This window comes from Triturus cristatus, chromosome 6 (assembly GCF_964204655.1).
Source record: "Triturus cristatus chromosome 6, aTriCri1.1, whole genome shotgun sequence".
NCBI classification, from domain to species: domain Eukaryota; kingdom Metazoa; phylum Chordata; class Amphibia; order Caudata; family Salamandridae; genus Triturus; species Triturus cristatus.
Genome location: NC_140589.1, coordinates 822,138,674 through 822,553,840, shown reverse-complemented (window position 1 = coordinate 822,553,840; position 415,167 = coordinate 822,138,674). Strand labels below are relative to the sequence as shown.

At 44.0% G+C, this 415,167-nt stretch overlaps 1 protein-coding gene across 1 annotated transcript; it reads left to right on the top strand.

Annotated features, from left to right (window-relative positions):
- The first annotated feature begins 29,213 nt into the window (after nt 1-29,213).
- Nucleotides 29,214-295,459, top strand: ACTN2 (actinin alpha 2). The gene is made up of 21 exons (XM_085611425.1): nt 29,214-29,671; nt 122,957-123,071; nt 125,950-126,069; nt 153,030-153,116; nt 155,115-155,202; nt 156,908-156,986; nt 163,307-163,388; nt 172,515-172,600; nt 174,515-174,607; nt 177,981-178,211; nt 184,505-184,652; nt 196,916-197,066; nt 234,341-234,449; nt 237,173-237,313; nt 240,840-241,022; nt 252,928-253,062; nt 257,554-257,733; nt 258,833-258,979; nt 274,104-274,169; nt 275,200-275,358; nt 294,036-295,459. Exons 1-21 carry the CDS (start codon nt 29,546-29,548, stop codon nt 294,192-294,194), a joined length of 2,685 nt encoding a protein of 894 aa, XP_085467551.1. The 5' UTR covers nt 29,214-29,545; the 3' UTR covers nt 294,195-295,459.
- The last annotated feature ends 119,708 nt before the right edge of the window (nt 295,460-415,167 follow it).

Sequence of the window (415,167 nt, the reverse complement as noted above, 5' to 3'; positions counted from 1 at the left end):
TTCCGACCAGAACCATCTTTGGCATGTCTGTAGAGTTTTCTCTTCCCCTGGATGTCCTCCCAAGGAACTCTTGTGGCACTATTGTATAATTTGGCATTGTAATTCAGATGTAGGAACTAGCAGTTTTTTATTGTGATAATATAGACCTTTGTCTATACTATTCCCAGGGTCATTTAGCCATTCTATTGTGGGGATCTCCGAACAGGCCAAACCCAATTGTTCCATAAGTTCAGTGGAGTGTTCTACCCTTCTATTCCCCACCTCTATGATTTTCTGACTAGGTATAATAGGGAGAAGAGTTTCTGAGCTGACCTTATGCTCCTTGCCCAGTCTGAATAAGGCATCAGCTTTACCTTATTGAACACCCGGCCGATACGTGATGACAAAGTCATAGTCACTAAAAAATAGAATACATCTTATCTGTCTAGGAGTGAGGGCTCTGGCTGCTCTAAAGAATTGTAGATTTCTACGGTCTCAATAGAAGGTGATGGTGTGTGGAGAGCCTAATAGATAATGTCGCCATTCCTGGGATGCACGTTTTATCACTAACAGCTCGCGTTCTCCAATGGTGTAGTTCTGCTCTGCGGGTAGGAGTTTTTTAAAAAAAGTAAGCGTTAGGATGTAGACAGCCCGTTTTATTATTTCTTTGTGACAAGACACCTCCCACAGTATATTGCGAGGTGTCAGCTTCTACGTATTAGGGCTGTGTGTTATCAGTATGTCTTATCACTGGGGCTGATGTGACTCATTCTTTGAGTTGTACAAAGGCCTGTTCGGCTGCACTTGACAATACAAATGTACTACCCTTGCGTATCAACTTGGTGATGGGAGTAATTACCTCTGAGAAATGATCAATAAATATTCTTTAGAATATAGTAAAACCGATAAATGACTGCACTTCTCTCAGTGAACTGGGGCTAGACCATTTTACCAACGCATCAATTTCCTTGGGATCCATATGGACTCCCTCCCGGGAAGATTACAAAGCCAAGAAAATCTACATGAGACGCATGGAACATGCATTTATCCAATTTTGTGAATAACTGTCTCTCTCTGAGTCTTTGCAGAATCTTTTTTACGTGTACCACATGTTCTTCCTCAGACTGGGAATAGACCAGGATATCGTCAATGTAAACGATAATGAATACATCTAGATACTCTCGTAAGATCTCATTAACAAAAAACTAAAACGCAGCCGGGGCATTACAGAGACCAAAGGGCATCATGCAATATTCATAGAGGCCAAATTTGGTACAGAAAGCTGTCTTCCACTCCTCTTCCTCCCGTAATCTAATCAAGTGGTAGGCCCCTCTGAGGTCTAGTTTAGTAAACACCTTGGCTCTTCTTACTTGATCCAACAGCACCGAGATAAACGGGAGGGGATATTTATTCTTAACAGTTACTTTGTTAAGAACGCGATAGTCTAGACATGCGTGCAAACTTCCTTCCCATTTTGGAATGAAGAATAGAGGTGACAATACAGGAGAAGTGAAATGTCTAATAAAACCTTTCTCTAACAACTCCTGTTTGTATTTCTGTAGATATTCCGTTTCTGGCTCTGTTAGGGCATAGATGCGACTCTCTGGCAGTTCTGCCTCCTTCATTAAGTCTATTCTACAATCGAAACTCAGATGAGGCGGCAAGGCGGTAGCTTTGGTCTCATCGAATACATCTCTGTATTCCTGGTATACATGTGGAATATCAAGAGTCTCAGTGAGATTGCACATGGCACAACACAGGGGAGTTTTCCAGTCCACAGCTTCATTATAACAGTGTGTTTTAGACACACTGGTCCCTAAACAAGCACAATAGAAGTGAAGAAAGATGAATATAGACTCAGAATCAGTACTATATTTCAAGTTGTCCAGCCGGACAGGATTGGTTTAATTTTTGAAGTATTCCCAGAAAATAAAGTAGGACACAATCCTGCATCCAGCTAAGTGTATATAGAACACGAACATAAACAAAAAACAAAGGCTCAGGCAGAGAGAATGCTTGTATGTCATAGATTCAAATAATACAAGCATCAATGTCTGAAGACACCGTTACACATGAGTAATGTCATAAAAAATAGCATTTACGGTGTACATAGAGTCGACGACACTTCAATCCCTTTTGAACAATTGTGGGATCATCATCAGGACATAGTGTTACATGCCTGAGTAAAATTGCCGTAAAACCGAACTGAAGCCGACATGACCATGAAAAGGACCGCAGCAGCGTGTCCTTGTAAGGTACAAAGGAGGCAAAAAAATGAGCCACGGATCCTGTGGGACTGATCCAGTGGTGTAGGGGAGAAATAGTACAGGACCGCGTCCGCGTCTCCAATGCAGAGTACCTGGCCCAGAAGTCCTGATGGACCGTGAAGGAAAGCGATGTGCATAGATCAGTGCATCTTCACTGTGGCGAGTCGGAGCGGGAGACCGGCAGACTGGTGTTCCTGTTGTGATTTAATCTGTAAACTGGAATAAGTAGGTCATGTGAGCAGTCACATGACTAGCGTGAGAGTGTCAGGATATAACATTATAACAGTGCAACATACAATGAGGAGATCTCAAGATGACCTTGCGTGATGTCCAATTTATGTGAGGGTTATGTTATTGCAACCAAGAAAACCCATGGATTGCGCCAAAATTGGGTGTGTCTATCAAGTCAAAACTAATACTTTCAGAATGTCCATTATCGCATACCATGGTGATGTCTGAGGTATGATAGGTGATTAATCCAGAAGATAATTCCGACCCATCCACCGCTCTCACCGGTTCTGGTCAAGATTTGCGCAGAAAGGATATACCGAGGGACTTAGCTAACTTTACATCTAAAAAATTACCTGTAGCACCGGAAGCAAGTAAGATAGATAAGGTTTTTGTGAACTGCGAAGAGGTGATTAATGTGACTGGTATGGTAAAGTGTTTAGGCACATAGGCTACCCTATTAGCCAAATATTTTGAGACCTTATAAATAGCTTTGCTCGAATGACCAGTCTCTTGTTCCCTCAAGACGGCTAGTTTCCTGCCGGTTTCTCATTTCTCTCCCAGACTGCGGAGGTTTTTTGTATACTCAGTGGTTTTATTGGACACTCACGAGCAAAATATCCCCCTTTACCACAATAAAGGCATAGATTGAGTTTTCTGCTTTTGTCTCATTCTTCTATGAAAGGAGGCCCTCGGAGTCCACCTATCTGCATTGGCTCACTGCTATCTTTGGATTCTCTACTCTCCTTTTTTTCCCCTCGGACTACCATACATCGGGGAAATTCACCGCGGGTTTTCTTGTCTTTTCTCTTTCCCAGTCTATGATCTAATTTTACCACTAGATCAATAAAAGCAGAGCAATCTTCAGGAGGGTTCACTATTTGGGTCTTTAATGTCATCACGTAATCCCCTATAAAAGAGTGAGGTTCTCTTATCCTCAGGCCAATGTGTTTTTGCTATCAAACGGTTAAAGTTGGTGATGTAAGTAAGTAGATCTCTAGATCCCTGTTTGAGATTTAAGAGTTAATTGTCGCTTGCCTGCATGAAGTATGCCTTGCGAAGAGACTATGGATGTTTTCTTTAAACAAACGGAAGTCATACAACACGGGTCATTGTTTTCAACCAAGGGTACTGCCCAGCTTGCAGCATTACCCACCAGGTAGGATATTATAAATGCGACTTTGACTACATCATCTGGAACAGATGCAGATTTACAGAGGAACTGGAGATGGCATTTATTCATGAACACGCTCTACTTTAAGCTGTCTCCATTAGATCTCTCCAGCACCGCTAAAGGGACGGCTGGGGGTGTGGACAGTGAGACTGACTCCCTCCCTGCTGTAGGAGTGGTTGCGTCAGGTGTAGGTACTGTAAAATGAGCAGGTTGAATATAGCTCCTCTTGTTCTTTAGTATAGCGCCTGTTGCTCTTGAGTCAGGGAAAGGTTGTGCTCTAATATACACTAGCTCTGTATGTAAGCGTTGGTTTTCTGTCTTAAGGATCCCTACTTCTGATTGCAGATTTACCAACGCAGCGGTTAGCTCTTCCATCATGGGATTATGTAGCGCAGACTACAAGCCCCTTCTTTATTCACCTTCGTTCAGGTGGATGCTAATTTATGGGCTTGGCTTTCTGTCAAGGACGGAATAACCACTAACCTGTGTTGTCTGAACCCACAGGAACAAAGAGTAGTCCCCTCACTCTCTCCTTAGAATTAGTTTATCCACCAGTGTTTTAAAACTTTGTAGCTCCGTATCTTGATGTTTTCCCAGGAGGTTATTGTTATCCATATTTTTAGGCAAAGGGGTCCAGTAATATTTGATGTTTTTTTCGGTAATGTTTCATTTACAGGAGCCTTATCACGGGGTTTGCTTTCCTTTAAGTGGAGAAGAGATAGACTCAGTGATGTTGATGATCCCCTCTATTTCCAAGGGTACATGTGAGACACAGGGGTTGTCATCAGATCACTTCGAATTTACACTGGCATTTTCCACCGTTAAATTTTGGCTTTTGGGTGCATGCACCGTAATGTGACCCAAGACTGTGTTTGCCACTTGGTAATTTGCCGCTAGTTGCTCTTTGTTAGATCTGTCAGCCTTAGGGTGGTCTCCCACAAGCTTTTTGCCCTCTCACCTCAGGACTATCTCTTTTTGTTGGACTTAGGACTCTTGGCACTTTACCACTGCTAATCAGTGCTAAGGTGCGGGTGCTCTCCCCTAAAACATAGTGACGTGGACAAGCCTGCCTCAGGCCTCTGCCATTGCAGTGAGTCTTTCCCTTTCCATAGGCCAGAATCAGGAACTCCCTTATATCCCTTTAAGTGATAACTCCTGAAGGTCTCCAAATGCCCCACTAGTGTACCATTTTCTTGAATTAAACCATCATAAGGATGAAATGAAATGGCAGGTCATTAAAGACATGAAAAAACCTGGAGGAGGAGGCAACATGCAAATGCTGCTAAATCGAGCAGAGGGTTGCTGAATCTTAAAATGTGACAGTATTAATAGAGGCTTGAATTCACTGGAAGAATGCAACTCCATTGTTTCTAACTAATTTTGTACTGTATGTCACTATATTCTATCATTGTTCCCCTCTCGTGTTTTATTGTGACTTTTCTTGTAAATCATTATTGTATAATCAGCCTTACATACAACGTGAAAGATATGTATTGTCTTGGATTTTTGATAATTACCATCTATTGCTTGGGCTGACTGTTCTTGATTTACACAATTTCTTTATTTGTTTGTTCCTTTAACCCTCTGATTTTGAATACAATTTTTGGTTATATTCAAAATTAATTTATCATACATATATTCCTATACATTTTCTCTTAATTTTTTTAAATTTTTTTTACTTTCTTATTTTCTTTTTGATACTTATGCACTCCGAAGTTCTATTTGAGCACTTTTCTGAGGCTTAAGTCTTTCGTCTAACCACACTAGCATGTTTCTATGAAAAGGATGCCTCTATAATTTGTGAATGCCCAGTGTGAGTTTGTCCTCAGTTCTTCTTGAACCTTGAGTTTTGTGACAGTTTTTTTTTCATTCACCGTTACTGTTTGACGCCTTATGGTAGTACCGAAGCTTATTGGAAATTGTGGACACCATACTATTTTTGGAGATACTACGTAGTAATGTCTCTAACTGTGCGCATGCGCACTAGAGTGTTTTCCGCAATCCTCTACCCTCCGTAATTAGTTGCTTTCCCTTTTTTTGCTTTTGAAATTTTTATTCAAGTGGCTGTATTATTCTTGCCCCCTTGTTTTCACATATAAGAATTGGAAGTATAAGTTTATTATTTCTTCCTTTCTTTGAATTGTAGGTACTTACCATATTTTAAGTCTTTCCCTTATCTCTATTGGAGAGTAGTGCTGATTAAAAGCGCACTGTTCAACGTCAGCATTCACGTAATTCGGAATGCATTGACGAGAGAAGTGGACTGTGACACAGGTACTCTCAAATTCTTTTTACCGGTTGTAGTCACTATCTTTTAATGTAATACAGTTCGGCTATATTATTTTTTTGGGTTTAGCCATGATTTTGAATTTCTTTTCTTTTTTTACAGTAATTTTAATTATGCACACGGATTGGATTCGGGAGGTATCATGGAATTTAAGACTTTGATTGTCCTCTAGCCACGTTAAACCTTTTTTGGTTTTGTGTATATTGTAAGTGGCCAAGGATTTTCTGTATTTTAATGGATTCTAAATATGAAGTCGTAGACCGCATTATCTAATTCTGGTATCCTGTTGCAGATACATTGAAATTGATTGTAGTGCAGAATTTACATCTTTTGACGTTTGGCATGGAATTAGTTCCTGTAACTTTTTGATCTATGAATTATGCATGGAGATTCACTATCATGTGGTGTGCCTCTATTTCTATATATTTTTTTGTGTGTGCACTTTAGTGGATTTTCATTTTATTTCAAATATATTCCTTAATACATTTTTCATTTCTTGATTTTTCTCTGGTTTATTATTGGTGCAAGTTTCTTCTCTTTTATTATTGGTTTCTGCTTTTGTAGTAAAACTAATAGGAATCACATTTTATGTATTGATTAGAACTAAAATATTGGTTTCTTGGTACCCTCAGTTAACCCCTTCAGCGCTGCGGGAATTCCCCCGCGGTGCTGAAGGGTTCGAGCGCGGGCGGGCCCATGACGGAACGGTTCCGTCATGAGCACAGCGCAACCGATGCTCATGACGGAACCGTTCCGTCATGGGCATGGAAGGGGTTAAGAAACGTATTTTGTTTTCAGCCTGAACAATTGATGGTTGCTCTTTATATGTTCTGTCCTGATGATGACCTGTCAAATTAATAAGGTGAAAACATTGTCGACTCCTTCCTTGGCAAAAATAAGAGGAAGCATTAAGTGTTTTCTGTTTTTGTGATCCTACAAAACTTGTTGTTGTATATAATATTTCCTTTGTGCCATCACTATTATTTTTGTTTATACTATAGTTTGTCCTTTGTTAGTGATATTTGTTTGTGTAACCCTGTGAGCATCTTTTGTATTAGTATATATTTAAATTCTTTATAAATGGAAAAAATTATTTTTGATAACTGTTTGACGGTACTGTATTATTTGATGGGATTCTTTAAATGAATTATTTGAAGTCACAATTGTTTTTGCTTTAAACTAGGAACCTGAACCATTGTAGTGTTCATATTGTTTTTAAGGCCCAGGTTTGGGTTACAGGGCTGCCCCTGTTTGTTGCAATCACTTTTAGAAAGTGGACATTTCTCTGTCCTTCACTCAGTTATGTGTGCCTGCAGCCTTCCCCAATCCACGTCTGGCCTAGGGTAGCATCCCTCACTTGCATACTCCCTAGACTCACCCAAACAGAAGAAGGGCTGCCCACATCTACATACCGATGGCCTTCTTGGGCTGAGAAGAGGGAGTGGTGATTCGCAATTACATCAGAATAGGCTGAGCCCTGCCACCTCACAATAGGCTGAATGACCCTGCTTTGTCAGCGCTGACAACCAAGAGCCAAGTCAGGTAAGGCAGGGAACCCCTCAGAACTTCTAAGACCCTTCCAGAAGTTCTGCCCCCTTCTAGTAGCTTGACATCAGGGTATAAAAATAGGTCTCTGACTCCACATCAATGTGACACTACTGGACCTGCACAAAACTCTGCTGGAGTAAAGGCTGCTGCGCTGGAAGGATTGCCTCTCTGCAGTGATAGCACGCGCCGATCAGTCTAAAAATCTCTATTTTATAAGACTGAATTTTGGCCCAGGTCCTCCGACAGATTGGACAGTTGACAGGGATTTGGCAAAAGATTTAGATTAATATCCCCCTCATGAGGACCTAGAAAAAAGGGAATATTATCCAAACCACTCTATATACAACTATGTATATCTCCTTATTTATAAATAATCAATAACGACAGACTCAGTTTCTCTATTACTTTTCTTTATCTATTTCCTTGAAAACATATGAAATGGTCAAACACAGGTACAGTATCGAACTAGAACCATCACACAAGAGAACACAAATCAATAATTCACAATAACATCTCATTTAAGGAGCATGAGTTGAGTGGATAGAGTAAGAGACAAAAGTGCATTATAACAAGATTAATGCAAATACTGAATTCAAACGAACCTAAGGAAACTATAGCACTGCGGGCTAATAGCTGAAAAAGCTAACCCTCCGGCCAGAAGGGAAAGCTGAGGCAATCCTCACAAAAGTATGAGGAGCAAAGTTAAGGAGTCTGCTTACAGACAGCATCAGCCAAACAATCTCAAGGAAACAGCTCACACGAACGCCTCGTATAGAATTCTCATTCTGACCCGACCCAAAAAAATGGATTATAACACTAATAGTTATAATCTAAAGATAAAAGTCCAATGTGGAAATATGGATTTTTCTGATCAGTTATGGACCCCAACGGTTTCATGTATGAATCACAAGTACATGTATGCTCCCTCCAGTTCCAGTTATGAAGACGCAAACCCATGTGCGTCCACCGTCAACATGTCCTCTTTCAGATCCGCCATGAATAGGCCGGATATTCCATTCCTAAGTATGAAAGGCCACCGGCTTTATATGGTTCACTTATGCCATTTTTCAGTCCAGGCAAGTAGGCCCGGATTCTGTCATCAAGCTTTTCTTGCTTTCTGCCTCTGAAGCTCCAGTCTGAGCCTGCATCTGTGACCATGAACTTTGTGTCATCCTCTGCGCGGCTCACGATGCCCGACATCAGCTTGCTGCCTGCCAAGAACTGTATTTCACCTTCGGAAATTATCTGCTCCGCTCCCTGCCCAATGCATTCCTGTCTAGTAGTTTAAGTAAACATTCTTCCAGCTACCGAGCAAAAGGCCCGGTTTCTCTGTCTTCATGCAAGTAATTCATAGCCCTGTTACTATGGAAGATTCCTGCCCTCGCATCTAGTGTAGACACTTAGACGCTTGTACACGCACTAACAGTCAGTATAGTCAGTATAGAATAAGATTCTACTCTAAGAGACCTCTCTTTTGGATAACATGGTTCTTTAAACATAGGATGTTAGATATGATTTGTGGATTAGGTTGACTTGACCCTCCAGACTTCTGTCGCCACATGTAGAGCTAAATGTCAAGTCCCCTTCACCCCCTAGTCGCACGTCAATCACACGTCATACTGCTGCGCGCGCATCTCTGCCAAGTATTTCTGCTGACATTGCGAAATTATTTCATAGGTCCACCCATATGTGACATCACAACCAATGACGTTTCCTTGTTACACCCAATTACGCCTCCTTCAGCTACGCATGTGAAATGTTATCTTTGCTATCAATTGTTACGCCTCTCGCATTGGCCTCACTGTAATGCCTATTGTATAAAAGTGAATAATTATCAATAATGTATGTACTTCACTTCCTGAACCTTCGTGGTGATGGAACCTGGAGCAACCGATTATAATCGACCATTGGAATAAAGCCCATTCCGAACCTCTAATACCACGGATTCTGCCTCTTATTTACTGAGCTATTTTATTATGTTTCTGTATCAAATTAAGTCCCGGTAATTAAATTATTTACCACAAGAATGGCGCCCGAATAGGGACACTTTCTCATCTCACGCGCCGGTGGTGCGTTGCAGGCCCGGTCTCCTGCCACAGCTGGACGGACAACAACGCGTACCAGCAGGATTTCCTGTATCTCCCTCCGGTCAAGCGGGGGCGACTGAGGCTGCGATCAACACCCAGACGAGGCGGTGAGAAGTGCGAAGTATCCCGACCAGAGCCTAGCTGAGAGAGCAAGATCCGAGGTATACAGAGGCCCACCAGTTTCCGAAGTCCCGAGTCGAGTCCAGTTTCCGAAGTGTTCGAGTCGAGTCCAGTCCGGTTCAAGTTCAAGTTCAGTTCAGTTTCCGAGGCCTTCCGTTCCGAGCTACCCGGTGAGTACCATTACTGGGGAGGCGTTCTGGCGTGCACATAAGTTGTGCCGGTCCAGACGGGTTTGGGTACACAAATCCGGTCTGCACTGTTTCAGCAGTGTATCTGTACTGTTTAGCAGTATATCTAGTATATCAAGTATATAAATTCAGAATAATTCAGTTCAAGTTGAGTATTATGTTTAGTGATTAAGTTTTCCTTAGATCGTCATCATCATTGTTGCTCAGTTAAATGTTAAATGTTAAATGTTTTTAGTACGTTCTGCATATTGTGGTATGAATGACTGTTCATTATTGTGATTACTGTATTAAGTTTGTTCAAGATCAAGTATCAGATCAGTTCTCAATATGCCGCTCTTTTCGAAATTAAGACAGATCACAACTAGAAAAGGGGTACTCGAAGAAGCTGTTCCTATTCCTCCTAGGGACACTCCAGGGTACTTCATGTATCATAAACACGGCTTAGACGCTATATTATTTCTTGATTTATGGGTAGACTACACTAAGGAATTACCAGAAAGTCAGAGGTGGCCCGCGGCTGGGACCTGGGATGCAGAGTGCATCGTGAAAGTAGAGGAAGAATTATGGAAAAAGAAAGCTAGACAATCACAGAAAGATGCCATTGAATTATGGCGTAAAGAATCGTATAGACGTACAGAAAAAGCACGTAGACAGGAAGAGAAGAGTAAAGAGAATTCAAATGAAGTCCGAGAAAATCTATTAATTGAAGAAGGTGCACGAGTGAAATCAGAACAAGTAGACAGACAAAGACATGCCCTTATGAAGGGTATGTATCCCCTTCTGGCCGAAGGATTACCTAAGGCTACTCCGGGGATACCAAAAGACTTGCCACCCCCATTATTTCCAATAAAGATACATCCCAAGGGGCATCCTAGAACCGCAGAAGATGTTTTTCTTTCCTCATATTTAGATGACGCAGCTCCCGAGTATGCTAACCCCGCCCCACATAGACCGTTGGCCGGGGAGGTTCAACGCCAAGATCCTGTATCTGTATCTCTAGAGCACCAAATCCTGACACAAGTTCCGGCAAGCACATCTGTTTCCACATCTGTTCCTACAGCTACTTCCATAGCTGTGTCCACACCTATAGTTGCTGTATCGCGTTCAACGAATCCTTTCACGCCCGATACCCCAGATGGGGCTACAGGAGGTGCTACCAACATTTTTTCTACGCCACCCAGAATAAATAAACGTACTTTTCAAGAATCTGCACATTCACGTACCCCCAAACTCATAAATGCCCGTACGCTTAAGGAACTTCTTATAGATTGTAGATATGACCCTGTGCCCGGAAAAGAGGACGAAATGACCCTGGCATCATTACGTATCAGACGAGCCGCGGTGTATGTAGGGAAGTTACCAGGAATGACTATGCATCTAGATAATATATACCATTTTGTCCAAACAGGGCGAGATTCTGAATGTATTAACAGAGCTATGGAATACCAGAAAGTGGAAATACAGGGGGAACTGTTACGTTTCCTTATAAATTGTGTGATCAGAAATCAAGACCGACCGGGGGTAGACCCGGAAGCAATGCAAATTCTTACCAGATGGAGCCAGAATATATCAGAAGGGAGACATGATAAGCAAAACTGTATAATAGCCATGTGCAGAAAGATCCGTAAAGAAATAGAACGTCTACACGAAGAAAGATTAGCGGTAGACCAGTTTGAACAAAATGAGGAGGAGGAAGGATCAGGACTGCCCACAGGACAGTCAGAAACTATAGCCTATGTAGGTAGAGGAAGATCTTGTAATAGTACTAGATGTCTTACTGACCCGATACGTCCGATATGTCTAGAAAATAACAGGAATTTTCAAACACCTATAATAAATATAAGGTCCCCCGAGCATTCGTTCCAAGCCGCTGACAAATTACTGCGAGAACGAAGGGGTTATCATTTTCTCGATTCTATGGATGAACAAGAATTAGCCAGGTCAGCCGTTCGTTGGGTTGACAGTCCCGGAAAGTATGATGATGATACAGTAGCACACACATTTTTGAATCTCACCCCAGATGAACAGCGTTTAGCTGGGATTTATATGATTCAACAACTTCTTATACTATATAAAAGCCAACATTCAGATCCTGGTCCCTTACCTGACATATTGACTGAATTACTCACGAATAGATGGAGAGGTTCAGGTACTAAGCTAATTAAAGAAATACTAGAATCAAGAAAGCAGTACATTCTTTTTATATGCCCAGAACATGTCTCACTGCCCATTAAGGAAAGAACCACGTATTACATGGACAGACAGAATCCCTTACGAGAAGTACACCCAATAAAAGGCGAGGACAATGAGTTTAAACGTGTATTTGTATATACGCCCATATCGAAAATAGAATTGTTAGAAATGAAGAAAGTGGTACCCAGTCATGACAAAGACCCAGCGGGTTTCCACCGAGAAATTAAAGACATGTTACTCATGGGAGAGTATACCTATCCCGACATTATGACCATATTAAAGGTATTGATGCCTGCTGGCATTTATGAAAAACTCAAGGAAAAAGAGTGGGAGGTGGGAGACCAAAAGATAGACTGGACAGCATTAGAAAATGAAGAAAAGGCCCGAGGTCCAGGTTCGGGGCTTGGGGACAAAACTAAAGCACTACCAGGTTTACTAGTACAGGTACTGCCACGTTTATTAACCACGAAAAAGGAAGACTGGGGTGCAATTTCAGCCTGTAAACAAAAGCAAGATGAAGACACTAGTGATTTCTATGCACGATTTGAAAAATGTTTTGGTATAAATAGTGGCATAAAAGCAAGTAGCGAATCATACCCACATCTGTTTGTGACAAAATTAGTTGAAAATTCCTTGCCCCAAGTGAAGAATAGAGTATTAAAATTCGAGAGTACCTGGCAAGGTAACACCCCATCACAAATGTTACAAATGTTACAGTATCATCACAATAGAATTAGAGAGGAACAAGATCATGAACAAAGACGCATGAAAGACACGAAAATGAAAATGCTAGTCTCCCAGACAGTTCCAGCTGAAGGACATAAAAAGGGTACGACACATTCCGGTGATTCAGCAGGACCTGTAAAAGGGACATGCAACTATTGTAAACAACCAGGTCATTATGTACACGATTGTCCAGTCCTGAAGCGTAATATCGCCACAGGTATTACAAAAGAAAGACCACGGCCACTTAGACAGGATCAGAATGAACAAGGAGCCTTGCAGCATGCACAGTCCATGCCAGCCCCACAACAGTCTATACAGTTTGTGCCAGCTGCACCTGCGCTGCCTGTTGCTGCCACGCAAACCACGACACGACAGCTGTACCAGACCGCACAGTATGACTATCCTGATTACCAACGATATGCATGAAACAGCCTAGAGAAGGAAGTTGACTTACCCCTTATCGAGGTCCCTGTAGACCAAGAAGGACCTTATGTACATAGTGAATTATTAGGTCAAGATAGAAAATTTTTACTTGATACAGGGGCAAGTCGAACAACCATAAAACGTAGTGAAGTTCCAGGGGCACCCCTCTCAGGCTCACAGAATATTTCCCTTGGTTTTTCAGGACAACCTATTGTTAATGAAGTATCACAGCCTCTTCCACTTACGATAGGACCTTTGACCCGAACTACAGATTTATTGCTCACTAAATCCTGTCCAGAAAACTTGTTAGGTATAAAAACACTGAAAGCTCTAGGAGCTATAATATGTTGTTCTCCGGAAGGAGTAAGATTGTTTTTACGTGATTTCAAAGGTCACTATGTGTCTAGAGACATGGATCCCCGACTGCAGACTTTACCTACACATCTATGGGCACAAGGCCCTACTGATGTTGGTTGCATGAATATTACACCATATCGAGTTACACTAAAGGCAGGAGTGGTACTACCACGAATGCGACAATACAAGTTACCACCAGATGCTGTAGTGGCTTTACTACAAATCATTGACGAGCTCATTGCCCAAGGAGTGGTTGTAGAAACAGACTCCAATGTATGTAATTCACCGATAATTCCGATTCTTAAACGAACAGATCCGAAGGCCTCGCCAGTATATCGATTGGTTATTGATTTGCGCGAATTGAACAAATGCATTGTGCCACAATTCCCTGTGGTCCCAGATATCTCGTCATTACTGACAGCTATTGATTCCGAAGCAACATTCTTTACTGTAATTGATCTCAAAAATGCCTTTTTCAGCGTCCCAATAGATCCGGAAAGCCAATATTTGTTCGGATTTAGTTTAAATGGACGTAGCTTCAAATTCTCACGCGCACCTCAAGGATTTACAGAAAGCCCCAGCATCTATAGCCAAGCACTGAAACGAGAACTCGACAGTATCCACATGCCAGTTAACACTGCCTTGCTTCAATATGTCGATGATCTGCTGATCACCGCTAGAAGCGAATCCGAATGTGAGAAAGCATCACTGACAGTTTTACGATTTCTAGCCGAAAAGGGGCACAAGGTGTCCCCTTCTAAGCTGCAATTCTGTGTCCAGCGAGTTGTTTATCTTGGACACTCGCTGTCCAAGGAGGGAAGGCAGCTTACACCCGACCGCATTCAGTTAATAGCTAACATGCCAATACCCAAGACACAAAAGGAGGTGCGGGCTTTTATAGGCCTCACTTCATATTGTAGGCAGTGGATCCCTCAGTATGCATTTCTAGCAAAACCACTCATTCAGTTGACAACACAGGAGGCAGCCACATCGACTGTTCTCCCTTGGACTCAGGAACATACACAAGCTTTTGAAAGCTTAAAGAAAGCTCTATGCCAAGCACCTGTTTTAGCAACACCATGTTACAGAAAACATTTTACACTCTTTGTTACAGAACGAGAAGGTACTGCTTTGTCAGTACTCACACAGGAACAAGCAGGATCACACAAACCGTGTGCTTATTTTTCTAGTACATTAGATCCCGTAGCTCAGGCTCTGCCTGCGTGCCTGAAATCAGTGGCAGCGACAGCTTTAGCAATCAGACAAAGCGATGCCATAGTGTTAGGACATCCATTGACAGTACAAGTACCACATGCAGTGGAGGTTCTTGTGAATCGAACGCAAACACAACATTTGACTATAGCAAGACTTACAGGGTACGAACTAACACTGTTTCAGCCACATATAGAAATCAGACGTTGTAACACATTGAATCCTGCCACACTTTTACCTGTAAATGGAACAGACCCACTAGCTCATGACTGTATTGATGTTATTACAATCACGACGAAACCCAGACAAGACTTGACAGATGTCCCATTGTCAGACCCAGACCTGACGTTGTATGTAGATGGTTCATGTATGAGAAAAGGTACAGGAGAACTAGTGGCCGCTTACGCAGTCACAACAGACACTGAAATCATTGAAACAAATTGCATAAATACCTTGTCCGCTCAAGCAGCAGAGCTCGTCGCTCTGACACAAGCCTGTATTCAAGCCACAAATAAAAAAGTCAACATATACACTGATTCACGTTATGCATTCGGAGTTGTACATGACTTCGGCGTGCTGTGGCGAGAGAGAGGTTATTTAACTTCTCACGGTGCCCACATTCAGCACGGACCCCTCATTCATGCTTTATTAGATGCAATACATCTACCCACTGCAATATCAATTATGAAATGTAAAGCTCATACGAAAGTTACTGATATCATTTCTCAAGGCAATGATTTAGCTGACAGAACAGCTAAACAGACTGCTCAAACTCAAACATCCGACATGACAAAGACAATAGTCCCGACGCCAACACATTGTATGACGGTTAAAGATCCTACTCTTGACGTAATTGATATACAGACACATGCTACACCAGAAGAAATAAAGAAATGGACTGAATTAGGAGGGATCCAAACGGATCAAGGATGGTTGATGAAGGAAAAGTCTGTGTGGTTCCTTCCTGATTCAATGGTCCAGGTTATAATTAACACTGTACATAGTCCAGCACATCTAGGAGAAAAAGCTATGCTAGACAGCATTCAACACATTTGGTTCAATAAACATTTACGAGCTGCAGCCAAACAAAAAGTTCGTACCTGTATGATCTGTTGTCAGTTCAACCCAGGAAAAAGCGTTCCCGTAGAACAGGGTGGATTTCAGCCTCCTGATCACCCTTTTGAAGTCCTCCAGATGGATTATATCCAGATGGAACGATGTCGAGGATTCAAATATGTTCTCGTAGTTGTTTGTGCTCTTTCCCGTTGGACGGAGGCATACCCGGTTTCAGATTACACGGCCCCGACTACTGCCAAACAGTTAGTTCGAGAATTCTTCCCACGATACGGTTTACCACGTGTTGTTCACTCAGATAACGGCCAGCCGTTCTCATCCGAATTAATGAAACACGTTTCACTTTTGTTAGGCTATCAGTGGAAATTCCACTGTGTCCGACACCCCGAAGCAGCAGGTCTCGTAGAAAGACATAATCAGACCCTGAAAATTAGATTGTCCAAAATATGCAGAGAGAAAGGTGTCGACTGGGTAGTAGCGTTACCAGTTGCACTCTTTTACACAAGAATGGTAGCACACTCTCGAACAGGGCTATCCCCGTATGAAGTGATCTTCGGCAGACCACCAAATATGTGGGGGACACCTATACCACGCAAAATAACTGATATTGACTGTAATATGCTGACAGATTATTTGGCCTCCTTGATGTCTGCACTACAATCTTGTCGTTCACAGGTAGCTGCAGCTTTTCCTGACAACACTGAGGTGAAACCCCATGACGTAATTCCGGGGGATCTCGTTTTAGTGAGGAACTTTGATCGAAAGACTCAGCTGGATCCTAGGTGGAAGTCACCGAAGCTGGTCTTGCTCACCACAAGGACAGCCGTGAAGATCGAGGGCAGGAAAGGCTGGATTCATTCAAGTCATATCAAGAAATTCCATGGACTTCCAGCGGATGTGAATACCACACCTCGTGTGTCTTCACCCATTGACTCAAAACTTCCTTTTGTTGAAAAGAGTAATTCCGAACTTTACAAACTAAAACTCAGGTCCAATCAGTCAAGCAATTTGATTGTTTAAGTCCTCTCCGAGGTGAAGCGGTTGAATTGTCTCTGACATGTATCCCTTGGACCTGAATAGAGAATGCACCCGAAAAATGTTGAAACGACAGGCGTACTGTAAATCACTGCGTAGTCATTGTACAGTGACGTTATTAATTTTGTTTTCCTTAAGTCTTTTAATAATTACTGCAAGTATACTGTTGCATATATATTATCCTATTTTTAGACACGTTTATAATGTTACTGCTGAACATTCTTTTAGTGAATTACCTCCGCTTGAGTTGTCTTATAGATTTGCGCTGCGCAATAACACGTTTATTAATATGTTACATCATTCCCATCAGGTTAGCAATGCTACAAATTGTTGGATATGTGGCCGACTCCCTCCCTATCAGAATTATAAAGGAATTCTACCTTTCTTTCCATACCCGTTCACACACAACGGCTCCTGTGGAGCATGGTTTAGCTTAATCAATTCCCTAGATTCGAATTCTGCAGTTTATCAAGATAACTGGGTATGGGGAAATTTGAATTTAGTTTTACTTAAGGTCTGCTATCCTAACAAGGAGGGATTTCCCCAGAGAACAGGAACTGATCTAGAAAATGAAGTATATGGATTAGGTAATTTCACGCTTAATCTTATGATCCTAAATGTCGAATCCGAAGCTACTCCAATTTTGCCCGCTATGTCAATATTTCCAGTAAAAGGTGAATTATGTGTAAGAAAGAATGGTTCCATACATATGGGCCATAGTAGATGCACCACTGTAGTAGAATTTAGTGATCAAGGCAAGTCTACATTTAGAGCTTCCCGCCATTCCTATTTCATATGTGGTCAGACGGCATATGTACGTTTGCCTCTAGATTGGGATGGTACCTGCTACATTGGATTTCTTTTGCCGCCTGTTTTTCTAGCTCCTCCTGATTATCACAGAAATACTCATTTAGTATATACTAGAGTAAGGAGAGATCTCCCGATAGTCGATTACACTGAAACAGCATGGGAAAAATACACAGATTTCAATAAAGGTCTCTTTCCCTATATAGGTACAGTTACTAATAGTAAGCTGATACGTAGATTAACCAGAACCCTTGAAGCAGTAGTGAACGAAACTATTTCCGCCTTAGGCAATTTAACAGAAGAGCAGTCTGCTATGCGGATTGTTGTGCTTCAAAATCGTCTTGTCCTTGACGTCATCCTGGCCGATAGGGGCGGAGCTTGTAGGGTCATCGGATCAAGTTGTTGCATTTTCATACCAGAAAATTCGCCATCTGTATATAAAGCCATAACTCGCCTTCATAAGATTGTAAGCCAGATACACCAGAATCCAGGCACCTGGACTTGGTCCGGTTGGTTTTGGAATGTATTATCTACCTTTGGATGGAAGGTCCTATCCTTCCTAGGTATTGGCTTTCTCATACTATTCAGTTGCTGTCTATGCCTACAATGTGGACCAGCGATTTGTGGTCTGTGTGCCACATCGTGTGTCCCATCACCAAGATTTCATTCGTCCCAGAAGAAAAAAGAAGAACAAATGATGCTATATGAACAGATCAATGGATTGATGAAGATTGATATCTCTTGACGGGCAAGTAGGGGACAAGGAGGGAATGTGGAAATATGGATTTTTCTGATCAGTTATGTCCCCTATCTTGGACCCCAACGGTTTCATGTATGAATCACAAGTACATGTATGCTCCCTCCAGTTCCAGTTATGAAGACGCAAACCCATGTGCGTCCACCGTCAACATGTCCTCTTTCAGATCCGCCATGAATAGGCCGGATATTCCATTCCTAAGTATGAAAGGCCACCGGCTTTATATGGTTCACTTATGCCATTTTTCAGTCCAGGCAAGTAGGCCTGGATTCTGTCATCAAGCTTTTCTTGCTTTCTGCCTCTGAAGCTCCAGTCTGAGCCTGCATCTGTGACCATGAACTTTGTCTCATCCTCTGCGCGGCTCACGATGCCCGACATCAGCTTGCTGCCTGCCAAGAACTGTATTTCACCTTCGGAAATTATCTGCTCCGCTCCCTGCCCAATGCATTCCTGTCTAGTAGTTTAAGTAAACATTCTTCCAGCTACCGAGCAAAAGGCCCGGTTTCTCTGTCTTTATGCAAGTAATTCATAGCCCTGTTACTATGGAAGATTCCTGCCCTCGCATCTAGTGTAGACACTTAGACGCTTGTACACGCACTAACAGTCAGTATAGTCAGTATAGAATAAGATTCTACTCTAAGAGACCTCTCTTTTGGATAACATGGTTCTTTAAACATAGGATGTTAGATATGATTTGTGGATTAGGTTGACTTGACCCTCCAGACTTCTGTCGCCACATGTAGAGCTAAATGTCAAGTCCCCTTCACCCCCTAGTCGCACGTCAATCACACGTCATACTGCTGCGCGCGCATCTCTGCCAAGTATTTCTGCTGACATTGCGAAATTATTTCATAGGTCCACCCATATGTGACATCACAACCAATGACGTTTCCTTGTTACACCCAATTACGCCTCCTTCAGCTACGCATGTGAAATGTTATCTTTGCTAACAATTGTTACGCCTCTCGCATTGGCCTCACTGTAATGCCTATTGTATAAAAGTGAATAATTATCAATAATGTATGTACTTCACTTCCTGAACCTTCGTGGTGATGGAACCTGGAGCAACCGATTATAATCGACCATTGGAATAAAGCCCATTCCGAACCTCTAATACCACGGATTCTGCCTCTTATTTACTGAGCTATTTTATTATGTTTCTGTATCAAATTAAGTCCCGGTAATTAAATTATTTACCACACCATCCCTACTCTTGTAACAAAATCCAGGAAAGTCCCTCTCCTCATTGGTTAGAAACATGGGTTGCAGTCCATTTTTGAAAGTAACACTCCTATTTGAATTTGCACTCTTGGAGATGATTGAACCGCAGTGTTAAATCACGTGGACAGTCCAAACGCAGAGACAATTACCTGTAATCAAGCCACTGGAAGAGGGTAACGCGTTGAGTTTTCCTTTACCTGAGGACAGTGTTCCAAGTGAATTAAAGTGTTTGAAACACCTTACAGCAAGCGTTAGTGTGCCTCTCTTCAGAAAAGGGAGGTGGAATTTGGATTGAGATACGGAAGGCTCCTTTCCCGTAACATTGACCCACCCAGCAGGGCCTGGGGCTCATTTTTTGGAACAGTTGTTATATCAGTGCAAATACGCATATGTGCAAAAACATCGCTGTAAACAATCATATAATTTTAAGGATGCAAAAATAAATGGATAAATGCCAATGTATTGTCAAAGCCTATAGCGTAATCATTGTTGCAACTGAACAATAAAATCACATATGCAGGGATAAATCCCTGTATAGAATATGATATGCAAAACCAACTTGGAATAAAATTCCTCTTCAATTTATGCAACCTGCACTAATGTAAACAAGTGGCAATGAAGTTGTCATGTTGCCAATATATAAATAGTTATACAAATGTCAGCTTATACCATGGGTCTTGGCAGGCTAGATCTTATCCTGTAGTGAACTGACTATTTAGAATCAAGATCGCATAGAAAATAAACCTGTTGATGCCAACAGATTTAACATGGTTTCCGCCTGAATATTGGGTTAAAACCAACATTGTCACAAGCGGTCTCAGGGTAAAGATCTAGACAGCTGCATCTCTTGTCAATCATGGGTTAAATCCCAATACCTGTCAGTCACTGCCGCCATCCTATATGTCTATCTTGTCGGTCTGATGTGCAAAAAAAGTGCAAACTGAGAATACTAAATATCCCAATAAAACCTATCCACCGTGATTAAAAACAAATTATATTTATTTCTTTAGATAGGGGAAACATATTTCACATTAAGTATATGGTTGACTGAGCTCAGTCATACATATCATAATAACAGTTCATATACTCATTGTTTGTCTGAACCTAACTTGATAGTATAAAATCTTATCATAATTGCCCCCAGTTACATGGGACACATTTCTCAGCTCTATGGTCCTATCTTGGAGTTTAGTAAAAAAGAAAGCGAACTGGCAAAAGGAGAGAGTGCTTGGTGTAAGACCCTAATTGTCTCATGCTTCTAATTACTCTGCTCATGAAGCAACACTAATCCTTGGTATGGAATCTACACTGATGTCGTGATTTAAAAGAAACTCCGGTTGGCTACACTACAATACCAAAGCGAAAGAGGTACCTATTCGCTCACTCCATGTGATTTGGAAATTTAAAATAATAAATAGTTGTCAAAAAGGTAAAACCCAACGAGGGGTTAGCCTTCTACGATAAAAATTTCCAACCAGAGCTAAGGTAAACATGTATGTAAATCCTCCGTAATGTTCAATCGTCCCGGATGTTTGGTGTTCAGCTGCAATATATATCTGGTTTCGAGTTTGCGGAGCTTGGACTCCCTATCGCCTCCTCGCCTGCTTGTGACTACTGCATCAATGACGAAGAATTTAAGGCCCTTGTTATCGCTGTGGTGGAATTCTTTAAAATGCCTAGCCACAGGATAGGTGTTGTCCTGATTGGCTATTGCCTGAAGATGCTGTAATATGCGTTTATGCACCGCATGCTTCGTACTTCCAACATATCTTAACTCGCATGGGCACTGAAGACGTAAATCGCAAATTCGGTCTTGCAAGTAAGTACCTTATTAATATGATGGTCTTTGCTACTGAAACCATCTCTGTAGGTTTTCATATTGGTACCATGAGTGCATGACTTGCAAGTTTTGCATTTGAAGAAGACACTGTTAATATGTAGCCATGTGGTTTTTAGGTCTCGCCTGACCCAGCGCAGGCGCTGGTCTGGCGAGACTTTTTGAGAGGGCTCCAAAAAGTGCTACCAGGCCAGCCTAGAGCTACAGTGCATGTGCGCGGCCGCGCGCTCCGTGTTTTACCGTGACTACTTTCACTTTCCCGGCCACACGGCCGCTTTGATCGCGATCACTTTCACTTTCGCGTCCGCTTGTTCTACTCGCAATAGTGTTATGCAGATTAAGTACACCATAGTTTTCTGTGATGTATACCTAATACAGAACCTTTTTTCAAACTATGTCCCAGCACTTATCTAGCTTTTTCATTGCTTGACAGAATGTTATTTTCAACAAAACACTTTGAAGTGTGCGCAAGTTATGTTCTTAATAAATGCATAAAATCGAACCCACAAACCTTGTAAGTTCTCGCATTTCACGCAGTCTTTTGGGGCCATGTGTTTCGTTGTATTTAAGTTGCTTCCATGCAGAAGCTTGTCTGATTTCATCGTCATCTGTGGCGCCTCAGTCACCATGGGCAGAAAGCAATGTGCTGTGCCAAGTTCAGCATGCCAGCCAGACCGAAGGCCTAAGAAAAGAGACGAGGCGGCTGAGCCCGCCCAGGTCTGTCCTCAAGTCCTTCTTCCCCCTTCTCATTAGCAAGTAGCAGTCTCTTCCTTCTTGTTGCTGCTTACAACCATTCGATTAAATTCGTATTTTGATGTTTAGAGTAAGTATTACTTTAGCTTATGTTAATGTAATTTTTTTCTATTTCTTTTATTATAAATTAATTCAATTACAAACAGCTTCAGTTCTTGTAATGCAGCATTAACATTAAGGATGAATGAATATGTTAAATTAAAATTACTGTACACCTTCAATTTTCAAAAGGAGATTAGTTGCTGGTTTGAATATCTTGCAACCTCAATTAAAAAAAAAAAAAAAATGAAACAAACGTTTAATGGCTTGTCATGATGGTCTTAGTTTCTGATATCCCTCCCCTTAATAACCTTGCGGGACAGTTTGCGTGATGTCACTTCCTCTCACACCTGTGATGTTTGGAGTAACAGTGCTGCTGTGCTTGGATGGTCGATAAGAAGTGGAAAGCTTTTGCGAAGAGGCAATGACTAAACGTAGTGCATGATTTTCACCTCTTTACATTTCGAACATTTTAATGAGTGCATTCTGCATCTTGACTTTAATATATACTTGTTGTGACTTATATTCTTCACATTTATATCGGCGTGTCTTCAGCAATTCTGAATTGAACGCAAAATAACCTGCTGTAGCCCCCCTAAATTAGACGATCTCCCAAATTAACGAGGCAATTGATTTCAGAAGAGAAGTGTAAAATCACGTTCTCCTTAAATACATTTCTTAAAGTATTTTAAAATTAATTGTGCAAATGGCCTAAATGTCAGTGTTATGACAAGTTTGTAAGTCATACTGGGGATGTAGTTATTGAAACATTTGCAGTTTTAACACCGTGTTTTACAGAATATAAATTATTTTTTTGAGATTTGGTATTGCACTGGAGATGGAGTTACTGATGAAGGTCCTTCCTTATTTTTGAGGACCTTTACTTATTGTAGTATTGTTTGTAGTCCAGTCATAATGAATGGTTTTCAGATGGCTTATTTACTACAATGTTTTGATAAAAGATTCATAGAAAATGTGTAGATGGTAATGTTCATATTTTTTTTAAGTGCCACAGTATTTTGTGATTTACCTACTTACAGTAGCTCATTTTTGGCAGATAAGGGTAATGACTCAGTGACTACTTGGGCAGCATCATGGGCTTGGGTCGAGTGGGGAAACTGGTGTTTGAACCGTGATCTCCTGGTTTGACAAACTTTAAGTTAGTGACGAGGTCTGACCTCCTCTTCTGATTCCAAAGAAATCCGTTTTCTTCCACACTTGGGAATAGCATAGTCCCTGGAAGACTTGGGCTGTTGCCAGCTTTTTGGTGTTTGTTCGCACAACTGATAATTGCATCAGTTTAAGGGAAGAAGACCAGTAATGCTGAGCATTTGGCTGAGTGTTTTTAAATGCCCGTGCTTGTTAAACCAGCTAGTTTGAGGACATACTACAAACAGCATCACCAATACGAGTGCGTCTAGGTGTCCATCGCTGGTGTGAGTTCAGCACTCACCTTGGTGGTCGTTGCATTGGTGAGCACATGCTGTTGTCGCCATGGGAAGGTGGATTACAGTGGTATTTGAGAGACAGTGTATTATCTATTTAGACCTATTGAAAGTATGTCCCGCTCCCAGATTGGAATTCTCTAAGCAGGTAGACTGTGTTGTGTCACCTTAATTCACTGTCTGCGGAAAACCGTTTTTGAGTTGTTGACACAAAATAAACTTGTCTGCAGGGTTTTGTAAAGATTACTGTTCTTGACTTTCCTCCTCGGTGCATGTGATGTGGCAGTATTTCAGCTCGGACTGTACTGTTCCAGGTCTAGTTCACCTGTTGTGGTGGTGCCAAGTAGTAGGATCGTCTAGATTGTCGGTGTTGAACTCTTTTCAAAACTGCTCTGATTGTGGCTGTTTAGGGAGGGCGTGGAATTAAAGACCACTCCAAGAGCTTCTCATTTCCTTATAGATGTGGCTGGAACTACAAGGCAAGGAACAAGCAGAGGTGTCTTCCACAGGTAATTAATCCCATGCACTTGTTGCCACTGAATGGCACAATTTGTTTCCTGCTGCACGTGTGTGGTATGCACAAGTGGTGTAGATGCCTCACCATCCTTCCCTGAATTGACAAGGCATCAATGTGGGCATCAGAGCGCAGTATACAGAGGAACATTTTTTACAGGGCAAAGAAAATGAAATATTGTAAAAAATAAATGCATTCTTGTACCGCACTTATTTCTACAGAGTTGCGGCTTCACTGCGCTGTACATGCCAAGTGTTGGGATTCTCCCCACCAAACTAAGCATGCTTTAGTTTAGACAGTGAAAAGAGCGAAATATATGAATGGGCGGGCACACACAGATCTCTGCAGCAGCCCACCAACTGAGCAAATATGCTGTGATCCATCTACAAATTAACTCTCTGTAGTCTGAAATGGCAGCAGCGTGTCCTCAGTGCCACACAGCTTGTCACCGTGAAGCACAACAGTTTGGGGGGCTTATTGGAGGACTTATTTTTCACCATCAGACTTTGACCTACCTAAAGAGATAGGAATGAAAGAGGATGGAGAGGAAACAGGTGCGTCATACCACAAAAATGTAGGTACAATTACAACAGGCCCTCCTTGTTTATCAGTGCATCCTTGTTACTAGCCAGACACAGATGGAACAAGCATTGGCATATTCAATAGGTCTCGCCTTTGGGACCTTATAAGTGTTTAGCCATGCAGCAGTTGATGCTGTTGTACCAATGATATTGTGCTGCATAACTAAATACTTATAAGGTCCCAAACGCGAGACCTATTGGCTATGCCAATGCTTGTTTCGATAGTTTCCGGGCTGGTATTAACCAGTCGGTCCTTCATGGACAGGGCCCTACTGAAAGTAATAGAGGCTCTCTGCGGTAGGGTGGGACCAATAACTGGGTCACTCAGGATAGTAGGCCAATTACGGTTGATAATTCTGTACAGTTCCGTATGTTGTCTACTGTAACCAGTTATAATTCTGAACGGGCTGATTTGTTTAGATGACTGATCAGAAGTTACTGCACTGACAGGCACATCTAAGTGTATTGTAGATTTGTAAGTGTCTAGTAGTTCCTGCCTGCTGGATCTCATCGATTTGGCCATGGCACTATCAATGATTTGTTCAGTGTAACCCCTTTCAAGGAACCTGCTTCTACTGGCCTGTTGTGCTAACTTCAAATCCTGTGTACTGCTGCATTCTCTCCTTAAACGGAGCATCTCCCTGTAAGGAATGCTGGTTATTAAATGTGCAGGGTGAGCACTGCCCGCATGCAAAATTGTATTGCCTGCCGTGCTCTTCCTGAACAGCCTAGTCTCTATCCTGTTATTGCTAATGTACACTTCTGTATCCAAAAATGTAATAGAAGACTGGCTCATAGTCACAGTAAACTTAAGATTGAATTCATTGTCGTTAATTACAGCAATAAAATCCTCAGCCTGTTCCTTGGTTCCTCTCCATACCACAAATAAATTGTCAATATAACGAAACCAAACAATCACGTTTGCATCAAAGACAGCCCTGTGTTTGACTTTGAGGACCAGTTCCTCCCAAGCACCCATGTGGAGACAGCCGTAACTTGTGGAGAAACTGGACCCCATTGCCACACCTTGCAATTAACGATAGAGCAAATTATTGTACATAAAGATATTGTTACGTAAGCAGAATTTAAGCATTTGAAGCAGCATTGCATTGTGGTCTTTGAATTGTTCTGATCTCTGACCTAAATAATGGTTTACTGCAGATAGTCCATCAGTAGGCGCAATGCTCGTATAGAGCGCTGTCACATCAAGGGCCAGCATCCAGTATTCATCCATCCATGTAACCTGTTGTATTTTCAATAAGAAATCTCCTGTGTCTTGTACAAAAGACTCTAAAGTTCTTACGTGGCTTTGTAGGAAATAGTCAATGTATACTGACGTTCTCTATAAAAAGCCCACCCCTTGCTGCAATGATCGGTCTGCCGGGTGGGTTGTCCAACTTTTTGTGATCTTTAGGAATAAAATAGATCAGGGTGGTTACAGGATTGTCTATTTTGAGGTATTTAAATTCATCCTCTATCATTTTTTTGTTTTTCCACTTGATCAGCTTTTGATGGTACTCCTGCTGTGTTGTTTTCATGGTTGCCGCATTGATGCGCTCGTAACATTGTCTATCATTATGCAGCAGATAGGCCTCTTTGTCATAATTAGCTTGTGTCAAAAGTACAATGTTGCCTCCCTTGTCACTTCCTCGGACAATTGAATCTTTTTCCTTGCTCATTCTGGTTACCAACGCCTCATATTGTTGAGTTTGCTTTTCGTATTTGCCCTTTTGATTGTAAATCCGTCTCTGAAGACCTTTCAATTGTGAAGTGACGTTCTCATGAAAAATGTCTATTGCATCTCGGGGCATTAGGGGATTGAAAGTTGAAGGAGGCTTGAAAGGTATCCTAGGGGTTATTTTTTTAATAGGCAATATAGCTGTTTCTGATCTTGTATCTTGCCCAGAACGTTCACCATATCCCACCCCTCAGTTTCCCACAGTTCTACTATGTCACTTGACATGGATGTACCTGAAGCAGTGACTTCATCTATAGAATCTGAATTATGCAAAGTGGTATTTTTGTTTGTCTTGAGTAAATGAAATTTACGTAGCTTAAGCTTTCTTACCGCTTTTTGTAGGTCCAGCCTGGTAGTCGCATAAATTGGTATGCGGTGCGAAAGATAAACCCAATTTCAAAATGTTTTCTTCATCAACTGTGAGCTTCATGGAAGTCAGGTTAACAATGGTACGATTGGTATCTCCATTTGGTGTTATTTTTTGGAGGCCCATTGGCCCCTGCCCTTCTTTCTGTTTTGATACGACACGCCTCCTCCTCGCGTTATGCCTCTGGCTCCGCTTAAAATGTGAGTGTTTTCGTTGTAATTTCTTTGCACTCTGGGTCGGAGTGATTGCATTCTTTCGTGGCATAAAAAACGTATTTCCTTCCCAGGAGAGGGTTTAGCCAGCTGTCCCTGTATCGCCCCTCCTTGAAGCTCAGATTCCGATTCACTCCCTCCTATCGAACTAATATCTGACAGTGAAGAATTGGTTTGGTCCTCATTTCTTATTGGCACCCTTGGCTTGGTATGTGTTTTTATCTCGGGACTGCGCAGGGCATCATACTTTTTTGAAAAAGTAAATATTTGACCAAGCTCATAATCATTGCGGTCTCGCTGAAATTTGAAAGTTTTTCTTTCCATTATTTTCGCTTCTTCTTTTTTCAGTCTTACATTCATTTAATTTGTGAGTTTGGTTTTTTCTTCAGTGTCACTCACTGTCTCCAGGTCTTCGTATATTTCAGCTATTTCTTTGAGCAATTGTGTTCTGTCTATGTCCGCATATTTCATTAAAATCAATACCAAACGTCGGGAAGATTCTAAATTACTTTTGGCCCACTCCCGCAAGAGGCCAGGGTTGGGGTTTTCATAACTAGGGGCCGTTAGGATTCTCAGTCCTCTAGGGATACAATTAACGTCAATGTAGCTTTGTAGGGATTTAGATTCCCACCATTTGCTTTGCTCGCTTTTTAATTTCTTCTCCAATGTTCTAAATTTGTGTTTTAACGTGCTGTTACTGGGATTGTTGTCAGTATTTATTCTCCCCCGGATGTTGGAAGGTATTGGGAGGCTGTCAGAAAACATTGTCATGGCCGCAGCCTCCCGGTCTCTCACATTGTCGGCCGACATACTTAATTGCACTATCAATCCTTCTCAGGCGACTTATTCAATATTCTTTTTAAATTTGAACTTGAACGCGCCAATGCACATGTACTCTCCACCCCTGAATACCTGACTTTTTTAGATACATCGAAGTCAAGATTCTCCTCCCGGTGAGTCGTGTCTTCCGACTCGAAACCCGCAGAGCCTCTTCTTCCTCGTTTGGCGTTCTTCACGTGCAGGTTCAGGGGGGTCAAACGCCGTTCTCCTTCCGGAAATGGTTACACCCAGGCAAACCTGGATATATGGTACAGGCCAACAACTGTTCATTGCTTTAGAGTCAAATTCTGGTAGACATTAAGGTTCCTTTTTCTAGCTCAGGAAACCCTCCTGTCCTGATATGGAATTGCTGTTAATGTAAGAGTCTGCACATGAACTAGGTCATTGTTTTTCCCAGGCAGGATTATTTCAATAAGTCTACTTGGTATATAAGAACCCATTTTGCAGTGTGTTCTTTCTATTTGAGATGTGTGACCTTACCGGCTCACTGAATCCATGAACAGAATGGTGGTGGAATCACCCAATATTTAACTTGAAGCTGGTTTGGGTCCCGCTGTCCAAGATCATCATCCTAACTTTACAGGAACACATGCTACGCCACGACCCAAAAGCTCCAAGGGGGTCCTTAGACCTCTCTTGTTCATTCCTTGTACTACTCCTTACTAAGGTGAACATAGGAAGCACTGAATAGCCGGGGTGCAATGATCTCTTACGAGACACCTGAAATGCTACTGACCAGTGAAGGTTCAGGAAAGTGTCAAAAAGAATCTCTTCAAAACAACCCTGGTGACATCTTTGCAAGATTACTCCAATTTTTCAGAAAATCTCCAGCAAGATAGGTGGTGGATTCGCAGACAGTGTGCTGGAAAAGAGAAGAACTCAGGGACTCTTGCAATCCCTAACCTAAACTCCAGGCATCCAGGCTTCTCTCGAAGAGCACCATATGGTAGCTTCATAATCTGTATTTGAGTCTTTGAACTTTTATTTCCAGTCTGGCTAGAGGTTCCTGCAGTGGAAAACTAACAGCCAGTGAACGCATGTCTTCAGGCTTTGGAGCCATGCATTGTGCGGCCTGTACATTGTTTTAAAATGCTCCAGTGATACATGCGTTCAAAAATAACTTCTGGGAGGGGAAGGTGCTGGCGAGGGCCGGGTGTTCTCGCTTTGTCCAGGCTTTGAAAAGAGCCTGCCACTATTAATCCTGGAGAAGCGTGCCATGCCAGTCACATGACCCCGGGGGATAATAGGCAGCTGCCCGCCCGAGTCGGAGCTTCTCTGGCGGAATCGGCCACCGGCACGTCCAGGAGGGAGCGGGCAAGAGCAGAAGTCACAAAAAAGGCGCGCGCGCAATCCACGCAGCAGTAAAGGTGCGACTCTCTCACCTGCAGGCCACCGAGTGAGGAGAAGCGCGAACGCACGTCACGGCCGCCTGTCCCACAGAAAGTAACTGCGTCTCTCTTCAGTCACTTACCGCCAGGGCAGAAAAGAGCAGCTCACAGAGAGAGCGGTAGCCCAGGTGCACCTGGCTGCGGCAACATGAACCAAACAGAGATGAACGTGCAGTACAACTATGTGTACGATGAAGAGGAGTACATGATTCAAGAGGATGAGTGGGACAGGGACATGCTCCTGGACCCGGCCTGGGAGAAGCAACAGAGGAAGGTAAGCTCCGCGCATGCGCCATCCCCAGGAGAGGGTGCCTGCTAATGACGGAGCGCCTCTAGCGTTCAGGGCAGGTGGAATCTGAAATGTATACAGTTTTAAGAAAAACCCCTTTTTGATATCGTAATTGCTATAAATTCACAGATTGGCAATAAAACATGGTATGTATGCAGAGATGACAAAAATAAAGCTGTTGGGGGGTTTGGTCTAATTACTAATAAGCTAACTTTGTAATTGAAAGACTGGGTGCACATCCTGGTTGATATGCTGTGCGGTCTTGTACACAATACGTTCTCCCTCTGTGCAGTTGAGTTACACGTGAAGTGGAACTCCTGGAAACATGCAACAAACATTTACCGTTGAATAAAACCACTTAACCAAAACCTGAATAATCTTCTGGAATTATCTGGTTTGACAACGTGGGCATGGGCACACTGGTAACAGTTCCCTTATATTGAGAAGGAAAGTAGAAGGTGTATTGACTGGTCCATCTTGTACTGGGCTCAGACAATAAATGTCTGTCGCTGCACACCCTATGTGCATTTCAGTAATGTTATAGATGGATGCATTTGAATATATATAACTATAAATATGTATATAGATATATATACACACACACACACTATATATATATATATATATATACATACATACATACATGATGTAAATACACACACATACTTGTGTTGTCCCAATCATGAGCCCATATTGTCAGGAGGGTTTGCCATCCTTCAAATCAGGCTTCTCTCTGACCAGATTCTGATCCAGATGGATTGGGCCTAGCAGTATCAATCAAAGAAACCCATCACAGTGTTATAGCATTCATTCTGTTCAATAGGAATAATAGTTTAAGTACTATAGCCGTGGTCTTTTAAAGTGAAGTCTTTATCACTGATATGGAATTTATGGAAGACACTTGTTAGCCCTATATGTACACTAAAAAATAGGTTCTGCTCTGATCTTCTAAATACCATTCATCCTTAGGGTGTCAGTGTGTCATGAAGAGTGTAAACTTTACTTATCTACTCTATTTCACATTACCATGGAAGATATTTTACATTTCTTTTAAATGTGCTATTGCTCTGCAATTGTTTTTATTCTAGCCACGCATAATACTCCTTTCATGGAAACTAATGGCCTTCAAAAAACGCCTCCAGGATTTTATGCCTGGCTCGTATTGTGCACCCTGAACATTGTTTTAAAATGTTAAGGTGACACACTTGTTCAAAAATAGCTTCCCAGCGGGAGTGCTGCATTCCCATTTCTTGGCTGCCAAGTTGGGTAGGATTTAGTTGCCATGGAGGGGGCACGTAATCTGCCTGGGGTAGCCAGACAACTGCAGGGCTGAACATACACATGGTGCATTCTTCAATACCAAATGCGTAGGACCTCGTGCGGGGGCAGGGGTGAGGGCAGGTAAGGCTGGCAGGGCAGGGAGGACATAGCTGTTGTGCGTCTGCCTTGCTGACACCCAGCCAGTAACACAACACCGGGCGCAGGGATCTCAGGGCAGACTTGGCTGGCAGTGTGAGGTTAGCATAGATGCTCTCTGAGACAATCTGCTGGAACACAACGAGATAAAGTGCCGCTGTTTCTATTGTGGGCTGCCCACACTTGACTGCTGCCATTTCAGTGATACGCAGGGTATGAGACCTGTCAACAGTTGCTGGTACCCGATGACGACGACTGTAGGACTGCGATGTAATTATAGCTCCTGGTTTTTGTTTAACCGAGAGACATCTTGCCTAGTGTGGAATTCTTTGTAAAGTTCTGAAAAGGCGGGAACACTAAACACCACAGAACAACTAAAGGTCAAATTGAGCAACTCAAACTTGAATGGAATAGAGGATTGGTACTTGTGATAATGGCAGAGCACAATTTGTTTTAGGGGTGGGCCCTCATGTTTGGAGATCTGAACTTATTTTCTTGTCATCAGACTGCCCCTGAGCAGTAGAGAAAATAGTAAAAAAAAAGGTAGAAAGGAGTAGGGAGGAAAAAGGGTGAAATCAGGGGTGAAAAAAAAAACAGCAAGAGTCAGTGAAAGTGACGGGTAATTTAGGGTGGTATTGAAAAGGAAGGAGTATAATCAAGGCTTGTAGCCATGATATTGGAAAGGCAGGGCATGCAGAAGCGCCAGTGGCAGGCTCTTAAGAAAAACTACAGGCTCCTGCAATTATTATTATTATAAATAACGCACTCAATATAGTACATGTTTCTAGGATGGTCTAACTCAGGCATTGGGTCATTCCTGCCACAACTAGTATGGAAAAACCTAGTCCAACTTGTAGAAGTTAACTAACCCAGAGAAGGCACATTTTTTACCAATTATACATGCCGCTGTACCCCAAGTGCAAAGACTTTTAGAAGCAAAACATGGCCAAAACTAGAAACAGAAAAGGGGCTCAAGTTCCAATCTTTGCCAAGCAGCCTGGTAACCTGATTATTCTAAGGCATGCGCAGAGCACATTGGTGTGCAGTGTAGCTTTGTGTCCTTAGCTATGCCTCAAACTCTACCAACAAGAGCTGTCTATTTTGTACATGCGACAGCAGTGCAAAGATGGTCTCATTAAGATGAGGCGATACCCCCTGACATGACACCCTTCCACAAACCTTTCCTCACTTTTAGTGGCACAAATAATCGACTTTAACTATATAAGCTGCGCCACCCTCCCAGAAGCACTTGTGCTAATAATACGCGAGTTAGATGGCTCAAGATAGAGCCTTTGGTGGAGGGGCCATAAGAACTCAAGGGGGTATGCAGGCCCTTTGAATTGGAGCCAGTGTCATCGCTTGTATCTGCTTTTTCTGCACAGGTGCACAGTGTTTTTGCTCCAATTGCTCTAAAGAAACAACATTTGGATTTATGGGAAGACTGGCGTACTGTATATTCCATTTTGTAACGTGGAACATAAACATTTATTCGCTATGATCAACACCTAATTCATGCACTAGGTGGCCAGATTATGTAACAGAACACACACTTTCACTTGCAAATGCACTGTTAATCATTCTTTCAAAATAAAAACGTAAACAAGCATTGGCAAAGTCAAAATGTATACCTTTAGTTGCCAGCCTTTTGGCTGTGTCAATGCTTGTTTTGTCTTGCCCTCGATTTTGCATAACTTTATTTTGGGGGTAGTTGTCTTGGCAATTAAAGACATTGGCGAAAAGCAATAACATTTTTGGTCTCAAAGAGCACATATTGCCATAATAGTCTCTGGCACTGAAGGGAACTACTTTGTGTGTGGATGTGCTGATTGTGCCCCATTCTTTGTGCTGTGGTGGAAGAAAAATATGAGTCACAACAACAGACCAATGGATGGAAAGGGCTGGTGAAAATATACATTTGTATACGTAAAAAGGAGTGAGAGATAAATTGCCTACACAAAAGTAAAGAAGCACATCTAAATGTGGCCTGTGCATTGAGTTATGGAACTTTGCCTTTTAACTTTCTCACAGCAGTATAAAACACTACATAACAAATTAATTGATGTATTTAAAAGGAATTGAAATGGGGCAATAATTGCATTCTGGGTTAAGGAAATAATCGGCTGCATATTCACCTCCTGAGTCTAACCTCCATGGTGCATTTGAAGTCCATACAGTCCTGTCTGAGGTGTTTCGACAGAATCAATTACCACGATTCACAGATTCAACTGAAGTCTCTTAAAGTGTTCATGCAAAGTGATTATCTTTTTATTTTTTTAGCAGATTTTATTGAGTTTTCATAGTCAGTCAAAACATACATTACTATTGACTCGTGATGCAGCTCCAGGATACGGTTGGTCAGAATGAGCAACACAATCTGCCAGTGTTAATCAAGAAATAACCACACAACAATCAAATCATTCCCTCCCCCCATAGGCCAACACTTCACTTCCCCTTGTTGATTCCAGGGATGCAGATGAAAAAGGAGGGATGACAGGCCCTAGTAATGAGTCTTAGGTAGGAGGACAACCCGTCCTGTGGGCAGTTCGGGTTTGATCATGTAAGGAAGGGAACATCACACAGAGCCGGTCCCGGTTGTAACACTTTATACATTACCTGGGTGATTCCACCGGGGAGGCTGTCGGCGAAGCCTGTTCTGGGTTGGTCAAGCTGTCCACTAATATACCCCATGCTCCGGCTCCATGCAAAGTGATTATCTTTATTCAAGTTGAGATATATCATCAGTAGGGCAAATGATGTAATAAACAGCAGTTTCTTATATAATCTGCAACACTTAATGGCCCTTAAGTTGAATCTGTGAATCGTGGTCATTGATTTTTTTTTTGTGTGGGGGGGAGTTATGTAGTGCGAACTAGACCCAAAGGTATCAGAGCGCTTTACATGAGCACCAGTTGCATTACAGACGGACACATTCATTTTTGTTAGGCACGGGGAAATTAAAGTGATTTGCCCCGAATCACATTATATTAAGCGTCCCTGCGGAGGCACGAACCCGTTTCTCCAGCTCTGAGGTCAACCGCTCTATCCGTTAGGCCACATTGATGGAGTCAAAAAAACTCCAGCTGTAACAATTGGTTTCTTCCTCACACAACTGTTGTGCTATGCATGATGTATTTTTATTTATTGTTGCCAGCCTTAGACTTCACCATGGAGTTTTCATGCATTTTGAGGCTTCCTCATAAATATCTTCCACCACACTGTCTGACAAAAAAGAATAGTGCTGCTCACTTCCTAACATTGCGCGCTCTAGTGACAGTGACTGATGTTTCGGGACGGCTTGATGAGGGTGATCCAGGAATTCTGCTCCAAGAGGTTGATTTTGAGAACCAAGTGTGATATGTGTGCTTCATTCTCATTCATGGGGACTCCCAGTAGACGGGTGGCTTCTATTGGTGGCAGAGACGGCCTGATGTAGTTCTTTTGCACAGAAGACACCATTCCACTGGTGCATCGTGGAAGAGTCCATACGCTGCAAACGTGGTGCGGATTGGACCAGATCTATGGTACAGACTGGCTCTTAGCCTGCCTGTGTCCCACTTTTGCTCTCAGAAGACACCGGTAGCTCGTGTCATTCTGAGTAGCTAATAGACAGCTGTATTGGGCAGTGGCAGGTGTCACTCTGACAGGGTGAGAGGCATCCTCACTGAAGGTCAGCTCTTGCAATCTTTCTGATGTGGTCTTTCTTTTCTTCCCTTGATGGCAGAATCAGTAGAAACTCACTGTGTTGTTTCAATACTAAAGGCAGGTAGCAATTATCTGTCGGCTTTGGACCACTCCAGCCAATGAACACTGTTTGCACCACTGAGCCTCCAGAGAGATCTACTCAACATCCAACTGAAATCTTCAGATGCAGAACTTTTTTCCCATAGTCAATCGACTTGTCATGGGGTTGATTCAAATAGATTCCCATGTATTCTCATACAGTTTACCAAAGCACCATCCGAGAACCACAAACTATCCTTTGCAAGTGTCCAGTTCCAGTATGATGAAAAGGCCTGTTTGCACTTTTTAGTGGGTGCCACTGAGATAATTGGAACAGTTGAGCGTAGTGGATGTTACGAAGCAGACCACATACAGAGGGCCTGCCCAAAATCCTCCGCTTGAAAATAACCACCACCGCTTTAACATGCTTCATTCCCAAAATGTAGAAACTTCAGGACCTGTCATGCAAAGTCGTGCTTGGCTATGTATGCATCAATTATTTAGATAACCTCCTGGACGTCTGATCTAAATATTTATGGTCCATGTTATAGAAGGCAACCACCTCTCTTTTAATTAAGATTGTTTTGGTCCGTCCAGGCACAAGGAGAGGTGGAAGGATTTTATACATACTAGGCACAATGCTGTCAAGCCACACCCCCTTCCATTTCAGTGGTTCCATAGTTGATGGTTGAACTGGAAATTCGGCACTAGGCTACTGTGGCATCCTAGATGGCCCCTAGTATTTTCTTGCTTAGGACTGGTCCTGGGTGGCGTATGACTAAGGTGCAGTGGTTCCTGGTCTTTAACACGCAGAGAAGAGGCACGTGTAAGAGGAAAGTAGTACTTGATCCCTCCCTTTTCTACCTGATTCCTCAAAATCTAGCCAACGTTCCTTCTGGCTATGGTGCAGTTTAAGGCCAACAAGTGTGGTTCTAATAATACACACACTCTCAGATGGGCAAGTGGATCGCGCACAGCTTATATTCTGGGACAAAGAATATATCGGATGTCTACATGAGAAGAATGTTATAAGAACCTCCATAATGTAATCCAACCCTCCTAAATTGTTGCCAGGCACAAGTGCCCTGCACAAACTTCGGTTGCAGAAGATGGCATTCCCTGTTTCGTAGCAGCACAACTATGCAGGAGTCCACATGTGGGTCTCAAATGTCATTGTGCTGCCGAATTCTTAAGTGCATCTTTAAGTAAAGTCCCACTGGAAATGCAAATCAAAATGGGCTAGTCTTATTGAGAGAAATAAAGTAGTTAAGGCAGGCAAACTTGCTAGGAAACAGAGGAAATAATGTTGCATCGCAAATGCGGTTGGATTGTGGTGGGCTTGTTGTGTCACCATCTGCTCTGCAGTTCATTTTCTATGATGACGAACTGTAAAGCAGATACTAAATAAGGGACGTTGCATTTGACCTTAAGCCCACCTGCCCCAAGTGGCTCCAGTACAGAATCCATGACCTACAATTCTGACTCTATGCAGACTACTTTTGAAGAACTCTGTGCACTTGTGTATTGCAATGTTTTTGTGGTTTTTTTTTATCAGGGTTGGGTACGCATCTGAAAGTGCTGGCATGTTGAATTTAGTGCATAATGAAAGTGATAGTTCTACAATTCACTTATGCTCAGGGTAGGTTGTTGTCCAGGAGAGTAACCAATGGGCTTCTCGACTCACTAACTGCAAAGCTGCTTTAAAAATCCACATGCTCAAACAAGGAGTGATCGACTAATTCTTCATCGCCTGCCATCACCTCAGCCGTGTACCACATAAATAGACATATTGTAGGTTATGTTAATATATGGAATCTCTTGTAATGCAGCTTTAGACATCACCTCTCACCTACCGTCACCATCAAATTATGTTGTATATGTTAGCCTCCAAGGTGCTTTTTGCGTGCTATGTGCCACAAAGCTTGTTGCTATGCACACCATTTTTTTTTTTTACCAAAGTACTCTTGCTTTTGTTCTCCAAATGAATGAATACATAAATAGAAACACAAATGTAAAATACGTTTCGATCAGCACGTCTCCAACCCTGGCCTAAATGAACCTGATCTGCTATGACTTGACTATGCGGCCAGTGCTGCTAGCATATTTTTCCGGGCAAGCAATATGTCACCACCAAACTCGTCACTTCCCCCTGCATTGGATTTATCGCCCAGGGCTGCGAGATGAAAGCCACGTGTGCCAAGACACACTGTGGTACCTAGCCCGTGGGTGTCACCTTCAGTAAAGAGCCCTCTAAATAATTGAGTGCTTAGGGCACTGTTTTAGATAGCTTATGTCATGAAGGGACTTATGCTTTTTTGAAGTCTTGCCATGAAACATTCTTGTTTGTTATTATGGGAGATCGCTAAGCCTGTGGGAGAGGGGAGGCTTGAGTTTGCATGACAGGTGCAGCGCATTCTGCCTTTTAATGTTGGGGCCTGGGCCAGCAGGCCTGCGTGGTGCTGTTGCAGTTCTACAGCACCAGCGGCTGACGTCTGTGATTGGAACCCCTAGCACCCCCCCCTGACTTCCACCGCTTGGACTTTGTTTGATGGTATGATTAGAGCTGCACCAAAGTTTTAGCCAGCAGAATCTGCTGCAAAAATAGAACTAAATATCTGGTACTTCAGAATGCTAGAAAACATGACTATTCAAAAAGTGCTTAACACCTCCTCATTGGTAGTAAGCGCTATATAAATGCAATTACAATATAACACAATTCTTGCTAAAATTCATTTACATTTTCCCTCTGAGACCTCTTCTACACATCCCTTCCTCTTGCACAGTGTCAATTCATCCTTGTCCCAATTTTCAAAGATACTTGTGTAATCATCTCAAATACCAGAAAATCTGTAAATTCAGGGGTCGGTAATTAAAACGAGAGCCATGTTTTAACAAAAACATAAAATTTGATAGAAGATGAGGTGTGTATGGATCACCCAAAATTCTGATACCATTGCTCTACTGAGTCGGGGCATACTTTTATTAATTTATGAGTCCTTGTGAACCGTCGCAGCGTCTTCATGAGAATGGTTCGTCTTGAGACTCTTCAGAGCATACATAATGCAAATCTTGCTATACTCTCCACTCTTCAGTTTAATTTCATGATATTTTTGGACTTGAACTTTATCTTTATAGATTAAGGGCCTGATTTATATTTGGGCGATGGCCCGTTGTTCTGCCAGGGCAATGGAGTCAATTACTCTGTCTACCTGGTGAAGTAACCACCTGCCAGATTTATAAATGGCCACCAAGCTAGTGGTAATTTATAAAGCATTGTTGCCAGGAACCGCTGTCACGGCAGTTCCAGTCAATGCATTTTCCTGTTTGGTCTAGGGCGTTGTCAGCAGGATTGAGCACAGAATAAAACAGTTTTCTGTTTTTAGTTTCAAAATGAAATAAATCTGGAGGGCGGACCACAATGTTGGTGGGGTGGTAACTCAGTCGCCATTGCAATGGAGTTCCCCTCCTGCCAACACATAAATTGAGCCCTGAGTCTCCAACTGAGGACACCAATATATTCACAGAAAGACATATACAACCAAGCAATAAATCTCCATTCCTAACTACAATTGCTTATCTACAAAAAGTTATAGATTCCAAATCCTAATAAAGATTTAAAAAACATTTAAAGAATTTAAAACTACAATAACATAGCCTTTCATTTATCGGAGGTAACAATAGATCGGAGGTACCAATAGTGCGAAGATGTCTTTTCCAGGGTACACTAATCAATCTTTTTTATATGCAATGACTTGCCTCATTTTTGTATTTTTTTCCTCTTAAAAAGATCACACATTTCTCTTATATTCTTCATTTCTAATGCTTCCTGGTGGCTTCCTGAGGCATTAGGTGGGTCACTTACAGTCATGGAGCAGGCCTGTTCCTCTTCTTCTTTCCCTGGAAGACTCGATAAAAGTAGAGGAGAGTCCCAAGAGAAACTTTTCGTCGGCTTGTTGTAGGGCGGACCTCGTGTTGAGGTAGTCCTGTCGACATGACTATAGGTTTTGGAGCACATGATGGTCAGTCACCACAATAACATAATAGGTTCTAAGGGAGAGGATATGGTTATTTCACAGACTTTTATCAAAAATGGTGAAGTATTGTGAGAGTTAAAAAGGTCATTAAGTAAATTAGTAGGAGATGGTGCATATTAAGCTCCTTGGGCCAATAACATAGGTGGAAACTCCATAGGGGACCAGTGGTTTTCCCCCCAGAAGAATTTCACAGAAATTCAGGACAAAAATGATTAGAATTTATTTTAAGTACAGTTTTACAGGGGCGCAGAAAGGTATCTTCCAAGGATTCATTGGGAAAATAGGTAGCAAATGCCTCTTTTACATCAAATTGGGGCAGGGATTTTAGTGAAAGATTGACAGGATTTAGAGACAACTCAACAGTCTGTTTTAACAAATGTGTGAAACATGATGCACTTTTTAATAATTTTACATTTCTATCACCGCTGAAAAAAAACAAAAAACAATACTCATGGAACTCACCATTGTGGGTGGGAGCAGTAATAGGTTGCTTTGGGTGGGCCTGAAGGATTCTTGGTATGAGGCAGCAAACAGGCTGGCGAGGTGAAGTTTACCTCCGGAACCCATGTATGTCACCACCACATTAGTCCCAGCACTAATAGTTAGGTATTACACACTTCAACACTCAGCATGTAGTTTTCAAAGGAGGCCTTACTCATGTTTATTGGGCAACACATTCAATTCTCAGTGGGGCTTCTATACTCTAATGGTCTGTATTAACACTTTTGTAGAAGGCTGATATACTTTTATTGGACAGTGGAACACTACTCAACAAGGGCACTCTACCTTTAATGAGGAAGTACCAGGATACACCAACACTACCTCAGTATATCATTACCTAGACCACTGGTGCTGGGACAATTTTCTGAGTCGGTGCTGCCATCAGTGTAACATCACTGAAGTCATAGGGATTGTGAAAAATTCAGGCATCACACAAAGTACAAGTGTTGCAAATGAGCCATGCTCATTCAGCAGGAGAGTGGTAAGGGTGTGGTATGTAGCCGATGGTGCATTTTAAAGCACACTTTCGAAAATATTACTAAAGCATGGTTTGATAGTGCACTGTCATTTGCAACCAGCACATTTTCCAATGAAAACCCACTCAATTTGCACAGACATATAGTTTTGCTAATATAACTGTACACCACACAAATAATAATGTATGGAAATCAGGTTTCAGTGAATATTTATCATTTTGGCATCACAAAGTGTCTTGATTTATTCTGATCCTATTAAAATATTATTTTCCATTATACTTCATAATTGTAAACAAAAATGTTTCAGTTGTGCTTTCTTTACTGCTGATATATTTTGAACTATTTATACAGTTTAAGTGCGTTGTGTGTTTAAAAAAATGAACATTCTACAGCCTTTATTTTCACACTCACCAAGATTGTCACTTATTTCCTGTTACAAAATCATCTAACTTTGCAATCAGAAAAAGAAAAGTAAACACGAATCTTCATGTTAAAAGAATAGGCAGCAATATATCATAACACAGAGCCTAACATTTGATCTCTTTGAAAAAGATAAAAGCAAAATTTAAAAGGATCTTTATTGCTCATTCCCTTTCTGAAGTCTAGCATGCTTATTTTATGGGTGCTGCAGAACATCCTCACCCTGATTTCCAGTGCCTATGGCCCAGGCACCACTACATTGTTTTAAACATCTATTTATTGGCATTTTATATAAATACAGACATCATACACATGTACAGTTAATCAGGTCTTATCGTTATGTTCGCTAACCCATACACGCCTGGATGTTACAGACCATACATATGAGTAGATACTGCACATTAATGTACATTCTTATTGACAATTAGTTTTATATTTTTCACTGTGGAGTTATATATCATAACATATATGTGTTCAAGGTAGTTACTACCACATGTAGCCAAATGTCTGCTGATAAATTATTTTATTCTATTAACATTAAACCATACAAATCAAACCTTGTGTTCAGTCGCTATCATTCCTGCTGTCAGTGATATGAGTTCTCGCATGTTTCCTGGCAAAGCGGACGCAGACATCACTACATTGATAATTACCATGACATTGATTTCATTATACCATGACCTACACAACACTACATTGATTGCTAGGGTAATAATATTAGTGTAAGAGAGGTGGATGCACTTAGGTTTAGAGCATGTTTAGGCTTAAGATTTGTTTTAGGGTAAGATTTAAGGTTATTGTTAACATTAGGCTTAGGTTAAAGGTTAGGGTTTAGGGTTAGTGAAATGGAAAGTGTTAAGGGAAGGGGTACGCTAGGGCTAGTGTTAGGGTAAGAGTAACATTTGGGATTAGACCAAAGGATAGGATTAGGATAAAGGTTAATATTTGTGTAAGTGGCACTATCCCAACACTTTAAATAATTATTCAACACCATCTATGCTAACGTCATCCGGAAATGTTCGAACAAATATGAAACATTTTACAGTAAGACTTTCTCTTAGAGAACAGGTCCACTGAAGGAACAGAAGACATAGATATTTGTAGCAATATTACATCCGCACCATAGAAAGTTAATCTTGAGCAAAACAATACAACAATGAAAATAAACCTAATATGACCTCAGTTTGTGTGCTGTGGCGCCTGTGGGGAGGGGATGTGTGCGGAGGAGCAGGAGGCAGTGACAGAGATGTCATCTAGTTTGTCTAAAATGGCGTTTTACACAGAAATGTGGCATAACAAAAACACTTTAATAAACACACTTCTACACATCATAGAACGTTTGTTTCAATTGCAATGATGTTAATTCAGTCTATATATATATAAAATCATGTGTAGCATTTTATTATTGATAAACAAAATATAAACTGGAAAAACATTTCCACACTCTGTGGCCAAACATTCAAATGAAAATCATGAGGCTAGAGGAGGAAAATGCTTCAGTCTAGGAGTGGACAGGAATTAGGTTTGCAGCTGGAGTTTTGGGCATCCTCTGCCTATTATAAACTCCCAACAAAAGAAGAAATGGGAGCTGTGCTGCTCGAGCCATTGGCTTGTACAGACATCCCTAACTCAAACTATTCGTTCTTCAAAATCCCAACTACTCATTTTTCCAGCTGTCACAGCAATTCACTCATCGTCACCTGAGTTTATCATAAATCTAGCAGGAGGAAATTCTAGGCCTGGCCAGGACCACCCAAGTACCCTCAAGCGAAATCATACTTGTGACTGATTTCATTCTGTAGTTATTCCAAGCAACAAACACGTAGCAGAAACCATTGACCACCTAGAGTCACTCCGAATCTCAAATTATTTTGACTGCAGCTTACACACGCTGAACTTTTTTATTTTACAAAATTCTGGTCAGCGCCTTGAGACCCTCACGGGTGAGTAGCGCGCTTACAATTCCCTGATTGATTGAACATGCAGTACATCATACAAAACACGGACAAATTGGGCAATGCCTATTAATCATGTGGAGGTACACATGGTTAACAATACATCAGGCTATAATAATGGGTAAAATTTAGGAACAATGTGCAGTGTGAAATGGAAAACCAGAATATGTGCTATAATAAAATATAATGCAGAGCTACTTATCTTAACAGGAGCAGCATTTAAAATAGGCAGAGAGTTCCATGTTAAAGACTTTTGTTTCTTCTTCTGAATTACAGTTCTGGATTGTGGTTGATATTGTTATTCTTTATAGGGGCTGCTGACAGGTGTGGCATAATAAAGGGTTATGCATAGGGTTAGCCTCCGGTCTTGTAATGAAATCCAGAAACTGTATAGGAGCTGATGATCAAGAGAAAACAGTGAGATCATCTAAACGATCATTGGGTGGGATGGTGGAGGGAAGCCTTGACAGGAGAATTTGGCTGCTGAGAGAACCATGACCCTGGGAGGGAAGGTCAGCGCACAAGGAGCTGGAGTGCCAAGTCAAGAGGTTGCATACCATTGAATTGCTATATGGCAGCAGAAGTGTTGGGAGGTAAAGGCGAGAAGGGGAAATAGTTACATAGGAGGAGTGAGGAACTCAGGGTGATAAGTCACTTTAATTGAATGTGAATGAGTTGGTCTAGATAGCAGCTCTTTTGATTGTTTGGCTATAGGTGTCGGTGTTGGCCCTTGGCTTCTCCTGTGTGTAGAGCCACAGCCTCCGCCCCATACTCTCAGAGAGTGACACCAGGATGCTTTTGAACGGGACATTGGGTTTTTCCATTTGACTTTCTTTGGCCACTTGCAAAGTCCTAGGGCCCGACCTCTCAAGTGTCTGCTCTTGGTAAACCAGTATTCACCTCCAAGGTTTGTAGCACCTCTTCTCAATACTTGCGGAGTCTCGGATGTTTCCAGAGTATATGTTTAAGGTCTGCAGCTGGGGCATTGCACCTAGCGCAGAAGGCTGAAGCACTGGGAAACATTCTAATAATTTGTTTGCATACACACTGAACTTGATGTTTACCTGTGTCCTAATCCCCTAAGACTGTACCATCAAGCCTGTTTCAGACATCAATAAAAAAACATTCTCATCTCAATACAATCAACTACAAAGATTCCACATTACTTGGATCATATAGAAAGTCGACTACATCTTTGCAAGCATCTGTTCTGCGATCTTCTGGATTCTTTCCACCACCCCATCACCCTAACCATGGACAATGTAGCTCTGCTTAGGTCTAAAACAAATCTGCAAGTGAGACTGCTAACAGGTGGATGGTTATATACACGATGCAAAGCTGGTCATCCTAAAAAGGCAAGGTAGGAACCACACTGGAAAACCAGGTCCGCAGCAAGACTTATACCTACGCCTCTCTAGCCCTCTGTATTGTCATTAGGTTATCCATATTGTAGTCCCAACAACTTCTGTAGCAGAGTTCCTTCCATGTCCTACCACAATCAGAATCAACGTTGTGGACAGGTGCTATGGGAGAGTATAGGTCTATTATCTGGTCACCTACCCTCCATGACCGCTGACAAGGGTGGTATTCAAAAGCATTGGTCTGCCTGGAATCATTGGTCTGGAGTGTCTTGACTATCTGACCAGCTGACTCTTGTGTTCTAAAGGGACAGCACCCACGGACACAAAAGTATGGCACTGTCCAGGATCCTAGATCCACCCTAAGGACTGGCTGTCTATTGGCGAAGTCACCTGGTAACTGACTTACTATCGCCTTCTGACAGCCATCCATCCTACCACATAAATTCAGGCCATTCAGTCAATTAAATAGTGGCGGCTGCCACCGAGTAACAAGGGTGAGGTGGGGCAGGGCTTTCAGATTGAAAAATAAATTAAAATAAACTTACCTTGGTGCCGACTGCCAGACCGCCGCCACGCCTCGCATCGTCCTCTGAAGCAGGAAGTACAGGTTCCCTCCCCTAAGCCAATCACAATGCTGCAACGCAGCATTGTGATTGGTCTGAGCGCCGCGGATCGGTGCTCAGATAGGGAATGGGAGCCTGTACATATTCCTCATCAGGGTGCAGCCTGGTGAGGAGCATACAAAGTGCGCAGGACTGTTTGACCGGCCTAAGAGTGCCGACCAAACAGTCATGCTCACTTATGTGCCCACCATCTCTCCCCTTGCTGACTGTGACAACAGCCAAGCCCCGCCCCACCCCTTAAAACTGCATTACAAAGGGAAAATAAAATTATAATGACGTAGTGTTATTATCATTTTATTTTTCCTTTTTCCACCTCAAAAAATGCAGTGGGGCGGCACTCCTCCACCTTAGCGGAGGAGCCACCACTGCAATTACAGTGGTCGACGACCAAGTGATTCCATGGGAAAATAATCCAACAGCTTAGGGTAGCCCTTATACCCAACTTTCCAGCTCTCAATCTATCCCAAGTATTATCCCAGCCATGCAACCCTCCCAAGCAGGACCCTAGAGGAAAACACCCTTGAAGTTAATGGGAAAAACACTTGCCTCACAGAAGGAAACCTCCTTGAAAATGTCTTCCTACTGACTCATGCACCCTAATATTGTCTCACCAGGCAGGCTACAAGTTCATGACATACTGTTCGTGGTGTGGCACTATACAGGTTACTTTTCTACTTTGAGCAAGGCACCAACTTTATTATACAAGAATGGTTCTTTATTTGGGGACATTACTCTTCACTTTGATATGGGAAAGCAATTTCTGAATTAAGAGAATATCATTTGGATATGTGATTCTGGCTCTGGCGAAGTGATTTTCATAGTGAAACACGTGTTGGCTTATCTTACATTTTGATAATAAACTTTGAATTGACATTTTATTACCCCTCACTATTGTTGAACTTGTAGAGGCACACATCTTCCGAGCATCTAATCACATACCTGCTGTATACAAACTACCATCATGGTTCTGCCCAGGCAGTCCTCATGCCACCCTCTTGTTGCAAAGGTAAAATATAGGGGCCTGATTCACAGAACTAACTTAAGACAAAATCCTAAACTTACTACCATTTTGGTATTCACAGAAGGCACTTACTCATTTTGGTATTCACAGAAGGCACTTACTCATTTCGGTATTCACAGAAGTTAGGAGTCCTAACTTTAGGACTCCTAAATGCCTTCTGTGAATACCGAAAGCCTTAAAATTAGGATTTTTCTCAGTTTAGTAGTAGTATAGTTAGGACTCCTAACTTTAGGACTCCTAGGAGTCCTAACTATACTACTACTAAACTGAGAAAAATCCTAATTTTAAGGCTTTCGGTATTCACAGAAGGCATTTAGGAGTCCTAAAGTTAGGAGTCCTAAATTTAGGACTACTAAACTGAGAAAAATCCTAATTTTAAGACTTTCGGTATTCACAGAAGGCATTTAGGAGTCCTAAAGTTAGGACTCCTAACTTCTGTGAATACTGAAATGAGTAAGTGCCTTCTGTGAATACCAAAATGAGTAAGTGCCTTCTGTGAATACCAAAATGGTAGTAAGTTTAGGATTTTGTCTTAAGTTAGTTCTGTGAATCGGGCCCCATGTCTTTATTCAAGATTGAAGAAATTCAAACTATCCTTTTCTCCCTGAAATTATTACGAACATTGAGGGCCACTAGAATTACACAATTCTGCTGCCACAGCGTTTTCTGCAGTATGGATTTGACGCACTTGCCATATTATCTAACATCTTGTACATAATTTGCTGCGCAGTGGCAGGTCTCCTTTCAGATGCTGATTGCTTTTATTTAGGTGTTAAACTGATGCTGATGAGATTCATCCTTTGTCCAGACAGTGTTACGATGTGGAAAAATGACAAAATAGAGACATAATGCTGCCACAAAATGTGTTGCATTATGCTGCATAACTTGCCTTTTCTTGACACATAATTTGCTCCCCCCTTGCCACATGATTCTAATGGCCATCCAGATATCCCTTGGGTGAGGCAGGCATGGCAGAGTAAGTTACATGCTGTATAATCAATAGAGGGAGGAAGAAGCTTTGATCCATTCAGCTTCCCGTCAAAGGTCAGTAATCAAAATGTAGAATGGGTCACTTGTACCTGTAATACCAGGGTCAAGTGTGGTTACCAACATAAAAACCCTCAATCACATACAGGTGCGTAAAGTGGTATTTCTTGATTCTCCGCTTTTAGGAACTTGACAGCATCATCATTGTTTTTTTTTTTTAAATGCTTTCCTCCACCTGGAGGTTGGACCACTGGTTTTAGCAGTAGTGACCAGGAATAGGGTAGAGAAAGTGAAGTGACCTTCACTATGAACTTTACGGTGCTGTAGAACAGTAAACGTTCTATAGAAGCACCAACTCGTTTTTAACCTTTTAACCACTTATTCCGAATAAAGTTTGTTTAGGAAGAAGAGGGAAGCAATTTTAACTCACTTTACTTTTTTTCACTTCACTTTCTCTACCCTATTCCTGGTCACTACTGCTAAAAACAAGCGGAGAATCACGATATACCGCTTTACGCACCTGTACGTGATGGAGGGTTTTTATTCTGGTAACCACACCTGACCCTGGTATTACAGGTACAAGTGATCCATTCTACTTTTGATTACTGAGATTAAGTTACATAACATGGATATTAAAATATTAACACATCAACCTAGGTTAGGCAAAACTGACTGATTTTTTTGTCCATAGCTCGTGTCTGTTCCACGAATACAGTGACAAGTCAGTATGTTAGCCAATATTTTCAAGTTCAGCCAAGCCATAAACTTACCGACTAGTACTGTTCCAATTTAAATCAAGCGCACAGCAGCAAGGAGAGGCGACTCCATCATTGCATAATTCCCCCAGGAATTGTCATACACCTGGCTCGTCGTCTGTGAGGTGAAAAAACACGCGTTTGTGTGTTTATACCCTGCAGTGTTTCCAATGCCCCTACGGCCCAAACTGTGTCTTGTTCCGACCATGCAATGTCCCCAAGTAAACAACGTTTTTGTTTAATTCACAAAGTACTACGATTGTTGGGGTTTGAATACACAAAACGTGGCCGAGTGTAAGGCAGCTGTTGCTGCTCTTGGCCCCTGGGCCATGCCATCAATTTCCATCTTTTGTATCGCCGAGGAGCTGAAACAAAGGGGCACGTGTGCGTTCATTGAAATGTTTTTCCAAAAGCAAGAAAGCCACTTATGTGTAACCATTAGAACGGAGTGCCTTCTACTGGCTCACTCAGGAAGTGTAAAATGTCGGGTGATGCGGCATGGTATTTCACTCTCCTGCCATGTATTTGATTGCTCACTGTTTGATAACCGATTCTTTCAGCAGGAAAAATCTAAATGAACAAGATATCCTCATTGTTTTGTTCAGTTTTCAAATTGTTATTGTTTTTTTTCTTTTCCTATCTTGTTTATTTTACTGTGTCAGGATCATTTGACTCACTTGCTCGTTTTCTTTGTGCTTGTTCAATAACTCCACCCTAATGCCCTTGCTTTTTAGGTCTGGCAGGGACAGCTTTAGCTGCTTGTCAGCATGGGTGTTGATTCACCAAAATACCAGGGATAGCGGAAGTGACGTCACATACCCTTTGACCTTAATGACATCACAGGAAGTGATATCATAAGACCCTAGACCCTGATTTTTTCCAAGTCATGTCACATGACTCTAACTAATATCACAGTAATTGCCATTGCTTAAGTTCCATAATAATTGCATCACCAGTATAACAGCACATTACAGACACATATTTTTTAGATTCTACATATATTATTGTGCTGACTTGATCTTTGAAAATTTTGTGGCATAATATTTGCCCTGAATTGTAAGGAGTGAGCAAAGCGAGAAAGCCAGAACCCTTCTAGGTCTTTTCTCCCGACCAAGAAAAAATTTCAAAGAATGGGGTGAAATAGTGCATTTTACAGCACAATTTTCGCACAAGTTTGCTAAAATGCCATAGGCACTGAGTGGCGGAGAGTGCAGTGACATTGAGTGCAGTGGCTTTTAATTCAGCAGCATACAATGCAGCATAATAGAATGCAGTGGTGTAGATCAGAGTGGTGCATAGTAGAGAGGAGTGGCGCAGAGTGGAGTGACGCAGAGTAGACTAGAGTGACGTAGAGTTCAGTGGCATAGAACGCGGTGGCATAGAGTACAGTGGCGTAGAGAAGAGTGGCATCGGGTGGTGCAGAGTGTAGTGGCGTAGAGGTGAGTAATGCAGAGGGCAGTGATGCAGAGTAGAGTCGAGTGGCATAGAGTACAGTGGCATAGAGTGATGCAGAGTAGAGTATAGTGCTGTTGAGTGCAGTAGCATAGAGCGCAGTGGCGTAGAGTGGATTAGTGTAGAGTGGAGTGGTGTAGAGTAGAGTAGAGTGGCGAAAAGTACAGTGATGGAGAGTGCAGTGTTGCAGAGCAGAGTGCCAGAGTGCAGTGGTGTACAGTGGCGAGGAGAGCAGTGGTGTTGAGAACAGTGATGCAGAGTAGAGTGCAGTGACAGAGAGTGGTTGTGTAGAGTGCATTGGCGTAGAGTGCAGTGGTTAAGAGTAGAGTGGCATAGAGTGCAGTGACATAGAGTGGAGTGGGGTAGAGTGCAGTGGCATATAAAAGATTGTTTCAGAGTAAAGTGAAGTGGCATAGAGGGGAGTGGTGCATGGTTGAGAGCAATTACTAGAGTGCCATAGAGTGTAATGGCATAGAGTAAAGTGGTGTAGAGTGAAATTTTGCAGAGTATATTAGAGTCATGATAAATCCTCCTAATGTGGTTGTCCTCTTGCCTCTGTCTTTCCCATGACCAAGCTCAAAAAGACAAATAGGCGTACACCTAGGCAGCCCCCGGAGCATACACCGCTGCCAGCAGAAGGTATCAGAGCACCCTTACGTTGATCACTCACTGCAGCAAGGCAGGTGGTGGCGGGGGGGGGGGGTGTCAGCATCTTTAAGTTTCACAGTGAAGCGTCTTCCTAAAGCGCCCAAGTTACATAACCCTAACATTCAACTCATGAAGGGGACGGCTCCAACTGAACCCGGGGATGGGTGAGCATCTTAGAGGGAGTTGAGCATTCTTGGCCATGATGACACCTCCTGCTGCTGCCATGCAGCTCAGTAGCTTCCACATCAGCTTGTTCTACTTGTGACAACCCAGAGGTTTGATGGCGCACCAAAACCATCCAACGTTTGCTCACCAAGTCTTTCTTTTTTTTTATTAAAAAGTAACTTTGTTTAATGTCAGGATTCAAACAAAGAAAAAAAAACGATCTGGGAGACGTGCAAATTGAATGAGGAATCTATGACCCACTGACATAGGGAGCTCAATAAAAACTCCTACAGTGACCTAGAGTTTTGTTATGAGCTCAGGAAACTGGGGCCGGTCTGCGCAACTGCGAGACCAAGGGAGAGGTGTCAGACATAGGTAAGAACTTCATCCCAGAACTGGCCTAGGAGAACCAGGGAGAGGCAGCGGAGATACTGAGGAAGGGCAGCTCAACTCACCAGGGCTGGTCTAGGAGAGCTAAGTGACAGGAAAGCCAGCATTAACCGGTTGTGCCGAACCAAGTAAGGATATGAGAGGTATGTCAGCACTAGAAATCTTCACTGGCCTGGGAGAGAGAACTGAGAGGCAAAATAGCTACAAGCTAGGACTGGACCAGTGATGTAGATAGGAGGGGTGGGAAATGGCAGGGAGGGGGGAGTGGAGTGCAGCAGCTAGGCCTGACTTGTCTATATATGTTTGTCTGGCCCACATAAATCATAAGATACACTTTTTTAGATTTTTGTTTCCTTGTGTTATGCACTGGTGTTTGCTCCTGTAGCTGCAGTGTGCAGCTATTCTTTGTACTGGTATGGTCATCAGTGGGACAGGGAAATGTGGCAGGGCACAGAACTGGCCTTAATGAAGTCTTTCCTGTCTGTTCCTACAAGCCAAACTATAATCAAAGGCTATGAGCGCCCAAGGCGAGAGGTGGAGCCTGAACAGTGCACACTATGTCATAATGGGACGAATCATCATGAGTGGGGTTGCCCAGCTTAAAAAGAACCTTTGATTGTATGACTCTTCTGTGTGTTTTTTTTTTCACCCAGAGTTGGTTGTGTATCTGGTTCCTACAGCGTGAGAAGAAAAAGTATGTTAAGAGGCATTATTACTAAAAGTGCTCCTGGCGTGTGCATGAGCTTCCCGTGTCCCCAGGGCACTTAATATAATAAAAGGAAACCTCAGACGCTTATGTAGCCTCTTCTAAAATACAAGTTACACTGGTGCACGTTTTGCGCAGGCGCAAACATGAGGAGACATTCTCATATTTGTATTGAGCAATGAGGAAACACTCTGCTTTTACACCTGCTCCATATCACAGAATGCGTGCATAGGCAAAAAGACAACCAGGAGGCACACTGACAGCTCCACAAAGAGGTGGTGCACTGCCAATGCCCCATCCCGCTCTCCAGAGGGCAGGCTTTGGGAGGAGTTTACTAGGGCCTCAGGGACTTCCACAGGCATGCCCACTGCTGGCAGGTACAGCGACTTACTGCTCTCACCTACAGGGGATGTCGGACCCACTTTGAAATGCTAGCTGAGTTGCCACCTGTAGTGAAAGGCAGACTAGCAGCTTGAAACAGCTGCTCCACCTGGCACTAGTGCACCTTATTTTCTCATCCAGCGGGGGCCCAACACAAAGTCTCCCTTAATGGGCTGTGAACTCTGCCTTTGTTGGTGTCTCATCCTGGCTAGGAGCTCTCTGGAACCTAACACTTAAATGCCAATGCAGTGGATGGAAACACTGACACTTAGCTTGTTATCACTTCAGAAATGCTTAAGATAAACTACAATTCGGAAGCAGGTTTGTGTCCTTGATCAACCCCTGTGTATAAGAGGTGTGCATGCCCTGTGAGAACGTCACATGTATTTGTCTGTATGAGTAATTACTCTAATAACGATTTAAATACAACTTTTTTTATATTTACTTACTTCTATAACACTACTCATCCCCATGTAAAGTGTCAGAGCACTTTACAACACACACATGCAGAGACAATGAATCATACAAAGGAATGTACAAGAAATGTTACACAAGATAATGTGGGTTGGAGGGTGCAGGAATCACATAGCAGCTATACTGACAGGTATTACATGTTAAGAGTGCTTGATCTGTAGAAACCCAAAGTCAGGATTTAAAATGTAAAGCACTGCTTGAGCTGTCTGCACTAACAAGACTTTATTCCTACCAAAAGGAACCCGTATTAGCACCCTTAGAAAGACAACATATACCTTACAGTGTATGCAGCTTCTTGATGTCTTTTCATAGCTCCCTGTGTTATATATTGTAACTTACGAACTGAAGTAAAAAAAAGATCTCTGTGACGAAAGCAATACACATTTAAGCTATCTAAAAATGCAAATCTGTGATCTGTTTGTTACACATTGTGCTTTGCAGCAGGCACACTAACCCTTATTGCTACTTTATGGTAAATCAAAATTGTGACTAGACAAAACAGAGTTCTCTCCAGTAATCCTACTAACCACCAGAGTTATCTTGCCATCATTATGCCCAGCAAAATGCTGGGCACACAAAGATCTCTGCAGCAGGGGTCTTAACCCCATAAGATATTTTAAAATGCAGCCTGTTTGTGGCCGTTAAGTAATCCAGAACAGATTTGCTGCCTCATATTTGCTTGTTGCCGATTTCTTTATGGCAGAGTTTTTAAGAAGTAAAATTGACTGTCAGATTTTATTTTTCATGATTCTACCTCTTGTAGCTCCTCCCCCTTGCTTCTGCCACACATTGATGCCCATTTGATGGGTTCTCGGAGTCATATTTTTACTTTTCCAGCACTGTCGGTGTTTAAAAGGTGGGCGATTTGTAAATTATTGTAGGTGTCTTATCTTCTGAAGTCACTGTCTGCCTAGATTCCTTGGCGTTTTTCAAAGGAAGACTGTTTGGTGAGTGACCTCTGGTGGAATAACAGAAGAACTTTAGTTAACACGTACCAACCTGCAGCTAAAAGTAAACACACCCAAGTTAAAGTACTTTTTTTGTTTATTCACGCACTGTACAGTGGTTATGCGCCTTTACCAAACATTCATCTCCGCAAGGATATCAAAATAATAGACTTCTGTTAACTGGCAAGCTATGGGCAGCTAATGTAGTTCTGACCCGTTCACTCTGGTGTTTGTGGGTTTAAAGTTCTATAGGATTTCGAATTCTGTGTTTTTTTGTTTTTTGAGGAATTGGTAGCTCTTTTACCAGATGTGCCATACATAGCAGTAAGCTTTATATAAGAACTGCAGTGGGGGTGACTTCATGGCGATTCACGGATAATAGTTGATGATTTTATTAGTAAGAGATAGACATGGTTCATGATTCATGGACAAAGATTTATAGTTAGGTATATTTAGTCATATATTATACAATTTGTACATATTTACATTAGCTGGTTGAAGAGGGATGTTCAAGGTTCATGTGCAAGGTCTTTCGAACTGGATTTGAAATTGTGTTTAAATTCAGCAATGCAGGGCATGAATCTGAGTTGAGGACTGTAGGAAATGTGCACTTTCTGCAGGGTCACCTTGGAGTTTTTGAATCTTGCTGGACCCACATTTTGGATGGCTGTAGTAATCCTTTCCACTGCTAACCAGTGATAAAGGGGCTGTGCTCCCTCTTTTAACATGGTGAAATTGGCATACCCCTAACTGGCATATTAAAATACCTACAAGCCCCTAGTATAAGGTACAAAGTGTATCCAAAGCCTCTAAGTCAACTGTCACTAGTGGGCTGCAGCAGCCATATGCTATCCACTACAGTGACACTGCAAGCATTACTGCAGGTGTACTATTTGTAGCCTGGCTGTTGCAGTTTTATTCTGCAAATTCGACCTGTCAAGAAACGGTGTCACTTTATTACATTTAATAATGTTAATTTCAGTGAGGAAACAGCTAGAAAAATAATTAAACAACAATTTGTAATAGTTATTAACCCCTTCCATGCTCATGACGGAACGGTTCCGTCATGAGCATCGGTTGAGCTGTGCTCATGACGGAACCGTTCCGTCATGGCCCCGCCCGCGCTCGAACCCTTCAGCACCGCGGAGGAATCCGCGCAGCGCTGAAAGGGTTAAAACCCAATTTACTGTTTAAGTCAAATATTTGATAAATATTAGGGAAAAGGTACTTTTAGAAAGATACCCTTTACCTGGATAAATTTCTACATTGGCCGTCCCACTTTTTCCAGAAAGCTTTTGTAGAGGTGTGACAACTGCTCCTAGAGCAGTGAACAAAGTCCTGGATGTGGGGAAGCGTTGTTGTTTCATTGACAGGGAGACCAGTGGGGTTGGGCCCAGGAACTGGATTAACTTCCGAGAGGCCTCCCATGTCACAGGCAGATATTAGCTGACACCAGGGCAGGGCTCTTCCTTTGTCTGCCCAAACAAGAAGGCTCCATTCACAGTGGACCTCTCTTTGACATTACAGTGCCAAATCCTGCTAGTGAGTCAAATCCTGCTTGACAAGTGTGCTGGGTTTACATATAACACTGGTGGCACACTTGAAAGGAAGGAAAAGGCTTGTACGGTTGCTAAAAAACCCTGCTTTGTTCTACTAGTCCTCTGCCTCTGGATTTAGTGGGAGTACAGTGATTGCCCCAACCTGGATTTGAGAGTTAGATGTGGGAGGCCAATAGGATCACCATAATCTTCTCCACACACACCCCCAGCCCTCAAAGCCAAAGTTTAGTGTGGCTGAAGACTTCCGCCATCTTGAAAACAAAGTCATGCCATCATGGCTCCCAAGCAACACATGAAAAAAATTTCACTCACTCCCTAGTCATCAGCAGGTTGGACTATGGGTACACCCTCTATGTCAGAATCACCAAATAACTCACTAGAAGCCTACAGACCATCCAGAACTTGGCAGCCAGACTCATCTTTAACCTTCTACACAGAACTCCCATTACACCACACCTCAGGGTACTACACTGGCTTCCAATACACAAATGTTCTCAATTCATACTCCTCAAACACACATTCAAGGCACTCCACAACTCAGTCCCCAACTACCTGAACAGTCACATCTCCTATCTTCAACCGTTCAGTCACCTCCACTCAGCAGGACTCCTACTCGCCAACAACCCATGCATACACAGAACCAGATGAGGAGGATGAACGTTCTTACATCATTTTTAAAGCATGGAATAACCTCCCTCTTTACATCAGAGACTCCTGCTCACTTCTTGAACTCTGTGGGAAGCTGAAGATCTGGCTTTTCAATTAATCAACCTACCATAGGTAGGGCTAAACACACACACACCTACTGAGCGCCAGGATACACTTGCAGGTGATAGTGTAGTTTAAAATGACACATAACATAACAAAGTAGGTAGAGTTGGCCTAGGAGCTTTTACCCTGTTGGTTAGGGCGTGCCAGGGAATCATTCTCGCCCACTATCTCATGTTAGGCATAAATGTGGCATGTCCAGGCACCCACTCCCGAACACTCTTGGGGCTGTGGAAGATCAAAAGAGCACTGAACCTACTGTCTGAAACCTAAAAAGAGCCTATAAACCTGGACCTGATCTCTCTCTTGTACGCAAGGCAAATTAGTAGATCTCCTGGTAAAGCTTACAGAGATGCAACAAGCTACAAGAGGCTTTTTCCACCAACTGTTCAGCTGACTAGTGGCAACTGGATTGCTCCCTACTGTTTGACCACTGCCTGATACCCTGTGAGTCTCTAGATGCTCCTCTGAGAGCTTGGGAGGCTTTAACAATGTACTCCTCTAGTTTGTTTGGACTTAAAGGGCTAAAGTCAGAAGGTTAACTCTTTGACCATAACCTAGTTGGTGTATCCGACCCATGAACCTTTATGGTCAGTGTCCAATTGCACCTAAGTCCTGGTCTACAGCAACCATTGACTATCATTGGTATTTTATGCTTTTTGGCATTATCTGCGCTTCTAATTTAAAAATTCTGATCTTATCAAATTTAACCGCATTTTTCTGAATTGGTTTGGGATTTATAATGTGTTGCATTTTGACTTTTTTACTGTTTTGGTACTGGAAAAATACTTTACACATTGCCCTAAGTGAAGCCTGTCAGCGCTATGCCACAGCTACCAGGGGGTTGAGGTCAGCTTAATTTAATGACTTTAAGCGTTCACCCTGACAACTGATCTGATCATTCATTGAGGTGGGTAGTGACCCACCCCAAATAATAATTCAATTTATTACAGGGAACAATTAGTAGACATGGTAAGAATCTCGAGTTGACTCATTGGGGTCTGAGCACAATGGGGAGCAGAGGGTTGGCAGAACAAAGACCTTGCAGTGGCCTGTGATCAGATGGAAAAGATATGGACTGGCAGTACCATCTATGGCTTTGAATATCGTCGATGAGAGATGCAAAGACCCGGGCTGTAGAATCCCCTGCCGTCGGGGGCGATGCATCAGTTCCAAGGGTTGTCGAGGCGATGCGGGTCTTTGTGACTGGTTCAAACCATGCAGCAGCGGCAATGCGTCGGTTCTGCTTGAGGATGTTCCTCTCAGCCAAGAAGATGCGTCAGTTCTGCTCGTGGATGTGTCGCCCAGCAGAGAAGATGCGTCGGTTTCTCCTGCAAGCACTTTAGACCCACTACCAAGGGTCCAGGACTGGGGTAACAGCACTTGGCAAGGTAGACTCACAGATGACAGAGTCCAGGTGCAGGTACAAGGTTGTTGGAAAACTGTTATATCCCTGAGGCTTCGGATCAGGAGGCCAGCCAACAAGCCCTTAGAGTCACGCTGGGTTCTGGGTTAAGTAGAGGAAGGTCCAGTCCTTCTCACCCAGGCAAGATGGCAGCAGGCAACAGGTCAGCACAGCAAAGCAGTAGTCCTGCTGACTGTATTCCAGCAGAGAGGCAGTTCTTCAGCAGCACAGCAGTCCTTCTACCTGGTAGAGTATCCACAAGTCCAGAAGTGTACTGAAGCGGTGGTGTGTGAGGTCCTTCTTTTATACACAGGTGTGCCTTTGAAGTGGAGAGAAGTTTCTAGAGGCATGCCTTTGAAGTGCACAGATGCCCTGCCTTCCCTGGCTTCAGACTAACAACAGGGGGTATGCAGCTCTTTGTGCGGAGACGGGACACCGCCTATCGAGGTGTAGGTGAGGCTAGGCCCAGCTAATCCCTCCCATTCTGCCAGTGATGGCCCATTCAGTCACACCTAAGCGCCCATTGTGTATGACTGTCTGGGAGGAATACACAAAGCCCAACTGCCAACTACACCCAATCATGTGACCAGAGACAGGCTACATGCACCAAATGGCTAAGTCGAGAAAATTCCAACTTTCTAAAAGTGGCATTTTCAGAATTGCAATTCAAAATCTGAATCATACATTGGGATTTTAAATTGTGATTCCAGAGACAACAACATTTTTTTTGTGTTAAATCTGTTTTATTGGTTTTTGGTAAACATTTACATGAGTTGTTATTACATCATTGCTGTAGCTTGTAGCAACAGTAGATATTATACGTCACTAGACATCAGCTTATGTGAATACGACAAAGGTGTTATAGTATTGATTTTCATCGTAATGATTTAACACACGGTTGTTTACAGTATCGATTTGTCCATAACCAATATATCTGACATGTTTGCTCATTGTATGAAGTATATTATGTTTAAGAGTCAATTAGGTGCAGATAGGTTGGTGAAGCCGACAACGTGGCAATAACTGTGTATATAGGGTAGTGAACTTGGAGTAGGGTTGGATCGGTCACGCAAGTTTGAGTACATGCATAGCTGTAAGTGTGCCTCCGAGGGCGCCCCCTTAGCAGTACCATTGTCATAAGGCTATGAAGCGCAAGTGCATTGGGGAGGTATCGTTTAACTGCTGGCACATGATCGGTTGCGAAAGTGCAGTTTATGGGTGTGGATCGCGTGCACGTTGGTAGTTGTGGAGGCCAGATGCCTGCAGGGGCTGGATTGGGAGGTCTGTGGATTGCTGCAGTGTTGCCAGGATCGCATCCCAATTTGCAGCTATAGGTGTTTTCCTGAGGCCCACCAGTTCCTCTCGCCTTATTGCTGTGCCCTCTGCTCTGGCCAACGCCATGGTGGAACACCTCCAAGCCTGTACCTGTGGTAGACCCGTTGCCTTCCATCTCTTCGTAATGAGCCGTTTGGCAGTGGCTATGCCCAGGTCTAGGAACCGGGAGGTGACCTTAGTGTTGCGTGTCCTACGAAAGACATGCAGTAGATATGTTTGCCACTCAAAAGGTAACTCTCTCTCCGTACAGGCATGAAGTGCATCTGCCACTCCCCTCCAGCAGGTACTAAGATTGGGGCAGCCCCAGAGCATGTGTACTAGGTCTGCATCAAGGGCTGCGCATCGGGGGCAGGCAGAGTCAGCTCGATGGAAATATCTGTTAATATTAGCCTGTGTTAAGTACGCACGTTGTGTAATTAAGTATTGTATTTGTCTGCGTCTCATATTTCGTGGGCTACGGGTCAGGCTGGCCAGTATCTGTGTCCAGGTTTTATCTAAGAGTCGGCGTACTAAGTCATGTTCCCACTTGTGTCTGAGGGGGTCTAGGCTAATTGCTGCGTGGTGACGCAGTGAAGCGGTGAACCAACGTATCAGGTGCCTGCCTCGTCCCATAACATGCAGATATTGGATGGTGAGTTGCATTTGCAGTTCAGTGTCTAGATCTCCCCAGTGGGCAATATAAGAGGAATTTTCCGGCGGGAAGTTCCTTCTTTGCTGCTAGTGTCGCATAAGGGATAAGTGAGCCCTCGTGATAGAGATCCCCTAGAGTCCGTATCCCAGACTCGTGCCAATGGTGCAAATCAGCGGCTGTGCATGCCGTCAGACCCCTGGGAGTGCCCTCCAGTGGAAGAGCAGGGGCATAGGGTGTGACATGCCGTGTTAGGTAGAGGCTCCGCCGGTAGCACCTGTAAGCCACGTTCAAATATAAAGACTCCTGGGGATGTGTGCGTGCTCCAGGGTGGAAGAGCATAAGGATCTGCAGCATAGTGTATGGCGGTCGGGTGGATGCCGTGTCACTGCGCTGTCGATCTACAAACCATCTGTCGACCCATTGGAGCTGAGCCGCGAGGTAATAGTGCTCAAAGCAAAGGACCACCAGACATTCCTGATCTGTGGGTAAATATAACTTCCTGATCACTACCCTGTGTAGGTTGGGACCACAAATGAAATCTCTAGTTGTCCGTTCTAGCTGGGCAAAGAAGGAGGCTGGTACATAACTAGGCAAGTTGGCAAAGTAGCACAGGAGCCGTGGTAAGGCCACCATTTTCAACAGTGCTACTCTGCTCGTGACTGTCAGGGGGAGTGTGCTCCAGGACCGCATCTGAGAGCGAATGGCTGTTAAGGCCCTGCCTAGGTTGCCATCAAAGAGATCTTGCGGTTGCCGATAGACTTGTATGCCTAAGTAGTGAAATGTGTCTGGGCTCCATTGTACTCGCTGCCCGTTGAGCACATATCCTGGATCTGAAACTCCTGCTCCAAAGGCATATAACTTGGATTTAGCGGCATTAACTTTGAGGCCTGATATAGCTGCAAACTCTCCCAGAACACGGGCCAGGTCCCCGGGATCCGACTGACTTCCCTGCAATATATCAACAGATCATCAGCATATGGCGAGACTGTGTGTACATCGCCGCCCAGTGGAATGCCATCTTGTAATTGGGTTCTCAAGGATTCCGCAAGTGGCTTCATCGCCAGTGTGAAGAGGAGAGGGGACAACGGACAGCCCTGCCTCGTGCCTCGTCGCACTTTGATGGCCTCGGAAATATAGGGGCCCACCCTCACTCTCATCGTCGGGTTCGTATAGAGCAGCTGGGTCAGCTGCAAAAAGGTGGGACCTAACTGGTATCGTTCGAGGGCCGTAAACATGTAATCCCATTCGAGGGAGTCGAAAGCCTTTTTAAGGTCGAGTACAAGGCAGCTCGCCCGCGGCCATTCACATGTGGAGTAGGTTGCCACTCGGAAGAAGCGGCGCAGATTAAGGGAGGTACTACGGGATGGTACGAATCCATTTTAATCTGCGTGCACCAGTGAGGGGACTGCTTGTGCGAGTCTGTCCGCTAGAAATGAGCCCATGTCAGTGTGATCTCTGTGGGGTTTAGGCAGCGAAATGAGATGTGCCTCGCAAAGCGAGGAGGGGAGGCGCCCTGCATCTACCGAGGCTGCAAAGAGGGTATACAGGTGAGGCACCAATGTTACTTGATACGCCTTGTAATACCCGTCCGGGAAGCCATCGGGTCCCGGGGTCCTGCCCGTCGCCAGTGATGAGATTGCCTCCCTGATTCCCTCTAAGGATATCCTAGCGTCTAAGAGCTCTGTGTGTTCCGGCAACGTCTCAGGCAGCTGTATCCGGTCGAGGAAGGATGAGAGGTCGTCTGGGTCCTGTGATCTGTGGGATTGGTATAGTAGCTTATAGTGGTGTGTCAGAGCTGAGTGAATATCACGTTGCGTGTGCACTAGCAGGCTAGTATCAGCTCGTAGGGCGCATATGGGCACGTGGGCATGTTCCTGCCTGATGAGCCAGGGCTAAGAACTGCCCTGTGCGGTCAGCGGTGGCGTGTGTGCGGGCTGTGTGTGCTGCATAGTTGTGGCAGCGGAGGCGTTCCAACAGTTCGGCGTGCTCTATGCATAATCTCTCTAGGCGATGGTGGCCCCTGCCTCTCTCCTCGCCCTGGGTCTCGTATCATAATAGCTGTGATTCTATTCTAGTGAGGTCGTGCTGTAAAGTCTTACGTATGTTACAGGTCGTGCCCAGACAGTGTCCCCGCATTGTGACCTTGAAGGCCTCCCACTCCACTAACTTGTTCCCGGCTGTACCCTCGTTGAGCTCAAAATATTCAAGAATAGCTGTTCTCAGTGACGAGCGAAAGTGCTGGTCTTCGAGTGCTGAGGTTTGTAATCTCCAGGTGGGGGTGGGTGGGCACCCAGGTTCCCAATTAAACTTTAAGAGTAGGGGGTTATGGTCTGAGTGTGTGCGGCCTAAGTATTCTATATGGTGTAGCAGCGGGAGTAGCGCTGGGAACCCCACTATCCTATCTAGTGTCACGTGCAACTTGTGTACCGCCGAGTAATATGAGTATATCCGAGTATCGGGATTAGTGGCGCGCCATATGTCTATTAGTGCCCAGCACGTCAGCCAGTCTGTGAGGGCCCACGCGTTAGACGCTGCAGTGATCCTCGTGAGAGGCGGGCCTGATCTATCCAGTTCGACATCTAATACCGAATTAAAGTCTCCTCCAATGAGCCAGGGGTTCCCACTCAAGTTGGTAAGTTTCCCTGTGAGGCTATCTAGGAAGGCGGACTGATTGATATTGGGGGCATAGACGGAGCCCAGGAGAATCGGCTGACCGTTTAGTCTCCCGCTAACAAATGCGTACCTGCCCTCAGGGTCAACTAGTGTCTGTTCACTGACAAATGGGACTCCTGCTCTTATCCAGATAAGGGCACCCCGTGCATTGGCCGAGTAAACTGTACCATGTATGTGTCCCCTCCATCTACTGCGCCGTCTACCGAGCTCTGCCTACGACATGTGCGTCTCTTGGAGGAACGCAATGTCGACTGCTCTGTGCCGCATATAGGCGTAAATGGAGTACCTACGTGTTGGCGTATGTATACCGCGCACATTCCACGTAATCATGTTGACCTGTACCATGGTATAGCTGTTTGGCAACTAAGGTTGAGCAGGAGGGGCGGGGCATCATGATGTCTGTGGCATGTGCATTGATTCCAACCCAGCAACATTAAGTAAAAAACAGGGGGCGGGGGGGGAGATGAAAAACAAGCTAAATTACGGTTAACTGTGGGGGCGAGCACCAAAGAGGTGTTCGTCCAAATTGGGAGGCCCAACTAGGGGCTAAAAAAAGGGAAAAACTCAATGGTCGAGTGATGTCTAGTGGGGGTACTAGTGGCTCGTATGCAGTGTGTGTCGGACTACCCGTTAGTGTCAGGGTGTAACCCGATATCTCCCATGTCAATCCGGGATGGTAAGAGCAATGTGAGCAGTGCGCGCATTGTGTCGCCCTGACTGCGGTGGGAGCTGCTCGCTGTGATGCGTATGGTATGTGTGACAGCCATTGCCGTCTGTGGGGAATAGGTGACTAACTAGGGTGTCAAACATTAGCGCGGTGCAGTGTTGGTGCTGTAAATACTTGCGGTTGATGTGTTCAAGATACAGGTGTTAATTAAGAGTCATATAAGTCCATCCACCGTTTGCAGGGTGACTTCTGGCATTGGATATTCTTCGGATCCATCCAGTCTGGATGACGTTGAATCCCCAGTATCTCAGAGTCTCGAAGGGCTATGAAGGCGATCAGGATTAGGAGGTAATGGTCCCAACGACGCCGCCATGTGGATCGCCTCTTGTCGTTCAGCCTGTCTCTGTTCCAAGTTAGGAGAGGTGGAGGTCGCCGTGGCCACTATCCGAGGTCTGTTCCGCCCGCCGCGGCACGCCGTCTCCTGCCCGACATCCTTAGTTCATCTGACCCAGGAGGCCTCCTTCCAGACAGCAGGCCGATTCTTCCAACCAATCCCAGGTGTCAGAGGCGGAGTCAAAGAAGCGCGCTGTTCCACTTGCGACCACTCGCAGCTTGGCCAGAAAGAGGAGTGAGTAGTTGAGGCCCAGTTCACGCAGTTGTTTCTTCACCGCCGCGTACGCACTTCTGCGGCGCTGCACTTGTGCTGTGAAGTCTTTCTACTGCGGCCAGCACTGAGTCTAGTTTGGTGGCTAACGTAGCATGTGGTGTTTCAGCAATTGTTCCTCCTTGTGTCGTTGATTGGTCTGCACTGCTGCCCGCACATTAGGGTGCTGATTGGTGTTGCGTAGGCGACCCATCGCCAGTTGCTGAGTCGTTGGCATCCGGCATTCGATTGTGGGAGAGGTCCCCTTTCGCTCACCGCCTCAATGCTCAACCACCAGAATGTTGTGCAGCTTCCAGTAAGGATTTGCAGCTCCGTGGCTATCAAAGGCTGCCACCTGCGAACCTCGGCCCACACGTCTACTCCTTATCTTTGTTGGGGCAGGCGGTCCCAGTCGTCTATCCCCCCCAGTGTAGTGCCCTCTTGTCTGCACGGCCTCGGTCTAGGGGTGATAGGTGTCTTTGCTTGTTTGTTCCACCAGGCCAAGCTCCCAGAGGCCAGCCAGTGCCCCCGTATGGCATCCCCGCTTGTCAGCACCAGCACAGCCGCACTCCTGCCTTTTTGACCCTCGCTGGAATTTCGTGATGCTGTCGGCCCCTCCACTACGGCCTTGTCAGCCTGCCTGCACTCACCGAGGTGTCCCAGCTCAAGCCGGCTCCCACAAGTCTGCCCGACATCTCCAATGCGGCTCAAGTGCACCGCGCACCGAGGTCTAGGCCGTCCTGCAGCAGCCGCTCACGGTCCCCTGCAACACCACCATGACAGAAGTTCTACCCGCCCTGAGTTCCTCCCCCAGGGCACGCACACCACGGTGTCACTTCAATAGCCAATCCTTCAGGCACCGTTGTGCCACACTTGATCCGGGGGCTCCCCTATGAAGAGGCCTCCAACGCTCCGGCACAGGCTTTTTCCAGCCCCCCCAGGGCCATCGCCGAAACGCGGGCGGCCGCCTCCCGCCACCGATCTCCCGCGCGTGACCTCAGCACCGCATGTGTCTGATCCCGGGAGGGTAGATCGGTACAATCTTGGGGCCGTATGGGGGCTACCCAGCCGCTTGACTCTCGCGACCGCAGTATGGAGGGTTGACATCCGTCACCACAGGGACCAGTCAGACGCTGGCTGCTCGCTGCTGCTGTGAGGCGTCCGTGGCGTGCACAACCTCGCACTCAGCAGGCTCCCGCTTTCCCCTCTTCAGTGGCTGCGGTCTTGGGGACAAAGCGGTACGATGCAGGGTACTCCGGCCGCCACTCTGTCTCCGCTGCCTCGCCTGCTTCCAACCTGGAGGATCCTTCTCCGGAGGAGTCGTCAGTTAAGTGCGGGCGGCCATTTTCCCCGTCACAGATCGCCCGCGCGCGGCCTCACTGTTAGCAGAGCTGCATCGTCTACATCGCCGCAGTTGCCGTAACATGGGGTAAATCAGCTCCTTTCCAGGTTCTCCAGACATAGCAGGTATTTAGCCGCCGGGCCCCACCGATTGTCAATCTGGATGGCACACAATCAGGATATTTGGCGGATTAATGGGGGATATCAGTCTGGGCATTAAGAACTCCCGTCCGCCATGATGGCCGGCTAGCCACGCCCCCCTCCAGAGACACCAAACTTGAAGGGGTCATCTCTTCCCAGTTGGAAATGACACTTAAAAAATGCAATAAGGCAACTCCAATGTTATCCTATGGGAGAGATAAGCCTTGTAGTAGTGAAAAATTAATGTAAGAGTTTTTCACTACCAGGACATATAAAACTTAAAATACATGTCATACGTTTTAAATACATTGCATCCTGCCCTCTGGGCTGTCCAGAGTTTACCCTAGGGGTGACTTATATATATTAAAAAGGAAGGTTTGGGCCTGGCACAAGGTTTACATTTTGCCAGGTCGAAATTACAGTTTAATCTGCACACACTGACTTTGAAATGGCAGGCCTGAGACATGTTTAAAGGGTTACTTCCGTGAGTGGCACAGCCAGTGATGCAGTCCCACTAGTACCTTTTAATTTACAGGCCCTGGGCACTTATAGTACCACTCTACTAGGAGGTTATGTGTAAAATAAATATGCCAAATGGGTATGAGCCAATATTACCATGTTTAGAGGAGTGAGCACATGCACTTTTTCACTGGTTAGCTGTGGTTAAGTTCTCAGAGTCCTAAGGCCAGCAAAAACGAGGTTGAAAAACAGAGGAGGAAGGCAAAAGTTGGGAGAAAGACCACACTAAGGCTGACAGGTCTAACACCTGGTGATAGCGGTGGGGAATGTAATAAAGGTTTTAATCAACACAGTTGAATTAAAATATACACTTCTTCCCTTACTCGAAAGAGGGTGTAATGGTTCAAGGAGCGAAGGAGAGAGAGATGGGAGCTGAGGCGGTGGGTACATGTACAGTTTAGTTTGCAGTTTGATACAGTTTAATGTATGAGGAGAACCAGTGTAGGATTTGCATGTTATGTGGTGTGAGGGTCCGGTAGATGATGGGGTGGTCAGCTGTGCCCAAAGCAACAGCGAGATCAAGGAGAATGTGAGAGGAAGAGCAATGATTATAGTGGCCGATGTGAGAAAGTTCAGCCGCGCCCTCTTGGGCAAGCCAGACAGTTTGCTAAATGTGAAACCCCTCTGGCCTTTCACAACCATTTGTCAGCGACAGCTACATTTTGTAGCTGAGCCCTTTGAGACATTTGAAACTGCGACAACTGTTTGTTTTTATGAGCGAGTTTAGGGAGTGGCAGCCCCATCATTCCCATAGTCCACTGGGATTGGCATGCAGGATTGCCCTCAGGCCCCAGCTAAGCAAATAACCCAGTGTAACTCATTAAAAAGAACGTCAGATTGGATAACTTCTGGCATTTTAAAACGGCTCATACTTTACCCTATATTAATTTGACCTAATTGTGCAGCGAATGGACAGGTCACTCTAATTCATTAAATGGCCACATATAACTAAAGTCCTAGCAAATATACAGACGTGTAGGAGGCAGAGAAAAGATGAACGAAGCAAGACAGGATAGACAACAAAGTTGTACACTCCACTCACGCTCTGATGCATAGGCACACGCTTATGTATTTTCAAGCTATACAAATGTTTCACAAACTCACAGACCTTATGAGACAATTGACACCTGCTTATGCGAAAATATGCTGTTCACCTGCGTTTCTGGCGCAAATCTCTTTTTTCTAAATATACGTATGTAGAATCTCTGCATTGTAAAGACTCTGGGATAGAAAATTAACCAAATATAGAAAGTATTTGTTTCCTTTTTCTAAAGAAATCTTTTTCAAAATAACGATTTCACCAAGTTACATCTTAAATCTATTTCTAAGCATATCATTGCTAGCAGAGTTTTACTTCTTTCTGTATTGGGCAGCCTTTCCAGGTACCACTGATATTTCAAAGAAGATTTCCTTAAAATCATGCTCTTTGTTTTATCTTTACTAACTAGTAATAGATTATTGTGAGCATTGTTGGATAGTACTTGGACCATGCAATAGAGTCCAAACAGGGTTCTAATGCACTATAAGATGTCATCCATATTTTATAAGGTACTGATATTCAAAGGGTTGGTGGAAAATTCTTGCTTAGAGTAATAATGTGTTTAAGTAACTGAAATATCTATTAGAAAGTGTAGATGTCAACACAGCCGCCTGCCTGACTCCAGTGAAGGGTGGCATATTTAATGAATTAAAATCCAGCTGCACGGTAGGGGGGTGTTTCTATGATTTCAAAATGTAAAATTGGATAACATATTAAGAAAGAGGGCAAGCCATAATAATCTTAGATTAACCCATGAAATAGATCCATCAGTATAATCAAAAGCTTTTGTGAAAACTACATAAGCAGAAGATAGTAGGCTATCTTTCTACCCCAACAAACATTTAGCCAGTAGAAATCAGAAATCCCCATTATGTATTGTAGTGATCCTTTTGAAAACCAAGTTAAGTAATTGGCAAAATCTCCCTTGAAAAGAAGATTTTCCCCAAAAAATGATCTTACTTTTATCTTGTATTGGAGTCCAACCAGTGTCTGATTGCCTAATAAGGTATCATCCATATTTTGTAATGCACTGATATTCAAAGTACCTAGGGATAGTGGAAAATTCTGCTCTGGAGTAAATATTTATTAAAGTCGCTGAGGTATGTATTATAAAGTGTACGGCCCACCCCGTCTAATTCCATAGAAGGTTAGTATCTTTAGTAGAGTAGAATGCAACTGTGCAGAGGGGTTACATCAATGTATTAAAATGTAAATTTCGATAAGATATTATTTAAGAGGCGAGAAAGTCATAATCATCTTAGTTTAGACCATCATATATATTCATCAGTATGGTCAATAGCTTTTGAAAAATTAATAATAGCACAACATAATAGGCTATCCTTACAGCCCAACAAACATTAAGCCATTGAAAATAAGGCAACCCCATCATTTACTGTAGAGATAAGTTTTAAAAACAAGTTGGTCAATGGGCTTAATTTTTATTTTCTTCTGTCCATACCTTTCATTCAGCCAGAAGTATTTTCGAAAACAATTTCGCCAGTGGCCACAGCATAGAAAGCAACTTTTAATCACTAGGATTTTTTTTATTCGTTTTGTAAATACCACAAAAGAAACTGTGCCGTTCTAACTACCCATAGCAGGGAATCCCTTTAGAACGACTACCACATTGAGGCTTCCTTCAGAATGCTCTAAGATCGGCCAATATTTTGATGTTTGCACCTCGGAATGGGGGAAATATGTGATTCCCTCATTCTGAGGTTTAGAACTAAGAATGGTGTTATAATACAGCCCACCGTATCAGTATTTAGCGTGCATGTTATCACTGCATCAAAATAACAGCCCACTTGCAACGAAGTCAAGACTCTGAGGGCCACATCTAAACAAAATTAAGAAAACTACGCTCATAGGATTGCCCTAACATTTGAGTGTAGAAATGTGTAATTTAGGAATTTAAAGGTTTGCAAAATTAATCCTGGAGAGCTTTCACACTTTCAGCTCTGCAGAAGTATTGGTATTCCTTTGGGAATACCCATTGCCCACTCGTAGGTCCTCCACACAGTCCTAACAAAATTAGGGCGGCCCGCACCGAGACAGGATTCCTATACGCCATTCTCTTTTTACGTCTGAACCCCTGATAAAGGATCCTCCCGCTCTCTTTCATCCTGTATGTATCAACGCAAGAAGAGGTGCAAAATAAGAGGGTGGAGGGAGGAATGGGCGCAGACTGAGTTGAGGAGGACCTTACTCAGGGTAATAAAGTTTACAGTTAAGTAATGAGTTAATTTACATTCATGTGAAACCTTTTCCGCATGGTTAATTTTACATGGCAGGCATTATATTGTGCATGCTAGAGTTGTTTCACATTAGTGAAACTTTTTTTTTTTTTCCCCTCTAAGTCAAAAATCTCCAAGGCTCCCTCCAGTTTTTTTGAGATGTTTCCTGCCCTTTTCGATCCTGAAAAGAGATTTATTTCTTCCCTTGGCAACAGTATTTCTGTGACTGTTTTCATGGTGGGAAGGGGTGAGTAACAGTTTGTGAATTCTCAGAAACTCAGCTGGTTGCAACTATGCTTATACCTTCCAGGATAGACTCATCGCTGGACTACCCTCTCTGTGCCCATGAGAGCAGACCCAGTCCCATAGTGTATCACAATCTGGTGGTACCATAACAAAATGAAAATTTATATTTTTAAATTGTAATATTGAATTTGGTCCCATAAATCAAGTCATTTGCGTGTGTAAATTGAACTTACACACATAAAAGTGTTTGTGTAGCGGTCATTGAGTGCCTAATAGTCGCTGCTCTTTCCAGTTGCACCAATCGGTTTCTATTTAAGTGACTGTGCTCCATCAGGATATTTCAAACCTGTTATTAGGCAACCTGAGACTTGCGTAATATGCGGTCAGTGTGTAAAACATCAGGGTCCGAAAAAACAGCTATTTCTCTGTAACTTTACAAGCCTCTTCATTGAACTTCCTTCTCATAGAATTATTGATATATCAGTGAAATATATCAAAACACGTCGTTTTGAATTTTGGGACTTGGATTATAGCACTACACCACTCCAAGCCCAGTGATTAAATTGTTTCACGAGAGGTCATCCAATGAGTCTTAATATTGGGGTATGTACATTTGGAGTTCCTCTTTTCCCAAATTCCTGCTGACATCCCCATGCCCTTCACCCTCGATTTCAAGGTCTTATACCCAGCCGACGGACGAAATTGAGGGTAAGTACGGTTAAGGATTCTTAGCATGCTGTAACAAATGAGTGCCTCTTCTGTAGATATATCGTGATGCATTTATTTGTTTTTGGCAGCAAAATATATTCCTTCTGTTGGTTTCATCTCCAGAATCAGTGTTTTTATATTGTATATTGCATTTTTCACTCATGAGATTATCTTTACTTATTTGTGTATCATAGCGAGGTACACAGAGCAGGTGCTGGGAGTTAAAAGTGCCTAAGCAGTCAGTATTCTTTCTTTAATGAAAGTAACTTGGAAATAAATGATAGGACCATCTGTTTACCGTTAGTTATAACACCTCAAAAAGTATGAAATAAAACTGAAAATTCACCAAAAGGACAAAGTTAAATTGCAGTTATGGTTATAAACTAAAACAGGAATGGAGATCTCGGTATGGGGTGGGAAAAAACAGAAAGCAGTAGTGTGATTTGCCACAAGTCTGAAATGCCCATTGCCACATTGCAAATTTTCATGCAATGTTTGACACAGAATCCTGCTTTGCTTCCCACATCTAGACTGTGATCAAGGGCATCAATTTCCACTAAATTGGCTAGGACTGTGGAACCAAAAACAGCCTTGGCCGAAATGCTCAAAGCAGCCCAGCTCCCTTCATCGCCTCATGCTATCTCTCTTCCATCTTTCCATTCTCTCTCTCTCTCTCTCTCTCTCTCTCTCTTCACCCTCTCAGATCACTTTCTCTCTACCTTCTTTGCCTTCTCTTTCTCTCTGGAAGCTTCCCCGTGCCTGCTGCAATCATCCTTGGGGAGCTGGTGAAAGAGGCACAAGGAGCAATCCTTGCTTTCAAAACCGGCTTTCAAGGACTCCAGCCCACTGGGGAAATACCAGGAGGAAAAAATGCCTCTCCAGTCTTGCCAGTTAATCCATGCAGTCGCAGATTCTCCTTGGTCTTCAAAATGGCAGTCAGGCCCTTGCAACTTGATCTGCCACTTCTTTCCCCAAAATACCTATTGACACACTGATTACTGCAAAACACCTGTCCAGGCAAGATGATATGGCTATTCTGAGTAGGCGCTCCCATGCCTGGGCAGTAATTAATTCCTACAAACCACGAAAACAGCAGCAATATATCACCTGCACTTATCCGACGTGGCTAAAGTCTAGGTTTGTAGCGCTCAGACTTGGGGAGAGGAATCAGTGGGGTTACACCCCGGTACGGTGGAATCCCACAGAAAAAGAAGAAATGTCCTTACTCTAATTAGTGCAAGGAAACTATCATCCACATTTTGTGTACCTGCCCTTCCCTGTTACAGTTAAGGACAGACATACTTCGAAGAGACTTTACCCGTTTTGGGGTACAAACCTGCCGCCAGGCTGTAATTGCAGGCTTTAACCCAGAGAACACCATGCTAAATGTTGAAATCGTCAAGTTTTTTCAGGCTGTTGTTGGGAAACTACTGCGGCAACAAATGATGGACAGAATGCTGAATAAATCAAACATTCACCCCCAGTTAAGAGATCTGGGTTAAACCCATCGTTCTTTTGCACACTACGCCACCCCAGTTTGGACCCAGCCATATGCAAATCAGTCTTGACTCTGCTTGTCATGGCAAAAGTCCAGCCCCAACTGCCAAGTCAGGTCCTCCCTGGACCAGAAACAAGCATCCTGAAACCGGTTTTGGGATATTACCCCTCATCAGCTGGGCTAGCTTCAATCCAGTGGCACAGCAGGCACGGGACCCACATCTGGGCATACCCCTCCCACTTAGTACAAAAAGTGCTGGGGCAACAAATGATGTATGGAATGCTGAATAAATCAAACATTCAACCCCAGTCAAGAGATCTGGGTTAAATCCATCATTCTTTTGCACACTACGCCACCCCAGTTTTGACCCAGCCATATGCAAATCAGTCTTGACCCTGATCCTCATGGAAACAGTCCAGCCCGAACCGCCAAGCCAGGTCCTCCTTGGACCTGAAACAAAGTTCCTGGTTCTGGTTTCGGGGTATCACCCCTCATCAGCCAGGGGGAACCCATCCCACTTAGGGCGAAAAGTGCTGCGGCAACAAATGATGGACAAGATACTGAATAAATCAGCACTGGGGGTGAATGTTTGGTTTGTTCCTTATTCCGTCCATCATTTGTGTGTCTTCAGTTGTAGCTATAGTAGGCAGAGCCAATAATACTGATTTGGAATATAATCTATAAGCTATGGTCTAAAGTTGAAAGACCATGTTAAAACTTAAGGAACTGCATTCTCTCTTGATTAGGCACTGAACTAACTGCTGACTGTACTGGGTGGAGAAGACATGCCAATGTTGAAGCTGGTCATGAGGCAGTGCCAATCCCCTGAATGTGTCAGAAAGCACTAATATTCTTGTTCAGATCATGTTGCAGGGACGAATGCTTCTGTGCTTGTTCGTATACACACGCAACCTTCCACCAGAGCAATATGGTGGTTAGCCATAGAACTCAAGTGATTATGTGAATATCTGTTTCACTAGAACCTTTGGCATAAATATAACTTGGTCTTTGCTGACATAGTAAAATTACTTTCAGTTGTATGAAAGCATGCTCTGTGTTATGGATATACATTCAAGATTGCCTTCGCGTAAACTAACACAACACACATTCATTAAAATGATATAGTTAAAAATGAAACCAAGTAATCACTTCCTTTACTCCCGTTGCTACTTTAATTATAATATGTGCTTCATGAATACATCAAAAGTATTTAATAGCCAAGTTGAAAAGAATCCTTTACATTTCCTGATGTAGATAGGGTCCGAACTGTATGTAAGACAGTATATTATTAATTGGGGTGGAATGGAGACCACCACAAGGAGTAAGGACACAAACATGTTAGGCTAAACACAGTTTTAATAATTTAAACTTAGGCTCCACTCCTGGGAGTTATGGAACAGAACACACAGGCTTAACTTAGGAAATTTTGTAAAGTATTTTGCTATAGGAAAACAGTTAAAAAGTCAAAACACAACACAATGAAAATCTCACAACTATTTTAGAAACATAGAGAAAAAGTTATTGAGTAAAATGACACCTAAATAACAAAAATTGAATAAGTGGAACCAAAGGTATGATTTTTTAAATATTTAAGGAAAAAAACACAAAGAAACAGTAAAGCACCAAGCAGTAATCATTGTTCGCAGTGAAGCACGAGTTGGATACTGTAAGCGGGTTCGTTCCGGTCAAAGATTTTATTTTCTGACTCAGTATCTGAAATGGAAGTCGAAAGGGCCAAGGTTGCAGGCTCTATCTGGTGAAGTCCTCTCGATGGTAGATAGCCCTTGGATGAAGTCCCACTGAAGCCTTGATTCTGGCAGGAAAAGTTCTTAGCTTGAGAAATGAAAAATTTGCAGTATTTTTTCCGACGAAGTTGCTTCAAAATCAGACACCTTTGCTGGGGTCCAGCTGACATTGGTGGTTTTGGAAGTCCAAAAATTGTTTATGACCCAACTTTTAGGGTTCCTAGATCTGCTCCTCTTGGTCACTTTCAAGGCTCCCAGGACCTATGGACAGCAGTTATGGACTAAGACTCACTCCAGCAAAGGACACCACCAGGGTGCAGTTCAGGTCCAGTTGCTACTGGTCAACTGGGCACATCAGGATGAAGTCTCCTTGCAGTTTGTTGTGTCCCTGTAGTCACAATGGATGTCTGACCCTCGGAGTCCACTTCTTAGTCATGGGCACAAGAGGAAGCAGACACACAGGTCCAAAAAGTGTTCTGTTGATTTGTGAGTGAGGTTCTAAATTTGTAGGTTTCACTACTCAGTGGGTGGGTGTGACTCCTGGATACTCCCTAACCAATGAGAAAAAGTGGCTAAATCACACTTCTTTCACTTCAATTTAAAGTCTTTATTTGGGTGCGTGTTTACAAACAAAATCAAGCGATGCAAAACCTTTCTTTAAACACGTTGTTAAAGTAATTCACACACATACATAATTAAATGTAATGTTGCACCAGCAAATCAAAGTTAAATACTTTCAATATACTGCGTTTATTTTTTATTTTGATTTGCCGGTGCAACATTACTTTTAAATCTGAGTGCATCTGTTTTAATTGCAAATCATACGCTTGAACAAAGGCTTTTAATCGCATGATTTTCTTTGTAAATACATACCTAAAAAAACTCTTTCCATTGCAGTGATAAAAGCGCGATTTAAGTGTGTGTTTTGGTCACAATCAAAATTAAAAATGTTTCACCAGCAAATCAGGGTACAAATAAATGCAATGATTTGCCAGTGCAACATTACTTTTAATTCTGATTTACTTTCAAAATACTCCCTTAAAAAAAGGCTTTACATCGGTTTCATGTTTCAGACAAGCACTCACATAAAGCCTCTATGAAATACACAGAATTACAAGTTTATATTAAAATCTCCCATGACGTATTATTTTTTTCATGCCTGTGGGCTTGATTTTCAAGTGTCACACCCATCAAATTAAAGGCTGACCATCAGATGGAAACAGCAGGGATTAAGTTATATTTACCAACATACATTTCCTTTACATTCCTTTTATTAATCTCTTTCACGAGTTGGAACAAGAAATATATAGTGGAAACAAACATACTCAGTAGGAACATATACATTGTTCCATGCATGCAGGAAGACCACAATCTCAAAACAAATTGCTTACATTATGCCAACTAATGTAAATAACATTTCTAAAACATTGTTATTACATGATGCCATTTGTCAGCAGGGAACTGCTGTGGAGATGTCGCTTCTCTTAGTTGATGCATGTCTGCTGCGCTGCTTTCAGTGCTCCGGCCCGATGAAGCACATTAAACGCTCCGCTGGTGACGTTGCAAGGAGGGCAGGTCTCACCTGGCACCAAGTGCGCGTGGCTGCGCTGATGTGCCATTAGCATTGTCAACGCCTATACAACTGAACATTGACATCTCAGATTGCCGAGATCTATTGGCTTTGCCAATGCTTGTTTAACATTTCTACCCCACATAATTATTTTCTGCTACTAGATAGATTATTTCGAGAAAACAGATCTCACTGTACCTTATTCATATTCCTTCTTCCCTTTGTCACTCAAGTTCTGTACTAATTCACTGTACTCAGTTGCTACATATGGGGCATATTCCTGCCGAAAGGACGATTCAAATCTTTCCATAATGAAGACACTCATGTTAGTAGATATTAGCATAACAAAACACGGACTTTAACATTACCAAAGTTCTATATCTTAAGTAAAGCTGGATTACACTTTTTATACAATTTCTATTAACTGTTATATTTTGACATATTTTGAGAATGATATTGTGTTTTAAAACCGTTTTCATAACGTTTACAAACAGCAGCACTTCCAATACGTTTTTTAAAGTTCAGTGTAATTAATCAAACCTGTATTTCAAGAGACCTAGAACAAGTTATCACACAATTAGTATTCAATAATTTCATTTTTAAGAAGGGGTTAGTATTGCATCCCTTCATTAATGACAGATGCCTTCTCAGTGCGCTCAAAGAGTCCATTGGCCACCTTGTCTATAGAGTAACTTTATGTGAGATGCCTTTTCAATGCTCTCATACTTTGAGAGGCTCTTGCCTATTCCATGTCTCTATTGGGAATTCATTGACATTAGTACATGGATTAGCGTGCCAGACTGGGATGCTCTCAATTGCCGGATGTTATCCACTAAAATGAGAGAAATTACAACTCTTCTTCACTAAAAAAACATGTTAGAGAGTTTCCCTGTTGACTCTGTGCTCACCGTGTTCTGGTGTGAAGATCTCAGGATCTTTTTGGTCGTTTGATTTTCCAAAGAATGATTTTGAATTCATGATGACAACAGAGAGACTATTATTTAATGTTTTCATATCAGTTAATTGTTGCACCAGAGATTACGATCTTGTTCTGTGTTCACATTCTCTTCTAAAGGTGTTACCCCCACCACTAGCTGACAAGGTGTAGGGTGATGTGACCTGGCAGACATTGCAGGACGTTGCTGTAAGCCGTTGGACTCTATACCGACATTCATTACTCACACATTGCCGTCCCTCATTGGTCTGATGGATGAGGACTTCCTGTGCTACTCAGTGATGGCCATGACTGGTGCTTCCCCTTCATCACTGCTCTGTCTCTCTTCCCTTTCATCACTGCTATATCTCTCTTAGAAGTTCATTTAAATTTACTTATCTGTCCAAAAATACTGACTCAAAATGTATTTTTTGTTGTTGCCGGCAACCCAGGTAATGATAAAGCATGGATTAAGGCAAATAGGTGTATGAGATCGGCTAATAAGATTACCTGAGAGACCCCCCTCTGGACAGAAGCGAGATTTAAGGAACTGGGAAAGTTGAGGGGATTCAGGACCTGGGACCTAATAGGCACATCTACCATTGTTGATCTTATAGAAATGAAGAGGCCTAATATCTTTCTACCCTCCAACGTGATTATCAATTACGAAACACCCAAAAGTTGAAATAAATGCAGGTTAGTCATGCATGCAATGCAGAGGGTCTGGAAGTTTCTAATATACCCAGCCGCGGTCGGTAGTAGGAGTAACTGTAGGGTGGTGACGTGGGGAGGGGGAGGGGCAGGGTGGGGACTAGTAAACTATGGATTACGGAAGTTTACAGGTAAATTAACATATAAATTAATCAAACGAATTTCGTTGCGTGCACTGCATCCCCAAATGCGATGCAGTGCACGCAATGAAATTCGTTTTATTAATTTATATGTTAACTTACCTGTAAACCTCCGTAATCCATTGTTTACTACCCCCCACCCTGCCCCTCCCCCTCCCCACGTCACCACCCTGCAGTTACTCCTACTACCGACCGCGGCTGAATATACCTGAGTATGCCCCCCCCCCCCCTTGGACGTTGGGCTGCTCATGGGAGAATTAGAGGAGAAAGCAGTCGCCTATAGTTACAAAACTATCAATAACAACATCCCAGACTCCCTAAAGACATTGAGGTAAAGTTTTGAAAGCGACATTAGGGAACTAGATGATACGGATTGGGAGCTCACTCTAATGCACTCTAGAGAGGTGACCATTAAGTCTAGGCTATGACTAACCTAATTTTAAATCCTACACTGGACTTATGATAGGGTCAGACTGCATACATTTGGGAGGGCAGATTACCCTTATTGCTTGCGATGCAGGAGTGATAGAGAGTCCTTTCTATCTCAATTTGGACCTGCTCGATTGTACAAAGCTACTGGTGAACAATACTGACAGAACTAAGCAGGACTCTGTTAGTAAGCCTCTCATATGACCCTAAATATGTGCTCCTTGGCGTACCCATGGATGTGGATATCTCACGCACCAAGCTCCTATTCAGCAACGTAGGTCTGGTGCAAGAGACCGGGGGGCGCCTGAGCCCCCCTCACTACAAGAATGGAGGGCAGGAATGGACCTATATACGGTGGCTGAGAAGGTGATTTCCAGAAGTAGAGGGTGTCCGCGTACACTTTTATAGGATGTGGGGCAGCTGGATAAAGTACTATAACTTTGACTTAATGGATGAAGACCATGTGGACCCTACAAGCCAACCCTAATAATGTATACTGTATGTCCCTCTGTAGTCTGATAATCTATTATTTACTTGAATATGTATATGTAATATCTGTGAAAGTAGTGCAAGATGACGCCAAATTGATATTTTCCTGCTCATCAGTGGTCATGTTTACTGGCGTAAATTGGTGAACCTTTGTTAATTACATAAAGAAACAATTTTTTTTTTAATGTATTTGTTTTGATGTGACTGGCAATTATGAACTCAATAGGCAGGGGTGAGACACAGGCGAGGCTATAGCTGCGGTTAATGGAGCAGGCGACAGACACCATCAAAGGATTTCAGGAACCACTTGACACCAGAAGGGCAGGGGAATACGTTGCTGGACTATTGGTGTACCTGAGCTGCATCTTAAGGGCCCTGAGCAACAGAGACTCCCAACCCCTTCCTGTCCTCTGTACAGTTTGTGCAACAAATATCTCTCCTAACCTTGAGGATTAAGGAACCACAGAGCGATAGCGCTGTCTAATGCATCAATCTTGATTACCCGGATATAGTGTGCTTTGAAATGCGGCTCGATGCTTATTTATAGAACCATTAGATAGGGAAATACCAGTGACCAACTTGGACACATGCGATGACGGTGAGACCAGGGGAGTAACCCGGTTTAAGAAAGATCGTCAAAATAAAGCTCCGGCAACTGTAGTTCGAGTTGACAGTCAATGACGCCGCATCTTTTTAAAGAGAGGAAGACAGGTTTCAGATTTAGTCTCGAATTTCAAGAAAAACGAACTTAGTCAGGAAGAGCCGCTTGTGTGTGGACACTGCCAGGACATAGAGTCACATGCTATTTCATTGTCAGCTGGAATGCCGCTCGAGTGCACCGCACTTGGGCTAAATATAGGTAAGCACTTTCTATGCAGGCATTAAAGAATGCAGAGGACAAACGGAGACAAAGGATGTCTGGATGCACTTGACGGGTCAGCTCTGTCTTTGGCTTTTTAGGATCAAGAAACTAATTCAACAGTGCTTTCAGCAGCTCCTCCTGTCATGTCTGCATAATATAGATGACAAAAAGTGGTGCAACTAACGCGAGAGCGCAGTCGATTTTGATATTTCAGCTGATCAAATGAATTTTAACCTACTTTTGAAAATGTCTGAAATGTATTCTAGCAGATTTCTTATTAGGCTTGGAGGAGAATTCTGACTTCATGGATTTGCAAACACCCCAGTAAGAATCCTGGAACTCTTCAGTAGTTGGTTATTTTCTGGATTATTCGTCCTCCAAACTTCATCAGACCTCACAATTTTACAGATTTTTTTCCCACCGAGAATAATATATTTTGTTTGTGGAGAAACCCCTTCCTCCGCATCCTCTGAAAAGATGGCGGTGTTCGAGAACCATTTCACCCCATGTACCCTCTTTTATTGTTATTTTAGAATGCATGATTGGGATGGAAAACCCAGTTAATAATATTTCTGGGGACGCATTTAGTTACAACTTTGAGGGTGTTTCGTTTTTCAATAGCCACCCTTTTCTGGGGACACCCACATTTCCACTAATAGCCCTAAACATATGACCGTGATAAATTCACTGGGGCAGATTTATGTTAGACTTGCGCCACTTTTACGCCTCCGTTGTGTCACTTTTGTGACGCAGCGGCAGCGTAAACCCTGCGCCACGTTGCGCCCTATTTACATCGTGACGCATCTATGGAGATGCGTCACGGTGTAAAGCCCTGCTCCTCATTAAACCTGCGTCAGGTTTAATGTATGCAGGGTGGGCGTTCCAGCGGAAAAAGCCTCGGAAAAGTGACGCAGTGAAATCTACAAGATTTCACTCAGTCACTTTTCCGACGCTGCTGCGTCAAAACCTTGCGCCTGCTTGAAGCAGGCGTAAGGCATGACGCAGCATGTAAGGTATGGGCAGCCCCTAAACATTGCTGGAGTTGCGTCGTGCTTGCGACACGACTCCAGCAATGCGCCGCCCTTACGCCATCAGATGCGTCACGCATCTGTTTATCCTTGCGCCACGTTGCGCTGCATTATAAATGCAGCGCATCTGTGGTGGCACAAGGGTAAACTTGCGTGACGTATCTTTCCTGGCGCATCCCTGCTGATTTGCAGGGATGCGCCAGGAAACATAAATCTGCCCCACCATTTTTATGGATTTCCCGTGGGCGTATGTGAAATTTGCTGTGAGACAATTCCACAACCCCCGATCCTGTTTATTAGGATGCTGAGTTTAGGACCACAGTTGCCACTTTTTGTGCACGATACTACTTAGCTGCCTGTTTCTGCTATCTGCCCACATATAATGGTAGATAAGGGACCCTTTCAGGGACCCTGTGTGAATAGTTTCAGCACGCATGGTGTTGTGCTCATCAACCTGCAGAAAGGAAACAGCAACATGGCATCTAAAACACTACCAGAAGCTGATCAAGAGGACACTAAGTAGGCAATCCAAAGAAAACGTAATGTATGATTTGGGGATTCGTACACTCTCTGTATTGTTGAATTGCCTAACGAGCACATTGCAATAAAAGTTATAAAATCGGTTGCCCTGTGTGGCTACAAATGCGTTATATATATAAAAAAAAAGTCCCTACACATACAAAAAAAATCATTGGGATTAAACATTTTAAACTCCTTAATAAATTCGTTTTAAATATAAAAGTTGAGAAGTTTAGCATGAAAAGTAACCTCTTATCAAACGTGCTCACTACAACTCTATATTGCTCCCTGGTTATTCAGGAGAGCATCACTGTACCTAACAAGTATGGATGAAGTGGACTAGTGTATGAGTATTGTACCTTCTATAATGCCCATTGGAAATGGGGAAGGAGCCTGCAGCCTGCCAATCAGACACATGTAGGTGTGGTCTATATCATGGGTTGTCTCTCCAGGATGTTTTGCTGTGGAGTTCATCATAAGCAGTCGCCTAACCCAGGTTATGGTAGCATTACGCGAGAGATCACTGTGTGAGTGACAAGACCAGGGTCCCTTTTATGTGACCATTTTTGGTGCATATGAAAGTAGTCATAGGAGGGTGTGTCAAGATGAAGTTAGATCATGCAATGTGTTGTTATCTGTTGCGTAGTGGTGAAATGTGGTATGGAATGGGAATGATTTACTTTGTTGCAATATATTTAAATGTGGCTTCCTGTGGTATGGTATGAGGTGTTATATGATGTGGTGTATCATTTCAAGGCGTGGAGATCTGTTGCGTTGTATAGAGAGCTACAGTGTGGTGTGCTGCTGGGTAATCTAGTGTGAATTAATAACATAGGTCCTTTTAAGCAAACCATGCATACAAAAATCAAGCTAGATGCTCATTAAGTATTATAAACTCAAGTAATTTGCACTAAGTGGTATAAACTCAGGTGCGCTTAGTATCAGATTCCTATAACTTCCTCTTATTTGGGGCTACCGTCACACAGATTTACTTTAAATTTATATTGGGGCATTATAATGAGATTGATGAGGTGGTCCATGTTATATCTGTATGTTTTTTGTAAATTTAGGCCTGCTTTCCCAACAACATAATCAAAAGAGATAAATAGGGGTGATTCAGTATGCCACAAATGACCCTAAACAGACTTCTTATTGCAGAGGTAAAATAACCAACAGAACACTGTTTAGGATTGGTACCTGTGGACAAAAAGGAACAAAAAAACTAGAAACTTGCACTAAAAACACCAGCCATTAACCATGAACAAAAACACAATTTAGATGTTGATAAAAGTTGCAAATATTAATCTGTCTAAAATTCATGGGCAGCAACAGGGACCTTGCATACTTATGATGAAGGGAAAAAAATATGGGGCAAATGAGGACTAAGTGCATGGTGTCACAAACTGATACACTGTCGCATGTACAAGGAGACAAATCACATGGTTTGTACCAGACCCCCTTTGGGAATAACAGCTGGTGGAATATGTCTAATCTGAAATAAGTCAACAGACGAAGATGATGGTTGAGAATTTTCAAAAGGAGATATGGATCAATACCACTGACAGATTTGAAAATTATGTATTTGTGCATCGACTGCTTGGTTAAAGCAGAAGCCTCCTATTCAGCTGCCACCCTAAGGGAGAAGGCCTGCTTAACCCAGGCAAGATCCTTTTTCCTGAAGCCCTCTGGATCAGAAAATAAACCTGGTCTCCCTAGATCTTTGAAGGTAGATTTTATATAGTGGAACCATGGTATGCGAGTTGCATTGTCTAGGGACAAACAGTCCCAGAGAATTAACCTGTTTAGATTAAACTCCTCCATGAACCAAACTGAGCACCAGAGTAAAAACAGGTGAAGGTGAATACAATCTTTAATAACTACATAGCCTGTTCTTCATGTATGATGTTGACTGGCAGGCCCTGTCCCAAGGCCAGAAGACCTCTCAAAAACCTGTTTTCTGTCATCTGAATAGGTGCATAACCCCAGATCACACACCCAAAAGTTTCCATAGGAAAGCATTTGGCTTTATAAACAGCTATCAATAACTTTAAGGGCCTACGCCCAAGGTGACTAGCAAATTTATTCAAGCCAAAAATTGCCCACTTTCAGCTCCTGACGTTTTGCTTGCTCAACAGTTGCCAACTATGGCTAGAATTTAGTAAAATCCCCAGGTAGGAAAAGTTTTCCACCCTGCTTAAAATCTGTCCCTGTGCTGAGAAACTGGATGTTTTCGTATTCTTGGGGCCAACAACCATAAAATGTGATTTTTTTAAATTAGTGGGCAAACTCATACTGTTCTTAAAAGCAATAAACAATAAATAAATCTAAGAGGTGCTATAGGCTTCTGACTGTGCGAGCGATTAATACCACATAATCGTCATATAAATGTACAGGAATCAGTCTGCCACCTACTCTAGGAACATCAAACCTGCTGTTGACTAACACACTTTCCAAGCAATTGATGTATATAATAAATAAGAAAGGGGAGAGGATACAGCCCTGTCGAACACCTCTCTTTAAGTTAAAATGATGGGTGCATTCCCCGTTAATTCCATATGTGAACACTCCTGCCAGGCCATGGTGGAGGTCTCTCAAAAAGATGATAAAAGTTGATTCAATCCCATAGACCCCAGTTCATCCCAGATGTTGTCTCTGTTAACCTTATTAAAGGCTGAGCTAAGGTCCATAAAGGTAAAATATACTGAGATTCTGCTAGCTTTAGTGTATTTGGCTATCAAAGGGTATACATTTAGAATCTGCTCCACCATTCCCCTTCTGGGCCTAAACTCATATTGTAGGTTAGACAGAATGCGATTCTCATTGCCCGAGCTAGTCAATCTCTCCAGGAGGACTCTCCCTTTGATTTTGACTTCGATATCCACGAGAGATTGGCCTATAACAACAGACAGAGTCTGTCCTGTCTCCTTTTTTAGACAAGGCGACTATTACTTACTGGTGCCAAACATCTGTTAGGGGTCCGCAGATAGTTGCATTAACATGCAGGGTGATATCAGGAGCTCACAGTTCCACTACAGACTAAAGCAAGGCACCAGGGACCCCTTTAGCTCCCAGTGCCTTGACCATAGGTAAGGATAGGTCGGCATCTTTTACTTTCCCAGCAAATTATAAGCCTATCAACCTTTTAAGTGGATTGGGTCGAGGGCTGAGGACACTCACAGTCATAAAGGGCTGAGAAATGACCCACCCATGCCTGAGCAGGCACTGTGGCGGCTTGATCGGAAAGCTGATCTTCTTTACAAAACAGGATGATTCAAAACCCTCTAGAACATAGTACTGTCCTTTAAATTACTCGCTATCACCTGGTCCACCCACTGATCGCAGTCACCGGTGCAGGCAAGCACTGGAGCGGGGTGGGGCAGCGGCGGGGAGGGGCAGCGGGGGACGAAGTCGACCGACAGTGGTTTTATTTATTTTTGCTATTCAGTCATCTTTTGAATGCCCCCGCGCCCCGCCTCGCCGCCTCAGATCGCTTACCTGAACCGGCTGTGACTGACAGATTGTTATTTAACTTATGCTTCCTGTCCCTAAGCACAACTCTGTGGGCAGACCTACACCTTTTGACCTCGTCTCTATCTTGCAGTATTTTTTTTTATTGTTGCTAATAACTCCTTCTTGGTCTTTGAGCAGTTCATATCAACCATCTACAGGGCATGGGGGGGCCTACCAGCCCCGGCGTTCTAAGGGCTAATTTTATATATTCACAAATTGTATCAAAAGCCTTAAAGTTACTGTCATACAAGGACTCAACATTTAGACATGTCTGGAAATCCAACTTGCACGGCCATACCATATCGGTTTTAAAAGTCTATGGAATGACCTTGTCCCATTTGAATCTTCAATCCTTATCTTAAATAGAGGCCAGAACCGTATATAGGGCACAATTGTCCGACTGCTTTTTCTACCACGAAAAGCTAGCGATCAAAGGGTTATGGTAACTATGAACATTCCACTCTATTGCACAACTTGACAAAGTTGGAAGGAAACCATTTGAAACATAAATATAATCGATGACGGAGCCCATAATGGCGCAGGTTAAACAGATTGCTATGTGCAGCCAAATCATTCTGGAGGTCCCTTTGATTAGTGTGCTTCATAAGGACCTGGTCAGCAACTGCCACCTCAGGATTCAGGGAATCATACAAGTAGCAGCGTCTTGAGGGGGGCAAGAGGTAGCAAAGGCATTTAAGAACTTGGCAAGTTCACCATAACATCTGTAGTTTCTCTCCCATGTCCAGCAATATCAACATTAATACAGAGAATACTAATTTTGTGCTCAAACGATATTAAAACACTAAGGGGAGTTAGAGGGAATGTCTTTGGGCTTGCATTCCATGTCTAATTTAACAAGAGTAACTTGGCCTCCTCTGGCTCGCTCACTCACAGAAGGAATTCCCTTAATGCTAAAGGAAACATAACCATGTAGATGTAACTCCCCTTTGCTTTCCCATGTTTTCTGAAAGCTGACAATGTCTTGAGAATTGAGAAACTTGCACGCCGCTATATTCCAGCTCAATACTTTTAGCACCCATGTTGTGGTGTTGGCTGTATTTTCAGGCAGTATAGTTGGTTCGACTACCCAGTCAAACTTGGTCACTCAACCTGCTCCCGTGGGTATTTTGCTATTCAAATTGAGTATGTATCTAGATTCGAACCTCCTCAACCGCTGCTCCCTAGTGCCACCCCTGATGTTTTTGGGCACAGAGTCAATCACAAAATAGCTGAGATCTGTGTAATTACTGTTATGAACATCCTCAAAATGAGACGCCACAGGGTGTTTTTTATGGCCCCGACATGCTGTAGGATCCTCTGCTGAATTTTCAAGATTGTACTCCCTACATACATTTTAGGGCATGTACACTTCAGTATGTACGCAAAATACTCACTTTTGCGGTTTGCATTTGTGGCACCATTTAAAACCTGGATTACCATCTATCTATCTATCTATCTATCTATCTATCTATCTATCTATCTATCTATCTATCTATCTATCTATCTATCTATCTATCTATCTATCTATCTATCTATCTATCTATCTATCTATCTATCTATCTATCTATCTATCTATCTATCTATCTATCTATCTATCTATCTATCTTTTTTTTTTTGTTTTTACCTACTGGCCGTCGCCAGTAGGTAGTTATAGTTAAGACCTCGTTTCTATTCGAAAAGCGTTTTTTGTTTTCCCAATAACTTTGGCGTCGTTTGACGAATCTTCGCGAAATTTTCAAAACTAGTGGCCCGCTCCGGTCAGCTTCTGTCTTGAAACTTTCAGGGTGATTCGTCAAGCGGGGGCAAGAAAAAATGAAGGTCCCAAAACGCGTTTTCCCCATGTTAATTTCCATAGGAAACTTTAGACAAAGCTACAGCCCGAACTGCTGAACGGAATTACACCAAATTTGGCAAAAAGGTAGGTCTTGGTTCCGAATGAGCCCTTTTTGGTAAATGATGTAAATCCGTTTAGTAGTTCCTGAGAAATTAGAAAAAGAAAAAATATCGATATCTGAGCACCGAGGAGGGTTCCCGAACCCTCCCAGGCACAAGCCTCACTCTGATTGGCTGCCAACACTCCAAACCAGGAACTGTTGGCAGCCATCTTGTGACTCAGTAACCGAGTCACAAGAAAAAGGGTGAAACAAAGATAAAAAACATGAAAAGGGGGCAGGGTACAAACACCCTGACCCCCTAGGCCTGCCCAGAAATGGACTCCGACTGCGCATCTGCGAGAAGGGCGCTTTTTATTTCAGCACCCCACTCCATTGACAATACATTAGGTATGCTGCGCATGCCTAGTGTAGTGCAGGAGTCTCAAGATAGGATTCTGCTCGGGCGGTGACGTACAGTCACCCCATGCCCTGTCAAATGGCAGGAAGCAGCTGAGTAGCTGCCCCCAGTCGCATCCAGACTTATGATTTGCCAACGTCTGTGAGAGGACTTGGACGCGTGATGCGACGAGGGGCCGGCGGAGGAGATGCCTCATCCTGGTAAGTTTATTTGTTTTTATTTTATTTTATTAAATGACCGCCCCCCCACGCGTACCCCCGAGTCATGCCGGCTGCGACTGGTGTGGGTTGTCTCATCTCGGCAGCGCTGTAATGCAAGGACTGTGAGTCATGAAACCGAGATGCAAAGTGTTTACAAAGGTGAGCAGTTTAAGAACAAATACCGGAGTCAGGGTGCGGTATTTTTATATGTATTGGTTATAATTTGCACATCAATGAATACAGGCCTCTGGCGGTGCTATGGCTGCACCACAATACAGTAGCTGCCTCTCCTACCCTCTCAAACCAATGAATACACTGGTTCAGTGCTTCTGCTCACAATTGAGGTAAGTGCGTCCAGACACAGTGAGCACGCAGAGCCTGGTGACACTGATGCTGGGAGCACAACGTACCAGGTGGGACTGTGAGCACACAGTGCTTGCTGCTACTGAACCAGACGTTGTGGTACTATACGCATTCTGTATGAGCGATAGTACACAGTGGCTTGTTATACTGCGTGCACGATGCCTCGTGATACTGTAGAGTGCCTTGTGTTAGTGCGAGTACAAAGTGCCTCGTGATAATGTGAGTACTCAGTGCCTCGCGATACTGCGTGCACGGTGTCTGGTGATACTCTAGAGTGCTTTGGGTTTGTGCGAGTACACAGTACCTCCTGATACTGTTGGGTACGCAGTGCCTCCGTGATACTGCAGCAAGCAGGGTGCCTGGTGATGCTATTATCCGGAATGATGGCTCAGCGGGTTAATTGCCAGAGGCATTCTGCGATTTATCTGCTGATCCGAAGCCCACTGCCCCTGCCACATGAGTCAGACACCACTTGCTGTTATTGTTACTAATTAAAAACAGGAACCGGCATATTGTCAGCATTATAAATATAAAATATTATGTGTTCCTCTGGCGCCCTCAGGGGAAGTCAGCAACTGAAGTTCGTTTTAAAGTCACGGATCTATGGACGAGATAAGGGGAGGAGAGAGGGGAGAAACGAATGAGAGGTGGCCAGGATGAAGCCTGAGGAGAGGGAAGGAAGAAGAATGTAGGAAAAGGACAGAGTAAGATGTGAGAAGAAGCAAGAACGAAAGAGGGCAGGAGGAAAGATAGTGACTGCTGATTTTTTGTGACAGACAGCAATAAGAGCTAAGGAAGCGACATCGGTGAAAGGTAAGGGAAGCAACAGAGGAGAGATGGAAGCAACAGCGCTTAGAGGGAATGAAGGCGACAGCGATGAGAGGGAAGGAAGCATCAGCGTGAGAGGGAAGGAAGCATCAGCGTGAGAGGGAAGGAAGCATCAGCGTGAGAGGGAAGGAAGGGGCAGTGGTGAGAGGGGAAGCGACGGTGGTGAGAGGGAAGGAAGCGACAGCAGTATGAGGAAAGGGAAGCAACAGCAATTACAAGGAAGAGATAGAGGCGAGAGGCAATGGAAGTGCCAACAGTGGAAGGAACGCACAGATGCAGGTCCGACTGAATATCACCGGAAAAGAATGTTTTTACATTTATTTTACCCTTATAAGAAACCTTTAATAACTCACTCGGGTTCAGGCCTGCCTTTTATGAGCTATAACCAGTATAGCTAATCTTCACTCCAAGCATAGCCATAAACACTCCTAAGTCCAGGTTACTGGGCTTGCCCTCATGCTTTTTTAATTGCTATTGGGGTGACTGGTGAAGTATTCTGAGGACCGGTTGGTCCATAGGCAGGCTCATGGCACCATGTGTCTGACTTCACCACCTCAGGGGCCCCTGCTCACTCTTTCCCCTCAGATGTGCGCCAGCTACATCGTTTTCAAGCAGCGATAAATTCGATAATACATATTTTACAAATAATACAGAGTGTGCTTAAATGCATAATTATATCTGTCCCACTGACGGTATGTTTGTTGAAGTCCTTATTATAATATAACCGAGAGTTCGCTTAAACTGTGAACCGTCACAGATTATTTTAAAGGGCTGACATGTCTTTGCTTTATGGGACTTGTAGTTCTTGTAATGCAATCTTCAGAATGCAAAGAACACTGTACCCTAGCTACTCTGGGATGGATCTGGAAAGCTATTTAATTGGTATGAAAGGTTATCATTCTGCACAGGGACCCAGACTCTCACGAGTACACTTGTGATGCCACATAGGGTAGAAGTCTTTTTTTGCTCAGGTGAAAACACACTGCATTCACTTCGTGCCAGGGAGGTATATTTAATATTAGATTGAGCTTGACATTCATACTAGTAGGAGGTGATATCTGAGTGATCTGATTGAGGTTTGCTGCTGACAGAGAGGCCGGTGCACTACTTGCCTTGCCATGCCTCCCTGCATCTTTCCAAAGTGTGGCTGTGACCATGTGACATGATCTGTATGTATCAGTCTTTCTGGATGCATATAGTAATGATACATAGTTCAGCGAAGGACTGAATCTGGGGTGTCTGTTTATGATAAACCTGAGGATGAAATAAACAAATAAAAAGATGGGACTGTGATTGTTAGCAGTGCTACTTAGCAGAATATACTAAATCTCAAATCTGCCACCACACCTGTGATGTAAGGCAGCGTCAACCATGCCAACAGCATGACATTCAGCTATGTTTGTATGGACCTGACTCTGTGATTGCATCCTGCCTGGCCTTTGTGTGCCGGTGGCAATGCTGGAGACCAACACAGTCAGCACGTACCATGATGTGCACTCATAGTGAGTCACTGCAGGATGCCGTTTTATGCTCCCATATATGCCAATAGAGGCACCAGTTGTAATTTCCTGAATAAAGGGGCTCAGTTAACATTTCGCACTGGCCCACTCATTATCTAATTAATGTGTTCAAATACGTCTGACAGCAAGCGCAGCATAGGTCATGTTAACTTTCTGCACACTGTTCAGAAACACATGTATACCAGCAGCACGTCAAACAAACCGTTAAGGAGACGGTGCCAGCTTCATTACATGATTTGCATTGTAGGTGTTGCCCTTACACTACAGAATTGATATTGCAGAAGAGGCATGCAGCCGCCTTATAAATCAGTTCACTCAATATCTCAGGCCAGAACACATTGGAGCAGTTTTTTATTCCTGATCACCCATCCTTTGAACAGAGTCACACCAGCAGCACTACGTATTATGCTGCAATTGAGAGCTCCAGAGCTGAGGCTGAAGGCACTGTGAGTTTCTCAGTGTGTGCCAGTCAGTCAAAAATCTGTTCAGAATACATGCCCATCCAATCCTTGGCCTCTCTGCAGAGAGCACAGGGCAGTGGTCATGTACTCCTGTTGTAATTGTGATTCTGTGCAAATGGGTGTGATGGCACCCATTATGGGGGTGCACAGTCTTCAAAATAATAACAAGGCGAAAGTAAATGAAAATGCAGTGCTCCTCAAAAGTCATCCCTAACATTTACGCCACATCACTTTCAAATGTCACCAGCCACCACTGCCGTTAGGGATCCCCAAACCACAGGGACTACCACCTCCCTGTGGCTTGGAAAATGAAAGGAGGCCTCGATGGCCCTGGGGACCGCCACCCCCCTTGGCCGGCTCCTGCAATGTCCCGGGGTGCCCACCTACCTGAACATTGCTCCCGCCCTGTCATAGCAAACTCTGCTTTGCTTCAATGAAGCGAGAGCAGGGAAACCTGCTTTTGCTTCAATGAAGCAAAGCAGAATTGCTTTTGAGCAAGGGGAGCTGCATGTTAACAGCTCCCCTTGCTCAAAGCAATGCTGGCTCCCGCAGGAGGCGGGGAGCTGGCGGGACTGTGGGGGTATAGGGGCTCCTCCCATGGTCCCCAATGGTCAGGCCAGGTCCAGGAGGATGGGGTCCCCGGGGCCAGAAATGGCCCAGGGGAGGGGGGCCATACGGCCCCCTCCCCTCAAATATATATAAAAAAAAAAAAAACAGGCCAGGCCCCGGGGGATGTTGCCCCCAGGGCCAATAGTGGCCCACGGAAGGGGGCCACGCAGCTCCCCTCCCATAAAAGAAGAAGAAAAAAGATGAAAAAAGAAATCGGCAGCTCGCCGGAGGCCCCGCCTCCTCCATGCAGCACTCTGCAAACGTGCCCCATGGCGCGTTCTAAGTCGGGGTATTATGTTCCCTTGAATACTGAGGGTCCCTGGGGTCCAACTAGCCTACCCGGTACCTTCAGTAAGCACCACAGAGCTGCGTTGCTGAGAGGTGGTCTGAGGCCACGCCCCTTTTTACACCTCTCTGCAACGCTGCTCTGTGGCGCTTTCTGGAGGTACCTGGTGGGCTAGTTGGCCCCCAGGGACCCTCAGGATTCAAGGGGACTTAATGCTCCAACTTACAATGCGCCAGGGGGCGCGTTTGCACAGTGGTGCACAGAGGGGGCAGGGCCTGATATAACAAGTGTGCAAACACTTTAATGAATGCGCTTTTCACTAAAATGACACACCCAAACTCTGCACTCCCACTTTGGAGGCAAATATACCACTGCACCTTCAAATCACACACTTTGTACAGCACTCCCAAAGGCGATGTGAAAACCCAGCACTCCCAAAGGCGAGGCAAGAAGACAAATTCTGGTGCATTTAAACTGACACACACATTTATTAATGCAATATATTAAAAAGGCAGGCCGAATATATCAGTAATTGCAGACTCCCAAGTGTCAATTAACTACAATAAACAATTAGAATAAAATGCAGTATATACATATAGCAAAGAGTAGAAAATTTATATATAAAATGGTTAGGAACACCTCACTGACTGAATTTGCATCATCCTTGCCAACACAAGTTAGGGAAACCCTTCAATAACCCAGGAAGGAGTTCAGTGAGGACTCAAGTTCCGTCACCTCCACAGCAATACGTTTATTCTGTGGTCAACTTCCACCTGGCCCCCACAGGTTCCCAGCTTTAATACTATTACTCAACATGAGGAGCAGCTTCTAGAAAACCTCGCCCCTTCTCATTAGAAAAAAAACAAGCTGGCTGTACCCGTCTGCGACAAGGCCAAGACGGAGGTTGGCCAATCTCCCATATTTTTACTCCGAGGCAGAGTTGTACATTCTCACAGTTAATATCCAGTTCACTCTGGTCAGTGAGAAGTGAAAAACAAGTGAAGAGCAGAAACCTGCCCTCCCCACTTTGTAGCTACTTGTGAGCAGCAAGGCAACCCCAGAAAACAAGATGGCATGAGGCCATGTCAAAGCCAAAAGTAAGCACTTATAATTCTGTGCACGCAGAAGCAAGGCAAAGTCACAAAACAAGATGACATGAGGCCATGTCAAAGCCAATAGTAAGCACTTATAACTCTGTGCATGCAGAGGCAAGGCAAAGTCAGAAAACAAAATGACATGAGGCCATGTCAAAGCCAATAGTCAAAGTCAGACAACAAGATGACATGAAGCCATGTCAAAGCAAATAGTCAAAGTCAGAAAACAAGATGACATGAGGCCATGTCAAATCCAATAGTACTGTTCTACTCAGTGACAGCTCCCACTAAAAGACAGCAAGATTACAAGACAGAAGAGAAGCAGGCATATGGAGGACCGGTAAAATAACACACAACAGTCAGTTAAAATGGTGGTAGTTGAAGGCCATCATAAGTTGCCAAGCCACAACAGTGCCTCTTTCACTACAAACACGCCCTCTGGCGCGTTGTAAATTGGGAGATTAAGTCCCCTTCAATCCTGAGGGTCCCTGGGGGCCAACTAGCCCACCAGGTACCCCCAGTAAGCACCACAGAGCTGCGTTGCAGAGAGGTGGTCCGAGGCCATGCCCCTTTTTACACCACTCTGCAAACACGGCTTCTGGCACACTGCTGGTGGGGCTATGAGGTCCTCTTGTGTCCAGAGCAACACAAGTGGACTTCATCCCCCGAGCAGCAGTGCGCCAAGAGGCTCGTTTGCAGAGTGGTGTAAAAAGGGGGCGTGGCCTTGGACCACCTCTCTGCAATCCAGCTCTGTGGCACATATTGGAGGTACCTGGTGGGCTAGTTGGCCCCCAGGGACCCTCAGTATTCAAGGGGAATTAATTCCCCAACTAACTACGCACCAGAGGGCGTGTTTGCAGAGTGATGGAGAAGGGGGCGTGGCCTTTGTCTACCGCTCAGCAATCCCACTACGTGGGGAATACTGGAGGTAAGAGGTAGGCTAGTTGGTCCCTAAAGGCCCCCAGCAGCAAAGGGGACTTCAATCCCCACCCAAGAGAGCACCAGGGAGCGTGTTTATAGAGTGGTGGGCAAAGGGGGCGTGGCCTGGTATGAGTATTTACTAATGCTGCTGTGTGGGACTTATTGGAGGTAATAGGAGGGGAAGTTGGCCCCCAAGGATGTCCTTGGGGGCCAACTAGCCCTCTTGTTACCTCCAGTAAGTCCCACACAGTGAGATTGCTAAGACGTCTTTGGAGGCCATGCCCCCCTTTCTCCACCACTCTGCAAACGTGCCTCCTGGCAGACTACGGGATGGGAATTGAAGTCCAATTTAGTCCTGAGGGAGTTTGGGGGCCAAGAAGCCCTCCTGGTACCTCCTGTAAGTCCTACGCAGCGGAATTCCTGAGCATTGGTCAGAGGCCCAGCACCCTTTCTCCACCACTCTGCAAACGTGACTACTACTTAAAGAAGCATCTTTCTGCACCTCTGACTTAGAGGTAGTTTTAATCCCCCACCCTTATTATGTACTAGAGCCTTACAAAGGAGTTCATGCTAATCACAGGGGTACCCAAACGCATAGTGTTCCCTAGTGTATGTAGGTGTTTTCACTGTATTCTAAGTGTCTTTTAGCATAGCACTGGCTCTACGCTGGTTAGTCAGAGTTAGTTACCACCAGTACCCGTCAGCAAAAAGTTGGGGGCACAGGAGGACTTTCTGCTCCTCTGTTGGTTCTTTCTGCACATCTCTTGCTTCTTCCTGCACTTTTCTTTGTCTTTCTGGACTTCTGTTGCCTCTTTCTGCATTTGTCTTGCTTTTTTCTGTGCCTTTGTTCCTCTTCCTTCACATGTCCTACCTCTGTAGGCATAGTTAGAAGTTAGCATTTAAAAAACCTTTGAAATTCACTTAAAAAACCATAGGTTTCAGGCACGTTATAGTTTGAAATTAGCATTTAAAAAACCTTAGAAATATACTGAAAAAACAGAGTTTTTACGGACGTTATAGTTAGTTGGACTTTTCACTCGTACAAAACCACTGAAATTCGGCCTTTATAGTTAGTTCAGCTTATTGTAACTTGCGCCCCTGCAATGCACTGCTGATGACATCCCATATTACATCATTCATGACATGGTCAGTGACATCACTGATGACATCACTGATGACATCCCAAATTGCATCACTGATGACATCATCCACGTGATAATCTGATGCACCTCCTCACACCCTAATATAACCTTTGAAACACCCATTCTAAAATACAGAGTACCATTTTCAAAACCATAGACGCATCAACACCAGTTACTACATACTCATTCACTGATTTCTAGGTCTATGCACACATCCACTCATTCACCCATACAGTCACTCATCCATACAGCACTATCATATGCACTCATACACCTACACAGACATTCACACACCACCACTAACCATACAGGTACTTACACCCCTAGTCAGTCATGTAAAGAATCAATCACACTCCCATTTACTCACCTATACAGTTTTACACACACTACCTCACCTATTCATACAGATACACACACATACTCTCTTGTACAATCACTGACACAAGCACACACTCACTATCACTCACTCTCACATATAGTCATTTATATACTCCAACACTCACATATACTGCCTTTCACATATGTAGTTACTCACACATATACCACTGAGACATCCATTCACTCACCAACACAGCCATACACACACTCACTCACCCATACAGCCGTTCACAGACACACTCTTGAACCCATACACCCAGTGAATCACCCACTTGCACATCTATTCACAAAGTCACACACCCCCCACCCACACAAACACTCAGGCACCCATACAGATACTCAGGAAATCAATCAATCAATCAGGGTATTTGTAAAGCGCGCTACTTACCCGTGAGGGTCTCAAGGTGCTGGGGGGGGGGGGGGGATGCCGCTACTGCTCGAAGAGCCAGGTCTTGAGGAGTCTTCTGAAGGCGAGTAGGTCTTGGGTCTGTCGTAGGTGGGTTGGGAGGGTGTTCCAGGTCTTGGCAGCGAGGTAGGAGAAGGATCTGCCGTCGGCGGTCGTACGTTGGATGCGGGGGACAGCTGCGAGGGCGAGGCTGCCAGAGCGAAGCTGGCGGGTGGGGGCGTAGAAGCTGAGTCTGCTGTTCAGGTAGGCTGGTCCGGCGTTGTGGAGTGCTTTGTGTGCGTGGGTGAGGAGCTTGAAGGTGATCCTCTTGTCGATGGGGAGCCAGTGCAGGTCTCTCAGGAGGGGGGTGATGTGGCTGCGGCGGGGGGCGTTGACGATCAGTCGGGCGGAGGCGTTTTGGATGCGTTGTAGCCGCTGTTGGTGTTTGGCTGGGATTCCTGCGTAGAGTGAGTTGCCGTAGTCCAGTCTGCTGCTGATGAGGGCCTGTGTCACTGTTCTTCTTGTTTCGGTCGGGATCCACTTTTAGATCCGGCGGAGCTTGCGTAGGGTGTTGTAGCAGGAGGAGGAGACGGCGTTGACCTGCTTGGACATGGAGAGGGAGGAGTTGAGGATGAATCCAAGGTTGCGTGCTTGGTCGGTGGGTGTCGGTGCTGTCCCCAGAGCGGTCGGCCACCAGGAGTCGTCCCAGGCTGAGGGGTTGGGTCCGAGGATGAGGACCTTCGTCTTGTCCGAGTTCAGTTTCAGACGGCTGCTCCTCATCCAGTCGGCGATGGCCTTCATACCCACGTGGATGTTGGTTTTGGCGGTGTGAGGGTACTTGGTGAGGGAGAGGATGAGCTGGGTGTCGTCGGCGTAGGAGATGATGTTGAGGTTGTGGTGGCGGGCCACTGGTGCGAGGGGGGCCATGTAGATGTTGAACAGCGTCGGGCTGAGGGATGAGCCCTGGGGGACGCCGCAGATGATGTCGGTGGCTTCTGACCGGAAGGGTGGGAGGCGGACGCTCTGGGTTCTGCCGGAGAGGAAGGATGCGGTCCAGTCAAGGGCCTTCTCTTGGATTCCGGCTTCTTGGAGGCGTGTCTTTAGGGTGTGGTGGCAGACCGTGTCAAATGCTGCTGACAGGTCCAGGAGGATGAGGGCTGATGTTTCGCAGTTGTCCAGTTGGCGTCTGATGTCGTCTGTGGCCGCGATGAGGGCTGTCTCGGTGCTGTGGTTTTGTCTGAATCCGGATTGGGACGGGTCCAGGATGTTGTTGTCTTCGAGGTGGCGGGTCAGTTGAATGTTGACGATTTTCTCGATGACCTGGTGGAGTCGTGCATCGTTGGTGCGGTCGTGGTGTTGAAGCTGTCGTGGATGTCAGCGATCTTGCGGTGGAAGAAGATGGCCAGTGAGTCGCACAGTTCTTGTGAGGGCGGGATGTCGTTGGTGCTGGCGGTGGGATTGGAGAGTTCTTTTACGATGCGGAAGAGCTCTTTGCTGTCGTGTGCATTGTTATCCAGGCGGTCTTTGAAGGATGATCTCTTGGCTAGTCTGATGAGGTTGTGATGTCTGCGGGTGGCGTCCTTGTGGGCTGCGTGGTTTTCTGGCGTTCGTTTGTGGAGCCATTTCTTCTCCAGCTTACGGCAGGCGCGTTTGGAGGTCAGGAGCTCGTCGGTGAACCAGCTGGCTCTCTTGCTGACGTGGCTGTTAGATGGTCTCTTGAGTGGGGCGAGGGTGTTGGCGCAGTCGTCGATCCACTGTCTGAGGTTGCGGGCTGCGGTGTCAGGGCATGTGGGGTTGATGGGTGGGTTCTGGGCGAGGGTGGTGGTCAGCTGGTCTTCGGTGACTTTGTTCCAGCAGCTGTTGGGTTCGCTGGTGCGTGGTTGGTTTATTGAAGGTGAAGTGGATGCAGCGGTGGTCGGTCCAGTGGGGTTCGGGGGTGTGGTCGAAGCCGAAGTGGGTGCTTGTGGAGAAGACGGCGTCCAGCGTGTGACCTGCAGCGTGGGTGGGTGCGGTGACGAGTTGTCTGAGGCCTAGGTTGGCGAGGTTTTCGATCAGAGTGGCAGAGATGGCGTCATTGTTGTTCTCGAGGTGGAAATTCAGGTCCCCGAGGAATGTAGTCCGTGGAGGCGAGTGCGTGGGTGCTGGTGAGGTCGGCGATGGAGTTGCTGAACTGAGCCCGGAGTCCGGGGGGCCTGTAGATGAGTGTTCCTCTGAGGGTGGTGTTGGGGTCGGTGTGGATCCGGAAGTGCAGGTGTTCCGCGGTGTTGAGGGTGTTGTCTGCGTGGGTGGTGACCTTGAGGGTGGACTTGTAGACGATGTCTATTCCTCATCCGATTCCGTTGGCGCGGTCCCTGCGGGTAATCTTGTATCCGTCCGGGATGGCTATGGTGATGTCGGGTGCCGAGGAGTCGTTCCACCAGGTCTCGGTGAGGAAGGCCACGTCTGGGTCGGAGGTGTCGAGCAGGTCCCAGAGCTCGACGGCGTATTTGCGTGCGGAGCGGGTGTTGAGCAGGATGCAGTGGAGGCTGTTGGGTCTTGTCCTTGGAGGATTGGTGGCTCTGTCTCAGGTGAAGCTGCAGGTGCGGCAGGCGAAGGGACCGTGGGTCAGTTTCGGGGCGGCCTGGAAGCAGGTGTTGTTTCGGCCGGCGTTGAGTGCGTGGAGGGAGTCGGCATCATACCGGAGTCTGGCGTCGTGGCGAGCGTGGGGTCAAGGGGTTCTGGCGCTGGGCGTGGAGTGGGCGCGGACGGGTGCTGACGGGCTTGCCTTTGGCGCGCCTTCGGCGCGCTAGCGGCGCGCCCGCTACGCGGCCTCCATAAGAGGGGTAGAGGGAGGGAGGAGCAGCTGGGAGGCGGGAGTGGGGTGGCCAATGGGATGTATGGGGGGCGGGCTGCAGGGGAGCAGCGGCAGGAAACTGAGGTGGGCGAGCGGGAGGCGGGCGGGGGGAGCGGGAACCAGGCAGCAAGGAAGTAGTCAGGGACAGGGAGCAGGAATCAGGGCAAGAACAGGGCAGCAGGCGGGAGCAAAAAACGGAGCGAAAACGATAACGGACCTGGCGGCACACGGAGGGGTAGCGCAGTGGCTGGGGAGCGACCTAGCGAGGCAAGGTCCGCTCTCCTTGCCGCACCGCGGCCTCCATAAGAGGGTTAGAGGGAGGGAGGAGCAGCTGGGAGGTGGGAGTGGGGTGGCCAATGGGATGTACGGGGGCGGGCCGCAGGGGAGCAGCGGCGGGAAACTGAGGTGGGCGAGCGGGAGGTGGGCGGGGGGAGCAGGAACCAGGCAGCAAGGAAGTAGTCAGGGACAGGAAGCAGGAATAAGGGCAAGAACAGGGCAGCAGGCGGGAGCAAAAAATGGAGCGAAAACGAAAACGGACCTGGCGGCACATGGAGGGGCAGCGCAGTGGCTGGGGAGCGACCTAGCGAGGAAACCAATCTATAACCCATATAGACACAAATGTAGCTACTCACCAACCCATGCAGCTTACACAACAACAGATGCACTGATACAGACATTCATACAGTTTAGTTACTAACCCATGCATTCAGTAAGACACATTTAATCACTCACTTATACAGTCACGCACCTACTAAATCCTCCATCCAGACACTTATACACCCACTCATTCTTCAATACACCTTGGCATTTATATAAAACTTATTTGAACTTAATAGAAACACACAGTCATTGGATGATGTCATCAGTGATGTCATTTGAGATGTCATCAGTGATGTCATCAGTGATGTCACTGACCATGTCATGAATGATGTAATATGTGACATCATCAACAGTGCATTGCGGGGGCACGAGTTATAGTTAGCTGAACTAACAATAATGGCCGAATTTCAGTGGTTTTGTACGAGTGAAAAGTCCAACTATCTATAACGTCCCTGAAACCTCTGTTTTTTCAGTGAATTTCTAAGCTTTTTAAAATGCTAATTTCAAACTATAACGTGCCTGAAACCTATGGTTTTTTAAGTGAATTTCAAAGGTTTTTTAAATGCTAATTTCTAACTATAACGTCCTTGAAACCTATATACACACACACACACATATATATATCAACTGAGAGACTCTGCTCGGAATCAAAAACTAGCCAACGACAAAGTGTTGAAGGGAAAGGGACAGAGGAATCAGGGAAACAACCTCTGGAACTGCAAACATTCACACCAAACCAAGCAGAGAGTAGAGATACTACTCTCGCTGACAGAAACTAATTTGAGTACGCGGAGAGAGTGTTGTGCACTGGCTATGTTCTCTGAGACCAGTCGCTCGAGAAGTCACACATACAACCTTCCAGTACTAAGGAACACTGACAGACATTTTGGGAGTGTCCAGGAGACCACTTTCTCCTTAAATATATTAATGTGACTTTAGCGTGATTATTGGGACACATTTTTAGATTGGTTTTGCGACCAAATGCATTACCCTTCTAAGGCAGTGCAATTTGAAAGCTATCTCTAGTGCACTCATACTGTTTCCCAACCATGATAACCTTGCAGCTTGTTTTCATAACTTGTACTTAACAGTACAGTATTTAATTCTTGCTGTTGAGCTACTGACCGCTCTCACTCAAACATCCAGTAATTGTATGCTTTTACGTGACATCAGTGTTTTCTGGAATTCAAGACTCCAGATAAGTACTGGCAGCATACAGAATGGAAGCCCAGATGTTTTTACAATCAACTCCCCTTCAGGCATGTGAACACATTTAAATGGGATCTTTTTTTTATTGCTATTTATTGGAAGTTTTTACATACACAGAATACACATATCTGACCACAGCATACAGGAATGCATAGACGTGACAATCTTTGGCTTAACAATCATGGCGAAGTTAGAGTAAGATCGAGCACAGGTCAATAGCACACTACAAACTTTGACTTGTGTGCTGCAAGAAGGTGCGCAAAAATGTAATGGAGGGGGAAGCACTTCTGCTTAAAGGGGTGATAGCGCAGCCAAATCAGCATGGCGTTGAGCACCAGGGAGAACTGCCAATAAAGAAAACGATAGGAGGAATCTGTGAAACCGGTTGCAAGTTGACATGAGTGGGGTATGAGTGCAGAAGTCTGACAGGAGTAATGGGGAGAACCCAGACTACATTGGTCGTAAACCGAGTCTGGTTCCCACACCAGTAATGTTATGACCCACCCTGAAATTTTCGTGCCCTTCTCAGCCTTGTATCGTAGTTGTCTGAATGCATTGTCCTCCACCTGTACCCAACAACAGAGTTCAAGTTTCCAGGCAGGCAGAGGAAGGCGGTGGTCGCTCTCCAGTTCATCGTTATTGCTTGTTTCCCTGGCGAGAGAGACAGATTGATGAGTTTGGTCCCGGCTTTGCCCATCTTGGGGAGGGTCATTAGGCTCAACAAGCATGTCTTTAATGTATTAATGTGGAGTCTGCCGGTTATTTGTGTAAGGTCATCACAGATCCTGTTCCAGAAGGGTTGCAATGCAGGGGATTGCCACGTCCTGGGATACAAGTCTGCTTGTTAGAGTCACACCTACATTATTTATGGGAAGTAGTGACTAACACCCTAGGTATCCAGGTTGGTGTCAGGTACGTATGATGGACATAATTAAATTGTAGCAGCTCCAGACGCACATTTCTGGAGACCTTAGAGACATGTGCCAGTACGTTAGACCAGTCCAAATCAGACAGGTCAATCTGCAAGTCCCTTGTCCAGCAGGGCCGGAGGGTAAGTAATGCCCGATCCCGTCCCCTTCCCCAACGCCCTGCACACGTTTGTGATCCTATATCTCTTGGGACCCATGTCAACATTGTATGCAAAGCAGGGTTGGTGTCAGGTTCGTAACCCTGGTCACTCCAGAAAGGAGATCAGGTTTAGCCTGGCACGTCATACCATTCTAAATATGTGTAGGTGAAATAAGAGGAGCTATGACTTAGCGTTATTATTATTATACCGTGTTGATCGATATCATCTCATCAGAGGCCACCATTGCTTGCCAGAAAGCTATGTTCAACCTATCCAGGACACCTCAGCTTCAAGACCTACATAGCAGATTTAAACAAATCAGTTTTCTAAAAGAGACCATCATTGTACTGATAAAGCGAGCATGAGATAAACTGACTTTGACAGAAGAGGGAGACAGACTAAGGCCTGGTGATGGAGCTGGTCTTTGGACTAACTGCCCGAAAGGAGGATTTTGAAACATAGTCAAGAAGGCATGTTTAGCTCCATACTCAAGGTAGCCAAAGTAGTCCTTGGCAATTGCCAATTGAGGTGAAAGACCTATCATTAAAGAAGAAGTGTTTAGGTTTCATCCAAAGCCGTAAGAAATGCTCCCGTTTTTTAAAAGGAGATGTGTTTCACTGTTGTGAACAAAAACGCTTGTGGCATTTTAATGCACTTGCTAAATCGCTAACAAAAAAAGTTATTCCTACATAACTTTTTGATAACGGAAGTGTAGCTGGGCGTCACCGTCTGGAAGCAACTGCCTAAAGAAGCAATGGTAAAGGGATGGGGCATTGTATGACTTTTTCTCTGATGTAAGGTTAATGTGAGAAAAGAGGGATTCCCTTTTAGGACTCAGACATTGGTTCGGATGTTCCATGCCGATCCTCATTGTAGCCAGTGCGCCAAATGTCCATCATAAAATTGTTGAACATACATTTTTAAGCAGGGAGAGGCAGTGCTGTGCACACTATTGTGAGTTGGCACCAATCTAAGAGATTATTTAAAGTCTCTGATCTGCTAAAATCTTGAGCAGGGGTGCACCTTGGTCAGTAAGATTTTCGGGGGTTGGGGGGGGGTTGACCTTCAGATTTCCAAACAATCATGCTGCTCTGGCACAGAATGTTAAAATACATTTTAGGACCAGCAGGATGCACAAGAAGAGTTCAAGGGGCAGTGGAAAGGGGAAGGAATGTGGATTAGCAGGGGTACTAAGTGAGAGAAAACACATTATTTTGCGAAATAACCTACATTTTAAAAGTATTCCCAAACAGGGTGGGAGTGAGTGTGTGTAAAAATTCCTGGTGTAATCCGATAAACACCTCACCATAACCGACTGTAAGCTCCTGTCCCCAACTATTTATCACAAAATACGTTTATTAGGGGGTGTCCCACCCCAACCCCCGCCCCCAGCTATGACCCTGCTCTTGAAGAATGAAGGAACTCATGTCATTGTCATTGAGGTAGGGATTGCGGCGATTTCTGTTGCTGGCATGTTTTTCAGGTAAACATTTTACAAAGTAAAGGCTATCAAAAGATTAACAAATACAATACAATTATTTCCTGGACCAAAGGGTCAATGTTAATGATCTGACAATTCTGATTTAGGAAGTGGTGATTACAAAGATGGTCTGGCTCTCCGAGACTCTGTTTGGACAGCTTAGTTGGTGTCTGTGGCGGTGAATCAAGCATGTGGTATGCGATGCCATCTGGTTCTGCATTGCTACGAGTTGCCCCTGTATAATGCTGAGCCCCATCAGTGGAGGATCTTTGAAAAAGGGACGCGTTTATCACAGTAGGCAGTGACCTGAACGTTCGAGGTATGCTGACAGGTGGTGCAGCTTTGTGCCTGGACGTGCCCTTGCAGTGACTCCAATGTTTATGTGCATTCTAATCCACAGCACATCTAAAGTTAGGATTCATGATAGGAAATATGTTTTTATTGCTGATCAGTTCTTTTATGGGAAACCATGATCCCATAAAAAAGCCTTTTATGATCCAGAGCTCTATTAATTCACTGTTTAATGATGGGATGTGGCCTATCTAACCAGAAATAGCGTGACTGAGCAACCATTTTGTCTTTCAATAAAATTAGCCCAATTATCATCTTGGTCGTAAAGCCTCAGACCTTAGGTCAGAGACCTTATGACCGTGATCGTCAGTTTCAATTCTGACCGGCTGATTACAAAACATCCGGTCGGAATTGAAACTGGCTGGTCATTCAGTCTGGCTTCCGACGGGCTCCAGGAACCAGTCTGCCAGTCGGAGACAGCCCCGTAATTCAAATGGAAGGCGTTTCTGCTTTCTGGATTGCGATACATGGTTTCTGGCAGGGTTTCCTTGCCGGCCTTTCCGACATGGAAACCCAGTCGGAAAGCGTGTTTGGGGGCCCCTAGCTGGGCCACCTTCTGGTTTTGGCCTCCGGTTGGGGCTGAAGGGGCGCCATAGGTGCCCTCTTGTTGATCCCTGCACCTTGTGTTTCATTTTACGTAGTTCATTGGGTTTGGAGGAGAATAAGAGGCTGGGCGTAACTAACAGTCCCAAGTGAATAGTTCATTTGGACGTAGGTCATTATTACATGATCCCCCCCCCAACCAATAGCCTGGCTTGAAAATAATTATGAGACCATCACTTTGTACTGTTTTAATATTGCTGACTTGTGTGCATTATCTTAAAAAGTTTCTGTTATAATTACTACTCTGTACATTCTGGGAGTAGCTAAAATATGTAACTTATTCCACTCCGTGATCCACCGTTTAGATGATGTATCTTATTTGTTAGGTTTCGCCATCATGCTCCTACACTACATTTTTTCTGTGCATGGTATCACCTCCCTAGACACAAAAGCTTATTCAGAGTTTGTGGAGTGACACTTCAGTCATTGTAACGTTGTGTTTCGCTGTAATTTACTGACCTATATTCGGTGCATTTCCAGGCAGTGCTGCTTTGGCATTTAGCAAATGTAACTTTTTTGTGACTTTAAACACTTAAATGAAATGAAATACATTGATCGTATGTCTGGTGGGTTGTTTTTATGGATAAGTATAGATTGTTTTGATAGTTTTGTAATTTAGTATGTGGTGTGAATTTAAACCTTGAATAAACTTGATATAATTAAAAATATATATATTTTGTGTCCAGACTGCACAACCTTTGGGCAATTCATAAGCATTTTCAATTCAGGTAGAGCAATATCTGCTACATGAATTGCCCACAATTACATAACACAAAACAACAGTAATTGTGAGGGTGATATGATGGCAGCGAGCCACAAGTCGAGAATTTTTTTTAAATAACCCTAGTGCATTGGAGTTAAACGTGGAGCCGAAAAACTGAAGTTTATTTGCAATCAACCAATCAAATAAAAGTATTGAACGGTTTCATTTTTGTAGTTCATTACATTTTTATGTTAAATGTGTTTTCAGGTTTTTGTACCATATTGAATTTAAAATCGCAGCCATTTAAACCATGTAGGGAACCTCACTCGTTCAGATTTCTTGATGTACTTGCAAACACTGCAACTCTGGTGAATAATGATAGTGTGACATGCCCCTACCCGATACACAGAATTTAGCTGCCATATTGTATGATAAACAATATATCTAATAGTGTATGGATTTATTACACATTCTTTATTTATCTTTCATCTCATTAAGTGAGGGCACCACCACAAGTTTGAGTAAAGGAAGCCTCTTCCTACTAAGCTCCAGGAATACTGCACCTTACCACTAAAACAATTGCATTTCTGAGCCCCACCAGACGTTTTTCGCCTAAGCAATGGAGTCGGGGTCAACATACAATTGTCGGACTTGCTCTGCTAGGATAGAATGTTTCATTGCTCCTTCACTTGACTTCACAGCCCAAACATGATACCATAACTGCAACTAATCTGACAAAAAAGCAACCTTGCTGAGTAAGATACTCAACCAGTCCAGGAATAGTCCAACAGTGAGTTGCAGTGAGTCCAACCTGTCTCAGACGCATTCAGTATCCTGCGCTCTTGGATTCACCTCTAAAGATGAAAAGATATTGTGCAATTGTGCCGAGATATGGCTATGTTATTCCAATGTATTCTCTTAAAAGAAGCATTTCACATAATTGTGAAAGGCTGTCCTTCAGCTTCAGTGAATTTTGTTTTGTCAGTGATCAGTTCTTTTATTGACCCTTTTTACAGTCCGTGTTTAAGCCCCATGTCATCTCCAGAAACAGCTGAATATGTTCTCTATCTGTAGTGCATTTTAGACTCAAAGTTATCTCCAATGTTTGGTAATCAGTAACATAGCTCAAGACAATACTTGAAAGTCCATCAATAAGGTTAAAAACTTGAGGGTCTAAAACCCGTTCTATCTTAAATCTCTCAAATCTGAGCTAATGATGTAAAAACAAATGGTCCTTCCTAGTAACAGTGAGACAGTAATAACTGCCAAAAGCCATATAAGCCCTCCCTACCACAAAAGATGGGCGATCAGTTGGAATCCTGTATGTTGTTTGAACCCCGATCCAAGTTTCCCATGTTCATTTCACCTTCTAGACCTCACATAAAAAGAATGAGAACTCTAACTTGATGATCGCCTACCAGAGATGTGCACTGCAATATCTACGGAACCTATCAATGTTGGGGTACTGTATACCGGACTCCTAACAAAGCTCTGGTGTCGGTTCCAAACATTTCAAAGTGTAGCGGCACTACAAGTGTCAAAGCCTACCTTTAATGTCAAGGCCATAGAATCCATGTACCAGTGCTGCACATTATTTGTCCATGAGACCCTAAACTTATCGATCAACTTACCTGTTTGTAGGAGCGTGCACATATACACATCCAATAAAAATCAGGAACTGTTCCTCATAACACCGTTTTGTTCTTAGAACGCTGGAACTTGAATGTACGATAAATGTGATTATTGGTGTTCCTTCCATTCAGAATCCTAACTTATTCACATTTGGCTCATATTCAATCACCTGTTTTCTCAAAGCAATCAACACAACGCTATTCTCTGTTGTATTCTCGAAATAATCACATTGGCAAGTGATCAGCTTAAATTACCCTCCCTGCTTGGCAGTGGAAGATAAAAGCACTTAAATGTCATGATCACTTATCTCAATATCGCACTATCAATAATTTATCACTCAGTGGTTGAATGTGATCTTTTTTAAAAGCTCAGAATCATGACAAGCAATATTTGTCCAGAGGTATACTCTCTGGAAATGTAAAAATGCAGTACTATAGAATTAATGTGTTGATATATACCTGAAATGTTTGAACTAGGCATTTCTTGAACCATTAATTGGGTTCTTTTTTGCACTGGTAACCAAAGAAGGTCAGCTAAGACTGCTGGGAGTGTGCACACTGAATATCGAAAACACAATATTGATGGGACGAAATTATCACCGGCAGAATATTGAACATAAAATATCAACCGATGAGTAAGTGTAGATTTTCTATGCCTAACTCCACATGTATGTACCTTCGTGGTACATATACATTTAAGGTACATATATTTGGAGTTAAGAATAGTAAATCTATATATGCACTTACCTTTCAATATCTGTTCCTTGATATTCTGACCTCGATATTCTTCTATCTCGACATTGTTGGTGTCGATATACAGTAGTACGATCGCTGCTGAGTCATGGTCTCTTTCACTGTCCCTCCTGATTAAGCAGGTGGAGAGAGGTGGCATTGTACTCTTATTGGAGTCTCCTAAGTACATATTTGGGTACTTAGATATATCAATTGTTTGTAAAGTCGGTTCCTTAAAAGAGATCTTATGGCTTTTTACCATAGAGGAGATCTTAAGCTTATTGTTAATGGGGAAACAGAGAAAACGTTTTGATGATTTAAATAAACTTCTCTGAAGCACTCCTGAATTAAATTGGTATCACAGTCTCCTATATTGTTTCAATGAGGTATATAGAACTTGCAACAGTAGCAGAAAGGCAGCGGAGAAACTTCCCGCTACTGCAAATTTCATTTGTCATTTATCAATAGCTTTTGTTTGGTTAATGTGTCACTCAGATGCTTGATTTGTGTTTCACAATAGTAATGGATGGGACCAAGTTCTGAATGAGAAAGATTGCCAGCTAGCATCCGTGCGAGGCCTTATCTGAATACCACATGGAAAGAGCAGATGATAATCAGCTGCAATTGTACAAATCCTTCATGCCATACCTCCTCTCCACAGGCAGATGTGACCACTCATACCAATCTGTGACTCCTGTTGTCAGCACCTGGCCAAAATCTCATTGTAGTCTCGTGGATTTCTTTATTATTTGAATTGTCATCTAAAATGGACCCAAATAATAATTGTCTTCTTGACAGTATGTCAACTTGTCCACAAGACGTTCATCCAATGCTGCTGAGTAGCACTAGTCCCTCAAGGTCAACGACACTGCAAAATTAATTTGGACACACGTTCTATATCAGGTTGATAAAGCTTGAATATCACACACACTGAAAGGCTGAATTGGTTTTAACCAAACCTATTATATGTTGAAATTCAGTAGAAAATACCCTTCCGAAAGCTTACAATTCCAAAATGTGCTTGTGGGAGGATTCCCCCACATCCCATACATGGTGGCAATGGTCTATGTGGTCAGAGCCAGGGATGGCAGTCTAAACTCAAAGGAAGTAAAACAGACTTCCTCAAAGATTACAGACACTCAAAGGAAGTCACCTTCTATCACTTAATCACAAATCCATCTTGCCACTTACATGACAAACCGCCATGCTCGTTCACTCACTCACTCACTCACTCACTCACTCACTCACTCACTCACTCACTCACTCACTCACTCACTCACTCACTCGAGCAACCTTGCAAGTTGCTTCACAAATGCAATATAGGGCAAAATCACCCACGTCTGGGAGTGAATCCATCACCCTCATGGCTTACACAACTTCCACAAATTATTTAGATAAAACATTCTGCCATGTATTTTTAATTTGGTTTAATATTCAAATTCAAACTGATTATTGATACTAATAGGTCAAGGAAGACATTTTATTTTCTAACTGGTACTTCTTTCAATTAGATTGCAGTGGAATTTAAGCGTCAGAAAAGGCAATTATTTTCATATTAGCTCGACATTTTTCTGGCGTTTGAGATGTCTTACGTTATACACTTCTCCGTATCATTCCACCTTCGCATATCAAAGCACAACAGCACATAAAGAGTGGGACCCTTGTTGAGAGCTGTCATTGAGTGCAGCAAATTGTAGGTATGCCTGCGCTTGATGAGTTACCTAATAGAAAAATCCAGCCAGGTTTTCAAAATGATGAACAAATATGCAAATAATTCCACTGTAATACTCATATGGAAATTGATCTAATTAATATTTATTATGAATATCCAGAAAACCTGGCTAGATTTTACTATTTGGTGGTTCGGCGTGCATGACCCTAATGGCCGAAGGCTTCATGCTTGCTAGCAAGACATGTGCATGCCTACTTGGCCTTTCTCTTGTTCTTTTCACATTAATGTCATGTTACCCCCAATTTATTAGGGTGTTTATTAGGGTCAAACCCAGCCTAATCCCACAAAAGGTAAAAACAGCCTCTTGGAGAAAAGAAGAACTGGCAGGTGTCACTCACTGTGTCCCACTAAGATAAGCTTGTGTGGGAAGGAGTGTTTAGAGTCAGGCAAGCCTTAAAGAGAATTTCTCACTCACAGTGGCGTGTAGAGCGCACCACCCTAAGCCCTTGAATTCAGTACGAACACACAATTTTTGCTATTTTACTGAATGATTATGGACTATTCACTATTTTCCTGGAAATGATATGCATTAGAATGATTGTAAATATTACAAAAAGCTCATCAATTGTTATGCATATTAAGGAAATGGTCAAATATGTCCCAGTCATATTTCATGATACATCTCTACATTTAGCAATAGTTACGCATATTATGGCAAAGATCAAATAGGCCTCAATTATATATCATCATCCAAAACTATACATTCTTAGTTTTACTTAACTTGGTTGTAACCAGCCATTTCATGGCATGATGGCATGGCTGCGTAAGTTTTAGTTATTTGTTAATATGATACTCTACCAAGTAACGCAGTGGTTCCCTTGCATAGCTTATGGTGCCTTCAGGTTTAAAGTCGGAGGGGTCAGTTAATGTTCAGCTACTGTATCATTATGCAGGATATTCAAACAAGACATTTTGTTCAAATGGGTTTGTGGAAGCCATTGCTCTTTTCCTTCCTTCTTTGTAAACCATGGAAAACACAAGGTCACTTTCTTATAGGTATCTCTACAGATGCTGGGCTCACAAGCAATGCTTGCACCAGAGCATGGAACTTTTTCCTCTGAGTCTTGTTAGTATTAGTTCGAAAAAAATGGTAATCAAGAACACATTTATTACCTGAAAAAAATAAAAAACTCAAGGGAGCCTCTTATTTGCTTCTAGGCTGTTCACTTGCATCTTGCACATCCAGCATTTGAATGCTAAAAGGCAATGTGAAGTCAGTACACTTTGTATTCAACCAGGCCTTTACTATAGCATCACTAAAAACACAAAAATGTCTTGACATATATGCCACTAAGACCATTGAAATGTTCTCTGCACTGGCAAAAGGGATTCACACTTAGATGCGTCTGTTTTTCCCCTTATTCTCCCACCCATTCCAATATGCTCGCCTCTTTATCACGTCATCACCCTCTCTTTGCTTCTCAAGAACTTCAGAGCAAGCTGACTTCACTGCACACACATTGCCACCACACACGATAATTTCCTGTGCATCAGCAGTGCAAGTAGGCAAGTGACAATACGTCTTCTACAGCATTTAAAGACTTCTTTGTAGTTGCATGGAGGTGAAGGTAGCATGTTATAATGTTTTGTTATGATGTTATGTTAATTCATTTTATAAAGCACACGTTGGCGACAAGTGGATTTATAGTGCTGTAAGAAGAACAGGTAGCTCAAGATTAGGAGCCTAGTTCTTAGGAAACAGACAAGTCTTGAGTTGTTTTCTTTTTTTATTTCAAGATACATTTATTAGAGTTTTGCACGAGTAAAGTACAGGTACAGTAAAGATATAAAGAGGAAAGAAAAACAAGTTCCCAGGGGTATATCATAAAAGGCAGTTCAAATCAATACTTAGTTTTCAGGTATGAAAAACACAGCTACTGTAAACAGTGTGTGTTGTTGTAAACAGTATGTTGTAAAGCTGTGGGTTTTTAGTGATGTTTATACAGAGGATTAGGAGGAACTGACTAGTAGGTAGCCATCAGAAGTAGGTTGCCCCTGCTGATTGTATAGTTTATGGTAGGAAGGAGAGGAAAGGATAGAGAGAAGATAGGCCTGGCAGGAGGATAGTGGGAATGAGGAGTGAGGGGATGAATGCTTAGGGGTGGTGGAGAGGGATGTGGGTAGGGAGTGGGGAGAAGAGAATGGAAGATATTATGGTTGTGTATTCAAAATAAAGGTGTCTTGCTTGGACCAAGTTTTATCTTTTTTCCTTGAGTTAGTCTTTAAAAATGTGTTCAAGGAGTAGTCTGCCCTCTGGTAAATTGTATCAATTCCCAATAGGTGTGTGGGCATAGTTTGAAAAGTTCTTTTCATACGGAAAGAAAGACTTTGAGACCAGTTGATACAAGAATATCCCAGAGAAGGCAAGCTCCTAACTTCTCACCAGAAGGTCTTATAACTAACTCGCTCCACTAACCAGCTGTAACCACTATTAACCAACACCTAGCTGCCTCCGCCAGAAGGCCTTCCATCCTAATGCCCTCTGTTGATGCCATTAATCATCAACCCCTTTAACACACATCTCATGGGCACTCAGTTCTTTAACCCCTTTATAGGCCTCTCCTCCGCTAATGTCCACCCTTACCATTATCCCTAAAGCTCTACCCATTCTAGAGCTATACAACGCAGCACTGTGCCACAACATAAAGTTATCCAATTCTCAATGTTTGAATAGTGGTTAGAACAGTATGTTTAGACATCTTAATATTTTGACAACTTAACATGTTAATAACGTCTTAATAATGCATTAGTAGTCTGCTTATTAATGTTTGGGTTCTGGTTTGCTACTATGCACTTATGACAGTTTGTCTATGCACTAAGGTACTTTTTACAAGGACATAACTGACCTTCTTTTTTTTTGTAAACAAATTTTATTCGTCAAAGACACATCCAGCGAAGCTCTGTGACCCAGAGACTTCAACCATATCAAAAGACAACATACCAGTTATGACATTTTTCTCATGAAGTATCGTATACAGACTACAAAAGAGACATGCAGAACCAAAGCAGTCCCCTCCCTTAAAAAAACATAACACCACCCCCCACCCCACTCCCCCACCCATCGCACTGTCCATCCAGTCAAGGCAGCAGATCTATGCACGACTACTATTCTGTTCCGTCCATGACCCATACCCCCCAGACCCGGCTGTGCCTGGTACTCCAGTGTGCCATGCCTCTTTAAAGCTAGAGGGAGATGGTCCACCACCCACCCAACTATTCCTCCAATATGGGCTCTAAGTCCAGTCCCCTGTAGTCCGCCCAGCGCCTCCATATTTTATAATGTTTACGGGGGCAGCCCCGTGCCACATAGATGGGGGCCTCCAGTCCCATACAAAAATCGAGACCGGTCTTCCAGACAGATAGTGAAGGTGCGGCTGTCACCTTCCACGCCCTCGCTATATCGCGCTTGGCAAGAGTAAAACCCAGAAGCATCAGATGGCGCTTATAGACATTGCCCCCTATATCCTCCATCACATGCAAGAGCACCAGTTTGGGGGACCGTGGGAGATCCCAACCCAGCACCTCTGACAGACAGGTCAAGACCCCCCGCCACAACCTAGTTAATACAGGGCAGTCCCATATCGTGTGTAGCAGCGTCCCCTCTGCATTCAGGCAACGGAGGCAATGCGGAGAGGCCACCAGGCCCGCCTTATACAACCTAACTCTAGTGAAATAGACTCTGTGCAGATACTTAAACTGGATGAGCCGAAGGCTCACAGCGACAGCCGCCCCGCGCGGCGAGGCCAGAGCCTCCGTCCAGTCCTCCTCCTCCAGCTGACCCACATCATAACTGACCTTCTTGGGCATGTCCATGTACATTTCTAGGTGGATTAAGTTATAGTTCTATGTTTGTGTCTTGAGTTGTTATCTAACGCTGATTTTCAGTCTTACAAATCTTGCAAGCCTATTCCAAGGCATTGTTGAAATAACCGAAAAGGCCCTAGTACTTGTTCATACTTTGGGTGTCTTTCAAAGTGAGAATATAAGGTTTTGCACCAATGCGATCACCTTAGGAGCACTTAATGGATAAGATGAGTAGCCAACAATGAGAATTCGGATGAAAAGCCCTATGAGCAGTGCATAAGGCATTTACGATTTTTCAAAGGACAATCCGTGCAGAATCTGACATGTTAAATAGCTATCAAGGAACCAAAATGTTGAAGGTCTAAACAAACAATTGCATATTAAGTTGTTCCCCAATCTATACGATCTTCAGAAGGTTCCACCCTATCTCCCTATCTTAAGCAGCCTTGGCCATTTGAACGGAAAATAACTTTAATGAGATACCGTTTTGGTCTCATCCCCTTGAGCACGTTGTGGTACTTTAGGCTGGGGCAAGGATCTGATTGTTTGTGCCGTCTGTGTGGAGCAAAGTCGGAGTCACTGAGTCTTGTCATCAGTATCTGCCCTAGCCTTCTTAAACCTCGAAAATACTGGCTTAACCCGATGTTTAGATGCCTATCCATCAGAACTTGTCAGGTAGCAGTGGAGATCTGCCTCGAAAGGTGAATCCAGCCACTTAATCTCCTGCTTCCTTAAATTGACTAAATTTGTTTCCAAAGAACTGAACAATTGTGAGTAGCTTCTCCCTTGATTCATAATTAGAATCTTTATGTTACTTTGGACGTGATTACCTTTTTAATGTTCGTTGTGTATGTAATTGCATGGTTTCAATTTCCCTCTTTCATATTCAGTTGATATAATGAATTTTAGTATCGAGTTTCTACAATATTTCTTCCTTTTTTTAATTAATTAATGATTTGATTTCTAACCTACTTCTCTACTATACATTTTATGATCATTTTAATCCTGATGAACTCTACTTGTGACGTCTGCTGATCCATGCAATACATATGTATTTCAATGATTGTGAAAAGTTTGTGCAATAAAAATTTTACTTAGTATCTGAAGAAGAGTGGAGACATGATCTCTGAGGGTTTTTTAGGATGATTGTCCTCTGCATGAATTAGTAGAACTATGCTCTCCTGCCCTTGTATATTTTCTCTTTAGCCCTGTGTTCTTTCAGAAGCAACCTTCAAAACTGTCTAGCTCGAGGAGTTGCTTTATCACCTTTGCAAATTGAAAAGGGTGAGGTTGCATTGTCCTGATTCTCCCCTTATCAAAAGAGTGCCTCAGATCTTTCCAGTTTTGTGAGTATAAAGAAATCCTGACTATAATCCATGTCCTAGGGTCCTGCGACATGAAGTGGAGGAGGACCATCCTCCAAAGTTTAGAAGCATTGAAATCATTTTTCTAAGCCAAGTGGTTCAGGATATATTAACGTTTTCAACTCCCGGCCACCAAGTAGCCAAATAGCCACAGGATGATCGGGTGCCTGTGATGCCACCCAACTAAGGGTGGTGCCACCATGGTGGCACTTTCTTTTTTTGGTGGTGAGCTATTGAGCACATTATTCAAACTGTTGTAGCCGGTGCAAGGTGTGCCATTCTGAGCCCCTTCCTTAAAGATATTGGTGAATTTAGAAACTAACAGAACTAATAATGTTGCCTTTGATATTACTTCCATGAATTCTTTGCAATATCTAAGAGCTGAAACTCTTCCAAAGGAACTGCCCACCCCAGCAACCCCCCCATAAGATTATTATTAAAGTTTATCTTGTTGTTCTATTGTGACGGTTGCCTATTCTTGACATCGGTCCTGTGTTTAAGCATGTAGTAATGTGGTGTAACTGGTTTGTCTTGTGTTGAAGGAAAGGGTATATTGTAGTGTCTTGGTGTGGCTGTGAATCCTTGTGCTGAGGAGACATGCCATGGAATATTTTGTGTGAAAGCTGATTGAATGGGGTGATCCGTGGAATCTTAGGGTATGTGTGCTGGGAGAAGCTGATTGAAATGGGTGATACATGGAATGTTGGATATGTGTGCTGGGAAAAGTCTGGCAGTAATAGCAGCTGGAGGGATGATGGAGCTCTAACATGAGCAAATGATGCTGTGGTTGTAGCGTGAGAGCCTAACATGTGATAAAGAAGTGACTCCGACCTGGGCTGATATTCTTGTGCAAAGAACCTGCTTTCCAACTACAGCAATTTGATTGATTATAGGGCCCAGTGTTAAACTAATAACTAGCACCCAGAGCTAACAAGATAGCATAATTAAAGTTAGTTCTGCGATATAGTAGGTGGTAGGCACTTCTGGTTTTCTATGTTTATTTGGTTTTTTGGTGTTGAATCTTTGCTTACCTGTAAATAGAGTCTTTTTCTTTGGTAAAGTAGGGAACAACCAGGAACTTGAAGTTATTAACAGTTATTTCAAGTGCCACATTGTTTCGTGAGTTTCTAACCGAACACTGTCTCCTTGGGAAACCCTTCACTGCTTGATTCCACTGACCTGTGGCACTCAGGTGCTACGAGACAGTACTTTGCTATTCCGTTTCGGTCCAACAGTAAAGTTACCCCCAGGACACCTCTGGTATTTCCCTGTTTTCAGAGTCGGACTGGGACAGAAAATAGGCTGTGCACCAAAATAAAAGTAGCTACCATTAGTGGACCAGATAGCCAAAAAAGTAGCCCAAATTTGCAAATCAGGGCAATTTTTTACTTGAAAAGTAATTCTGTATAGGTGTTTAGCAAGGCGTGGGGGATTGTTTCCATTTATGCTGGCTGCCGGTTATATTTACTGTGATAGCTGTGAAATCTACAGTGAAAACCGGACCACCAAACAATAAAAAAAGACCACAAACAGCTCAAAAGGCCCACACACTCATCCAATTTGACCAGCCCTTCTGGCACCGTCAGATTTCCCCATGAGCCAGTCCGTCCTGCCTCTTATCTCTGAATGTCATGGATCCCATGAAAAGATCTTGCTGGGCTAGTCTCAGGGCCGATCGAGTAGTCATGTTTTGTATCATATGCCTGCTTGCCAGTTGCTACTTGGAAAGATCCATGCACAGATTGGTGTAGTAGTGTAACAAGGAAGAGATGAGTGAAGAGCAAACAAAGGATCCCCGAGTCTCACAAAATAGAGGTAGATCTCCTCTGATGGTTCCCAAGTGATAGTGGCACGACTTAATAACAGCGTTAACTGAGGGCTCGGGCTCAGATGGCAATTAACAACCACCTCTGGGACCATTACATCTGTTGCTAGTGTATGAAGCCAAATGGGCCACGGTTTATTGCACCCACGCTTGACCCCAAGAGTGTGGCCAACTATCGGCCAATTTCTTTATTGCCATATCCGGTTAAAAGTCTGGAACGCATCGTCAGTAAGTCTCTATCCCAGTATCTTGAGGAGTATTCGCTACTTGACGAGATGCAATTTGGCTTTTGGCCCAAGCACGGTACTGAAACAGCACTTGATGATATGAGGATGCGGGCAGACAGTGGCCAGTCAGTGATCTTGGTGCTGTTGGACATGTCAGCTGCTTTTGACACTGTAAACCACGGTATACTGTTGGAGAGACTTAAAGACCAGGGTGTGACCAGTTGCGCCCTTGACTGGCTTTGCTCTTATCTAACAGACAGGACACAGACAGTGTGCCTTCAGCCGTTCTCCGCTAACAAGTCTTCCTTACGACAGGGGGCCCCGCAGGGCTCAGGGAATAGTCCTGTGCTCTTTAACATCTATTTGCAGCCTCTCAGTCCGCTTATTAGATCTTTTGGAGTGGAGGTGGTGAATTACGCAGATGATACCCAGCTCATGTTTTCCTTGGAAGGGAATGATTCCATTTCCTTGGAAAGATTTCACGAGTGTATGACTAGCACCATGAAGTGGCTTAAGCAGAACTGGTTACAATTTAACAGCTCTAAAACGGAAGTGGTCCTGTGTCCTTGCAGAAGATCTGATCAGCCTGTTTTACCCATCGTTCAGCTGTCTCCTACTGGCGCACCTATTACCCCTTCTAGCACAGTACGTAATCTGGGGGTGATGGTGGATCAGGATCTCCAACTAAATTCTCAGGTTAACAAAACGGTTGGCTCTTGCTTCTCGCTAATCCGAGTGCTGAGAAAGATCCTCCCTTTCTTGCCTAACTCTGCTAGAACGCAGGTTGTGAGATGCGTAATTCTTAGCAGACTTGATTATTGCAACTCTCTATATCTGGGTGCGCCTAACACCCTTATCGGGAAGCTGTACAGAATACAGGCCATTGCAGCGACACTCGCTTTAAATAGGCAGCGAGGGACCTCAACCACATTAGCCTTGCGAGATTTGCATTGGCTGCCGATCCACCAGCGAATTCAATTTAAAGCTCTATGCACTGTCTTTAGGGCAGCTCATGGAATGGGCCCTAAGAACCTGCAAAGAAAATTCAGCTGGTATTCTCCAACTAGAAACCTTCGTTCTGCTTCTGCATTTCTGATGAATGTAGTCAGGTTCAGACGGTCCAGAACAGGTGGCAGATCCTTCTCTGCCGTTGATTCTCGGCTATGGAACACTCTCCCTTTGGATCTACGTCAGGTCCAAAGACTTATGGATTTCAGGAAAAAGTTGAAAACGTTTTTATTCCCTAGGCTGGAGTAATTTTTCCCTCTGATATTATCTCTCTTTTCCTCCCTTCCTGTGTCCCACCTCGGCTGCCCCTATTGACTTCTTATGGGGACTCTCCTTTCTAAGCGCCAGGATACCTGTCGGGTGATAGAGCGCTATATAAGCACCTAATTACATTACATTACATCATAAAGCTTTCTTTTTCCCTCGAACAATATCTTTGTCATATTTTAGTTCAGTTTCAGGAAATTTATGAATTTAGTCAAGGTTAAAGCTTGTCCTAAAATATCAAATTGATCGAAGTGGCTTAATAGGATGATTATGGGGTTGAATTGAGTCAACAACTCAAGAAAACCAGAGAGCTAATACAGTTAACATCTGTTGCTTGATGGAGATCATTCAGGACAGCAACCAGCAGTTTGTCAGTAAATCTGCCAGATCTTATTCCAGCCTTCCATGAATGGACTAAATCAAATCTTCCAACAACTGTAAAGTAACTTCCTTTTCAGTCAGTTTGCCCATAAATTGCAAATCAGACAATATCTGGCTTCGTCACATGTATTTAAGATGGCATTGTCTAATCAGTTCTTACTACAACCCATTTGGTTTTCTCAGAAAACAAGCTATGGGCAAGAGAGGCACTTATAAGTTTCTAAATAACAGAACAATGAGTTTTTGGAACATTCCCTAATTATCTCGTGTCATTACCAGATCTTGAACCTCTGATGGTTTGGATGAAGAAATTGCCTTTCTTGTGCTACAAAGGTGCAAAAGTGACCATAACCAGAGGATCGGAATGGGACTGTGTATCTTCTGGTAGGGTTTCTGGATTGTGGTGAGGATTTTCTGATGGTTCCAGATAGTATGGCGTCATACATAGCAAACTTCAGTGTGCCAAAGGTTAAACTAGTGTCTGATATTTTCGCCTTTGTCATGAACAGTGGCGTAGAAAGGGTGCTATGGGCCTCAATGCAATCAAGAGAAAGGAGGTGCCATGTTCCATTTGGTTAGTGAAATGTAGACACAAGGTGCAGGGGGCTGCAGAGGACGGCTCAGGCCCCCGAGCTACAGTGCCACTCCACCTAATGCACTATTGATACCTGTGTCCCTGGCCATGAATAGAAGTAGAGATGCTAGAGAATTTCAGAGCTCTTGAAGACATTCTTGGAAATATTAAAGGGATTAGTTAGGTGAGAGGAGTAGTTTTCTTTGCGCTTTGAATTTGCACCTTATATTGCTTCAATTGCTGTCTAATTGTTGTTTATACACAGCCTATAATCCAGAAGTTAAATGAATTTAAAATGACCATAGGAGTCTGGAGTTCAGTCTGATCTAGACACATATTTGAAAGCTTCACAGACCACCAATGTAGAAAAGACCATGGTCTGGTGGTTTTAAGTGGTATATTAGCAACTTTAGTGTTAAGTCGGTGCTTTGAAACAAACTAATTCATGATATAAGCGCGCAAGCAAGAACCAAAAAATAACAGATCTTGATGAGTGGGGGTTCAGAATTACGAAGTGATGGAAAATTATAAGTGGACATTTTTCCATGTGCGCTTCCCGGCTGCCAGACTATCACTGTCACATAGTAGGCGATCTAGAAAGATTGAAAATATATTGTGTGTCCGAGTGTTTATTTAATGTATTTATTCAGTCATAGTTATGCAGTGCTATTACCGACTAGAGGTATCACCACAATGTATGTTAAGATTCCTAAAGCAAACATAATCAATTGACAAAGAATTGAATGAAATATATGTTCTATGATTTTCCATAGGACATATATTTTTCTTTAGCTATTACGTAACACAGAGCAGTGGACTTGCTCCAGTGTTCAGTATGTATGTATGTGGCACTGCATGGAACTAGCAGAAAGACAGCTGATCGCTGGACAGGGTCAAATGTAAAGATTCAACCATTGTGGGGTTACATTGGTAGTTGGTTTCTAAGAGAAAGAGTGGACTGCATCATAATTCTCATTTCGTCCCCAAATTCAAGCTAATACGGCCACCTGCTTTTCCTTATAAAGATCATCAAAGAAAATCCGAAAGTTGGTCCACACACGGTGAATAATAGTGCATTGAATGATCACCTCCAGAGTGGATTACGCCAATGCACTCTATCTTGGTTTACTTACCGTTCTTATGCGCAGGCTGCTAAGGGTCCAGACCACGTCTGCAAGGCTGATCCTTAACATTACGCGTTGGCATTCCTCTCTTCCTAAGTGAAACAACTACACTGGCTCCCTGTGGAAAAACAAATCCAGTTTAAGGCCCTGATGATCACGTATAGAGCAATCCACAAAAAAGGTTATCTTAAATATAGGCATTCGGCTTATGAGCCAACCAGAAATCTTCACTCAGCAAACCAGGTCCTTCTGATAATCCCTCGGATCCAGAGAACCAGAAGGGACAGCCGCTCCATTTCATATCTGGCAGCAAAACTTTGGAATAAGTTACCCACTGAACTAAGTAAGTATGTCCACCTCTGAACTCAGTTTTGAGAAGAATATAAAACCTTCCTGTTTCGGTCGATGCTGGCATCTTAATGTCGCAGCAGCCCTGGTATGCTTCTGTTGGAGCAGCCGTGCACTTTATAAGTCACAATCCTTCCTTCATTCATAAGTCAAGCTTTGTGTAGAATTAGAACAATCATATACTAGTCAGCAGAACTGATATGCACTCCCCTAGCCTGGAGTGTATCCTGCTCAGCACAAGAAAGTGGCATGCTCACCCTCTGCTCTAAAACATTAATGTATGCCACTCCCTTGGCATATGAAGAAAGATCTAGTGGCTCCCAAATGGCCTACAAAAAGAATATTTTTATATATAGTCATCTTTTACATTTTTATTTAATAAATGTTTAGTCTCCAAAGATCAGCTTGGCATTGTTATCAAGTACAAGTTCCCCATATGGGCCCCTCTGCCTCACATGCCTAATTGTAACTATCGCTTGCCATGGATGTCAGTTGTATGTCGTGGATCACAACCATCTTTATACTATGGATTTCCTCAGTATGCCTATGATGGCCATTATTATTTCAGGGCCTCAATTTTTCGGGACTGAAACCCAAATGTTAATCGTGCCCAGAGTTTGCCAGAGGTGGCTCTCATTATAGTAAGTGGTAACAAATATCCCAAGGCTTACTTGACAGCGATTACCACGATTAAGCCATGGCCAGAGTCATGCCATGTATTGGCATCACAATTTCAAGGATACCTACAGTTTGTCAAACATGGGTACCATAATACAAAAGTGGCAACCTTTATGCCATGACTGAAACCACTATGCCAGTGATGGACACCGTTATTCCAGTGCCATCCTTATGCCAGTAATAAATGTCCACAACATGTGGCAAGCATGGCTATCAGTATGCCAGAGACTTTGTTATCCCCTTCATGTCAGAGGTGATCCCCGCATGTCAGGGAGGGTAACCATATGCTACACGTGTTGCATAAGGAGGGCTTTGGGGGATAGGGGGGGGAATCCTGCCAACGAGGACAATGTTTGCCAACAAGAAAATGGGAAATTGACACAGCTCCAGGTGAGCAAACACACTTTCATTCACATATATAGGCACATTCTGCCACAGATAAATGCACACAGACGCACACAACACACACACAACCACACAGATCAGTTTTTTCACTTACCTATTTCCCCTGCTCCTGTTTGGCTCCTGCTCGTTATGTCTTCTGTTTCACTTTCATGACCACTTCCTTCTCCTCTGCCCCGCACCCAACACATTGGCAATGCCAGTTGGCATTCTTTTGCCCTGTGTTCATTCACTCAGGGTACCTGACAGCACAAGGCCCTCTTTTTTGGAGCTTATGTAAAGTTACGTAATATGCTAAGGGCTAATGAATTTTATTGGTGTTTTTATGGGATGAATGGATGTCAGAATATTGTTAGCAAAAATATTGTCTGACATAATTATCGTGCCTTGAGAATTTTTCTAAATTGTTGTCCCATTGGATGTAGATTTATATTTCTCAATTTTTGTCAAGATCTGCTTCACATTTATCTGAGCACTTGAAAACATAAAATCATATCTGGTGAAGACCAGCGAGAAAATTGCAGGTCTTCTCCAGGCTAAGCATGGCAGGCAGTTAATTGTTACTCTGTTGATCAATGGACCAATACCTATTTCTCTTCTAAGAATGCCTCGTTTAAGAAGTGTTTCCTATGAAGAATTACTGGTGGAAGTGCTGCTCACTAGGAGAGCAAGATTAAACATACATTTTTCCTTGCCAGATATATGTGATTCATGAAGTAATTTAGTCCTGAAATTCCAAGGTCCTGAATGAGTTATCTCAAAGTGCTAAACCCTTTTGGAACATTTAGATCTTTATAACCTGTCTACTAGAAACATGTTAGATTGACAGGGATTTGGAAACTGATGGAATTTCGCATATGAATCAGTTTTAAAGGTTGACCTCACCAGATCATATTGCCATTCTCACTTTTGCTCATGTTGTGGTCCAGACAATGGAAACCTGCCAAATTTCTGTGCCTTAGACGTGCTCAGCAGGGGAAACTCAGGCACATAACTGGCTTAGCAAAAAGGACATCATTGAAAGGGTAGATTTCTTTGACTTATATTGCATACTCTAAATGAGCATAGACTACACATTGAGAAAAACATTTGCCACATGACCAGCTTCAGTACTTTCAGAGAGTGTCCTTATATGCGGGCTGGATCCCACAGTGTCAAAGATGATAGCAGAAAGGTGTGTTCTTAGGTCTGGTGTCAGCCAAGACCTTTTGATTCTACTAAAATAGAATTGATTTCAGCCGCCTCCTCTCTTCATCCATTGGTCTGTTGTTGTGTCATTCCCATTTTGCTTCCATCCATGACAGCACACAGCCTGGGTCAGTGAGTCAACCTACGTAAGCCACTGGTTAACTTCAGTATGAGGGACTGCATTTTGATCTCTCACAAGGAGCACATGTGCACACAAGCTAGTTCCTTCAGTGCCAGTGTTTTTGTTTTTACATTATAATTACTTTAGTGTTGCCTTTGTTTTTAGAGCCTGATGTGATGGGAGGAAGCTTCTGCTGTACATTCCATCTTTATCAGATCCCAAATGCTGCCAATGATGTTGTAAATTCCTTTTGAAGTGTTTTGCTTTTCTTACTGCTGCTATTTCACAGCATATCGGACAGTGTCCATTTGAAACTTTTCTGTATTAAGTTATCCTCTTTTTACTTACTTTCTTTCTGAGTTTGTCCTTCTTTCTTTCTTTCTTTCTTTCTTTCTTTCTTTCTTGCTTTCTTTCTTTCTCTTTCCTTCTTTCTATTTCCTTCTTTTATTCTTGCCTTCCTTCATTCTGGCCTTCTTTCTATTTTTCCTTCTCTCTTTATTTTTCTTTCTTGTCTTCTTTCATTTTTGCCTTCTTTTTTTCCTTTTTCCTTTCCTTTTATTCTTCCCTTCTCTCTTCCTTTTACTCTTTCTCTCTTGACTTTGTTTATTTCTTTCTCCTTCTTTCATTCTTGCCTTCTCTCTTTCTACTCTCCCTTTTTTCTCTCTTTACTTTTCTTTCTTTCTTTCCTTCCTTTCTTTCTCTTTCTACCAGGACGTTTTGATGGGCCTAGTTATTGGTTCCATTTCGTTCACTTTCTTAATTCCTTCCATGGATGACTTCTCCTTCAGATTGAGGTGGTGGAGCACAGCTTGTACTTCATCTCTCGCAACCTTCTTAAGAAGAGCTAAATCTTTCATGTGGACTCCAAAATCTGGTCCTCCGATATTTATGTTTACCTGGATGTACTCCACTCTCTAGTCCTTTTGATTTGTTTTTGTTTTTTTGGGAAACAAAGCGGTCCACAGCGCTCCTCTTCTGTCCTCTATGTATCTGACTTTCCTTTCCTTTCTGAATTGCACTTCTCTGTTCTGCTCTCTAACAGGCAATTTCGTTTTACCAATGCTTACCTTATCCCTACCAGCACTCCTCAGTATCGAACAGTGCTGTTTTGTCCCCTATTCTATTCATGACCTAAAGACAGATGCTCTGCATGACCAAGTCCAGGAAGGAGAGCACTGTCCTTACAAATGCCCACTAGAGCAATTGCACCTCCTCCAGATGACCTGGCCCTGTTGTTTCACAATTTACACCTGTTAGCCCCAAACTTATCACTGGCAATAGTTTTGCTTAGCAGCAACTTGCAGATTCCTGATACCTACACCAAAACTCCCAAAGAAGCATTTACAAGAATGCCAGTTCCTCACAGGAATCATGCAGATGTGACCTAGGAGTTAAGGAGGTAAGTGATGTTGCATATTCATCAAGTGCAACTCACGTTCTAGATCACATCATTATGGTAACTCACCATGGGAGGGAACTGTGGCCAAGGTGCACCCTCATGCACTAGCGGGCAGGAAGAGATAAAGCACAGACACAGCTCAGAACTGCATGCATCATTCTTCAGGGATAATCCCGCTATACAGATCTGTGATCCCCTGCAAGAACGGTATAAGGATTCAAGATGCATCTCTATGTTAATCAGATTGTGACAGCACAGTCAAGGAAGTCATTCAGTGCCCCCATTGGAGGCCACCATTTTATGTAGAATGCGTTCCACCATCAATGCTCTTCCAGTCACAGCCACACCCTTGAATATGACTTCAATATTCCCAGTTTAGAAACTGCTGTTGGCATGTACTGAGCGAATTACATGCATCAACGTTTTTTTCACCTATAGACAGTAAGAGGCAATTCGCAGAATCATCGAATTCCTCCTCCTTCAAGACTTCATCTTCTATTTTTGTGGCATGTTTGATAGCTATTTTCACCATCGTCGACCAAAGCGCCTTTCCCATACACTTGCTGTGGTTTGTTCTAATAAATTATATAGGGAAGCAGTGTAAGCGCATGAAGTGTTAGATGCCTTATCGAAGCCGCATCAACATATCGGCGTGGGGGTTGGACTTAAACCATGTCTGGAGTTGGACTCCCAAGTCAAGCCCACCTCCATTTCCATTGTGATTCATAAGGGCTACCCCGGGGACCTGATTCCCTGCCTCCTGTTATGCGGCCTTGTCTGTGTGTCCAGCTCAGGGTAACTCCCCCAACCTCAAATACATTTCCTTGATTTGTGCCACTGACAGTGTGCAGTACACTGGGCTCATTACACTGCCAAGGCCCCATCTTGGCTGCTTCCCGTGATCGAGGGGAGTGCAGTGCGTCCACAAGCAAGGCCAGTGCACTACCACAACTCAAGATAACATCCTGGGAGGAGCTTCCTTTCCTCTGTCAGGAGCTTCTGGTCTGTTGGTTCCCGAGGCAGTCAGGGCACACACAGTGGTTGATCTGCTCAATGGAGCCTAGAAGACAGCAGCCATTTTTTAAGCCAGGTAGGCTCTGTTCCCCCTTCTCTGCCTGTTACAGTGCGCATAACTCTTATTTAATGCTTTCGTTTATTTATCCTGTTTGTTGTTGACCTTTCTCGATAGTGCATTATTTAAATGCCTCGTCTAGTTATACAAATTCATCGGTACTCCCTGTTTTGACTTGTATGGAAAGTGGGGCATTGGAATGTAACTAGTTCCAACACACAGTCTGTCGAGTGAACAAGGTCCTATGTCCTCTTGTTCTTCTGAGGGCCACTTGTTTGACTTTTGACCACCAAACCACTAGATTGCATCTCATCTCCAACCCAGCAAGATGATTCTGTGTTAGAAAACGCCTAAAGCCTTACCTAATTAAAAGAGACTACTTATTCTGTGAAGTTGAATGAAATGTTATTTACACATTCAACAGACCCTGCAAATCATACTGCACTTCAGGCTCTTCACCCTTGGGCCTCTCTTCAGGAGTGGAAGATACTTGGATTCTAAAGCTGAAGTAAAGTGCCGGTACCATTGTAGCTCATGAAGCACCTTCCAAATCCTTGGACTGATTCGTACTCTTATTTCCAGTCTTAGGTGAGACTTGAGAATGGAAAAAGCAGAATTTCCGCGCCAACTGCCCAGTTCACAAAATTATGTTTTGGCAAAATGTCTGAAGGTGAATAGCTTCTGCTACCCCTGGGCAGCCCTGGCTGGGTAGCCAAGGGTATCAGCTGTCACTCCTCAATTATACCATGTCACACCCCACCCTTGCTGACTTCCACGCACACAATGACATACACATACATGCAACTCCCCTGCACAGTAATGTATTCCTCACTCGGACCTCCAGCAATAGTGCATTTTGTAAAAAACATGCAGGTGCCGTAGCTGTCTACAAGCAACATATCTTTGCAGTCACCCCCATGGCTTCGGGTACTTATGTGAGTCAGACAATGATGAAATAGAAATTAAGGGTTGAAGAGATTTCTTTAAGAAGCTTTGCACTTTTAATGTCTCTCCATTTACTTTTCAATCACAACCAATAGTTTTCACTCCATGTTCTTTCCCTAGTCCCTAGGACGCAAAGAGAGTTTGTTGATGAGCAGCGGTGGGCCAGGGGGGTCTAATCTGTGGCGTGTTAAGTGGGAGGGCTAAATGAAGCATGATGTATTTTCGGCTACCTAAGGCATTTTGGCAAATCGACATCCATGCGTAAGTCCATCTACAATATAATTAGAATAAAGAGACGAGAACGTGGATGTTCCTTGGAGAAAACTAGTGGGGATAGCTATTGCAAATGTTTGCAACACCAACAAAGATGGAACTCAATAAATGCAAAACACTTGTGGGAATTGATTTCTTTATCAATTTAAATGTGGAAAAATGAGCTGAATTATAAACACCACCTTCAACTCAGTAAATTAATTTCAGGTTGCGTGTGGGCAATGAATGTAGAAGAATCTATGGGCTTTATTACGAGTTTGGCAGTCCACGGCCCTCCAGACTCGTCGGGGCACAGTGGTGGCGGTCTTCCGACTGGCCCATTACAACAAGGGTGGTCGGGCTGCCCTTGGACCACCGCAATCGCAAGGGATCAGAGATCGCTGGCAGTGGCGCGGTGATATTGAGGTCGCAATATGATTGGCGGCCTGCTGAACATATGACGAGTTTCCTCACGCCACACTTTTCATGGCGGTGCGACCGCCATGTGGATGCCCACAGGGGGCCCAACATATGCACCCCTGTGTGCATGCACACCAGTACCTGCATGGCATGGACTGCAGCAGTCCATGCCGTGCAGGTACTGCCTTTGGTGTTCCCATTGCGATACCTATTTCATAGGCTCTGTCCCGGGAACACCAAAGAACCGCTCGCAAGACAGGAGAAAACTCCTAATCTAGCGGGCGGTTTGTACATGGGTTTGGTGGTGCGGGATCAGGGCGTCCCGCTCCTGCACCGCCAAACTCACAATGAGGCCCTATGTCTACTTACTAAAGTGGTGTTGGCCACTTTTACTGTATTTATAACATTCTAGCCACTTGTGCTTAATGCTTGTGCTTAATGTACACGCCAATCTGATCCACTGTCATGTTTCCTTTTATTATACTACTGCCACAGTTTTTTCAAAAGTGTTAATGTGTTCTAAGAAAAGTATAGTAGTGAAGTATATTAGGGAACCAACAAGCAAACAATGTAAAACAATTTATTGAAAAACTAGACAGTCATCTAACACAGTTGTTTGGGCGATGCCTTGACAGATTAAAGATCTTCACTGTATTTCATTGTTTCTTTACAGACATTCACAGCCTGGTGCAACTCTCATCTGAGGAAAGCCGGAACTCAGATTGAGAACATTGAAGATGATTTCCGAAATGGCCTCAAGCTCATGCTCCTTCTGGAAGTCATATCAGGTTAGTTTTGAAATGATTTAACTCATCTCATCTATCCTGAGCGTTACCTTGCCAGAGAGGTCAGGTGACAAAAATAATTATTCCTATTTGTTTTTGGGACCAAGACATATAGTCTATTCCACGTGTTATTTATCCTTACACTTCTTAGTAACTTTACTACTTTTGGCTATTCACAAATTCCGAGTGTAAAGTTCCTCAAAAGAGTAGACTTAAACATCTCCACCCCCTGAAAAATGATGGGCAGTAAAGTTTGAGAGTATTAGTTCCTAATGCCAAAAAGAAACAGTAATAAGTCCAGCACCACACATGGCTAAATGGTGATACGGCAGCGCCCTCCCATAAAAAAACATGGAGGCAGGGACTTGAAATAAAACCACATCGGAAATAATGTTAAAATATATTAAGTTAATTAAAATTGTTTTTATTACAAATAAATATAATTATAAAATATAAAACCTTTTCAATTTATAAATCAATGCAACATTAATGTTGTTATTGAAATATAATACAACTATTTTTAATAAATTCTGTGCATCACTTTTAACAATAATTAATGCATAAAAAGGCACCCTTTTAAGTTATGTGGGAATTTATTTTTTAATATAACGTTTGGAAGATAATTTTAATTTAATTTAATATGTTTAAATAATTAAAGATTTAATTCAAATTTAGGTTATTGGTGCAGTATCCTTTTTTCTTTTGTTCTACATTTTAAATAAATATGTACAATACATTTTTGATAATATTTAACCCCTTCGCCGCGGGGCAAATTCCGCCGCGGTGCGAGAGGGGGCGGGGTTGGGCGTGGCACTCCCGTACTCAGGACGGCCCCCGGCCATCATAAATCACGGTAGGCGTGTGCTCATGACGGCCGGGAGCCGTCCGAACTCCGCGCGGGCGGAGCGGCAACGTTTGGACGGCTCCCGGCCGCCATGAGCACATGCCCACCGTGACTCATGACGGCCGGGAGCTGTCATGAGCACTCAAAGAGTTAATATAAATATTTATTTACTAGTTTATTATAAAGTTTAAAAAACTCTTTACATCTTCGCTATGATTTACTATAGGAAGACCTCCACCTCAACTCTGTGGTAGAATATAGTGAAAATGTAAAGTTTTTTCAACTCCCCAAGAATTTTAATAAAAATATTTTTATGTGAAATAGTCATCTAAACTAATTTATAAATGTATTATAAAAACAAACCAAAACAAACATTGCTATAACACTATTAACAAAATTTTGAGTTACATTAAAAAGTAAATTTTCATCTAAAATAAAAAATACATTTTCTGCTATTTATTAACAATTATTAAAACTAATGTACAGAAATATTCGAAAGTAATTTAATTATATCTTAATAAAAAATAATGTTACATTAACGTAAATTCAAAAAAGGTTGTTAAAATATTTAATAATTCAATAATAAATCTGTTTTATTTTTGGATTGTTTCAACCATTATATTACATTTTATGGTAACATTTTCAATTATTTAATATATTTTAACTTACATTATTTCATATGCTGTTTATTTTAAGTCCTCCACCCCATCATTATTTGCTATGAGTGGGTGTTTTAATACCAGGGTTTGGGCACGTGTGGTGCTGAATTAATCCAGTCTGAGCTGATGTAATTTACTACTGTTTCGGGTCCCTTTTTTAATGTAGTAACTTTAAGGATTGAAGTTTGTGAATACCAGTGGGGTTGCTCTTTTGTGGGTGTGTGCATGTCCATCCCTAAACCCCTCTCTAACCCTCCCAAAACCCCTCCTTACCCTTCCCATGTACTATTAGGTGTGCCCCTTTTTTCCAACCATTGCCCCTGGTCATCTCACATTCACTACTAAGGGCCTGATTACGAGTTTGGCGGACAGGGTTACTCTGTCACAAACGTGACGGACATCCCGTATTACAAGTCCAATATATTCTATGGAACTTGTAATAAGGTGGAGGGGATATCCGTCACGTTTGTGACGGAGTGTCCCATCCGCCAAACTCGTAATCTGGCCCTACGTAGTAAACTTACATGTATGAGGATCGCCCTATAGAAAAGAAAGGAGAGGTGGAGGTGGAGATTTATACCTGTAGGTTTGTGAATAGCATTTTGGTAGTACTTTAGTAGTACTATTTAACATTACTAAACGTGCAGCAAAATGCAGGTTGTGAATAGGTCCCATTGGGCAGAAATTCTTAAGTGTAAGAGAGAGCTGAACAAAGGCCCCACGGCCACCCCTTTTAATTTCCATAGCCCCTCATATAGCAGTCACTATCTCTTCTCATTTCATCATGTACGCATTTCAAGACAATGTAGCTACAAGTGAATCGTGTTTATATATTTAATGATATAAGTTGGAGTGTCAGGAGGAAAGGGGTTACTTGATGTCTGTACCTTTAACAAACTTCCAAGTGAAGGCCCTTTTAGCACAGGGGTTGGAACTCTGAGATTTGTGGTAAACACTGAACCCCTTCAGTTCTGCTGCAATGCACAATGGCAGGTGAAACTTGCTTCAATTTCCTGGATGGAGAATATGAAATAAATATCAGCATTTATAGAATTTGGTGCAGAAAATACCGATTCTACATGTGCACATTCATTTTTAGAGAAACACTCAGAATCAGATCTATTTGCCTCTCCCAGTTAATACTGCAAACCAAGATATTGATATTTATTGAGCGTGGTCAACACCTAACCTCCTCTGCGCTCCTTCTAATCAGGGCCTGAAGGGTGTAGAAAGAGCGCAATTGCATAGAATGGTTGTATAAGAAGAACAACATAAGTCTGTGTTAACTTCTCAATTATGGCATGTTTGCACGTCCCTACCAAGCCATGTACTGATCCACATTTCTGGTATTTTAATAATCCTATACATCCTCATGCAGGTGAACGACTCCCTAAACCTGACCGAGGGAAGATGCGCTTCCACAAAATTGCGAACGTCAACAAAGCCCTGGATTACATTTCTAGTAAAGGAGTGAAGCTTGTGTCTATTGGTGCCGAAGGTATGTTGGTTTTCACGTTGCATGTGTAATGTCCTGGGCATTTACGGCAGCAGCACTGGGTTACTTCTTTTTACTTTTATCTGGAAAGAGCAGCTAATGACGACGGAAGAATTGTAGGGGGGGCGGGGGCGACACTATCACAGTTAATGAGAAGAGAATAGGTTCCTCAGAGTATAACAGGAAGTTGTGGTTTGTGTCTCAGGAAACTGAGTGGTGTGAGAAAGGACATTTTTGCAAGGCTTAGTTGCTCAACGCGAAAGGATTGAGTTTGTTTTATCTGAGAGGCTTTTTTAAAGAGATCACTGCAAATAGCAGACGGAACAAAATAAACCAAGGGACATCAGAGCGCAAACATAAATAGAAGCCAGCTACTAGTGCAGTGGGCGGCAGAAGTGTCAGTTGTTTAATTAATTTAGTACTACTGAGGTGAAATAAACCATTCTAGTACTGAGCAAGAAATTGGCTTTCTGTAACAGAGTTTAAGATTAGCCACGCATTCATGCCCCTAACAATAATTGTTAAGAGGTTCATTTTTATACTCTTACAACCTGGTGCCAAAAGTCCAAACATTATAGCCCACAAAGGTGCACTGGTTTCTTTGAGGAATCCTTGCTCAGTCTTAGGTTACTGAGTATCCCACCCCACAAGATCTAAATAAGGCCCTATTTTTAAAGAGAGAGTAAGGCTTACCTCAGAGAAAATATTTGTGGGAAACGCGCAATAACTAGATAAAACATCAGCACAGATAAACAATAAAGCACTTTGGATGTCAAAAACATGTTCATTAAAAAGACAAAAATATGATAAGAAAAATGAAGGATATCGAAAAAGAATAGGGATCAAAAGTAATAAAGAAAACAAAAACCGGCTTATAGGAACGCATTGGTAAAATCAGTTCAGTGTTATCCCACGACAAATGTAAAAAAAAAAAAACATAACATGAAAAATGTTCAGAGTGTTTTCATGTGGTTGGTTGATTCCTAGGCATCCTTTGTAGAAATGTTGCAAGTGATCATAGCTGAGGAAAACCAGGTTGTTGGAAAAGATACAGTCTGAGAAGTACAGTGGTAGTGAGAGGATAGGATGGTGCAAAAACTAGAAGAGGGGACCTTGTTTGAATAGCCAAATTATATGGAAGGGCGGCCACTTTCCCAAACTTAGCCACTGCTCTTTGCTTAATGTTTTTCTGTATAAATAGAAAAATAATATAGGTAGGCTGTCTGGTTTTAGATTTAAGCCTATAATAACTATTAAAACCCCACCGAAAGGGAAATAGCCCTCGCCAGTGTAAATATGTAAACACTGCAAAAAACACATGCACAACCAAAAACTAAATGCCATACAAAGAATGAAAAGGAGAGTGAAATAGTCATTTTCTTCTTCCTGAGGGGGCAATACAATGTAACTTTAAACTGTAACTGCAAAGCAGCAAGAAAGACTGGGCTAACATTATTCTGCTTGAGTTTTGTTGTTTAGAGATGTCACTAAAATATTGTGTCTTGTTCCTTTTGCTTTTTTCAGTTTTATGGTCTTTGGTCTAAAGATGCAGGCTTTAGAAGTATGTTTTAGGTCTTAATATGTGCCATCACATTTACCCACAGAGAGTGGGTAAAAACCCATGATACATCATCCCCCAGTTTCCAGTGAGTCAGTATTGATATTAGGTGAATTGCTAACACCTCAGGCTTTAAACATTCAAAGCAAGGTAGAGTTAAAAGTATATGTGAAAAGAGAGATATCACCAAGCATTTGGGGTCGTGGTGAAAACATGACACCAGACTTTAGGAACATGGAAAACATGGAACGCAGTGTCACTTGGAATGCTGCTGCAAAAAGGATTTTCCCCTAAGTTCAATAAAGATTGGAATGATATTGTTTGTATTTGCAGTGATTCAGCTAGGTATCTGAAAAAGATGTGTGATGACGTGTCAAAATCGATACCTGAGCTGAAGTGCTTTCCTGTAAGAGATCCTTGCCACTTGTTAGATGGTATGCTGAAAGCATCTTTATAATCTTCAGAGTTAATGAAGAATGCTATTGACTTTTTAGTCCATTCTGGTGCACTGTTTTGTTATGCGCGGGAACTAAAATGCTAATATTTATCATTTTGTGCTTTGTGTAGCATCAAAGAAAGAGTCATCCCAATTGTATCGCTTAACTGATGGTTCTCAGTCCAAGTGCTGTGCATGCTATATTATCCATGAGGCAACCGATAACAGAATTTTTGCTGAGTGATAATGCCAAAGGCAAGCAATGTGAGCATCTTTGCTCGCATATTGATAGTGATGTGAAAAAAAGTACACTATTGCATTCTTAGATTTTTAGAGGAAAATATAACTGCTGTAGTGGACATAATAAAAAACTAGAGACTGAAAACACCTTTGTCTGCCGCGTGTTCATCATAATTGGTGTAGATGTGAAATATCTCCTTCAAAGTAGGCTGGATGAAACCTTTAGTGACTTTGGAATGGCAACATGTTTCATGCTAGAGTGCTTGCCACTTGGTAAGCAAAGCAATGTTGAGGAGCAATTAAGGAACTTTTATTTTACAATGTATGAAAAATGGCTTGCAATGATACATAGAAATGTCCCTTCACTAACCATGGCATTGAAGTCAATGAAACCTCACTTTGGTGTTCTGTACGAGTTCTAGATCCCTTCCGTAAAGGGGAATTTACTCTGTAGTTTCAAATGTGCTATTTCATTTTTGACCGCTTCAATAACTCTGAGGGCATAAGCGCCCAGTTCAAAGCAAATGTTGCAGAACCTGCCCAGAGAATCACAATCTTCAAGTGCACCAGTATTGGCATGGAAAGCTAGGTCAGTGGCCATAGTTAGCAAATTGTGTACTGGATGTTTTGGCGTTGCCCATCTCAACTGTCAATGTACCCCCATCCCCGTCGTCCCGTCCCGCAGCTCCCTGTAGGTCATCATCTCCACCCACTGCCCACATCGATGTCTACCCTAGGCGTCAGTTGGTGTATGTGCACTTACATGGCATTGCAGATGTTTACTGATGGGTTACCTGTCGCTCCCTGTGGGGACGTCTCCCCCGCTCTCAGGTCGGTGTCGGGGCTGTCCCATCAATGTGCATTAAGGCCTGGAGTAGTCCCTCCCATTGCGTTGCTATAGGTGTCTTCCGTAGCCCCATTTCCTCCCGCAGGATGGCAATTCCCTCTGCTTTGGCCCATGCTAGGAGCGAGTACCTCCATGCCCGTATGAGTGGCGGGTCTTGTGCCTTCCATCTCTTAGTTAGAAGCCGCTTAGCTACCACCAATCCCAGGTCAAGGAAGCGAGAGGAGACTTTTGTGGCCGGGGTCCTGCGAAGTGGTGTAACAAGTAAACAGGCCATTCAAAGGGTATGTTGCGGCCCGTACATGTATGTAGAGCCTCACTAATAGCCTGCCAATCGGTATGTAGCTTGTAACAGCTCCACAGCATGTGTACTAGTCCAACCCCAACTCCGTGCGATGAAAATACCTATTGATCTTCTCTGGTGTAAGGTATGCTCTGTGGACTATAAACAGTTGTATTTGTCGGAACCTCATGTTTCTGGGAATACGTGTTGGGCTCTTTATTATATTTTCCCACTCCCTGTCCTTCAGTTGCCGCTCCAGGTCTGCCTCTGATTTGCGGCAGATTGAGTCTAGACTTATCGCTGCGTATGTACGAAGGGATGCCGCAAACCATCGAATGAAGTGCCTGCCACGCCCCATAACGTAAAGGTACTGTATGGTAAGGTGTTGGCTCGTCTTCTCTTTCATGTCCCCCCATCTAGAGGCTAGTGTCGTGGTCAGTTAGCGGTGTCTGAGGAATTGCCCCAGTGGCTGCCCCCCTTCTTCAACCAGGGATTCAAATGGTATGAGCGTGCCATCCCGGTACAAGTCTCCCAGGGTCTGTATGCCAGCTTCGTGCCCTTCCGTGATTTCAAGAGGTGTAAGCACCCCAGGCCCGCTGGGGGAACCCTCTAGTGGTATGGCCGGTGCGTAGGGGACTAGCGCTCTAGTGAGGTACAGACAGCGACGGTAGCACTTATAAGCCACTGCCAGGAGGAGCGGGGTTGGCGTTTGGGCCCTAGAGGCTTGGTGAAAAAGTTTTGCAATATAGTCCAGAGAGAGGGGAGGGGTTGTGGTCGCAGTGTCTTCATGGCCTCTATCTACGAGCCAGCAGGCTATCCACTGCAATTGTGCAGCCAAATAGTAGTGTTCAAAACAAGGTGCAGCAAGACCCCCCTTATCAGTGGGCAAGTATAACTTTGCTAACGCTATCCTGTGTCGTGCATTGCCCCAAAGGAAGTCCCTGAGCAATTTAGTGAGTGTGGTAAAGAAGGCCGCCGGGACATATAGTGGCAGGTTAGCAAAGTATTACAGGAGACGAGGAAGAATCACTATCTTGGATAGTGCCACCCTGCCAGTAACTGTTAGTGGAAGCGTTTTCAGGAGGTGCACTTGTGACTTGATGGCTGTCACGGCTCGTCCCAGATTACCGTCGAAGAGGTCTGTCAGCTGACGATATATCTGGATTCCTAGATAGCGGAAAGTATCAGCTTTCCACTGCACCCTTGTACCCTCCAGATTATAGCCTGGGTCCTGGGTGTCCCCCCCCGAATGCGTAAAGGCAGGATTTGTTGGCGTTTACCCAGAGTCCTGAGAGAGCGGTGAAGTCACGCAATGTGTGCGTCAGTTGAACTGGTATATTTTCCACATCTCTCACGAAAACTAGGAGGTCGTCCACGTACAATGACACCTGGTGTGTCGCATCTCCTAGGGGTATTACATCTCCCAGCGTCGCTCGCAGAGCTGCTGCCAGGAGTTCGATTGCGAGCGCGAACAGGAGGGGCGATAGTGGGCATCCCTGCCTGGTGCCCCTGCGTATTGGTATGGCGTCAGAGATGTATGGCCCCAGCCGCACCCGAACTGTGGGATTTTTGTATAATAGGTCAACCATCTGGTGAAATCCCCACCCCAGCTCATATCGCAATAGCACTGCCGCGAAGTAGCTCCACTCCAAACAGTCAAAAGCTTTCTAGAGGTCTAACACAAGACATCCCACCCTGTGCCACTCCCTCACACTATCCGATGCCACCCTAAAAAACCTCCGCAAATTCAGCGATGTGCTACGCTTGGGCACAAATCCATTTTGGTAGTTGTGGACCAGTTCGGGGACCACCGGCGCCAGACGCTCCGCCAACACTTTAGCGAATATTTTATAGTCCACATTAAGAAGTGCCAGGGGTCTATATGATCCCAAGTTTTCGGGGTCCCTATCTGGTTTGAGCAGGGACACCACGTAGGCCTCGCGCATCGACGGGGACAGTGTGTGTTCTTCTAGGGCTGGGGAGTAAAGGGCATGTAGTCGCTGCTCCAGAGACTCCCGGTAGGCCTTGTAGTATTCAGCAGGTAGTCCATCCGGCCCTGGAGTTTTCCCAGATGCCATGGACCCAATCGCCTCCCCGATTTCCTCTAGAGTGAGGGGACCACTAAGCGCCCCTTGGTGGGCTTCTGAGGCTATGGGCAGCTAGATAGGTTCTAAAAATCTCTCCAGGTCGGGGCCGGAGCAGCGCCCCTTGGATTGGTACAGTTGTGTGTAATGATCTGACATCACTTTGTGTATCTCTTGCTGCGTGTATACCAGTGCCCCCTCTGGTGTGCGTATGGCTCCGATTGGGGTATGATTACTGTCTTGTTCAGCAGCCAGGCTAGCAGGCGGCCCGCTCTGTCCGCTTTAGAGTGTGTACGAGCCGTGTGGGCAGTATGGTTGTGGCATCTCATTCGTTCCATGAGTTCCGCATCCTAAGGTTCTCCAGATGGCCTGATTGTCTACCTCCGCCCTCGCCCTCTCGTTCGTACTGGAGTAATTGTGATTCTAGGCGAGTGAGCGATAAAGTCAGTTGTGTGCGTATGTTCCATGTGGCACCGAGACAGTGACCCCTGACAGCAATTTTGTGGGCATCCCATTCCACCAGTGTGGCACTCGCCGTCTCCTCGTTGAGCTCGAAATACTCAAGAACAGCCATCTCCAGGGATGCACGGAATTCTGGGTCTTCCAGTGCGGATGGCTGGAGTCGCCAAGTGGGTATGGGAAGGATTATGGTCAGAGTGCGTCCACCCTAGGTATTCCGCCACCTCAACTAGGGGGATTAGTGACTGGGAGCCCACTACCCTATCCAGACGCACGTGTAAGTCATGTACTGCAGAGTAATAGGAGTAGATACGGTAATTAAGATGTAGGACACGCCACAAGTCTAGTAACGCCCAATGTGATAGCCAGTCTGTGAGCGTCTGCGCATTTGACACAGCTGTCGTCGTCCGGAGGGGCGGGAAGGATCTGTCTGCGTGTACATCAAGCACCGAGTTGAAATCCCCGCCCAAGCAACCAGGGGAGCCCAACGTAAGGAGTCAGCATTGCGGACAACTGTGCTAGGAACGAGGGTTGGTCCGTGTTTGGAGCATATATTGAACCTAGCAATATCTGTTGGCCATTAAGTGTCCCCCTCACTAAGGTGTATCTGCCTTCAGGGTCTGTCACCGCGTCCACCCAAATGAACAGGGTGCCCGCTCTCACCCAGATTAATGTGCCCCTCGCGTGCGCCGAGTATGTCGTGCCATACACTTGTCCCCTCCAGCGCCTGCGCAATCTGTCCAGTTCCGGCTGTGTCATGTGTGTTTCCTGTAGTAGGGCAATTGCAACCGAGTGTCTCTGGAGGTGCGCGAATATGGAGTAGCGATACGCAGGTGTGTACATGCCACATATGTTCCATGTGATTATGTCAGCTAGTGTCATTTCTGATGAAGTTAATCGACAGGGGTGCCAAGGACGGGATGCGCCACAGGGCACAGAGGTCAGGGACATGTATGAGTGTGTCGGGATGCTGCAACAAAAACAACAACAGTAAATTAACTAAGAACATCATAACATCTGGAGCGGAAATTTCGCAATGTCCGTCCAAACCTCTGTAACAGATGAGTAGTACAAACTAGGTCAGTGTGCTGCCTATTGGGGTGCGCACACTAGTGACGTTGTGCTATGGCCATCCCCCTAGTTCCAGTATGTGTAGTGTGCCATCTATATAATCACCTGAGTTGTCTCGCGGGACCAGCAGTGTGTAGGCCTGGATGCCGAATCAGGTGTATATGTGTCCTCTGATGATATGCATATTGTGGCCAGTGGTGGGCATATTGTTACCATATCATCGCAGTGTGAGGTGTGTGTGGTGTTTAACCTAGTGGACCCACCCCCCCACTCAGCAGCAAGCAAGATCGTAGACATCAACAAACCGTGTTCTACTTGCGTGAGCTGCCTATGTCAGAGTTCATCTCATTGGTACTTCTTCATATAATGCCATCAGCAGTTTGTGGGGCTATTACTGTTAAGCCAAGATCCTCTGAAATTTCTGTTGATGGCGACGAGAAGCCACTGGCCACCAACGGAAACTCGCGTGTAGAAGTCTGATCGTTCTTTGGGATGTGGAGATCGAGGGTTGTAACTGCTTCCAGGGCGTCTTGTCTTTCCCTCCTTATTTTCTCCGGACTCGGTGCTGCAGTCCCCGAGTTGCGTTCCTCATAGGCCCCCGCCACCGTCGTTGTCTGGCTCTCCTGCCCGCTGAGTTGTCGCCATCTGAGCCCGAGGGCCTCATGCCCGTCCACAACCCCGACTCCTCCAGCCAGTCCCATGCCTCTTCAGGAGAGTGAAAGAAGCGGGTCCCTTCTTTCGTGACCACTCGCAGTCAGGCTGGGAACAGCAATGAATATGGTAGCTCTAGAGTTCTGAGCTGGCGCTTCACCGCTGTATAGTTGCTCCTGTGTCTCTGTACTAGAGCGGTGTAGTCTGGGAAGTGCATAACTTGGCTGCCGCTCACCTTTAGGCTGTCCATCTTGCGTGTTTCACAGAGTACCGCATCTCTGTCCCTGTAGTTGAGCAATTTGAAAATGAACGGTTGTGGTCTGGCTCCTGGTTGGGGCTCGTGTGCCGGCATGCGGTGGGCTCTCTCAACCGCAAACTGCATTGACAATGTTCCCTGGGGTAGGAGATCGCGCAGCCAACGCTCCGTGAATTGCTCTGGGTTTCTTCCTTCCTCGCCTTCCGGAAGGCCCACCACGCGGATGTTGTTGCGGCGGGAACGTCCCTCCACATCTTCTGCTCTGTCTTCCAGGTTGTGAACGCGGTCTATCAAGTCTTGCAGTGCAGCTGTATGACTTTGCGTTACAGGCTGGAGCTCCTTCAGTGTTTGGCCTTGTGTAGCGACTTTTTCGGCCATCTTGCGGTGGTCTGCTTGGGGTAAGGTGAAGTCAGAGATAACCTTATCTATCCGAATCTCCAGGGAGGTCCTGGTGTGTTCCAGCGCAGCGCCAATCCTTTCCACTGCTGCGAGTACTGAGTCCATTTTGGCCACCAGGGCTGTGGTCGTTGGTTCCATCACCCCTCCAGCACTCACGTTTATGGGGTCTAATCTGCCTGCACGCAGTGGTCCCTGCTATAGCTTGGCTCTCATTCGGCCCATTACCAGCTGCTGCGCCGTGGGTATTTGCGATTAGTTGTCAAAAAGGGCGATGAGTCGGTGGTGGTATCACTTTTAGGGAGTTCTGCTTCCGCGTGGGCTGCTCAGGAGACGCGATCAGGCGGGGGCTGTTTGTGGAGGCCTCGCCACCTTTCGCTATCTGTGGGCAAGGTTGCATGCGCCAACCCGCGGGGTCTGTGTATCGCCTCTACCTTGATTAGTTGCTGGTAGGATAGTACGCCTCGTCTTCCAGCGATGGCAACACGCCTGGTCACAGCAATGTATGTATGGCAGAGCATGGGGCAGTCGGACGTCACAGTTGCGTGGTGGCGCAGTCGATGCTGAGCTCTCCAAAGGTGGGTCCCCGCAAGCAGCAGTGTCCTACGTGCATGGGAGTGGGGGACTGCAGCATGTGCGCACATTCAGTGTCTCTACCATGTACCCTTTCAGTGGTTCAATGTTGGCTTGTCTTTCAGGCTCCAGCTGTTTTTTTTGGGGTCCCTGTGATTATCGCGGCTGCCTGCCAACACCAGCTTAGTTCCGTTCAAGCCTCCCTCAGCGAGCGCCGTTAATGTGTCTACCACCGCCTCCTCACCAGTGCGCAATATGTCGTCCCCTCCGGTGCTGTTTAGTCTAACTTCTTGTGCACAGCAGACCACTCCAGCACGGGGCCGCTCCAACCACCACCACGGGTCGTCGATGCCTCCACAGTGGCCCAGGCCCGCCTCGCAGGGACCCCGCAGGTCTGCCACACCGCAGCCAAACATACTCTGTAACAGCGGCGCTGTTCCAGGGGCTCCGACTCACCGGGATTTGTATCACCGAGACTGGTTGGCGTGTCCGGCGCGTGCCGCTGCGTCTCTTTCGTCCCAGGGGTCCTGCATGATCCCTGACCTCCACTCCTGCCGCTCACCTAGTCACAGGCGGTCTCTCCCAAGCGGCTTCTGTCTCCTCATGGCCCCCAGCTCATGGGCCCCTAGATAGCATCTCCGCAATGATTGCTGTCCCGGGAGGCAGGTGGGTGCAGTTTGAGGTGTTTAGTAGATACAGCAATGCCTCCGTTGCCAGGCCTCACTCCACCACCACTGTCGCCGCCCAGCATGGGCAAATGTACCTCACAATGGTTGAGCTTTTGTCCTCTATACCGCAGCAGTTGTAACTCCGGGGGTGGAGCGGCACGATTCTAGGGCCCCCGCTTGCAGCGACACTCCCGCTTCTCGGCCCCGCCTGCGCCTGGTCTGGGTGAGAGTCCTCTGCAGTCGCGGGAGCAGACGCTTAATCGCGGGCGGCCATCTTCCAACTTAGAATGCCCACGCGTGGCCTCACAGCAAACAGGGCTGTACGCTCGTCACCCACGCCGTCCCGGTTTCGGTGGGCCAAATGACTCGGTACCAGGCTCATCTGGTGCAGCAGATCTTCAGGCGCCTGGTCTCAGTCAGCATTAACATGAATGGCTCTCTTACAGGATAATTTTATCGGATTTAAGGGGAATGGTAGTCGGAGCATTATGGATTTGCGTCCACCATGTTGGCTGGCTAGCCACGCCCCCTCAGAAAGCAAGCATTAATAAAAGCAAAACTTTCCATAAACACCGGAAAAACTGTTTCTGATGTTTTTAATGGCACGAAAATGTATAACCACTGATAACCACAGTTATTTTAAGGTATTGAAATCACTTCAAAACACTGAAAAAACCCCACCAGAATTTACCAAAAATAGAAACTGAAACAGGAAAGCCTAAATATAGGTAAGCGGGCTAGTTGTTTTAGTAATCCAAGGGTATGGCTGCCTTCATAGAATGCAGGAGACTCCGGATATCATATTGCCGCAGCAGTGGCAGCTTCCCCCAGAGCAGAGACAACCAATCACTGGGCTGATACACCTGAAAACATGGCAGCAGAGCTCGGACTGAAATTCACCCGTACCAACCATGCCAAGAACCTCTGGATGTCATCAACAACAAACTTGACATGGCTGCCCAAGTATACCCCATCAACGCCTGATGTTCCGTACCCTTAATGGCTCTGAATTAGCCCCTGGAAAACTGTCACACATTCTGTTGTCACAAGCAAGCTCGACTATAGGAACACCCTCTACCGGGATTAACAAAAAACTCATCAGAAGGCTGCAGACCATTCAGAACTTGGCGGCCAGAATCACTCTCAACCTCCCACCCTGGACTCACATCACACCACATCTGAAGGAGCTCCACTACCTCCGATACAGGGCCAGACTGGCCGTAGCGGGCACCGGATATTTCCCCGGTGGGCCGCCAGGTTGGGGGCCGGTTTTGGGCCCCTGGGGGGCCACTTTTGTTACTGGGGGTCGGCAATATCGGCTCCCAGTAACAACATAGGCCGAAACCGGCCCTCACAAACAGCTCCGCTGCACCCCCCCCTCATCCCAGGGGGGCCGGCCAAGCAGTTTGCCAGGGCCGGTTTCCATTCCCAGTCCGGCCCCGCTCCGATACACAAACAAGCACAGTTCAAACTCCTCACCTACACTTTCTAGGAATTACATAACACTGGCCCAGCATACCTCAGCAGTATCATCTGCTGTCACAAACCTTCCAGACATCTTCGCTCATCCGGACTCCTACTTGCACGCGTCACACGCATATGGAAAACCAGAGCCTTCTTCTATTTCTCTCCTAAAGTGTGAAACAAGTTGTCGCTACACACAGTTCTGCATGAAGCTGGAGACCTGACTTTTTGAGTAGTCTGACTAAATTGGCTAGGCTAGGCTCACCCCTGCGCAGCGCCAGAATACGCTCCCAGATGATAATGCGCTCTCCAAATCTGTATAACATAATGTACTATACACAAAGCAGTCCCAGCTCCACGGTCTGAAACCCAGCAGTGCTGCATGGCCTACCACAGATATATCAGAGCAACTTAATGGAGACCCTCAGGAATAGTGATTCTCCAAATTATTATGCCAAGAGAATCTGAATTTGTTTAAATACCCGGGGGCTTACCTTATGCATTATTCCTTTAATGCAAACTTCACACAGCCGCTTTGAAATATTACATCACAATAAAAATTGTTCTACAACAGAATACAGCTAGATCATAATAGTCATGCACACTGTATAATCTGCCTCTTTGAAATGCGGACAAAATTTCTCCATCATGTATTACGAACAGTTCAAAACAATATGGCGCAACAGGAAACGCAAGAAGTCCTCAGAAAACAAAGAAGCTGCATTGCACAACCCAAGAAGGAAGGCAGTTCGTTCCGTCTTCCAGGTGATGGAAATACACAGGTCTGAACAACTAGGAATTATCTGAAATTAAATAGGAATATTACAACATCTTCTACAGACACAAGTGCAAGACACTCTAATGAAAAAAGCACGTAAACAATGCATATAATATAAATTGTTAACCTAGTAAAACATTACATTTCATTAACCTTCTTTAGATTTGTATTTTTTTTTTTTCATCCTTATCCAAAGCATTTATCCATCGCAGGGATGGGAGGGTGGTATAATGTTAGCCTCCGTGTCTTTAATGAAATTCAGATTCTCTTGGCATAATAGTTATGAGAATCACTATTTCATTACAAGACTGGAGGCTAACATTAAGCATGTTCATTCGCGGCCGGCATGACTCGCGGGCGTGGGGGAGTGGGTTGCACGGGGGGTTTTGGTTTAATTTTAATTATATTTTTAAAAAATAACTTACCTTAGCCACCCGATCCGGTCCCACATCGTCTCTGCTCCTTGCAGCCGCAGGAAGCAGGCAGCCTCCCTCCCCTCCCCTATGCCATTGTAGCGTTGTGATTAGCTGGGACGCCGACCACACAGGTGTCTATGGGGAGGCCGTTTTCTCCATGCAGGCTGCATGCAGCCTCCATGGAGATAATGGCAGAGGGGGCATGACTGATTTGGTTGGCCCCAGAGGGCCGACCAAACAGTCAGGTCCTGTGACATTGGGCTAGCCACTCCTCTCCTGCCCTGTTGCAGGACCGCCCACCCACCTGCCCCCAACCAAACCCAAAAGTCAGTTTACAGTAATGTTTTGCAAATGTAATAGAGTTTGAACAATTGGCGGTCCTAAGGATGTCCTTAGGTTTGCCACCCTTCCAGAAGGATTGACTAGACATAGCTCCACTCAGGGAGTGGGCTTGAAATCTTTTAACGTCAACACCTGCTAGCTGCATAGTTCCTTTAACCCGTCTTGCTATCGTTGCACAAGTCATTGCTTTAAAAGGCTTTACAAAAGAAATGAGAAGTTGATTAACACCATCTGAGCGATGTTCATTCATTCTGGAATCATATTCTTTCATACAATTCACCACACACAATCTCTTGCACAAGTAAAATTTGAAATAGAAAATTGAGTCAGACATTGATTTAGTTCTACTAATGATCTCAAACTTCACTCTAAAGGCATCATAAACTTAGTGTCTTGCCTCTAAAGCTTTCACATCTGACACATGTTGACACGGAAATCAGGCACAGTAAAGAGGCTAGCTTCATAGAAAGCATTGATTTACACAGAAATCTGTTACTGGGCCAAGAAGTGAATAAGTTTAGAACCTGAATCACATCCCAGAGAGTCTCATATGCAGGCTTAGGAGGTCTTCTTAATCTGATGCTTTTAAGGATTCTACACTCCATGACTTTCTTTCCAACACTTCTTCCATTTACCAAAGCATGACCAGCCAAAACTGCAGATCCATAGCAGTTAGGCGTTCTGTATCTAAGTCCCTCATCAAACTGTTCCACTAAAAAGTTAGCTATTTCAACTATCGGTGCCTCCAAGGGATTGAAGTCCCTCTCTAGACACCAACATACCCATTTTTCCATATTCCATTGTATCTACTGCGGTTACCTGGAGCCCAGGACTCCTCGAAGAGCTCTTCAGCTCTTCTCGAAAATTCTGACATCTCCTTAGATCTCCTGAAACCTTCAAGGCAAGAAGGTTCAAAGTACCTGTCAAGATCAGAGGGTGTTCGCCGCCATCCACGTCCCTTAAGAGTCCTTCCCTGTAGGTAGAAGAAAGGGTATGTCGCAGACATGCTCCAAAATCATTGGAAACCATGCCTGAGATGGCCAAAAGGGAGTTATCAAAACCAGACAGCTTACCTCCAGTCTGAATTTTTGAAGAACTCTCCGGATCATCACGAAAGGAGGGAAGGCATACGTCTGAATTCCATTCCAGGGTTGCAGAAAGGCTTTCACCGCCAGAGCACCAGGTCTGGCATCCAGCTGAAATATCTCTTCAGCTGGAAGGTGAGTCTGCTTGCAAACAAATCCAATCTCAGTGGACCCCATAGGTGAATTTGCCAGAAAATAATTTGAAGAAAAACTGGCTCTCTTTGGCTATGGGAATGGTGAAATAGGCATCTTTGAGGTCCAGTTTCACCAACCAGTCTCTTTCCAATAATTTATCCCCTAAGAGATGGATACCTTCTCTCTTGAAGTGTCTGTATAATAGAAACCTGTTTGGATCTCTAAGATTTATTACCGGTCTCCAACCTTTGTCTTTCTTTTCCACCAGAAAGAGAGTACTTACAAAAACCTTCTGATCCAGTGGGACATCTACAATAGCGCCTTTTTTAACATGGAAGACCCCTCTTCCTCCACCACTTTCTGTTGGCCTAGAGATGTGGTAGTAGTAAGAAGTCTATTTTGAACCCCTGGACAGTTTCCAAGACCCAAGGGTCCCGAGTAATTGATTCCCAAGCCTGAGAAAAGAACCTGAGGCGACCCCCTACTTTTTACTGGGAAGACGAGAAAGGATGGCTGATTGTACTCACTGTGAAAATTGCTTGCACTTTGTCCACAGCACTGGAAGCTTCTTGTTCGAGTACCTCGTCCATGCTGAGGGTAGAAGGATGGTGACGCTCCTAGTTGGAAGCCCCTACCGGAGCCTCTTTGTCTGAAATAGGACCTACATGAAGCTGAAGAGCTGGCTTTTCGCATAGTCTTGCTAAATTGGCTTGGCTAGACACCACTGTGCAGCGCCTGGATGCACTCCCAGATGACAGGGTGCTCTAGAAATCTGCATAACGTACTGCACACAAAGCCTTCCTAGCTCCATGGTCTGAATCCCAGCTGTGCTGCACAGCCTACCACAGATATATCAAAGTGTGTAAATAGAGACCCTCAGAAATTGTCAGACACAGGAGTGAAAGGAGAACAAGTAATGCTGGCAATAGCAAAGAAGCACAGCAGTCCTTCAACATTTCAGGGGGCATTCCAGAGATGGCCTCCATCACATGCAGCCCCATGAACCCCTCTATGAGGCTCAGCAGAAATTACCAGCCGACCACAGAAAGCCTTCACTGTGAGGTTGTTGGGTGCTGGCAGTCAGGTGACAGGAAGGTGGGTGGTCAGGGACTGGGGGCACAGAAATTCCTGTAAGGTTTCCAACCCGCCATCTTCCACATTTTCAGTGAAACAAATTTACTATCAGATGCACAAAAGGTGTCCTTGTACCTTCTATATATAGAAAAGAGAGATAAGTGGCCGATCTTTGGGGCTTTCTTTTCCAATAATTTGAAGTCTCAAAGCCCAGTACACAAGCTTGGCAATAAGACCTTAATTCAAGCATGTTCAAAATGATGCCTGAGAAATCTTCAGTAGTGAGTCTTCAAACATGCTGTGCTATGCCTCGTAAGGATTTTTTGAGATAAATATGGGTGTCTCCTGAATATCTATTTCTTCTGTGGGCCGAAGGACAGTTCCACAAACGTAAATGAAAAATAAATACACTCATAGAACAACCATTTTGAGTTTACACCATACACTCAGTGGATTTTGTTTTCAACCTAGGAACCTTATTCATGTAGTTAGGGTTCCTGATTTATTTTTATATTTGAATTTTTTTAACATAAAAATTAAGTGGCTTATTTACGAGCTCCTTGCGCCACCGGTACGCTATTCTCCATCTTAAATGTGACGCACTGGTAGCACAAGGGGCTTGCGAACAACCCCTTAAAGTGTAAAATGCTTATTTAGCTACAGAAAGACTCCGGGACTGGGCCTCCCGTTGTTCGCAAGGGATCCAGATACGCTGAATACCCTTAAGCAGTGGACTTTTAAAAGCCACAGCTATCTGGATTGTGGTTATCCGAGAGCCACAGCTTATGCAGTGGTAAAGTCTCTGCTAGAGTTATACGTTAGAGGGGAAGTCTTCTGTTTTGTCTGTATTGCTTTCGTTGCCATAGACTTCTGGGATCCTAACTACCAGAAAGCCACAGCCACAGCTTATTCAATGGTTTCACTGCCTGGAGGAGATGTAATCAGGCAGCTTAAGCTTCTGTCAGGGCAATTTGAATCTTTTTGGCATGCTTATCTGGGGCCTAGAACCTTGTTCACCAGTTTGTAATGCAAATCACAGGTGTTCAGAAGGGAATAACCATATTGTACATCGTGCGAATGCTCTAGAGAAATAAAAACCCTAAAATGAAGCTGCAAAGAATATTTCGTTTTCAGGCAGCATTGACACATTGTTCAGTTCCTCTTCGGTTTTCTGTATATAATCTTGCAGCTCTACTACCTTGATAAAACTCCTTGCACAGCTTCATGTTCTGGGTCAGAGCAAAATGGCAAGTTCAAATTAGTCCACTGAAATGCTCTACAGCAGACAACAGCTTCCTCTGTGCTCTGCCCCCTCTGCATCCTGTAGCCATAGAGAACAACTTCACAAGGGCTTGGATACAAAATGTCCAATTGGAACAGGTCCACTGGTGTTCTTCCAGCCAGACATCAGTAGCTTCTGTTTCTAGACTTTCTGCAGTCTTCAGCCACAGGGGGAAAGTTCCACTCGGGCTCATAAAGGCAGAAGCAACCATATTGCACCCTATTGCTATAACCCATCCAAGTGCATCATAGAGGCTTTCATACAGTGCACCTCATTTTAAGGGTGCTAGCTTGCTTTAAGAAAATGTATCTTTTTGCCATTCATCTTCACTTTGTTGCTCTGTACGTCTTCTATATTTTAACTTTACAGTGAAAGCAGGCTACCAAACAAGCCACTGCCATAGGTGCCCTTTCCAGATATACAACCTTTTTTATTACCAAATCATCCTAACACTCACACTGATGAGCCAACTGCCTGTATGCATGCTCCTTCACAGTTCCACACAGTGCGGACATGAGGAAGTAAAGATAAATGCATTTCTCTCTGGGACAGGGTTCTCCAAAGCCAGTCCTGGAGGGCCGAATCCATAACAGATTTTTAGAATATCCCCATTTAGATACATGTAGTTATCTTAAAAATCTGCTATGGATCCAGCCCTCCGGGGCCGACTTAGGAGAACCCTGTTGTGGGATGACACATTTTGTACATCTTGTAGGAAGTTAGGGATGCCACCTGCTACTTCTAAGGAATGAAGACACAATAACAAAAAAAAAACAGAGGCAAATTCACGAGAGCTACCATGTGTGGCACTTGGGATGCAATGGACCTCAGGGGTTCTTTTACAATTCAAAAAAGGAGCTTCATTTGAAGTGAAATGGGCTGAAATGACAGGGCCAGTGGTGTAGTTTGGGAATAGGTGAGAGCTTCACCCAGCTGCGATGCTGCCAATCATCTTTACATTTTGTGTGCAAAATAATATTAGATAGTTTTTTTGCCACAAAGTATATTTCCAGAAAAGTCACATTGCTGAAAGTCTGAGAATGGGAAGCCGTGGAATTTTAATAGTATTGGCTACAATTGGTTAGACCTTATCACTAATTGAAAACCGGTTAACCTATTTAAACGCCATGCAGGCCAACTCCAACCGAAGAATCCGCCTGTAATTAAAGAAAAGAGAAGAAAGACATCCCTGCCTGTCCCTGCACTGAAGAATTCCTACGTTTCTGCATGGGGGGAGAGAAAATTGGACCCCAGCTCCATCTTGGACTCCTTCTCCATATTTCTCCAGGGCTTGTTGTGCCAGTCTCTTGCTAACCCACAGGACCTGCAACTGAGGTCTATGATGTAATTTATTTGATATGCTCTCTCATTGTAGAGTGCATTTGAAATTGTCCCTGTGGTGCAGTGAAGTGTGTTGGTTTTCAGCACCAAGGGAACAGTTCAATGTGTTGGATTAGTGACCATAGAATGTAGCAAAGTGTTGTGGGCAAGTCTCCTAAATGTTTTGTGGTGGTTTGTACTACTGGGGAGCAGAGCAACGTGGTTGGCTTGTGCCCCTAGGATTCTGTTTGGTGTGGGGGTGAGTGACCCTAGGATGCCTTTAAGTATGGTGTACTAGTGGTCCGATGGTGCAGTGTAGTTTAAGGGGCAAGGGTCCAAATAATGCAGTGTTCTTTGGCTGGATGTCTTTAGGATGCAGTGTGGTGAGTTAGTGTTACTGGGATTCATTAAAATGCGGTGTGGTCCCAGGTCCTCTGATAGTTTTATTGATCTTTCTTCCCTCGATGTCCCCCTCTCAGAAAAAGAAATACTCAATGCCATTACTCTTCTCCCCAAAGATAAAACACCTGGCCCAGATGGTTCGTTTTTATTTGTACTTTAAGGATATCCTTTTACCACATTTACTTTCTTTGATTACCGATTTTCTTGCCCAAGGGGAATCCAAAGGTTCCTTCACACAGGCAATGTTATGTTTGATCCCTAAAAAAGATAAAGATCCCCCCCTTTGTAAAAATTATCGACCTATTTCTTTAATTAACACTGACTGTAAAATGTATGCTAAAATTCTGGCCTCTCGAATTAATAAAATCATTCCCAACCTTACTAACATTTATCAATCTGGGTTTGTCAAAGGCAGGTCCATAACTGACAATTCGAGAACTTTCCTCAACATCATTAACCTTGCCTCAAAGATGAACTCCCCAGTTGCCGCTATTACATTGGACGCTGAGAAAGCATTCAATAGAGTCTGCTGGGATTTTATGTTTGGTGCATTGAGGTGGCATGGCTTTAGCCCTTCCATTATTCGATATATTCAATTATTATACTCTGCTCCCTCTACTTCTATATGGGTTAATGGTTCTCAATCTCATTATTTCTCCCTGCAGAGAGGCACCAGACAAGGTTGTCCTCTCTCCCCTCTTCTTTTTATTCTTGCGTTAGAACCCTTTTTAGAAAAAATTCGGCGTTCACCATCATATACTGGCTTCACATTTCAGCACATTGATATTAAGTTTACTGCTTACGCAGACGACATTTTACTTTATATCTCTAATCCGTCCACTTCTTTACCTTCACTCTTTTCATTGTCGCAAGAATACTCTCTGGTTTCTGGTTATAAACTTAATATAGACAAGTCTGAGGTTCTTCCCTTCAACAAATTTTGCCTTCCTCACATGTTTCAAGACTCTGGCTTTGAGTGGAACTCTGGTAATATTAAATGCCTAGGTATTCTCTACGCTAACACTATTAGAGAAACCATCAAACTTAACCAGAAAGATATTGATAAAAAGCTCTCTTCCCTTATAGACAATTGGTCTCCCCTTTTCTTATCCTGGTGGGGAAGGCTAGCCACTATCAAAATGATGCTTCTTCCCATTGTCAATTTTTATCTTTCTATGCTTCCAATTTCCCTTTCACTCTATTTTTTTAAAACAATAATTTGTATCTTTACCTCATTCTTATGGAATAAACGCAAAGCTAGGATCTCTATTTCCCGTCTTCAACAACCCAAAGATTCAGGTGGAGTCAATTTTCCCAACCTCACTCTCTTTCATTCTGCCTTTACTTTAAAACAAATTTGGCCTTTTCTATCTGATTCATCTGATCCTCCTCTAACAGCCTGGAGCTCAATAGAACTTGCGCAACTTTCACCTTTCTCCTTCAATACGGCTACTCGCTTATCTCAGCCTCCGCAGCGTTTTCTTACCCCTAACTTTAAGCATTCTAGAGCGCTTGCCCTCTCAGTGTTTCGCTCCTCCCTTTCGCAGTCAGAGTTTCTCTCCTCAACTCCAATTTGGTATAATAAATCCTTACAGATAAATAACAGAGCACTTTCTTGGAAGGAATGGATTGATAAAGGTATTATTACTTTTAATAATTTACTTGCTAATAACTCCTTACAAGATTACTCTGACATTCGTTACTCCTTTCATGTTTCCAACGCATATTCCTCTCAATATCCCTTGCTTAAAAATTCCTTAGCCTTTATTATCTCTCAAGTTGCCTCTCTGCCCACTACTGACACAACTCCTTCCCCACCACTGCCAGATTTCTCTATTCCTCTCAAACCTGCGGCTATCTATAAACTACTTTCCTGCCCCTTTGTTGAGAGAACCAAATCTAAACTTGAACTCTCCTGGGAAAAGGATCTAGCTCAAGAGTTTCCCCTTCAGGTTTGGAATTCCTTATGGTCTAAGGTACACACTGTTTCCCGCTCTGCTAGTACTACACAGACTTTGTACTTTTTTTACAATAGACTTTTTTTTACCCCGTCAGACTTGCATAATTTCAAATTGTCTGATTCCAAAAAATGTTGGTCTTGTTCTCATACCAATAGTGATTTTTTTCATATGTTCTTTCACTGCCCGTTAGTTAAATCTCTTTGGTCTCGTATTTGGTTAAAATTAAATGAAATATTAGCTACTGACCACTCCTTTGAGATTGTCCATATTTTTCTGGGTGGTGCCTCACCTATATGGAATGTTCATTGTAATGCATGCAAATTTATAGATTTATATATAACCATTTCTTTACAGATAAATACTACCAATTGGAAAGACACTTCAAAGATTTCATATAACGCCTGGTGGAATTTATTGTGTCACCATCATAGGCTTGATCGTGCTTTTGCCATCACTGTACCTCTTTTGATCAAAAAAGATTTGTTATGATTGCCTTTAACCAATTTTCTCTCTCAAATTGTCCCTTGATAATCTTGTTTTTGTACCCTTTATTACTTATAGTCGTTCTTTAGTTTGTCTTATATATATAGTTACTTGCTTATGTTATTTAGAGGATATTTTACTCTGTATATTGAATACTTTTTCCCCCTCCCTTCCTTACCCTCTCTTTCCTTGTCTTCCTTTTGCCTCCCCTTGCATATTAAACATAATACCTTTCAAAAAAAGTTTTTTCCCTAAGTATATCCCCTATTTCCGTTATGGCATTCTTTAAATCTTGTAAGAATTCAATTGTTTTTATTGTTTTATCTCATTGCCTAATGATTCTATTTTGTATTGATGTTTTACTTGGTTTATTATATTCAATAAAGCTTTCTAAACTAAAAAGAAAAAAATGCGGTGTGGTAGCCTCCACACTATATACTATATACTGTTGAGTGATAGTTCGTCCACGATGCAATACAGTGTGTTGATTAGCATCACCAATAGGCAGTGTAATGGATTCATGTTCCCAGGATGACGCACAGTGGTGTTCCTGGTGTGCACTGTAGAGTGGTGAGGTAGTGTCTGAATGATGGCATTTAGTAAAGAGTATTAGAGTCCCTAGGATTCAGTGCAAAGTAGTTGGTTAGTGTTACGATGGTGATGCATTAGGGTCACCGAGATACAGTGATTTGTGTTCCATCAGTGTCACAAAAATTCAGGTCAGTGTGATGGTTATTGTCATTACGCTTCAGCAGAGTGTATTGGTCTAGTATCCATAAAATGCAGTGAAGTGTATTTGGTTAAATTCTCCAGGATGCAATGATCTGTAGAGGGTTAGTGACCCTAGATTGTTAATGCACCTAGCATGTGGTGCCGCGTGGTGGAGTAGAGTACAATGTGGGGGTCTGGTGTTCTTAGGATGCAATGCACTATGATGTGATTGTGCCACAGGGGTGCAGTGCAACTTCATGAGTTAGTATCCGTAGGATGCAATGTTGTGCATGTTTCCCTAGGATGCAAATATGTGGATTAGTGTCCCTAGGATGCACCATGATAGTGTAGCGGCCGTAGGATGTAGAGCAGGGTGGTAGGTTAGTGTCCTTAACATGAAGTGTTGTGTGTTGAGTTAATGTTACAAGATTACATTTAGTCATGTTATTGACCAAAGTGTCCAGAGGATAGATTATTGCCTGTAGGAGGTAGTTCTATGTGTAATGGACCAGTGTCACTAATTTGCAGTGAACTGTAGTGGGTTACAGTCCATAGGATGCGACGTGGCAGGCTAGAGGCATAGGATAGATTTCTGCATGCCATGTTAGAGTCCCTAGTGTGCAGTTGGTGACAACAGCGCATAGTTCAGGGTAACAGGTTTATGTAACTTTGACAATGTAGAAAGTAGTGAATAATGTTCCTATTATACAGTACACCCTTGCAATTGCAGCACATTAAGGTGGGTTACTTCCCCAGGGAATCAACACAATGGCTTATTGCCCTTACACTGCAATTTGGGGTTTTGTTGTCCCTATCATAGAGTGTTGTGTGGCAGTCTTGGATGCAGTGCGGTAGGTTAGTGTTCCAAGAATGCAGAGCTAGGTAGTGGAACCGTGTCAAGGGGCGAGGTACCTTCCCTAGGATGCAATGCAGTGTGATGGGTTGGAGTAACTGGAACACACTGTGGTGATTTGTAGTCTCATTTACAGTATGAAGGGAACTGAAAATTCTCCAATTTAGTAGCACACCCTAAATATGGAGTATTTTCGATTGACTAAACAGAGTTAAGGGGAGGAAAAACCTGCTGCCCTTAGAGGGTGGAGAGGTTCTCTAGTGAGAGGATGGAGGGATATGTCCTCCCTTAGAAATATTGTAAGACAATAAGTATCCCTTCTAGAGCGCTGCGGCTCCTCGGAAGCTACAGTACGACCAGTGGTATGTCGGGTGATAACACACCCGCTATTTTAGGGGTGGAAAGGGAAAATAACCCTTTTCTTTAAATACCCTCACTCATTTCTTTAAATAACCATCACTCACTCTACTAGTGGCATATTAGAGTGGGTGAGGGTTATTAAAAGAAAAGGGTTATTTTCCCTTTCCACCCCTAAAATAGCGGGTGTGTTATCACGCGGCATACCACTGGTCCTACTGTATCTTCCTAGGAGCCGTCGCGCTCCAGAAGGGATACGTATTGTCTTACAGTATTTTCGACTGACTACAATTTACTCCACAGTTCTAGCCCTGTGGTAGAAGGAATTCAGCTAGTGAGTATTGCTTCATATTTTGAGTTCACCCCTAGACTATATTGTTGTGTGCTCTTTCCCCTGACATGCATTGTAATGGGGTGGGCTAAGGTACAGTGTGTTGGGCTACTGGTTGTAGAATGCAGTGCAGCTTGCCGGGATGGTTCCACAGGGATGCAGTCCAATGCCATGGGTTGGTATCCCTAGAATGCAGAATGGTGGAGCTGAATCCCTTAGATGCAGAGCAGTATGGTAGATGCGTGTCCCTAACAAGCAGTGTGGTGGGTTACTGCTGCAAATGTGCACTGTCAGCCTCCCTTGGGAGCGTGTTGTCCAAATTCTGCAGCACACTGGATTAGTGTCCCTGAGGTGCAGTGGATTGTATAAAGGATGAGAGTCACTACGTGCATTATGATGGGTTAGTGTCCCTATCATGAAGTTTGGTCTTTTTAGAGTTGGGAGAATGCTTTGAGATGTGACGTGTTACTGTCTGTAGGTTTCAAGGCAATATGATAGATAGTAGCCACTAGGACTGAATGCAATGTCTGTAATGGGTGCCTGATCTTACTACGCAGTACAGAATTGGTAGGGCATGGTGCTACTAGCATACAGTGCAGTGTGGTGGTTTGGGGTACACCTTACAATACAATGCTTTATGTGGTTTTGCACTTCTAGAATGTAGTGCAGCTTGAAGGGTTAGTAACCCTTGTGAGCAGTGTAATAGGTTAGAATTCTTAGTTTTCAATCATGAAGGTTACTGTTCCCAGAATGCTTTGCCGTGTGATGGGGTAGTGTTGACAGGGTTTAGTACAGTGTAATGTGCCCATGTCCCTCGGAAACATAATTGCGCTTTATTGTTTTTAGAATGGAATGGGATAGGTTAATATCCCTAGGACGAAATGTGGTGGGTGGAGTCTTTATAATTCAGGGCACTACGGTAATTTCAGCTCAGGCTGTCTGGTGAGCTGGCTTCCTAAATTCCTATTTCATGTCCACGATTCAAAATATCTATCGAGGTATAAAGGGCCTCAAATCCAAACTCTTGCTTTATAAAGAAACAAAGAAACCAGCATGGGACAGAAATTAAACAAACAGAAAAAAACATTTCAAATTGAGAAACTCGCCTCATTATTACTCACCACCTGTAATAACGTGTGACAATGATATCTGATAAATTGTAAGTAACAAAGAAGAGCATTTAGCACTTAAACCCTCGGATTAAGCCAATTCTAGGACAACAGTTTCAACTGAGTGATCAGATCCCTGTACCCTGGATTGCTGTGCTTGCAGTGTTGCAGGCAGCTGGACAGTGTGGCATGTTAGTGTCCCTATGGTGCAATGTAGTGATTTGTTGACCCTGCGATGCAGTGTGAGATTAGAGGAGCTGCATATAGACTACAGTACACCAACTGATCTGATAGGGTGGATTCTTATCCTAATGCACTGTGTGGCGACCTCGTATAATATAAGAGGTTAATGTCACAATGATACAGTTGAACATGTTGGGTTATTATTGTTAGGATTCGGTGCTAGATAATGGTGCAGTATCCTTAGGCTAGAGTGTGGTAGGATGGGATAGTCTACCTTAAATGCCTTGGTGTCCCTTGGATGCTGTGAATGATGACCAGTCAGCTTCCCATGGGCAAAGTGTGTAGTTTTATTGCCCTCAATCTCGGGGGGCTTTGGGAAGTGGCTAGAATGGATTGTAGTAGTTTTACAGTGTAGTCTGGCGAGTTAGTGCTCCTGGAGGCACTTCAGTGTGGTGGATTAGTGTCCCTAAGGTGTAATGGAGTATGGTAGGTTAGTATCCTGAGAGCGCCTTACGGTACAGTGTGGTTGGTTAGTACCTCTAGACAGCACTGCGGTGGGTTAGTTCCACTGTGGTTCCTTAATTCCTTTAGAATGCATTGAAGTGATCTGGATTAGTGTCCCTTTGGGCATTTTGGCAGACTAGGATCACTAGGATGCAGTGCTGTGTGGTAGGCTTTCTCTGAGGTGCAGTGTGGTGAGTTAGTGTTCATAGGATGCAGCATAGAATGGTGGGTACGTGTCGCTAGATACACTGCATTATGACAGGTTAGTGCCTCTAAGAAGGAGTACAGTGAGACAGTAGATTTATGAGCGTCACCTTGATGCAGGAAAATGTATTGCATTAGTGCCACTAAGATTTAACAGAGAATGTTGGGTCAATGAGTCTAGGACTCAGTTTAACGTGATGGGGCAGTGTAATGGATTCATTTAAGGGGTAATTTAAGGTCTGGGGTGTCTCATTTACATTTTTGTGCAGGGCTAGTGGGCTTTTCCCCCAGCTGGCACCCGCCATCATAGAAGGAGTTGCTTTGGGAAACCAATAGTGACAACAGCTCACTCATGGCATGTCTGACCTACCACCAATTTTATTTTTACCCGAAGAACGATACCTGCGGCGGAGGTGTTTCTTCAGAAAAAAAATCTCATGCCTCTGGTGTTGGAGGATTTTCTTCTCAAGTCAAGAAAGAACGGTTCCCAGGGGTTCACTTAAGCAGGATTTTAAAAAAACATGCTAACAAGCAATGCAACCATGCCTTTCAAAAACCTTGAATAGTTTGTGCACTTGATATATACGTGGGGGATGAGGAATACAGGGTCACTCAATTTGTTGTGGGAATTTTCTCCCAGCACCTAAATGCAGTTGAGCATTTTCCTAAAATCCCGGAATACTGAGTTGGGGCAACCACTCTAAACAGGTAGGACCATCTGACAAAGAGTACATTGGTAGGTGACCCAGTAACATTGTTTTCCACTGATGGAGTCAGCTGCGGTTTCATTGTCGGGAAACTCTCTATCCTCTGACCTGTAAAGTAGACAGGTTATGTGGCAGGTAAGTGTTAGGGTCACCATCAAATTCTTGGCTGGTGGTGTCTTACTTCCCACTTGTGAACGTTGCCCCTAGAGTCCCTAGGATGCATTGTGGTGCAGGTGTGCAATTATAATAATGTGGTGATTCAGTGTGCTGAGAATGAGGCATAGTGGACTAGTGTCCATGGGATCCAATGTGGTGGTGTTGAGACCCTAAGAAGCAAAGTACTTTGGTGGGAGAGTGTCCCCTTGATGCAGTAGTTTGTAATGTTTTCTGTAGTAGGTTAGTCTGCCTAGGATACAGTAAATCATGACGCATATGCATACCTATAACCCTATCAGGTGCGGTGGCTTAGTGTACGTAGGGTCCAGAAGCCTTATATCCCCATTTTAGAGTACAGTGTGTTAGTTTGGGTTCCCCCTGCATTCAGTGCAATTATGTTTGTGGGTTATGGAGAACACTAAACACATATGTCTCTTGCAGACATTTGAATATGTGTTTGCAGAGAGCTCCACCTGTTTTACATACATTGCACTGACAGAGTGCGTTAAGGCTGTATTTAGCCAGACGTAAAAGAAGAAATAGAAAAATATTTCCCATAGTGCCAAATATAACACATGTAGCTCATTTCATAATAAACAGATTTAGACATGACTAAGGCAGCTCTTCATCTAAGCATGCATTACTCCAACATGTGCACTCTGAAGAATCATCCATGCATTTTATGCATGGCTTAGATGTGGTTGTACTTTCAACGTGTGTGTATACTCCTGATACGGATTATTTTGTCCTATTTATCACATGAAAGCATGATCAATAATACCCAGTGTCTAATTTCACTGGAGAATGATTGAATTGGAAGTCCACAACACATGATAACACAATGGCTGTTAAATGGTGCATTTTCTGTCAAATGCATGTGGTAAGTTTCCAAAGTAATAACTTAAATTGGCTCAATTGACCTTAAAATACTCTTTTGTAGGACAACTTTACAGAAGGATATAAGTGTAATCCCTTGAATACCAATCATAACGCGACTTCCCCCATTAGTATGACGCTCACCGGGTGATACTCCATCAAATGAATTACCATTGTTGTGCTATAGCATGTCAGTAATAGTCCTTCAGTCAGAAAATTCGCTAGTCGGATTGACATTGTGGTGCAAACTATGTGCTGCTGCTTTTCACTGGATTATACTTGCCACATATACAAGAGGCAGGCCATTAACTACCTATGTATTGCTTGAATCAATTAAAGGTGATTTTAGTGTATGTTAGTTTTCGCAGAGCAGTACGGTTCTAATGTAGAAGTGTAAAAAGGAGAATTTAGAGCTTGATATCATCACCAGAAAGATTTTATTAGATGAAGGAAGGGATCGCCGAGGCGTTTAGCTGATAATCAAATTTTAAAGATAAGTGGAGGGAAACCAGTGAGAAATTTACAGATGAAGGCAAGGTTTTCAAATTTGTTCCAATGTGGATTGGAGGCTAGTGGAGTTGGAGGAGCAGTACACGATGGGATCAAACGTCCATAGCCCAAAAGCCGAGATCATTGCAGAAGTTTGAAATTGCATAATAAATCTGGCTAATTGATCGCATGTCATATATGCCATGTTCTTCCTTCCTGCAGAAATCGTGGATGGCAATGTGAAAATGACCCTTGGAATGATCTGGACAATTATCCTCCGATTTGCAATTCAGGATATATCAGTTGAAGGTAGGATCATTTAGTTCTGGCTTTCTGCTATGCCATGTCAACCTTGCTGTACTACTCAAATGAAAACGAATAGGCTGCAACAACGCACTAAGGACCAGATGTATGAAACCATTTTGAGGTTATGGGCCATGTGGTTTGCAAAATCACATGGTTTTTCACCACAAAATAGTGTTTGGCCGCATACTAAGGCCCTTTTCTTTTTAGGAACCATGACCGGTGGCAGAAGGGGCAGGAGTGACAGACAGTTGCCCAGAGGAGCACTGCCTTCTCCCCACAGTGTCCTCCCAAGCAGGAAACCTTTTTTTAAGCAGTACCTGTTTGTGTTTGGGAATGTTAGAGGTCGCCATTCCCTGCACAGGCTGCTATCCCTGCATTGACAGCCAATTACAAGGGCTCACAAATAGACACCTGCCTAATTAACGTTCATTAGGTATGTTGTTCTGTGCTGACCCCCTGCGAAAAGGTGCTTTGTTATGCAACCAGTATGCACTTACAATTTGCCACCTGCCTGTTGGTACATGTGTCCCATATTTTTATTTTAATTGTTTTTGTTCTTTTCTATGTGCAATTCATCATGCCGAAGGAGAGATTACACCCACTGACTTCTTAGATTTTCATTATGTAGAACAAAATAATTGTGGTGGTCAATAATTTAGTAATGATAGTTACTAATATTAGTAATTGTTATTAATAATACTTATACCATCATTTATCCAAGAAAATCATCCTAGGGAGCCATTCTCAGTTGAGAGTCTTCATGAGAGATGCACTCCACAAAAGTGTTGAAGACCTCCTTCCCTGGCCTGCTGGTGGAGTCACACAGGGAGCCCGCTTGGGCCAAAAAACAATTGCAATGAATTCACAGAGGATTTGCAGCATACTAAAGAATAAAGCGGTGTCTCCCGCGCTTGTTTTTTTTAGTCCTCTGGGTGGGCCAGGTCCCGGGGGGGGGGGATTGTTTATATTTTTACAGGGGAGGGGGCAAACATGACCACCCTCCCCTGGCCGATTTCGCCCCTGGGGCACCCAGCCTTATTAAAAGTGGGTAGGTGGCCCGCAGCACCCCTCTCCAGAACTATTGTGGCCCTGGAGACTCCTTCACACTGGGACCAGCCACAATAACAAAAGGGAGGGGGGCTGCAAGGGCAGGGATTCCTGTGTTTGCACTAGTTTGGTGGAAGCAATTTTAAAGCTCCCGCCAAGCGAGAGCAAACACGAAGTCCGCTCCCAGCTGGCGGGAGGTTTAAAAATGCTCCCGCCAGCTGGGAGCAGACTTCAGATCTGTTTTCCTGCCCGTAGTAATGCGGGCATGGAAACAGATTTGAATATTGCTCCTGACCACAGGGAGCAACATTTTTAGCTGCTCCCTGTGGGTGGGAACAGTGCCAGCTTCTACTGGATGTGGGGGAGCCAGCTGGGGCCGCAGGGGCCTTGGGTCCCCCCGTGGCCCCAACTATATATATATATATATATATATATATATATATATATATATATATATATATATACACACACACACACACACACAGAGACACACACACATATATATACATATAGATAAATATATATACATACATGTACATATATATATATACATCATCAACGTCAATGCCTTGAATGCGCGTCCAGGCGCAGACACAGATGTCGCATATATATATATTTTTTTTAAATATATATTTTTTTTCCTGAAGGCAGGTTGACAATGAAGCCAATAACTCTGTATTTATCCTTTTCCCGCTGTTTTGCAAAATGTTCTCTAAGTGTCGCCAACTTTTCTGTGCATTCTCCAGTTAGGAAGAGGAACTTCTAATTCGTATTGAAGATACTTGCTCTACCTTTCTCTTACCCAGATCCTAACAATGAAGTCCAAATACTACCATCAAAAGCAGTGGATCATGTTTTAGATGTTAATTTGCACTGTATTGTATTTAAATGATTGAAATGATAACTAGAAAGAAATGCCCACCGCTTTTTGTTTCTTTCTTTCACCTTTGACAGAGACATCCGCCAAAGAGGGCTTGCTGCTCTGGTGTCAAAGGAAAACAGCTCCCTACCGAAATGTGAACATTCAGAACTTCCATCTTAGGTGAGTAAAGTGTTTAGAATGAGACTATAACTGTGCATTTTAATGTTAGACGAATAATGTCTGAACTTTGACCACAGTCTTTTCTAAATCATCATGACTATATTCCTTCTGACATTTTGATGCCATGAGGGAAAGGATGTTAATTCCTTGATCTTCTCTGTGCAGTACAACGAACCTGTGACTTTACAGCAGTATTAATAAAAAAAACACAAAATATTGAGGCCCTTCTGTATGAAGAATTTCTGCTACAGCCATTAAAGTGAATTTTTTTAGTAAATTCTTCTTTAAAATCTGGTTAAATTTGTGTTGTAGATAAACGAGACATGGACCTTCTAAAAATGTTCCCTACGATTATTGGCTTGACTTCCGACTCTCTTCATTCCAAAACTCTATTTGTTTTAAACAATTTGTAAGACTTTTTTCTACTTAGGCTGTCCTCAATTTTGTTAACTTTGAAACAGGAAGTGACAATGGAAGAGGAAAGGAAGTGCAGTGTGTCACAGCAGAAACGTGCAAACTAAAATTAATCATTCCTTTTACTCTCCACCAACAATAAATCAAAAGCTGCTCCATTATGCTTTTACTGCTGTAATGGTTCTGCTGACTGCACGTCTTGTTCTCCCATGCTGCCTGTTCCCGCTCTATTTGTTGAAGGTAATCAGTTCACAGAAAGGACCACGGCCTAAATAAGAAAAATGCACAAATTATTTTAAAAAATGCTCTAAATAATTATTGCAATGTCCCTGTTTTGGTGGACTTTTTGAGTCGCAATTATATGTGTGGTGAATTGCATTGATTGGAGATGTGTCTATGAAGTGGCGGGTCTTCAGCTCCTTTCTGAAGTGTAGAAGTGTTGGCAACTACATAAGCCATCTTACTTATGTACACTATAGTAAAACAGTTTTTAAGTTCACTTTCCCTTGAAGCAAAAATCGAATAAGGGAAGCCTTCCCAAAGCAGTTATATCCAGAATGGTGCTGATTTTTTTTCTATTGAAGACCAGACGCTTTGTATTCTAAAACCTTTCCTTGAAATTGTGTAAGCCAATGAGGAGCTCATGGGAGGTAGGAGGCTGTGCATAAGGAAGGTGGCACACGTGGCAGCCAACATGGCAGAAAAGATAAGCGGGATGCCCGAATAAGGACATAATGATATGGACAGCACTACCCCTAATGTGACTTCATTGGACAGTCATGGTCATCACACACTGCCCAGTTTATCCCAGGTACTTGAGTGTCACATGTTCATGGACTTCAGCAGTCCCAACATGCCTCGAAATGCAGACTTTTCCCATAGTGGGTAAGTAGAAGTTATGGGTCCACTCGAGACAGAGAAAGCACCTACCTACTACATACCCCATAAAGGTAACTACTGTATTGCATTTTGATTTTGAGCATTTGATAATCTGATATTGTTGGGTATGTGGCCATATGACAACCATATCCCAATCTATAGCAAGTTTCTGGTCAGCACCATGCTATCATGAAGGGTCTAGTTAGCAGTGGAGTGGAAGAAGGTGTACATGTGGGGTGTTTCACTAAAACTGTGCTGGTCGGCTTCTTGTCTGATGTATTGTGGGAGGTCATGGCTCAGGAGGAGCCCTAGATAATCATAACAACATCATGTGACCAATCAAAAATGTACTGTGCTAATTGTCATGAAATTTTAACTTGCTTTGCCCTTTATATCTTTCATTTTTGAAAAGCTGGAAAGACGGCCTTGGACTATGCGCACTTATTCACAGACACCGGCCAGATCTCATAGACTACTCCAAACTCAACAAGGTCATTCTCACCGCCTGACAGCATGGATGTCTGCTGTGATCTGATGCTTTCTGCTGCATGTTATCCCAAAGGGGGGTACCTCACAAACACTCTATGACCATGTATGCCTAGTTTTCAAATAATAAAGTCCAGGCATGCTCATTTTCTGCCTCTTCTGGAAGCTTGCGGCTGAGGTCAAGCATCTGGATGATTTCTGCCTCAATCATGAAAGCTATTTCCATTCCTGGAGGCTTTATCCTACAGTCATAAAATCAGCATGAACATACATAACTGCATGCATTTCTGGTCTGATTGAATATCCTTATTTTGTGGTTTCACATTGCACCCAAGACCGAACTTATGGAAGACTGCAAAGGCATGCTTGATAGGAAACCGTCTTGTAGCACTGACCAAATATTGCCAAAAAGCACGTTATAGCAAATTATGAGACAATATTTGTAGATGTAGTAGAATGTAAGTTATTGGGTATGACTGAATTGATCAGTGCTTCTCCAGCCGGTCAACATTATTGAGTGCCTTAGCAAATGGGAATCTGCATGCATGCTCTGTAACTGTAGGGTAATTTATGAAAGGTTTGCGAGGATTGTTTCCACTATGCTTCTTTCAATGCTTACTTGCTTTTCACACCAGGCAGGGTGCAGTTGCGAAGCAGAAGTGGTCTGTGTTACGCCACTTGGTCCAGTCACGTGGAGTAGCAACTCAAAGATATTCTTTCTGTGTCAAGAGTTCTGTTGAATTCACTGACCATAACTTTAGTTTTGCTTACCATCTCTTTCAGGGAACGTGTCACCAGTTGCATAACTCAACATGATAGGGGCTCCGGCAAAATTTGATGAGGCACTCCTGAAATCTCGGTTAGGCTAGCCAACGCTTGGAAATAAAAAAGGCCTTTATTTGAGTGTGAGCTCCCTAAGGGATTGGATACTGTATACCCCCGCAACAGTGTAGGGCCACAGTGACTTGTATATGCCGCTGGTAGGTGGGCACAATGATGCCTGGTGCGTTTTTCTTCTGTCTGAGTCGTTTGGTCCCATACAAGCCATGTTTGGGCCCTAAAGCTGTCAACAGAGACAGTGAGGGTTGACACCAGACTAGCATATTTGATGCACGTCAATTGAATTATGCTGTCACTGTTCACTACTGTATTCCATCTAACTGCACTAAGAGAAAACTGCTGTAGATTTTTATAAATGAGATGATTAATGTGGAAGAGTGTTTTTGTACCACAACGTAGACGACCTATTAACCAAGTCAGAGGAGCCAACTTGCACAATGTCAAAGGGGCGCTGAGGTGAAATGCACAACCGCCCCATATGAAATCACTTAAAGTGACGTCACAGGAAGGGAAATTAACATACAGGTTATTCCCTATGATATTCATTTCATGCAGCTTTAACTGTTTACCACATTACTTGTACCAGAGCCTTACCTAAATGTGCAGGGTATGCATTTTTAAAGTAGAAGATTGGTGACAGTTCTTTCCAAGTTCAGATCTCTCCTCTCTGTAGGTCCCTGAAACATTGAAAGGCTAACAGCATCGCTTGAGATTCCTTAGGAGTTTTAAAATGTACCTTTAGATAGTACCAGGTTGTTTTCTCTTTAAGAAATACATTTCTACCCGGTTATCTATCATAACATCAGATGATCTTCGTTCCCAGTGTCTTGAGAGAAAGGCGGCCTTAAGCGATATCAGTACAGCTGAATTTCAATAGTCAAATCATAAAAAAACATACCACGGTTTTACCTTTTTGCAGAAGAATTCTACCTGAAATCTTCTCTACGAAGCAACACTTCCAATGCCAGCAGGATTACATATGCCCCCTACTAATTATTTGGAACAAGAGGTGGCATGCCCAAGTTGCCCCTCCAGATATGGATTGGTGGCAGCTGGGAGTTGCTTGCCCTGAAGCCCGACACAGCCTTCCCATGCCACTTTGCCATCAATTGCCATTGAGGACACAGCTGATGGTCCCACCCTGCCATATAGTTGTGTGTGGCTTGAGTGTGTTTTGGTTTTAGTTGATGAAGTTTGAATGTTAACCTCTGTTGGTTTTATTGTAAAATGCAGTCGTGGTTTTACAATGTTGTTTTACTGTTGGACACTGGGCTGTTTCGTGTTCTTACCTGCACTGATATACTGCATCGACCTTCCTCTTCGGGTAACAGTGGAAAAGTGGTACACAAGAGAAAATACACCCACAGTAAACCACAACCGATCACTCCCTATACTCCAAAGAGACCGAGAATTTACATCTGGCTTCTATCCCAATTATCAAAAAAATTAGAAGAAGTGGTCGCTCCTTCTTAATGTAGCAAAGCTTTGGAACACCTTACCACCAGCTACTCGTATGATAGAAAACGAGCTACGCTTCCAGAAAGCGATCAAAACCTGGCTCTTTAAATGCCCTTGTCCTTGAGGGGCTCGGTCCGCTCGGTTGGGATGCTACCTCTGACTCAGCGTTGGGATGCCTTCGGGTCGCCATGCGGTCTATAAATGATGTAAATAGAAATAGCAAGCAATGATGGAGTATTAACGTGACAGAATAGTCATTGCATTAATAAAAATTTCAAAGTAAATAATGGAATGCGCTTTGTTCAGGATTGTGAATTACAAAATGCTTTTTCTCCATTAACTTGATGATTTAGAAAATAATAGTGTTTTCAAAACCGTTCAGAAAGACTAGAAGGACAAAGATGTTACCCTATTTATGAGAATTTTATGACACCATTTTATTATTTGATGATTGCATCTCTCAGTTTAAAATGTCGTTTCAGTTGTGCTTAATAACTTTTAGCAAAACCAAGCACATGGCAAGGAAAGCAAGCAGGCTATCTTTAAGGAGCATCCAAAGTTGTAATGGGATGCTGGTCTAGATTATGACACTTGATATTAGTCTTGTGTATATTATTTCAGTCTATGTGTGTGTGTTCTGACTGTGTACCGCTTTGGGTTGTTCTGTGTGTATGGGGTCCTGTAGCTCTGTTGGTCTGCGTGTGTGGCTGCCAATATGTGTGTTGGTCTTTGTGTACATGGATGTTTGTAGGACGGTTGCTCTGTGTGCATATATGCATGCATTTGTGATTTCTATGATAAAGGTGGCATTACATTCTCACACCCTGCCTTGTTCGAGTCCATCCACAAACAGGATCTACCACCACCCCATACATCCTATTATGTAAGCTAAAAATAAACCATTACCTTCCCTCATCCATCTACTGACTCCGCAGGTCTTCCTTTGACAAGGGTGGGAGGCATAAAAGAAAGTCAGATCTGCACATCCTCTGTCCTTAGTGTATATGTCCACTGGCTGGGCTGCGGGGTTCCAAAGCAACGTGTGTTTTCTTTTGCTGCTGATACGCGCCTGGTTAATAGTGCACAGGATGGGCCTGTTGCAGAAATACCATCAATCCTGCTAATACTGGATTGTGCTGAACCCTCTCCCCTCATTTCTACTCAGGGCTCGCTTTTAGAGGGTTAGGGGTTCCCCTCTTCAGCATCATCTGTGTGGTGTGGCCCTTGTTGCACTGTTCATTGCTGACTGTCCTTCACAGTCTTCGATAAAGGATCTTAAGGCTATTTCTTATGCTATCCTGGTTGGGACATGTTGTGCCTTTGGATAAAATGGAGACAAAGGCCAATCTTCTGGCACATATTTCTTCTGACGCTCACAGGGCATTGGCCTTTGCTTGTGTGAATTCAATGGAAGCTCGCTGACATTATTCTGTGACTGGAAGGGAGATTTGGATGCAGAAGATGGGTCTACTTAAGGTGCCCTTTCTGGGTCACGAGTAAGACTTACCTTCTGCCTTCACAGTACCTGGAAGTCATTGGAGCACATTTTCGATTCCTTCTGGGGGCTGTGTTTATGCCAGAAGCTAGGGCTGCCAGATTTATATAATCTGTCCAGTCTATTGCCAAGTGCAGAAGTTAAGTCCACCTGGTCAGTTCGGGCTCAGCCTTTGGTCCCTGCCCAAACTAGGGCCTTCCTCCTCATCTCTAGATTTGTGAAAACCATTTCAGGTCCCTTGGACTTACCTGCTCCTCAGGCCCTTAATCTACTATCGTCTAGACTATTTTTATCCTTTGACACGCATCTTTGAGACTCTAGTTCTGTACTCTCCCTGAGACTTAGTTCACACCGTATTGGTGATTTTTACATGGGCTTTCTTCTCTCCATTGCCTCTACTTTTGTTCTCATTGACAACAGATGCCATCATTTCAGGCTTGGTAGTCAAGTGGATCCATGTTCCCCTGAGGCGTTGGCCGGACACAAAACAGCACCAGTCGTCCAATTCGAGAGAGTTTGCTACTGTGCAACAGGCACTCCACTGCTTTTACTTTTGTTTTCTGGGTTCTGGTGGGGCTTTTTTGTGCAGACGGCTTGGTCAAAAGGCTACCAACCAACAATCAAGGACAGGATCTGACTGACATGACTTTCCAGATAGGAAGTTGGGTACAGTGCCATCTTCTAGCCCTTTTTGTAGTTCACATTCAGTGGATGAGCATTGTTCGGTGCATCACTTGAGCAGAGTGTTTACTCTGATTTCCAATAAATATCTTCTTAGTCACAGGACTTTTGCAGAACTCTCTCTGATGTTTGGGATGCTGTAACGGAGCCATTTTGCAAATGCATCTGAAACTTTTCCTCCTTGCTTGTGTGGATGCCCTGAAGCCCTCCGGCCTTCTCTTCTAGCATATGAGTTCCTTCCATTTCCTAAGATTGCATTGAGGCATGGCTTGCAGATTTGGAGTATGCTCATTGTGACTGGGTTGAGATGAGGAAGGATGTAAGAAGCCAATGGCCTGATTACGTACTTGTGATATTTAATACTCCAGTACCTTTTTCATGCTTGAGTACTGATATACCTTGCCTCACTTCAAGGCCCCTCTCCCTGTTGGACTTGAATATGGCTGGTTGTTAAGTTGGTCTGTCTTACCCTTGTGGCTCCCACCCCTGTTAGAAGAATGGCCCAGTGGCCATCACTAGACATGCCGTAGGGAACAATGCTTTCTTCTTATACTGGGTCACGTAGTATCTAAGGGACATGGTCTCACCTAAGCATGTCAGTACAAAAATGAGAAAGGAACTTCAGAGTAAGGAGCTTACTGGTATATAATGGGGCTGTAGGCAGTGGGACGTGGAAACAGCTTTAAATAGAAACATAGAAGTTGTGGTACTCACTATCCACAGTACTTGTTTTCTCCTGAGAAGTGCAGGTACTCTCCCTTTTAAACTAAAGAAGTGCAGGAACACTTTACTGGACAGTACCTTGCCACTTAAAGCACTGGTAGCGTATAGGTTACAGGACGATATCTGTGTCGCCTGTGTGTCTACCATTTTATAATGATCTATGTGCATTGGTCACTGTACGTCTGTTGGTCTGTGTGTGTGGGTGTCTGTAGGAGCGTTAGTCTGAGTTAATATGGGTGTTTGAATGGGTGTTGCTTTGTCTATATACTTCCATGTATGTGTGATCTATATGATAATGGGTGCATTAATGTTGTGTGTCTCTATGTGCATGCATGTAACAAAGGCCAATTGTTTTGCCTTTGTCATTGCTTGTTTTTATTTGGCATTGTAACAAATCAACACATTTATTAGCGTCTCTGCAAAAAACACGAGCCTACTAGTTCAATTACTTCCAAAACATTATGAACTTTGTTTGATAGCATGTTTTTGCTTTTTCTAATCGCCATATTGAATTAGCATTCTTGCACTCACATTACACGATTGGCCCGTTGGTGGTTGTGCACACAAAGACATTTGGAGTGGAAGGTGTCCTGCGAGTACAAATACCATTGCGCAATGCCAAATCGTGTTTAGAGTCACGCAAACAAAGCATTATTAGCGTTTGTGTAGCCTGCGGCACAGCCTTGTCACACAACATGTTGTAAGATACAAGCTGCACATTTTATTTTCCATTTGCCTTATTTCTACTTTGTGATACGCCAGTCTTGGTAAATTTTCCTTATAGTACCTGTCTTTCAGTGTGAGCAAATAATTTCAAACTAAGCACGACTATTTAAACGTTCAAATGCATGTACCACAGCAAAACAGTTGGCGTGTCTATACCAGTGCTTGAATGCATGGTGCTCGCTTAGCCGTGCTATCACGACAAGATACTAACGCAAATTCTGCCCAAGGTCTCTTTGAATTCCTCACTTGTGCATATGCTGATTCTTTTCCCTGTGCCTGCCCATCTCTGGTGTTGCATGGTGATGCTACAGTGATGTCCTTGGTGGCAGTGATCCCTTCATCCTGGAGAAGTCCCTTATTGTCCACAGAGCGTTAACTCCTCCTCGTCTTTCTCTCATGCAGGAGGATGCCCTTGGAAACATAAACCTCGCCATGAACGTTGCAGAAAAATACCTCGATATTCCAAAGATGCTGGACGCAGAAGGTGGGACTCTGCTGTGTGAAGTGAAGTTCTGATCACGAAGGCGATGAATATTATGATTATTTGTGGTTTTACTACATTCCAGAGTTGGCCTTCTGTAGTGCTGTGATACTGCAGTACTTTCTCACTTCCCTGAGTTATTTATTTAATGAGTTGCTTATAGCACTGATTTGTCACTTTGCAGCGACTTCAGCACGCTTGGTGGTGGTTAGTATAACCTTAGATTCAGAGCAGTCAAACCTCAGGCGCTTGTGATGGTTCAGGAGGACATAGGTCCACCTTAGATGGACCACATGTCTTACTGTCATTTTCCTTTTAATCACAAACCACACATCAACAAGAGAAATAGACGGGACGAGGAAGCAACAATAAAACGGGTTGTGTTCCAAGGAGATAAAATGTTTGAAGGATCCGATTCAGTTGCCCTTCGAGCGTTTAGATTTCTCCGTTTGCTGCTACTTTTGGGGAGGGCGGGTGGGAGGTGGGGTCGGTGCACACAAACAGAAGTTTCGGTCTTGACATAAAATCCTACTTTTAATTGGAATATCTGCTAGAGATTTTCCTCTTGATGGGCTTCTAAGGCATGTTGTGATTTTTTAGGATGACTTTTGTGTTAGTGAAATGCAGCAAATTGAGATCGACTTATCTGAAGTCCATCTTTGTAGTTCAAGCTTCTTTTCGGCGGCTAGAAAGACCATACGAATCCATAACACAAAAGCGAAAAATTAAAAAATAGTACTCAGGGGTCAAAACAATGAGTAGTATAAGTCACCTCCCTAACAAAACATTCCATGTGTGATATCATGAGTCACCCAGGGAAGACAGACACATATATAAATGTAGATGTGATGACTAAGCAAGAGGTTTGTGGTTATTCTCATACACTTCCCTATGACTAATCCACAAAGTGCTCCTTTCCAAATGTTTTTGCAGTATATGTTTGGTCTTCAGGTACGATAGTGACTTAAACCTATTCTCCTGTCCCTTCATTGCTCAATTCTAGGGCTAGAAAAGAGTATTGTTGCATTGTTAAAGTCTTACTTTGTAAATATTAGTCTCACACTTGAGTATTACTTTCACGCATCTGGGAAATACTGGAAAGATTGTGCCCAGTTCATTTGGGAGCAAAGTCAGTGTATGTTTTACATGCACTCTCTCCTGGCAAAGAAATCACCGTGTTAAAGTCTCAAAAGATTTATTGACAAAAGAAAAGTAAATACTGTGAAGCACAAAGCAATTCAGAAAGAGTTTCCTCCATCGCTAGTTAATAGAGCAAGCTCCCACGAGAAGGGCAAGGTACATATTCATAAACTAGTGCTCATAAATTTAGAATGGGAACGCATGATTAATTCTTAAGCAAACACAAGCGTCTAGCCTGAGCTCACGACAATAGATGAGAGGGCCTTTGAATAGTAAGGAAATCTGTGAACATTTCAGCTGAGCAAGACAGTCTATACTAGCATACCTAGGGGCCAAGAGGGGGGGGCAGCTGAACATCAGAGGCAGGTACTTGCTGTGAGCAGTATGAGTATAATCAAGAAAGCGTTCACCCTGGGCATAGTGGGCATAGTGGGGCTACGCAGAGGTTTCAAACAAATTCGGTGGAACTCCGTGGAGCTCCGCTACGCCACCCACCTCCACCCCCCACTATTACAATGAGTAAACATTAAGCAAAACTACATTTAAAACCACTTACCTACGTACTGCGGCGTCTGTGGGCTTCAGTCCTCATCTTCCTTGCCGTATGGGTAATCCTGGTGAAAACTGCGCGTGTCCGTGCATACACATTTTTCACCAGGATTACCCATACTGCGAGGAAGATGAGGACTGCAGCCTGGGGACGCCGCAGTACGTAGGTAAGTGGTTTTAAATGTATTTTTACTTAATGTTTACTTACTTGTAATAGTGGGGGTGGAGGCGGGGGCTGGCCAACTTCGCTCCGCCTGCGGAGTGTGTGGAGATTTGCCTTCTTCACGTTCTCCAAATCTCCGCACACTCTGTGGGCAGAGCGGAGGTCTCCGCCCAGGGTTAGAAAGCATGGCTGAAGCAAGTAAGAGTTACACTAATGCAAGTAAATATAGTTTATACTTTTACAGTGCATTACAGATACCTTTGAATGATTTTATATATATATATATATATATATATTATCTACTGGCGGTCGCCAGTAGATAGTTATAGTTAGGATCGTGTTTCCATAGGAAATCCGCAACATTCTATTTTGAATAACGTTGGCGCCGATTGTCGAATCCTCGTGAAATTTTCAAAATAGGTGGGGCGCTCCGCTCCGCTCCTTCCCTGAAAGTCTTGGGGGGATTCGTCAAGCGGGGGCTGAGAAAAAGGGGGGATCCCAAAACACATTTTCCCCATGCATTTTTCCATAGGACCTTTAGTCCAAGCTACAGCCCGAACGGCTGAACAGAATTACTTGAAATTTGGCAGAGAGGTAGTCCTCAGGTCAGGGATGTGCCTTTTGCAGGTCTGGTGTAAATCTGTTCAGTATTTCCTGAGAAAATAGCATTTAAATCAATATATACATCTATAGGCGCGCTCCGTGCGCGTACGGTAAAATGTACCGTACGCGCACGCTGCCGTGCGCGAGCGCGATTCTGATTGGTTGTTAGATCTTAGTAAACATTCGAATCGGTCGAAACCAGGAAGTGTCGGCCGCCATTTTGTCTCTCGCAGTCTGAAGGGGTGAAAAACAAAGGTGGAGAACATGAAAAGGGGGCAGGGTGGACAGTTCCTGACCCCCTAGCCTTTGTCAGGGGGTCCCAGAAGGACCCACAAGGGCCAAAATTTCTTTTAATTTTTTATCGAAAATCGCGGAGTGCGCGTAGCGTGCGCGTACGGTAGAAACGGAAAAATTCCGCGAACTGCGTAATGTGGGCGCACGGTTTGCGAAGCGCACCGTGCGCGTACGGTACGCGCACGGTGAAAAACCTTAAATAAATAAATACATAACTTAGCATTTACAAAACCGTACAAATTCACTGAAAAAACCATAGGTTTCACACACGTCATAGTTAGGAATTAGCATTTAAAAAACCTTGCAAATTCACTTAAAAAACCATAGGTTTCACACATGTTATAGTTAGCTGGACATTTCACTCGTGAAAAACCATTGAAATTCCCCCGTTATAGTTAGTGCAGGCAACTATAACTCACGCGACCGCAATCCTCTGCTGATGACATCAGATATTACATCACTGATGACATATGTGTCTTTCTGAAAAAAAGTTTTGTAATATATGTATAGCTAAAGATTAATGGAAGAAGACATGGGTAAATAGGTGTCTAAATACAGTGATGTAATATCTGATGTCATCAGCAGAGGATTGCGGTCGCGTGAGTTATAGTTGCCTGCACTAACTATAACGGGGGAATTTCAATGGTTTTTCACGAGTGAAATGTCCAGCTAACTATAACATGTGTGAAACCTATGGTTTTTTAAGTGAATATATATATATATATATATATATGATCCCAGACGGAGTCCCAAACGCGCTCTCAGAGTAAATAATTATTACCTGGGAAACGGATGGTCACATTGACACAGGTAGGTTTATTCACATCATAAACCTGCTGCAGCGCGTTTCACCCGCGAACGGGCTTGTTCACCGTTCGCGGGTGAAACGCGTTGCAGCAGGTTTATGATGTGAATAAACCTACCTGTGTCAATGTGACCATCCGTTTCCCTGGTAATAATTATTTACTCCGAGAGCGCGTTTGGGACTCTGTTTGGGATCATATTATTGCCGGTTGTCTCCGCCGGTCCGCGCCACCCCTCCTACGGGGGCTTGAACTTCGGAAGGAGTAATCTCGGGGATTGATATATATATATATATATATATATATATATATATATATATATATATATATATATATATATATATATATATATATATATATATATATATATATATATTCACTGAAAAAACCATAGGCTTCAGTTAGAAATTAGCATTTAAAAAACCTTAGGAATTCACTGAAAAAAACATAGGTTTTAAGGAAAGTTATAGTTAGTTGGACATTGCACTCGTACGAAACCATAGAAAACATAGAAATTCCCCCGTTATAGTTAGTTCAGCTAACTAAAACTCGCGCCCCCGCAATGCACTGCTGATGACGTCACATATTACATCACTCATGACATGGTCAGTGACATCACTGAAGGAGCATGGCCTGGACCACCTCTCTGGGCACGCTGGGACACTGCAGGAGCTGGCCCTGGTGGTCCCCAGGGCCATCATTGGCTCCAGGAGAGGGGCACTCCCACTTAATGCAACGCCCTGGGGGTGGTGGTCCCCGGGGCTCGGGGGTCCATAACGGACCCCTATTTTGAATAATTAGTGCCCCAGGGAGGTGTGGGGGAGCTCGAGTGCTTCATTTTGTTTTTCGGCCAGATCCGCAGATCCTCCACGCATTCCGCGTTTAAAAAAAAAAAAAAATGCTTATTTTCTCAGGAACTACTGAACGGATTTACACCATTTTTAAAAAAAGGACTCTTTCTGAGCCAAGGGCTACCTTTTTGCAAAATTTTGTGTAATTCCGTTCAGCAGTTCGGGCTGTAGCCTGTTCCAAAATTTCCTATGGGAAATAACATGGAGAAAACGCATTTTGGGACCCCCCTTTTTTTCTCGGCCCCCGCTTGACGAATCACCCCGAAACTTTTAGGATTGGAGCTGACTGGAGCGCCCCACCAGTTTTGAAAATTTAGCGAAGATTCGTCATCCGGCGCCAAAGTTATTGGGAAAAGAATGTTACGATTTTCCTATGGTAACTAGGTCCTAACTATAACTACCAATCTCCTACAGGATACATGTATATTGCACATCTATGCACTTATATGATTAAAGCATACATTGGGCTTGAAGGTGTTAATTATTTTTTCAGACTTAATTGTACTTTATGCCTGGAAAATCGTTTGAGACTCTGCCCCTAGTTCACAAAAATACGAAATGAAATGGAGTGGGGAGTGTATTGAATCCATGAGATAAAGACTCTAAAACTCTTCATGAAGAAAGCAAAAGTATTGTGGGGTGGAATGCTTGACGTGTAATCTCGGCCACTGGTATTTACTCCGGGCTGCTTTCCAGTGTATCAGTTTTTATTTTTTTGGGCTGACTGTGCCACTACAGACAGAGAGCGAACATACGCATATCAGCTCTGGTCCTAGTCCAAAGGGCTCCACTAAAAGGTAGATTTACTACTATCGTGCAAAATGTGGGACAGTAAAGACAGTCTTTGGAATCCTGCACAAATAATGAAAAATAAGCAATTCACTTAATTAAAATACATGGCTTGCACACATTTTCCAAACGATGGCTTCTGAGCACTTCATTATTCGGGAGAATTATCAATCATTGCAGTAAAGTGGAGAAAATTGGAAAATGCAGTCATCTGCCTCGTGAGGCAGACAAAGTTGCGTGTTAGTGACAGCAAGATTTCACCTCTTCATTGCTTCTCCTTGAAGCCAAAACCTTGTGCCTGGACTTTAAAGAACCGAGTCAGATGATTTATTAACTATGCATGTATTTACATTGGTCCAAATTAAAAGGATACACTTTTATGTTGAGGCTACTCCTGTTGGTAAATGCAGTTCAGCAATAGAGGACCTAAGACAGAATAGACCCTTGAGTTGAAAAAACATTTTCACCAATTTTGAGTTGGTTCAAACAGTCTAGACCCACGTTAGACCCGCATCTGTTGACTCCATTTGGACTAGAAAGGTAAAGTATTTGCTGATGAATAGCTGGAAAACTGGGCATACATTTACTTTCACATTTGGTCTATTTAGAGTATATGGATCGTGCATAATGGACCAAAGCCTACAAAGTGCAGAATCTATCTTCAACAAAAAGGAAACTTGGGTGGAGGAATTTGAGTTATATAACATTGCTTAAGTTTGCCAAAATTAAGGAGATTGAGTTCCTTATGAAAATCTACTGGGGAATGGTTCCAAATTAAATCAATTTGAACCTGAAAATGTTTGCTATCCATTGCAGCCATTTTAAAATGGAGGCTGCTGTATTTTCTGTGGTTTTCAGATCTGGGAAATCTCAGTGTAATATAAAGTGAAATCTCTTTGCATAAATAACCAGGACCTTGCTAAGAGGGGTCACCTACTAACATTAAGGCCATTTTATAATCTGTTCTTCCTCACCTCCTCAACAGGAGACAGAGCAAGACAAAAGTGTGATTACATTTCCTCAATCTACCAGTAGGCCTTACTGAAACATTCTGATCCTGTTGAGCAGATCCAGCAAGTGTTTGAGCAAGAAAAATGCAGTGTGGAGCCTGGAGTTAGTGAATGATCTAACCTCAGTACTAATCAGGAATTAGTGGCATCATTAAATCACTAGTAAAGCTAAACAAATATACTTTAGACTGCAACACCGTTTTGAGATTCATTGAGAAGATCTTTGACCAGCCAAATGCCAGATGTTTTACTCCAATATTTCTAGAATAGGCTGTGCCAGATGGCTATGGGTGAGCATAAAAATAACGTGATATCCATTTTATCGGCATTTCGCTTTAACAAGCTGTTCTTCATCAACAAGAACAAGATGAAGACAAGAAGAGGCTGACATTGCAAGAGTAGTCAATCTACAATGGTGTAAAATTGAATGTTCTCAGTATATGCATTATAATCAGCCGTGTTTCAGAGGTCAATGAAACAAGGGGGATTCGTATCATGCATATGTTAAAAAAGAGCATTAGTGATAGGATGGAGCATTGAGGGAACCCAAATGTACGTTTAGAGGAAGATGCGCAATAGTCACTGAGTGAGAAATGCAGACCGTGTAAAAATTGGTACTGGGTTCCACTCCTGCTATCTCAAAAATCAAGTCAGTATGCTGACTAGTCCATCACATCAAAGGCAGCAGAGAGGTCATGCAAATAGGTTTCCTTGAATGTTCAATATTTAGTATGCAATTTCAAACCCCGAGTAGAACTGCTTGTAAAAATGGTTCAAGTGGATAGTTCTACCCTGACTACTCTTAACCTATTTTAGCCTGACCACCTTTGAAATAAGTAGAAGACTAGGCCCAGCCTCACGTCTAATCATAAGTAAAGCTACTTTCGTAACCAGCCAGGTTGCACCTGAACCTGCTGCTCCAGGTATCAGCACTAAAATAATGCACTGCGACTGTATCGGTGGGGACATTAGTATGGTCCTCCAGGATGCCTTTTGTATGCTCTACCCATTTTATCACTATCTTCCCCCACCTTCCAGATCCGGTAATTTCTGTTCCATTGCTACATGTAATATAGAGCATAGTGTAATAAAGGATGTGCTTACATTCCCCTTAATAAAGTTCCACCATCCCCTCATCCTGATAGATGATCTTGATGCATTAATTCCCAGCTAATTGGTTATAAGCCATTGAAGCAACTCAGTGAATAATGTTGGACTGGATTGTCATCCAGAGCCTACAATCTCCAACATTTTTATTCGCAGTGCAATCTTTTTATGATAAATGTCTATTTCTTACATAGGCAATATGCGGATATGCATTATAGAGCTAGATTATTCATTTCTCATTGTTTATAACCATCGAGTTGAGTAGTAATAAACATCTATTATGAGCTCTTAGGGGCTAGAATGAGTAACATAAGTGAAGTAATTATTATTATTGTAGTCTACTTTCAATTTGGCCATGTATGTGGATGGAATCCAGCACTCAAATCATTACATTCATTAAAAACATTGCTTCAGATTCCATCACATTTCATCAGATTGATGGCTTATTGTTGGGGTCAAAACTAAAACTAGAACCTGAGGCAATCTGCTCTGCCAGAAGAACATTTCTGATTTTTGGCTTTGGAATTCTAGCTTTTAGATTCAATCAAAGTAATACCATGCATCATCTTTCAAAGTCTTGACCAAAGCCGACTTACTGAAAAAGCACTTAATAGATTTACAATTTTGGGGCATGATATCCTGGTTCTCTTTATCGGAATCCCAATAATTTCAGGCTTGACCACCAGTCACGATCTTCAAGACCTTCACTTCAGAAAACTCTGAGCACTCTATCAGCTGACTCTGACCATTTCAACTTCCTTTATGCCACATGCTAGGAAGTAGTCTACACTGGTGTGTGTCTGCAAATGTATTCATGCATGTGTGGTTATGTGTGTATGAGTAGTTGTATCTGAGACAGGGCTTTTGAGACACTTCTCACACATCTAAAATAACTTCAATAGTGAGCAGCTAACCTTCTTCTTTCTACACAGATTTAGTAAACAATAGCAGACCTGACGACAGGATCATTATGACTTATGTGTCGTGTTTCTACCATGCATTTGCGGGTGCTCAGAAGGTGAGGATGTAAACAAATGGACCAGCTTCAGCTTCTTCTCTTCAGCTGATATCTCCTCTGCATTTCTTCACTGTCCATGCCTAGGGTCACAGAATCACTGTAAAGTCCGAGTAGCTGTAGGGTATTTCCATCCATAGTTTTAAATCTGTTGTTTTCGACATCAGTCAAGATGGCCTGGATCATTCACGCCAGTCTTTCAAACTATCCACTTGAGTTAAATCCACATACAATGAATCTATAAAGGGGATACGTATGAAAGTCAGTGGTTATCCTGAAAATCTGCTATGGATTTGATCCACCTGGACCTACATTAAGTACTACGATTACGAATGACCTGAAGGGACAATCCAAAATTTCCCAAGGAGCTCATGTCTCCTTTAGTGTAGTTTGGCATTTTGTGCACACTAAGTATGTCCAATGGGACTCAAATTCGTATTTCATTCTGTAGCCCTTTGGAGTGAGAGCTTGAAGGGAGAAAAGGCTGCCTTATTAGTATCCCTTCTCCATGTAGCATCATAGATTACATATGATGTGTGCTTGATCATTTATGCTACAGCAATATATGGCAAACAATTGTCATCAAGATAATAAAAAAACACATAAACCAATTCAGCTTATTAGCTGCATAAGATGACTTCATACATTGTGTTTCCCATTGGTGTCCCTGCAGGATATTTCACAGCATGGCCGGTGAAGAAAAATTTCAGGTGTATTCCTTTCTTCTTAACTTGATTAGCTTGTCTCCTTTGGACTTTGGTGGTTCCTCCTATCTGTGCTTTGATTTACTTTTTCTCCTCTATAGATATTGTGAACACTCCCAAACCTGACGAGAGAGCTATAATGACCTATGTCTCATGCTTCTATCACGCTTTTGCTGGAGCCGAGCAGGTATTACTCACCTGTTCCCTGGGATTGCTGTAGTGGCTTGTGTTTTTTCCGACTTGGCGCGTTCTGCTTTGTTTTGGATCTGATTTTCTAACTTCAACAGAATTGCAGGCAATAGTTTTCAGATGATGTCACATTTCTTGCCATGTTTTCTGAGAGATCATTTGTATTTCTACTTACTAAATTATGAGGGTGTTGGGTGTGTATTGCATGCACGTTTTGACTCTTTGTTGATATTTGCTTTCTTTGATTTCTACTAACATATGTCTTTCATGCATGCAATGTTGCCTGTTTTCTAGTTATTTAGTCCACCTTCAAACTACCACAGTTAGGAAACGTTGTGGAAAACGACCTTAACACTCATAGATCAGGGATACTGAAAGCAGATGCCTGGCCTAATAACTGAAGTTGGGGGCTGCAGCTCTAGCTCCCAACTGGTAGATCTTTATTTCCCTCCCTCATCTTACTTTATCCCTCAACCGAGCCTGACATGCAGACCATAGATACACGGTTGGGCCTCTCACTTATCGTGATGACCCGGTCAGAAAACGCGTTCAGAAAATTCTAAAATTCTTATTTTTAAACTTTTCCTCTCCCTAATTGTAGTCGACAAGATACAAAGTATTTTGACTTTTCCTGAATTCTAAAGGCTTAACAGACATTCATATTAGTATTAAAAAGAAAAACAATCACGGCCATGGAGGTCTGCCGGTTGTGTCGATATGGTGAAACACCAAGAATACAGATTACAGCGATTGTTTCAACCTCGTATTAAACACAAGTGATAAATCCATCTCAAAAATCGCATTTTGTCCATTTAGGTATTATTTATCGCTGTGTGAATGCTATACTGTAAGGTAACTCTATGATGACATATCCACGAGTTCATGAGTTCCTTTCCCAAGGACTTGTGTCAAATATGGACAGGAAAAAGAAGCCGCCATTTTGAGTGAGCCTCACGCACATACTGCCTCAGTTAGCCCCAAGACAATTAGAATGCTAATGGTCAGATTCAAAGACTTGCACGTGAAAAGAGCCATAACCTTCACATGGCGTACCTTAGGACAACTAAAACCAAGCATTGGCAATGGTGGGAGTAGGGCATAAAGTATAGTAAAATGAAAAAAACCAGTGTCTTTATGGAGTGAAGCCACTTGATAAAAAATATTAATATTTTCAACAATTTAAAAACCTCAATAAAGTAATATTTCAATACTTTCTCTCACCCTATGAATGTATATGTTGCTGTATAGCATATACTCCATTTGGAAATCAGGTTTAGGTCTGCAAAATTTTTGAAAGTATAAATTACGCAGGAGTATGAAATGCATTTCTAAATTTACATTTTTTTAGTAAAACTGGTCATATATTACACAGATGCATTCTGGCAGATATAACAATGGCAAAAATACCTTGGGCCCGATTCACCGAACTAACTTAAGACAAATTCCTAAGCTCTATACCATTTGCTCATTTTGGTATTCACAGAAGGCACTTACTCATTTTGGTATGAGTAAGTGCCTTCTGTGAATACCAAAATGAGTAAGTGCCTTCTGTGAATACCAAAATGGTAGTAAGTTTAGGATTTTGTCTTAAGTTAGTTCTGTGAATCGGGCCCCTTGTCCCTACTCTACCTGCAATCCTGGAATTCCTCATTCATTTTCCTTGCCTTTAGGACCCCGAAAACATTAACATCTGTTTTCGAAGTTCTTTGACTTTATGCGATTTGCACTATGTAAAAACATCAAGGCATTTAAAAATACAGTTAAGATCATAGTACTAGATACCTTTTGCAGCAGTATGTAGCAAATGCAGGTTTTCCCAAAGGAGTGCGGACTTTATGACATTTTGTTAATTCAGATATCTATCCTTGATGACAGGAGGAAATGTGTGGTCATTATTTTTATTGTTTTACAGGCTGAGACCGCAGCTAACCGAATCTCCAAGGTATTAGGGGTGAACCAGCAGAACGAAAAGTTGATGGAAGAATATGAACGGCTCGCCAGTGAGGTATGGACCAGTGGAGGTGACACGGGTGATAGAGTCACAGGGTTCTGCTAGCATGGGGTATTGTGGAAATGCAAGGGGCAAGGCCGGGCTGGCCGTACAGGGACATTTCCCCAGCCGCTCTTGTTACTGGGGGGCCAGTTTATCACTCAGCTGGGGGGCACTATCTTTTGCAAATTGTGAAAGGTGTAAAAGCACAAACTGCTGAGTACCTTTAGTATCCAGCAGCTTTCAGGCAAAAAAAAGATGTCAAGACAACCCTGGTGTTAATGATCCTTCTGGGAAGGGATCAGAGTTTTGTCTAGTGGCAGTTATGACTCATCTAAAGTAGTTCAGGGGGTTGTTAACATGCCTGCTTCAAAGAACGTGTACCATGCAGATCGCAGCATTGTATTTTATGTGGATAGTTCAGTGGGTTCCTGCTTTTGTCATAGAGATCCTTTTGTTACGGACACTTCAAAAATTACAATCGTGATATGGCACAGTAAGTTATGAACTGCCATCAAAGAGCTACACAGAAACTGCATGATACAGGTTAGAAAGTTATGTTTTTCCCAGTCTTCCATTATCCTAATTTTGCTAAAAAGGGTTTGTTAGGATAGAAATAAACTCTTATTAGTAAAGCCGACCCGAACGACTGTGTTGCAGTTTGAATCCCGAGTTATTTCGTCTACAGAGCAGGCACACCTAAAAAATGGCTACCAGTATGGATGACAATTGAATCCTACACCTTGTAATCGCCTTTGTCTTATGTAACGTTTTCCATCCACTAATTTACACATTTATGATTCATTGTCTGTGTGTGTGATGTAAAATGCTGCTACATCCTACATTGGTGAGAGGCATTAGAAAATAAATGAAATACATTTGCGAGAGGGTCTATGGAGCTATGAGGGTCATTGTTGGAGAGTGATAGTGAGGGAATCTGGGGAGGAGGAGGTCAGTAGAGCGGCCCCCAAAAATATTGTTGCCCCCGGCGACACCATTGCTGGATCCAGCCCTGCTGTGACGCTTATTGGCGTGAAGGATGCTAACATCTCTCGAAAAGCTCTTTCATTGTGAATGCATGCACTTATGTTACATTTAAATTTATGTTTCATGCTTGATATCTTATTTTTTGTGTTCTCCATAAGAATATCTGTGGGTATGACTGGGTATCCTTGGTACTGTAAGGTCGTCATTGACTATGCTTTACAAGCTAATACAATTGAATATATAGTGAATAATGTGTTGTAGAATGCACCATTTTTCCAAACTTCTTTTGGGGGGGACCCCCGCAATCTTCCTTGTAGTGGTCAGACTCGCTCGCTACTCAACATGGAGGGACTGGTCTTACAAAATTTGCCAGGGCTGCTTTGTGTTCCCAGTCCAACCCTGGCAGGTGGCAATACTTTATACTGAACACTGTTTTCCTAAAGTGATGTGGTGTTTTCGTATTAGAATGTGGTAATACCACATTTGTATGTAGTAGTATTTTTAAAAACACATTACAACACAGAAAAGTCATGCCCTTTAAAAGCTTGTGCTAACTTCACACCTCCAAACTTGGAAAAACTTACATAAACACTGTTATCAAAAGTGGTTGATCATTTCAGGGAAATATGTGGTAATACTATGATTACTGGGTGCAGTAGCTCAATGACTGATTTCTGGTATTACCACAAATATGCTTAAAAACTCTAAATGAAGGCTTCTGTTTCACGAAATCTGAAAACAAATAGAATAACAAAGACGCTAGACTCCTTTGACACCCATTGCATTCTGCTAACTTGCAACAGTGTTTCCTGAAAAGTGACATTTTGGTTGAATATGATAATAGCAGTGTTCTTGAACTTCCAGAAATAAGTCATTGTGCAAGAAAAATAGGTTTCTGAATCAAGCCCTAAATGTTTAGCACAAATATGTTTCATTGAAAGCAGTAGAGTCACTGACAAAAAATTGGAGCAAATAGATATTTAGGAGATGTTCAAAAACTAAAACAGGTCTGAAATGAAATGAATGAATTTCGTTCAGCTTTTGAAAATATGTTGTGCTGTTCTTCCCTATAAGTTTGAAAACAGGAAAGAGTGTTTGGGATTCAGTACTTTGAGTCACTGGGAGACCCAACAGCTCTTTCACGCTCAGGGCGATGTAGAAAGATTTCTTTAGGTTATGCCACCTAATTGTACTTTCTTGAAGGTTGATTTAGTATTTTGTCAGTATGGTTGCTCTTAGTCTAACTTGCCAACACAACGTTATGGCCGTTTCACAGCGTTTTTTGAAATTGTAACTTTATTTTATTGTTATTGATCAGTAAGCATGGATGATGTCAGAATATTGTAGTGAGAAATAGCGTCTGCCCTAAATATCTTTTACAAAAAATATCCCTTAGCGTGTAGATTTTCTGTTATTACATCCAACGTGAAGACATTTGTGTAAACAATATTTAGGACACGATATTTACATCAGATGATATTATTATTATGAAATTCTAGTATCGTTTTGGTGTACGTCAGAAAATCTTAGTGAGAAATGTTGTCTGACATGAATCTCTGTCCTAAATATCTTAAAAAAAATATCATCCCATTTGGTGTAGATTTTCTATTATTAATTCAAGTGGGGATATTATTTTTGTAAACGATTTACAATTTTTTTGTTTGGCAATGTTTTAACTACAATAATCTCGTACCACCAGTGGAGGCTACTGTGAAGGTAACCTGCAGGGGTAGCATGGGGGAGCAGCACGGGGACAGCGGGGGCGAGAAAAATAGGTTTAAGGAAATATTACTTACCTGCAGGCTGCCGCCTCGATGCTCTTCTGCTCGTCTGCTCCTGTCGACTCACAGCAGCCAATGCACAGGCTCCCAGACACCTCATGGCCAATCCAGACGCTGTTCCCATGCTGGTAATGCTATTACCAGCAAGAGGGCAGTGCCATGATTGGTCTGAGTGGTTTGGCTTGGTGCTCTGACAGGGACTGGGAGCCTGTGTTTCTTCTCCACCCAGCTGTACAACACATCTTGGGTTTGAGGAAGGCTAAGTGTGCATGTCCGAATGGCGGGGCTGAGACAGCCAGCCAAACTCACATGCACACTTAATGCACACCATTCTTCCTCCCTGTTGCTGACTCTCCGTCAGGATGGACCCACCCCAAGACTAGGCTCAGTGACAGCAATGACAGCAAAAAAAAAAAAGATAAACTTGTTTTATCTTTTTACTTTTCCTGTGTGCACTGCTGAAAGAGCAGTGAGGCGACACTCCTCCGCCTTAACGGAGGAGCCGCCGCTGCGTACCACACCATTTCAACATGTGAGCAGGTTATTTGTTTCTTCTTTGTTAACAATTTGATGTGCTTTTTCAACAGCCATATCATTCTTTCTTTGTTTTTTTCTGTTAGCTCCTAGAATGGATTCGTCGAACCATCCCCTGGTTGGAGAACAGGACCCCAGAGAAGACCATGCATACAATGCTGAAGAAATTAGATGACTTCCGAGATTACCGCCGTAAGCACAAGCCCCCCAAGGTCCAGGAGAAGTGCCAGCTAGAGATTGATTTCAACACTCTCCAGACAAAACTGAGGATCAGCAACAGGCCTGCCTTCATGCCCTCCGAGGGCAAGCTGGTTTCAGTAAGTACCAGCATTGACTGAATGCCCTTTCCAGCATTGTTAGGTGGTAAAGAATAGATTATTATGTTTCTTTATATACAATCCAAAAATGTAGCATTTTCAGTGATTTAGATTTGACATAATGCAGCTGAACTTGCAAGGCAAGGTAGGGGTCTGGCCCTTCCAAGTTCAAATGGATTCAGTGTACCTTCTAACTCTTGTGAACGGAGGAGTGATGCCCACTACCATAGCTGCTGCCTCTGTATGCCACAGGTTTGCTTTGCCATCACTGAGTGTGAGGCTACTTTGAATTTCTCAAAGACGAAAGTTAAATGGCACTAGTGCGAGTAATCTTAGACCAGCTACATAGCCCACCTAAACACAACACCTCCCCCGAAGCAGATTTGTCCCAGGTAGGGACAACTGCATAACTGTGCTGTCTTGTGGCATTCTTCTGTATATCAATGCGTTTCTGCCTATATACCTGTCAGTCGCCCTCTATACCCCTTGCGAAGTGGTCCAAAGTACGAGAGACCATGGCAGACGGGCCATGAAAGTGGGACACACTATCTAATAAAGTAAATGTATGGACAGATTTAAAACGTGACCAATTGGAAAAACCATGCAATTTGTATTTCTGTTCTTGTCCTCCTTGTAATGTCTCATGGGTGGTTGACACAGGAGTATCTCAAACAGATAGTGTATATGATAGACAATGGGCAAAGGAAATTCATTCAGCTTGTCTCATTTTGAGGAGTTTTGATTGCAGCAGAGAATGATCAAGATGCCAAATGGTACTTAGTAGAAGACTACTAACCATCCAGAACTCAGCAATCAAATGCATCCTCGACCTCCCAAGCAGAACCCAGATCTTCTTGACTTGGCCTACTTGTGCTCATGGATATGAATCCTATATGTGGCTTCAGACGTGCAGATTTGCTTTTATGTCTTCAAATGAGGTGGTCAGAGCATACGAAATTGTTGTGGGTTTATTGATCAGTGGTGCACAGGTGCAGTCGATGTAGGATACGGCCGCTTGTTTTTTCATGTGGATTATTAAATTATTTAGATCAATCAGCTTCTGGTCAATACTGGAGACTGAGTTTGCTATCCTGTTGAGCAGGTCCACTTGGAAGTCCATTACATTTGATTGGTAGGACAAAGTGTCTAATGTCTATTGTAATGTTCTAAACAGGATGTCCCACACAGACCCTGCCCCTGTTAATGATGCATTTGGCGAACCTTGTTTCTGTGAGGGATTAGATTTAGTTTTAGTGGGGTTATTGCTTTCTGGTTTGGATCCTGCTTGACACTCAGTATCAACTTTAGTTTGTACAGTTTGAGAGCTATTTACGTGGTTGGTAGATAAACCCAGGGCACTCCAGAGATGAAGATCCACTTTTTCAGGTGAACGTATTTCAATTGGCCACTGATCTGATCTTACAGGGGTTGGGGTGCGACAGTGTGAGACATTGATTATTGTACTAACTTGAGTTTTTGAAGTGAGTTGCAGTGATCTCCTAGTGTGATAAAAATGTGGCTGTTGCTGTTCCAGTTGTCCCTTAGCTGAATAATAGGCTTGATTTTGAGGAGATCGAGTCGATGGTCCTTAGAGAGTTTTTTGATCTTTGATAATTTATACATTAACCTCGATTGGTAGTGGGTCGATGGTCTTCAGTAATGACATTGGCAGATTTTGAGGTGAAAGTGAGCACGGGGAAATTTGTGGTGACAATGACTTCAATGGAAGTCGTTCCAGGTCAATTATCAGCCCCAATGTGGATTTTCTATCAACTAGGTACTTGCTACTGAAACTGCTACGTCCTCGGTCTCCAATATTATGATTTTGGTCGCGGGACATGTGGTTGGTATTTATTGTTGGTGAAATTGGTTCTGGGAGGGAACATGTTTCCTCGGATATAGAGAACACGGCCCCAGCTGGGTCCTTCAAGAAGTCAAACTTATGTGGAATTATAGTTGACTTTTCAAACATTCGAAACACTGGAGATATTAACGGCTGGCTTTCCCCGACAGATTTTGCTATAGAGTTTTTTACTGCTGGCAGGGCTTGGAGTTTTTTCCTTTTCTTTGTAGGGGGGAATGGCACCCTTTCACAACCTGATCGCATATTTTCCCCTCTCCCAGGCTCTTGTCAGGTAATATTATACTATTCCGGGTGTTTCAACTTTTCCAATTGCACCAATGTATTTGGCTGTGGTATTATATGTCACCTTGTTCTCACTGGGAGGTGATACTTTGCGCTTTGTCACCCCGGCCTCCGTGGGGTTTAAACGGTGATATTAAAATGGTATTCTGAGCTTCCCAAGACTTGGATTCAGTAGTTGTTAAAGGCGGCTGGTGTTCAGGTTAGGAATGATTAATAGCTGGTTCTGATGATTACTACAAGGTGTAGTGTTTGTGGGGAGCAAACGAGCACCAATGTGTACACAAACCACACCGCCCTAAGCCCAACCTCTTCTGTGGCCACATGGTGCTTGCAACCTACAGCTTCTTGCCACCTACCCCTCCGATCTCCACCAGGCACTTTGCCGCTATACCCAGTCCTGCTGCTTACTGGGGGTTACAAACTATTACTGAAGAAACCCCCTGTACGGGCACCAGTTGTAGCCAGTTTATTGCTGTCTTTGCACCTCCACACCTCTGCCCTCCTGCGCCCCCTCACCTTATGGCATTCTTAGGCTGTTCAAAGTTTATGTTCCCTCATTTCCAACTGGCCCCAGTCTTCGCCGCTGTGAGGCTCTACTGTAGGGTTTCCTTCTAGCCCAGTGGAAAGCAGGTCGAGGAGGGCAGGAAAGTGAACCTGTTCATTTAGTGCAATGAAATGGCTGGCTGAAGGACTGGTGGGCTGTCCTTTGGGCACCTGGGGGCAGCGGAGATAGTGTGCTGTTTGCATCGGTAGTTAGGCTGCAGCAGTCCCACCTTCTCCTGTAAGGGCTCAACAGGAGGGCACAAGAGCACCCGCTGCCTCAACCACTGCCTGCCCGCACCACCCCCTTACCAGAACACTACAGGGTCCCCGTCAAAAATCACAAGTCCACCAGCCACGTAAACAGCATAGCTCCGAGCACTGGATTCCCCAGCAGCAGCTCTGAGCAGCACATAGACAGCGTAATGGTGCACTCGTAGCGTTGTGATCACATGGTCAGTAGTCTGAGAAGGAGGGAGCTGCAGTTTAAGAGGTAGCCATGGGTGATACTAGCCTAGTACTGTCTCTTTTTGGCAGCAGTAACTCACTACATTTTTTTTGCAGATTTTATATAGCACAAACTTGACCCGAATCCAATCAGGTATCAGAGTGCTTTACATAGCACCAGTTACGTTACATGAGGACACACATTTTTTTGTTAAGCACGGGGAGATTAAGTGATTTGCCCAGAATCACAGGATGTTCAGCGTCATTACCGAGACTCGAACCCAGTTCCCCAGGTCCGAGGTCGAGCGCCCTAGCCGTTAGGCCAACTCCTCTACATATTTGGCTCCTCCCACTGTTACAGGTGGTGGAGACATGTAAGTCTACACCGTTGACTTATTTCACACTTGTAAATGATGAATAGCTAAAAGTAGTAAAGTTAGCCAAAACTGTTAGATTAAAATCACACATGGAACTTACTCACAAGTGTAAGTTACCTTTGTGAATAGCCCTGAGTATAATGATATTAAACACGTAGTCTGCAAAAGAGTAAAATACTTACCTCTCCATTCGGTTTAATAAACCCAATAGAGATTGTCTCCTTAGGAAGGAATATCAGCGAATCATCAATACCCCTAAAGGCAGCATGAAGGAATGAAAAAGAGAGGAGAATCCCACAAAGAAAAATCAAAGGGTAGGATGGTAGGAAAACAAGAAAGGTGAAAAACTAGAGAAAAGGCTGGGTGAAAACTAAATGTTAAGCAAGTAAGTCACACCAACACACGCTGTTGCCAGGCACTGAGTGAATGAGTATATCAGCTACAAATACTACCTTAACCTCCTGTTACCTGGAAGAGGAAGTCAGGCATTTTCTCTGTCCTTGATAGCGCTCGTGGGTGCCATATTTGAGTGGGATGAGAACAATTAATGACATATTCTCCTAAATGCAAAATTGCCCTATTTAAGATGGCCTCCCACCTTGGATTCAGCACCTGTGCATTGACTACTATGTTTCTCATGTGCTAGGGGCTATGCTCTCTCTGGCCTCCGGAGCTGTCATTCCTTTGAAAAGTACTTTGGGTGAGATGAGGGGCACCTAGAGAGGTGAGTTTAGGGTAACTGCTACAGTGAATCGTCTAGTGTGAGATAATAGGAGTTCTTGATGCCTTAGCAGTACCATGGTTTCTGAAAAACCATGGCTCTAAGATTTAAGGATTATGTGATACAAAAACACATAACAGGGAATAAGGGCAATGGTTTGCAGCCAATGGCACAAACTTGAGACCTAGGCGGTAAGAAAAATCGTAGGTTCTTTCTCTCATGCTGAATGGCGACCAATATAAGTTCCCTGGGGTATCAGACAGGTCAGGATGGTAGGAGCCCACTAACTATTGCAGTCCTGGAAAGATGTTCTCCACAGCTGTTCCACCTACTGATCATACTTGCTACTTCTAGAGTAATCCTGAGTACCTGGGCTGCACAGCCCTCATTATTCAGTAGTGTTAGGTCCTGGTGAGAACCTCCTCGTAGGCTTTAATCATCGACGGAGCAACACGGAGGTACATGGAAGCGAGGGACGATCCTGCCTACTTGATGTAAACCAGGCGCCCTCCCCTCCAGTGTGTGCTCGTGAAGCCTGAACATTACGCCAAAAGAAAATACCTAATTGGTTTGAGTTTCATTGGGGTCATTGCACCCTTGTTCGCAGATCTTAATATTTGTTATAGGTCTGGTACATCAGAATAATAGGCATCCAAACCACTTTATTAAAATTTATTTTAGTGTTAAAGGGATTATCTATTGGTCCTGATGAGTAAAGCAGTGGGGACTGCTTACGAAACATGTTGACCTAGTAGGTAGCCGCAAATTTGTGACATTTCCTACTTTCTTCCCCATTTTTAACGCTCCCAGCTAGAGAACAGAATAAAATTGTTTTTTCTACTAGCCAGGGTCCTTTTAATCATTCCTTCACATCTTACACATAATCCCAACACTCACATTCCTTCACCACACATAGCCTATTCATCATAACAACAGTGCTCCCACGTATTCGTAGGTAGTAGCACGCCCCGCCCCGTAGAGGGACGGGAAGACCCCCATGATGAAGCATGACACTATGGGATTCATAGTGTGTGAGGGGTATTTTAAACACACATAGTGCTTTCCATGACAGCTCATGGATCACTTTAATTCACCTAACTGATCATCACCTTTAATTATAAAAATTAAAAAAACTAGTATTTTCTAGTAGGGCAGAACCACTTTGTTTATTACGTAGCATACAGGAGGTAGGTTCTATCCCATTACCTCTTCACTCCCTCCTTTGATTATTTTCTTTAATCAGTTGAACCCTGATGGAGGCGTGCCTCACATGTACCCCCTTGCCAGTCAATCCTAAGCTGTATCATCCAACAGCACAAAATCATAGAGCATTGAGCACCTCCAGTGGACTGGCAAATTGTAGGAAGTGTCTTTGGCTAGCGAAAATAGTGTGACTCCTAAATGTAGCTGTTTAAACTGCACAGGTTTGGGTCAGATGTCAACATTTTTCAAGCATCCGAGTGAAATAATACAGTATCAAATGTCATTGGTTTATTCAGTCTCAATGTTCAGTGCTTTAAAAAAATGCATTGGCCTTGTATCTATGTCTCCCCTTCCTCACTCCAGCCCACTGAACTTTGGAAAGACTAAGGGCTTGGTTTAGAGGTGGGTGATATTGAGAAACCCTCTGTTTTCAGGAGGCAAATCAACTAGTAAAGTGGAGGAAGTTCCACCAATATATTCTCCCCCAGATCTTACACTTACCAGAAAGTAGAATATTTTTGATTACCACCCAATTCTAAACCGGGTGCAGGCGGTCTTCCTTTATCATGGATATGAACTGCTTTGAAGAATAATTTGACTCTAACAAATCATACCATTGTCCCCAAATAGGTGAGTATGTGCCGTGGCCTCAGTCTGTGCTTTCTTGCTTCATCATATTTTATTCCATTTGTTTTTAGAATAGATATGGTGCCTCACTATCTAATTAAGGGTATCAGGTTTTCAGATATGGCTGTCTTTAAAAAGATCCAATGACAGTACATTGTTGACCATCAACTTTTTCCAGTCCACCTCTTCATTTTTCTGTTGTCTCATGTTTGCCTCGATTCTCTTCTTGCAGGACATTGCAGGTGCCTGGCAGAGGCTTGAACAGGCTGAGAAAGGTTATGAAGAGTGGCTACTGAATGAGATAAGACGGCTTGAACGATTGGATCACTTAGCTGAGAAATTTAGGCAGAAGGCTTCAACGCATGAGTCATGGACATCTGGTAAGTTATCCATGTTGCATTTAAATCAAGGGGGATCCATTTCAACAAGTCTTTTTCTTAAGGGCATGCATCACCTGAAGTGCATGCACAAGTAATGAAATGCTATTTCTTTCTTTATGAAAGTGCGACAATAGTCACACCATTCAAGTAAGCATCAAGGTACTGCACAACTATATGACCTGATGTTTTACAAGCAAGAGTGGTCTTTTAAGGGAAGTAAAGCACAAGACCCTGCAAACAAAGGGTTCTGCAGATCCCCTTGAGCTAGAAACCCCTGTAATCTTTCTCTGGAAACCCCTGTAATTTTCCTCTGAAAGTGTATAGTCTAATATCAGAGCAACATCTGAGACCTCAAATCTGGTGTCAACCCTGAATGATGCAGGGAATATATTACAGACAGTTTGAAGTTTTAATAGACCTGCAAACTGACGAGCCCAAGATTGTGCCCAGCATTGTATAGTGCTGATATCATAAGTGGCACATCAGTGGAAGCCACTGCAGATCACAACAGACAAGGATAGTCCAAGTTAACAATGCAACATTAAACTCACTTTTCTGTACAAGTTGAAGGTCTCTTCACCAGCAGACGGCATACATGGAGGGGATATGAATAATCCATATTCAGAGATGGACAAATCCTCAAATCCTACTGACAACTGCAAAATATCTGGGCATGGTCACAACACTAATGGCTATGTGTGTCAAGGCAATGAGTACTACTATTTACGAAGCCTTACTTACACTGAGGGACCTTGTGGGGACTAGATTACATACCCTAGGGGGAGTGCATGACCACCTTCTTGAGGTAGTATTGACTACATACATTCTGTAGCCACAATATTGGCTAGCAAAATATTGTGAAGGTAAGTATACACAGGTAAGTATTGATTTACTGTTCCTCTTATCTGTACATCTAGATACCTTGAAGGTATTTATCCATAAAAATAATTGTTCTGGTTCAATTAATTGCTTTAAGTTAGGAAATGCAAAAATAGGTTAAAGGCTGCATTTAATATTGCAACCTCATTCTCCAGTACAGTGGGCATCTGCATTGGACATACGTCCCTTCTACCGAATTGGACTGTAAGAAGAGCATACCTGGATTTTGCTCAAGACTGGGTATATTCGTAGGTGACAATGAGCACACTAGAAGCCTGTTTTAAGCACGGTGAGGGACTTGTAAAACATTTTAGATCGACCTCTTGGCATTTACCAATTTTAAAATCACTATTGAACCTAACTTATTTTATTGACTGCACAGTTTAAGGTTGCAAAAGTTGGGGCTACAAATACCTGTTTAGGCTTACAACGGCTGACCTGCACTTGCACTTTCTTTTCCTGGGCTGCGTTCTCGGTCCGCCGTGGAAGTTTCCTACCGATTGAGCGGAGGGACGCAGCTCTTCCGACACAGGTTACACCCACTTCTGGCAGGGTGACACGCTAGTGGATTGTAAGCTCCACTACTTAAACAGCATGCTGTGCCGGACTTGCAGCGGACATGCGCAGTGGGTGCGCCAAAGGCAAGCCCATCTGTGCCTGTCCGCGCCTGTCCACGCCTGGTTCACGCTCAGCGCCAGAGACGCAGGCCGACATCTTGGCCATCTGACTGACCGCCTATTGTATACAAGCAGAGATTTGCAGATTTTAAACCATTCTCCGGTCACTATCTCTGGGAAATGCACATGTCTTAGCTTGGACAAACTGTCCATAAAAAAGCCGTTGAAATGTGCCATCTGCGGCTTTTTGTTGAATCATAGCCTAACTCCGCAAATATCACTTTAACTACGGGCCTCGCATGAAATTCACCACTAAGCCCAAGCTAATTCCTAGAGGAGCACTCATTAATACATGATCTCTGCCCAAACTTAAAGTGGACATTGCTGAGTTAATAGATGCCCAGGGCCTAGACATGTTCTTCATTACTGAAACCTGAGCCGATCAGGCATCAGGACCTGATTTCTGTATTGCTGGGCCTCCGTGCTACACAGTATTTAGACAATAATTGAAGCACAAAAAAGGGGGTGGTCTTGCTATAATTAACCATTTCCTTTCTTGACTGCGAAGCCTTATCTTTTAGTTTTAAAATAGCCAACCGTCTCTCATTCAAGGGACTGCTACTATACCGACCCCCCTGGGACTAAAAATATGTTCCTCGCTTTCCTTAATACCTGAAACCTGTGCCCTGGAGAACAACTTTGTCATATTAGGTTAAGCTAAATTTTCATCTTCATGCTGTCAGGGACTCAAACACTATCTACTTACTTGACACCATGACTTTGGCAGGTCTAAGCCAGATGGTCAAGGGCCCTACACATCAGGCCGGCCACATTTTGGACTGAACTTTTACCAACTATGACTCATTCAAGATTAAGGAGATTCTACCACTGATCTGGACTAATCATAGTGCCATTATCTTTGAGTTTGATAACTTATTTAAGGGCCAACCAAGCCTATCTAATCCGTCTGCGAAATCATACCGCAATTGGAAACAGGTAGACAATAACCAGCTCAATCCCCAGCTCTCACGCTTACAAACAAAACTAGCTAAAAATGCAGAAAATACCTCTATTCATTTCCATCAATGTCTCACATCGACTGCCAATAAGATAGCTCCCCTCAAAAAATCCTCGAGCAATAGGACAACTCCATCAGCCCCCTGGTTTTCGGACACCCTTAGATTAAAAAAACAGGAGTGTCGAAGACAGGAGAGATGTTGGAGAAGAAATTATGAGGAAAATGAACTTGTAAAGTACAAAATCCTATTAGCAAATTATAAAAAACTGATCCTGTCTGAAAAGGGCTCCTACTTCTCTAATCAAATTAAGGAGGCAGAAAACTCCTCCAATGAGCTCTTTCGGATGGTGACTAAATTGTCCACACCAGCCGAATGAAAGGGGAATGATCATTCTCAGGAATTCTGTAATTCACTAGCACAGCACTTCCAAAGCAAGGTGGAGTTAATCTTCACCACTTTTGATAACAGGGTAAAATTAGATACTTATAATACCATAAGTCCACAACACCAGAGTACCCCCACCTTCTTAGATTTCAGAGCAGTAACCGTGGATGAGATAACTACCCATATTTTAAAAGCAAAATCGGGCTCTCCCATGATCCTTCACCTCCTATGATATTTAAACAAGCTCCTGAGACCCTAGGCTCAAGTTTAACCTCCATTTTTAATTCAATGTTCTCAGAAGGTGTTTTCCCCTCTATCTGGAAGAGGGTCACGATTTTGACCCTTCTGAAAAAATCCAGCCTTGATGCACTTGACCATAGGCCTATTTTGCGTCTTCCATTTTCAGCTAAGTTGGTAGAAAGAGTTATGATTAACAAGCTCACATCATATTTACATGAAAATTACTTGCTAGATGAGTCCCAATTTGGATTCAGGGCAGAACATAGCACCGAAACAGCCCTAATAAAAGCCACAGATGAAATCAGAGCAGTACTGGACACAGGGGGTGCGGCAGCTCTGGTCCTGCTTGATCTGTCGGCGGCAATTGACACGGTAGACCATAAGATGCTCCTCAACCGTCTGAACTCACTAGGTATTTCTGAAAAGGCATTGGCACTGGTCTCCTCTTTTTTAGCTGATAGGATACAATCAGTTGCCCTGGGCGACTACACCTCTCCATCCTTCATGCTCCCATGCAGAGTTCCACAGGGTTCCTCTTTGAGTCCCATGCTTTTTAATATATATGTATCTGAACTGGCGGTACTAATAAGATCCTTTGAGATGGCACTGACATCCTACGCGGATGACACCCAAATTGTCGTATCCATCTGTAAAAACACCCAACCGCCTATGAAAAGATTTAGGGACTGCATGATAGCTGTCAATTCTGGATGAGCTCACACTGCCTGAAGTTGACCTCAGGGTAGACCGAGGTTATACTGTTCTGTAATTACTCCCCCTCCTGGTCCCAGATATGGTGGCCAGATGACCTGGAAACAGCTCTGATACCAGCTCTCAAAGCCAAAAATCTGGGTATAATGATAGATGAGAAACTGGAATTCGAAGCACATGTCAAGGCAGTTTCATCATCCAGTTTCTTTACACTCAAAACGATCAAGAAATTCTTACCTCTGATTTCAACAGAAAGCAGGAAAACTGTAGTTACATCCTTAGTCCTTTCCAAACTGGTTTATTGCAATGGGCTATGTCTCGGTATACCCATGAATCAACCTCATAGGCTTCAGATGATCCAAAATGCGGAGGCTAGGCTCCTTCTAGGGATTCCCAAATTTCAGTCATTGGGAAAACCCCTACAGAGTCTGCATTGGCTACCAGTCAAAAGTTGTATCAAGTTCAAGACCCTGTGCATTGCATATAAGGCACTTCACGGTACCGGTCCTCAGTTCTTGAAGAGGTCACTGCACTGGTACTCTCCAAATAGATGCCTTCGATTACAAGGAGCTAAATTGATACTCTCTCAGAGATTTTTCAAATGGGAAAGACATTAAGACCTGGTTGTTTGTAGAATAGTGCTTCTGCTCGCTTCTTGACTGCTTAGCGCCAAGCTTCAACTTCATAGACTTCAGATGATCCAAAACGCAGTGGCTAGGATCCTCCTAGGAATTCCCAAATTTCAGTCAGTGGGAAAACACCTACAGACTCTGCATTGGCTACAAGTCAAAAGTTGTATCAAGTTCAAGACCCTGTGCATTGCAAATAAAGCACTTCACGGTACCGGTCCTCACTTCCTGAAAAGGTCACTGCATTGGTACTCTCCAAATAGATGCCTTCGATTACAAGGGACAAAATTGATACTCTCTCGGGGATTTTTCAAATCAAAATGGGGCGGTAGAAGTTTTGGGGTGGGGGCTGCAAAGCTCTGGAATACCCTTCCTATAACCATCAGAAACCTTCCCTCCTTGACATCCTTCAGGAAAGCCATTAAGACTTGGTTGTTTGTTGAATAGTGCTTCTGCTCCCTTCTTGACTGCTTAGTGCCAAGACACCGTTGGTATTTGTGCGCTGTATAAATTTATAACAAAACATAACAAAGCACCTGCGTTCTTGGGTGTGATGTCAGCGCTTAAATGCAAGTGATGACCACTGCGCTTATTTTTGGGAACAGGACATGTTGTGTATTGTTAGACTTTGTAGAGAAAGGCAGCAAAGGGAGAAAGATATGAAAACAGCGAAAGATGTAAAAACAGGGATGAGATAAAAAGATAGGAAGTGTTTGGTGGTGGAACAAAGAGGCATGATCTTTAATCAAATCTAAGCAGCCTTGGTATAAGGCACCCCTGACATTTAGCAGCACCAACCACAGGGTCCTATACAACTTTGGCCTTTATTGTTTTTGCCCTTTGGGCATTTATTGTGTTTTTCTTTGTTTAAGAAAAATTAAGTACTGGAGATGACTGTGATGTCAGGTGAGCACAGTGGTGCGTTTCATTACACCTATCTACCTTCCCTCTCTGGTCTCTAACTTAGCCTTACCGATGTGTGGTAAAATTACTTATTGCCTTCCTTTTCTTTTTGTAGATGTAGAAATAAAATATTATTTTTACAGTGATACATTTACTGACTCTCTGGTGCTAGTTACGCACTCACGACATTTTAGTGAATTTGTCTATGATGTATGGACTCTTCTTCAGATCCTCCAGGACAGATCTAAAGTGACACTTATGTGAGAGAAGGAGCTATCTCTCCAGACTCGTACAAGGAAAACAGATACACTGTAATCACATATGCTCCAGTAACACACTGATTTAGGTAAGAGAGTCTCCAACATAGGTTCCTGAGCTTGGATCCATGCCATCTTTTAGGCTACTTCTGTCTAGACAACAAATTCAAATCAAATAAATTCATTTAGTAATTATTAAAATGAAGTCATCATTGTTATAGATTCTCAAATAATTCATAGGTTGGTATTTCAAGATGAACTTAAATACCACATTAGTAGGAATTACAAATAAAACAGGGAAAATGCAGCAAGTCTGTTTTTCATCTAATTTAATAAAGATGGATGTAAAGGACATTTAATTTCAGCAAGCAAGGTAAGGTGTCAGTTCAGAAAACCTAAATGAAGGGTTCTGATGGGAGAACAAGGATGCTCAAGCATGAAGCTTTAGCTTCTGTCGCAAGCTCTCAGCACATGGTATAGGGTCTCTGAAGAAAAGGGCTCTCTGAAAAGAAGGGTCTCTCTCTAGGAAGGTGCTCTGACTCTGTGGTTAATTTGTAAAAAGAAATAGGGGCTGGGGGTTTCATCAGGAGGCAGCTTGCACCAGCCCACATACATATATATATATATGCATACACAGACACACACACACACACACATATATATGTTCAAAGGGTCCGTCATTATTTAAGTTACAGAAATGTTAAGAAAGATGTTTCGTAACCCACTGGGGGGCAAAACGTTATCTTCACAACCTTCTCATTTACACTGACACCCTCCGGACTCCTATGCAGAAAATACACACGCAAAAATTCTACAACTTCATCCACAGCATCTGCAGTGTATGCATCACTCCCTGCCAGCAAAACTAAAAGCAACTGCCATAAACAGCACATTTACCTTGTTATTGGTGTAGAAAAGGGTAAATTTGCGAACATAAAGGAGATTTTAGCTCCGCTCACCCGTCTACCTAAAGTATTCATATCAGTGGTGACTGGTGACATTTGAAACTGGTGAGGCATAAAATTATTGTCATACTACACTATGGTGTGCGAGCGTAGCGAGCGAGCCTGACCAACTCAAGGGGGCTTCTGGGGGTTTTCCCCCCGAGAATGTTTTTAAAAAAGAGTGGACAAATGGTGCATTTTCCAGAAAACTTGAGGAAGCAGGAAGTTTAATAAAGCAGGAGGTACAGCCTGATGTAGAGGCCTCCAGCACCCGCTGCCTGGGAAGGAGCTCTGCGCGAAATCTACATATTTGCGATAATAGGCCCCCGGTTATTACATTACGTTACAGAAGGTCAGATTATTTTTTTTAGGTGCTGCGAGATTAACTGCTTCACCAGAATCACAGGGTGTTGGGTCGACTGCGAGGCTCGAACCTAGCTCCTCTATTCCAAAGTCTTAATAACCGCTGTCACAGACCCAGGCTTCTCCTGTGCAGACCCTGCCCCGGTCTCATTATTGCACACTTTTGGGCTATCCTTCATCGGTGTCCAGGTCACATGCAAAGCTATTAGTCGCATCCGGGGGAAGGAAACCACAGCTTCCTCAGGGGTCACTGTAGTACAAAAAGAGCATTTCAGATTTTTAATTCATACAATTTCAACAACTTTAGTTTCCAAAAAATCTTATTGTCAAGTGAAACGAAAAAGACAAACAATAAAAAGAAGCGATGATGAATAAAATAAAATAAAATAAACACCCACACTTAAACCCTGTTTAGCGATCTCTTCCCCCTCGATTCCTTTCACAAAAATACCAGCATGCTTGAGGAAAACAGTAAACTAAAATGTGAAAAACTAAAGTGTGAAAAATGTGAAAAACATGTTTACTAACTATACCTGCAAGAATTAAACCTTTGTGTACAGAACGTGCTATACAGACAAGACACTCTATCAATCTGTTGTGAATCTAACCTGCATTCCTCCCGTGAGTATAATCATCGTGTTCCAAATGCTTTGGGCCGTGCGGACGGCTCCAAACTGAATGTCGCGATTCCAACGTGGAAGGCCTTCAACGCCCAGGAAACCCAGTATCCGCGGGAGCGAAGAGAGTGCCTCAACACTCCTGAAAGATATAGACTCCCTGATATGATACACACTCAAAAGGTTGACTAATACCCCTCAGGAGAGGAGAGACCAGAAGAGAACCACCAGGAAGGCAGGCAGGGCAGTAGTTCAAAGGACGGGATGTGTCTGCAAAGAGGGAACAAAAAAGACACATAAGGGCATAAAGAGCAGAAAAAACACTTGAGGTAGGATCTACTCGTGTTATGTATATCTTACCGAACTCACAGCCAATGACGATTATTAAGGACCATCACAGCAGAGTCATTTCAGGAATAATACTTCAATCATGGTTCCCACCGTGAACCGTGGAGTCAGCGAGGAGTTCTGTGCAACTTACTGGGTTCACCCAATATTATGATGATAGTCCCTACAGAAGAGGTTTGTATGCAACTCGTAGACTTATTTAAGGACAGTGTTTAGCGAGTTTTCATGCCTCTTGATCTCTCCTTGGTAAAAGAACATTGAACAAAAACAAGGAAGAACCAAAGGAACAGGGCAATGCCTTGTATGAGCTGCAGCTTTACGAGTGCATGTTCAGAGCAGCTCAAGTCGAGTCAGGTTACAGTCCACCCTTAATATCCACAACCAGCCTGTAAGTCCCGCACTTGTTTTTGCAGCGCCGATAGCAAGCAGCAAATTATATAGTTTCATCCGAGTACGTGATACTTCGCTCTCACAGTTTTAAACACGGCTTACATAGTTCATATTCAAGGAAACGTGTAAGCGCGTTAAATCCAACCACGCGTTTACACGAAAAAGAAAAAAAAAAAAACAGTGGTTGCTGTTTAAATATCAAAAAGTACTTGTGAGGATTTCTGCGTCTTACTTCATAATGAACTGCGGAGGCAACGCATTTCCAGCACAACAGAGTTCAGGAAATCACCAGTGAGGGACCAGCAGGATAAGCGGCAACAGCTGCGGACGAATTCGTGGAAGGAAATGAATTCAGTCGAGGTAACGGATTCCAAGGTTAGCGAACTAGGGGCGTGGTTCTGCAGAGAAAGAAAGCAAGCACTCGAGACCAGGTCAGGGCTGGCTTTATACCATGGAGCAGTCAGCTGACCAGTAGTCACCGCAAGATGGGAAAGCATACAGGGTGGTACCCATTACACTGCATTGTGGGAGTGGTAGTGTCTAGCGTTTTAGGGGATAGAGAAAGGGTGCAGGAAGCCTGAAGGTTAACACTGAACCTCCTCATACAGGTTTAACTAATCCCCTTACTTTGAAACATGCAATATAATTGCCCACCATTACGTGCTCACAGCCAACATGCAAAGGTGAAGATAAAAGAAAGGCCTCAATAGTATACAATATCAACAACAGATAATCAACAAATGCATAATTGCCACAACATGGAAACAATCCACCAATACCATAATGTGCATCATAAATAAATCTAGATTTAACCAGCTTTTAAACCATTTCTAATAAGTCCTTCTATAGTTAATCTCTTTCTTTTATCAGATTAATTCAACTAATCATGTGCAAACTGGTCAAATGCTCACTACATGTAATCGAGATTTTGATGAATGCTCCCAGGCAAGGTTTCAGGGTGCTACCCTGGTGCGTGCCCCATCCCAGGCATGTAAATGTAAATGTAAAGCAGCTGATGCCCATCTGTGCAACAGTCCCAACAGTTACAGTCACTTTTCAAGTAATATTACCAATATCAATCGCATTACAGTTAGCAATAGCAACTACAGTAGCGGTATGAAGACCGCACAGCGACTTAGATGTGTTAAATACCCTTTACTGCTGCTTGATGTTTATAAACAAGGGAAGGAACGTGCAGGCAACAACCACCAGCAGCGAGCCTGACGAGGTGTGGCGGGGAGCAGAAGCCTGACAGGGGGCCCCAGGCTAAAGAGCGGATCACCTCCTACAGGCGTAGTCAGCGCGACATGCTCACCTCTTCGCAACGCTTGTTCTCTACGACACAACTTCGTGGAGCCGAGGTCTCGCGCTGATTAGTAAACTACCAGGTAACTCACCCTCTTGTCAGCCTGCCTGGCAGCTCAGCCACAGCCGTCCACTGGCCCTCGGTTTAGGGGTTTTGTTAAATTTGTTTTGGTTCTTGTCAGAAGCGTATTGTTCAGCTAGCGCGAGCTTCCCTCGTTGGGAGACTGCGAAAGGCCACGCTGGCGCAGTGTGGCAACCCCTCTCAGCCAATAGAGACACTGCTCCAGCAGCGCCGGGATTGGCTTAGCAGGGATACTCTACGCCCATTAGGAGACCGAGGGCTGCGGCGTTGATCAACACTCCCTCTCCTAATGCGCAGCCACCAGCCAGAGCAAACACTAGTGCGCATGACTTGGCTGGTCGGAAAAATTCTCCGACCCAAACCCAACATGCGCATTTGTGCTTCTGCCTGCTGTGCGCTCCGCCCCACCCCCTGGCCTGCTACATGTCAGTCAGCATGACGCTGGAGTCGAACCTGCTGGCTGCCCCGCCCACCCCTTCAGACAGAGCCACTGAGGGAGCTGAGCCTGTCTGCTAATTGCTAAATGACTGCCTCAGGAGTTTGCCCGGGCGGGCCAGACATTTCTTGTGAGTCAACGCCCCAGCGCCCTAATTGACGCACCGCCACTGATTCATACATTGACCCAGACTAGTGTGTTTGAATTTTAATTCTGATTTGCGGCTGAATATACAAAAAGACTGGTTTCAGGGGAACATGCCCGAAGAGTTTTCTAATGAAACAGAGCATAACTGTGCTCTCTTTTCAAAATGTCTAAATGAAACATTTGAGCACTGTAGCGCTATGTGAAGAAGGTGTCCACGTCAAAGAAATGAAAGTAGATGAATCTAAAACATTGAACAACCAAAGGAAACGCAACGGCTTGCAATAGAAGACATTCAAAGCATCTAAAAAATTGTACACAACTAGAAATATTGTGACACTCTGAAACATTGTGAAACAAGGGAAGTTGCCAGTGCTTAATTCCTGCAGCAGGAAAGGCTGTCCAACAAAATGTAAATTGTTTGGTAAAAACCACACATGCTGACAGGTCTTGCTAATTTCAAGCAATATAGACCACCCATTACAATGACTGCCATTGATTGGAGGATGCTACTTCTTGAAACCATGAAAGTGGGGAGAGGATGTGGCGTACTGGCCAGACCTGCCGACTTTGGAGCTGGGGAACCAGGTTTGAGTCTGGCGTTGGCTCAAAATCCTGTGATTCTGTGCAAATCACTTAATCTCTACATGCCTACCATAAATCAATGTGCCCCTAACTGGTGCTCATGAAAAGCGCCGGTGTTGATGATTAAGTGCCAGTCCTGAGCACCGGAAACCACAGACTCAAATTAAGTATTGCTCTGATTGATCTAAGGAACACACACTAATATAATTCAATTAAAACATTAATGGCAACCTTATTCCCATTCCTGGTCCTATGAACCAGCCATTCTTCCCCAAATTCTGGGAGCAGGTAAACTCCCCAGTTTATCACGTCTTCACAATAAGCTATTCACTATCTACTTGGGTTGTTACTTTTGAACAGATCTTGTAGTTCAGAAAGTTCTTCCCACCATCTCCTATCCTCTTGCAAGAACCTCACTATCAGTTGTCTAATACATAACTAATGTCTATTCACTAGCTAACAGAAGGCTTCTGGAAAATGTCAGCAATTGAAGTGGAAAGAGAAAAACATCGTGAAAACAGGCCTTTAAGTCCAAACATGTAAAATCAACTTTTAAAATGGCATCAGCAGTTAAGCTAACTTATGTCAGTACAATATGTTACTTCATGTGTGTGCTTAAAATGCCAAATTATGATTACCTACAACAAATAAATTTATTATGCATGTGTTATTGAGCATTGAAATTAGCACTTTTCAGTTGAATGTGAAATGACGAAATTCACTCTGTAAAGTGTGAGTCTTGTGATAGGAAAACTGAGACTCTCTCATTGCCTTTCAGCTGGTTTCTAGGTGACTGTGCCCTTCCTTCAATCACCCAAAGGGGACTATAAACACCCATTTACCCCTCGAATTACAAAATCAGATGATCTGACTTCATAAGTGTATACATTCCTTGACTGCTGGCCGTAGTGATAGACATACTACACCACGGCCCAGGATTACAAAGAGTTTGCGTCTGGTTTGTATTACTTTTTTAACACAACCTGACACAATATCTTTTGATGGGATTTACAAACCCAAAGTAACGCAATACAGCACAATGCAGCTTGTGTTATTTTGCATCATGGTGCGTTCCAAGCATGGTGTATGTGTGTTCCCATGCAACCACCCATGGGTTTGATGCAAATCCTTAGCCAGAAAGATTTATAGACAGGGATGTGTGCCAATAAATCCTGTGCTTCTCTGAGGCAGGACCCCTTTCTGCACAAAACCTATGCAGAGTACAACACAGACACCCTTGCACTATGATGCAATGGTGCCCGCTTTAAAGCATGGCAGTGCAAGTACTTTATGAATATGTCCCTGCATTTTCAAAACTTTGCAAGATTTTGGGCTAAACATACAGATATGCATTGATCTCTCATGTGTTGTGCGCCATAAGGTGAATTACTGCTGTTTCATTTTCTGCAGGCAAGGAGCAGATGTTACTGCAGAAAGACTATGAATCATCATCTCTGTATCAAGTGCGGGCCTTGATGAGGAAGCACGAAGCATTTGAGAGCGACTTGGCGGCCCGACAGGACAGAGTGGAACAAATTGCTGCCATTGCCCAGGAGCTGAAGTAGGTTCCATTTACAGTTGCACAGCTGCTGACATTTAGCCGATACACGCTTCCCAGTGATTCCGATAGTGCCACAGGTACTGCGTGAAGATTCCAGAGAGAGCACGTTGCCCCAGCCTTCAGGACGAAATGCTTTCATTTGGGATCTAAATTTAGGCCTGCTTCAAACCCACATCTGTTGAGTTTCAGCAGTTTGGTTTTAACACATTACCATCTCTCTTAATTTTACTGTTTTCAGAAATTGGGCCGAATTTATAATTTGGCCGACGGTTTAAGTACTGTCGCCATGTCGAAGTACTTTACTCTTGCCATGGCGAAGGTACTCTGCCTGCCACATTAGAGATGTTCGCTGATTCAGTGGACAACGCTTGCTCTGGCAGGAACCGCTGTAATAGAGGTTCCTGTAAATTAATTGAAAGTTTGACGGATGTCTCCGTCAACATGACAGAGCCGTACGTCAAACTTTCTTTTTTTTTTCTTTTCAAAAACAAAATTTCAAAGTAGTATTTTGTTTTAGAAAATAAAATAAAGCAATGACCCCCTTCACCAGGGGAGTTTTCTACCATGGTTTGTGAGTCATTTTGCAGTTTTCCCTACCCCTTACCGCCAAGTTTTACCTGGCAGTGACAGACAGTTAAAACTTGCAATTTGTCCGCCCACTCCAAATAGGGCGGGCGGGCAAAACCTCACATGGCCATTACTCTGTTGGGCTGTTTGAGGTGTATGCCAGCAGCTGAGACAAATCTTTCTCCTTTATCAACATATTGCAGGTCCAACCAGAGTACTTCTTCCAAAACCTCTAAATGGGCCCGTAGTCTGGAGGGAGTAAATGGATAGGGATCACGTCTTTGGTGAGTCAAATATAGAGCTATTTACATCCTCGAAGACGGGACTCCGAGGATGTAAATAATATCACCAATTTTTAGGCAAATGGGACAGGAATGGTCAGGGCAGTATATATTTTTACGGCAAACATGTCTACTTCGTGAAGAGGACAACTCTCAATAAACCCAAGATCGAACAGAGAACACAATATTCTTTCACATGCACATCTTATTTCAAGTTCTTCTTTGAAAGCAGCACTGATGCAATAACTTTTCCAAGCTAAAAAAGAAATCTATTCCTCTGATTATTGAAAGACCGTTTTTTGACAGGAGGTGGTTGACAAGCAGCTTGTGCTCTGAATTTTGTAACCCAACTCTGAAATAAGGAATCCACAGTGCTCAAATGAGGGGCAACTAGACTAACCCAGCAAAAGGTGAGTCTCTTCAATGTGGACCATGGTTGAACAACTACTTGACTTCTCTGAAACTAATACAACATCTTTAACTTCATGCCTGAGGGACATCTGCCTTGGCCCTTGAATCTAGTGATCACTGCACTTCTGTAATGACCCCAGACATTTTCTTTGTTTATTTTGTTTCCAAACTATTTTATAGGTTATAGTCTCTTTTTCTAAATAAAGCTAAAAATGGTTTTGAGAAATGGGGAATTAAACCTCCATTGCTATGAATGCCAGAAGGCAGAATAACAGTGTGTTGCAGTTAGTATAAAACACCAGCAGCAGGAACATCACCACACCCTCTAAGACACAGATTTCGAAGATCTAACAAAGCTCTAAGCTTTGAGAAGAGATTTCTTTATTTCCCAGATTCCTTTGCAGTCTTATTTCTTTCAGTCCTTAGTGGAACGTTAGATACCTTTAAACATTCTGCCGGTGTAATAGGCATTGCAAAAAGAACACAAAACTAGGATAGCAAGAATGTAGTTTGTTTTGAGGCAGGTTCAGGTCTCTAAGCCCTGACACTGACTATCAGTCATACATACAATTGTTACCATTAAACCATAACAGCTCATCAGTCATTGCCAAAAGATGGCTAAAACCTGACTCCAAATGGTACTCCAAGGCAGCACTCCTTGTTTCCATACATCATTACCCCCCCCATTGGTCCCTCTCGCCCCAGTCAACATCATGTGAGGCGGTGCCGTCCACCGCAGGTCTGTACCCTGCTAAGAAATCTTATCTCTATGTTCATCGCCTTCATAGACTTAAGAACCCTCGCCAGTTCTGTATTTTTTCTTGTCTTCAACAGGTAATCCTATGTACTTTTTTAGGTTTTGAAACTGACTTTTTTTATTACTTGTTCCTTGTTGGTGCTCACAGCAGGTGTTCTGCACTGCTATGGGCCCTCTACACATCTTGTGCTTGGCCGATCAGTGTGCCGCAGTGGGACGCTTCAGGACTGCCTAGGGTTTTTGTTTTTTTATTCGTGAGTGTCTGCAACATGTAGGGAAGGCTGCAGGCTGGTTATTTCAGCAACCTAGTCTCATGTGTCATGTGATTTGATTTCGGTGCAAACAGTATGACTAGGAAGCTGAGCTCAGTTTCTTGAGCCTCTTAGAGCAATGGGGTCGGTTTGCTCCGGGAAGAGAGATGAGAAGCGCCACGATATAGAGACAATTGAGGAGGAGGATGCACTCCAGATTTCAAAAGCAGACTACAGAAAATGGTTAGCAAGCAGTGGATGAAGCTGTGAATGATCCCCAGTTAAAGTGACAAAGGTCCTGATTTAAATCTTGGCAGTTCTCCCACCGTCACTCCAGAGCAGCGATTTCCAACACTCCATTGAGTTGACAGTGTCCCACCCGCCGTATGTAAATGTGTGCTGGCTCTGCTGCCATCAGGCTGGTGGTTTTCTGCCAAGCCTATTTAGATGTCCCCGTTGTGCTGGCGGAGTCCTAGCGGCGGTTTGCTGATGGAGTGAGTCTCTAGTGGAGTGGAGAGTGGTTAGTACAACTTATTTTCATGTCAATACACATATATGTTGTGTTTGCCTCAAAAAAATATGCGGTAACATATTATGCCCCTTTTTGTTACATATTGCATGCCACACAAACAACATACACAAACTATTGAATGCACACATACAAGCACCACAAAAACAATATTGTTTTTAAGTGTCAATACAGGTCTGTTAATTTTACCTTGATAAATTGAAAAATGAACACTAATGCATTACACATAACAAAACGTTGTATCTAAGAGCAATGCAAAAATACATAAGGCTACAGCAATTGTCAACAACACGATTCATAGTAAGACAATTGCAAAGGTTGCCTACCTTAGATCCCGGCGACAACTGAGTCGTTCGGCATCGTGGTAGAGTCAGAGCAGCAAAGAAGGGACCTGTACAATGGGGTTCAAGATGGAAACAGAAGTGGAAAATAGTAAAAAAGGTAAGTTCTTACCTCATTTCCTTCAATTCCCCCAACTAAAAGTAGGAGGTATTCCCGCCACAGTTGCCTCGACAGAAAGCCAAATCATGAATAGATCGGCGGTTATCTTGGCTGGACTCACGCCGACAGCCGATTCTGCCTATATCGCCATAGACGTCGCTGAGAACTCCTGGCGGAGTTGGCGGTACTCTGGCAGTCTTTCGTCTATGGACCCACCAACATCTACATCGAGCAGGCAGACCGACAAGTAGGCGGGTGGTGAATCTGTTGAAAAAGTGACAGTGGGACCATTACCGGAAAAATCTAAATTAGGCTTAAAGATTGGATAATGATGATAATCTTGACACCACGCCAAAGAGAAAATATATACAGGGAAGGCCCTGACTAACATGCTATATCATATCAGGGACGTGCTGGGGTTTGAGAAAAAACTCAAGAAGAGGAAAGCTTTTATGCCCAGAAAAGTGGATCCGTAGTGGAGGACCTACCTTTTTGTGATATTTTTCAAGCTATTGTCCTAAAAGAGTGGAAAGATGTGGACAAACAGAATAGCCCTCAATTCTTGAATAAAATATATTTATTGGAGGGTTTTGAGGAGAAATTCCCTTAGATTCTTAAGATCAATTTGATTCTTTCCTCCATGGCTTCTTCCTCATTAATGTCTTCTGAAAAGCTTGAGTCTTTCTGGAAATGTTTTTATGCTGCTTCTAATTTTGGGGTCCAGGCTTGTTTTTATGCAGCCTATGTATCTCAGGCCTTACTCAAGAATTTTCAAAGACTGTTTAATTGTCTCCAAGAAAATGCGAATCCTACTGCAATTCTATCTCAGATGGTAGTGCTGTCACAGTTCTTCTAGGGTGTTACTTTTGATCATTTATGGACCTCGGCATCACCGACAAAGGCTGCCATTTCAGGGAAATGTACACTTTGGATGAAACCCTGGGAATTGAAATCCTCCCAGAGATTATTGGTACCAAAACATCAGTTTCCTGGATCTAAATTTTTGGGAGAAGAGCTCAACGACATGGTGGTAAAATCCACAGAGGAAAAGAAGATTTTAAAACGTTTTAAGCTCTATCAAGAGAAAAAGTTTTTTCTACAAAAAGCACTTCCAGCCTCATCAAGAGACAGAGGGATTTTACTCAACCCTTTTTCTAGTCCTGACGCAACCCTTTTTCTAGTTCTGAAACCAGATGAGTTGTATCGGCTGAGTCTCACTCTTAAACCATTGAACAAATGGGTTCTTTTCAAACACTTCCGATTTGTCTCCTTGCTGACTTTAATTCCGTTGGTGCAGCCGGTCGATTATCTGGCAACGCTGGATTTGGAAGATGAATACTTCTATGTGCCCATTCACCCTACCAACCAAACATTCCTCTGGGTTTGTGTGCATGGAAGACATTTCCAATTTAAGGCACTGCCTTTCGGACAGTCGACTGCTTTGAGGACCTTCACAAAGGTATTAGCTCACGTGTTCGTCTTCTCTTTCTAAGACTCTAGAGGCAGTCCTGGCTTCAACTGAGCTACTCTGTACCATATGTTTAAAGTTGAATTTCCAAACATGACACTTAACACCAGTCTAGATAATCCAATTTATAGGGCTATGTTCGATACCCAGAAAGCATCAGTGTTTTTCTCTCCAGAAAGTCTTGTGTAACTATAGAGCAGTCTTCCAACACTAGTATCCAAAATCTCTGCATCATCCAGATCTTGGTTGTGAGTTTAGGGCCTGATGGCCTCAACAACCACAGTGGTTCCATGGTCTCGGTTCCACCTGTAACCTTTAGTGAATCACCTCCTGAGCCATTGGGATCCTGCATCGACAGATTACGAGGCAGAGGCTTCGGTGGTGCAGGTGAATCTCAGTTGGTGGTTTCACACTCTGAATTTGGAGAGCAGAATCCCCTTTCAGATACCTCTTCCATCTGTTGACGACAGATGCCAGTTTGTGGTGATGGGGGGCAACCCTTTTGGACTGGGAGTGCTAAGGAAAATGGTCCAAGGAAGACAGATGTCGCTCCTCCAACTGGAGAGAACTGTCTGCAGTCTTGAAAGTAGTTGAGTTTTTTTTTATCACTGCTGGAGGGGAAATGCCTCTTAGTCCAGACAGAGAATCCGGTAGCTCGATCCTACTTGAATCAACAAGGGAGAAGGAAGTGTCCTCATCTGAACTCAGTTAGCGAGTGACAATTTTCAGGCGAACAGTGTAAGTCATCCTGTTTCATCTGGCAATTCCCCAGTTCAACCACATATACAATCTCTTTGGGTGTCCTTCGAATGACCTGCTTGTATCAATCCTCCCAGTGTATTGCACAGACATCAATTGTCCACAGGCCAGAGCAGTGGATGCCATGCTGATTCATTGGCCCCAGGGTCTTCTATAGACCTTACCCAGATTCCGTTACTCCTGAGGCTTCCTCAGAAGATTCAGTGGGAGGGAGATTGGTGATCCTGGTGGTACCTTTGTGGCCCAGATGCCCTTGGTTTTCTCTCCTAATGACTCTATCCAAGGGTTGGTTTTTCAAGTTTTCAACAGTACTGTCTCCCTTGAAGTTTACTGAGGTGCCTCCAAATCAGATCCACCACCTCAGCCTAACTGCCTGGAACTTGAAAAGTAACTTGGGCTATTCTTCCCAGGTGGCGGAGGAGAATCATTATTTACAAACAATTCTACCAGAGCTTCCTATAGGAAGCATTGAAGTTCTTTTGTTCATTGGTGTTCTACTATATCCCTTGATCCTGTCTCTCTCGATCCTTTCCAAATTTCGGATTTCTTGAGAGAAGGCTTTCTGAAGGAACTGTCTCCTTCGACTCTCTACTCAGTAGGCTGCCTTTAAATAGTGTAGAGGTGTTGGGGTATGCTGGAGCGACAATCAATTGAAATATTTTGGTTTATCATCTCATGCATTGAGTTGATCCTCACTCCGTTTTTTAGGTCTCGCCTGGCGTTAGCAGCGCATCGCTGCTTTCGCCATGCGAGGGCCTTTTGTAATCGATTCAGCCAAAGCTGAATATGCACGCGTACCGATGGACAGAGAGGTGCACGCGCGCACGCCGATGTGGACAGGCCGACTCCATTTTGTTTAAATTCCGGCCCAGAGTTTACACTTAACTTATGATGTGTGGCCCTCTAGTGGACTCATGACAATCTTCAGGGCATGCAGCAGCACCTGACTTAATCAACAACATTTTCAATGCTTGTCTTCGCCCTGTTTCTTCCTTCTCGTCTGTCTCCCTGTTCTCGTTATATGCCTCTTTCTCATATCCTTTGCCTCCCAATCTTCCTATCTACTCTCCCTTTCAACAGCTGTCAATGTCTTCCTTCTTTCCTTGCCCTTTCGTGTCCGGGTCTCCTCCCTTTCTCTACTCTTGCTTGTCCAGCGTCGGCGCAGCTTTCCCTCTCGCTTGGACTCTTTCTTCCGTGGTCTCCTGTCCCCCCCCTTCGAGATCTCAGCGTTCCCAAGTCTCTGTCTCCCTCTCTCAATAACAACTCCATGCTTGTTATAAAAGTTAACATAGAGGAACACATGAATAATTCAGGATGTTCAGCGGCCAATCTCCATATCTGGCTTCAGCTTAGAACTTTACAGCTGGTGCACGGCGGGTTTTAGTACAACTTAAAACAATTCATCGTCTAGTTCAGCTGTTTTGCATTTGTTGATAATTTACAGATTGTTGTCATATATTTTTTATAAACCTGGTATTACAAATTCTGTCGATACCCTTTGCAGATGCCAAAATATTTGGCCAGATGGCTAGCACACTTTGTTGTACAATCAAGAGAACCCGTGTACCGAGAACCCGAACATTTCGCCTTGAAGTAACCTTCTTTAAAGATTAAGCTAGCGAAGCTGGAAGTAATGGCTAAAGCTGTTTCACCTGACAGCAGCGTGTAAAGTGAAAACAAACGATCTCCTGGAACTCGGCGACCCTCCAGTTTTGTAAGACAGTAGTAGACAGACACAGACACACACACACACACCTCCTTACACACACCCTTCCGCAAACCCACACCCCTCCTCACACACACACCTCCAAACACCTCCTCACACACAACTCCACACACTTCACACAGACAACTCTCTCTCACACACACACACCCCACTCCACATATCGCACACACACAGCTCTCTCTCTTTCTCTCTCTCTATATCACACACATCCTCCCCCTCCTTCCACATATCTCACACCCATACCTTACGCTCCCTTTTTTATCTGGAAAATAAAAATATATTATCACACAACTGATTTTGGCAGCATTTATCAAGAAGTGGGCTTGGGACACAAGATAGTGACAAAACAAAATATTGCATCTGTGGATTTTAGTATTTCTGTATAAGAGGCTGCCACAATTTTGCTCAATATCTTATTAGACACAATTGAGTATTTTTCTGTGGCTTCTGTACCACTGTCTTGGAGGTTTATACTGAGATTCATGTGCTTGAAACCACTTCCTCCGCCATTGTTTGAGTATCACACTCTCCAGAAACAAAGGAGGCCATCTTTGGATGAAACAATTTTGTTGTGTATTAGAGGAACCTACCTTTTCTGTTTATTATACTCGTTGCTCTAGGACAGGGGTCTCCAACCTTTTCTGTAGTGAGAGCTACTTGTGTTCAATGAAAATCCTCCTGAGCTACTTATATTAAATGTAGTAGTAACCACATCAGACAAGATTACTGGCCACCATATGCAAGATTACTAGCAGTGATGATATTCGTGCTTTAGGCATGGTTGTCTGCAGCAATGTAAACAAGCATTAAAAATGCAACAGGTCTCGCCTTTGGTTAAGTTAAAGCCATTTGCTTTGCTAATGGTATTGTATAGCAAAGCAAATGGCTTTAACTTAATAAAAGGCGAGACCTATTGCATTTTTAAAGCTTGTCCTTTTATTCTCTCTTGAATGGAGGTACTTCTTTCATCTTCCTCCACCCCAAGAACATGTGTGATGGATCTTGGCTAACGTTTATAAGAATCAGGAGCTAGTCTTCATTAAATCATAATCACAATGATTAATACCAAGTTTAGTCAATAAGGAGAGTTTTAATTAATTTGAAGGGTTTTACTTTCATCAACGTTTAGTAAAATCTCTTTGGTTTTATGCGATAAGTTCAAAGTCTCAATCAATTAACTGAATTGATTATAAAAATTTGATTAGATCAAGTCATTTTCATAAAATAAAGCATCAAGCGAGTTCCATAAAGAAATTAATCCCTATTTCTACGATTGGGGCTAAAATGGTGTTAGTCAAAACCCATAAAGAGTTCAAGTTCAAGAGGAAGAGTGAGATAGAGCATTAAGCCCAAATTCAATCAATCAATAACAGCAGAACTTCCCATTAAAAGACGTTTATAATACTCAAGAGTCTCGACCAAATAAACAAAATAATCATACGGTAGCAGTAGCACACCGCAATTAGCAATAAGTTTCAAAAAGTTTATAAATCAGTTTTCTGCATTCAGCATGAAGCCTTCAGTATTAAGCCTCGGTAGCAGGTATGGAAGAGGGGAAAAGGTGCCTGGAAAGGTATCTGGAAAAAGGCATTATCCTACTCTAAGAACACGCACTAATATGAACAGTTGAAAATAAATTTTGCCGGCCATTTACGTCGTCTTTTCCTCTCATCTAATCAGCTTTCAGGATTCTTCTGAGAACAGGCACGTATTGAACAATGAACTACAGGCTGTTATAATGAAGTGTGAAACAAAATGTGCAATTGGGACTATGTACAAAGCCTTTCAATTAAGACCTTCTTGGGTGCCACATGTATTGCCCTCATGAGATCCTTTTTAAGCTTTAAGGCATCAGCAGAATTAGAAATCTACATGCTCCACCTCCTGCAGAAAAAGTCTGCATTTCTCTGTATAGAAATGCATTGCCTCACACTTCAGTACAACACAGAACTAATTTGTGCTTCCCTTTGGTAGCTCCATAAATAAATAATGTCGTCCTAGATAAACAAAATTTATGCTGGCCTTAAAAAATCCTGTTCATCAATCGTTGAAAAACATAAACCTTTGAGGCCAAACCAAATTAAGCTTTATGAACCGCAAAATCCTGTTTGTGGTGATAAACAAAGATAATTATTTTCACTTTGTTTGAAGTCTGGGGCTATGCTTGCTTTAAATCCAAGTTCTATAAGAATTGTGTGCATTCACTTAAGGAGATCATTGGGTTATCTTAGGGAGAGGAGAACTATTCAAAACCACTATCTGATCACGATTTCCACACAAAATTGTAAGTAACCATCTACTTCTTCATGATAAATATTGAAGAACGCTATTAGTAAGGTTCCTCAGACTCAATAACTTCTTCTGCCACCATGTCCTCCAATTTTTTTTTTGATAAACATCTTCTTATAGATTTCATTACCTGTAAAACAAGTCGCATAGTAACCAATACAGAGACCCCAATGGGAGTAAACAGCATTACATGTATGAACATGACAGTACGAAGAGCCCCATACAAAAATATAATCACATTCCTTATGGGAGCATTGCTAAATCAAGTCCATAGTCTCCCCCTCGCCAACATTTTATTTACCGCGTCTCACAACATAACTGGCAATATCCTTAATTTGTTACGTGTGGGAACGCCATTCCCCTTCAACTATATGTCATGTGCATAAGCTTCCAGAGTGGTTAGCCTCACTTTGAAGATTTCAGCACAATCGTATGCAGTCATCTCATATCTCCTTTGTATTACTACTAAAACGTAATCCAGTTTTTTAGACAAATTATATTGAAAAGCCCAACTGGATATCAGTTGTAAAAATTAATTTCCATAAATCTGTTCACCAGGATATTTATGTGCTCTTATCAGGAGCTGCCTGGTAATATATCCCTCTGCAACAACAGTATTTTAGGCATTTTCCACTGCAAGTACCAATGAGTCAGGATCCATCAAGATCCATCTTCAAAATGCCCCTCTGCTCTGCTTCAACAATAAACCTCCACTCAAGCATCAATTTACTAGTTTCCAACTTTTCCCTTCCTCTCCATTCACATCCACTGAGCACAGTACATTGCCCTTTCATGCATCTACATCTTCATCTTCTCTACGCATATGCTACTTTCACAAGCGCTCCGTAAGGCAGTCAGATGTATGAAACATCTCCCATGGCCCCTGCCCCACACTCAGTACAAAATAAATGGGTATCAACTACCACTTCTTCAGAACATTCTGTACCAGGGGTTGTACATAGACATTCGAATGCAACCTCCCAAGGCTTTTGGCACTAGTCCCTGTCTAGCAACATTGTAAAGCAATACCAAAGGAAATGATGGACGGAGTGTTGAACATTGCAAGCGCTCACCCCCAGTCAACTGATCTGGGTTTAATCCACCACCGTTCTTTAGCCCACTCTGCCACCCCAGTTCAGACATGGCCATATGCAAATCAGTCTGACCCTGTGCCTCATGGGAACAGTCCAGCCCGAACTGCCAAGCCATGTCTTCCCTGGACCGGAAACAAGCTTCCTAGGACCGGTTTCTGGCATTTCAGCCGTCTTCAGCCAGGCTTGCTTGAATCCAGTGGCAAAGTGAGCAAGGGACTCACGTCTGAGCATACCCTGCCAACTTATGGCGAACAAAGCAATACCAAAGGAAATGATGGACGGAGTGTTGAACATTGCAAGCACTCACCCCCAGTCAACTGATCTGGGTTTAATCCACCACCGTTCTTTAGCCCACTCTGCCACCCCAGTTCAGACATGGCCATATGCAAATCAGTCTGACCCTGTGCCTCATGGGAACAGTCCAGCCCAAACTGCCAAGCCATGTCTTCCCTGGACCGGAAACAAGCTTCCTAGGACCGGTTTCAAAATTGTAGACATGGGTTTGTACGACAAAATGACCCCTCCTCAAGGCAGGTGTAACAGTGGAGCAACGTTTAAAACTCTCCACATTTTTCCAACTTTGCATGTTATCTGCACTGTGCAGCACACATACAAAGTGGGAAAAGTGTGAAAGCTAGTTTTTGTACTAGCTCTTCAGATAGGCTGTTTCTCTTTCCGTGGGATTTTGTGGCCTCCTTTGAGAATTTGACCTATTGGCGCTGGGACACTCCTGTGGGACTCTCCTGTTGGAGTAGCTATGCGCTTTATAACTTTCTTTCATTCATGCATTTCAAGGGTACCCTTCCAATACAAAAGCTATGCTTGACAGAACTGACACCCTTGCAGCATGGCTCGTGGCAACCTAAAGTGCTCCAGCGCTGGGTGGGTGGGGACCAGTGCCATATCTTAGTAAATACTGCACCATATTTCTCTTACCCTTTGACGCAACACAGCACAGCAACGTTATTTGCTTCACTGCGTTGCCCCAAAACGTACTCAATCTGTTGCAAGGTGTCTTCAAATGCCTGGCATTTGCAAACATGTGTCGCTATACTCCTTAGCCTGACACCAACTCAGTTCTTCCACCGGACACTGCTGTTGCTGTTTTGCAGCCAAAATCTCATGTTAAGTTCAATTTCAACAGAGCACAGAGACTTCATAGCCTGACCAACTTACTCCTCGGATGTCCTGCCTCTTCAATAATATACACTGGGTAGCACTGTGCTTCGAGAGCCCCCAACCTCAAACACAGCTGTATGTGAAATGAGATGATGGGAGCGGGCAGAGTAGGAGGAAACTATAGAGACATGAAACTAGAGATGGCCGAAGTCAGGACAGGAGGGAGCCTAATGGGAGAATTTGAAGAGGGAAAGAGGTAGGCAGCAGACTATATACAGGTAGATTTAAAACAGAGAAAGTAGTGAAGGTGCAAGGGAGAATAACAGTATGGAGCGCAGGGCATGAGTGATGCAACAGCAATATGGTAAAAGCAAGGATGAGTGAAAAGAGTGATGGCATGAAAAGGAAGGTGCAGAGGAAGGCGAGTCTAGGGACAGAGTGACAAGGAAGGAAAAGAAGGGGCATACTGTGAGGAAGAGTGTAGAGTGGTATGTTGTGAGAAAGAGAACTGAGTTAGAATGAGATGGAAAAGTGATAGGGAGAGAGATAAGAAGGGAAAAAATAGAGTTAGAGAGACTAAAGGAACTGAGCGAATTGAAGAAGGGGAATACACAGTAATGAGTTGAGACAAACCTGAAAGACAGGGTAAAAGATAGAATGCATGCAGAGTGATGGGGTTAAAAAATAGAGGGCAGAAGGATGGGATCAGTGACAAGAAGTGAACTGATCGAGTGAGGGAAAAAGAACGAAATTAAAATATTAAAAACGGAGAGCACAGTCAATGGTTAGAGAAAAGGAGTGAAATGAGAGATAGAGCAAGAGAAGAATTCTAAAGATTAACAGTGAGGGAAAATTAGAGGGCAAAGAGATGGGTGACATTGAACGTTTATAGACTAATATGACAGACAAGGGGCAAAATTATAGGATGAGTTAAAGAAAAATAACTGAATGAAAGGGTAAGAACCAAGGGAGTACAGAGTGAATGAGAAGAATGAAAGATAGGTACGGGGCGAAAGCGGAGAAGTCTACAAACTGATATTGTAAGAGAAAAGCAGAGGGCAATGTGGTGTGGGAAGATACAAAATGTACACACTGATGGGGTGAGAAAGAAGGAGTGAACTGAGAGGGTGAGCAAGAGGAAAGGATTTGAGGGAAGGTGTAAGACACAAGGAGAGGACAGAGTGACAGGTGATGTAGAAGGAGGGAACAGAGATAGGAGTGAGGGAGGAAGTCCTCTGAGTAATAGCGTGAGATGGGCAACAGCTAAGGGTATAGAAAAATGTCAAAGAAAAGGTGAAAGTGATGTAGTGAGGTTGAAGGAGGGAGTCCAGTTATTGAGTAAAAGAGAAGATATCAAGATTGTATTAAAAAAAGAATGCAGTAAGCAACAATGGAAATGTGCACAGAAGCATGCAATGGCAATCATAGACGTGAAAAAACAGGGTTCATAGTTTGCACACAGTAGAAAGGTGTAATGAGTAGAGGTGGGTAAGCAACTAATGTTGAGGTACTGTAGTGTCACAAGCACCTTCAGCGCCTCCCCACACATCCGGTTGTGGACTACAGCCGCAGCCCATGAAGATAAGAGCGGTGGGGCCGGGCTGGGGGAGGAGGGGGGGTCGGATTTCGACAGATGATGATGAGGGAAAATTAAATAAATCACCGATTTTCCCTCATCGTCGTCTGTCGACATCTCCCCCCACCCGGCCCCACCTCTCTTACCTGTACGGCCGCGGCTGGTGGACTATAATCCCATTCTCTAAACCTCGCTGGTTGCAGCAGAGGATGGGCTGGCTTGTACAACTGGCTACTTGTATTTCTAAAAAATCAAAATTCACAAAGCTTGTGGGATGGCCCAGCGCTTCCCCTGCTGCACCCAGAATGGATGGGAGAATGATGTGATAGTGCACAAGAGGGGTACAGCAGAGGTGGAAAGGAAGTGTTCTGGCCCCTATGAAGGTAGACAGTGCTGGTTGGAGGCATACGTATGAAACTTGGGACACAAGTCCGGCTCGAGAAACAGGGACAGAAAAAAAGGCAGAAGATAAGAGAGAGGTAGTAAAACAGACAGAAGAAAGAGCAAAAGAAATTGAGAAAGCACAGAAGAGAAAGAGATAAAAAGAGAGGGAAATAACTAAGGAGGCAAAGAGAGAGACAGAAATAAGTAGAGCCAGAAAGAGCTTGAAAGGCAGAGAGGAAAAAAAGCAAGGGCTACAGTGGGAGAAACAGAGACTTGGAGAGAGAGTAAGAGGCAGAAAAAGGGGAAAAAGAAAGATGAGGCAGACAGCAAGATGGAGGGAGAATGAGATAAAGTGAAGTAGTATTCAAATAACAATTTGTTTGACCCTCTCAGCTCATGTTATGCCTCTTAAAGTCGAGCTGGAGCCCTGGCTCAGGCTCCGCCCACACTATGAATTCTCCTGCTTGCCCTCCTGTAGTAAAGAGTCAAATCAGGGGTGAGAAACAGACTTGGCTGAAGTAAAAGCTATGGGAGAGTGTGGGGTTAGGATTGAAAAGTGAGAGATAAAGAATGATGTAATGGGAGGTTAAATCGGAAATAGGTTAAATGCCTGCAGCCCAGAGAGGTGAAAGAGGTGAGTTAGCGACAGAGGTAGAATATGTAGAAAAAGAGGAGCATGGCAGGGGATCAGCATTGAGTCTCAAGAAAGAAGAACCAGATGTTTATGCAACTTAACCCTCCCACACCCACCCCTCCTGAGTTTTTGCTGAAAATAGTTTTTGTGGAAGCCCCCCCAAGATGATGCTGTGGTGGTTAGCTTTATGTGGGTACCTCACAAGTTGAACAATCAAGTTACTCCCTAGAGGCAAATGGTGACAGTACTTTTGCTTCTGTTCTGTTCGGGAATAACATTTTTGAGTCCCACACAAGGGTATAAAGACATAGGATCGCCATATTTATGGAAAGGATTCCTAAAAGTGGGGCTATAATTCTTTTATACAGGGTCACTCTGTGTGCAATGCCCTGCAGATCTCATGAGTCTATAAAATGCTCCTCCTTGCCTGGGTTAACACATAGTGATGGGAAGCTTAGAGTGCAGGAAATGTAAGGGGGGCATTGTGCTTATTTTGTATTGTTCTTTAGCAACATTATCAATAACGTGGCATTCTACCGCAGATACTTTCAAAGAAAAGGGAGTTACCCCAATACAAAGCAAAGGGACGGGGTAAACACAACACTACCAAAGAAAATAATGTCCCTATCGTTTTGATATCAAAAGGGGAATTATCTCACCATGGACCAAATGTCTGATTTTCTATTTAATCTAAAAAGTGTCACGACCTGATTTTGGGTAAGAGCAAAGTAAGCAATAACAAATAATATGTAAAAGTATCACAATACAATTTATTAATAATAAATATATATTAAAAATATACGATCTAAGCTACTTCTAGCTTTGACGAACACTATTGCATTCCTCCTATTTCAGGTTACAATCTAAATAACATTTCACAAAAATAAATTAAAAACATTTGTTAAAAAACAGTCAATACATTAGATGTATTGACTGTTTTTTAACAAATGTTTTTAGTTTGTTTTTGTGAAATGTTATTTAGATTGTAACCTGAAATAGGAGGAATGCAATAGTGTAATCAGGTCGTGACACTTTTTAGATTAAATAGAAAATCAGACATTTGGTCCATGGTGAGATAATTCCCCTTTTGATATCAAAACGATAGGGACATTATTTTCTTTGGTAGTATTCTACAGCAGATGGCAGCTAAACTCGGTGACTTCCGGAAGGAAAATGCACTGTTACGCAGGCTATCTCGCCTAGAATAACGTTGTGCCTGATAGGCAGGTTAATCCAGATAGGGAGGTTATACCTAATCTTACATCCAGATTAGTCAAGCACTGAGAGTCCCAGTGCTGAGAGGTAAACTAGTGCTTAGAAGACAGCCTTTGCTTTGCTATAATAAGGCAAACAATATGGAGCCAATTCCCCCAAAACAGTTAATCTGCTCCCACAAGTGTATGCCAACACGGAGGGGCCGATTTACTACTTTTTGCAGTTTATCTTTTTTCCCAGTAGAGCGCCTGGAAAGCTTCACCAGGCACAGATATCTAGGTGTATTACTAGGAATGTCATGTGACATATCCCAAGGGCTCCTGTTCCCCCTTTGGTAATTCTACATGGGGTAGATTTAAACACATGAGGAATGGTGCCCTCTGTGGAAATGCTCTCTTTTTTTCTCCATGGGGAAAACATTTTGCCCTGTGAAGAAAGCCTTTTCCAGGTACAGCCGGAGGTAACCCAGTCCCTTTCCAATCCTGGAAGGGGAGCTACTCCAGACTTTGACTGAAGTAAGTGTCTCACCTTTTCCAATGTGGGAAGGGGAGTATCAGAGTTTGTGAATGCCTAAAAACGTATATGTTTATGACCATTCCAAAAGTTACAAGGCTAACAAAGCCTCGTAACTCCCACGACCCACCCCTTGCTAAAAACTTACAGCTGCATAGTTTTCCGCACTTGCAGTGGAGAAATCCGTAATAGTAAACCCATTTACGCCTGCCAGGATTCCTTTTGTGATTTCCTGGCTGGCATAAATGGATGTACATTCAAAGGCGTAAATGCACATTTTCGGCTGAAAATGCCTTCCTGAATTGACCCATGGGTATCTATGTATCAGTTGCCTTCGTCCATCGAAAGTTATCCCACCTACAAAAATCTGTTTTCTCTTACACACACCAGCTGCAGTACCTTTTGTAACAGAATCTTAAAGTATGTGAATCTTTCAATGTATTTATTGTTAACATTCATAGCCCTACATGGATCTGACCTATGGTGCCCTGGTATTCCAACCTCCCAGCACCCTTCGATATCTCTGTGAAGCCTCTATAACTGGCGACCTTCCATGAAATGCCACCTCTTACATCCCTGGCCCTTTAGTAATCCAAGCTGCATGGAGCTGTGGGATCACTGATCTTTTTATAATCTGATGACTTTTGATATCATCTCATTATGTGTAACGAGACCCAATAAAGTTACAGCGTCAGTTATTGAAGACAAGTCAACACAGGGAGCTGAATAAAGTGGACAAACAATGTCTAAGTGAAATTTCTGATGTGAAGTATGAAAAAGGTTATGCAGAGAGATTCAAGCACTCATTCACAAAACTAGTTCTATTTTGCTCCTATTTTAGGTGGCACTCAGGAATATCCAGGCGTGAGTCACACAATTTTCTATGAGTTGTTGCATCTTACTCCAAACTTAGATGTAACTTGCTCATGTATTTACATGAATAAGACATGCTTTCTCAAGGAGGGGAATGGCTAGGACGGCCATTATGGCAGAAGCTTGAACTGGGTGTTCTCAGTTTGTGGCTCAATTATCCCGCGCAATCCTCTGACACCAGGCAACCATCCCCGGGGGATCCCTGGCAGTTCACTGGCACTAAATGGGCTGGGGCTCTTGCAGCATCGTGTTCCCGGACATATGGTCTGGGCAAGGCCGCGGGGTCGTGAGGCTGAGCGTAACATATGGCCTTTGCGGCTGTCCAGCCCTGATGGCCTGCAACACAGGACAGTGCTGAGGCGGTGAGCGGGTGATTCAGGCCTGATGGGGCCGGGAGTTGCTGGACGTTCACTGCTGCCTGGCGGGGTGAGGGGAACTGCAGTGTGGCAGCTAACCTCGCATCTCTCAACTGGACTAAGATTTCTTTTGTGTGACCAGGAGGGCCTGCATCCTTATCTGGGAGACTGCTGTGTTCAGCCTCGAGGGGCCCTGGTGGAGTCCTGGTGTGGGGGACATCAGCTCTCTTAGACCAGGGCAACAGCGTGAATCGCGCTATGGATTGGAGCTCTCTAGGAGGCCACGCAAGATAGACTCCCCCATCACGTCTTGGGGCAGGTGACAGCCACTGCTGCCCCCCCTCTTTCACTAGAGGGCGCCTAGCCCCCTCACCCAAGAGTGGCAACACTTGGCAGCTGGACTCCCCTTTGCTGCTGTAACAGTAACCTGCCACCCGACACCTTTTCAAAACCACCATCTTCTGACCAGAGGCCCCTAGGGCATGAACTGGATTGAGCTGAGCCCCTCACGATCCCCACAGAGGCAGTTTAGATGAGGGCCCCCCCCTCTTTTTGAGTACCTGGACTGCTGCATTGGACATTCCCCCACTTGGAAATAGGCCTACTGGAAGCATATATATACTCACTCAGGAGACTGGTGAGGTCAGTCTGCTCGGACTGCCTTGCTCAACAGGAGCCCACCAGTGGTGGTGGCAAGCAAACCCAGCCTCTCGCTTGTTGGCACCACTCTCCTCTTCACAGTGGACATCACGATGGGGCATACAAAAACTCTCAAGACAGACTGTCATCTTGATCACTCCCATCATTAGCCCCTCCGTCTGTCACCTCCTTGAGGAACCCAAACAAACTAGATATCATTCTCCAGTCGAGTAAGACCGCGGAGTATGCTTGGAGGCAAAAGTTGACATGGTAACCAAGGTCATAAATCTTCTGTGGGACGATCATAGGAATCTCTCAGAGTGGGTCACCCAATCTGAAAAAACTCATGCTGACCTACAGCCCCACACAACGGACCTTGAGAAACAATTATAGAATCTGATGAAATGGGTCAGTTTCTTGGAGGACAGGCCGGACAATCCTCAGGGACGAGCACAGCATAGCAACATATGTATCATGGGGCTCTCAGAGGGCAGTGAGGGCAGTGAGGGCAGTGAGGGCCCCAATATGGTGGATTACCTAGAGACATGGTTTAAGGAACTCCTGATCCAACAAGGCCTTACACCATTGTTTTCCATGGAGAGAGCCCATCAGGTCCCTGCCAAGTGCCCTCCTGTGGGGGCCTCTCTGCGGCCAATAGAGGCCAATATCCTCCATTTCAAGGACCAGGGATCAATCCTCAAGAAGACGAGCCAGTTAGACCTGTTACTCAGAGACAACCAGCTTATCCTCCTCTTTCCCAACGATACCTTGGCAATCCAGTGGTACAGATCCTCGTTTCTAGGTGTCAAGCACAAGTCACGGGAGATGGTCATTAAGTATGCCCTCTTTTACCCCACAAAACTGAAAGTTATCCTGAACAATAAAGCACAACATACCTCTGATCCTTCGGAAGCCTGGAACTGGGCAGAGAATCATGGATTTTAGTGCAACCAGCTGCATCCCTGGAGCAGACTGCCCTGGGGCTGGGCAATCGCAGCTTGCAGAGGGGATCTGGCAAATCTTCTGTCAAGTCAGTTACTCCATTTCTGCAACAGGTCCAGAGTGGACATCAATCAGCCCTAGATGTCGCGGCAGCCTTAAGGGACCCACAGGGGGACCTCTTAGACACCTCATCTGAAGATTTAGGGGATAGAGACTCCTCCTCAGCCTTGCACCCTGATCTCCCCTGAGTAAAGCCTCAAACAGCAGACGAAATCCTCTAAATCATGGCCCACCCTAGCAGCTCTCTGCCAGACTGGAGCGTGGGGGCCCCAGGGTGGACCCCCCTTACCTCACTGGGTGTCCACTGCTCCCACCGGGCTGTCAACTGAGACATTGGCCACTGATTCACTCAGCCAGAGCTCGCCCTTTATTGTGACTGAATTCGAGTTGGGGAGGATTCATGGCCCTACTTAATACCTGACCCTCCTCCACCCAGGGGTAAATTGTGGTTGGTCCTTTCCACTTCCACTGCCTCTGCTTGCCCCCCACAACCTCCTGCTAGACCAATAAGGGTCTCCTCATGAACATCCTTAACTCTTTGAGCCATGCCACAACAGCCACAGCCAACAGCGCTACTCTACAAGCCCTTGTCCCCTGGTGGACAGTTGTTTATCTTGTTTGGACAACTGGCAGTTGGCCTTTTGTCTACAGTTTTTTAATTTCCACTGCTGCTTGGTTTGATGTTTTGTATTTTATGAGCTGGCATTCTATACTTTCCCTACCCAGACTCTGCTGGACTCCTCCAGCTGCCCCGGAGCTTCAGAGCACCCACACAGATAAGATAGAGTGGCCAAATCTAAACCACCAACTGCTCAGCCTATGACCGGAGCACATTGACATGGTTAAAAGAAGGGACTGCCCTCAGCGTCCTGTTACCGATTTCGACCCAGAGGGAAGGTTTGTTCACCTAGTGACCTAATTAGATGGCTCCCCCATTCTTATAGGCACCCTCCACACCCCCAATTCTGACCTATCGAAATTCCTCGATCGAATTTCATCTCATCTTGCTAAATGGGCACATATCCTTCGGCTGATGGGTGGGGATTTTAATTGGGTAATGGATCCGTCACTTGACCGCTCACACTCCTCACTCTCCAACATGCTGGCAGTGTCAAACGCTTGAAGCCTAGTGGTGTGGCTCCAACCATGGTCTCTGACAAACACTTGGTGCCACCAGAACCCTGGGATCAAACTCTATACCAACTACTCTCCGGTACAAGATATGTAAACATGCCTGGATAGGATAGCCTGTTCCTTCTTGCTTAGCCCCTCCGTCTTGTCTCCCGACCATCTTGTTAGGGAATTGTCCAACCATAGCCCCTTGATACTGAGCCTAGGCGGGGGCAGAAGTCCCTCGTCCACTCCCACTTGGTGTCTACAGACCTCCGCCCTTGATGGCCCACCCTTCAGAGACACCATCTTCGGACAAATTTCGGAATATTCTCAGCACAACAACAGCACAGCTCCCTTGCTGTCTGTTGAATGAGAGGTGTTCATGGTGATCATCTGAGGCATTTGTATCATGTGATTGCAGGGGTATGCAAAATGTTACTTCGAGAACTAGACATGGCCAAACAGGACAATGTAGCTATGGAGAGAAAAGCGATCAGAGATCCCTCACTCCGGCCCATGGTGACTTGGCTCTGCGAGGCAGAGGTCCGGTTGATCGAGCAACTCCGTTGCTTAACCATGCCTCCTTTATGGCTTGCACACATTCTGAGGGCGATAAGTCCATCCTCCTCTTAGCATGGTTAACCAATAGAGAATTCAAACAGTACCAAGTGGTGTCTGTCCGCAGCTCAGACTGCACTCTTCTCCATTTGCAACAGGCCATACACAAAGCTTTCAGCACTTACTACATGGCTCTTTAACACCCCACTGCCGAGAGCTCCACCAGACATGCTAGGGGCTTTCCTAGTGGTGGCCTCCCTTCCCAAACTCACCCCAGAAGCCCGAGAGGATCTCAATGCCCCTATCACGTCTCAAGATATGAAGGCAGCCAAAACAGAGCTCGCGACCAGCAAGCTGCCTGGGACTGATGGCCTCCTGACCGAATTCTCTAACATGTATGCAGTTTCACTGGTTTCTAAATTGACTGAGTTGTACAAAGTTGTAGTGGAGGCCAGGTACCTCTCGGCTATATTACGCAAGGCCTCACTAGTCTCAGTATTGAAACCCAGGAAGGACCTCACAGACCTTGCCTCATATCGCCCCATTGCTATACATGGTTTACAAAATCCTGAGTAAGATTCTGGCCAGTCGGTTTCAACTAGTACTCCCTTGCCTTATACATGGGGACCAAAAAAGGTTCATCCCGGTCAGAAACACCTCTCTGAATTTCCGGCACTTTTACTGCATCATGGAGTCTTTCCAGGGGAGATGGCTATGTGCCGCTGCCCTGGTGTTGGATTTGCGAAAATCATTCAACATTCTCAGTTGAGATTGCCTATGTTATGTGCTGTCAGAATTTGGCTTTGACATATGAATTGTTAGATTATTCTGCATACTTTATACAGACCTGACAGTTTGTGTCCGATACAGGTTGACTCCTCTGTGAGGCCACACCAGCAGGCAAGGCTGTCACTCTCGCCCCTCTTATTCACCTTAGCAATGGAACCTGTGGAAATGCAGGCCTGCCATTGTGGCAGAAGATGGAATTCACACAATATCAATGCACACTGATGAGGTCCTATTTTATCTCAAAGGCCTGTCATCTAATCACTGTCCCATAACAGGCCTATTGGTGAAGTTTGGCACAGCTTCGGGATTTTAGGTGGGTTGGGTTAAATTCTGTATTTTTCCTCTCATACCTGACGCTTGGTCAGTAGCCCTGGATCTGGGTAAGGGCCTGGTCCGCTGGGAGCCTGTATCCTTTTGATACCTAGGTATCCGCATGTACCATACTGTTCAAGACCTGCTAAATGGGAATCTGGCAGTCGCAGTGTCATTGCTTCGGCCACAGCTGAAGTTTTGATGGCCCCTTCCCTTATCGACGATGGGCCATATTGGCATTTCCAAAATGGTGATGCTTCCCCGTCTGCTGTATCATTTCACAAACCTTCCCATTGTTCTCCCTTTGAAGTTCTCCTGGAAGTTACACAAGCTCTTGGGAGGCCTTGTATGGTCAAATCTTGCACACAGGTGGCTCTCTCAAAACTACCGCTCCCGCTAGATCATGGAAGCCTTGGGGCCCCCAACTTTGAATATTATAATATGGTAACCCGATTACAATGGTCCTTGCTCTGGTTAGCCGATCGCTTCCCTGAGGAAACATGAATAACGGGCCTACTGCTAATTCGAGTGTAACTGCTAACATTCATGGCCTCAGGGACTCGGCCAAAAAGGGCTATCCACGTTTCCTCCAGATGGCCCTTGCTTGCTTCATCAGGGCACTGAGAATCAGGAAACACCTATCTCCCTACACGTCCACAATATCCCTAGTACTGGAAAGGAGCTGCAGACCTGGGATCAGGCTTTGAACCACAGCTTGCGGGACCTCTTCCAGAATGGTCAATTTCTCTCTTTCCCAACCCTAATGGAACAATACAACTTGCACGAGGGTCAATTTCTCCTATATGCTTCCTTCACAGAGACACCGGGCTATACAAGCGACACAGCTGGCTACCCATCAACTCCTACAAGCCCTGTAAACACTGGGCATGGTTGCAGACTGATCAGTTGGGTCACTAACGCCCTAGTTGACCAAACACGATATTCACTGCAGCCTCTGAGGGACACGTGGGAGGCAGATTCTGGCGGATTTCTCCACAATAAGGAGTGGAAGGAAGCGTTGGCATACCCAAGGAAGGTCTTGCAGAATGCCCGTCTAAAACTCATCTAGTTCTATATACTACACAGGGCCTATTTCTCACCTCAGTGGATCTCCAGGATCTTCTCCTGACCCCCCGACTCATACGCGAGATGCACCATCTCAACATTAGATTTGAAACATATGTTGTGGGATTGTCCTCAGCTACGCCCCTTCTTGGAGATGGTACTGTGGAGACTCGAAGAGGTGACAGGTATACAGGGATCGAGCTCCTGGGAGACAGGGACCCTGGGAGCCTATAGAAGGTCCCAAACACAAGAAAAGCAGCGCATTCTATCTCCTCTAATGGTAATATTGTCTCTCCCTGCTGTGTCGCCCGTAGTCCCCAATAAATACCCCGAATCATCTCAAGTTAATACAGGTTGCCCCTAATATCGGCTGGGCCCATCCTCAATGGTCACCGGTACTCGATGCCTCAAGGTCTCTTCTCCCTCGTTCCCTCCCCCACAGTGGTTATTTCACATACCAGATCTAATGTTGATTATGGAGGCTTAGAGCACCCACAAGCCTCTTATAGATAGGCCACCATGGCTGCCCCCTCCTACTGCATCACCGGCCACCACCCTGGAAGGGTCCGTATGGGCTGGGCATATAATGATTACCCAAATATTCGCCTGTTATTTCGTTGTCACAAATTGGGGACCTATCACCACGTCAGATGTTAAGATGTTTGTGTATTACACAGGATACCAAAAGGAATTTGTTTAAATAAAAGACATGCTTTCTCCAAGAAAAAGGCTTTGTGATTCACCAAACATTTTTTTATGTGAGTAAGAATGTCTAATTCCTGGAAGTTCATGACCAAAGCCACATCTAATGCAGGGTAAGCTACAGTTACTCCCAGTAAAGCTTTGTGCATCGGGCCCTGTGTGATTACAGGGACAGCGCGGGCGCTGTGGCTCCCCTGGACCCCATGCCGTTGCTATTTTAGAGAGGAGCAATTGCTTTCATGACCTCGCATAGCTCCGCCCTTCCACCGCAGGCTCGGCGGGGAGATGTGCTGCTGGAACAGCTGCAGCCTTAAGAGCCGAAAGGTCAACCTCGTTAAACGCCTGTGGACTTTGGCGTCTGCAGGAAACAACATACGAGCAGGGAGCGGGCTGCTCGGCTCCCGCTGGGCCAGTGACGTGCGCGAGCCTCTGGATTAGAGTCTGTCCGTCTGGAGACCCTGATGTCAGGCTCTTGATCGGGCACTCTGGAAACAGAAGGTCTGCAGGGCCCGGCTGGGCTTTCATCTCGCCAGGAATTCACTTTAAGACATGATAACAGGAATAAAACCACAGGGGACACATACAGGTTATTAACCTTCATACAGCTTATGGACCTTCTTGTTGGCAAACAGAATAAAATTCCTTGGAGATAATGACATTTCCCTCTTTAGCCCTATCCTACGAACATGCGCCTTTTCATTTGTTCCATCACTCAGAGGAGGTATCAAACTGGACATGCCTCACGTTACCCCCGAAAGGTCTTCGATCTGATACCAAATATGTGATAATGTTGGGATATGGGTAAAACATGTAAATTTGGGGAACATTCTGAATGGGTTCTATTTATTTCACCCAGACTATTTCAAATCAGATTTTACCAGGTGAGATCTAGGGCACCTGGTGATCTTTGAAAGCAGTGATGCATAATACTGGCCAAGAGTTCGCTACATTTAAAAAAAGAATAGCTTCACTAATATTCACTCCCTCTCAAATTTACTCTTTTTCCCCTCACTCACTCTAACTTGCATTCTCACACTTACACACACTCACTAAGTCTGGGCTCCAGTGCAACTGCACCTGCTGCACAATTGATAGCTGCACACTTGACTCACTTCCACTCCCTCTCACAATCTCCAATCAATCACTCATTCTAACACACTAACACTCCTTCACTCACTCCCTTGTACTCACTTTCACTTATTCATACTGATTCTCAAACTCAGATTCTCACTCACTTTCACTCTCATTGACTCTCAACTCAAATACATTCACACATACTTTCATTCAATCCTACTTACCCTCCATCACTCAAAAACACACTCGCAAGCGCATACACACATGCATAGAGAAATACCATTGTATTTTCCCTAACTCGCTTACTTAGCTGGCACCTCAGAGGCTCTATGGCAGCGGCAGAGCAGGAATTCTGGGCATGGGAACCAATAAGCCATGGTTCTCAACAGGGAGCCAGATGAAGCAGGAAGAGCAGGTTTGAAATGAGGAAGTCTCACCTCAATACTACTCCCAGCTTCTTGATAGTGCTGGGGTTCATGGCCCTGCCACTCTGTGCCGTTTTTCATTGACTTCAGGGATGCACTGATGTGCACAATGACAGCCACATTCTATCAGATATACTGTGCTGCCTGAGGCATGCAGAGTATGCCTGCTAAATCAAATGGGTTGTGCCTGTGCGAGGAGACTGTAGATGAACTACTCCCCTCAGACTTGTGCAATCCAGACATCCAGCTACAGATTGCTTTATTTTAAAACATCACGCTGTAGAGCCTTACCACCCCCCCCTCCCCCCATCCCCCCCCCCCACCTCCTCCTCCTGTCTTCAGGAGCCAGGAAATGGACACTAAATGCCTGTTTTCATGAACACTGTCGAATTGAAAAATGTGCAGGCGCCTCACAGGAGGCAGAGGGGCTGTGACCTGAAGCCCCCTATAAGGAGCCTCTGATGGTGAGATCAACACACTTTGGGACACGCATAATGATGGCCCAGGTGTTTATTGCTAATGCCTGCTCTGCTGCTATGATGCAAGCATGCTTCATCTGAGGCAAGCCCGGAAGTTAGCCACTGGGGATGAAAAAATGCAGCTACTAAAAACGTTCACTTTTGAAATCAAATAGTAAATTACATTTTGTGGCATAGCAGGAACTTCATTTTAAGTGATACTGTTCATGTAAATTACACCAGCTGGTAGGCTAGATTGCAATGCTTTAAAAGCGTGCTTTCACAGCAGCAGCACCATTTTCAAAGAGCTTAATTGGTTGTTAGGCATTCTATAATAGAGAACATTTTGACTAAACACAATATTGACAATCGGAACACTGTAGACACAAATTAATCTCTAATGCAAGGACAAAATAAACAAGCATTGGCAATGCCAATAAGCCTGGCTTCATCGGAATGTCGTATGTTAATGGGAAGAATTAGAAGTAAATAGCATGGGGCTTGCTATGTATTTGTGTAGAGACAAAGAATTGTAGAATAATACTGTTTAGGTTAAAAGGTCAGGTAACATTTGCAAAGTCAAGCCAGACCCAAAAATGAAACACGTTGGCTGAGCTTTTCGTATTATTGAACTGATTGGTGAATTGAAAATAAAGAACGCTTTTTTGATACTACTCATTGACTACTGGACTTCATTACTTGGCGCACCCCCATTTTGTTGAAAGTAAACTTGGATCTGGAACACAGAGGCGTCACGCAATGGCTGGCGCTGGGGTTGATTGCGCTGGGTTAATACACACTGCAACAAGCGTGAGGTGCAAATTTAGAAGTCCGCCGTTGTTTTTCTTTACATAAATTATCTGATTATTTAAGGCACTTTAGTGGCACTTTAATGCTGTGTGTGGCCCTGAAAAGTCAAGCTCAGGAAGCTGGATAAATAAACAAGATGATCAAAGCTTTCTGGAGGGCACGGACTTGTTTGTGGAAGCACACAAATTCTGCCAAATCAAAACATGTACTGCTGACTCCCAACATGTGAGTGGGGCCAAATCCCCTTTCTGCGCTGTCAAGCCAGACCATAAAAATTGGGAAAATGTATTTAAACACTGCAGCTAAAACAGTAACAATGACGCTGAACATCCTGTGATTCTGGGCAAATCACTTAATCTACCCTTGCCTAACAAAAATGAATGTGTCCTCATGTAACGTAACTGGAGCCATGTAAAGCGCTCTGATACCCGATACCGGGTCAAGTTTGCGCTATATAAAACTCTGTTAAAAATAAATAAATAAATAACAGTTAACTTGAGGACGGACAAAGATATTTGTCTTCCACCTTCTTTCATCTTGTCTCTTTTATCTCTCATTTTCTACATCAACTGTCATATATTCGTGCCATTCCTTTTCATTTTATCTTTTCAATTCTCTCCAAACCTCTCCCATAACTGTACTTTCATTTTCTGAAATCATGATTTGTACTTCATTTTGCAGAGACTAATTTGTTAATATGAACTAAGAAAAAGAATCATGGGGACTATGTGGAAGATCTGTATGAGCAGAGCATACCCAAATATGAATTTGCACATACAACATGTTTTTCCAATCTCTACAGGTGTAAGAAAGTGAATTATTATTTGGGGGGAGGATGTTGGAGGCCACCACAAGTAATAAAGTTGCTAACCTGTTAGATATAGTTAAAGGTTTCAAAAATATAAACCTGAGCTCAAACACTGGTAGCAATGTCACAGAGTAGACAGGCTTAACATAAAGAAAATGTGTAAAGAATTTAAAAATACCAAAACAGTTAACAAGTCAAAAACACAATACAATATAAATCCCATTCCAATTGATAAAAATAGGGAAACTTTTAATAAGCAAAATGACACCAAAAATTCAATGAGGGAAACCAGTGATAGAAAATTGAAGGTAAAATGCACCAAGAAAAAGAAAAGCGGCCAATGATAGTCTATGGTTGTGGTTGAGTGGAACCTAGGGGTGATTTCAGACCAACCGCGATGGGTTGGCTACAGCAAGCAGGTACACCTCAGTCAGGGATTTTACCATGGGACTTAGCCTCTGAAGTTGAAATCCTCCAGTGGGGCAAGTATATAGGCTGTATCCAATGATCGGTTCTCTGAGGCTGGATACTTTCTTTTCAAGGGCCCGCTAAAACAGATTTGGTTCTGCTGACAACCTCCAAGCGGGTGAAACCTTTTTCTTCACGCTAGCAAAACCGCACCTTGGGCAGATTGGCTCGGGAGGGTGGTCCTGGTCGTCCGGCAGTTTAAAGTCAGGATTTTTGTAAGTCCCACAGCTTTTTAGGGGTTGTAAAAGAAGTCCAATTAACGCAGCCAAGGGTCCCAGGACCTCAGTGACAGCTCTTCACTCGCCCCAGCAGAAGTCACCTGCAGGGTCAAGTCCAGGTAATGTTGCAATTGTACAGGTAGGCACTTCAAGGAAAAGGTTTCTTGCAACTGGTTGTGGCCTTGTATCAACACAGGAGGTCAGTGAATTGACCCTTGGAGTCTACTTCTTTGTCCAGGGTACAAGTGGAAGCTGGACCAACCCTTCAGGTCTCCCCCCAGGTCTCCAACAGCCATTGCAGTGCTTCCCCTGTTCTTCCACAGCTATAGAAAGCGTTCTGAGGATGGTGCCTTGAGGTGCTGTATTTATAGTTGGTACTAGCTAGTGAATGGTGGTGAATCCTAGCTCCTCCTTAAGAAATTGAGTAAATGTTTAAATGTTTCATGGGGTAACCCAACCCACTTTTGCAGCAGTTTCTGCTTGCTCTGCTGTAAACAGTTCCACAGTACACCGAACGAATAAAAAACAAAATGTAGTAGCCCTTGCTACCTTGTGCAGAGTCTGTATACCCACCTGCCGGTTAGGCCAGGGAAATGAGCAGCCCCCTATTCTGTGGTCACTGAAAACCGCCTCTGGTAGTTTGGGGTCAGCCCGGGTGGGGGGAAAAGTTTGCTTTCTCCAGGTCTTACCTTACATTTTCTTGTGAAAGGACAGCCCCAACATGCTAATAATGTTTCTGGGTCCACCCCAACTTATGTTCTTGCAAGGTGAAGAAAAACCCCTACCCACACCCAGGTTATTGTCTCTGCTGAGGGAGAAGTTTTCATACGTTATTATGGTCAAGCACTGGTTGAGCAGCTGCTGGAGGGCAAATGTAAATTAGCCTCCAGGATCTTCAGGCAGGGGAAAGGTAACTTCCTAAAAGTATTTTTTCTGAAATATTTATAAAATCTATTTAACCATTTACTTGGGTTTTTAACAAATATTAAAAATAATGGTCGAACTAGTACAGTGAAAGTAACCTTTTGGTGCTGAACACTGTAGGGACATGTTAACCTTATATTTTTAAATACCCCAGTTTTAAATCCCATGCACCCTAGCTTGAGGTATACGGGGCCTACATAGGGATAACTTATTACATTTTTAAAGATACATTTTCCCCTGCCAAAAATGTTATGTTACTGATTGGGCTTCAGGTTTAAACTGTAGCAACCCCCTACAATGGTAGGGCTAAAGTCATGTTTGCCATGTGACATTATTGATAGGCACAATAAATACTGCAGTCTGCAGGTGGCATTTCAATCCCCAGACCATGGTTGTATTTCTACACCATATTAGGCCTTGTTGGAGAGTTAAATAACCAATGTAATCATGTTTTTGGGGTCAGAGCACATGCACTTGGGCCTTGACAGCAGTGTCTCAGTGCATAGAGCAAATGAAATTAACAGCAGCAGTGCCAAAAGGGTAGGTGACAGTGAAATGTTTTGAGGTCTCGCCTTGCTATCGCGTATGCTATCGCGTAAGCGATCGCAAAGCGAGACTATTGTAAGGGGCTCCCAAAAGTGCTCCGAAAAGCGGATTGCATGGCGAGCACGCGCACAATCATGCGCATCGTGCCGCCATGCAATCCGTTTGGGATCGCACTTCAAAGGGTCCGCTCCCCCGCCTGGAATGCGCTCCCCCGCCCCCGTCAAGCGCGCGCGCCACGCTCCGCCGGGCTTGTCTTGTTGTACTTTCACTTTAGATCGTATTTTAGCGACAAGTTAGAATCCCCTTCTTATTCGCTTAAAGTGGCTCACACATTTTTTTCGGTTAATATTTAGGGCTTTTTCCCACACAGGACACGGCAACATTGGCTGTTGATTTTTTACAACATTTCTTCCCTCTCTCTCTCCCCCCACTTTTCATCTCTCTCTATGTCTATACCTCCGTCTCTATTTCTGTCTCTTCATTCTGTCTTCTCTCTCTCTCTTTCTACCCCCTTTATTCTCTCTCTCTTTCTCTCCTCTTCATTCACTCTCTCTCCTTTTATTTCTCTCTCTCTCCCCTTAATTCTCTCTCCTCTTGCTCTCTCTATTTCTCACTTATTCTCCCACTTGAGCGTCATCTGCCATCCCTTATTCCATTGTTTATCTTTTCTATTTGCTTCTCCACCTTGTTCCTTTTGGACCGCCTGGTTCTACAAATCTACACAGCAGGCAAGGAGGCTTTCCAGCGGTATAATTACAGTGCAGTGTAATCCTAACATGTAACTTAACATTTGTGTCTTTGGCTGAAGCCAGGAATCAATTTATCAAACTTTTTAAAAAGCTGTTTATTCTCACACATTATATGTTACATGCATGTATTTTAAAACAACAGCATTTGTTATTCCCTCATGCACTGCTGTCTCCTGAAACAAGCAGCTGATACAAGACAGGGCAACATAAGCAGAGGCATTTAACAATGTAATAAAGTATTAATTTTTCATTCCATCGATCCATACACAGTCAATCTTCCATTCACACTTCTGCGCATTCATCTTAGTTAGAGTCCCTCCCCTCCTTATTCGCTCTGAGTGGCTCACAAATTATTTACTGTTAATATTTATGCCTTTTTTCCACACAGGACAAGGCAACATTGGCTGTTGCTTTTTTCGCATCACTTCTTCCCTCTCTCTCTCCCCCCACTTTTTCTCTCTCTCTCTCTCTCCCCCCTCTCTATTTTTCTCTCTCTTTTATTCCGTCTCCTCTCTCTCTCTCTACCCCCTTCATTCTCTCTCTCTCTTCCCCCCTTTTCTTTCTCTCTCTTTCTCTCCCCTTCATTCACTCTCTCTCCCTTTATTTCTCTTTCTCTCTCTCCCTTCATTCTCTCTCCTCTTGCTCTCTCTTCTCTCTCAATTATTCTCCCACTTGAGCGTAATCTGCCACCTCTTCTTCTATTCTTTATCTTTTGTATTTGCTCCTCAAATTTTCTCCTTTTGGGCCTGCGGGTTGTACAAATCTAGACAGCAGGCAAGGAGGCTTTTGCAGAGGTATAATTACAGTGTAGTGTAGTCCTAACATGTAACTAAAATGTGTGTCTTTGACTCAAATCACAAAACGATTTATAAAGGTTTTCCATACCTATCTATTAACACACAATATTTGCTAATGGGTGCTTTTAAACACACTCACAGCGTTCCTGCAGCAAGGTCGCGTAACCATTATTTAATGTTTGTTGTTCAAGCATACAGACAGCGCGGCTTGTTTGCAATTACAATTAGAAATGCTAAATTAACAAGTGTCAGCAGGAAACAGACCAGAGGCGCCACTGGGGCACAAGCCAGACAGAACCATCCTCCTTGATTGCTGTTTCCCCTCAGCGGAGACTTTGTTTACGATTACTTCCAAACATTTTTATCCCCCATAAGCCTGTCCTTTCTAATGGTCAATCTTTAACACAATGTTGTTAGCGGGACGTAATTTTATCCACAGTATGGGTAAACGCGTGTAAAATGAACCATAAAATATATTGATGGATTAAAAAACACAAAAAACATGTAGAAAGGATTCGTTTTTCACATGGGCACGGCTATTATTTAATTAGGACTTTTGGATTTACTGTGCCACTTTTTACATTACGTTATACCTTGTGCTTTCTCTGGTTTTTTGGGGTGGTTGGAAATATTGCTTTGGTGGTTTGCTTTCACCTTATATCGCTATTTCGCTTATATTTTTAGTCACAAGTTAATTAACTGTATTTTTGTCTCACCCTGATTAATCAAGCAAAGGACAAAGCAAAATTGGATGTTACTTTTGCCGCGTTACTTCTTCACTCTATTTCAACCCCCCCACTCTCTTTTTGTCTCTCTCCTTCTCTCTCTCTCAACTCTCTAATTCTCTCTGTTCTTCATTAACTCTCCTGTCTCTCTCTTTTTTAGCCCATCATTCTCTCTCTCACCCCTTTCTCTTTCTCTTTCAAACCCCTTCATTCACTCTCTCTCCCCTTCTTTCTCTCTCTCTATCCCCTTTATTATCTCTCCTGTCCTCTCGCTCTCTCTTCTCTCTTACTCACTCTCGCACTCTCGCTCCACTTGCCATTCCCTCTTCTATTCTCTCTCTCTCTCGTATTTGCTCCTCCGCTTTCATCCTCTTTAGACTGCAGGTTGTAAACATTTACACACCAGACAAGGAGTCTCTCAAGCGGTCTTATTACAGCGCTGTATAGTTATAATCATTAAATAACAGTTTGTTTTTTGCTCAAAGCAGTAATCTATTTAGCAAACTTTTTTTAAAAGCTATCTATTCTCACACATTCTATGTTACATGGGTGTATTTTAAAACGACAGCATTTGTTATTCCCTCGTGCACTGCTGTCTCCTGAAACAAGCAGCTAATACAGGACAAGGTGACATAAGCACCCTTCATTCTATGTACACCCTTTCTCTCTCTCTTTCTCTCCCCTTTAGTCACTTTCTCTCCCTTTCTTTATCTCTCTCTCCCCTTTATTCTCTATCCTCTCACTCTCTCTTCTCTTTCAATCACTTTCCCACTTGACATTCATCTGCCATTCCTTATTACATTGTTTCTCTTTCGTTTTTGATCCTCCATTGTGCTCCTATTTGGCCTGCAGAATGTAAAAAACTACACAGGAAACAAGGAGACTCTCCAGCGGTCTCATTACAGTACTGTGCAGTTATAATATATCACTCTGAGTTTAACCACAGCATCACTCAACACCACAATTACATCACTCAAGACCACCACATCATCACTCAGGACCACCACAAGCATCACTCGGCGCCACAACAATAGCACTCAGCACCACAACAATATCACTCACCACCACAACAGCATCACACTGCGCCACCACAGCGTCACTCTGCAAAACCACAGCGTCACTCTGCACAACCACAGCATCACTCAGCGCACCCAAAGCATAACTCAGGGCCACCACTGCATCACTCAGCACCACCACAGCATCACTCAGGACCACCACAGCAACACTCAGCGCCACCACAGCATCACTCAGCAACACCATAGCATCACTCCGCGACAACACAGCATCACTCAACAACACCACAGCATCACTCAACACCACCACAGCATCACTCAGGGTCACAACAATATCACTCAGTGCCACCACAGCATCACTCAGCACCACCACAGCATCACTCAGCACCACAACATCACTCAACACCACATCAGTATCACTCAACATCGGATTTGTAATAGTACACAACCACATCATCATCACTCAGCAAAACCTAAGTATCAATCAGCATTACCTCAGCATCATCTCAGCACCAGTCACCACCACCACCACCACTACCACTACCACTACCACCTCAGCATCACTCAACACCACCAAAGCCTGCTCTCGGAATCTGGCATCTGTTGATTCTCCCCTATCGTCTAACCGCTGCTAGTGTTATAATACAGGTACTAGTTCACAAACTTCAACCGCCAATTGTTTATGCCGCCAATTCATGTATACCCCCTAACCCTGGACCAACGTCCAACCCATTTACGTTGAATTTACTCACGCATGGCATTTGAGTGTGGAGTTCTCCCCACTTTTCTGTCTGGCCCTCAGTCACCAATAACCCACCTGGCATTTAACACAAAACTGAACACAGGCTGGTAAGGACTCATACTTACCTGATCTGTGGATGATCATATAAACCTTTATATAGCTTTATCTTAACAAAGAACGTGAAAGCACCTGGTCTGTAAGCACTATTTTCTTTAATGAGTTTCTACGACTGCAGACACGACATGCTTTCCTGCAACATTCAGCGCGCCATGCACGCTTTCACTTTCTAAGCAATAGGTCTCGTATTTACAAGGGTTTGAGCTATTGGCATTTTAAATGACAATGCCTTTTATTTATGTGTTAATTATCAAAACAGGTAAATAAAAGGCTTTGTCATTTACAATGCCAATAGCTTAAACTCTCGCAAATGCGAGACCTATTGCATTGCAAATGCTTGTTTCACTATGGAGCTATTCCTTCCCCTAAATCTCCATTAATTACTGGGGTTTTTCTTTCGCTTTGCCAACATGGGAAAGCATGTCTTCTCACAAGAATTATTTTTACCTGTTGTACTGTCTAAGGCCATAAAATCTCTGTGCAGCCCTAAACTGAAAATTACATGCCTTTGCTTTGCAATACGTGGGTCCACATTGTAAAGATTTGCGGAGCCCAGTTGTAGGATTGTAATGTTAGCTGTTGTACATGAGCAATATTTACTAGTTTTATGTACCATAATGGATGTATTTGTAAATTATATTGGTGCAGAATAATTGATGTTTACCAGCTCAGTGGCACGCATTTTATTGACTTCAAAAGGATGAATGATTGGACCCACCAGGATTCAAACCTATGACCTTGAGGCCAAACAGAGGTTTTTCAGGTGGATGCATCAATCAGTCCATCAGCATCCAGACTTAGATAGCCAGCCTAAACCAGTATGTTTTTTAGGATCGGGTCTGCGACCGTTAGTGCATGCGGTCACATAGGTACACAATTGTTTTCAGTAAAGAGCATGAAGACCGCCCATTGCTTACCATTGGCTGGTTTCATTTTCACTCTTCTTTGCTGTCTCCTAACTGGCCAGCGCTGGCCAGATGTCACTTTCATTCATCTCCATGGAGCAGGGACCAAGCAGAGATTGATTCAACTTAATCAGTGCCTGTCCGCTGCTTTTAACGCAATTGAGGTACTATTTATTCCTCCCCCCTCGAAAACCCCCTGCTCTGCCTGGTACTCCTTCTCTCCTCCCTCACAACTCCCTCGTGTTATTTTCCCTCTAACCCCCTCTTGTGATCACTGTGGTTAACACAAGGCGTATCCTTTCACAGTAACTTCCAGTTTGTTGCACACAGTGAAACTGCAGTTCATGTGTTATTAGCCCAGTTTGCCCAGTCACGTAAACAACCTATTTTGTAAACTGGAAAAGATATTTAACCAGTCGCATCTTCTCTCCTTTATGAGTCAGTGTTCCCAACTTGACATTATCGCGTTGGTATTTTTTTATTGCATCAACCCTACTTTTCCAGTTCTGGGCACACATATCATTCTGCTAAATCACCTCAGTTATATCCTGCTGCACTAACTGCTGAGACCCAAACGCAGTTTTTGCAATGCACCCAATTCCTGCAGCACTTCTACAGTTCCAGTACTGGAGTGCAGCCAGCGCCACCAGTAACCCCCATTTACAAACTGCAACTTCCCTGCTAATCCAGGTCTAGCAGTACAATGTATAGTGGTGGGCCTTTTTAGGGCCCTGAATAAAGTCACTCATACCAAGCATGTGAGTCAAAGAACTGCCACGTCTAGCAGACAGCCCTCCTATTAATTCACACCTGCACATGAGGACGCTAGACTATACCATTGTCTGGACGCCCCCAGGCTATTTAATGACCACAATAGATAACAAATCCCCCCTTCGTGGGATACCCAATGCGCAAGCTAGTTGAATGTTACTGCCTGGTAGAGAGACTGTCTGGATACTAATACATTTCACCCAGGGGTGTGGTGAAGTGCCCATCAAACCCAGATTATTGCTATATTTTGCTACCTAGCAGCTATCAAAGGGGTCATTAGGTCAAAGATTACCAGACAGCACAGCTGTCTGGTTTGCTAAAGACATCTATGGGACATTCAGAAAGCTTCCCTGGGAATGCATTCCACCCACTGCTCATCATTGTTTTTGTACGTCACATTTGTTTGCTTTCTATTTGCTGCCTTTACTTATTTTAGGCTGTCCTGCTTGAGTTAGTCCATCCCGTAAAGCATAGCCTGGTTACCAGAACTCCTTATATTCTTCTTCAAAACCGTCCACAAGTGCTCACTTTCTTTAAACTGGTCTTTAAATTGTGTCCTAATCTTGTCACATTTGCTGTGCATTCAAAGACAGAGCTCAAATGTCAGGCACTGTCTTCCGAAGGAGCTTGGTGTTTACTTATCTTTCTCTGACTTCAAAGTGAGAGAATTTATCAGGGGCGGCTCCTCCACAATGGCAGAGCGTCGCCCCATTGGCTCACAGCCAGCAAGTGAAAAATAAAACGATATTCTATCATCGTTTTATATTTCACCTGCTGGCAGAGTCAGCGTGCGTAGGGGTGGCGGGTCGGGCGTCATGAGAGAGGGAGGAGGACTGGTTGTTACACTTCTTTAAGTTTGCATGTGTGTTTGACCCGCCGTGTCAGCAATTATTTCACGTGTCAGAATACACGCTCCCTGTGCTATGTCACACCAAGGCATCTGGCATACTTAGTAAGAAATACTGGGTCCCCTCACGTGAGGATGGTACTCAACAGGAAAATAAGAACAGCTGGGTCCATCTCATTTACAGAGGTGACATGCTTCATCAGGGGCCCCTCCTCGCTGTGGGGGGTTTTCCCTGGTGCTCTTTATAGAGCAGTGAATAGTGTGCCTTCCTAGCATCCAAATCTCTAGGGGACACTTAGTTACCTGCTAAAATGTGTAGGGTGACTTATAAGTACTTTATCATTCACTCCCTATCACATGATTAAAAACAATGTACTTCGGGGTCATCGTGATGCAGGCCCCCATTGTGCATCTACGTGTTACCCCCCCACTCTCACTGGCCCTGGCAGGTGTGTGGCTTTCGTCAGGACAGGTTGGTAACCTAACTTCCTAACATGAACCCTAGCTGGTGTATATGAATAATGAAGTCTGTCCGTCGTGAAAGGATGGAACTCCACCGTGTCGTCCAGTGCAGCCCGCATTGGACCTTTTGACCTGTTAAAAAGACAATTCAAAAGGTACACTCATGGTCATTGCGGTGTTCGTTTTATCTCAGAATAATGATAATTGACTTGTAGTTATCAATGCAAAGTACATTAAGTTTGCCACTGCGCACAGCAAAACATGTTCCACCACACACATTTGATTTTACCCACCACGATAAAATACAATTAATCCGGAGTCGGACATTCAGTTTTTCTTTGTTGTCTTGTTTTATTCTCGTCGATCCGGGCTCAAATTAAGGTCACATGACTTTAGTCGTGACATGCCTGCGCCCCCTACCCCGTATCTACACTTACTCCTTTCCCACCTCTAACTCGAAATTTACAACAGTAGAAAACCCACCATATTGTCGGTGTGCCCTCTCGTTTACACCCTTGTAACAGCAATATATGATTGTAGAATTCACTCATCCCGACACACGATGTGAATTTCAGTTTATCAAAGCATATTACTGTGGTTTGAAGTATCACTTTGATGCCCACAAATATCTGTGAATCAGAAACATAATTTGGTATTGTATCACATGCTGCGGGTGACATTGTATGTTTGTTTGAATAATACATAGGGCCACTGTTTACAGTACCTTATAGCCTCCATTGTAATGATATTCAATCAATGGTACATTGGTGTGGTGTTTTTTTTTATTACAAGGCAAAAGGGGAATAAGAGACATATAAATCATCATGCTTGAGTATTAGGCTGACCAACATCTAATCAGAAAACAATTGTTACGTTTGCAGAAGTGGGTGTTTCTCGTTTTAATTGTTTACAGTCCAGTGGGCCTACTGACCGTAGCATTATTGCTGGTGTGTTCTTCATGACACTTGATGATTACTCGTTTCTTCCCCCAGTGAACTGGACTACCATGATGCTGCCACAATCAATGAAAGGTGCCAGACAATCTGTGACCAGTGGGACAGACTTGGGACGCTGACTCAGAAGAGGAGAGAGTCACTGGAGGTAGAACCGTTGGGCAAGAGAAGCTTAAAAATAAATACCTGTCTTCCTCCTTGATAGTTACTTTTGGTTCCTAAATGATTTTCACCAACAACTTTCAATCTTTGACCGCCAGCCTGAAATTCAGTTTCCTATGTTTCAGCATATATACCCACTTTAGGGCATGTTGCCCACCCACCAATATTTTTCTCCCACATTAATTAGGCCTTCTCCACACCCCTCTGCATTTGTCCTTGCACTCCTAAAAATGGCCTTGGGAGCCCCCCACTTACCTTGCAACTGTACCTAGCAGTGAGTGCTATTCGTTTAACACTTCCACCACTCGCCAATATTCCTTAGGGGACACACCACTTTTTACCATATTCATCCTTCTCCCAGTTGACAGGCATCCCTGAGCTAAGGTTTCCTCCTTATAGGTTTATTGTTCCCATACTCTTATCCGTTTTAGCAGCCGTTGCCTTTAGTTCAGGCCGGTAACATTATTCTCACAAACACTCTGCTGGTTGCATGTCTGAATATTCAGTACCACAATACTGTCCTACAGCAATATCAACAGTAGAATATCAAATACCACTACATCATCAAGGTACGTTTATGTAGGTATGTGTAGGTGTAATATTACTAGCGTCACATCAACTTCCCTTGAAAATCCAGATATACACAGACTTACCTTGAAGATGGGTAGAACTTAACAGTAAGCAGTTGTGCGGCCAGCTAAGAACAGTAAATCAGCACTTGACTATACATACTGACATTGAATATGTCCAACAGTTAGTATCTCCGCAGGGCAATATAAACTCCTCAATGTTGTGGTATTACACCTCTGTGCCACACGCGGGGGTACACAAACCACAATGTTAAGACGCATGGGTGGCTAGGACTCGCACAAGATTATTGAAAATGATCACCAGCACTTGCTGGAAGTCTGCTATATTGACTTGCTGAATCAAAGTATGTTCTCGTCTGTGTTAGTCGTAGTGGGCACATACAGTGAAACGGTTGGGGTGCTGTCATTTTGGTATATCTAGAAATATACTTTTACAAAGCAAGACATATCCACGTCAGCTTGTCCCATAGACACTGGCTGATCATTTGAGAAGCACAAGTGGAATTTCATGCTTATAGTTCCATCTTGGCTTCTTGAGGGTCTGGACAGCCATCTCAATCCGTCTGTTTTGTATAAACTCTAGCTGCTACAACCCTGTCACCACAGTGGAGGAAGGGCCTACTTTCATTAAAACCCTCCATCTCCACAGCTGACCATGTGATGAGGGGAAAAAGGAGGGAAGGGAATGGGTGTGGGGGATTTACCTTCCACACCTACTGTGGGTGTCTTTGAGAAGGTAGGGTGTGTTGAATAATGTAAGCATGCTCAGTCCTTCTAGCACATCTGCCCTCTTCCTCCTGATCCCTTCTCATCCCTCTTACGCCTGTTGACTCTGGAGCTCTGTTTCTATAACCTACGCTCAATGGCCATCAAACATACCCACATTAAAAAAATTGTCTCCAATAAATGTTGGTGGACTGCTTTTTGTATGATTGTTCATGAGGTGGAGGGGTGTTAGGAGACTGCAGTATATTTCAGTCCATCATGTGCCCATGCTTTCTGAATCAACTTGTGATTTAAGACTTCAGGTCTTTGGCACCCTCAGCTCATCAGTAATGATAGTGTTAAGAAGTTATATCCACACGAAAGACTGTAACTCTCGTTTATTACCACATCTCCTCCATTACATATCTCTGCCTGGTGCTTGACAGAGTTGAATCATATCACCGTCAACATTCTCTGGCAAGCTCACAGCCTAACTGTAAGGATACACCAACTGGGAGGAAAAGGAAGGTTCCCAGGGTATACAGGGAAATACCATAATGATAAGAGAGAAAATACACACACACACACACACACATATATATACACTAAACATAACATAATGTATAACATATTACTTAAGCAAGGAGGTAAGAAATTATAACAGAAAGCATGACTAGATGACTGTGAAAAGTAGTCATTTCTCACCAGGCCTGTAAGTGAGAAAGACTGTTCACAGTTTTCCCTCAGCTCTGGCTATCACGCCTTTGGGTACCGGTTATGCTAACAGCATCTGCATGGCGCTGTAAATGCCACCAACCTGTGCTTTTAGACCTCATTGTACTTTTTGTGAGTCACAGATATGATTCTCGCTCTTAACCAGGCTTGAACTTTGAGAAGAATGAAAAACGACAAAAACCCATAAAAATTAATCTGCAAAGGCAATTAATTTTTATTTTCTTGCTCATGCGGTTTTTACAGCTCTCTTCAGCCAGACTTAAAAAAGAACAATTTCTTCATATTTAAAGCAAAGCAAAAGAGTATAATATGAACAATGTTAGTCTGCCTAATACAGGATTATATAAATGGAAAACTAAGATGACAAGGAAAGAAACGTGCTGAGGTGCAAGTTTTAATCATAGTAAAATCACATGAGTATCGTGTAAAAACAACTAAAGTGCATATAATTGAAAATAAAAAGAATAGTAGTACAATACAAGTGGTTTAATAATAGAGTAAAAACTTCATCTCACATAAAGACGTATTCACAGATGTGTCATGAGAGCACACTAATTGTCATTTTATCTTAACCAATGTAAAATTGCTATACATTGTGATGCACATTTCATATTTTTACATTCTTGCTAATGAAGGAGTTGAACTGTACTGAACTGTGGCCTGTTTCCATTCTCTGCAGAGGACAGAGAAGCTACTTGAAACTATCGACCAGCTCCACCTCGAGTTTGCCAAGAGGGCGGCCCCCTTCAACAACTGGATGGAAGGCGCCATGGAGGACTTACAAGACATGTTTATTGTTCACAGCATAGAGGAAGTTCAGGTAATTAACGCAGCCGTTTTTATTATAATTCTAGTCATGAAAAGCTACTGCAAACCTTAAAATAAAGGAATCTCTTGTGTTTTTTGGTCATCGGTCTCTGACTGGTCCTGGCTTCCTTACAGTAAGAGAGTTTTGAGGTTGTTTCTGAAATTATTGTAGTTTTTCTTCCTTCTCAAGACATGAGGAAAACTTGATCATTTTGGTGTATTACAAAAAGTAACCAGCGGTGCCCCCAATTTTCTGTGGATTCCTTATGTTTTACAGGTCGAATTGTTTTTCAAGGGATTTGTACTGTTTCTTAAATTTGTTTATGTGTGTTGTAAATAGTCTTATGTATTTTTGGAATTTCCAGGTCATGTAATGCATACAGAAAGCAGCAATGTAATGCCGCCCCCTGCAGCCCATGAGGTGCAGGGTGGCCGTCAAACCTTCAGGCCCCCGACAATCCTGTCAGGGGCTCCATCATTTTATGTAACACCTCTGACAGAAAGGCCCCAAACATATCTACACACTCTGCCCTCATGCCTTACTTTTAAGGTCTATACATCAATCGCAGTAGACAGTCTTCGCACCAAATACTCAGCTCTCACCCAGAGTCTTAATGTAATAGTGCCGCTTATATAAGTTAGCCCTCATCTAGCTACTTAGCACCTAAATAGCTAAAGAAACGGATCCAGTTCAGTAAAGGAAAACTTTATTTTCCAGAGTGGCAGGAACAGGACCAGCATATCCTCTTTACATAGCAACAAGGCACTGCTCAGAGGAAGGTATGGACCCAAAATATCATCTCACGGAAATATTGTGCTCTAAATATCGTGTAAAAGATGATCACCCCATTGTAGTTAACTTTCTATAACGACATTTATTGCTCAATATTTCTGTCAGAAGATATTTTTGCTAACAGGTTTCGTTGTAAAGGCATGTTTGGTAAAGGGATATGCGTGGTAAAGATCACTTCCCTCTCCCCGACCTGAGCCCTAAAACCTGATACTCCAGTCCTGCAATCCAGCACAGCGCAGCCCTAAAACCTGCCTTGAGTCCCCACCCTGAGCCCTAAAATCCGGTCCCCTGCCCAAAAACCTATCCCAACCGCAGCCCTCCGAGCCCTAAAATTGATCCTCCACCCTGAAAACTGCCCTTTCTCCCTCAGCCCTGAGCCCTAAAACCTGGCCCCCAGCCCTAAAAACTACACCGACTCCTCCCGCCCTGAGCCCTAACACCGTCTCCCAGCTCTAATAACTACCCTCCCCCCAAACCCGGCCCCAGCCCCAGCCCCACTTACCAAGCCACGTCCCGGTCCTTTCTCTCCCGTTCCTCTCCCCTCCATCCGCTCTGCATTTAGACCACTGACTGCCTTATCCAAGCATCTGCGTGGTTCAGGCAAGCGTTATTCCACTTGCGGTGAAACTACACACGTGGCTAAGGCCACATTGTAAATACCGCTTCCCCACAGCGCAGGCTAAACCACCAATGAGTTGAGGACATATATTTGCTATTGTGGGCGTAAGTCCGGCCAGGGTTGGTCCCTCTATAAGAGGAGGAAAGGCATCAGCCTTGCACCATCACTGGTGATGCAAAGTTCTACCAAAGGCCCGAAATGTGATGCTTTCTCAGTTATATAAATTTGCTAGGAGTTATATGTGTATGTATCAGCGGCCGGATGAAAGCGGTAGCAGTAGTAGCGAGGAAGTGGCAGACACCTGGCTAGGAGTGTGTAATGCAAGTGACAATCTAACAACAAGGAGGAAGTCCAAAGAAATACTTGTGTTTCACAAAACAGCAGTATAAGATTTCCTCTTGTCTCTACAGATAGTAAAGGGCACATGTTTCAACCTGGGTAAATTTTTGAAAACAATTGCCAAATTTTTTGTATGTTTTCCCCCCAAAAAATGATCTCTTCCACGATTAAAAAAACAAAAAGATACACTTATAAATTAACTTTTTTCATCTTTTTGGGGGGAGTCTCGACCTGTAGGTAACAGAGCTCTTTACACGAGCACACATTCATTTTTGTTAGGCGCGAGGAGATTAAATGATTTGCCCAGAATCACAGGATGTTGAGCGTCCCTGCCGAGACTCGAACCCGGTTCCCCAGCTTCGAGGTCGACCGCTCTAGCCGTTAGTCCATATCCTCTCCCCTATCTTTGAATTTGTCTACGTATAAATTCCATTTGCAGCATCTGCAAATAGATTCTGTCCAAAATGCCTACTGTTCCTGTGAATCGCATACACGTTAATGAATATTGTATCCTGGGGACCGATTGGAGAAGAGCTTTGGGGCACGCTGGACGTTTGCACCTGTTTTTGTGCACCACAAGGCACTTTCAAATTACGGAAGGGGCCGCAGATGTTTGGTGGCTCCTCCTATAACACAGATCGTACAGGTCACGTGTGCATGGTATGCCTGCACATTCTCAAGTGGCATTCAGTCATTATCAAGGGTGTGTGGTCCATGAAACTGGGATCCGCTGTGGTCTCTGCCCCCACACCGTGTTACCAATAGGGGCACAGCTGCTAACGGGCTGCCAGAGTCACACTGTGTGTGCATCACATATTAAGTGGTGGCATCCATTAGTACACCCCTTTGGATGCCTCCAGGCATACCCCAACAGGCAGGTGCCGTCAACCCTTGCTCCCGCCTGTAGGGAGATTCCTGATCCTGCTGAAAATCCGGCCCACTCCCCTGAAGTGGAAGTCGGACTGACTGTTTGAAACTACGGGCCCTTGTTTTGCTGCTGGCCTGTACCCACTGCAGTTCTCAGGTTGTGTCTTCCTTTGCCCTTGCGCTGGGCACGGCACATTTTTAGGTTGAGCATTACCCACTACTTTTCGATTTTTCTAAAATTAAATGTATAATATACTCACATATAGAGGTTTCCAGCCAACACTCTTGATCCGTTTGGCTTGTTATCTTGTTATTCGCATTTATCTTTTGCCCGCTATAGCATACGGCATGGGGAAGGGTGTCAGACTACTGCAGCCATTTGCTGACGTCACTGTGAGTGGCAGTATTCTGCTGTTTCACAAGGAGCACAGACACACAAAGTAGTTCCCTTTAGTGCTAGGAACTACTAATGACAATGCATGCTTTTTGATACCAAAAAATATATTTTTGCTTTTACCCAATTCTTTTTCAAGATTATTGAGGGCCAGGCAGCTTCCCAACAATACATTTTTTCCAAAACTGCGACACAAAGAAAATAAGCATTAACAAAGCTAAAAGACTGGCGGCCAATGTGCATACTTGTTTTTTGTAATTCAGAACACGGCCGTGCTCTATGGCGGGCACAGTCAATAATGGTGGTCCCAGCACAGAACGCGACCATGTGCTGAAGTAATGTAACACCTCAGGTGCAATCTATACGTTTTTACCATAGAAATGTTTGTGAAATGTATTAAAATCCACAAGGGTAAAACCTTAATTTCACAAGCAATAACTTGCTCTAATGTCCATGAACCTATGTGAATCATCTCCATGTTTTGAGTTGTTCATTGTCTGTTTTTTTCTTTCAACTTCTCCATGTAGAATTTGATCACAGCCCATGAGCAGTTTAAAGCCACTTTGCCCGAGGCGGACGGCGAGAGACAGGCCATTCTATCAATCCAATCCGAGGTGGAGAAGGTTATCCAGAGTTACAGCATCAGGATCACTTCTAGCAATCCTTACACCAACCTCACGGTGGACGAAATCCGCACAAAATGGGACAAGGTACATCTGTGTTAACAGCCTAAAGGAAGAGCGCACTTTCCACTTTTCTGAATTCATCCATTGAATTTGCACGTGTGCAAACTTTGCTGTGTTTACATAAAATAAATTCTGCGCACGAAGACTGCATTGCCTACCTACCTGCACCAGGTACATTACTTCCCAAGCCCCAGATACTGCAGCACCTGCATCTTGGACATTACTGCCCAAGTCCCATGTACTGCGGTGCCTGCATCTTGGACATTACTGCCCAAGTCCCAGGTACTGCGGTGCCTGCATCTTGGACATTACTGCCCAAGTCCCAGGTACTGCGGTGCCTGCATCTTGGACATTGCTTCCCAAGCCACAGGTACTATGAAACTTGCATCTAGGACATTACCTTCATCTGGGACATTACTTCCACAGCATAAAAGGCTTACTTGAATTCATTTTAATGAATATGTACTCACGATGTAGTTCAGATTTTTTTTTTTTTGCATATTTATATAGCACGACCTCGACCCAAAGGTATTGGAGCGCTTTACATAGCACCGTAGTTACATTACACATTCAGGCACGGGGAGATTAAGTGATTTGCCCAGAATCACAGGATATGGACGCGACCTCGAGGCTCAAACCCTGGTTTCCTGCACCAGAGGCGGCAGCGCAGCCGACGGACCACATCCTCTCCCCGGATTCAACCGGCGGGAAATATACTACATCATTTCCCCCTTGAAAAATCGTTCAACTGATACAATCAGACTTCAATGCATTCATTGGCTCATATTGTTACACCTAAACATTATTATTCCACCCAGATTATACTCGGCAATTAAATTGTCTCACATAATATTATTATATTCTGATCATTCACAATGCCCTTAGAAGTTGGGACAGAAAGGCTCCCATGCAGTGGAGAAAAAAATACTTTTAATTTAATTCCTTCTACAACGTCTCAAGAATATTCTATACCCTTTCTGGGTCCTCTTACTTGTGGATCTGGTCCTTGTGTCTTTCTTATGCATCGGAAGTATAAACATATCTATTAGCAATCAAAGACTCCATTTTCAGGTCTTCTCTGCCTACAGAGCATGGGATGTTGCTGCACAGAGGTATTGTTTACCGGCTTGGAACCCACCCATTGTTTACCATTCTCTGGCTTCATTGTCACTCTAAGCCTCCTAATTGGCTAGCGCTTCTCGATGCCACTTCCTGGTCAACAGTTTGAGGCAGCAACCAAGTACTTATTGATTTACTTTTATTAGTGTTCTTCCGCTGTCCATTTGTTGTTCGCAGGGCTTCAGGTACTATTCTATTAATTTTCTTCCCCCGCTGCTTCTTTCCGTACCACTTCCCTGTGCTTCTTTCCCTCCAACCCCCTACATTGTGTTCCTTCCTCCCGTTCAAACCCCCACCAGTGTCCGTGTTGCTTTATCCCTTTCACCGGCAACCTCCTGTTGTCGGTGTTGCCTTACATACCACCAGTCATAACAAAAAAAGTGATATGACACAGCCTACAATGGCCACGTCATAGCACTTTTTCTTAATAACTATTCCATTTCCTCCCATGTTGTCCACTGCCTACCTCTCAGGCTCCCTCCTGTTGTTCACCTTGTCCAACCCCTGTCTCCCAGAAGGTAAAAAAGTGAAATGGCGCGGCCAGCGCTAGCTGTCTCATAGAGCTTTCTTTAGGTTTCGCCTGGCGTTAGCAGCGCTGCCCTCGCCATGCGAAGGCCTCTTGGAATCAGTACGGTTTCCGAAGGGGAATTGAAGCCTCGCCCCTTCTTTCCATTGGCTTGCGTCATAGCTTATGCTAAACGCAGCCTTTCTATTGTGAGGGATGCTTTTTAATCCCTCCTTGTTGCCGCTCTGTCCGCTTTTAGGCCCGCTCACAACGACTGGCTCTTTTACTGGCGGCGTGACACTCTGTCCTTCATTACTCCGTGTAGGCACTTTGATTTTTCACTACGGAGAAAGCGCGATGTTAAACATACAAAAGAGAACACATGCTTACTCTAAAAACTGCCCAGCTCGATGTTTTCAAGCGATAATTTGAACCAATGTGCACATTATTGTGACCCGCATTCCACTGATTTCGTCCACGAGTCATTTGCTCATGCCGAGTTTTGCAGTAAATATCAAACTGCATTTAAGCAAAAACAAACTGTTTACAATCTCTCATATCATTTAGTGGCACAGTTGTTAGCCATACTTTATGCCATGCGTGTGACCGTATAACGGCCGCACTGCGCCCATTCCAGGAACCGTACCATATTTGTGCATCTGCATTACTAGAAAAACAGCTAACAATCGTCGTATGTGGTGGTAATTGTTGGCCGCAGTTTTTATTACATAATCACACTTGTACAACTCCCCCTGACACCCCTTGGAGGCCGTGGTCATAAATCGTTGTCACACATTATTACAAATGTGATGTCACGCATTGTCAGCTGGACATCATAAATCATGGGCCATAAATCATTATGCATCATAAATCATTCTGCCACAATTGGCCCTTACTTTGTTGCCATGAATCACTCTGCCTGATCCCCATAAATCAGCAGCCCTACATCATGGGTCGTAAATCATTGGTCATAAATCATTCTGTCAGCAATTACTTCTGCAGAATGGCATCCTGTTCGTATTGTATCTGCTTAGAAGCCCAGCCGTTTTTGGTCCAGGACTTCTATGTATCATTGAACAATCCGTGTGACCCAGTTTAAGCTCTTTAGCCCACCTTTTAAGTCGGAGTGGAGCAGCCCGGCCTGGTACACACTTGATGCATCTCCTTTGTTATTTCCCCCAAACACCTCTTCCCTCCTAGTGAGTGACTATCTACCCCAGCCTGCCCGGCGCCCCTTCCCTGGGAGGGGCTCTTGCTGCGTCTGAGAGAGGTGCCTGGCGACCTCTCCCACTGTGAAGAAGTGCACTTGTGCTCCGGAAGTGCGCCCATGATCTGCCGAGAAGTTCCACCTGATTGATTGACTAGAAAGCCACGCAGGGGGCTGCCCTCAAATGCTTCGTTCTTGGAAGGGAGAGGGCGGGGGCCTCAGGGCATTCCGACCTGCGGCGCTTCCCGCTGGTGAGAACCAGTTCCTGTTCCTTGTCGGGCTCTGGCGGCCATTATGGCGTCGGCCCTCGAGCCCCCTGCGGGGGCGGCCTCTGCAATAACGAGCAATTACTTCTGCAGAATGGCATCCTGTTCGTGTTGTATCTGCTTAGAAGCCCAGCCGTTTTTGGTCCTAGACTTCTATGTTGCATTGAACAATCCGTGTGACCCAGTTTAAGCTCTTTAGCCCACCTTTTAAGTCGGAGTGGAGCAGCTCGGCCTGGTACACACTTGATGCATCTCCTTTGTTATTTCCCCCAAACACCTCTTCCCTCCTAGTGAGTGACTATCTACCCCAGCCTGCCCGGCACCCCTTCCCTGGGAGGGGCTCTTGCTGCGTCTGAGAGAGGTGCCTGGCGACCTCTCCCACTGTGAAGAAGTGCACTTGTGCTCCGGAAGTGCGCCCATGATCTGCCGAGAAGTTCCACCTGATTGATTGACTAGAAAGCCACGCAGGGGGCTGCCCTCAAATGCTTCCTGATTGCCTTTTGTTTGCTGCCCAGTGTGGGAATCCAAGCTTCGACGAGACGCTTGTAAAGCGACCCCGAGCCCCGCCCCCCCACGTGCCTTTACACTAAACCAAAGTGCAAAAAGTTCCTCTTTGGCTCCTATAGCCCTTCAACAAATCCCACCTTCTGTTCCCAACCTGGGCCTAACCGCTTGCGAAATTGGGTGTATTTGCTTTACTGTACAATATTGAGAGGTGATATGACTACCACAGAGTCGCTCATTTTCGGCTTCTTATTCGTGCACTTTGAAAGCCATCAAAGCTCCTCCGTCAAAAATATCTAGCGAAATAAGCAATAAATATGCCTGCAGCAAACGTTATAAATTGATGTACACAGCATCGTCAGTGCAGTACCACGAATAATATATATTTTACCTGTGCGAACAAAAGTTTGAGTAATACTGAACGAGACCTCAGACAAAATATCCATTTAAAATACTTGAAGACTGGATTGATCATTGATGCAACTTTTTTTGGCTGCATAACATTTAAGACTATTTTTTTATATATAGACTTCTTTGCAAGGTGTAGTTCCATGCATGCATTTGTAGTGATTGCTTTGTGCCTAGGGTCTGATTATTAGCCTTGTTGCCCTTTTTTCGGGTTTTCATTGTTGTGACCAGTTGCTGGTGCTTATTAGTATTGCATACAATTAGGGTGGGGTGGGGGCGGTTTCCACACTGTTAACAGTGGTGAATACTGCTGGTATGTTTGAGAGGGAGCGGTGCTGGGTTTATTGGAAGTTGACCTCAACTTAGAACAAGCATTAAAAATGCAATAGGTCTCGCCTTTCATTAAGTTAAAGCCATTTGCTTTGCTATACAACATGGCTAAAAGATATTGACAAAGCCAATAGCTCACACATTGGCTTTGCGAATGCTTGTTAGATGTAGAAAAGCTGGAGCTGCATGCTCAGAGCATTGAGTGCAAACATTTAAGAACTATTAATGTGTTAAAAAGGACAGAAAGGAGAACCAGGCTATGCCTTATATTCAAGAACATGGATTGTTCGGCATCCCTGATCTGCATCCAATGGTGAACCGTCATCACTTTGTGCTTTTGATCTGAATTACTATTACTGCAGCCACTGTCTTGTAGGCAGAGTCTGTTGGGAAGCTTTGTAAGTCCTCCGGACACAAAACAGGCATGGTATTCATTCTGTAGAGTCCCTGTGACAAAGTAACTAATAAAATAAATACATACGCTCCCCGGTTTCATGAACTGAACTAAAAACAACCCATTGTATTGTGGGTAATTTTATGGTAATTCTGTGGATTTACAAAAACGTATGTGATTCCACACTTGAGTTGCATGCACGTAACCCCGTCCAGGCGGCGAGCACTCCCTCCCCACTCCCCCATGTTTGTTGCCATCGCTGCGCGCTTTCCCTTAATTAGCACTTGACCACTTTTTGGTGCCTGAAAAGGTCGCAGTTTTATTTTCACAACAAACATTTTGTTAACAGGAAATCTTCATGTTTCAAATTTCAACACTCATGGTCTTATTATAGTCCTTCAATGACCATGTTTCATTTTTATCCATTGTTCATCATTTTCTATTCGCATTCTGGACCCAGCCGCCTCAATTGCCTGGGAGAGGAGAGAGGGGCCCCAATCCCTGTGTTTCGATTCACGGGTCTAGGCTTCAACTTGCTACCGATTGGAGGGTGTCCCTTTCTGGGCATGCCCGGGCTGCAAGTGCCGTCCCGCTCGTCCTGTATCCTTTCAGGGGCCCTCCCTTCTCCCAGCGGTCTCTGCCGTTTGGCATCCCAAGGACCTTACTTGAGCATCTACTCTATTTTCCTGCGGCGGGGTCCTCGTCATCTTCTCCGTCTGTACCCCTGCCGTAAGGCATCCCCGGGGTACTGCGGGAGTGTCATCTTTGTTCTTTGTCTGGCGGCACGCCGCCCAATGGCTCCCCCAGTGCCCCTGCCGTGAGTCATGACAAGGACACCCTGCGAGCCTTTCATCTATCTCCTAGTAATTTTGTTCTCTACTAGGTTCCTCGTGTCAGCTCCGCTACCCTTCCCCCCTACGGCTGCGACGCCCGTATCCTTCGGTGTGGGTGGGTGGGCTTCTCTTCTTCTTTTGCGGGGGGGGAAATTCGAAATGTGGTTTCCCGGGCCGTTGGCCCTTCTTAACCCCCCCCTTGCCTATCCTTCTCGCCCCCTGATTGGGGGGGGGGAGCTTCCGTTGTTTTCGGGCCTATCCCTGCCCTCCCCGGCCTAGCCGGGTCTTTTAATTGCGGGGGGCGTGGCGTGGGGGGGTCCCGCCGCCGGCCGGCGTTTTACCCGGGCCTCGATCGGGTCCGGCTCTGCCTTCCCCGGCCCGGGTCCTAACCCCGTCCAGGCGGCGAGCACTCCCTCCCCACTCCCCCATGTTTGTTGCCATCGCTGCGCGCTTTCCCTTAATTAGCACTTGACCACTTTTTGGTGCCTGAAAAGGTCGCAGTTTTATTTTCACAACAAACATTTTGTTAACAGGAAATCTTCATGTTTCAAATTTCAACACTCATGGTCTTATTATAGTCCTTCAATGACCATGTTTCATTTTTATCCATTGTTCATCATTTTCTATTCGCATTCTGGACCCAGCCGCCTCAATTGCCTGGGAGAGGAGAGAGGGGCCCCAATCCCTGTGTTTCGATTCACGGGTCTAGGCTTCAACTTGCTACCGATTGGAGGGTGTCCCTTTCTGGGCATGCCCGGGCTGCAAGTGCCGTCCCGCTCGTCCTGTATCCTTTCAGGGGCCCTCCCTTCTCCCAGCGGTCTCTGCCGTTTGGCATCCCAAGGACCTTACTTGAGCATCTACTCTATTTTCCTGCGGCGGGGTCCTCGTCATCTTCTCCGTCTGTACCCCTGCCGTAAGGCATCCCCGGGGTACTGCGGGAGTGTCATCTTTGTTCTTTGTCTGGCGGCACGCCGCCCAATGGCTCCCCCAGTGCCCCTGCCGTGAGTCATGACAAGGACACCCTGCGAGCCTTTCATCTATCTCCTAGTAATTTTGTTCTCTACTAGGTTCCTCGTGTCAGCTCCGCCACGCTCCCTACGGTTTTTCGATCGGAGGGAGCTCCCCCCTTAGCTCGACCTAGCCTCGCGACCTACTTGCCCCCTCCTAGCTCGAATATGCCCACGATGATCCGCGTGAACTTGTCTCTTCCTATCCCCGAGTGGTGTACCCCCTCCTCCAGGTGTTACCCCAACTACCAGTTTATCGGCCCATGCTGCCTGACGTCCACCCCGGGGCCTTGCAGGCTTCGGCCCTGGTGGTGTGTAGCTCTCTTCTGGATTTTTCTATGCCTTCTAGCTTCACCCTCTCCACTATGCTCAGTGTGTGGAGCAGGTATAATGGACTAGCTTTTCGTAATTGACACTAGGGGAATTGGTTTGCCCATCTTTGCCACCAGGCTGGTTGATCGGTGGCGTGTGCCTCAGCGCAAGTTGCAGGAATATGTCGTTGTGCCTTTGACCGTAAGCGAATGGTTATGCCTCTCGCGGGCAGGGCTTGCCTGCCTCAATTCGCAGCAATCCCTCACTATGCAGACTAATTGTTTCCTTGCTCTCTGGAGCCGCACCTGTTTTCTGTCTCCAAGCACGTCTCTACTACCCTTCAGCCGCTGGGGAGGCCGTATACCCCACTTCCCGTTCGTTTACGCGGTATTTGGAGCTGTATGGTCAACATTTGCTCCCTTTACCACCTCCGCCCTGCTTTTTTCCTTAGTTCAGTCGGGCGTTCCTGCGGTTGGCCATTTTGCTCCTGTGGGCCCTGAGTGGTGCGTGCCCCGATGAGGCCTTGCAGGATGCCGCCCTCCCATCGCCAGGCCTTTTTGCTGGCATCTGGCCTTGGCTGTGTATTTGTTCCTCCGGTAATCTGGATTGTTATAGCCCCCAGGCTGTCTTGGTACCTTTCTGCTGTTTTTCTAGGCCAGCCTGGTGTACTTTTCTTACGGGGGCCCTCCTCTACCCGAACGGTAGCTCTTGTCCCGCCCTGTCCGGGTCCTGCTCAACTCGAAATGTCTAGCATTTAATATGACACCCAGAGCTGGGTTGTCCTACCCACCTCGGGAAAGCCTCGCCCGCACTGCCTGTCTGCCCCCACTATACCTGGTACCACCACTATGCTTATTTTCCGCTCTGATGTTTCTTGCCAACTTGCCTTCTATCTGCAGTGACCTGCCACTCCCAGATCTTTGTTTAGTACGAAAGAAAATCCTACTGTTTTACTTGTGTAACTGAATACCAAGGCCCTGGAACATCGTCTGAGAAAAACATCTCTCAAATATTGTTTACTGCACTATTGCCTCATTGGATGTAGGATTTCTATTAACTGCAATGGGGCCATATATATTTGTTAACCGTATCTTGCACACCAAACTTCTGTGAGATGATCCTCTTACAACGATAAGCCGGTTGCGCATCCGCTGGCCACTGTACCTCCGGTTTGTTCTAGCTAAGGAGGGTCTCTCAAGAGCCAAACCCCCCCTAGGTACCCCATGTAAGTGTGTTTATCGCTGATGGTTCGGTAACTTAAACCGGTGGTACAGGTTGCTTCTTTCTGAATGGAATTCTGTCAGGTGCTGGGACTTGTGAGGTAGTTGTGTCCTTTGTCATGCTGTGTCAAACCAGCCTCGAATTTGATTCGCTTCACAACCAGGTGCTTCAGCGCTGACCTTGTTAAGCGAGCCAACCGTTGAACCCCTCTCTTTATCTGCTGGAGGTGGATGGATTGGTTTGGCCTTGCCCCTCCGGTGGGGCAAAGCGGGGTGGGCGCCTTGCAGCATAATGCCGCTCCTGACTGCGTCGCCCTCTGTTTGAGACACATGCTTGCCTCCCCGTGCGTACGTGCGTGGTGCCCAACCCCACTCACTTTAGCTTACTGGGCTAACCGCGCAGCGGGTTAATATGCCTGCTGCAAGGCACGTTTACCAAGTACATTACAGACTGTGTATGATGTAACCGGGTCCGCCGATTACTGCTTTCGACAGATACCTCCTTTCGTTACTTGCGATTCATCCTTAAAGTCCCCATGAGGCATAGCGAGCTATTAACTTTCCTCCCAGAACTGCATAACCCCCGCCATATTCACCTTATTATCGCATCCGTTAATGTCACCACAGGGTTTTCTTATGGCTATAGATCGATTCTTATCTTTAAAGACAAGCTCCCGCCTATGCTGTTTCTTTTCGACTCTGCGTGCGTGCTTCTCCACCCTGCGCACTCTTAAACTATACTGCCTACCGGTCTGAATGACCTGTGACTCCTACCCTTTCCGTCCCTTGGCTTATGTGTCCTTTCCTAAACGCGGATTTGCTCCTATGATTGATTGCCTCTGACACAGCATTCATAACCGCTGTTCGTGACCGCTATACCATCTCCATTCCTTGTAAGTCGTGTGCGGTGTGCTCGGGCCCCTATCGTGGTACGGTAGGGCGGTGCGACCGGTGCCACCGCACCGGGTGCTGGCTTCCTAAAGGCGCCGTGTTTGAAGGTTTCCGCTTTTTAAGCACCTGCTTTACGCTTTTTAAGCACCTGCTGAAGGTTTACTCTTTTTAAGCACCATCACCTGCTGCAGCGTTTCTCAGCGTGTCTTCCCGCCGGCAATTACCCAGCCTCACATAATTGTCAAGAAAACTCGTGTGATTAATTCTCTTCTTGCCGAGAAAACGGTGCTTTGTAACATTGAGGATTTGCCTTAGGGGACGGTAGTGCAGAGGGATAACACGCCTGCTGCAAAGCGCGTGTACCAATTAGATTGCAGACTGCATATGATGGAAACCGATCAGCAGACTGCTGTGTTCCAACGAGCCATCTTTTGTTACTTGGAATTTATACCTTTAACTCCCAATATAGAATAGTGAGCTAGTAACTTTCATCCCGGAACTGCATATATCCCGCAACATATAGCTTATCAGAACCTTCATTACTGATGCAAAAGGGTTACTTTGGCTAGAAATCCCTTCTTATTATTCAATACAAACTCCCCACTATTCCGTTTGTCCGGCCCCGTGTGTATGCTTCCCCACACCAAGCGCTCTTAAACTATACTGCCTAACTTAAAGTTCTTGGTCTTGTACCTTTTAAGTATCCCCTAACTTGATGTATACCTGTAATTTAGATGGTATTTGTTCGCTGCGCCATCCCCTTCAGGATTTCAAAGAATGTTTGTGGGGATTCCTAGCGGGGGAGATCAAGGCAGGAGGCGGCAGTCACAAATCATTAAATCTTCAGTAGTGAACAGTTAGGTGGCCAGAGATGATTTGAAGTTACTGATAAGGTATAATTGGGAATCTTTACACAGCCCGTATTTGGAGAGCACGAACTTGTCTGTCCTGTCGAACAGGTCAACTTTCAGAGCAGAATACGTTCTACGTGTGGCATATTTATACAGTCTTTCAACATGAATTTTAGGGACTCACTGAGTTTGATAATGCGTAGATTCCAGTATAGAAATGTGACACCTTAAAGGATCTTCGTGCAGTAATCAATGATGGGTTACATTTGCCAGCAATCGATCCCTATCATTACGCACTCTGTGATTCTGGGCACATCGCTTAACCTTCCTATCCATATAAACAAATAATGGTGGCCTTGTGTATCGGTATATTTAGCACGATGTATTATTGTTATTCATGTCAATCTTCGCAAATCTAGTTCCCCCGGAACGCTTGCGGTGAGCTCATTTTTACAAACGGTTCGCGTGACCCCCCTTGATACGTAGTGCGTCTTCTTTAAAACTTTTCAGATGTATCCTAAACATAGTTTATACGCGAGGTTCCAGTCGAAAAGTTATGCCGGGAGGAATGTGTTTATGTTACATGCTGTTGTTGCTAGGTGCGTGGATACCTCGACCCGGAATGGGAGCAGCGCCCTCGGCAGTAAACTGGCGGCACTGCCGCCCCAACACGGAACAGCAGCTGCAGCCACCAGAAGCGTCACTTCGTTCTAATTTTTCTGCACATGCCAGCGAGGAGTTCTTTGACGTCAACGTCTCCACTGCCTAGAGGGTCACTTTTAAGAGGCGAAGCGGGGGGGGGGGCGGCGGGGGAGAGGGCAGGGGACTAGTGTGGTTAGTTTCTAGTTCTAGTGTAGTTTCTTCCCACATTGAGTCGGCCATACCCCTGCTTCGCGCAGCCCCGCTCCTTACCTTCTTCCTTTAATCTTGCTTCCGGGCTCGCTAAGGGGGCACTGCCGCCCGCACCCGTCTTCCTCCGTTCGGGGGCACCGCCGCCCGCACCGACCCCCGCGTGGTTCGTGTACGCCAGTTGCCTGCTCACAATCTGCTCCTGTTGCTCCGGGCACCGCCGTAGTGGCTCCAAGTGCCCTGGAGCCTCAGTCTGTGGTGGACCCTGCCCGTACCCTCGCCGACAGATGGGGCAGGGGTGAATGGCCGCATATTTTCCTTCCGACCAACGGCGCGAAATGCCGTGTAGCGTCCTTGCGTCCCCTTCTCCGGTCCGGTCTGTCAGCTTCCCCCGGCTTTCCTTTCTGCCTCTTCAGCTTGGATCATCCCGTCGCCTGGAGCCTGTCACCTGCAGGGGCCTTTGTCCGGCCGGTCTTTGGCGCGAAAGGTCGATGATCTCCGCTCGATCTTCTCTTCTTCTTTTGCGGGGGGGGAAATTCGAAATGTGGTTTCCCGGGCCGTTGGCCCTTCTTAACCCCCCCCTTGCCTATCCTTCTCGCCCCCTGATTGGGGGGGGGGAGCTTCCGTTGTTTTCGGGCCTATCCCTGCCCTCCCCGGCCTAGCCGGGTCTTTTAATTGCGGGGGGCGTGGCGTGGGGGGGTCCCGCCGCCGGCCGGCGTTTTACCCGGGCCTCGATCGGGTCCGGCTCTGCCTTCCCCGGCCCGGGTCCTTTCTCACGCTGACTACTGCTTCAGGAAGAAGACAGACACATTGTAGTTGGCACAGAGTAACAGCAAAAGAGGGATCAATTGAATCATCAACGTGTCTTGTTATAGGTCAGAGATTACTAGATGTTGGGCTTCTTTATGTTGTTGTGTTAAATGCTACTTGTCATCAAAAAAGTAAAATTAACACACACAAGCATGCATAAACACTCTCTCGCGCTCTCTCTCTCTCGTCTCTCTCTCTCTCTCTCTCTCTCTCTCTCTCTCTCTCTCTCTCTCTCGTCTCTCTCCAGTCTAATGTCTAAAGAGTCCTGGTGCAGGCATTGCTGGGGATTTTAGGATGTGCTTATATGCCTCTGTAACAGTAGGATGGTAAACGACCCTGTAGCGTGGCAACCAACCATCAGGAAAAAAGTGGGGATTCAGACGATGACTGGTTTTGTGAATACTTTCATTTATCCAATGACAGGTAAAGAAGCTAGTGCCACTAAGAGATCAGTCGATGCAGGAGGAACTCAACCGCCAGCATGGCAACGAACGCCTTCGTCGCCAGTTTGCTGCTCAGGCTAACGCAATCGGACCCTGGATCCAGAACAAAATGGAGGTAATCACGTATTCACGTCTTTTGTTGTTCACTACCATAGGCCCTAGTCAATAAGTGGGTGCCATTTTGTCTGTCGTTAAATGTTCGTTTGTTGAGGTTTTGCATTTATGTAACAACATAAACAATGAGTCATTGATGGGACTCGATTTGCACCTCTATTTTACTATGTCACATCTAATTGAGAGTGATAGATCGTTTCTGACTGCATTGGCATTCTCAGTATATTATCCAAAGGTTAAGTAACTCGTTAGAGAAAGCAGTAACACAGAAACACATCTACCAGCCAACTAGTATCAGTGTTTGAAATTCACACAGAGGTCGATGACTGACTGTGCGGGAGTATGAGGTATACTCCCAGAATCTGCAAATATTCTGCAGCGCATAGAGGTAACAAAGTGGCAAATCGTGCGTTCTTCCTTTGTTATACTTTGGTTTTGCGTGACTTTAACTTAACACATGCATAAGCACAGTCTCCACATAAACTCTTCTACATGCCGTAGGGACTACAGCTTACTCTGACAGCTCATGTGCTTCCTACACTCCATCTTTCGCCCAAAATCTTAATAGTTGGATAAGAATCTCATAATAACTACTCATTAAATTATCCTTTTTGGTAAAGAAAGGGCTCATTATTTCCTAGTAATTATGTGTTTTCGGTATTGACATATTGCCAAAATAATACTTGTTATATGTCATATTATATATGTATCTTGCAAATATAACTTTGATTATATGTTATTTGTTCTGGTAGTCAATGTAACATTTATTATATCTTGTAGGTATTGGTATTGAATTAATATAACTAAACTCCTTGTTGTTACACCTATGACGTTCTACCAATATTAAGATTACGCTACTTGTAAAATATGCGTAGTCGATGGAAATGGTGAAACACTAATAACTTCTCAAATGCCTCCTGGTTCCAAGTGAAATTGTGATGGTCAAAACATTGCAATTTTTATGAGTGTTTTATCATCGATATAGCTTTCTTGATGTGTTTTTATGGGGAGTGGGAGAGTATGATGTCTCAAACTGTTTCCTTCCCAGTCTTTCTTTAAATGGAGGACGATAACCTGTCTCTTCCTGTCCCCCAAAATCAATTTTCCGTGCTTGCTTTTCACGTATGTCTTTTAATATTTTTCCGCTTTTTTTTTTGCACATACGAAGCAATTTGCACTCATGCCGCTCGCGAACTTGGCTAAAAAATCGTAAATCAGTGCTGTTCTTTCAATGCTGTTTTTTTTAATGCAGTGGGGGTCGGAATAACCCTCTTAGGGTTATAGCCAGAGCTATTCTGAGTCTGTACATCTGTTTCTTTGACTGACAGTATCCAGACCCAGTGATGTGTTCCACTATAACCAAGATATACATATTAAGGCTGTTGGAGGAGCCAAGGGCAGAGCAAGAAGGAATGTAGATTGGGCCTGAATGGGTACCAGCATGTCTCCAACAAGATCTGCAGGCAGACTAAGCATTCAAACTTATTTTGTGTTCATGCACATCCCTGAGCTAAAATTAAACATTGCGGATACTGCTAGTGGGTCTAATAGTCACAGTCCCTGGGAGCGCCCTGAGGACACAAAGGGTGAAAGGTCCTCTCAGAGGACACCTTTCCTACCACACAAGGTCTCCATGCATACCACATGTAAGCCCAAATACACACTATACATTCAAGTGGAAGAGAAGGACCCCATTTATGGAAGTCTGAATGGATTTTTCCTAGAGAAGGTCAGTAGGTTACTCTTACAGGGGTGCAGATAGGTGAGCTTGTACCCCTTAAATGAATCTCACTTGCCACCAACTGCAGTCTCTGCATCACCTAGTGAGGGGGCTGCAGCTATAATGTACTAAGGATGTGGGCACACTTTGTTTACACTTCAAGTCCAGCAGGGGTTTGTTCATTGTTGATGAGTAACACAGAACCACGTGTAAACCCTGTAATAGGTCAACAATTTAAGCTCATAGGCAGGAAAGTGCAGCGTCATTCAGAAAGAGCAGAAAAGCACTGCTGACCCAACAATCTGAGGGCTTTACTACACTATACTAAGGGTGTGAATGTTTTATAAAAGTGTTTGTGGAATGTATGGGTTATGTTTTTGACATTGGTCAGTTAAGAAAGCTCATTCCAGGATGAGCTGAGATGGAGTCATCATGTTCTAGTTACAGGGTAACCTGGAACAAGGCTTGAGCCTACTAGTTGGTTACCTGTTACTTGTAACCTGATGTGCAATGAATGTAAAAAGATATATATATATATATATATATATATATATATATATATATATTATCTGCTCGGTCGCCAGTAGATAGTTATAGTTAGGACCAAGTTTCCATAGAAAATCTGAAAATTCTATTTTGAATAACTTTGGCGCCGGTTGACAAATCCTCGCGAAATTTTCAAAACTAATGGGGCGCTCCGTTCAGCTCCTACCCTGAAAGTCTCGGGGTGATTCGTCAAACGGGAGCCGAGAAAAAAGGGGGGTCCCAAAACGCGTTTTCCCCATGCATTTTTCCATAGGACCTTTAGTTGAAGGTACAGCCCGAACGGCTGAACAGAATTACTTGAAATTTGGCAGAGAGGTAGTCCTCAGGTCAGGGAAGTGCCTTTTGCAGGTCTGGTGTCAATCTGTTCAGTAGTCCCTGAGAAATTAGCATTTAAAAGCATATAAATATCTATAAGCGCGCACCGTGCGAGCACCCTAACGTGCTCAAGCGTAATTCTGATTGGTGGTTACATGTTAGTCAACGTTCAAATCGGTCGAAATCAGGAAGTGTCGGCTGCCATTTTGTTTGTTTTCAGTGCGAGAGTGAAAAAGGAAGGTGGCGAACGTGAAAAGGGGGCAGGGTAGAGAATTCCTGACCCCCTAGCCTTTGTCAGGGGGTCCCTGAAGGACCCCGAAGGCAGAATTTTTTTTTTACATTTTTTTTTTTAAAAACTCGCGGGGGTGCGCGCACGGTGAAACCCCCCCCCCCCAAAAAAAAATTTAATACGTAGTTTATTGTAAAATGAATATATATAAAAAATAATAATACATAAATAAATTAGCATTTAAAAAACTGTACAAATTCACTGAAAAAAACATAGGTTTCACACACGTTATAGTTAGGAATTAGCATTTAAAAAACCTTGCAAATTCACTTAAAAAACCATAGGTTTCACACATGTTATAGTTAGCTGGACATTTCACTCGTAAAAAACCATTGAAATTCCCCCATTATAGTTAGTTCAAATAACTATAACTCGATCGACCGCCACTCTATCACAAGGAAGATGTCATCAGTGATGTCACTGACCATGTCATAAGTAATGTAATATGTGACATCATCAGCAGTGGATTGCGGTCGCGCGAGTTATAGTTATCTGAACTAACTATAACGGGGGAATTTCAATGGTTTTTTACGAGTGAAATGTCCAGCTAACTATAACATGTGTGAAACCTATGGTTTTTTAAGTGAATATATATATATATATATATATATATATATATATATATATATATATATATATATATATATATATATATATATATATATATATTATATTTACCAACTGCTGCTTGGACCACCTCATCTTAACATGGATGCCATATTCCTATTTGGACATCTAATTAGCAACAAAGAAGTTGGTAAGGTCTGTGATTGAAATTGACATTAAGGTGATCCATTTGGGGATGTCGTCAGGTGAGATTGTCATCATGGGGGTAAGTTGCTTGGTAGTGTTTATGTAGGGCTCAGCCGCGGTCCTTGCAGGTAACGGCGGTGGGGCTGGGTAAGGAGGGATTTCGAGGGATGAGGCTGAGGGAAAATTAAATAAATAATTAATTTTCCCTTGGCATCGTCCCTCGAAATCCCCCCTTACCTGGCCCCACCGCTGTCACCTGCACGGACCGCGGCTGGTAGTGCTTGCTAATGGCTGTATTGTGAGTTAGGAATCTGTAGAAAGCATTGCACTTGTTGAATGACTTAGTTATCAGCTTCTGTGGTAGTTGGTATGGAGTAGGCAGCTCTAGCTGTGTTAATTACGTTTTTGCTTAATGAGTGGAGTGTTTTCAGTTAGTTCGATGTGGAGTTCAGCTTTGCACCATTTACTTATTGCTTACTGATTTAGTACTTACCGCTGTTGGATTCTAGGTTGTGTGAGATTGGGGAGGGCTTGTGTGTTAAATTACAGCTCTAGGGGGCTGTGTGTTGATGCTGTTTGGAAAATTGAGAAAGCCTAGCAGGATGTTGCCAGTGGATTCAGTTGTGGTCTCCATAGTGCAGAGGTGCAGTTTGAGCACAATAATGGGACGACCTTGGTGGAGCAGGACTGCTGCCCAGAAGGGGTGCAGATGAATATCTAGATAGCAAATTGATCTGTCGAATGACACTAGGAAGAGGCTTTCAAGGGCTGGAATGGAGCTAATAATCTGGTCCAGAAAGTTTCCTTTTCAAAATGTGTATCACCGGGGTGATTTTTCTCACAATGTTTTTGTGTTTAATTTTTATCAGGAGGTCGCCCGTAGCACTGTTACAATTGGTGGACCCCTGGAGGATCAGATGAACCAGCTGAAGCAGCATGAACACAATATCGTCAGTTACAAGTTAAATATTGACAAGTTGGAAGGAGATCACCAGCTTATACAAGAGTCCCTTGTTTTCGATAACAAGCACACCAATTATTCAATGGAGGTAAGCAGTGACCATAGGGCTTTGCATATGATTAGACAGCTGGGTTAGAGAATGTGCAGGCCTCCGACACTCTTGAAAGTACAGACTGAGGCCGCTCCAACCAATCCTGGTGCTACTCACATGCTGGTGAGATGCAGTGCCAGGATTGGTTATGGGATCTGGCTGGGTCCCGTGGAAAAGAGATGACCGGTGGAGGAGGACGTCTCATTATGCCCATTCAACATTTCCAGTGATTTTCACATACTGTCTGTGCACTTCAACCTATTTTTAAAAAACTAGAGTAAATATGCTGATTTTATGTGAAAATTTCCAAACGTTCTCAAGAAGCTGTGGTGCATTTACAATTTAAACCTAATTGCTTGGCCATAAACCGGCACATTATTCACTGGCAGAAAATGTACTGCTTTAGATGCACTATCAGAAAACATTTTTCTTCGTAGATGTAGGTGCGTATGTCATAAAATATCTCTTAATCCCATAAAAGAAGTACCTTAACAAAAACAGGAGTCAGAAGCTTGCCAATTGGAGAGCCTCAATTTTTGGGTGAATCTGCAGCTACTTCTAGGCACTGATCACACACTCACTGGGCTACAAAACTTAAACTGTTGATGGGAAATTATCTACTGGGCCATTGCCAGGACCAGCATTAATGCAAGTGCATTGCCTACAGCAGCAAAGATTTATCAATGACAATGGTGCATCAGGAAAACAAAACAATTATGCTATAAAACATTTCTTAATACAATAAAAGAAGTACCTTAATAAAAATAGTAGGCATAAGCTTGCCAATTGTAGAGCTGATTTGTTTTGTGAATCTGCACCTACTTCTAGGCACTGATCACACACTCACTGGGCTAAAAATATTAAATGTTTGAAGGGAAATGATCTATTGGGCCTTTTCAGGAACCAACATTAATGCAAGTGCATTGAAATGACAATGGTGGATCAGGAAAACAACAAAAATAGTTAACATGTTTTCATCCTTCCATACGAGTGTCTTCTGTGACTTGCTGTGGTTCTCCAACTATTTGTTATATCCACTAATATCATGCCTTTATTAGCTGATCACTGAATTAATGGCTGTTTCTTCTTCCCACAGCACATCCGGGTTGGGTGGGAACTGCTCCTCACTACCATCGCCAGGACCATCAATGAGATTGAGACACAGATCCTAACGAGAGACGCCAAGGGCATCACCCAGCAGCAAATGAATGAATTCCGGTCCTCCTTCAACCACTTTGACAGGGTACAGTACTCACACATTTTCCTACACCAGGTGGAAGCCCCCAGAGGGACGCCTTCTTTCAGTTTGCTCAGCTCTTTCATTATGCAATGTTAAAGCTTAGTCAGAACCTTAGAGTTATAGGTGAGCTATCAATGTCTTGCCCTAACTGCCTGAAATCCAAATTCACATTTTATATATGGGTGACCCCAAAGAGCAAATGCCTTTCAAGCATTAAACCTTTACATATAATTCTGAAAAGTTTTTCTTATAGGTAGTCATCAATGATTCCAATAATGATGTTCTTTCTCCTGATATGTCTTTATTACTCAGTCATCAAAAACATTCCAATCACTAATTGTTGTGAAAATGGCTAAAGTCAACACCTTTCAGAGCATATTGCTGCTTCTTCAGGGCTAGATTAAGGTTTAGGCTATACTGTATAGTCCACTAATTCTATATTACATTCCTACATCATTCCATGATTAACCGTTGCTAATTATATGTTATTATCCTTTCAGGGAATTATTGTTTAATGATATGCTAAATTGTACATTATGTGGGTACTGTCATCGAAAAGTGCTGGTCTCATTTCCTGAGCATTACTCCAGAGAGGCAACATTGAATTGTGAAATGTGTGTTGGCACTTTCTCTGTTCCCCTGAATCTGTATTTGCAATGTGTACTTGTTATGCACCTTGATCACCTCTCACTGAAGAAAGTCAGACAGGTCTAGTATTCACAACAATATGAAAGAAAATTCTAAGTTTGCTTCTTTAAGAACTGCTGTGCCAGTTATTTTAATCCTAGGCCGAACAAACGATTAAGTATCAAACTTCAATGATATTGACACCAGATATAGAATGCGGAGACTGGCTCAGGCAATTTAATATGCTTATAACGCTGGCAATTAAGAAAGATGTTTGGCAATATTTTCTGTTCATTATAAATCTGCTGATTCAGGAATATGAAAGAGAGGGGGACAGCTGATTTGCTAAAAAGCTTGTAGGAGACTGTGCTGAGGGCAGGGGTGGTAAAAGCTTTACTGGCCACATTCTGTCGATTTTTAAAGCTGTTACTTGCCCATTCACCTTACTAAGCCACTTTACTATTAATTTTGCTTCCTCTCTTGATGCTCCTCCACTTGCCCAGGCCTTTAATGTTGGTGTTGGCATGTAGTAGTGGTTAATATCCTCAATGCCCTAAGCAGAGATCAATAATGTTTAAGTGTTTGTTGGGTAGTGAATTGAAATGCTGAGCTAATTACAGGTGGATATGTACAACTCTAATATGTCTCATGTTTTGGGTGGTTTGAAATGCATGGAGACCTCACAGTACAGAGAACATCTAACCTGGCCAAAACTAGCTGTACTCCTCAAAACGCTGGCTCTCTTTTGCCTCTGCTAATTAGTACTGTAATCTTCCCTGATTGTCAGAATTATTTGCAACTAACACTTTTTTAATTACTTTCCTTTCTAAATTCTTTGTGTGTCACCCATAACATACTAATAGACTGAGTCTGGGGAGCTGCGGCCTGAAGAATTTAAAGCCTGCCTCATCAGTCTGGGACAGGTTGGAAATGACCAGCAGGTAGTGCACATGGGATACTTTTGCAAATGGATTCCATGCTCTTTGTATTGTTACTTTAAACCAGGCACCTCTATCCTGGCCTTTCCTCCTCCTTCCTATCAACATCCTTCAAAACTTTTTTCATGTGATTCTGCACTGAACAGATCAGTAGTAGGAAAACTTACTCAAAGATTTGCTGTTTACCTACTGGTCATCTTTATGACTTTGCTTACCTTCCTTATGCCATAACTTACATAATTTCAGGCATGTCTACCTCCCCAAAGCAACACATGACTTAGCTAACCACAGAAAAGAAAAATGTACCCCTCCTTCCCTCACACCACTCACCTTTCCCTAGGAACTGTCCTCTAAAACAGACCATAAATGGAAAGAATCTTCTCACCTCATCCAGCACTGTGGACCAAGGCTGGAGAATAAGAGAGGGAGGAAGGGAAGGAAATACTGGGACAAGGAAGGTTAATCAGATTAATGAAGACATGAAGATTACCAGTAAATAATCAGCACCTTACCTCTTGAAACCTCCTCATTCTAGTCATTACACAATTTGAGGATATACTAAAGCAGTAGGAACCCAACCTGTTCCCTCGAAAGACACAGACTTTATGTATTACAGAAAATGCATTAAAAGAGAATTTAGAAAGGAATCACCTCTGATAGGACCTTGGCCCTAAACTCCAGGGATTCGTTGTTGCTGTGGGAAATGATTGCAGAAAGGATTGCTCAATTGACAGTGTGACAAATATCACTTTTGAATGTACACCCTGCCTCTGCCCAAGGGTGGAATGACCTTACACTGTACCAGCTAGAGAGGCTCTCTAAGATTCATAAGAAAAATAAATTGCAGACGTCATTCAGAAACTGAGGGAAGAAGCTGAAGCATGCACCCATGCTGAAGAAACACCAGTGTTCAAGAGAGAATCACAGAGATGATAACTAGCAGAAGTAGAAATGTAAATCTGAATTGCTCTGGTGACTGAAGTAGATGTAAAGATTCCACCCCCTTGTGAAGAAAAATTCAGAAAGAAATAAGCGAGAGTAGTTTCATGCTCTTGGTGCATTGTAGATAGTACATTAGGAATCAGGAACACAGAAACAAAATTAGTTGGTCTGGAAAGACTGGCACGTAGAGGAAGACTCCTACAAAGCCTCAAGAGTTAAAGATAGATCCCCAAAAAGAAGCAACAGGTCTGAAAGCAGGATGTTGCAGTGCAGATACTTGTAACAAATGACCACTTTGCCTCTCTGTGGTGGAAAGCCCACGTCACCAAACGCAGAAGGACTTAACACAGACCTAGATCAAAACCATCTTCCAGAAACTGAAGAATCCACAAGGTTCAAAGCTACAGGGATCCAAAGAATAGTTCTGAGAAAGAAGACCAATGCTTTTAATATGATTTTATAGTTTTAGCTCTTGACAGAAGCATCCAAACTTGAAGAGAAACCTAATTGCTATAACTCTCATGTCTCAAGCATCGAGCTGACAGGCAGAGGCTGTGATAGAAAATTAGAGAGAGAAGGATTCTCAGAAGTGGGATAGGTTTCAGAAGAAAGATCCATTCTGGAGGCAACTGTTAGGATGTGAAGCAGAGGAAACCAGTTCATTCAGTGGCGAGCGAGGAAAGACATACATTAGCAGAAGAGTCATTTCATAAGGCTGTAGTCAAATATAGGATAGAGCATCAGCCAAGCAAAACCACAACATGAAGTGCAAACAAAGAAGAAGTGCATTTTGGGCGTTTTCAAAGAGGTTTGCTGGAGTATTCCAATATTGCTGTGATATGCTTGAGAGAGACAGAAGTTGTTCTTTGTTTACATGGTCTGCTTCCACATTGTCTATCCTTGGATATGGGAATCTGACGGAACAAAAATATATTGTTCTGTTTAACAACCTATCTGGAAGCCAAAGAGTTCAGAGACTGAGACCCCATACCTAACTTTCTTTTATAGAAGACTATATGACTGTATTGTCTGTATCTTTCATAATCACCTTACTCTTCTCAATTAGAGCAAACCAGAGGAGATCAAAATGCCGTGCTGCTCATTCACTCCAATTGAAAGATTGAAACCCTTCAATGGAAATCAAACTTTTTGTGCTGTGAAAAATACCAAAGTATCCCCCACCCCATTTCTCCGACATCTGTCACAATAGGCCTAGGGAGGAAGAAAGGAACCCTTTTTTGTGATTTGATAGACTGTTTCAAAATGTTCCTTATGATCTCTGGACTTGAGTTCCTGGGATGATCTGCTCCAAAAATTTGCACCGGCGTGCTTAGGTGTAGACTATTCTAAGACTCCTTAATCACACAGGAGAATTGTGAAACGAGAAACCACCAATCCAAAATGGCTATATCCAGACCACAAAGCATTACTATTTGCCTGCTGCAGGCAAAAACTCACTGGTTCACACTTGAATGTGATCCCTGGTTGGTGCTGTCTCTTGAGCCAATAATATAGACAGTCAATGAAAGAGCTTGGATGCTTTCAGAATGGGAAGAGACACAAATTCTAAGTGAGCCAGGAATCTTGTCTAGTGAAGTCAGGCAGTACTTATTTTGACTGATCAGAAAGCTGTGGTGGGTTAAGAGATGACACTGCTACTTTGTCTGTTGTGGAGAGTAAATTATCCAATCATCCAGATAGGTATGAATTAGAACACATAGATTAACAAGAATATCCACCATCAGTGATATTACCATGGAGAATTTCTTGGAGAGTGTGAGTCCCAAAGGTAATATTTGGGACAGCCAGTGGTACCCTTGAATGTCATCTCTAATGTGCTGGATGGATATCTAAATGTAAGTAAGCATCCTGAAGGTCAATGGCTGCTGTGAACTCTTCTGGAGAGACCAAATGAATGATTCTTTGAAGGGTCTCTATCTTAAAATGTATTACCTTTAAATAAAAGTTTAGAATGATTAGATTGAGGATCAGCTGATACTTCTGACATGATTTTAATATCTTATGCGTTCAGGAGTAATCCTCTGACCCACCGCTAATGGTGGGACTGGGATCACTACATTCTTCTCCACTAAATCTGCTACTCCCTGAATAGAGCCAAATGTTTTCATGAATCCAGAGGCCAAGGAGCTGGGATCTGGTTGCCTCACATTGAATTCAGACAATAGCCTTTGCTGAATGATCTCTTGAACCCAAGAGTTGGAAATTGATTTCTCCCAGTGGTGATTGAAAAGAGAAAGCGTACCTCATCCCAGTACATCCTACAGGCAGTGGTTGCATTGTCAGGACTCCTGCCTGGATTTAGTGCCGGGAAATGCAGAGCAGGGGGCTCCTTTGGGACAAAAGAAATTCTGGAATCGCCTCCTGTTGGAAGATTAGTAGAAATAGAAATGCATACATCTTTGACTTGGGATGACTGACGGAAAGACTCAACTGACTTATGCTGTCTTATGAAAATCTGGTTATGCTTTTGTTTTTTAAAAAGTGACAAATGAGCTTCTCTAATCTCCAAAAAAGATATCTTCAAGAGAGCTACTTTCTGAGTGCCATGTGCCTATCAGTCTTTCAGATTAATTTGTCTTCAGCGTGGCACATTAGACCTAGAGGCAAATGGAAATGCTTTTGAATATCACAAGTCACATTGGACAGAAATTGGCCTTAACCTCAATGTTTATTAGGAGTCCTTCAAGGACCTCAGAGACAATGTTAATGCTTGAAAAGTCTTGGCTAGATATTGTGATGGGTAAACTTCATCAACACTTGTGTTAGTGTTAGATTCAAACCAGCATAGCTTTTCGTTAGAGTAGCCTCCACTCTCTGATGAACAGGTCCCAACACTAACACATTCTGTGTTACCTCTGAGGATTGGCTCATCGAGGTTGCCAACATGGGGTCAAAAGTCAAAATTGAAGAATGACCCATTTCCCTTTTAGCCAAAGGGAACAGTTTTCTGAGAAACCTAGGCAAAGCTACTTTGATAGGATCTCTCCACCCTATCATAATTAGGTACTAGATTTCTCTGTCAATCCGCGGTCTGTGACAACGCAAAACCTGGAACTGTTGAAACATCCCCAAAATGGAATTGAAAGGTCATCTTCTACTGTTAATTGGAGATTCTCGTTTAAATAAAGAAAAATGGCAGGCAGTTCTGACCATTGTACACAATTAACTTTGTCTGGGTAAGGCACTAATCCTCATCATGTTGTTCAGAAGGCCGAGATGACCTAGAGTAAGGAGAAGAGTCATCTGATGAAGAGTCTGACACAGGAGAAGGAAAGGGATTTTTGTAAACTACACATAGTGCTTAACCGGACCCCCTCGCTCTCTGCAGGGCCACAGAAAGGAATTTGTTAAGAGCCTGTATTTGAGACTCTGATCTGGCAGGAGCTTCAGTTGCCATCATGCGCCATTTCCTTTCTTTATCTTCGGCAGAAGAATAGTGAAACCTAGCAGTGTGTTTCCCTTGCTGCATGAACACAACAACACAAAGAAACCAAAGCTGTATTCTACATGTACATAAGATTACAAACAAGATCGAAGGTGGCGGAAGCAAACGCCTGTGATCAAAAGCTGTCTGTGAATCCTCAGGGCAAGTAAAATTGAGCAATAAAAAGGACTTTGTTGCAAAAGGCATAACTCATACAAGAAATGCTGTCAGTTTTCAATTGCCACTGATAAGAATAGAGCTAATTACCCATAAATGCTTGTAGACAGGTGGGGTAAAACCTAAAACTAATAGTGAGGTCCTTAAAGCAAAGTAAGATCGAATTGCTAGCTGATCAAGCAGGTGTAAGAGCAAGAAAATTGCTGACCTCACACCTTTGTATCTGTTAGTCTGTGAGTCTAGATCTGAACAACTACAGCACAATCATATTTCTCCCATGTCCTTCCCCCAACTGGTCCTTAAAAAGGTCAGTAAGGAAGGTAACAAATGGTAAAGAAACTCCATTCCCCATGGGGGTCTCTTGACCTCTCTCCTATGAACTCCAAATCCTTTATGGAGCACTGAACCCACTGTGCAGATTCACAAATGATATCGTGTTAAAAAAATAAAGGCCCATAACTCCCAATCCAAGGTGACAGATATTCAGTAATAAGAGGTCAGACTCAAAGCTCCTTTGACCAAGATATGAAAAATGCAGCCTTACTTATTGACCACAAAGAAGATTTTGATTGTGAAGGCCTTGCAGTTAATATGGACACCATACTACTTTGACTAGGCCCTTGTACACCCTGAAGAACCCTTCTCTGCTTCTCCTTCCAGCCTATTCTTTACATACTCTAGAGTGGCTGTTGGTGAAACGATTCCCCACGAAGGTAGCCCAGCACAACTTGAGCTTCCATGGACTTTCTTAAGAACGTCTTACATAGGAAGCCCATGCTACGCTATAGAGAGGATCCCCTTTGTCATGCATCAACAAGATCCTGGGAAACAGAAAAATACAAAGGATTAACTACAAAGAACCGATGCCCTACCACAACCAAGTTAACATCAGCAGGGACTCATACAAAACAACAGGAGCAGGTGAGGTGAACCTTCACATTTGAGGCCTTTGCTAATAGACTGGGCCTAGGGGCAAGGGTGCAGATGTAAGGGAAGAATGATACTTTTTCTGTATCTGGATCATGGGTTGCCTATGAAAGATAGACAAACCTCAAATTATGTAAGGACTGGGACACGGAAGGGATGAGGAGATAATGCACTTTTTAAACCTTAAATTAAAAGAGACTCAACTCAATAGAGCTCAAATAAAAAAGTACATAATGCCCATCAAAAGGGACAAGCATTATTTGGTGTGATTTTGGGTAGATTTTTGGCTATTTTGAGCTGGTGTGATGTTTTTGTTTTTTTATTCTATATTGCAATCATATGCCACAAAAAAAGAAAACAAGCCCCGGCCCGAATGTGCCCCTGCAATAAAACATTTAAAATGAAAAAATTAACCATTGATTAATTGCAACTAGGAGTGCTTGGTATCAGGTAGGTGGACCCAGACCTGGTATTGAAATCATTTTAATTGAAAGGATATGCCACAAAAAAATAGAAGAAAATGTCCCTTCTTTAAGGTGGGTGAGCATCTGCATGGAAACGAATAAAAAATACAAATGATAAAAGTAAGTGCGTATAAATTTATTAGAACAATATGTGTGCACAGATATAGTAGTTCTTGTTAGTTTTAATGCACAATCAAGGACATTTGATATGTATTTACAAAAAGAAACGGTGCTATTGGCTTTGAATTACTTAAACCTGAATAAATAGTTTAAACACCCATGGACGGCTAAAAAGTATCAAAATAAATGGTAAAGAATGGATAAAAAAAACACTGGCTACGCTAGGTATTGGACCACCAACCCTGAAAAGTAATTCCTTTCAAGCAGATGTGCATGTGTGATCAGAAAGATGCTGCCACTCGCAGTGCAAGAGAGTTAATGGCTGAAGTGGGCTGGCCTATTTCCCCATACTGTATGCTGGGGTGGAGGAAAACAAATTGTGAATGACAGATGAATAGGCTAACGGATGATGAGGGTTGACCTAAGCCCCTTTTTATTATGTCTGCATATATTAATGAATTTTAATACATGTGCCTGGTTAAACAGCTAAAGCAATGGCTACAACTAGATGTATAGGCCAAACCTAAAGTAAACAGAAGCAAGAGAATTTAGCTGGTGAAAGACACAAATAATACACCATAAAATTAACAGAGGCCTCCAAGCACAAAGATGGCCAAAGGCTGTCCACACCACACGAAATGTCACTCAAATACTTCTTGACCACAGCTTTATTATAGAGAAAGAAAATAAAGGACCAAATATGTAAGCATGAGAAGTGCAGCCAGGGGATGCGTTGCAGAGAACGTGTGTGCACCAGACTGGCTCTGTGGGTTCAATGCTTGCTGTGGAGTTTTGTGAGCAGGTCACAGAATCGAAGTCCATCTGCCCTAAGGCTCCTTTTGTCCTTCTAATAATTAATAGATAGAGCACCAGGTGCATTAAAAAATGTGTACAACTTAAACAGCACAGAAAGCAGGTTGTGTACTTTATAAAGCGTCAATATTTCACTGCAGTAACAAGAAAACATTAATTGATATGCCAGGTTCATTAGCTAGTTTTTTAAATAACAACACTTTCAGCTGATACAGCATTATAGCTAGTTAACAATAATGTTATTTTCAGCGCCTTTGCATTTAATTTGGACATATATGCATTTTTATTGCAAGGACTTAAGGGTGCATAAGATACCCAGTTAGGCGCAAAGACAGTATCTAACAATAAATAAATGAATTTAATTAACATTTAAATCTGATAGAAACTTCTAGCCACATATTCCTTACCGTCGAATATTGCCCAAGCATCAGACTGGATCCAGAAACATTTCAAACATACCTCTGCGTATGTGCCTTCGGTCGGCTCTGTGTCATCCTAGCCAGAAGCAGCATGCTCGGGCCTATATAAACGCAACCCCAGTATGCTAAGTTCAGTTCTTTTCTTTACGTGCCAGTCAGTGCTGATCCGGAGAGAGCTACCTCCATTCACTTTTTGACTTACCTTTTTTGATGTTTTATTCAAGCTTTTTATGGGATATTGTCTCCTAGTGTGTCAGGGACATCCCCCCAAAAATACTGTGTTTTAAGTCCTGTGGTGCCTGTCACCTTTTTTTTTTCTTTGGTGTTTGGAGCCGGACCATGACTCCAAGACCGTTGAGAACTGCTGTGCCATGCAACCGAAGGTGTTGCAGGAGCCGTCACTGAGGCTCCTGGTTTCCTGACGGTGTAAGACTCCACGACATTTGAGATCCTAATTGTGTTGAAAGTCCCTGGACCATTCGTGGATCCGCTCTTGACGTTCGTTTTCGCAGTCGAGTCGGGTAAGTCCCACAAAAAACTCCACCTCTAAAGTCAACCTTGGCACGTTCCATATCACACCACTGGATAGGGAATTCAATAGGCTGGACAATTTTGATAAGAGGATGTTCTCTTCGCCAGCCTGCCACTGCTGTTGGTGAATACTACATGCTTTTTGGGCTGATACACCCACACTGTTTGGAACTCAGTTGTGCTAGTGCTGCCCATGGTCTCGGAGAAGGGCTGAGCAATCCTGACCCAGACTATTGCTGATGGCATGGATGCAGCGAAGTTGACCATATGCTGAAGATTGGATGTGATCCACTTGCTAGGCAGAGCGATTGAGCCATCAGTGGCACTCAGACGCCACACCTGGGTAAGATCTACTAGCTTTTTAGGGGATGTACAGGCTTTCCTCATGGACATGCCCTTTGATGGCACTAGTCTGTTTGGCGACAAGGCAGATTCTGCAGTTGAGCACTTTTAGGACAGCAGGTCAACCTCCTGCTTCCTTGGACTCTCCATGACTCCTTGCCAGCCCCAGTCTGCCTTTTGCCTGTTCCATGGCTTCAGAAGAGGCTACCAGCCACGTCCATTCCCACCCAGCCACTTAGGCTAACAGGCTCCCCAGTCTTTTCATGGCTGAGGACTAGGCTCCCTTAGACGCTGTGGGAGAACCAGCCAGAGGTCAACCCAGTCTGCCATCACCCTGGTATCACCAACCTCCAAACTCATTATGTTGCCCTCCTATCATTTAAGATGCTCACATTGGCTCAGGTTCTGTCTGCTCTGGATCCCAGAGACTGGATGATAGAGTCGAACTTGGTGGATGCCTATTTCCATATTCCCATCTTGCCTGCCCACAGATGGTACCTACGGTTCATAGTGTGTCACTAGCACTTTCCGTTTGCATTGCTTCCTTTGGCCTCTCCAGCATCCCTCGGGTGTTTACCAAGGTGGTGGTGGTGGCTGCAGCATATCTGCAGAGGTCAGGGGTTCCACTCTTCCCCTACCGCGATGATTGTCTGTTGAAGGCAGGCTCGACCCAGGCAGTCGTCTTCTTCCCCCAGACTACAGCAGTCCTCCTGCACTCACTGGGGTTGACTATAAACATGCCAAAGTCACACTTGATTCCTTTATAGACACACCCTTTCATTTAAGCTATTCTGGATACAACGCAGTTCCCAGTTATGCTCTGGAATGGCTAGTCCAGGATATTCAGCCTCTATCCTGGATTTCAGTGAGGCTGCTCACCCTCATGCACGCTGAAGTTTCAATGGCAACTCTCTCTCTGAGATGCTTTTCATCTTGAGTTGAGCTCAGGTCTCCAGTATGCCTTTACTTCAATGCCACTCTTTGGAAGAGTTCTCAAAATGATCTGGAATGAGTGGGCCCATGTCATTCTTGTGACGCCTGATTGGGCACTGAGAATTTGGTATTCAAACTCCTGAGCCTAAGCATTGGTCCTTAGATTAGGCTGCCCTTTCTGGAGGATGTATTGCCACAGCAGCAGGGCGGGGTCCTGTACCCAAACCTGCGCATGCTCTACCTTCATGCGTGGAGATTGAGCGATGACAACTGACAGTCTTTGATGTTCCTCTAGAAATCTGTGGTGTTACTCTGTCAGCCAGGTGTTCCTCAACAAAGACAGTATGCACTTCATGGTGGGACAAATTTGTGGCATGGTGCACCTAAAAACAGGCCGATACCCTTTCCGCACCTTTATTCCAGGTGCTGTTGTTCATTTTCTCTTTAGCCTCTCTTAGCCCAGCAAGGCTTTTCTTTGGGCACCGTTAAAGTGTTTCTTTTAGCTATCTCTTCTTTCCTGAGGTTGCCGGATCATCACTCCCTGTTCAACTCACCTGTTGTGACTTGTTTCTTGAAAGGACTCCGACATCTGTTCCTACCAAAACCCTTCATTATGCACCAATGGGACCTACATTTTGTCCTGAAATTCTGGATGTGCTTGTTATTCGAGCCCATGGATTACTGTCCACTACATCTATTAAACATCAAAACAGCTTTCCTGGTGGCCATAACATTGTCCAGGAAGGTCAGTGAACTGCAAGCACGATCCATCCACCTTCCCTTACACGTTTATTTCCCAAACAAACTGGTCCTTCCTGAGATCACGTGCCTCCTTTTTAGGTCTCGCCTAGCGTTGGCACGTGTATGCGCTGCTCGCTTTGCGAGACATGCAGTATACACTATAGCGTTGAAGCTTTGCCCACTCTCCGCCCATGTTTTGGATTGGCTTAGATCCTAAATGCTGCCTTCTGATTGGTTTTAGGCTTGTTAGTCCCTCCTCCTGGAGGCCATGATGTGATTTGTATCCTTCCCTGACTATTGGCCCCTTTACTCCAACACTATTTTCTTCCCTGTGTTACCCCCACCCACTCCCGCAGTCCGTGACTTCTTGCACCCCCCTCTCACCCTCCCACGCCTGTTTGTGTCTTCTTGGACGCCCGCCTTCCCCTTTCCAATGCAATCGGTCTTGTGTAAATACGAGTCCTATTGCATTGCAAATGCTTGTTTGTCGTGGGATTGGCTGGGTGATCGCACTCTTTTTTTATCTTGCGCGATATTTGCTATGCTGTCCTCGAGGTCAGGAAATGCGCTCAATCTCAGTGCGCATGAAAATGAAAGCTGCAGCACAGTGCTCCTGAAGTAACAGAAGCTGCGGACGTAAACATAATTTCGTTGGTTCAGTGAATGAAAGCCAGCGCTTTCTATTTTTTAAAGCATTTGTTAATAGTCAAGTATTGTGTACTGTTATTATTGTATTACAGCTAACACAGCCCTTGTATTCCGACAGTTGTTTATGACATCAAAACAGCTTGCAGAATCTCTGAGCAGCTCACAGCAGGCTATGCACTGAACATCCTTGTAATGAGCCGCATTGTCTCGGGGTCATGCTGACTCTGCCTTAAAATCCCAACCCTACCACCACCGCCATGATTGCCTTCCATTTCTCACACAGCGTGGATCAAAATCCTCCATGCCGCACCGGAGCGTCTTGTAACGCAGCCGTATGCCAGAACGGCGGGACGTCCACACATAAATGTAAACAGACCCGCGGGAGTGGCGGGAGGATGTTCCGCCAGAGTCTCAAGCAACGAGATCCGCACATAAGGGGTGCGGGACAAGCAGAGAAATTTGGTATGCACAGATAGGTCGAGCGTGTGCATCACCTGTTGCTTTTGTTCTGTTTATTATAGGTAGGAAAAGTGCAGCAGGATTTTGAACAAAATATGAATAGTTCAGCAGCTGTCGTGGCTATTGTAGATGAATAGCCAAAATGCTAATTTGCATTTCAGAAGTATCCCATTAGCATAAAATGAACTTTGAATCAATTTAGGGCTGGCTCTCTGTCTACCTGTAATGGATGTAATAGTGCCGAAGACTTCCACTTCTTGAGCTTAACCGCATGAATGAACACTCTCTGGGCTTGCAGAACAGCTTCAAATTGACGTGCACTTGTATCTGCCCTGGCACAACCTTTTAAATCGGACATGAGAGGCCTCTCAAGCTGCTCAGAAAAGAAGACAGGGACACGTCAATTAACTAGAGCGTTGGGCGTACAGCCGCAGCATGGCATTTGGCACATGTTAAGTAGGAAAGATTAATCTTCCTTTTCTGAATGACAGTTATAACATGGCGGTACGTGTTCTGTGTCGGTTGCTGGGCACGCAAGTTACCGCAGTTTAACCCCATTTTCAAAATCACCTTAACAGTTTTTGCTTTATTTATGCATGAAGATTTGTCACACAGTATTTACAGACATGGCGAATTATGCTTCTCACGTCACAGTGAGTTTGTTGATAAACATTTGTCGTAGATTGAGCTATTGTTCCTGCTATAAGCAGATACATTCGTATAAGGGGGAACATGTATATCACACCACAAGATACATGAGTAAGACAATATCATAATTGCTCCTTCTATGCACATATAGGCGCATATATAAAGGACTTCAAGCCTGCTACCAAACGTTTAAGAAATGTCATGAAAAATGTGCAACCTTCATTAAGATAAATGTGCACATCCTACCCTGTAAATATTGCTGCTTCTAGGCGCATATCGGAAATTATATAGAGGGGTTTTCTCCAGCATGTGTTCCCATACCTGGCGTGTCACGCAGTTTGGTTCTTACTTTCCCTCCATGTTAAAGAACAGTAGATGTTTCAGCATCCAGGCTAATGTGCTGCATAGCTAAATACATATAAGGTCCCAAAGGCGAGACCGGTTGCATTGCAAATGCTTGTTACCAAAGGTGATCACACCCTACCACATAGGCTAGAACATCACACTACCTACTTTCTTTGCTCTGCCTCATACTTCTAAGGAAAAGGAGAGACTCCACCATCTGGACCCAAAAAGAGCCTTGTCATTCTAAATTGATCATACAAAAGCGTACTAGGTGGCCGATCAACTCTTCATTTGGTACGTTGGGGGCAAACGAAGCTCATGCAGAAACTGACCATCTCATGATGGATGGTACGCTGCAATAAAATATGCTACGCACTGGCCAAGAAGCAACCCCTTGTGGTCTTGGGTGCTCATTTCACAAGAGCCAAGGCTGTGACCACTGCATCAGCTCGCGGAGTCCTGATCCTGGACATCAGGCAGCAGCGTGCATGTCTCTGCACATTTTCACCAACCACTACTGCCTGGACAGTCAGGTCTTTCATCACAGGCACTTTGCCCGTTCAGTCGTCCAGGACTTCCTGATCTAAATCATTTCGCGGACCCTTCTCCGGTGAGGTATTGCTTGGGTATCTGTTCTAAGGCAAGGAATCTGCTCTAGAAAGTCTCTATAAGATGAACTAGTTACTTAACTTCAGTAATGCCTTATGTGAAGAGACTCTATCTAGCTGCATATTCCTTACCGACACTCCCATCCACCCTTCTCTGCGTATGGATTCCTCTCTGTAGGGTGACCCCTTTGAAGTCCCTGGTGCGGGAACACTGGTACATCAGCATACTTTGTGGCTCTGTGCTTCTGGTGTGGAAATGTTGCGAAAAGTAACTAATGCCAACGCACTGGGATGGGGCTACATAGGCCCGTGAATGTACCTTCCAGCGCGGATGATGAGGTACTGCTCGAAAAGTTTCCAGATCCAGTCCGATGCCTGGGGAATATTCTAAGGTAAGGAATCTGCGGCTAGGTGAAAGTCTCCACCAGATAAGTTGTTACCGAAGGTAAGTATCTTGTTTTTCATGTTGCCAAGCAGGCTTGATAAAAGTTAAAAACTTAATAAAAGCAACTTTAGCAATGTGAAATTTGGGTAAAGAAGTTAGTCTCATAATAGTGCTACCTGATAAGTCAGGAAACAATTTTTTGCAATCAAAGCCCTTTTTTACGGCTACCTGAAATTTTAAGCTGGCTATAAAGTTTCAAATTAGTGCACATCACAGTGATGCATCACTGCAAATCATCTTATATTGTTTTTTTGCTGGAAGACTTTGTCACTAAACGTTTGTTTTCTTGCCTTTCTATTCCTTTATTTGTGCCTGTCTCTGTCTGTTGGTATTTTTTACCGTTATACGTTTGTTTGCCCATCTGTCTGGCCTCTCCATGTGTTAGCTGCTTGTTTTTCATTCCTCCGACATCAACATCGCCTTTTTTGACCGTTGTTCATCGTTGCATGGACTCAATCTTCTCCTGACCCTTCGTGGGTGTGGTGGTGGTCTCTTCTTGCACCTGTTGCCGATACCTCTACTTTCTCTATGCCCATCAATGTGTCTGACAAACAGAAGAAGAATGGGCTGATGGACCACGATGATTTCAGAGCATGCCTCATTTCAATGGGCTATGACCTGGTATGACAATATGTTAAAATGTGTTCTTGACTTGTACTTTTTGCATGTCCATGGTGTTTACTTTGGATTTCTATCCTTGACTTCTGATATAGCCGTACATTTTGTATTGGGTTCTTCCCTTGGTTGTGAACGGTACATATCGATTTCACCACTGTGGCTGTTGGTCAACTATAAACATAGAGAATTGACCCCAACATATATAATCAGAAAAAATATAATGGGAAACAGAGTAAATGTCATAATTTTTACATTGTTAAACATTATCAACATATTAAACTATTTTCCCCTTCGTGGACAACCTAAAATGTTACTTACTATTTGGAAATTGTTAAAACGTGCAACTTAGTTGCAGTATATTTTATAACTCTTCTGATGTTTGAATCTGGTACAAATGAGCCCAGTAGAGAAAAATTTTGTTGTAACTGAGAACATAAAACATAAATGCTATCATTTGGGGTTCAAAAAGAGTACACAAATAGCATTTGCACATTTGCAAAAAGGTAAAACTGAATTCATAAATTAATGTTTAAAATGCAGGTATATAATTTTATTTATTTTAGGGCATTTTAGTATATGACTTTTAGCTTTAGGTAATCTTTAATATTTATTTAGAGCCACAAAAAATGGCTGATTTTGCGTAAAAATTTTTGAAACACTTTTGCATGGTTATACACTGTGGGACCTTACTTACCAAAGTTCTGAGAAAGCCCATGAGCATTATCAATCTAAGCTGGGTAAAGTAATGTCCGAGTTAATTGACAAGCACACTACTTTTGGCAGGTGCTTAATAACTACTTCTACCTAGTTGCAGTTCTGTGGTGCAATGTCGGCGTGGCACTATTTCTCTTCAAGCCAAGGAGCTACATTAGTGGTGAATGTACACAGTCTACCAAAACACCATAACATGGCACTTTTTTTTACAAATAACACCTCGCCCTGCACTTACAATTATTCTCCTCTGTTGTTTAGCCACAGTAGAGCATTAAAGGGCCTTTCACAAGCATTCTTTTGCCTTTATTCCATTCCCCAGGGCGAGGCGGAATTTGCACGGATTATGGTCCTGGTTGACCCCAATGGCACCGGAACGGTTTCCTTCCAGTCCTTCATTGATTTCATGACACGGGAGACTGCTGATACTGACACAGCCGAGCAGGTCATCGCTTCCTTCAGAATCCTAGCAGCAGATAAGGTCAGTTGTTTAATTCTGTATGCTTTGGTGTAACATTGTGTGTGTGTGTGTGTGTGTGTGTGGGCGTGTGTGCTCTGCATAGACACACAGCTTTGTGTGCAGGGGTACCAGTGAAAAAGGGACAATGTAATTCCTACATTTATATTACAGAATGGTAGTGCTAGTACTTTGCCTTCAGTCGATATGCCTAGTACACAAGTTTTTTTGTTCATTGTAATAAATAATACTATCAACAGCTCTTGCGTCCATGCAGTGGCGTCGCAAAGGTGCCATATGTCCCAATTCAAAATAGAACAAGCATTTACAATGCAACGGTCTCGGCATTGTTAAAGTTAGAGCTATTGGCATTGCTCATGACAATGCCGTTTCTTTAAATGTTTTAAAAGCAAAAAACATAAACAAAAATGTCATGAGCAATGCCAATAGCTCTAACTTTACCAATGCCGAGACCATTGCATTGTAAATGCTGCAACCCCAATTTGTCAATTAGCAATCTGTGGGTGATGAGACAAAATATTATCAATTGAGTTTAGTATGAATTGCCTAAAACAAAACAAAGAAAGACTTTGCACATTGGGTGATCATTAAGTGAGGGAGAAGCCCAATGCTAGTATCACAGACCCCCTCAATGCCTTATAATTCAAAAAATGTCTTGCATTCTCCAACTAACCAAATGAATATACTTGAATAGTCTAAGCTTAAGCACATGCTTCTCAGTTAATGCACTCCACCTGCCTCCCTATGTGGGTATCTGTGCCCTCGTATCAATAGTGAGTGTTGCAAAGGGAACGGTGTCAGCTTTTTTGAAACACTGCTTAAACAAATACGAGTAACCAAATAAACAAGACGCGTGGCCGTGAGACGTGCTCTGTGGTGGGGGAGGGGCGGAGAGGTGCTGCGATGAAAGCCAGATGGGAGAGTAAAGCCAAAAGGACCGAGGAACACAGGAGGGTGGCAAGACATGCACGAAGAAAGCCAGGGCGCTGAAAGCTGGTGGCTAGTGTGCACCTTACATTTCTGCCATTTCCTTATGAGAACAAGTGCTTGTTTCTGAGAAGTGCCGGTACTCTCCAATTAAAAGTATTATGTCTCTCTTGAGAAGTGCCAGCACTCTCCAATTAAAAGTATTCCATCTCGGAAGCTCCTAATCAGAGAAAAGGCATTAGAACAAACACACTATGGAACATAGTGCTGTCCTTTGGCTACACTCTGCTGCAATGAATACGTCTTGGAGGTACTGCAAACAGTACAAAATCACATTTCAGCATTTCTTTCCACCAAAGAGGAGAAAGTCAGCCAAAAGGCTAACTGCCTGGAAAACAGCTCTGGCTCGCGCCTGCCAAAGAATGAAGGAACAGAAGCGGAAGTGGGGCCTGGCAGGGCCTCACTGTGCTGTGCATCTGAATCTCAAACAGGACAGACAGGCGCGCTGTGGGGGCTGGCCACTGTCTGGAGACTTGCCGTAGAACTAAATCATGAGCATTTACCAAACATCGAATTTACTTGAAAACATATTTTCAGAAAGAAGTTTCAGGGTATTTTAAAGAACAAACTTGGTTAGCAATTTATACAATAAATGACATTTGAATATGGCATGAGTCAATTGAGACTGCTGGTTATGTCAGGTTCACAGGCAGCAATGGTAAAGCGCTCTCTATCTTTACCCCTTCATCTAGCTTGCTCTTCCCCGATGCTACTAATTCGAGCATTAACAGTTTTCTCACTCTGGGCACAGGTTACCTGCCCGTAAACACGTTTCAGCACACATGCGGCATACCAAAACACCCATTTTGCGAGTGTCTTCTTTTTGAGTTTAGATTGCATTTATATAGCGCCCAGCCGCCCACTACCCCAGACGAGGCGTCGTTGTGTGCACGAGCACTCTAGCCTTTCTGCAGAGCCCGGTGTAAATCAACATGTGTGTGTTTCTCTAACCCGCACACACTGGGATGTGACCCCTGTGACACAGAATGCCCCGCTGTACCTTGGTGGTAGATTTGCACCATAGATATCCCCAGTAATACTAAGTGTGTCTGTAAACGCCGACAGCCTAAACACGGGCGGTAGTCATGTTTGCACGTCCACGGTGTGAAGCAGACGGAGTGAATCAAGGTTGCATCAAACTTGGTACAGGGGAATCATTTTCATTACTTAGTAACAAAAAAAATAAAATGAGGCCGTGGAGAGTGGGTGGACTAAGAAATACAGGAGATGAAAGCAATGCTGGTGTTGTAACAGAATAAAAACGGCTCTGAAACACGGTCCACTTAAATGATCAGTCTGTTAAAGTGTTAACATCAACACCCTGATCACAATTAAGTTCCAGAGCAATGTGTGCGGTTAGTTTGAATGAACAGACATAAAATGAAACATCGGAACAAAAAAAACACTCCAGCAAAGTGTAACTCAACACCAGGCATCAGATGACTGCCTTGAGCAAACTAAATGGTTTTACAAGAAGGGGAAAACAAAAGTCCTGCCCTCTCCCCCTCCTCAGCTCTAATACATACCATATGTTCCGCACAGTCACCGGCTCCGCCTGGAGTCCCTTCACCCCTGCCTGCTGCAGCCAAGGAGACACTTCGGGTGAAAGTCTGTCGAGAGACAGGGAAGTGGACCTGCTGGAGGCCACTGCAGAGCTCTGAGTATTGCATGTACCAGAGCACCACACCCACCGCATGCACACGGGCCATCTGCAGCCGAGAGAGCACACTGCCTTTACAACTCCCGCAGAGCCATTCCAGCGCAAAACCAGGACAGGGTGAGGAGAGGTGAGTAGACCAGAGCAGCAACCGGACGAAGGGGGAGCGGACGAGCACACGACTGCCTTTCTCCGAGGCAGAGCAGAAATGCCTCGGAGAAAGGCAGCGGGATTTTCGGATTGGGGGCGTGTTTTGCTGTTGTCTCCTCCTTGAGACTTCTTGCAAAAAACACGCCCCCCGATCCGAAAAGGACAGGGCCTGTTTGGAATGACTGACCTCTTCTCCAATGGCTGGCCAGCATTCAAGAGGCCAGCCAATGGAGAATAGGGGAGAAGAGGGGCTGGTTCAAGCCCCTCTTCTCCAAGTCATTAAATCTCCGACTTCCGGTTCTGCCTTTCGGCAGACCGGTAGTCCTCGACCTAAAAATGGCTCTACTTCTTCACTTTTAGGTAGTAAAAGACAGCCGTAATTGGGGTGCAGTGGTTCCCTCACATTCTGAGCTCTGGTGCCAACGCACCAGTTGCTCAAATGATGGGTCACCATGAGGCATCAGTAAAAGTTTTTGGATCACAAAGTACTTCACTCACTAAACAAAGATTTTTTCAGCGGAAAACCAGACGATTACCATATTTTTCGATGCACACAATACACAATTAAAAAGTAATAGGGAATCGTCCCATTAAAATACCAGTCATGGAACTTGAAGCTTCCATAATGAATGAGCCCAAATTTGATTTGTACCATTTGATATTCCATTATCAGCTCATCAAAATTACTAGTGGTGTGATCTTTATTGCACTCGGTAAGTATAAAATGCGATAAATAGCAAACTCTTTTTTAAATTTTAGCAGGCCAAACCTGCCAAAATTTAACAAGTATGACATTTAAATCTTCATGCTATTTCCCCAAAACTCAGAATATGAGAATAGACTTCTACAAAAACTATGAAATCCACCATAGTCTAATCAATCTTAGGGATTACAATGGACAACTGCTAAACAAAATACTTCAGCCTGCCAAAAAAATCTAACAGCAAAACACACTAACAAATCATTGCAGCCAGAGGAGTCGTAGGATGTCGTAAATTAACTATCACCCAACATTCTAAACGACTTCTTCTTGTAGAAATTGGACGCAAAATTAAAATACAAGTAGCATGAGTTATCCATACAGCAATACACAGTAATTTACCAATGTGCTTGAAAAAAAATATATACACGTTTTCTATCATTTGCAGCTCAAGCAGCAATACTAAGCCTGTGCTACAACCGTGGGACTTATGGAATTCACAAAGTAATGGAGAATTAATATTTAAACCCTTTGAATCACCTTTTAGCCTGGTCCCAACTTTTTGCACTCCTTAAAAGCCCAACTCGTTACTGATAAATGAAAACAAAAATATACATTAAAGCTTGTAGGTGTAACTGCTATAAAAGATACTAATAACAGTATAAGCCAAACGATGTTACTATGTTGTGGCATTGCTTGAAGAGTTGAGGTAATCTTTATCAGTGAAGGCATTTGCCTTTTACTTATATGTGTTTTCATGTGTTTTAAGAGACCTTTCCATATATGAATACATACAAAAACCAAATGTTCCATTGACCTTGTAGGTGATTATATAATTAATTAACTCCACACACTGATCAAAATTAAACCTATCCTGACCTTGTATTTATTGTATCATAGATGCATATATAGTCCTTCATACCCCTGTCAAGGGGATGAAGTACATTAGCCAACACACAGCATTCTGCACCCTGCAGAAGAGCTTTGACGAAAGAGTGTTAAATTGCAGTATGGCTATGTGGAGAGTATTTTGTGTCATGCAGTAGAGACCAGAATGGCGATCTTGTTATGTCTTAGGTCGCGGTGCCTAGGCATATGATGGACATGCAGAAGCAGCAAAAAGAAAGTGGCCCATGGCATGCTCAGGTAGTTGCAATAAGTACTGTAGGATCAGTCCTGGAGCTTCCTTAATTGGGAACAAGTCAAGTCTTTACTTCCTTTCTGATTTTCGGATATTTTAGTATGTTTTTTTGATTTTGCCTGCGAGGAGTTCCATAGTTTTGTGGTTTGTACAATGAATGAGGTTCCAGTGATGCTTTTCTTCATGTAGAATGGGATGGATACACAAAGTTTTAGTCCATAGCAGTATCTGTGGAGTTTAGTTTGGATGAACAAAGGCATTTTCCCTTGTTGGTACTGTGGAAGATGCAGAGTACCTTGTAGGCAAAGGGCCTGAATGAATGGAACCAGCGGAGCACCTAGAGTAATTTAACAGAAGGGAGGAGATAATTTAGCCTTGTGGAACGCTAAACTGTGCGGTGAAAGGAGGTGAAATGCGCAGTGATCGTGAGAGGACCCTATGCGTCCCTTGGAGGCAGGAAGCGATCTAGTTTAGGATATATCCTTGAATTTACAGCTTCTCTAATTTCAGTAGAAGGGTCTGGTGGTGGACATTGTCAAGGGCAGCCGAAACAGCCAGTAATTCCAGTGTCACTAGTCCATTTCTGTCCAACATCCTTTTGCTTTTATCAGGGCAGATTCAGTGCCAGTGCCTTGGTAGAACATTTTGTATGGTCTGAGAGTAGATTTTTTGCTTTTAATGAGCTCTCTGAAGAAGGAGGTCTTGAGTTCTGAGTGGAAGGTTCTTGAGGTTAGGGTGTTTTTAATGATGTTTAGTGTGTCAGTGACAGCAGATGTGTTGAGCAAGATGTCTTTTATGGAGATCCAGATGGTCTGATTACCAGAACCAGTTCGTTGAATTTGGCTTATGTGAGCTGTTTAAAAGAAGATAATTTGTCTTCACCTTTTGATGTGTTTGTAATGCGTATCACAGTTTATAAATGGGTCATTTATCTTGGCTGTCAATAGTCTTTAAGGTTCTTTCTTCTTGTGACTGGTTCATTAGCAATGCTGTTGCAGAAAGCTTGTAAGTGTTGTATTTTGGTGGAAATGCACTTTGAATTGTATAACTATGAAAGGTTCTGTTGTACTTCTTTTGATGGACATTTTGTATTAGAGATCCTGATGGACCTATAAAATCTTTTTACATACCTGATGTATGATTAGTATATTTTTTGTGGTGATAAAGGTGAATTTTGTCAATTTGGTGGTTTTTTAATGTCTCCAATGGCATTGTAGAACACCTACAGGCACATGCATCAAAGCTTTTTGAGATTCACAAAAATCGTCCGCTTACGATTGCAAAAATAGCTTTTGCTATGCATGAAACAACTTGCCACTTGCAATGTAAGAAATCACAAATTGTTGCGATTTCTTAAATTGCGATTGCATTTAAGGAATCGCAAATTGCGATTCCTTAAATGCAATGCAAGATGCCGTTAAAAATACCGATTTTGCTATTTGGGTCCGCTATTTACCGTGGAATCATACCACATGGTAAATAGCGAAAACTTTGAAAAATGCACTAAAGTGCATTTTTCAAAGTTGTAGGTTACACACACACATGTCCTTAGGACATGTGTGTGTGCAACATATGTGCACGGATCAATTTCAGGGGTGCAACAGGGTGTCCTTTTGACACCCTTGCACCCTTGAAATTACATGCACAATTTGCGAGTACCTATTGGTTGCGCTTGCAAATTCCCATTAATTCCTATTGGCCTGTAGGCCCATAGAAAAGAATGGGAACCTATTCCTTATTTGCGACCCGCAATTTGCGAGTCGCCAATAAGGAATGTGTAGGAATCACTATTATTATAGCGATTCCTACATGCCTAGGACTTTGCGAGTCCTTAAATGTGAATCCTTAATATTCGCAATTTATGACTCACAAAATCCTAGCTTGATGCATGTGCCTGCTAGTTCCGTTTTTAGCTTTTGAAATAAATATTTTTATACTCTTGTCCTTTTACCTTTTATTGGGAAAGTACTAATTCTGTGTTTGGTGCAAACACACATTTTGTTGGTATTTGTTTGTTAAACCGTTTTGTGAACAAGTTATAGAATTGATCCACTTCTGTTATTTGTTCGGAAAGGCCATGATGACAGATCACGGTTCTTATATTGTCTGTAAGTAGTTTTATTTTTTTCTGTTAATGTGGCAGTTGTTTGGCAAGGAGGTTGACATTTACAGTTATTGGTGAATTTCCAATTAATTTCCTTGCCCAGTGAAAATTATGCTCAGGAAAGATTTAAATTAGCAGGGTTGGATCTTGATCTTAGTTGAATGAGGTGTGCTTGCTCAAATCGGATGTTTAGGTATCTCAGGATGCATAGGTGGCTGAGGGTGTGCATCAGATATCAGAATGTATGATGTTACTACGCCATCCATTACCCCACAGTAGGTTACAACGCGGACGTTACATCGTCCACGTTGTTACCACGCACAGCTTTACATCGCAAGTCGTTTCTACGACTTGCGCTAGATGGCGTGTTGGACTTAGGAATAGTATAAATTACTATTCCTACTCCAGTTAGCGCAACAGCAGGGAATGTGTTGGATTTAAAATCCAACACATTCCCTGGTGTTGCGCGCCATCTAGCGCAAGTCGTAGAAACGACTTGCAATGTAATGCCATGCGTGGTAACAACGCGGACGATGTAACATCCGCGTTGTAATCTAACCGCGTGGTATTACTAGCGTTGTAAACGCTGTTTCCCCAGAAATCAGTGTGGGAGCTGATGGAATGCTGACATATAAAATCCTACTCCTGACACTTGACACATGGCCAGTTGAAATAGAATGGAAAGCTGCCTCATCCACCCAAATACAAACCATCAACACCACATAAAGCTGTTTGCTCATGTTCTTGATGAGCAGGTTTAAGATATCGAGGTTTGGGTGCATAAAATGGATAAATGTTCCCCCATTCCCGAGCCATACAACCCATTTCCCCTGCCAGAGATTTTAGTGGCAGAGAGCAGGCAGGAAAACATTTATCCAAGTGGGATACAACTTGTTCTAAGGTATTCCCAACATTAGACAGTTTTCCCACAAGACTTGTGGATGGAGACATTATGGGAAAGATTTGCTCAGGCCATTCCCCTGAAGGCTGCTTAAGCCCAGCAGGTCAACTATTGGCAAAGCCAGGACATTGGCATTTACCTACAAGCTTGATTCAAAACAAGGGTTGCCCTTTTGTTGAAGTAAATATCATGGTGTGCTTTTGGTGTATGTGATGATTGTGAACCCCGGGATCATTAAACAAAAAAGCCTAGACAGAGATATGGACTCATCAAGACCCCTCCAAATTGAGGAAGATAAATCCTTTTGTGACCATGTGCACTGTTTCGATGCCTCTTCAAGAGTCCCCCTATAAACCACAAGGTTTACCACAGCAGTAATGACCTTGGAATGTTATGAAGAAAAACTAGGAACTCTTTACAAAGTCCGATGTTCAGTATCCTGATTCAAGGAACAAACTGCCCAATTTGTTATTCTGAATGATGCTCCAATGAAATCCAGCAGCTGGGAATCAATCAGGGAGGTCTTTTTGTACTTTTGAGTGCAGTTCTCTCTGAGGATCCTGGAGATAGTTAGGTTGATAATACAATGAATAAGCCAGTCTTTTATAAAGAAATTCTCCATAATGCCCTTGTCATGCATCCAACCCGCAAATAAAGCTTATACTTTTAAGATCACTTGGACTAAGTACTAAAGTTTGAGTGGAAGCATTAGAATTGCAGTGAGCCCCTTTCGCTACAAGGCAAGATCATTTTAGCTGTACACTGCTGAATGGAAAATAAGGGCAAGTATTGTCCGGCTCGAAAAATGTTTTTAAAAACTCCCCCTGCTGCAGAGGAATAATGATTGCCTGGTGAATGACTATGTAGATCTAAATGTTGATAAAGGACTAGTAAGATTTTAAATAGAAAAAGAAAAGGTAACAGAAATGTTGATAACGGCATGGTGAGCAAAAAAACGATAGATTTAGGCCCAGATCTCTGTACTGGGGTGAATGTATGACATTGTTCTGCATTCTGTCCATTAACTGTTGCTTTTGCATTTGTCACCTTTAGTGGGACGGGTATGCCCAGACGTGGGTCCCGTGCTCTCCATGCCACTGGAATCAAGCTTGCCTGGCTGAATAGGAGTGAAACCCCGAAACCGGTCTTGGATGCTTGCTTCCAGTTCAGGGAGGACCTGGCTTGGCAGTTCGGGCTGGACTGTTTCCAAGAGGCAGAGGGTCAAGACTGATTTGCATATGGCTGGGTTCAAACTGGAACGGCGTGGTGAGCAACAAAAAGATGGATTTAGGCCCAGATCTCTATACTGGGGTGAATGTATGACATTGTTCTGCATTCTGTCCATCAACTGTTGTTTTTGCGATAATTAATAGTTTAGCAGTAAATGAGAAGGGGATGGCGACCTGCAGCTAGATGGCTTGACTGATGAAAGCTACCCCCGGGTCATGGAGATGTTCAAGCTGCGAGATCTTATAGTTCCTAGGTATAGCCTAAGCTAAATCAGGGCCACAAGTTTCTTTGAGCCATATTTCAAATCTAAAAATTAAATCAGATGGGTCATAGATGTGAGTAGAGTGTTTAACCAATTTTTTTTTTTGACAATTTTATTAATAAACTGCATGATTACTTAAAATCTTTACAGTATAAGATTAAAAAAAAAAAGAAAAAAGATTTATGAACGTCCAGACTCACCCCCTCACAAGTCCCATCCACACATAAAAGTGAAAGTCACTTTGGGTTAAATATTAGCATATTAGTCCTGATTAGCTGTCCAGAGCAGAGTTCTTTTAAAAGGAGTGATGTATAGGTTGTACCAGTATTTCCCAACTGATAAGGGGAGGCACATGAAAGTTCGGTAAAGTCAATTCATGTACCAAGGGCTGTTGACGAAAGATGGATTCTTCGTGGGTCTTTAAACCAGCCCAGATTAGATAACTGGGGCGAAAGGCTTCCAGTTACTTTGCAGACAATGCCGTTGAGTGGGAGTCGAGTGCCATTTTTACCTGGTGTATAAATTTCGCAACTCTGGCTATCAGACAGGTCGTGGAGACTGAGAGGCACCAGTCCGAAGCCTCTCTGCAAGTTCTGTAGTCCGTATTCCATAAAATCGGAAGCAGCAAGCGATGGCGGTCATTGGCCAGCTTTGTGCAGCAGCACAGCAAGTGTAGCCAGGATTCCCTGCGGTAATTGCATAGACGACAGGCCAGGGTGCCATCCGTACGGGCCCATTTGGGGTTGAAGTCCATGATCCTGAGGGCCAAAAGTCGAAAATACAAAATTTTCTTTCTCGCGCAAGTGGATACTGGATCTTGCAAGTAAGGTTGGGGTTTACCTGGAATATATGATTTGTCCAGGGCCTGAGTTAGTGGATTTTGCCGAAGAGATGCAAGGTCAAGTCCAAAGGAGATGATCCGGACTTGGCGCTTAACTGCTTGGGCCCAGGCTGAGAAAGGAAGTGTTTAACCAAAGAACTGAAATATTTTAAGCATGCACGAAAAATGTGGATGTATTAAAAGCTTGCTCTAGGCAGGATCTGGCATATAGAGGCCCAGCAGTCTTAATGTACATGGTGGCCAATTTCTAGGTGTTCACATTTGTTAACCGATTATCTAATATTGGTAGAGTAGTAAGGTGGACCGGGGTTTGCACCCTTGCCCGACAACACACCCAGCGGAATAATATGAAGCATGATATGGAACATGAGAATATGAAATATGCAGTTAAGAGGCACACAGACCTATGTCAGAAGGCGGGCCTGTTGCTTCGAGTTATCCTTGACAACACAAAGTCAAAAATGTAGCACTGTACACTGTGCTCTATCTAACTGAGGCTGAGAATTAGACAGGGGAATTAACATTAAGTGGCAGGTTCTAAAAGCCATATTTCAGAGACTGTCATTGGAGGCAGGGCACTATGGAACAGTAGATTTCCCGTAACAAGGAGCAACATTTTGCTCATGGCGTCCTGCTCAACATATTTCTCTCCATCTTCAGGCATATAGACCATGCCATTATTGGTTGTATGACAAAATATTGCGACCAAAAATATTATATTGATGCACATGAATATTGTGTCAAAAATATTGGTTTTCGAAATATAGTATTTCTTTATATATAATGTAAATTATAAAAAATATTGTGTCACAAATATTATGGAAGAGAATATGGCACAAAAAAGTTATGAATGTTGGTTTTTTCACAAATATCATCTTTAACGTAATTTATTTAAAAAACAAAATGTTGTTATTCCCACTCCAATGCATGTAGGAGTAGGGAAAGTTTTGGACTTTGGAAGGTTTAGATTTACTATTCCTACTCCAGTCTTAACAACAGTAGCAAAAGTATTGGATCTTCAGCAGGGTTAGATTTAATATTCCCACTCCAGTCTAAGCAACAGTAGGGAAAGTGTTGGACTATGAAGGGATTATATTTACTATTCATACTCTAGACTAAGTAACATCAGAGAAAGTGTTGGATTTCAGAAGGATTACATATACCATTTCAACTCATGATTATTTTACAGAAAATATTTAAATACATAACAACATAAAATGATTAAATCATATCTTATATAAAACACATACTATATGAAGTAAAGATAAAAAACAAAAACAAGAACTTTTGATAAAAATAAACCTTTTTTTTTTTTTTTTTAATAACTTTATTTACGGTTGAGACAAAAAATATTACAAAGATCTCGGTGGTGTGTACAATCAATTTCCATGTATGAGATACAATACGACAATTCCGTTCCATAGTCCACAAAGAATACATAAGCAAAGCTCTGGGCATCAAGGCCATGTTATCCATCACAGTATATCCACCCCTCGAACCCAGCCAGGAATACCCCGGACCAGTGACCCTCCAGCCACCCAACAACGCCCTCCAGAACCTCAATTGTTAGGTTTGCAATAATCAAGCCATGTACAGCCCACGATCCTGGGCCCAAAGCAGAGAGGCCCATAGCACTGCAATCATCCCATGGCCCACCCGAATATGCATCTCCGCTGTTATCCAGTCTACCCAACCCCTGTGGGCACTATCCCCGAGTTGGCGTGTGATTGAGAGGCGCTTGGCAGGTTCGCGATGTATGTTTTATACGGACCCCAGATATCTTTGGGACGGGCCACGGTGGGGAGGAGACTGGAGTAAATTTCGCTGTTCGTGTTGCAGAAAGCCATGGCCGTAAGCCACGCCTTTGCCGTGGGAGCTGCCCTACCACCCCAACGTCGAGCAATTTCCCGCTTGGCTAGTAGAAAGCCCAGCGACGCAAGCCTCCAAACTGTCTTGGGGAAATTTGCAGTGTAGCCCAGCAATGCAACCTCAGGAGTGGGAACCAATGTAAGCCCTAACATCTCATCCAGGATTTTGTGTACTTGCGTCCAAAATGTGTGCAATATCGGACATGTCCAGGTCATGTGTGCAAAATCAGCATGAGGCGCAGCGCATTTCCAGCATGCATGTGGCCGCGTGGGGTCAATGGAGTGGAGTCTGTCCGGGGTCATATAGCTGCGGCGAAAAAACCTATAATGCAGAAGTTTATGACGACTATTGAGCGATACTGTGCTAGCGACCTTGCAACAAGCGGACCATTGTCCGTAATAGGCCTACCCAAGTCCGCCTCCCAGGCCGTCCGCAACCGGTCATCTGCACAAGGAACCAGCGCTGCGCATGCCCTGTATAGTTTAGAAATGATGTGTGCCCCTGTATCCGTGTCAATGAGGAGGGTGAGGGGTTCAAAGGAGGCTGGCTCGAGGGGGAATCCCTTGATTTCCGACCGGACCGTAAAGTAAAGCCGGTTCAGGATGAATTTGTCCATGAAAGTGGCCTCGCTGAAGCGTGCCTCCTCCGATATCGAAAATATGTGCCCCCCCGTGTATAGATCCCCAATCTTGGTGAGGTTAAACTTCGTTAAAGTGCGCTGCACAAGTTTCTCGCCAGTGCTCGGCAACCAGCCTGCATTGGGAAGCAGGAGAGATGAGGAATATAGAATGGACCGGTCCAAGTAGCGAGACAGTCTATTCCAGGCCCAGCTGGTGGTGGACACCGTTTGGATATCTACCGGACTCCTAGGGACACCCCTGGGCAACACCGCCGATAAGCGACCCGGGAGAACAAAATCCGCCTCCGGACAAAGAAATGGAATCCGAGTGTCAGGGTGGTACCAGGCATAGGCATGTGCACACTGAGCGACCAGATAGTACAAATACAAATCCGGTACTCCGAAGCCGCCCCTTTCCGGCGGGAGCGTGAGAATCCTCCAACGGATCCGGGGGTGTTTTCCACCCCAGACCAGTCTAATCAAATGGGACCGTAGGGTGGCGAAAAAGGATTGGGTGAGGGGAATGGGGATGTTATTAAAAAGACACAAAAATTTAGGAAGCACTATCATTTTTATAATGGCGATTCTGGCCGCCATGGAGAGCGGAAGTCGCAGCCACCCGTCAACCTGCGCCTCAAGCTTCGCGACCGCGCAGCCATAGTTGAGGCGAATGATTTCGTCCACACTCATATGTATATGTATGCCCAGATAGCGTACCGAGTCGGAACACCACTCCAGCGGAAACTCACACTGCCAAGGGGAGGTGCCGCTAGTCAGGGGGAATATTATAGATTTATGCCAGTTGATGCCCAACCCCGAATGGCGGCCGAAGCGCAGGATTTCCTGTATCAGGGGGGCGAGGTTCACCTGTGGCTCCCTGACATATAATATAGTATCGTCCGCATAGAGGGAGACCAACAGCGGCCCCGTCCGAAACTGGAGGCCCCTGTGGAGATGTCGTTCCTGAAAGTGCCTGATTAAGGGGTCCATGGCGAGTATGAACAATAAGGGCGAAAGCGGACAGCCCTGGCGCGTGCCGCGGGTGAGAGAGAATGGGCGGGAGAGGGTGCCATTAAGACGCAAGCGCGCCGTGGGCCGACTATAGAGGAGCCGTGTGGTGGCAATGAAGCCTGCTGGCATGCCCATGCGTTGCATCACGGAAAGAAAGAAGGGCCATTCTAAAAGTCGAAGGCTCTTTCGGTATCGAGAAGAATCGCCGGCGCGGGTGTGTCGGGGTTTATTCTATGTAAGACTGTGAATAGCGTCCGCAAATTTAATGATGTTGAACGATGGGGTATAAAGCCTGATCGAGCGGGCGCTATGATGAATTCCATTAATTGGGAGAGTCTATTGGCCACTATTTTAGCCAGAATCTTATAATCGATGTTTAAGAGGGAGAGGGGCCTATACGATCCACACAACGCCGGGTCCTTGTTTGGCTTCGGGGGCAGCACATAAAAATAAACCTTTAAATTAAATATAATCAAATTAACTTCCTTACAATCCCCCCAAAAAAATGCAAACACTGAAAGAAAGAAAGAAAGTAAATAATAAAGAAAACAACATATACATTGATAATGGTAATTAAATAAAACAAATACAATGAGTTTTACAATTATTAATATTAAAAACACAGAGCAATCACTTACTAAATATTTTAAATCAAACAAATAATTTACATGGTTATATTAAAAATATGCATAAATAATTATCATTTCAACAATTACTTAAGAGTAACAAAACCCAACAACCTGCTACTGAAAAATAAATGACTACCAACATTTTTAAATTTAAAATACATATTAAAATTAACAAATTAAACCTCAATACATAAACTTACGATTACACATTTAACCAATTTACATATTTAATAATCTTTTATTGTATAATGAAAAATCAAAAATATTTAACATTAAAATTAAATTAATTCTAGTTAACTTCCCACCCTATTTACCTACAAACCCAACAATCTGCTACTAGATCATAAGTTACTAATTATATTAAAGAATCAAACTACACATTTAAAGTTCAAACTTTATTAAAAAAAAAATAAACATTATGCTAACATTACTGACACCTAAAATAATATACTAACATATATTAAATTAATATCAAAGTAAACAATATTAAATACAACAATATTCTTACAAACAATATTATATACCAAAACAAATATTCTTCATGTAGATAATCTATTCCATGATATTTTGTTACTGGTGATATTTTTGACACAATATTCATGTCACACAATATTGTTTACTCCGTACTTGTGTCATTTACGACCGTTATCTGTACCATGAGTACAAGTAAGGGAAGGAATCTAGATGGGCAATGTTCCCTGCATCACTGCCTGAGGGAAATATTGAAGTGCATTCATGTTCTGCTACAAACCCTGCAGCATCTGCTTAGGCAATGAAGAATATTTTATTGAGAATTGAGAGATAACACGGCTCTATAATATCAATGATAACAGATAATTAATAAAGATGTAATATGTCCACACTTGACATACCAATTCAACACTGTTTGACCTTGTAACAAAATCACACATAATTTATAAAATAACTCTGATTCAGCTAAACACAAAAGTAAAGAAACAAAAGACATAAAGTATGTCAACAGCTGCCATTTTAACCAAAGTGATTGCATGGAATTTCTTATACTAGTATCAACGTTTTTTTGTTAATAGCAGGAAATATTTTCTCACCACCAGAGAACAGAGAAAGGAGATGGATCCTTATCTAATCTTCCAAGCTCTAGAACTAGCCTGCCAATGGCCATGGAGTTGATAAGCACTGCCTTGTACAGAACAGGAATTATCTTGCTCAAGACCAAATATTATGAATGCGGTAGAGTGCACAAAGCTTGTACAAACAAGATTAATGTTCCCAAAAAATGTATCCAAGTAGTTTGAAATAGCTGGACGATCAGCAAACTTACGGGATACGTTTGCATCTGCTGACACACATCCAGAGCAGGTTGATAAGGCTTGCATGCCTCACTGATGCAACTTTTGTTGAGGATAATAGATCCTGCCTAAGGTGTGGAAGACTTGCATATGCAAATTGGATTATTTTATATATCACACCATATTCATGGACACTTGTAATAGAACTTCTTTAAATCGCTGTTACTTCTGATGGTTCTATTGGGTCACTCGGGGGAATCACATTTCTCAGTCCATGAATTTCAACTCAGCAAAAGCTCAGCATAGCTTTCTCTAATTTTTATTTTTACCTTCAGTGACCAAAGAAGAAATTATCTTTTTAAAGTTAATAAACCTAAAATGTACAGGTCACATTAAAGATCAGTCTTGCTCTCACTACCGTTTGGGCACACATCATGAAGGTGGTTGGCATTCTTCTTTGAAACACCTAGTTATGAAATAGACTCTTTTCTTCTAACATTACTGATAAATTAGAAAACATGGATTCAGACGGACATTGATCCTGTTATTCTATTGATGCATGCTAACAAATGTCTTACTTTTTAAAAACAACGACTTAAACGTAATCTGGCAGATGATAAGATCTTTAAATGTTTGCACATGAAAGGAAGTTTTTGATCTCATTTTCCAAAGCAGTTTCTAGCTGTACCTCTTCCTGTTGCTGCAGTCATTTGAGGTTTGCATCCAATTGCTCTATATTAGTCACCATTATGTGATAATCTATCACTCAGTTTTGAAAAGGTCACTTGTAATTGATCGAAAGAACTGCACACAATTTGGATTTTAAGCAACCATTAGGCTGTAAAGAGGACTTCTTGTCACAGAATGAAGAATAGAAGTCAGGAGATATTAAACACTATTCCCCACCATTATGAATAAAAAAAACAGCATAAATTGACCTTAAGACATGGTCAAGGCACTTAAACGTTATAAGACAATAGCATATGAAACAAACTGCATATGATTGAATGAAGGGTGAAAGCTGTGGAATTACTGTAAGAATGCCTGACTTTAAAATGGCATGACATGTGCACAATGGATCTTTGGGTGTCAAAGTAAGAAGGAAAGGTAAACCCACATTTTTAAGCTGTTGAAAGAAAGTCAAAATAAGAAGTAAAGGTAATGGAGGGTCTTTCCTCAGTCCTGGAGTATACATTTTTGTGAATGAATATGTATGTAGGAGATGATGTCACTGGCGGACTGTTCATGTCAAGGGAGCTGAAGCTTCTCATTTAAAACAAAGACTAGGATGAGGAATGCAGACGTGAAATTAATAATCACTGGTATTGATAATTAAGAACATCTCTGATGGACATTAAATAGTATCTGCAAGTGAAAATCCTAAACAAAATCTCCAGAGTGCTACAAACCAATTTGTTTGAAGAAATTAACCTGAAACATACTTTCCAGACTTCTTGGTTTTCAGAAAGAAATTACCTGACCATATCTTGTAATACGAATAAAGCCCATGTAAAAAAAAAAAGGTGCGCATGCTGTGTGTTTTTTCTCCTCAGACAGAAGTAACATAAAGCATGGAACAGAAGAATGAAATGGCTGGCAATTACAGGGAACCTCTTATTGCATACCTCTCTTAATCATCTTTGGAGTTTTTTGTTTATATGTTTAAGGGGGAAGATGTGTGGCATCCATCCCAGCTGCCATCATCCAGCCCAGCTGCAGATTAGAAGGAATCATATATTGTGATGTCATGAAATAGTTGTGGGGATTTTTTGAATGTAGACTGTTGGTACGAATGGGAGATGGAGGTGCGGCTGGAGCTGCTCTGTCTGTTACACAGATCAGTGTATGATCATTACAGCAATGTAAACTTAATACCAATTTGCACCCACAAAAATCCATAGATCCTGATTCTGTGAATTTGGGTCTGTGATTAGTGGATGTAGATACCACTTTTAGAGCACTTAACTTTCATATAGATGCTCAAATACTTTTTAGAACCATCTCCTTACTTTCTCTTTAGCTGTTTCTCATATCCATTTATCATCCTTCAATAAGTCTCATTCTTCTTTTTGATACTTCTTCCTTGAAGTGATTACCCTCCACCTGGATGTAAAATGAGCCACTAATTCCCTGCTATTTGTAAAATTACGCTGAGAGGCAGATTTACTAACACTATGCATAGGGTTTGAGTCACAAAAGTGACAACCCGAGGCAAAACGATTTACTTTCCAACACAATTCACGATTTGCATTAGAGAGTAGCCCTAACGTAATGCAAAGGAGCACGAAACGGTACTTTGCATGGCTTTGCATCAAGGGGGTATTTTATGGGTAGTACGTGCATTTTAATGCAAAGCTCAAGCTACTACAAAGGTAGGCAGTACTGTATACTAAAAATTCCCACCTTATCGAGGCAGGTGCAAAGTTTGAGAATTTTTTCTTTTCTCTAAACGTTTGCAACTTTGCATGTGTGCTGCACTGTACAGCACACAAACAAAGTGGGAAAAGTATTAAACTTTGTCAAAGGAGAGCCTTCCTGTAGAAACCCTAAGTTTGACATCATGCACACATGCTTGCACCACAGTGCAAGGGTGTATGCATCGGTGGTAGGCAGCCTAAAGTGCGACAGCAGAGGAGGAAAGAGAAATAGTGCCATATCCTAGTACTTATGGGGCTCTTTTGTTCTCTCCTTTCATCCAACACAGCATATCAGATTTTGTTGCTGTGCTGCATTGTCTGAAAACGTAGTAAAGCTGTCCCTAAATCTTTTTCTGGTCATGTCCAAACTCTGAGACTATATCAAAAGTTCTTTTGGCCATTGTCTTGGCTAAGAGCCAATGTTTCAAATCTATTAGTCCTTTGTAAGCGGTAACTGACTTTAATGCTAACTTAGAAATCGAATTTTCGTATTTTTCCAGTTTTTCCTTCTGCTTAAACGATAGCAGATATGTCATGTCATCTTTAAAAAAAAAGTTAATATCTATGATCAATTACGCAGAATATCAACATGTGTTTTTCTACCTTCGGAGGACCTGTCATTGTGCTCTATCTGCATACTGCCAGGCAGTGATTAATCCCATCCATAGATCTAATGGACATTTCTACTTACTGTGCATTTTCCTGGGTTAAACCACCTTTCTAGAAATGGGATGGAAATGTAACTCTTGTATGATGTTATCTTCTTAAATAAAATGAAACATGCTTCCACTGATTGAGACCTTTTGTAGTGCAAAGCTAAGAATTTTCCTAAAAAAAACCCTTTCGACTTTAACCCTTCTTTATAATTTCTTGAAATATTTTCTTTTTTTGCAGCCTTACATTCTTGCGGAGGAGCTGCGCAGAGAGCTGCCCCCAGAGCAGGCTCAGTACTGCGTCAAGCGGATGCCGCCCTACACTGGCCGTGGAACTGTGCCCGGTGCTCTGGATTATACTGCTTTCTCCACAGCCTTATACGGCGAAAGTGACCTGTAGATGATGACCCAGGATACACAAGACACCAATTTGAATTCAGAATTTGCTTTTTGAAAGCTTTGATGAGGTTATTAATACACCTAATACAATGTTAAGCGTTGAATTTAGCCAAAAACATATTCAGCATTTAGAAGCTGCTCTGCTGCATGGTTTATAGTGCTGTGTGTCCTATGTGGAGGCAGGGGTTTGTGGTGAGAAGTTATGTCAGATGTTCAATATTGTGAAAAGTGAACTTCAGGCATTTGCATTTCTGACTGCCCCTCTATGACATAAATTCAAAACTTTTCAGGAGTTTGAGGGAATAATCATGGGAAAAATTGTTTCTGCCGGGTATTAGGGCAAACCATATCCAGCAACAATAACCTGATGAGACCCTGTATTCTATTCCAGAAAATAATGGTTGGTCCGCAGTTTAGTCGGCATACACTCCTTTAATTAGCAGGGAAGTTTCTAATGGTTGAGAGGAAGAAAATACCTTGCAATCTGATTACCGAATATTTTTTACATTTCCACGCCATTAGTAAAAAGCTAGACTTGAGGGGAATAGTCTTGCCACTGTGAATTTGTTCCTTCGACCAAAAGATTACCAAAGGAAAAAAATCATTACCACAGGCCTCTGCTTAATCATCAGCCAATAAGCCAGCTGCAAAACAAGAACTGGACACAGTTAAGGTGGCAGACGTTCTGTACTTTGAACTTGGAAAGTTGCTATGACCAATGAGGCAGGGAGAGGTGGCAGCAAAATGTCCATTGTGCCAGTGGCCTAGGGCAAAAACAAGTGCCATTGTTGCCCATGCAAGGCGAGTGAAGACATTTGTATGGTGATGAGTTGTCACCACACACATTGGCTGGGTGCCTAACAAAAGCATTTTCTTTCTTACATACGTGTGCTTAGGCCTTGTAGTTTCTTACAGCTCAGTGTATAGAAATCTTCTGTGGATTCATAGTCAACATAGCATCGATCATAACAGGGAAGCAGGGCATAAAGTATTATTCAAAACACTCTCTTACAGCTGCACATCTCACGACTGATAAACACTGCCTGAGTCACAACTAAACGTGTTTACCAAGAGAGACATCCTATTCATCTAAGCATTTAAATTTACAGCAAACCAATATTGGCTTTTTGACAGACACAACTTTCACCTGTCCTGTTGGGTAATTTTACATTTACATTATCTGTGTCTTCGTAAACTCTTGAGTACTGACTCTTGTGTAATAGAATGTATTGTTCCAAATTTAAATAAAGTAATGTGGCACATGGAGCTGATCGTTGTGTTTGTGCATGGTAAATATGATGATACATAGGAGGAGGGATGGTAACTTAGAAAAGGAATTAACAATAAATGAAAATTCAAACGACTCATTTAGAGCTGAGCAAAATTTGGAAAATGGGCATAATGCAGTAAAATCGTACCACAACACAGAAAAATAATTCTTTCAGTACTGCCAGATAGTCTCATATAATTGAGGTGCAAATAAATACTCAAAACTCTTAGACAGACACAAGTCTAAGGTTAAACTTACTTTCTCATCATGGTCCTCTGCTAAATCTTATGAAAAATCCCTATCTTTAACTTTGATTCTTTCATTTATGATTTCATAAGCTTGGGCCACACTCACCAGTATCACTTAGATGACACTATTTGTTTTCGAAAACAGATACTAGATCAGGTAGCTATTTCATGCGTCCAATAACGTTTGCAGAGGTTTGCGAACGTCAAAGCTAGTTTCATTTCGCAGTAGCTGTAATGAACACCAAATCCATTTTGAATTTTAAAATGCAATTTAAAAAACATCTTTGCTAGTACTTTGATTTAGTTTTAATAGCAGGAAAATACCCAGGTAGAAGAGGATAGATGTTTATCTACTGTGAATAACCTCCTGTTTTACAGGCTCAAACGTGTACCATCATGAATTCATGCCACCGGGACTAGTTGGAGTTCATAGTCAATGACCGTCTAGCATGAGTCTCCATAAAGGAGGTGCATTCCCTAACTACAGCTTTGCTTTCCATTTCAAGAAGATCTGGTATTTTGTTTTAAAAACATTATGCAGGTTTCGTCCCAACTCCCTGGAAGTCCGGATAGAGAGTGTGATGCACCTCTATATCATTTTGTCATAGACCCCATTGCTGTCGTCAATTTTTGCAGTCATACTTTGGCATTTAGCCGGGCTCACGATGACAGGGAACCTCATGTTGCGTGCATCTCTTGATGTTCTTTGGAGATGTTTGTTTATATTGTTTAAGGAGGAAGATATGTGGCATCCAGCCCAGCTACAGATTAGAAGGAATTTAATACTGTGATGTCATGGAATTGCGGTGGTTGTTTTTTTTAATGTAGACTGTTGGGAACGAGTTGGAGATGATGGGGGTGTGACTGGAGCTGCACTGCCTGCTGCTCATTTCTTTTGTCTTGAAACTTGTTTTTAATAAACCTTCTTTCTTGGGGCCTGGTGTGGCATCTGTCCTTCTGACAATGGCAAAGAGGAGGCCTGAAGCAGCTGGGAGTAGCAGATTGGTTGACATCCTTGACCTACCACATACAACTACAGAGATTGGCAGTCAGATGATCAATCTTGGTGCATTTTGGAGGTGCACATAAATCGGCTGCTCTGATGTGGGAAGAAACCTGCACAGTAAGCCCCGAGACACTTTGTGATCCAGAACATTTTGCATTCCTCTGTGACTCAGCTTTCAAGTTAGAGGGTCAGAGAGCATATCACACCATTGATGCGCAAATGTTGGCTTCATAACCTGCTGCCACCTCAGCAACCTAAGGCTGCGTACACATGCACATGCATTCTGAAGGACCTCTGCAGTGCATTCCACTGTGGGGGGGGGGGGGGAGCATTTTGGAGTTCCGAATAGGAGTGAACTTAATTCCGGCTACCACATAAGGGATAAGGTTTTCAGTTTATCATGAAGGAGGCACTGCTTGACAAACCTGCCTTCCCTTTAGTTACAGCGCATATCTTGTCACTGCTCTGCGAAGAACTTATTCACCTTGGTTGGTGGATCTCTGCACAGTTCTCTAATATTGCCTTTAGAATAAAGATATTCATTATTTTCAGAGTTGGTTTCATACTGAAAAGGATGTCACCCACAACATCAGTGACTACTTTTCTTATTTAGTTTTGTTAAAAACAATGTAATTATATTTAGACCTCCTACTCATTGTATCTCGTACACTGCACCTTCTGCCCCTTTTCTTTCTATGTAGGGGATGGAGAGTTTCAACTGAACTTGAGGATATTTTGCTGAGAGTGTCTAGCATATTCATTCGGCCTTTCGTTCTATCCACCCAGATGTAACCAACAATGTAATGGAATCTGCAATGTGAAATCTTTTCAGTTTATGTTCAGGAATATTGAACCCTCTTTTAGTGACGGTTCCTTCACACGAGAGGAGGAGCATAACGCCCCACCCCCTGCTGCGCAGAAAGTTGGAAAAATTAAATGGTAATAAAATTATTTTATTCTCATTTTATTTTTCCAGTTTTCTGCCCAGTGGAGAGTGGGGGCGGGGCAGGGTCAGTGCATTATTGCTGCTGATTGGCAGCAATGAGAGGTGGCCTCTTCAGTTTGAAGTGCGCATGTCAGTTTGGCCAGCCATCTTGTTACGGCCAGCCCGACATGCGCAATTCAAACTCTCCAACCCAGCTGGGTTGGAGTGCAGGCACATACCTCCAGTGCATTTTGGGGCGCTGAGTCAACCTGCTACACCAAATCCAGACGCTTCACTCATGCTGCTTAACATCATGAGAGCAGCGTCTGGATTAAATAAGGTAGTTTGATTTAGGTCATCACCTCGTGTTGGGAGGAGTCAGAATCACTGTGTGCCTCACCATTTTTGTATGTCACATTTTTGTATGTCACCAACCGCAACTGGCCATTATAGAAAGTAATTTCCATTGAAGAACTATATAGATGGATAGCTGCCAACTTGAATTCGAATACCTTTACGTACGCAAAGAAACAACTAGAAGCCAGGCATGGTTGCAAAATAAATACAGTGATAGTGCGCTACAAGTTCTATTCCAGTAAGCAAAGTGTAGGACATAGAATTGAGAACTACATTGCTACTCACAGGACATTAGCAGCTAAATGGGAATTTGAGACAATTCATTATGATCAGGTCATAGGAGACCAGATATTAATAAGAACAAATAGCACAAACATTCAGGAATGTATATGAGCTATTTCTGTCTTCGTAGTACAGGAATTTAAATAAATGTCATTAACAGAAGAGAAAAATAGGACAGAAATTGGGGGAAAGGTGAAATGAATTTTGAGAAGCAGGGTCATGTTGTTGCATGTCACAAGCGTGGCTGTCATAGTCACTTGGGGAATTCAAAACATTGTCCCGCACCCGATATTTACTGTGACAAATGTAAAAAGAAGGGACATTTTGGACGAGTGTCCAAGGGGTAATGGTTAGTTTAGTGTCCGGTGAACCAGATAATGAGATCAATTTAGACCCCAGCATATGGTAAGTGTGGGAGCGTAAAGGCATTAGAGTACAAGTAATGGTGTATTCATGGGCCTGGTATACCTTCCTGGGAAGAGTCTGGTTCAAGAACTTTAGCAAGGGAGGAAATCATTGCCTACGGGCAGACACTGGATGCTACACTGGTCATTGTATACCAGATCTTGGTTATTTTTTATGTGACGTAGATTTTAAAGGTTGCTAGGGAGAAGGTGTAACTGTCAACACAGGTGATGCCATTTGAGCTGGCTGCACCAAGAAGATATTGAGTTCTTCCCCAGTTCATGTTATCAATGCTGATCAGGAGGAGCGAGATACAATGCGGAAGCAATGCAACAACATGTTGTAGAAGGAACGGATGAGTATGTCTCCAGACTTAAAATATATTTTGTGGATTTCTTTGCTGACAAGTCAGGACAGAATAAGGGATTTGAACACTGTATCAAACTAAGGATGGAGCGCTTGCTATCAGGCAGAAGGTCCTAAGAGTTGAGTTATCTTACAGAACTAGAATGAAGGAAATCTTGAGAGGACTTTGTGAGAAGCAGGATGTGGAACTTATTGTACTTTCACTTATGATTTTGGGCGAGCTGAGTTTCTGGGTTGATATGCGCAGCACTAATGATGCTATATGGATAGAAAGGCACTATTGGCCAATATCTATGATGTGAGTTCAACTGTGGTTGGGGCAACAGTGTTTACAACTCTAGAGCTCATCAGCGCTTACCACCAAATGGTGTTGGAAGAGGTTTTGAGACACTGGTGAGCATTTGTGACACCAGAGGGCATGTTCCTACTCAGGTACTTACCTTTGGTCTTGCAAGCTCAACTTTTGTATTCCAATGCATAATGAAGGATAGCTTGGAGGGTGTATGTAGGGTGAGTAATTGTATTCCAGGACGACATTCTTGTTTTTGAGAAGGACGTGGAACAACATGACCTCTGGTTGAAGAAGGTGTTCCAAGTTTTATCTGAGAAAGGGTTGACCATAAAGTTTATGAAATGTCATTTTGAAGCTTCCTAAATGGAGCCGTTAGGCTACACTATCCCCAGTAATGGTATCAGACCAAAGAAAAGCCATTTCCAAACTAATGAGCCTGTGAATTCTATGACCAAGTTTATTGAAGATTTTGCGATGAAGCTTGAACTCGTCTGATACTATAAAATGCAAAGTTTTGTGGTAAGGTGAGAGTATGGTTTTTGAAATGCTCGAGGTTGAATGCCCCTTGCTTGAAACATTTTGCTGTTGGTAATAGGTGCATTGTGTCTGTTGATGCAAGTGACTGCTGCAGGGGGGGGACGGATTTGCAGCAATGTGACAAACAGAAGGTATGTGTAGTGTGGTGTCATATTGCTCCAGGACACTTTACGAATATGAAAGGAATTATTACATCAAAGAAAGAGAGCTAACGGATTGCACTTGGGCAGCTGAGCATTTCCGCATTTGTGGGGGACTAGGTTTTCTTTAAGATCTGGCCATAAGCTACTTGTTAACATGCTTTCTCCAGGAGGTAGAAGAATCATGACTGCTAGGTTGGCCCGGGTGACAAAAATGTCAGTTTAGCATCTAGTAAGTAGCTGGGAAAAAGAACCAGTATGTACACTGAAAGTCTCATGCACACTTACTGTGTGAGATTGTGGTGGATGAGGAGCAGGAGAGGAGAGTGAAGTTGTGTTCAATATATTTGAGTTGATTTTAGGCAACAAGTCTATGACAAACAAGTTCTGTACGAAAGAGGAACAGGTTAGAGCATATGAGGGTGATCAGGTTTTGTGTGAGGTCAAGAAGTAGCTGCTGATTGGATGGTTGGATGAGAGAAAGTTTCATGGTGAAATTAAGTTGTTTGCCAAGATATAGGGTGAGTTTGCCTGGCAGGAGAGTGTGCTCTTCGAGAGGAGATAATAATGCTATTCTATCTCAAATGTTGAGATGCATCATTGGTTTCCAGTGTCATGAGCGACAAATGGGTATGTCGCGACTAAGTGTCATATTCACCAAAAGGTTTGGTGGTCAGGGCTAGATGAGGCGGTGAGAGAATGTGAGATTTGCAGTAGGTGTGATAAGTCAGCTAAACCAAGTGTTCCACCTTCTTACCCAGTGGCACTTCTGGGAGGAGCTTGGTAGAAGTTTAGTTTAGACATGCTTGCACCACTAGGATAGAAATGTATGCCTTGGCAATCCTATGCTACTTCTCTGACTGTCCAAAGATAAGGTTGGACATAAATGTGACTTCTGGCACAGTCATCGATTTTCTTGAAGGTATGTTTTGCGAGGAATGTGTTTCCGACTTAGTGGTATCAGACAACTGGCAACAATTTGCCAGTGTTAAGTTCAAGTTGTATCTGGAAAGACATGAGGTGGAGCATGAGGGACTAGGTGTGTGCCACCTTTTAAAAATCAAGCACAGGGCGTGGCCAAGATGGCGGCGAGGTGAGACATACCTTTCTGTCTCTCCCCTGACCGCCGACATCAAGCACTAACCTGCAGTCTCCCGGAGCGGTACCTTTGGGGACGACGGCTGCCACCAGCGATGCTGCACCTGAGACGTCCGGGGGGGGTTTCTAGCCAGCACCGGAGTCACAGTTTGAGCGGATCACACTGAGCCCCAGGGTCTCCACAGCAGCGGTGCGGCCTACTCCCTGTGCTGTGGCCGTACCTTGCTGTCTCTCCGCTGACCTCCGACATTAAGAACCAGCCTGCAGCCTCCTGGAGCGGTACCTTTGGGGACGACGGCAGCCACCAGCAACGCTGCACCCGTGACGCCCGGCGGGGGAGTCTCTAGCCAGCGCCGGGGTCACAGTTTGAGCGGATCGCGCTGAGCCCCAGGGCCTCCACAGCAGCGGTGCGGCCTCCCCCCTGCACTGTGGCCGTACCGCGGAAGAGACCCGCGCCCATCTGCCGCCTCCTCCCGTGGTGAGCGGATACCGGGAGATTGAGTGTCCGTTCGGGCGGGGGCTGCTGCTGGGATGCTGCACGGCCTCCCCCTGGAGCTTCGACATCGGAGCTGATGAGGGCGGAAGCAGGAAGAGACACCCCGGTGGCTGCGGTGCGGCCTGCACTCCGGCGGCGCCCGAGCCACGTGACTGGACTGCCTTCCTGGAATCCAGACGACCATTCGGGGCCTTTAGATGGGCAGCTCCCTATTGCCGCGGGCTGCTTGGCGTCCGGACCAGGTGTGGCGGAACCCTCCTAGCACCTGGGGCGCTCCACCGCCCTACGGAGAAGAGCACACCTCCACAGTTGGCACCCCCTGGAGGGGAACTGCACCCGGCGTGCTGCTGCCTGACCCCCGCCGACTGGACTGGAGCAAGTGGCGGCCCCCCAGTCTGTGGTTGTCTTGATGGGGGGCCTTAGAGACCGCGTGCCCCATAGTGCCTCCTGCCTGGCCCCTGGAGGGAGAGAACACCTGGGGTAGGACGCGCACGGTTGGGCCAACGCAGTGGGCTGTTGAGATGGATGACCGCAGGGCCTAAGTAAGCATCAGAGGTCCCTGGGGAATAGAGGCCCTCGCCTGGGGATCTGAAGGATAACGCTAGACACCATCTGTCGTCGCAGCTGGGCCTGAGTGGGGTTTGATCTGGGGGTGTGTGGGGCGAGCGCCTGGAGTGAGCTGTCTGGGAGCGGTGGAGTGCGCTTGACGTTGCGGCGTTCTGGCCACCACCCACCGGCCTCACCCGTAGCAGGAGTTGGACTGGGCACTGAGGAACAGTTGGAGTTGGCCCTGGTGCCCCTGCTGGATCCATGCGGCCCTGCTTTGGCATAGCACGGGAGCAGGTTTGCTCTACTCACCAACCGGCGCAGGCCTGGGATATGTCCTCCACCCGCTCTAGGAGAGACAAGACCCAGAGGGACGCCAAGCCTGAACTCACAGTGAAGGACCTCTTCTCGCGCACCAGCGGTACCCTCTCAAAATGGCCCATTCCTCCCAGGGGACCTGGGTCGCCTCAATGTCAGGAGATGCCCGAGATGAACCGGTGACCCGGTCCTTTCTGGAGTCCCTCTTTACGACGCTTCGGAAAGATCTACAAACCGTGAAACGCAACCTCACCTCTGAGATAAAAGACATTCGCAAGGACATTGATAGCATTGGGGAATGCGTAGCGTCACTAGAGGACAAAAGCGATGATAGGGACACGGAACTTTCTTCGCTTCAACAAGAGGTCATTCGTATCCAGGAGCAGCAGGTCGACCTCCAAGCGCACCTGGAGGATCTCGAAAACTGCTCTCGGAGGCACAGCATAAGGATATGAGGGGTGGCCATGAACTCGGAAGCGGGGGACATCTTCGCCTATGTGCAGGGGCTCTTCAACCATGCTTTGGGGAATCCGTCTACCGACGAAATGAAAATCGACAGGGCCCATCAGGTGGGGCCCCCTAGAGCAGACAGGACAGACCCAGCAGACATATTGGCCTGCATTCATGACTTTCGCACCAAGGAGAAGATTCTGCGTAAGGCCAGGGACATGCACCTGATTGTTTATCAAGATCAACGTCCCACTCTTTACCAAGACCTAGCGGCGATAACTTTGCAGAAACGATCAGACCTGTCTGAAATACAACTTGACTTCTTTACCGTCTCCCCTCACCCCGCTTTTCGACAACCCAGATTTTCAACCAGGGATGGGTGGGACCTCCTTCGTAAGCTGGCGCCCAATGGATTGCCAGTCTCTGGGCATTTATTCGACCTTGACGGGATTCTCCCTTTCCCTCAGATCCGATCACACTACGGGATCCCGGAATCGGAGCGATTCCATTATCTCCAGCTCCGTCATTGGGCTCTCCATCCCCTCGTAAAGCCACACGCTCAGCGTCTCCTTATGCCATATGAAAAATGGCTGCTAACGCACTCATCCGACAAAAAGCTAATTTCAGATCTGTATAAGATACTGCTAGCTGGACATACATATGCTTATAATGCAGGGCGCTTGCACTGGGAACGAGATTTGGGCCGGGCCCTTAGCCACAAAGAATGGGACGGGATATATTATAGGGCTCAACACTCAGCACGCAGTATGGGACTGACAGAGACCCTGACCAAGGTGACCACATACTGGTACTACACTCCAGACCGCCTTCACTCGATGGACCCCCGACAATGCGCTGACTGCTGGTGGGGTTGTGGGCAAAGGGGTACACTGGTGCATCTACTGTGGGACTGTGAGCAGCTGCACACCTATTGGGTGCAGGTCATTGTCAAAATATAAAAACACTTTGATACTCAGCTCCCACGTTTCCCAAGTTATATTCTCCTGGGTCCTCCCAATCCTCTCACATATCCTCTTTGTTCACAGCGAGGTCGCCAGATAGCGGTTGCGCTGGGCTCGACCACGCAAAACATTCTGATTCATTGGCGGACTACATGTGTTCCCGCATTTACTAGCTGGCTGCAGCATCTTTGGCAGGTCCTGGGGATGGAAAAGACCACTCTTACACTAGCTGGGAGGGAATCCACCTTTGTGGATCTCTGGCAGCCATTTCTCGCCCTACTTGGCTCTGAGTGTAGGGAGCTCACCTGCCCGAGATATCTCCGTCTTTTGCGTCTATCAGCACCGCCTGAGGGGGAATCTCAGGGAGCCTCACGGCCTAAAGAGAACTAAATCTATTCTGATAGGGCATCTTAGTAGGTGGACGAGGGTCGGGGTGGGGTTGGTGGGGACGGGTAGGGTAAGTTTTTCCTCTTGGCCATTCGCAGTAGTTAAACAGCTAGTTTCTTCCATAACCTGCAATTTACTGTTGCTTAACTTGACTTTTGCTAGTAAACATATGCAAAGCTTATTGTTGGCCTTTGTTACGAAATGCAAATAAAAAGATTTAAACCATAAAAATCAAGCACTGCCTGCATGTGAAGTGTTTTATTGTTTTTTCCAGACTCCTGTCTGCCTTATATACGCTCCCAGACAGGAAGGTAGTTAGAAATGTATGCCTTGAAACACATAGCTCTACATTTGTGGATTTGGTTTTATAGATGCTTCTGTAACTCCCGGGTTGAAGCAAGAATCGAGCATGGGGATGACCAAAATGTCTGACCTCTTTCTATAACTGAAAGTTTAGGGACCACGTCTCATGTATGTGATGGCATCACTGCTTCTCTTAACACATATTAGCAATATTGTCAATCACTCTATGCTCTTACACACTCATACACACAACACAAGAATGTTATGTGATTACATTAATGGTTTTAGGAGTTATAGTAGTGATGGTCGTAGCAGTCGTGTTAGTGATAGTGGTGATGTAGGTGGCAGTGGTCATTATGGTGGTGCTGGTATTTTCTGGTGTGATAAGGGTAGTAGTAGCGGTGGTGCTGGCGACAGTGGTAGCACTGGTGATACTTGTAGTTGTGGTGATGGTGAAGAAAGTAGCACTAATGCTGATGCTGTGGATGTTGGGTATAGGCAGCAGTGGTGATGGTGCAGATAGTTGAGTCTTACACCGCCCTAACATCTAAACAAGAATATGCTGCATCTGCACAAAGCAGGCAGTTGATATATAGATTCAGGAATCATATGTTAGGCTCATTACCGGCCACTATACTTGCATAAGAAGTGCCTCTGCTAAGCGGCCACACACTGCTGCTGTCCCACATCACACATCGATCAGGAAGTGAGACCAAAGTGGAAGGCAGCCGCTGAATACCAAAACATTACTGCAATACGATAAAGAGCCTCTGCGACAGTACATGCAAACCTTCTATCCAAAATGACATGTGCAGCTCTGAATGAGCCATTAGCCAAGGATAGGTGCTCAATACATTAACAGTGCTGCATGGCAGAGGGAAGTGCGTTGAGAAGACAACCATAAGGTGCAGACACCCCACTGCTGGCAGTTAAACAATAATGCATTTACCAAAGTGCCAGTGCAAGTTACCATATACTGCTCCTGCCCAATTGCATACCAGGCTGGAAAGCAACTGCTTAAAAAATAATAAAACAAAGATGCAATAAATAAAATTACTAACAGTACTACAGTTTGTTGCAATCATCTAGGTGTTCATTAAGCAATAAATGTAATAAAGAATAAAACTAAACATTGTATTATTCATTCTAATGTCAAAAGCATGTATTACAGCAAAGCCTACTGCTAAACATAATATAAAAAAATAAAATGCAGCGAACGCTCAAGGCAAGACCAAAAAAATCTGCCAGGTTAAAAATAGCGTCAGTTTACCTGAGGAAAGCTTACTTGCAACATAATTACAACCTAAGTTCAATTTTTTTATTTTTTACATGAAATCGTGATAATATTCTTAACCGCGGTAATATGTTATACTCGGCTAAAAGGGCGTCTAGCAGTGTATATATGCAAGTACATAAGACAAAATTACATTATTATCACCCCTGGTCCCCCATGTCTTGATGAACTGCATGATGAGGCCTCGGCGCCTCTCACACATACTCCCTATGATAATATTAAACACCCTTCCCACTCTCCCCACAACAGGAGGTGATATTATCTGTTTGCTTTCCCAATCTTCAGTCTTATTGCATTGGCTTGTATTCTCTAGACGTGAGAAGAGCAGTAGTAAACCATCTTGAGAAGGTGGCTGAGTTTAGATCATCTACCTAGTTGTTCATCAACTTTGGTCCTGCCTAGAACAGCATGAAGCTGTCCACTCAGAAGTGGAGCAGGCGGAACAGGATTTCAATCTCCTTGCCATATAAGGAATATGGGGTCTCCTTTGGGGGTACTGGAGAGACCAACTAGAGGTATGTCCTCGTTTGTAGCAGAATTTCAGGAGGCCTTGTTAAATGAGATTTGTAGAGCAGCGGCCTGGGCAGCAACTTCTACATCCATTAAGCACTATAGGATGGTGCAAGCTCTGGATATGGAAGATGTCTTTGGCTCTACAGTTCTGTCTGCTGTGAAGTAAACAGAAGAAGTATAATTTCTTAATAAAATGTAATTTTCTCATTTAGCAGAAATGTGCAGATGTCCTGGTGTCGTGTTCACTTGGGGACATCTCATGATGTAATTCACCAAGGCGAGAGGGGCGAAGGGGTAATGCCTCGATTACTTACCGATAATTGCATTAATTTCCCACCCCTCCCGCCTTGCCTTTCCGGTCCAACTGTGGTATCCGGGCTTGTTGAAAGAAACAGGATGTGTGAAAGGTGGGAGGGTTTGTAATCTGATCATAGGGGGTGTGTCTGAGAGGCACAGAGGCCTCATGATGTAATTAATCAAGACGAGAGATGGACTCGGAGTGATGCAATTACTAGGAAGTAATCGAAGCATTAATCATGTCATTAATATACAATAAAGAAATATTTTTCAATTCCCACAATAACCAATGCTGTTAAAAGCATGCACCCAACCATTAATAGAATTTTCTATACAAAAAAAAAACTATTATCCAGGCACTTACTATGGCCTAAATTAAAGAAGCACCTGCAACAAACAGAAAAAAAGTTTCAGGAAAAAAGAAATACAGCAAAGTACACAGATCAATGTAAAAAAACATTAGCAATATTACATGCTTTATATTAAGACACACATATGCAGCTAGTGCTAAAGAAGACACGTTGAGCAGATAATAATACTAAACTTTAAGAAAGATTTATTTTAGAAGGCAAACCGATATTACACCATAGAATATAATTTCTCTGCAGCTAGCGGGGAACGGAGGAAGGAGCCAAACATCAAGCAAAAATGTTTTTCAGAAGACTCATTAGTACCATTTCTATGTAAAATTGCATTTACAAGTTACAAGCCACTGCTGTAGTATAGTCCATATGTTTTGGCTTGTAAATCAGTCAGTTTTAGTTAGCAAAGCATGTAAGCTGCCTTTATTGATCTAATTTTGAAAAGAAGTTGAAACGTAACCTACTAAATTATATATTTGCTGTATTTTCAAACCTGACCAAATTCATTAATTCTGATGGTAACGTTTTTTTAATTTGCCAAGTAATATTAGGTCACATCCACATTCTTTGCAAGTGCTACTTTTAAAGTTAAGAAACATAATACAGTTTTTGATAATTTATTGTTGTGAAATGAGATATTACAATTTCCCTTTAAAAATGTAAAGTTGACTCTGTGAAAACATTCCAACAAATAAACTGCATAAACAATGTGTACAAACTTTTTACAAATTGGGCTGTAATTTAATATATGAATTTTCAGTTTTTGTTCAAATTTAAAAGCAACCCAACATAATTGTATGTGTTTTATAGTAGTTAGCTTTAAACATACCTTGCACAGTGATGTACGTCCTTGGGACCCTGATATATCCGTTCATTTGTTCAAAACATTCACAGTAGTAATATGCTTTGCCGAAGACCCCTCACTGAAATATTTGCTGTCTCCCTCTTCCATCTTAAAATATTAAATCAGAACAAATACAGCTGTTTTCCTTGCACTTTCTTTTTTTTTACAATATTGCTTCACAATGGGCTATGCAGCAGCTCTGGCAAACGTTGGAAAATAACAACAAAACTCTGAATGCAGGCCCTTATGTATTATTTAAGGCAGCTTCCTCTCTTTAATTAACAGAAGTACTAAGATGACAGCATTGCTATAAGTGTAAATTGGTGGAATGCTCTACCTTTGAAAATACCCCCCAAAATGTGTCTTTTGAAATAGTCGCAGATTACACTTCCTGAAACACAGTCCGTTTGGGCTTCCAATGGGTGAAGAGGAGTGGAGCAGCGGCTTGAAGTCCACCGTTTTGTGGCTCAGCGCCTTTTTGCTACCTTAAGCATCTTAGTTAACTCTTAAGAGTCCACACCTCCTTGCCCATGCTTTAGGGGGGCTAGAAGATGAAGCCAGCCATGCTGTTTGGGAATGAATAATTGAAGGCAGCCTGCTTTTCCATATTAATTAGTAATTAAACTGAGCTGCAAAGATAGCCATTGCTGTAGAAAACTCCATGGGCCTGATTACAAGTTTGGCGGTCCTTCTGTGGGCCTGCCACCACTGCACCCACAGAAGGACCGCCAAGCCTGTGGTGCACCCGCTTGTCGGATTATGACTTTAATCCATGTCGGGCAGTGCTGCGGTAGTCACACAGAGGTGGATGTTTAAGGCTCATAGGAGAGCCTTAACAACAGGCCACCACTGTGACAGCGCCTGCAGGACATTCTTGCACGGTGTGGCATGCCCATGGCGTGCATTGAATACTGTGTAGGAACGGGGTGCAATTCCACGAGGACACAACTCGTGCCCCCCTGCATGCACCCCCAGGCCTATAAGCGTCAGGGTCCCCTTACTTCAATGTCCGCCACCATTTTCATAGCAGGCTTCCCGCAATTAAAATGGCAGTGGAAATTAAAGTTGGAATATTTTCGGCGGTGCCGCATCGGAACCACCAGCATATTACTGCATCTGTCTGCACCGCCACCGCTGCAGGATCCTGGATCCCGGTGAAGGCCGCAGTACTGTGGCGGTCCGACTGCCACACTCAAAATACCGTGGGCAGACCCACATTGGTGGTGGTGGTCTGCCCGCCACCACGAGCACCGTGGTCCTGAGAACCTTCATGCTTGTAATGAGGCCCATGTGTTTTCGCTTTTAAATCAGTCCATTTTAGTTTGCAAAGCCTTTAAGGTTCCTTTATTTATCTGATTTTAAAAACCAGTGTAAACATAACCTGTTACATCAAACATTTGCTAGTTTTTAAACCCTGAACGAAATTTGTATAATCATATGTTAACATTTCTTTTAGGTTGCTAAGTAAGATTAGGTCACATGAGCGCACTGTGCAAGTGATACTTTTAAAGTAAAGAAGCATTATAATACTGTATTGTTATTGAAATGCTATATGACAATTTCCCTTTAACCCCTTCCCCGCTCATGACGGAACCACTCCGTCATGAGCCACGGTTGCGCTGTGCTCATGACGGAGTGGTTCCGTCATGCTACGGCCGTTGGCGGCCGCTCCGCCCACGCGGCGCTAATTCCCCGCCTGTGCGGGCGATTAGCGCAGTGGGCGGAGTCGTGACGGAACCACTCCGTCATGAGCACAGCTCAACCGTGGCTCGTGACGTAGCGGTTCCGTCACGAGCACAGCGCCACCGCGCTGCCCCCAAACCCCCCCCAGCGCCGCGGCGGAATTCCTGCCGCGGCGAAGGGGTTAAAAAGTCACATTTAACTGTGTGAAAACATTCCAACATATAAACTGCTTAAGACAGATTTATCACAATTATTTAAAGACGTTGTAAAATCTAATTTGTTCTCCGAATCCTGGCAAGGCAGCATAATACAGCCAATCTATAAAAGTGGCCCACCGGACAATCCAGCTAATTATCGGTTAATTGCACTAACTGATGTAGAGGCAAACATTTTTGCAGCATGTCTACTCAGGGACTTGGAAGAATGGGTGACGAAAGGTAAAGTAATTCCAATCTTCCAAACTGGATTTCGCAGGGGACAGTCAACGATTACGACTTGCCATTACTCATATAAACTGCTTAAGTAATATATATCGCTGCCTGTATAAACGTATATAACTCAGTTATAATGCAAGATGTCTTAAAGATTTAAAAAGGCGTCACTCTGCCTTGCAGACAGAAAGCAAAGAACAATCTTTCAAAGCTATTAAAAGGTGACACATGCTGCCTATATAAACAAAAGTAACTCAATTATAATGCAAAATGTTTAAAGCTTTACAAAGCACACATGCTGCCTTGCAGACCGAAAGCCAAGAAAAAAATAATGCACTATAGTTTAAAGCTTTCAAAAGGCGCCAACACACGCTGCCTGCATAAACAAAAACAAAAACAGCAAGATGTTTTAAAGCTTTAATAAGGTGATACACGCTGCCTGTATAATGAACAAAGCTAACTACAATGCTTCCACAAGCACTAGCAGAAAACAAAGAAAAAAAATGGTGCCCATAAACAAACCTATAAATCAAAAGGTGTAAGACCTCAAGTAGTTGGGCCATGCTCCGTGGGAGGGGACAACAAACGAAAAAGGAGGGCCATCTGCCCGAGATGACCACACACAAGAAGCATTTACAGCTGACACCCAAAATAACAAATAATAAGCAATAGGCGGTCTGTAAGCCCACAAAGTGTAAACAACAAAAAAAGAAAAAAGCTTGCCAGAAAAAAGAAATGCAACAAAGTACACAGATAAATGTAAGAAAACATTAGCAATATTACATGCTATATAGTAAGTGCATGTGCAAACACATATATGCAGCTAGTATTAAAGAAGACATGTAGAGAGGATAATAATACTAAACTTTAAGTAAGATTTATTTTAGAAGGCAAACAAATATTACACCATAGAATATAATTCATCTGCAGCTAACATGGAACGGAGGAAGGAGCAAAACATCAAGCAAAAATGTTTTTCAGTAGACACATTAGTACCATTACTATGTAAAATTGCAGATACAAGCTGCAAAGATAGCCATCGCTGTAGTGAAGCGCATGTGTTTTGGCTTGTAAATCAGTCAATTTTAGTTAGCAAAGCATGTAAGCTGCCTTTAATGCTCTAATTTTGAAAAGAAGTATAAATGTAACCTACTACATTATACATTTGCTGTATTTTCAAACCTGAAACAAAATTTATTAAGTCTGATGGTAAAGTTTATTTTAATTTGCCAAGTAATATTAGGTCACATGCACATTCTGTGCAAGTGCTGCTTTTAAAATTAAGAACCATAATACAGTTTATTTTAATTTATTGTTATGAAATGCAATATAAAAATTACCCTTTAAAAATTAAAAGTTAACTGTGTGAAAACATTCTAACAAATAAACTGCATAAGCAATGTGCACAAACATTTGACAAATTGGGTTGTAATTTAATGTACGCATTTGCTGTGTTTGTTTACGTTTGAAAGCAGCCTCACATAATTGTATGTGTTTTATAGTAGTTAACTTTAAACATTCGTTACACAGTGATGTAAGTCCTTGGGACCCTGATATATAAGGCGTCACTGTATTTCTTTAAAATATTTGCAGTGGTATTATGTTTTGCCACAGTCCCCACACTGAAATATGTGTTGTCTTCCTCTTCCATCTACAAATAATAAACCAGAACAAATGCAGCTCTCTTCCATGCACTTCCTTTATTTTACAATATTGCTTCACATTGGGCTAAGCAGCAGCTCTGCCAAATGTTGGAAAATAACAATAAGAGACTAAATGCAGGTATTTTCCAGGCCTTCTATGTATTATTTAAGGTAGCTTCCTCTATAATTAACAGAAGTACTAAGATGAAAACATTGCTATTAGTGCAAATAGGTAGAATGCTCTACCTTTGCAAATACCCCCCCAAAAAGTGTCTTTTCAAATAGTCGCAGATTACACTTCCTGAAACACAGTCCGTTTGGACTTGCAAGGGGCGAAGAGGGGAGGAGCAGCGGCTTGAAGTCAACCGTTTTGTGGCTCAAAGCCTTTTGGCTACCTTAAGCATCTTAGTTAACTCTAAACAGCTCACACCTCTTTGCTCATGCACTGGGGGGACTAGAAGATTAAGTCAGCCATGCTGTGAGGGGGAGGAATGATGAAAGGCAGCCTGTTTTGCCATACCAATTAGTAATTAAACTGAGCTTCAAAGATAGGCATCGCTGTAGTAAACTCAATGGGCCTGATTATGAGTTTGGCGGTCCTCCTGTGGGCCTGCTACCTCAGCACCCACAGAAGGACCGCCAAGCCTGTAGTGCACCCACCATCCGGATTACGACTTTAATCCATGGTGGGCGAGCAGGCAGCACTGCAGTAGTCACTAGGCAGTGGCTGTTTAAGTCTCATAGGAGAGCCTTAACAGCAGACCACCATTGTGACAGCGCCTGCAGCACGTTGCATACACAATGTCGTGCATGCAATACCGTGTAGGAACAGGGGTGCAATTCCAGGAGGGCACAACATGTGCCCCCCTGCATGCAACCCCAGGCCCAGAGGCGGCAGGGGGCCCTGTCAGGGCCCTCTTACTTCCATGTCCGTCAGTCTTTTCATGGCAGGCTCACGGCAATAAAAAGGGCAGTGGAAATGAAAGTTGGAATATTCTTGGCAGTGCCACATCAGCACCACCAGCATATTGCTGCCTCTATCCGCACCGTCACTGCTGCAGGATCCTGAATCCCACTGAAGGCGGCGGTCCGACCCCCACACTCTAAATACTGCAGTCAGACCTGCAGTGGTGGCGGTGGCCGGACCGCCACAGCGAGTATGGCTGTCCTGAGGACCGTTGTACTCGTAATGAGGCCCCATGTGTTTTTGCTTGTAAATCAGTCCATTTTAGTTTGCAAAGCATGTAAGGTCCCTTTATTTATCTCATTTTAAAACCAGTGTAAACATAACCTTTTACATCAAACATTTGCTATTTTTTAAACCCTGAATAAAATCCGATGTTAAAGTTTCTTTCATGTTGCTAAGCTACATTAGGTCACATGAACGTACTGTGCAAGTGATACTTTTAAAGTACAGAAACATTATAATAATTTATTGTTGTGAAATGCTATATGACAATTTCCCTTTAAAAAGTCACATTTAACTGTGTGAAAGCATTCCAGCATATAAGCTGCTAAAGTAATATATGTAGGCTGCCTTTATAAACGTAAATAAGTCAGTTATAATGCAAAATGTCTTAAAGCTTTAAAAAGGCGACACATGCTTTGCAGACAGAAAGCAAAGAACAATGTTTCAAAGCTTTCAAAAGGTGACAGACTGCCTATGTAAAAAAACCAACTAAATTATAATGCAAAATGTTTAAAGCTTTACAAAGCACACACATGCTGCCTTGCAGACGGAAAGCTAATAAAAAAATAATGCACTATAGTTTAAAGCTTTCAAAAGGCGACAACAAACGCTGCCTGTATAAATTAAAACAAAAACAGCAAGTTGTTTTAAAGCTTTAATAATACGATACACACCGCCAGTATAAACGAACAAAGCTGACTACAATGCTTCCACAAGCCCTAGCAGAAAGCATAGAAACAAATGGTGCCCACAAACAAACCTATAAATCAAAAGGTGTAAGACCACAAGTAATTGGGCCATGCCCTGTGGGAGGGGACAACAAACAAAAAAAGAGATAACCACACACAAGGAAGCATTCACAACTGACACCCAACATAACAAATAAGAGACAATAGGGCTCTAAGCCCAAAAAGGGTAAACAACATGCGCTGTCTAGGTGAGACCTAAAAGGTAAATAAAAGGAACCTAAGTGAACAATCGTTTTAGGTGTATGTGTACACTCGCACATGCAAAATACAATCATTCACAGTAAGAGGAGCCAATGACAGTGGTAGGCTTACCCATTGCCCCATGCTAAATGCTGTGATGGCCGGAAGCAAAATGTGAATTACATTTTAACAGACCAGTGAATGAAGATTGCTGACCATAACCCCTCCATGCATGTGCATATAGGTTGATATGTTTTGGAAAACATGTCTCTTGAGAGAGACAATGCTGTCTCTATGCCAGACCTAAAATGTAGGAGTAAGATATAGAAGATAGATGCCAGATCATAAACTGATGCTAATATTCAGAATCCAGACATCTGACGATATACAACCGATTGCACACCTAGTCGAAAAGGCTAACTAAAACTTCTATTGCTGCTATTGGCACTAGATGCTGAAAAGTTATTTCAAAGAATGAGCTTCACATCCTCAAGGAAGGTGATGAAAAAGTATTATTGGGGAACAAGTGGAGCAAAATGTGATGGTGTGATACACAAACGAAATTCCAGACTCTCAATGTGTGGTTTTCGGAAGGCTTCCACAATCAAAGGGGTGCCAGACATGGCTGTTCAGCATCCTGTCTCATTTTCATGGCTGCAGTATATCCCCTGGGCTGGCTTTTTGACACTCAATTGAAATTACAAGACTGGAATTTGGAGGTTCAAGAACATGAAATAGAGGTTTTTGTGCACAATGTCATTATACATCTGACCAACTCAAGAAGGATGGTTTTGCCTCTTTTAGCTGTTATGCCTTTGGGGAAGCATTGGGATACAAGGCCAATGCTGCAAAATAGATACTGCTTCCTTTAAGAGTAGAGAAGAGCAATAAGAAATTATTAAGTGCTATCTTACCCTTCAAAATCCAATTACTTTTAAAAATATTTGGAAGTTTATGTAACACTGAGGGTAAGGGAGTTGTTTGCAGCTAATATATCATGATAGAAAATATCACAAAGAGATCTATGCACTGGGCAACACCTGTATATGTTGTGGCTGGACAGATTGGAAACCATAACAATGGCAATAAGGCCTAAGGTACTTTATGCATTTCAAGCTCTTCCATTAAAGGTATGCAGGTTATCTTTGTAGGGGATATCTGTTGTGGTGTTCTCATGATGTTGAAGGTGTTTTTGCATAATTCTGACCTGTTTGCCAAGTGAATTTGGATTCCATGATCATACATAAGCTCTTTACTTCAGTCAGTGTTGAAGGAGGAGCACCAATATTCATCAGTTATGCAAGGCCATAATCTTTCCATGATCTGGATGTCATGATCTCTATTTTAAGAAGGATTTGTTTTGCTAATTTTGTAGCATCCAGTTAACTGTATGATGTAATAAAGCATTCTGAGATCTAATTAGTTTTCCATTTTTAGGATTATCAGGTTTTGTCTACGTAATTCTAGCAGGTAACTACCAAGAAGAGTACAATCTTTGGAAGTGGGACAAGGCACATGTTGAATAGGAGAAGTGTAATCATTGAGCCTTGCAGAATGCCTACTTTTTGCAATAAAATACGGAAAGATACACAATTTGTGTTTTGTCTGCGAGGTAGGACAGAATCCATTTTTAGGCGGTGCTTTGTGTGCCTGTTTTCTTTAATCCTTGCAGTAGAAGATCATGGTCTGTAGTATTAAAAACTTCTGAGAGGTCCATTAGAAGGAGGGCATCCTCTCTATTATGGTCTACTGTAGTCTTGAGGTCACCCACGATTATATTTAATGCTGATTTAACACCAGAATCCAGTTTGGAGGCCAGCTTGTTGGTCACACATGAGCTTATTTTTCTTTAATATCTGTATCTTACGCTTTTATTATTCGTTTTCCCTTGAATGGCCCTTTTGATATTAGTCTATCGGTTGTTGTTGGTATTTGCTTTTTTAGGATTGGCTGGATATAGACTGTTTTTAATTCTCTAGGGAATTATCCAGATTACAGTGATTATTGCTCTGGCTGGTATTGCTACAGGGGTGGATTACAGAAGGTTCTTGAAAATGTTTGGGTTGTGAGGTTATCCAGTGATGCTGAAAGCCTTTATCAGCTCATTTGTTTCATTTATAGACAGAAGATTGAATGAGCATAGCTATGGTTGTATTACTTTAGAGGACATAATTGGGTCGAAGTAGTAGAGAAGTATTGCAGTCTTAGCTATGAATGGGGTCCGTAGATCATTTGCTGTTTTAAGTAGATGTAACATAGTTCTTGAGTGTGATTATTGATGTTTGGCATTCAGTCTCTTGTTTTAAATTAAGTGATTATTTTTATAGATCTTCGGTTGAGTTGGTAACATATAAAATGCATTGGCAGTAGTGAATTATTTTCTTTTTTGATAGAAGCTTTGTAAATTCTGTATAATCTTTGTGTGTCTTTTTGTTATCTTCCTGGTCATTTGCTTTCCTCCACTGTCATTCTTGGCTTCTGATTTTCAGTTTTTTTAGATTTATGTTTGACTTGAAATATGACACATTTTGTTGTAGTTACCTATTTCTGGTAGTTATCAGGGGTGTCACTTTGTTGGAGCTGTCAGTGAGCCATTAACGAGAATGGCTTATGGGCATGAATGAATTCCGAGGAAGCTTTGCTATGACTACTGTTTCAACGATATTTCATTAAAACATTTTCATGGTCTTTTACTGTATATGCTGTTTGATGTCATTAATTGTGGACGTGACTTTGGTAGGTTGATGTTGAAATAAATGATGTGGTGATTGCTCCAGATAATGGGTTGTAGTTCTTCAACCAATATGAGGAATGAGATGGTAAATCTTGGTAATGGTGAGCAGCAAATGAGTAAAGATCCACACTTAAGTATTGAGTGATCTTTAATAGTGGTTGCATTTAGGTGGCGTCTATGGACTTCTCAAGACCTCCACCGCCCCTTTTGTTTAATCAGTTTCTTGTAAAGCATTTATTTTAGGAATTCATCTTGTAAAACAGCTAGGATGTTGTCTCCAGCAGCTTAAGTGTGGTGTGCCTCAGAACTCCTCCCTGAGCCCCACGCTTTTTAACATATATGTCTGGCCTGTTGCTGACATTATCTGCTCTTTTGACTTTACCATGGTGTCTTACGCTGATGACACCCAAATCGTTGTCTCTCTGACAGCTAACATCAATCAAATTGCGACAAACCTGTCTACCTGCTTGGAACAAGTCAAAAACAGGAGGTGGGGAATAACCCTTCTCCTTGGGACCAGCTTACTTGGCCTCCATGCCTGGGGGATCACCAGTGTTCCTCACCGGAGGTCAAGAGATTGGGAGTTCTTCTGGACACTGGTCTAGCTATGGCCTCCCAAGCAAAAACAGTGGCAGGGACATGCTTCGGCCTTCTAGGAGCATTGAGGAAGACTCTGAAATGTCTTTCGGCTGAAACAAGAACTGTTGTACAGGGCCATATACTCTTGCGACTTGACTACTGAAACTCAGTCTAGTTGGACAGTCCAGCCTATGTTGTAAAAACACTACTGATCATACAAAATGCTGCGGATCGCATCTTACTGAACATTCCTAAATATCACTCAGTGCACACTGCACTGGCCAGTCTCCACTGGCTCTCAGTTAAGAGAAGGATAGAGTTTAAAGTCCTATGCATTGCACAGAAGATCAAGTATGTTCAGGGCCCACACATTCTAAACCAGCTAATTGTCTCACACAACAGCTCGCGAGACTTGAGATCAAACAACCGCTCCCTCCTGGCTATCCCAAAGATTAGCAAGCCAGAGGTGAAGGACAGTCCTTCGCTTACTTGGCATACAAGCTCTGAAACTCCCTCCCCATACATCTGAGAGCAAATTGCAATTTCATGAGTTTCAAAAAGCAATTGAAGACACATCTGTTAAGTTAGTCACTACATCACCTCGGTGTTACTATGTCTGCTAGCTCTGGGAAGCCTGTGTCTGGGTAGCCACACGCTCTACAAATTGAGGTAACATAACATAACAGGTTGTGTACTTTCTTTATGCTTTCAATGCACCTATAACTGCTTTTAGTGTGAGGACTTCATGGTCTTAGGCTGCTTCTTTAAGTTGTTGAGTTTCCGTCGATCCGCTGATTGCTCTGACAATTGAATTTTTTGTCAAAAGTGTGGTATTTGTGGGCACGAAATGACATCCTGCCATTTTGGGGAATTTTAAAGTGTTGTTCATTGGGTCTTACAGGGTTTTGCTCTAGGAGTTCCTGAAGGCAGTGTGCCTTTGGTCTTAGTGCCACTGGAGGAAATTCTGCCAATATAGGTTATGTGTTTTCATCTAAAGATTTTCTGCAGAATGAAAGTCTTGACTAGGTTATCTTTCTTTCAAAAAGTGTTAGATGATCCTCAATATATATTTTGCTCTTATGTTTTTTCTGGGAAGTGAGATAAATTATTTAAGTAGGAAGTGGAACAGAAAGTGATCTGATAGGGTGAAGGACATTATCTGTTTTTCTCTGAATCCTAGCTCACTTGTGTCTTCTCCTGCAAAGTCTTGGAAGAGTTATTTCCCATTTCCTACATCATATGCAGTGCCAGAAGAAAGAAGTTGTACATTTTATAGAGATTTTCTCTGTACTGTATCTATGCTTCTGAACGTCCTTGAACAGGGACCCTATCTCGATGATTGAATGGTCCATCCATATTTGAATGGTTTGAGCTGTATAGTGACTGTTTCCCCGGGGTAGGACCACTAGTGGAAGCGGAGGAGTGTACAACTGTGTTCCACGGGACAGGCGGTGGACTCTTTGCATGCAGGATCTAGCTACTACTACCTGCAGTGGATGTGTTGGATATGGTCAGTTAATGAGCATGAGTAGATGCCGCAGAGCCGGGGTCGTCATGCATCCTGTCTCCGAACTGGTCTCACTTAGGCCACGCCTAGCTGTCCAGCGTGATACCCACTGTAGCTGTGCTGCCAGGAAATGCGCCTCGAATATTGGGGCTCATAGCCCTCCCTGAGTTATCAGTAACTGCATCTTGCTCGGGGCCACTATACGGCAGCCTGTTCTCCATATAAGGGAGATAAGATGGGAATCTAGCTCTCAAAAGAAGGAGCGCGGGGGATGATCAGTAGGTTGGTGAAGTGGTAGAGGTGACGTGGTACTATGACCATCTTCGCAGGGCTATCCTCTGGACTGAGGCCAGAGGCTGAGTTTTCCAGAAACTAACTTGGGCCCGTATCTTTGCTAATGCCTTACAAAGGTTGCCCTCATAGAGATCACTGGGAGATTGGTAGAGTCTAAATCCTAGGTACTGGGGGGCTTGTTCACTCCAGGCCAGTCTGGTCTTGTCGACGTTGATCTCCTGTGGGGGAAGGTCGGGCCTTAGGGGGTATATGGTGGATTTCGCCCAGTTGACTTTCAGTTGCCCGCTGTCACAAAGTCTGCGAGCATCTCCCAGATGGGTGCAAGGTTCATCGTGATGTTGCTTACATATAACAACAGTTCGTCAGCGTACAAAGACACGCTATGGGTGGTGCCTGCTATTGGGATGCCCAATTCTTTATCGCCAGTGGTTCCATTGCTAGTGCTAGTGCAAAGAGGAGTGGGGAGAGTGGGCATCCCTGAAATGTGCCTTGTGCCACCGGGAAGGGCTCTGAGATGAGGCGGCAGAGGCGTATTCGGGTCAACAATTTCATGTACAATAGTCTTGTGTACACCAGCAGCGTGGGGCCCACTCCCAAGCCCTGCAGCACTTCGAATAGATGGGGCCAGGTCAGGGTGTCAAATGCTTTCTACAAGTCCAGGACAGGCTGGGATACCATCACTGAGTCCAGTCCTTGACATGGAACAACCGCCAGATTTTGTGGGATGTGTTTCTGCCCAGCACAAACCTACATTGGTCCGGATGCACCAATGTTTGGAGAATTTGGATATAACTGTCCGCAAGGATCTTTCCGAGAATCTTGCAATCTGTTGACAGTAGTGTAATTGGCCGGTAGGAGGTCAGTAGTGTAGGGTCGCGTTCTGGCTTCAGGAACGACACCCTAATGTACTGCATCTGTGCTTCATACCTGAAGGAAGTGGGGTGCTGCTGCATGTGTTGAACCTGTGCTGTGCTTTGTTTGAGGAAACTTTGCACTGGTAGCATCAGTGCTGAGCCTGCGCTAACCTGTATTGCATGGGATAAGCTTGTACTGTTACTGCCCTGCTTTGTGTGGGTGCACGTGTGTGTTTAAAATAACTGGCATAATGTTCTATTGCCAATTTAAAGGTAAAGTAATCAGAACACTCTACCTTCTCCATGTGCTATACAAAGCTGTCTAAGAAATGACTTTCTGCAATGAGCAATAGGGCAAACTAATTAGACTAATCCTTACAAGACCTTATGCAGGGTAAGGTAATGAACATTATCACATATTATTCCATGCAGGCCATAGAATGTTAAGACAAAAGTAATCTTTAGTAATTTTTTCAAGGGTTCAGTAATCAGAATAACCTATTTGTGTATCATAATATGTGATTATATCACCAAAGTGCTCTGCTGTGACTTGCTGTAGTGTAAAATACTAGGAATTATTACCTCCTGTAAACTAGTGCAGAATCAAAAGGGTAAAGTACCGTCTAATTTCCAAAGAGGCCAAAGCAATCAGAGTGAAATATCCTTTAGTAATCTAAAGCAGGCTATTCCATTTGATGAGATGAACCCCTCTTCTTTAACCTAATGCAGGGTATCATAGTTACAATAAGTACCCTGTGTAATCTAATGCAATATAAAGTAGTATTCTATCATTTAAGGCATGATAATGTAATCAGACTAATCTCCTCATGTAAGCCAACATAGACGAATTAGTTCAGAGATTCTCCAGTAATCCCATGTAGGTAAATGTAAATTGAGTAATATTTTTTCCAAATGATTTTCAGAATAAAGCAAAGTAATTGTATCCTGCAAATCAGTTAAAGGGAAAAAGGGAAAGTGATTACAATATTACCATCAATTATAAAATGCAGATAATGTAGTCTGGTAAGTATCATTTTGTTATCCAGTGTGCGATAATGCAATTAGATTAACCATCTCCTGGGTTCTAGTGTAACATATTCTGTTAATTTCCATCTGTAGTTTGATGCAAGACAACAGAATCAGTGTAAACTCCTTATTATCTAGTATAATGTAAAGTCATTTTGAGCAATATTAACCACACAATTGATCCAATGCTGGATAAATAATTTGAGTTCCCTTATTTGTTTTTTACTTATTGGGGTATAGTTGACTATGTATCCAGGCACTCCTGATGGCTTTACCACATTGTTCGTGCAGAAATTGCATACAGACCATTACATGTAGAATGATGTGTGATAAAGAAATCAAAGTAATTCTCTCTCATAATCAAATTCAAAATAAATCAAATAGAATACTCTTATTCTTTTTTCTAATATTGAGTAAAGCAACCTGAGTGATCTGCCTGTGTAATCCAATGAAGGGTAAAAGAATCACTGTAGATCGAAGTAATCCGAGTAGTTTTCATCCTTCTTTAATGGAATTAAGGTTGATGTAATCGATCGATCAATTTCGGTAATGTAACATAACATAGTGATATAAAACAAAGAAAAGAACTTCTGACACATAGTAAGGTATTTTCAGTAACATTGTAAGTAATCTTCGGTAGCAAAATTCAGATCAGGGTTATCAGAGAAAAGCTATCTAATTAAGGATCAGAGCAAACCCTTTTTTACTTTTGTAATTTAATGCTCAATGGTGTAAGCTAAAGTGGAATGTCTCTAGTGTAGTGAAGGGTGTATTAAACAGAATAATCTCTTCTGTAATGTAAATACAGCAAAGCAGTTGAAGCGGTCATCAGTAATCCTGTAGAGGTTAAAAACGTGGAATATTCTCCTAATTAAATCAGTCACAAAGTGATGCAATTAGAGAAATCTCCTTTAATGTAATGCAGGGTATGTACAGCAATAAGAGAAAGCTCATTATGTGACCCAGAGCTGAGCAAATTCTTAGATTTATTTTCTGCAATGCAGCCTGGGACAGTAGAATCCAAAATATATTCTACTGCAATCCACTAAGGGTTAAGCACTTGGAATAATCTTCTGTATTTGACTTTGAATATTTTATTTCCGTCATCGACCATAAAAGTAACAGATCAAAGAGACAAAGCATATATATTACATCTTATTCAAGCATTAAAACAATCATATAAAATTTTTAAAATACAAAATAAAACCATGAATATAGTAAAATCGATAAAACCATAGAAGACAGTACTAAAAGAGTATTATAGAACTAAGCCAAGGCTAACATTGCATGAATGGAAGAAATATTATTCCGAATTGGCCAGATGCGCTCTAGATATTTAGCAATGGAAAAGACAATAGTTGGAGATGTGTCTGCTCGACAAATTCTTAGGGCTACTCTGTATTGACCAACACCTAGAAAACAACATAAATGGACTATCCAGCGCTTGTGCTGCTTGTGCCCACTCGGCCATAAACAAATAAAGTAAATTATCATTGATTTCCTTGTCACCCATGCATGTTGGACACGTTTTGCTACCTCCATGACATCCATTCCATTTAGCAGTAAAGGTAGCAAGAGGAATTATGCCCAATCTGAACCTGAGGTAGAGGGCTTTTGTAAATGGGGACTCAATGTCATCCATGTAATTCTCAAAATATGAGATTGCCTTGGATTCTAGAAAACGTTCTGTCATCTGTATCATGATCTAACTGTTTGGAAAGTTTTATCTCCTCGAGCTCCCAGTAAGAAAAGTTTAACTGTCTTATTGCCAAAGTTGTGATAACGTCTGGGACTAGCCAATACTCATGTAAATTCAGGAAATATAAGGTCTGTTTAACATAACCGAACCATGTTAACAACTCTCCTCCCTGGGACCTATCTAAAACATCTCTTAGGCCCACCCTTGAATCTGCCAACTCAGTGGTAGACCAAAATCGCAATCAGCATAAGATTGGTTTCAAGTGAGCTAAAGGGACTATAGACCAAATACTTAGGTCTTGTTGAAAAACTAATGGAGAGCTTTGGTGATGTTTAAGCACTGCTCTCAAGAATTATTCTCAGCAACCTCCAGAGCTTTTAGGTTAACGTGGCCACATAATTCCACACCATATACTGCGGCCCCTACAGTTTTAGCCCTACAAAACCTTAAGAAGGGGAGGGATTGGATCAAGTGAAGTCTTGTTCGCAAATTTTGGAAAGAGGCCGCCCTGTACTTTAATATGAGGGTACTCTTTGTTACTTGGCTAATCCATGAATTGGTGCTAGATAAGCGAATGCCAAGATAATCAAAGTCTAGCGCTTTCTCTAGCACCTCCCTATTTAACGTAGTACCACTCTAAAACCTCAATGTGGGTGAACAGCCATAAACTTTGTTTTCTTTGCATTGATTGCCAGGCCACGGTCCGAACAAAATTGATTGAACTTGGCCAAAAGGGTCTCCAGGGCCTAGGCCTTTGGGGATTTTGGATACTAATAGCATATCATCTGTGAACAACAAAGCAGTTATTTTGACTCCCCCGAGAACCCAAAAATCACTGACCTAGTCCAAAAGGTGACCAATACAACCATTGATAAACAACAAAAACAAAGTGGTGGCAAGTACACATCCTTGCATAACTCCATTGTCCACCCTAACGGGATCAGTAGTTTCCCCATTTGTTCCCCACCAAACTTGTTCAAAGCTATCACAATGGAGCCAAATAATTATGTCAAGAAGAGAACCAGGGATTCCTAGATCTCCTAGTATGCACCACAGCTTATCTTTAGGGACCATTTTGAATGCCGCCTTAAGGCCAACAAAAGTGACATATAGACCATTTCTTTTAGGTCAATTTCTTTCCACCTTATTAGTTGAAACCTGAATACCTGATCGACTCTACTGTTTTGGGGCAAAATCTGGCCTGAAATTGGGTCAAAATCAAATTTTCATTGATCCAAGTAAGTAGTCAATCTAGTAGGAGCATGCAAAATGTTTTGGGCTTGAATCAATAAGACTGATTATCCGGTAATTCGCTGCATCAGACTTTGAACTTTTCCTGAAGCCCGGTATAACATTCGCACCTTTCCATGAAATAGGTATGTCTGCACCTGCCACAATAGCGTTGACAATGCAAGTAAGGTACGGGGCCCAAGTGGCTGGTTCGGAAGTGTGAAGGTCCACCGGGATTTGATCTAACCCAGGGGCTTTCCAGGACTTCTGTGAACTAATGGCCAAACTGACTTCTGCCATGGTAAAGAACCCTTCAGCTTAGGAATAATGCAATCAAGCAGAAACTGGACAAGATGTAGTGACCAACATATGGCCAGGCTTGTCTGGGTTCACAGGGATGGGGAACTACTATATAAAGATTTGACATGGGTCACTCAGTCTTGCGGGGGAATAAGGGATTCAGGCTTCACCGCGTTAGTTTTTGCACCATGTGATATTACATGCCAGAAGGTTGATTGGTTCCCTGAGTGAATCACAGTCAAGATGTCACTCCAAATTTCTGTATACCATGCAGAATTTGCACATTTTAAGCCTTATTTATAATCATATCTAACTGACTAGATATCATGGGGGCGCCCTCCTTTAAGAGCACTAAGGAGATGACCCTCGGCTTCCCTTCAGTCCCTATTATACCACGTAGGGTTTGCCATCTAGGGCGAGTTCCTATATGATGAAGGTTTATTGAAAAAAACATAACTTCATTTCTTTAAACCATCTGGTGTGGGCTTCCAAAATCATGACTGGGGCTAGCTCTGCTTTGAATATAATGGACAAATTAGGAATCAAACCCTGATAGAAATGTGCATGCGCTTCCTTATTGGTCACTACACTCTCCCACTTGACCCTCCTCCAGTTATTGCTGGCAATAGTTTGTCACAAGATGATTGTTGGGTCCTGGTTACCAAATCAGCGTTGCCACTGAAGGTAAGGAGCAGGGCGAAGTGATCACTCTCATACCAAGGCAGAATATCCATATCAACAGTATCTTCCTAGGATCGGAGATCTACAAGGAAGTAATCAATACAGCTCTGATAGATGTTCCTTTTAAACGTGGGGCACCTATCTTCGTCTGATTTGGTTCTACCATTACAGGCCCTCAGGTGGCAACACATACAAAGATCCAACATTTGCAATGCTGCCTTTGGAAGAGTCGTTAACCATGGACCCAGTAATTGGGGGATACACCAATATTGGTCTTCTGCTCCTATTATTTCGTTTTGGAGTTCAGATGATTCGAAACCCACATTAAAATCCCCAGTCACAATCACAACAGCATCCTCCTGCACTTTAGAAGTAATGAAATCATTCAAGAGGTGTAGGAAAGGGAAATCTACTGTTTTAGGAACATTGCTACTATACACATCAAAAATAAATATTTTTGTGTTATTCGGGAAGGAGACCTCAAGACCAAGCAGGTCAGAAGAATCAACAGGTAGCTAGCTAACTTGACATTCCCGCGTAATCCTTACCCAGGTGAATAAATCACCAAAGGCTCTACCAGATTTTGACTTACAAGCTGGCACATAAAATGTCTTATGGGAAGGATCAAGCTTCCAGGACTCTTGAAACATAATAACATCAGCTCTTCCTATAAATTCCTCCCAATCTTCTTGAGCAAGCTTACTACCCATTCCCGCAATATTCCAGGAGGCCATAATAAAATCATTTTTGGGAGTATTCTTCGATGGAACATGCATAACCATGGGGAAATTAGAGGTTTCCCGAGGCCTGGAACACACAGAATATCTGGATGGGCATGCACTCCTGCATCAAGGGGACAGAGTAGGCCCTCTGGATCTTCCTGAGAGGAGTCTAGGCCGGAACAGGGATTGCCAAATGGGCCTGGATAGAAAATAACTTTTGGCTAGGACTATTAAACCTAAGGGCAGTCTCTGGACTATCCAGTCAATCCTCTTGGGCAAGAGGAGACAGAATTAAGGATGACTCCATTCTCTCTTCCACAGGAATTCTAATTTTACACTAAATTCATGACTTTGTGGAGATGAAAGATCTCGCAGGTAGGGACAATAAACAATTCACGATTGAAGGATGGGAAAGCTCCAACCTAATACAATCTGAAGTATCAGAAAGGGGCAATCAAATGGCCCTAACTATGTCTCAATGTATCATGCTATAACCCTTCCTTACACCCTATATTAATCAAGGAAGCCTCATCTTCCTTGACAGACAAATGTAAATTAGGAACACCAGTCATAGAGATCATCCTAATGTGGGAATAAACACTATGATTATAATTTTTTGATGGATCAATAAGTGGACATGTCTCAGTAGGAAAAACAGGTTTCTGTGCCATACTGGGGATCAAAGTTGGATGTGATATGGACGTAACTATGCTGGATTTAGTAGAAAACCACTCGTTCTTCCCTCAGAAACATACTTTCCATGATTAATATGTTTATCTGGACCAAAACAACTTGGTCCTTGCCACTTACCCGCACACAGCAATGATGGGAATTTCTCAGCAGGTACCCCAGGTTTAAGCAAAGGACCATCTTTAGTCACACTACAACCTCCGAGGAGCAGCGAGTTAGATGGATGGTCTGAGTATGACATAGCCCCCCCCCCCAAATTTCAGTGTGCTTGCAAACCTCGTCCCGACTTAACAGCCAAAGTCCAGAATACTGAACTTTAGATAAGGGTTGAATCTCACCACTCAGGGCCATGACTTCTGCCCTTAGAGCATTAATAACTGCCCAGTGTTGTCTAATTTGAGCACTAGAACCCTCTGTTTCTGGAGGCTAATGGGCGTGGTCGACAGGCACACCTTGGACTTTGGTAGGCGAATCACAAGGGGCCAAAGGGGAAAAAGGGATTGGAACGTACAATTACTGGTACCAACGGCATTGGGGGTTTGGGTAAAATGCAAATTTGAGAACTAACTTCAGTATGAACCTCTCTCTCCATTACTTTAGTATTAATAGCCGGGGATATCGAACATTTTGTATTACCAGCCCTTTTTGTAAATAATGGAGCAACTTGTTGCTTTTTTGGTTGGGCTGCAGAGTTACAGTGCACAACAGGTTGTAAAATATGCTCTACCTCCTCAATGAGATTTTCAGCATCTTGCAGGGCACTGAAATGTGAAGGACAATCTAGAACTTTTTTCCCCATAGGTTCGCCAGCCAGTTTTCCAGAACACTTCCTTTATACCGTAGACAGCTAGTATATATATCAAATACAATAGCCAGGATTTAGTAGCCCAGCAGAAGACGCCACGGCATATGATAACTCTCACAGGAGAGTGAATCAAACCAGCACATGCCACTATAACTAGAGACAAATGATATACAGCTCACGTCCAAGGGGGTAACCATTCAGGTGGCCATTAAATTAAAACTTTGTAGTAAATCAATACAGGTGGGGCTTGTCCCAAAGTTTCAGAGTTCAGGCACAGAGCCAAGGGGGGTAGCCACGTCCTAGCTCTGAAGGGCACAGGACTGGCCAATTATTGGCCAGGGCTTTGCGCTTGTACGATCCAGGACGTCCCGCACGGCGAGACATGATGAGCTTTATAGGTCTGGGCAGGTGATGATAGTTGAGAGGGCCCACCTCCAGGAGCCCTAGGAATGCTGGTAGCAGTAGTCCCTATCCCCCTAAAGTGTTGCTGATTCTTACCGCAAAGTAGGACGTGATGATGCGCTTTATAGCACTGGGCCGATGATGGTAGTTGAGAGTGGACTCCTCCAGGGGCTCTAGAGTTGCTGGTAGCAGTAGTCCCTGTACAGAAGTTTCTGATTCTTACTCTGCATTTAGGAACTGCGTTATGAAATATAATTAGTCTAATTTTATAATCCATTGTAAGGTAGAGCAACAGTGGAGGGCAGTGACCCTCAACAACTTGGGGGAACAAGAGCGAACCTAGTGGGGGTCAACAAGTTAAAAAACAAAAAAATGTACTTACCTGCATTTCACTCTCCTCTGCCTTTTTCTTCTTTCTTCTCGGATGCAGTCAGAACGATGGCACCCTGTGGAGCCTCTGGAATTCCCCTTCTGCAAATCCCAACGCTGCTCTTGTGCTGCAGATGAGCAGCATGAGAGCAGCGCCAGGATTGGCTGGAGTGGGCTGCCTCGATGCTCCAGCAAGCACAGGAGGCCTGTGCTTGCTCTCCACCCAGCTGTCTGAGACAGCTATGGGGAAAGTTTTACACTGCGCAAGTCACGCTGGCCGTCACAAGACAGCTGTCCAAATTGTCTTGCGTAGTTTCAACTGGTGGAGTGCGCATTTCCCTGCTGCCAGTCAACAGCAATGCCCCGCCCCCAAACACTGCTCAGGCTGGGAGCAGCGAAAAATAAACCAGTAATTCATTTTATTACCATTTTATTTTTCACTTTTGCTGTACCGGCAGCAGGGGGACGACGCTCCTCTGCTCCAATTGGGGGGAGGGGGCGCTTTAGAGCAATGAGAATATGCGCCATATCTTTATTGAAAGACAAAGTATTGACAGTAATTCTCTATAAGTTGCTACAGGGTAAAGGGATCTGTGTTAGCACCTTCTGTAATTTTAGAATCTAAGGCATCATGAAGTAATCTGTGTACTCTAATTTTGCAGGCTTATGCACTTTGTAGGACTGCTGCCAACACATTCTGTTTGTGTGCCTTGCATGGAAGCTCCATGTGCAATACTTGCTGTGTCTCAGCATGGGAAGCTTCTCCAGCTGCAGCCATACAGTATATGTTCTGTGTATCAGTGATATGCTGCATTTGCTGTCATTGATCGGTCTGTGAGGGAATCATGCACTGCTGCTACCGATGATATGCCTGTTGTGGATGATTTATTGAAGCCTTAGAAACCATTCTCCTTGCAGAAAAGGCAAATCTATTGTAAACACTTAGTTGACTTCTATATTAACATTCAAGGTATGCTGTGCTTGCTGTTCTGAAGATATCACATCAAATCCTATAGGGTATACATCTTATTCCATGCACTTAGTAATCTCCATTGCCCTTTTTATTGATTTATACGTCTCATTTCTTAATGAAAGTCCCATGCTCTTCTGAGAAATTCTCCCTACCATAAGCACCTTTAGCTAAAAGGACTTATGTTGATTGGTCGTTCTGCATTTATCTCTAAACATGTGAAAAGTTGGTGGATCCAGCTGGGCATGACGCTGCTCCTGCTACAAGGGGTCATGAGGTCCACTCTACAGAGGACAAATTAGGATGCTTAGTGACGTGTGTTCAGGTGGTAGTTGGCAACAGATTAGTTAGAGTTTCCCATCCTAATTAAAAGATGATGGTGCTTATAGTGGTAGGTGGTATTCAGTTGTCTCTGTTTTTTAGTGAGTTGGGTGCTTGGTGAACTGGCATCACCAGACTAACAGAGGGTACAGAAATCATTCTCAGAGGTCTTAAGGGCACCCATATCAGCAGAGGCAGTGATCTGCCACTCAGGTGGTGGACCTGAGAGGCGGAGGTAGAGAAAGGTAACACTCTGATCCCCAAAGGAAGTGAGTACATATGTCTGATTGGTGAGAATTGAAGGCCCCACAGAGTAGATGCACTGTGTACTTCAAGGGGTATAAAGAAGATTAAAGACCTGTTAGTATGCCTGCAATAGGGTACAATAAAGAAGTGCATAACACACATGGATAGCGACTGAATACGGGTGATAACTCACTCCATAGGCACATATTTCGAAGTGGCCAGCTAGACCGTGAGCTAGAGCACCAATAATGACTCAGGACACGCCGGCGTTTTAAGAAACTCCTTTGGCTAGGGAAAATATCAGGATGTGGCAGAAAGAGGCCATGTGAATTGAACAAGAATATGCAAGAGAAAACTAGCTCAGTTTGTTCATAACCTTCCACACAGGTATGTGCACCAAAACAGATAACATAAACCTTGTTATTAACGCCAGAGAGGCAAACTGGAGGATTTATCTGGCAGAGTATTCAAGGCGAAATCCAGGTTTGTGCCTCATTGGTGATTCTTGAACACCATAGCTCCCTTTCTGAATCCTCCACAAAGAAGTACCAGCGTTTCAGCCATGCACAGTTGACAACATTCTGTGATTGCAAGTGAAAGTAGAGTCTGAGAGAATACGAGGAAAGGGTTGGAAATATGGGTTCTAGAAGTGGTGCCTGCACTGAATGAAGACAGGCTGTGGAGTCCCTGCGGCAGATCATGAAGGACTGCTCCACCTTAGCACATGCATGCTGAATGATATCAATGGGGCTCTAAGTCAAGTGACATGAATGAGGAGTAGAGGTCACCCGCAGTAAGGATTCCCCAGTTCAGACAGACATCCTAAAAAGAGACTTCAAATGTGAGGGCCAATATCTGCTGTTCACTGATCAAAACACTGCCTGTTTGGAAGGAAAGAGGCCATTCTGTGGGAAGGAACTGAAACATATGGAAATGGTGGCTCCAGCATCCTATTGAAGTAGAGGCCTATCAGTGCCACTGACGTTCATTTTTACCCAGACTGAGTAAGTCTTTCATGGAAGATGTGTTACAGTATGCTCAACTGCTAAATGATGTAACTTGAGAATGCTTCTTGTTTAGATGGGGATGGGCAAATGCACCATAGCCTGAAACGTCTAGGGTGATCTTTTGGGGAAGACAAGAGAAACTGGATGTCAGTGACTCTAGGTGAAGCACCCCTCAGAGTCACAGAGTATCTGCCTATCAAGTAGTGTACTGATGCAGAAGAGCAGGCAAAGGCCTAGACCAGGAAAGAACAAACATGTTAAAGCATGGGAACATGATTAGCAAAGGAAAGCAACCCCTATTTGTGACCAAATAGGCAATGGAACCAGTAATGGACAAACACAATGGATTACCATACCACAAGGGTTGTACACAGATAAGTCTCAGCAATTTCACAGCAACAGGGCATGCCAAGGTCTCTGTGCCAATTACTCTTACAGATAGCCACCCTGCAAACTCCATAAGAAAGAGCGAGCAGAAGTGATTCTGTACTTGGATCCTAGGGCACAAACAAGGATTGTAGTTACTTACATGAGACAAACCCTTATGGGTCCAGCAGGTGACACAGTGGCGATTTCTCAGAAAGTAGAAATGTCACACGGTCGCAGTTAAGGCATTTAAGAATACATGTAACACAAGGCAAAGCATGGGGTAGTAATTGCCTCCAGGAAACTAGGAGGCAATTCCTGCACTAGGAAATATACTTATACACTGGTGATCCATCGTTTACCGTGCCCATGTTTTATATTATCCTACCTTTACTTACTCTTGCCAATTACTTACTCTTGATCCTCCGATGGACCTCTTATATCTCACACTGAGGGGTGAAGGAAGTTAGGGTGATCATACTTAATTCAAACACTTAACAGTGCAACCATTTGGCTACGCAATGAGGACCAGGAATCAGTTGCCAAATCAGACAGTCTTTATTACAAATTTGTAAGCAGGATCAAACAGTTTACTCGCATAACCATATTATACAAGTAAAGTATATCAACACAAACACCTAGTCTTCTAAAGCAATTTAGGTGGACAAGAATTAAACAGACTAATATTTCAGCAGTAAGAATGCAGAACAACAATAATAAAACGTGATGCTCAGACAATAGCCTGTGACTATCACTTCTATTCATTAGAAATCTAAGTAATCCAATTACAGGTCCTAAGTCAAAAAGTTCATTAACAACAGGTCATAGAAATCAAAGAGTATCCATTCAGGAAATAAGGAACAATGAGTTACGTCAATCAACAATCAGCGTTTGGAAGCTCGGTCAGGAGTCTTCATTAAGGTGGTTACAGGCATAGTATAAGCCATACCTAGGACAGAGTTCAGAAGGCAAAGGGCTCAAAGTTCTCAAAGTTCATGGAAAGAGACAGGGAATTTAAGAAAGGGGTCTGGAAAGGGATGAAAGGGGAACTCTGGAGGACTTCTGCAGAGTCTGATTTGGTCATGGAGTCCAGGAAACGTTCTGCCAGTAAGGGGAAAAGGAGTTCAAATGTTCTGCTGTCAGCATGAGGCAAAAGGGGGTCTGCCAGCAAAGGAAATCCAAGAGAGTGAGTTCCCTCCTCCGGGGGAAACCAGTAAGTTATACTCAGTCAGTTCAGAGGTGACACCCACTTGTCACACTACCATCATTCGAAATCCATCCATAGGTAGAATTCCATTTCACTTACTATAAATCGGTAACAATAGTTCCAAGTCTCACACCAAGCATGGGAATGTCAGGGCTTTCTCACGCACAAGGTAATTCACAATTGCCCATTCATTTTACTCAAGATTGTTGTGTACTGCTTTCCAAGGCTGGGCTCTTCAAATCATGAATTAAGTTTTGTGCACAAATTGTATCTTTCCAAACTAACAGTCCATGAGATCACTTACAAGAATGCGGTATCAGTGTGAGCTGCAATTAAATGATTTTTCACAGTGGGAAGGAAATTACAGGCTGACATAAAGAAGCTAAATTAAAGTTTAGATCAATAGAGCATATTTAATATGCATGTGCACATCTAAGCATAAACGTATAGAATTCTTCTAATACATTTAGTTCATGCAGTAAAGAGCACACAGTGGATTTCCTAAATGATCACTAGAAAGTATGTCAGGGTGCTACATTTGAAAAGACATACGTGTAACATATATGCATACATTGCATTCGTCTTGTCATTCTCATCTCATTTGGACTCTACACGTGTAGAGTGTCATGTCCTAGTATAATATTACTCAGACATTTTTTACACCGAGTTTACCACTCACAGATAAACTGCAATAGTAAAATGCAATGATATGGAAGGAATGGTTTTGCAATGAACCACACACAATTAACTTTGTTAACATGATACACATATATTTTGTTCTAGACAGTCTAATAACAAAATATGGTTATAACGTTCACGTGAAATTTATTAGTCATCCTCAAATGAAAGATTCAGTTTTAATGATGGGAGACACATAACTACTTCTGAAAATATTTGAGCAGTTTTAGAACTATATGAGAATAATTCATTAGCTGTGTTAAACACACATTTTTTGTTTTTCCTTCTATTTCTACAGCATAGGCACTCTTCATTAATGTTGTGAAACTACATGTTTTCTCTTGTTCATTGTTTCATGTACAAATCACGTGCCAAGTGAACATTCATTTTGTTTGTCAAGTATCACTCTCATTATAGGTCTATGTGATAAGTAAAGAGTGGGCAGTTTTGTGCTGCACCACACACGTACCAGACAGAAGAGCCTAAGAAGGGTCTGCAGAGGAAGCACTTGAAAGGAACCTAAGGACTGTAGCAAATAGTCAGGAGCGGGGCATTTATGGAAAAACTGGAGATCAAAAATGTAAGTCATGCACAAGGATTCTAGGAACTTTATCAAGCAAGAGATTGGAACTTCAAGGAGACATGAGACTGCAAGAGAACACAGAGAAAGGGAACATAAACAAGGGGTAAAATCGAGGAGACTGGGGTCAAAATATAAGAACTGTGACAAAGAAATAAGCAAGGAAATAAATAATTGGAACAGAAGGAACACACAAGAAATAATTAGAAAAGAAGGCAGGCAAGGGAGTAAAGCAAAAGCAGTGCAGTACTGAGAGAAATCTGCAGAATGCTGCACAGGAACGGAACACAGGCGCTGGCTGAAGCAAGACAGGAATTGGACTGGAAAACAGGTAGCAAGAAGTCCAGTACACAGAGGTTCAAACTTCAATGCACAAACATGGAGCTTCAGCACATGTCATCTCATGAGCAGTTCCAGACAGCAGCAAGCCCAAGGCGAAGTCACATGACTGTGTGTGCAAATCCCATCTCTCACAAGGCGTGGAGGAGAGAATCTGGTCCTGAGGAACAGCGGGACTACTCCCATTGAAAGCAATGCACATTGGCTGCCAGGTCTTAGTGTATACTTGGCAGTGCATCATGGAACCTGTGGTCCATTGAAACAAATGTAGGTTTTCAAATGGGAAGCAGACGGGAGACATACAGGGGCTTTTATGGAAGTTTTAGTGGTGAATTCCAAGATGAATTCCAAGATGCAGTAGGTCTATGTACAGTGCCCCAGAGGCCAGAGGTGGAATGATAGAACCGTAACATTGAATGACAAATGTGTACACAGTCCACTGTCCTTTCATTTACAGTGATCTTCCCTCCTTTTATAATCTTGAACTGCTGCAACTGTTTATCCTCTATTATTAAATACAGGAAGGCTTCAGATTCAAATAAACTATGGTATTGATTTTATTATAAATATCAGAAATTGTCAGGTGCCAGCACAGGTAAGTGTGGAAGGGCAGTGGGGCAGGGGTGGTACAGGAGGGAGTCGACAGACGATAGAATAGGGAAATGAAATTGAAAAAAAAAAAAATCACTTACCTTGCAGTCGCCACATCGCCGAATAGGAGAGCCTATGTAGTATGTTGCTACACTAAGGATAATGAGCTCCCTGCGGCCAGTGTTTTCCTACTTTCACGAATTGGGTTTCTTCATCTAATTTGGAGAACTCTCTGGATTTTTAATCTTTTAGTTTGCATAATGGGCTAAAAGTATCGGATAGAATATTGCTGAGTATCATCCTTGCCATGATATGTCTGTCCTTTGCCCTGGTTGTGCCATCGGCCTGCATACAAAAAGGTCAATTTTAAAGATCTGATGAGAATTTGCGAATGTGACCAAAATACCAGCCAGTAAAAACCCCGCCACAAAAAATGACAAACGTCCTAAGCATTCTCAGTAATTAATGATCTAGTATTTCCCTTGGTGTATCAAATTTCATTAGACCACATTTGAAAATGGCTGGTCGTGTAATGAGATAACCAATGGAATCTGGATATTTGGGATTTCAGATATCCAACGGTGATTTCAAGACGTGATACCTCTTGAACTGTAAGTGCAATTGGGATAGTCTAAATGCATACAGAACTTTTGCATTAACTGCTTTCAATGAGACACAAATCTTACCTGTTCAGAAATATGTAATGCAATTCAAATCATGAAAACTGGGCCACATGTTTCAATGGCCCCTTGATGTATCACATTGTTGCAACAGTATCCATGCAGGGTGCAGTGGAAATTACATTGCCCTCCTTCATTTAGGTCAGGTGCTTGTTCCTCTGCACACCAGACACCACAATTTCTGTTTCTCCCTTGGCAGATTGCAGTAGCAGGGTTCTCCAGATCCTAAGCCTGGGCCTAAAAATGAGGGAAAACAACAACTAGCAAAATTGTATTTCTAGAAAACATCTATCTATTCCAGTGTTTCCCAAACTGTGGGGTTGCGACACTTTGGTTGGTGGGTAACCAGCCAATTTCTGGTAGGCTGCGAAAGAGCAAGAAATAAAGATATCTCTATATTTTGCATTTATCTTGTCACATTTGTGGTGCTTCAGAGACAGAGGTCAAATATCAGGCTATGATAAATTGCTGCTTATTCTTTTAGAATGGGGTGTGGTGTTTAATTTTCTTTTTGTGACTGCAAAGTAATAAGAGTTTTTAAAGTGAACTATGTGGCAATCTTGCTGGAGTACAGGGAGTGTGAATGACATATTATTGGATAGTCTAACATGCAACAACATTTAAATACCTGGAAATGAACTGTACACATATTTCAGAATATACCACAGTTAGGAAATCAAAAGTGTAGCACATAATTTATAAGTGTGATGGAAACAAAGATTTTATTGGATTAAAGGAACCAGTCACATTACCATGTGTGAACAAGAAAAGTTATTTTCACTTAAATGTTTATGTCTGCTTGATTTTTGTTTGTCGTTTTTATTCCTACAGGAGGCGAGCTAACAGAGGAACACCTCCTCTCTCAATATACACACCTTAGCGGTGCAACATATGCTGGTCTAACGAGCTACACTTGACCCTCACTAAATCACCCATAGGTCCTGATGAAAGCCAGCACACTTAGAAGTCTGACTGAAACATGTAGACCTCATAGGATAATAGGATATTGTTGACATAACCGTACCTCCTCATATATCCGCACTGTTGTTTTTAACACTGCCAAGGGCCCATTATTATTAAAATTCTCTAGCCAAACGGGACCCATTGGACAGTTTTTAATTTACACTCATTCACTTCACTGCACTCTCACTACACAAATACCCGCTCCGCTGTAGTCAGGCCTTGAAGTACACCTGAGGTGCATTCGGCGCCTTAGGTGGGACCTGATGATGAAGCATGCCACCAACTAGGTTGGTGGGTGAGGATCTTCATAAAAAAACAATATGTTTTTCTCCCAGACATGGACACCTAGCTTCCATTAATTAGCTAGTTCTCTTTGATATTTATTACATTTACCAGGGGAAGTGAACTAGTCATAATTATTCCTCCATCTCTCGCTTGATAATATTATCAAAGGAAATCAATACACTTTTATTTGGTGATGTGCAATGATGTTTACTGAAAATAGATTTTAACACATTATCTTTTGTGTGTTATATAGTTTTATCAACAAAACTGTATGTTTGTGAAAATTCATTGGGAAATAGTGCTCTCTGAGCTACTGCACAATGCCTTAGTAATATATTTGCGACAGTAAGCTCCAAAATGGGCCACCAGCTACATATTACACCCTTACCAGTCTCCTGACTAGACTCCTGGTGAATACATTTGCTGCACCTTAAGTGAAGCTAGGGGTTTTTACAATCCCTATGATTTCAGTGATATAAATTTGATGTCAGCACACCACTCTGAAAATTGCTCTTGGACAACGGGTGCAAAGGTGCTGTACTATGCCCCTAGGTCTAGTATTAAAACATTCCGAAGCATCCGAAGCTAGATTCCAGGTGAACTGAACTTCCAGTATTTTCTGTTGCTGTTTTTTAAAAATTTCACAAAGCTTTTTCAACAGAGAATGTGCTCACTGTACGTGATCATGCTACTTCTGTATGACTGTACCCGTTGCAAGCTGGTCCGTCTCGTAGCCGTGGATTGGGTTCTGGCGCGAATCGTACCTGATATGCATCTTTTCCGGATGCTGGATACTGCTTCCGGGTGACTTGGTTTGGCGTTCGGAGGTACGGCTCGGACAGAAAATGAAGCTTGAATCACAGCCTACGTGTCGGTCGAATTTTTGTCAGTTATGCGCATCGTACTTCATCGCCCGAACGTACCGGCTCCGGGTACGAGTCGGTTGCAAGGTAAGGCTACGAACAGCTCTCAGAGAGCTGTCCGACCCAGATCGGAATCGACCCCTATGTATTAATTTACAAATATGTACATCAGGAAGATTACCAAATACAATGGTGACACCCTGAAATCCTATGTGACCTCCTAAAGGGTCATGACTCCCAAAATAACAAAACATGCCACCCACACTAGATAGAACATCACAATGTATGGGGGTATCTCTTCAAATAAAAGAGGCCTATTGGCTTTGTGAAGGGATCATGACAACACAACCCTGGGCGTAGTTCGCGTAGTAGCGCTACGCATAGCTACGCGAAGTGCTCTTCGCACTATGCGAGATACACGTAGCACTATGCGAACTGCGTAGTACGCTGTTCGCGAGGATTGCACAGTGCCGGATGCTTGTCCGCACCGTGCAATCATTGCAAACGGCATCTTGCACAGTGCAAGCGGTCGTTTTTCGAGTAGATTTTTACTCGAGCGGCAGCTTTCTCAACGCGGACTGGTAGTTTCTCATCGCGAGCGGTCGCGATCATACGCGACCACTCGCAATCAGTAACCTGACCTCCCTGCGTTGAGAATCTCGCTGGGAGGTTTATTTTCCACGCTCGCGATCAGCAACTTGATGTTGCTGATCGCGAATGAGGAAAAAGTCTCGCTGGGATGTCATTTGCTCGCTCGCGGTCGCCAACTTGACGTTGAGGACTGCGAGTGAGCAAAAAATGCCAACTAGGCTATGCTACGCGATTTTGCACTGTGCTACGTGCAATTTGCATAGCGCGAATTAGCACAAACTACGCAAACTTTTCGAGCGTAGCGTAGTTGTCCGCCCAGGGTTACACAACAGCATATAAGGTAAGCCTATTGGCTTATCAAGGAGTCACCACATTAAAAAGCTCAATAACCACATGTTAAGAATCTAGTCATTATATTACAATAATAGATGCCCATGTTTTAATGCAGAGATTAATAATAAAGCATTTCAAAGTTAATGAAAAATCACTGTCAACAATCTGTTGTTGATATAGCTTTCATGCATCAGTATAACACGTGTCTGAGTGTTTTTTAAACATCTTTAGGTAACATAAAAGTTAACCATACAACCAGTCCCTAGAGGACCCCACACTCTCAGCTGAAGAGCTAAAGCTCCAGCCTTGGGAGTGAATGAAAATAATGATGAAAATTCTGTGGTCCATACTTTCCATGTACCCATAAACTTAGGGTCACTTTTTAAATATACTTGTGGTAGAGTGGCTGGGCCTTCTGCAGGCCCCACAACATTTGTTGGTGATGCCCTGGATCTCCAGAAAAGACAAAACTGAGCACTTCTCCAATTCTCACGGGGCATTATTGGGCGCTCCCTCCGGGGAGTTAGGCATTTTTGATGAGTGGCTTTGGCTATTTTCTCTACTGGTGCACATCCTTGTGCCCAGTGCCTGTTTCTCTTTTTCTCTTTCCCAGCAGGGTGCCCGGTCCCACTCGGACACCCTGTACTTTATGCTATTGGGACCGTGTGAGGAGTCCACTCTCACACGACCCAACCATGTCCCCCAACTGCGAGTACTGTCCTCACCGGCACGAGAGCCGGTGGTCCTCTTCTCCCTACCCACTCTGTGTGGGCAGGGCAATGGTCGTACGGAGCGTATTCTCCGTATGACTCGTACCCGGGAAATCCTCCTTACAAACCAGCAAGTACGATTCGTACAGAAATACCATTTCCGTACGAATCGTAAAAAACTACGTGCGGCGAAAAAATACCCACAATTCCGATCCGGGACATCGCGTACGTGACGTCCGGACGGAGTCGGGCAGGGTTCTAATGACCAGCAAGTACGATTCGTGCCTACGTCACTCCGCACGGATCATTTTTTACGGCAGCCAAAAACTCCTGGGAAATTGAGGACGACGCGAAGAAGGAGCAGCGGTACGCGACGGACAGCCATGGACCCCATCCTACGTGTCATCCCGGCCCTCCTAGCCTACGACCTGGTGCACCGAAACCACCGCGCACGCCGCAGAAGGTCAGCACAACACCCAGGGGCAGAGGGGGGGCGAGGGGCAGGAAACATAACCTCTACCTAATTTTAAAAATACCATATATTGTCCATACATTACATCCAGGGTCTGGTCACTTCGGGGGGCGTGTCCACCAATCCCCGCGTACGCGTACCCGTCACCACTACAATGGTGGTACGGGGCGTAACCACGCACTCAAAGCGTGGGTACGGCCCGTACCACCATTGTAGTGCTGATGTAGGGGTACGCATGGTACGGGCCGTACACACGCTCTGAGGGCGTGGGTACGGCACGTACACATACATCACCACTACAATGCTGGTACGGGCCGTACCCACGCTTTGAGGGCGTGGGTACGGCCCGTACCACCATTGTAGTGGTGATGTAGGGGTACGCGTGATACGGGCTGTACACACGCTCTGAGGGCGTGGGTACGGCCGGTACCACCATTGTAGTGGTGATGTAGGGGTACGCGTGGTATGGGCTGTACACACGCTCTGAGGGCGTGGGTACGGCCCATACCACCATTGTAGTGGTGATGTAGGGGTACGCATGGTACGGGCCGTACACATGCTCTGAGGGCGTGGGTACGGCCCGTATCACCATTGTAGTGGTGATGTAGGGGTACGCGTGGTACGGGCCGTACACGCTCTGAGGGCGTGGGTACGGCCCGTACCACCATTGCAGTGGTGATGTAGAGGTACACGTGGTACGGGCCGTACGCATGCTCTGAGGGCGTGGGTATGGCCCGTATGACCATTGTAGTGGTGATGTAGGGGTACGCGTGGTATGGGCCGTACACACGCTCTGAGGGCGTGGGTACGGCGCATACACCTACATCACCACTACAATGGTGGTACGGGCCGTACCCATGCTTTGAGGGCGTGGGTACGGCCTGTACCACCATTGTAGTGGTGATGTAGGGGTACACGTGGTACGGGCCGTACACACGCTCTGAGGGCGTGGGTACGGCCCGTACCACCATTGTAGTGGTGATGTAGGGGTACGCGTGGTACGGGCCGTACGCACGCTCTGAGGGCGTGGGTACGGCGCGTACACCTACATCACCACTACAATGGTGGTACGGGCCGTACCCATGCTTTGAGGGCATGGGTACGGCCCGTACCACCATTGTAGTGGTGATGTAGGGGTACGCGTGGTACGGGCCATACACACGCTCTGAGGGCATGGGTACGGCCCGTACCACCATTGCAGTGGTGATGTAGGGGTACGCGTGGTACGGGCCGTACACAGGCTCTGAGCGCGTGGGTACGGCCTGTACGACCATTGTAGTAGTAATGTAGGGGTATGCATGGTACGGGCCGTACACACGCTCTGAGGGCGTGGGTACGGCGCGTACACCTTCATCACCACTACAATGGTGGTACGGGCCGTACCCACGCTTTGAGGGCGTGGGTACGGCCCGTACCACCATTGTAGTGGTAATGTAGGGGTACTCGTGGTACGGGCCGTACACACGCTCTGAGGGCGTGGGTACAGCGCGTACACCTACATCACCACTACAATGGTGGTACAGGCCGTACCCACGCCCTCAGAGCGTGTGTTGTAGTGGTGATGTAGGGGTAAGCGTGGTACGGGCCGTACACATGCTCTGAGGGCGTGGGTACGGCCCGTACCACCATTGTAGTGGTGATGTAGGGGTACGCGTGGTACGGACTGTACCCAACCTATGAATGCGGGGGTACGGACCGCATCACCCGTACCCCTAGGGCACCAGTACATTTGTGATACAAGGCGTACACACGCCACGAATGTTGGCTTAGGGCCTGGTGCAGCATATAACCAGTATATTGGGGTGTGTTCATGGCCAGGACAGCAGTGTATAGCACCAAGGGTGTGGGTGGGTGGGTGTCTAGGAGTCCCAGCTGTGGACAAAGACATGTGAGGTGTGGGTGCCTATCACTCCCAGCAGTGAACAGAGACATGTGAGGGGTGGGTGCAGAGGAATACCAGCAGTGGACAGAGACATGTGAGGGGTGGGTGTCTATCACTCCCAGCAGTGGACAGAGACATGGGGGTTGGTGCCTATCACTCCCAGCAGTGGACAGAGACATGGGGGTGGGTGCCTATCACTCCCAGCAGTGGACAGAGACATATGAGGGGTGGGTGCCTATCACTCCCAGCAGTGGGCAGAGACATGTGAGGGGTGGGTGCAGAGGAATACCAGCAGTGGACAGAGACATGTGAGGGGTGGGTGCCTATCACTCCCAGCAGTGGACAGAGACATGGGGGTGAGTGCCTATCACTCCCAGCAGTGGACAGAGACATGGGGGTGGGTGCCTATCACTCCCAGCAGTGGACAGAGACATGGGGGTGGGTGCCTATCACTCCCAGCAGTGGGCAGAGACATGTGAGGCGTGGGTGCAGAGGAATACCAGCAGTTGACAGAGACATGTGAGGGGTGGGTGCCTATCACTCCCAGCAGTGGACAGAGACATGGGGGTGGGTGCCTATCACTCCCAGCAGTGGACAGAGACATGGGTGTGGGTGCCTATCACTCCCAGCAGTGGACAGAGACATGTGAGGGGTGGGTGCCTATCACTCCCAGCAGTGGGCAGAGACATGTGAGGGGTGGGTGCCTATCACTCCCAGCAGTGGACAGAGACATGTGAGGGGTGGGTGCAGAGGAATACCAGCAGTGGACAGAGATATGGGGGTGTGTACATCATGATCAGATGACCACACCTCCATGGGTGTATGTACGCATCCCTAATGTTCGACTATGTTGATAGTGCCATAACAACACATCACTGACAGCAGTGTCCCACTCCCATGAGGATGGATGTCTTTCCCCCACTGCATGACACACCACATGTGGGTGTGAGGACAAATGACACATGCATACCCACCCCTGGCGGATGCAGCACAATGCACACACAGACATCATGCCACAAGACTGTATAGTCATGTCAATGCCTACTAAACTAAGAGAGCCAAAGGGAACACACACTGTCACGCACATCCCAGGACTGATAGGAGTGTACAGGTGCTGAGACAGCCACCAAGATGTTGCCTCTCATGGAAGGAATAGGGTGGAGTTCCCCCAGATACAATGCCCACAATTGTCAGTCAGGTGCCCAAATATCCTGCAGAACAAGTACCAATTGTGTGCTAGGCTGGGATAACACACATGCATAGTGCGGAAAATGGTGAACTTCGCCATTAAGGCATTACAACATACTCAATACACAAGTACAGTGACTAGCAAGGATGGCACAGACGATGCAGCCGGAGACATTGCTGAGCAGGCATGGCCATAGTTGAAGGGATCCGTCACCAACAAAGGAAATGTAGATAGAGGTCAGCACAACAATTGTGCAACTCCCTGCAGGGAAGATGTCAGGTGCCACAGAGGAAGGAACACTCCTTGGGACAATGTCTCCAAACACAAATAGCACATACGACCAAAGATTCTTTGCAGAGACCTTGTGATGGCACGCAGATACCATGGTCCACCCCATGAGCATCATCCTACAACATTTCCCTGAAACATAACACATTACCACAACCCCAACTCCTGGAGCATCAGCACCCACATCAATACCTGAAATGCAATAGTGTTCAAAGTGAAAAGAAAATGCTTTATTCAGCATTAAAATCAAAATTATAAAAGGACACTATTTACAAAGGCACATGGTCAGTCCAGATCAGAAGTCCTTGGGGGGGACACATGGCCACGCGTCTCCCCAGCTTGCCTGCACATTAGAACCCTCAGGTTCATCGAGTGGGGGGGGGCATCATGTGGGGAAGGACCAGGCACCGCAGGGACAGGAGGTGTAAGGGTAGGTGTGGTGGGTGCAGGGACGGACGCCTCTACCACAGGGGGTGGGGCAGCGCCAAAGGTGGAAGTGAGCTCGGCGCTGCACACTGCTGCCAGGTCATCCAGCGTATCCCCTGCACCCGAAGAAACCACAGGCTCAAAGGAGGGGGGGGGGGTCGGAGGGATGGGGTGCAGCAATACTGGGGGAGGGGGTGGACAGGGGGATGGGACTCAACTCCCCTACCCGTGGAGTGCCGTTCCCGTTTGCGGGCTGGTGAGCCAGAGGGGCTGAGGCCCAGCACAGCCAAGTAGGCCTCCTTGTCAAATTGTGTGGTAGGGGAGCCGAGGGGAGTGCCATTGGAGGGACTGGGTAGTGCAGCATGCGGACTCGGACTGTGGCTGCGTGTATGCCTGTGTGCCCCAGACCCAGTGGGTGTGCCTTCATCCCCTGAGTGTGCGTGCCAGGAGGTGTGCGCTTGCCCTTACATGCTGGTGTGCTGCCTGTGTCTGGTGGGGTGCGTGCTTGGGAATGTCTGGGTGTGCTTGGGACAGGCATGGGAGTGGGAAGTGTGGATGGTGCAGGGGTAGGGGGGGACAAAGCGCTGCAGGAGACTCACTGCTGCCGTCAGTGAAGAGTCCATGGACCTCAGCAACATCCGTTGGTCAGACATCGTGTCATCAGTCTGGTGTGGCCATGGAGGACAGTCAGCATCGATGTCTGGCCAACCTGCAACTGCTACAGAATGTCCACAGACTCTGCAGTGAGGGCAGCAGGGGGAACAGGGGCAGGGGGTGCGGTGCCTGGCACGAAGAAGACACGGTGGTGCCTTGCATGAACAGAAGGGACCGGAGCAACTGGGAGGGCGGTGATGGGAATGGAGGGGGCGGTGACAGATGTAGTGCTGCTGCCAGGTGTTGTAGCAGCCTCGGCCCCCTCGAGGAGATCAGCCTCGGACCCGTCAGCGTCCTAGTCAGTGTTACCACTAGACAGGTCCTCCGCCTGACTCCCCTCGCCCTCCGTGCCACTTGCTCCCGCAGACTCACCAGCAGTGGTGGCAGCGGTGCTGGATCCCTCCTCCAGGTCCGTGCAGGTGTCTCCCTCGGTGTCCTCCGATGATGCTGTGGGCAAGGTGAAGATACAGAAAATAATCAGTAACCTGTATACATCTGACACATGAGTCCAAACAAAAAATGTCACAGTGCATATTAGGAAATGCATCATGAGTAACATCTAGAATACTCCGCACATATGTAACCCTGCACACCCCAGTTGGTTGACCCACCATGCCACTTAGAAACAATGGAGATTATGACACAACAGCAAATAACTTGATATCGAATTATACTGAGAAGCTAGTGTCTGGGAACAGTTGAGCGCAGCAAGACTATGAAGGCATACCACCTCTTGTTCACTGTGAACGAAACAGTATTGGTGCACCCAAGGCCAAATAACAGACCTCAGTGCTGAAGGTGTCCCCACACTCAGAGACCTGTGAGTACTTTTGAAACCCAAACGAAAAACTTTGCGATCCCTTGGGACTCACAACACTTTACACAATTTACATGTTTAGAATGTGTGAATGTGCCACTTTGTGAACAGAACACACATGTGCCTGTATAACAGAAGTCACACAAGGAGGTGCACACAAAACTACATTTACACAGTCATTGTATGAGCTGCCAGCCGAATTAAAATAAGTCACTGTAAAGAAGAAATGGGGTATCAGTAAGTACATATACATGGCACCACGGTGGTCTGGATGACTTGACACTCGTAAGTTGGTATCAGCAACAACCAAGGACTTACCCAAATGCAAACACACTGTGGGAACATGGATATGTATAATCAGAAAACAAGTGGTAATCGAACTGTGCCTTTCTTTAAAATGTCAGTCTATAATGCAAGCAGAACAATGCCGTTTGCCGGCGTGAGCACTTTAATGGGGGCTGTTCAATCAGCCATTAGCAAATTATTATCAAAATCGTTGAAAAAGTCTACTCGAAGAAACATCAATTTTAACCAATCGATTTATTGGTTTGAAGAACAATACTTGTATTCAGTATTTTCCAAGTGAATGATATTCAAGACAGCTGGGAAAAACCATCCAGTATGTTTAAACGATATACCCAATGCATTTCGGGTCAAAAAAGAACCCTTCTTCAGGGGTAGTCTTTAACGGTCAGAATAACTAAAAAGAAAGAGAAGCAATCAATCGAGAGTCCTCACAATCATCTTAGACAACAAGAGATCAGAAAAATCTATGTTTGAGTCGAAAAGCAAAGAGTACATGCAATGGATAACAAGGCTCGTTGAAGCTGATCGCAAAGCGAAATATAATCGTGAGTATAAGCCCCAAACTATCAGAAAGTGCCTGCGCTACACAATTTTAAACAGTGTGAGTGAAATGTAAGGATAGTCCCTTCGTGAATAAAATAGAAAAAGCTATGAGAGATGCCGTGGTTCAATGTATGTTCGTAACAAAATGGTGCTCGTTGAAGTCAAGAAATCACCCGTGAACTTAACGTCAAAAGTTTGAAAGTGTAAGCTCAAGAAAAAAAGACCGTAAACGTACCCATTCAAAAGTTGAATTCATATCAAACGGAAACACGTCACTGTCAGAGACGCGTCAGGAGCAGGAAGGCATGTTAGCATAGAGTTGAAGAGATATAAATAGTAAAAAGAGAAGACAGATCGTAACGCTGTGAAAAAGTGTCAAATACATAGAAATGGGCTCGTGCAACAACAGAATCCCTCAATAAAGTTGTGTGTTACCATGGAAGTGAAGAGTTATAAAAAGGAAAAAGAGAAAACTAATAGTAGATATAAATAGTAAAAAGAGAAGACAGGCTGTGGAAAAGTGTCAAAGACATAGAAATGGGCTCGTGTGTCAACAGAATCCCTCAATAAAGTTGCGTGTTAACTTGGAAGTGAAAAGTTATGAATAGAAAAAAGAGAAAACTAATAGTAAATCCATAAAGTGGGTTATGGAACAACAAGAATTACTCAAACAAGTTGCATAATCATAAAAGAGAACATAAAACATATTATAAGAAACAATTAAATTCAATTCGATCATTGAGGCCCAGGGGTTGGAGTGACTGCAATTTTTTGGTCCAATAAAACTCGTGCAAGAGATTTTTGTGGATCAATGTTGAATCTTGGTTTTTGCGCTTCCAGGATGGTAAAGCGAAGTTGGGAAATGTTGTGTTTGGCTTCTTTCCAATGCATAGCGACAAATGAAAAATCTTGATGTAAAAGACATAAACCATTGGTTACTATGTACCATAGATGTAACTTCTTTGTATACCTCGATCCCTCACGCAGACGGAATTGAAGCCATTGAATGGGCTTTATTGAATCACAATCACATGGATGCAGAGAAAGTATTCCTCATCGAATTGCTTCAGTTTGCATTGTACAATAGTTACTTCGAATGGAAAAGCACATTTTACGCCCAAAACAACGGTACATCAATGGGCTTTGCCGGAGCACCTTCGTACGCCAACATTTTTATGGCTAAATTGGAATATGAACACATCTTGAATAACCAAGCATGGTCCGAACATTTGGTAGTATATAAACGCTACATTGATGATATTTTCATAATTTGGAAGGGCGATCGCAGTAATCTTGAAACCAACATTTTTCATCTCAACCATATCCATAATCGCATCAAGTTCACTCACCAAATTGAGCGCCACCAGATTAATTTCCTGGATGTATGTATTCAAATTGATCAAGGTTCTATCAAAACAAATGTTTACATTAAACCAACAGACAGAAACAATTCTTTGCACTATGAAAGCTTTCATCAATCTAATCTCAAGAGACATTTACCTTTCTCACAATTCATTCGTTTGAAAAGAATCACGTCTGATCCACAAGAGACTATCTCCATCATAAATCATTTCTCGGATCGGTTCCTTGAACGAGGTTACCCACCATGGATCCTAGAAGAAGCTCAACAAAAACTCGACAAAGATCGTTTGAGTTTACTAAGACCTACAGGTAAACAACAAATTAACCCTCTTGTATGTGTTCTAAAACATTCAACTCAAGCTGGCAACATTAAATCAATCATCATGAAACATTGGAATATCATCCGCACTGAACCTGATTTATTGACCTTATTCCCAGAGAAACCTATTTTTGCGATGCAAAGGTCCAAAAACTTGAAAGAAATGTTAAACCAAACATCCGAGATATCTGGGACAACATTCAAAGGTATGCAAAAATGCCAAAATTGCGTTCACTGCAACAATGTAATAATTGGTAACTGTTTTATTCATCCAACAAAAGGTCATAAAATCGATTTACGCCATTCAAGTACTTGTGACACTTCCAATGTCATTTACGCACTCAAATGACCGTGCGGTAAAATTTATGTTGGCAGAACTGAACGAAAAATTAAAACACGAGTTGGTGAACATAAAAGCAATATTCGACTGGTGAATGAGAAATCAACTGTCGCTATGCATTGGAAAGAAGCCAAACACAACATTTCCCAACTTCGCTTTACCATCCTGGAAGCGCAAAAACCAAGATCCGACATTGATCCACAAAAATCTCTTGCACGTGCTGAGTTTTATTGGACCAAAAAATTGCAGTCACTCCAACCCCTGGGCCTCAATGATCGAATTGAATTTAATTGTTTCTTATAATATGTTTTATGTTCTCTTTTATGTTTATGATTATGCAACTTGTTTGAGTAATTCTTGTTGTTCCATAACCCACTTTATGGATTTACTATTAGTTTTCTCTTTTTTCTATTCATAACTTTTCACTTCCAAGTTAACACGCAACTTTATTGAGGGATTCTGTTGACACACGAGCCCATTTCTATGTCTTTGACACTTTTCCACAGCCTGTCTTCTCTTTTTACTATTTATATCTACTATTAGTTTTCTCTTTTTCCTTTTTATAACTCTTCACTTCCATGGTAACACACAACTTTATTGAGGGATTCTGTTGTTGCACGAGCCCATTTCTATGTCTTTGACACTTTTTCACAGCGTTACGATCTGTCTTCTCTTTTTACTATTTATATCTCTTCAACTCTATGCTAACATGCCTTCCTGCTCCTGACGCGTCTCTGACAGTGACGTGTTTCCGTTTGATATGAATTCAACTTTTGAATGGGTACGTTTACGGTCTTTTTTTCTTGAGCTTACACTTTCAAACTTTTGACGTTAAGTTCACGGGTGATTTCTTGACTTCAACGAGCACCATTTTGTTACGAACATACATTGAACCACGGCATCTCTCATAGCTTTTTCTATTTTATTCACGAAGGGACTATCCTTACATTTCACTCACACTGTTTAAAATTGTGTAGCGCAGGCACTTTCTGATAGTTTGGGGCTTCTACTCACGATTATATTTCGCTTTGCGATCAGCTTCAACAAGCCTTGTTATCCATTGCATGTACTCTTTGCTTTTCGACTCAAACATAGATTTTTGTGATCTCTTGTTGTCTAAGATAATTATGAGGACTCTCGATTGATTGCTTCTCTTTCTTTTTAGTTATTCTGACCGTTAAAGACTACCCCTGAAGAAGGGTTCTTTTTTGACCCGAAATGCATTGGGTATATCGTTTAAACATACTGGATGGTTTTTCCCAGCTGTCATTCACTTGGAAAATACTGAATACAAGTATTGTTCTTCAAACCAATAAATCGATTGGTTAAAATTGATGTTTCTTCGAGTAGACTTTTTCAACGATTTTGATAATAATTTGCTAATGGCTGATTGAACAGCCCCCATTAAAGTGCTCACGCCGGCAAACGGCATTGTTCTGCTTGCATTATAGACTGGCAAATTACCTACGTCGCCATTGGATAGGCGAATTGGCGTTCTGAGCACATTTTGCTAAAACAGTGTTCTTTTTGGTTAAACATTTGGAAAAGTGTGCACGTTGGCCATTGTTTTGTGTTTCTTTAAAATGTGCCAGCGTGTCCCCGGAAAGTGTAAAGGTACTTTCTTTTGCACTTCCTTGGGAGAAATCTGTCATGCAGGCACATTATTGTCCTTCACAACAAAACATCAAAGTCAAGCATATGAAAAATTGAGACATGTTGACAAGTGTAGTGAGTGCCAAGGTACAATACTTCTTGACTAACAACTTGAATCATGCTACCTGTCACATGGCCATCCGTACCATGATGACACAGTTGGCAACACATCTCACCCACTGCCTGTCATGTGGAGTGGCGCACATGTCCAAACACAGAACAATGCATTAGCTAATGGGCCTGCAATTGTGTCGGGATAAGGAGCACCTGCACTGAGGAGACACCCTCATGGGAACCAAGAATGTCCACACAGATGTCAGCACACACAGACCAAACTACGTAGCATCTCGACCACACACTGGTGGCAAAAATGGATGAGCATGAACCATGTATTTTAAATTTTGACACATGCTGCAAAGCACAAACATTAAACCCTGCACAACATGACTGGGTCACTGCATGTTGAGTGTCTGTCCAGACAATTATCACACACAGGTCAGACCTGGCAAGGAGAAATAAGGTTTGGACATGTAGGCCTTGCCCGCACAAACCCCCCATACCTGAGACAATGTGATTGAGACAGATCAAGAAGTTACACCTCTTAATCTGGGTTTACTAAAATGTGCATCAAGAATTCCTAAATGTACTCCACATCACCTCGTGAGGCTGCCAACACATATTTGTGACAAACAACCATCAACAGATAGTTGTACATAGACACACAGGCACTGCCCAGTGTGGGGATGCACAAGCCAAATGGGGTCAGCCTGTACAATGGGCACATGTAGCACACTTTAGATAAATACAAATGAGGCCAGGGAACAATGCCACAGAGGCCAACCTATGCTGAACACACAGAGAATGAGCACAGTGTTGGATGACACACATGATTCCGGGGCAAGGGTGTCTTAGGGGACTGTAGTGGGCACACTGCTCCATGGTCCTGGAATGATCTGACTGTAACATGAGCTACCGTCCCGGCACTATGCATATCTCCCACTCATGCACATCATGTCTGAGGCCACAACATCGGTCATGCATGCTGCAAGTCTGTTAATTTGAAAACTCACACTCCTATGTTGAGACTCCGCATCAGCGCCAACTAATATGGACCCCCAAATGACTGAACAGGACAGGGCACAGGCAAGGTAACAACACATGTCTCAGACCCCCCCCCCACATGATGCAGAAAGCAATGTGCACTTGGATTAACTGGCAGCCTAGATGACCATGTGCAATAGTGATTACACACAGACCAGGGAACACATGTCAAGGAGGGGAAGGGTGGAAGAACAGCACCGGTTGACTTTGGGGAACAGGATATGCACTGCACATATTAATCCTCGCAGTGTATCCAGGCGACTGAGCACTTCCAAAAGCTGGTGACATACAACAAACACACATGTACCTACCTCCTTCCTGCTGCTGCAAATCCTGTAACCGCCTATCCAAGTCAGGGAAGACCACCGCCAGGACACGCTTCATCTGGTGGGTCAGGCGTCGGCGCCCGCCGTGCTTGCATGGAGGTGAGTCCTTCAGCTGGCACAGGGCGATCCTCTGGGTCCAGCACTGGATGTCCTGCCAGCGTTTCCTCACTTGGGCTAGGCGCCGACTGTGACCCTCCACCGATCTCACGGCCCTGACAGCCCGCTTCCAGATCTTCCCCTTCTCGTAGGCAGTTACCTGTGAGGATGACAAAGTGAGACAACATCACTACACCCGCTCGATGTCACAGAGACACACATTTGAACATCTTTGATATGTTGAACAGGGCATAGTATGCTGGCAACAAATAGCACCTTTGTCATAGGGGCATTAGCCTCTGTGGAAGCCCCAATGCACTACATGGCATTGAAGGTACACAGGTGGCATGAGGGGTGCAAAACACTCCCTGATCATGGCACACACAGTGCATCACATGCAACACATGGCTGATGGACAGCACCTCCAAGCAGTTACAAGCCCCAGCCCACTGACGCGACCTCAGCAGAGTACACAGACACACACAGGCACAGATCAATCACCTGCCATTGGCAACAGCGGATACAAACCTCACTCTGCACATGTGCCACTTGCCTGTGGGGTGTCACAGGTGTGGTGCTAGCTCAGCAAGTCAGACACTCCGCACGGCTTACTTCTCACATCAGATGGGTGGAGCTGTTGCCTCCTCCATGCAGCTGTGGTGCAACACTCCACATAGACACTCACCCACATGACAAGGAACATTCACACATCAATGTCCAGGGGCGTACACATCATTTGGACACTCTCACCACTCTCACCACAGCTCCACTCAACTCATACACATCTGTGGGTACAGTCACCTGTCACACTGGGGGGGGCACTGAATCACCTCAGGACTATAGAACAAAAATGGCCCAAAGGATTGGGCAGGCTTAATGTGCCATGCACTATGCAGTGAATGTCACAGTAACCACAATGCAAGTGAGGAGTGCACACATGAACTACATCATGCTCTGCATGAGAGACATAAGCCATTCCCACCCCTGGGACCCTCTAAACAACATTGCATGTCTGTCACACCTGGACAAAATGCCAGAAGTGACAGTCACAAAAAAGGTGCACAGTCAAAGGTAGTGGAGTCAGCACTCACCTGCTCCCCTGGTCTCCCATACAGGCTGGGGTACTGTGGGAGGATGACATCTAGCAATGCCTCATTCTCCTCTTGTGTGAAAGGCTGGGCCCTCTCCACAGACCTTGACATGGTGCCAGAGGAAGCACAGGCAACAGCAGTGGTGTCGACTGAAAGGTTGTGCAGGCAAGTGCCCTCTCATGGGTTCTGGCTGACTTATATCTGCCTTGCTGGGCTGTTTCATTTACAGGAGTACAGAGTGATTGGTCAGACTCATTTGCATCCTACGTTTCCTTCAATCCCTTTAAACATACACCAGTGAGTGCCTTTGCATGGTTCAAAATTTGAGCATCATGTGAAGTCAACAACCACTTTGCAACATTGTATTTAGTTGCCAACTGACTTTTACAGGCCACCTGATGGAAACATTTGAACTGGAAACTCGGTATCCATGACAACCAGCATGCATTTAGGCCCTAATACTTGTCCCTCATGTGTCCCTATGTAATTTAGCAATCCACACACAGGTACGGTGCGTTTCACACGTACCCCTATGGCATCAGTTGCACAGTGTGTTTGACACGTACGTGTACGACCAGTGTGTACACGTACGTGTACTACGGTCGTACACGTACGTGTATGACCAGTGTGTACACGTACGTGTGCGACCAGTGTGTACACGTACGTGTACTACGGTCGTACACGTACGACCAGTGTGTACACGTAGGTGTACACACTACGATCGTACATGTACGACCAGTGTGTACACGTAGGTGTACACACTGGTCGTACACGTACGTGTATGACCAGTTTGTACACGTACGTGTACTACGGTCATACACGTACGTGTACAACCAGTGCGTACACGTAGGTGTACACACTGGTCATACACATACATGTACGACCAGTGTGTACACCTACGTGTACGACCAGTGTGTACACATACGTGTACTACAGTCGTACACGTACGTGTACTGCGGTCATACATGTACACATAGGTGTACACACTGGTAGTACACGTACGTGTGTATGGTCGGTACACACACCCGTACTCCGGCAGCAACCCCAATATAATGATACGGACCGGTCACACGCCCTCAGAGCGTGTGTACGGGGCGTTTCACAGCTTACACTGGTGATAGGAGGCGCACACGAAAGGAATGGAGGTGTCAGACTCGTGCACGGCTGTACATCAAGTCATTGTCATTGCAGTCCTTCATGCGCAGGGCCTAGGTGTGTCAGGCAGTGATATGGCACATGTCTCCTCATGTTTTAGCACAATAGATGTGTGATGACCTGTGTACACATGTCATGTGTGATGGGGCAGTATGTGGCACACTTCCCCTTCCCACTTTGCACGTGTGCATGTAGTACAAATGTGTCAAGCACTGCATCACTGGTATGGCACAGTCACCAACACCAGCAACTGTCCCCTGATGCCAGGGACAAGGACACTAACACCTGACATCTAAGTACCAGCGTGCCCCGATGTAACTATGTCCTGTGTGTGTCATGTGCTCCCATGAGCTTGCTGTTGGTGTTCCGTCAACTGCATCTGCTGTTGCTGCATCCAACATGTGTCTGTGTGTAGATGGGCATGGCACACATATACGCACACCATGCCACATGTGGATTTACATGTTACGTGTGTCTGGATGCTTCGAAGATGATTTTTTGACATGAGGACATTTCTGCGCCGTATCCATGTCTGTGTTTTCGTTTTTCATGTGTACCCCTTCATAGCAATGTGTGTGATCTGTACATTTTCAATGACATGTGACCTGTGCGTCTAGCTTGCCGCCAGCTGTCTGTATGAGATGACATCCTTCAAATGCAGATATGTGGACGTATGTCACTCCTGTGATGTCTCTGGCTGTTCACTTACACTGGCCCACAGCTAGTTTCGGGGCATGTCATGTAGAACTTGACAATCAACAGGTGTAGCTTGCTTATCGTAGGAGTATTACCTGGCTGGCATACGTGTCCTGGATGTATTGCACAGACCAGACTCTGTATTTAGCAGATGTGTAGTAGCAGTTGAGCATGTGCTCAGTTCATTGACATTTATGTTGCTATGTACTCACTCTTCGTTATTCCTTCCAATTTTCTGCAGGGCACCGCCTCTCCCCGACCAATGCCAGACTTGGGTGCCATGAGGGAACGTGACTGCATAAGACGTTACCGCTTCTCGCAACAGTTGATTGAGAACTTGACCGCAAAGCTGGAACCACACCTCCAACCGCGACACAGGTATCCTACTGCGCTGACCCCCAAAATGAAGGTGATGGCAGCCCTACATTTTTTTGCCACCGGTACGTTTCAATTCACCATAGCTGATGTGGGTGGCATGTCACAGACCATGTTCAGCCGTGTCCTGCATGATATTTTAGAAGCCATGTTGCAGCACCTGGATAAATTCATCCATTTTCCGACTCGTGAGCAGTTGACAGGTGTCATGGGTGAGTTCTATGCCCTGGGAGGGATGCCCCATGTAATTGGGTCTATTGATGGGACACATGTGGCTTTGGTACCACCACAGGCACAGGAGGTCGCCTATCGCAACCGTAAACATTACCACTCTATAAATGCCCTTGTGTGTCTTGCTAACATACTGATTTCCCATGTCTGTGCACGTTTTCCAGGGTCAGCACACAATGCCTACATCATGAGGCGTATCAGGGTGCCAGAAATGATGCTGCGGCTGCACAACGAACGAGCATGTCTTGTTGGTGGGTGTACTCTGTTTGTCCTTTGTTTAGCGCTATCTTTGTATCTTACGGCATCTCCTGACCCACTTCTTTACATGATGTTTCCATGTAGGGGACTCTGGCTATCCCAACATGCCATGGCTGATGACGGCTCTCCGCAACCCCAGAACAGCTGCAGATCACCGTTACAACAACGCACATGGGCAGACCAGGCGAGTGATCGAGAGGACGTTTGGCCTCCTGAAGAGCCGATTCCGGTGCCTTCACAAGACAGGCGGGTCCCTCCCATATGCACCGGTGAAGGTCTGCAAAATCTTCCTCGTGTGCTGCATGCTGCACAACATGGCAGTGGAGAAGGCTGTGCCACTCATCCTGGATCCGGATGTGCAGGAACATCCACCTGTGGAGGATGAAGGGCTTGGTCATGAGGCAAGTGAGGATGAGGAGGAGGAGGAGGACGACATCCGGAGTCAGCTCATGCGCAACTTCTTCTCATAATGGTGAGTCCATGGGTCTGAGTGTGCACGCTTGGAGCCTTGTGTGGCATGGGTTGCAATGTGTGTGTCCAGCTGACTGTATGCTAAGTGACTTAGAGGTGTGTTCAGATGTGTCACTCAAGTGATGATGTCCTTCCACACATTTTAGCTTAGACACTCAATTTTAATATAGCATGATGACACACTTATTCCTGTAGAGTAAATGACCATGCATGCGGATGACAATCTTTTCCCTGACTTCTTGTGTGTCTGTCATCCCCAGGTAGTTTCGCATGCTGTCTGCTCGTGTCATCCTTGGCCTCCTGCTATTCCTCATGAGTATTGCAACGTGTGCTGAATCAGCGTCCCATGCACGGACATGGTGAAAAGTCTTTTTGGTTAAGGATTGCTGCAAGGCATTTTGGTGCTGGTAGGTGTTTGGAATGTGTGGGCACTGCTCCTGTGCATGTTGTGTTACTATACATACATGTCGACTCACCATGGGGCACATGACATGTTGCATGACTCCCATGAATTGATAGTCACCCTTCGTAACAGTCATCTGTAATGGGACTGTGGATTCTGATGAAGGCATCAATGTGTGTACAACTTCCCTCTGAAACATACGGGATGCTACGGGTGGACATAGTGTGGGGCATCCCCATGAGAGGATCAATGGGGAATTGCAGCCCCTCCGTGTGCAGCAGGGGGTGTTTGGCTCACCCCCTTCACTTGTGTGCCAGTTCAATGGATTTACAGCATCTGTGTTGTGAAGGGGGTGTCCATTGTAGGTCCCACATGTTCAGCCAAATGACCTGTGATTCTGTTCATATTGATGCATTTCCCTAGGTGTGAACCTGAGTAATAAAGGTGTTCCTCACCCTCCAAGGTGCCTCATCTCTGTCAATGCAGGTCTCTTGCCACTTTGCATGCGGCATCTCTGGCATAGTCGTCAAAGATTGTGCATATGAGTCTATGTGTAGTTTAGCAACATGCATGCAGTTCTTCAGGGATTAGAATCTCTATTGTGCATGATGTCCATGTTTGTGCATGTATTTGGGCATGCTGGTGACCACAACGGGCCGTCAACACCTGCTGAGGGTGTGTATCCTGTGCGCAGCTCGGCCTTCAGTTTCCTGATCCTGTGTCAGTCATCTTTGGTGATTGTGCATCCATTGTCTCTGGGTGTGCCATGAGAAACCGGACACTTCTTCCTTTACATACGCCTGTTGCAGTTGTCCTTTCTGACATCCTTGCCTTTGTGTGCAACTTGTGGCATAGTTTCCAGGACATGCCGCCTGCTGCTGCGGCCCCTGCAGCAAGGGCCCACAAAGTTTCCGGATTCGGCAACACACACACCTCAAAGATGCTCCTCCCTTCCTCCCTCCACCCACTCATTTGGCTGTCATCAGCTTGTCTGTGCCACTGTTGCGGCCACGCGGTGCCAAATGCTGGACCCTCAGCGCATGCAACGTGCACATTGCACGACCCTCATGTCCTTACATGACCCACATCACACTACAGTCTGATGTTGCAGGCACCCTCCAATCATTGTCCATCCGAAAAGCTACCGCCTGCTCTCAGGCATACCCTAGGCGCACACACGACACCTTTGCATGATGAGTGTGCAACTCCAACTGCCTACACAGCGCTGCCCCGCCTTCCAGGCCCTGTCACACCAACCAGGTCATGTCCCTCCTACTCCCCACCGGCTCTGTACACCAGCAATGCCATGGGAGTGGACCTCAAGCCTTCAGCATGTAGTATAGTGGCATCATCTGGCACATGGCCCAGGTATCATCTCTCAGCGTGTCACTCTTCAATGTGTCCACCAAAGACGCAGCCATTGCCAGTTCCAACATTCAAGAAGGCATGAGATCCATTGATGAATGGCTGAACATCAGCCACCTGAGGCTGGACTTGTACAGGACTGAGGTAATCATCTGAGGATTGTCCCCTTACAGCTGGGTCAACTGCTTGTGTCCCACCCGCAAGAGCCCTGCACATGCACCCAGTGCCCACGCACACAAGATGGTGTGCATCATGGATTCGTCACTCACATTTGCCATACTAATCACCAGCATCTGTACCTCAGGGTGCAACACCCTCTGCATGATGCACATGATCCACAGATAGATCCACTCCAAGGAAAGACAGACCATCCCCCAGGCCCATGACACCAGCCGTGTCAACTACTGCCCCGCCCTCTACGGAGCAAGTACATCCAAACTCCCGGGAAACTTGTCCACATCCAGGCTGCATGTGCACACCTCAGCTTCAACATCCTGCGCCCCAGCCACATCACCGTCCACCAGAGATAGCTGCAATGGATCACTGTGTGCTGCAGGATTACTTTCAGACTCCTCACCCACATTCAGGAGGCAGGCCACAACCCCAGACCCCAAACCAACCTTGGCCGTCTGTCATCCGAGACCCTGTTGTGCCAACTCCGTGCATCCAACCTTGCCCTGGGCACCATTCTTCACATCCACCGTACTCCAGCATGCAGGACATAGTTCTCCCACCTGGCAAGACATACCTGCTACTCCCTCCCCGGCAACATCCACATGAGCCATGACCTCTACGCCTTCATGATACTCTACCCAATTGGTCTGTCCGCACAGTATTGCATGCCCCCCCTCAGCAGCTTCAGGCCATCACGGGTGAGTATTGTGCTCCATGTCTGTATTGTTTGATACATTGTGACCCATGTGTGTCCTGTGCCAGACTCAGATTCCAAGGTATGGATGGCTGGAGTTAGTTCAACACTCAGGCATAGTTTGACATTTCCCCACACGTAGGTTGTGTACTCATGCAAAATGAATGCAACATGTAATTGAAGAAATTAAGATTTATTCTCGGTGGGGGGCCTGTTTAGTGTGGACAAATAGGTGCTATACAGTGTGCATGGAATCCAAAGTTCACAGGGGGAGATGGGATCCTTGTCATTTGGAGTCATCAGAGTCCATACCACAGTGTTGGTCATCATTGGTCAGACTGTGACCAGCAAGTCCATGTGGCAGAGAATGTCATTGGATGAGGTGCTGCTGTTGCGCATGAGGGCCAGGTGCCAGGCCAGGTGACCTGGGAGATGTGGATGGTCCGCTGCCTCTCACGGTTTTTTCCGTGGACGACCCACCTTCCTCGGGGGACCCTCAGATGCAGGCCTTGACAATGTTTGTGACGCTCCGTCGGACGATTCCTCCTCCTCCTCCCTCCCTGTGGCTGGTGGTGGTCTTCGCCTGGGGGCACAGGGAGGGTTGGCCATGTTGTCGGCGATCCGACGGAGTGAACGGCTTATGTCCGTTTGCACCGCCAGGAGCTCAGCCAGTCTTGCCTCCATCCGTCCTTGGTGTTGTTGTTGAGTGGCGTGTTGCTCGGCCTGCTGGTTCTTAATCTCGTTGAGGGTCGCCACTACCTGGCTGATGCCCCTGGTGTCACGCCGGTATGTGTCCAAGATGTGGCGTATGTGTGACATACCGGTTCCCTCAGCTGGCTGGTCAGGTTCGCGCCTCCGCCTGCCTCCACTCCCACCACCCCTGCCCACATGAGCCTGGCCTTCCGTTGTGGGCACATCCGGTCTACGGGACCCCTGAGGGATGGCATTTGCAGGGTTGTCTGCCTCCTCCTGGGTGGCCGGAGAACCTTGTCCCTCCAGGTCAGACTGGCTCAGTTGTTCTGTGCGGGCAGGGCTCCTGGGTGTCTCCTGGGATGTGGCAAGAATGGGGGTGGTGGTTGGCACAGATGTACCTGACGCAGGTGCTGCAGGGGCTTGGGCACCAGAGGGTCCATGTTTGTTGGGGTCATCCACAGAGTGCTGAGAGTCGTCGCTGCCGGTGGGATCATCTTCCTGCCGAGCCTGGGTCTGTGATTGTTCCCCCCCAGTGTTGGGGGGAGATCCATGACGTTGCCCTGTATGTGAGAGAAAGACAATGTTAATGCTGTTTCATGCGACATCCATGTTTCATACATGTTCTAGTTGCCACAGTTCCTCCAGGTAGTTGTATGTGCCTAGCATTCACATCAATGTTCACTTGTGGATGGGTATGTTGCAGGGGACTGATTGAAATGTTATCCAGGGTCTTTGACATGTCGCATTTGGCCTTGGATGCTTTTTTGCCTGTGGCTTGATCTTGTTGTGTCACATGTCCATTGTGAGAGTGTGTGACTCCATTGGCTGCCCCGGGGGTGTGTGCTTGTGTAAGGGGTGAGGGATCATCCCTCAGCCCGACGCTGTTCAACATCCACATGGCCCCCCTCACACAAGTGACCCACCACCACAACCTCAAAAACATCTCCTACGCCGATGACACCCAGCTCATCCTCTCCCTCACCAAGGACACTCACACTGCCAAGACAAACATCCACGAGGGTCTGAGGGCCATCGCCGACTGGATGCGGAGTGGCCATCTGAAACAGAACTCGGACAAGACGGAGGTCCTCATTCTCGGACCCACACCCTCAGCCTGGGATGACTCCTGGTGGCCGATCGCTCTGGGGACATCACCGACACCCACCAAACACGCACGCAACCTAGGATTGATCCTCGCATCCTCCCTCTCCATGTCCAAGCAGGTCAACGGCGTCTCCTTCTCCTGCTACGACACCCTACGCACGCTCTGCTGGATCTACTGGTGGATCCCGACCTAAACAAGTAGAACAGTGACACAGGCCCTCGTCAGCAGCTGACTGGACTACGCCACTGCACTCTGCACAGGACTCCCATCCACACACCAACGGCGGCTACAACGCTTCGGAAACGCCCGGCACAACTGATCGTCAACGCCCCCCACCACAGCCACATCACCCCCCTCCTGAGAGACCTGCACTGGCTCCACATCAACAAGAGGATCACCTGTAAGCTCCTCACTCACGCACACAAGGCACTCCACACCGCCGGACAAGCCTACCTGCACATCAGACTCAGCTTCTACACCCCCACCCGCCAGCTCCGCTCCGGCATCCTCGCCCTCGCAGCTGTCCCCCGCATCCAACGTAGGCCCACCTGCAGCAGATCCTTCTCCTACCTCGCCCCCAAGACCTGGAAGACCCTCCCAACCCACCTACGACTGACACAAGACCTACTTGCCTTCAGGAGACTCCTCAAGACCTGGCTCTTCGAGCAGTGGTGGAACCCCTCCCCCCCCCCCCTCAGCGCCTTGAGACCCTCACAGGTAAGTAGCGCGCCTTACAAGTACCCTGATCGATTGTTGATTGATTGACGGTGCCTGCTGGTGGGTGTGGTGTGATTAGGCAGTGGGTCTCCCAGGTGATGTATCTGTCCCACCATGGCGCATGCTGCCATGTCAGTGAGTGTGAGTTCCTGTCCTAGATTTCTTAGCTTGTTATGTTTGTGTTAGAGTTTGCAGTTGTCACAGGAGGGCCTTGTGCTGCCTACAGCAGGGCCAAGTGTCAGCTATCTTGTCAGTACTTTGCCAGTCCCTGTGCATTGCACATGGTGCATGTGTATGTACCTGGGCCATATGGGCGGAGGGCAATGGTGTCTGTTTCTGAGTTGTACAATATGTTTAGTGATCCCCACCCTCCCAGCATCCCGGACATCCTGTCTTGGGTTTGTGGTTTGTGTAGGCTGGGACATGGCATGGCCTTGCTTTTTGAAAGGGGCATACTCATGTTAGTGGCATGAGCGCTGTTTAGAGTGTGGTTGTGTCAGGTGAGGGCTTGGGGGTAGGTGAGTGCATTTGTTGTAGTTGGGGTGTGGATGCCATTCCCCCCATGTTACGTAAGTTGTTTGTGTACTCATCAGGCTCTCTAACTCCTTCGACTCCGTGTACTCCCACCGGCGGAAGCAGGGCCATCACCTTCTCCTCCTCCTCCCAGGGATGGTAATGTACTGGTCTGCGGGGCCGCCCACCTCCTGTGATGTTACTCTGGGCGAAGTCCTCGTTCATTTTGCGCTTGACTGCCCTCCGCAGATCGTGCCACCTGGCTTGACATTAATTCCTGGTCCTTCTGATGGGCACAACAGCATTCACCCGATCGACGATCCTCTGCCATAGGCTAGTTGTTTGGGATATGCTGGTCTGTCTGACCAATGTTCCAAAGAGCTGTGGCTCGACTCTGATGACTTTGTTGACAAGGATGTCCAGCTCCTCCCTTGTGAACTTTGGATTCTTGTCTGTGGGCATGGTGTGGGGTGTGGGTGTGGATGGTTGTGGGTGTGTGGGTGTGAATGTGTAGGTGTGTGTGTATGTGTAGAGGGGGTCTGTGTGAAGGAGGTTGTGTGAAGGTGTGTAAGTTAAGGTGTATGGGTGCAGTTGTTTGTGTGTGATGTCTGTCAGCAGTGGGTCTGTTGCAAAGGCTCATGGTTTGTGATTGTGGGCCCTTTTTATTGGTCCATTTGTGGATGTGGCTGGTTTTGAACTTTTGGTGGGTGTGTTATAAGAGGTGGTTGTGAGTTTGGGCCTCTGTTTGCCTGTTTGGATGTGCCAGGTCAGTCTTTTAGTTGTTTTTTGTCCTGTAGACGTGTTTTGTGGTGTTGTGCGAGTCGAATTGACCCTCCTTGTGCTGTTTTACAGTGTCCTGGGTCAGTACGAGTAATTTTCGCGTATGTAAGGTGCGTCCATAGCTATGGGATTGTACAGTGATCACATATGCAATGGTGTTGTACGATTCATACATGCGCGATGCTGGGATACGGTGTAGGGTACGGTGCGTCCAAGTACGCGGCTGGGGTGGGGGTACGGGGCGTACATACGCGGGTGCTGGGGTGGGGGGTACGGCGCTTACATACGTGTGTGCTGGGGTATGGCACGTACATGCGCGGGTGCTGGTGTGGGGGGGTACGGCGCGTACATACGTGGGTGCTGGGGTCGGGGGTACGGGGCGTTCATATGCGGGTGCTGGGGTGGGGGGTACGGCGCTTACATACGCATGTGCTGGGATACGGTGCGTACATGCGCGGGTGCTGGGGTGGGGGGGTACGGCTCGTACATACGCGGGTGCTGGGGTACGGCGCGTAGATGCGCGGGTGCTGGGGTGGGGGGGTACGGCGCCTACATATGCAGGTGCTGGGGTGGGGGTACGGCGCTTACATACGCGTGTGCTGGGGTACGGCGCGTACATGCGCGGGTGCTGGGGTGGGGTGGACGGCGCGTACATACGCGGGTGCTGGGGAACGGCACGTACATGCGCGGGTGCTGGGGTGGGGGGGTACGGCGCCTACATACGCGGGTGCTGGGGTGGGGGTACGGCGCTTACATACGCGTGTGCTGGGGTACGGCACGTACATGCGCTGGTGCTGGGGTGGGGTGGACGGCGCGTACATACGCAGGTGCTGGGGTGGGGGGTATGGCGCGGACATGCACGGGTGGGGTGGGGGGGCCGTACGACTCGTACCCCGGGCCGAAGTGTACCCGGGGTAGGGGTCGTACAAAGTTCGCTCCGTACGGGACGTTTTCAATACGCTTGTGTATTCGGGACGCCGGTACGGATCGGACTTATGCGCTCGGACTTCAGTTTCCCGATGCAATTCGTATGTATTTTTACGGTACGAATCGTACTTCGCCGTTTGTACGGGACTTGTACGACTCGTACGTAAAAAAATACGGATACGAGTCGTACGGGAAATAATTTTACCCGATCTGAATCGGCACCTTCGTGTTTTTCAGTTCTGTAGCAGGTTGTGGGATCATATTTATTAAATAAATATTATTTAATTGCTGTTTAGGTAGGTTAATTGTGATTTTCATCTTTTTTGGGTAAATTTTATGTGTGGGTTGTGGGGTTCATAGGGGTAAATGGTGGGAAATAATGTATTTGTAATTAAATAATAATTAGTTGTTAATTATTATTATTAATTAATAATTAACTATGTTAATTGTGTCATTTATTCTAGGTGCGGAATGTGGGGTTATAAGGGTAAAGGGTGGTAAGTAATTTATTATTATTTTTTTATATTTCTTTTTATTGAAACTTAACACAATAAACAGTCAGCACTAATATACAGGGCATGATTGCATTTTCAGACATAGAGGAGTTCGTACAGTTACAATTCACGAAGCAAGGCTGCAAATTACATTATCTATAAAGGTTGATATGTACTGATCAATTTAATTCCTGATCGTCAAGGTCAATGCTATGGGGCGGACTACAGATATCACCACGGTACGCGTTCCAAGCCCCCCAAATTAACGACCACTTCTTCGGGCACCCCCTCGCAACGTAGACAGTTGTTTCCCTAAACATGCACCAGTCCAAATTTTTCACCTATTCTGCCAGCACAGGAGGCTGGGCAGCACCCAAGTGTTGAGCCATGTTTCTTTTGGCAATCGTCAGTCCCAATGTTACCCAGATCCTGCCCATCCTTTCCCACGTCCATAGGCTCCCATACGTTCAGCAGACATCATTTCGCCTCTAGGCGCATTTCTAGTTGTAAAACTTCACTCATCATCGCATGAACTTGACGCCAGTAACGCTGAATGGGATCACATTCCCATATTATGTGCATGAATGTTCCCTCTGATCCACACTGACGCCTGCACACACTCTCCTCAGTTCTCCCCATTCGAACTAGGCAGGGCCCCGTGATATACACTCTGTGAAGTATTTTGAACTGGACAAGTTGCAGTCTGGCCGATATGGCCACTTCCCCTGGGGAGGAGCGGGCCTCCTGCCACTCCTCGTCGTCCAGCTCAAGTCCGTCTCTTTCCCACTTTGCCCTAAGATCTTGTAAAGGCTCAGCTACGTTATTAATCAATTTGCTATAGATGAGGGATATCGTCTTTTCTGGTAGGTAGCCATCTAGCAATCTGTTTTCAAGAGGAGTATATTCCAGCACAGAGGAGCCCGATGGTATGTGTGACTGCAATGCGTGGCGGACCTGCAGATATCGGAAGTACTCTGTGTTTGAGAGTTCGTATTTCTGCTGCAGTTCAGGAAATGATATACCATAAATCGCCAATGTTTGAGATCCCGATAAGGTCCCACCTATCGAAACCTTTTGTCTTCCAAAGATCTCCTAGGATCTCAGAATCCCAAAGAGGTGTAGCTGCAGTCAATTTCCGCTCCCAACCTAGACTCTTAGTGGCCGTGTGCCAGTACTGCACTGAGTGTTTCGTCGGTCCTGTCAGGGGAACACGTTTCGGTTTGGAATTTAGGGCTCTGTAATAGTTCCCTCCCGGGAGTACCCAGCGGTCCATAGCATAGCCCGGGTCGTCTATTCTACGGTAGGTGCAGTGGTTTATCACCACTAGGTGGGCCGCCCAGTAGTATTTTTTAAGATCGGGGAGGCTGATACCCCCGTCGTACCAGTTGAGTGTGAGTTTATGTAATGCTATCCTAGGCTTACCATCCCACAATAGTTCTCTCTGCAACCCCTCAATCTCTCTGAAATAGCTGGCCGGCACTGGGTCTGGGAAGTTCTGTATGATGTACAAAAAATGGGGCAAAGACATCATTTTAAAGAGTGCTTCCCTCCCCAGGGGAGAGAGAGGGAGCGCCCTCCAAGGCGCTGAGTCTCGTTTCAACCGTTGCAAGGGCGGGGCCAAGTTCCGGCTGTTTCGGAGTTGGGGGTCAGACGTCACGTATATTCCCAAATATAGAAAGCCCTCTGTGGTGACTTGTATTGGGCAGTCCCTTGGAATCGCGGGGTGGTCCCCGTGCAGTACATATAGTAGGAATTTACTCCAATTAATTGAGTAACCAGAGAATCTCCCGAAAATTGTGAATATGTCTAGAATTTTGGGTTCTGCGTTGAGAAGGGAGATGGGTCTGCCAGTCTGGACTTGCCCTCTTTGTAGATTGTTACTATTGTGGCTACACGCTGGTCTAGTGGCAGCTCTCCTCGCTCCCTACTCTACATGAACATAGCCCTCAGCCGAGGGGCCAGTTTATCAAGTATTTCCAGCACTAATCTGGAAGTCATTTCTCTTTTGTCTAACCACGCCAGGAGTTTCCCGGCCTTGTCTCCAAGGTTATATACTCTGCCCTCCGATTCCCATGCAGCAGACTTCGTCCTATCCATTGCTATGGCCTTGTATTCGTCTTTTTTAAGCAGTAGGGCGTGTGTCTTTTCGGGCGTAACCCCCTTCTCCAAACTTCTCTCCAGGTCAAGGACAGCACTCTCCACACTCACCAGGTCCTTCATTTTGTCTTTCCGTTTACCTGCTATTAGGGAGAGCGCCTGCCCTGGTAGCACCATTTTAAATGCTTCCCACAGTATCTGGGAGGAGTCAACTGTACCCTAGTTCTCTTGGAAATAGTCATCCATGCTATCTACTAGTGCCTTGCGTTCAGCGGGGTCTCGGAGGTGCCACGGGTTGATAGGGGCCACCCTGCCCTCCCCCCTCCTGCCCAGCGCTACCTGCGTCCAGACTGGAGAGTGAACGGAGATACCCCTAGCTAGATGTCTTAGTTCACAGATATTCGTTGGTTATGTGGAGGGGACCATAATGTAGTCTATTCGTGAAAAGCTGTTGTGTTCCCCAGAATAGAATGTGTGCTGGATACTGTCTGGATGGAACACCCTCCATGCGTCTGCTAAACCAAGTGTTTCCAGGAAATCTGGCAACCATCTCGCCCCCGTTCCCACATCTCGTGGAGGACTTCTGTCTAGTTCTCCCGAGACCACCTTGTTCAAATCTGCTCCCATTACCAACAGGCTGTCTGGCAGTGAGAGCAGTACCGTTCCAAGGTCCTTGAATGTCCGAGCCTGCGTTCCCGGAGGGACATAGACTGACAGGCAGGTGATCGTGTGCCCTTCCCACTGTCCCGTAATGCCTATATATCTTCCTAGGTCATCTGTCCAAATGGATTGGATCATGAGGGGAAGGGAGTGTCACACCATTATTCCTATCCCACGGGAGCTGGTGGTAAAGCCCGCATGCACCGCTAACTTATACCCCCATCTATTTCGTGCGGCCCACCAGATGGGTCTCTTGAAGAAGGACCACGTCCGGTGCCTGTCTCCTGATTTATTGCAACACCACACTGTGCTTGATCTTGTCTTGCAACCCATTTACGTTACAGCTCAGTACCTTAAGATTGCAGACCTTCCCCATGAGTATACAAAGTATCTATGCTGATTTTCTCTCCCCCTATTACTGTCTTATTCCGTGCTGACTTCAAACATACAAAACACACCCCTGTGAACCAAACCCAACAACCCCCCTCTCTGGCCCCCTGCACTTTGGGCACAAACCCGCCCATATTCAAAACTTGCAGAGTGCCTGTCGCCCAACTTAAACTAAAAGTAGTAATGTGAGTGTGTAAGAGTTGCTCCATCCCTCCCCCCCCAAAATAAATATAGTGAAAATGTCTCATCTGCTCCTCCGGATAGCTAGTCCCACGATCCGTGCCTCTCCTAGCACTGCCGGAACCCTTGATGACGTCTTCCCTCTTGTTTTGAGTCCGTAGGCCTTCGTCCCCACCGGAGACCATACAATTACACCGAGGGTATTCAGCGTCCTGGTCCCTTGGCTGGGTTGTGGTCGGGATAGCACTTTAGTCCGCTGTTCTGGTGTTACGCTCCCTGTCTCTACGCCAGATCTCCAACTAGTCCGATGCCGATTCCGGGGTGTCAAAGAACTGTGTTTTACCATCACTTTCAACTCGTAGTTTAACTGGAAACAGCATGGCGTATTTCAGACCGCCGTCCCTAAGCATTTTCTTTACCCCCAGGAAGGATCTGCGTTGCCGCTGCACTGCCTGTGTGAAATCCGGGAAAAAGGAGATCGTTGCGTACCTAAGAGGCGGGCTGCTATAGCGTTCTGGAGGATCACATCCCTGTCATGATAATTCAACACTCGTGCTAACATCGGCCTTGGAGGGTATCCTCGTTTCGGCCGTCCGCCAGGGTCTTTATGCGCCCTTTCTATGACAAAGAATTTTGAGAGGCCTTTAGGTTGGAGGTGCTTGAGCATGAGTTCTTCAATGAATAGGTCCGGGGTCTGCCCAACCGTGCGCTCCGGCACTCCCAAAATGCGCACATTGTTGCGACGAGTGCGCCCTTCGTAGTCGTCGAGTTTACTTTCTGCGAACTTGCGAAAGGTTTGTAGCTCCCGTATTTCAGTTTGCAACTGGAAGGTGTCGTCGACCAGGTTGGTTGTAGTGATCTCCAGCTGTTTGACCATCTGGCCCATTTTCGCCAGATCCGCTCTTATCAGCGTGACATCTGTTGAGATCACGTCCATCCTATGCTCCAGAGATGCCCTTACTCCAGAGATGGCCGCCATGACGTCTTTGAGCGTAGGCTCCGCCGGGTTATCGTCCACTCCGCTCCCCGCCTTCTCCTTGGTCCGCTGGTCCTGGGGCGAGGCTTTCGGGCACGTGTAATGGTCCAATTTATTCTGCTGGACCATTCTGGACCCCTTTGAGTTCGACATGTCATGGGGGTGCTGCTGCGTCTTTAGGGTTACTATGGGCAGTGCCTCCTGTGGTCTCTGGCGCCTCTTCGTTACTGCACTAACCCTGGTTTACTGTGTTCTTCAGCCCAGTAAAGCTAGTATGATGTGTCCTTTTCTGTCTGGCACTGTGAGTAAGTGGGAACTGCTGAACTGTTTGACCCTATAGGCCCCTCCACACACACACCTCCAGGCCTCAGATGATAACAGCCGGTTTCCCTTTCGCCTTCTCTTATGGCCAGTCGCTTGCGCCTATCCTCCTTCGCCCATTGGGCTTGTCTTCCTTATTTGGATCTCTCCTGCCCCGCCAACGATTGAGGTTCTTGCCTACAGATTGGGCGTAGGTAGATACTCGGACAGGCCAAGGAGAGCTGGGGCCGAGCCGGGTGCCTCTGCGCTGCTGCGGGCTCCCTGATTGCTGCTCTTGATTATGGTACCCCCCCTTACTTGTGGGTAGTTGATTGGGGTGTGAGCCTCAGCTTGGAGCTCTTCTGGCGGACCCAACCCCCGGGGTCCGCTCCCAGTCGGCTCTGGCATGCGTAATCACATACGCGGCCGCTCCCGCTACTCCAGCTCCCGGCTGCTGGGCCCGTGGAGGCCTCCACCAATTCTCGGTGAATCTCTGCGTTTCTGCCACAAACGGCCGCGATTAAGGCAGCAGATGTTCCGGTTCTTAATTGCGGTTTGAGGATCGGATATACGTAGCGGATCGATGCGGGGAAGGGGTTTGTAGACGGAGTTTGTCTAACCAGCGGCCGCCATCGATTGCCGCTTGTCCACGCCCCCAAGTAATTTATTTTTAATGAACAATTTGTTGATAATTAATATGAATTAATTGATAGTTAATTAGGTTCATTGTGTAAAAAAAATTTAGGTGCTGGTTGTGGGGTTATAGGGGTGAAGGGTGGAAAGTAATTTGTTTTTAATTAATAATTATTTGTTAATTAATATTAATTAATTGATATTTAATTATGTTAATTGTGTACAAAAATTAGGTGTGGTTTGTGGGGTTATAGGGGTATAGGATGGGAAGTAATTTGTTTTTAAGTAATTAATAGGGAGTTGATAATTAATACTAATTAATTGATAATTAATTATGTTAATTGTTCAATTACATTTTTTAGGTGTGGGTTTATAGGGTTAAAGGGTGGGGAGTAAATTAATTTTAATTAATTTATGATTTGTTGTTAAATACTATTAGTTATTTAATTAAAAATTAATTTTAATTGTGTAATGGATTTCTTAAAAGTAATATTTTAGCTGCGGGTTGTGGGGATTATAGGGAAAAGGGTGGGAAGTTAATTAAGTTTAATGATTTATAATTTGGTTTCTAATTAATATTAATTGTTTAATTGATAACTGATTATGTTAATTGTTCAAATACATTATAATTAATTAATAATTACATGTAATTAATGAAAATTCGTTTGTGGATGAATATTTATTTTAACAGCGTAAAGACTTTTTTAGATGCAGGTTGTGAGTTTTGTGGTTTTATAGGGTGGAACGTATCTAAACTTAATGTATGTAATAACTAATGATTTAGTTAATAAATCATTTCTAAATCAAGGTATTTATTTGTATTAAATTTATTTGGCTATTTATAATAATATGTGTAGGTATTTGTGATATGTTTTTGAAACAATTTTCTTGAAGATATTTTGTTTGTTTTTAATGTTGAACAGACTGGAGTGTGAATAGCAAATTTTACCCCTCTGCTATCCAACACTTTTCCTACTGTTGCACTTATTGGAGTAGGAATAGTAAATTTTACCCCTCCGCAATCCAACACTTTCCCTACTGTTGTACTGACTGGAGCGTGAATAGTAACTTTTACCCCTCCGCTAACAAACATTTTCCCTGCTGTTGTACTGACAGGAGTGAGAATAGTAAACTTTACCCCTCCGTCATCCAACACTTTCTCTACTATTGCACTGACTGAAGTGGGAATATCCCTCAGCTATCCAATACTTTCCCTACTGTTACACTCATTGGGGTGGGAATAGTAAATTTTACGCCTCCGCATCCAACACTTTCCCTACTGTTGTAGTGATTGGAGTGGGAATAGTAAATGTATGTCTTCGCACTCCAACAGTTTTGCATCTGTTGTACTGGATGGAATGTGTACCGTAATATTACTTATCCGCAATCCAAAGCTTTTACTACTGTTGCATTTATTGGAGGGAGATTTTTAAATTTTAACCAGTTTTATTATTTTTGCGTTGTGTGACGTGGGAGTAGTACATTTTTTATATATTAATTTCAATAGTTTGCATAGTTTGGTATAAATTGTAGTGGGAACAGTATATGTATTACATTTTATATTTTATAATTTATTTTATGCTGTTATAATGTATATTATTATACTTTTGTTTATTTAAAATTATATTGTTAATTTTTTTAATATTTCCAATGTGTAAAATAATTTTTGCTACATTTAAAGAATTTTAAGATGCTTAATTTTTTTATTCAATTATAATAGTTTGTTTTTTAAAGATTGTATGTTAATGGTATATGTGTATATATATATATATATATATATATATATATTTATTTTTTTTTAAACAAAAATATTATAATAAAATTATAATATAAATTAAAATTATTAGTTTAATAACTTTTTTTGTAAGTAGATATATGTAAATATATATTACTTATTATATATGTATATTTAACTTTTTTAAATTAAGTTTGTTATATTTGTTGAGATATTTATTAAATATGTTTTAATTTTTTTAATTAATGTTACTATTTAATATATTTATTATGTATTATTTTATTGTAGCTATATTTAAAAATCGATATTTTATACAACTATATTAATGACATCGATAAAAAATGTCGACATTTGTGTACTTACCATTACAAGTATAGGATGTCGATATTTTTGCCATCAATATTTTGGCCACGATTTTTTGGTATGGGGATATTTTGAGTGTCAATATTTTGTCAGTGTAGCAAGAGTTGGCACTGAAAGTGGAATAAGCATCTTGAACACGTTATCTTGGATTGAATATTAATATGGAATTACAATATTCCTCAAGATAATGCACAGCGATCTTATGGAGAGGCATGGTTGATTACAGCAACGAGGACTTGGAGGTACAAATCATGAGTAGGATTTGCATCAGTTTTATTTTAAATAAAAGTTTAATCATGGTATATTCTCAATTAAGCATGACAGGTTAAAATGAAATGTGATTGAAATGGAGAGTTGCATATGTTCTAACTTGAAGTATCGTTTCCTTGAACAATTAAGGTATGGAGCACATCCATTGGAGATAGAAAGTAGAAAATAAATGGGACATGTTTGAAATATTTGATGTAAGACTAAAATTGTATTGATCTAATTCCCAATACATTTGGTGGCATAAGATGTTAGTTTTCAAACTGGTAACTGAAAGTAAAAGAGACCCATTTTAGGTCTCAACTCCTAGACAGCACATGTGCTATCAGTTGCTAAATGTGTTGTTAACTCACTGTAGACTTAGAGCCCACCCATTGCTTACCATTTGCTGGCTTCCTTGTCATTCTCATTTGCTTGCTTATTTGATAGCTTGTGTGGGCTTTAATTCCTATTTAGGCGTTTGTCCTTTCCCGCAGCATGGATGCATTATTTGTGTGCTTCCACTGCTCACTTTTCAGGCTCTACTTTTCTCTTTTTGTTTAAGCACTCCACAAGACTGCATGTGTTTCCAGCTGCCTCCCTCCTGTACTGCCCCTTTCACTGCACTTGTGTTTCTTTTTCTCTGTCCATGAGCTTCTACCCAGCCCTCTTCCATGATGCACTCGCCCTTATGTGCTTCTACCCCGCAAGTTGCATTCATGCCAATGTGTTTCTCCCACTCCCAGATCTACATTGCACTGTCTCTCATTTGTTTGCTTCCCCCTCCACAGTATAGTTTTAAGGATTGCCTTCTGACACATGCCCGCTACTTGATGACATTCTTTGATACTATTATATGTCTCAAAATTCGGCCTGTTTAGATTTAGTTTAAAATGGTGCTCCGAATGTACAATCATTTCCATAAAATAAATGTTTGAGCTTTCACCCGGACAGCGTTTGCGCTGTGCTTGTAAAATCTTTTCTATTGAAAAATAAGTCTTCAATGGGGCTTAGAACGCGCCCCTTACTTACCTATACTTACCATTGGTTGGCTGCCACGTGGCTCCCACATCCCTTTACTTACCATTGGCTAACTCCCACAGGGAAACAGCTTTTACAACGTGGGCTGAGCCCTGCATATAATTTCCCCTTAAGTGTACCAAGGCTTGCCTAAACCACGCATCAGCCTTAACCATGCATATGTGTGGTTTAGTCAGATAGCGTTTTTGGTAGGGAAAGGGCTTTAGGCCTTAGGGGGAGATGAAGGGGTAGTTTTAGGGGCAGGGTGGGGTAGGTGTTAGGGTGAGTGAGGTAGGGGGATAAGATTTGAGGGTTTAGGACATGAAGTGAGGGTCGGGGTAGTGGTGAACTTTACCAATCATGTCTTTACAACTAAATTGACTGGTTAGGGCATGTGTGGTAAAGGCATGCATGGTAACGGTCAATATATGTCCCGGACGAACAGAAAGACCAGACGAGGCAAGAGATCTAAGAGATCATTCGGAGACAGCGCAAGCATGCAAACAAGATCATGGAACAAGAATGTAGGACAGTAGGATCTGCTTCTTATGGTTACCCCCACTTTTTGCTTGATGTAATACTGTTTTTGACTAGTCTGACTGAGATCCTCCTAATCAGGACCCCAGTCTATCTGCCTTCTCCCTAAATTGTTATGCTATGTACTTAGTTACACCCCAGATTGGATACTGGGGTACCCTTGCCAGTCCCTAGTATATGGTACCAATGTACACAGGGCATAGGTACCCCAGAGGTCTCCCATGGGCTGCAGCATGTATTATGCCACCCATGAGAGACCATTCAAAATGGACCTACAGGTCTGCCATTGCAGCCTGTGTAAGTCGGTGCATGCACCCCTTACTTAAGATGTAGATTTACTATATCTACGGGTCATTGCACTTAAAACCTATAAGTCACCCCTATAGCAGGGTTCTTGGTTCTAAGTGAGAGGGTGCCCCTGCATGAGTCGGACACCCCTACAGCCTACAGAGTCCATTCTGGCGGGTTGTCTGTGAAGCAGCCTTATACTATATATAGAGGGGCATTAGGCGACCGTGTGATGACCATCTCGAACACGGCTGCAACCAACCCTATAGGGTTTGGTGTTAAACATGTTGGAATCATACCCCCACACTGGTAACTGGTGTGGGGGGTATGATTACACCCACCAGGAAGGCCCTTCGTGGGGCCCTCGTTGTACCTGGTACCAGCCTTCCTGACCCAGACAGCACAAAATGGTTGCTGCCAACCAGAGACACATTTGTGCCCTCCTGCTGCTGAGCCAAGCTCGAGCAGGGGGAGGCAGAACAATAGGCATCCTGTCACAGGGAGGTGTGACCACCTCAAAGACAGGATTTAGTGTATTAGGGCTGGGTGGATGCGCTTGCAAAGCACCTGAAAGTCTGAATGAGGGGCACATTTGGTGTCCAGTGCAGAGTCCAGTTCAAACCAGTCCTGGGAGCCGTTGGCTCCTGCTCTGGCGCAAAACTGGTCAAAGGACATGGGAGTAACTTCCCCCTGTCCAGACCCTCACCTGGGAGGGTCCCCTGAATCTTTCCAACCCTCTCCCATGGGCACTTAAGGGCTTACCTGGCTGTAGGACCTTAGATTCCTTGTGAATTATCTTGAAAATGATACGAATGATTTTGGACAATAATATGTAAATGTAAATGTAAATGTAAGGGAATTTATATAGCGCAAATCACCAAGCGGTCTCTAAGCGCTTGCTTAGGGAACCCGTCCTGGTATTCCCCTGTGAGATAACCCGGCAGGGCATCCGCAAGGTGAAAGCCAGGCATCCCGCCGCGAGGGGCCCATGTGGAGATTAAGCAAGCTATTGCCCAGAGTCGCAGAGTGTGAACCCATGAATCGAGAATGCACTGGAGCGAGAATTATCGAGTCCATGGACATTTATGGACTCAAGACCCAGCCGAGCCGGGAATTGAACCCTGGTCCCGGGCTGACCTCTGCCTCCAGGTCTGCCTCCTCTAACCAGTGAGCCACACTTCTCTACTTCTTATTCGAAGGCAAATGGTACCAACAGATTAGTGGGACTGCGATGGGCTCCAGATTCGCTCCATCCTATGCCAACTTCTTTATGGGGGTGGTTTGAGATGGAGTGGGGCCATAAAGGGGTACACTGGAGACAACATATACATTATTGGGGCAGACATATTAATGATATCCTGCTGATATGGGCAGGTGCAATAGATGAATTACGTCCTTTCAAACACCATCTGGAGCATAACTTGTGTAACATGTCATTCAGTATGCACTTTAGCAAGAAAAGGATTCAGTTTCTAGATTTGGAATTCTACACATATAACCATCACCTTATGAGTAGGGTGTTAAGAAAAGAAACTGCATGTAATGCAGTACTACACGTAGAAAGTGCCCATCCTAGCCATCAAGTCAAGGCAATACCATATGACGAGATGGTTAGGGCCAGAAGGAACTGTAGTTATGATGATGAATACTTAAAGAACCTGGATGATATCAATTGCCGATTTCACAATAGAGGTTATGATTCCAATGCAATCAATAAAGTTTATAGAACAACAACTAGTTTGGACAGATTAATTATCCCTTATAGACAACAAACAGAAGAAAGATAGGCAAGCTAATACGATCAGACCTATTATGTCCTTCGGGAGTAATACTGGGCAGAGTACTGAAGAGAAATTGGCACCTAATTTTAAGAGATAAGAACATCAAACCATATATTTAAAAAAAAACAGCATTACGTTCCATAGAGGCATGACACTAGGTGAACTTATCAGTCCTAGTTATCCCTCTCAGAAAACAAAGAACAACCGGCTTGTGACACACACAAGAGGCTCGTACAAATGCAGACATTGTTCGATGTGCAGATTAGCTAGAGAGTTAATAAAGTTTGAATACAACCAGAGTCCAGTTTACACGATCAAGCATAATATCAACTGTTGGACACGGTTTGTAGTCTATGTATTGGTATGCAAATGTAATAAGATCTATGTAGGGAGTACCAACTGAATGCTAAGAGTAAGAATACTGGAATACGTTAGAGCAGTCAAACAAGAGTATCCTGGATATCCCTTTGCTGTACACACACTAACTTGAGACAAAGAGGACCAACATAAGACTATTCACTTTCATGGACTAGAAATAGTACTCCCTACTGATAGAGGTGGCAATAGGGAACTTAAACTGCGACGTGTAGAGGTGATTTGGATCATGCGCCTTAAGGCTGTAGAACAGGGGTTGAATATAGACTGAGAATTGCACTATTTCTTGGGAGATTAAGCTGTCTACCCTGTAGGATTCAACAAGAACAGGACTGTGAATGGGGGACATACATTAGGCAACATGATCATTGAGATATAAGTGTTACTGACACTTCTGTAGCTGGTTGTTATGCCCAACATTGGGCACATTTATCCATTGACAACTCAGTGTATTATGGCATATTACAGCATATGAAATCTGCTTTGTAATTGATATGTAACACGATAAGAAAGAGCAATTTTGTGAATATCTCAAAATATTATGAGCACTTATTATGAAATATTTAGTTTGGAGACATTGCTTTACCCTTGAACCTGACACAGAATTCGATATTAATATTCATAATGGTGGTATGTAATATATTTCCAACTGGTATCTACCTGGCTTTATCTTATGATTAACTTACCTTCAACTCTCCCTTTTGTACTATGAAATTCTAACACACCCAATATACGTTCTGTATATATTACGTCTACCACTTACATATGTATACTCCACATAGGATATGCTACCACAAATATGATTGCATAAGGCCAGTGGTTATAATTGTATGATGTATACAGAGTTTGTTTACTGAAATGTAAGGTGAAGAACACTCACTTTTAGAACAATGGGCGCTCCCTTTTTCTCTCCCCTTTTGATAATATCTTTTCCTTTTTTATTGTTTGGTTCATACACACGTTACAATTATAGATGGGACGTTACTACACTACGTCTTTAATAGTGGCGGTCGATACATAACAAATAATTTGATGATTATGGCAGTCACCGAAAGAAACAAACAATCTATTTACTGATGAAAATATTCTAAATCTTGGAGATCCTCTCTTCACATTTTCTAGCCACGCAGCTTGAGATTATGACTACTACCGTGGGTGCTGTACATCACAAGATGGCTGCGACATTTCCATTAGAGATTGCAAGCGCTGCATCTATTATTGCCCGGTAGCTCATATAGGTATAAATAGGAGCTTCAATATGCCGCTTGTGCTGAACACCAAGGGCCTGAGAAACGCCGGGACTGTTATTCCTTTCGAGGCAAGGCAGAATACTGTGGGCACCTTTCCAGCTTAATAAGGAGAATCGGGATACAGTGAACTCTTCATAGCTAGAGGTACTGAGTCCACTCTGGGTTCATGTCTCATGCCATTTGTCAAGATAAGTACCCAGCCGTGAATAACTATCGGGGGAATTCCATTTGCTAAACTCGACAGACTGGAAGATTGACATTGAAATGAGGGTACATGGAGCAATTGGATTTACTTTATCTGTCAAGAAAACTGATTTGGTGATACGAATGACTCATGGCAATACCAATGCCATTCCATGTCTTTAGTACCATATACTCTGTTCCATTAAAGCTCACTGGGAGCATCAATACCAACATATCAAGTTTATTTTAGACTATTGGCGCTAATAAATTTTGAGTAGGTACTCCCATTTCACCGACATGGATAGCGAACCGGTCAATTGCAAATTAGAGCACCCCTCTTCTCATTACAAATTTACTGAGGCAATGATGACGTACACAAAGTCTTTGCAAATACCTTTGGGATTAAAAGGTAAGCCATCTGCTTGTGATGTTACTTCTCTAGTTATTAGGTATTTATCCCTGTACCTGGTATACTAAAAGGATTACAATTGTTTTCACAGAATTTTGAATATATTTTCTGGATACCTTGCCAGGCATCCTCTATATTGCCACAATTAGGCTGTAGTATAGTTTTAGACACCTCTAATGGTGAATTTGATTTTGTTCCACTACGTGGCGGCCGTAATCAATAGAGCACTTACCAACTGAATGAAATTCATCATTTGGCACAAATATACATTCACCACTTGTTTTGGGTACAAGGACACCAGTGATTTACTTGCACTGATGTGGCACCCCTTATGTTTACTGAGGTTATGGACGTGAATAAGACTCATAGACAAGGAGACTTTGGTATCGATATATCTCTTCTATTCTCTTCCATTTCACTTGTCCCCCAATTCCTATTTTCGCTTTCTAAATCCAAGTCTATAAAAATTTGACTGAGAACATGCATCAGGCACCATTTGGGAGATTGATCCTGGTGGACAGTAGCTTTATAGACTTTATACGAGAATTACCTTGTACCTATTGTGTTGTGTGCGGCAAACTTACCCAGCCACCACCTGGTGTTATATGTGTGGTAAAGGAATTCGTGGTTAAGGCGCATTCGTGGTTGGGACCATATTGTAGAGGCATGCATGATTCAGTCATGCGTGCCTCTGTCATATACAACCGCTCCCACATGGCTCCCTCCTGTTACGCCACGAGCCAAATCGTGACCCGCGGTGCTACCTGTTTCCTCTTCTCCGGCCGTGGTGCAACCCACGATGCCCCTCCCTCCTCTTTGGGGGTACCGCGGTACAGCATTGCGGCCCGCTGTGGCCATTTCAATGGCGTCAGGGAAAGCACCCGCGACACCTGTTGGTTTTCGGGCACGCTGCAAACTTGCACGGCTACCCATCCGTTTCCCGAGGCACCTTGGCACATTACACTCACCTGGTGTGGGCGTCTGGTGATCCCCCTTCCTTTGGGGGCATATTGTTGCTCTCCTCTTCACCTTGCTCCCAGAAGGCAATAGGGGAGGGTTACTTACCTTCCTAACATGATCTTTCTGTAATGCACTTCACTCTTTTCCCTATCCAAGATGGCAACACCTCTTCTTCCTGTTTTGTCACTTCCTGTTCCTGTACATCACTTCCTTTTCCTGTATGTCACTACCTGTTCCTGTATGTCACTTACTGTTTTTCTGTATATAAGGGATCAGAACCTTTCCTTCCTTGCGTTGCAACTCTCCTAGTTCCTGCTGGTGTGTCCTCGCTCCTGTTGGTTCCGTGGCTCCTCTTTTGGTGATTCCTTCCTTCCATGGGTGCTTCTTTTCCCCTTGCGCCTTCTGCTCCAGCTTGTCTTCCGGTCTTCTCCTAGATCCTTGTGTGCCCCTGGTTTCCAGTGTTTTCTGCCTCCTTGTCTTCTCCTTCATTCCTGGAGTCTCATCATCAACATCACATTTTTTCCTCTTGGGACTCCTTCTAGAGGGCATTGGCTGCTCAAGATTTCATTGTCAGCAGCACATTGGCTACCGGAAGGGGTCGCCTCTCTCTAGGCCAAACCAGGACTTACAAGAACCGAAGCCGGTAACCGTCCCAGCGCCTCAAGACTGGTAAAAAAAGACCCTAAAACCGACACCCTCCTCACTTTACTTACCATTGGCTGGCTCCCACGAAGGTTCCCACGTTCCCACGTCACTCTTGTTTACTTTGCTGGTCAGCACCTCCTTCCCGACCCCGTCATCCTGCTTTGGAGCCTGGACCGAGTTCTGCTTCCGGTGGCCACTGTCTGTGCACCTGCAAATTATTATTTTGAAGTGCAGCACTCCATCAGAGTGCATCTTTTTCAGATTGTCTCTACGCCTGCATTTGTTTTCCTTTTTTTGCAGTTTAATTTAGCCACAGCACAGACAGAGCTGTTCTCTGAGGAGAACCCTCTTCGACAGAACACAGATAATGAAAAGTCAAGTGAGAACATTCTATTATGATAAGAAAAATGATGGAGCACTGGCAGTGGGAGAAACCGCAGTGAAGGATATCACCTTTTTCTGTCGAGAGAGGAGTGATGGAACAAGTAGTATGCTATTTACCCATAGGTATCTGTATCTTAACAATGGCAGAAATGACCAACCTCTTTATCAGATTCTAGTTTTAGGTCTGGGTTTTGACATTGCAGCTGACAAATAGACCTATTGCTACTATATAAATAAAGTGGGCCTTGAAGTTACCCCTTTCAACCATTGGCCCTCTTCAACCAGTCTGGGTCAGCCATTAGCTTGGCACTTTGTTAATCACATCTTGGCTCAGCCCATTACAGTATTTATCTCTCACCTAATGCTACTGGGTCTTAGGGTGTGTTTCCTACCACTTTCAACTTAGTGACAAGTTCTTATTAGCTTGTAACATAGATGGAATACAAGACAAATTATGGCTCAAGGATGCCCCCCCTCTCTTGACGAAGTGTTAATAGTTTCAAAGCAAATAGAACACATGCTGTCCTGTGTGAAAGAACTGAAAGTTGAGAGCAAAAGCAGTTCACATGAAATTAAGGGAGAAGTAAATGTTGTGAAAGAGAAGAAGAAAATGTTTAAACCTAATGATTGAGTCAAAGACAATGCTTCAAGTGTGGTATGACAGAATGTACAGCACGGAAGGTCGTGTGTAATGGTTGTGGCAAGAAGGGGTACTTTCTTGAATGTTGTAGGTACAAGAACAATGAGAAAAGATATAAAAGCTGAAAAGTATCTGAAATATGTGACGAAATTGCATTCCAAATGAATGATTCAGGTGAAGGTAATCCCAAGGATATTATAAAACTAGATGGAGTAAATGTAGACAATATTTTTGGTATGTACTGCTGACTAACCATTATTTCTGACTATGTATTCAGTGACAAATTTGTCAACAGAGTCCAGTTAAATAACATGGACATACAACCAGGTGGATATGGGGACCAGCCCATCAATATGAGAGGCTACTCCTTGGGGAATATCCAATACTTTGGTTATAATACCATAATTAAATTGTATGTGTCTGAGAAAGGTGACAACATTTTAGGATGGCAAGTCCAGAAAACCTTAGGAGCAGTTATTGACCTTAATGCCGCACCGCAAATCCAAGTACAAGCGATCCAAGAGAATTATTTTGTACAAACATTTCCTGAAGTCTTTAGTGGAAAATGAGGGTGCCTCAAATCCTACCTCTACAAAATACTATTTAAATCTAACACACCCCTGTTGTACCCAAGGTCCATAGACTACCAGTGAACATTCAAGATACAGCAAAAATGGAATTGGAGAAATTATGTGAACAGAATGTTATTGAGCCAGTTGAAGCCACATAGTGGTTAGCTCTCATTGCGGTAGCACACAAAGCTGACAAAAAGGTGAGTTTATGCGCTAATTTATAAGCGCTCAACACGGAAGTAGTGTTTGACAGATTTCCCCTACCCATGATTACTGAAATATTCACAGTCTTAAAGGGAGCCAATTTTTTTCAACCCTTGACCTGGCTTCAGCAAATTACCAGATAAGATTGCAACCTGAGTCACAAGACACCGCCGCCTTCATCACACCCCTAGGTGCGTACAGGTTCAAACGTATGCCCTTTGGGTTAGGATCTGCAGCCTCAGTGTTCCAGAGAGCCATGTCATTAATGCTCAAAAGCATTCCAGAGGTGTTTGATTACCAGTATGATGCATTGGTTTGTGGGGCAACCAATGCAGAACATGATGAGATGGTTGAGAAAGGGCTAGAGAAGTTTGAAAGTTTTGGTCTCACTGTGAAAGGAGACAGAGGCAAATGTGCATGTGATGAAATTACCTACCAGGGACACAAGCTCTCCAGCAAAAGGCATTGAGCTGAAAGATGCCCTGTTGAGCTCCATCATAAACCCGGCCTCTCCAACCAACAAAGATGAACTCCAATCGTTCCTTGGCATGGTGGAGTTTTAGAATAAATTCATAAGAAATTTTCAAAATGAACATTCCACATGAGGTCGCTAATCAAATCAAAAGCTAAACTCATCTGCGACAACACATTTGAAAAAGAGTTTCAAGATATCAAACAATGCTGAAAATGCACCAAAGCTCAGCGCCTTTGTCCCAGGCAGAACTGTGATTGTGACCTCAGATGCCAGCACAAAAGGATTGGGAGTGGTCCTTTCCCAAGTAGAGGTAAGCAACAAAGTAACTGTTGCCTTTGCATCAAGGTCTTTGCGTAGAGAAGAGAGAAACTACTCCGTAATAGAAAAGGAAGCCCTAGCAGTATTCTGGGCCATACAAAAGTTCACAAATTTGGTTTAGAGTAGTGAATTCACAGTCAGGACTGACCACATACCACTGAGAGAAAAGGCTTGGACTCAGTCTCCAGCCGCATCAAGAAATGTATTATCAACCTACAGGAATATACGTTCACAGTTGAATACATCCCTGGAGTAAAGAATAAAGCAGTGGATTGTTTTTCTAGGCTACCTCCCAACGCAAACAGTGATACAGATGATGGAAAACAGAATGATGAAGAAGAGGTCGCCTTATCGAACATGTGTATGATATCCGAGTCCCTGATAATTGAGTGCAAATGGAAAACATGCATCAGAGAGGATGAAACACTGAATGCAGTCTGACAGAATGTAAACAATTGTTGGCTGCACAATAACTCAATCAAAGAGAAATTAAAAGCATACTGGTGCATCAGAAATGAACTAGCAGAGCTTGATGAATGTCTGTTTAGGGACACCAAACTAATTACCCGGGGAGTGTGCACGAAAAACTCATAATTAAGGCACATGAAGGCACTTTGGCGTGCCCAAAACCAAAGAGAGACTTCGAATCTACATCTGGTGGTCTGGCATGGATATCCAGATTGAAATATCTATAAGAGAGTGAGTACCATGCAATGAGAATGACAAGATCTTAATCCCCCATGTATGTACACAGACTTCAGAATAATCCATGGGATGAACTGTCCTTGGACATAAGTGGTCCCTTAGCTGGGGAAAATGCAACACCCTGCCTTATTGTCTTTTTAGTTCTGTACTCCAGATAGACAGAAATCAGAATTACATCCAACATTAGCTCTAAGCATGTCATAAACTTTTTGGCAAATATCCCTGCTCATGAAGGGCTACCTTCAACTACCCTAACTGATAACAAGGTACAATTTTGCTCTTAAGAAATGCAAACATTCTGAAAAGAGAATGGCATCACCCACATACATTCAGCACTATACTACCCTGAAACCAATGGTGTAATTAAGCGTTTCAACAAAACCTTGAATGAAGGAATACAATTAGCAAAGGTTAAGAACCTTAATTGGAAGGCCAACAATTTCAAGAGAATTAGAGTGTTTTGTCTTACACAACACCAAAGCACTCTTAAAACCCCCTTTGATCTGTTGAGAGGGAGAAAACCTAATTCTCAGCTATTTCCTCTATGGATGAAATATGAAAAGAGATGGATATACTTTAGCACTATACAACCCTGGAGATAGTGAGAAATGAAACACCAGGTGGTCAAAAAAAAGATATAACCAAGACAAACATACCAAAATTTCAAACTTTGACGTAGGAGACTGGGTAAAGATTAAGGGCCTGATTATGATATTGGCGGATGAGATACTCCGTCACAAATGTGATGGATATCCAGCTCGCCTTATTACAAGTTCCATAGGAGATGATGGGATTGTAATACAGTGGATGGGATATCCGTAAAGTTTGTGTCGGAGTATCCCATCCACTAAGGCCCCAAGTCTCGAAGTGGGTGTGCCAAACGCTCCAAATTTACAAGAGCCATGAAAGTGATAAAACTGTTTCGCTGTAAAGACAGACAATGGCAGAATATGGAATTTGGGGAGGGTGGCAAAACTAAATCTGCCTGATATCAGTGATGGTTGCAGCCACCACCTGGCAGAAGGAGACGCATGCAATGTCAAACACCCAAGCAAAGGGAATGGATTGTTGGATGCAATTCAAGACCAACTTCCCATTAGGAATTCCCCATAAAGAGTTCGGACACGTCCCATCTGACCACCAAAATACTTGAAGACTGTGTCTGGGATTAACAAGGGGTTTTAATTTTTGCTTGTTATTCCATAAGCTGTATCCTATGCAAACGTTTTCTCAATAGTTTGTATTATATTCTTCCACGATCACCCCAAGACTCTCACTTCTTCCTTTCCTTTATGTAGTCAATGTAGTTCATCCCGTCACCTGTCTTCATGCCCTTCTTTCCCCTTAAACCTTTGCTTTTGGTCTGTGATGAAAGGGGTATGTGTGGTATCCTTCATGGTGGTTTCTCCCAGTGTGAGTGCCCCCCTTGTTCTTAGCATAATAGAATGCACTCTCATGACATTCCATCAGCTGTGCTGTGTCAAAGAGGGTTCTCTTCAGAGAAGAGCTGTATCTGGGCTGTGGCTGGGGTGTTACCAATAAACCTCACTTTGAGAGCACGTCCTCCTGTCTTATTTACTTCTACTTTGGTACAGTAGGCTTTTTATAACAATTGGTAGAATGGATTTTAATGAAAAAAGCCAATATATATCACAATTTGCAGTTTGATGACTGAAAGACAGGCCTGTCTTACCCAAAAAATAAATAAAGACAGATGAGAATTATCAACCTATAATGAGAAGTACTGCAACTCCTAGTACATTCCTTATTTCCCCCATAAAATAAAAATAAAAGGACCCCTGTTGAAATCTTGCTTACATTTGTTCTTCTCTCTCACTTAATATACCTAAACCTGAATTAAAACAAAGCACAGCCACCAAACAGAGAACCATTGGTGTTTACACATAGTCTTCCACTTTCCATCAATGCAAAGATAGGAGCCACTGAGTACCTGGTCAAAAAACAAACAACTGGAATTGTCTTCTGTTGGGAAGAAAGAGGGAGATGTGTGGGTTATCTCAGCACAGCATTATTATTAGGACATCCTCATCCCTCACTACTCAGCCCTCAATAGATCAGACCATTTGAGAAGTGTCAGCTCTCACTACTCATCTCCTTTATTAGGACTGCCTTGACAGTGCAGCATTCTGCTAGACTGATTTTTACCATTTCTTTAAAATATACACTGAATGGGATTTGGCTCCACCTAGGGGAGTAACATTCACTCACCACAAAATATTGACTGTTTAGTTTATTATTCCGGCCCCTATGGAGTGCTTCCATTACCATGCAAGTGTAACAGACTACTTTACATCTCAAAAGTACATTGAATCATCGCACAATATAGTCTTTATTCCATAGATTCACTGTAATCTGCCTGGATACAAAAATCTAAATGCGGGTGGTGGGTCGGACAAGATGGCGACGGTCTTTTGAGCTCCATGGCAACGCGGAGCCTTTTCCACCTAAACAGCTGTTTCCAGCTGGCGCACCTCTGCAAGGAGCATGTCTAGCAACCCTTCTTACCTCCTACATCCAAAAGGCTGGTTTCATGCCTGAAGCCGTTGTCATGCCTGGTGCCACGTTTTCAAGTTTCTGGTCTTCATAATGGCAATTTTAAATGCGCACTGCTCGATGCCATCCACACTCTACGCGCTGACACACAGCGTTCTCCTTCACTTTTTGTTTTATCAATGGTAATACATGGAGATTTGACAGGTCTCTGACCCTTTTTTCAATTGTTCTCCAAGTCGCCTGAATTGTGCCAATCCGAACCCGGAGCTGTGGTAGTGAATTGATTCTATTTTTGACCGCCATTTTGTACAGCTCTCTGACGCACCTCTGACACCCTAGTGCTAGTTGCAGTTAAAAGGCCAGGACATTACCTCACAAATAACTTTCAAATCGCTAAAATAGGTCTATTTGCAGGTTGCAGGCTATTACTGAAGAAATTCTGTATTGAATTTCCTCAACGTTCCTCTTACCTGCTGTTCTATGTGAAACATTCTCTTAGGAGTATACTTTCTCTAGCAACTTTCCCCAGCGTTAATATTTATTGTATAGTCATTTGCTGATGTGCTTAAATTTCCCATTTGCATACTAGCTCACAAGATATAGTTCTTTATTACTTTCAACTTTAAAGTGCTACTCAACCAGCTGTTCTCCTTACTGCTCTCTCCTCACACTTCATCTTCCTTTATATGGGTAGGAATATGTCATATCAGAAAACTCTACATCATATTATTTGGTTCATCAAGATGGTGTGTGATCCTCATACCTCTGTTAAGGCTACTTCTATCACAAAATCTAAGAGAGTGAAAAATGATCCTTCTTCGCCTATCCTTTCCCCTCAAAACCCTATTTTAAATTAAGTGAGAGGTCTAAAACCCTTTATGTGGGATACTAATGAAAAGTTTCAGCAGATTGAGGATTGCTAGATTGTTATGGAGAGTAAGAAGGTAGAAATGGAGCAGTGTGTTAGTATTTTGCAGAATGTGGCCACTAAAATAACTATTTTGAGCAGGAAATCCACAAACTTAAACGTCATACTGAGGATCTTGAAAAGAGGAATAGATGGATTAATCTTTGCATATATGGATTACCGGAAGTCATCAATGGTCTTGACCTTCTTGGATTTCTGAAGAAATTTATTCCAGATCTACTTGATATTCTGCGCACTCCTCCTTTGAACATTCAACGTGCACATTGTCTTGATCTTCCTCATTTTCATGCTACCAAACCACAAGGAATCCTCCTGCTGTTCAGGAATTCACAGACCTCTTGCGTGTTTTGAAAGCTGCAAAGTAAAAACGTCACCTCATCTAGTCCGGTTACAGCACCTTTATTTCTCAAGATCTCTCTAATGCTACTAATGCCAGAAGAAAAGAGTTCCTGGCCCACCGACCTGAAATGCAACTTTTAAAATTCAGCTATGGTATTCTTCATCCTTGCCTATGCAAAATCACTTATGAAGGCACCACCAGATCTTTCGACGATCCTGTGAAGCTGAAAACGTTTCTTCAGACTCTTTCTCCTCATACTATAGGCTTAACTTTCAACAGTCCTGGAAATTCAGTTTTTGCACCTATTCTTTCTTCTTTTGTTAGTTTCTTGAATACATGGCTTCTGTATCTTAAATTACTTTTCATCTCTCTGTCATAATGCTTGTTCTGGTGTTGGCCTGTCCCACGATGCATCTTCATGTTCTTCTCCTCAGATCTGGATCTCTTTCCTTGATTTACTGCTCCTTCGAGATCTTTTTACTTGATTTTTTTTTTGCTCTTCAGTTTTCTTTTCTTCTGCCCATATGTGAGTGCTTACTAGTTATTTGATATCAGTGTGCATATATTTTACATGCATGTTGTTACTCAATGGTGTTATTTTGTCTCCCTTTTCGTTTTTGCAGCTTGTCAATCATGGTTATGTTCCCTTATTTGTGTTCCCCAATATGCTGAGTGTGGAACATTCGTGGTCTGGGACATCCAGCTATAAGACAATAGGTACTCTCTCATTTGTCTAAGCTTAAACCACATATTGCTTTTTTATAGGAAACCTATTGCAATGATGTTGAATCGCTTAAATTGAAATGCCAGTGGGTTGGTCAGGTATTTTTTCCTCCAGTTGTCAATCATAACAGTGGTGTTTACAATCCTCTGTAATAAATCGTTAAAATTACAGATTTTATCTACTGAATGTGACATGGGTTCTGGTCACTGCCACCATATATAATAAATGAATTTCTTCAATATTTATGTAACACTTAAATCTGATCATGATTTCTGCCACAGTTTCAAAGTAAAACTTCTTTTATAGCTCTTTTTTTATTGTTTTGTGCTTAGAAAACAACTTGGCAGATACATTATCAATTTCAAACATTTGAGTCATGCATTGGTTACTAGGTAATTTGAGGGAGAAGAAGTCGTACAATGTACCGAAGGAGAACTTACTTGATATCCCCCCTTCCACACTGATGTTTACAAACCTCAATATGCCTGCCAGGGACCCCATTCTTTCTCCCATTTCCCAGGACACCCTCTGGACTGATTAGTCTGCTGTGCTTGCTGACACCAGTCTAGGTTGGTCTTCCAGTCTGATACTTTAGGGGGTAGGGCTGCTCACCAGTGCTTCGCTATATTTAGCGACTATTGCGGCCAGAGTCAACCATCATCTTGTGTATCTAGGCCATTCTTCATCTCCAGAAATCAGTAATAGGAACCATTTGGGCTCCAGTGGGACCCTGCTCCCTCCACCCTGGCCATAACTTCCCCTATTTTCCCAGTATCTTTGTACTCTTGGGCACTCCCACATTAGGTGGAGAAAGGTCCCCTTTTGCCCGCAACCTCTCTGGCATAGTCCCGTCTCCGCACGTAAAACTTACTTCTATTGACAATCCTAATATCATTGTTGCAGGCAATTTTAATCAGTGGTTGAACCCTTTATGGACAGAAAATCTAAGTGCAAATTCATTACGGATAAATCCCATAAGGCATCCCAATCAGCCACTACCACTTGTCCATTATTTGATGTTTGGAAAACTTGTAACCCTGATCTATGTGAATGTACATTTTTTTCCAATGTTCATCATACCCTGTCAAGAACTGATTATATTTTAGACATCAAATCTCTGTTGCCGTCTATCCAATCATCAGAAATTGGTTACATTTTTATTTCGGATCATGCCCTTGTATTATCTTGTTTTGATTTTTGCCTTTGCAATTCCAAAACTGGTCAATGGAGATTTAATAACCTTCTGTTGTCAGACCAAATTTTAATAACCAAAGCTACTGCTTTTATTTCAGCATCTTTTCAAAATAACAAATAGATTGATACCTCTATTCTAAATAATTGGGATGTCTTTAAAGCTTCTTTTAGGACCTTTATCATTGCTTTTTCTGCTACAAAGAAAAATAAGTTAAACTCCCAATATCTTGGCCTGCTACAGCAAATTAAAGCATTGAAACAAACTTATTTTACCTTCAGATCTTCCACTGTCTTACATGAATTAATTACAGCTAAATCTAATCGTAACATAATTGATACTACTAATGCATGAAACATTCTACTCAAAGTTAAATCTAAGTTATTACGGAGTCCAAAATAAGGCTGGTAAGATGCTTGCTAATTACTTAAATATTAAATAAGAGCGTCAAACTATTGGACCCATTTGTAATGAATTTACTAACACCATTGCAACTTCTGACTCTGATATTTCTGCTTGTTTCCAATCCTTCTTCCAGTCCCTATATACAGAGCATACTACTCCATCAGACAATAATCTACAATTTAAATGTAATGTTCTTCCTAAACCCCCTTCCCTTTCTAACACCTTCAAAAAATTAGAGGCTGATATTACCCTCCAAGAAATTATAGATGCCATCAAATCCCTTAAGTGAGCTAAGGCCCAGATAGTTTTTCCATTGAAATAATTTCCTATTTTTCAACATTTTTTCCCCCTAAATTACTAGAGCTCTTTAAATCTTTCCTTGTAGTGTCATGGGCTAGTGATTCCTTAATGGAAGCCCTAATTGTTCTTATAACTAAGCTTGATAAAGATCACACCCTTTGCAAGATTATCAACATATTTAGTTAATCAATTACAATTACAACGTTTTTGCTAAGATTCTTGCAACTTGTCTAAAAACTGGTCTACCGCTTCTTGTTAAACATGATTTATCTTGTTTTATTAAGGGCAGACTTGCTATAGATAATGCCAGAATGTTCTCTAATATTCTTGTGTTAGCTAAAAAGCATAAAGACCCTCATGCAGCCCTATCCCTGGATGCTGAAAAAGCATTTGATCACATCAATTGGCATGTCATGCGTACCAATATCCAATGGTTTGTTTTGGTCCTAAATTTATTTCATTTATAAAATAATAACGTTCGGACCCCCGTGCTAATGTCTTTGTTAATGGTCATTTCACCCCTTAAACAAGGTTGTCCACTTTCTCCTTTACTTTTTATCCTTTGTCTTGAACCCTTCCTTGGACGGATTCGTTGTAATACACTTATTTCTAGATTTAAACACAATTCCCTTGTGACTAAACTTTCAGCATTCACTGATGAAGTTCTCATTTACATAGCCAATCCTGTATCCTCTTTAGATCACGTTTTACAAGAGATGGATTTATATTCCAGCATTTTGGGATATAAACTTAATTCTCCCAAAACTGAAATGTTACAATTAAATTCCTCCTGTCATCAGTATATGTGTGCAAACACTAACTTCACTTGGTGCCTTTCCAGAATTAAATGTCTTGGTGTTTAGTTTTCACCCACTATTTTCAATATTATCAAATATAATTTTGCTGTTTGAAAACTTACATTGCATATGCTACTCTCCTTCTGGTCTCCTCTGCACTTATCATGGTGGGGTAGACTGGTTACTCTTAAAATGATGATTGGACCACATGTTCTATTCACTCGTTCTTTGTTACCATTCAAGATCCCCAATTATAATTTCTCACAAATTAATTGCACTATCTACATTAAAGCATCCATAGAATAAAGTGTCTGATTTCCAGATCTTAAGTTGTATCACTCTGCTTTTGTAAATAGACGATTTCATGCCTTCATCAAATATTTTTGTGATTCTCCCATACCACGATGAATTTCATATGAACGATTTTTGTTTCAGGGGTGTGAGTCATATGTGTAATTGTACTTTGTATGTAAGAATCCTAATTTATAATATTCCTAGCATTTCTTACATACAGTGACTACAGCTCATTATGATTTTTCAACAATGCCTTCTATCCTCCTCAATTTGGTATAATAGGTTTCTACTTGAAACACTGGAAACACTGGAAAAAGGGGTATTATGTGTTTACCAATTGATAAAGGGTGATTCTGTTATACCCTTTCCACAATTACAAGCACAATACAACTTGCAAACACTTTTTTTGTTAGACTATGATTTAATATCTTTAATATCTTCTTCTATTCATTCCTTTTTAACCACTCACAGCTTCCAACCTCTGCCAGGTTAACCCTTGCCCTTGACACCGATTGATACTATCCCACATTACTCCATTCCTAATGCTGCATACATATACAAACTTTCCCTAATATCAACCTCTGAATGCACAAAAAATCTGATTGAAATATTATGGGAAACTGATCTCTTCATATCATTTTCTGTTAACTTCTGGAATAAATTTTGGCTTAAAGTTTTCAACACTTCCAAAGCTGCTCTTATTACACAATCTCTATTTGGTTATTTATAATAAAGTTATTATCACCCAAGAATGTATTTCCAAATATGATGCATCTGCTTTCCCACTATGTTGGTCGTGTTCCACTTCCAGTGGTACTTTGACTCAATCAATCAATAAAAACTTTATTCAAATTCTTAGGTAAGACATTCATAAAAGCACATGATGTACAGTAAAAAATCCCTTCTTAAAAAATATAAAATGTACAATATCAGATAATTAATATTGATTAAAAACCATTCCCTTTTTTGTTTAGCAAAATCGTGGGTGATCACATGATAATTGATGTTCTGCATTTAATAACATTTTTCAAGAAAACAGTAACAGAAGCGATAATGAATTCATCCTCTAGTGATTGGAGGGTCAGGAGAGCAGGGCGGCAATGCCTAACACCCAATGATCTTAAAATTGGAGTAATCCATCTCCTTCTATGAGTGGAATAAAATTTACAGAGGAAAAACAAGTGCAATGTTGATTGGGATGATTCATCTTCACATGGGCATTTGCACATTGGTCTCGACCAGTCATTTAATTCAGGGAAGCTTGTTATTCTGTGTATTATGCCTAGTCTAAAACAAGTTAACAAAAACCTATCATAATCGCCTGTAACAATCCTTACATATGGTTGCATGTGAAAAGTAGTTAAAATAATATGATGGGCCTGTACAGTTGTTTTTGTCATTTCCGTACTAATTCTCTTTTTGTCCATCCAGCGCAGGCAGCTATTTTTAAGATCTTTCCTGGAGATCGCCCTCATAGCTTTTGGATCGTTATAATACTCTGGATGGCCGATATTATGGGTAAAAGTTTTTATATACTTTAACCAGCTAATTTGCATTGCCCCATCTAGTCCCCTACTGTTGTTCAGAATTTTATGGTTAAGAAGTGCCTAATCAGTGGTCCAGATCCTGTGCCAGGGTAAAATTGGCTGGATCTTAATGATATCTACTAAGTATGGCAATCCCAGCTCTGTATGGCAGATATATGTGGAGGTACTGTCAGGGACAGCCAACAGAGATCTGATGAAGATGTTCTCTGCGATCTGTAGGGAATTGACCTCAGCATGGCCCCACACACCGGCACCATAAGTAGCAATTGCTACACACTTAGCTTTATAGATTTGGATCAGTTCTACCAGGGGACGCCTATCCAGTTTTCTACTAAAGTTAGATAGGGCAGCCAGGGCCTTTATAAATAACAATCTTCTGATTTTAATTGCCTCTGTCCAGGTATTTGTGCGATCAAAGAGAATCCCCAAATAAGAAAAGGTATTTGAATTTTCTAATCTTCTGGCATCTATATAGATATGCCTACTCTTATTGCTGCCTACCCCACAATTCATAATAAATGTTTTGGAAGCACTGGTGGTAAGACCCAAATCAGGCATAAACGTAACAAATCTGTTACCTACCCATTGAAGGTCGCGTAGTGTGGACCATAAGGACCGCGTCATCCGCGTACAGGAGTGCTGGTAGGAGACGTTTGTCAACTAGCGGCAGGTCCTGGCACTCCCTCGCTAACACAGCTCCTAGTTGATTTGTGTAGAGAGTAAAGAGAAAGGGTGCCAGGACACATCCCTGCCTCACGCCTCGCATTACCCTAAATGGTTTTGTACATTCCCCTCAACTCCATACCGGACTCTTGCCTTAGCTTCTGAATAAAGATGTCTAATGAATAAAATCAAAGAATTTTCCACCCCCATTCCCTCTAAAATTCCCCAAAGCTTCTTGTGAATTACACAGTCAAAGGCCGCAGTTAAATCAACGAATGCGAGGTGCAGCCTGCCCCTTATTGCCTTTGTATACTTGCCTAAAATAATATTTAGATTGAGTCCCTGCTCCACAGTACCCAAACGTTTGCGAAAACCGTATGGCACATCACTAATAATTGAATGGTCCTCCGCCCATTCCTGCAATCTAGTTAAAATTAGCCGTCCTATAATTTTGACCGTAGAGTCCAGCAGCGAGATTGGTCTGTAACATGCTGGATTTTCCCTGTCACCTTTTTTTAAAATAGGCACCAGGATTGATTCGGACCATGTTGGCAAAAAGCGTGTCGAGCAGCATGCGTTAATTACTTGGGTTAAAAGTGGTCCCCATAACAAGATGTTTGATTTAAAGAGGTCCACCGGGATTCTGTTGGGTCCGGGTGCTTTGCCTCCCGCACTCGACATGATAGCCTGGTTTACCTCTGCAAGATCAAACCATTTATCAATTTGTTTATCACCTGGCAATGTTTCTGGGTCGTTGGCTATGCCTGTGTCTCCACTTAATTTGCCTACTGGATCGTTATATAGTTTTGTGTAGTGTGCCACCCACTCAGTCTCACCGATAGCTATCTCAATAGATGCTGTGTCGTTATTTACCAAAAGTGGAGCATTGACAGCCTTCCAAAAAGCTGTCATGTCCCTGGTCTCAGAGGCTCTGAGCAGGTCGTACCAGGCTTCATCTTTTAATGCGGCCTTTCGATCTCTTAGCACCTGCCTATATTCCCTTCTGGCCTCTGTGATGTTTGCTCGGTTACTTAAAGGGTTAATGAAAAAAGTGTTTAAGTTTCGAGTAAGCCTTGGTGCATTTAGAGTCAAACCATCCACATACTTTTTTTGCTTTTTCATTGGACTTCACAAATATCATTTTTTTTATGTGAAGCCTTTTATGATGTCACTGTGAGGGGAGGTTTCATTGAGACAAACAAGAAATGCCTTGTTACAACTTGACACAACCTTTTTTATAAGCTCCTCAGAGTCCACATTTACCCAGCGAAGCGCATACCCATTTAACCTGCTCAAAGTCAGGTTCTCGACAACAGGGGTTGGGGCATTGGTCCGTTTTTTAATATCACTGTGGATTAATAAGCTGACACTCAATGGGAAGTGGTCACCCAAAGGAATTGCATGCGTACAAAAATTTCAAGCCTGCGATGCATATCTATTTGACACCAATATAAAATCTATTATTGAGAATATGCCAGGACCATTGAATGTTGGGTTTAAAGTGATCGATGGTGAACATAGATTATTAGCAAAACCTAGATCAGCATTAAATATAATTGCATTTAACATGTCCCCATAGGTATCATGTGGGAAGTGTTGCACATATGTATCTTCATCTATCGACATACCACAGACACCTCCCTCACCCCGTTGGCATAGAACAGTATTAAAATCCCCTCCCCATTTTGTAAGTAATTCCTTTGTTGACGAATCCTGTAAGCTATGTAGATGGTAACTAATTCTTCTTAATACCCTCTCAATCAAATGGTGGGGGATGTTATTATAAAACTTCAATAAGGCAATACGAAATGAATTATCAATATCAATGGTAATGAGTTGAAAATATATATCATTTACATACAGTGCAATTTTCCTAGTGTTCATACGGTTAGAAATATACTTGCAAAGGCCCCCCTTCGACCTTCTACGGGCCGATGGAATTGCTGCAGAATGGTATGTTTTAAAACCATTAATATAAATGGGCTCTTCCACCCAGGTTTCTTGAAGACTAAATATGTCAAAATTTTCAACAAATTCAGACCAAGCCCGGTTATTCACCTTAGTTTTTAGACCTGCCACGTTCCAAAACATTACGTGGCATTGCTCATCCCCATTATGATCAGTATTCATCTCTGTCAACTTACCATTTCGGGAAAGTGTACAAACGTCGATAGGGGGTAAGGGAATATCACTCACTGTCCCGTCATTAATAGTTGGGATATTAAAGGCCTTACTAGTTGGTAACGACGAATCAGATAGAGTAGACAGAATGCTAATGGGAGCAGTTATTGGATGTAAAGGTTGAGTGTCAGGGCATAATATTTGATCAACGTGCTGGGCATTTAACATTATCGCGTCATGCCTAATACGTACTGTTGTTAGTCAATCTACCTCTTCTAAGTTTGGGAGGATATCGAAACGGTTGGATACTGGGATGTTATAAAGAGGGTCTCGATGAAGATCTTGGGGGCCGTTGACAACATTGAAATAATTTTTAGTGGGAGCTGGTAGAAATAACCCAGAGGGACTAGGTTAATACCTTGAGGTGAAATCGGTTGATTGCCAGCTCTACTTAATATCATTTGTACCAAGCAGCACGGAGTTTATAAAATTCAGTACCACGCAGTCGCCATAAAGGCTCTTGCGTCCTCTCCCGATCCAACTTATTCTTCTGGCCATTTTGAATTCTGCAAAGAGTTTTTCGGTTAAACCTATTTTCGTTCCTAACCAAAATAAATCCTTGTTTCTCAATGTGACCCATGACTCCAATTCACTAGTAGGAAATCTGGGCACATTTGCCACCACTACTGTGTAGGGAGTCACGTCAGACGGTAGATCCAAATACGTCATTTTGGGCTCATATCTGTTCCCTGATATCGGTAATCTCTCATTTCTAGTACTAGTCAGAGACAGCCCTTCTGAGTTCTTACTATAAGGGCCACGCAGTTACTACAGTTACTGAGGGATACAAAGTGGCAGGGTTCATATTCTGTCCGGCGAGGTCCCTATTACAAAGAACTTCAGGGGTTTTTATATTAGTTGAATTTGCCATTTGTGCTGTGCTTATACCTGTTCTAATACCACCTTCCTGAGTGGGCAGTCCTATAGCACCTTTGCCAGACTTAGGCAAGGAATTTGAGTGGTGAATACTTAAACTTTTTTCTAATAAGACTTCCATCACACCGACTCTGCTTGTTAGTTTAGTTAGAGTATCTTGGAGGTAAGTGTCCAGTGCATCCAATTTACCATTTAATTTGACAATGTCATTCTGGATAGTTGCATTAGAAACGTTAGCACTGGGTTTTTGTTTCTTGGCTGGCTTACGTGTTGAAAGATTTGTATCCTTTTTTGAAGACTTCTTACGGGGTGCAATAAGATGTGATGTTAGGTCTGGCCTTAGATCCTCTTTTGTATTATGCTACATGTCCGGATTTCTGGGGCGTTTTGTAGGTGGTTGGGTAGCACTTTCCTCGTCACTTAAGGAGATATTATCCGCCACATACATTATACAACCATTTTCCATCACCTTGCTACTAGATGCTACTGAGTTTGGGATACATAAACCCGTTGATGTCTCAACTACGTTCAAAACGGGTGCAGTGGTTGATTTTATTGGATTCATTGCCTCCTCCACGGAGTTAATCTCTTTTTCTATGGCCCTCATTGCCCCCGTAAGGTAATTCAATAGCGTTAAGGGGACCTGCCCCCTAACTATGTCTGTGGTTTTGCTTGGTGACTTGTAGCTTTCCTTTTACCCATTTCGGCTGGATAGCTCAATGAGTACAGACAGGACTCCTAATTATCTTCCTGTTTGAGCCTTCAAACAATGCGCCAGGAGAAGTACTTTGTAAGGAAGGGAACACCCAAGTGGAGTCGTGCAAACAACTCTCCACTCATAGGTCTTTCTGCATATTTCCAGTCATGAAGGGCCCCAGAGATAAGACCAAGAGCCCTGGCCCAGCCCAGCCTCCTCCGGGCGATGACAGGCAAGGACGGGCCTGCCCTTGGCCCGGGCTTTGCCCAGGCACTGCCCGCGCGCGTCCCGCGCCACGGTGGTGTTGTGGCGCTAAAGAGCACTAGTCGCCCCTCCCTCCTGGGAGGAACACAGAATGGCCGCTAAGGGTTCTGGAGGCAGTAGTCCTTACTGTGACCCCCCTGGTGCAGCAGCAGTTGCGGTAGATGTAGCGCGTGCGGTACTTTAACTCATTTACTTTATTATTGCTTCCAGGTATCTCATTTTTGGAAAATTATTTGGTCTAAATGTTTAAAGATATTCCATTTTAATATACCATTAACAATTCAAAATGTTTTTCTAGGATCTTTGTCACCTGACTTGGAACATAATTCCCCTAAACCTTTGTTATTGGATCTTTTCATTGCACTTGCTTTTAGAGTTATACTCAGCTGTTGGAATGATGCCTATAAGTTATCTGAGGTAACATGCTGCAATTGTATTTGTGAAGAGCATAGAATATCTACTGTCTCTTCCTTATCATTACGCTCTAAAATTAAATTGGATTTATTTTTGGTTGCCTTCTACTATCTTTGTATCTTTGCACTCACTGTCACCTTAATTACTAATCTCTCTATCTTTTTCTACATTCCGCTCTATTCTTTATTCTGTCTGTTTCCTTTTTATCTGTTCTTTCCTCTCACTTCTTTTCATTTTTTCTCTCTACCCTCATTATTATATAAAAATTATCTTCTTTCTTATCTCATGGTTTTTAAGGCTCGGCTCTAGACTGTGCGCATGCGCTGTCTCGAACTGAGACATGGTGTATCTACTTTGTGGGCTTCAGCCCACCCACAGTCTTCCCATTTGCTGCCACTATCGTCTCTCTCGCAGTCTCTCTCCTCGTCTGTCTGTGCGGTGCATTTGTCATGTCTCTTCCTTCTGTTTTGCCTCTCCAAGGGCTACAACCAAGTACACTATCCCTCCACTATCCCTCGTTTAGGGTCAATTTGGGAACTCCTTTTAGCTTCGTTTACCAGCCCTTCACAGGAGCGCTGCTGTGCCATTTTTTTGGCTCATCTCCCATGCCCACGCATCTAGTTGAAGGGCTTAGAAGTAGTTACCCCTCCTCTCACATCTCCAAGCACACATTCTGTGCTCACAGCATGCGGCCTCAATACGTGCGCAATAGTTACTAGTGCCTCGGGTCATTTCTTTTGTCGCACAGGTCATTGTTGGGAAGATTTGCCACTCATGTGCATCATGCCGCTGCTATAAAGGTTTCGCTCTTTGTCATTGTTTGCTCCAGATTTATGGCCCCTCAGTCTCCAAGCACTCACATCAACTGTCGCTCAGGAGGTGCATCGAGTTGAAAGTGCATACCAGGTGAATGTGCATCTTCTTCAAGGGCAGCCCTGAGGGCCCAAACTGTGAGGGTGATCCAGACGGTCCCACCATTTCTTTCCATAGGCCCATAGTCCTTTAAGGCTTCGGTTTGGACTGCACGCATATCAAAAGCAACACCAGATGCCATTCAGCCATCTGTTTTCCTTGTGTGGATCGCCTTCGTTGCCTTTTCGCCTGTTGTCACCTAATGACAGGCATTATGTTAATTGTCCGAAAAAGGCTTGACCCACAGCAACTGAAGCCACCGGACGTCCAGTTCCAAGGCTTGGGATGTGCATGTCCAGACATGTGCAGACACACACCACGGGTCTCAAGGGTGTACTTTATTCTTGTAATGCATCACAGTCTGGCCGGAGCCACAGAGTAAGAGAACAACCTCCTTCTAAGCACTGGCATTTCAACTCATAGCATTCTGAATCGATGTATATTCCGCCCGCCAAGTACCACCCGTGCCTTAACATTCACATTCATACCTGACATCTCTTTGGTGTACTCTCCTTTATACTCCTGTATTCATTTATCTTGTAAATATTTGAAAGAATATTGCATTAATACTAAAATACTTATATTGCTGTTTACAAAAATGCATGCCACCGTAAAAATAGGGACAAAGCACTGATTGATTCAACTCAATCAGTTCCCGTCTGCTGCGCCCCATGGGATGGAGGTACCATTTTGTTATTTTTAACTTTTAGTGCTTGCAAACAGAAGGCATGTGACTGGCAAAAACGGGCCCAGCAGGACAAGCAAAATTGCACCCAAAAATATTTCTATAGTTAACTTTAATTTATTTTCCCAAGTCTTCGTTCCTCATTTTGCACTTATGTTTTCTTTGGTTTTTGGTCGTGGGTGCAGTCACACTAACATTAACACACTAACACTGTGACAGTAATATGAGTTAGGGGGCCAAATATGCCTAAAAGACATTCACATTGACAATGCCAATAGCTCGGATCTGTTGGTTTTGCCAATGCTTGTTTACTGTGCTATTTTCATTTATTACAAATTGAAATATCGCTGCTTTGCCATTATTATATTCCAATGTTATACCTGTTATTATACTTGCTCTTGCTCTATAAATCCTTAAGAAAAACTACTTACCAAAAAAATCAAAATGCGAGCCAGAACTATTGGCTTTGGAAATGTTTGTTTAGCTGCCTCGCCTATTTAGCGGAAGGGTGGAGGATCATGTGCCTATGCTATTAATGCTGATAATACCAAGGGAAGCCTAATACGTGTACTGTCACCCCTACGTCAGAGTCTATGGACTCAACTAACTAATCAACCAGACAATGGCGCCTAAAACACACTTTCTGAATGAATTTACAACTTTTCACAAACAGGGGAAACAGGAGGCTATTATGTCCAGTCACAAAATCAATCAATCAATCATGACATTTGTATAGCGCGCTACTCACCTGGAGGGTCTCAAGGCGCTTGGGGTAGGGGGGGTCTGCTACTGCTCGAACAGCCAGGTTTTGAGTTGCTTCCTGAAGGAGAGGTGGTCTGAGGTCAGGCGGAGGTGGATGGGGAGGGAGTTCCAAGTCTTGGCTGCCAGGAAGGAGAAGGATCTTCCTCTCGTGGTGGCTCTTTGGATGCGTGGAACGGAGGCGAGTGCGAGGCTGGTCGATCGTAGCTGGCGAGTGGGAGCGTAGAAGGTCAGGCGGTTGTTGAGGTACCTGGGTCCCAGGTTGTGGAGGGCTTTGTGTGCGTGGGTGAGGAGTCGGAACGTGATTCTTTTGCTGACGGGGAGCCAGTGCAGGTTTCTCAGGTGTCCGGAGATGTGGCTGTGTCGGGGGATGTCCAGGATGAATCGTGCTGAGGCGTTCTGGATGCGTTGGAGTCTTTTCTGCAGTTTGGCTGTGGTTCCGGCGTAGAGGGTGTTTCCGTAGTCCTGTCGGCTGGTGACGAGTGCCTGGGTGACCGTCTTCTTGGTTTCGGTGGGGATCCATCGGAAGATCTTTCGGAGCATGCGTAGGATGTTGAAGCATGACGAAGAGACGGCGTTGACTTGTCTGGTCATCGAGAGGGAGGAGTCCAGTATGAAGCATAGGTTGCGTGCGTGGTCCTTTGGTTTGGGTGCGCTGCCCAGGGCCGGGGGCCACCAGGAGTCGTCCCAGGCGGAGGGTGAAGATCCCAGGATGAGGACTTCCGTCTTGTCTGAATTCAGTTTCAGGCGGCTGTTCTTCATCCACTCGGCTACGTCTTTCATCCCTTCGTGTAGGTTGGTTCTGGCGGTGGCGGGGTCGTTGGTGAGGGAGAGGATCAGCTGGGTGTCGTCGGCGTAGGAGATGATGTTGAGGTTGTGTTGGCGTGCGATGGCCGCGAGGGGGCTCATGTAGATGTTGAAGAGGGTGGGGCTGAGGGATGATCCTTGTGGTATGCCGCAGATGACTTCGGAGGCCTCGGATCTGAACGGGGGGAGGCGGACACTCTGGGTTCTTCCGGTGAGGAACGAGATGATCCATTCCAGTGCCTTCTCTTGGATTCCGATGTTGTTGAGGCGCTGCACTAGGGTGTGGTGGCAGACAGTGTCGAACGCTGCGGAGAGGTCCAGGAGGATGAGGGCCGCTGTTTCCCCGTTGTCGAGTAGGGTACGGATGTCGTCAGTGGCTGCGATGAGGGCGGTCTCGGTGCTGTGGTTGGCTCGGAAGCCGGATTGCGAGTGGTCAAGGGATCCGTTCGTCTCGAGGAAGGCGGTCAGCTGTCTGTTGACTGTCTTCTCGATGACTTTGGCAGGAAAAGGGAGGAGCGAGATGGGTCGGTAGTTTTTAAGGTCGGTGGGGTCCGCTGATGGTTTCTTCAGTAGGGCGCTGAGTTCGGCATGCTTCCAGCTCTCCGGGAAGGTGGCGGTGTTGAAGGAGCAGTTGATGATGCCCCGGAGATGGGGTGCAATGACGGAGTCGGCCTTGTTGAAGATGTGGTGGGGGCAAGGGTCGGTTGGTGAATCGGAGTGGATGGTGTTCATCGTGCGGATGGTGTCTTCGGTGCTGATCGGGGTCTAGGCGCGGAGGGTGTTGGTGGGGGGCGTCGGTTCGGTGGTAGGGTGCGTGGGCTGTGTGCTGAAGCTGTTGTGTATGTCTGCGATCTTGTTGTGGAAGAACGAGGCGAGTGAGTTGCAGAGGTCTAACAAAAGACCTCGCTAGTATGCAGTGCCCGCAAAGGTAGGTAAAGTCTTGCATATAAAACTTTGGCATTCTGAATATTTTATGGCATGATAACATAACGGTAACATTTACAACATGATAACCTGATTAATCAGAAAGCCAACGTTTTATGTGCAAAACTTTACCTACCTTTGAACGTTGTAAAAAAAAAAGAATCACCAACAATTATAAAGATTTATGATGGAAACGGCCAATGAGGGTTCCTGGAGGTGGCATCCGTAGGATGTACACCCCCGGGCAGCTTCGGGCGGATGGTATAGGCCAGGCCCTTTTGTCCTCGCCGATTGGTCCTTTTAGCGCAGGGGTCAGGTTTTATTTTATATTAGTTAGGATTTTTTTGTTGCGCCATTTGACCCTGTGATTCTGCCAGGCATAGGGAGCTTTTAGTAATTTGGCAGGTTTTAGGCCCTTAGCGTAGGGTGGTTCGATTATGGTGGAGAAATCAGCGGCATCCATGTTGTTAGACTTGCTATCTTTTGGCGTGTTTCCCCTGAGTTTTTGCTCTTTCACCTCCCGGTTTTGACCCTGTTTTTGCTGGCGTAGTGTTTCTGCGCACTTTTCTCACTGCTGATCAGTGGTAAAGTGCAAGTGCTCCTGGAATAAAATGTGTTATGCATTGGTGTTTCCTTAATTGACCTATTTGATTTATGCGTCAATCCCTAGTAAAGTGCACTCCGCGTGCCAGGGCCCATAAATCAAATGCTGTTGGTGAGCTGCAGCACTGGATTGTGCCACCCACGCCACCAGCCCGTAAAGTGTAACTCTGGCCTGCCACTGCAGAGCCTGTGTGCAGTCTGGGACTGCCATGTCGACTCGGCAAGTGCACCCACTTGCCAGTCCCTAAACCTTCTCTTTTCTACATGCTAGCCAACCCTAAGGTAGGCCCAAGGTACTCCTGTGGGCAGGGTGCATTGTATGTGAAAGGTAGGACACGCCCTGGTGTGTGTGGCTTGTCCTGATAGAGAATTACAGCCAATTTCGTTTTTCACTATTGGAAGGCTACCTGTTCCTATAGGCCAGAATGAGCAGCTTGATTATAACATCTTATAATCCTAAGAGGCCGAGGGAACATGGTAGAAAAACGAATTTAGTATGCCTGAACTCAGAATGATAAAATACATCTTTTAGTGAAGTTGGTTTTGATATTCTGTGTTTGAAAATACCACTTTTAGAAATTAAGTATTTCCTTGCCTAACCATCCAGCCTGCCGCTGCTAGGTTGTGTATTGCATGTCTGGTTTGTGAGTGACAGGGGCTGGGGTGGCTCCAGAAGGCAGGGTGAGTCAGCACTAGGCTGAATAGACATATCTGCATTGGGAGTGGTGGGAGGAGTAGCACCTGGACCTGAATAGGGCTATGCCTGCCTTCCACAATGCTGGCTCTACCTACTGTGGTGTGTCTACAGGCCCTGGCCCACACTGACAAAGGAAGAAGTTGTGCACTGGCAGAATGTACCCAGAACTGGTTTGGACTAGGTACAGACACTCTCTGCCTTCAGAGAACAAATGATTTGGTGGTATAAATATTGGGGCCCAAACCCCAGAACTTTAGAACTCTTTTGGATCAAGAAGACTGCCAAGAAGAAGAGCTAGAGAAGCTGTGAAGAGGAACTACCACTTTGCTGTGTGCTTTACTGGGTTGGCCTGCAGTGGCTGCTTCTGACTTGGGCAGTGAAAGGACTGGACTGAACTTTCTGCAATCTACTTTTGTGAGTTTCTCCAAGGGCTTGAGGTAGAGCTTGCCCCCTGTTCAAGAAGTCTCAGGAACAGCAAAGACTTCAAGCTCTTCTGCCCTCAGCACTGGGGACTGTGTGTTTTGTACTGCAACAGAAGAAAAGCACGGGGGCGGAGCTAGCTACGCAGCGAGATGGCCGCGTTTTAGGCGAGCTCCTTGCTGATGCCCACATTAATCCTCACATAATCCTGCACATCAAGGCTTGATCAATTATAATAGGTGCGCCTAGTTACAGTGAGCCGCCAAATGCCCTTTTGAGCCACAACTCGGCTATTCTGGACACTTTTAACATCAGCGACAAGGTCCGGGACTCCCAGGCCCAGCCGCGCAGCAGCGGCCTGGGGTGACGGGAGAAGCCATGCCGTAAAGCACGTAACGCGGCCTTGGATGCGACCCTTGCCCGGCGGTGCCGGAATAACCTACAGGATGTCCCTGGCAGCTGCCACAACGGAGAAAAGGTGAGCCCTGTGGCACGAGGGGAGTGGGGCCAGCGCCCGCTCGTCTCCGCTGCTGAGGGAAATATATAACTGCCCGCTACACACGGCGGGAAAAGAAACAGGACCATTACCCGCTGTGGGCCCCCGGGTTATGAGGCAGTCTGATCTCTGTTTGATGAGTACGGCCCTTTAGAAGAGGCGACAGTGCGGGGCACCCGGGGGCTGAGACATACTGGATGTGCGCTGCCCCCCTGGGAGAAAGGCACTTGTAATTAATGGTCATCTGATGCCATAAAGAGCTGCGAGCACTGCGCACTACTGCATAGTGCAGAGGAAAACTCCATTTGCCTACCTACTGACCTCAGGCTTCACAGACAGGAGGTTTAGCCCGAGCCTGCCTGGAGCTGTGATACCAGGGACCCTTGCTGGCAGTAACAGAACATGAGGGGGTCACCAAATCACCCCCGATCGTCTGAAGCGCTTGGCATAAGCACCCCACGGCGCACAGCACGTAGTGAATCCCATGCGAGGCCATCTGGGTTCCGCTTCCGTGCAGGGACGCCCGTGACTGAGATCCCCGGCCCCCCAAGCTGTCCACTGCAACACTGAATGATGCCAGTGGGTGCCTGACTGCCCGTACATCCTTGACCTTCCGGAGCCCTGTGAATAGCAGTCTTAGCGGGGAACAGTGTGAGCCCCAACAGGCCCCGGGCCGCATACCACTGCCTGCAAGACAAGATTGAGGGCCGAGCTCATGACGTAGCGCTCCATATTCCCCCCCATAAAAGGAATAACTGACATAGAGCCCCGACTGGTAACGCATGACATATCCACACCAGGTACCGCACTTTCACGAGGAAGCGGGCGCGGAAGCCGGCCGAAAGCTGCAAACATGGGTAAGATGAACAGGACCCAGCCAAAAATAACGTTCGAACATTCCAAAAAACAGATGGATCGGAAGAGCAGCCACATCAGCAGGAGGAAGCAGGCGCCACTGGCGGAGTAACAAATGTCGAAGTGCAAGCCATGTTCATTTCTATACAGGCCGCTCTATCTAATATAGATGGGAAAATTGACTCTCTCACGTATCGGGTCCACAGGATGTCAGAGCGCCTGGACAAACATACAGAACGGCTAAACATGGCCGAGCGTAGAATCTCTGAAGCCGAGGATGCTCAGGTCCAGATGGATGCGAAGCAGGCGACGATGGACCAACACATGGCAGCTCTATCGGCCAAAGCAGAAGATTTGGAAACGAGGTCCCGCAGAAATAACATCCGCTTGACGGGCATATCAGAGACAACAAACACGGGTCCTATGGAGCGGTTTGGGGAACAATTGCTCATCTCAATGTTGGGGAGGGACACGTTCTCGGGGGTATTTATTGTTGAACGGGCGCACAGATCCATGGCGCCAAAACCACCAACTAGCTCATCACCAAGGCCGATTATCGCGCGGATATTAAACCACAGAGACCGTGATGCAGTGCTTCGGAAGGCCAGAGAGTTGGGCAAGCTGACTCACGAAGGTATGGATGTATCAATTTACCCCGACTTCACAGTATCTGTACAGGAGGCAACAAAGAAGTTTAGCCAGGCGAAACAAAAATTGAGAGACCTAAACATACCGTACGAAATGCTGTACCCGGCAAGGCTCAGGATAACAGAAGAGGGGAAGGTGAAAATATATAATGAGCCAAAGGACGTGCTAAAATGTATACAACAGAAAGAACACTCAAGACCAAGGCGGAGATCCCCACGAGGCGACCAGGAAGAACAGTCTACAACTTCAGACGTGGAGTAACAAGGTACTGCAAAGGTTAGCGGCCACCCCCGCCCGCTTGAGAAATATGGAACGGTCAGGGTGGCAAGGAACAGATGACCAATGGACACCGCCGCTGGAGATTGGTGCTACTATCACAGCTCAGAAGATGGTGGGCTACAAGACACTGACTACAAATTACGGCACAACAAGATAACCTAGGTGATCATGGGGATATGGAGCTAGCTGATGGCCGCTGGACGACATCCAGAGGGCCATGCGCCCAACGCAGATAAGTTGAATACCACTGCACCTTAAACAACCCAATGTAATGCTGTATTGTGTATTGAACGGTAAACAACGTTTACCACGAAACCTTTTCCCCGCAGGGAATCACAACGCGGTCGTTACAACGACCGCGTTGTGAATCCTCATACCATTACTCCGCAAGTCGGAACAACGACTTGCGGAGGGGGGGGGAGGGGTTGGATTTAAAATCCAACACCTTCCCTAGTGTCCGCACAGACTGGAGTTGGAATAGTAAATTATACTATTCCAACATCCAGCGCCCCCCCTCCGCAAGTCGTTGTTCCAACTTGTGGAGTAAAGGTATGCGGAATCACAGCGCGGTCGTTGTAATGACCGTGTTGTGATTCCCTGCGGGGAAAAAGACGGCGGGATGACATCATAGATTCGTATTGAACTGGCATAGGCTTGAACTTTACTCACTTTCAGAGACATTGTATTATTACTAAGAACTCAACTGGTGCACCTTTAGTAATACAATATGCTATGTTCAGTTTTGATGTATATGCTTTGTTGAGCATTTGCCCATGTGAGAATAGCCCACAGGAAATGGGCTGGCAGCCCTCGCCCTTAGGTGTACACCACACTAGTTCATTGTAAGGGTTTTTTTCTTTTCCTTTAGTATTTACATGGTTAGTCGAACTGGGAATGGCTCCGCCACAGGGGATAGGGCGGAGTGGGTGGGGGTGGGGGTAGGGGAAGGTAGAAAATGTCTGGTCAGCAAAATGGAGCTCTTCACGCAACTATCACTTCACACACATAACATACAAGGAACACGACAGCCCCGAGTAATGGCAGGTGAACATGGCTGACACTGGTACGAATACTCGAAAACTAAAGTTTCTAACATGGAATGTCCGTGGGTTTCAAAACCCACAGAAAATACGTAAAGTACTTGCATATTTTGACAGACACAGCATTGACGTGGCGTGTATACAAGAAACACACCTCACCTCTATCACTGAAACGCGGGTGGGTACTAGATGGGCTTCCTACGGCTTGGCATCCTCGTACTTAACGTATGCTAGAGGCGTTTTAATGTTAATCAGACGAAATACCCCATTTCAGCTCATCCGCACAATGAACGATGACCAAGGCCATTATGTTATGGTGCAGGGCAACTTTGGAGGCACTGTACTAACGATAATCACGTCATATGGCCCAAATACAGACGATCCCGGGTTCTATGCTGAGATATGGGATAAACTTCGGAAATTCCCGAGCGCACCAATACTATGGGGGGTGACTTCAACACATGCCTGGACCCAGCCCTTGACAGACCGACAAGTAATGAGAGATATGGCAAACAAGCGGCCAACGCCTTAATAGATGGTATGGCAACATGGGAAATGACCAATATATGGAGGATGAGACACGAGGGTTGTAGGGAGTGAACATGTACATCTACGACGCACAACACATGGTCTCAAATAGACTACTGGCTACTTACGGCAGAAGCATGCACGTGGACACGGACGGTCAAACACCTACCTAGGACACTGTCGGACCACTCTCCGGTTTGCCTCAGCATGGAAATCCCCACACAAATACCCCGTCATTTCACATGGAGATTACAGGGAAAAGCCCTATTAGATCAGGTATTCCAAAGTGAGCTCCGACAGGCAATAGTCGACTATATTGAGATAAACTCTGGATCAGTAGACAATGCGGGGACATTATGGGAGGCTTTCAAGGTAACAATGCGTGGTCACTGTATTAGCAAGCATGCCGGGATCCTGAAGGATATCCAACAGCAACTAAATATAATAGAAAGAGACATCAGCACGCTAGAAGCGGAATACACACAGACACACAATCCAACTTTACTGGTAAGAATCAGGGAAAGGATGGACGACTACCAGAAATATGCCGCGGATGAGATAAAGTATAAATCAAGACGATACACAGCACGAAACTGCGGGGAGGGAGGTAGGCCAAGACGAGCTTTATCGAGTAAGATCAGACCTTCGTTCACAACATCATACATAACGCAGATAAGGGATGATGCAGATCAAGTGTTATATGACACAACGTCCATATCAAACTGTTTTAAGAACTATTACTCCCAGCTCTATGCCAAACAAACAAACACTAAAACAGACGAAATCAATCACTACCTTCAGGACGTAGCTCTTGCATGGCTCTCAGACACTCACCGGGAATTTTTAAGCCACCACATCACTAAGGACAAATTCACGGACGCAATAAACTCATTACCAAACAACAAGGCTTCTGGGCTGGACGGGCTGCCTGGGGAGTTCTACAAAACATATAAAGATCTGTTGATACCACACTTAGCTGAAATGTATGAAGAGGCGTATGAAGAGGGTAGGCGCCCCATCACACTGAGGGAAGCACTTTTAGTGGCACTCCCTAAACCAGACAAAGACTTGTCAAGATGCGACTCGTATCGCCCCTTGTCATTGATAAACATTGTCACAAAGATTCTGGCAAAAAGTCATTGCGACTAGGATACAGCTCCTGCAGGAGAAGCTGGTGCTACCTGACCAAGCAGGATTTGTACCCACCAGTTCTACCACTCAAAACATGCGCACCATCTTTGCCCTGTATCACCATCTGGATCCAGAACTGCCGGCAGCTGTGGCTCTGTTAGACACCGCGAAGGCTTTTGACTCGGTGGAGTGGGAGTTCATGTTCGTAGTATTGCGTAGGATGGGATTTCCAGAACAATTTCTAAGATGGATAGAGATCTTATATCAGGCCCCAACAGCTAGAATCAGGCTGAACGGACAAACATCTGACCCTATAGAGGTGAGCAGGGGGACAAGACAGGGCTGCCCGCTGTCACCGATCTTGTTCACCCTGATTCTGGAGCCCTTTGCCTGCAGGATCCGACAGTGTCACCAGGAGGCCGCTCTACAGTTTAGCCTACGCCCCCTCAGTATATCATTATAGGCTGACGACATGGTACTATTCACACGACACCCTAATATACACCTAAACAGCCTTATTAGAGAATACATCTGTGTTGAACAACATGCAGGGTTACGAATAAACTGGGACAAATCAGTGATCATACCTCTCACGCCAGCAACGACCCAACCGGCACTGAACTACCCCCTGAGATGGCAAACTGACCCGGTGAAATATCTGGGCATATGGGTACATAGGGACCCAGACATTTTAATAAGGGAAAACTATGGAAGTGCAATGACTAAGCTGGAAGAGTAAATAACTAGATGGATACAGATGCCTCTATCGCTGGCCGATAGGATTGCATTGCAAAAGATGATTTTTTGCACAGGTTTTTGTATCTATTTATTAATATCCCAATCTGGTTGACGCAAGCATTCTTTGTAAAACTGCGGTCAGCAATGCAGAGACTAACATGGGCAGGAAAGCAGGCTAGGGTCAGCTGGACTGTACTGACAAAGCCATATCATATAAGCGGTTTCGGAACACCAGATCTGCAGCTATATTTCTACTGCGCACAAGCGCAACATGCTCACTACTGGACTAAACTGCATGCGTACATTACACATGTAGCAGTGGAAACGGACAGCACACAACCCACTCCACTGTCAACCTTTATATCTGACCCGAGGCCTTACATACATAGGGACACGATCCAACCTGTGTACTGCACCTCACACGCATGGCACGCACTAGCACACAGGGCAAATAAGCTGCCCATCTACGCCCCGGCGCTTCCCATTGCTAATCATCCGAAATTATCAGTAACACAAGAGAAGAAAATGACACTATTGTTGGACTATATGAACATTTCCACTATGAAGGATGTTTTTCCACATGGCAGATTCATACAACGAAATGACCCGTCACTAAGTACATACAACAAACCAATGAAGGTGTTTGCCCACTTGCGGCTGCAAGCAGCGGTTAGGGAACTGTATATTACGTACCCGGAGGAGCCACCAACGCTGCACGCATTACTGGCCCTACTCACAACGCCAACATGCCAGAAGTTAATCTACCGCCTATACAATACGTCACAGTCGGAAAAAAGTGGGGTTGTCAATAGATCACTCGCTCGATGGGAAACACTGATAGGAGACAAGATTGAGGAGCAGGATTGGGAATATAGCTGCACAAAACTACAATTGCTGACATCGAACTGTAACCTACGAATAATACATTTTAAATTTCTCCACCAATTTTATTACACCCCGACCCAGCTCCACAGATATGGCCTCAGATCACATGATAGGTGTCAGAGGTGTAACGCAATGAATGCCCACACATACATAAATATTTGCATGACATTATGGGGGCGATAACTGCAATGCTAGCTGAACTGGTGCGGAACATGCCTCTTGTGTGCTTATTGGGGATGTATAAATTGACACCGACAATAAGGCGGAGGTTTCTAGCTGTAGCACTACTGCTGGCGAAATGACGAGTTGCCATCAGATGGGGCAGTAAATGACCCCCTAGATTCAAGGACTGGCTTACGGACATGTCATATTGCAGGGAAACCAGGGAGACGTACGCGGAAGAGCTACCGCCTCCATCGAGGCCCCGAGATTTCTGGGAACCGCTGAAACAATACCTCTTGACAATGCAGGAAGATGATTAACATGTGTTAATTGATGAAAATGTACAAAATATGCGATGTCTGGTATAACTTCTTTCCTCATTTTGTCATGGGGGGAAGGTGTATGGATACCTGTTTCAATTCCATGTGTAACGTAGTGAATTACCATATGATAAAAGCTATACTAAAAACCTAGGATGAGGGGGGCTCTTTCGCCGCACTGCGCTGTAATGAGGAATTAACTGTTAGCTCTGGATGCACGGGACGATAGACTTTATCACTGTAAACAGATGGTTACATATTCCATGATATGTACCTTGTAAACAAGAAAGCTATACAGCATGTGTGAATTGTAATGTTGACCAGACGAAATAAACAAATTTATAAAAATTTAAAAAAACAGAAGAAAAGCAACTCGACAACGTCTACGACGCTGCTGCCGACTCCGTGTCCTGACGGCACCGCAGAGGGCACCGCCGCAACGCGACCCTGGTCTCACCGACACTGCCGGCTGACGCCGCCACCGAGCCGCTGCTTGTACCGCGACCTGTGGGCACCGCACTCCGCACCGCCTCGCTTCACGACGATGCCTTGGTATCCCCGATGACGCTGCTCCACGCCGGAATCGACGCCGCTGCTTGCACTGTGGTTTGGGGGCACCGCTCGTAAAGTTACACGACGCACTGCCCTCATCCCGCACCGCAGCCTTGGCTTACCGATGCCATCGACTCCAGTTCGTCGGCCGACGACAGCGCTTCAGCAACGACGACGACGCTGTTTGCACCGTAACCTGCCAGCAACGTGACGTGCACCGCCTTCATCTCGCACTGCGACCCTGGTCTCACCGACGACACCATCTGATGCCGCCACCGAGCCGCTGCTCACACCGCGACCTGAGGGCACTGCACGCCGCACGCCGCACTTCGCACCGCAGCACCCGCCGCATGCCCACGCCAGCGCTCCTGAATCCATCAGAGAGGAGACCGACCTGCAACGCGTGTGACTTCGAGGGCCCCGAAGACTCCTGCACCGACCTTCAGAACCCACACCTGCGGACGCCCGTGTTTTTGGAAGCTCAACGAGAGGTCATCGATGCCCTGCATTTCTGAAAGGTACTGTTTGCGGGTCTTCCCAACACCGTAGCTGGGCCACGACGCTGCGGTCAGCCAGAACTGTTTGGATTTGTTTGCTCATGACGCCGTGATAGCCTTGGACGGAGCTATCGACATCAAGGAACTGTTTTTCAAGGTTATTTTGATAACTGAAGATTTTTAAGTGCTGTATTGTGTATTTTTTTTATCGTGTTTGGTCTTGTCTTAAGTATATGAAAATATTGGATATTTTTGTAAACTGGTGTGGTGTCCTTTTGAGGTGCTTACACTGTATTACTGTTGGTTATGTGCAAATGCTTTACACACTGGCTCTAAGATAAGCCTGGCTGCTCATGCCAAGCTACCAAGAGGGTGAGCAGGGGTTATTTTACGAGTGTAACTCCCTTATCCTTACTAGGAAGAAGGGTCCCTATTTGGAGAAAGGTGCACGCCCTTGCCAACTAGAGACCCCCATTTCTAACATTGGTTGTCAGCAGTGAGGATAGGACTTGTGTTTGCACTTGACTTACAGTGATTGGTGTGCACTTCTACCATATTGCAGACCATTACGTACCACATACTGGTTCTTTTTCTTTTTGGCCTATTTTTGATCTTGCCAGTTTGAACTTGCTACTTCATCATGCCTGAATCAAGAGCATCATCCATTGCATCCCTGTAAATCGCCTTTGAGGAGGATGGGTTGGAAGCCTACACTGTTAGGGAATTGAAATCAATTTGCAAAAACCTAAAAGTCCAAGTCAGAGGCCTCACTAGGAAGGACGAGCTACAAAAGGCGCTGAGGGCCTGGGAAGTAGCCAGACATGCCAGCGAGCAGTCTGGTGGTCTCATTGGAGAGGCGGAGGAGCCTATTTCTAGGGTGGATGTGCTTTTGGGAGGGGGGGAACCCTCCAGGCTAGGCAACAGTAATGTGAGGACAGGCGGGATGCAAGGAAGGTAGCAACTGAACTAGAAAAGCTCAATTTAGCCGTGGAAGAGAAAAGGATGATGTTAGATTATGAGATCAAAATGAAGGAGCTGGATCAAAGGAGTAGACCCAGCTCAGATGGTGGCAGCAATTCATTAGGACAGGCAGACAGAATCGTACACATCCCTAAGAATGTGGGCAGAGAGTTCAAAAAGGGGGATGACATACAGAGGTGGTTTCAGGGTTACGAGGCAGCGATACACATGAATGGGGTCCCTGAGAAAAATTGGGGGGCAGGATTGTGGCCTATGTTTCCAGAGGAAGCCGGGGATACTATTACAGCTTTGGGTAAGGGACCTAACCTCACCTATGCTGATATGAAGGAGGCCCTTCTCACTAGGTATGGTCTCACTCTTGAGAAGTACAGGGATCAGTTTAGGTCCAGTAAGAAGTCTGAGGCCAACACCTGGTTTGAATGTGTGGATAAGTTTTGCAGGTCGCTGGATGGCTAGGTGAAGGGCAGTAATGTGACAGATTTTCAGGGGCTCTACATTTTGAGTGCGTGGGAGCACTTGTCTAGTCTATGTTTTGCAGATCTGCACCAACACCTAGTTGATAGTAAGCTGACTGACCCCAGGAAGCTTGCTATGGAGGCGGACCGTTTGGTGAGTACCAGGGTCCACAAGAAAGCGTTTGGGGGACACTCAGCCAAAGGTGGGCAGGGTCCCCAGCAGAAAAGTGGGGGGACAATGTGTAAAGCACAGGAGTTCTCTAAAGGGCCCCAAACTAATACCCAGGGTAAAGGTTCCCACCCCCATGAGATAATATAAAAGGGGTCCCTACAGAAAAACCTGCTGAGACCGGCCCCCGCAAGTGTTTTTCATGTGACCAGGTGGGTCACCGGAAGGGGGACCTCAGGTGCCCAAAGGGGACGCAGCCGCCCACTGGTGGGCAGACCAAGGTGTTGGCTAGTGTAGTGCTTGGGGTGGAGGGGTACCCACAGGAGGATGGGGATCCTGCAGAAATAACCCTCGTCTCACTAGGGGACAGTGAGATGGTCCAAGGAAACCAGGTGCCCCCTAACACAAAGAAATACAGCACCTGGGTGACCATCAATGGGCAAAGGGTAGAGGCTCTCAGAGATACTGGAGCCAGTGTGACCTCAGTCTGGTGTCACCTGGTCTCTGACAAGCAGGTAGTCCCAGGGGCATTCCACCAAGTAGTTGCTGTGAACAACTCACAGCTCCAGTGTATGGTGGCACAGGTTCCCTTTGAATGAGGGGGGTCTCAGGTCCCTTGAGGGTGGTTATGAGCCCTACCATGCCTGTAGATTGTCTGCTAGGTAACAACCTTATGGAAGGATGTTGAGCTCAGGTCTCACTTGGAAATGCTTGGATTGCCAGAGTGGGCATGTGTATCCACTCGGTCAATGGCAGCCAGAAAGGGTGATCAAGAGGACTTGGAGCCTGAAACAGTGGCCCAAGTCCCTGCCAAGAGGAAGGGCAGGGGGCGTGGGAAACCGGCCCCTGAAGTTCCCACGGACCAGGAGGAGGCTGACCTTGAGGGGGGCACCCCGGTGCCTACAGGGGGACAAGTAGCCTAGCTGGGGGACATCTCTTAGCTGACCCATTGGTAGAAAGAAGGGGGTCCCACCAGGGAGGAATTCTGCAAGGAGCAGAAAGAGTGCCCTTCTCTGGAAGGTCTGCAGCAGCAGGCTGCAGACCAGGCAGCTGGTGATCAGTCCGGATCACATCTGATCTACCGGGAGAATGGTCTCCTGTATAGTGAGCCTAAGTTTGCTGAGCCTGGGTCAGTCTGTGTGCTGGTGGTACCCCAGCACTTCGGGGCCTTCCTACTGGGTCTGGCTCTTGACGTGCCTTTGGCAGGACATTTGGGGCAGGATAAGACCTTTGACAGGCTTGTCACCCACTTCTTTTGGCCCCAAATGCGAAGGCAGTAGATGGACACTGCAGGTCTTGCCAACTTACCAGGCCAGTGGCAAGAGTGGGACAGGGGTGGCTGGTGACATTTGAAAGTGGTGGGGCGCAAAGTTTGTGGTGAGTGTGCGGTGTCATAGGGAGGGTTCGGGGGGTTCTACCCCTGAGAAAATTTTGAAAAAAGAGTGAGCAAATGGTGCATTTTAAAGCATATTTGCAAAAGCAAGAAGGTTAATAAAGCAATGGTCATAGTGTCTTTTCAGACTCACAAGCCTGTCAATAAATCTGCCGGCACTGCTCCAGCTCAGCTGTCCTTACAGACTCCTGTACACCCTTTAGCACTCCCAGGCCTGCCAATAAGTCTAACGTCACTGCCCCAGCTCCACTATCCTTTCATACTTCCAGGCCTGCCTGTAAGTCTACAGACACTGCGCCAGCTTCACTGTCCTATCAGACTCCCAGGATCATCAGCAAATCTACTGGCACTACGCTCAGTTTCACTATCCTATCTTTGCTCTCTCTCTGGCAGGAGAGGGCCCTGATCCAAGTGCATTAGCTGGGAACTTTTAAGGGATTTGAAATTACTCTTATTAAATGGGATCCTCATGCACCTGGCAGTGCCACGGGCTGCCAATAATGGATATCAGGAGTGTGACACCCCACCACCAGAGTGCGGGCATTGGGGACATTAGCGGAGACTGCCTTTCCTATCACAGGCACTAGGAGGGAGAGAAGGCAAGAGGCAAGAGAAAGAGAGGGGGAGAAAGGAAGCGCTAAGGAAGAAAAGTGGAGAAAGGAGGGAAGAGAAAAGGAGAAAGTGAGTCAGTGTAGACAGACAGACGAGAGAGGACAATAGAGAGAGAGAGCGAGAGAGAGGGAGAGAGATGGGGAGAATGAAGAAAATAGAGATAAAGAAGAAGGAGTAGTGCGGCAGAGAAAGGGAAGACCAGAAAGGGGTAGGAGAGAGTGCAAATAAAGTGATAGAGAGACAGAGTCAGTGAGAGGGAGCCAGGTGAAACAAGAGAAGGAATGAATGTGGGAGAAAGGTACGGAGTTGAGAAAAGGAAGACGCAAAAACGTGTGCAACTGTCTCTGGAGCACGAAACAGTGTTTCAAGGACCTCGCCTTGAGAAGAAGACACACCAGAGTGAGAGGACAGCTCAGAGTCGAATACAAGGAGACAGGGCTAGGTTGGCCCTACAACATCATCCATCAGCAACAGGCCAGCCCAGACAAGCAACTGAAGTGAGGCGCAGACATCACAGCTGATCTATGAGACCTGACAGTCAGCAGTCCTAAGCTTTTTGTTGCCCTTGACAAGAGTGCTCTAGAGAGAGACATCTAGCAGCCACCTCTCTAGTGTGCGCACATGAAGGAACAAGTTATTTTACTTATATGTGGTGACCTGATGCATTTCAAGGTGCATTCGACGCCATACTTGCAAACCTATCTCAGAAGAGAGAACCACCACCCTGTGCCCCTAATCACCCACCGCACAGCTTCAGAAATGAAGCGATTCCTTTAAGAAATTAGACTTTATTGATGTCATTTCAAATTCAAACTCACCAAATCGATGGCAGGGATACATTACAGACAAACGTGATATTTAAAAGGCTTGATGCTACCTCCTAAGAACCTGAATACTATGTAAAAGCGAGGAATACATTAAACACTCCTCCGCAAAGAAATATGCCATGTTCTTCTATTGTAAATGACAGACAAGATTATAAACGAGTCTAAAACTTACTGATATTAAATAATGTCGGAAGAAACCGGAAGTTGTCTTGTAAGCACTCTTGAAGATGCACTTTTATTGTCTCAGTGAAAGTGCACCTTGAGCAAGTGAGCAGTGCAGCCTGCTATTCACTTAGCTGCACGGACTGAAATGATACTCACTCACTGGTACAGCCAGGAGCAGGAAGGTGAAGCAATTAGATTCAGAAGGGGTACCGGAGGGCAGTGGAAAGTGTAGAAGGGGGCCTTGCAGCGAATTTACCGGCAGCACTGACTAGAGATACACAGAGAAAAACGCAGAAGGTGATTGCTGCAATGTCAGCATGATTTGCCTCCTTTACAGCAGCAGCACACGATTATCATACTGACAAAGACTGTGTTACAACACAATGCTGACAACATGGCTTTACAAATAATTATTCCTATGCAGATGGAAGACCGCACTAAAAGACCTGTTGACAGTGGGCCCCTTTTATTCCATTTTAGAGGCAAACAAATCAATCTGTGGACCATCATGTCTGGCTGACTGTCATACAACATGCCATGGCTTCAGGTGTTGCAGAAGGGGCGTGTCAAGGACGGACAGGCAAGAAACGGAATATATAATAATGTGAGCAAGCACGTTCTCGATGTAATTTTGAAATCTACCCTAAGATGTCTTTTTCTAACATACTTTGCGCACTTCTGCACATCCCTTAAGCCAAAACTAGGGATATGAGAAGGAATAACACATTTTATTTGTTTTATTTGTTGCTACAATTGGATGCGCAGTCACCAAGTGTATTACATATAACACAAATACCTGTAACGGTATAAAAACACATGGAAGTTGCATCCGAGACACACTCGGTTATTACTACCTCAACCAAGCAAGCAGCGGCAATGAGAAACAACTGATTAAGCTTAGGGCCCATTTAAAAAAAAAAAAAATGTCATTGAATTTTGAAGTACAGAAACAAACAGAAAGCTGTGCAGTCTCTGCCTCTAAGTAAGTCTAAGTAACCATGGCAAGGGTTATGCACTGACGCATTTTTAATGTGTTAACGGTTTGTTAAGTGCGGCCCTGCCCTGAACAGCGAGTTGCCGCGCATCACGCTATACCTACTAACGCACATACATTCATCAGTATATATTGAAATTATTTAAACTGGTATGTACAAGACATTACAAACAGCAAACGAAAGAGAGGCGGCTTAAAGTTGTTTTTTCAAAGCGCCTGTAGGCGTCATGTATTTAGAAGATCAATGAATATATACAATTGTGGTTAGAGCACTACAGGGTATAAATACTCAGGCAACCCTAGTGTAGGATGTGTACAAAGTGCTCGTGCTGGTGAAGTAACGGCGCAAGTGACAACGTGAAAAAACCACAGCAAGCGGCGCAGAAGAATATGCAATATGTACAATTTAAAAGGTTCATACAACAATTTACTCAATAGTATAATTGGTACTTTTCATTATTTAAATGAACCAGGTGGGCATGCGCCTAAGGCGTTTGAGCTGGTGGACAGTGGTCGATGGCGTTTCGATCCTCTCAATTTAGGATCATCTTCAGGACCTGGGTCGCCTATTTGTGGAGTGCTCTTGCGCACATGGATGAGCTACTGGCGTGAAAACGGGGTGTTGCTGGAGGCGATTTACACAGCAAGGAGGGGTCAAAGGATGAAGGGATTCCTCCTGGGAGTCGAAGATTAATTGAATACAGGATCGTCACAGGGAAAGGCAACTAGTGCGGAGTTCCAGGAGGGCAGGTCACCGCCCGATAATTGCAGAGCGGGAGTCTGGAGTGAAACCGGAGCCAGGACTAATCAGTAGGCAGCGAGTCAGGAATGAATCCGGAGCCAGGAATAAATCAAACGGCGGTGAAG

Coding starts and splice junctions, on each gene's coding strand:
- ACTN2 (XM_085611425.1), top strand. CDS start 29,546: ATGAACCAAACAGAGATGAACGTGCAGTACAACTATGTGTACGATGAA. Junction 123,072..125,949: donor CCTTCTGGAAGTCATATCAG/GTTAGTTTTGAA, acceptor ATCCTCATGCAG/GTGAACGACTCCCTAAACCT. Junction 172,601..174,514: donor CTTTTGCTGGAGCCGAGCAG/GTATTACTCACC, acceptor ATTGTTTTACAG/GCTGAGACCGCAGCTAACCG.